At 39.7% G+C, this 432,664-nt stretch overlaps 8 protein-coding genes across 13 annotated transcripts in view; 5 read left to right on the plus strand and 3 right to left on the minus strand.

Moving 5' to 3' along the window:
* The window catches only part of plcl2 (phospholipase C like 2), a 149,362-nt gene extending 131,038 nt beyond the window's left edge, over positions 1-18,324 (minus strand). The window contains exon 1 of one of the 2 annotated variants that reach the window (XM_008112732.3): positions 18,201-18,324. The gene's annotated coding sequence lies outside the window, so the exon portion shown is untranslated. Of the gene's footprint in view, positions 1-7,458; positions 7,564-18,200 lie in introns of those variants that run through there. The other variant, XM_008112733.3, reaches the window with a different exon arrangement.
* Positions 18,325-70,132: 51,808 nt separating this feature from the next.
* On the plus strand, positions 70,133-92,272 carry dazl (deleted in azoospermia like). Of its 3 annotated transcripts, none has more exons than XM_062984622.1 (11): positions 70,133-70,337; positions 73,336-73,476; positions 74,832-74,923; positions 76,192-76,243; positions 80,044-80,110; positions 82,534-82,664; positions 85,510-85,587; positions 86,687-86,737; positions 89,506-89,610; positions 90,862-90,960; positions 91,425-92,272. In XM_062984622.1, exons 1-11 carry the CDS (start codon positions 70,335-70,337, stop codon positions 91,476-91,478), a joined length of 873 nt encoding a protein of 290 aa, XP_062840692.1. In that variant the 5' UTR covers positions 70,133-70,334; the 3' UTR covers positions 91,479-92,272. The 3 variants fall into 3 exon arrangements, with proteins under 3 accessions (XP_062840692.1, XP_062840691.1, XP_062840693.1); XM_062984621.1 differs by lacking the exon at positions 70,133-70,337 and adding an exon at positions 70,377-70,610; XM_062984623.1 differs by lacking the exons at positions 70,133-70,337; positions 90,862-90,960 and adding an exon at positions 70,377-70,610.
* Positions 92,273-113,798: 21,526 nt separating this feature from the next.
* rftn1 (raftlin, lipid raft linker 1) lies at positions 113,799-268,715 on the plus strand. Of its 2 annotated transcripts, none has more exons than XM_062957592.1 (10): positions 113,799-114,142; positions 130,012-130,164; positions 161,952-162,138; positions 175,198-175,306; positions 199,005-199,335; positions 238,175-238,378; positions 247,481-247,596; positions 262,055-262,158; positions 264,530-264,611; positions 266,732-268,715. In XM_062957592.1, the coding sequence occupies exons 2-10, from the start codon at positions 130,020-130,022 to the stop codon at positions 267,191-267,193; spliced, it is 1,740 nt and encodes a 579-aa protein (XP_062813662.1). In that variant the 5' UTR covers positions 113,799-114,142; positions 130,012-130,019; the 3' UTR covers positions 267,194-268,715. The 2 variants fall into 2 exon arrangements, with proteins under 2 accessions (XP_062813662.1, XP_003222216.2); XM_003222168.4 differs by having other exon boundaries at positions 113,800-114,118.
* On the plus strand, positions 222,461-227,509 carry LOC134292487 (uncharacterized). The gene is made up of 2 exons (XM_062957590.1): positions 222,461-225,641; positions 225,870-227,509. Exons 1-2 carry the CDS (start codon positions 222,597-222,599, stop codon positions 227,295-227,297), a joined length of 4,473 nt encoding a protein of 1,490 aa, XP_062813660.1. The 5' UTR covers positions 222,461-222,596; the 3' UTR covers positions 227,298-227,509.
* Positions 268,716-273,988: 5,273 nt separating the features above from the next.
* Positions 273,989-299,095, minus strand: oxnad1 (oxidoreductase NAD binding domain containing 1). Its single transcript, XM_003222169.4, has 8 exons — positions 298,748-299,095; positions 291,063-291,208; positions 290,041-290,098; positions 287,643-287,749; positions 279,415-279,556; positions 276,270-276,512; positions 275,047-275,155; positions 273,989-274,396 (listed from the first exon to the last, which is right to left on the minus strand). Exons 2-8 carry the CDS (start codon positions 291,206-291,208, stop codon positions 274,242-274,244), a joined length of 960 nt encoding a protein of 319 aa, XP_003222217.1. The 5' UTR covers positions 298,748-299,095; the 3' UTR covers positions 273,989-274,241.
* Positions 299,096-299,299: 204 nt separating this feature from the next.
* dph3 (diphthamide biosynthesis 3) lies at positions 299,300-304,629 on the plus strand. Its single transcript, XM_003222171.3, has 3 exons — positions 299,300-299,623; positions 302,520-302,594; positions 303,332-304,629. The coding sequence occupies exons 1-3, from the start codon at positions 299,516-299,518 to the stop codon at positions 303,395-303,397; spliced, it is 249 nt and encodes an 82-aa protein (XP_003222219.1). The 5' UTR covers positions 299,300-299,515; the 3' UTR covers positions 303,398-304,629.
* Positions 304,630-308,437: 3,808 nt separating this feature from the next.
* LOC134292488 (vitelline membrane outer layer protein 1 homolog) lies at positions 308,438-314,088 on the plus strand. The gene is made up of 3 exons (XM_062957593.1): positions 308,438-308,957; positions 310,649-310,764; positions 313,742-314,088. The coding sequence occupies exons 1-3, from the start codon at positions 308,754-308,756 to the stop codon at positions 314,040-314,042; spliced, it is 621 nt and encodes a 206-aa protein (XP_062813663.1). The 5' UTR covers positions 308,438-308,753; the 3' UTR covers positions 314,043-314,088.
* Positions 314,089-318,942: 4,854 nt separating this feature from the next.
* On the minus strand, positions 318,943-343,305 carry galnt15 (polypeptide N-acetylgalactosaminyltransferase 15). Of its 2 annotated transcripts, none has more exons than XM_003222179.4 (10): positions 341,724-343,305; positions 336,044-336,210; positions 333,746-333,950; positions 326,990-327,157; positions 325,271-325,388; positions 323,581-323,775; positions 323,051-323,182; positions 322,573-322,656; positions 321,792-321,932; positions 318,943-320,030 (listed from the first exon to the last, which is right to left on the minus strand). In XM_003222179.4, exons 1-10 carry the CDS (start codon positions 342,278-342,280, stop codon positions 319,896-319,898), a joined length of 1,902 nt encoding a protein of 633 aa, XP_003222227.2. In that variant the 5' UTR covers positions 342,281-343,305; the 3' UTR covers positions 318,943-319,895. The 2 variants fall into 2 exon arrangements, with proteins under 2 accessions (XP_003222227.2, XP_008110943.1); XM_008112736.3 differs by having other exon boundaries at positions 341,738-341,949.
* Positions 343,306-432,664: the final 89,359 nt, after the last annotated feature.

Consider the following 432,664-nt stretch of genomic DNA (forward strand, 5'->3'; position numbering starts at 1 on the left):
ATGGAATCAAACGTAGATCATGCCCATTATGTTTCCAATATCACCACTTCTACATCCAACATTGTTTTTAAACCATAGCAGAATAGGAGATCATCAACAGATTCTTTTCAGTGGGAAGAGAATCAATTACCAAACAACCCAACTGCAGTATAGCCAGGGCCGAAGCCAGAAAAAATTTTTGGGAGGGGTTTTGAAAATTGGGGGGGGGGGGGTTGAACCACTAGCACCCCCTCCCCCAGCTACAGACCTGTCAATATCTGCTTGAGATAGTGCCTGGAGGGACTCTTAATGTTTTGCGTCTCATAGACTTAGCATGGGGATTTGGTTAACCAGTTAAAATTCATAAATAAACCAGGTTTTTTTTTTAACCTGAAAAATTTCGGGGGGGGGGGGTTGAACCCCTAACCCCCCCCCCCTCGCTACAGGCCTGAGTATAGCACCAAGAGAGCCATGATTTCATATAATACACTCCAGGCAAAGGCAGCACTAACACAATGAAATTGTGGTATATAAGTGAATAGAATACTGTATAAGTTATAGACTTTATTTTCATATATGCTGAAGATGACATTTAACCAATTGCCTATGCTCCACACTGCAGTGCAACAAAGGCACACATATATAAAACCATGAGACAGAACGCTAACATAATTAGATTTGCTTTAAAAATTCATACATAAATATAGACCTAACCAGAGAGCAAGATCAGAAATGTTCCTTCTTTTCAAGCTTTGTGTTTCAAAGGGAGAATCCAGAGTATTGCTCTTGAAAGCCTTTTCCCCTATCAACATTAGGAAAACTTAGGCAATGGGGAGGACTTGCTTGCAAAGTACAGTACTTTGCAATGGGTGTATTGGGAATCTCCAAGACGCATCTGGCACATAACATATGGCTACAACCAGGAGTTAGCTGTAGCTGAAAGATGGAAGATGACACGTGTTTTTTTCCTGTCTATAACTACAGATGAGGAAAACCTGGGTCTTGCACTGCTACCCAATAAGCAACAATTGAAGGAACTCTGTAAAGGAGATGCTCAATATACCATAGTCAAGACAAAGGTAACTGGAATTGCAATAACCACGAGACAATTGCCTTAATCTCCCATGCAAGCAAAGTGATACTTAATACCTTTCAAAAATTCATTTTATTACATTGGGGGGAAAATGCCAGGTACTTAAGAAACAGAAAAGAAAGAAGCACTGCAAACGTATATTGGATAATGGAGCACATCAAAGAATTCCAGAAGAGATTCAGCGTGTGTGTTATAGATTATAGCAAAATCTTTGAGTAGTTTGTGAAAAACTGTAGACTGCTCCTTAAAGAAAATGCGTATCACAATATTTTATTGTCTTAATATGTAACCTATACACAGAACAAGATGCCACTCACAGGATAGGTTTCTTGTTGCTGGTTTTGTGTATCTGGACAACTGGTTTACTGAACAACTTTTGGAAAGGCTAACAACTATTCAATTGCTTCTCCCTTCATCCTGCTGAATACCCTGTGACTGACTTGGACTGAATTAATTCTTCTGTTCCTGGGTCACTTGTTGAGTGGAATAGAGAAGGGAAATCCCAACATCATTTAAAGCAAAGATGGAGCTCTTGGACATTCCTTTGCATGCACACACAGACACCATTCCTGAATATTTCCCTTAATAATACCAATTATTTTAAAATCAGCATATTTAGGGGTAAAATTAAACAAAACTCTCAGCCAAAGCTGTCCCAAATCATCTTGAGAATTTTCCCTTCATCTATCAATGTACAATAAATATTTCCATGTTTATTTTTGCAAGGTCTCCTAAGGGAAAATGGAAATTTAACACGTATTCATTTCAGTCTCATTTTCTAAAGTCAGCAATTATACTGCCAGATTGAAAACTGATGACAATTAGACTCCAAAGGGACAGAGTGATGGGGATTCAAAAAGGAGTAAGAACTGGTTTGATAAATTACATATTTAGTGCAATGACATTGAGCTTTAGTAAAATCATGATCCCTACCTACATGAAAAAGATAAGGTCTGCTCAAACCAAGCATAAATGATTATTATTGATATAATTAGGGTATAAGATGCTTTCATTCCAAAAATAGCATTCAAGATAGCAATGATATAATAAAATAAAAGCGAAAAAATATTAGAGCACATACAGTGTGAAAACACAAAATTTGACTTAATCATTGATGTCTTTTGTTCCTTTCCCCAAACGCCTAGTAAAAAATTATGGAGAACTGATCTATGGGACATTTATTCTTGATTGTCTCCCTATAGATATGATGATGAGATATAGCTCTTATAATGGCCTTCACAAAAAAAGATACATATCTTATTGAAATAGTGATGAGATATAACTCTTATAATGGACTCCACAAAGAAAAAATATCTAATTTCAGTATATTATTGGGATAGATTTAAACCCAATGTCTATTTTTAGTACCTTGGAACGGTTTTACAGTATATGGAGTACTGCAGGATCATAATTTTAAAATGTACTGTCTTGGAGGCATCAATAAGAAAGTATGTTGAATATGTGAAATGGTCTGGTTTTAAATAGCTGGTCTGGTCTCTTGTAGATACCAATGTCCTTGGGATCAGAAGTTGGTGTTATATTTGTGCTTTGGTAATATTCCTAAGTCTGCTGTAAACAGTGCAGTCACACATTAACCATTGTCTAAGGCAGGAATATACAACAGAAGGAACAGCCAAAAGATGCGACTAAGTAAGACAGTAAAAAGAAGACTTTACGATGATTAACTGATACAATAAAGAAGAAATTAATCTTATTTTATTTCATTGTTCCCTGTCGAGGTATTTGTATCCCTATGGATATTCAAAAAGTAATTGGAAAAACTACTTGAGTGGCAGACAGCTATTCTCCCACTAAATGAATAAAACTACTTCATGTTTTCCAACACAGCCCCCTACATCCACCATTCTAGATCTCAATCATAAGGCCAATATTTTTCCCATTAAATTTATTAACTATAATTATCAACATTCTCTCCATATCAGGTCTTTTAAAATTATTTTATAGTGATAGTTGATTCATCGTGCATGCTGCTCTGCGTGTAGCCATCTGTTCTGTTTTGTTTTTGTTTTTCCCCTGGACTGCACCAGGCTCAGAGCAAATGGGTCATTCAATTCCCAACCATAAGCATTAATCTCAGCATTGTGCTTCACCATTCAACCAGTGGTGTAGCTAGATAATTTTAGACTGCTTTTAGTTGGGAAGCACACAATTAACATCCCTCTTCTTCCCACCCCCACTGACACTCCATGCTGTACAATTGCCTCTACATTCCTGAAACAACAGAGCAAAAAACAAAGAAAGCAAAGCAAAACATATAATTCAAGTTGAGCCTGCCTTATGGCAACCCTATTATATCCTGATTAAAAGAAAAATAAGAGACATATACTGAGTATAGGCATTTTCACATAGAAAATGTACTTCAATACAGTAGAGTCTCACTTATCCAACATTCACTTATCCAACATTCTGGATTATCCAACACATTTTTGTAGTCAATGTTTTCAATGCATTGTGATATTTTGGTGCCAAATTCGTAAATACAGTAATTACTACACAGCATTAATGTGTAATGGACTACTTTTTCTGTCAAATTTGTTGTATAACATGATGTTTTGGTGCTTAATTTGTAAAATCATAACCTATTTTGATGTTTAATAGGCTTTTTCTTAATCTCTCCTTATTATCCAACATATTCGCTTATCCAACGTTCTGCCAGCCCGTTTATGTTGGATAAGTGAGACTCTACTGTATATCACAGTCATGACTACAGGAATAAAATTCAGATTTCTTCTGTTATCCAACAAAATTATGACTTATCTTACTGATAATTCCTTACTGGTATAATATAGGCAGGGAAAGAAATATGTTCAGTGATCTGGCTCTATGAAATCTTTTTTCCCTAAAGCCAAGCAGCAATGTTTAAGGCTCCTCAAACATTATTGCTAGTCATCCTCTCTTCTAGTCTCCACAGAGCACAGGAGAAAGAATTGGAATTTATACCACATAAGATTTCTGTAGTAGGCTTTACAGTAACCATTAGCAAAGAGGGAAATTAAGCTTTGCCCTAATAATCCATAACAAGAAAATTCAGCGTAAGATGTGTCACATGCTGTGTTGATTGAAATGAAGGCGGGGGGCTTGATCCTCAAAGAAGAGGTATTTAATGAGAAAGGATGACATCAGTGAGGATTACTATATGTGTAATTCAGACGGCTAACTGTTACTGATTGCATTCTGCAAGATGAGGTATTTGTGCATGTAATTAGCACACTAGATTGAAGATAGCAATTTAAGTGCTGGGACAATTACATTGGACTCCCACAATTTTCCCGTGGAACAACAGGTGATCCAAGGAGATCGGCTGCCAATTTGCTACCAGGCTCAATTCAAAGTGCTGACTTTGGCCTATAAAGCCCTTAACCATTCCAGTCCAACCTTCCTGTCCAAACACATCTCCTTCTATGACCCTACAAGAGCTTTGCAATCGGCTGGGGAGGCCCTGCTCTTGGTCCCAACCTCTTCGCAAGCGTGTTTGGTGGGGACGAGAGGCAGGGCCTTCTCAGTGGTGGCCCTTCAGCTGTGGAACTCCCTCCCTAGTGACATCAGGCAGGCCCCATCCCTCCTGGTTTTTAGAAAAAACTTAAAACCTGGCTTTTTACATAGGCGTTTGGTGAATAGAGAGCTACGGAATGAGACTTGAACAGCTTGAATAATGAACGATGGATTTTAGAAAATGATTATGGATAAGTATGAGATCATGGATTTGGCATTATATATGGTTTTTAGTCTGTTTTATTGATATGTGTTTTAATTGCTTATATGTTAGACTGTTTTATACTTTGATTGATGTGTTTTTTCTGTTTCTGTGTGGCATTGAATTTTTGCCGAATTTTGTAAGCCGCCTTGAGTCACCTCTGGGGTAAGAAAGGCGAGGAATTTTGTAAGCTGCCTTGAGTCCCCTCTAGAGTGAGAAAGGAGGGTAGAAATAAAGTGAATAAATAAATATCACATGGCACTGTTATTCATACTTGTACTACATTTCTTTCATCTTTGCCTGAAGATTACTGCATGATGTCATGGCTCTCCATGTGCTGTATTGGTGTTGGGTTCTTTGGAAACTTTCTCTTTTCCCACTTGACTCTCAATTACACTATTGTTTGGAATCCACTTTGGATGTGAAGGTCTCATTCTACTTCACTATGATATTGGGAACATAGAACCGTATGGCTGTGTTTTCATTGTTCCTCCTTTTGCGACTCTCAGAGTAGCTGCTACAGAAAAACATCACATTATCTCTGGTATTTGGGCAGGAAGAGCACCTGCTGTATATGAATTCTTCATTCACCAGATTATTTTTCAAATTGTAAGTAAGGAGAATAGTGCAGTGTTGCAATTCCTGTGTAATCTTGTTAAGGATTACTGCCCAGCGAAACCATGGGGTTTAGGAAAAGTTTAATATATAATGGGTAAAGAGTAATACTAAAGCTGAACTGGTTGATTGTTGGTTTGTGAGGAATAGGTACAAGAATTGTGGAAGTAGCGTGGTGTGTGCTTGTCTTTCTGATGGAAGCTGGGAGTGAGGGTGGTTCCATAAGCATTATTGCATAATTGGATTACTGCATAATTCCACAATTACTGTTTTTTGTTTTTAAAAACAAACAAAAATGACACAGTAGGCGGTAGAGCAAACAGGATGTATAAACTGCATCATTGTATGTCAAATGTGAAAACTCAAACGCAGGATCATCAGTGTTAGCACAAATGGAGCGATGGTATGAAAGGGTGAATCATCATCATTATTATTTAATTTATTTGTACCCCAGCTTTCTCTCTGTGGGAACTCATTAAAAAGTGCAATACAAATATTAAAAAACAGAATAATGTAGATTATGGTAAAAATAGATTCTAATATCTATGTTCTATACACATAATAGAAGTGAAAATCTATATGTGTGTATGAGATGGAGATGTCTGTTTACACAGACAGCTTCCTGCTTCCACGAACAGCTATAGTTCCAAGTGCTGAGAAGCCCCCAAAGGCACTCCCTCGACTGGCATTGCAGGTTATAGTGAGCACCATGAACATGTAGCCCAAACCCTGCCTGTGTCCTCCACAAACACCATTCTGCCCCCCATCCAACTGAAGGCTTTCATTTAGGGACAATTTTCTTCTAGATTTTCTGCTTTTCCTCCAGAATGGACATCCCAGTGTTCCTTTCTCTCTCCACTGCTGTGGAATTTGCATAATCCCACCCACTGCTTCTTCCTTAACCCTTTCCTGCCCTTTTCTATGGCACACAGCAAACAGAGGAAATGATCAGCAACTGAATCAGAGGTTTGGGGAGAATTTACCATGAGTTGTAGTTCACCTACATCCAGAGAGAACTGTGAACCCAACCAAATAGGGATCTGGACCAAACTTGTCATGGATAATGGGATTTGCAGTACCTTCATTTACTTCCGAGAGACCACTACCACCCCTATGAATGACAGACCTGGACCATACTTCACACACAGACCCCCAACAGAACATACTGGAAACGTTTGGGGGAAATTGACCTTGATGGAGTTATAGTTCACTTACATCCAGAGAAACTGTGACCCCCACCGACAATGGACTGGGACCACACTTAGCACAGAAAAGCCCCATGACCAACAACATACTGCAGGGGTTAGTGGGAATTGATTTTGGGACTTATAGTTCACCTGCATCCAGATAAACAGTGACTGCCACCAACAATGGATTAGGACCACACTTGGCACAGAGAAGCCACATAACCAATGGAACATACAGCAGGGGTTTGGAGGAATTGCCCTCAATTTTGGGAGTTGTAGTTCACCTGCATCCAGAAAGCACTGAACCCGGCCGACATCAGATCTGGACACAAAGACCCAACATGGCCAACTGTGCATACAGCCCTGGTTTGGGGGTGACTGATCTAGGATCTGGAAATTGTAGTTCACCCTTATCCAGAGAGCCCTTAGCCCAGCCATTTCTTGTGCAGGATAAGAGCGTATGGGGAGAGGAGTGTGGGCAAAAGGTATTTGGTCAAAAAGGCCAGCTTTTGTAGTATTCAGAGCATAACTATACAGTTTGTAACTAGACACACAGATACCCACCAAATAGCCCAGGCTCACACCCTCCCCCAAATGTGTCAGGTTAAAAAATTGGTATACTTATAAATTGGTTTACCAGTCAAAATTCATGAGTAAACCAGATTTTTTTTAAAAAAAATGACACATTTGGGGGGCGGATTTTTAAGCCCACCCACCTGGCTACGGACCTGAGACTGCCTATGGTTACAGAAATAAAAAGCTGAATAGCTCTGCTTACATCCTGCATTAATGAGTATTTCTTTCTAAGTCTATAAGGATCCACTACAACAACAATTCATTCAAGCATATGCCTTAATTTAGTCACAAACCTGTAGGTTCCTGCTTCCTCGTCAAACTGGTGTGGCAAAATTGGTACATTTCAAACTATCTCTCACTCCAGTTTGCTGCAATCCCTGTATGCTTTTGAAGTTTCTAAAAGGGTTTCTGCTGGTACATGTTAGAATATATTTCCATGCCAATGTCCTGCTGCCAATATCTAAAACAGGCTGTTGGAAAGTAGTGGGAGGGGGAGAAGATTATATCCATCTATCACCTTTCCAAGGGAACATATTTCTTTCCCAGTTTCATGCTAAATCTGCCCCCTGCTGTTCAGCTACTCCAGCAAATCCGTCATAGCAAGTGAAGTATGAGAGAGACTGAAGTGTGGAGATAAAGTTTGAAGGCTATCCCTTCTTAACTGTCAATGTGTTTGCATTTTAGTGGCTAAAGTACAACTGTAAGATTGGTTGTTGTACATTTGTCAAAAAGGATGTGGCAAATGGAGTGGAGATATGCCTAGTGCCACACCTACCACCACTACCCACTAAACATGCACATCAGCCATATCTCTTGATAGTTGTACATGAACAATATGTAAATCAAGCTTATGCACATTCTTGCCTACAGAGAGAGAACTCCTCTAAGAAGTGGTTCATCCTCATTGACTAATGATTCCCTATTCACTTGAAAGACCGCAAATATATTGACTGGTATACACAACACACTCTTTTACATTGTGACTGAATATTGAACTGGCAGTATATGTAGCTCCTATCACCAATATTAACTCGGTGGTGCAGCGGGTTAAACCACTGAGCTGCAGGACTTGCTGACTGAAAGGTCGGCAGTTCAAATCCGGGAAGCGGGGTGAGCTCCTGCTGTTAGCCCCAGCTTCTGCCAACCTAGCAGTTCGAAAACATGCAAATGTGAGTAGATCAATAGGTACAGCTCCGACAGGAAGGCAATGCCGTGCCATGCAGCCGTGCCGGCCACATGACCTCAGAGGTGTCTACAGACAACGCCGGCTCTTTGGCTTAGAAATGGAGATGTGCACCAACCCTCAGTGACAGACATGACTAGACGTAATGTTAGGGGGAAACCTTTACCTTTACCTATCACCAATAAGGTGATAGGTAATAATAATCTCTGATTATTAATGATAGGTAAGATAATCTCTGGATACAACTCTATTATTCCCATCAATGACAGTAGAAGATTTGAATGAAATGACTCACATAACATTTGTGCAAAAGCAAAGCTACAGCTCTTCCCCAGAGGAAATATTTGCTACCAGCCTTAAAGTATGAGAAATAAAGCTCCTACTGCTCCCTTCCTTGGCTGATGTAAGAAACCCTTTCACTTGCATAAGTTGCCAACAGAATTACAGCTTTTGTCGATTGCTCTTGGCTCCAACTCATTTTAGTCTCATACAACTGCCAACATTTGCTAAGTATAGACATTGTATATAGATTTTCCTGAGCATTACGGTACCACACACTCACTTCGGATGTTATCACATGAGGTTTGTAAGCCACATTGGAAGTTCCCTAGCTATGAATGAAAAAGCATTCAATTGCATGATATTGTTGCAAACCAATCTTCAATTCATATTGAAGCTACCATTTTTGAAAATGGGCAAACCCACACAGTAATGTGAAACCGCTCTGCAATGACTTTGAGGCCAACAACATCTATTGTGGGCATATTGTGGGTATTCCTTCTATCCGTTGCTGTTCCCTGTTCTCAATCTGCTGCCATTGCCATTTCCAGTAGGCAGACAGAAGAAGTTTGGCTGCAAAACAAAAACTTTTCCATTTCTCCTGAATTACTTCACATAAATATAGATATAGGTATAGATATAGCTATATAGATACGGCATAGCTCCATAGCTGCACCAAGACAATGGTATGAATTTTCCCAGTTAAACGTCTCCTTTTCTTGCAATGCTTCTACAGAATTTCCCACTCATGCATGGTTTTGCATTGCTAAGAAAAGGTTTCAAAGTCAAAACTGTACCTTCCCCTTGCAGAATAAACACTGTAAGAAAAGCCTTTTAATTGCAAACTGCTTATTCATGCAGGTATTCTCCAGGCTTATCAAAAATGGTTTTGCAATAGCAGAACCCATTTTAGGAGCCTTGTGTGATGTTGTCCATGGTGTCCGAAATCAAATAATATAATACAACCTCCTTATCAATGGATCGGATAGCTACAGTTTCACCTACACACATTCCAATAAATATTTCCCCAGAGGTGTTTGTGTTTTCCAAAGTATAGGAAAAATATAGGTTTTGCTATTATCCACTGTTTCAAGTATCCACAGGGGGCTCTTGGAACATACCCCCCCCCCACACACACACACACAGAAGATATGGGATCATATTGTACATACACAGACCTGTACAGACTTGGAGAAGAAAACTGAGAAAAGGATAGATAAGGACAGTCTTTCTTGACTTACTGTGACAAAGTGATTCTCTCTAAATATAGTGCCTGCCAAGGGAGCACAACTCCCCAGGTGGTTGGCACGGGTTGGTCTACATATTTTTAGAATATGCTTCAAAGTAGCCACTGCACTTTTTCTCCATCACTCAAGCTGAGGCCCTTATGGTCTTATCTCAGCCAAGAAACAACACAACAGGGTTTCAAGGTGATACATACTCCTTAATCATCGGCCTGGCAGAAGCTACAAATGTAACAAAGGAAAGGACAGCTATTCCCTCTGGGAACAAAAAAAAATGCTTGGTAACAGCAGCACATGGCATTCAAGCCATAACATACTGTACCAGCCAGAATTGCTAGCCAAATAGTATTTAGCAGGCTCTGGCAGTGCTACCACAATTTATTATGATGCTCACAAATTAAATACTCTGATGATGACATCTCAAGCCCTTAAGCTTAAGAGTCATAACGTAAAAGTTTACTTCTGAAAAGTTTATTTCTGAGTAAACACAAAGAGGCATTTGTCTTTCCTCTCAATCCTTCCAAGTCTGGAATTTTGGTCCCCTTCCTCATCTTTTTAGAAGAATGGACTGAGAGAATAAACCCTGAGCATCATCAACAACTATGTGATAATATGTATTTTGGATCTTGTTTTACAACTAACATGGCTGCCTCTGCATTTTTTTCTTTCAATACATTAACTAATACCTCATGATTTCAAGGCAGCCACCTCTCCACAAAAGTCAACATTGACACTGAAATACAACACCACTTGAGCTCTGCGAGTGCAGCATTTTTCTGAATGAAGCAGAGAGTGTTTGATGATCGGGACATCCGTAGAGATACCAAGGTGCTTGTTTATAAAGCCATTGTCCTCCCAACCCTGTTATACGCCTGCGAAGCATGGACCGTCTACAGACATCATAGTCAACTCCTAAAGCGTTTCCATCAGCGCTACCTCAGAAAAATCCTACAAATCTCTTTGAAAGACAGGGGGACAAATGTCAGCGTGCTGGAAGAAGCAAAGACCACCAGCATTGAAGCGATGCTCCTACGCCATCAACTCCACTGGACTGGCCACGTTGTCCGAATACCCGATCACCGTCTCCCAAAGCAGCTACTCTACTCCCAACTCAAGAATGGAAAACAAAATGTTGGTGGGCAGGAAAAGAGATTTAAAGATGGGCTTAAAGCCAACCTTAAAAACTGTGGCACAGACACTGAGAACTGGGAAGCCCTGGCCTTTGAACGCTCTAACTGGAGGTCAGCTGTGACCAGCAGTGCTGTGGAGTTTGAAGAGGCACGAATGGAGGGCTTAAAGGAGAAACGTGCCAAGAGGAAGGAGTGTCAAGCCAACCCTGACCAGGATCGCCTTCCACCTGGAAACCAATGTCCTCACTGCGGGAGAAGATGTGGGTCAAGAATAGGTCTCTTCAGCCACCTACAGACGCACCCCCAAGACACCAGAAATGGAAGACAATTGTCCTCGACCTACAAGGGATCGCCTAAATAAGTAAGATCTCAAGGACCATTCCACCAAGAAGTAGCAGCCAGCAATGAAATAACCAAGGCATTGAAATCTCCAGCCCATCCTCTGTTCGGATATCAGTCAGCAGGCCAATGCCTTAAATCAAGAAACGGTTTTCTAAGATCTACAGAGATACTCGCAGGAACACCTCAGCAAGCAAAAGTCCAAAAGTGGTAGGCTGAAACCCGGAACCTCAATCAGTGGCTGATACCAGATGAGAAACTCCCTCCTGGGCACACAGAAGACTGGGCGACTTGGAAGATGCTGAACAGACTGCGCTCTGATGCAACAAGATGCAGAGCCAATCTTAAGAAATTGGGCAATAAAGTGGAGTCCACAACATACAAGTGTGGAGAAGAGCAAACCACAGACCACTTACTGCAATGCAGCCTGAATCCTGCCACATGCACAATGGAGGGCCTTCTTACAGCAACACCAGAGGCACTTGAATTGGACAGCTTCTGGTCAAAGGAAATGTATCATAATGCCGTGTTTTTAACTTTGTTTGTAGTTTTTTTTATACATTATAGCTGTATACTCAATTTGCTTCTGACACGATTTAAAAAAGGACCATTACAGCAAAAAGAATTCTGCCTTTTTTTGGCTTTTCAGCGAAAACGATTTCACTTTCTTCTGAAGTTACATACCATATGTGAAATTATCTGTAGAGTGTTAATATTCTAAGCAATGGCTGAAATTCAGTACAGAAATTAATAAAATGATACTCAATCTCTATTAACATTACTACTAACTGTAAATAACTAGGCAATCACCTGATTTGACTGTGAGTTGACATTATACATAACAATACAACTAAAACTAAAATTGATTTAAAATCATTACCTATAGCATAGTACATATGTCCTCACAGCAAATATAAATGTACTTTCTGCTCAGATACATTCATTTCCATTTATCTTTCCACCTGTGATGTACCAGAAGAACAATCTCAACTTTATGCTGTAATTCAGCAAAATTAAACATCTGCTAGTACCTCAGCACAATACAACATGCTGTTTTTTATATCTTCCTCCGTCTACCAGCAGTCTGCTGAAAATATTCTCAATTTCAAGGACGTTGCGGATAGTATAGCAAGAGTACATAATGGTATCCATTTTGCCTGTGGCAAATATGTTAACACAAACTTGCAAAAAAACCTTTTTTTTTGTAGCTAATATATGACTTCTGGAAGGAAGGAAGGAAAGAAAAAAGCTCTACTTTTTTCCACAAAAACTTCTCATTAATTCCACAGTTGATACAGCTGTTACTACATGGGACAAATAAAATCACTTTGAAATGACAGAAACAGACCACAGTGTTTTTGAGGTGTGAGCAACTGGAATAGATCCAAGATGATCCAGTGTCCATATGTTTAAAAGATCCAAGATATTGTACCACTGATTTTCTTTCATTTGAACACACCAAATTTGCCTGCTAGTAGTAGCATACTTCAAAAGGTGAACTTTGCATCATCATATACTGTACTTGGACTTGATTTTCTAACCTCTGGCACCCTCCAATAATAGTAATCTGATCTGGATTCCATTGATATGTTTTGCCAAAATTTGTATGCAGACCTGCCAGTACAGAGACCTTTTCCAGAAAACCATGTTCACTCTCATTACACAGTGGCCCAAAGACCCAAATTGTATGGAAATACAGTTCTCAGAAGGAGATGCTATGTAACTTCATATGAAGAAGTGAAACATAATGGTTAATATTGTGCTGCCTTTGTTTCTATTCAGCTCACGGCTATAGATGTGGTCTGACTTTTCATCTACTCACATTTCCTATAACATCTCAAAGCAAAAATGTAGACACCATGACCACGTCACTTCCCTTCCCCTGCATTCTATTTTACCACCTTTGCTCGATGAAGAACATTGTGAGCTTCGAATGCTAGAAGAAATATATTTTACGCTTTTTGATTTTCCGAATTATGAAATGACTCATTTGCACAGTAGGAGACTGAGCTCATGATTCTTTCTGTTCAATCAACACAAACATCTTTCCCGCAATTGGCTGCCATAACACTATGTAACACAACTTTTGTTCCTAGGTTATAAATGTCATTTCCTAATTGATTCTGTCATAAAGCCATAGGAAAAGTTTATTAAACAGCAAAAACTTCGTGTTTTGCAGACATCCTGCAGCACATTTGGCTATAGTTTTTCAATTAATATCTCACCCAGTTTTAACCAATTCAAAATACCGGTAGTTTGTGGTAGCAACAAAAACAAGGTTTCTAGAGTATAACAACTACTTTCAAAGTAAGTACCACATAATTAAATAGAAATAACACTTCCAAACCAGGATCAGATTTTTTTCCAAATGTTGTTACATAGTATAATGTAGATAGTAACCCAGTTTATCCCCTTAGACACTTCTAGACATTGACATATGGTCCTCCAGATGTATTGGACTACAACTCCATCACTCCACCTGAAGTCTGAAGATGTACAATCCAAAAATAATCATCTTGTTTTGCTTCTTACATACCTATGAACCCTGAATTACTTACTTTGCTATGATAGGAAAGACTCTGTAGGTAGGAGCTTCCTTAGGGATTACAGGCAAAAGGGAAGAAGCATGTTCAGTTGCCTGGCAACTGATTATCTAGTACTTTCGTTGTTATGCCTACAGAATGTCACATGAAATTACATGCAATTGCTCAGCACATAATAATAATAATAATAATAATAATAATAACAACAACAACAACAACAACAACAACAACCCACAACAAAGATTTGTAAAGGGTTGTCTTTTAAGTCACGCATAGTTATTAGTTATGATCTAAAGAGGAGAAAGATCTTCATGCTGAAACTGGTATGTGGTTTATATAGTTTCAGTTATTAGTTACATGGTAGACAACTCCATCAGTTTCAAACAAAGCTATGAACTGTCCCATAACTATATATATAAAAAGCTATATGCAAAAAACTTGGATAAAATAAGACTGATGGTGAGTAGATAGATAGATAGATAGATAGATAGATAGATAGATAGATAGATAGATAGATAGATAGATAGATAGGTATTTTCTCACTGTCAGTTTTATTTTATCCAAGTTTTTTTTTTGCCCTATTGGATTGTTTTAGGCATAGGAGAAGACTTCTTCCCAAATAGAAACTGACCAAAACTCACTTTCTGTTTTGAACCCGGCATAAAACAAATAAGGAAAAATTACCCTCTCCTCCCTTAACCTGTTTTCTTCCATGGACCCCTATGCCAGTTGGGTGAAAACAATGAATCCCTTCTCAGAATGTAGCAGCAGATAATTTTATGACACTAAACATCAACATGTCTTTAGATTTTTCAAAATTACATTTTACAACCTTCCCACAATTTCAATATTTGATAACCAAACACAGGTCAACATCTGTTTAAATGGTTTTTGAGATGTGCAACAACTGTAATTTGATATGAAGTGAATACTATATAATTTATTGCATACATTCATAAGTGAAGGAAATGCTAAGTTCAGTTAGAGATCAGAGAACATGAAATTGTTGTTTTTTCAATTCAAGCTCCATGGAACCCCAAGAGGTCCATGAAACCATGTTGAGTACCCCTGCTCTGAAAAGTATTTTGAACTAACCATTGGGGTTAGGAATCCCTGACAGCCACAGAAGAGCACCACACTTTCCCCATCTGAAAGTTTACTTAAACTACTGTTGATGCTACAACTTGAACTGTAATTCTTGTCAGTCTTCCACTGCGTTCCATCACCATTGCCAGGAAGCTCTTGTTTCAGTTTGCTTATGTTCTAGATTTCAGAATTGAATTCTACGAACCACAACATTCTATAACTAAACTCAGACACACCATTTTATATGTGACTAACACACTGTGATTGTAATTGTCCATACAGCAAAAAGAGAAAGAAAGAAAGAAAGAAAGAAAGAAAGAAAGAAAGAAAGAAAGAAAGAAAGAAAGAAAGAAAGAAAGAGGATTTTTTTTAAAAAAAGGGAACAGTGGAAGAAATGCCTATTGGAGCAATTGGATTACCACAGTTTACAGCACTAGCCCCCTTCCAAAGGTTACCCAAACACAAGCACCAGGGTGATATATTCTGCTTGTCTTCATTTAACTAAAAATGCCATTGTATACGGTATTGTTGAAGGTTTTCATGCCTGGAATCACTAGGTTGCTGTGAGTCTTTCGGGCTATATGGCCATGTTCCAGAAGTTTTCTTTCCTGACGTTTCACCCATATCTGTGGCAGGCATCCTCAGAGAAATGCCATCAACGCAATTTGGGATCTTCTGCATTAAATTGTTGTTGATGTGGTCTTTGTTGAGATCAGATTTGGCTTTGGCATTTATGCCTGGATATTGGGCAGGCTATATATATTTAAGAAATGAAACATACAGTAGAGTCTCACTTATCCAACACTCGCTTATCCAACGTTCTGGATTATTCAATGCATTTTTGTAGTCAATGTTTTCAATATATCATGATATTTTGGTGCTAAATTTGTAAATACAGTAATTACTACATAGCATGACTGCGTATTGAACTACTTTTTCTGTCAAATTTGTTGCATAACATGGTGTTTTAGTGCTTAATTTGTAAAATCATAACCTAATTTGATGTTTAATAGGCTTTTCCTTAATCTCTCATTATCCAACATATTCGCTTATCCAAGGTTCTGCCAGTCCGTTTACGTTGGATAAGCAAGACTCTACTGTACTTAGAACAGGTTCAGATTATGCTTTGATCATGGTAGAAATTAGAAAATACTCTTCAGATATTCTGTCTTTTATCTTTACCAGATTTTCTGGAGCAAGAAAAAGGGTGAAAGATGCAGGGGAAGTTAATTAACTGTGAAGCCCCTATGAAAGTCAGTAAACAAAACAAGGCAATGCCAGCATATAATTGTCCTCTAAAACTGTCCTTGGAGTCATAACAATAACAAAGCATCTTAACACCTCGATCCAGAGATAGTGTCCTTCTCCACATTTGTACAAATCAAAGTATAATGGGATATGCTCTAGTTCCAAAAAGCAACTTCATTGTATCAGGCAGGGCTGCTCTAGTATTACAGAAAAAGGGACAGCTCCCCCAGGCACCTGATTTGGGGTTGGGGGTCAAGAAAAGAAAGCAAATTGTATCTCTTAACCAAAATGCTTGGGACCAGAAATGTTCAGAAGTTTGGAATATCTGTATTTGCACATAATATGATATCTTGACAATGGGACCCAAGCCTTAACACAAAATACATCTTATAAACACAGCTTGAAAGTAAATTTCTAGGTTATCATAATTTTGTGCATAAAACACAGTTTGTTTACATTGAGTAATTAGAAACTCAAGATATCACTATTTCAGTTAGCCATGTGCACAATTTTGGTGTATTTTGGATCTTGGAATTGTGGATCAATCTATATTAGTAAATTGTGTAGCCACAGAAAATTCCTTATTGGATTTTCCACCTCAGATACCAATTCACATGCCTGGGTTTAAGTACATTACACTTTGACTATGAGAAGGAGAAAGGTTGAGGTTTGCAGCTTTGTCTCTGGCAGCAAAACGCCATAGTTGGCCCCGGAATTACAGTAAAAAAAACTAGACATTTGGAATGTGTGATGTATTTGTTCACAAATAAATATCTGAAATATTAAGAAGCCTGGTTCAAGCTATTTTAAATACTCAGTAACTCATCCATGCAATCCTGTTCATGCCTGCCAGAACATAAACCCCATTGAGTTTAATGGGGAGTACTCCAAAATAAATGGGCATAGGACTGCTGCCTGAAGCTCTCATCCCAGTTCCATATAAGGCACATCATCTTCAGTCAAACTGCAATTACATCATGTGTCAACAGACTTTCTAGCAATAACCCCACACTTCCTGCCCTCCTCCCCAGGCAGAAAATAAGATCTCTTGCAAAAGTGAGGGAGGAAATGATTTTTATGTTTTTGGGCTCTTTTAATTTGCTTACTGCCAGGCAGTTTCAAAGCACCCATGAGTAACAAACAGTAGAAAATACATTAACCAAACTTTGTGTCCTATAATCAATACTTTTGGTTTTGCAAAATTGGGCTGCATCTATACTGTAGAATTAATGTCATTTAACACCACTTACGGCCATGGTTCCTGGAATTTGCAGTTTGGTGAGGCACCAGCATTCTTTGGAAATGAAAACAAAAGATCTTGTAAAATAACAACTCCTATGATTCTATAGCATTGAGGCTCGACAGTTAACGCTGTGTCAAATTGCATTAATTCTACAGTGTAGATGCAGCCTTCTCATAAAATCTTACTTCTTCTAAAATATTGATTTGTTTTGTAATTGAAATAGCAAGATAGATGAAAATTAGGATTTTAAAAAATAGCATTGATGATAGCTACAAAATGAAGTCTGTTTCTCTTCTATTGCTCTCTCATCAGATCTTATCCTTCTTGTAGTCCTTCAACAATTCAACAACATTGTCACTGAAATCATCTCCCTCCCTTTTCATAGATTTCCAAAGCGACTCAGTTCTAATGTTTACACATTGTTGACTGAACACCACTGCATGACTGCAGAGAGCAATATTTTGATATCAAATTTCTTATCTGATTTCAAGGCTATAAAACATACCTGGAGGTAAGCCCATTGAACTCCACTGTTCAGGAGGCATGCATTAGGATTGTATTGAAAATAAATAAGAAGAAGCCCATAAGTTGTTCTGACATGATTTGACAGAGCATTTCTTAATAATTCCAATATCATGGCCTTTCTGCACGCACAAAGGGGTGAGATTGCTTTTTCATGAACTATCATCAATAACTGGAGCCCAGCCAAACAATGTTGCACCAGATCAATCCAGACCTACCTTAAATGAAATGTCAACCTGCCATTGCTGGGTTTGAGTGTTTGCTGCAAAGCTTTCTCTTTCTCTTTCTTCCCATTGCCAGCCCTTCTCTCCACCCCTCGGTTACTAAGCAACCAAATGATAAGGCTGTGCATGTCCAGCAATAACTTACACGGCATAATAATTTTTTATTTCATTTCTTTAAAAGGAAAATAATGAAATATTCCAGGACAGTCTCACCTCGCAATGAACAAATCATTTCAAAAAAGCATTAACCTTCAAAATGCACACAGTCAAGGGATGGGCATACCTAAAAATATCACTCTGAAATATAGCCATTACATAACTTTCATTATTGATCTCAATGTTCCATAGACCTTCCTTTGCTTAGTTTAATTGCTTATATTGTAAGATTAACTACTTTTAGATCTTTGGGATTGGGAATGGACAACACTGCATATGTATCACCCATGATCTTCTCTAGGCAAGGTTGATCATTTAAAAGGCTGCAAATTCCTTGTTTGTATGAGAATAAATTTCATGAACGCCAGGATTGACTTCCAAATAAACGAGCACAGGAATCAATTACATCCTGTTTGTTGTAATGATGCTGGCAGATGTGTGGGGCAGTGTGCCAAACATGTTTATGCTACAATACATTCATTAGAACTTACTTGCTCCCCATGTTCATTCAAAACGAAGTCCCATTGAAGTAAATGGAGCTTACTTCTAAGAAAGTGCTGTATATCTACAGCTGGAGCTAGCTGCATGTTTAAATTTCAGTTTTATTTTTTGGCACCTAATACCTTCACAATTAACAAGCAAGCTTTGGTAAAATAGAAACCATGATATTTTGTGTGTGTCAGGAGCGACTTGAGAAACTGCATGTCGCTTCTGGTGTGAAAGAATTGGCCATTTGCAAGGACGTTGCCCAGGGGATGCCCGGGTGTTTTGATATTTTTACTGTCCTTGTGGGAGGCTTCTCTCATGTCCCCACATGGAGCTGGAGTTGATAGAGAGAGCTCATCCGCGCTCTCCCCGGGTTGGATTCGAAGCGCTACCCTTCAGGTCAGCAAACCAACCTTCAAGTCAGCAGTCCTAACCCAATGAGCCACCGGCGGCTTAAAAGTAATATCATATAACATTTTCACCTATATACACAAGGTTCAAATCCCTATTCAGTTTTGAAGCTGGCTGACTGGAGCTGATGGAAGTTGAAGTCAAACACCTAGGGTGTATTTATACTGTGGAATAAGTGTAGGTGGCCTTCAGAGGGTCTATAAACTGGGTACATTTCCCCCTTCAATTTCTTACCTATTACTTAATGTTTAAATGCATTTTTGTGGGAAAGGAATCCATAGCTTTCATTAGATTTTTAAAAGAACAGACACCCCTCCAAAATGATAAAAACCTGACTTCTTAGCAGTAGCATGAAAACACTTGTAGGCATCTCTTATTTCAAGACTGCTAGCTGTTAGTGCTACCATTCAACTTGTACCATCTGCCAATTTGGACTTGAAAATGAGTGAGTTGCCTAATATTTAAATGGTTGAAATGCATCCTGAGTTCCTTAGACCTCAGTTTATCTATTTCACTGACCAGACAGATCTGGGACTTAGATCTACCACTCTGCCATTGACAACTATCCAATGCCAAGACAGTGGGTCTGTATTCCTGACATAAATCGTTTGTGTCGGATGTGGTCATAATAAAATGCCTGTTATGGTTATGGCTGTAATTTGACAGCTCTGCAATTCGAGAAAACATGGAAATCCTGAATATAATTCCCTACACATATTTTTCAAAAAATAAAATGAAAATGAAAATATAATTGAGAACATAAATGTTATCCTGATATTTAGTCAGCTTCCAACATACCAGCCTTGAAGCACACACATGACGTATTGAATACTAAGCTTCTCACGTAAGAGAAACTACTTCATGTGACAAAGCGAATTCTGTGTCTTCTTCCTTTATGAGTCAGGAGAAAGTGAGTAATTTGGCTAACCATTGGATTGGGCACAGAAATGTGTGTATGGTTAGAAGGTGGAAATGCAACAGTGTAAGACAAATGTTAGGATGTGTGAAAATAAGAGATGAGTCAGTCTTGAGAGTGTCTCTCTGCAAATGCTGGCAGTTAAGTAAAAACGAATTGAGACTGTGCGACACAACAGGTTGCCAAATACCATCTGAGTCCCCAAAAGGCAAATTCTGGAAACAGCCTTCCTAAGAAAATTGCAGATGAACTTAGAAATTGGTTACCTTCTCTATTTTTGTGATCGTTTATCCCCTTCCTGTCAGTATGAAGTGTTATCAACCTTTCTTTACCTGTTGTTTGACTACAGTTTCCATCATCGCCAGACAGCATGTTTACTTCTACATTCAAACATACTTAGCATCCTTTGTTTCCAAGGTTTCTTTTAATAAATAACTTATGCTACATGGGGTGCCTTGATTATTGTATTTGCAGTTGCTTCGGTAGCTAATACTTGCCACTTTCTCTTACACATACTGGCCATCCTGCCTGGCAAAATATATGTACAAACTGCATAATGAAAAAGTTGGCTTAGTCTCCTAGAATCCTTGAATAGGGTCTGGTAGGTTGGTGCATTTACTGAAACCAGGAGGGATAAAAGCACCAGTCTGCAGTCTAGCACTTCAGAGCCCTGAAAGTGTAAATATTTCCCTTGTGAGTTATTTTACTCATATTACCCTAATTGAAGTCAATTAGATGAATCACTTGGGAGAAAAAACAGCTCCTATGGCTATCTACAGGGTTAAGCCCTCGATATAACCATATACAGGTACATTCTATTAAAATCAACTGACAACATGAGTCACAAGTAAAAGGTTTCATATGGAAAATAATAGAGATGGGGAAAATTCTGGTCTGTCTCAGCTGGAGAGTCGTCTCTTACATTTTACAAATGGTTAGGCAGAAACGTATTAACAAAGCCAATCAGAGCAGGTTTTAAGCAGAGGATTGTTCCCATTCTCCAGTTAGCAAGAAGTCCCTCATTTGTTCTGTCTAGGTCCTATATTTGTGACCATCTCGGTAGAGATTTGGGATGGAGAATCAATTCTCCACCCCAAAGTTCAACAGGGACAAATGCAAGATACTTCACTTCGGCAGAAAAAAATGAATGCAAAGATACAGAATGGGGGATGCCTGGCTCGACAGCAGTATGTGCAAAAAAGACCTTGGAGTCCTTGTGGACAACAAGTTAAACATGAGCCAACAATGTGATGCGGCAGCTAAAAAAGCCAATGGGATTTTGGCCTGCATCAATAGGAGTATAGCGTCTAGATCCAGGGAAGTCATGCTACCTCTCTATTCTGCCTTGGTCAGACCACACCTGGAATACCGTGTCCAATTCTGGGCACCACAGTTGAAGGGAGATATTGACAAACTGGAAAGTGTCTAGAGGAGGGTGACTAAAATGATAGAGGGTCTGGAAAACAAGCCCTATGAGGAGCGGTTTAAAGAGCTGGGTATGTTTAGCCTGTAGAAGAGAAGGCTGAGAGGAGACATGATAGCCATGTATAAATATGTGCGGGGAAGTCATAAGGAGGAGGGAGCAGGCTTGTTTTCTGCTGCCCTGGAGACTAGGACGCAGAACAATGGCTTTCATCTTTCATCTTTAAATGAAAATGAGGGTGATAGAACATGGAACACACAACTGCCACCTCCCTCCACCTAAAAATATATAACTATATTGGAATATTGCAGAAAAGCTGGTATGGGACATATTAAACCACTTGGTTTAAATTTGTGCCCTGACAAATTTGTGAACATCCTGCGGCTCCTCCATGATGACATGATAGCAACAGTCTTGGACAGCAACGGCTCCCAAAGTGACCAATTTAAGGTGGAATCAAGTGTCAAGCAGGGATGTGTTATTGCCCCTACCTTATTTTCCATCTTCTTTGCTATACTTCACCTTGTTGATAGGAAGTTTCTCACCGGAGTGGAAATCATCTATCAGACAGATGGCAAGCTATTTAACCTCAGCAGACTGAAAGCCAAAACCAAGGTCACCACAACATCTATTATAGAACTCCAATATGCCAATGACAATGTAGTCTGTGCTCATTACAAGCCACTCTAAACACCTTCGCAGAAGCATACGAGAAGCTCAGCCTCTCACTGAACATCGAGAAAACCAAAGTGCTCTTCCAACAGGCACCAGCTAATCCCTCTGCAATGCCAGGAATACAACTTAATGGTATAACATTAGAAAATGTTGACCATTTCCGCTACCTTGGTAGCCACCTCTCCACAAAAGTCAACATCGACACAGAAATACAACACCGCCTGAGCTCTGCGAGTGCAGCATTTTTCTGTATGAAGCAGAGAGTGTTTGATGATCGGGACATCCGTAGAGATACCAAGGTGCTCGTCTATAAAGCCATTGTCCTCCCAGACCTGCTCTATGCCTGCGAAACGCCTTCCACCTGGAAACCGATGTCCTCATTGCAGGAGAACATGCAGATCAAGGATAGGTCTCTTCAGCCATCTACAGATCCATCCCCAAGATAACAGAAATGGAGGACCATCATCCTCGAACTACGAGGGATCGCCTAAGTAAACCACTTGGAAAGATGGTGGAGAGTATCCTACAGGGTTTGGTGAAAGGCAGGAGAAAGCTTGCATTGCTATAACCAGCACAGGGAGTGTTTTGCCAGTTTGTTATGTGGGGTGTTTGTTCCTATTTTAGTTGCTTTGAGAGGCATACACAAGGTTGTTGTCTTTTTGGTGTGGTGTGGGTGTGCATTCATCTTATCTAGAACTTTTGAGGGAGCTGTTATCTTCTACTGAGTTATGCATGTGGTGCTTCTTTAAACCTCACCAGTTTGCCTTCAACTACATTAGTTTAATGTGACTGTGCTTTGTATGAGTAAATCCATGATCTGACATTTGGGGCTGCACCAGTCCCACCTTTGTTTCTTACTCAATTTCTTTGACAATTTTGTTTCAGAGCTTTATCAGTTGGCTTTCTCTGAAATACGTGCTGGCACGGTAAGCTGTGAGTTGAATAAGTTTCTTTGTGTTCTGAAGTTCAAAGCTAACTCCCACATTGTACTGTGTTGAGCAAGTTATCTTTTGTTTTGTTCCGCCAGTTTGCCTTCTGCAAAATGGACATTTGGGGAACAGCCATACCCACCACTTTGCAAGTGGACAAGCCTTAACAAACAGCATTTTGTGATGGCTAGTCACAAAACTTCGACATTTTCCGAAGTTGCAAAACTAATTCCAGACCAGCCTAGGAATATTGTGAGGATTGCTGAGGAACTGAATTAACTTAGTAACCTATGTCCTTAAATACTCCATGAATCAGATTTCCACCGCTCCAGTTCTGCTGCTCCCTTCACCATTTTCTATTTTCTGCCAGGTTTTATAGCTTTGGGCAAACCATATCTAATGGGAGCAGCCATATGTTCTTATTCATGTGTATTCACCATTCAGATTTGAAGTGGGATAAGAGTTAATCCACTTTTCACAGCAGATGTCATACATGGGTGAATGAAACTGAACCCTCTTCCCTTGCTGCTTTTTATCTGTTTTCTATCTGTTGGAATAATGATGACAAGTAGGTAACTGCATCATAAAAAGAAGCAACCTAAGCAACATTTGGCAGTTTGTTTTTTTTGAAAGCTAATAGGTACAATTTTAAGGGTTACTTAAAAATAAAGAGCCAGTTATCTTATCTAGGTGTTGATGGAGTGCCTTGGGTGCAAACAGGAGTTACAAGGGTGAGTAGTGTTGTCCAGTTGTTGTCTACCTTAATTTTTTTCCAACATATGGCAAATTTAAAATGAATCTGTTCTGTTCCCCCCACCTCAGATTTGTTCAGTGAGGGTTTGTAATTGCCTTCCTCTAAGACTGAATGGGTTTCCATGGCTGAGCATGTATTCCAGTCCTGGTTGCATTGAGTCTTGGGGTGCAAACACACTAAAGAAGTAATGCAGTTTGACACAACTTGAACTGCCATGGCTCAATAAAATGGAATCCTGGGAAATGTAGTTTGCTGAGGGCTAAAGACTGTAAAACTACAACTCCCAGGATTCCACGGCATTCAGCGATAGCAGTTAAAGGGATAGCAAACTGCATTAATTCAATATTGTGCACCATTAATTCAACACTCAAGTCATTAAGCTTTGCTGGCTCTCACTTAGAAGGAAGAGACAGCTAAATGGTTTCGTTTGTCATGCTGACTTTATATTCCAGTTGGTGTGCCAAGTCTTCACTTTATAAACTCAGTTATTCAGATGAATGTTGTTTGCTTCTATAAAGATTAATGTTGTTTGTATCTAATGTTCACACACTTGTATTAATAGTTCTTACTGCCTTGTTTACAAAATTGCTTTTCTTCATGACCTCTTATCTTTGTTCAGTACTTTCTTTGTTTGGCCAGAAACAAAATGGGTGATGTTGTGGTTGAACAGACTGGCTAAGTCGACCTCCTGAGCAATAGCGAGAGAATTTAAACTTGACTCTGACCCTCTGCATAGAAAGTCTTGCACTGAAACTGTATTATTAGCAATTAATGGATCTCTCTATCAGGTTGGGAACAGCTGTTGCCAACTATATATAATGCCTGCACTTGATTGGACCACTGACGTAATGCTGCATTTTTTATCTAACTCAAATGAAATTATGTTCCTGGAGCTCCCTTAAGACCTACTCTGTGTATTAATGTTTATTTATTTAGATATACTCATATACCCATAAAATAGTGTACACCATTATGAATCTCCACCCACAAGTTACTTAAATACCAAGGCACCAGAGAGACAGGATTTGAAGCAAAGAGGTATTTTCAGAAACCAGACCTGCATATGTTGCAACAAAATATATGAAGTCATTCTAAGAAATTTAAGTATTAAAAGATAATGGTACTGCATTAATTACTGCATGAATTACAGCATGCAAAAAAATTGTGTTCTTTCAGAAGGGTTTTGCAGACTAGTGGAATAGCTTATTCCTGACTAAACAGCTAGATCCAGATCCATCATGCCTTGGCCCAATGGTTAATGAGTGGCCCTTTCTCCATTCCAGCTGCTAAAGGTCTGGTTTGAAGGGGAAAAGAGCAGCCAGCATCTGATAGATATAATTCCTTCTCTGAGGTCAGTGAGCTGTTTGATGAATGATTTGGAAACTGCTCTGGGAGCCTTTGTGGCTGAAGGGCAGGGCACAAATTGTTGTTGTGTGCCTCCATTTCCAACCCATTGTGACTGTCAAGTGAATGTATCACAGGGTTTGATGGCCAAGATTTGTTCAAAAGAGATTTCCAATTGCCCTCCTCTGATACTGAGAGAATGTGACTTACCATGGCAAAGTGGTAATTCCAACCCTGATCTCCAGAGTAGCAGTTCAATGCTCAGACCACATCATGCCACTGGCTCTGGTGTATATATGAATAAATACACTGCTTATTTTACTACCACCACAACCATCATAGATGTTTGTTATACCCTTTTCTTTCTTCTTCCTGTTAGCTAACAAGGAAGGTGCCTATCCAGTCAAAGAGTTCATAGATAAATAATGCTTTATTTATTTTATAAATATTTTAGAACATCTTCAGGGCTGGCTCTTCAGGCACACACACACACAACTGCCATGCCATCTGGCAAAGAGAGACCACAGATCCTTTACCTCCCCCCTGCCATGATATAAACGGTAAAGGTAAAGTTTTCCCTTGACATTAAGTCGTGTCCCACTCTGGGGGGTTGGTACTCTTCTCCATTTCTAAGCCGAAGAGCGACCTTGTCCATAGACACCTCCAAGGTCATGTGGCCGGCATGACTTCATGGAGCACTGTTACCTTCCCACTGGAGCGATACCTATTGATTTACTCACATTTTGCATGTTTTCGCACTGCTAGGTTGGCAGAAGCTGGGGCTAAAAGCGGGAGCTCACCCCGCTCCCTGGTATCGAACCACAGACCTTTTGGTCAGCAAGTTCAGCAGCTCAGTGGTTTAACCCGCTGTGCAACTGAAGGCTCCATATCACCATGCTAAAGGTAACTTATATTGCTAGATGAGCAGGTGGGACTGGACCTTATTGAGAATAACAGCCAGAAAGGGCAAAAGTATGCCACTGATGCAACTGGAAGAGTAATAACACCAGCAGTGAAGGAAAGGTCACAGGAAAGAGGTGAAATTGGGTTGATGCTGGGCTACCAGCAGCTGCACAAATGAGGCTCCTGGTACCAACACATCAGCAAATCTTTATTTTACTGATTTAGTACTGCCTTTACAAGCAGCGGGGAGGTCAAATTTGTTCAGGTCAGCAGGTCAAATAATCTTCCCATGACAATGGAGATATTTCTGGCTGTAACCTTGACTACTTTATCAGTATAGACAAACAAGTCCAAAGTTTGTCCTCCCACATGCAGGACAGCAGATATTACCTGTGATAGGTAATGTTATGAAAGGATAGCTTCCAAATTTTAGTTATACTCAACTAAAGTAGCTTAGGTAATGGGTTTGTGAAGCAGGAGAGAGATTGTGCATCAACACCGAATCCCTATCCAATTTCAGTTACGCAACACTGGATAGAGTCCTTCCAAAGTTGTCACTAGTTGCATAGTGTTTTTGATCAGTCAGTTGGGATTGTTATAAATTATGTTAAGTTCTCTCTACCCTCACGTCTCTCAAGCTTAACTTGGTGCTATACCTGATAACCTGGAGGACGTATCTGGAAGAGATTTACACCTCCCTCTAATCTGCCATATATCTCCTCTATTTTATGCCCTTTGGACCCTGTAAATTAATTCCTAGAAAAATCAATACACTCAAAATGAAAAACAAACATAGAACAAATAAAGCAAAGCACATGGTGGATCCCGGCCAAATCACACCCATTCAATTGGGTTGGCAAGCTTGATAAAGAAATGAAAGCTGATTAGTATGATTTCTACTTAATAGTAGGGGATGTGATCTTATCTAAATATAGGGGATGTGATTTTATCTAGCCTATCTTCTCCTATGAACAGAAGACTTAAACTACCCCAGTCATCATTATATAAAGCCATATATGTTCCAGAAGGGCTAATAGGCACTGGCCCATCCTCTTTTTCTATGCATGTCTAAAGATAGTGGAGCTGACTATTGGGATACTAATAATATGTATCATGAGCACCCCAGTTCTTTTAATTCAGAATTCAGCTGTGGAACACCATTATGTTAAGGTGGTCTATCACACATGAAATGTTCAGAATATGCATGAGAAAGACAGAGCAGGAAGTTCACATGCATTTTTTCGAGAAATTAAAATTATCTTGTAATTTGATTGTGGATGATCCACCATAATTATTATTCAAAACAGAAAATTCACGTACATACCAAAGCTGTGGACCCTAAACCCAAGCTTTGCAATGGAATTTGCAATGGAACACTGGAATTAAGATCCCTATTTCAGACTTTGGAAAACAACCATCATAGCTGGTATTGGCTTCTGTTTCCTTCTTTAATTTGGTGTCATCATACCAAAATACGCAATGTAGTTTGGGAGCATTTTTGTATTCTAGAAGATAGCCAAGTAAAGATTCATTCTCTTTTTTGTTTGTTTAATCAGTAGAGATCATAGAACTGCAGTCTTTTCCCAGCTTTGTCCATGCTCCTTTGACATTAACAGTTGCCTCCCACACAGTCATTTAGCAAATGAAAATTCTCTTAACATGGAGATAAGTGGCAGGAAAAAATGTCATAAGGATTCGTGTATGGTTGCTATTAAGAACAAGGAAACTGGGAGAGAATTATAACATGGAAATTTTAATGCTATAGGACTTGTCTCTGCTATGTATTGATATAAATATTACTCATTCCATTCTATATTTTGTATACTGCATGACCCCTGTATTTACAGGGATGCTTGCCAACATTCTTTGTGGGTACCCAAAATTATTTTGACTATATTTGGGCCGGAAGCATACTACAAAATAAAACTGGGGGGCTTAAAGAGACCGACAAACATTTTGAGGGAAGGGGATATTTTTTGGCGTATGGAAAAATGAAACCATGGGTACTGAATTTGTGGATAAGGGGGATCATATTGCATTCTCTAAATGTATCTATACTTGTTTAAAGGTAAAAGTTTTTCCCTGACATTAAGCTTAGTTGTGTCAGACTCTTGGGGTTGGTGCTCATCTCCATTTCTAAACTGAAGAGCCAGCATTGTCTGTAGCTGCCTCTAAGGTCACATGGCTGGCATGACTGCATGGAGCGCCATTACCTTCCCGGCAGAGCGGTACGTATTGATCTCACATTTGCATGTTTTTGAACTGCTAGGTTGGCAGAAGCTGGGGCTAAGAGCAGGAGCTCACTCCGCTCCCTGAATTCAAACTGCTGACCTTTCGGTCAGCAAGTTCAGCAGCTCTGCGGTTTAATCCACTGCACCACCAGAGGCTCCTACTTGTTTACTCAGTAGTAAATATCACTGCATTTTAAATACCTTTTATATGTGGACCTAAGATTCTGGCTCAAGTCCTGGCTCCAAGGTTTGTTTGTTTTTTTTGCATCTGTTTAATAACTATTAAGGCCACTGTCACTTAAATACACATACATTTATTAGGAGGACTTGATTCATTGTTGCTTTATAGAAGTAGTATTAAAATTGCAAACATGTGGAAACTAGCAAATAAAGGACTTACACTTTAGATTTTTTCCCATCTCATTTACGACACATGGAAACAAACTGGCTGCAAATATCTGTGGCAAATCTTCCAAATTAGCTGGAGATCAAACTTATTTATTTATTTTGTATCAAAAGCATTGCATAACAAATACATTTTAAAAATGATGAAAAAATAGAGGAAATCACAAAACAACTAAATAGTTTTAGACCAGAAGCAGGCAACAGCAACTGCATTGTCCGTAGCTTTAAGAAACTCCTCCTCTGTACATGAGGTAGGACATTGTGGGCAAGCATACATATGCGGAGTTGTTTGTTCTGCTCCACAGTCATACAAGGTGGAGGATTCCTCCAGGTAGTGCCACCTTGCCAAGTTGTCTTTAGATCTGCCCACTCCGCTTCTGAGTCTGTTCAGGGACTTCCAAGTTTCCCATTCTTGGTTTGCCCCAGGAGGAAAACCCTCGTGGGGGGCCATCCAGTTGGAATTGCCAGGTTTAGCTGCCCAGAGGGACACCCTTGCTGCTGCTGGAGGAACATCAAGAGGAGTGGTGGTTCTCATGAAGCCCTTCCTTGATTTGAGTCTGGTGGGAGGAGGCTGATAGTCATGCAGTGGATGGCTTTCACAATGTTTGACCTTATTTCTCTCACCGTTAGCAGCAACTTCCCGTCGCACGTCAGGAGGGGCAATGCCAGCTAACTTGTAGAGTTTATCAACAGGTGTAGGTTTAAGGCATCCTGTGATTATTCTGCATGTTTCATTTAGTGCTATGTCCACTTGCTTCTCACGGGCAGACTTTTGCCAGACAGGACAGGCGTACTCTGCAGTTGAGAAAAACAAGGCATTGGAGATCAAACTGACAATGTGAGTAATGAAGTCAAAGATAATGTTGGCACCCAAACAACCCAGGAAACGTCAGGAAAGAATGCTGCTAGAACATGGCCATACAGCCCGGAAAACTCACAGCAACCCAGTGATTCTGGACATGAAAGCCTTTGACAGCACAAATCCCAAGATAGTTTGCTATAAATGTAATGCTGAATCTCTGAGCCCGTACCAAATCATATTAAAATATTTTAAGAAAAACAAATCACATCTAAAATTAGTGAGGACCTCAAGCTGTTCCTCAAATGGAAATACTACCGTCTTGATTAATCTAGATCTTGAAAAGCTCAAAAATCCATACTTACATGTACAATGGGCCCTTGATATCCCTTGGAGTTTTGTTCCAGGATTTCTGCTCATGTCCTTATTATATACAATGGCATAATAAAATGGCTAAATACTTTTGGGATTTTAAAAAAATATTTTCAAGCTGTGGATGCTTGAGTTGTTGGATGCAGAATCCACGATGACAGAGGCCCAACTGTAGATTACACTATACACACACGTTCTTCACAATCCCACTTTCCTTTCCGTGGAATTTAAAAATGAAAAACACAAATGATGATGATAACGATACAATGACATGGAACATGCTATGTCATACATGTACTACTATTGCTTAACTTGCAACAGCTAATTTTTGAAACCCCTTAAAACTAAGCAATACTAAACTTGTGGCAGAAACAAATTGGCCGTGTTGCCTTTTCCCCACCTTATGACCTTTTTTCTCGATACTTCCAGCTTTAGAAAGGAGAAAGTGTGAAGTGCTTTCAAAGACACCCAACACCTTCCACAGTATCATCCTGACATGAACCTCTCAAGGCCAATTCTTCTGTCATCAGACAAGTTTTCATGCCAGAACTGAGCAACACAACTCTGCAAGCTGAGCTGGTCCAAGGAATCCTTTATCTTACTACATTCAACACACACTTGGCAATGTATAAAGGCAGAAAGGAAGAATTAAATTCCAGGAAATCTTTTTTTCTCTCTCACCATGGTCCGTTGAAGATTACAGTGTTTGTGAAGTAAGGGAGTATCTTAACTTTCTCCTTAAAATAGAAACCATTTTCACCCTGCTGTTTAGTTCTTTGGTTACTACTGTATTTTCTTTTATGAATCTATTTTGAGAACCACAGTAATCTGAAACTCCATGAGGGAGAATACGACTGATATCAGAGGAGCTCCAGGAGGTAGCAGGAGCTAAATGAGATTTCGGTAACACCAGCTACAGCAATAGCTTCATTTGGTCTCTTGGCCCTAGAAGAAATATCTGTATGAAAAGGTGGGCGATGGCTACCGTGTGGCTTTTCAATTAGTATTTCTTTTAAAAGAAAAGGTCAGTCTGCTGTTTGCTGGCTGGGCTGTCTTACAGAGCTCTTAAAATCAGGGTGTATCTATCTACTGACTGATCTGAACTGTTCAAAACAAAAACTGGGAACTACTGTAATAGACAGCTGCTGAGCGTTGTACTCTATAATACTCTATTTCACAGAGTATTGAGCTAGAAAAAGATAGATGCACCTGGGCTTAATTAAGCAAACACTGGGTGTGCCTACCAGCATGATGGATTTCAAATAGTATTTATTTATATGCTGCCCAACAAATATCACACAGTTGATCTTGGATCTTGAGTCTGAATCCAATTAGATCTGACCCAGTGAATCCATGCAAGTTACATAAATGGTGATTTACCAAATTCCCATGGATTCAGTAGCTCTGCATATCTTCCAGGGACAGTGCCAGTAACCCCTCTGCCATCCCACTATTTCATTTGCTTTTACACTGTCCTGTTTTCTATCTCCTTCTTCCACTTTCCCCCTTTGTCCTTAGCTTACTTCAATTGTTGCAAACTACGGGCCCTTCCAGACAGACCTTATATCCCAGGATCTGATCCCAGGTTTTCTGTTTATCCCGGATTATTTGGCAATAGGGACTCAAATAATCCAGTTTAAAGTAGAAAACCTGGGATCGGATCCTGGGATATAGAGCCTGTCTGGAAGGGCCCTGAGTTCAAAGTGCAAAAGTAGTTTGCCAACAATTAACTCAGTGGAGGAGAGAAGAACAGGAGTCTTGCCCTTCACAGAGGTCTCTGGTAAAAGCACATCACTGCAAATTCCTCGTGTCGTATTCCTCATTAATACATTTAGCCTGTTCTAGTTTTCTGCTCTCAAATGTTGGAGGGTTATGTGTCTCATTCCATGGCTTAAGCACCCTAAAGGTACCAGATTCCATCTGATCTTGGGAGCTAAGAAGGGTCAGACTCCTTCCACACCTCTGAATAAAATCCAACATTTTCTGCTTTGAACTGGAATATATAGCAGCGTGGGCTTAGATAACTCAGTTCAAAGCAGATATCGTGGGATTTTCTGCCTTGATATTCTGTGTTATATGGCCGTGTGGAAGGGCCCTCAGTTAGTAATGGGAAGGGAGGCTGCCAATGAATGCCAACCATGTTGTCGACCGCGTTTTAGGGGATCGGGCCCTTAAGGAGGGAGCCGATCCGGTCCTGAGAGAACGGACCTTGGCGGAGCCAATAGGAAAATATGAGCCGCAATACAACCTGAAGCCGAAATGAAGAAGGTCCGCCAAAGTTGAAGGAAAATTCCGCCAAGGAGTCTTTATTGAGCGATTCAGCTGAAAAGGACTCTAGTAGTGATCATTCAGTCTACTAGGGTACCACATAACCAAAATAAAGCCATATTTATACAAAGTTTCAGTCTGACAGCCCTTTGAATTTCCCGCCCCACTCTCCCGCCCATCTGATCGCTGGTAGGCTAGAAGGTTGAACGAGGCGGGCTTTCGTTTCCCGCCTTGCTCTGTTGGCCCAATAGGGAGCTGCTTTTTGTCCCCACTCGAGCCAATCAGGGAGGAGAAGGCGGGAGTTATTGAAACAATGAAGTGACTGAGCAGGAAAGATCGGATTAATTCCTGCCCGGCCGATTTCTAAAGGGATTAATGACAGCAATCAAGGGTTCCTGTCACGTATACAGATTTCAGATATGCCTTGGGGTGGTGATGGGCCATAATTGACAGGCTCTGCAGGGCGCCTTCCTGAGGTGTCCTGGATTTTCTTTTGGAGGAGATATGACAATGTTTGCCTTGGGGGCGAATCACCTTTAGGTCAATACTCCGAATTCGGCGACTCAAGCCCTATATTGTCCATGCAATCTGAATTTGATTGGGTTAAGCGGTGGCGGATTATCCTTTTGTTTTTGGGAAGGGAAGCCTGGGTCATAGGATCTGGGGTTCAGGTTGAGTTCAAAATATTTCCTAATTGATTTCATGATTTGACAATTATATGAAATAAAATGAAAAATAAAATAAAGTTGGAATATAAACCCTGCTGGGAAAAATACATATTTTCCGGGGATCCCAAAGAGTACAAATACATATAGGCAGATAGATAGATTTCATGGAAATAAGGGAGAATCCATAAAAGTGAGTTACATTGCATAAGGGGGAATCATGAATGATATAAACAATTGAAAATATTTGATAAGAACGAAGTTCATAACATCTGTGGAACCCAATATGGAAATTCATAAAAGTGGAGTTTTAGCAGCATGATTTTACAATTCATGAAGTTGTTATCTCTTGCCTCAGAGTGCAGGGATAATCCACAGTAAACTCCAGTAAAAAGTCTCAATCACCTTCTACTATAAATATATGGAATATAGAACATAAAGTCTTGATTTTTGAACTATCTTTTACAAAGTCCTGGGGGGGGGGGGGTCACCTCGATCACAACCAAATGCTATATTTCAGAGGAAGGAACTGCAAAACCAACTCCATGAAATTCATGGAGTTGCCTTAAATTGACAGGTGACTTGAAAACAGGCACAAATATATTCTAATTGGGAGTAGTTGGATTTACACCTCAGATTATCCCAGAAAGCATGACCACTACTGGATTCTGAGGGCTGTGATTCTGAAAATTAAGTTATCAGATTCTGGTATACCAGGTCAACAATTCATTTTCAGGAAAGAAAAAAGTCATTAATAAAACATTAGAAATTTACTTAGAATGACTGCAAGATCTGTGGATTTTAAAATTTTAAAAAGCCTTGGGAAACTTTTCTTTCTTCGGTCAGAATGATACACACAACCACACATAGTAGATACCAGGTAAGCTTATCTGAGAACATTCTACAGCCAAAATACCATCTCACTAGTGCTAGGTTTATGTGATGTATTTTGTGTGGTTTTTCTTTTTTTAACTTAGCATGCAAGAACTAAGTGCAAATTAGCTACTCGAAGAATGTGGGTGTAAATACTTAATATTGACTTAATATACTTAAAGTCAGTCAGCAAAACTCAGCCCAGGGCCTTGAAGCATTAATTTGTTGGTTTATAAATCTCCAAAAATCTGGGATTGATGATTCAACAAAGTAACTTGTTCAAACTTTGCTTTCATCCAATAAGTTATTTTTGCTATCCTTATTAAGATCTTCCACCTTAGCTCATTTAAGCAATCTGTTTTGTTGAGAAAAAAGAAAACCTTTTTGTTCTTGGGTTGCTGTGAGTTTTCTGGGCTGTATGGCCATGTTCCAGAAGCATTCTCTCCTGATGTTTCGCCCACATCTATGGCAGGCATCCTGAGAGTTTGTGAGGTATATTGCAAACTAGGTCAGTGAGGTTTATATATCTGTGAAAGGTCCAGGGTCGGAGGTTTATATATCTGTGGAAGGTTCAGATATATAAACTTCACTGACCTAGTTTCCAATATACCTCACAATCTCTGAAGATGCCTGCCACAGATTTGGGCAAAACGTCAGGAGAGAATGCTTCTGGAACATGGCCATACAGCCTGGAAAACTCACAGAAACCCAGTGATTCTGGCCATGAAGGCCTTCAACTACACTTTTTGTTCTTGTTATTTTCAAACAATTGAGAGATTAAAGGATTGTTGACTATTGCAAATCACTCAGAAATCTATCAACCATTGCTGATCTATTATTGTGCTCACCTCTAGCTGCTGGGGCAAAGCAATGCTTCAGGGGCTATTAACAGATACAAAGAAGCAAACGCCTCTATTGTCCCTCTGGATGGTTCCAAAAATTAGAAGCTAATGTGGGCCTTGAGCTCAATTGAGATATAAGCTTCAACTGCAAAGGTTTAAAAATGTTATTTGTGCATTTAATTAAAATGTGTTTTTTTTCCCAGAAAGGAGAGTGCCTCACTCATGAGTTGAGCCGTATTATTAATGGCACCTCTTTTGTGAAAATAAAAACCTCTGACTATATATTGACTTACGGTCATCTCTAACATTTTAAATTATTCCCTGACTCTTCTCTCATTGTACCTCCTCTCCTGGTATCTGTTTTATCTTTTGTCCCACCACTACATTGCAATATTATCCAAAAGATTTTAGATATATAAAAGTTTTGAGAGCCAGTGTGTAGTAGTGGTTGGAATGGTTGGCCTAGGATTTTGGGAAACTAAGCTTTACATGGAAAGTCACACACTCTTAGCTCCAGAGAATGGAACCTCCGATGGCGTAGTGGACTAAAGCCTCATGACTTGAAGGTTGTATTGCTGACCTGAAAGCTGCCAGGTTCGAATCCCACCCGGGGAAAGTGTGGATGAGCTCCCTCTATCAGCTCCAGCTCCATGCAGGGACATGAGAGAAGCGTCCCACAAAGATGGTAAAAACATCAAAACATTTGGGCATCCCCTGGGCAACGTCCTTGCAGACGACCAATTCTCTCACTCCAGAAGCAACTCGGGTTTCTCCTGACACAAAAAAAAAAAAAAAAGCTCCAGAGAGAGGCAAAAGCAACCCCCCGCTGAACAAATCTTGCCAATAAAACCCCATTGTAGTTGTTATAAGTCAGAAAGGACTTAAAGGTACACAAGAATATCATACCAACGTTTATAAATTCTAATGTACAAAATTATTTTCCAGGATAATTTAATAGTACAGACTCAAAATTGAGAGGCCAGTGGTTCTCATACTTTGGCCATTCTGGAATTCAACTCCCAGAAACCCCAGCCAGCTTGGCCAATGATCAGGAAGGACATCTAGATGCTGAAGTCCAAATAACAGGAGGTTGAGAAGAATAATACTTTATTTGTAACCCACCCCATTTCTCCAAGGGGACCCAGGGTGGCTTCCAACATACCAGGCATAACAGCCGGAGCTCCCCCCATTTCCTGGATTCGAACTGCCGATCTTTTGGTCAATAAGTTCAGCAGCTCAGTGGTTTAACTCACTGTGCGACTGGGAGCAGGCTATTGTAATCCAATGGAAGGGGTGTTTTGGCCCTCCTAATGCATTGAAATACACAGACCTTTACTACTAGCCAAAACATATGGAAGGCTAAAGGTCCTCCCCCATCTTCCCCTAGAAAAAAAACAGCAGGCATAGTAATTTCTCACACACACTCTCAGTAACATCCACGATAGCATCTGTGCTCCTGCTGAGTTCCTACAAATGGCACCTCTCATCTAAGCATTTGCTCCACCTTTGCTGCACAGTGTTCCCTCTGCAAAAAAAAAAAAAGCCATGGGGCAGTTTTTCTCCAAGTATCACCATACTGAAACTCAAAAATATCCCAATGGCAAAATGTTGGGAACAGTTCTTGTCACTATTTTTTTGTACATAAAAACACCACATATATATCAGTTAACTTAAACATGGGGTGAGCTTTTTACAAACTTTTTTGGGGACAATGATATTTATTTATTTATTTATTTATTTATTTTATTTTATTTACAGTATTTATATTCCACCCTTCTCACCCCGGAGGAGACTCAGGGCAGATCACATTGTACATATAAGGCAAACATTCAATGCCATAACATAGAACAGAGACAGACGCAGGCACAGGCCTCGAACTCATGACCTCTTGGTCAGAGTGATTTGTTGCAGCTGTCTGCTAACCAGCCTGCGCCACAGCCCGGTGCAGGCTGGTATAAAATGCCCGCCTTACAGGTCTTGTTCGGTATGAATTCTGCCTCAGAAATTACTCTGGAGTGTTATAATGTCCCATCAGCTAGAATGAGAGTTAATTATTGCTTTTTAATTAACACGGACAGCCAGTTGCTTGCACAGTTGCTCTGGGTAGCTATAAAAGATACAGACAAAAATCATTTATGGCTGATGATATTGAACTACGATTCACCCCATATACTGCGGTGAAAGGTTGAAGAAGTGTTGAGAAGCTGACAATGGTAGAGAAATTAAGAGAAGATATGACAGATTTAATTATTTTAATATGGCATTAATATTTTATAATTTAGTATGAGATTGGGCTAGTTTATACATGCATATTAATCACTAAGGGAACTTCCAGATTGATTGCCCGGCCTGCTTCAGAAAGTTTGATGCAGAAAGGACATTGTGTGTATATATGCTTTCAAGTTGCTTGTCAATTTATGACCTCATAAATGTTACAGGGCTTCTTTAAGAAAAGAATACTCAGAGGTGGTTTTGCCAGTTCCTTCCTCTAAATATATTCCACAGTTGGTATTTATTGGTAGTCTTCCATCCAAGTAATAGCCAGGGCTGACTTTGTTTAGTTTCCAAGATCAGATGGAATCTGGTATCTTTTTAGGGTATTTATGTTACTGATAAAAACTGTGGCGTTGGAACAATGGCAGCTATGAGCTGGGAAGTGCTATTCTGACATTCGCCCTTTAAATTCGGCAAATGTAATTTTAATCAATAAATTTACTAATTTATTATATCGTTTTAAAGCTTCTTTGGGAATCATTTTTGAAAGGTATTATATAAATTTCTAAAATAATTTAGTTAAAGAAAAACAATAAAAATGAAATCACATCACCAAGCCCACACAGTAACACATTTGGTAAAATGCAAAAAGCATAAATGTCTGATGAAAAAGTTTTGTCATGTCTGTTCAAATCATTTTTTACTTATGGCAACCCTAGGGCACACCTGTTATGGGTTTTTCTGTCCAAAATTTGTTCAGAGGGTTGCCACTGCTTTACTCTGAGGCCTTTAAAGCCCCTTCTACATTGCCAGATAATCTAGGTTGTCAAAGAGGAAAATCCACATTATCTGATTTTAATACAATCCAATTCAAAGCAGATAATGTGGATTTTATATGACAGTGTAGATGGGGCCTAAGAACGTGTGACTTACTCAGGTTAACCCGTTGGATTTGGTAGGGATTTAAACACTGGTTTCCTAAAATCCTAATCCAATCCTCAAATCCTCACACCACACTGACTTCTGTTACAGATGTAAAATGAGGGGTAGGAAGATGCAGTTTTTAATGGTTATTATATGCTTCCATTTGAAGAAATATTTCACTCTTCTCTAACTAGTATCTACTAGTAGGCCTTAAAAACTCACTTGTTCACCTTGTCTTATAACTATATAGGCATAACTTTACTAACGCCATTGTGTGTATGATGTTATTAGATTTTAATTGTTAGTTTTGTTTTAAAATTGTATTTATTTTTCTATTTTAATCTACACTTTTAAGTCTTGTATTATGCTGCCTTGAGATGATATATTCCTTTTGGAATATTCTGTTTTAGCAAAGCTTTATCTTCTTTTTCTTTTAAGGCAAGAAGCAAGCAAGCAAACATTAAATGTGTAGTAGGTGGAATTATATTGCCATTTACACAGAACTCTTAAATGTGGTTGTTTTCCTTACATTAAGTGCAAAAGCAAAAAAAACTTAAAGATTCGAATATACATTCTATGCTCTTTCCACCACATTCACATGTGGCATAAATAATTACTTTGTAAAAATGTTTTTTTAGCCCAGGCATAAGTTTTTGTCCACAGTGAAGGATGTTGCTTTTTACTCACGCATGAAGTGTCAGTATAACAGAAAAACAATAGCGATCCCTGCAGGTGTTAAATTTGTATTTGGACTATTTGTCTTTCTTGGAAATGTTTTTGGTATTTGTTTTTCTAAAAGATAAAGCTTTAATGACCTCTCAGGAGAGTAACCCATAACATTTAGAGGTTTTGCGATTTTTTTTTCCAGAGGTCTATGGAAAATGTATACTATCTGGTAATGTATCAAAACATGTTTTTAGTGGTAAGAATGGAAAAGAATGATGAGTAATAGCTCCTTAGTAAGAGCCAACTCTTACTAGGATGCTGGTGACCAGAGTTTGAATTAGACTCAGCCATGGAAACCCACTGGGTGACCTTGGGCAAGTCACACACTCTCAGCCTCAGAAAATGGCAAACCCATACTGAACAAATTTTGCCAATAGACCCAGTGATATTGTTGTCGACCGCGTTTTTAGGGGATCGGGCCCCTTAAGGAGAGAGCCGATCCGGTCCTGAGAGAACGGACCTTGGCGGAGCCAATAGGAGAATATGAGCCGCAATACAACCTGGAGCCGAAATGAAGAAGGTCCGCCAAAGTTGAAGGAAAATCCGCCAAGGAGTCTTTATTGAGCGATTCAGCTGAAAAGGACTCTAGTAGTGATCATTCAGTCTACTAGGGTACCATATATCCAAAATAAAGCCATATTTATACAATGTTTCAGTCTGACAGCCCCTTGAATTTCCCGCCCTGCTCCCCCGCCCATCTGATCGCGGATAGGCTAGAGTGTTGAACGAGGCGGGCTTTCGTTTCCCGCCTTGCTCTGCTGGCCCAATAGGGAGCTGCTTTTTGTCCCCACTCGGGCCAATCAGAGAGGAGAAGGCGGGAGTTATTGAAACAATGAAGTGACTGAGCAGGAAGGATCAGATTAATTCCTGCCCGGCCGGATTCTAAAGGGATTAATGACAGCAATCAGGGGTCCCTGTCACGTACACTGATTTCAGATATGCCTTGGGGTGTAAGAGGTGGAAGTAAGGATGGGTGGCAATGGGCCCAGCAGGGCGCCTTCCTGAGGTGTCCTGGATTTCCTTTTGGAGGAGATATGACAATGTTTGCCTTGAGGGCGAATCACCTTTAGGTCAAAATACTCCGAATTCGGCGACTCAAGCCCTATATTGTCCATGCAATCTGAATCCGATTAGGTTAAGCGGCAGCGGATTAACCTTTTGTTTTTGGGAAGGTAAACCTGGGTCATAGGAAATGGGGCAGGTCCTGGGGTTCAAGAGGAGTTCGAAATATTCCCTATCTGATTTCATGACTTGGCAATTATATGAAATAAAATGAAAAATAAAATAAAGTTGGAATATAAACCCAGCTGGGAAAAATACATATTTTCCGGGGATCCCAAAGAGTACAAATACATATAGGCAGATAGATAGATTTCAAGGAAGTAAGGGAGAATCCATAGAGGTGGGTTACATTGCATAAAGGGGAATCATGAATGATATAAACAATTTGAAAACATTGGATAAGAACGAAGTTCACAACATCTGGGGAACCCAATATGGAAATTCATAAAAGTGGAGTTTTAGCAGCATGATTTCACAATTCATGAAGTTAGCCCAACGATTAGAAATTCATACAACAGTGATTCATGAGGGTTTCCAGGTACATAGAATATGAAAATTCACGGATACATGAGGAAAAGAGTTCATCTGTGGTGGAAGGAATTCATAGAGATGGCATGGGGAAGAGGCACATGTGGGTTGCAGTCTTTGGAAGTATAAGATTTCATAAGTTCAGGGATAGGTCTGGGGAAGAGTGTTCTTCTCCTTCTTAAAATTATGAAGGTATGAATGAAACGTGGAGGGCGCCCGTCCAGGCACCCTCCTGGCAGCTGTAGAGAGGGTGAGGGTCCTTGGAGAACTATGTCTCCCCAGCGGGAGAGCGATCCCCCATCCCCAGTTCACAGAAAGGGACCAGGGATCTCCTAAAACCATCCCATGGGTCGCGGGGAGAGGAAAGTCCGGGATAAGGCTGGAAGAGAGCAGTCTGGCTTGAAAAGAGCAGTCGGTCCCGTTTGACAGTCAGCTGATGAGGCGCCGAGAACTGGACCGATTTTGGTTCCGCTGGTGGTCCTTGAGTCAGGAGCCTTAGAAAGGGTTAGGACTAAAAGAAGAGTGTGCTAGGGGTAATTTTGATAAAGATATGAGCCAATTTGTATCGCCCACCGTATTAATCTATGGCGGGCGAAGCCTCCGCCAGGGTTTAAAGATCGGACGGGTTAGTGAGAGAGAGAGAGAGAGAGAAATTGCATGCAAAGGAAGGAGTCAGAGAAAGACACAAAATAACCAGATAGAGAGTGTTACTGTTAAAAATGAAGGCTACTTTTATTGGGGGATTTGTTACATAGTTCAGGGAAGGGGAAAGTGAAGAAAAAAAGATCTTTTAATAATAGTCTGCTGCGGTCCCGCTCCGTTCCTTTTGGTGATGGATCTGCGGAACTCTCCGCTGCGGGTCCAAATCAATTTGAAAGCCGGGGTGACGGTCATCAATATGATGACGTGCTCTAAGCCTAGGGCACCCCTGAGCCAGAAACAACTTGAGGTACACATGGAAACAATCAACTCTTAGGATTCGGCTGACCGAGTTGTGTGTGTATCATATCACATGACTGTTAGGACCCACTGCCTGTTTTCTGCAAAATAATCTACCTGCTTTTAAATTTTGCTATCCCTTGCGCTTTGGCTTTCTGCTAAGATCGCTTTCACTTACAACTGCAGAAACAGGAAGTGTGGTTAAACACACAAGTTGATTTTCATCCGAACTGCCAGTAACCATTTCAAAAGGAAGTTCAGCAAAACCCAAACCTGCATGCTTACATTGTTTCTTAAAGTAGCAAACCAAATGTGAAGAAATATACAATTAAATAAATTCAATTTGAGTGTAAAGTGGGAGACTTAAATATGGGCTGCTACAACTTCTTCTTTGTAGCTTACAGTGAACAGTATTTTAATAGGGCTGGATGCAGACCTAGAACAGGAAGAGAGGAATGTCTCAAGAATACTGTGGGAACTAGACTTCGATCTTTCTATTTCAGAAGCATGGCTTGTCAAAATATGGACTGTACTGATTTATACATTGCTATCAGCTTTATCCAAGGAATGTATACTAAAGACTATTCATAGATGACATTTTATACTTATTAAACGTCACAAAACAAAGAGTCATGTTTTATTATTGACAGGATTGTTGTATGATTGGGAGAAAAAAAACCATATGCAGTTTTTTGTTTTGTTTTTTCGTGTCAGGAGCAACCTGAGTTGCTTCTGGAGTGAGAGAACTGGCCGTCTGCAAGGACGTTGCCCAGGGGACGCCCGGATGTTTTTTGATGTTTTACCATCCTTGTGGGAGGCTTCTCTCATGTCCCCACATGGAACTGGAGCTGATAGAGGGAGCTCATCCACGCTCTCCCTGGGTGGGATTCGAACCTGGCAGCCTTCAGGTCAGTAACGCAACCTTCAAGTCACAAGGTTTTTATCCCCCAGGCCACTGGAGGCTCCATCATATGCACTGCAGTTGATGTGTATGTAAAGTGCTGTTTTTAGGATTAAAGACGCTGGTTTTGTTCAAAGAAGAAAATTATTCATCAAGCACTATATTCCAGAGGGACTTTATTATTAACTATTTTGAAAGGGAAAAATTAAATGTTTTGCATTAAGAACTTCTTGCCCATGGCATCTGCATGGTTAAGGAATCACAAAGGGATGAAAAACACTGCAAAATCTTTCATTTCAACCCTGATTGGACCACATGATGGGAAATGCTCTTGTGGTACAACTGTGTTTTTAAATCCAAATGGCTAGAGGGCCCCCAAAAACCTCATGTTTACTATTGTTTGATCGCATTTTTTAAACCAGCAATTGAGAAAAAATAATTGTGTGGTCCACCATCATATCAATAGGCATTTAGCTTTTTAATACAATATAAGCAAATGAGGGAATGTTGGTACAGTTTGACCAGCAATGTTACTACTGTATGTTATTTTGCGTTAAATATATGAATCTATACTTTATGCTGAATTTCATATTTCCTATGCATACTTCCTTCTCCAGATAATAGCTGTCAATGCTGTAAACATGCACCAAAGAAACTCTAATGTTTCCAGAAATGTTAGCACTATTTCATGGCTTTCGTAATCAGATACTACTCACTTCTGAGTGTGATATTCATGTAATGTGACAATTATACATACAACAAACATCTGGAAAGGACATGTGTTTCATATAATTTTCTGGAAGACGTTTGTATATTTTATTATTTTAAAAGGTATTTTATGTTTCAGCTCACACACATAACTAGTGTGAATTTAAATACAAAATATAATTTTTCATATTGATAGACGAGGGAATTTTTTATCTTATAAATGAGATCTCATCGGTGAACTGTAAAAGCCATAAGGTATTTAAAAGTGCATTTTGAATTATTTATCAGTAATACTCTGACAGAGGGTCAGATTCATTCTCAGAAACATGAGATCTTTCCAAGCTTCTCCCAAATCACACTCAAGTGATGTGTAGTTTAAAATTCTGCTCACTGTTTCTTAAATGCTAAATCTTATTAAAGTTGAATATGTTGAGGTCTTGAATCAGTTGTGGCCTGGATCTACATTTAACTATTGTTCTCCTAACAAAATTGTCTTGAAAATGCTCTACAAGCAAACAAATATACCTGATAGCAACAGCAACTGGCTCCAGCGCTTAAGTCTTACCACTTGTCTTTGATCTAAAAATCCAAGTGCGTATTTATCATTAACATTAATATACAGCAATATCAAGGAACATTATCACTATGCTTTGAAGTTTTCTCTCTCTCTCTTGGATTTGTCAGCATTTAACACATATGACATATACTTTGACAAATAACGTGAGAATGCATTTCTTCTTAGATTTTCATCAAATCAACACCATTGTATCTTATTGTTTATGTGAATATAACTAAGACAGGTACAGGATATTGAATCCTACATTTGATTTTTCACATAAAGGTAAAGATAAAGGTTTTCCCCTGACATTAAGTCTAGTTGTGTCTGACTCTGGAGGTTGGTGCTCGTCTCCATTTCTAAGCCAAAGAGCCAACATTGTCAGTAGATTCCTGAAGGTCATGTGGCCAGCATGACTGCATGGAATGTCGTTACCTTCCCGCCTTAGCAGTACCTATTGATCTACTAACATTTTCATATTTTCGAACTGCTAGGTTGGCAGAAGCTGAGACTAACAGTGGGAGCTGACTCTGCTCCCCAGATTCAAACCGCGACCTTTTGGCCAGCAAGTTCAACAGCTCAATGGTTTGACCCGCTGCACCATCAGGGTGCATTTATTATGGATGTGAATATTAATGTTTCAGTGTCTCTATCATGTATTAAGTGTTGGACTAGAGCTCTGGAGATCTGGATTCAGGTTGTTGCTCAACCATAGAAACCCACTGGATGACTTTAGGCAAATTACACACTCTCAGCCTCAGAGGAACACAATAGCAAGCACCCTCTGAATAAATCTTGCAATTAAAACTCCATGATAGGTTTACCTGATAGCTGCCCCTATCAGGTAATCGTTAATTCATACATACATACATACATACATACATACATACATACTCTCACCTTCCTCATGTTGTGGTACCCCATAACCATAAAGTTATTTTCGTTGCTACTTCATAACTGCCATTTTGCTACTGTTATGAATCATAATGTAACTATCTGATATGCAGAATGCATTTTCATTCACTGGACCAAATTTGGCACAACTACCTAATATGTCCAAATTTGAATACTGGTGGGGTGGGGGGAATGATTTTGTCATTTGGGAGTTGTACTTGCTGGGGTTTATAGTTCACCTACAATCAAAGAGCATTCTGAACTCCACCAACATAGAAACTGAACCAAACTAGGCACACAGAACTCCCATGACCAAAAGAAAATACTGGAAGGGTTTGGTGGGCATTGACGCTGAGTTTTGGTTGTAGTTCACCTACATCCAGAGAGCACTGTGGACTCAAACAATGATGGATATGGACCAAACTTGGAACGAATACTAAATATGCCCAAATATGAAGACTGGCGGAGTTTGGGGAAAACAGACCTTGTCATTTGGGAGTTATCGTTGCTGGGATTTATAGTTCACCGATAATCAAAGAGCCCCTTTAACCCCACCAACGATAGAATTCAGCCAAACTTCCCACACAGAACCCCCATGACTAACAGAAAATTTGGGAAGAACTGACAGTGATTTGGGGGAGATGTAATTCACCTACCTTCGGAGAGCACTATGAACCCAAACAACTATGAATCTGGACCAATTTTGGCACAAACACCTGATACGCTGGAACTTGAATACTGGTGAGATTGGGGGGCGGGGTGATTTTGTCATTTGGGAGTTGTAGTTGCTGGGATTTATAGTTAACCTACAATCAAAGAGCACTCAGAACCCAGTCTTTGGCAATCCCTCTGACACCCCGCTCGCACCCCCCCTCCAGGGGTCCCAACCCCAAGATTGAGAAATGCTGCAATAGAGAAATGAAGATAACATTGTTATGCAAGGGTCTTAACACAAGAGGGATTAATATAATTTAAAATTTTCTTTCAGCCAAAAGAACATGCAAAGTAGAAATGAACTCTCCTCACACACATCTCTGTACATTCAAGTCTTTACTTAAAAAAACCCAATGAATACTATTTAAAAGTCATGTATACATTTAAAGAATTCAAGTTGACTAGGAAATAAGTAGTCTACATTGGTTGATATACTATGCACTATAATTAAATGCATATGTCTAATTATCCACCGAGGAAGAGAAATATTTATTAATGGTAGAGTTCAAGCTTCAAGATCATCAAGGACATTGAGGATACCAGTTCTCTACTACACCACTAATTAGGGCACTAAGGTTGAATAATTCATGATAAATGATGCATTATAAATAAAAATTATAATAATTTGTTGGCTATATCAGAATTATACCACCAATCTCCAGCTGGCATTGCAGTGCACAGAATAAAATGTGCATGGACTTCATTTTTTATAGTAAACAATGGTTTTCGACTTTCTTTTTTTTCTATCTCTTTCTCTTCCTTTTTTCCTTATCTCAATCTTTCATAATAGTCTGGCACAGAGCCTAGTGTTTATTCATCTTTTGCCCTTTAAAACATTACATTTTTTAAAGTAAAATCCTACCGCCATCTGTCATACAGATTATTCTTGAAAATTTAGCAAGGGATTAGAAAAAAGGAACCCCGCACTGCCTGTCAGACAGTCAGAAGGTTCATAATCGTCAAGGACAATCTTAGTTGAAAAAGCAGAAAATTCTAAAGATAGTTTGAAGAAGCACAAAAGTGAAAAGGTATGTATTCTACTCTGACTAGTGGCAACTTCTCAAGAGTCTCAGGCCACATCTACACTGACCATTTAATCCATTTTCAAATTGGTATTGAAGAAAGTGGAATCCTGGAACCAGTTTGAAGTTCGGATGGTGAATACACAAAACACAAGGCACTGATACGTATTAAGGGCTTTCTTTTACATAGTTTTGTGGGAGTTTGTTGTTTGCCTGCTGCAGTTTGAAGCTAGAATTGAACTGCATTAAATGGTTAGTGCAGATAGGGCGTCAATAGAGGACCTTTTAATCTGACCCCTTTTCCAGTACCGGAGATAGATGTTGCGGGTCTGTCTACACAGGCCACAAATTCCAAATTTGGCCAGAAATTGCTCCTGATCTTTCCACATGACACAAAAGACCTCTGGTCCATGACATAGGTTATTTCTTTTTCAGTGCAGCAGTGGTGATAGAGCTGCAGCTGTTACTCCCAATTTGCCCCTCTGCTTTCCAAGTCATGTGGATTCATTTGCTAACATTGGAAAAGATGCCAAGCAAAAACCAGAAGCTCTCTGGAGTGATAATGAAAAACTACAAAGGATTACTTATCCAGTAAATCCAAATGGGGTTCATTCTGAGTGGACAGTGAGGACTCTGCTACTGCTGCTAACAGAGTTTGGGAGTAGAGTGGTGTAAACACAGTAGTGAAATTCTGGGCCAGCTCAAAAGGGCAATACTTTGAACCACCCACAGATTTTGTGGCCTGTGTAGATGGGCTTTGAGAACCTTTTACCAGGCAGATTCAGAAGTTACTGAGTTTTGGAGATGGGAGTTTGTACTCTGCTGTAACTGGAGCTCAGTTGATATTTCTGAGATTAGACTTGGCTGCACCAGTGCAATTATCTGTATAATGTTTGGATATACTAGCCGCTGCTCTGGTTTCTAATTTCTAACTCTCTAACTATTTTCCATGGCCCAATTCTAATCAATGAAGCTACTGACAAACCCCTTCCCCCTTTCCAGAGTTACCTATGGCAAAATAGGGAGAAAAAAGTATTATATATCAACATTTTTAAAAAATGCAGCAACCACAAAATGCTGAACAGATACACTTTGGAGGGGGGGGGGGAAAACAAGATAGGTTGCAAAAGAAAGTAATTCTCCAGATTTAAATCAGAACGGACTGAAACTCTGAGAACCAAAGTGGAATGAATCAGGTTGACCTTCATTTTCCAAAGGGAATAAATTCTAAATCCAAAGTATTTCATAAGCAAATAAGGCCATATTGAAACCTTTTTTATTGTGCAGTTGGTGAAATACAGTTTTTGAGCATGGCTCTAACCTCCATCTTTTGCTCCATCACTTTGTAACAGCTATGGTTGAACTTGTGGTCAGACATGCGTGTGTGGCGGTTACATAAGGGTCCTAGACTCGATACTCCCCCATTTTTCTTTTTTAAATTCAAAAACACTTGGATATCAGGGGACACAATGAGACAGATGCAATGCCTATCCTTTATTTACAACAGGAAAATACTAATTAAACTATATAACAGGACTGCGGTCATGTTTACCAGTGAAAGACTGAAAGTGGCACATTATTGCTCATAGTAAATGTTGTGCAAACTTTGAGTAGTACAGTATGTCATTTAATACATACATTTCAAAAAAGAGGGGAAAACATAAATAAAGAACATTGAGTTAGAAAATGGTATTCCTTTAAGCAAGGCTGTAATAGGTAACCTCTGATCCTTTGATGCTATTAGAAATTCAACTCCTGTGATCCCTCACCATCAGCTCTGCTACTCCAGCTACATCTGAGAGAGACACAGTGTGGTATAGTGGTCTGAGTATTAGACTAGGACATTGAGAGACCAAGATTCAAATCCTCGCTGAGCCATGGAATCCTACTGAGTGAGCTTGAGCAAGTCACATCCTCTCAGCTTCAGAGAAAGGCAAGAATAAAATCTCTCTGAAAAAAAATGGCAAGAGAACCCCGTGAAAGGGCCTTAGGATAGCAATAAGTCAGGAATAACTTGAACATAACAAATTCTGGAGGGTCACATTTTTCCTGCCTCTGATTTAGATGGTGGTTTAATTACAAGCATTCTGAATTTCAACCACCGCAGAAAATGCACAGGCAGAAGTAGGGTCCTATTGTTCTTTGCAGTCATGAATTTGTAGCAGTGAATTTCCTTCCCAGGCAAATCCTTTAAGCTGTAGTTATACATCAGACTAAGAGATCACAAAGGACTTAGGAGATCAGAAACAGTCACAATCTCTTATCAATTATTCAAGGCCTAGAAATCTCTGTTTTCACTCCTGCAAAGAGCTATTAGAACATGTGTGACTACGTGGCACGCTGTCCATTGAATTTTGCATTGTTTCACATCAGAGACGACTGTGGGCACAAATTACTTGAGGAGTTGGCTTTCCAAACATGAAGTATGCTGTTTTACTTATACATGTGAATGGAGTCTGTGCAGAAAAAAATCTATTGCAACCTTCAGTGGTATCTCCTAAGGGATTTTAGTTTTGCATAACTGAACAATTAAGAAGTTTAGATGACATAGAAAATGGAAAAGATGTAGTTGATATTATATCTAAACATTATATTTTTAAAAATGGAAATGCGTGACTATGCAGATATCATTACACTACTAATGAATAAAAAAGTATTATATTGCCTGTGTTGAAGACAAGGCATAACAGGACAGTAGCTCTAAAAATGTCAGATGTTGCATCATCTTGGAAGCTAGAAAGAATGAGGCCTGGTTAGTATTGGAATGGAAAACTGCCAAAAAATACCCAGTGCTTTAAGTAATATTTTTAGAGGAAAGTTATGGAAAACTACCTCTGAGTATTCCTTGCCTAAATAAAACTTACGAAATTCATAGGGTCACTAAAAGTCAACTGCTAGATTGAAGGTATATATACACATATAGCAATTTAATTACTGTACATATCTTTGTCTCACAGCTTCACACTGAAAAACAGTTAGAAACTGAGAGCTTGGTTCCAAGTAGAGTTTTGGAGCCAGGGAACTCAGTTTTCCAGACAGGAACAATGAAACAGTTAAACTTGCCCAGGAGAACAACTTGCTGCAATGCTGATGTTTGAATTACAGAATAGATTATTTCCTTCCCTTCTGTAAAGCGCTGGCCCTGGATTTAGACAGCTGTGAAAGCCTACTTGGGTCAGGTTGGTGGGATTTGTGGATTTCATTAATCCACACTTCCTCAGTTTGGTATCCTCCACGTGTGTTTGATTCCAAATCTCAGCCATGCTGTTTTTGTATCGTGGGAACTGTAGCTTTATATGCTGTATTGTTTGATTCTTTGATGCCAACCTTATATTGGCTTTATATTTCAATTCTTTCATCATGGTTTTATTGTTTTATGGCAGTGCTGTATTTTAAAGGGATTTGTATCTTTCATATATTGTCAAGAGTCAGACGCCAGTTAACATACAAAACAGAGTTTATTCCGAAGATAAGCCAGAAAATAACATAAACACAGGAAATATCCTTGAAACACTTCACTTTTCAGTGTTTCGAGAGTAGATTGGACAATAATAACTCAAAAATGAGCCACGCTAATTTCCCATGCTGGCATTCAATAAAAAACTAAATAACGCTTCAATTCAGCTTTGGAAAACAAGTAGAGTTAATTGCTGGAAAATAAACAAACTAGAAAAGCAATAAAGCTGCTTCCACGGTGCAGATAAGCCGAAAGCCTCAAAGGGATGATGAATAGCCGTCGTCAGAAGAATCCAAGGTCAGGTCAGGAGGCAGCAGAAATTCCGAAAGACAAACCAATAGTCAGAAGCCGGGAGTAGCCGTCAGTCAGAGGGTGTAGACAGAAGCCAGGTCAAATTCAATCCAAAGTCCGAAGAGGGTGCAGTCATCCAAAACAGGTCCACGATAAGACACAGCGAGAGCCAAGCTAGGTGATATCAGCAGATTCAAATCATAGTCCAAGTCCAGTCTTCACAGAGATCCCAATGGCGCCTCAGCAACACCTTGCCACACGCAAAGTGCAGTGGCCAAACATTCCCATTTTATTCCCCTTCCTCCTGGGTGACCAAACACTCACACCCAAACACCAGGTGTCCCAAATCTACTCAGAGTCTGAACTCCACACAGCTAGAGCTCGTGGATCTGGAGTACCTAGCAATTCGTCGGAGTCCCAATCACCCTGCCCACACTTAGCCCCATGAACACTTAAAGAACCATCCTCCCTTCTCCAAGCATCCCAATTGGGATCAGCTCCTGCAGAAACCCCAGGTTCAGAAGTATCCATAGGCCCCAAATCCCCAGACATCTCTGGTGGCTGTGCCCATTCAGTGCCCGCTTCCCCAGCCACCACCTGTTCCTCAGCATCCATCTCCCCATCTGAATCTTCCTCAGAAGATCCCCCATATAACTCTCTAAGACGCTTCCTGCGCAACTCCTCCAGTGAACCCTCATCACGAGGGTTTTTTCTTCCTCTTCGAATTCCATCACCATCAACCATAATCCCCGAAGGCGCAGTCACAACATATATTGTACACCAGCAGACAACTTTAGTTAGTTCAGTTAGTGTAGTGCATACAATAAGTTGTGAAATGACATGAGAGAGCAGTAAAAGAGTAAATCAACTCTTGGAAATAAGAACTTCAAAGATTTGTCCAAAGTGCCAGTCACTATATCTAAAAAAGCTTCTGCGGCTTGGGTTTGTACTTTTAGATACAGACTAAACCTTGGAGCAGATTCACCACACCATTGCAGACACTAGCTTGGCCTCTCAATTTTTAGTTCTCAGCAAGCAGCCTTATTACTTATGAAAGCTCCTTCCTGCTCTTGCTCAGCAGAAATATATATTTGGGACTGAAGAAGCTGCTACCAACAATGCTGACCTTCTGTCACCCTGTTTTCCTGTCAGGAAAACTAAGCCTCAAAATATTTGTCTCTTTGTTTTCTGGTAAGTTTATCAAAATGTGGAAAAGAAAGCACAAAAAATGCAAGCAAGGGAAGATAGAAACATTTTTCTTTACCCACATTTGTGTGTGTTTCCTTTTCCAGACCTCCTGTGTTCTCTTTACTGTATATTTGAAAAAAACTGGGATACCTTGAAAATACTGTAAGAATATGTAAGCATTACTAAATTCTGAGCAGTTAACTCATATTAGTTCTTAAGCAACCAATATAAACCAAAAACCTTGCTTACGCTTTTTCCCTGGTCCAAAGGAACATCCACACAATTGTCAAGGCTACTTACAATGCTCATTCTTCTATCTAAAATATCACTAAACATTTGGGAAAAGGAGAACAGGGATGGGAACAGAGAGGGGACCCCTACCTAAATAACCAGTAATTGGGATGTTAGCTGTTAAAGATGACAGTCCATGCAGTTGGATCGTAGAAGAGAACCGCAGAAATACTATGCTCCATCTTAGAAAGTGGAGAGAGACTAGAGCCAGCTCGACTAACCCAATTGTCATTTAGTTCCTCTTGTTCCAGAATTGTTTGCTCAAATATCCAGTTTGTGGAACTCCCTACCTAGGCTGGCCTCATCTCTTTTAAGCTTAGACTAGGCAGCAAAAACAGTGCTGCTCTACATGGCTTTCAATGTTTGAAATTGCTAGAAACACAACAACGTTAGCACTAAAAAATGAATAATGCCTCACAGTGGATGGTAGTAATATAAAAATAATATAATAATAATAATAATAATAATAATAATAATAATAATAATAATAATAATAACAACTTAACTTATATTCCGCCCTTTGTCTCCGGAGGGACTCAGGGGGGATTCCAAACATAAAAGGCAAACATTCAATGCCGAACACGACAACAATACACCCATAATAACTAATAACTAAAATTGACAACCCAACATACAAAAACAATTATGACTTAACAACTAAAATTAAATTAAAAATGCAACCTGTTATACTGGACAAAAAGCAAAACATTGAACAAAAGCCTTCTCAGTTCTTTGGGGGCAAATAGATAGTTTGAGTGACCTGAAGTGTCCCCCTCTATATCTATCCTGACTCCTCTGTGATGCAAACTGATACTCTTATGGACGTTTCTCCACCTCTTCTTCTTCCCCTCAGTCCTCTCCCTCCAAGATATAGCTAGGTTAGGATCAGCACTCTTGAATACGTAACGTTCCTATCTTAGAATGGAGTTCTTACAATAAAGCTAAGTTTCTTTCTCCAAGCCACTGGTGTATTACTGGTGTATTTGCTCCAGAAATCAAGATCTCTAACAGTTGCATGCACTTCAACAGAAATTGATGTTTTAACAGTTTCAAAGTGGGATTCTAGATGTTTTAAATTATGTTTAGATGTTTTTAAACAATATATCAATGTGTTTTTGTTCTTTATATTGTTTTAATTGGTTCAGCCCTTGTGGGCTGGGAAGTGTTAGAGAAAACAGTTAAAAATATAAAATAAATAATACCTAGATCCTATTTGAATGCTTTCCTCTATCACAAAAGCTGTGGAAGCCAAGCCCTCTGAGGAATGACTGAGGGAGCTACATATATTCAGCTTTGAAAATAGAATATAGTACTGAGAACTGATAGGAAAACCATCTTTAAATCCCTTAATGGATATCATACAGAAGATGGAACAAGCTTGTTATCTGCTGCTCCGGAGGCTAGAACATGAACCAATGGATTCAAATTACAGGAAAAGAATTTCCACATAAATACTGAGAAGTTTCCTGATAGTAAGAACCGTTTCGCTATGGAATAGGCTACCTTGGAGTCTTTTGGCCAGCTTTAAACAGAAGTTTAAAGATGAACATTTTAAAGGAGTTCTTTAATTATATATTATATATCAGGGGATTAGATGGTCCTTGCAACCCTTCCAAGACTATGATTCTATTATTCCAACTCTTAGTAAAACCTTAGGTAGGTTCAATGCCATTATTTAAAATCTTTGTCAACACCTGCAGACTTTGGATAATTTCTAAATTAGTATTTATCATTATCATTAAAGGTAAGACAAAGGTTTTCCCCTGACATTAAGTCTAGTCGTGTCTGACTCTGGGGGTTGGTGCTCATCTCAATTTCTAAGCCGAAGAGCCAGCATTGTCCATAGACGTCTCCAAGGTCATGTGGCCAGCATGACTGTATGGAATGCCGTTACCTTCCTGCCGAGATGGTACCTATTGATCTAATCACATTTTGCATGTTTTTGAACTGCTAGGTTGACAGAAGCTGGGGCTAATAGTGGGAGCTCACCCCGCTCCCTGGATGTGAACCACTCACATTTTGGTCTGCAAGTTCAGCAGCTCAGCGGTTTAACTTGCTGCGCCACCAGTGGCTCCTATCATTATCATTACCGCTACCTATATACCAAGTATGATAATGGCAGTGGTAATGATAGCATTATCATTGCCAATATCATATTTGTTTGAATTGGCACAAGTGCAGCTAAAGAAAAAAAGTAAAAAGGGAAGTAGGAAGGGTTAATTTTCATGGATTCCAAAAACAATTCACATGGAGCTCCAAAATAAACCATACTAGTTCAAACGTTAAATTATTTTCCAAAGCTTGGAACATTAGTTTCTTTAAAGTTATTTAAAAATAATTTGGTAATCATTAGCTCAGAAATATTTCAATTTGTTAGTGTAGCATGAGCTGGTAAAATGTAAATTGCTTATGTTAATTGCCACATTTCTCATCATTTGTTACTTTTTAAAGAAGCCAAGTTCAACAAACTGCCGCCTTTAGGCTAAACTTCACGCCTACTCACACCTTAGTAAATACTAAGGCAGCAATTCTAAACTCATATAGACAAAACTTGTGAATGGACATTAACAAGATTGGGTTGCTGAGAGTTTTACGGGCTGTATGGCCATGTTCCAGAAGCAGTCTCTCCTGACTTTTCACCCACATCTATGGCAGGCATCCTCAGAGGCTGTGAAGTCTTTGTGAAGCTCACAGTAACCCAGTGATTCCGACCATGAAAACCTTGGACAACACATTAACAAGATTGCACTTGCCAGGAGTGAACATTTTCGACACTCCACTATTTAAATGTTTTCTTTAACTACAAATATGTCTCCAAACATAAAACTATGTTTCTTGCTCAAAGACTTAAGCCAGACTTAGGTCTTTTAGAGGAAGGATGCTTCATATCAATGAAGGATAATTATTCCATACACACAACCTATCTTTTTTTAAAAGAGAAAGTCTACTATACTCATACCTCAGGAACATTTTGTTAGATGTTGGAAAAATGAACCTTCAATACAAAACTTCTAATACACAGGGTCAGTCAAAATGATGGAGCCAATTTCAAGGCAGTGTATTTTATGATGGCAAAAAGTTATATCACGCAAAAAGTTTACAAGCGGTTTAATAAGTTATCAAGATATATTAACCATTTTGAGCCAGAAACAAATTTAAAAAATAACCCTACAAATGGAGAGTATACAATAGGCTTTATGTTGCAGGCCACCATCTTGCAAATGGCTGAGGCTAGGGGCTGCTTATGCACCAAGACAGAAATCCAAACACAATCATTTGAAACTCTGTGCTGTACCCTTTCAGGTGGCAAGGGTTTCATTAGGGGCGGTTCATGGTGGCAGAGATATAGCAATTTCAAATTGGATCAATCTCTTTGAAACACCCTGTAGTTTTCCATTGAATGCATTATATTGGTACTAGATCAACTGTTTACATCACTCTGAAGCATGGGGCTGTTCCGGAGCTAAAGTGAGGGGCAAAACCCTGTTATGAAGCTGCATCCTCCACTGAGGGCAAAGTGGCCCTGTGTGTCATGTAGATACACATAGAGCAAATTCTCACCCACTTTGGCGTATATGACTTTGGTAGATGTGCCCATAGTCTTAAAAATGTGTGGGAAGCTTCCTATCTTTCCAGCAAGGAAAATAAGAAAAATTACATTCTTTTCAAACAGTGACTTCAAAGTGTAATTTTTAGAGTTCCTGTTGAGACATAAGTGGCATTAAGTTGAGCTGGGATGTTCTCCTGGGTCCAGGCATACTTCCGTTAACAAAGCCTGTCTCAAAGAAACCTCCCTTTTGAAAGTCTTTTTACATGCCCTGTCTCAGTTTTCTTCTTTGTCCTCTATCTAGCTCAATTTTTTTAGTCCCGTCAGCATCAGAAAGATGATGAAGAGGGCTGGACAAACACATGCTTTCAAGCTGTTGCAGCATGTCTGCATGATTTTTTTCCCCCTTTCACCAGCCTCCAGTTTTCTGAAGATTTCCATTCTGAGGGCCAAATTGTAGATCTACTGGTATGTCTTTTTAATATGCTGGGAGGCAGGGACTTATCTATTTTCTCCTTTTCTGTTTTTCTGTCCATACTCAGTAAGGGATTATGGATTTAGCTACGGTATTTTTTACTTCGCTAGTTGTAGGCAGGCTAAAGCAGATCAGTTAGAATAGAATTCTAGTCTTCCCCAGCTCAAAACTTTGTTTATTGTATTGTTTATCACAGACATGCTGCAGCCTTCCTTCACCAGCTTCCCAATGTCAATGCACTTAAGAACTTCTAAATGTATGTGACGCCAGCCACAGATGCAGGCAAAATGTCAGGAGAAAATGCTGCTACAACACGGCAATACAGCCCGAAAACCAGACAACACTCCAGTGATTCCGACCATGAAAGCCTGCAACGATACAGTGTAAAAAGACTTTGTAAAAAGGACACACTTTGTTAACTGAGATATATCTAAGGAGCAAGCACTGTCATGGAAATTCTCGATATGACTGTTATGATACTTCAGTCTAATGTGGAGAGCTGCTCTATAGGCATTGTCTTTTATATGTTTGCACTGATGTCTTCCTAAGGAGTCTTGACTACAATTCTGTGAGTTACTACAAATGAGGGAGACAATTTCAAAGCACTTATTGCATCCAGTCTCTTTGAAAATAGATCAAATGTTAGTAAGTGTTGATGGAAATATTTTGGAATGACATCTTGGTTCTTGGCACATTACAATTAGTATGGGTGAAAGAGTTTTAAAGAGAGTACTTTATCACACTCAATATACAAACTTCTTAAATCAACTAGATTAGCCATTTAAAAAAATCATATGCCAGGTCTGATATTGCACACCATCTTGTGGTGAAATGAAGTATCCCTATCCACATATATTTCCAAGAGTGAATACAGTTGTTCAGTCAACCTCTGTGTGGAATTGGATCCTTGTGTCGCTAAAGTTTTCTGAATTCAAGTTTCAGAGGCTGCAGAGTTTATAGCCAAAAATTAGGTTCTGTGGGATTTCTGGTCCCAAAGAACTAAGGGATTAAAGATTCTCTATAACTAAATTAAATTGTAGAATATTTCCTTGCCCTGTTATAAAAAATTAAAAATATCTATATTCATTATTTCAAACATGAATAATATAGGAGAAAGAACATATTCCATAACTCAGTGTAGTATATTGGACAAAGCTAGTTCTTGTAGGGATATATTTTCTATGATGCAGCTACTGGGAGGTCTTTTCCTAGATCATCGCTGAAATATAGATTAGAATCCTGAAGTTACAGAACTGGAAAGGGCCACAAGGCCTATTTATCTAATCTATTATTGTTGTTGTTATATTTATTTATACCCTGTTTTATCTCTCCTAAAGGGGGCCTCAAAGTGGCTTAAAATAAAAGCATTAGCATACAATTTAAAATATACCTGATGAGGAAGAATTGGAAAATATATATTCACACATATATTGTATGCACATTAGAAGCACTGAAATATAGAAAAATCAGACTCTTTGTGTTAGATTCTTAGAGATGCACAAGCTGGCAGGACAGGAAGGAGAAGGGGGGCCTGTTATCTATACATTCCAGTGGGAGATGGTCCTTGGTACGCTAATGTAGGGAGAGTGGACTTCTCTCCCCTGACATGTCAAAATAGGCCCCTGGTTGATGTCTATAGCTGAACCCTGGCTACAGGCTGGTTAGAGTGCCTTAGATAGGAAAATGCTGAGATATGCATATATATGCCCATGTATATAATTATTATTATTATTATTATTATTATTATTATTATATTTTTGTACCCTGCCACCATCTCCCCAGAGGGACTCGGGGCAGCTTACAGATATAAAACCAGCATACAGTAATATCAAATACAAAAACACACAAATAAATTTAAAAAGGCATTAAAAATCACAATCATTATAAAACACATGAAAAACACTGCAATAAAAACATAAAATGAGCTGGGCAAAGTGCACTGAGTGGAACTTGTAAACAAGAAGGAAGTTACGGTGCTACAAGGTCATGGGAAGAGCCTTAAACTGGGGTGAACTCTGAGGCTATGTTAAGGAGTTAACCAACAGGTACAACTGGTCAGAAGAAACCGCTAGTACAAGGGTTTAGCATACAGTGGGCGGTACTTCTTCAAAGGCCTGTTTGAAGAGCCAGGTTTTCAGGCTCTTCCTGAACACTTCCAAGGTGGCAGCTTGCCTAATTTCCCTGGGGAGAGCGTTCCAGAGCCGGGGGGGGGGGGGGGGGGCCGCCATGGAGAAGGCCCTCTCCCTCGTCCCCACCAACCGCACTTGTGACAGAGGTGGAAGCGAGAGGAGGGCCTCCCATGTGAAGACATGTGAAGTGACGTCCTGATGACGATATGTATGTTAGAGCATGTTTCTTTGTTTGCCTGTATTTGAAGATGTATAAAAGGGAAAGTCAACGCCTTTATCCCCGCTCTGGTTTGCTTTTGAAGGAAATTCCACACCAGAGTCTCAGCTGAAAATAAAAGCTGGCTTTTCGGCCTCAACAAAGGATCGCTCTTGGTGTTATCTCTCCTATCAGCCACAACATACCAATATACAAACATTGAAACAGGTTTAAATATAAACAGTATTATGAAATCCCCAATTAAAACCATTAAAACATATTCAAAATTAAAATCTAAACTTTTGCCAGTGCAGAAATCCACTTCTAAAACACCCCAGGAGTATCCAACCTCTATTTCGAAACCTCCAACAAAGGACAATCTATGGTATTCTAAAGGAATTTAATCCACTGTTGAACAGTTCTAACTAAACGGAAGTTCTTCCTTTGGTTTCATCCAAATCGGTTTTCTTGTAATTTTAATTAATTCATTCAAATTTCAGAGAGAGTTATTACTTAGTATATAGTAATAGTGTTAGACTCAGTATCATTTAATGATCAGGAATCAGGTTCTGCCCTGAAATATCTAGGATACTGGAATACATCAAACGATAAGGCATAGGTCCTGTTTTCCTTTGTTTGAGGAACAATTCAGAACATTCTGCCCATTTACAGTAGAAAACGATTTAGAAGACCCACTTGAAAGATAGGTGTTCATAAATCTCTCTGACGTCTCACAGCAGCTACCTTCTATGAACCAAATGTAAATCAGGTATCATTTATGAATGAGTTCATAGAAACTTTACAAGACTTAAAACTTTATAATGACTCCAAAGCTTTGATTCACATTAATGGGATAGATTCCATACCTATTGTTTGACTCAAGCCACAAAGCTTTTCCCCACTATTTTTTTGCACTAGCCATTAAAACACTCATGAATCAAATTAGAAATAGTTCTCCAATAGTGGGTTTTACTGGACATCACCAAAAAACCTACCAAAAACCTATCTATACTAATTATGGTTTGCTCTTTTTAATTAACATTGGAAAGTCATATAATGAACTCAAACAAATTCTTAAGTTAGCATTATAATTTATCAGGACTCAAGTTGTTTTAAACATAACATAATTATAGTACTGTTACAAAATGGATATGCTCAAAAACTAAATTCTGGTCTAGCTTGAAACTTTCCCTCCTTAGCATTGGCAAAAAATGTTTTACTACCAGGGCTATTCTTTATGTTTCAGATGATTCCATGATATGCTTCCAAATAAATGTGTCTGCAATGGCAAAATAGAATATATTTGCATCTGAAGAAAAGGACACTAGATTTGTTAAAACAATCCAGCACATATGTTCAGCAAAAGAGAGTTGGGCACCTAGACACCGAATTATATTTTTCTGTCTTTCAGTTGAGTCAGCTTATTCAGATCATAAGATATGATTCTACAAATAAATGAGTTTCTTTGGCAGCCCAGCAAAACTCCTTGGAGAGGGAATTACCTTTTAATGGTATTTCTTTAAAAATAACACCAGATAGAATTTCAAATCCTTTTTGAGCAATTCTCTTCATGTTTAGAAATGAGTAGCTATCTAGCTCTTTGTCCATCACCTATCATCTCCTTTCTGTCTCAGACAAATGTTTATTTTCCTGGCAAAGCAGATCAATATGTTGAGTAGGAAGGAAAAAGTATTTTTAGAAGAAGATATCTGTTCTTAAGGGGCAGACTTGGAAATAAATACAGTTTGGACAGGCAAATTGAAAGGATCAGCATTTAAAAAAATTTTAAAGGAACAATTCATGACTTTTGCTTTTAAAAAAATAATTTGTAGTGAGAATTTACCTTGTTCTCTGATGCTTTTAAAGGACATGCAACAAATATTTACAATTGGTTGACATATATGGGAATGGTCTTGGAGTTAAAAGGGGAAGAAGATCTCAGGATTAAAATCTCAAGAGTGTGCCCGGTTTCCCCTATACTTGGGGTGTTCGTTATCAGTTACTTATTGATAATCAATGCCAATATAAACTATATCAGTAAAAACAACAACAACCTGATGTTTAAAATATATTTATATATTTGGGTTTAAGTAGCAAATATGGAGTAGACAGACACTGTCTCACAACTATTCAAAATTACCTTATGCTGTCTCATAGATACATGTCTCTTCAGGTTTTCTTTCATTGCAATTCATAAGAAGACTGAACTCAAATGTATAGAAATACAAATAATTTGTAAATGAGTTAACAATATATGCAGCGTACAGATGTGCTATGACAGTGTATTAGCTTTTTTAAAATGCCATCTTTAATGCCTTCTTTGAAGAAGGCTATAGTAAAAAAGCAGCAATGTAGAACGAGTTAGGAACTTGGGAGTATAAACAGAGCTTTCCAGTTAAACAAAGCTGGGTTGCAGTTAAACATCAAGAAAACTAAGATTATGGCAACCAGATTGATTGATAACTGGTAAATAGGAGAAAACGTGAAGGCAGTGACAGACTTTATATTTCTAGGCGCGAAGATCACTGCAGACGCAGACTGCAGCCAGGAAATCAGAAGACGTTTACTTCTTGGGATGAGAGCAATGGCCAACCTCGATAAAATAGTGAAAAGCAGAGACATCACATTGGCAACAAAGGTCTGCATAGTTAAAGCAATGGTATTCCCCATAGTAACCTATGGATGCGAGAGCTGGACCATAAGGAAGGGCTGAGCGAAGGAAGATACAGTAGATGCTTTTGAACTTTGGTGCTGGAGGAAAATCCTAAGAGTGCCTTGGACCACAAGAAGATCCAACCAGTCCATAGTCTAGGAAATAATGCCTGGCTGCTCACTGGAGGGAAGGATATTAGATGTAGTATTTTGGCCACATCATGAGAAGATAGGAAAGCTTGGAAAAAATCATGATGCTGGGGAAAATGGAAGGAAAAAGGAAGAGAGGCCGACCAAGGGCAAGATAAATGGATGGTATCCTTGAAGTGACTGGCTTGACCTTGAAGGAACTTGGGGCGGTGACGGCCGACAGGGAGCTCTGGTGTGTACTGGTCCATGAAGTCACGAAGAGTTGGAAACGACTGAGTGAATGAACAACAAAAAACATACCCTTCAACAGTTCACAAATGAAAACTGGGACACATGTAGCAAAGCAGTATCAAAAAAGTCGATTGTAAAAGTTATAGAGGAAGTTTAGACAAGTTAGGTGGGGAAACAGCTGTGTTTTTTGTCTGAGAGTACATCTACAGTATTTAATTAATTCAGTTTGATACCATTTTAACTGCCATGGCACATCTTTAGTTTCTCATTTTAGGCCCTTTCCAGACAGCTGTATAAAATCCACATCGAACTGGGTTATAGGGCAGTGTGGACTCAGATAAGCCAGTTAAAAGCAGATATCGTGGATTGTCTGACTTGATATTCTGAGTTATATGGCTGTGTCGAAGGGCCCTTAGAAACTCTTCAGTCTTCCCTACTGATAAGTCACCAAACTATAAATTGCACGGTTTTGTAACACTGAATCATGTCAGGTAAAGTAGTGTCAAACTGCATAAATTCTAATGTGAAGATGCACCCGGACCCTCCAGGAAAAGCAAGATTTTACCCCCTCCTGTCACCTACCCATTAATTAATTGAACACATTTATTGAACTACATGTGCATATTGAACCCAGTTTGCATCACCTGAAACAAGACAAAGATGAAGGTGAAAAGTGGAAAAAGAAGAGAGAAACTGGGGCATTATAAAAGCCAGTAAAAAAAGTTGGACAGCAAAGGATTAATTGGGAATGTTCTTCTCAAATCAGGCCAGTTGGAGACTGTGCAAGCTTAAATACCTCTTATTGCCAAGGACCCATTGTTTTAGTCTACATGTGTTGAATGCTCATGTGATGCTTTATTGGGAATATGTCTATGCAGTAAGATGGATTCAAGGATGGAATAAATATATATTGTTTTACTATAACATGGAAGCTACATGCCCAGGATCACAGAACAAATAAGTGTAACAGATATGATATAAAAAAAAATTCAGGATCACTAATTTGGGATTAGTGGATTATTTTAATAAGAAACAGAGTAAACTTGGATACAGTAACCCCATAGTGATAATGGTAAACTACAAGCAGTCCCCAAGTTACAAACAAGATGGGGTCTGTAGGTTCTTTCTTAGTTGAATTTGTTTTTAAGTCAGAACAGGTCGAGCAAAAAGTGCACTCTTCACAATTTGGCTAAAAAAGGTGCACTGTGTGATTAGAATCACTTTTTTAAAATCATCAAAGCTTCCAAGCAATGGAAAGGAAAACCGGGTTGTTGTATGTATTCCGGGCTGTATGGCCATGTTCCAGAAGTATTATCTCCTGACGTTTCGCCCACATCTATGGCAGGCATCCTCAGAGGTTGTGAGGCATGGAGAAACTAGGCAAGGAAGGTTAATATATATCTGTGGAGAGTCCAGGCTGTGAGAAGAGTTCTTTGTCAGTTGGAAGCCAGCGTGAATGTTGCAGTTAATCACCTTAATTAGCATTGGAAAGGTTCATCTCTTGCCTGGGGAGCATCCTTTGTTCAGAATCATTAGCCGTCCCTGGAGCTCCTCTGCCCTCAGAGTGTTGCTTCCCATTTACTGTTCTGATTTTTGAGTTTTTTTAATACTGGTAGCCAAATTTTGTTCATTTCCATGGTTTCCTCCTGTTGAAGTTGTCCACATGCTTGTGGATTTCACAAGCATGTGGAACTGCAGGGCCAAAGGAAAACCACTGAAATAGATAACCCTTTTCCCCAGGAGTCTTTGTTTATCCTGCCCCAGGTTCCTTATGTAGCGGAATGAATGCAGTTTGACGCCACTTTAGCAGCACTGGTTTGTTGCTGTGGGATCCTAGGAGCTGTAGTTTTACAAGGTCTTCATCCTTCTCTGCCAAAGAATGCTGCTGCCTCACCAAATTACAAATCCCTGCATTGCTTAGCATTGAGCCAGGGCAATAAAAATGTTTTCTGATATGAAGGAAAGGTGAGAAGGGGTGGATAAATATAAGGAGGAAGAAGGACCTCATCACTCTAGACCACCAAAATGAGGGTTAAAAACCATAAATAGGGTTCAACTGCTTGTGAGCCAAGTGTTGCTCTTATACGCTATTAACATTCACTTTTGGAGAAGTGAAAAATCTGCCTACACTTTCTGAACACTGTGCCATTATGATTAGAAGGTCAGAGATTTTGAAAATAATGTGATTTTGATGGACCAGAATGTGAGAATACAAGGAATTCAGGGCAACTGCAGGGCCAAATGCATACCCAAAATGTTAATAAAACTTCAAGGTTAGAAATAGGATTTAAAGATAAATCTTTTAAAAAGATTATCAGAGACTTATAGCAATGCAAATATATTACTTTGAAAAATACTGACATTTTGTAATGGTATTACTGTATGTTTCTTATCATTCTATATGGCTATGATTATTCTGCCTACAAATCGAAGAAGGTAATCTCCAAAAATAGTATATTCTGCCATTTAATTTCCAAATCCTTCCTTCCAAAGTATTTAAAAAGATTTTGCATTACCTAGCTCCTTCCTCTGCCGAACATATCATTTTCTATTCTTAACATTCTTCTGGTACCATAGAGTTGGAAGGGATCTCAGAGATCATCAGATCCAATTTCCTGCTCAATGCAGACTTGTATCCTCAATTTTCCAGGTAAAACCAGAATACGTGTAGCCAAGCAGCATCAGAGGATGGTCAAGATGGCAACAGTTAATAACAAAAAGGAAAAACAAGTTAGGAATTAGCTGCTTTTGTCTGTGGGAAGGGTATGATTCTGCCTCTCCTCTCCGCTAATTGATTGCAAAAAGATTTCTACTAATTGTATGAATTCCAAATACTTGTGAAACTACTCTATGCTCTGCAGTCCAGTCCTATACACATCTGCTTAGAGATAAATCCCAGTAAATTCATTGGTGTTTATTCCAAAATAAATGCATACTGCAGTACAGTCTTCAAATACAGTAGTCTCACTTATCCAAGCAAAATGGGCATGCAGAACCTTGGATAAGCAAATATCTTGGATAATAAGGAGGGATTAAGGAAAAGCCTATTAAACATCAAATTAGGTTATGATTTTACAAATTAAGCACCAAAACATCATGTTATACAAAACATTTGACAGAAAAAGTAGTTCAATAAGCAGTAATGTTATGTTGTAATTACTGTATTTACGAATTTAGCACCAAAATATCATGATATATTGAAAACATTGACTACAAAAATGCCTTGGATAATCCAGAAACTTGGATAAGCAAGTCTTGGATAAGTGAGACTCTACTATACTTTTTTCTTGATCAGTACACCCTATGGATCACGGCAAGCTGCTTTTGAAACAGATAGAAGTACTGTATCAAAAGATTTAATTATATCAATGTTAAAATAAAAGAACAACAAAGAAAGCTTCTACTGAATTGGTTCAAGCATTTTGTATTTGACTTTGAATCCTGGTCATTATCTTTAGTTAGAAATTAATTGGATTCAGAGGGCTCTATTGACACAGTACTGCAGCCATAGCAGGCACTGGGACATTCTGATTAAACAAATGGGAAAACTACTACTAATAAGATCCTAAAGGGGGTTTAACAGCCAGCATAGGCAATGCTGGTCCAAAGACAGAATAAATGAGACCATTCCAACAGAAGAATTTCAAAGGAAGAGACCGCTGTGAAACAGTTGAATAATTATATATATACTGAACAAACAAAAGCAATAGTCCTGCTGCGCTAGTACAGGTGTCCCTGTATTTAGCAATGCTAAGATGCTTGTTTTATCACTACTGTAACTGCTTTCTGAATAGATACTGTGCCCTTTTTGCAAACATTATAATATTGTCTGTTGTTTTTTCTGCAGCAGACCAACACAGCTATTCCGCTGGAAACCGACCAGCTGTTTCTCAACAGAGCATTGCTTGGACCACCACTAAAATTATATTCAAAATTAAAAAAATATTTTGCCTGCACTTGTATAAAAAGAATAAAGAACAACATCAAGAACACATTAAAAGGCAGAAAAGAGGATGAAACCACGAGACTCTTATTTCTAACACAGCTTCACATTCAAAACATAGGCTATAAACATTTAAGAAAACAATGTTAAATAAATTAAAATATTTACAATTGTAAAATGCTTTTATTATTGGGATTTGACAAAATCTAATAATTTTTACCCTTGTGAGTCAAGAAATAGAAACTACAATGTTATTTGCTGGGTTAATTTCTCTAAATGTTTTCACTTGAATCTAAATTATTTAAATGTTGAACAAGAAATAAACAGTTTCTATACAGTGTTTACTTTTTAGATTAGCTGATTATGATGTTTCTAACAAGTGTACATCTCATGGTTCTGATTCACAAATAAATTACCTAAAATGGTGGTAGCTCAACTTTGCCGTTTGTCCATTCTGTTTTGGATTATTGCACATGTATTTCCTTCCCTCTCCCGAGTATATTCGTCAATGTAATCTGACTGCAACTTGAATATGAATTGTGCTGCCAGGAGGAAGCACACTAGTAAAGGAATCATAGAATTGGAAGTTCAGAAAACAATCCTAATGATTTGCATGGTTAACACATGTGCCTGCTGAATATATCTACCCCCTCAAAAACCATAAATTGGTGTCAGTATGATTAAAATAAATCAGATTCATAGAGCTGCAATACTAGTGTAATACAATTGCTAAGGAACCTAATACATGGACATCTACTCTTCTTTTTAAAACCTTTAATAAAGAAAAACCCACATTCTTCCTATTCTACTATTAGACAAATTTTACCACCAAGAGGTCTTACCTTTGGAGACTCCTTTCTTGTAATTTGAATCCACAGGTTGAGTTTCTGCAGAAAACAACCACACTCTTTGTCTTCCTGATTACAGCTCTTGAGATGTGTAAAGATGGCTTGTTATGTAACCTCTCATTTTTCTTTTATTCAGACTAAACATAACAAGTTCCTTCAACCATTACCCACAAGGCTTGATTTCCACGTTATCATCTTGGTCATCCTTCTTGTTCCATCCTGTCCATCTTGTCAATATCCTTCTTAAAATTCTTATTCCCCATAATGGATAAAGTAGCGTGGAGGTACATTTTCACTGTGGAAGCAATGCAGTTTGCCAGTAACTGTCATGGCTCAATCTTGTTGAATTGTTCTTTTACAAGGTCTTTAGCCTTCTCTGCTGAAGACAGCTGGTACTGAAGGGACCGTAAGCCAGAAAGTAGTAAACTATTGCCTATGTAGTTTTGCCCCTGCATATGCCCCTTCCTTTTGCTGTGAGCAGGTGCCTTCCTCCAGAAAGTTCTAAGGAGAGAAGAAAGCTTGGAGTAAACAAGTTAGGTCATTGGTATCATTTATGCCAAAGTTGGTGTGGAAGGTGAGGAAGACCTTCAGCCATTGGTCATCCAATAAGTCAAAAGGTATAAATTCTTTGTTTGAGGCACATGCTTGCGTGGCAGCCATTTGTATTGGGCAGCCCTCTAGAGTATGTACAGCTATCCGTCTTCTCATAGCTATGTGAAAATAAACTTTGCTTTTTGCATCTCTCATGAGATTGAATTTCTCTGCCTGACTTCCCTCCTGAGCCAGGACCCTTTGAAGGTAATTGTCTTACAGTACCTCACTAAACCTTGGATTCTATAGCATTAAGCCATGGCAGTTGAAGTTGTGTCAAACTGCATTAATTCTACAGTGTAGCTGTATCCTCAGTGAAGTTGGGACCTTACCATAAATAACATGATACAGTAGAGTCTCACTTATCCAACACTCGCTTATCCAACGTTCTGCATTATCCAACGCATTTTTGTAGTCAATGTTTTCAATATATCGGGATATTTTGCTGCTAAATTCATAAATACAGTATTTACTATTTACTACATAGCATTACTGCATATTGAACTACTTTTTCTGCCAAATTTGTTGTCTAACATGTTTTGGTGCTTCATTTGTAAAATCATAACCTAATTTGATGTTTAATAGGCTTTTCCTTAATTCCTCCTTCTTATCCAACATATTCGCTTATCCAACATTCTGCCGGCCCGTTTATGTTGGATAAGTGAGACTCTACTGTAGATCTAAAAGTTCATTGGTTTTTGATGCCATATCATTGACTCACCTCCAGCTTGGCTTCTAGTAGTAGTAATAGTATTTTTTTTTGTGTCAGGAGCAACCGAAGTTGCTTCTGGAGTGAGAGAATTGGCCATCTGCAAGGACGTTGCCCAGGGGACGCCCGGATGTTTTGATGTTTTACCATCCTTGTGGAAGGCTTCTCTCATGTCCCGCATGGAGCTGGAGCTGATAGAGGGAGCTCATCCGCGCTCTCCCCAGGTGGGATTCAAACCTGGCAGCTTTCAGGTCAGCAACCCAACCTTCAAGTCACAAGGCTTTTATCCCCTAGGCCATCGGAGGCTCCAGTAATAGTAATAATAATAATTTTATTTCTTACCCGCCTCTCCTTGTGGCTCTAGGTGCATTAAAGCATTGAGGCAGGCTACAATAGTAAGATCCAATGTATATGTTCCCCTGTTGCGTTAATTCCACTGGCTGCCAATTTGCTACTGAGCATAATTCAAAGTGCTGGCTTTAGACTATAAAGCCCTAAACCAGTGGTTCTCAATCTGCGAGTCCCCAGGTGTTTTGGCCTACAACTCGCAGAAATCACAGTCAGTTTACCAGCTGTTAGGATTTCTGGAAGTTGAAGGCCAAAACATCTGGGGACCCACATGTTGAGAACTACTGCCGTAAACAGTTCTGGTCCAGCTTACCCATCCAAACGTATCTCCCCCAGACCGGATGTTAAGATCTTCTGGGGAGGCCCTGCTCTCAGTCTCACCCCTTTTGCAGATGTGACTGGTTGTAACAAGGGACAGGGCCTCCTCAGCAGTGGCCCATCGGCTGTGGAACTCCCTTCCTAGCAATATTAGATGGGCTTCCTCCCTCCTGGTGTTCAGAAAGAAAGTTAAAACTTGGCTGCAGAATTAAGCTTTTAGGGAGCAGTACAACCACAGTTCAATATGCTGCCACGGAGTTAATACAAACAAATCAGCCTGAGCTATCATTGCAAGATTAGTTGAAATGCTTTTAACAGTTTATTTAAATGCATTTATATGTTTGTTTTACGATTTTAATGCATAATGTGTATTTTGTATGCTTCTATGTTGCAATGTACCGTTGAATGATTGCCAAACTGGAAGCCACTCTGAGTCCCCCTCAGGGTGGAGATAGAGTTGGGTTGCTGTGAGTTTTTTGGGCTGTATGGCCATGTTCCAGATGCATTCTCTCCTGACGTTTCGCCCACATCTATGGCAGGCATCCTCAGAGGTGTGAGGTCTGTGGAAACTAGGCAAGTAGGGTTTATATATCTGTGGAAAGTCCAGGTTGGGAGAAATAACTCTTGTCTGTTTGAGGCAAGTATGAATGTTGCAATTAATTAGCATTGAATAGCCTGGCAGCTTCAAAGCCTGGCTGTTTCCTGCCTGAGGGAATCCTTTGTTGGGAGGTGATTAGCTGGCCCTGCTTGTTTCTTGTCTGGAATTCCTGTTTTTGAGTGGTGTTCTTTATTTACTGCCCTGATTTTAGAGGTTTTTTTTAATACTGATAACCAGATTTTGTTCATTTTCACAGTTTCCTCCTTTCTGTTGAAATTGTCCACATGCTTGTGGATTTCAATGGCTTCTCTGTGTAGTCAGACATGGTGGTTGTTAGGGTGGTCCAGCATTTCTGTGTTCTCAGATAATATGCTGTGTCCAGGTTGGTTCATCAGGTGCTCTGCTATGGCTGACTTCTCTGGTTGAATTAGTCTGCATTGCCTGTCACGTTCCTTGATTCAACCAGAGAAGTCAGCTATAGCACAGCATTTGATGAACCAACCTGGACGCAGCATATTGTTTGAGAATACAGAAATGCTGGGCCACTCTAACAACTACCAGTTTCCAACAAGCTTCACAACCTCTGATTATGCCTACCATAGATGTGGGCGAAACGTCAGGAGAGAATGCTTCTGGAACATGGCCATCCACATCAACCCAATGATTCCAGCCATAAAAGCCTCTGACAATACTTTGAATATGTTTTAATTTTTTTAATGGATTTAATTAATGTTTTAATGAATTTTAACTGTGGTTTTTAAAATAGTTTATATTTAAATCTGTTTCGATGTTTGTATATTTGTATATTTTAAATTGTTTGCTAAGGCCGCTTGCATTAAGCCACTTTGAGTCTCCTTCAGGAGAAATAAAGCAGGATATAAATAAACATACATAATAATAATTTTATGTAGTGAGCTGCCCTGAGTCCCTTTGGGGAAATAGGGCAGGATAGAAATAGTTTTACTTACTCAGTCTTCTGCCACTTGAAAGAGACAAAACACACCAATGATTTATACCACTGAACTACAGTAGCGTCTCGCTTATCCAACATAAACAGTCCAGCAGAATGTTGGATAAGCAAAAATGTTGGATAATAAGGAGGGATTAAGGAAAAGCCTATTAAACGTCAAATTCCATTATGATTTTACAAATTAAGCACCAAACATCATGTTTTACAAGAAACTGACAGAAGAAGTTCAATATATGGTAACGTTATGTAGCAATTAGTGTATTTACGAATTTAGCACCAAAATATCGCAATGTATTGAAAACATTGACTACAAAATCATAACTACTAAAAAAATTGACTAATATATATATATATATATACACACACACAATATAATTTACAATAATATATAATAATTATAACATATTGTATATACATATAATATTCATAATATTATATTGTAATACGATATAATACTAATAATACAACATAATATTAATTATATATTATATTTTACATGTAATATTACTAATAATATTACAATATTATTAGTAATATTACATGTAAAATACAGTACAATATAGTAATTTATTACCAGTATTGTACTATGCTAATATAATATATATAATATTGTATATAAATTTAATTTGTAAGCCGCTCTGAGTTCCTTTCGGGGTGAGAAGGGCGGCATATAAATGTAGCAAATAAATAATAATTAAGATAAAACTGCATAAAATGAACTCATAGTAACTACACTGTTGGAAGTTAAATCCATAAAAAGTTCAGTCCTTGCTGTATAGAGGAACAGCTGTGGATCGGGGCGGGAGGCAAACTGTTGGATAATCTAGAATGTTGGATAAGTGAAGGTTGGCTGAGATTCTACTGTACTTGGGAGATACAGGCCCCTTCCACACAGCTCAATAAAATCCCTTATGAACTGGGATATATGGCCATTCAAAGTAGATATTGTGGGGGTTTTCTGCCTTGATATTGTGTGTGGAAGGGCCCATAAATGAATAAGTGGGACAAAAGACGATCCTAACCCAGGCATGGTGAAACTTGGGCCTTCCCTCCAGGTGTTTTGGACTTCAACTCCCACCATTCCTCACAGCTTCAGGCCCTTTCCTTTCCCGCCTCAGCCGCTTAAGCGGCTGAGGCGGGAAAGGAAAGGGCCTGAAGCTGTGAAGAATGGTGGGAGTTGAAGTCCAAAACACCTGGAGGGCCCATGTTTCACTATGCCTCTCCTAACCCAACCCCAGTATGTGTAACGTTTTTAAAAGGCCTAAAAAATGAGGCCTAGCGCGTAGAGCTCGACACCAAACAAGTTCCCCCTCCCTCCATGAAAAGAAAAAGTCCCGGCTGGGTCCGTTTCAAGGGTGTGGCTTGAGCCTCATTGGGCCGGGCCTTTCTAACCTGCCGCTTAAAAGGACGAGGGGATTGTGTTTTGAGGGAAGGAGGCGCATGTGTTGGGTTATTTGTTGTTGTTCTCGTTTGTTTGTTTTTTTTAAAGTTGGGGTTTGGGGAGCACGTTGGGAACCCTCCTCTCAGCAAGGCAGCGCGCGCGCGTGGGGAGAGAGATGGTAAGTCATCGCGCAGGCAACAGCGCGCCCGAAGGAGTTGTAGGGCCTTGTTTTGAGGCGCCGAGAAGAAGAAGAAGGAAAAAGCCCAACATGGGGATCCTAGTAATGGACGGAGGGGGTCTTTGAGAGCGCCTCGCTTCAAGGGGTTTGAGGGAGACGGCGGTTGAAGGGACGATGTGGTGCTTGTCGAGCTCGAGCGGGGTGGAAAAGGCGGGAAGCCCTCGCCACGCCTTGGAGGGGAGACGGGAAGGCTCAGCGGCCTATGGCGGAGGAGTAAGTGGAGTGAAGTCTCCTCAGGCCATTTTGTCTCCTCAGGCCATGTATAACTCCCACTCGACGATATTTTAATGCACTTCGAAGCCAGCTTCAAACTGCCACCAAAAGCGCGCCAAAGCAAGCCAGTGCTTTTGTGTCGTTACCAGTCTAGGCCTCAGAATGGTTCCTATGGGTTTCGCTATCTATTTGAAACCACATTAAATGGCGGCCTTAGGTTCAGGACGGCAGAAAGCCGCGTTTGCTTTCCCTGATCGTCTTGGGCTGAGTCTACACAGTCCTGATTTTAGAGGATTTTTTAATACTGGTAGCCAGATTTTGTTTGTTTTCATGGTTTCCTCCTTTCTGTTGAAATTGTCCACATGCTTGTGGATTTCAATGGCCTTTCTGTGTAGTCAGACATGGTGGTTGTTAGAGTGGTCCAGCATTTCTGTGTTCTCAGATAATATGCTGTGTCCAGGTTGGTTCATCAAGCGCTCTTTCACTTTCTCAGTCTGTGTGCTGGTGGCCTTATCAAACTATGAATCCCATGATTCCATAGCATGGAGTCATGGTAGTGGTGTCATAAGGTAAAGGTTTCCCCTGACAAGTCCGGTCATGTCTGACTCTGGGGTGTGGTGCTCATCTCCATTTCTAAGCCGAAGACCCGGCGTTGTCCGTAGACACCTCCAAGGTCATGTGGCCAGCATGACTGCATGGAGTGCCACTACCTTCCCGCCGGAGCGGTACCTATTGATCTACTCACATTGGCATGGTTTCGAACTGCTAGGTTGGCAGGAGCTGGAGCTAACAGCGGGTGTTTTGGACTTCAGCTCCCACAATTCTCAACAGCTGGCTAGCTGGCTGGAATTTCTGGGAGTTGAAGTCCAAACTCCTGGAGGCCCAAAGGTTGGGAACCACTGCCTTGTATAATGCACTTCAAAGTACATTATAAAGGTCTATATTATATAGTCTTGTGTAGTAACCTCTTATAATGCCCTTCAATGCAGTTCAAATATGGATGTGTTGTGTACACCAGGCATAGGCAAACTAAGTTAAACCCTTGTGCTGGCAGGACTGAGGACTTGAAAGTTGAGTTGCTGACTGGAAGGTTGCCAGTTCGAATTCAACCCTGGGGAGAGCATGGATGAGCTCTCTCTTATCAGCTCGAGCGTCATGCAGGGACATGAGAGAAACCTCCCAAAAGGATGGTAAAAACATCCAGTGCCCAGGGGACAGCGTCCCCTGGGCACTGTCCTTGCAGACGGCCAGTTCTCTCGCACCAGAAGCGATTTGCAGTTTCTCAAGTCGCTCCTGACATGAAAAAGGGCACATTTTGGCCCTCCAGGTGTTTTGGACTTCAACTCCCACAATTCCTAACATCTGGCCAAAGTTTGCCCACGCCTGGTGTAGGTAAAGGCAAAGATTTCCCCCTGACATTAAGTCTCATTGTGCCCGACTGGGGGTTGGTGCTCATCTCCATTTCTACGCCGAAGAGCCAGTGTTGTCCATAAACACCTCCAAGGTCATGTGGCCGACATGACTGCATGGAGCGGTACCTATTGATCTATTTACATTTGCATGTTTTCAAACTGCTAGGTTGGCAGAAGCTGGGGCTAACAGCAGGAGCTCAGCCCACTCCCCGGATTCGATCCACCGACGCCTGGTGTACACTGATCATAAAAAGCCATTCAATCTGCATTATTTGTCTGTGTAGGTCCAAGCCTTGAGTTACAGAGAATGTTTGTGGAGAAAGTTCCCAACCCACAATCTGGCTGGCAGCAGTTCATTTAAGGGTATGAGAATTGTAATACACTTTGACACCACTACCATGACTCCATGTTATGGAATCGTGGGTTTCATAGTTTGGTAAGGCCACCAGGACACAGATGGAGAAGGTGAAAAAGCATTTGATGAACCAACCTGGACACAGCATATTATCTGAGAACACAGAAATGCTGGACCACTCTAACAACCACCATGTCTGACTACACAGAAAAGCCATTGAAATCCACAAGCATGTGGACAATTTCAACAAAAAATTGAAAATGAACAAAATCTGGCTACCAGTATTAAAAAAACTCTAACATCAGGACAGTAAATAAAGAACAACATTCAGAAAAAATGGGAATTCTAGACATGAATCAATCACGGCCAGCTAACATCTCCCAGCAAAGGATTCCCCCAGGCAGGAAGCAGCCAGACCTTGAAGCTGAAAGGCTATTCATTGCTAATCAAGGTGGCCAATTGAAACATTCACACCTGGCACACAGTTCCTTCTCCCACCCTGAACATATCACAGATATACAAGGGTTGAATGAAAAGTAATGCCTCCACCTTCTTAACTCCTCAACAGATGGCAGTACTGGTATGCGGCAGGTACTGGCCTGTTCAGTAGACTCTCTACAGTTCTATTGGGCGGGAAGCCTTAGCATTGAACAGTTGTGTTAAAGTTCGAAGTTTGGAACCCTGTGCAGACGGTCGGTCAATGTGACTTAAGCAACATGCAGTCATGGAATTCTTGACAGCAGAATAATAGTTACAAAATAGTTTGTAAAGAGATGTGTATAGATGTGAGTTTAGTTAAACCTGCAAGGTGAATAAAGCTGACCAATATAGGCTTATATGTTAATGTTATAGACAAACTAAAATTTAATGGTCTTCATAGTAGCATTTGTATCACTAATTGCACTTAGACTAAAGTGTGAAAATGTCTTTTAAGGAAATCTCTTTTATTGCTTTGCAGTCTGCTGGAAATCAAGATGCTCAGAATACAAGCATTCCTTGGGATGAAAGCACTCAGTTGCCTGCAACAAGCCAAGGATATGTCCTTCCTGAAGGGAAAATCATGCCAAATACCGTTTTTGTGGGAGGAATTGATATAAGGGTATGTTCGTTGTTCTGTGTTTTCAAGTTGCTTCAGACTTACGGCAATCATAAGGCATAAGACAGGGTTTTCTTGGCAAGATTTCTACTGAAGTGGTTTACCATTGCCTTCATCTGAGTCTTGTTCATAAGCCAGTTTAGCAGCTGTTAGGATTTCTAGGAGTTGAAGGGCAAAACATCTGGGGACCCACAGGTTGAGAACCACTGGTCTAGTGGGTCTTCATGGCCTAACAGGGATTTGAACTTTGTTCTTAAAGTCCTCGTTTTGCTGTCAAGTCACTATGCCATATGGCACTCTATATATAGAATCATAGTGTTGGAAAGAGACCACATGTATGTATCTATTTTCTATTGGATTGAGTGTAGTGTAATGTTCTACTTCATCCTGAGGATCCAGCAGTTTATTTAATGATGCAGCATTAGATATATGTGGTTTGGTAGCCCAGCGTTCCACCCCAAAAACACAATCAAGCTTTATATAGAATTTTTACAAAAACATTTTGTAGCAGTAATTGAGCAACAGAAGGCTATGCCATAATTCTAACTCAACAATAAAGAACAATTACTATTTCCACAAAAATCACACTTGTTCTTTGCATCTTATTCTGGTGTTCTAGCTGTTATATCAGTACAACATGTTTTGGAGCATTGTTAAAATTGTTTTGTACCTGTATAACATAAAATTGCTACAAACCTAGAATATTTTCTAAGTAAACTATTTTCTTCAACTTGGCTTTATCAGTTTTCTGATTTTCATGTCCCTAAAACTGCTCAGTCTCTTAAAATAATCACCCCCTCAAAAAAACTCGGATATTTTTGTTTAAAAATATGAAAAGATAAATCTGTTTAATAAATGATACATACTGGAAATCAGGTTTTTTTGTTTGATTTTCCTCTTAGACTATGAGCCATCCGCCCTGCCGCCACAAGATTAATAAGGTTAATTCCTTTTCCCTAATGCAGTCCTCAAACTGGCCCTCCAGCTGTTTTGGCCTTCAACTCCCAAAAGCCCTAGTCAGCTTGTTCCATAGGAGTTGGAGGCCCAAACAGCTGGTGGGCCACAGTTTGAGGATGCCTGCCCTAATGCTTACAAACTTTGTTTCAATTCTTTTTTCTTCTATTTTCTCTAGCTTTCTTAATTTCACCCTAAAGTACCCATTGTCTATACTCTTCATCTAAACTTGTTGGAACAGTTCTATTTCTCACTGTATTCAACAATAGTAATTTATTTGTCATGCGGGATATAAACTTCTAAGAGTTCACTGTTTGGGAGTTTGGGAGATTTTTAAATAATTTTGAAGCTGTGCTTCTAAGAACAGTGACAATATTCATTTTTGTATGATATAATGTATCTAGATGGATGAGACGGAAATTCGGAACTTCTTTGCACGATATGGCACAGTTAAAGAAGTGAAAATAATCACTGATCGAACTGGTGTATCCAAAGGGTGAGTGGCATATAGATAAGTTTAGGTCTGTTGCTGACATCATAACAATTATAATGACTGTATCGTAACAAAGAGCTTTCCAAACTGTTGTGCCACATTAGTGTATTTGCCGCATTGTGTAGATGTGTTGTGCGAACATAATGAGGAACCTCTGAGTCTTTTTGAAATAAGCAATAAATCATGTATTTTTAAAAATACAAATGAAAGGTTTTCATGAGATATGTTGTGTCCCCCCCTACACTTCTTTATTACAATTTATGTATGTGTTTGGATATTTTTTATAAGGGGTTAGTTTAGCCTCTGGCTTGCTAGTAAAGCTGGATTACTCTGTCGCAAAATGATGCATGTTTAAAAAGTACAGTAGAGTCTCACTTATCCAAGCCTTGCTTATCCAAGCATCTGGATAATCCAAGCCATTTTTGTAGTCAATGTTTTCAATATATCGTGATAATTTGGTGCTAAATTCATAAATACAATAATTACAACATAACATTACTGAGTATTGAACTACTTTTTCTGTCAAATTTGTTGTATAACATGACGTTTTGGTGCTTAATTTGTAAAATCATAACCTAATTTGATGTTTAATAGGCTTTTCCTCAATCCCTCCTTATTATCCAAGATATTCACTTATCCAAGCTTCTGCCGGCCCGTTTAGCTTGGATGAGTGAGACTCTACTTGTATGTTACCAACATGAAATGTTTGGAAAGCTCTGCCATAACACGTTAGTGTAACATAAGCCTAACAGTTTGAGCCAAGAGTCTGAGCTTGTTTCCTTCTGCTAGATATGGTTCAGTGATATGCTGGTTTTAAAATAATTGGTTCACATACATGTTTCTGTGATGTAACTAGCGAATATAGTTCAAGTTTATATTGTAAGCGATATTAGTACCTTGCAATTGAAAGCTGGGATATAAACATTTGAACAGAGGAAAAATGATGGGCAGAATCGGTTTCCTTTATATTTGATTTTGCTAAGCTGTTTCACCCTTTACCAATGTAACTCATTCTCCACTTGAAATCTGCATCTCTGTGATCTCTTTAGTTTGTTATCTTAATGTGCTAAAAAAAAAACCTTTTTTAATAGCATGTTGTCTTTCACATGTTGTCCACTGCAGCTTCTGGCAGTCATAGCCAGTGTTGTGGGGTGGTGATGCATTTTAGTTGAGCAACATCTGGATGTTCTAGTATATGAAACTGACTTTAGTCATGGGTGCTAGACTGGAATGTTGACATTACTGCACTTATTTTTTTCTTGTCTTTATAGGTATGGATTTGTTTCATTTTTGGACAATGTAGATGTACAGAAAATAGTTGAAGTAAGTTGTTCATTTGGGCTCCTGTGGTACGCTAGCATGAACTTTATCTGTAAATCTGGCTATTCTTTGTTGTGGGAAGTGTAAGTCTAATTTAAACAGTATTAGATTAAAGTAGGTGATGTTTAGATTCTGTTGGTGAGTTGTGACTCAGATCAACAGTTTACTTAGAGTCTTCTCTGCCAAAAGGCGCTTAATCATTTTCGTTTCCAAATGAAGTGGAAAATAATAAAGTCACGTATTAGAACATACTCCTGTTTTCCTGTTTTCTTAGTCTGCTGTGTTCCTTGGAAAGTACATTGTTCACAAAAATGTACAGTTTGCATATCCTTCATCCAAAATCCTTGGGACCAGAAGCACTTCATATTCTGATTTTTTTGGGATGCAGTTGGCATTCTGTATCCACAGTTTCAACAGTCTACAGCTTGAAAACTTTTTTTTAATTCCACCCTTGATTTTGTTTTATATAAGGGACACTACTATGGTTGTTGTACCTATATTTACAAATAATAATATGTTCACTCATCTCTCAGATTCTCTCCAGCCCGCACATCTCATATGCAACACAAGTAATATACAAACAAAATACGAAACTAGTGAGAGACTGAGGATCTGAAAGACGAATGAGCAGTAGTGCTGGAGCTGTGCATTGAAGACAGAAGTGGGTGCCTGCTGGCAAAACATGGTGGTTGGTTTTAAGATTTCTGGAATAAGGGAGGCTCAACCTCCATTATCAAACAATAGCAAGAAAAATTTCAAGCTGCTATTCAGAAAAAAAAGATTAATTGATATATTGAGATGTTCTTTGATGGATTTAGCTGGATTGTTTTGAATAATTTTAAAAGAAATAGTTTTAATTGATTTACTTAGTAATTATACCTTAAAAGGTGTTGCTCCAAATATCTTTTTAAAGGAAATGCATACAGTCTACATTTAATGTATCAAGAAATCATTATTTTAAATTATAGCTGTTCAGCTTTGTCTTCTCTTTTAATCATTGCTGATTGTTATTTATTCCTGAGATCATAAATTCTTTGTAAATGTGTATAATTTTTAAACATAATGATGATTGTTCTCATAGCAATAAGCAGTATAATTTACAATATTTCAAAGACAGTGCAAGTAAAACCAAGGCATTCTTTAAATGAAGACAAAGTTTTAAACTCAAAAGAACTGGCATAAAAGTGTTTGCTGTACAATTCACTGGAACCAATAGGGATGTAACTTATACAATCTTGCTTGGGAATGTGTTCCAGAGTTTGAGACATCCCTCAGAAAATACCTTTTCTTCTGCCACCTTCTACTCTGGCCTCTGTAGTAAGCAGAAGATTTTAATCTGCTGAAATATAGACTAGGGCCTTTAATCAAAACTTTATATTATAAACTTGCTTAAACATGATGGGCTTTTTCCAGGTAGCTTTGTGTTATATGTCATGATCAACACCTTGACCTGGAAACAAATTGTTCAAGTAAATATATTGGGTCCAAAGCAGGTAAAACGTATCTAAATGACACACGAGACAGAAGTTGAGCTGCTATATTCTGTACTAACTACATTTTGTATATGTATTTTCTGAGGCAGTCTAAATGGAGAGTAAATTATACATAATTGAACCCAGTTCTGTCTTCCTATGAAAGTGGTAAAGCTAGCATTAGTTGAAGCTAGGCAGAGGCACTTTTATCCATCTTCCTAGGGTAATATTAAATCCAAGACATCCCAAACTATAAACGTGGCTTTTCATAGGGTGCAACCCTAACCAAGACAGGCTGTAGTCTAGTCACCAGATTAGCTTGTCTGCTGACCAATAAAGCCACTATCTTGTCTGAATTAAGTTTCAGGTTTGCTTTATTCACATCCTGGCTGTCATTGCTTAGGACTTGCACAATTTCTTTGGTAACAGAGAAGGGATCGGGATGAATGGAATGTAGTGTAGGTGATGAGGCACAACCCCAAAACTTTGGGTAGTTTATGTCTTAAAACTTGGACTACACCCAGATGGGAGCTGTTCTCAATACTAGGCTCAATATAAAAAAGTCTAGCATTTCATTATCACTTGATCATAAGATGTTAACTGAAAACCTCAGTCAGAAGATATTCATATACCACGTTGTTAGAGATTGGAAAGGGTCACTAGAAAAGCATCTAGCTGAATGTGCTGTGACAAGTATCTGCAGGAACCTCTTAGGTTGTTGAGAGGTCCCTGAAGATGATGTCGTTGCACCATTTCCAGCTGCGAGAAAATAGCTGGACCGTTCTCTGCTGATCTCCATTCTCAGACAACACAGAAATGGTTGTGTTGGGAGGCTGTGTGAGTCACAAGTGAATTGGGACAGGTGGTGTTTTAATTGTGCTTGGTCACAATAGAATTACAAGCTCACGGTGACCAAAAAATGACTTCTAAACTGGCAAATAGCTAAGGTGTAAGGACTCACAACTGCTTCTTTCAGAGCATTAGAACATAATATCTTTCAAAGTAAGATTTACAACATCTACCAATGAGTTGTCCAGCTTTTAACTATTCAGAATGCACATAAGTGAAAGAGTTATCATGGTGAAAATGTGTCTTCCTTTAAGCTTCATCAGCAATTCTTGTTTCAACAACAAGCCCATTTAAAAAAAAATCAAATTATCACAGGAGTGCTAACCCTTCCCTATACTATCCAAAGTGCTTGCACTCTCCCCCCCCCCCTCCCTTGTACATATATGTATGGTTGGAGTTAACACTTAAAAATGTACCTGTTCCGACTTGCATAAAAATTCAGCTTAAGAACAAACCTATACAACCTATCTTGTCCGTAACTTGGGGACATGATTCAGGGTGGTGGTATCAAAAAATAGGCTTCCTCGTAAAAAAAGCTGTTTTTAAAAAAAAAATAGCTGAAATTTACGCTGGTGAAATGGAGTTGTCCACCACCTAATACTTAATTAACTTTGGACTTAAGATGATCCTAGGTGCATTTACATTGTAGAAATAATGCATTTTGGCACCACTTGAACTGCTATGGCTCAGTGTTGTGCAATTGTGGAAGCTGTAGTTTTCCCTAGTCTTTAGCTTTCTCTGTCAAAGAGTGTTGGTGCCTCAGCAAACAACAAATCCTATAATTCCATACCATTGACATTTAAAATATTGTCAGACTTCATGAATTCTATATTATAGATGCACCCCCTGCGAATGACAGATGGTTACATAACACTGTCATCAGCAGCCTCATTCGGGTCTTAGAAATTCAGAGCTGTGGTTTGCTTGGATTGGATAGCCATCTACAGTGTGGTCTACCTCTTCTCTACCTTGCAAAATACTAGTGTCTTCTCTACTGAGTCATGTATTCAAGGCATGGTAGTCTCAGTTTGATTCCATTTCTTTATATTCTGTTCTCTTAACAGTGATCCTGCACACTAGAATAATCATATGTTATGGTACAACTATTTATTTTAAGAGCAATCCATAGTTTATAATATATACATGAGCTTTGCTATAACCTGAAAAGCCGAGGCTGGTTTTCTTCTGAAATTCTTTGGTATGGTGTATTATCAAATAAATGCTTACAATATGATCCCTTGTGTGTCTTCCTCTTCTATTAACACAGAATGTCACCATTATTTAGGTGGACATTGTGTGTTAATAGAAGTGCATCATATAGGCCATTTCAAAAGGAATTGGTAATTCTTTTGGCATATGTACACTACAGCTTGATTTGTATATTTGCATTCCATTCATGCATATATTTGCATGAGTTTTTTAGGAATATTTTAACAGTTCAAAATATATAACAAACCTATACATTTGGCTTTTTTTCCCCAGTCACAAATCAACTTTCATGGAAAGAAACTTAAACTAGGACCTGCAATAAGAAAACACCCAAACTTATGTGAGTGATGTTTTGCTTGATTTCTTGTATGGGAAGAGACAATTGTGTGGTCTGAGAGTTGCAAGTGGCCCCCAGACTTGGTTTTCTTGTCTTCTACTTTCCCCAGTGTCCTCTTTTTAAAACACATTGATACACTAGTTGTTGCAGAAAACCATGGTATCAGTCTTCTGTCTCTCTTTCTTGCCTGCCTTTTCCTCTCCCTGCCCAGGCAAACTCCTGTAGGCATTAATTGAGGAAAGAGAGGAGGACAGAGAAGGCAGTGATGGCCTCCACAGGGGCTTTGACATCCTCCAATCATCACCAGAAAAAAAGGAGCAGGAGGGAGGCTGCCAGCCCTTTTTGGAATGTCTTGCTTGCTCCCAGGAGTGTTGGAGCAAAGGCATCGTGACTAGCTGCTATTTCCAAAGCATTTTGAAAAGAGTTGATGGCCTTCTTTGGCTACTAAAGGGAAAATGTAGAGTTTCTGGTGTTGGCACTGTCACTGACGTAGGTGGCAACCGTGTTTATTTTGGGTACTAAAGTGGGTATAACCCACTGTGGGTCAAAGGAAGGGATAATTTCCTTTCTACATTTGCAGCCATGCTTACTCATGCCTATGTGAAGGGAGGCATTTTGAAACTGCAAACTTAAATATTCCTGCTATAGTTTAAATCACGATAATCATCATACTGGCACTTGCTACTTTGCACCAGCTTGCATAATTCCTGCTAAAAACAACATTTTAAGGATGCAATCTTCATTGCAATTTTGCTGCTCAGTGAACATGAGTGGCATTGCGTAGTAAGTCTTATAAATAGTGCAGCTCCATTAGTGCTGTCCATTAGTGCTACCCTGTTTCCCCGAAAATAAGACAGGGTCTTATATTAATTTTTGCTCCCAAAGATGCACTAGGTCTTATTTTCAGGGGATGTCTTATTTTTCCATGAAGAAGAGCTCACATTTATTGTTGAACAACAAAATGAACATTTATTATATACTGTAAAGTAGTTGTCATCACAAACCAGCATAACAGACAAACTATGAATCCTATCAAGAATTTCTTGTTACTGCCATTATTTACATGTACAATCTATGGTACCTCTTGCAATTTAGGTTTCACAAGGTTTTCACGCTGATTTCTCTCTATTCTAGTTTCAATGTAGTCATGAATGATGAATAATATAATATACTATAATAATAATAATAATATGATAATATAATAATAATATAATGATATACAATATATTAATGAGATAATATAATATAGGATATAATAATAACAGAAAATGATAATAATATGGTATTAATAGGATAATATAATAATGGGATATAATAACAATAGCATAATAATATAATAATAATAGGATAATATAATAGAATAATAGAATGGAATAGAATGATATAAAATATATTAATAGGATAATATAAAATGGAATATTATAATAATAACAGAATATGCTAATAATAAAATAATAATATGATAATATAATAGAATAATAGTATAGAATATAATGATATAAAATATATTAATAGGGTAATATAAAATGGAATTTAATAATAGAATAATAATATACAGTAATATGAAAATATAATAGAATAATAATAGAATAATAATATAATGATATAATATAATAGAAAAATATAATGATTTAAAATATATTAATAGGACAATATAATAATGGGATATAATAATAGTAACAGAATATGATAATAATATGGCAATAGAATAATAATATAAAATAATCAGTTTCATGGCATAGGATAGGAATAAGGATGAGAGGAGAATCCCAATGCGTCCTGTACCTTTAAGGAGCCTTGGGGACGAGTGGAAAGCCCTCTTCCTTCCCTCCCACCCTCCCTTGCCCTGGCTCCAGGAGCCAATCAGAAGCCTCTGGGAAGCAAGGCAGCATGGCCAGGAGGGAGAAGGAAGGAAGGAAGAAACGGCAGCAGCCACGGAAGGTTCTTCAAGCCTCGGCTAGGGGACAGGCAAGGCAGGGAGGGAGGGAGGCACAGAAAGCAAGCACTTTCCCTCCCTCCCTCCGGTGTATGAATGACTGCTGCTTCTGCCCTGCAGCTATGCTTCCCAATGGAACTCTGCTGCAGCCTTAGTTGCTAGGTCTTACTTTCAAGGGAGGCCTTATATTTGGCAATCCCCCCAAAACCCTGCTAGGTCTTATTCTTTGGGGAGGTCTTATTTTCGGGGAAACACGGTAGTTCCAATTTCTGTAGAACTAGAGTAGGACCAGGCAGTTATAGGCCTGACATTTTTGGACCATTTTCCTGCTGTCTTTAAGCTATAATACCACATCTATGTGGCATGCCGGGAATCTTTGAAGGACTATAGTTACTGCCATGTAAGAGAAAAAGTATTTTCGTGCCATAATAACATATGGTAGTGGGGTTTTGTATGTTTGAGAACATTCTCAACATTTTTGTCTCCAAAGGTGCCTATCATGTGCCACCCAGGCCTGTGCTTATTAATTCACCCACACCTCAGTTCCACAGTGTTTGGAATAACCAAGAAACATATATGCAGCCTCCAGCCATGATGAGCCCTGTCACACAGTATATTCAGGTAAAGGTTTTTTGAGTGGTTTATTCTAGTAAGCATGTTGTGTGACTAATCTTGATTTTTTTTTTAGTTTGTATGATTAAGTCAAATTGTACTATCGAAGTTTGAGATTTGTGTCAAATTTTAATTGGGCCTCTGCAGCCTTTGATCTATTTTACTACTCTGTCTAAGACATGAATGGGACAGTGTTCCACCATGTGTGAATCTTGACTGTGGTTAGAAACTAATACTGATGTCAGATTTCTTTGAATGGTGATGGTGATGATGTTTATTTATAATACTCTTCACCAAATTGCAAACCATCGACATTAACAATCGAGGACAAGGACTAAAACATAACTACAAATATATATGAAGTGACATTTCCAGCACCCTGTCTCAGCCTCAACTCAGCAACATAATCTGGTAATTCAAAGAGGGAAGGTATTCAATAAAAATATGTGAGATTCTCCTCCAGCCAGAGATCCATCATACATATGCAGAACAAGGGATTGAAAGACCTGCAATCTTGACAGCTATACATATTGATGGAACAGGCACAAGTCTTTTGCCTCCTTAAATACCAGGCCCAAACTGGTAGGCAGTGAAGGGATCTGTAGGGAGAAGAGATGTGAATATTTTTGGGGAGATTTAAAACAATCTGAGCAACCCTGTTCTGGATTAAAACCAAAGTAGGAAGAGAGCATGAAGCAAAATCTGCCAGTAGGCTATCACAGTAATGCAGCTGTGACTTAGCTAAGACCTGGACAAGCAGGCGGGCAGTCCTAATTGTAAAATATATGTGATTCTGTGGATGTTCAAAAAAAGGACATTACTATATATATGTATGTATAAATTGACTTGTTTATGTTGAGAGCAGAAAATTGGGGGTAATTTTGGATAAGTCTAGGGTCATTAAAGCGCTGAGCTGCTGAACTTACAGACCGAAAGATCCCAGGTTCAAATCTGGGGAGCGGAGTGAGCGCCCGCTGTTAGCTCCAGCTTCTGCCAACCTAGCAGTTTGAAAACATGCAAATGTGAGTAGATCAATAGATATCACTCCAGCGGGAAGGTAACAGCGTTCCATGCAGTCATGCCAGCCACATGACCGTGGAGGTGTCTACTGACAACGCCGGCTCTTCGGCTTAGAAATGGAGATGAGCACCAACCCCCAGAGTCGGACACAACTGGACTTAACGTCAGGGGAAATCTTTACCTTTACTTAGGATCATTCCATGGAGCAAGGGAAGTTCCAGCTCAACCTTATAAGCAGCTGCTCTTGGCAATAGTTGCCACCATTTTCCTGCCCATGGATTCAAAAAGGCCAGAAACAGTGCCACAGCAGAGAAAGTTCTCTCAGGACAAACTAATCACTTGTCTTTTGTCACTACTCAGAGAAAGAGGTGGCTCCTTTTTCAATAAGACCTGGGCATTTTTAGCCTGCAGAAGAGAAGGCTGAGAGGAAGCATGATAGCCACATATAAATATGTGAGGGGAAGTCATAGGGAGGAGGGAGCAAGCTTGTTTTCTGCTGCCCTGGAGACTAGGACGCGGAACAATGGCTTTTAAACTACAGGAAAGGAGTTTCCACCTGAACATTAGGAAGAACTTTCTCACTGGTGAGAGCTGTTCGGCAGTGGAACTCTCTGCCCCGGAGTGTGGTGGAGGCTACTTCTTTTTGGAGGCTTTTAAGCAGAGGCTGCATGACTATCTGTCGGGGGTGCTTAGAATGCGATTTCCAGCTTCTTGGCAGGGGTGGGACTGGATGGCCCATGAGGTCTCTTCCAACTCTATGATTCTGTCATTCTAAGTATAGTACTTATATTCATCCTAGGATAAATTAATCCAGATTGTTCGGGTTGATTTTTTGACTGAAATTTCTAGACTTAGACATTGAGTGTATATATAGCACATGATTTTGCTGCTATCCCAGCAAAAGAGCACAGACACAAATGATCATCCAGCAGGACTCCAAGGTTCCTGTACTATGTTCCAGTCAGCAAATGACCCAGGAATCAGGCGACTGGAATGTAAGAACAGTTGAATTAGCTATGAATGAGCTAATTCAGGTCATTCATAGGGTATCCATCAATTTCCCCAACTGCTAAACAGCCAGACAATAAACTTACAACTCCCTGGCTGATTTACAGTTTAGAGTCTTCTCTCTGAGTAAAAATGCTTCTATATTCTTACACTTCAATTTCACTTTTCTGCTGTCCTACTCAGGATTCAGGTCACCAACTTCCTTCATATCTTTGACCGATTTATCTTTGTGTTGTTACACTAACCAATAACAAACTGCTAGCAAATTCAAACACGAGTGCCTCTGAGAACTTTAACCAAATGCCGCCATCTCCCAACACAGCCATCTTCCTTCATTACTTAGTCATATATTGCAATTTCTAGTATCTAAATCATCGAAGTCATGCTTCAAGCTAGGCCTTGTCACCAATTTTAAGTGAAAATCTTCAGTTGTGATTCATGCTCTTGTACCCTTTGTGTGCCCTTAGTTTGATATCCTGATTTTTTTAACAAATGGTACAAACTCATTTGTCAAGTTATGATTCAGCAGCAAAGTTGTTGTTAACTAGGAATTATAGTTTAAATCTCTCATTCTAGAGGGGAAAGTGAGTAACAATCTTATATTAGCTTCTGTAAGCAACAAAGTGTTTAGCTTTTGGTTGTAAACTAGTTAACAGTGTCACATGTTTGATAATTGAACCTAGCTTGTTCATGAATTGAGTCTTGTAAGGAAATGTTTGAAAATGTTCAGAACAATTATTCAAAATCCTTAACATCTAGCATTTGTTATCTATCCTATTGATGGAGAGAAAGATACCCAGCTGTACCTTTATATTTTAATTTACAGACATATCCCTATGGTTCGCCAGCTTTATTAATTCAGCATCAAGTTCCTATGGGATACCAGCCAACTTACAATTATCAGGTTTGTATGAATATTCTAAATTTTAGAAACTTGGAAATTATTTTTGATCTCCGATTTCAAGTGAACATATTTAGGTGAGGCTTACCTCAGATACAGACTGAATCAGAAGGAATTCTACATGGCTATGGGGAGGAGCCCATAGGAAGGCATAATCATAATAGTAAAGATATATTCAATGAAATATATATTTGTTTCTATATGTATGCACACAATGATAAATGGCAATGATATAGCTTAATATAAAAATGTAACTTTAAACTAGAAAAAAACTTTTCATTTATCATTGTTTAGAGCAAGAATATGATCTTTGGTAAGTTCCGAGGGCCAAATTTGTGCCCTTCTGATGATCTGGAAGCCAAATGGACTGGCAAAATATTTTTTAAAGAAAATAAAACTAGAAATGGCTGGAAGTTCACTTGTGGCTTTGAAGAAAAATTGGGTTTTTAAATTTTGAACAGTGCAAGAATGCCTGACATTTATTTAGAAGATGAATCACTGCTCCAAAAGTGAGGTTCCCAAAAGTGGCAATTCATCCTTGTTTTGCCAGGAAAATGATTGCAGAAGGAAATCTGGAAAGAGTCCGGGATTGTAAAAACAGCTTCTATTTGTCCACTTTTGGTTTAGAGATTATTGTATCAATGTCTCCATCTTGTAATGTTAAAATCAACACAAAACATGTCTTTTGAGTTGACAGCCAATATTGAAAGTTTGGGGTTCGCATAATTTTAAACTGTTTAAACCTACATGAGTTTTTGAACTTGGTGGTTTTTGAATAGCAGAGAAATTAGCTAAAGTTTATTAGAAATGAAAGAATAAAAATGAAAAATAAAAATTGGATGGCAATCTTGAGTATTGAAAAATTAAACTTGAATTGCATATTGTTTCCTGCCCCTCTTTCCAAAGACTTAGAATGTTCCATCTTGTGTAAGTAGCATTTATTGCCAATCTTGCCTCTGTTTCTTTAAACTTGATGGATAAACTCCATATTAAAGTAACTGTTTTTATACATCATCAAGTGTTAATGGTGGTACAGTACTTATATTTAAAATATGCAGTGCTCAAAACTGCTGGACATTGATATCCTTTTTTTTTTTTTAAGGTTCCACCCCAATGGCCTCCTGGAGAGCCAAGAAATTACATTGTGCCCCCGGTAAGAAAATTACCCTTTTTATTTAAGTATAAAAATTCAGGCAACTAGAATAGACCAAGAAAAATTGTCAGGCTGAAATAATCTTCTGAGGATGGCTTATTAAAAATAGAAGCACTCTTTGCAATGAATGTGGGTTCTACAAGGCATTCCTTTTCAGCTTTCTGGAGCAACTGCTAAAGATAATTTGTTCATTGGCTCAAGTAAAAATTAGTTTGATCTTCCTGTTTATAAAATTATTCATGTATTTAAATCAAAATTCAATACATAAAATCTAGAAGTTGTATGAAGACACCAAAAACAGTGGAATCAACAAATTACAGAGCGTTGAAAAACAACTAAAGTGATTTAAACTAACCCAGAGTCAAATATGGAATTAAGTGGTTAACAATGTAAAGCAAATGGTAGCAGCATAACATTCTATGAGCGAACCACTAGAAGTTATGAACGAAGATAGATTCTGTAGGTTTGTTCTTTAGTTTAATTTGTATGTAAGTCAGAACAGGTACATTTTATAAGTGTAACTCCAGTCAAATAGACAGATATATAGCATAGGGAAGGGTTAACACCCCTGTAGTGTTTGTTCTGCTGTCTGTGACCCTGTTCAGAAGATTTCACCTCACTTTCTGTCTCTGTGATAATTGGATTTTGAAAAAATTGGATTGTTGTTGAAACAAGGATTGGTGATCAAACTTCAGTGGAGACATCTTTTCCCCATGATAACGCTTTCATTTCTATGAGTAGATTTCTCATTTCCTGTTGTCTCACTCCCATTCTTAACTATGAGTCATTTGTAAGTTGGATTTTTGTAACTTGGGGACTGTCTGTCCTGCTTTTATTTAGTACCTAAGGAAATAAAGATAGGAACAGGCGATAAGCTCAAGAGAAGATTTTTTGACCTGGCCTCTTTTATGATTTTGCTGTGATCTTGAGTAACAGCCATATCTAATTTTGTCATAATTGAGCTTGTGAGGTTACACTTAGGAAAGAATATCTGAAGATCTCAACTTCCTTTTCTGGTGTCTTTGATTCTTTAAGCCACTGTACAAGTTTTACTATGCAGTGTATTGTTTCTGTTCAGGTGTTCAAGAAATAATTTTATCAGCAAGAAAATCCTTTAGATGCCTTCATTCCAGAAGTAACAACTGCTTCAAGGAGTTGAATATAGCTTTGAGAGTTGCTTAAAGTATGGAAAATGACAGAAAGTCCTAACTCTGCTGCCTAAAAAAAGACTGTCTCTTTGAGAACTAATATGTCTGTCAGGGATGTAGGCATCAATAGGAGCTTTCTTAGTTTTCAAAAGTTCGGGAGCGATTTTTTTTTTACCAAGGCTTTGGTGGGAAGGAATGGGTTAAGCCTCCCTCCTTGTTGCTACAGTAAAAAATAACATCCTTAAAAACAGACCTGTTTTATCAAAGCATTGTGATATGAAACTTGTCTCAGATTTTGTCCATTATTCCTCACCAATTTTCATCCTAGGCTTCACTTTACTCATGTTGTAAATTTGGTTGTGTTTACTTTTTTGGTGGTGCATTTATGAAAAGAGCTCTCCAACAAATTGTGCCTTGGTAGTTTTCCAGTCACAGAGGGCAAAGCATTATGAATGAATGATTCAACCTATCGTCCAGCATCCTCCAATGTAGTTACATTATACTGGAAGACTGGAATGCTGAATATGCTGTTACTCTTGGGTTGGTAGCCTTACTCATGTAATAGGTTGTAAGGGTGGGGTGTCTTGCCTAAAATTGTTAAGTTCTAATTGTAATCTTGCTGTTCTGTTTTTTTGGGGTTTTTTTGTTTTTTGGAGTGTATTTGCTAATCAAATTAAGTGTGAATGTTGGTCTTTTTCAATCCTTGGCTATGAAAAAAACCAGAAATTTCTCCTGGTATGGTTATGGCAGGCTTATGAGTGCATGTAAAAGTTTCTGTTTGAATAATGAGTTCTGATAACAGTTTGAGACCTGTTTGATCTTATTTTATGTTATATGAGATCTTAACAAGTCATTTTATTGTCTTAAAAAAATTAAGATAGCAAAGAAGGTCAGAACTTTAAAAAAAGAATGGCTTTCAATTCAACAAGCTGCAACAAACCATTAAGATATATAGCTGGAAATTCAAAAGGTTTCATCTGTGGGAAAATTCTATGAATAACAGTTGTAAAGTGGGGGTGGGAAATTAGGTAGTGGAGACCCTGAGAAAAGTCTTCTTGTGTTACACAAAGCTGACAGTTCTGTCCTTATGATCCATAGTAGCTTAATCCAGACATTCACTCGGCTCATGTCCAGTATAGATTGCTACAAGTGAATAGAAAAATAAGTAATAGAGTTTACCTTATTTTCTAACCAGTACAGTTACACTTATCGCAGGGTTAGGTTCCAGGACCACCCGCAATAAGTGAAAATCCGCGAAGTAGGGACGCTATATATTTATACATTATTTTAGTAGTTATACACTATTTTAAGTCTTTATCAACCAATCGTGTGTTGATAAATCTCCTCCTTCTTCCATTGCTGCTTGGGCTCCTTTTCTCTCCCTTCGGCTTCTCCTTCCTCCCTTCCTTAGGCTGTAAATTGTAATTTTTATGATTTATAATAGTCTTTTAGAGTTTATTGAAAAGCTGCGAAACAGTGAATCCGCAAAAAGCGAACCACAAAGTAGTGAGGGAACACTGTACTTCTGAATTGCCTTCTGTTGCAAAATTGCATATAATACTTCTGTTTCAATCTTACTCTCTAATTATATTGACTTTTTTAACTTCATATTTTTCACAGGCATATACCACAATGAATTATGGTGGTGAAATGGATGTAGGTACTGACCAGTTGGAGTGTTCTATGGCTGACACTGCCCAATCTTGTGCAAATAGTCCACAAAAGGTATATGTGATTTCTTCTGCAATCTCCTTTTTATATGTACTGAACTAGATAAGATGTCAGTTTAGTGGTGAAATAAGGGGCCACAAGAGAAAAGTAAGATCAGATTATGAGAAGATATATTTCTTCTCTCTCGTCCTCAGGCCAGCACGATTAGTATTGAATAAAATATTGAAGCTTATTTAGCAACAAGTACTGACTTTATTGCTTAATTCTGTATTTTGTCCCATGTTTGCTAACATTTCTGTACTAACTGTTGACAGAAGTGCATGGCAGTGATATTATGACTTTTACTATCTTGGGTTTTGTATTTCTGGAGTTGGAAGGCGGCGTTGTATGGTGAAACATAGAATGGTTTCTCTGAATCATTGCTTATTGCTGGAAAACCGCATGAGCGGTTTCATTTAACTTAATTTTTCATTTGATGTTCTTACAGGATTCTTATGTATCAAATATCTGAACAAACTTTAAACTGGAGGTTTTAGTGTCATAAGGGTTGGGAATGTTTACTTCTCTCCTAGTAAGACTTCCAACAAAAAGTGTCATGTTGGAAACTATGTATCTGCATTTGCAGAGGGTCACAAGACCTACAATATATTGAATTGGGGGTGTTGTCTATGGTTTCCTAGACCACATTATTTATTTTATTAAAACTTTTAATTGTGCAGTGAACTGCTTCTGCATTTACTCTGTCCAAACCCATGCATCTTGAGTAAGGCCTTTTTGGTATTGTAAGCCACTTCTCTCCTAACCCTCGCCCCACCCAATTTTAATCTTGTTTGACCATCAACCTAAAGTTGCTTTCAATAAATATATACATACTTACATTTAGTATAAATGTTTACTTATATTAACTTTATAACTGTTAGTATATTAATATTAGCTAAAACGACTGTCAGAATATTAGTATTAGCTAAAATGACTTCGGAAGGTTCAGAAATTCCAATAACATGTGGAAGCTTTCTTCTTAGCCATTAAATTGTTCTGTAATGCATCAGGAAATTCATATTCTTTGGGAAAAGGACTTCTTCAGTGGAGAAGAAATTGTAACTTCCCTCTTGAGTTGCTGCTGTGATATTTTAGAAAAAGACATATTAAAAAACGTGCCTCAGCACAAAATGTTACCTTATGATTCCGTTCTGGAGATTAAGAACCTTTGCTACAGAGGTCTTAGTGCATGCAACTTTATGCTCAAGTCTTTAGGATAGATGCCGCATGCAATATTGACAATAAACTCATAAAACTTTATTTTAGAAATCTGTGGACCGAAGCATACAGACAGTAGTATCATGTCTGTGTAATCCAGACAGTCGATTGAGGAACAATATTGTAACTCAAGAGGACTACCTTAAGGTATGAATAAGACTGCAGGCTTCTAAGAGCTCTCACGTTGGTACAGCAGTTCTTAATAAATATTACTGAATTTTATTACTAGGGACAACCAAAATTTCTGACACTGTGTTTGACACAGTGGCACTTGAAAGCATACAGGTAAAAAAATATTCAGATTGCAGACTTGACTGACAGTGACAGCTGTAAACAAATGATCATTCTCCTTGTAGCCTTAATTTGATATTCAGATGTTGTCACTATTTCCGAAAAGGAATTCGTTTTCTTGGTTTGTAGAAGTTCTTGTTCAGGGTAATGTATTATTTTCCTTTGTGGCACAATACCAATAAGACAGAGGATGTAGAAACGTTTCTTCTTTTTTTTAACTACATAGAGAACTACCTTAAATTGAAACTGTTCTCTGAAGAAGATGTTTAAATTACGATCTTTTGTTTTAACTTTACTTGTTTTCTTCCCCTCTTTTGTAGGAGAAGAGAGTACACCATTTTAGAAGAAGCAGAGCTGTTCTTAAAAGTGTTTGATTTAATGAGATTGACTCAGAAGACCTGAAGTACTTCCATTTGTCATCTGTTACCTTTATCCTACAGTTAATATAGATGACAAACACTTGGCAATTATGTACCGTTTTGGGCAAACGTTCCTTGCAATTAGCATTTGGTTGTAATTTCTATGTTGCCTGTTTCTAGACATGTTTAAATTCTGTTATTTATTTCTAAAAGTGTTTGTATGTTTCATCTGTTTTAAGTGTTCTAATTAACAGTTGTTCTCAATTTTTAGATTGTTTGTGTTTATTCGTAAACTTTAAAGTTCTATTTTAGTGCATGTTGGCACTTAAAGTTTATTAACGTTTTAACATGTATCTTCTGTACTTACTACCAGCTCACACTTAATTTTTTTTTGCTAAAGATATTTTTAAAACTGTACTTGAATCAGGTGAATATATATACCTTCAGTTGCATCTCAGTGTCATAGATACATATCTCAGTACAGTATTGCCTTAAAAATCCAATCAGTGAAACTGCCTTCACTAACTGTGTATACTGCTTAGTCTGTTTTATAACTGATGATTAAAAGTGTACTCAAGGATGTAACTAATGGTATTAATATACTTAGTGAGTTGCACTTTTTTATATACTGAGTAAACTTCGCTAATACCCTTATCTTAAAATTGTGGAATGAACAAGTACTTTTTTGTGATCTTAAGATTTTTAAAAGTGGTCACCAACTTTAAATCAAAGAATTTGGAAAAGAGTTTAATTATGTAGACTTGAGTTTTATGTCAGTAGAATTCCACAAATAAATATTTTGAGACGGATTTCTTTTGTTATTTAATATAAGGTATTGTTTATCTGGAAAGTGAGGCACATGTAAGACACATGTATAGCATGTCCAAAAATAAGTTGATCAAACTATGTTTCGCTTACTGTCTCAGTTAGTGAACCTAAAACATCAGGGGGGTTAGAATTCTTAGGATCAAGGGAAATTCAAGAACACCAGTCTTTACTCAGGTTCTGTGCATTTATTTTATCTGGAAAATGAAGCAATATCTGGGTTTCTCTGGACTGAGCTAATGAAATGGGGACTTAGCAGGCAGAATTCTAGCTCTTACCCACATACCAGTCACCACTGCCACCTTTTGGGAATGGAACAGAAGTGAATTAACTTTTTCCTTCCTTCTGCCCAGTGAAGGTGCCCCTTCTGTGCTTGAATAGACAAATAATTAGTGAAGCTTTAAAAAGAGATACAGAGGAGGTTTTATTGTAAATATGAATAATCAGGTTAGTAAGGTAATGTACAGATATAAAAAATTTTAAAATATTACGGTACATTTTCCTTGCTGAAATTGGTATTAGTTTGCAAATAATATGCTTTATATGATCTGAGTTTCCGATGGCTCTAAAATGTAGTTTGAAGCCTTTGAGGAGTTTCTTTAAATTCAGAAGGCCAAATGTTACAAGTTAATTAATAAACACACTTATTAATATTTATGTATTTATTTGTTACATTTCTATACCGCTTTTCTCAGCCCTGTGGGGACTCCAAAGAGGTTTGCAATGTAATCAGTGACAAAATTCAATGCCTCACATACAGGTAAAAATTCATCACATATCTAAAATAACATCACTGTGGATTAAAACCATTAAAACTATAAAACATTGGACATAAACCTAAACATGTATAAGTACTATACTGTAATAGACTGTATAAGTACTGGTGCACAGTAGTAAAATATTTATAAGTGCAGTACAGAGGCATTTGCTCCTAATAGGCATAAAAAACTTAGCTGTTGTGATTTAAAGAAGAAAGATTAGGTAGATTCTTATTAAAGCACAAGACTAGGAAAATGTTCCCACTGCAACATAATCACTGGCCAGCAGATGGGGTGTTAGGCTAAGTATTACCACAAATGGTTAGAAGTGCAGTCATTCTGTAGTATAGCAGTAAGGAAATTACTGCACCTTAAAAGATTAATTGGTGTACCTTGACATATGCTGCTTTATGTATCGGCTTACTTTTTCCCCATAATATTTTTTAGTGTTTATGGTGCTACATAATGATGTTATTTCTACTGTAGTAAACTAACTTCTGTAGTAAACTAATGATTGCAGTATATTGCAGTGATTATTAATTGACATGTTGACATGATTATTAATTGACATTAATTGACATATTTGGCCTTTTGAATTTCAAGAAAATCCTCAAAAATGGCAAACTAATTAAGAGCCATTGAACACTTAGATCATATAAAGCACATTATCAGCAAACTAATACACATTTCTGAAAGGAAAATGTATCTTTGTTTTTAATTTTTCTTCTTATCCCTATGCCCTTCTGCTCATTGAAGCATTACTTAGAACCTAAAAGCTTGTTCACTATTTTGCAACATTTTATGTTCCTCCAAATTGCCTGTCAATTTATGGTGACACATGAATTTGTGGTGTTACACAGGCAACATATACTCTGTGGTGGCTTTACCAGTTCCTTTCTCAGAAATATAGCCTACAGAACCTGGTATTTGTTGGTGATCTACCATACAAGTATGGCGTTTTGGTTGCTCCCAATAAAGATACCGTTAAACTGTTGCTGCTTCCAAGCTTGCTAATCCTATAGTAATCTCTTTTTAAGAAAGCAGTCTTTAGAAATGTTCTTTAGAAAGCTATCTTTATCCACATTATGTACCTTTATTATTCCTTCTGTCTTAGTCCGGGGTCTCCTTTTTCTTTCTTTCTGAAAGCCTGCCTTTTCTTTTTATTCTGATTGGAGTAGAAAAATTGACACAACCCTTCTTTCTAATTGTAATTCAAATCTTCCTTCCTTCCCATGGAGCAAAGATATCTATTAGTAGTGATAAGTTAATAGTTTCATAATGAGTGGGACAAACCATTAAGGAAAGATAATTTTCCCTTTATGCTTCACTGTTTTGTGAACTTACCACTCTTGGAAAAATTTCATTGAAATAGATCAGAAACATGTCATTGTGGCCCTCCAGATGTTGGTGGCTTGTAACTCATATCAGTTTTAGCCAGCATAGTCAATAATGACAAATGTTGGGATTTGCAGCCCAATAAGGCACTTAACCAGTGGTTGATGGATCCCACCAAGTGTCATCACAGGAGGTCTGTTAAAATTACTCCACCTTTCAGCTGAGTGGCCATGTGACAAAAAGGCATAGCAAAGACTGGCTGTCTGGGCCTGGACATTACATGTTACATGACTTCTCCACTGAAAGGAGGAGGCAAGTTGAGCATTTGAGTATCTTTGCCATCCATCTATCTGTTGTGGTCACTGGTGGGAATGGAGTGCTGCTGCCGCCACCTGGTTGCCACGTCCAGGTCTAACAAGGCATTTCTTCACAGAGCTACTAGTCACTAGGCAGGTTAGACTGTACATAATCTACTAAAAGTGAATATTGACAAGCATCAAATACAAATTATTGAGACAAAAGATCTGGACCGCTGGGGCAGTGAAACTAAAAGTTGTAATCATGACGCCATCTGAAAAGAATGCTTTGCAAGCATGAATGTTTAATGAAAATAAGATTTCAGCTTATGTTTCTTGGTTAATTCTGTCCTATAAACAACACATTTCTCTACTCATAATACTTAAGAACAACTCAGTTTATGTTAAAATCCTCTCAAACCTTCCTCTTTAAATGTTCAAGCAAAAGGATGTTTTTTCATACATTTCAGTTCATGCTATTGATGACACGTGTACACTATATTTGATTTTTAATAGACGTTCTTCATAACTGCTAATGTAGGCTGCAAGATGCAACCTTTTCCCACTCCTATCATTCCTTAAAATCTCATTTCCGTCACAACTAAAAATACATCTCAACTCCTTTGATTCAATACAGTGTTGTAAATCTGTAAGCAGTTTTTTTAGCTAAAGCAGTTATCTATTCTTCCCCCATTGCTCTATTTTCACTGGTTTTGACTGTATTTCACCTTGGACTCTAATGCACCATATATACTCATATTGCTGTATCATTATCTGTACATACAGCAGCAAGAAAACGTTTGTGAACTCCAGTGCTGAGTGTGGATACAGTTTTACCATGATGAACCAGCCTTCATCAATCCTGTGTATTCTGAAATAAAATGATATATCAATTAGAGAAACCGTACAGAAGAATCAGGATAGGTGCAAATGTAAGCAAACTTTTGGTTAATCAGCTTAATTAAAGGAAATAATTCAAAATAGGTACTTACATCATTAGGTAAATCCCACTCTATAAATACACTCAGAAACTTTGTAGGTTTGCTCTTCATTATATGGTTGTGTAGAAACTCTTCATACTATGGTTAAAGGTTTGGGGTAGCATCATGCCTAAAATTAATTTCACACCAAAATGATCCAAACCAGATGTTTTCCAAAAGAATGCCAAAATCTGACCATCAGTATCAAACATGTATAAAAACCTTCATGATATCAACCTAAGCTTGTAGAAGTCAAAATTGTCAGTCCACTTTGTAGAACCAAAAACACCACATGTGTGTTTAAGAAGGAATTGAATGCAAAAATCTATATAGTTTTTATTTTTGTCCCTTTAGATAATGCATCACATTTGGTGACAATGACTAAGTATATCTGAACAGCATAATAGACAACTTTAAATTATAATATAGTTCTAAAACATGACCGTATGCCTTATGTCCCAAATTAAATATATTGTACTGTTTCATTTTATTATGAGATGCCTAAGGCTTCTGTCATCTTTATTTTAAGAAGTATATCTCCTCTTCTGACGTTTTACTAGCTTTGTGACTAGATATTCCACTTTTTGATGTTCAAAATCACCAATAGTGTGATATGAGAAACCATGGCTCTGATAGCCCATGAGACTGGATCTGGAACTGCTGCTGACCTGACTTCTTGTAACAATATACTGAAAAGACTGCACTTTCACTCTTCCCCATACGCTTAAACAGCACTATCAGGAACTTGTGCAATTATATGGCTCCCCTGTTGTGAGTGCATGCTGTTTTTTTCACATAGTCAAAAAGCCAGACAAGTCAATGAGTGGGAAAAAATGATGTAAAGAAAGAGTGTGAGAAAGGAAAACAGTGCAAACACAAAAAAGGAAAATTCAAGGGGAGAAAGAAGAAGAAAGGTAAAAATAATAACTCTGAAGGTCAAATGATGAGAAGTATGTGTGCCAGTAATGTCTTTTATAATTAAGGACAGCAACCTGTTTTACTGTGTTCTTTAGGACGCTCTTTATTTCCCAACTTTTTTTTTGCTAGATGGCAGCATAATTTTGATTATCCATTCTTGGCAAATGAGTCCTGTTATCCTCAGCACAGCTTCCTTCCTATTGTTGGATAGCAGCAAGCAAAACCTTTAGAAGAGCCTGTGCCCTACATATAGTTGGTCTTTCATAGCATATGACAGCAAGGTTAGAAAGGCTAATTTGATTATAATTATTATGCAAAGTGAGAATACTGTACAGAGTGTCTTGGACACTTACATTTCCATCATTCTAAAAGCACATTTTACTTAAGAAATGTTACAGGTATAATCATCCATATAGATTTTTCAGCAATGGCCAGGCAGATAAAAAAAATCCTGTGCTGCTCACAAGAAATAAAATAAGAATTTGGTACCCAGGTCACCTTACACTTCTGAAAGATGAGGTCAGACCTGCTGTACAGAGGTAGAAAAGAAAGCCACATGTTTCCTATTCTTGTATCAAAAGAGTTTATAGCCAGAGAAGATGGGGAAAATCTATACACAGGGTACTTCAAGACACTTTTAAAAGGATTTTATGTGTGCAGACATCTGTGTGTCTTGCAAGTTCCAAATGATAATCCTCTTTGATTTATTGTCTTCTTTCTCCCATCAACTCGAATCTTTTCTACTGGGAATTAAAAAACAACAATCCTATGTTGTTAATAATGTGGTTGCGTAATCTCAGGTTGTGTGTCAGACAGCAATTTGTTTGACATCTGCTATGGGTGTGTCAGCCCACAACTCCTGAGGCTGTTTCTGTGCCATTTCCCCCCCGGAAGTCATCTTATGCTCACCTCACTGGTTCACCAAGCCATTTCTTCACAAGATGGGTGTTAGCTCTCTGGGCCATACATTTTCTAAATGTGCTTCCTTACATCTGTCTTTCCCTCCCTCCCTCCCTTTTTTATTTATGAACAAATTGTACAAATTATAGCAAGTCATTAATGAGGTGGAAAATTCTGGGTGCATGAAGTGTCAGAAGTAAATAAAACCAGTATATGAAAAAAAATCCATAATCAACACAACAAAAGTATTTTTTAAAAAATAAAGAATCACAACAAAATCTAATGTAAGTAATTTATTTATTTTCTTTTAATATACCATATATATTAGAAGATAAGCCGAGTTTTTCAGCCCTTATTTATGAACTGAAAAAGCCTCCCCTGGCTTATAATTGGGTCAAGGTCAAGGTCAGCAACAGAGCCTGCAGGCTATTGCTTGCAATATGTGATCTATTTCTCTCTTCTCCCTTATCAGTGTGTTTTCTTTTGCAAAGCCTCCCTCGCTCTTAATCAAGGGAATGTTTTGAAAAGAGAGACACCCTTGCAAGTCAGGAAGAAGAAAAATATATATTCATTAATCTTATGAAGGCCCCTGAAATATTTGTTAAACTCTCCTACAGATATATAGGCATTAACCCCTTGCAAGCTTTTGCCATCTCTATGTACCTTATATGTGTATCTATCTATATACATTAATTTTATATATGAATTTCCCTTCATATTTGCAGGTCTTTGCAAATCCTTTATACATATAGATCCATGTACCTGTGTATCTGTAGCCATACATATACATTATTTTTATATATGAATTTACCCTCATATGTTTGCAAGTCTCTGCAAATATCTATATAAAGAGAGATGTCTGGATAGATATTAACATATTCTTACCTACTTAGGACTTGCAAATATTACAGTGGGGAAATGAACACACAAATATATATAGACATGTCTAGATAGATATGAATATATATATATATATATATATATATATATATATATATATATAGCTTGCAAATATTGTAGGGGAAATGCACACACACACACGGGATTTGCAAACGTTTGGGGGGGGGGGAAATGCAAATGTGAAATTAGAATCTATAATTATAGATCTATATCTAGCTCTGCATTGTTTATATAAGCATTTAATGTTTGCCTTTTACTATGTTGGAAGCCGGCCTGAGTCCCCATGGGGAGATAGGGTGGGATCCAAACGAAGTTTTTTTATATTATTATTATTACTATTATTATTAGGTTATTGTTGATACCATATTGTTTTTGTTGCCCCTACTTTTCCACTTATAGAGCTAGTTTATTGGGTTTTTTTGAAATATGGTAAATATTCAAAAACATTTAACCTACTGATGCCTCGATTAATGAAATTTTATTGGTATCTATTTTTATTTTGAAATTTACCCTTAGCTGCTGCATTTCCCACCCTCGGCTTATACTCGAGTCAATAAGTTATCCCAGTTTTTTGTGATAAAATTAGGTGCCTTGGCTTATATTCGGGTCAGCTTATACTCGAGTATATACGGTATGTTGTAAACTTTCCATTCAAGGGAAAGGTGAGATATAAATAAATGCACGTATAAAATTAGCTGCTTTAAAATTCTGGTCTAGTCTGATTTTGGGGGGGGGGGGAGGGGCTTGCAATCTGAGTGTGTGCATTATTTTTGCATCTATATCAAAGCTTGGAATTTTAAGGTGAAGGAGAGCGATTTAAAATAACCAGGGCAGCAAAGTCTGACTCTCCTTCACCTTAACATTCCAAGCTCTGATACAGGTGCAATAAAGTCTGCCCTTTGAACCCCTATCTGTGTTCCAGAAAAGTGTTTAATGTCCAGACATCCCTAGATCACATATTTACTAATAACTAAGGGGTAATTTACCTCACATGAACAACTCCTCTTTTAAACTTGTGAGCAAAGTGTAGTCCCAAGAGCTGATTGTAGCTCTTGGGACCCCTAAGTGTGGCCCCTGAAACTCTTAAGAATTATCCCAAAATCCAGATTTTTAAAAATTCAGATTGATTTTTTTTATATTTGCTTGAAAACTATCCATCCTCCCAAAACATTAATGAAATTCAATTTTTTTTCTTTTCAACATTGTGCTGTCCTACTTGGCTTTCCCTCCCTTGCTTATTTCCTGGTTGCTGTTCTTGGGAGGAATGTTCCATTGGCTCTCATTTTGGGGGTGGAGCTTGGGACTCCCCTTTAGGTTTGGATGAGATGGTTCAGCCTGGGAGCTAATCTCTAGAGGCTTTTTTCCCTCCAATTGCCATTCAGAGAAAAACCTTAGAGATAGGTCTTAGAATTGGTCTGGGTTCTTTGACCTGGCAAATTCAAACAGGCAACATAAATCACATACTTACCTTACAGTTTACCTCATAGCCATGTACTTACCTTACAGTTTACCTCATAGCCATGTACTTACCTTACAGTTTACCTCATAGCCTTGTACTTACCTTACAGTTTACCTCATAGCCTTGTACTTACCTATAGCTTAGATAGTATACCTCATAGCAAAGTATTTACCTCAAAGATAGCAAAGCTTACAGTTCACCTTGTACTTACCACCATAGCTTTATGTACTTACCTTATGTACTTACCTTATAGCTTATCACCTTATAGTTTACCTCAGAGTTATTATAGATAGTTCACTATAGCTGGTATTTACCACTAAAGTCATTATAGATAGTGCTTATCATAGCCTTGTACATACCCTATAGTCCTTACCTTATAGTTTCCTCATAGCTTGTGTGTTTATCCTTTATAGTCTCTATAGCTTTCATTCTCAATCAATATAGTTTTATTTCTGTATAATTTCAGTGATTTTACCTCATATTATTTCTAATACATTAAAAGGACTGTTTCCTGTTTTCAATAAACATATTTTTTGTTATCTTTAATCAGCTTCTAGAGTATTTACTTTGGGGTTTGAGGTATAATTATAAGGTAAACCGAAGCCGCTTGGGTAGCCAGACCTAGAGATAGCCATTTCCCCCCCGCGTGCCTTCACAAACATCATTAGCAAAGTCCAATTCACTTCACATTTTCCCCATTAGCATTTTGGGCAGGCCATGCTGCTCAAGGTCGAACAATCCCTGATCCACTAAAGTTGCCCATCTCTGTTTTAAGGGATGGGACCAGCCTATTTCATAATTGTTCTGCCTCCATGGTTAACTAAATGAACTGGAAGGACCCATAGCACGAAGGACAGATTGGACACTGTGTTATGTAAAACAAAATATTTTATTAATAGACAAAATTGATCTCTTTTCCTCTTGTTGCCACTATGAAGTCTCTTGTGAGGAAAGAAATCTTTGAGTCTATGCAGTTCTGGATAGATATTGCCACAGAGTATAAAGTCTTGTTATGACTGGATTCTTTGTATCTTTGAGATGACTTCAATGCAGTGTTGTTGACATGGCTTTCTCTATTGCTGTAGTCTGTGGCTTTTTAATCTAATTTGAATACAGTTCCAACGTGACGTGAATTTCTGTGATCCTTTTACTTCCTACACTTCCTTCCAGAGCCTCACCAACTGACAAATTCTAACTGACAAAAAATAACTGCCATTTCAGGCTGGCAGGAGCCAAGGCTAAGCTCCGCCCCTTTGGAACCTTAAAGAGACAGGGCAGCAGGTAATGTTTTGCCTCCTCGTGGCATGACACTAAAACTTATTAATAAGTTTTACCCCCTTATTAATAACAAATAACTAATACAAAATATCAACTAATCTAAAACAAACTATAACTGTTCTAACTCGTAGATTCATCATCCCTTTGACTTCCTCTAGTGTTTCATCCTTCAGTTCTCCTGCAGTCTCTGTAGATTGATCTGGACGAAATGGCGGGATGAAGTATGTGGCTGGCCTTTCAAAGTCGCACACTTCGATGTCCTTGTGATCCTCCTTCATGTGGACTAAATCCTCTTCGGTCAAAGCTTACCTTTAATTCTGGAATATGGAAGGCAAACCTGTCCTCTGCGACGCTGCAACACCCATTCAGGCTCCCCTGGACTGGTACAAGCTCTTGTCTCAACTCCAACACCTTCGCTCTCTGCTGGGCACTCTTTCGAAAGCTCCGCCGATCCTGGCACTGCTGCTTCACTCCATTTAGCTGTTGCTGCAGTTTGGTTACAACTGCTGCTATCTTCTTTAGCTTCTCCTCAGAATATGAAGGCTTTATTTGAAGATCAGCAACCTGCTGTTCTTTGACCAATAGCCTTTTACTAGATAATTGTTTCTGCTCTTTTAGCTGACCATGAGCTTCTTCAAGTTGATACTTTGTCTCCGAAGGTTTTTGAAGTTCTTGCTCATATACAGCAACTTCTCGGGGTTCTTTGGCAAGTTCAGCTCTTAATCGATTGGTGGTAGCCTGTGAGGTCATATATTCTGCTTGCAAATGATTACATATATCTAAGCCATCAGGGTGGAAGTTTGTATGACTCACTATCATTTGTGATAATGTATGATCACTTCCAGTGTTCTTGTGGCTATCTATATTATGCTCACTGTCCTTTTGAAGTTGTACTTGGCTATGATTTAGACAATTAAAACTCTCTTTGTGATCAGCCATCCATTCTTCTTTGGCAACCTTTGCTGGTGGGGCGAAAATGTCGACACCAACATTAGTAGGTGGTTGCACTATTGGAGATATCATTGCAGCATCTATAGCTTGCTGTACAGACGCTTGAGCTTCCGGGTGGTCAAAAGGTATATCTGATTCTGCCCTCTGAGTTGAGGAATTGGTTTGAAGTGCAGTCTGCGATGTGGACATATCTTCAATTCCATCTTCTTTTATGACAGATCTTGAAGTACTAGGTTGCTCTGAACTTCTATTATCGATATGATTGCTTTCTTCATATTCAATAATATATGACTTGTCTGCTGGTTCTGGACAATCTAACATCTGTGTAGGATGTCCATTTGGCATGAAGCTTGTGCAAAAGGTTCGAGCATGGGAAGACAACCTTTTGCGGTTTAAACATACTGGACCTAGGATAGTCCAGCCTATCTCTAGTTCTTGAGCTATTGGTGCTCCTGGTCGACCTTTTATTTGCTTTTTAACTGAAAACAAGTCTGGACAGTCTATGCCAATAAGCAAAAGAATCTTTGCGCCAGGGTCGAATCTTGGTAACTTATGTGCCATGGATCTTAGGTGTGCATGACTCATAGCTATTTCTCTCGTAGGGATTTGTCTTTCATCTTTAGGTATATTTTGGCATTCTATGAACGTTGGTAACCTAAATTGTTTCATGCCATCAATAGTCCGGAGGATGAATCCAGATGCTACTCTCCCCACCATGACCTGATCTCCACCACAAGTAGTCATAACGTATTCTACCTCTTTTGATTGAATTTGAAAGATGTTAAAGAATTCAGGTGTTGCTAGGGAGGTGTCACTTTGAGAATCTAAGGCAACGTACATGCGTTTAACTTGATCTGGAGAGTTTTCAGGGTAGACATCTACCAAGCAAATAGGATGACATGTTCGTTCTTTTCCTGCTTCTCCACACAAAGCTGTGCAAGTTGATGTTGCTATCTTAATCTCCTTAGGTTGTGGTGTTTCCACAAGAATACATTCTGACTTTTCAGAGTTCTTTCCTTTCTGATGAGGTGTTGTTTCGCGATGTAGTGCAGAGCAGTGTTTTTCACTAAAGCATTCTTGACATTTCACTTTTCTCCTGCACTCCTTGGCTATGTGGTTTCTAAAAGTACCACATTTAAAACAAAGTCTTTGATCTCTGGCAAAGATTAAACGCTCTTCATAAGGTTTGCTCCTGAATTCTTTGCAGTTATTCAGATCATGTGCTATTTGGTGTACTGGACATATTACTCCTGCTGATGTCTTTGTGTGATGTTCAACTGATTTGACCTTGGTTTCAGTTTTTCTAACTGTGACTTGTGGTTTGCTTTTGGTTTCTATGAAATGTTTCTTATCTTTTTTGTTACTTTGATATAAAAGAGGAAACCCCGTTTGCAAATCATTCTTCTCTCTAGTTGATCTTAAGAGAAACTTCACTAGATGTGTAAATGGTGGGTATTTCCGTTGATGAGTTTCTTTATAAGAGAAAACTTCTCGGCCCCATAACTCCTTCAGTGAGAAAGGCAGTTTATCAATAATCTCTTGTTGTGTTAAATATTGATCTAAACATGCAAGCCCTGGTAAATCTGGATTTCCCTTAGCTGCTTCCAATTCTTCAAGCAAATCTGCATAATCCCATAATTTCTCATATTCCCCTTTTGTAAATGCAGGAAACGATTTAAGCTTTTGCAGAAGCAACGTTTCTATCTGTGCAGATGATCCATAACGTTCATTGAGACGGTCCCACACTCGATTTAAAGCTGCATGTGGGTTATTTATGTTTGCTGCATAAATTCTCTTCACCTGTACGGAAGAAGCAGGTCCCAACCAGGCGATCAATAAATTTAACTCTTCCTCTACAGGCAATTTTAGTTGCTTGAGAGCTGACTGAAATGTATTCTTCCACAACATATAATCCTCTGGCTTATCAGAGAATTTCTGAATGCCTCTGTCTGCTAAGTCCCTTCTTGGGTTTCTGTAGGAGGTGCAATTTAAAATATCAAGTGGGACTGAGGACTGTTGCAAAGTTGGTTCAGAGTTAGTTTGGATCTGGGGGTTTTCTGGAACCCAACTAGCTGCTTTTGGATTGAGACTGAATGCAGTTGTTGGCATTGTGTAGTTTGACTGTATTGAGTCCTGTGTGTCTACTGGAAAACTGTGCTCTAACTTGGTTTGAGATATATCATGCAATGGAACTGCTGCTTGACTTGCTACTTCTGCATACGGCAAATAATGTTCTTTGGGTGCAGAAACCTCTATAATTTCTGGTTGTGATACAAAAGAATTATTTGCTACTGCACTTTCTCTTGTTAGCACAGGAGGGGCTGCGATATTGATAATTTGGGTATTTAAATAAGAATCCACTTTTGTGACAGGATCTTCTGTTGTAACATCTGGAGGGGATGTATTTCCTAAGAGACCTTGCTCTAGGACTGAGGCCTTTACTTGTAACACCTCAGCCTTTGCAACCTGTGCTAACGTTGCTAGAGCAGCTTCTGTTTTAACTTGACAGGCCTTATTTTCTGCATCCAGACCTGCTTGCTTGGCAGCGGCTGCTGCCTGCTCGGTGGCAGCTGCGGCTTCCATTTCTGCCTTCTTGGCAGCGGCCAAGGCATCCAGTTCTGCCTTCTCTTAAGAAACTCTATTTGTTTTACTGCGGCAGCTGCCTCGGCCCTAGCCTTGATGATCAGACTAAGGGATTGGCCAGAAGAACCACTATGAACAGAAGTCCCTCTTGTTCTTTCTGTTCTATGGGATGTGTGAGATGATCTTGATTTGCCTGCTAATGTACACACAGACCTGTTTGACTTTGTATCTGTATCTTTACTAAACATGTGTTGCACTTGTTCTTCATCAACAGTTTCCATAAGGGAGGCAGGGTCTTCTTCTGCCTGACCTTCTGATATTTTGTTAGATAAATCATTCATGATGGTATCAAATTCTAGTTCCCTTCTCTCTCTCTCTGACAACATTTCTTCCTTATTACTTAAAGATTCTGATGTTTTCATATGTTCAAGCAAAGAGATTATATTATCTGAATATGTTATCCACTCACAGTATTGATGTTGTAATCTTTCCTTACAATCTAATATTTCTTTCTGCTGCTTAAAGCGATGGCTTGCTTGACTCATATCTAAAATTCTCTGCCATGATTTCTGATATTTAGGTTTCAAGGAATCTAGTTTATCTTGCCAGAAGGACAACATTTTTGAGGTAGGTTTAGATATTCTGCTCTTTTGTGAGGAAGAAGCAGACATCTTTAAGTCTTCTGAAGTTTGTGTCACTTTATATTAGACTGAATTGCTTTTGGACAGAAAGGACTGAATAGCCTATTCTCCGTTACTTTGGAATGTAGGTCTTTTATTTTCCTGTTGCTGTCCATTACTAATAGTCCCTTAAATAAAGTGATCACTAACTTTTAAGATTCTCAGTCCTTTTACTGAGACTTAAAGCTTTTTAGACTTAAAAATAACTATTGTGGTCCTGAAAGCCACATTTTCCTCTGAAAGGTTCCTCAGATTCCTTCAAAATGGCGCTGCCCTCTATGACTGCACTCTCTCTACAGTCAAAATGGCTGCTTAACTCCTTCTTCTTCCGAGGTAGTTTTCACTTCTCCTCAGGAAGGTCAAAAGAAAGAAATCAACTGCTACTTGGGAAGCTTAAAGAAAAGAAATTCACTTTTACTGGGGAAGCTCAAAGGAAAATAAATTCACTTTTATTCAGGAAGCTTGAAGGAAAGAAATTCACTTTTATTCAGGAAGCTTGAAGGAAAGAAATTCACTTTTACTTGGGAAGGTCAAAGGAAAGAAATTCACTGTTCTGCCTCCATGGTTAACTAAATGAACTGGAAGGACCCATAGCACGAAGGACAGATTGGACACTGTGTTATGTAAAACAAAATATTTTATTAATAGACAAAATTGATCTCTTTTCCTCTTGTTGCCACTATGAAGTCTCTTGTGAGGAAAGAAATCTTTGAGTCTATGCAGTTCTGGATAGATATTGCCACAGAGTATAAAGTCTTGTTATGACTGGATTCTTTGTATCTTTGAGATGACTTCAATGCAGTGTTGTTGACATGGCTTTCTCTATTGCTGTAGTCTGTGGCTTTTTAATCTAATTTGAATACAGTTCCAACGTGACGTGAATTTCTGTGATCCTTTTACTTCCTACACTTCCTTCCAGAGCCTCACCAACTGACAAATTCTAACTGACAAAAAATAACTGCCATTTCAGGCTGGCAGGAGCCAAGGCTAAGCTCCGCCCCTTTGGAACCTTAAAGAGACAGGGCAGCAGGTAGTGTTTTGCCTCCTCGTGGCATGACAATAATGTTATAGTCTCAGTGCTTATTATGTGCATATTTAATGTCAAGTGGGAGATTCCCAAACTCTGGTACTCCAGGTGTGTTGGACTTCAACTCCCTGAAACACCAGCCAATGTGTCCAATGGTCAGGAATTCTGTTGGCTGAAGTCCAAAACACCTGGACCCAAATTTGGGAACCCCTTCTATAAAGCAATAAAATTGCCCCTCCAAATTTTCTGTTTTAACGCCCGGGGATTCTATTGTTCACAGATTTGCCATTGCCACACACCGTGGCCTCTTTCCTCCTACTTTCCAGGATGAAAGTGGTACTTGGCTTGAATTCTCTAACCCATTGAGATAGGCCCCCCAAATTTAGGATCAGTTTGTTACCTATCTGTTCATGCCCCATCTTCCTAAATCCTGAGACATATTCACACAATATGCGCCATGCAGCCTCAAGCTTCAGACGGGGGAGGCATGAGCAATCATTGCTGCTACTACCCCCGTTCTGTAGCAAGGGCTGCTGTGTGCACATTCATGTGGTAGTCCCAGTTTATGGAAGTGGGTTATGAGTGATCACGAACCTGGGCCACCTCACTCAGGTCCTCCATGTTAAAAGAGTCTGAAAGAAGCCCCAACAGGATTTCTATTGCTTCTTTCATGGTCTCCGATTCTGGAAACGTACCTTATGCCAAGAGGGCTAGAGGAGAGGCTTGAGCCACCCCATTCCCAAAGTGGATGCTCTGGGCAAATATACACAAGGAGGCTAGGCTTTGGGAGAGGATTTCTGGCAATTGTAGTCCTGAAGCCAGGAGCTGTCATGTACAATTTACACAGAAACCCTATAAATATGTACATGGCAGTCCCTGGCTTCAGGAATTGGTGTCAGTGCCAATTAATAATAATACATAATAATACTTTATTTTTTTATCCCGCCTCCATCTCCCCGAAGGGACTTGGGGCGGCTAACATGGGCCAGGCCCAAAAACAGGAACAAAGTATGACAAATTAAAGCATGTATAAATAGCTAATTAAACAGTATCAACACAACAATCAATAAGATAAACAAATTAATAAAACACAATAATACAAAAACATCATAATAACCAGATAAAAGATAAGATAGTAAAAACAAATATCACCAATAATGGATAGGCTGGGGGGGGGGGGTCTTTCCTTAAAGCCCAGGACTGTTGTATCCACATGCACATAGCCCTAGGATTTTGTGAGGTAATGGCTGAGTGGTCTGGCAACCAAGCATACATTCCTTGTGCTTGTTGCCATGCCTGATGACCCCTCTGCAGCCTTGCTCCACTGTATTTATGCTTTTCCCACTTTCATTTGGGGGGGGGGGGGGTCCTGTGCCCGTAATCCCCACGAATGTGGAGACCTGGCTGTATTTAGAAAATTAACAACACAGTATGTATATGTATTTACTTGATCTTAATGGGGCTTAGTCTGGGTAAGGTAAACAGAGGGTTGCAATCCAAACCAGGGGTCCTCAAGCCTTTTAAGCCGAGTGCCAGTTAAACGTCCCTCAGACTTTTGGGAGAACAGACTATAGTTTGAAACAAACATTAACGAGTTCCTATGCACACTGCACATATCTTATTTGTAGTGCCAAAAACAAGAAAGAGCAATACAATATTTTAAATGAAGAACGATTATCATCAACATAAACTTATCAGTATTGCAATGTGTTGTTGAAGACTTACCAGTATTTAAAAGAGAAGTGTGAGCTTGTTTTTGGCAGATGAGATAGTCAAGTTAATTAGGATTGTTTTTGTTGTGTGCCTTCAAGTTGTTTCAGACTCAGGGTGACCTCAGTCTGATGTTTAGGACGGGTGCCGGGTAAATGACTTTGGAGGGCCACATCTGGCCTGCTGGCCTTAGTTTGGGGACCTCTGATCCAAACTAATGTTCTTGTTATGTCTTTGAAATCTCTCAAACCTATGGCCAACCTACTATAGCACTGGTGTCAAACTTGTGGGCCCCCAGGTGTCTTGGACTTCAGATTTCATAATTCCTGGCTATTAGACAAGTTGGCTAGGGCTTCTGGGAGTTGGGGTCTGAAACATTTGGAGGGCCACAAGTTAGACAACTCTGTAGTATAGTGTTTTCGTGGCAAGACTAGTACGAAGAGGCTTCCTTTAAGGCAGAGAAGGTGTGACTGGTCCAAGTGGATTTCCATGTCCAAGCAGGGTCTTCTAAAGTCTTAACCTGACACTCGAACTACACTGACTCTCTGCATGCCTTACTAATGTACTACTAGCATGTTGATTAATTTACTCTTTGTCCTGATAATATGCTACTCTTACATACTTTTTTCTTGTGGCTTGATGGGTGTATTTTGAGGATGAGATCATTGGCTGAAGTTACTGTTTCTGCCAGTATTCCTAGTTCTTTTTATATTTTTGGCATCTTGTACCAAAAGGGTGATGGAGTACACTTGAACTTATTATTTTGCACTTGAACTTGGTGGGACTTACTTTTTATAAGACATGCACAGAATCTGAAAGCATGTTTGGCAATGCCATTTCTTCTTCAGTTATGACTGCACTCCATACCTGAAGCTACGGCCTAAATACCCCAAAATGGCACCGGAATCCCATCTAACCTTGGACGCTAAGCAGTGTCAGGTCTGATTAGTATTTGGATAGGAGACTATCCGTGAAGAACAGTAGGTTATACCGTATTCAGGGGGAAGGAAATAGCAAAACCACCAGCATTACCACCCTGTATCCACAGATTCAACCAACCATATTAAAAATTTCCCAAAACAAACCTTGGCTTTTGCCATGGAGAAGCCTCCCACAAGGATGGTAAAAACATCAAAACATCCAGGCATCCCTTGGGCAACATCCTTGCAGACGGCCAATTCTCTCACACCAGAAGCGACTTGCAGTTTCTCAAGTTGCTCCTCACACACACACACACACACACGCACAAACAAAACAAAAAAAACAACCAAAATAAACCCCAAACCATTTTACTATGCCATTGTATAGAATGGGATTTAAGTATCTATGGAATTGGTATCCACAGTGGTTTCTGGAACCAAACTCCAGTGGATCCCAAGGGCAGACTGTAGTTTTTACTTAAGAAAGGCCAATTAAAATTAACAGGATCGCCACATGTCCACAAATGGTAATCATGTGCATCTAGGCTATGAAATTAATGCAGTTTGACACCACTTTAACTGTCTTGGCTCAATATTAAGGAATCCATGGGAGTTGTGGTTTTATATTATCTTCACCTTTCTTTGCCAAAAGAGGGTTGGTGCCTCTCCAAAACTAATCTATACACATAATAAAAGTGAAAGTATGTATTATGTGTGTGTGTGTGTGTGTGTGTGTGTGTGTGTGTGGTTGGGGTGTCCACTTATTACACAGACAAGCTCCCACTTCCACAAATAGCTATAGCTCCCACAGCTCAGGAGTCACCAATGGCTCTCACTCCAATGACATTGCCGGTTATAGAGAGCTCCATAAACATGTCCAAGAGCCCTGCCAATGTCCTCCACAAACACCATACTGGCTCTCACCCAAACGAAGGCTTTCATACAGGGACAATTTTATCCTAGATTTTGTTTTTCCTCCATCCCAGTACTCCTTTCTCTCTCCATTGGTGTGGAATTTGCATGACCCCACCCACTGCTTCTCCCTTAACCCTTTCCTATTCTTTTCTATGGCACAGTAGACAGAGGAACTGATCAGGAACTGAACATACTGAAGAGATCTAGGGAAAATACACCATGATTTATAGGAGTTGTAGAGACTGGGATTTATAGTTCACCTACAATCAATTAGCACTCTGAATTCCACCAAAGATAGAATTGGACCACACTTGGCACACAGAGCCCCCATGACCAGCAAATAATACTAGAGGTCTTTGGGGAAAATTCACCTTGATTTGGGGGAGTTGTAGTTCACCTATATCCAGAGAGCACTGTGAACCCAAACACCGATGGATTTGGACCAAACTTGGCACACATACCTGACCTGCTGAAATTTGATTACTGGAGGGGTTTGGGGGAAACTGACCTTCCCCTCTGGGAGTTGTAGTTCACCCACAACTAGAGAAACTGTGACCTCCACCGATTATGGATCTGGTCCAGACTTGGCACACAAAACCCCCAGAACCGAACCTACTGGAGGGGTTTGAGAGGACTGACTCACCATTGTGGGAGTTGTAGTTTACCCTACAGTCAGAGAGCACACTGAACCCCACCGATGATGCATCCAGAGCAAACTTGCCCAACATAACAAACTTTAAGTACTGATGGAGTTTCTGGGGGAGGGGGGGAACAGACGACATGGCATGATGTCAGTTGTAGTTAATCCACAACCTTATGCATTTTGTACAATTTTAAAAAACTGACTTTTTCAAATAACTCAGGAAACCACCTCCTCAAACGTTCAAAAAGAGTGCTGGCCCCCACGTTTAAAATACGGAAAGAATGCTTTATTCTACACTTAAACCCAATCTAATGTGATAAACACAGTAGGTTACGGATTTTAAGTGTAGGACTCAGTGGAATTTAGTAAATGTGATGAAGTGGGGACTCAAAAACCGTAAAAAAATCCCCCTTTGAAAAACCAGGAACTGAAAAAGAAGGGAAAGTAGCGAACTACTGCAAAAAACCCCACACATTAAGGGGAAACTCCAATCTATCTATATCTATACACATAATAAAAGTGAAAAATGTGTAAGTGTGCATGTGGAGGAGGTGCCCACTTACTCAGACAGCCTTCACAAACAGCTATAGTTCCCATCTAACAGGAGACACCCATGACCCTCCCTCTACTAACATGCAGGATATATTGAACGCCATGAACATGTAGTCTAGACACTGCCAGTGTCCTCCACAAACACCAGTTTGCCCCCCACCCAAGTGAAGGCATCCATGCGGGGACCATTTCATCCTAGATGTTCTGTTTTAGCTCCAGAAATGACATCCCAGAGTTCCTTAATTTGCATTACCCCGCTCACTGCCTCTCCCTTAACCCTTTCCTATGGCACACAGTTAATAGAGTAATTGATCAGCAACTGAGCAAGGGGTTTGGGGAGAATTCACCATGATTTACAAAAGCTGTACTTGATCTACATCCAGAGAGCACTGTGAACCCAACTAACAATGGATTTGGATCAAACTGGCCACAGATGATGGGACTTGCAGTACCTTCACTGATATTGTGACCCCCACCGACAATGGACTGGGACCAAACTTGGCCCAGAGAAGCCCCATGAACATACTGCAGGGGTTAGTGGAAATGGACCTTGATTTTTGGAGTTATAGTTCACCTACATCCAGAGAAACTGTGACCTCCACTGACAATGGACTGGGACCAAACTTGGCCCAGAGAAGCCCCATGACCATCTGAACATACTGCAGGGGTTAGTGGGAATGGACCTTGATTTTTGGAGTCATAGTTCACCTACATCCAGAGAAACTGTGACCTCCACCGACAATGGACTGGGACCAAACTTGGCCCAGAGAAGCCCCATGACCATCTGAACATACTACAGGAGTTAGTGGGAATGGACCTTGATTTTGGGAGTTATAGTTCACCTACATCCAAAGAAACTGTGACCCCTACTGACAATGGCCTGGGATCAAACTTGGCCCAGAGAAGCCCCATGACCATCTGAACATACTGCAAGGGTTAATGAAGACATGGCTATGTACTCAAGCGATCGAGGAGTAACATCTGAGGTTGATATGCCGTGAATCAAGGTGCACACGAAGGTGTTAGTGGATGAATTTAACTATACATGCATTTTAAATTTTATAATTCATGGTTTTATAGAGTCTAATTAGAGTTTTAAATTTTTTTGCCCAGGGGACGCCCGGATGTTTTTGATGTTTTTACCATCCTTGTAGGAGGCTTCTCTCATGTCCCCGCATGGAGCTGGAGCTGATAGAGGGAGCTCATCCATACTCTCCCTGGGTGGGATTCGAACCTGGCAGCTTTCAGGTCAGCAACCCAACCTTCATGTCATGAGGCTTTTATCCCCTAGGCCATCGGAGGCTCCAGAGTTTTAATTGATGCAGTACCGTTTTATTGTTTATTAATATGTCCTTGTTTTATTGAATGTATTTTGGGCAATGTAATTTGCCGACTGTTGTAAGCCGCCCTGAGTCCCTCCGGGTGAGAAGGCCGGGGAAAAAAATCATGTAAATAAATAAATAAATAGTGGGAGTGGACCTTGATTTTGGGAGTTGCAGTCCACCTACATCCAGTGATACTGTGACCCCCACCGACAATGGACTGGGACCACACGTGGCACAGAGAAGCCCCACGACAAACTGAACATACTGCATACTGAACATACTGCAGAGTTTTAAGGGAATGGACTTTGGTTTTGGGAGTTGTAGGGAGCCCCGGTGGCGAAGTGCGTTAAAGCGCTGAGCTGCTGAACTTGCAGACCGAAAGGTGCCAGGTTCAAATCTCGGGAGCGGGCTTGAGCGCCCGCTGTTAGCTCCAGCTCCTGCCAACCTAGCAGTTCGAAAACATGCTAATGTGAGTAGATCAATAGGTACTGCTCCGGTGGGAAGGTAGCGGCGCTCCATGCAGTCATGCCGGCCACAATTTTAAAAAACTGACTTTTTCAAATAACTCAGGAAACCACCTCCTCAAACGTTCAAAAAGAGTACTGGCCCCCACGTTTAAAATACGGAAAGAATGCTTTATTCTACACTTAAACCCAATCTAATGTGATAAACACAGTAGGTTACGGATTTTAAGTGTAGGACTCAGTGGAATTTAGTAAATGTGATGAAGTGGGGACTCAAAAACCGTAAAAAAATCCCCCTTTGAAAAACCAGGAACTGAAAAAGAAGGGAAAGTAGCGAACTACTGCAAAAAACCCCACACATTAAGGGGAAACTCCAATCTATCTATATCTATACACATAATAAAAGTGTAAAATGGAGGTGTCTACGGACAACGCTGGCTCTTCGGCTTGGAAGTGGAGATGAGCACCAACCCACAGAGTCAGGGGAAACCTTTACCATTACCTTAGTTCACTTGCTCCTGAAAGCACTAACCCAACTGACCTAAGATCTGGACCAAACTTGGCACACAGACCCAGCATAGCCAACTGTGCATACAGGCCTCGTTTGGGGGTGACTGACCTCGGATCTGGGAGTTGTAGTTCACCCTTATCCAGAGAACCCTGAATCCAGCTGAAGACAGATCTGGACGACACTTGGCACACACACCCAAACATGGCCAACTGCGAATACTGGCAGGGTTTGGGGGATCGTTGCCCTGGGGATCTAGGAGTTGTAGTTCACCTTTATCCAGACAACACGGTCCCCAAGACAGTAGGTAAAAAGTAAATACAAAAAAGCGCCTACTTTGGGGCGGGGGCTTTGCGAGGCTTTCCTGAGGGAGGGCTTTGTGAGAGGGCGCCTTTCCCTCAGAAAAGCGGAGCCGACTCGCTTTCCCCGCCTCCTTCTCTGCTTCAGCCGAGTGGCGGTCCTTTCCTGTCAGGGAAGCAGAAGCAGAAGCAGCAGAAGCGCCTCTTCCTTCCTTCCCTCCTTCCTTCCTCTCGCCCCTCAGTCCAAGGAGGCTGCCTCTTCCTCGCTTCAGTTCTGGGGAAGAACTTCAACGCTTCGGCCATGAACGGCGCCGGGTCCTGGTTTTGCCTCTGAGGCGAAAGAAGCGCCCAGGCGGGAAAGGCAGACGAGGAGAGAGAGACACACACCGGAGGAGAAGAAGCAGCAGAAGCGGAGACCTTTCCTCTCAGGTAAAAAGAATCAGGCTCTTTTAGGTGAGGCACCGGTTCCTCTAACTTTTGTCCCCCACGTGTGAATGCGAATGCGCGCTTCTGGCGTTCCCATGTCTGCGGCTACAGGTGGGCGAAGAGGTTGTTTCTGGGCATTCTACGTTGTAGAATTCATGCGGCTTGATACCGCTTCCACTGCCAGGGCCTCAATAATTATTGGAGTTGCAGTTTTGCAAGGTCTGTCAACTTCCCTGACCAAGAGAGCTGGTGTTTCACCCAATTACTAACCCCCGTATTGGGTTGCTGTCAGTTTTCCAGGCTGTATGGCCATGTCTCAGAAGCATCCTCCTGACGTTTCGCCCACGTCTCTGGCAGGCATCTTCAGAGGTTGTGAGGTCTGTTGGAAACTAGGCAAGTGGGTTTTATAGTTCTGTGGATTATTCAGGGTTCGCCAAACTACAAACCCCCACAGTATTGGGTTGCTGTGAGTTTTCTGGGCTGTATGACCATGTCCCAGAAGCATTCTCTCCTGACGTTCCGCCCACATCTACGGCAGGCATCCTCAGAGGTTGTGAGGTCTGTTGGAAACTAGGCAAGTGGGGTTTATATTTCTGGGTTATTCAGGGTTCGCCAAACTACAAACCCCCACAGTACTGGGTTGCTGTGAGCTTTCCGACTGTATGGCCATGTCCCAGAAGCATTCTCTCCTGATGTTTCACCCACATCTATGGCAAGCATCCTCAGAGGTTGTGAGGTCTGCTGGAAACTAGGCAAGTGGGTTTTATATTTCTGTGGATTATTCAGGGTTCGGCAAACTACAAACCGCCACAGTATTGGGTTGCTGTGACTTTTCTGGGCTGTATGGCCATGTCCCAGAAGCATTTTCTTCTGACGTTTCGCCCACGTCTCTGGCAAGCATCCTCAGAGGTTGTGAGGTCTATTGGAAACTAGGCAAGTGGGGTTTATGTTTCTGTGGATTATTCAGGTTTCGGCAAACTACAAACCGCCACAGTATTGGGTTGCTGTGAGTTTTCTGGGCTGTATGGCCGTGTCAAAGGACATTTAGTATTTATTTATTTATTTGTGACATTTATATCCCGCCCTTCTCACCCCAAAGGGGACTCAGGGCCGTTTACAAGTATATATACATACAATATATTATATTATACGACTAATTGCAATATTATTAGTAATATTGCATGTAATATAAATATACAATTATAATAGTGAATTATAATTATTACATTGTATTACATCATAATATCTATATATATAAAAGAGTGATGGCATCACGGCAACCCACAAAACAACAAAACTACAGGCCCTCCAACCTCAAAATTTGACAACACAATCCATCATCCACGCCTCTAGGTTGATACAACAAAAAGAAAAGAAAAATAAAGTCCTAATTAGAGAGAGAAGAATAATTGCTTTTATCCAATTGCTGCCAGTTAGAGGGCTAAGCTCCTCCAACTTGGTCTCCTAGCAACCCAATAAAAAATAATAAAAAACACTAAAAAATTAATACAATACAATACTATAATAACAGAAAATAACTAAAAATAATACAAGAAAATAATAAAATATAATAAATAAAAATATAACTTACAATAAAATTAATTAAAAAATGCAAATAAAGTCAAATAAAAATTACACAACAATTTTTAACCAATACCACCACCACTTTGCCACAGCAACGCGTGGCCGGGCACAGCTAGTTATTAGTATAATAGTATAATGTCAAGGGTTGTTTTTTTACTTTGTGTTTGTACATTACAACTTGTACCCTCGGTTCGCTTCTGACACGATAAATAAATGACCATGGTCCTGAAGCATTCTCTCCTGACATTTCACCCATATCTCTAGCATGCATCTTCAGAGGCTGTGAGATCTGTTGGAAACTAGGCAAGTGGGGTTTATATATCTTGTGGAAGGTCCAGGGCGAGAGAAAGAACTCTTGTCTGTTTGAGGCAAGAATGAATGTGTTGTCCAAGGCTCAACCTCTGAGGAAGCCTGCCACAGATGTGGGCGAAACGTCAGGAGAGAATACTTCTGGAACATGGCCATACAGCCCGGAAAACATACAACAACCCAGCAAGTGTGAATGTTGCAATTGGCCAGCTGGATTAGCACAGAATAACCTTTCATCTTCAAGGCCTGGCTTCTTCCTGGCTGAGGGAATCCTTTGTTGGGAGGTGTTTACTGGCCCTGATTGTTTCCTTTCTGGAATTCCCATCTTCTGAGTGTTGTTCTTTATTTACTGTCCCGAATTTAGAATTTTTAAAATACTGGTAGCCAGATTTTGTTCATTTTCATGGTTACTTCCTTTCTGTTGAACTTATCCACATTTTCTGTTGGGCCTGAGGCTGTTAGGAATTGTGGGAGTTGAAGTCTACGACACACGGAAGGCCCAAGTTTGCCCATTCCTGGTGTAGTTGCATCCAGACCAAAGATTCAGCCACAACTGGAATCCAGAGTTGAACCATAGGCATCTGTGGAATGTATGTGTTTTAATACCACTTTAACTGCTGTGGGATCCTGGGATTTGTAGTTTTACAAGGTTTCCAGCCTTCTCTGCCAAAGAGGGCTGGGAAATCACCAAACTACCGCTACCAGGATCCTGTAGCATTGAACCATGGTTTCAAACTGCATTTGTTCAACAGTGAAGCAAACCTGACAGAGTGGAGTGAAGTACAGGCAGTTGAAATTGATGACAGCCCTTGGTTGCTTTCCTGTCTTTCTTGTAATGTTAGAAGCAGGTTACTCTACTCTAGAGACTCAGGGTCCTTCCACACAGCCATATAAACCAGAATATCGAGGCAGAAAATCCAGCAATATCTGCTTTGAACTGGGTTACCCAAGTCCAGACTGCCATATATTCCAGTTCAAAGCAGATAATGTGGTATTTTCTTCAGCTGTGTGGAAGGGGCTTAAATGTGCATCTATAGTATAAAATCAATGCAGTTTGATGATGCTTTAACTACCACGGCTCAATGTTATGGAAATTTGGGAATTGCAGCTTTATAAGGTCCTGAGCTTTTTTCTGCCAAAGTGCCTCACCAAATTACAATTTCCATTGTTTCCATAGCATTGAACCATAGCAGTTAAAGCATTGGGCTGCTGTGAGGTTTCTGGGCTGTATGGCCATGTTCCAGAAGCATTCTCTGCTGACCTTCTGCCCACATCTATGGCAGGCATCCTCAGAGATTGTAAGGTTTGTTGGAAACTTGCCAAGTGGGGTTTATATATCTGTGGAAAGTCCAGGTTGGGAGAAAGAACTCTTGTCTGTTTGAGGCAAGTGTGAATGTTGATCAGCTTGATTAGCATGTAATGGCCTTGCAGATTCAAAGCCTAGCTGCTTCTTGCTTGAGGGAATCCTTTGTTGGGAGGTGTTAGCTGGCCCTGATTGTTTCATGTCTGGAATTCCCTTGTTTTCAGTGTTGTTCTTTATTTACTGTCCTGATTTTAGAGTTTTTAAAATACTGATTTTGTTCGTTTTCACGGTTTCCTTCTTTCTGTTGAAATTGTCTACATGCTTGTGGATTTCAATGGCTTCTCTGTGTAGTCCGACAACGTGGTTGTTAGAGTGGTCCAGCGAAACGTCACGAGAAAATACTTCTGGAACATGGCCATACAGCCAACTCAGTGATTCCGGCCATGAAAGCCTTCGACAACACGGTTAAAGCATTGTTAAATTATAGTGTAGATGCACCCTAGGGTTCAAATTCCTGCTGGGCCATAGAAACCCACAGGGTGACTTTGGGCAAGTCATACTCTCTCAGCCTTTGAGGGAGACAAAGGCAAACCCCTCTTGGAACAAATCTTGGCAAGAGACCCTCATGATAGGGTAATCTCAGGGTTGGCATAAGTTGAAATGAAGACACACAACATCGACAAGATGTGAGAGATTGGGGAATGGTGCTTGTAATTTGTTTTTTAATCTCTGTCTTTACCTTGTTTATGCTTCTTGAGTTTCTCTTTAGAAGTTTTTAAGGACATCAATTTCTGACTCCCACCCATAAAATTAAACTATAGGACACAGCAGGGGAGGATCAAGAATAAAAATTGGATTTTTACTACTAAATCCATCTGATATTTGAATACATAACCAAGCGAAGAAAGTCCGTGCTGAACAAAGGGGTGGGGAAAATGACATGTCAAAGTATAAAAATGTACATATTACTATCAGTCCTTTAACAATGCAGGTTTAATTTTTCCCCCTCACTGACCTTAATCTCTTTCTGTTGGCAGCTTGCTATAAAGATGTTATACTTCCCCAGTGGGAAGTATAGTGAGAAAGGACAGGCTGAAATACTGGGTGGAAACCATCTCTTTGCTATTACTTGGTGTTATGCCTATGAAAGTCTCTCATGAATCATAGTGAGGCGGTGAAATCCTTTATTTTTATTTTTTATTTTTGGCAAGGATCTGTTTCAAAGAGTTGTTGTCTTACTAAGTGTTGCCAAGCATTTTTGTTCGTATCCTTCCACAATTAAAATAAATAAATGATTTGGTTCAAAGACTGAAACTTCACAAGCTTCCTTTGTTGAAATATTTCACTCCTTTTTTTGCTTTCTAGATAGTGGTGAGTTGCAAAATTAAGCTTTAAGCAATAAGCCAAATGTTACCTACCTCTGTTTTAGAGGCTGCTATAGACTTTTAATAAGATCTGTTTGTAGAACCAACTAATTGTTGCTTGATTTTATTTTACAACTAGCTTGGGGACCCAGCGATACTCGGGTTATTTAAAAAATGCATTGTTTGTTTTTGAATGTTAGGTATTCTCAGTCTGGTGTGGGTGAACTACAATTCCCAGAATCGTGAGTCAATCCTCCCCAAACCCTGCCAGTATTCAAAGTTGGCCATTTTGGGTCTGTGCAACAAGTGTGGTCCAGATCTGTCGTTGGCTGGTCATCTTCTGGCTGCAGTGCTCTCGAGGTGGGGTGGGGTGGGGTGGTGAACTACTACAACTCCCAGATGCCCAGGGCAATCCTCCCAAAACATCTGTCAGTATTCACAGTAGCCCATGTTGAGTCTGTGTGCCAAGTTTGGTCCAGATCCATCATAGGCTGAGTTCAGTGCTCCAGATGAAGTACAACTCCCAACATCAAGGCCATTTTCCAGAAACCCCTGCAGTATGTTCTGTTGGGGGTTCGGGGTGCTCATTAATTGCAGGTGAACTATACATCCCAATACCTACAACTCTAAAATGTCCAGGCCAGTTCCCCTCCAAACCCACCAGTATTCAAATTTATGCATGCCAGGTTTGGTCTAGATCCATCATTGTTTGGGTTCATAGTTGTTCTTGGTGTAGGTGAACTACAACTCCTATAAATCCCTCAGTGGGAGTCACAGTGGACAACTTCCATCATGTGAAGTCAATCCCCCAAACTTCTCCAGTATATTTAGTTGGTGCTCAGTTCTGCTCTGTTTGTTTTGCAGACAGATTTGAAAGGGAGAGGCAGTAGACAGGGTCATGCAAATTCCACACCCTGGGATGTCTGCCTGTGGTGGAGGAAAACGTAAAATCTAGGATGAAGTTGTCCCCAAATTAAAGCATCGGCCATAGTGTTTGGGGAGGACATTGGCAGGGGTTGGGGCTACATGTTCATGTTGCTTGCTATAACCCGCAATGTCCTAGGAGGGAGTGACTTGGTGGCTTCTCAGCATTGGGAACTATACTGTTTGTGGTGGTGAGAGGCTGTCTGTGTAAGTGGACACCTCTGCCACATACACACATACAGATTTTCACTTTTAGTATGTGTATAGATATGTATAGATATAGATTAAAACTTATCATTTCCCATCTAATTTGCTTGGTTTTAGCCAGACCTGGAATATTTATTCAAATACTGTATATCATGACATGATAGTATTATCAGTATATCTGTGGATGTTTGAGCATAGCAGTTCTTAAAATAAGATATCTGTGCTGGATCAGACTAGAGGCCTGTTTTCATACTAACCCAAACCAGGTGCTAGTAGTTGGTTTGTCATGCAGTTGAGTACAGTTTTGTGTGTAACTTTAGAACTTACAAGGCTACATAACAGCATAGTTCCCTAATTTCTTTCAGGGACACCTGGTAATACAGAAATTTTGTCAGATTGCAAAAACAAAACTACCTAAAGCTAAAGGATGTGGTTATACCACACAAATTGCTATTTTAGGTCAGGTGAGTTTCTGAGAGGAAGGAGCGGAAGTTTGTTGTCTACCGGTTTCATGCTAAGATGGTGTTGCAGGCTTTTAAAAAACGGAATGTGATGCACTCAGTTTGCATTTGATGTGATTGTGCAAACATATATGTTTGACTTGATAAAAAAACATTCTGCTGTAAATGTTTAGGTTTTGCTGTATAGGACAAACTGTGACTTGTTTTCTCATAACAGTGTTCCTAATAAATAAAAGGGTATTTTGGGCCAGCTATCCAGAGATCTGGGTTATGTTGTTACCAGCAGGCAGAAAACATACAACTCTATTGCTTGTTTCCCTTCTGTAATTTGAAGTGGGTGGTACATAGAATCACAGAGTTGGAAGAGACCTGATGTGCCATCCAGTCCAACCCCTGCCAAGAAGCAGGAAAATTGCATTCAAAGCACCACCAACAGATGGCCATCCAGCCTCTGCAAAGAAGGAGCCTCCACCACACTCCGGGGCAGAGAGTTCCACTGTTGAACATCTCTCATAGTTAGAAAGTTCTTCCTAATGTTCAGGTGGAATCTTTCCTGTAATTTGAACCCGTTGTTCCGTGTCCTAGTCTCCAGGGCAGCAGAAAACAAGCTTGCTCCATCCTCCCTATGACTTCCCCTCACATATTTATACATGGACATCGTGTCTCCTCTCAGCCTTTTCTTCTGCAGGCTAAACATATCCAGTTCTTTAAGACGCTCCTCATAAGACCTGTTCTCCAGACCCTTGTTCATTTTAGTCACCCTCCTGTGGACACATTCCAGCTTGTCAACACCTTCCTTCAATTGTGGTGCCCAGAATTGGACACAGTATTCCAGATGTGGTCTGACCAAGTCAGAATAGAGGGGTAGCATGACTTCCCTGAATCTAGACACTATACTACTATTTATGCAGGCCAAAATCTCATTGGCTTTTTTTGCTGCTGCATCACATTGTTCGCTCATGTCAGGTTGCCGTATGCATTTGAGAAAAGTGACAGCAGAAGATGGATAAGATGGAGATCCTGTGGGCTTGTAAATCCACTTGTCTGAACAAAGGTTTACAATCTGTCTTAGACAAGGTTGGACTGAGATGCAGGTGATATCAATAGCCAAGAGTACTTTTTACAGATGCAACTGCATCTGGTGTGACATATGATATACTATATTGGATAAGGCAGGCAAACCAGCATTGCATGATAGACAGTAGCCCTTTCTACACTGTCCTTATACCCCAGGATCAGATCCCAGGTTATCTAGTTATCGTAGATTCTATGGCAGTGGAGACTCATATAATCCAGTTCAAAGCAGGTAACTTAGGATCAGACTCTGGGATATAAGGACAGCGTAGAAGGAGTGTAGAAGGGGCCTACAATGTACAAAGACTGGGATGACATCATGCTAAAAGCCTTCCATGGAATATCCTTAAGAAGACTACTTTCAGCAGAGATGTTTGTTCTATATTCCATGTGATCCATAATGGGTTGATGTAACTTTTTCTAATGGCACACCCAAAAGGTAAACGCAGACAGAAATTGAGTTGAATCAGGGCCACTTAGGATAACTCAAAGCCTGCAGCTATGTAGCAGTGTTTGAAATCCCTCCAAAACAGCCCCATGAGAACTAAGCATGATCATTAGCTGTAAGAGTGTTGACCCTTAATTTGGGAGGGAAAAATGAAGGCTCTGGGGGTGGATCCCATGGGAGTATGTCTGGATGAAGCCTTAAATAGGTCTAGTACTGGAAGATGGATATAGAGTGCAACATTTTATTTGACTGCAGCATTGATGGGAGTGAGACAGAAGGCATGAATGGCATCTGATCAGGTGTTAATAAAAATAGCCATCACTTTTACGAGCTTACAATTTTTTGGCTCAGCAAGGGACACAAATCTGCTAACCAAGAAGCCTGATCGCTGACCTACCGTATATTTTCCCTGTAGTACACATGCAAAGGGCTGGGGTGGTGGGATTCACATGAAGATGGTTCAGTCATGGGTTCCCTTCCCTTTGTAACATGACTGTGTGGCAGGCATGATAGCCTTTAAGCTGTGCTATTGGCCTGAGGCTCATTCTGGAGTTCCCCTATGGTGAAACAGGTAATCCATTATTCCAATTACATCCAGAAATTGACATGGCCTAGTGTGCACCACATTCAGATAAAGAAGCTGTGGCAACTTAAAAAAAGTGAAATAGATGTGAAAGTTATATAGGTTGCTAGGCAGGAGGAGGACACCTGAAGCTATAGCATTCAGTTAAGGCCTGTGTGTAAATTTGCTCTCCACTGGTGTTAATCTGCAGCAGGCTTTTGGAACAATGCAATGAAAAACATGATTTTATAAATGTAAGGGACATTTATATCATTTAATTGGCTTCTATGTAAGTTTTAGAGGCAGATCAAAGAGGGTACTTCAAGGTCCACTTTCTAAATTCTATCTTTAAGAGGACAATTGATGCTCTCAGTTGTCTTCGGGGTGTGATTTTGATAGGCAGTGTAGCCACTCCAGCTTCAGGACCAGCCAATTGACAGAGATGGTACAGATTCTTTGCCTGCCTCCCTGTATCTCTAGAGAAGTACAAACAGAGCTTTCTGTAAGTGCTGATTCCATAACTTTTTGGCAAGTTCTACTTTTTTATATATAGTTTGCAGTTTTCCCAGTATTTATTATTATCTTTGATGCCCCGGTATGCTCTGGCTCTGTAATGTTTGTTCTGAAGTCATGTATACATGTTCCAATTTCCCAAATAAGACAATTTCTGCATAAATGGATCACCAATGTTATTTGGCACTGAAATAGGGTGACTTATTATGTATGTGAGTAACAATGTGTTTGGGTGGAAACAACAGTATGAAAAATGGAAATCGATAGTGTATTTCTTTCAACAACTGTGTGTTGCATCCCTTTCAGAACCAGGTGGTGTCCTGTCTTTTGATTCTCTCAGTACATTGTGAAAAATGGAATCTGAATAAGCCCCCCCCCCTTTTGAGTGCATTTTTAATACTCTTAGATTGACCAGAAGGTTGCTGTTATGGTAAGTGATGTAAGGCAACATTGATTCTTTCCTGGGAGCCAGCAACAGGACTTGCTAATCCTGTCTGTGGCAACAGGCAGAACTGTATCTTTCTGCAAGACAGTCAGACCAACTGAGAGAAAGGGAGATATATCAAAAGGAGGAAAAAGAACCCTTCCAAAAGAACTTCTCTTCAGTTAGATTTACAATTATTCGTTAAACAATTCGATGACAATTTCATTCAATTTAAATGGAAAGTTATACCATTTGTCTTTAAGTTTTCATTTATTTTGTTAAATTAATAGAGTCTGCAATATTGCATATGTATTTCAGACTGTTTAAACTACATCAAAGTTAATGCAGTGTGTTAAGCAATTTTACTGAGATTGCTGTCAGAATTAGAATAGTTTGCTATAAATATTTATTATATAGTTAGTTACACTGAAGGAAGGGAATGATCTGTGTTTCTATTTCTGCAACCTCTCTTTATATATGTCATAATTGAAGTAGTATTGAAATTCCTAATCCTTGTAAAATATATGAGCAGTATCTGCAAGAGCTTTGTTACATTTCCCTTTTACTGCTCAGTAGTTTCCAGTCTATTAGTGTCAGCTTTTAATGTTGGTGCATAAGCTCTAAGATGTATTGCTACTATACAATCTCATTGGTCACAGATGTGACTACATTTGCTAGCATCTTGAAGAGTTATTTTAGCATATGTCATGACAGTTATTTTGAGATTTCTAGTATGATCCCATATTTGAAATATCAGTAAATGATTGATTTGCTTTTTATCACTTCAGTCATATTGTTTTCTTCTCCCTGTCTTAATGTGGGAGGAAGAATGGTATATTTGTGAGCATATGTACATTCATGATCCTGTAAATCACCAAGTAATTAGTTGCAAGGCAGAGAAAGAAAATGCTATACAGCAACTTTTAAATTCCTAGTGTGACAAGAAGGAGATGGAAGTATTCTGCTCTGTCACCAAAATGTTCCAGATTACCTTAAAATGCTAGTAAATCTGCTGCATACCTGAGATGGTAGTAAAATATTACATCCTCCTCAGATGTGTGTCTGTTTAATGCACACCAATGTATCATTTTGCAAATGTTCCAGTACTTAATTTGTGACAGGCTGCTCAACTTTAGACCTAATGTTTCTTGCTTGTTTTCACTCAGGTTGTACTACCGTGTACTACCATGGTTCTCAACCTTTGACCCTCCAGGTATTTTGGACTTCAGCTCTCACAATTCCTAACAGCTGGTAAATTGTATGGGATTTTTGGAAGTTGAAGTCCAAAACACTTTGAGGACCAAAGGTTGATGAGAACCATTGCTGTACATCCGAAATCCTTGCTGGATATGGGACTTGGTGCACCTGAAACTCAAACTCATCACAGCTGACATTCCAGCGACTGTTTCATATGTTTCTTTGACTGGTTACCTGCTTAATTAGTTAAATAAAATTTCACAAATGACTGTAAAGTTTTAAGCTCTGCACAACTTGAAGGCCGTGTTCCAAAATCTGTTTTCTTCCTTTATTACACTCATAGAATGAAAGTCCTCAAATGTTGATAGCCCACTATTAGAGCAGAGAATGAATTTGGATCTAAAACATCTAAGACCTTGACTTTTTGTTTAATCTATATTAAGAGTTTGAAAATTATGTAGATGAGATACACTTTAGAACAGTGATTCTCAACCTGGGGTCCCCAGATGCTTTTGGTCTACAACTCCCAGCCAGTTTACCAGCTGTTAGGATTTCTGGGAGTTGAAGGCCAAAAACATCTGGGGACCCAAGGCTGCGTACCACTGCTTTAGAGAATGATCTGTAAGTTCTTTCATGTTTATTATCAACAATGTTACTTCTAGTGGCTTTCTCAGAATCTATTCACCATGTTTTCTCACCTTTTGCACATATGCAGCCTTGGGCTTTGTACTGCATAACTTTTGAGTGTGGGACCAGTGAAAAATCAAATCTACTCTAATGAGCAGGCCTTTCTATATGACCATCATCTGATGGAAACTCGTGTGTGACTTTCTCATCTGATTTGATGTGGCTCCTACTAGTGGTCTAACATCAAAACTTAAGTGTGCAAGAAAATCATTGAAGGGAAATGTGTGAACCAGCACTTACTTGCATAGCAAAGGAGGAAGTACTTTGGATACAAGGGAGACTCATGTAAGAGCACATGCTCAACACCCAGTCAGCTTTGCTAAGCATCTATCATGTGAGGAGGCATGTGAATGTTATTCCTGTTTTATCATTGTTACTTAATTTTGGTTTCTTTTGCTGACTTGGTTCTTGCTATTGTCAGTTCCCAACAATTTATGCTGCACTCTTTAAGAGAAAATGGTATACTGACCACTGAGTGGGAGATAGCAATTCCATTTCCTATAGTTCTTTTAGGTGTACATCCTACTTTAACACATTCTGACCAATATGCTGTTGCCCATACCTGCTCGTATTCATTTGAAATAGATGGAGATGGGAATGGGAGCCTCTGATTCTTTAAATTTCTGTTCCATTTGACCAGAGCACCATATTCTGATATATAACACATTCTTTTTTCTTTGCTATTTCTGTGTATTGAGTAGAAACATATAGTAGAGGTATTATGCTCACATAGTATATATGAATATGGCATAAAAGGGGGGGGCATTAAAAACTCAGCATAGTAATTCTCCCTTTGCAGACATAGTTTATAGCCCAGTGGTCATTCAGACATTGGCACTGCACCATGTTATCATCGATATTATTGGTTTCAAGTACATTTGGATAGAATCTGAATAAATACGCAGGCCATTAACATATGTGGATAAATAATAAGCAGCCATGGTTAGTTACTTTAAAAACTTCATTATTTAATGGATGGCGTGGATGATTTAGTATTGTCAACAAAAGAAATAATACCTATCTTGGTGAGTATAGGAAAAGAGAGCTTTACCACAGCCCTAAGTGCCTAGTAATACTTTTCTTTTGGGAAAATGTGTGTTATTCTCTTCTTATTTCTAGACTCTTTAGTTTTCCTCTAAAACATGAATAATGCTGCTGCATGCTTTTCTTTGTGGTTTCCATCTATTCAGTGGTCCTCCATCTCATCTATACTTTGCATTTCCCTCTACCAATACCTGTCCTATGATAATTTCCTTGCCTATCATGGCAGTTTAGGTGGCAGTAAAAGGGCCTGGAGCGATTAAAACTTAAAAAGGTTCTGGTTGTTGGATGGTTTCTCAAATTCTCTCTCTCCCCCCCCCCCCCCCCCCCCCGCATAGATTATCCACCTGGATATCAATTAATATTCCACAAGTTTGCTACTGCCAACTCAAACTCGGCCTTAGATCTTCCTAAAGGTCTTTTTAAAATATGTGGGAAAATAATTCAAACTATTTTCCAGTGTATCATTCTTTATAAATGATGTTGTGAGGATTTCAGAGTTGGCTGATCCCTGAAATAGGTGGTTTTATTTTTAAATCTCGTAATGGAAGGGGGTGGGGAAGACATGTTCTGTTGTCATGACCCTCCATCACTCAGGAGACATTAGAAAGAATTCAACTGCAGGTCATGATGTTGTTTTTCCCTTCAGCTTTGGTATCTTGTCTGCTTCATTGTATTAATTCTGTTAAAAGTTACAGAGAGATAGATTTTCAGTCTTGGTTTATCCATATGGCTGAACATATGAATGATTTAAAAGTCTCAAGATCATTGCATTCATGGAGGAATAATTTGTTAATCTGAATTTCAAAATTAGTTTTCCTTCTGTTATGTGATATAAAGAGTTTGCACGAAAGCTTTTGCAACTTAAAATGTTAGCTATTAGAATGGTGGCATTTAATATAATCTTGTTTTCCATCACCACATCTTTAAATTCAGCTTTTAATGGGATTAGTAATGTAATGGTCCAGAAATAGGTTAGGATGAAATTTGCTTTCCAAAAGGCAAAATTGGAAAAAGCCTGAGACTGAAGTCAGATATTGGTCCTGTTCACATTTTGGGTGCATATACTTCTCACAATAGGTTATGATTTATGTTAAACTGTGGTTTATTCCTTACACTATGAATTACATGACAGATGACTAAAAAAATGGGCTTGTCTTTCTTTTTTATTGTTTCTCTTCTTCCTTTTTTTTTTTTTGTAAGTTCCAGTTTCAGGATGAACAGCTGGGAAAACGAACTAAGGTCAATCTTTCGGGTTCTCACGTGAACCATAGTTTATACAAGCCATGTGAAATCCAAGAAACTAGATTTGATTTTGGAGCCTCCAGTGGCGCAGCAGTGGTGCATTCTGGCCACATGAACTTGGAGGTGTCTACGGACAACACCGGCTCTTTGGCTTAGCAATGGAAATGAGCACCAACTCTCAGAGTTGGACATGACTAGACTTAATGTCAGAGGAAAACCTTTACCTTTACCTAGATTTGATTTGTAACTGGTAAATACATCATGAGGGGGCTAAATATCTGGAACGACCAGATTCCATCTGATCTTGGAAGCCAAGCAGGGTCAATTTTGGTTATAAGTTGAAGGTGAATGTATAGGATTAATGCAGTTTGATACCACTTCACTGCCATGGCTTAGTGCTCTGGAATCCTAGAGTTATAGTTTGGTGAGGCACCAGCACTCTTTGGCAGAGATGGCTAAAGACTTTGTGAAAATACAACTCCCATGATTCTATAATATTGAGCCATGGCAGTTAAAGGAATATCAAACTGTATTAATTCTACAGTGTAGATGCATCCCAAGAAATACCAGTGTTGTAGACTATATTTCAAAGAAACAGCATCGCAAACCACTTTTGGGTATTCCTTGCCTGAGGGCACATCTACATGGGCTTCTTATTCCAGGTCTTATCCAGAGTGGAACAGTCCACATCAGCTCCGAGGTCATCCGCACAGCCAACTTCTGAATCACTCTGGCAATGAGAGTGTCTGCACAGCCTGACACCGTGCCACCTTGGTGACAGAAAGGAGTCCACACCATTCAGCTGTGCCAAACTCGGTTTGGCACTGCTGGACAGCAACCTTTACCATCACTGTCCTGCCCCCATCATAGCAGCAACTATGGGCCATGGATTTTCTCATGGTCATTACTCATAACTAATGCTGATACTGGGTGAAGGACTAGTGCAACTCAGAGAATGGAACGGGGAAAGGAAGGGGCCTCTCATGCTTACAATTAAATACCCTGTAACTGTTCTGATGAGGACAGGACAGTGACAATAAATGCCACCTCCCTGCCCTCAATTCACCCAAGCCTGGGGTAAGTGGGATGGCAGAAGGGGGTTGGACCGGATGGCCCTTGGGGTCTTCCAGTGAAATAGTACTGTTAGGTTTAATGTTGGTTAAAATTCCCTAAAAATCAGTGGATGTGCAAATCTTCCTGAAACTTGGAAGGAATGATGCCCTGGTTATGTTGTATCATTGAAAATAGAAATTCACAGAGATAGCTCTTGTAGATTTTTTAATGTTGTTCATAAAAACTTTTTAAATTTCCCAAAAATTAGTGAATGAGTGAGACATTCTGAAACCTGGGGGAGTAACAGTGGCAAATGTGTTCTAATATTGGAAAGTTTCATCCCAATAGCTCTACAAATTAGGGAAAAAGGAGGCCCTGAAGCTCCTCCCTTGCACAATTACTTAACGGAAAAGTAATTAAAATCATTATATCATTACAGTTATGATACAGACCCCTAATGATATTTTAGAAACACTTTGGAAATGATTCAAACCCCCCCCCCCCCAATTTAGTAACTGAATCAAAACCAGCTCAACTGTTTACATGTGGCCAAAATGTGGGTGAGCTTTGAAGCTTCCGGGAAGCTCAGGGGCATCTCTGACTTTTGGTAACACGGAGCAGGGTATTGCAGGGAAGGAAGGGTGAATAGGTTTTATTTGTCATCTGGATGCCATGAAGTCCATTTATCGCTGCCACGCTTCATTTGGCTCATGTATATGGACCCTAAGAAAGTCCTATGAAATTAATGAGGTCGCCATTAATACCTGATTTTCTGTGCTTATTCAGAGTTTCTTTGCAATAGCTGATGTTTGTAAAACAGTGGAGCATACCATCTCATGTTTCATAGAGCATAAGAAAAGGCACACTGTAGGCTTTCCAAAGTTCAGGTCCTATTTAGGTGCTCCCTACTCCTATCCTATATAACTACCATGTGACAGGGAGAACACTTGGTCCCAGTATTAAAAAATTACCTTCTACCGGAGAGGGGAAGTAGTGCTGTAACTTAGAGGCACTATAATTTTCCTCCCAGAATTGTATATAGTCTAATGAATTTTAATATTTTAATATTTTTATAAATTGTTTAGTTGTTTTTAAGTCTTACATGTATTCTTTTATTAATGCTTTTGCATTGTTTTTAAATCTACTGTTCCAAACATCAAATAAATAATTAAATAAGAGCTTCTTGCATTCCCAGTGGTATGAATGTGCCTATGGGGATATGTAAGATGATGCAACAGAGGAGATGGTACTAGACCAATATATTCTTCTACATGAGTGAAGGGTATAATGCTTGAAGATGGATCAAATCTTTGCTGAAAGAGTGTTTGATCTATGGGATTACGTATAGCCTGCTTAATGTCTGAACTATTTAATCATGCAGTTGAAAGGCAATGGAAAATTTAGTAATTCTTAGAAAGATAACTCTTATTTGTGGCAAAGAAGATACTTTGAACTAACTAATCTGAGTAATTCCCCCTCTTCCTTTTCTTTTGTCATCAGCTCCTGCCATGGGTTGTGGACTAAACAAGCTGGAAAAGCATGATGAAAAGCGGCCTGGTAACATCTACTCAACTTTAAAGAGGCCTCAAGTAGAAACCAAAATAGATATTTTCTATGAATATCGTTTCTTGGAATTTACAACTCTATCTGATGGTAGGTCCGTTATCTATTTTTAATGTTTTCAAAACATCACATGCATGATAATGGTCATAATTCATGTCAATAAGGAGCAACTACAAGCTGCCATAGCATGTCATAGCTGCCATCATAGATCAAAACCTTTGGAGTGACCAACTCCCATCAGCCCAAACCAACATAGCTAGTTTTGAGGAATTGTGGGCCTGTAATTCAAAATATCTGGAGGAACAAAGGTTTATTGTATTCTTATGATGCCCACTGCACAAATATATTTGATATTTTCCTTTTGTTTTTTTTTAAGTTAAAAATTTAAAATATTAGGTATTTTACAATATCCTAAAAATCTAGAGGTTGGCTTCTTGAAATGGCTGTCATGGCATTTTGGGACAACTGTAGCTAAACATGATTCTAGGGTCTACCGTATATACTCAAGTATAAACTGACCCGAATATAAGACGAAGCACCTAATTTTACCACAAAAAACTGGGAAAACTTATTGACTCATGTATAAGATGAGGGTAGAAAATACAGCAGCTACTGGTAAATTTTAAAAATAAAAATAGATATTAATACAAATACATTAATAGAGGCATCAGTAGGTTAAATGTTTTTGAATATTTACATAAAATTGTAATTTAAAATAATAATAAGACTTTAATAAGATAAGACTGTCCAACTCTTATTACCTATATACTTGAGTATAAGCCAACACGACTATAAGCTGGCCAGGACCCTCACTCAAGTATAAGCCGAAGGGGGATTTCTGGCCTTAAAAAAGGCTGAAAAACTCGGCTTATATTCAAGTATATATGGTAAACATCCTAAAGGCATCAGTTCCCTCCTAATCTTGGAAGCTAAGGAGTGCAGCTCTGGCTAGCATTTGGATGAGAGACCATGAATGAATACCAGGTGCGGCAGGCCATATTTCAGAGGAAGGAACTGGCAAAAGCACCCCCAAGGATTCCTTGTCTTTAAAAAATCCAATGGAGTACATAGGGTCACCAGAAGTCAACAGGTAAATTGACGACATACACACACAGGGCCGTTCTGCACAATCATATAACCTAGAATATCAAGGCAGAAAATCCCACAATATCTGCTTTGAACTGGTTTATCTTAGTTCACACTGCCATATATTCCAGTTCAAAGCAGAAAATGTGAGATTTTATTCAGTTGTGTAGAAGGGACCTCACATAATTCTAAATAGCATTAGCAATTGGCAATACTGGCAAGATTTTTTAAAAAATAAAATAAAAGTGAGACAAATACCAATTGTGAGGCCAAGATTTTTTATTAGGACTGTGATTTTTGTGAAGGATGGTGGGCCATACCATGTCTTCATACTTACTATGATATGATGGCTATAGACTTTATAACATCCCATGTGGTTTGGTGTTCCGTTTGGTCTTCAGATAAGGAATCACAGACTGTGTCTCTTCTGCAGTTTGTAGGTGAAATTTATGAGGTCTTTTTGAGATTGGGCAAGGGGCTTTGTCAGGTGCAGTAATCGTATCCAGGAATATGCTCAGAGTCATTTGTTGATCATTATTTATAGGTTATATCATCCACACTGAATATAAAGGAAACTTCTGTTGTTTTCTATAGCTTCTAGAAACTGACATTTCTGTGGGAAGGTAACGGCGCTCCATGCAATCATACTGGCCACATAACCTAGGAGATGTCTACGGACAATGGTGGTTCTTCAGCTTAGAAATGGAAATGAGCACCACCCCCTAGAGTTGGACACAAATAGACTTAATGTCAAGGGAAACCTTTACCTTTACCTTTACCTTTACCTTGTAATGGGATGACATAACCAAAAAAAGAGGGGGGAGGTCATCAAGGAATAACATATTTTTAAAAATTACGTTTTGTCATACCTCAGAACGTTGTTTGTTTTATAGTTCATATATAGTTCATCCAAACATATCTCAGTCAGTGTGTGCTACTCCATTTCCTGGCCAATTCAATGTTGTTTCTTTTTTTTTGAAGTTCTTGTGGTGTTAAAAATAGCTTTTTAGCAAACAAGGTGGTAACGTTTTCTCTTAAGAGTGAACAGCCACGTGAAAATAATCTAGTTTTGTGTTAACAAAGTTGAGATTTATGTCTTAACCTAATTTTCTTTAAAACAAATCAGTATTACATACTTTATTCATTTCTAGCATTAAACTTGCAGTTGTGTTTTATACCGGAGGAAGGAAAGGAAATCCTCCAGGGGCTCTGTATTTTAAATATTTAGCGAGAGTATGCTTCCTGTCTCAATGTATGCAAAATAAGACACAAAATATTGTACAGGATCAATTTATACATATTAGAAATACATGTTATTTTCACAAGTTCTAGAATTTTTAAAATCGTGTCAGAAGTAACTTGAGAACATACTGCAAGTTGCTTCTGGTGTGAGAGAATTGGCTGCCTACAGAGATCTTGTCCAGGGGACGCCCAGATGTGTTGCTGGGAAGCTTCTCTCATGTCCCTGCAAGCTAGAGCTGACAGACAGGTGCTCACCCCATATTGCAGATTCGAACTGGCAAGAGTTCAGCCGGGACAAGGGTTTAACCCATTGTGCCACCACGGCTCCTTAGTTTCTAGAATGTGATTAAGGGTATTCTAAATTCAACCAAGTTCTGCTTCAATATTTTGATTTATATGGGCTCACTTAGTTTTATAGCATTAGCAAAGTCAAAATGTAATATGTTATATAGACAGGGTTTTTTAATAATCAGTAAGTAGGATGGAACAAAACAAAACAAATGGGAAGGAATATAATGTAATCCAGATGCTAAGACATGTATGGAATGCAACACAGTGGGGTAGGTTCAAAATGAAGGTAAAATCAGTCTTGAGCCTTAGTCTAAAGAGCTTTGTGTTTTCTTTTGTGAAAATAAAATAAAACCTAATGTTTGCATTAGTAAAACTTAAAAGGCTATTCCAATCAGACTAAAGTGTTTATCTCCTTCCAGTTAATTCAATAAAATGTAACATATATCAGTGTGTATACCATAATATGAGTCTTTTTAGCGGGAGGAAAAGGTAGTTAAAACAAGACATCAAATAAATGTGAAGGAAGTACATCTAAATTGGGCTGTAAAATTTGGGTTATAAAACTGCTACCATTGTTGCTGCATAATCCAGAGATAGAGGAATATTTTGTTTTTTGTCTTGGCTTGAGTTAATAGAAATGTATCTTTCTAATAGTTTTTCTGGGGTTGAATCAATTTAGATTTTTTTGTGTCCCAGGTTTGAAATTTCCTGTTTATTGTGCAGTACTTACTTTGAAAGTAGTTTTTATACTCTAGAAACTTTATTTTTGTGACTACCACAAACTATATTGACATGGTTGAGACTCTAGGAAATATTCATTTAAAAACTATAGCCAAATGTGCCACAAAAACAAAGTTTTTGCAGTTTAATAAACCTTTTCCATGTTTTCATGATGAAACCAATTGGGAAATGACATGGATAACCCAGGAACAAAAATCGTGTTACATAGTGATATGTAACATGAAGCTGCTAATAGATTCTGAGACAATTAACTTCACCTTCAGTCCATCATTCTCCATATCTATTATCGAAAAAACTAGCCCCGGATGGCGTAGTGGACTAAAGCCTCATGACTTGAAGGTTGGGTTGCTGACCTGAAAGCTGCCAGGTTCGAATCCCACCCGGGGAGAGCGCGGATGAGCTCCCTCTATCAGCTCCAGCTCCATGCGGGGACATGAGAGAAGCGTCCCACAAGGATGGTAAAAACATCAAAAACATCTGGGCGTCCCTGGGCAATGGCCAATTCTCTCACTTCAGAAGCGACTCAAGTTGCTCCTGACACGCAAAAATAAATTTTAAAAAAAATCAAAAAAACTAAAGTGCTCTTCCAACAGTCACCAGCCAATCCCTCTGCAATGCCAGAAATACATCTTAATGTTATAACATTAGAAAATGTTGACCATTTCCACTACCTTGGCAGCCACCTCTCCACAAAAGTCAACATTGATGCTGAAATACAACACTGCCTGAGCTCTAAGAGTGCAGCATTTTCCAAATGAAGTAGAGAGTGTTTGAGGATTGGGACATCTGTAGGGATACCAAGGTGCTTGTTTGTAAAGCTATTGTCCTTCCAACCCTGCAAAATGTGGACTGTCTACAGACGTCACACTCAATTCCTGGAACAATTCCACCAGTGCTGACTTTGAAAAATCCTGCTAATCTCTTGGGAAGACAAGACAGACAAATGTCAGCGTGCTGTAAGAAGCAAAGACCATCAGCACTAAAGTGATGTTCCTATGCCATCGACTCCTCTGGACTGGCCACGCTGTCTGAATACCTGACCACTGTCTCCCAAAGCAGTTTACTCTCAGCTCAAGAATGGAAAATGGAGTGTTGGTGGACAGCAAAAGAGATTTAAAGATGGGCTTAAAGCTAACGTTAAAAACTGTGGCATAGACACAGAGAACTGGGAAGCCCTGGGCCTTGAGCGTTCCCACTCAAGATCAGCTGTGACCAACAGTACCGTGGAATTTGAAGAGGCATGAATGGTGCCAAGAGGAAGACACATCAAGCCAACCCTGACTGGGACCGCCTTCCACCTGGAAACTGATGTCCTCACTGTGGAAGAACATGCAGGTCAAGAATAGGGCTCCACTGTCACCTACATATCTTCCTCCAAGACACTACACTTAGAAGACCATCATACTTGGACAACGAGGGATTGCCTAAGTAAGTAAGTATATGTATAAAGATGGCCTAGTTGTGGCACCAAGTCTCCTTCCTTACTTGTGAGAATGTAAATTGTCTTTATTGCCAGGCTGGAATTCCCCCATGAGTGAAACATTAATCGGTCCGCTCACATGTCATGTGAGTCCTCCAGGGAAGTCATTTAGCTTTCAGCCAACATTGAAAATGCAGCCCTCAGAGGTCTTCCACTTGAGTAAAACCACCACCAAATTAAGTTGCTAGTTACTTATAAAAGTCTATGCTGTTTAACACCAAACTGAATTTACACCTTCTGTGTTAAAAAAAATGTTTTAAAAAAGACCTATTGCAATGACCGGTTTGAGAATTTCTACTGCTGTATTAAATCTTTCCTTAGGATCAACTGAGTAGTGAACGTGGTAGTAAATAGCTTATTGGCTATGTAATAAGGGCTGTTATTGGTCCATTGAGAAAACAAGTGCAAGCAATTTCCTTAAAAAAATTAAGCACCAACACAAAGTAAGCTTTTACACTATACAAGACACAGATATGAATTGATACAAATTAACTACGAATTACTTTAATATGTTTTAACTACCAAAGGAAAAACAGAGAAAGGGCTTGACTTTCAATCCCTCAGATGATGGTAATATTTGCTCTTTTAACCAATTCCTCTAGTCTAATGCAAACAGTATTGTCTTATTATTTATCAATCAAGCTAAATAACATAAGATTATTCTTGCTTATAATAATTTCTTTCTGCAAAAACAACATGACCTTGGAGACGTCTACGGACAATGCCGACTCCTCGGCTCAGAAATGGAAATGAGCACTACTCCCCAGAGTCGGACACCACTAGACTTAATGTCAAGGGGAAACGTTTGTCTTTACCATACCACCGGTACATCATTTTAGAGAAATTATCTTTCAAGTTATAACATAACATGAATTGTAACCCTTTATTCCACATTTTCTCACATTGTTCCAGCATTATATTGTGCCTCACATTTTTTGCCCACTTTATCATGCATTCTTTAACTTGCTCATCTGCCATTTCCAATTTCAATAACGTTTTATACATTTTAGCAATTAAATGTTCATCATTTGTACATAATTGTAACTCAAATTCCGATTTGCTTATTTCAAAACCAACTGACTGCTTGTCTTGTCTAAATTTCTCCATTAACTGTAAATAAGAAAACCACTGGAGTATGTCTGGTTTTTTATCAATCACCAGTGATTTAAGAAATTGACTAGTAGTGATAATTTATCTCTTAAAATGCTACTTTTTGTGGATACTGGGTGGTGGTTTGATATGACATAAAATTGATTAGGCAATTTATTTTTCTAGCATTGGAAGTTACCTAATTTCCTTATTCCATTCTCAAAGCAAATGGAATCATAAAGAAAATAAGCGTTCTCAAGATTTAGTTCCTTGTATTCAACCTGTCACCCAACCTATTTGTCTCTACTTTTTCCTGTATCCATTGTATTTGCATTACAGAGCAGGGGTAGAATGGTAGAGCCAACAGTGAAAATAATCCATCATATTACTAAATAATCAGTTCCCAGTCGTTTGGCTTGAAGAAGTACTATAGTGTTCCAGACTATAGGCAAACAACATTCGTTTAGTTTAGTTGACCAACCCACAGGAGGAAAAGATGTTGAGAATGGTAAAGCAAGGTGAAGGATGATATATGTCCTTCCTTGCAGCCCAAGCTATGGCATGGAGATGGGGCAATTATCCATTCCCGTTATCAAATGGTTTTTGTAAGGAAGATCCTTCCTGTGTTGTGCTTGAGTTGTTTATTCTGTCTTTCCAGGACACTTAAACATAAAGTATCAGTTGTAACAGGGCAAAAAAATGAAACGAAAACAGAGCATCATTTTAGAACTACAAGAAAAGGGGGGAGAGGAATCAATTTTGATGATCTTTCGGAAAACCATTTGAACCACACACATAAGGATGGGGAAGACACAGTCATATTTCAGAGCTGCTTCAGTGTGCATTTCAGGGAACTGGAAGAAGTTTCCTTCTCCTCACATGCTTTCCTAATGTTTGTCTCCATTACAGTAGTATTTAACATGATCATGGAGTTAATGAAACTGTCTGGCTTCCTGCAGATATATTGTTTTGTATCTGATTGTATAGAAACACACTCAGCTGTGAACTAAGAACATGATCTGAAATTAACCATGACAAAGTCCTGCAGTGATTCAGTAGCTAACAAATACCATAGGGAAGAGGCTTTTGTGGCTTCTGTGAATGTATCTAAATGATTTATATAAACATCACTTCCAAGAAAGTCCATTTTACACATGAGGCCAAGAGATCAAGAAACCGGAGACAATAGAAGGTATGTCACATTCCCGCATACAACAGACATTAATCTAAAATTTATATACATAATCTGGATGACTTCTTAATGCAGAGCTATGTTGTTCTAATGGTGCTTCCAGATGAAAGACTCCTAGCACTACCCAGTGTAGCTATTCAACCTTTTTGCCCTAAACACATTTTCTCTGGTAACAAAAAAGGGAAGAAGTGTTGGAAAAACATGGAAGTGGCTATTTCAAAAAATAATACTGTACTATTCTTAGCTCAGTCCCAACACTCTGCAGAAATGCATACAGTCTGGTGAACATTATTAAAGAAGAGTGCGAATAATTTGGAATGGCTGCTTTTAAAAACCAAATTAAAATGATTTTTCAGTCTGGACTTGGGCAACAATGCCCAGCATGTGCATTTTGATTGACCATCTTGTGATAATGGAAATTTGCTTGAACACCCACACAACTATTGCTTCGTGATAGGCAGGTGGTGACAGCTTCCCTGCCAAGAGAAGATGGGAAATTGCATCTTTTGGACTATGATTTAATGTAAACTACAAAATGCAGAAGAATGTACATTATTTTTTATGGGGGGAGTGAGTGAATGAAACTTTTAGTGGCTGTCAATCATAGAGCCAACAGCAGAAAATATAATGGCTTCTTATTGTCTGAGCAGTAAAGATTATATTCAGTAAAGTGTGGTTTAGGTGGAGCTTTTTTTACCTAGCTCTTCACTGTATGATTTGACATACAGATTTTATTCCGGCTTCAACACATGGATAAACTCAGACTACTACAGGCAAGGACTGCATCTAGTTCACTTTCCCAAGAGTTGCCTTACAAGCTTGAGTTTCCTTTCATAGCAGAGCTGTCCTTTTCTCACTAAGCAGCTGGTTGTTGCAGTTCTATGTTTGACTATCAATTTCTTCAATTACAATAGCGGCCTTTTTGCCTTATCATTCCCTGTCTTGTGGAGATGTACTAGTTCCTTTAGCGCACTAGCTTCCAGAGACCTTGCCAATGACTCAAGGTTCTCTTATTTTTAATTACTTAGAATATTCAGAATGTGTGCACAATAAAATATTTGCTTTAGTTTTTAAAAATGACTTTCAAATGGTGGAAGATGTGAGGGGAAATCAACAGGAAATGTGAAGAAGAAAACAAAAATGTTGTAGAAATTTCTATCTTTGGGAGTACAGTGGTTCAGGCAACAATATTCATATATAGTTTCATTGCTGTCTTACTACCCAGTGGCATCTCTACTTTCTTTTAACTTTTGGAAGACTCCAGTATCGCTGTAGAACAATACTGCCATCATGCCCCACATTTTGCTTATCTATGAGACCTTGTGAGGCAACTTAGAGACAATCTTAAAAAGAGAAGTTATCAGGAAAGAGTCTGTTTTCTCAGCAATACATCTGATCAAAATTCTGAAGGAAGTGAGAGCAAGCAACCTTTGGAACATTTAGCCTGGCACCTCAGCAGTTTATCTTTTATAGTAAGTGTTTAAGATACTAAAAATTTCAGTAGTATTGTTGGAAGTAAACGCAAATGAGCAAAACCCATCCATTGATAATTGGTGGTTAGAACAACAATGTTGAGAATAAATGTTATGTTCTGATAATACTGTATATGTTCATGCATTAGTATAAGTTGTATAAAGACCTCATCACATTGAGGTCCATAAGCCAGGGGGATATCGCTGTAATAATTGTAATTCTACAAACCATCTTGACTACTTCAGAGTCTTATTGTGGGTGTACCATAGACTAAGAACTACTGCTTTTAGAGTACTGTACAGGGTATTTCAAAATAATGGAGCCAGTTTCAAAACTGTATATTTCACTATGGCAACATGTACAATTACACAAAAAGTTACAAATGATTTAATGAGTTATCAAGTTACCATATTTTAATAATCAGTTTGAGCCAGAAACAAACCTAAAAATAACTCTTCAAATAGAGAATATCTCATGAGGCCTTATGTTGCAGGGTTGCCATCTTACAAATGAGAGGGTGAGATTTATGCGCTGGGAGAGGCATCTAGCAGCAATTGTTTGAAACTATGCCTCAGCCTTTCAAATGGCAATTTGTGGTTAGTCAATGGTTGCAGCGATACAGCGATTTCAGGTCTGGTCCATCTTTTTGAAACACCCTGTATTTATATACTTACCATACTACTAAGATATTACACATAAATGAGGTTTTTAGTACTTGGTACTGCGTTTAAAAAAGCATGACCTTTTAGAGATCATAACCTTTTAGAGAAGAGCAAAAAACCTGTTTGATAAACTTCTCAAGTGGTATACAACCAAATGTAACTATGTAAGGCAACTGGTTTCAGTTGTTAAACTGAACAATCTATTGTCTCTGATGTGTTAGAAGACAATAAGCCAGTGCATAAAGATAGTAGTTCTTCAGAAGTGTTTTTCAGTGCCCAAAAATCTATCTACTCTCCCATAAAAAAACTTGTTTTATATTATGCACTTGAGACAAAATAAGGTAGATTTTGGTAAAAAATAACGTATTTGGTTTGCTCACAACCTTTATATGTTCAGCATACACAGGTACACAACCTATCAGTCAGTTATAGATATGTTTGAGATAGTTTTTGTGCCATCTGGTCAGATCATCTCTCTTACAATAAACAGCAAGCATTTGCAAGTCTGCGAACTGTGCAGTCCCAAAGTCTAAAGAAGTCTGTGCTCTGTGCTCATCTCAGAGCGGATCATGTGGTCTGCAGTCCCTCCCACAACTTCTCAGGAAAAAACAGAGCAAGGAAAGAAAGCTGCATATCAAAACATACATACAGTAACTAAACAACAGGATTATAGATAAACAAATTACTGGAGGAGGCTTGAAGGAGGTTGTAATTTCGAACGACTGCATCCAAAGAAATGGGCTTATAGCCATGAAAGCTAAAATAAAAAGCAGTTAGTCTTAAAGGTGCTACCACATTTCTTTTTCTTTCTCCCCCTTCTTGCTTCCTCCTTCCTTTGTATTATATATCATATAAGAAATTCGCTATTTGTTGATTTGATCTTGCACTGTGTGTGTTTTTTTTAAAAAAAAAACAAGACTTACAGTGTACATATATACACTTTTTTCTGATGCCACATCCTTTTGAAATGTCTTTGATAAAATGCTGTAGGGCCCCAAATTTAATCTAAATAGTACTTTCTATTTTTAAGTTCTTTCTGTTGGGGAATCTGAGCCCCATATAAGCCACCCCGAGTCTCTTCGGAGAGATGGGGCGGGATACAAAAATAAAGTTGTTTTTGTTGTTGTTGTTGTTGTTATTGGGCGAAGAGTTATAAAAGAGGAAACATTTTGTTTAATACAGTAGATCAGGGGTCCCCAAACTAAGGCCCGGGGGCCGGATGCGGCCCATCGAAGCCATTTATCCGGCCCCCACGGCACAAGGGCAGAAGGGGGTTGGGCTAAATGACCCAAGGGGTCTCTTCTTCTCTTACAACTATTATTATTATTATTATTATTATTATTATTATTATTATTATTTGAAACACAACAAGATGAGTCCACAGCAGATACTCTGCTGGCTGTTGTATTGGATCACACGTCGGACACTTCCCAAGTGTCTAGGACTGTGTGATGTATCAGTGAATAATGCACGCAGATCCCAGTAAGGTGGCCTTCTGCAGCTGGCAGGTGGGGATTGTGTCAGCACCGATTGTGTTTAAGGGCAGGCCAAGGTCTTTAGGCACTGCACCCAGTGTGCCAATCACCGCTGGGACCACCTTGACTGGCTTGTGCCAGAGTCTTTGTAATTCGATCTTTAAATCCTCATATCGTGTCAGCTTTTCCAGTTGTTTTTCCTCAATCCTGCCGTCACCTGGGATTGCAACATCGACAATCCATACTTTGTTTTTTAACACGATTGTGAGGTCAGGGGTATTGTGTTCCAAAACCCTGTATTATTATTATTATTATTATTATTATTATTATTATTATTATTATCATCATCATTGAGGCTGGGTGGCTATCTGTTAGGGGTGCTGTGCTTTTGCTTTCGGTGCACAAAGGCAGAAGGGGATTGGACTCAATGGCCCAAAGGGCCTCCGCCAATCCTCTTTATTATTATTATTATTATTATTAACATTGAGGCTGGGTGGCTATCTGTTAGGGGTGCTGTGCTTTTGCTTTCGGTGCACAAAGGCAGAAGGGGATTGGACTCAATGGCCCAAAGGATCTCCGCCAATCCTCTTTATTATTATTATTATTATTATTATTATTATTATTATTATTATTATTATTATTTATTGCTCGGTGGCCAACTATAGTCCGGCCCTCCAACGGTCCGAAGGATTGTGAACTGGCCCCCCGTTTAAAAAGTTTGGGGACCCCTGCAGTAGATGAAAACTTCTATTAATGCTTAAAGTATTAGTGGGAATTTTGTGTCTCTCCAGATGTTGGACTGTAATTCCCAATATTCCTTACAAAGAACTATGTTGTGTACCAGGAATTCCAGTTAAGCAACATCTGGAGGGGTGCACTTGAGGGGTCCTATATTGGGCTTAAAGTGTTAATTGCCCCCTCCCCCAAATTTGCTACTTTGTTGTTTTTGCAGAAAGAAAAAGCATAAAATATCATTAGTTGCACTCTGTTGATGTATCTGTGTGAGAGTTCCTTGTAACAAGTAAATTACAGTTGCATGCAACATGTGACAACGGATTTTCAATTAGATATGCAATAAAATTACCATATATAAAACAAATTACCGTATATTCTCGAGTATAAGCCGACCCGAATATAAGCCGAGGCACCTAATTTTACCACAAAAAACTGGGAAAACTTATTGACTCGAGTATAAGCCGAGGGTGGGAAATGCAGCAGCTACTGGTAAATTTCAAAATTAAAATTAGACACCAATAAAATTACATTGATTGAGGCATCAGTGGGTTAAATGTTTTGAATATTTACTGTATTTCAAAGAAAAACAGTAAACTAACTCTATAAGTGGAAAAGCAACAATAACTTTATAATAATAATCAACAACAGCTTCATTTGTACCCTGCCCTATTTATCTCCCCCTGGGGACTCAGACCAGCTTCCAACATAGTAACAGGCAAACATATAATGCCTACATAAACAATGCAGAGCTAGATATAGATCTATCATTATATATACTAATTTCACATGTGTATCTCCCCCTGAAACCTTTGCAAATCCTCTCTCTATGTGCATTTCCTCCTGCAATATTTCCAAGCCCGATTTATCAATGTTTATCTAGACATGTGTGTGTGTGCGCGCGCACGCGCATTTTCCCTCTGCACTTGCAAACATGTGAGGGTAAAATTCATATAAAATTCATATATAAAATTAATATATACATATAGGAACAGATATACAGGTACATGGAAATCTCTAGATATCTATATTTACATAGGATTTGCAAAGACCTGTAAACATATGAGGGGAAAATTCATATATTAATGTATTTGTAGGGGGAACATCTATATAAATATTTAGAAGCTTTGGGGCATGCATTTACCCAAGGCCCCCCTAAAAAACAATGTTGTTCTCTTTTCTCCTGCCCTTTCCCACCTCTTTTCTTTCTCCCTTTTTCAAACTCTAAAAGTAGCCAGAAAAGGCTTTTTAAAACTTCTCTACCACTCCCAAAAAAAGCCCACCTCATTTTTGTTTCCTTAGGAATAAAAAGAAATACACACCTTCTGTTGCTCTCGTTTCCCTCCTTCCCTCCCTTTGGACTCAAATGTTCTTGCAATAATATTAGTAGTAGTAGCAGTAGCAGTAATAATAATAATAGTAATAATAGCAATGAATCGTGCAAATTTGCAAGAATATCTATTTTCTTCCCCTTCTGCCCATGCAATCTGGCTTGCAAGGGTTTCTCTCACACTCTCCTTTCGCTTTTGAAAACATTCGCTTCTTCTCTGTCTCTCTCTCAAAAAATATAAGATAACCAGCCTGGGAGGAGAAGCAGAGGAGGGAGGTTTTGGAAAAGAAAACTTACTGTGGCCTCCAGGCTCCGCTGCTGGCTTGACCTTGACAGGCTTTTTCAGCTCATAAATAAGGGCTGAAAAACTCAGCTTATCCTCCAGTATATACGGTAGTATAAAAATATAATCCATCTCTTTTAAGGCAGCTTAATTTTTTTCACACAGTGATAAACTGATTTTTCTACTGAGTAATATGTTCTCTGTCTCTCTCTCTGTCTCTGACTCTCTCTAAACATATATATATGCCATATATAATGTGACAGTTATTTCCTGGGGACCTCTGTAAACATGAAAAACCACAAATAAAGAAATGGCTAATTTGTTACCTGAAAAAACACTTACCTGGAATTTCTAAGACCCCTTCTATACAGCTGAATAAAATCCCACATTTCTGCTTTGAATCCAGTTCAAAGCAGATATTGTGGGATTTTCTTCCTTGATATTCTGGGTTATATAGCTGTGTGGAAGGGTCTCAGGTCTGCCAGCATTCTATATGATCAACTTTTATTGGCAACTGACTATAGATTCGCAATGGAAAACAGATTCCTACAGAGGTATTATTTCAAGAAATCTCTAGGTCCTCCAACATGACTGGAGGAAGTTGATCATAGAACCACACTGGAGGACCTGAAGATTCCTAGAAAGAACAGTTTTAATCAATTCTGTGAATAACCAAGTCTGCAAAAGTCAAAATTGCAAATGTGGAAGGACAACTGTACTTTGCTTACACCACGAATGTCTATTTACAAATCAAGTAAACTATTTTCTCTTTACAGTTGGAATCTGGTTTCATTCTGTTTTGACAGTATTTAATTTTGTAAATGAACAAATGTTGCAACTTTTATGTAAAGCTTCTAGGAGGAGTCAAATACGGTATTAGATTTAAATGTTTTTCTTCTTAAAATGGCAATATGCTATAATTTCTGGATGATAGGGAAACTTACATGGGCTTTGCTTCTAAACATTGCCTGGTACTATAGTGTTCCTTATCTACCATCCACCAGCTTATTTTTTTTGATGCACACCAAATTTGCAATAACAAAACTGTCAGAAAGTGCAAGGAGTGCAGCACGATAACAAAAAGCCAGACAATAAGCAAGCATTTTATTCAGTGAACATGTGGTGAAGAACAATGAAAATAATCTTGGAGAATATGTTTTAATTTTAGCTATTTGATCATTTGAAAAGCTTCATCAAGGCAGTCAACCCAGCTGGCTAAAAAAGAGGGAAGACTACACACAGAGAGACAGATGCTGCTTCTGAGCTGGGCTTTCTGAAATAAATAACACAATACAATACAAAACAAAATGAAATAAAAATTACTCTGAAACAGTTCCAAACTTTGCACAACGGCGACTTAACAAGAGACCACTTATTGTGCCATTCTCTCCCTTTCCCTTTTTTTGTTTTGAGTTCTAGGATGCAAGTAGATGTTAATTTGTTTTGCATTTTAATAAACAGTACAATGGGTAGCTGCAAATTAATTCATACGATTTAGCACCCTTTGTCAGTTCTTATGTCAGGAAACAATGTTTAAGTAAGAGCAGTGATGCAGAGCTGAGCTAGCAAAGCATAACAGCAGCAGACTGATGCTTATTCATATTTTATTAGCATCTATATCATCCTTTAACTTCCTCACAACTCCATCAACTTAATTTGTAAACCTCATAGCCTATTCTCTTTCAGATTAACTCCTTTTATCATTTCACTTGGAAACATGTGGCATCTCTACGATTCCACATAGCACTGAAATCTTAAATTTTTTATGTTGCTTCTAACATGTGAAGGCTCCCCACACTTCACTTTGTTGATATGCTCTTTGCCCAATGAATGTTCATGAGAAGCTGGTGGTGGCTTAGCACACCTGTCAGGCTTCTGCACCTTGATCAAGAGGTGTGATTCACATCAGAGGCTAATGAGAGTTTTCCTTCCCCTTTTAAAGAGACATCTCCTTTGTCGTGGAAAAGCGACACCTGATATTTAGAAATGTGCATTCTCTATTCCACTAACTGTTCTTTGTATTACTTTACATGAACCACTAGCAAGAAATTTTCAGCTTGTAACTCCTCTTGACAACTTATATTCACTTTGTCTCAAAGCATGGGCAGTGCAACATAATCTGGGTATTTCTGAAATTGTTTTTCTCCACAAATAGAAAAAGTGAGAATATTGATGTCTACATAACAGTTTGGATTAAACTGTTTAATTCCTCCATTTTTGAAGAGGTGTTTGTGATGATTTGAAGTGCTAGTTTGTTTCATGTTTTATTTAGTGTATAGAAATGAAGGAATGCTATTTTCTTTCATTTCTATAGAGATCCAGCAGCATCTTTCAATATTCAATGCTAGTGGGATCTAGATTTTCTTCCTAACCTGCTGCAGATTTCCCAGAATTTTTCCCAGGTGGTTTGCTAGTCTTGTGGCCCAAGTTTTAAGGTGCAGGGAAGTTGACTTGAAGGAATCAGCAGCATCCCACAAAAATAAAGGTGCAGGGGAAAAGTTAGAAGTCGACCTGAAGGAATCAGCAGCATCCCACAAAAGTAAATTCTGAAGTGCTAGGCTGGACCTGTATTACATAGATCTAATTGAAATCAGTGGGAAAAGGTTCTAATAGCTAAATCCTACTCAGATTTAACCAAATGGATCTTTCTAGACCCTGTCTCTAACATTTACATGGGCAATAAAAAAACATCAGATGCTTTAATCTCTGAGGTATTTTCTGGCTCCTATTAATATTCCAATATGCATCCACCTACGTATTCACCGCCAAGACACTACACTTGGAAGACCATCATTCTCGAGCTACGAGGGATCACCTAAGAACAAGATGTTGCAGAATATAAATACAAAAGAATTAAGAGTCTGAGAATACATCAGATTAACAAGTATGTCGTAAAGCACTGTAAGTCATAGTGTTTTTCCACGGACTTGTGATGGTTTCTAACCCATCAGCTGCCAGTCCATAGTAAATGCCCAGGAAGGAACAAAACAGTTGTAGCTAATGAGCAAAAATATGGTATCAGTATATGGCACATTAGAAAAATAGAATTTTCTGTTCTCCACATAAAAAGCTTGAGAAGCACTGATCTGAAGAACAAGATGCTCTCTGTGTCCTTACTGTGGCTGAGGTGACACAAAGCCTAGTGGGGCATGATGACAGTATTGTTCTACAGCCTAGTTCCAGACAGTATGTCTTCTGTATTGCAAATAAAGATATGAGCAGATTTGACTGAAAATAAACTCATAGCAGGTGCAGTGGCTGATCTAATCTAATAGAAGGCAACCAAAAGCCAAGTAACTGGGTTTGTTCATATTATCTCTAATAATATTATTGGAGAAGAGGAGTTATAACATAAAATGGGGTACCATCAGTGACTCATCAGTTTTGATTGTTATAAATAAGACAGCTGATAGACTGCATGGAGACTAGGGAGCAAATTTTGGTGCCAAAATTAAGGATTTTGATCTAACTCATGGATAAGTCAAGGGTCATTCTGTGGAAAGGGGAAAGCACCCGTACTGCTTCAGGGAACTAGTTGCTCCTGGCCACCACCACTATTTCTCTGGCCAGGCATTGGGCAGGATCTTTAATTTCTTTACTCGGAGAACGGGACTGTTCATTTTTTGATAAATGTTAAAGTCCAGGTCTTATCAAAAAAGGCTTCTCTGAGTAGAGTGGCAAAAAGCAAGTGTGTATTCCATCCCAGGAAAACTAAAATAAAGCACCAACCCCCTTTATTCTGAAGAGTCACTATTATCATTTTCTCACCCAGATATTTGAAAAGTCCAGAAGTGTGACCCAATGACAAGAAAGGATTGGTGCTTCTTTTAGGTTCTCTCAGAAGATACTTGAGTTCTTGCCTTTTGCCACTCTTTTCAGACTAGGGGATGGTTTCTTTTTAATAAGAGTGAATATGACGTACTTAAATTTATCTGTGTATAGTTGACCCAGGGTCCATGTTTTAATTAAAATGTCTAGACTTATACATGGATATGGATGGTAGCAATATATACATATTGAATTACTGATTTGATGCACATTTGGGCAGGTGAAGATGAATATGCTTGTGTAGTGAAATTTATAGCTGCTTTGCTGACCTTTGAGCTCTGTTCTCCTTTGACTTTCAGCTCTATAAGAAAAAGTGCCTTTACTTCTCTTATTTATTATTATTATTCTAATTTTTCATTAGTTGTTTACAACAAATAAAGTCAGCAAAGATACAGCATCATGTAATCATTTTGCATTTGATAATTTAAACATTCTTTTCTTGAGCATCACACACACATATATAGGAATTAATTAAAGGCCTTAATGTTAATAATTAATAAAGTGAGCTAATGATAAAAGTGATAATAAAAGGACACCGAAATAAGTTTAAAACTTTCCTTATCTAAAATATACTTTATTTATAGTTCTAATACAATTCTTCTAATTACTTAAATATATTTAACTTTTTTCCCCTCCCTTTACCCCTTTTCATAGAATCATAGAATCATAGAATAGTAGAGTTGGAAGAGACCACATGGGCCATCCAGTCCAACCCCCTGCTAAGAAGCAGGAAATCGCATTCAAAGCACCCCCGACAGATGGCCATCCAGCCTCCTGGATCCCTTCTTTGTGCCACCTTCCCCTGGACCAACTAATCCTTTATTTCCAAAATTTCATTATTTCTGTTGCAGGTTTGTACCCCAGGCCTTCAGTAAATGCAAATTCCATTAAATTCCCTCATATTTTCCCAAAGTCTGTTTTTTTTTCCATATTTCCCTTATAACTTTGATGTCACAAATCAGTTTGTCATTAATTGCTATATTCCAAGCTATACTATTCCTCCAATTGGATTTTGCTTTTATCTTTCCATTTTTTTTAGTTACTAACAGTGTTGTTTCTAAATTGGAAATTAGTTAGTTCAGTTCTTGTGAGGATTTAATATTGTCATACAGTGATAATAATGCTGTTTCGGTGTGCTCTTTATCTCTATTTTTATTATCTTCTTATCTAATTTCCAGAATCGTTGTAAACATTTACAAGACCACCACATATGGGTATTTGAGCCTATTTCTTCACATCCTCTCCAGCATTGATTTGAATATTGGGTTGCTATTAATTTTCTGGGCTATATGGCCATGTTCAAGAAGCATTTTCTCCTGACATTTCAACCACATCTATGGCAAGCACCCTCAGAAGTGTGAGATCTGTTGGAAACTAGGCAAGTGGCTTTATATATCTGGAAAGTCTAGGTTGGGAGAAAGAACTCTTGTCTGTTTGAGGCAAGTGTGAATGTTGCAATTGATCATCTTGATTAGCATTTAATGGCCTTGCTGATTCAAAGCCTGACTGCTTCATGCCTGAGGGAATCCTGTGTTGGGAGGTGTTAGCTGGCCCTGATTGTTTCATGTCTGGAATTCCCCAGTTTTCTGAGAGTTGTTCTTTATTTATTATCCTGATTTTAGGGTTTTTTAAAATACTGGTAGCCAGATTTTGTTCATTTTCGTGGTTTCCTCCTTTCTGTTGAAATTGTCCACATGTTTGTGGATTTCAATGACTTCTCTCTGTAGTCTGACATGGTGGTTGTTAGATTGGCCCAGCATTTCTGTGTTCTCAAATAATATGCTGTGTCCAGGTTGGTTCATCAAGTGTTCTGCTATTACTGACTTCTCTGGTTTAGTTAGTCTGCAATGCCTTTCATGTTCCTTGATTCATGTTTGGGCGTTACGTTTGGTGGTCCCTCTGTAGACTTGTCCACAGCTGCATGGTATAAGATAGACTTCTGCAGAGGTGACAGTATCCCTCTTGTCCTTCGCTGAACGTAGCATTTGTTGGATTTCCTTAGTGGGTCTGTAGATAGTTTGTAGTTTCATCAGCTTCCCTATGTTGTCAGTGGTTCCCTTGATGTATGATAAGAATACTTTTCCTCTGGGCGGATCTTCGTCTTTACTCTTGTGACTTGTTCTTGGCCACTGACTGCAAATTTTGTATATTCTCTACCACCCTTATAATTCTTTTGTATATCAGTTGACCATTTTCCCAGTTGTAAGGACTTATACCATGCAATTTTACTTCATAATAATTGATCTTTCATTCTTTCTATACTTGTCATCTTTAAATCCCAATCTTTTATTTTCATTATTTATCTTCTTTTAAATTCACTTTTCTAGTTCTTTTAAAAAAAAGTTTTACAGGGAAATTTTCTATAGTCAATACCGGTATTAAAGGTAATATACCTTGCATCAACCTTATTTTAGATTGCCTCCAAATTTCTAAACATCTTTAAAGAAGGGATTCCTTAATTTGTTATAGTGTTATTGCTTCAAACTCTGGTTCAGTTTCTTGAACTGCTTTTAAATAAGTATTTGTAAGTGGTTGGCACAGCTATTGGCCTTTTTTTGTTTACTTTACCAATATTCGTTTGTATTTATTTAAGAATATAATAAACTCCAAAACAGTGCTCCACTTATTATGGAGTGAATTTTGCATGTTGGGGTAGGATGGAGTGTTGAGCGTGATGTTGGCTTCATGCTGGTGCTGTTGTCTGCTTACCATAAGTCTGCATGGTTTTTGTAGGCTTTGGGAATGAACAAAAAATGCCAGCTATTGAATTTGAATTAATTAGCCAATGGGCAAGGGCAAGCAAACTTGGCTGAAGGTCTGGTGCAAGGTTATTTAAGGCTTCTCCCTAGACCTCAGGCTTTGAAGTTTAATTCCTACTCATTCTCTTCCAATTTGTCAGTTAAAACTTATCACTATGGATCCTATGGCCACCTTGGATTCTGCAGTGAGAGAAAGATGGAATATAAATCAAATAAATAATTGTCAAAACTTTTGTGGGGGGGGAGGAGTTTGGCATGGGACAGAACAATAGTAATTCGGATTGGCATGACTATCAAGAATGGAAAGAAAGGTACTTCAAGGATGTGAGCAACAAGAGTCATGTCCAGCTCAGATGTGTATGTTTATCTTACCACAAATCAGGGGGACCAATGCGTCACAAATGGGGCTAGGTTATAAAGCTCATTGGCCAGCACTTAGATTAGTTGATGTCTTGATCTTTTTTTTAAAATAAATTTTTATTAACGAAAAAAAAATATATTGATGTCTTGATCTGATTCTATGTGAGTGCTAAACTTATATGCCTCTGTAACTAATTTTATATCAGCAAATTTCTGTGCAGTATCTTTTGGAGCAGAGCAGTGTTTATGCTCAAACCAGCAAAAATTTGTCCTGTGAACTGAATAAAGTGTTGTTTGTAGGCTTTGGCTGATCATTCCTCACTCAACCCCGGTGAGAGAAAAGCCATGAGTTATCCTCTTTAGTGTTTCCCCGTTTAATTTAAATATACTTTACTATATCCTTCCCCAATCTGTTGTCTGTAAGTTGTTTTGAAATGAAATTTCCTTAAGCTCCAGCGAACATAGCTAATGGTGAGGGAACACAGAGGTGGAGTCTAAGAGATAGTGATCACAAGGTTGAAGAAATTGTGGTTTAGAGAAACCCCTTCTGACTGGTATTGCTACATAGCTAGAGAAACACAGTACATGAAGACAAAGGCAAGGAAGAAAAGCATTTATGTTGAAATGAGCCACTTGTATAAGCCAGGTCTTCTAACATGAGAGGCATTTGTGTATGTCTTTGTTTAACTGTCTTACATAATTATTGCATGTTTGGGTAGTAATGTTACTAATGATGACTGTTCGAAAATAAAGAAGAAAGATCATGTAAGGCCTTATTTGCAGTTCATCCTTTTTTCTAATATCAATGTTACTCTCTTTAAAATTTTAAATCTATACACATAATAAAAGTGAAAATGTGTATGTGGTAGGGGTGTCCGCTTACACAGACAACCTCCGGCCTTCACAAACAGCTTTAACCACAGTGCTGGGGAGCCACCAAAGCCCTCCCTCCAAAGGGCATTGCAGGTTACAGTTAGCCCCACATCCCAGTGTTCCTTTTTCTCTCGATTGGTGTAGAATTTGCATGACCCCACCAACTGCCTCTCCCTTAACCCTTTCCTATTCTTTTCTATGGCACACAGCAACTGAACATACTAGAGAGAGAGGTTTGGGGAAAATTCACGATGATTTATAGGAATTCTAGGAAATGGGATATATAGTTCACCTCTAAGAGCATTTTGAACCCCACCAACAATGGACCTGGAACTAACTTGGCACACAGACCCAACATGACTAACTTTGCATACTGGCAGAGTTTGGGAATGATTGACCTTGACATCCAGGAGTTATAGTTCACCCGTATTCAGAGAACACTGAACTCATCTGATGATGGATCTGGACCAAAGTTGGCACATAAATTTAACATGGTCACCTGGGAATACTGTCAGACTTTGGGAGTGATAGATATTTAACTCATTCACCTGTATTCCGTGAACCTTCTGAACCCTGTCAATGACAGATCTGGACCAAACTTGGCACACAGACCCAGTGCTGCCAACTTTGCATACTGGTGGACTTTACGATGATTGACCTTGACATCAGAGAGTTATAGTTCACCCGTATTCAGAGAACACTGAACCCAGCAAGTGACGAATCTGGACCAAACTTGGTGCACAGACCCAGCATGGACAACTGGGAATACTGGCGGAGTTTGGGGAGATGTTTGGGAATTGCTGTTCACCCACATCCTTATGCATTTTCTAATGAGAGCATTCATAAAAAAACAACAGGAAAGACTGAGTTTTTTCTAAGAAATAGTGAAGCATATGACCAAACCGATATTACCTAACATACAAAAATAAACAATGCCCTTTTCAAATAACCCAGGCACAGCCGGGTACCTAAGCTAGTATTATAATGAAAATGAGGAATCTTATTTTATAGAAACGATGTGTATGCCTTGCATATTTATTTCTGATTTGCTTATTGGGATTATTTATTGTCCCCTTCCAAAGCTAAAAGACACTGTGTGTCACTTAACATAATATATCAAGAAAAAAGCATAAAATATTTAGGGGTTTTTCTTCTGTTGGAACTTGCTCTCAATCAACATCACTTTGAGGTTTTCTTTGCACAAGAGTTTTGTGTTCTCTTTCCTGCCCTTCCTCCTCTCTCTTATCTTTTATATAGATAAGTCACATAGATTTATTTAACAGTATTAATGTCTTTGATAGTTTGTTTGACACAGTAGTGCAGATGTTTTTTAGTAGATTCACACTCATTAATTTGGTATGTCCATCAATTTGGTAGTGGTTGTTTCTGGAATTGTTAATGACTTTATTTTGCAGTATTCCCTGGATTTAGTAGTTCAAAGGAGTTGGATTTGAGAAATGAACAGAGAAACTGTTCCCCTTTAGATGTGATAAGAAGCATATCATAACATTTGAGAATACAAAACCTCTGTGAATAATGTTATCCTGGCATTATTATTCTATCCTGATTTTGTCTATGCATCCTGTCATGGTTCAATCTTTAGCTGACAAAACAAAGTTTCAGGAATAAATAACCTGATGCAAATCTCAGACATACACTTCATATCTTGCAGTTGTTAGCATCAACAAGCTTGTGTATATGGCCTGTCAAAATTCTTCACCTTATGGGCAGAAAATTGTGTGTGCACAGTGGGTTAAATCGCTAAGCTGCAGAACTTGCTGACTGGAATGTCAGCAGTTCAAATCCCCGGGATGGGGTGAGCGCCCATCGTTAGCCCCAGCTTCTGCCAACCTAGCTGTTCAAAAATATGCAAATGTGAGTAGATCAATAGGTATCACTTCCGTGGGAAGGTAATGGTGTTCCATGCAGTCATGCCAGCCACATGACCTAGGAGGTGTCTACAGACAATGCCGGCTCTTTGGCTTAGAAACGGAGATGAGCATCAACCCTCCAGAGTCGGACTCGACTAGACTTAATGTCAAGGGGAAACCTTTACCTTTACCTTAAGCAACATTTTACCAAATATGTCCAAACGTTGACTGCAAAGCTACTGAATAGAAACAATGGTGATCACAATAGTTTCTCAAAGGAACCTAGATTTGTTCATTAAAGGTCATAGTGCTCTGAGTTGGAGCTGATCGTGGACAGAGGCCTAATTCATTATGCTTTGCACCTAATGTATTTGACATTGGGGGCGAATTACTTTTTAGCACTCCTGTCACTCAATGTCTCCTAGAAAACTTCAGGTAATATTTTGAAAACAAGAATATTGAGCATCAGAGACCTGTCATTCATTGTATGTCAGGCCACTCCCACCAGTTTTCTTTTCTCTATTATTAACAACTAGCTTCTCTAGGTTTTCCAAGTTAGAACATTAGAACATTAAACTAAAACGCACAAACCAAATCATAGTTAACTCCTGGAGCAAACTTTGGCCCAGTTACTTTTTTAAAAAATCAATCACCTGGGAAGGCAGATTTTACATTTCTTTCACCATCTATAGCACTATAGATAGGCTGATTATGTATACTCCAAAGAAGTCCCATATGTCTGGGTGTAAACAATATGGAATTTCCTGACCAGGATGGCAATGAGCACAGAAGCTGGGGAATGCTGAGATTCATTGATCAGGGTGCAGTTTATTTCTATGCAGATATGGTTAGGAAACAACATTAGGCTTTATGCACACTTTCTTGGGAGTAAGCCTCATTGAACAAAATGAGTACCCTGCTTTGTGGGACGTAGTGAAGCTTACTTTCAAGTTGTCAGACATACTTACAGATTTGTTAACATTGTTTTCCTTAATGGTCTTGCCCCATTTTAAATCATATTAGAATATTTGCTAATTTTTCCAAAAAAGGATGAGCAAGTATGGGAGAACATTGCATCATTTGTATCAGAGAGTTGCATGCAAGTATTTCAGCATGCTGCAGTATTATTCCACATTTGTGTGCATATTTGTACATTTTCCTTTCCAAGTCTTTCCCAGCATCCCGTATTAAATCAAATTTGATGTTCTTATTAAGATAGTTTCACCTTGACGCTTTTAAATACATTGATGTTGAGTGCCATTAGAGGTCATCCTACTGCTGTACCTCTTTAGTGTAATACAATTTCATCACTAAAAATGTTCTTCCATCTGTCCAGAAAATGAACACTGGTTTTCTTCTGCACATTCCCTGCTGTGTGAGCTGCAATTAGAGAAATCAGATTGCAAAATTTGTGGATAACTATGGCCAGGAGGCACACAAAATAATTGGTGGTGATAGGGAAGACATTTAGTAAGCATAGTAATTAAGGGTGGAAATTATCTATCCAATGGAGTATGGAATGTTCCAATACCTGTTGTGATTTTCAACATTCGGTATTATGACAATTTTTCTCTCATTTCTTTTTTCTTTCGGAAAATGCCCACACTTAATAATTGTCTCATTTGTTTGTGCAGTCCTCCCTATCACACTTTAAATTGTTATGATGCAAATAATACCATTAGTCTAATATGACTGTCACTCCTGTATTTGTATGTTTTCTGACCTCTCTTTCTGCCTTTATTTCTCACCATTGGACAGACTAGGCGGTGGTGAAAGGAATTAGAAACAAACCAATGACATCAAGTCAATCCCTAACCAAGTCCTGCCTTAATTGCTTTCCATCCAAGTTTGTATTTCTACACTTACATGGAGAAAGAGCAAGTCTCTGAAAGCATGGTTCCTTATTGTACTATTGTTTGCGTTTCCAGTGTCTGTCTTCAAAACTTAATTCAAATTAATCTTCATGTGTGAGTCTCATAGGATCACCCTGAAGAAGTCACATTATCTCTAGCTAACCATAACTTCATAGTTTGAGACTAAACTGCCACTCCAAGATCCTTATATAGAAAAGACAAGGAACATAAAATATTTTTGTGAAAGGTTCATCTTGTTGGTTTACTTAATTCCTTGCACCATGAAGAGGCATACAGTAGTTTGAATTCTGGTATTGCTGTTCTTAAATGTAAACTGATGATGACATCCCATTATGTTAGTTCCAGTTGGCCATCTAGACTCTGTTTAAAAACATTATGTCACATCACCTCTTAACCTTCACTTCTTCAGGCTAAGTTCCCTAAGCCACATATTTTAGGACATACTGTAGTTAGTTTCTAGACCTTTTACCTTCTCCGGACATACAGTTTCAATATCCTTCTTGAACTGTAGTGTGTAAAACTGGACACAGTATTCCAGGTAGGGTCTGACCAAAGCAGAATAGAGTGGTACTATTACTTCCCCTGATCTAGACACCATACTATTATGATGCAGCTTAGAATCACTTCTTTGTTTCCACATTACCCTGTTGACTCATGTTCAGCTTTGTGATCTAAAGCCCCTTCCACACTGCCCCTATATCCCAGGATCTGATCTCAAATTATCTACTTATCCCAGATTATCTGGCAGTGGAGACTTATATAATCCAGTTTAAAGCAGATAATCCGGGATATAGGGCAGTGTAGAAGGAGCCCAAGACTCCTAGATCTCTTTCACATTTACTGTTGTCAAGCCAGGTATCTGTGCATTTCATTTTTTCTTTCTTACAATTCTTCCTGTTGAAATTCAGTTTGTAGTTTTAGCCTGGCTCTCTTATCTGGTAAAGTAATTTTGAATTCTGATCCTGTCCTCTGGTGTGTTAGCTAGCCTTCCCAATTTGGTGCCATCTGAAAATTTGATAAGCGTGTCCTCTATTCTATCATCCAAGTAAAGTATAAAGATGTTAAATAGAACTGAGCTCAGAGCAGAACCTTTTAGCTTCTCACAGGTCATTCCTCTCCAGAATGAAAGAGGGCCATTGGTGATGGTGAGCACCCATTGGGTTGAGTCAGTCAACCAATTACAAATCTACCTAACTGTAGCATTGTCTAGTCCACATTTTACTAGTTTGTTTTCAAAAAAATCATGAAAAATCTTGACAAAGGCCTAACAAGTTTGTAACTCTGTTTGTATTACTTGTAATTAATTTGACATTACTTGTTTTGAGAAACCTACATTGAAGTTCAGTGTTAACAGCATTCCTTTTTAAGTGCTTATAGACTGTCTCTTTAATGATCTGCCTTTAGAACCTCTCCTGGTATTGATATCAAACTGACTATGTGTTGCACCCCATGCCTGGAAACCACTATGACCACAGCACCACACAAGAGTCCAGAGTATTGTATAGGCACATTAAAATATATGAAAAATCAGGAATAAGGAAAGAAGATTTATAATCCAAGAAAGGGTTAGCAAAAGTGATAACCATGCAAATGTTATCAAATGGCTTATGTAAATCTCAAGGTAATGTAGTTCATGAATAGCCAGAAAGTCATAAGTACAGCATAAGTACACCAGCTAATGTATACTTAATAAAGCTTGAGCAAGAATACAAAACAAGAACATAGAAAGCTTCTAGGATACTTGAATCCAAAACCAAAGCTTGACTTGAAACAAGAACCAGAGAACTCAGGCCTAGCTTCTCACTTTAACGCTATGTTGCCTGAACTAACTCTTAGGTAGACAACTTGCCAAATAATGGACACTCATGACCGGAGCTGCCTATTTTCTGCTCTAATCTATAAATGAAGGCTCCATAGCTCCAGGTGTTTTTCCTTGGGTGCCTTCCGTATCACTTAGCTCTTTGCCCGACTCCTTATCTAATGTTGCAGTTTCTGGCTCCTCTGACTGACCTTGGAGCTTTGTATTTTCTGAGTCAGGTTTTTCCCAGAGAGAACCATCATTTCTCTGACTTGAATTTTCATCACATTGTGCCCCAGGAAATCTCAGAGGAAATCCCACAATTCTCTCTAAACCATCTGTGAACCCATCAGCCTCAGGTTAAGGCTGTACTAAAACACTGAGTGGTATTTGTTTGCCCCCCCCCCCCCCAACATTTGAAGATAAGAGCAACATTTGTCCTCCACCAGGATTTATTCATGCATTGACTCACCATCAATTAATTAAATATAATATAATTAAATTAATTATATTCTTATTTACAGTTAGACCTTAGGTGTCTTATGAAGGGATTTCTAGAGGAATAATTGATGCAGCAATAGCAACAGGGAGATTTGAGAACCCCGCAGACTTAACAAATTTATCATGACCAGTATACACTCAAGTATAAGTCAAGGGCAAATTTTGGTGCCCAAATTATGGATCTGGATACATTGGGGGTCATTCCTCAGAGAGAGGAAAGCACCAATACTAGATCAAGAAACTATCTGTCCCATTCCGCAACCACAATTTTCCCACTGAGACATTAAAAAAGGCCAGAAGTGGTGCCATGGCAGAGAGTTGAGGTGCTTAGTGCTTTTAGGCTCTTCCTGGACGGACTAAGCTCTTGCTTTTTGCTATTCTCCTCAGAGAAGGGGAATGCTCTCTTTTAAAAATAAGAATTAAATTAAAATACTCACATTGGCCCATGGATAAGTTGAGCCAGGTTTTTTGGGGTTGATTTTCTGGAATAGTTGGTAGGGATACATATGTGCATGGGGCAGGAAGGTGGAGGAGTGACATCAGAAGGAAATTAAATAGAAAAATTAGACTGGGACATTTGCCCAAGAGAAAATAGTTGCAAGGACCATTAACAAAACTGTGGTGACAACAATATAAATGTCCCTGGCATTGATGAACTATTTGATATATGTGCTAGGATAAATAACTATAATCTTGATTCATACCATAGGAAATGTATTTGAATGCTGTGAAAAATAGTAAGTTTCACATTGTAGCTTCCCCTTGAAGTTCCTTTGTTTGACCGTGGTTGCTTCAAAAACCAGCAGTAAGGTGCTCTAAGCCTTTTGCAGAATGCAAAAAAGCATTGCTGGCAGATGGTACAGTGGCCCCAAGCCCAAAGTAGTTAATCACTAGAAACAGGCCACATAATAGAGACATGAATACAGGAACCAGACATTACAATAAACTCAGATGCCAACTTGGTCCTCACATCTAGTGAGGCATTATTATTGCAAGACCTAGTAATACCAGCCACAACATAACAAAACATCTGCTCATCTTTCCATGTGATATATGCTATCATCTGACAGCAGTGCCTTCCACGTTCTACATAGGACAAACAGGGCAGTCGCTATGCAAATAATAAATGGAGACAAATCAGACAACAGAAACCAGTAGGAGAACATTACTTAGTTTATACTGATGACCTTGAATTAGTAATGTTTCATTTTTATTTACCAAGGTATCTTTTGTTGACATGGACTTACAAGATTGAATATTTAGAAACCTGAAGTGCAACAAATATTTATTTAAGGTTACTTATAAGGATATTCCCATTCAGAAAGAAGGGAGGAGTAGGTAATTGCATACACTCCTATTACAATATTTTGTTGTTTATTTGTTCAGTTGCTTCCGACTCTTCGTGACCTCATGGACCACCATACATGGAGCATGATTACATACAAATTTAAATTAATAACAACAGTATTGAGTCTCCCTTATCAGGAAATCCCAAATACTCTAAAACTTGATTTTTTCTGCCCCAACCGCCCACTTCTGCCTTTAGGGAAGAGGGGCTATTCACATGTCCAGTGCCTGCTGGGTTTTTCCTCAAGGGGCTTTGAGATTTAAGTGAAGAATTGGGAGTAAGGGAGGAAGTCACTTATACAAGGCTCCTAGAAAATAAGTGATCCCATTCTTTCATATCTGATCGCAAGGGAATCAGGACTTTCCCTCCCTTTCCCTTGTTGCAGTCCTGTGGCAAAAGAACCTTTTCTTCAAGGATTTTGCAGATCTCTTGTGAGGACATCATGGCCCCTTAGGGGCCCACAGACCACAGATTAAGAACTACTGCCTTGCATTAACCATTTTTTGAAAGTGGAAACTTTTCAGAACTGATACAGGCAATTTATCTGTGTTTGTGTGTTGCTGTTGTGTAAGACTTTGAGATTTATAAAGACTTTGAAAGGATTTTGGGTTTAGTTTGGATCTATACCTTTCAAGAAACAGCACTCAAAGTGCCCGGGAGTTCTAAAAATGCATTAAAACGAATAGCCCTGCAGAATGGAACCACCTGTGTGCAGTGGGTTAAACCGCTGAGCTCCTGAACTTGCTGTCTGAAAGATCGGTGGTTCAAATCCGGGGAGTGGAGTGAGTTCCCACTGTTAGCCCCAGCTTCTGCCAACCTAGCACTTTGTAAACATACAAATATGAGTAGACCAATAGGTACCGCTCTTATGGGAAGGTAATGGTGCTCCATGAAGCCACACGCCCTTAGAGGTGTCAATGGACAATGCCGGCTCTTCCGCTTAGAGTTTAGCAGCAACCTCCAGAATCGGACACAACTAGACTTAATGTCAGGGGAAAATCTTTACCTTTAGTTCACCACAGAATCATAAAAAACATAAATAAAAGTACATTAATAAGAAATTAGAATAGAACCTACCCAAGGTAAAAGCCACTCCACAATAACTTATACATAGAACAAAAGTATGTCTACTTAGAAACATCCTTGTTTTCCAGTAGGAGGAATGTGATGGGGAGGCCAACCGAACCTCCCATGGTTGGGACTTCTACAGCTAAGGAGGCCTCACTGAGAAGGTCCCTAGTGCTTTTAACAACCAAGAAACCTAAACAGTTCAAATAAATATGACAACATATTAGTCTACAAGGAGGTGGGAGAAAATGTCTGCATATCATAGAGAAAAGTTTATTTCTTTAGCTTTTACTTTGAAATAAGACAGTACAGGTAATGTCATAGGTTCGCTTCACAGATTTACCATCAAAAACAGATTTAAAAGCAGCAATTGAGTATAATGCTAAGAAGATACTTGTTGTTTTTTTTAAACACGCTCTTCATTTGAAACATTCCTTTGTATTCTTGTATCAGGTTTAGGTTGATTGACAGCCTGCTTGCTTATTCATTTTTTTTACAGCAGGTGCATTGCATTATATTACATAGTGGTTATTTAAAAATTAATTTTACTTACTTTTTATACTTCGATAGAAATGCAAGTATATCATTCATCCGTATATAAATTTCTTGGGTGTTCCTTCTCTATTTAAAGAAATAATTTTGTTTTATGTCCTCATTCAGAAGCTGCATTCTATATTCTTGTTGTATGGTTCTTGGAGGTTAAGATAAACTGTCGCAGGGTGCAGAGTAGCAGCTAGCTTCTGCTATTGTTATTTAAATTGTTCCTTTTATTAATAGTTTTGAATATTTATTAGTTTTTGTGATATCTTTTCATTATTCAGGAAGGGATAACCATATATCTCTATAGAAAAAGGATAGAATATATATATATATATTTAGAGCTTACTTTCTTTTTTAAAGATTGTATTCCACAGGGTTTTGCACAGAATCTGTTTCAAAGGCCTGAGTGCCTTCAGTACATGTTTACTCTTGCTGATGGCTCATAAAAACAAGGTATATTGAATCTTTCACAAGATCAGGATCCAAAGTTTGAATTTCTCCCATATGGGAATGTAATTAAAGAGGTAAATGTTGTGTGTTGGTGTCAACACTGGCAAAGATGGAAAGATTGGAAAAGGGATGTGTGTGTGTGTGAATTCTGTTCGGACCATTTTAAGAATGGCTTTTGATTGAAAGCGTAGCCCTTGGTACGTTTTCTTGTTTGTGTGCATATTTATCCCTACTTACTTTTTGGTAATATCTTTATTAAACCACACCTTTTTATATAATACAGTAGAGTCTCGCTTATCCAACATAAATGGGCTGGCAGAACGTTGGATAAGCGAAAATATTGGATAATAAGGAGGGATTAAGCAAAAGCCTATTAAACATCAAATTACGTTATGATTTTACAAATTCAGACCAAAACATTATGTTTTACAACAAATTGACAGAAAAAACTGTTCAATACATGGTAACATTATGTAGCAATTACTGTATTTACGAATTAGAGCATCAAAACATCACAATGTATTGAAAACATTGGCTACAAAAACACTGACTGCTAAAAAGCAGATTGCGTTGGATAATACAGAATGTTGGATGAGCAAAGGTTGGATAAGCGAGACTCTACTGTGTAAAACAATAAAACAACATATAAGGAGAAATGAGAAACAACAAAAATACAAAACATAACTAAACTAAAATAATACTACAAATACAGTGAATATAGTTATACTACACTGCAAAGCTCAATTAACAAATTACATAAAAAAATAAAAAGAAATGGAAATGGAAAGGGGGAAAAGACAATGACTTCAGTTCTTCAGCTAATGGTTCTAATTATCCAATTATCTCACTTCCTCTAATTATAAACCTTAAATAAACTTTTACATATCAGACTGGCTGATGGAATTATATTATGGTGTTGTAGAGATGGATAAACTAACAATTTTAATTAGAAGTCATTAAGAAGTTTTAATAAAGATTGGCATATAGTAATTGTTTTCTTCAGGGAAAATTGCAGGGAGATATCAGTATTAGACTTTGAAGAATAGTAGGAGGAAATGATACATTTATCCCTACTTATAATGCAAGGCATTTACCTAAATAATATATGTGGCCAAATTTATGTGTCGAAATAAATTGCCCAAATAGATTAGTCAGATATACAGTATATTGGCAACTGAAGGTAGAGAAGTAGGGAGAGAAACCAGGCACAGTACAGAGTACATTTCTTAGGGAGATAAGGGGAATTTGCATTTTAAAATACCTACATTATATGCAGCTATAGGCTTTGCTGCCTTACATATCCTCCTCAGGTTTATGCATAATATTTACCTTTGTTGGTAAAGTGATGAACAGTGATTTAGGTAATCTGGAAAGCCAAAGGAAGTGCCTCAAATCAACAGTTAAAAATTCAGCAGCTCTATAGAACTGTGTGAAGCTTATTTATTTACCATAGACAATGTGGATGTTTACAAATTTTAACGTTTGCATAACATTATTTAAAATTATTGATCAAATCTCTCTTTGATTTCAGCTGAGCTACCGGGATCATCAGCAATCAGGCTTTCTTCTTTGCGCGATCTTCCAGCTCAGCTGCAAGAATTGTACCAGCAGGGCTTCATCTTGGCTGCTGTCCATCCCTTTGTGCAGCCAACTAATGAGAATGAAAAGACTCCCCAGGAACAAATCTTCAGGGCTGTACTGATCAAGAAAACAGAAAGGTAAAGCTCTTCTAGTGAACTGGGAATAAAAATAGACAATGAGCTTTCCTGCTGAGATTTGACCTAGATCAGGAAATTATAGCAATGTCATGTTAATATTTGCTGTGCAAGGCTTGGTTATTTTTACACGCTTAGGAAGTTTTCTGTGTTTATAATCCATCTTCAGCTTTGCAGCAAAGCCTTGAATATAACAAGTTTAAATGTGTTCCATATTTTGGAACACAATCACAAGGAAACATCCAACCCTGAGCAGGTATTTGGGGACAGATTATATTAAATTATAATTCATTAGAATAAAATCAACAAATCAACAAATAAATTGTGGAAATTTTATTTTGTTGTAGGCAGTGAGAAGAATTTGTTTTTAAATTGTTATCTCCCCACTGCTTTCAACGTCAGTCCATATCAAAAAGTAGAAAATGTATACTTGTATTACACAATGCCATAAACTCTTAATTTTTCAGATATTTAAAAATCTTTTTGTCAAACATGTGTGGTGTTTTGTTTTGCAAGTTTTCCTTTGATTCCCCTAGGTAAGTGGTTCAATGGTGTTCAAAGGGGATGAAAAGTTTGTTAGTTTTTTTATTTTGAAATACTCAAATTGCTATTGGGAAAATATGAACGAAATGGTAAAATCTTAGTCCTTCTGATGCTGATGAGTAGAAGACATGTTTAACATATACATGTGATTGGCAAATACCATAATTCTAACTGGTATTTGTAGTGTGTTTCTGGCCACTTCTCCCTTGAATGTCTTAGCCATGACCAGAATATTCTGACAAGGGTTACACGATGAATTTACACTGACTGAAAAAAATTCCAGAGCGACAAGAATATTTTGCCACCTCTGAATGACTTCTTTACCAGAGTGTGAAGATTGCTTTCTGATTCTCCTGGAACTACACATTGGGTTTTCCCCCCTCTATTGGGCTATGGAGACTTTGAGGGGAGAGATTTTTGCTTCTTGAATTTATTTGGTGATCACTCTCTTTGTTCTTTTGCAAATGTCAGGAGTTTCAGGAGAAGCTGGAGCATTTCTTCTGTTTAAAATCCATTGTTATAGATGGCTGGTATAAGAGAAGTGTTCGACCATGTTTTCCCCCGGAAACTAGCCACACTTAAGAGATTCACTGTTTCTGATGGTCATAGATTTTGTAAAGCTTCTGACAAAATAGTGGTTTTGATGAGACTTTAAAAAAAATGAGGATTCCTCTCACTAAGAAAGCTCTCTTTTTATGGACTTGAATAACCTCTCAGATTGTTGGGATATGTAACAGGCTCTTTTGTGAGGATCTCAAAACCAAAAAAGGGCAACTTTGGTCACAGCAGCCATTTGATCTCCCAGAATCCATACTGGATCTAAGAGTACTCTGAATAATCAGGTTTTTCTGAGAAGGTTCAACCTCACCCAGAACAAACCCAATCTCAGTTTGACTTTCTCATGACCAACTAAATTTCAGTCTGTTATATACCTCAATTGACCGACATACAGCCCTTCACTGCAACCAGACAATGAATCAAGATTTCCAGGGATTTATTGACATCTGTGCACAGGGGACAGTATTGAGCCTTGCCAAAATCCACTGGTTAACAGCCTGTTTACATTAAATCTTGTACTTCTAATATACTTCCCCTTGTGTAGTTTCTATTCCACAAATGTTTCTAATTAAGTGACAGAATGACCAAGGATTTCAATCTACAGGAATTCCCCAAGTTATAAGCAAGATCGTTTCTATAGGCTCTATAGGCTGGTTTTTAAGTTGAATATGTGTGTATGTTGGAACAGTTACATTTTTTAAGTGTAACTCCAGCCCCCCCCCCCTATATGTTGTTATGGAAACAAGAATCGGTGAAAAAGCTTCAGTAGAGACACCTTTCCTCCATGTTAACTCTTTCAGGAGTGAATTTCCCTTCCTCGGGGTAGATTTCTCTTACTTCCTGTTATCTCATCCCCGTTCTTAACTATGAGTAGTTTGTAAGTCGGATGTTTGTAGTTCAGGGACTGTCTGTATATGGCTTGTTCTATGCATTTAGCAATAATTCAGCCAATGTATTATGGTGGAATGATTGCTAGAGAAGTAGTAATTAGAGTAGTAATATCTGCAGCGTCTGCAATAATAATGCTATAATAATACTTTATAACCCGCCCTATCTCTCCGAGGGGACTCAGGGCAGTTTCAAGCAAAAGTAACAAAATGGCAAACATTCAGTGCTGAAAACAAATAAATAACAAATCAAAACAGTGGACAAAACAATCTTAATATAAAATTATAAAACAACTGAAAAATAACCAAGAATTAAACATAAATAGACACACCATAACACATCACATGCATTTACAACATAAAAGTTAAGCTAAAAGACATTAAAAGCTAAGATAGTTTACAACATCCAACAGGCAGAGGTAGGTGTCCAATATATCTAGGTGAGAATATAGAGATGTACTAGTCTTGCTCCTCTCTGTAAGCTAAAGTGCATAAGTGGGTTTTAAAAAGCTTTTTAAAGAAGAGGAGGGGGGGCTATTTTTAGTTCTTTAGGGAGGGAGTTCCAGAGGTGGGGAGCTGAGAAGGTCCCCTCTCTCGTTCCCATGAGCTGTGCTTGAGATGGGGGTGAGACCGAGAGCAAGGCCTCTGCAGACCGCAGTGCTCAACCTGGTTTGTATGTGGAGATGTGGATTTTCAAATAGTCTGGGCCTGAACCATTTAGGGCTTTATAGGTAATAACCAGCACTTTGTATTTAGTCCGGAAGCAGGCCTGCAACCAGTGGAGCTGCCGTAGCATAGGAGTTGTCTGCTCCCTGTACGGCACTCCAGTTAGTGAGTCCCTGTACGGCACTCCAGTTAGTGACTGCTAAGGCAGAATGGGAATTGTGTTTTTCTCCAGATCCAGAGTTGGATTGCAATTACCAGCATTCCATGCCATTGGTTATGCTGTCTAGGCCTGATGGGAGTTGTGGTCCAGAAACCTTTAAGGCAGTGGTTCTCAACCTGTGGGTCCCCAGTGTTTTGGCCTGCAACTCCCAAAAATCCCAGCCAGTTTACCAGCTGTTAGGATTTGAAGGCCGAAACATCTGGGGACCCACAGATTGAGAACCACTGCTTTAAAGGATTATGCAATTCTTGTTCATGCATTAAGAAAACAGAGGAAAAAGAGTAGCAGCACCAGCCAGCCAAGAGTTGATAGTGTTCTGTCGTGAACAAGATGGAAATAGAAATGAATAATCAAGGTACAGTAGGTAGGATTTAGGCATCAGTGGTTGTGAGCTCATGAACAATATACTCTTCTCTCCAGAAGTAATGCAGTTTGACATAATAAGTTGTATTTTCTCTGATATAAAACATACAGGAATGGTAGGTTAATTGCGTTGTTTGATTGGAATTTTGTTAGAAATTATAGAAAACACATGGCATTTTAATCTTTAACTACAGCAAAATAAAAAAAATGGAATTTCTTGTAGCCAAACAACTTAATTTTGACATTTTGCTTAAAAGACTTTAGCTAGTCAGAATTTTCAGCTGCTATACACAAAAAGCTTAAGATTACTGGAGGCTCAGTTAGAAGTGCAAATTCATTAGCAGAAATTGCACACCGTGTGAATTTAGCTAGGACTACCTGCTATGTTACTAAAAGCTTTTAGTCTTTATTTGTATGGCACAGCACCACTCTGTTTTGAGTTCTCTCAATACAGTGTAATGTACTTTAAATCCTTCGGTAAGAATTGATTGTTTTCAACCTTTCTTTGTACATAGTACTAGCTGTGCCTTGTTTTTTATCCATCGTAGTCAATATATCACCTGAATCCAAATGGATTTATTTTGTTTTGTACACTTCAGATTGATGTGTGTGTATGTGTGTTTGTAATATAACACTTGAATTAATATGTGCTAGCATTGCTATTTTGATTCTTGTTCCAGCTTATTTTTAATCTGACAGACAAAGACTTAACAAAGCTGTATATTTGCATCTTGAATATATGTTACTGAAACTAATATTACAGCTGTGATTCTGATTATCTTATTCAGGTCTGTCAGATGCCTGTAGACCACCTTACACTTTGCAATTGGGGGACTGTTTACTTGCAAATATTCTTACATCAGAGTCATGGTCCACATAGACATTTTCCCGTGTACCAAACAACAGGTTTCCCCAAGATGTACATATTTTCACATGGGAACATCTTTAAAGAAAACAAACCATTATGTGAAATCTGAGATAATACAGTAATCCTGCTTTACGTTAGTTCTGACATTTGCTTTACAAGCCTTTGGACTTCAGTAGGGGGCCAATAGCATTGGGCCTTTGGATGTTTATGGCTTACAGCTCCCATAAGCATTACCAGCAGTTAACCTTGTGAGAAGTACACTCCAAAAGCATCTAGAGAGCTATAGTGATCTATGTAAGTATAAATCCTTAATAAGTATATAAGTTAAAGATTTCCACCTGTGTTCTTTAAAAATTCCTCATAACTGAAATACAGCAATACATTCACTCATTGCAGTTCACTGTGTGTTAAGAAACTTTATGAATGACACATTTCTTTGCTGGTAAGCCTAATCCAGGAGCCCCTGGTGGCACAGAAGATTAATCCACTGAGCTGCTGAACTTGCTGACCAAAGGTTGGTGGTTCAAATCCGGAGGGCAGAGTGAGCTCCCACTATTAGCCCCATCTTCTGCCAGCCTAGCAGTTCGAAAACATGCAAATGTGAGTAGATCAATAGGTACCGCTTCTGCGGGAAGGTAACGGCACTCCATGCAGTCATGCTGGCCACATGACCTAGGAGGTGTCTACAGACAACGCTGACTCTTCGGCTTAGAAATGGAGATGAGCACCAAGCCCCAGAGTCGGACACGACTAGACTTAATGTCAGGGGAAAACCTAAGCCTAATGCAAAACATATGGGTCAAGAGTGACATGCAACCAGAAACAGGTATGACAGGGGAAGAGATGAAGATGCAGATGTTGTAAGAGGGGAATTGGCAGGTTAGAAATGGCTTTTGACTTGCCAGTTAGCAAGGGTTGCATTGACTAAAATATTCCTTACACGTTGAAGTTCTATAGAATATCACAAGATGCTATAGTGGTTCCTAAAAGTGAAGGTATGGAACCAAAAGCAGTTAAGGAGAAGCTTATAAACAGATGAGTTTTAATGTGTTTACATCATTTGAGTATATATTCCTATTGCACAGACTAAGTAAAACAGCATTGTGTCATCACTTTATCTTCTGTTTGTCAGATATAGACAGAGAGAAAACGTAATATGCAGACATAGCCTTGAACAAAGGCAAGGCTGAATGCCAGAAAACAGCTCAATTACAAAATAAATGCCAAAGGGTGATGAGCAAATTTCAGAGTTATAAGGAGAGGGTTTTTTGTATGTGCATGTGATGGGTGTAAGGAGGCTGTAGATACAGAATTTAATCTTGAGACTGCTTATTCACAGTGATTCTCACATGACAGAACTGATTCACACTGATTTACACTTGGAGGAAAGCCCCTTCCAGAAGAGGAATTGCTAGCAGGCGGCAGCTTATTATACTGCATGTCTCCTTTACAAGCTGATTCACTTCCACTATACCAGCCAGGATAAGAAAATGAAGGGCATGTTATGTATAACAGAAAAAGAAATAGATTTTGTAAAAGGTCATGTAGAGGTTCAGAAAGGTGTTATGGCCACCTCTCTCCATCATCTTACTTTATAATTATCAAATAATTGTCTTTGTGTGGTTTGCATGACTCCACGACGAGCCTTCATCTTTTGGACTTATTTCAAATTTACTTGTGCCTGAGTAAATGTATTACAAGTCTTTGAGAGACTTATCTTGAATAGCATTTTACCACTAAATTACTTTGCCTTTCATTATATTCCTTGCTTCTTCTGATTTTTCCTTAGCAAAATTATCATGTTATTTAGACTTTGCGTTACCTTCCAGGGGCTAAATCCAGTTAATAGTCCCAGCTAAAGAAAACACACTGTATAAATTTAATTTACATAATTTAAATTATTCAGAGGATCTACTGTAGTCGGACTTACAATTGGGTTTGGATCTGTGTATTTTTCAATCAGATTCATGCGTATCTGACATGAATGTATGCATAGGATAAGCTACAGTGGAGTATTATTGTAATATAACGCTATATGAGACAGTATAACAGTAAATGAGACAGTATGTTTAGATGATGTTGTCTTCAGTTGGTGACATCTAGTAAATTACTTACTACTTTAAGCCAGAGGGCCAAATTCAAGAGGTTCTCAGGAGCTCTGTTCCAATGATTTGACAGGGCCAAAGAAGAGCACAGATGCACATATTTTACCTTAAACATTTTGCTGCATGTAATAAAGCCTTAGGACAAGCATCAGAGCCGGTCCAACAATGAGGCGAATTAAGCGATCGCTTGGGACGCAAAATATATGGGGGCGCAGTTGAGACTGCTTTTTCTGTTGATTTCTTGTAAAACATGATGTTTTGGCACTTAATTTGTAAAATTTTTAATGTAGTTTGATGTTTAATAGGCTTTTCCTTAATTATCCTCCTTATTATCCAACATTTTCGCTTATCCGACGCTTTTATTTTTCAGTGATTGGTTTGGGGGGGGGGGCAAAATTATGTTCGCCTACACTTGAAAAATACCTAGGGCCGGCTCTGATCAAGCATTGAAAGCATTTAGAGGAGACTAAAACTCACACAGAAGTAGAGAAATCAACCAAATAAAGCCTGTGGTTAAAAAATAAAAGGCTAAGGCCATCTGGAAAATGCCAGAAGCTGAACTGGTACTCATGAAGGAGGACTAAATCAGTCTGTGGATTTAGGTTAATTACAATTTATTATTTATTTGATTACTTAATTTATACCATGCATTTCTCCTGCTGTTTAAGCCTTAACAGGATTAAAGTTTCCTACACTCACTTTACTGGGTTGTCATGAGGAGAAATCAAGTACATTGACCTTTTTGATGAAGAAGGATGCCTTGATGGTTCAGTTCCTGACATTTGCCCTTAAAAGTATCTAGTGTAGCGGGAAAATCTTCTCATTAGAATCCATCCCAAAATGACAACAATGGACTAAATATGTCATTTGATCTGAATCTGTGTGACATGTCATAAGTAGGGTAAACCAGTCATGAGACAGTGAAAATAATTGAACTACTGATGTGGTGTTGCAATAGTAATCCTTCTTAGTGTATAAGAAACTGCCAAGTCAAACATTTGGTGAGAGTAGGATAAGCTGAGTTTGCATTGGTCTTTGTCTCTTTAATGTTTAGATCCCTGTTGTTCAGGTTAAGCCCTTAGAAAGATAAAAATACAATGCTGTATGTAAGGAAAATCATATTAAAATAGATCAAGAACTTAAATAGTTATTTAAAATTCCCACACCAGCATAAAACCAACGAAGTTAAATTAAAATAATTGTTAAGGTCTGTTTCAACATTGCAAGTGTAAGGACCACAGGTATTTCTCAAGGAGGGGAGTTTAGAAAATGTTTTGTTACCATCTTTACTCTCCACCAGTTATTAGAGTATTGCAAAGCAAGGTCTTTTAGGCAGAATTGGGTGTGTGCACATTTTTGGATTACAGTTCTCAGAAATCGTCATTGTGACTGGGCTCTTGTGAGGGCATTCTTGGGGTTCTGATCCCCAAAAATAGTATTTTCAAGTTCTGCTCCAAGGTTGATCTTCAAACCTGATTCATCTTATATGAGTACACTAACCTGGTCCCAGACTATGAAGGGCTTTAAATGAATAGTCAGTGTACTTAGCACAATATAATAAAAAAATCCTGCCCCCTATATGCATCCTTGTGAGGTTTGACCTATACTATTGGCATAAGAGACACACCTACATAAAGGCAAATACAGTGTGTGAGTATTCAAAGCTATATTTATCAGGAATAACCTACTTTTTATATACTATTGATTGATATATTGTGCTGCTACTAAGCTTTGCAATCAAAGTAGTATAAAAAGTTTGTAAATAAATTGTACATTTAAGTAATTAAATCAACAGCTGGTAAAACTAGGGTCATTTAGAACATTACAGCAGCATTGTCATTTACACCTAGTTATTCTCTTCCTTTTCCTCCTCCTCCATGGTTTATAGGCCATCCTGTAACCAAAGCTCTCTGAATAGTTTTCAGGGATCAAAACAAACAAATGATAATGATAAAAAAAGAAAACAGATTCACTTATTTTGACAAATGGTGGAAAAGGGAAAGTGCAGATTTTTTGCTCTTCCTAATTCCTGCCTTCTTGGTATCATCTGAAGTAGAAAATCTACAATTCATCCCAGAAGAAGATAAAGATGGAGTATCCCTTATCAGAAATGCTTTCAACCAGAAGTGTTTTGGATTTCAGATTTGTTTCAGATTTTTGAATACAGTGTTCCCTCACTACTTCGCGGTTCACTTTTCGCGGATTTGATGTTTCACAGTTTTTCAAATAACTCTAAAAGAATATTATAATTTATAAAAAATTTCAATTTACAGCCTAAGGAAGGAAGGAGAAGCCGAAAGGAGAGAAAAGGAGCCCAAGCGACAACGGGAGAAGAATGAGGCGACTTATCAACACACGATTGGTTGATAGAAGACTTACAATAGTGTATAACTACTAAAATAATGTATAAATATGAAAATAAATATAGTGTCCCTACTTCACGGATTTTCACTTATTGCGGGTAGTCCTGGAACTTAACCCCCGCAATAAGCAAGGGAACACTATACCTGCATTGATATATACAGTAGAGTCTCACTTATCCAACAAGAAAGGAGAGAAAAGGAGCCCAAGCGACAACGGGAGAAGAATGAGGCGACTTATCAACACACGATTAGTTGATAAAGACTTACAATAGTGTATAACTACTAAAATAATGTATAAATATGAAAATAAATATAGTGTCCCTACTTCACGGATTTTCACTTATTGCGGGTAGTCCTGGAACTTAACCCCCGCAATAAGCAAGGGAACACTTTACCTGCATTGATATATACAGTAGAGTCTCACTTATCCAACATAAACGGGCTGGCAGAATGTTGGATAAGTGAATATGTTGGATAATAAGGAGAGATTAAGAAAAACCCTATTAAACATCAAAATGGGTTATGATTTTACAAATTAAGCACCAAAACATCGTGTTATACAACAAATTTGAAAGAAAAAGTAGTTCATTACACATTAATGTTATGTAGTAATTACTGTATTTACGAATTTAGCACCAAAATATCATGATATATTGAAAACATTGACTACAAAAATGCGTTGGATAATCCAGAACATTGGATAAGTGAGTGTTGGATAAGTGAGACTCTACTGTACATACATAATGAGATATCCATATCTCCCATGCTATTTCACAGATCATGTCTAACCTTGTGCATCTCTCTAGCCTTGAGCCTTGTTCATTCCTTACTTGTGTTGTCTATGAGATACGAGACTGAGGATTTGAGAGACTGAAGATATCAGGGACCTGATACATGTATCTGATAAATACATACATAATATTGTGCAGGAGATTTCCAAGGAGCCCACCAGCTGCTTGCTTCCACTTGCAAACAAACCAGCAGGAGCACCGAAGCCTCTGCCTCAAAGGCAGAAATGGGCAGTTGGTGGCAAAAAGTTTCAGATTTTGAAGTATTTCTTATTTCTGGATTAGGGATTCTCAACCCGTAAGATTTCCATTTCTGGTTCTTTATAGAAGAATATGAAACACGTGTGCTTCCTGTTTGCTACAAGTTCTGTACAGTAGTTTTTAAAGACATTCCTCATGTCACAATGAAACTGCTTTACATAATTACACAAGTAGATAACACCCTTTTTATGAAGATGCTTTATGTAATGATTGTAGCATATATTAGGCTCTCCATGTAGAGATGCCTTTCTGAGGAAGTTAATGTTTCTAAAGGTAATCTTTTTCTGATATTCGGTTATATAGGAATTGTGTGCTAAGCACTCATGCATTTGCTTTTAAATGGCAAAGTGTTTTAAATAATCTAATGTGAATATCTATGTCCCAAATTCTTTTTATACTTCCCAGCCTTTGCTAGCTTTTACATTAAATGCATATATGTATATTCTTAAAATGTTAATAATCAAAATAGTTGTATAGTCAAAACTTTTATGTGTTCTCTAGCACTCCTAGAGAATTCGGAGTAAATGAATCAGTTTTCATTTTTATAATGAAACAGATTCATTAAGGTTCTCTACACATTGCAAAAAGATTGAAGGAAGACTCAATTTAATGGCTTAAAATAATGATTTGCTGGCATAAGTGGCTGTTGTACAGAGTAATGGAAGATAATTATCTAGTGTCTGTACAGTCAACCGTCTGTGTCTACGGATTCTGCATCCACAGATTCAAACATCCATGGCTTGAAAATACATCCCCCCCTTTCCCAAAAAGCAGACCTTGCATTTGCCATTATATATACGGAACACCTTTGCTATGCCATTGTAGATAATGAGACTTGAGCATCCACAAATGTTAGTATCCATGAGGCAAACAAATCCCAGTGCATACCAAAGGACGCACTGTAATAGTATACACATAGTACTTCTCCATTATAATACAGAAGTATGGTGTTCATGACATGGTTCTTACTGCAAAACCCTGATATCTTTCTTGTAGTGGTGAAGGTGCGTCTTCAAGATGACTCTGGTTTACGGTGACCATATTGTAGGTTTTCTTGTCAAGGTTTATTTTGAAGAGGTTTGCCTCAGATTCACTGAGAGAGAGTGACTTTTCCAGTGGGCTTCCATGATGATGCAGAAATTTGAATCCCAGTGTCTCAGTGTCCTAGTCCCCTAGTGCCCTGGAGCCCCCGATGGCGTAGTGGACTAAAACCTCGTGACTTGAAGGTTAGGTTGCTGACCTGAAAGCTGCCAGGTTCGAATCCCACCTGGGGAGAGTGCGGATGAGCTCCCTCTATCAGCTCCAGCTCCATGCGGGGACATAAGAGAAGCTTACCACAAGGATGGTAAAAACATCAAAACATTCGGGCGTCCCCTGGGCAACATCCTTGCAGACAGCCAATTCTCTCACTCCAGAAGCGACTCAAGTTGCTCCTGACACGGAAAAAAAAAAGTGTCCTAGTCCAACATTCAAACCACCATATCATACTGGCTGGTTTGGTGGCAGGTTGAGCTTAGTTCTTATCAACCTGAATAAGCAAAGGGTACAGAGTTATTACTAGAGCATGGGTAAACTTCCGCTTTGACTAGGGGTGAAGCTCTTTCATAGTACAGCTAATGAGTATTTGAATAGAAGATATTGTTCTCTACGTCTTTTATTTCTTCCTATAGGAAAATACCTTGCGGTCAGCCCTCAGTATTCACAGATTCTGTATCTATGGACTTAATCATCATGACTTGAATATATGCACTTGAATATATATATCACAAAAGTTAACTTTGATTTTGCCATTTTATATAAGGGACACCATTTTATTATGCCACTGTATATAATGGGACTTGAGCATCCATGGATTTTGATATCCATAGGATCCAAACCCCAGAATAAACCAACGGCCTGCTATAATTGATCCCTTCAGTGCTGTAAAAGAAGCAATTCATCCCTTTTAACTTCACCGCTGACTATGAGCTGTCTCTTGTTGTTTGCAGTCCCAAAAGTTTCAGTGCATTTTAACACAGGAAAAAGGGCATATTGGGTAAAATGAAAATACGATATTTGATTTTGGAAATTGACTGCAGTGTCCCACAGGAAACACTGCAATCTTGAGCTTCCTTAACAGTCATTTTCACTTTTCAGCTTCCCATTCTCATGGCTCCAAATGTGTTAGAAGCTTAATACCTAGAGACCACCTTCATTGGTGGTGAGCAGGCTTATGAATGTCTGACATCTGGTACTGATAGTTTTTGGAAAACTCGAAAGATTGTGTTAAGTTCTCCCTGCTGTTTAGCTAATATTAAGCTACTTTTTGGCTCCAGGAGCACAGTGCTTCACAATTCTCTCAAAGCCTGAACACAACTTAACTGGTTCAAACAACTTAAATGGTAAATCAAGAAGCATAATTTTTGATTTGTGAAAAAAGCCCACCCTTTAGGACTGTGGATTTAATGCAGAATGTCAAGATAAGACCACATTTTTATTAAACTTGCCCTTGAAAAAAAATGACACTCTTGATGCTTATGTAAGAAAATGCTCGATATGACTGCTAACATTTTCTAAGAGCAAATTGAACCAGCCTATGGAAAAAGAACTTGAATTATTTTAAATGCAAGTATTGACTATTTATTTACAACTCATGTTCTAAAATATTTCATAAGCATGAGTGTAGATGTACTGAAATGCAAAATGCTCTGAACAATGCTACAATCCTCTTATAAACAGTTAATAGGTATGTTTTAATGGCATTAGTATGGAAATTTCTAAATGCTGGAAAAATATACATTCTTGGATAAGAAACCTAGGTCTACTGCACTGAATGAAAAATTATCTTTCAAAATGAGACAATGAAAGGAATAGATACAAATATTTTTTTTGGCAACATGGTTTATTTTCTTTGACTGCAAGAGTAACAAGGACCACTTTTTATGCCACCAAGCGATCAAGCCTAGCTTTGCATGGACATTGTCTGAGAACACAGAACCCGGCAGCAAGCTATATTCTTATCAAGGGAGAGAGAAGGGCATTTGAAAGACACTGCAGTACACTAATAGAAGAAAAACTCATGTGGATGTGACCAACCTCTACTCATCATGCACAGCTGTAAAGATCCTTATGCTACGCCGTTATTGCACTTATAGAAGCTGTTGTTTTTTAATTTTGTACAACACCAGGTTCTAGCACAAAAGTTTAATTTCAGAAGATCCTTTCTTCCCTTCTTTTATCCTTTTTTCTTATGAATCCATTGATATCTATAATTTCCTCTGGTATTGTTCAGTAGTCTATGCCATTGCTAGTACAGAAGCAGTGTTTACTCCGAGTTGGCACTGCACAGAATGTCAATTTGGGATGCAATAAAACAGCTGATGTTTTAAATGAAAAAAAATAGAATTTTGCATGGATAAATTGTCTATTGTTGAAAATCTTTTTGTTCTTTTTCATTTCAGATCATTGAAAAATGATGTCATTGGCGATGGGAATGCTTTAGAGATAGAAAGTTGCTTCTCTTCAGATCATCTTTTGGATAAATCAAAGATGCCAGATCTCATTAAGAAAGTAAGTAGGAGCAAAACATGTGCAGAGTAATATAAGGCAAAAAAGTTACTTTTGAAACTATGAATGTTAAAGTACTGCCATTTAAAAATAACTATGGAAACTATTTAATTGTTTTTCTGATATATCCTATGTTTGTGTATATTTATAGTTATTTTATGTCCCGGCATGGACTGCTTGCCATATATATATATTGTGTTCTTCACTGAGTCCCCTTTGTGGTGAGAAGGGCGAAATATAAATGTTTTCAATAAATAAATAAGTAAATAAATAAATAAATGTGTCTTGTTTAAATTCCAAAAACTATACAGTAGAGTCTCGCTTATCCAACTTTTGTTCATTCAGTGTTCTGTGTTATCCAACGCAGTCTGCCTCCTGCCCGGATCCACAGCTGTTTCTCTAGGCAGCAACACGTAGTGGGCCAACACGTCTAACAACACAAGTATAGCTAAGCTCCCAAACAAGTGGCAGACTTGTTGTAAAACATGATGTTTTGGTGCTTAATTTGTAAAATCATAACGTAATTTGACACTTAATAGGCTTTTCCTTAATCCCTCCTTATTATCCAACATTTTTGCTTATCCAACATTCTGCTGGCCCGTTTATGTTGGATAAGTTCTACTGTATTTCAAAAATTATAAACTCAGGTCCAGGTCATTTGGAAATACCATTTCCAAATGGAAATGGTATTTCCATTTGGAAATACCATTTTCCCATTATGGATTTGCCCATGCCTTGAGACTTTCTGCAGAGGCCCTTTTCTTTGTCCAATCATCCTCATAGATACCTTTGTGGGAACATGGCAAAGGGGCTTCTCTGTGGTAGCCATCATGCTCTGAACATCTTTCCCAGAAAAGTTAGACTAATAGCTCTCTATTTTCTTTTCACAGATACGTAAAGACTTTTCTGTGAAGTAGGTAATGCTGAAGTAGAGTATTTGTAGCCAGCTGTTAACCAGAGGCCTTGCTGCCTCTGGTTAAGTCTCCATGTTTCCTCCACTTTCACTGGTACTAGATTAAATCTGTTGCACAGGTGTTTGCTTTTGATTTTTTTTCAAGTATGCTCTCTAAACCTCAGAAGGAGCATGTTTTTAAAAGTATCGATTGGAGCAGAAAGCCCCATCTTCTCTACTGTAATTCACCCTCCAACGGCATTTGAACAGGCTTCTTTATTTTCAGCTTACCAGCAGGGCAAAATACCCTGCTGCCTTTGGAAAGCCTTTGACAAATATTACAATAAAAGTTAAGAGGGAAATGCATTAATAATCACAGTATTATTGAAAGTCCATAATTGATATTTTAGGTATTATTATGAAACAGATATTTAAAATGAAAAGAAAAATAGATTTTTTATGAATCAATTATATTTTGAAAATTAATGACTGTACAACTGGCATGTTCCTAAAATACAATATGAAAATCTCCATATGTGAAGCTGAAGGACAACTACTTTCTCTTGCAGTATTATGACTGGGTTGCTGTGAGTTTTCTGGGCTGTATGGCCATGTTCCAGAAGCATCATCTCTCCTGATGTTTCTGATCTGGCTTAGTGTGCATATCAGTAGCCACTTTGTATTTGATTCCTTACACACTGTCAGTTATCTATGGATTTCTTCCCTCCATCTACATACTATTTGTGTGTGTGCTTACACACAGAGGTTTCAAAATATTTCTGTCTTTTTCTTTGAAAGAAAATATGGCCTTTTTACTGTTGCTTGGGGAACTATTGCAATCAAGATCTTGTGCTGATAACTTTAGGAAAATTGACCTTTAAGTTTTTTCTCAGAGTTGTGTGTACAGTATATGTTTGTGTATGAATTTGTCAGCAGCCTTCATAAAATTAAAACTGGATGGAAAAGCCCAAGTTACTACAAAACAAATGTCAGGTGTAAAGATTTAAGACAAAAGAGGTTTAGGCTAATATTTTAAAGATTTTGCTCAGAAGAAAAGTTGTATCTTCTCTTTCTATTAAAAATAAACCCCCGAAAGTCCTGGAGATTCACTTAGAGATCCTAGGCCTGCTTTTGATCACCATTTGAGTGTAAAGCAGGCCCGGTCCAATGCAGTACGTAGATTACGCCTTGGCGTTGGGCGCAGGCGAGGGGGGGCGCTGTGTGGAGTCCTTGGCAGCACCCCCATTTTGCTCCGGTCACAGTGTTTGTCCAAATTGTCCTGGCGCCGGCAATGGAGGCCCTGCATGCAGCGCATGCACACAACGGCACAGGACTGGCATGCCATCGCCTAAAATGGCCGATGGGGCTTCTTTGTCCTGGCGCCGGCAATGGAGGCCCTGAGTGCAGCGCATGCACAGGACTGGCATGCCATCGCCCAAAATGGCCGATGGGACTTCTATGCGCATACGCACAGGACTCCCATCAGCCATTTTGGCTGTTTTTGTGCAGGCATAGCCTCCAGCCGCCCACCACGTGGAACAGCCAGCCAGGAGGTGCTAGGGCCCGGCTGACTGATCATAGCAGAGCAGCTTCTATCTTGCTGTTAAAACCATCTCACTTGTGCCTGCCTGCCCAGTCAGTGCCCACCTTCAGGTCAGTCAGCAGCAGCAGCAGCAGCAGCAATGCAATGCATACAGTCATGATAAAAAATTGTTTTTGCATATTTTTAATTGATGTTTTTTAATTTACAATTAAAAATAAAAGAAAAAACATGGAATTCGTGGTGGGGGAGGGGGGATTGGGTGAGGGGGAGAGGATCGGTATATTCCATTGGATCTTCGGTTCAATGAGTCTAGTCTCTTTGTGGAGCAAGTTGCTGGATGTAGAGGAGTAGTTGTTTTATTTTATTAGGGGGCAGATTGTGCCCCCCTTTTATGTTGCCTGGGTTGGCTATTTCTTATTTCAATTATGGAGTTCCTTCAATCTGTGTCTGTCCTTTTCTTATATATTCCTGTTTCTTTGATTATGCTTCTTCATCAGGAAAGTCAGTCTGTCCATGTTCTTTATTTCCCATATCTTTGATTACCATTTTTTAAATGTTCCCTAACTGGCTGCTCTCCTCATCTCCACCATCCTGATTTACCTTGATTCAGACCGCTCCACATGGAGCTGGAGCTGATAGAGGGAGCTCATCCGTGCTCTCCCCAGGTTGGATTCGAACGGGCAAGTCATCAGTCCTGCTGGCACACTGTGCTATTGGGGGCTCCCACCTTCCCTATGATTAGTAGGTTAAAGAGCTGGGTCTGTTTAGCCTGCAGAAGAGAAGGTTGAGAGGAGACATGATCACCATGTTTAAATATCTAAAACAGGGGTCCCCAAACTAAGGCCTCCAAGGTCATTTACCTGGCCCCCACCCTCATTTATAATATAATATTTTTATATCAGTTTTAATAATATAATATATTGTATATACATATGATATTGATAATAATATTATCATTTTATACAATATAATACTAATAATAATACCATATAATAATATTAATTATATGTTATATATTACATATAATGTTACATATAGCGGTATAGTTCAATATAGTAATATATAATGCTAATATTGTGCTATGCTAATAATATAATATATTGTATGTACATAGAGCTGCTCTGAGTTCCCTTCAGGGTGAGAAGGGTGGGATATAAATGTAGTAAATAAATGTAGTAAATGAATAAATAAATAATTTTGGACTTCGGCTTGCCCAAAGTCTGAAATGACTTGAAGACACACAACAACAATAATCCTAATTAACCTGACTATCTCATTGGCCAGAAGCAGGCCCACACTTCCTATTGAAATCCTGACAGGTTTATGTTGGTTAAATTTATTTTCATTTTTAAATATTGTATTGGTCTTTCATTGTTATTGTTATTGTTTTGCACTACAAATAAGATATGTGCAGTGTGCATAGGAATTTGTTCGTTTTTTTTTTCAAATGATAATTCGGCCCCTCAACAGTCTGAAGGATCGTGGACCGGCCCTCTGCTTTAAAAGTTTGAGGACCCCTGATCTAAAAGGATGTCTTAAGGAAGAGGGAGGAGGCTTGTTTTCTGCTGCCTTGGAGACTAGGACTCAATGGAGCAGTGGATTCAAATTACAGAAAAGGAGATTCCAACTGAACATTAGGAAGAACTTACTGACTGTAAGAGCTGTTCAGCAGTGGAACTCACTGCCTCATAGTTCAGTAGAAGCTTCTCCTTTTAAGGTTTTTAAATAGAGGCTGGATGGCCATCTTTTGGGGGTGCTTTGATTGTGCTTTTCCTGTATGGCAGGGTTTTGGACTGGATGTCCCATATGATTCTATGATTAGCTGACTGGTTGTTTCTGACCTCATCCTGAGTAATCCAGTTTATGTGGGTTGGGTGTCTCCATTAAACTGTTTTGGTCTATGAAAGGATGAACTAACTGGATTTCCTTTGTAATGATTTCATTTGGATGATTTCATTTGAGCAGAGCTACCTAAAGTGGGAGCCCTGATGGCGCAGTGTGTTAATGTGCTGAGCTGCTGAACTTGCGGACCAAAAGGTCCCAGGTTCAAATCCCGGGAGCGGAATGAGCGCCCACTGTTGGCCCTAGCTTCTGCCAACCTAGCAGTTTGAAAACACGCAAGTGTGAGTAGATCAATAGGTACCGCTCCAGCGGGAAGGTAACGGCGCTCCATGCAGTCATGCCGGCCACATGACCTTGGAGGTGTCTATGGACAACACCGGCTCTTCGGCTTAGAAATGGAGATGAGCACCAACCCCAAGAGTCGGTCACGTCAAGGGAAAACCTTTACCTTTACCTACCAAAAGTTCTGTGTTCATGCTAGGTGAAAGATTCTGTAAATTGTACGGAAGGTAACCTTGCCCAACTTTCATGATGGGCCTGAGGTTATTATGGAACTTTTCTCTATTGGATAGAAGGAATAATAAGCAGATATTGGCAAAATATTTAAGAGACATTTATTTATGGTAATTTCTTTATGACTGATCTACAAACCATCAGCTTTTTTTCCTTGTCAGAAGCAACTTGAAAACATACTGCAAGTTGCTTCTGGTGTCAGAGAATTGGCCATCTACAGAGATGTTGCCCAGGCGATGCCCAGATGTGTTACCATCCTACTGGGAGACTTCTCTCATGTCCCTACAAGCTAGAGCTGACAGACAGGAGCTCACCCTGTCTTGCAGATTCGAACTGGCAACCTTTAGGTCAGCAACCCAACCTTCAGTTCAGCAGTTCAGCTGGCACAAGAGTTTAACCCGTTGTGCCACCATACCTCCTATCTTCAGGCCTTGGAAAGTTTCCAGGAAAAATAATGAGTACAGTAGAGTCTCACTTATCCAAGCTAATCCTTGGATAAGCGAATATCTTGGATAATAAGGAGGGATTAAGGAAAAGCCTATTAAACATCGAATTAGGTTATGATTTTACAAATTAAGCACCAAAACATCATGTTATACAACAAATTTGACAGAAAAAGTAGTTCAATACGTAGTAATGTTATGTTGTAATTACTGTACTTACAAATTTAGCACCAAAATATCATGATATATTGAAAACATTGACTACAAAAATGGCTTGGATAATCCAGAGGCTTGGATAAGCGAGGCTTGGATAAGTGAGACTCTACTGTAATACTAAATGATAACATGAATCTGTCTAGAGGAGAGTGACTGAAATGATCAAGGCTTTGGAGAATAATCCCTACGAGGAGCGGTTTAAAGATCTGGGCATGTTTTGCATGTAGATGAGAAGGTTGAGAGGAGACTTGACGGCCATGTATAATAATGTGAGAGGAAGTCATAGGGAGGATGGACCAAGCTTGTTGCCTTCTGCCTTGGAGACTAGAACTTGGAAGAATGGCTTCAAACAAATAACCCACATTACGTGCTTTGAACTGGGATATATGGCAGTAAGGACTCAGACAATCCAGTTCAAAGCAGGTAATGTGGGTTATCCTGCCTTGATATCCTGAGTTATAGAGCTGTGTGGAAGGGCCCAAATTCTTTTTCCTTCTCTGCCAAATAATGCTGGAAAGTGTCCAGAGGAGGGCCACATCTAAGGCAGGCATCCTCAGAGGTTGTGAGGTGTGTTGGAAACTAGGCAAGTGGGGTTTGTATATCTTTGTTGAGAGGTGTTAGCTGGCCCTGATTGTTTCATGTTTGGAATTCCCCTGTTTTTGAGTGTTCTTTTTTACTGTCCTTTTTTTACAATTTATTTATTTATTTATTTATTTATTTCCCATACTTCTGTCCCGCCCTTCTCACCCGAAGAGGACTCAGGGTGGCCTCACAACTGGCAACAATTCGATGGCCGACATACAAATTCCAATAATATAATGACAATTAAACTCAAACATTAAAACAAAAACTACTAAAAACAACAATTACAACCACATAAGTTCAAAATCATAGTCCAGAATCAGTCCAGTGGTCAATACTTAAAAAGTCCTCAATTATTGCACTGCTAGAAATAATGCTCAATAACCATAACCATGTCTAGCAAGGCTATTCTATGCTAATCAAGGTGATCAACTGCAGTTATTCACACTTGGCCTTCATATTATCCAACATTTTTGCTTATCCAATGCTCTGCTGGCCCGTTCATGTGGTTTGGTGTGTGTGTGTGTGTGGGGGGGGGGGGGGGCACCAAAATTTCTATTCGCTTACACTTGAAAATTATCTTGGGCCGGCTCTGGTGTAAAGATATATAAATACCACATTAGTCAAAATGTCAATGTATTATGAATATCTGGATACCTTTTAATATAGTGCTTTGGAGGCAAAAAGCACATGGGGACATGGGGAAACCTGCAAAGAAAATGTGTGAATTTTTAGATGGGGGAAAGAAATCTCAAATGTTGGTCTACTGCAGGGATCATGTGGGCCCATCCTTTCACGGTTGATTGTTTTTGAATTTGATGTCCCAACAACATCTGGATAGCCACATGGTCCTGACCCTTGTTCTATACTTAATCAAACATAAAATGACATTTTAAAATGAAATTGGAACTTTCTGTTTCACAATCCGTCAATTAATATTTATGCTCAGATTAACCATTTAAATGTTTGAATCTATGCTTCCAAAACTAGATACAGAACAAATTTGAGTGACAATGCTATGTTGCTCCATAGTGGTGTAAAGCAAACCACTTAGGAATGCATGATTGCCACATTGTTTTCCCCAGTCTTCCCAATCATTTCGTATGATTCTGGACAGAATAATCCTAATTTATTCAGTTATTCTAACTTGTCTTAAAGCATATTAGTTTTACTTAGTGGGGGTTAGAGTAAAATGTGAAATTAAAATTGATACAAGTCTTTAAAGAGAAAAATCTGAAATGACCTTCCTGAAATGCTATTTATTGCCCAAAGGGTTTATTTATTTAAGTGATCTGAAACTGTTTGAAATCATTCCTGTCTTTCTGGGAAAATACTTGTCTTTCTCCCTTAAAACATCTTTACAAAATAGCAATTCTATGTTTATTTCTTTACACATCGTAATAAAAGCTTCTCTCAAGTCTTTGTTTTCTGGACACTTAGAAAGCAAAGGCTCTTGACATAGATATGAGTCTAAAATAAAGTAGTAATACTGGACAAGAATGTTCCTGCTGTGTTTGCTGTCTTTGGCAATAATGTTTTGAAAGCAAATGTAAAAACAAAAGGATCCTGGAAAATTGCATATACTATATGTTGGGAACTGTGGTGTGAAGAGAAACATATGTTCTTGGTTAAACTTTAAAAAAACTCACTTCTGTAAATCTTTACTCTGTGGTATAATTTGAGTGTTGAGATATGAGCTTTCTGGCTGTAGCAAAAGTATTCCATGATGTCCCCAGGGGACTTTATTTGCTTTTGCAATCCTTTGTCCCAGTGATTTTTTTTTTAAAAAAAGATTGTCTTCCTGGTGAAAGTAAAAATAGCTGCAGTTACTGTGTACAGCCCATGGCCTCAGCATACCAGAAGTTGTGTGAAGGCCATAGAAAAAAATGTGGAACGAACATTCTCTTACATTGTTCATCCCATTGTTCCATATTAATCCAAATTCTGCATGTAGAGCAGCAGTGTTAGGTCAAAACCTTTACCTCTTGTCTAAATGTTCTGATTGAGGATGTGACCTATAGAATATAATCATAAAGCTTTCTATGTTTCTAAGCATTTCTGCCTTTTCATGATTGATGGATGAAGGACATAGAGAGTACTGTTATATTAAGACATACTTTTAATCTGTTTTGTATTGCATTCCAGTTTGATTCTGTAGAGTCTTTTCCAACTTGAGATTTAACTAGAGCAGTGGTTCCCAACCTTTTTTTTGACCAGGGACCACTCTCCAACATTCGTACCAAAAAAGTTATGAATCAATTTTTGGTCAACTTGAAATTCGGTTATTTGGGGTGCTGATTGAGAAAATTGCATTGGATAGACCACATCAGCTCTAGTCTCTGATATGGAACACTTGCCATCCAGTAGTTGCCATCTGTTCACCCACAGAAAACCATACTTAATAATCTAGAGGTGATGTGATCTATACAATGAAATTTTCTGAATCAGCACCCCAAATAATCTCAGGAACAAGCCAAAAAATGACACCAAGGCGCCCCCGCTTCCAGGCGACACATGGAATGGCTCTGTTCAGGGGGAGGGAGGAGGAGGAGAAGCAGCAGCCAGGAGGCTTGTTGTTGCGCCTTTCATGGGTAGTCAGTCTCTCCCCTTCTGACATCCCTGTTCCCTCAGCATTATAAGGGTTTTGAGAGACCAGTCACTCTAGTTGCAATGGTGTAGTAACAGTGAGGCTGTGGACCATATTTTAGTTCTTGGGCACCACTGGTGGTCCACAGACTACAGATTGGGAACCACTGAACTAGAGTATTCTGAGTGAATTGGCACTGAATGATGAACTTTCCCACTGAGCTATGACCCACTTAAAAAAAATCCCAATGTCCCCAGACAAGATAAACTAGTGAGTTTCATTTCATGTAGTATATTCCTTGTTTCAGCAGATAGGGTACTTTACAAATCACTTGACTGATAATTAAATTTGAGTCTGTGCTTTGTCATATTGGTGAAAGGCATTCTCTAGGGTGGAGAGGGAAAGCTAGTATTTACTTGATGGTTTTCCCAGTGGTCCTATTATGGTTGTTCACCTTCTTTCTAGGAGCAAGAGATTTCCAGAATTTATTTAAATACAGCTGGTACAAACTGTGTAGCAGGGGTATGCATAGTGCAGCTTGGGGGCTGAATGTGACTTCTAGACCCCATTTCTGTGGCCCTAGAAGCCCCCATGTGTCCCACAAAGTACCCCCAATCACTCTCAAATCTTGTTAAAAAATGAGTGTGACATTTGGTCTGCTATTGCCCCTGAATTATATATAAAATCACCAATGTGTGAAAGCACCCACACCATGCTCTTGAAAGCGCCCCAGAATGCTGTATTACCCTCAGGTAATTTCATTTTAATTTGTGGTCCCTCTCAAAATGATGAGATGAAGTAATATAATATCACATCATGTTGATACTCTAAAAGATACTGTAGAGGAAAATGGGCATATTAGGGCTTGCTGTGTAGATGTGTGGCCTATAGGTGGGTCATAAGGAAGAACATCTTTACTATATAGGATATAAATGCAAACTGCAGTGGCCAGCCCCACTTCTCCACACACATAGTTACTGCACAACGCAAACTCTAACAATGGGTGATGCAAAGGGCACAGGGTGGGTCCAAAGCAAAACGAGTGGAGCCAGATATAATTCTTATCAGTTTGAAATGTCCTCCCAAACTTACAAAGCACAGCCAAAATCCATATAATGTATACTTAGGAGTAAACTCCAGTGCAAAACTCTCCCAGGCTAAAGAAAGCACTCAGTTATATGCAATTGCTTTGTTTTCTAAAAGACACAGTTCAGTTCCATTCAGCAACTCCTTTGGCCTTAAGTGTACACTCATACTTGAGGACACTCAGATGAAGTTTCTGGGAGGAAGGGAAAACTTGCTCACCCACTGGAGGTATTTCAAATAATCAATAGGCCCAGTCTACCATTTAGAAACCTAATTTGTTAATATTAGAGATCTAAAATGATGTGAGGCAGGAGGCAATGAATTATTTGGCAGATGCTGATTGAAACTTTGTCCAGCACAAGCCTAATCTTATCAAGGTGTATGTATATTCAGGCATGCAGCTGCTGTTCGTTTCCCACAGCCCTTCATTATGTAGGTAACAGAAGAATGAATGAGGTCATGACTTCAGAGCGCTCCTCTTCAGTACATTTTTCTAGACTTGTTAAATTGTATGCTGTTTCATTTTGGGGGAAGGAAGGAGAAGAAATCTGCATTTCTGCCCTTAAATGGAATTGTGTATATCTGACAGAATTCTGGCTGAAATATGAGATTGCATTCAATTTGTTATCTGCAGAACTCAGAAAATGGATTTTTATGTGAAATGAGTAGGATTACAGCAGCCTTCTCCCGCTTAATGGCCTTTACGTGTTTTGGACTACAATTTCCATAAGTCAGCATGGTCATTGGATGAGTGTCCTGTTTATGAAATTTGACACGTGGAAAAAGTTTTAATTGCTTGTTATGTGTGCTGCATATTGACCATTTTGAACATTCAGATTCCAGAGTGTGTTTTGTAGAAACCCATGCTTTAATGAACGAGAAAAGGGATGCAGTAAAGACAACATGAGATTCAATTTATTGGGTTATAAGGCATATTGAATCATAACATTTTAGTTTTGGTAGAAATGTGATAATCTAATGGAGGTAAAACTTGGAAGTGCCGATGTCTCTTAGAAATAGAATAGATGTGGGAGTTTTTTATAGATGCATTTTGAAAATTGTTTAGCTGTGATTTTTCTACACTATTTCTCTTAGTGATAAAATACTATATTTCATTCGTATAACGTTAGCGCATATATAACTACCTGCTATAACATCCTGAGAGGATACCTTTGAGCTGCACTGGTAATCACTTCCCACCATCCCTGGGAATGGACTTCACTATATCTTTAGACCTTGAACCTATTTCATGTAGAAGTTTGGACATGCAATATAAAAGCTCCTTGTGATGCTCTGATTTGCCAAGCTATTGTAATGAAGCAGCTTTATGGACTGCATATTTAATCCTTCAGTCTTTTGTAAGGGATACTGTTATACTGCTCATTACACTGCAATTGGAGATAAGTATATGTATAAATTGCATACTGTGATGAGTGAGTTTGACCTAAGTGTAATTTTAGGGCGCTTCTAGTAGAAGCATCTATTTTTACCAATCAAGAGATGCAGCTATTCTATCTTGTCTTCTTTGAGGATCTTTTGTGGAAAGAAAAAAACTCCAGAAAAGAATAGTGCAAAAATATGGGAAAGTTATAAAAAAATTTCGTGTCAGGAGCAACCTGAGTCGCTTCTGGTATGAGAGAATTGGCCGTCTGCAAGGATGTTGCCCAGGGGAAGTCCGTATGTTTTTGATGTTTTTACTATCCTTGTGGGAGGCTTCTCTCATGTCCCCGCATGGAGCTGGAGTGGATAGAGGGAGCTCATCCGCACTCTCCCTGGGTGGGATTCAAACCTGGCAGCCTTCAGGTCAGCAACCCAACCTTCAAGTCACAAGGCTTTAATCCATTACGCCGCTGGGGGCTACGGAAAGTTATAAATGGAAGGTGGAAATGTTTGCATTATAGTAAAATTCCATGTGTGAGGCAGGACAATTCCATGATGAAAGTCTTAATAAACATCCTCAATCTACATAGATTGTGCATAGTAGAAATATAGGAAGCTTTCTTGACCGATTGAGGTTATCTAGAGCCAATATGATTGGGTTTTAAATAGCAATGGTTCTCCAAAGTATCAGCCAAGTTCTTTTTTCCAGTCCCTACCTGGAGATCCCTGGTATTTCTTGGTCTCCAAATCTACTAACCTAATCCTGTTTAGTCTCTGAGAGGAAAGGTGTGTTCAGGAAGGTTTTGCAAATTAAGTGGATTATTTTGCAATTACAATTAATATTGGTTACTATGTTAGTATCATCAAAATGACCTGCCTTATTTCAGGAAAATAAGGCATTATGTATACAGGGACTTGAAAGAGAGACACCAACTCAAATGTTTCTTTGGTATAGATCAGGCATAGTCAAATTTGGGCCTTCCAGGTGTTTTGGACCTCAACTCCCACAATTCCTAACTGCCGGTAGGCTGTTAGTAATAGTGGGAGTTGAAGTCCAAAACACTTGGAGGGCCCAAGTTTGACCAAGGCTGATATCGATGGAAAAATGCTATTAGGCAGCGATGATCTGCCATCTTTTATAGGCCTCATGCAAACATACTACCTAATGAAATTTCCACACAACATCTTTGCATGGACTTTATCACATGACATTGTGGCTCTCCTTCTATTCTACAGTGGTGTACCACTGATAACTGTTTGGAGATATATTCCTTTCCCACTGAGAATAATTCATAAGTGAGGACCCAAATCAATATGGTTTAGTAATTACTTTGGGCATGAATGTCTTATTCTGCTTTATTGCAATAGTGGGAGTGTAGTGGGTACTGTGTGGGTTTGGTTTCATTGCTCTTTCCTTAGGGATGTCCTGGAGATCCCTAGTAGGAAAACCCTTGCAAAAAGAATGTGTTTAATAACCTGAAACAACAAACTAGAGTGATAAACACCATAGTCTCCCCTAAAATACATCCAGTCCCCTCCACGCTCATCTAATTTGATGAGTAATGAAATATTTTAATTATTTTAAAAAGTAATTGTATTTACTACATTTCTGAAAGTATACCAAAGCCCACATGGCTTTTTTTAATAACCCCACTTTCTCTTGTATATTTACAGTCATGAAAGTTTACAAAATAGCTATGTGGCTTAATTCTTCATCTCATAGGATTTTGTAGTTTTTATTGAATGCTGCTTGCAGAAACATGGTCTCATAATTGAAATGTAAACCAAACATATATTTGAGGACCAATAATGGCAGTATGAACTTTCAATAGTCCTTGTATTAGTGCTATTCATTATAATGAGCCTGCTACTCTCCTACCAGTTACTACTTTCTTGCCTGTGTAAAAGAATTTTAGCCTGTTTTAATATTATGTACAACAGTCAAATAGATATAGGAGAATAAAATTGGATAAAAACATTAAAGTTTTCATAAGCATCCTTAAAATATTTATAATTTAGCCTCATTTTTCCTTATTCAAACTAATGGAATTGCAGCATGAGCGCACGATACCATGAATAGCTGGATCCCATGCATAGTGTCTGTCGGGCTATGTTATCTTATTCCTTTTTGGTATCTGATTAAAGCACTGATTTTATTGAGTTGAATATTATGCCAGAAGAAAAGATCGCTGGGAAATAAATCAGAATAATTTTCTTCCAGATGCATAAAAATCTTTCTGTTGCATGTTGCTGTAATACAGTACACCTGGTGCCTTTTATCGCTCATAGCTTTAAAAACCAAGCCTAAAGCTGTTTTATTTTTCTATAAAATAAATCTGGGTTTTCTTTTAAGATGCCTCCCTTTTTTCATGAATCAGCATTTTTATAAGGCTTTTTTCAGCTTGATGATATTTAGGTGAGAGTATATGCTATACTGTAGTGTACTTGAATATTGCTTATTTGATTTTAAAGAACTACTGCATATGAATTTATTGTTAGGCTCTAAATAGTTTTACACTGTTTTGAAGTGTTAGAGTCATTTATAATGATGCTAAAGAACACCAGGCCCATGATAGAACTCTGAGGCTCTCCATTAGTCATTTCTCTCCAGGCTGAAGAACAGCCATTAGTGAGTACTTTCTGGGTTTAGTCTGTCAGTGAATTATACATTTACAGAAAAAGATCCTGAAAAAAGAAGCTCCTTTATCAGAGCCTTTGTTAACTGGGATAGCTCTGTAATTTTAATCAAACGATGGTTTTACAATGTTTCACTTGTACAGAAAAGAACAATTTACTGTGTATTTCATATAAACGTCACTGTGAAGCAGTTTACACAACATACCATATATACTCGAGTATAAGCCAAGTTTTTCAGCCCTTTTTAAAGGTTGAAAAAGCCCCCCTTGGCTTATACTCCTGGATGGCTTATATTTGGTTCAGCTTATACTTGAGTTTATACATAAAAAGAGTTGGGCAGTCTTATCTTATTAAAGTCTTGTTATTATCTTAAATTAGTTTTATGTAAATATTAAAAACATTTAACCTACTGATGCCTCAATTAATTATTGGTATCTATTTTTATTTTTGAAATTTAACAGTAGCTGCTGCATTTCTCACCCTCATCTTATATTCAAGTCAGTAAGTTTTCCCAGTTTTTTTGTGGTAAAATTGGGTGCCTCGGCATATATTCCAGTTGGCTTATATTCAAGTATATACAGTACATTCTGTAAAGGGGATTTTTTCCATCAGAAGAATACTCTCTCTTCAGCCATTCTCAATTTTTACAGACTACATGCCTACTTGGTATCTCAGTGAATGTTTTTTCCTATCTTTGCCTAATGAACCAACTTTATTAAATAACTTTATTTGGTACCTTGACCGATTGAACTGGATATATCTGAAGAATGTGGTATTGAGACAGAGCATTGAGAAGTTGCCTTTCCAGGCTTAAAGTACCAATGTCTGATTTTCACTTAGCTTGGTTGTCTCAGCGTTCTTTATGGCATGATTCATACTCCAAGCTCTTTTTAAAGTATTAGCAAAGTAACCATGTTGGTCTAATGATTAGTTTGCAAAATTATCCAAGTCAAACTAAAACACTGCAAGCTGGGTTGAATTACTGTACACTAGTATAGCTGGAGCCTACATCTTCTCTGGGTGAAAGCCAAGAAAATCCACTTCCTGGCGTCAAAACAGTTAAGAGAAGTTTGGAACTCTCATATTTCTCTATCTGCAGTGTGTGAGCTGAAGTTCTTATCCCAGACATTAGCCTCCATTTTATTAAATTGTCCTGCTACATTTATTTGGTGTTTGGTGAAATCCTATCATGAACTTGTATGAGCTATGTGAAACTCGCAGTGTAACAGACAGACTGATATTGATAAGCAACAACATCTTTCTAATGAACAGTTAACTAAATCTGGACATAAATTTCATAGCCTGTTATTACTGCACTCTTATCCTGTTTTGTGTCATTGCATGAGATCTCCCTATATTTTATAAATTCTGCCTCCTTGGGGTATGGCTGTAAACTTGTAGCCTTAGCTGCCAGTTTTTAAAAGTTTCAAACCTATTGATTTGGCATATTTTGATATTTAATTATGCCCTCCAAAAAACACTCTATCTACAATTCCACTGCTTGCATAGAATTTCTTCCAAGGTTGATATGCAGTGGTTTGAGACATTGGCTGGCATTCTGTTTAGTAGTTATGAGAATGTAAACTGGATTTGTGATCTCATGTCTTTGGGAGGGGGGGGGTATCTTTATTGTTATTAACAAGAAAATGTAACCCCCCAAAAGCTATCTTTTCAGCCAGGTAACACCACAATCAAGGAGCTTCCAAGCCACTGCAGATTGAGGTGATGAGAATTGATGTCTACAGTTAATGGCTTGAATCCTTGTACCAGCAGGACTGCTGACCGAAAGGTCAGCGGTTAGAATCCAGGGAGAGCAGGTGAGCTCCCTCTGTCAGCTCCAGCTACCCATGCGAGGACATGAGAGAAGCCTCCCACAAGAATGGTAAAACATAAACATCTGGGCAACGTCCTTATAGATGGCCAATTCTCTCACAACAGAAGTGACTTGCAGTTTCTCAAGTCGCTCTCGACACGAAAAAAATACCAATGACCTACAGCATCTTGGAAAATCTTTGGGTTGATTGCTGCCTAGCTGGAAAAGTAGGAATTTGTCGGCTATAGGTAACTGACCATTATGACAATCAACCTTGATAGTATATAAAGACTATATTTAGAAAAAGTACTCCCTACAGTAGCGTAAGACATCTGTAATAACACATGTTTCCCCTACTATGTATTTTGCATTTAGTGTACTTTGTTTTGTGATTGGTAATTTGAAAGGGATCCTTGTTTTAATTTGGAAGTCCAAAAGACAGGCATCAAAAAAAGAGTGGACTAGGCCTCAATGCGTAGTTCTTTTTCTTAGCAGCACAGTTAGTGTCTCTGCCATATTTGGAAGTCTTTCCTTTTCTTATCAATTAACTATTGGATCTCCTTATCATTTTCATCAAAACAGTCTTCTTGTTGCTTAGTTTGGTTTTCAATGGTTTCTTCACAGGCTGTGATGATTGAGGTGTTCAGTTTATTCCAACGTTCCTCAACATTTTCAGGGTGTCTATGGGCAGATGATCCTTGAGTGTTGTTTGGAGAAGGACTCGTTTGGAGGGCTCTTGAAGGGCTTGGGTGTTCATTTTATGTCTTATCTTTCTTCCTTGGAGTCTACGTTTGGGGGTGATCTTGATGGCCATCATGGATCAAATTAACATGTGGTTTGTCCAGCAGTCATCCATGCCTATCATTGCTCTTGTGAGAAGCACATCACAGTGGTCTAAGAGGTGCTAATGCTTTGACCGGGGGTGCTTCCATGATGTCTTGAGCTTGTTTTTCTGGCAGAAGAGTGTGTTGGTGATGACAAGGCTGTGTTCTGCACATTTGGTGAGAAGCAGAATGCCATTTAAGTTCCTGTTTCCAACCCCATCTTTTCCTATCGCCCCTGGCCTCAGGTTGAAGTCTTGTCTGACTCTTTCATTAAAATCCCCTAAGGATAATTTTGCCCTCCTTCGGTATCTCCAATAGGATGGTGTCTAGCTGACAGTAAAAAATTGTCTTGATATCTTCATCAGTATCTAGTATTGATGCATAGGCACTGATGATAGTTGCCTGCTGGCTTTTGGCAAGATTATTTTGGAATGTTAAGAGTTGTTCACTAATGCCAATGGGTGCTTCAGACAGGTGCTTCACCAGGTCGTTTCTGATAGCAAAGACTACTGGTCTCCCAGTCCAGCCCTTCAATCATTACACCACATCTATTCTCTCAATAATAAAAGTGTTCCAAAGTCTGCATTAGTCATTTAATTTTTTTTCACCTGTGGTTTGTGGACTAACTCAAATAAAATGTGTATGTATAAAGAATTGTATATATAAAGACATTGAAGTGTGAATTATGTTAGAATAAAAATAATTCTCCTCTCTAATTGTACATGGCATCTTATAAAGTGGCATATTGCATCAACAGACTGGAGATATCCCATGTATCCCATCTTGTACTTGTTATGGCCAATAGGTGTATTATCCATGATGTGTATATCAGACAACACATCCTTTTAAAATATTGGGTGCTCTGTCTCTAAAATTGGCTCTCAGTATAGCAAACCTGTTTCTAATAAGCAAGAACCATATATTCATTTTGATTTTAAAACGAATAGAAATGAATCCAAAATTTTATGTAATTTTTGAATCAGAAACCTGTTTGTTTTGCTATTTCAATGACAGAATGCAGTGAACTTTTTATTCTTGCCAACAAAGTGTATTTTATTTCTGTATCCTTTATACTAACACCAGTGTAAACTGGGGTGTAGCTTTATGAAGTCGAGAAATTACTAAACCTACATCATGTATAGTCCTATGAATTTTGAAGTTATTTGATCTCCCTGTAGCTTTAATGCTAGTTAATTTATTTATACAAAAATCCTTTAAAACATACAGCTTAATCTAAAACATGTGGTATAATCTACTTTGCCGTGACACTAGAGGGAATAACAATCTTCTGTTATAAGTGCTTTTTTTCTTTAAATAAATATAAGATTCTTACTCAATTAATTGATATTTCCTGGGAATAAATACCTTTCTCACAATGCAATAACATCTAATACTTGATTACATTGGTTTTAAAATGGTATGTTCTTAGGAAAGGAGGGGGTCATTAATAAGGCGGGTAATGGTGAATTAACTGTTTTACGTATTTGTGCCTTTCCTTTCTGTTGGGGCCTCACGTGCCTAAATCCAACATCATGCAGGTAAACATCCTGTCCCTCTACCACAGTGGTTCTTAACCCGGGGTCCCCAGATGTTTTTGGCCTTCTACTCCCAGAAATCCTAACAGCTGGTAAACTGGCTGGGATTTCTGGGAGTTTTAGGCCAAAAATATCTGGGGACCCCAGGTTGAGAACCACTACTCTACCATATCCCCATAACCCAAAACTTCACTTCTTCATTTGCAACATTTGAACTTTACAAATAACTAGACTGAGGAAACCACACTACTGGTTTCCATTTTTGCACCAGTTTTACATGTTTCCCAAAGCAATATATATGGGGCCATTTCATGTCATTCTCTTAACATTTATTTTGTGACATAGGCAGAGCTTGGAATGTCAACTATGAAAATTAGTTTGATTACATCAACTTTTAGAAATTAGGGAGCTAATTCACTAGCACAAACAGTAATGATTTAAATTGTTTAATCCTAATTTACCAAATTATCTTTTTGATAAAACAATTAATTAAACTGTTACTGCTGGGCCAGGTATGGGATTTAAAGAGAATGGAAAGGAAATTCTTGCTGCTTAGTTTCGGGAAGGAGATCTTGGTACACATTTTATTTCAAAGGTTTATTTTTCTCCTTTTAAAGTTGTTGTCATCTTCCAACCTAAAATTATTCTCATATGGAGTACAAATCTCTTAAAATGATTGCTGCCTGTGTAATGATGAACATTTTAGGCTTTCTGAGATCAGAAAATACAGGATCTCATCTTACAACATCTCCAAATCAGTTTGACAATCTTCTGCATCTTTGTTTTCTTTTCATTCCCACCAACATTACTTATTATTCACTTATTATTAAAACACCTTGTTTGTTAAAGGGCACCAAGGATTGATGTATTTCAGTTAATTGACACTGATCGACCAAAAGAGCAACAGTATAGTGAATGACTGTATTTTCTCAATCTCAAATTCTCAATCTGGAATTTCTGAGAATTCTTAATCTAAAAATTATGAGCATACCTAGATTATTTTTCTCTACAGTTGAACCGCTACATCCCTTCTACTTCCCCTTTCCCAATAAAGATGTGTGGTATGCAAAGATCAGTTTGACACAAGGACAGCGAAATGCAATTTTTCCAGTTGCTGATGGATGTTAACAACAATTGAACAGTTTTTCATTTCATAGCTTCAAAACACTTTGGGAAGTTTTCCCTCTCATAATGATAGGAAATACACATCTTCTCTATGAAGGTTTCTCATCTTGCACAAAAAGCTGTATTGTTTTCTGGAAACTGCAGCATTTGGTACTGAAATTGAAAACTGTGCAGCTATCTTTTCAGAAAGGAAATTATGCAGCATTTTAACCAGCAACGGCTGCTTTTTCAGTCTCTCCCGGTTCCTTTTCCTGCCATGTACTATTTGGTTTGTTCAACTTTCAAACTTGCAGTTTCGATCATCCTGAGTTTTTCTTTCAGCTAGGTAAGATTTTGTTTGTGCAACATTCGAAATAATAAAACATATGAAAAGACTGCAAGTATAGGTTTTAACATAAATTTGATTTATTTATAGCAGGGGTTCCCAACCTTTGGGCCTCCAGGTGTTTTGGACTTCAGCTCCCACAGTTCCTAACAGTTGGTAAGCTGGCTGGGATTTCTGGGAGTTGAAGTCCAAACACCTGAAGACCCAAAGGTTAGGAACCACTGATTTAGAGAATCCCCTTTTTGCCCTACATTGATTTGTTAAATGTCATTTTCCTGTGTTCTTTAATTTTTCTATTCTGGTTCCTCATTCTCAGGTTCATGCATCATCTTGGCTCAATATCTGTAGTCTAGTCCTGAAACTGGCATACCTTACAGTAATCTGAATGGTAGTGAAATGCATCAGACAGTTTCTGTGTTCACTGTAGACATCTGAATTTTTACCTCCACCAGACTATTAATTTATGTACGATGTTCATTCACCTTGACACTTATTACTGACAAATCCAGTCTCTGACTCCAGAAGCTACAACCGTGATATTCAGCTTTCTCTTGGTTTCCTAGGAAGCAAGCTTCAATTCCTCCCCTTAGACCACTGAACATATAAACTGCAACAATAGTATAAAAGAGGAAGGTGTTTCTGCCGTCCAGGTGTTGTGTATGTGCTCAGCTCAGTAGCATGGCTGCTAGGAAGCTGGATGATTCCTAACATTTGCAGGAAGATACACTGTGATGACTTATGGGCCATGTAGTCCCGTTCCTAGTACTGTTGTGGCAGATGAAGAGGAAAACTTGGGTTTCCCACCGTTTCTGCCAGATTTGGAGCCCTTGCAGCTGCAGGATGTTTGCCCACAAGAAGTCAGACAAACAAGCCTTGAGGAGAAATCTCCCACATTTTCGCGCCGCCTTTATTATAATCAAGATAGACATGCGCAGGAGGCGACTCGCCGAAGCGCCCGGATAGCTGCCAGACAATTAGAAGATTAAGTCTACTTCCCTTGGGAAAGTTTAAGGAGTCCTGCATCTGGACAGTTTAGGTTTCGGTTCTTGTTCCCCAGAGAAAGTCTGCTTTGGCGGGAAAACAAGATCCTATATAGATGCTTGCCCACAAAGGGTTCCTTGCGGAGTCAATTCGTCAGCTTCGGGAGTAGATTGTGTGTGGACTACGCTACTCCAGTTTCCAGGACCTTGTTCTCGTTCCAGCCCTGCCTTGTTCCCCGGACCTCGCCACGGATTTCCCACGGACCCAGTTCTTGCTCCTCGCTTCTTGTTGCCTTGAATCAAGCCTTGTTTGCCAAGAATCTAGTTTGCTTCCTAGCCTTGCATTAAGCTTCATGGACTAAAGGACCTTGTCAATTCCCCTCACTTTGCTTGGCAAAGTGAGTGTTTCGGTTATTGGATTACAACTTTGGACCTTAATATTTCATATTGGACATTGTTTTCTTGGACTAATTTTGACCTTTCCTGAAAGGTCTACTTCTGAACTATTTTCTACACTTGCTTTTATTAACTTTATATATTTTCTCAATAAAGATATTAGATAGATTCTGGCCTCTGTGTATGGTTATTGGTGCTCTGCAGCCTGGGTCCTGACATACACTGTTATTTCTCCGATTTCTAAAGAGAAACAAAAAAGTTGAATAAAATGCCTGCTTCTTTGGACTGCCTTCTTTGTTAGGATGCAGCTCATGTGGAGAATTGATTCTGTCTTATTTGCATTTGAAATAGCTTGTATTGTCTTGATTTTAATTCCTAATAATGAGTGATATTGGCACTGTGTACCTAAAATCTGTGGGTGTGAGGGAGAAGGCCCAGCTCATTGTAATATTGTGAGATTATTTTTTTAAAAAATAATGGGATTGTTCTTGAACTTCTAATTATGAGCATATGTGGCTATCTCGTTGTGCCTCTGTGTTTCACACTAATTAGTTTATCTGCTGCAGCCAATCACTAATATATTTTCAGTATAATAACAAAGCACAGGACTGGAATAATGTTGCTATGTGTCCTGCTGAAAACCTTTCAGTGTAAGTAAGTGATGGCTCAGCTATCGGAACATAGGGAACAGTTTTCCATAATACAGTACTGGGTGTCTTAAACTTTTCCACTCCCCGTTTATTTCAAAACATTTTTACATGACTTCAGGATTATAGGTATACAAAGTAGGTATAAAAATAAAACATTTAGTAATAACAAGCATTTGCAAGGCTATCTAAACAAGCCATTTTCCCTTTTAATGAAGTAGAGCTGAAGGATTTTCAGCAGAATGCACTGTAAATATTGCATGTTTTTGCTATCTAAAACAGTCACTAGGTGGCGACCTTTTACTGTTCCCCCAATTTTCAGTTCCCATTTGGGGTTGGAACCCACAGTTTAATAAATATGTTCTCAAATACACTTCACCATAAGCAATTCTTAACAACTTTTTCTGTGTTGGCATTCTTTATTTTTCTCCTTTTGTTGTTCCATTAAATATTTTTCATAATTAAGATGTTGGTTTCAGAAAGCAAGAAAACCCAACATAATATCCTAATGCCTACTTGAGCAAACAGAAAATTCTTCCACTTTCGCCAACATTTGTGGGAAGCTGGAGAATTTTATGTCTATCAGTTTCCCCTTGTTTAGTTACAGCACTTCCCTCTATGCTACAGAGCCCACCAGTTCCAGAGAAATTACTTAGTAGCAAAATGTCCTTGGTTTCAGATGTTTTAAATTTTCACTATATCGTGTTTTTCTCTTTGTTTAGGATGTTCCCCATGCTGCTTTTCTTTACGACAAGTTATGAAATGATTGTTGTTTCTGAAACGCTTTTGCTCAATGCTGCCTACAAACTTTGAAATTGACAGGTTATTTTTTTTGTGACAAAAGGCTAACAAAGTTACTTTTAAAGAAATGCTGTAGAATATCATGGAATGTCGCTTCTCCCCATACTTTTAATAAGTAATATTTATTTATTACTTTAATACACTCTTTGATATCAATTAGATCATTTTGGGATTTTTGGTCTCATTCCATGAAGTTTTTTTAAGCTTTAAATGGACAGTAAACATTGGTTCCCAATCCATTATCCTCTACAATTATCCCCTCCCTTCTTTTTAAAATAATTCCACACAGCTACATCTGCTTCCTGCCATTCTTTATATCATTTCATACATGGTTAATGCATGCAGTTCTGCTTTCAGTATCCACACTTCTACATTGTGATGTATGTATTTTGTGATTCCTTGCAACCACTAGGTCCTGTATGAATAATTTCCCCCTTAGTATCATATGCATATGTCTTTTTGCACCAATTCTTCCCTTTGTTCGTGGGTGGAGAAAGTGCATTTAATGAACCACCTTTGATGCCTGAGCCACACTTTTGCAGTACTCCAGAAACCCCAAACCCTTGAAAAGGTGTTAGGAAAAAACAGAGATTTTATGCTAATATTTGTATTGCCGAAAATTACCCCAAACTTCCCCAGGCCATGTGACAGTTTCAGGCACGCTCTCTCTCTCTCCTTCCTTCTCCCACACACACACATATAAACATACACATCCCAAGGCTTTGAATACCAAAATAAAAAGTTAAAATTAGCACATACAAAAAAAGGTGGCTTGGAGTGATGTTCAATCCAGGGAGATAGAGGCATGGACTGCTTAGGGATACAAATTGGCCCCTGCCCCCATGCAGTCGCCAAACCCTGTTTTTTTGGTTGCTTAGAAGAATGTTCAACAAGAAAGCTGTTTGTGAAGACTTGCCAAAAACATTTTTGTAGCCTAATTTATCTTGCTGCAATCCTGGCAAAAAAAAGGAATACAGTTTTCAGTCTTGTTTTTTAAAGTTTGATGTTTTTGCATTGATTGGTTTAAATAGTTAAAATATAGATCTTAAAAATATTCAGGATTGCCGAAAAATCTAAGAGGAAAAACACTTATACGTGGCTTTTTATGTAGTGCATGCTACTAACTAATTAAAAAAAGGAAGCAAACTCATTAATTTTGAAATCCTGTGTGTTCCTTAGTTTTCCCTGCGTTTACATTTTTTTTTTCTTTCTCTCTTTAAAGGAATGCATTCTAGTGTGCTTCTTAGGAATGTATTGTACAAATCCGATGAGATCTTTATTGCTCCATTTCGGGGTGGGGGAGGAAACATAAAATAATGGTCTCTCCCCTGGGAGAAGAATGCTATACTCTGTAGCCTTTTTGTAAATATTATTTATTGGAATCATGCAGACAGTATTGACTCTAGATGTATTTGATGTATTTCCTGAAGCTGGTATCAGGAGGGTGTCAGCACAGGTGTAAGAATCATTTGAAACACTTCTGTTCTTGGAAGACAATGTGTAAATTAAAATGTAATTTATCTTGATTTTATAGATTCAAGATGCAGCAAGTCGGGGCTTGAGGTTTGTAGGAATCATACCTCAATATGATTCCCAGATGAACTCCAAGAGCAGCAGTGCTATAACATCCACAAGCAGCAGCTCCAGAGAGTTGAAAGGTGACAAAAATCCATCAGAGTTTCCCGAAGATTGTGGTTCACCAGATCATGACAGGGCAGATTGCACGAATGGCTACAGTGTTTCTGAAGCAAGAGAAGATGATGCTGAACAGTGTGTAGACTCCAGTGAAGACCCAGGAGGTGAAGGGCAGGTTACTGAACATCTCAGTTTAAGCTCAGTTGGGGAAAATGGAGGCCATCTTCAAGGTGAGAATGCAAGTACCAGTAGTTTTCCAAGGGTACTGTAAATGAATTACCTCAATGTTGTATTGAAACTGATTTGTCTGCTATTCATTGTACAATTGTGGAATTGCAAGGGAATAATTTCACAAGCCTTTTAATGATGATAAGCTTTATTGATCTATAACTTGGTTTATGAATTTTAGATAGAGGGCTCAGGTTAGAATACATCTCTGGGATGGTAGAACAATTCACACCACAAGTGTAGACTGTATATACATTTGGAGATGTTGCATTTATGGTGATTCTGTAAGGTATAGTCAATACTTCTGAAATCCATTTGAGCACACTCTGTGTTGATCGCTTGATAACATATAATTGAAAGCAAGATTACTCCTTCTCATTCAATTGCTTCTAATGCTACTTCAGCGGGAAAGAGTTTATTTTAAAGCAATCACTCACTTATGAACTAAAGCTTAATACACCACAGTAAACTGTGGCTATGGAGCTCTCCGTGGCTCAGCGGGTTAAACCACTGAGCTGCTGAACTTGCTGACCGAAAGATCAGCAGTTCGAATCCAGGGAGTGGAGTGAGCTCCTGCTGTTCAACCCAGCTTCTGCCAACTTAGTAGTTTGAAAACATGGAAATGTAAGTAGATTAATAGTATCACTCTGGCAGGAAGGTAACAGCACTCCATGCAGTCATGCCGGCCACAAGACCTTGGGGGCGTCTATGGATAACATGGCAGCTCTTCGGCTTAGAAATGGAGATGAGCACCAACCCCCAGAGTCTGACACGACTAGACTTAATGTCGGGAAAGCCTTCACCTTTACCTAATCTGTGGTTGTTTGTTTTGAATTAATTTATTTCTACAATGAATATGTTCACTTCTCAGTTTAAGATGGTAACTCTTGATGTTAAAAAAAGAAAAAACACATAATTGTTGTAGACCTATTTATTTTGTAACGTGCATCTTAAAAACTTTTGATCATCAGCGCCTTTTGAGGTTTTAATCCCATATGACCGCTTTTTTAAACTGGAGAGCAGTTATTTATGCCCTTCTCTTTAGCATAATTTCTAGCTCACAAGTTAAGATTAATTGTAAATGTTAAAATAACTAGGCTCATCTGGCAGAATTTTTTATCTTTCATCCCTCCCTCTGGCCCCCTCTCCCTCTTTCCTGGTTTTAAATTACTTAGGGTGTAGCTAGAAAGCAACATCTCAATCCGTACATTATCATATAATAGATTTTCCAGTGTTTTTCTTCTTACATGTTTCAGGTCCCCTAATTTGGAGGATGTTGTTTGAAGGTCTACAGTTGTGGCTTCAAGGGCTCTGGTTCCTATTACTTTAGGACCAAAAATACAGAATGTGTTGTACTGTTTGGAGAGTCAGAATGCTGAGTATAAGATAAAAATCGTACCTCTAAGTAGACCTGCTCCTGTAATCTCTCTGAGACTTCCTCCATTTCCTGAGGGGAAAAAACTTGCAAAGATTACCTTTTAGTAGTGCAGGAAGTTTTCACTTTGAAAGAAAAGGAGACACATTGATAACAATAAGAAATAATAAATGGTACTTAGCACTAAGCCATGGAAAACATCAAAAATATTGCAATACAATAGAATACAGTATGTTAACAATTAAGATAATTTTTCTTCATGGAGAACCAGGTTTTATTCTCCTTGTTTCCTAAAGAGTCATTTGAAAGATGCATGGACTCTAAACATTTTTTAAAGGAGAAAAGAAAACTGTACTCTATCTGAAAGACAAGAAATGACCCAGGTTTCACAAGATTCTAGTTCTAGATCTAATGATATTGCTCATCCCCCTATATCAGTCTTGTCTGGTACTGAAAACAGGTTCAGGTTTTTCTAGATACCCAGAGGAGATTGCTTAGCTTGTCTTGAACCTTGTGGAATGAAGGTGAGATGCCACCTCCTCTTTAAACTGCAGTCTGCTCTTGTATGACCAGAAGTCCAAAACTGGATAAAACTCACAATCAGCTTTCTGTTTTCAGATTGATTTTACACTTCCTTTCAAACTTTTCTTTTACTTGCATGTGAAGTATTTTATGCTGTACAGTTTCCACATATTTAAAAACAGGACCACCCTGCTGCTCTCAGATATTAACCCAGTTATAACCTACAATGCTGCCAAGTTTTGCGTAGCAGCACTTAAAATCCATCGAGTGATAACTGGATCCAACAGTTAACAATCTAACTACCAGGTAACTGAAATATAAATCAGTTCATCCCACCCCTTGACTTGTACCCCTGAATGCTCCTACCTCTCCATCAATCTCCCTCCCTATCCATCCCTTTTTAGTTTCTTCCCTTCTCTAAATAGTTTTGTGCTTTAGCCTTCAACATACTTTTGTTTTTTAACCTTTTAGATTTTAATGTACAATGCTTCTATGAAACTGTACACCATTTATCCTGGCCTATGACTGTAATAAAAGATTTTGATTTTATTTGATAAAAACTGGCTTGTTTTTTACTCCAAGCCATTGTTAAGATTCATGCAAACATTTAATAATAATAATAACAACAATAATAATCGTAATAACAATAACAACAATAACAACAACAATAATAATAAATCTTTATTTATATCCTGCTTTTCTCCCCAAATGGGACACAAAGCGGCTTACAACATTATATAAAAGACTATATGAAACAATATACATATGTAAAACAATAACCTACAAAAACAAATTTACAATAAGAAATAAAAAAAAATATTTTAAGCATTTGTCTGATATCGTTATTGCAGGCAACTCAACAAGACTGATATTAAACATTAGCATGACTCAATAAAAGTTAGCTTTCCTGTCATTACAGCTAAGTGTCTTCATCAAAAGCTTGTGTGAACAGGAAGGCCTTTAGCTGCTTTTTAAAAAGATGCCATGGAGGGGGCTGTTTTAACCTCCTTGGGGAGGGAGTTCCAAAGATTTGGAGCGGCCACAGAGAAGGCCCATTCTCTCATCGCTGTCAACTGTAGAACTAATGCCGTTTGACACCATGCCATTGCTCCATTTAAGCATGTTTTAAGTTATCAAGGGAAGAACATAAGACATGGGCATATATGGGTGCTTTGACTTTTTTGCCCCACTCTTAATCTTCTGTGTAAGATGTCATAGTAATAGTGCTGAAGATCCTAAAGTACAGTGGGGCATCAGCAAGGAAACATATGGAACCAATATTGCTGTGATCAAGTAAAACAAACAGCCAAGTTATTTCTTTTGCAGGGGAATCATTTATTTTCTGATTATGGCCTGTTTGGGTGGTTTCTTCCTTTGAGAACATTTCTTACATGTTGTAGTTTGGTGGTAATGCTAACAGACTATAGTTTTGGAGAAATCTGCACTGTGATTGCATGAGAAAATGAGCTACCTTACTGTAGCACAATACTATTCCCCCACACATTACTGTACATCTGATTTCCCTATTATTGCTTTCAGACCCAAATCAGCATTTTATTTCCTTGTCCAACCTGGAAAATCTATTCAGGTTTTTGGCATTCATTTTGTTCTTCCCATGTGAGCACAGAGGGAAAGCTCACTTTTTTCTTTGCAATGTCTGCTTTATCTTTTGAAAGATAATCCCTGTTTTTAGTATCTTTTTTTGCTAAGTTGGAATAATTTTTTGGTCAATGCAGTCATTTTTTACAGTCTCTCCTTTCAAAGTTCTGATTTTGTCTAGTGCACTTGTTTTGTACTTTTCCTTCCCTTTCTTTCTTAGTTTGACTTACCCACATATCTTGTTCTGCCTTATGTGTGAGTGGCAACAAGTTATATCCCACCCCAAGCGTATTCTTAACTTTTTTAACAAGAATCTAAATGTGTTTCCATTTACAACAGGATTTACAACATAATTGCTGATGTTGAAATAATGTTGGATTCTTGTTTAATATGTGTATGTTGAGTTGTAAAGTTCGTGGCTGAAAATCTCATCCTGTTTCCTATGACTACAAAATGAGATAAAGCAATCCTCTTGATCTCTATAAATCCCAGGTCAGCAGTTGGATGGCTTTGCCAAGCCAGCATCTCAACATCTGCCTTTTATGTGTGTAAACTGCTCATATTTTCCACTATGCATTCATACATTTTGAATATGAGAAATCTGATGAATTTAAGTTTCCATTGCTTTTTTCAATTGCAGTATCAAACTTCAATCTTGTGTGTTCCATATATGTGTGTCTGCAATTTTCTGAGAATTTATAGTTTCCTCCAATCTTTTTGAAGTTCCTTGGACCCACAAAACACACACACACACACACACACACACACACACGGCAAAGGATTGTTTTGTTTTGTTTTCAAATAGACAATACTATAGTGTAGGTTTAAACCTAACTTGTCTACTGTTTTTAGTTCTTGTGCCATGCTCCCTTGTTTTGTTGATTGCAAGTAGGTAAATAAATACTAGGATCAGTTACAGAATTGGTTTTTTGGACTGTAATGAAGTTTTGATTAATGGATTGATAGATACAGAATTTGGTGGAAACATCGCTCAGACTGGTTGAAAACATCATTTATATGTAAATAATAATAAATAATAATAAAACTTTATTTCTACCCCACCACCATCTTCCAAAAGGGACTCAAACCAGCTTACAAAGCACTCATAATGTAACAATACATACGGTACAATAAATACAGATACATCAATATCAAAAGAAAACATAATTCACATCATCAATACATAACAATACCACATGTGCATTCCCATCCTGAAATATGAGCCATTTTGAGGAGAGAAACTATTTAGTGTGCAGTACTATCCCCTTATCTGCGGCAGATATATTCCAAAAACCCCAGTGGATACCTGAATCCATTGATAATAGCAAGCCCTATATTTTGATTATGTTTGGACTGGAAGCATACTATAGAATCCCACTGCAGGATCTATAGAAGAAAATAAACACTTCCTGAAAAAAACATTTTTTGGAGTACAGTATAAGTAAGTGAAACTATGGGTATTGAATCCATAGATAAGAGAGTCTATCTGTATTTATTGTAGGGCTGGGATAGACAACAGCACTGGAACTGAGGGTCAGTATTCAGCCATAAGACTCTCATAATAAAAACAAAAGCAACCAAAAAGAAAACCTAGAAATCTCTTGGAGCCCACTTCTTTTTGACAAAGAAGTTTTTAAATAAAATGTTAAACATCCAAATATCAAGGTGGATTTTCTATTTAAACAGGGTGGCTGGCCATCTGTCATGAACCCTGCATGGGAAGGGGTTGGATGAAACGTTCCTTGTGGCTACATAATTCCATGGTTACATCCTATGAAAACTTGTAGTTTGTAGTTGGGTGAGATGCTTGTTCTTGTTGCTGTGTACCTTCAGGTTACTTCCAATCTATTCTAAGGTGAAGCTACCATGGTGTTTTCTTAGCAAGATTTGTTCAGAGGACATGACCTCTTCCTAACCTACAAATCTCAGGATTTTACTGTGATATGATAGTGCTATCAATTCAGAAAATATGAAGTTCCATCTCTGGTGTCTCTGCTTAAAATAACAACATGTTTTCCTCCAAGGTTGTATCACTGGTTCAATTGATACAGTTGCTGCAGGCTTCTCACCTGACTTAAGGGCCACGTGCTGAAGAAAAAAATTGTTTGCATCAGTGTCTTCTCTATCCACTTTCTGAAACTCTTGATGCTTCTATTAACAATACTGTATGTGTTACTTTAGTAGCAAAGTGAAAATGCATGGGATGAGGCTGTTGGTTTCTCAGTTAGTGTTTGAAAACGAGTTCATACATGAGGATTTTTAAACCAGATAGATGATGTAGATTGTATTTTGTGTATTAATTATCTTTGTCACCAGTCTTGGAATAGCTCTCACATGCACATGGAATGGGCAATATTTTTGGAATTGCTCCAAAGCCCGAACCAACTTAATCCATTTTGTCTGGCTCATACAATAGATAGGCTGAACAGTCTTTATTTTGTTGAGACAATAGTTTGATCTGAGATCATAGAATCATAAAGCTGAAGACACCTCAGCAAGTATCTGACCAGCCCCCTTTCAAAGACATCCAGAGAAGGAGACCACACCACCTCTCCAGTCAATTGGTTCAATCGTCAAACCGCTCTTACTGTTCCTTCTAATGTTCAGTTGCAATCTAGTTGGCTGTAACTTTGAACCATTAGACCTGGTCCTAGTTGCTGAGGCAGCAGGAAACAAACTTGCATCTTCCTCTTTATGACAGCTCTTGGGGTATTTAAAGACTACAATAATGTCACCCCTCAGTTTTCTCTTCATCAGGTTGAACATGCTCAGGGCCTTCAACCTTTCTTATATGTTTGTTCTCGATGCCCATTCACATCCTTGTTGCCCTTTTCCAAATATGGTCCATTTCTTAAAATGAAGCATCAAAAACTGAATGTAGTACAGGCAGTCCCCAATTTATGAACAAGATAGGTTCTGTAGGTTTGTTCTTAAGTTGAATTTATATGTAAGTCAGGACAGATACATTTTAAAGTGTAACTCCAGCCATCACTTATCGCAGGTGTTATGTTTCAGGACCACCCGCAATAAGTGAAAATCCACGAAGTAGGGACACTATTTTTATGTTAATATTTATACATTATTTTAATAGTTAGGTGGCCTTTCTCCCCCTTGCAAGCCCCGGGGAGCCAGTGAAGCCTTCCCTACCAGCGCCAGTGGGCCCCTTGCTCCATGCCCGCCATGTTGCTCTGGCTGCCTCTGCTTCTGCAGCCAGGGAAGAAGGAAAGCCATTCCGCCCGGTGAGTGAGCAGGCGAGTAAGGGAGGGTGGGTGAGAGAGTGGGGGTGGGCAGCAACGGTGGCAGCTCCTGCGTCTGCCGCCGCTCCAGCTGGGCCATGCCGGGAAACATGGAGGACTGGGAAGAGGGGGTGGAGTCCTCCACAAGTCCCGCTGTGGCCCAGCTGGAGTGGCAGCAGAAGCAGGAGCTGCTGCTGCTGCTGCCACCCACTCACTCTCTCTCTCTCTCACCCACCTTCCCTCACTCGCTCACTCAACGGGCAGAGCGGTGTTCCTTCTTTCCTGGCTGCAGGAGCAGAGGCTGCCAGAGCAACATGGCAGGTAAGGGGCAGCCCTGAGGAGGAAAAGCAGCAATGGGGTAAATACATAAATAAATAAAGAATATTTTTTCCCGCAAAACAGGAAGGGAGCGAAAAGTGAGCAGTGAAGTAGCGAGGGAACACTGTATAAGCTTTGGATAGCATTGGGAAGGGTTAACACCCCTGTGAAGTTTGTTTCTCTATCTGTGCCCCTGTTCAGAAGATTTATCTCACTTTCTGTTCCTGTGATAATTGGATTCTGAAAGTTTTGGCTTGTTGGGAAAACAAGAAGTGGTGATAAAGCTTCAGTTGAGGCACCTTTTCCCCATGAGAATAACTCTTTCAGGAGTATATTTCCCCTCCTAGGAGGTAGATTTCTCTCACTTCCTATTGTTTCACCCCCGTTCTTAACTATGAGTCATTTGTAAGTCAGATGTTTGTAATTCAGGGACTGCCTGTACTTTAGATGAGGCCTGACCAGGGCAGAATATAATGGGACTTTTGCTTCAATCGAACTAAAAGCTTTGCTTCTATTCATGCAGGCTAAAATGGCATTCACCTTTTTGTTACAGGATTGCACTGCTGGCTCAATTAATTTAAGATCAATAGTAATCCCAATGTCCTTTTCTTATGTAGCATTGCTGAACCACATATCCCGCAAAATTATATGTATGGAGAGGAGATTTAGTGCCTTCCTCAGTAGCCACAAGCTTACCTCACAGCTGCCTATCTGTCTTTATATCTATACTTGCTTGGGGACCTGGCAATGCCCAGGCTATTTGAAAAAGGCATCGTTTGTTTTTGAATGTTAGGTATTTTCAGTCTGGTGTGGGTGAACTACTGTTCCCAGAATCGTGGGAACCCTGCAAATATTCAAAGTTGGTCATTTTGGGTTTGTGCACCAAGTGTGGTCCAGATCTGTCATTGGCTGGTCATCATCTGGCTGCAGTGCTCTCTGGGGGTGGGGTGAACTACTACAAATCCCAGATACTAGGGCAATCCTTCCAAAACATTTGTCAGTATTTACAGTAGGTCATGTTGAGTCTGTGTGCCACATTTGGTCCAGATCTGTCATAGGCTGGGTTCAGTGCTCTTTTAATACAGGTGAAGTATAACTTCCAAAATCAAGGTCAGTTTGCAGAAACCCCTGCAGTATGTTCTGTTGGGGGTTCGGAGTGCTATTGCAGGTGAACTATACATCCCAGTATCTACAACTCCAAAATGTCCAGGCCAATTCCCCTCAAAGCCACCAGTATTCAAATTTGGGCATATCGGGCATGCATGCCAAGTTTGGACCAGATCCATCATTGTTTGGGTTCATAGTGCGTTCTGGGTGCAGATAGAATCATAGAATCATAGAATAGTAGAGTTGGAAGAGACCTCATGGGCCATCTAGTCCAACCCCCCGCTAAGAAGCAGGAAATCGCATTCAAAGCACCCCCGACAGATGGCCATCCAACCTCTGCTTAAAAGCTTCCAAAGAAGGAGCCTCCACCAGTCTGGGGGAGAGAGTTCCACTGCCGTACAGCCCTCACAGTGAGGAAGTTCTTCCTGATGTTCAGGTGGACTCTCCTTTCCTGTAGTTTGAAGCCATTGTTCCGTGTCCTAGTCTGCAGGGCAGCAGAAAATAAGCTTGCTCCCTCCTCCCTATGACTTCCCCTCACGTATTTGTACATGGCTATCATGTCTCCTCTCAGCCTTCTCTTCTGCAGGCTAAACATGCCCAGCTCTTTAAGCCTCTCCTCATAGGGCTTGTTCTCCAGACCCTTAATCATTTTAGTCGCCCTCCTCTGGACCCTTTCCAGCTTGTCAACATCTCCCTTCATCTGCGGTGCCCAAAATTGGACACAGTATTCCAGGTGTGGTCTGACCAAGGCAGAATAGAGGGGGAGCATGACTTCCCTGGATCTAGACGCTATCCCCTATTGATGCAGGCCAAAATCCCATTGGCTTTTTTAGCTGCCGCATCACATTGTAGGCTCATGTTTAACTTGTTGTCCACGAGGACTCCAAGGTCTTTTTCGCACACACTGCTGTCAAGCCAGGCATCCCCCATTCTGTATCTTTGATTTCCATTTTTTCTGCCGAAGTGAAGTATCTTGCATTTGTCCCTGTTGAACTTCATTTTGTTAGTTTCGGCCCATCTCTCTAGTCTGTCAAGATCGTTTTGAATTCTGCTCCTGTCTTCTGGAGTGTTAGCTATCCCTCCCAGTTTGGTGTCGTCTGCAAACTTGATGATCGTGCCTTCTAACCCTTCGTCTAAGTCGTTAATAAAGATGTTGAACAGAACCGGGCCCAGGACGGAACCCTGCGGCACTTCACTTGTCACTTCTTTCCATGATGAAGACGACGCATTGGTGAGCACCCTTTGGGTTCGTTCGCTTAGCCAATAACAGATCTACCTAACCGTAGTTTTGTCTAGCCCACATTTAACTAGTTTGTTTGCCAGAAGGTCGTGGGGGACTTTGTCGAAGGCCTTACTGAAATCCAGGTACGCTACATCCACAGCATTCCCTGTATCGACCCAACTCGTAACTCTATCGAAAAAAGAGATCAGATTAGCCTGGCATGACTTGTTTTTGGTAAATCCGTGTTGACTATTAGCAATGACCGCATTTGTTTCTAAGTGTTTGCAGACCACTTCCTTAATTATCTTTTCCAGAATCTTGCCTGGTATTGATGTGAGGCTGACCGGACGGTAATTGTTTGGGTCGTTCTTTTTTCCCTTCTTGAAGATAGGGACCACATTCGCCCTCCTCCAATCTGCTGGGACTTCTCCTGTTCTCCAAGAACTCTCGAAGATGATTGCCAGTGGTTCTGAAATAACTTCCGCTAGTTCCTTCAATACTCTTGGATGTAGCTGATCTGGCCCTGGCGACTTGAATTCGTTTAGAGTGGCCAGGTGTTCCTGGACAACTTGTTTCCCTATTTGGGGTTGGATTTCCCCCAATCCTTCGTCCATTCCATGTTGCTGAGGTTGAAGATGGCTTTCTTTTTGTGAGAAGACCAAGGCAAAGAAGGCATTAAGCATTTCTGCCTTTTCCCTATCCCCTGTCACCATCACCCCATCTTCTCCTTGCAGTGGCCCTATCGCCTCCTTTTTCTTCCTTTTTCTACCAAACGTAAGCAAAAAAACCTTTTTTGTTGTTTTTTATGTCCCTGGCAAGCCTGAGCTCATTTTGCGCTTTAGCCTTGCGAACCTTTTCCCTACAGGTGTTGGCTATACGTTTGAATTCTTCTTTGGTGATTTCTCCCCTTTTCCACTTCTTGTGCATGTCACTTTTGAGCTTTAGCTCAGTTAGAAGTTCTTTGGACATCCATTCTGGCTTCTTTGCATTTGTCTTATTTTTCTTCTTTGTTGGCACTGTTTGCATTTGCGCCTTGAGTATTTCACTTTTGAAAAACTCCCATCCATCCTTAACTCCCTTGTTTTTTAATATTGGCGTCCATGGAATGCCGCTCAGTAATTCCTTCATTTTTTTGGAAGTCAGCTCTCTTAAAGTCCAGAATGCGTGTTTGACTTTTCTTAGTTTCAGCATTCCTTTGTATTGCAAACTGCAGGAGCACATGGTCACTTGCCCCTAAGGATCCAACCACTTCAACTGTATTGATCAGGTCTTCCACATTTGTTAAGATTAGATCAAGAGTTGCTGATCCCCTTGTTGCCTCTTCTACCTTCTGGATCATAAAATTGTCTGCAAGGCAAGTGAGGAATTTGTTGGACTTTGTACTCTTGGCCGAGTTTGTTTTCCAGCAGATATCGGGATAGTTGAAATCGCCCATGACTACTATATCTCTTCTTTGTGCCTGCTTGGTCAGCTGTTGACAGAAAGCTTCATCAAGTCCTTCATCCTGACTCGGAGGTCTGTAGTAGACACCCACAACAAGGTCTTTTTGAATCCCGGTTCCCTTGATTCTTATCCAGATGCTTTCAAGCTGGTTTCCCAGATTACAGTCTTGCATTTCTTCTGCAACGTAACTGTTTTTGACATATAAAGCTACTCCCCCTCCTCTCCCCTTTGTTCTATTTCTGTGAAAGAGGTTATAGCCCTCAATGGTTAAATTCCAGTGATGGGAGTCATCCCACCAGGTTTCAGTGATGCCTATGACATCGTATGTGTGGTGCTGTGCTAAGAGTTGGAGTTCGTCTTGCTTATTTCCCATGCTCTGAGCATTAGTGTAAAGACATGTAAGCCCCTGTGACCTCCCCTTGAGCTGTTTATTTGGGATTATTGTGCTCTCTGTACTTGGTCCTTGCTGTGTTTGTGCAGCCCTCCATTTAGCCTTTTGGCGGTTCCCTGTAGTCGTGGGTAATATAGTGTTCGCCAGGCTGTTGTTCCCCTCCCCCAGTGGATCTAGTTTAAAGTGCGCCTGATGAGGTTTGTGAGTCTGTGTGCAAAAAGATGCTTTCCTACTTGTGTGAGATGCACCCCATCACTTGCCAGTAGTCCATCCTCTTGGAAGAGTAGACCATGGTCAAGGAAGCCAAAATGCTCCTCTTGACACCATTTTCTGAGCCAGTTATTGACCTGTACTATTTTTCCGGCCCTTGTAGAGCCATGTCCTACAACGGGGAGGAGTGTCACGACCCAGGCTGCAGAGCACCAATAACCATACACAGAGGCCAGAATCTAACTAATATCTTTATTGAAGGAATATATAAAGTTAATAAAAGCAAGTGTATGAAATAGTCCAGAAATAGACCTTTCAGGAAAGGTCAAAATTAGTCCAAAGAAACAATGTCCAATATGAAATATTAAGGTCCAAAGTTGTAATCCAATAACCGAAACACTCACTTTGCCAGGCAAAGTGAGGGGAGATGACAAGGTCTTTTAGTCCGTGAAACTTGAGCGAGGCTAGGAAGTAACTTGATTCTTGGGAAAACGAGGCTTGATTCAAGGCAACAAGGAAACAAGGAACAAGAACAAGATCCGTGGTAATTTCTTGGTAAAATCCGGGAAACAAGACGAGGCTGAGTCTTAGAAAGCAAGGCAGGATTCGTGGAGTAAACAAAGCTGGGAACGAAGGCTTGGCGACAGGAACGGAGGCTTGGAAGCGGAGTAGCTGTCCACACACGCTACTCCGGTTGCTGACGAATTGACTCCGCAAGATCCCTTTGTGGGTAAAACACCTAAATAGGGTCCCGTTTTCCCGCCCAAGAGCAGTTCTCTGGAGAACCAGAAACGAAAGCTATTTTCTGAGTCCAGATGCATGACTCCCTAAAGTTTCCCATGGGAAGCAGGCTTAATCAGCTGAATGCTTAGCAGCTATCCTAGCACTCCTGCGAGACGCCTGATCGACTCCTCTCTGTTGTTTACAAAAATCATGGCGAGAAAACGTAGGAGATTTAGGCTCAGGGCTTGTTTGACAGACTTCTGGAAGACAAATCTCTTGCAGGTGCAAGGTTTCCAAATCTGGCTGGGAAAGTTCCAATTCTGACTGAAACGGCGAAAAACCCAAGTTTTCCTCTTCATCTGGCACCACAGTGCCAGGAATGGGACTACATTGCCCATGGGTCATCACACCACAGTGCCAGGAATGGGACTACATTGCCCATGGGTCATCACACTATCCCCCCCCTCAAGCCCCCTCTCAAAAATGGGCTCTCTCCCCGAGGTGCGGGGCCGCGGCTTAGCAGGGTAGTTCTGATGGAAGCGGCGGGCTAAATCGGGGGCATGGACTGCGGAAGCATCTACCCAAGAGCGTTCTTTGGGGCCAAAACCCGCCCAGTCAATGAGATATTGCAGGCGGCGGCGGTGAAAGCGAGAATCCAAAATGTCCTGAACCTCGAATTCTTCCTCCCCATCCACTAAAACAGGAGTGGGGGCCGGCCGGTCTGCATCAGGGCGCACACCATCCGCCGGAAGGAGCAGGGAGCGATGAAATACTGGATGAATGCGCATAGAGCGTGGAAGTTGGAGTTTGAAAGTCACGGGGTTAAGTTGCGCCACCACTGGATAGGGACCAATGAAACGGGCATCTAACTTCCGGCAAGGGCGATGGGAGGGCAAAAAGCGAGTGGACAGAAGAACCCGGTCTCCTACCTTGATTTCGGGGCCCGGCTGGCGATGTTTGTCCGCGTGACGTTTATAGTCCTCCTTGGCTTGGTCTAGTTGCTGGAGCAAGAGTTGTTGCACCGCTGTGAGTTCCTGCAGCCAGTCCTCTGCTGCGGGAACTTCTGAGGTTTCAATGACAGGGGGAAAGAAACGTGGATGGAAGCCGTAGTTTGCAAAGAACGGGGTTTCTTTAGTAGAAGCCTGGACCCCATTGTTGTAGGCAAACTCTGACAGCGATAACAGGGAAGCCCAATTGTCCTGCTGGTAGTTCACATAACAGCGAAGGTATTGTTCCAAAGTGGCATTGGTGCGCTCAGTTTGCCCATCTGTTTGGGGATGATGAGCCGAAGATAAACGAGAGTCTATGCCCAATAGTTTTTGTAGTGCTTTCCAGAAACGAGAGGTGAATTGGGACCCACGGTCTGTGACCAAACTCTTGGGCAACCCATGCAATCTGAAAACATGTTGGAGGAATAGATCTGCAGTCTCTTTGGCCGTGGGAAGGCCATCACAGGGAATGAAATGGGCTAACTTGGTGAAAAGGTCCACCACCACTAGGATCGTGGTGAATCCACAGGAAGGTGGTAGATCAGTGATAAAATCCGCAGAGATTATTTCCCATGGGTGGGATGGGGTAGGGAGGGGATGCAAAAGCCCTGAGGGCTTTTCCCTTCTTGTCTTGGAGCGCTGGCATACTGGGCAGGTGTTGACATATTTTTCCACATCCTTGCGGATCTTGGGCCACCAGAAATCTCTTAGGATCAAATGCATGGTTTTAAATAGTCCGAAATGCCCTGCTGGCTTGCAGTCATGACACAGACGAAGTGCTTTTTCCCTGCCCGGTCCTGGGGGGATGTAAACATGATTTCTATAGCAAAGTAGCCCATCCTTAAGCGAAAAGGGAAAATGTAGTCCTTGGCGAAGTTGGTCCTGTGCCCAGGCATCTGCTTGCTGACTAGCCCTGATTTCCTGAGCACAAAGGGGCCCTGGAGTAGAGGGAGTTGATTCAATGGGAGTGGATTTGGTGTTTCCCACTGTGAGCGTGGCAAAGTTCTCGGGTTGTAGCAGCTGGGACTCCAAGGTCTCCTTGCGCCCTGCAGCGTATTCCGGTTTCCGTGACAGAGCATCTGCTTGCTTGGTCTGGGCTGGGGTTACATAATGAATTTGGAAGTTAAAACGTTCAAAGAATAAAGCCCAGCGTTGTTGCCTCTGATTTAGCTTGCGGGCAGTTCTTAGATGCTCTAGATTTCGATGATCAGTATGGACTTCAATGGGAAATTTGGCCCCTTCTAGCCAATGTCTCCAAGTTTCAAAGGCTGCCTTTATGGCCAATAGTTCCTTTTCCCAAATGGTGTAATTTCTCTCTGGTGCGGTCAATTGATGGGAATAAAAGGCACAAGGATGAAGATGATCTCCCACTGGTTGTAGGAGTACAGCCCCGATTGCCACATCGGAGGCGTCCGCCTGCACAACAAAAGGGGTTTCAGGATCTGGATGCTGAAGGATTGGCTGGGACGTGAATAATTTCTTTAGTTGCTGGAACCCTTTCTCTGCTTGATCTGTCCAGCGGAAAGGCTGTTTCCCACGGATGCAGCTGGTGATTGGGTCAGACCAGCGGGCAAAGTCTGGAATGAACTTGCGGTAGTAGTTCGCGAACCCCAAGAAGCGTTGCACCTCTTTCTTGTTGGTTGGCGCCCGCCATTCCAATACTGCTGAAACCTTTGCCGGGTCCATGGAGAGCCCTAGTGGCGAGACGCGGTACCCCAGGAAATCTACCTCTTGTAGATCAAAAGCGCATTTTTCCAGCTTGGCATAAAGTCCATGATCCCGCAATCGTTGTAACACCATTCTGACGTGGTTCTCATGTTCTGATTGTGATCTAGAAAACACCAAAAAATCGTCCAGGTAGATGATCAAGAACCGATCTAGATAATCCTGAAAGATGTCATTGACAAAATGCTGGAACGTTGCGGGAGCTCCACATAAACCATAATTCATAACTCGGGACTCGAATAATCCGAATTTAGTCTGGAAGGCGGTCTTCCACTCGTCCCCTTCTCTGATGCGAACTAGATTATAAGCCCCCCGAAGATCCAGCTTGGTGTAGACCTTGGCTCCTCGAAGTCGGTCTAGTAGGTCCGAGATCAAGGGCAGGGGATAGCTGTTCCGCTTAGTGATATTGTTCAATGCTCTATAGTCCACCACCAAGCGTAAGTCCCCTGACTTCTTTTTCACAAACATCACTGGGGAAGCGGCTGGGGATTGAGAGGGTCTGATGAATCCCTTGCGAAGGTTTGACTCTATGAACTCCCTGAGAGCTTCTTGCTCCGGTTCAGTCAGGGAGTAGAGATGTCCTCGCGGGATCGGGGCCCCCTCCACCAAGTCAATGGCACAGTCATAAGGTCTATGTGGGGGTAATCTCTCGGCTTCTTTTTCATTGAATACATCCCAATATTCTGAGTACTTCTTGGGCAAGGTGATAATGGGTTCGGTGTCTGTGGCATGGCAGACCTTGGCTACAAGGCAATGGTTTTGACAATATTTTGAAGCAAACTGCAGTTCTCTGTTGGACCAGGAGATGCTTGGGTCGTGAAGTGTCAGCCATGGAATTCCCAAAATCACAGGGAAATGGGGAACCTCGGTAACAAAGAAGGAAATCTCTTCCATATGTTCCCTTATCCACATTCTGGTGGGTTCCGACCACTGGCTTACGGGACCCGTCTTGAGGGGGCGGCCATCGATGGCTTGCACCACACGGGCGTTCTTGAAGTCATGATATTGTAATCCCAGAGAGTCGGCATACTCTCTATCAATGAAATTGTTTGTGGCTCCTGAGTCTATCATGGCATGGACCATGACGGGCCCCTTTTTTGCTGACCACAAGGTGACCACTAGAAGAAATAGGACCCCGGTTGGCGGCTCTTGAGTGGGTTTTTTGACCGGGTTGGCGAGCCTCTCTACGCCCGGTCGCTGGCTTCCCCCGCCGGCTGTGTGCCAGCCGCCTCAGACGCCTTCGTCTCCGTGGAGGACGCCGCCGCCAGACGGGCGGCGGGCTTCCCCTTGGCTGGGCACTCTCTGGCGAAGTGGCCCCCGTTTCCGCAGTACCAACAGAGATTTAGGCGTTGGCGGCGGGCCTTCTCGGCGGCATCTAATCTGGGACGCACATTGCCCAACTGCATCGGCACCTCCTCGCTCCCTCTGGGGTATGGGGCTGGTGGCGGGGGTCTCCATACTGGACGCGGCTGGACGCCGGTGGGAGCGGGAGGTTTCACCCCAGCTCTACCGCTCTGGCCTCGGACCCATTGTTTTCTGTTGGCAAGCATGACTTCAGCTCGTAAACATTGATCAATGAGTGCTTCAAGAGAGTGGGGAGGATCCACCTTGGAGATTTCTTCCAGCATCTCAATGTTGAGACCCTCCCGAAATTGTCCTCTGAGGGCTACATCGTTCCAGCCGGTGTTGTGGGCCAGCACTCGGAACTCGGCTATGTACTGGGACAAGGGTCTGTCCCCTTGGGAGAGGCGCCGGAGTTTGTGGCCGGCTGCCTCCAAATTGTCCTCGATTCCCCAGGTCGCCTTAAGGTGGTCCAAGAAATGTTGCGCTGACCTTAGATGTGGGGAGACTTGGTCGAACAGTGCCGTCGCCCAGTTGGCCGCTGGCCCGTCCAAGAGACTGTAAATCCACGCCACCTTGATGTCTTCTTGGGGAAACTCGGCAGCACGGGCCTCTAGATAAGCCTGGCATTGGCGACGGAAAACATGAACCTTAGAAGCTTCTCCAGAAAACTTGGTTGGCAACGCCATGGCCGGGAGACGGATTGCGCGCTCCTTCAAACCCCTTATTTCCCCATCCTGCGCATTGAGCTTGTCACGGATGCGGTCCACTTCGTCCTTGTCGATGGTGTAGCTAAGTGGCTGGCCACCCGGCACGGTTCCGGTAGACATACTGGCCTAGGTTAATTGGTGCTTAGGGAGGCGGAGTCAAACTGTCACGACCCAGGCTGCAGAGCACCAATAACCATACACAGAGGCCAGAATCTAACTAATATCTTTATTGAAGGAATATATAAAGTTAATAAAAGCAAGTGTATGAAATAGTCCAGAAATAGACCTTTCAGGAAAGGTCAAAATTAGTCCAAAGAAACAATGTCCAATATGAAATATTAAGGTCCAAAGTTGTAATCCAATAACCGAAACACTCACTTTGCCAGGCAAAGTGAGGGGAGATGACAAGGTCTTTTAGTCCGTGAAACTTGAGCGAGGCTAGGAAGTAACTTGATTCTTGGGAAAACGAGGCTTGATTCAAGGCAACAAGGAAACAAGGAACAAGAACAAGATCCGTGGTAATTTCTTGGTAAAATCCGGGAAACAAGACGAGGCTGAGTCTTAGAAAGCAAGGCAGGATTCGTGGAGTAAACAAAGCTGGGAACGAAGGCTTGGCGACAGGAACGGAGGCTTGGAAGCGGAGTAGCTGTCCACACACGCTACTCCGGTTGCTGACGAATTGACTCCGCAAGATCCCTTTGTGGGTAAAACACCTAAATAGGGTCCCGTTTTCCCGCCCAAGAGCAGTTCTCTGGAGAACCAGAAACGAAAGCTATTTTCTGAGTCCAGATGCATGACTCCCTAAAGTTTCCCATGGGAAGCAGGCTTAATCAGCTGAATGCTTAGCAGCTATCCTAGCACTCCTGCGAGACGCCTGATCGACTCCTCTCTGTTGTTTACAAAAATCATGGCGAGAAAACGTAGGAGATTTAGGCTCAGGGCTTGTTTGACAGACTTCTGGAAGACAAATCTCTTGCAGGTGCAAGGTTTCCAAATCTGGCTGGGAAAGTTCCAATTCTGACTGAAACGGCGAAAAACCCAAGTTTTCCTCTTCATCTGGCACCACAGTGCCAGGAATGGGACTACATTGCCCATGGGTCATCACAAGGAGGGATGAAAAGATCACATGTACATTATACAGTTTTAGTTTTGTTCCCAGAGCTCGAAAATCATTTGTGATCTTTTGAAAAGTATGCCTAGCGGTGTCATTGGTACCTATATGAATCAACATAAGGTGGGGAGGGTGATGGGGCTTTAGAAGCCTGCTGAGCCTCTGAGTGATATGGTGTATTTTTGCCCCGGGGAGGCAGCATGTTTCTCGAGCCATCCCATCTGGACTGGAAATGATGGCTTCCGTTCCTCTAAGGAGGGAGTCACCTACTACCAAGACCTGTTTCCTTTGAGGATTGACAGGGTCCCTTTTATGCAAGACAGTGTGTATGTCTCCTGAAGAGTGTTCCTGTTGAAGTGAATCATGTAGGTGTAAAGTGTTGTCCTCCTCCTCAACATCCCCAGTGTATTCATCAATGACAATCCATTGAGATACATCCGAGAGCCCATTACTCTCCCAAGGATGTTCCTGTTGCTCCTAGTCTATGATTGGGGATGGAGCATTTGCATGATTACATAAGTGTGAATGTGGTGATGCACTGTCCCCGACAGGGCTATCCCCTGCGCATTGATCAAGGGTGGCCCACTGAGTGGTATCTAAGAAACTGTGGTCCTCCACAAGATGTGTTTCCTGATTGTATGTTAATGGTGTAAGAATATCAAATCTGTTGTGTAAATCCAGCTGAGCAGAGGAGTTCAGCAGAGGCTGCCTGGTCCTGTGTCTCCTTCTATGGGTGACCTTCTTCCAAGCCTGAGGGTTGTCTACCTTTGAGTTGATCTCCTCATAAGGTTCGTGATCATGGTCATGGTGGTGTTGGTGTGATGCAGGCTGCAAATCTACAGCAGCGTGTTGTGCAGTGTCCAAGAAGAGCTCAAGTGCCTGAATGTCCTTAAGGGTCTTAATACAGTGCTCGAGCTGTTGGATCCTCTGCTCCATCAGAGTCATCTGTTTGCATTTGGAGCAGATGTAGTTGACTAGTTTTTGTGTGAAAAAGCGGAACATGCCACAGCTGGTACATGTGATGGGAATGTTTTGCTTTTGTTGCATCTTTGTTTATGTTGTTTTGTTTCCTGTATGTACTGCAAAGGATAGTTAGTAAATGTACTACAACTCCTATAAATTCCTCAGTGGGAGTCAACAGGGTGGACAACTTCCATCATGTGAAGTCAATCCCCCGAACTCCTCCAGTATGTTTAGTTGCTGCTCAGTTCTGCTCTGTTTGTTTTGCAGACAGATTTGAAAAGGAGAGGCAGTGGGTGGGGTCATGCAAATTCCACACCAATGGGGTACCCTGGGATGTCTGCCTGTAGTGGAGGAAAACCTAAAATCTAGGATGAAATTGTCCCCAAATGAAAGCATTCTTTGGGTGGTGGGCCATAGTGTTTGGGGAGGACATTGGCAAGGGTTGGGGCTACACGTTCATGATGATCGCTATAACTCGCAATGTCCTCGGAAGGAGTGACTTGGTGGCTTCTCAGCACTGGGAACTATAACTGTTTGTGGTGGTGGGAGGCTTTCTGTGTAAGTGGACACCTCTGCCACATACACACATACAGATTTTCACTTTTATTATGTGTATAGATGTGACTTCGTAAAAAAAATCACTTCTTGGCTCATTATAGCCCTTGAAGCAATGCACAATCAATAATAAATAAATTTAAAAACCTGATATACATGTAGAACAAGATAAACTCTGATTTAAAATAGTTCTGAAATGGGACAATTTCAGAAACAGCCATACTAGGTACCCCTAAGTTCAGGTGTAGGCGGCCATGGCAAAACATCACAGTCTTCACTGCCCACTAGATACAACGAGGATGGAGCCAGGTTTACCTTATCCAGGAGGGAGTTCTACATCTGGAGTGTTACTCCAAATGTAAAGTACCCATCAATCTGTTCTCCCATTTTGATACATTACATCATTTTGATACATCAAGTCCATTTTTTTTCATTTACAATAGTCACTTCTGAATTCATGTATGCTCTTCGTATGTGTGGGTGTGTGCTAAAGGGTTCATATAGGAAATAAAATTCAGTCATTGGCTCAGTCTGTCCAAACACACACTTTAAGCATAATTAGACACATCTAGATGCCATTTAATGGGGACAGGGCTACTGTCCATTTGCCCAGATTGTTGGACATGAGAAACAGGATGCTGGAGATGGGGGTTATTATGATCCAAAAACGTCATTGCTCTGTTTTTCAACTTTTTTCCATGGAGTCCCCAGTGTCGCAGTGGGCTAAACTTTTGTGCCGGCAGGACTGATGACTTGGGCTGCAGACCTGAAGGTTGCTGGTTTGAATCCAACCTGGGGAGAGTGCGGATGAGCTCCCTGTATCAGCTCCAGCTCCATGTGGGGACATCCAGGTGTCCCCTGGGCAACGTCCTTACAGACAGCCAGTTCTCTCACACCAGAAGCGACTTGCAGTTTCTCTCTGACACACAAAAAAACTTTTATTCATTACAAAATAACTACTACTGGGAGCTATGATAAAGAATGAATTAATCACAGCATTAGGAAACAAAGTTATGTGATTTGTATCATGGATTTGGATGTGTGTATGCAAAGGGAATATGGGTTGCTTGATTTTTTATGTAAACTGGTAATAAATTAACATGTTTTTGTGGCTTAACAGGATTGCTGCTACTACTGCAGGGCAAATTAGAACGTGTGTGGTAAGGGTTTCTTTTTTGTAGACTAATCTACTGCAGCAGTTAAAATCTTAAAAAGTGAGGGAGGTTTCAGTGAGATTTTAATTTGTGGGTTTTTCTAATTGCCTGATGCCATTTTAGAGCCTCTTGCTTATGTATTATGCCAAGGTTTGTTTAAAAAAAAAAAAAAAAACTTCTGAGAACAGCTTGTCAGGAAGGTTTGTTAGCATTTTTAATAATAGACTATGCCTTAATTAAAGCAGCTTTTTTCTCTTCGAAAGAATCATCATCTGCCTCCTTTGGGAGCTTCAAACTTCCCATAGCTCCCTCAACATCCTCCCTCTCCTCCTTGAAGAGAGTTTATTGATGTTGCCTTGTCTTATAAAAGAGATGTTTTAGAAATGTTTGTCACCTTTAAGAAAAGGCAGCTCTCAAACAGGAATCAGAAATAAAAGGGAACTGTTAAAAGGCAGAAAAGCTTGTGTCAGCTTGTTCAATAAAGTCAGGCTAGTAATATTTGAAGTAACTAGATACACCTGAGCCAGTTGTTCAGGAGCACCGTGGTGACAAGATAAAAAGCAAGAGAGGTGGAAAAACAGGGGGAGGGAAATCTGTAAAGAAAAGAGCTGCCTTGCTTTGTGTAACAGAAGTGCAGAAATACAACTTTGAATTGCGGCACTAGTCATGTGATCTTAAATGTGTAGAGGTAAAGGATGTGCTCCCCACCTGTCCATCTGAAGATCTGAACAAACATGAGTCTGCTGAGGAGCTTGGAAAACTTTTTTTCTGGACTGTTTTCTATTGTCTTCAGAGGTTTGCGAGTGGAAAGAGTAACTTTTCCAAGCTTTGGCTTGCTATGTTGTATGTAGAATCCCTCTGTGATTTCCCACCATTCATTAGAATTGTTCCGTCCCCCAGGACGATGGTTTGCCTTACCTATTGGTCGTTTGTTTGTTTCCCCTCCTTTACATTTTGTTTGAGCCTCTGGCTGCAAAAGCCTAGGAAAAGTGGCTTGGAATCTGCAAGAGCTGGCTGCAGTTTTCTTTGCAGTGATTGGTCAAAGAATGCAACATCTTAGGACCGCCCTTTTTACCAGGGTCTAGTCTCCATTTTGGAGCTTCATTCTGGCTATAGTCTTCCAACGTGCTGGAGCTGTGCAAGGCTAACTGGGACAAATCATCCTCAAAACCAGGCCAATCTAAGCCTATCCAAATTAGATAAGTATTGAATTATATTGATCTGGAATAAGAAATCTAGTTAGAGGAGCAGGGTTATTCTGTCGCTTCTAGAACTAATCTTTGCTGTAAAGATAGGGAAGGAAAGAGTTTCTCCTTCTAATATAGGCAGCGTGATTAGGGTATAGTGGTTTTATAATCACCTTTGCTTTCTGGAACCAGGGATAATTCTGTACCTAAAACCTATAGAAATTTGTTTCATTTTCTGCAACTTTAAGATCTGTGCCAGGTTTACAACCTTGTATGAATAAACATCCTTTTTTGAAGTTATCCAGACTCAGTCGTTCAATATCTATAGGACAGCTTATAGGGATTTGCAGTTCGCCCGGATAAAGGACAGCGCGTTTCAGTTTTATAGTTTTTTATTGTCCGGCGGACGGCACAGTTTTGAGGTAGATCAGCGGTTTTTCCGCTTGAGCTAGCTTGCACGGCTTATAGTTTTTTATAGTTTAGGAAGTTTAGTTTAGGCCGCGGCTTTTCCGCCTGAGCTCAGTCTGCATACCTAAAGACTCTACCAGCGTCTGAGGCAGTGGAGCCCGCTCTCAGACCTGAAGGAGTCAAATAGTGGGGCTCTATTTCCTTGCTATTTGGCTCGCGTGTGCGCACGTGGCCCAGTGGCTTTCTGGGTTTGCACAGGCTGTGCAGTTCCCAGCAACGTCCAGGGCTCCCTCGGCGGTAGACCTCGAGCCGCGGAGCACCAGCGACAGTTCTTTGGCTGGCTCTGAGGCGTGAAGCCCACCAGAACCAGGCTAGAACCTGGACAGGCCTGGCAACGCTGCTGCGAGTTCGGCCGGAGCACTCGGCCGGCTTCGACCTGCCTCATCGTCCTGCGGTGGTGACCTGCCTCATCGCCTGGCGGTGGTGACCTGCCTCATCGTCCTGCAGTGGTGACCTGCCTCATCGTCCTGCGGTGGTGACCTGCCTCATCGTCCTGCGGTGGTGACCTGCCTCATTGACCTGCGGTGGTGACCTCCCTTCACAGCGGGGAGGAGGCGTCTCTTCTCTCCTCCTTTCCAAAGCCAGCCTCGGTGCTCCTTCGGCGGCAGGCCTCGAGCCGCGGAGCACAAGGTGCTTGAAAATTTGGCGAAGTCGCCATTTTGGCAGTTTACGTCACTCGGGCAAGGGAGGTATCAAGTGGCAAGTTGCTGTCAGTTGGCATTTTGCAGCTTGCCTACCAAAGTTTGGCGCCAAAGGTCACAATCTTTGTAAAGTATAGTTACTTAGTGATATATATTGCTATGGTTAAGTGCTGTGAATTGTATTATATATTGAATTTGCTTTTATTGTAAATTTACTTGCAGGTATATTGCATTTGCCTTTGTTGTAAATTTACTTGCTATTAAGAATACATAATGTCTATGCAATTTCAAGATGATGCAGATGGTATATCTCCTCCTGAGGCTGAAAGTAGGAACGAAAGGCCCCAAAGGATAAAGCACCCTTCAGCCAAAATGCTAGCCCATCTAATAGACGAAAAGGAGTTCCTCCATGTGAGGTTAGGTTCGGCATGGGAGCGCATCACAACATTGATGGGCAGAATAGAGAGCTTGGGTATTACAAGGGTGCCATCCATATTACAGACAGACCTCGAAGAGACCTTCGGTCTTTGGAGGGGTTTAGTGTCTAAGATAGTCCAGGTCCTCGAGCGCATTAACGCCAAGGATTCAGAGTTAGAAATAGTGAGTGTTTTAGCTGACACTAATGAGAAAGAAAATAGGGTGAGGGCAATCCTAGCTTCCTTATGCAGCCATGAGACCAATCTTTTAAAATCACCTGCTGTGGCACTTAGTCTTAAGTCCAACCGCTCTAGCCAGGTATCTAAACTAAGGGAGCGTGCATCGTCTAAACACAGCCACTCTAGCAAGTCTTCTGCTGCTGGGAGTGCCATCTCTTCCCTAGCTGCCTTGCACATTAAGGAGGCTGCACGTCTGGAGCTACAGAGCAAGGTTGCGGAGGCGGAAGCTGATGCAAAAGCAGCTGACCACACTTTCCACCTTAAAGAGGAGGAACAGCGACTCCAAATAGAACAGGCCCAAAGGCAATGTGAAATAGAAATGCTTAGAATAAGGATGGATGCTACTGCCAAAAAGGTAAAAGCTGAGACTTTGGCCAAGGTCCTAAGTGGGCAACTCACAGAAGAAAATGTAAGTCAGTTGCCAATGCAGGACCCTTCCTCCAAGGTGCTTGTGCACCTTAATAGTTTAAACAGCCAGCTTTCTGACGAGGAACATGAAGACTTCTCTCTTCGGTCAGAACAGGGCCCTAAAGTTGCCTTCGGGTTGCCTAAAGTTCAGAGCATCATAGCGGGGAGCTCGTCTTTGCTCAGGTTGCCTGTGCCTCCTACTAAGATTCCTGAACAGTCAGCCAAACCATCAAAGCCTACCACCAATTGGGCCCTACAAGCAAGTCCAAAGGGAACCATCGGTCCATCTACAGACGATGTCATCCCTCCAAAAGACCAAAGGTCGACGCAAGGAGTATGGTGGGATTTCTCCCCACAGCAGCCAACGCTACACTTGTTCCCATCGACGCCAGAATCCCAACTCGTCTCGATCCTTAGAAGTCCCAAAAGAGACCTCAAAGACAAGGGAGTTGAAAAGTTTTCAGACAAGCCTGAAGAGTTCCTTCTCTGGAAGGTTACCTTCAAGAGGGCAATTAGAGACTTAAAGTTGTTGCCTGAAGAAGAGCTGACCCTGCTAGGCGCCTGGTTGGGTCCAGCATCATCTTCTCAAGTTAAGAGAATATATTCAGCCCATGTAGCTGATCCCGACAAAGCCTTGGAAAAGGCCTGGGACAGATTACATCAGCGGTATGGAGCTAGCACGGAGATTGAAGCATCTCTAATGGACAAGCTGCAAAGGTTCCCAACCTTAAAGCTCAAGGACTGCAAGCTCTTGTGGGACCTCAGTGATCTTCTTGCAGAGTTAGAGTCGGCCAAGGAGAATCCAGAGTTGCCTGGACTGCAGTGCCTCGATCAGCATCTGTCCCAGCGGCAGATTCTGGACAAACTTCCCTTTGCCCTGCAGGAAGACTGGGGGAAACAGGTTTTTAACTACAAGGAGGCCCATTCTCAGGCGTACCCACAGTTTTCCCATCTGGTCCAGTTCATCACCAGAGCGGCCAGGGAAAGGAATGATCCACAGACGGGCCTGCCCACCTTATATCAAGGGATCCATACAGGGAAGGCGCCTGAAGTGGACAAGAAACCACCTAGAGAGGCCAATAGACCTGTCAGCGTAAAGGCAGTCGAAACTCAACACAAGACTGACAAAACCAGGTCAGAAGTAAAGGAGGTGCTCTGCCCCATTCACCAAAAGCCTCACAGTTTGGCCAACTGCCGGGAATTTGGCAAGAAGCCTTATAAAGAAAGACAACAGATTGTACAGAAGCTGGGCATATGTTTTAGGTGCTGTGGAGCAACTCCTCACTTTGCTTCCAACTGCAAAGAGGACGTCAAATGCGCAAGGTGTAACAGCCTTAAGCATTGCACCGCGATGCACAACTCTGACGCTGTCTCCCGCGCCAAAGGGGACACGTCTTCCAAAGAAGGGTCATCTACTGAAGCCACCAACATGCAGACCGCGTCACGGATGCAGGAGGATGCTCCATCGGTCGCCTGTACTGAACTATGCTCTGACGTGCACCAGTTCAGAGTCTGCCATCCCATCTGCCTAGCAGATGTATATCCAGCCAGAAGACCTTGGCTTAAAAAGAGACTCTATGTGGCCCTAGATTCACAGAGCGATGCCTCCCTAGCTACTCCAGAGTTCTTCCGCATGTTTGACCTTAAAACCAAGATGGTCAATTACACCATGACTACATGTGCAGGAAAAAAGAAGTTGCAGGGTCGCATAGCATCTGGCTTTGTTGTCTCCTCTTGCGACCAGAAGAGACAGTTCAAGTTGCCAGACCTGATTGAGTGTTCCTCCATCCCTCGGAACAAAAAACAAATTGTAACTAGAGAAGTTGTGGAGGCTCATCCACATTTGCGACGGTTAAAGAATGCCATACCAGCCTTTCAGCCAGATGTGGACATTGCCCTTTTGCTTGGCTCGGACTGCCCGAGCTTGTTCTGTGTGAACGACCAAGTTAAAGGACCTCCAGGTGCACCTATCGCACAACAATTGCCATTAGGCTGGACAGTCATAGGCCCAGTGTGCATAAACAAGATGCACCCACCATCGTCGTTGGACTCCAATCAAGCACAGGTGCTTAAAGGTGGACGTCCTACACTTGTGCGCAGTTGCCTAAGTCACATCTTAGTCTACTGCCAAGGAATAACTCCAGAGTATTCCTCCACCTTCAAAGTCTCTGAGAGAGACGAAGCCATAGCGCTCTCGAAAGATGAGCAAAGGTTTTCGGACATTATGAATGCTCAAGTCTCACGAAGTGCAGAGGTGTATGTGGCTAATAGAATCAACAACATTCTATCCAGTTCTACGCCTAGCCAGTGGCACCACGTCGCCACCAGCAACAACCCAGCTGACATCGCTTCCAGAGGAGCTTCAACTCAACGAGTGTTAAGTTCAAGTTGGCTGACAGGCCCCAGATGCTTGACCGAAGTCAATTTTCCATCAGCCTTTTCTCCCACCGATAATACAGAATTGCCCGAGTCCGTTCCAGAGGTGAAAGTTTGCAAGATGACCACAGAAATCAAGATGGGCCAAAGATCTTGCCTGGAACCACACCGTTTTGAATGTTTTTCGGAGTGGCACAGTCTTCTTAGAGCAGTTGCTAGGCTTATACATCGTTTAGCTTGCAAAGATAGTGAGCCTTTACAGGTCCAGGATATGATAAAGGCTAAGAGCGTCATATTCAAGTCAGTACAGAGATCTGCTTTCAAGCAGGAAATAGCTAGGCTAGAGCAAGGGCTCAACATCCCTAATCAAAGTCTTCTAAATGAGTTAAACCCATTTCTAGACAAGGAGGGTATTTTGAGAGTTGGAGGAAGGTTAGCCAAAGCTAAACTCAAGGCGTGCATAAAAAACCCCATCATCATACCCCCTAATAGTCACACTGCATTGCTGCTCGTTCGGCATCACCATGAAAGGATCCATCATCAGGGTAGAACTCTAACTGAGGCAGCCCTTAGAAATGAAGGTCTGTGGGTAGTTAATGCCAAAAGGTTGGTCAACAGTTGTATTTTCAAATGTGTTAAATGCAGGCGCCTTAGGCGAAACTGTCAAAGTCAGTTGATGGCAGAACTACCTCAGGATAGGACTTTGACAGACCCACCCTTTTCCCATGTGGGAATCGATGTGTTTGGTCCTTGGGAGGTTGTCACTAGGAAAACCAGGGGTGGTGTTGTAAATAACAAGAGGTGGGCAGTTTTGTTTACTTGTTTAGTAATACGAGCTGTCCATATAGAAGTCATAGAAGGGATGGACACTTCATCATTTTTAAACGCATTAAAAAGGTTCATAGCCCTCAGAGGTCCAATTAAGTCAATTCGGTCGGACTGTGGCACCAATTTTGTAGGTGCGACCAAAGAACTCAATTGTGTGTCTAGGTTTGGGAGAGACCCAAAGGTTCAGAACTTTACGAATACTGAACAAATTATGTGGACTTTCAATGTTCCTCACGCCTCCCACATGGGTGGTGTTTGGGAGAGGATGATTGGTATTAGTCGCAAAATCCTTAATGCCATGCTTTTGAGTCATAGGTCATTGACGCATGATGTTTTGGTGACACTTATGGCGGAAGTTACCGCAATTATCAACAACCGGCCGCTGGTTCCCCTTACCAGTGACCCTGAGAACTTACAACCACTGACTCCTGCACTTATTTTGACACAAAAGGTGCCAGGATGGAAGGACATCATGTTGCCAGTTCCGGACGGAACTCACTGTGCCCTGTGGAAACAGGTGCAGTCCTTGGCCAACCACTTTTGGAAAAGGTGGAAAGCTGAGTACTTAAGCCAGCTTCAAACCAGAAGACTAGCAAACCCCAAAGGACAATGTCAAGGTGGGAAACCTTGTGTTGCTAAAGGACAAAGACTTGCCCCGCTATGCCCGGCCTATGGGCATTATACTAAAGACCTTTCCTTGCCCTGACGGTAAGGTTAGAAAAGTTCAGGTAAAGACTCATAGTAAGGACAAAATGTCTGTCCTAGACAGACCAACCAGCAATCTCGTGTTGCTTGTCCAAAGTGTGTAAGTTTTATACTGTTTTATTGTTGTGTATACAAAGGTGTTTGTATGTTTTTGAGTGGTAAATTCCCACATCCTGGGAATTTAAGCGGGGAGTGTTCCGTCCCCCAGGACGATGGTTTGCCTTACCTATTGGTCGTTTGTTTGTTTCCCCTCCTTTACATTTTATTTGAGCCTCTGGCTGCAAAAGCCTAGGAAAAGTGGCTTGGAATCTGCAAGAGCTGGCTGCAGTTTTCTTTGCAGTGATTGGTCAAAGAATGCAACATCTTAGGACCGCCCTTTTTACCAGGGTCTAGTCTCCATTTTGGAGCTTCATTCTGGCTATAGTCTTCCAACGTGCTGGAGCTGTGCAAGGCTAACTGGGACAAATCATCCTCAAAACCAGGCCAATCTAAGCCTATCCAAATTAGATAAGTATTGAATTATATTGATCTGGAATAAGAAATCTAGTTAGAGGAGCAGGGTTATTCTGTCGCTTCTAGAACTAATCTTTGCTGTAAAGATAGGGAAGGAAAGAGTTTCTCCTTCTAATATAGGCAGCGTGATTAGGGTATAGTGGTTTTATAATCACCTTTGCTTTCTGGAACCAGGGATAATTCTGTACCTAAAACCTATAGAAATTTGTTTCATTTTCTGCAACTTTAAGATCTGTGCCAGGTTTACAACCTTGTATGAATAAACATCCTTTTTTGAAGTTATCCAGACTCAGTCGTTCAATATCTATAGGACAGCTTATAGGGATTTGCAGTTCGCCCGGATAAAGGACAGCGCGTTTCAGTTTTATAGTTTTTTATTGTCCGGCGGACGGCACAAGAATAACATCCCCTTTTCAGGCCTTTCCTACCAATGTGGGTGGACAGTGTAAAAAGTGGGCATGGCCCAGTAACCCTTTGACAATACACAAGTATAGCACTATGATTACACTTCAGTTGCCATAGAAACATCCTATGGAATTCTGAAGTTTGTATTTTAGTAAGGCAAAAGATCTTTATGTTTGAGAATTTTAAATGCACTCTCTAAATTGCACGGCAATACTAGTGGTCTCTTAAGTGCTGTAATTTATAGGGTACCCTTAAGGTCTATTTTTCTATATCAGTGGTTCACAACCTTTTTTTTAACCAGGGACCACTTTGACCAGGACCGCTCTCCAACATTAGTACCAAAAGGGTTACCAATCAGTTTTTGGTCAACTTTAGATTTAGTTTGGTTATTTGGGGTGCTGATTCAGAAAATTGCATTGGAAAGACCACATCAGCTCAAGTTTCTGATATAGAACATATGCCATCGAGTAGTCACCATCTCCTCACCCACAGAAAACCATATTTAATAATTAAGAGCTGATGTGGTCTATCCAATGCAATTTTCTGAATCACCCCAAATAACCCCAGGAACAGACTTAAAAATGAAAACACAAAGAAAAAAATTGTGACAATGGGAGCTAATAATAATAATAATAATAATAATAATAATAATAATAATAATAGTTATTTTGGGGGGGCTAAACAGGGTCTTACAAAGGGCTGCTTTCCCATTATAACTCTTGTGTTTGGCAATGGGAGCTATTATTATTATTATTTTATTGTATGACACAGCAAACAAGATAGACATGCTGGATTTCATATCACAAAATCACAAGTCGAACACTTCCCAAGTGTCTAGGACTGTGTGATGTATTTTCGGATGATGTGTGCAGATCCCAGTAGGGTGGCCTTTTGCAGTTGGCAGATCGTAATTTTGTCAATGTCTATTGTTTCCAAATGCCAGCTGAGATCATTTGGCATGGCACCCAGTGTGCCCATCACCACCGGGACCACCTGCACTGGTTTCTGCCAGAGTCTTTGAAGTTCAATCTTGAGGTCCTGATAGCGGCTGAGTTTTTCTTGTTTTTCGTCAATGCGACTGTCACCTGGGATGGCGACATTAATGATCCAAACCTTTTTCTTTTCCACAACTGTGATGTCTGGTGTGTTGTGTTCCAGAACTTTGTCAGTCTGGATTCGGAAGTCCCACAGTATCTTTGCGTGTTCATTTTCCACAACCTTTGCAGGTTTGTGATCCCACCAGTTCTTTACTGCAGGGAGGTGGTACTTGAGGCATAAGTTCCAATGAATCATTTGGGCCACATAGTTGTGCCTCTGTTTGTAGTCTGTCTGTGCACAGTCTGCATTTTGGGTCATTTTTCAATCTTGGCTGATTTTTCAATCTTGACCTTAATTGCATTTGTCCTGATGGCTTGCTTCTGGGCTGCAAGGATCAGGCCTTCTGTCTCCTTCTTCAGGGTCCCATTCGTGAGCCATAGCCAGGTCTTCTCCTTATCAGCTTTTCCTTCAATTTTGTCAAGGAACTTTCCATGCAATGTTTTGTTCTGTCTCCTTCTTCAGCCACCTTGCACCCCCGTAGGTGCCACCTTGCCGTGGTGGTGGTGGGGGGCTTAACTACTCCAATGATGTCTGAGAGCTGTGCTGGCGGTAGTGTAACTACCGGCAGGTCCAACCAAGCCAGAGAGGTCTCAGCTGAGGAGTAGAACTAAGAGCACCTAACCCATTAGCATTATGGAGAATCAAACTAAAATGAAGTCTATACTGGCTTAGTTGTCGCCCAGGATAAAAAGGACCGCAGTGGATGCTGCTGATTCTGGACATCCATCGATAAGTGGGCTACGGAATCAAAATACAAATGAACAGTCACAGAAGCGTCAGAAATATACAATGCCAGAAAACCACACAATTGTTATTATTATTATTATTATTACTACTACTACTACTACTACGGTACTACTACTACTACTACTAAATATGGTTTTACAAAGGGCTGCTTTCTCATTACAACTGATGTGTTGCAATGTGAGCTAATAATAATAATATTAATAATGTTTATAATAATTACTTTGGGGGGACTAAACAGGGTCTTACAAAGGGCTGCTTTCCCATTACAACTGGTGTGTGGCAATTGGAGCTGGTGGGATCATAAGCCGGAAAAAGTAACAGAGAATGAACATGTCAAGCTACTCTGGGACTTCCGAATTCAGACAGACAGGGTTTTGGAGCACAATACTCCTGACCTCACGATCGTGTTAAAAAACAAAGTATGGATTGTCAATGTTGCAATCCCAGGGACAGCAGGGTTGAAGAAAAACAGCTGTAAAAGCTGATACGATATGAGGAGTTAAAGATCAAACTGCAAAGACTTTGGCACAAGTTACTCAAGGTGGTCCCAGTGGTGAACGGCACACTGGGTGCAGTGCCTAAAGACCTTGGCCTGCACTTAAACACAAAATTACCATCTGCCAGCTACAGAAGGCCACCTTACTGGGATCTGCACGCATTATTCGCTGATACATCACACAGTCCTAGACACTTGGGAAGTGTCCAACGTGTGATCCAGTACAACAGCCAGCAGAGTGTCTGCTGTGGACTCAGTGTGTTGTGTTTCTAATAATAACTACTACTACTACTACTACTTTGGACAACTCTCCTCCTCTTGTGCGCTCTCCTCCAAGGGCTCCAGGGAAGCCATGAGAGGACAACAGCACTGGCCTCCTTCCTTCCTTCTCACACACTCTCTCTCATTCTCTCTTTCACTCTTCTCTGGCACCAAGGAAGCCACGAGAGGAACGGTGCTGGCCTCCTTCCTTCCTTTCTTTTCTCCATCTCCTTCTGTCTTGCTCTCCTCTAACTGCAGCACGCACCCTGGCCATGGACCTTATTTTAGGTCTCGCGGCCCACGGGTTGGGAACCACTGTTCTATATAGTTCCGGTCACTTAGAGTGCATCTAAATTAAGGCAGTTTGACAATTCTTTACCTGCCATGGTTCAATGCTATGGAATCCTGGGCATTGTAGTTTTACAAGGTCTTTAGACTTCTCTGCCAAAGAGCGCTGGTGCTTTACCAAACTACATATCCCAGGATTCCATAGCATTGAGCCATGGTAATTAAAGTGGTGTCAAATTGCATTCATTTCATAGCTTAGATACACCCATAGAAAAGTATGCTTGGAGAGGGCTTGTGGCTACTCAAGTTCTAAAAGTGGAGCGGAAGACTTAGGGGCAATTTCACTTACACAATTCAGTACTTGATCCCACCTTGATTGCTGTGGGATCCTGAAATTTTCAGTTTGGGGATTGGTACTTAAGATTCTTAACCAGACCGCTCTAGTGCTTCACCAAACTATAAACCTCAAGATCCTATAGTAAATTTCTATGGTAATAGAAGTGGAATCATAATGCTACGATTGCTTAGTGTGAAAGGACTTTCAGTCTGTGTTCTAACAATTTAAAAATCATAGATATAGTTGTATAGATGACGACTGATATGTGTGAGGAATTAGGCAGGGGGATTTGCTCAGCTCTTTTGGAACATTTGCTATTTAGTGGTGATAACTGAGGTGTAGGTTTTAAAAAGGGAAATAAACAAAACCCCTGAAAAACTAAGTCATAGACTCAAGCTACCACAGTAAGAAAAGACAACTTCCTGCTATTTCTTTATATAACAAGGCATGCTTTGTAAAATCAACAAAAAGAAACAAACGGTTGCATAGTGGGAAGAAATACTGCCTTGCGAAAGTATATAAAAGTAAACTAAAGCTTCAGTATAAACAAGCAGGAAAAGATCAGTTATGTGGATCAACAGAAGGAACAAAAATAGTTTTAACAAGTGTAGATAGAAACCTGAAGCACCGTTTTATATGGGAGATATTAAAATATAATTGTTTGTAGATAGCTGCCAACAATAACAGATTATGAAGTCTGACTCCAGGACCTGCCGTTGGATTTTGGATCCCACTGGATAGAATGATAGATGTATTCCTGCTTCATGTTACAAAACACATGGGCGTGATCTGAGAGAAAAGTCAAAGTCAAGGCTGGGAGCTGAATCCGGTCTGTCATGTTATTTTATGTGGCCCTCCAGATGCTGGACCACAACTGTATTTCTCATCAGTAGATGTCATGACTAAAGCTGATGGGAGTTGTGATACAGTAACATCTGGAAGGTTGAAGTTTGTTCTGCTCAGTTAGGATAGTGGGGGTTGAATTTAAATACCAGGTTTGTGCATATGATATCTGACTTCAACCCTTTTCCCAACCTCAGAGCCACAAGTACTGTTGGGTTGCAATTCCCCCATCCTCAGTCTGCATGGTGTATAATGAAAACTGGTGGGAGTTGTCGATCAATAACATCTAGGAACCCAAACTGGGTAAAAACTAAATAGCACTGGCTACTATGTAAAAAGAAAAGAAAAGATAGTTGGCCCTCTGTATCCACTGAAACTCCATCCATGAATTCAGTGGCCCTTTGAAGGTAACCATAAGCTTGATGTGGTCTTTGATGAAAATGAGTCTCACATCCCTGTGTTAAGACAACTCTAATCCTACACATCAGGATCCCAGTCCAGACTACCCCTCTGTACTTGCTGTTTTGTATTGAGGTGAACCAAAGATGAACCAAGTCGCCTTTTCCTAGATCATGTTGCAGTATTGTATAGATGTGTTTCAGGTATGTTTGAAAAAGTAAGAATATTAATATATTTATTCTACTTGTACATCATCCGTAAGGCCCCCAGAGATCCAAAGGCAATGTACAGCAAATAAAACAAGTATGGCAAGTAGAAACACTCTATAAAAACAGCCAAAACTTTAAAAATAATCAGAAAATAAGAAAATCCACCTTGGTCTTAAAGGCCAAAGGTTGTAGTAAACAGTACTATCTTGACTGTTCTCTGGAAGCTTAGGAGTAATAGAACTGCTCTAAATGGACAGTGAACAAAAGGGCTATGAATGTGAGTATGGATGGATGGTGTGGCATGCATAGATGTGTGTCCATGTCAGGACGTGTGTGGAGTAGATGCATGTCCTTTTATCTCTGGTCCCTTCTCACACTTGCCATGTGGATGCTGACACATTGTCCTCAAGGGGTTTTGTCCCTGCATGTTGGAGGAGTGAGGATCTTTACATGACTTACAGCAATTTATGGCGGTCTTCAAGAGTGCCCAACTCTTGAACTACCTTTGTGGTAGATTAAAAACATTTGATAATAAAGATGCATAGATAGTTTATCCCAAGTGTTTCAAGTGGAATAAAATGTTTTGTACCAGGATCAAATTAGACCTATTGTGAAATACTGAAAAAGTACAACTCACTTTAGCAAACAATCATAAAGACAAAAACCATTTTAAAAGGTTGGAGTTTGGGCAGAAAAAAGTGTAAAGAGTGTTACCTTTTTCATGATTACACTGTATTCAGCAGGAAATTGGTGCTAAAACTGTGGGATATATGTGCTGTGGTGTGGCAGAATGAGGGCTCACAAGGTCAAGGTCCTGGGAATTTGGCCCTTAAGATTTGCTAAGTAGAAGCTAGAATATCTTCTTCCACACTCTTGGTGGGATATTATCCCTTTCCCCTTCTGAATTTAGCTCTGATCCTCATAGTAACTGGAGAGGGAATGGATTTTGCCAGCAAGCAAGCATTTGATGAGCTAGCCTTAAATGGCTTGGTCTTCAGTGAGCAAGGCCCATTAGCTTTACAAAGGATTTACAAATCATTATTAGCCACTTTGGATCCCATGCTGGCAGAAAGGTAAAGTAAATCAATTGCTTGTACTGAAGCTGAAATTCCTAGATTTTCTTTTAAAAAAAAATGCAAATAACCTTTCTGCATTTTTGAATTCTTCTTCAACATATTGCTGTTGGGACTGCCATAATGAATATTGTGTATATACACACACACACACACACACAGTGTGTGTATATATATATATATATATACACACACACACACAGTGTGTATATATATAAATATACACACACAAGCAATCCCCAAGTTATGAGCAAGATACGAGGGTTATCCAGAAAGTAAGGTTACACATTTTTTTAAAAATACAAAAAATGAATACCTATATCTATAACTTCTATATCTTCTATATCCACAATAAAAGTGAAAACCCATATGTGTGTATGTGGCACGGGTGTCTGTTCACACAGACAGCCTCCAGTCCACAAACAGGCTACAGTTCCTAGTGCTGAGGAGCCAGCAAGTCACTCTTTTCCACTGACATTGCGGTTACAGCGAACTCCATGAACATGTAGCCCAAATCCTGCCAATGTCCTTCCCCAAACGCTATGGCCCACCACCCAAAGAATGCTTTTGTTTGGGGACCATTTCATCCTAGATTTTGCATTGTCCTCCACCACAGGCAGGCATCCCAGCGTTCTCCATTGGTGTGAAATTTGCATGACCTCGCCTACTGCCCTGCCCTTTCAAATCTGTCTGCAGAACAAACACAGCAGAGGAAGAGTTTGGGGGATTGACTCCACATGGTGGAAGTTGTAGTTCACCTGCATCAAGTCAGAGCACCGTGACTCCTACTGGGGAATGTAGAGGAGTTGTAGTTCACCTACACCCAGAATGCTATGAACCCAAACAATAATGGCTCTGGGCCAAACTTGCCATGCATACCTGATATGCCCAGATTTGAATACTGGTGGGTTTTGAGGGGAATTGGCCTGGACATTTGGGAGTAGTAGGTACTGGGATTTATAGTTCACCTGCAATGAATGAGCACTCCGAACCCCTCCGATGATGAATCAGGACCACACTTGGCACACAGAGCTCCCATAATCAAAAGAGCATATTGGACAAGTTTGGGGGAAAGGGAGTTATAGTTCACCTGCATCCAGAGAAACAGTGACCCCCACCGACAATGGACCAGGAACAAACTTTGCACAGAGAAGCCTCATGACCAACTGAACATACTGCAGGGGTTTGTGGGAATGGAAAGGCAAGAGGCCACTATAACCAGGAATGTAATCTAATAATATAAACTAAAAGACAGTATTTGCTATATATGCTATAGTCATAGAACATTCAATATACAGACAAGGATGATAAAGATTCAAAATATACTAAATGCTTCAAAATACACGTCTCTAAACCAAAATATAATCAATGTGTTACAAACACACATACATTCATAGAAAGCAGAACTCTCTAGGGTTTGTGAGTCCAATGACAACCAGAGTTCATGTTCCACATGGAGAACTGTGTAAATCACTAATTGTAAATCCAACCTATATGTCCAAGTTAATAAATACTTTTTTAATCCAGTGTTTTAAATAAATCCAATGTTTGTCACCATCCATGTCCGGTTTCAACTGTGTAGTCTTCCTCAGGTGGTAGTTTATGATGGTTATGAGGTAGAACTCACTGTATATAGAGAGAAATTTAAAGGGGCCCAGTAGGGATATAGGTATGGCTATGTCTCAGCCATCTGAAACAAGTTTCTCATAAAAGGAACCTATTTGAACTTCACCAAAGGTATACACAGGCTCACAGAAAACATTGAAATGAAATAGAATCATTGAGACCCTTAGGATGAATGGTTTTAAGAGTAAATATTTCTTAAAAACAATTGCCCCTGGAATCTGGGAGTTGTAGTAGTTCACCCCCATCCAGAGAGCACTGCAGCCAGGTGATGACTAGCTAACGACAGATCTGGACCGCACTTGGTACACAGACCCAAAGTGGCCAACTTTGAATACTGGCAGGGTTTGGGAAGGATTGACCCACGATTCTGGGAACTGTAGTTCACCCACTCCAAACTGAGAATACCTAACAATCAAAGACAAATAATGCCTTTATCAAATAACCTGGGCATCGCCGGGTTCCCAAGCTAATATATTAATAAAACTTACATGGATTATAGCATAGGTATTACATTATTTTTCCACATAATCACTATTCAGTTCAATAAGTTTTGTCATCCGTAGGATGAGTTTTTTGATGCCTGCGTCGTAGAATCTCCCTCCGCCTTTTTCAGCCAGTTCGTCACTTCGATTTACACTTAGTCGTCGCCGGAAAAATGTTTTCCACCCAGGTTTGACTTCATTTGGTTGGGATATTTTATGACACCTCTCTCATAGCCCTGATCTTGCACCCAGTGACTATCATCTGTTCACTAAATTGAAGGAACACCTGGGTGGAAAACACTTTTTCGATGATGACAAGGTAAAAAAAGTGACAAACTGGCTGAAAAAGGCGAAGGGCGATTCTATGACACAGGCATAAAAAAAAATTCATCCCACAAATGACAAAATGTATCAAACTGAATGGTGATTATGTGGAAAAATAATGTAATACCCATGCTATAATCCATGTAAGTATTATTAATATACTGTAGTCGTTCTTTGTATTTTAAAAAAATCTTGTAACTTTACTTTCCGGATAATCCTCATAGGTTCTGTAGGTTTGTTCTTAAGCTGAATTTGTAAGACGGAACAGGAACCTTTTAAAAGTGTAACTCCAGCCAAATATATATATTTATTAGCTTTGGCTAGCATAAGGAAGGGTTACCATCCCTGTTGTGTTTGTTTCGCTGTCTGTGCCCCTGTTCCGAAGATTTCTGTTCCTGTGATAAACGGATTTTGAAAATATTGGCCTGTTGTGGGAACAAGGATTGGTGCTAAACCTTCAGTGCTAAAGCCTCAAGAACCCTTTTAGTGAATTTCCCTTCTTAGGGATAGATTTCTCTCACTTCCTGTTGACTCACCCCCATTCTTAACTATGAATTGTTTGTAAATTGGATGTTTGTAACTTGGGTTTGTAACCTGTATGTGTCTGTGTGTGTGTGTTTCAATGTAATAATAGTCACAAAGGAATCTAAATCTGTTGTCAGCTTCATGTGCGTCCTAAACATATCCAATATCATCTTCTTCACATCTGGTTAATACTTGGTTGGGAGCCCAACCAAGGAATCCCCAAGTAGTGCTTGGAAAAATCCCTGTGTAAGTACTAGAGCTTAATCTGGTCATAATTGACAGCCTTGCACTAATTAGAAAAGGGTGTAATTTGGTATAAGGCATCTCTTCATCTTCCTATGACACCTGATCTTACAGAAGAGAACAAAAAGGCAAAAAGTAAAAATTTAGTCATTGCCATTGAAATTAAAGGATGTAGTATCACAGTGGGCTTGTCCCCATGTAAGCCACCCCGAGTCCCTTCAGGGAGATGGAGGCGGGATACAATAATAATAATAATAATAATAATAATAATAATAATAATAATAATAATAATAATTATTATTATTATTATTATTATTATTATTATTATTACAACCCATGCAAATACCAGAAGCTAACTTCATCTAATGGTCATTAAAGAATCATTCAGTAAGGCAGGAGAAGAAGAAAATGGAGTACAGCAAGCCAAGAGATGAAGTGATAGAGAAGAACAAGCTGAAGACATTAAAATTTTCAATCATTACTGAGTAAACACGATCACATTGGGAGAGAGGCATCCCGCAGATTCCTTGAGAGACTGTACTAAGTGAAGCAGCAAATCAATAATGCTGTTGAGTGTACGTTGCCTAGAAGAATAAATCATTTAGATGGGAAGAGGCATATTATTATACAAAGAGAGGTAACAAAGTACACATCTTGTCATTTTAAAAATCAGCCATAAACACTCTTATACACCATACATTGCATGCATGAAAAGGATAAATAGTTATATATTAATACAATTGTGTTAAATGCTTTAAAGCCACAGGTGTCGGATCAGTTGTTCTAAAGCAGCTGTCTATCTGCGTACATTAGTATAGCATTATCCCTCTGGAACAAATATAGGTCATTCTGTGGTAAAGTATAAAAATAGCTTTTGTTAATGATCCAGTAACATTTTAATTATATATGCTGGGGGGTCCATTTTTAGTGCTTATTAATGTGCTATTTCTGCTGCTAGAGTGAGAATGAGAGGGAATACTGTATTTGGTTTGTTTCTCTCCTTCTCTAGAAATAGAGATCTTCGCTGCCTTCAACAAACCGAAAACTTCTCAGAGGTCTGCCCAGTATTATTCTGTGACAATTCCTGTGAGAATCATCAGCAACGGGCAAAGCATTTGCAGCTTAGAAGCCAATTGGCTGGAGCACATGACGGACCACTTCCGGAAAGGGAGCATATTGGTGAATGCCATTTTCAGCCTTGGAATATTGAATGGTATGGAATTATTATTCAAGAGTTTTACTGTGTTTATCTTACTTGCTTAAAAAGAGGACCATTTATTTCCTCCTCACCTGTCCCTGTAGAGATGCACAAAAATAGGCTTTGAGTAAATGTTTAAACTTGAAAATAAGTGACAGGAACATTTCTTCAAAAAAATGTAAAATCAAAGAAATTAGGCAGATGTGCACAACCAGCACCTCATTGCTCATTTCAGTTTCCCATCTTTCAGCTATATTCTTAGCAAAAGAAATACTCTCTGTCTCTCTCTCTTTTGCTAATTACGCCTCGAAATTACACACCATACTGAGTGTGAATTATTTGTTAGTGTCAATCAAGAACACACTTTGAAGTGGCAGCACCTTTACAAATTTTCAAACTGATGAATTTAATTCCTGTAAAGTTATTTTGTTTTGGCTTTTTGGGGGATTATGGCTCACATGGCGGTGGTTCCATTTGAAGTGTTATTTCAGAGTAGACTATATGAAAACCTTGATCCAAAGTCCATAGCTTTTATATATGTTGTATATATAGTCAGAAGACTGCTAAATTGATCCCCAACCCAGTGATAAACTTTGTATAAAAGTTGGTTAAATGGAGCAGTTCTGTCCAGTGAAATGAATTGGAAGCTGCTGGAAGGAGTGGACATTTGAAATCATTAGACGGGTGAATTTCTATATATAACAATCAGTTCATAGCACCTTTCTGTAACCTGTTAGTTTCCCAGCATGGCATTTTAGCAGTTTTTTGTTCCCCCAGTGGCTAAAGCAGGAAATGGGCCAAAATGTATGACCTAAAAATGAGCTTGAAAGTCAGCATAGTATCGTAGTTTGAGTGTTTGGATACAATGCTGGAAGATTCAAATGCCTGTTCAGCTGTGGAATTCCACTGTTGACCTTAGGCAAATCATAGTCTTAGAGAAAGGCATGCACAAACTTTCTCCATATAAATTTTGCATAGGGCCCTGTAAGTCAGTCAACTTGAAGGCACATAACAAGAAAGAAGTTTAATGTTACAATTTTTGTTTTGGGCTTTACTGCCTATTCCAGTCATTTTAGTGTGTATTAACTAGTAGCGGTAAAGACTGTCATGATCTGGAGTTTTTGGATACGCTTACTTTAAACATAAACAATACTCTGAAATTAGTGATAATCAGAAAATATCTACATTTGTCAATATATTTCTGGAAGACTTAGTCTTTATTGTATGTGTTGGCCAAATACGAACACTTTCTAGAAAAAAAGTGGTGGGCAAGTGTTATGGTTGAGCCTTCTGGCTCCGATACTAGGAGACGGGGTCGTAAGACTCCTCGAGAGTCAGACTCTTTTGAGGAGCGTGAAAGGAAACGGCTCCGGGACTTATTTGCAGAACCAACAGATGAGGACTCTTTTGAGGGTTTTACCGAGGGAATGGAGGAAGAAATGATCAGCTCGGAGGAGGATGACATGGAGTGGACTCGTGTGAGGGAGGATTTGGGTGTCACCGGCAGTGAAAGCATGGGAGGCGATTGGCGGGTTGCAGGATCAGACCCATGGACGGGCTGGAGGGATGGAGCGGGATCCACAGCTGGGGATGCTGTGGGGCGTAGTCAAAGGTGTTTTAGCTCTGATGAGGATGATGATGATGATGGGGCACCTGGAATTGGGAGGGCAGCTGACAGCGATGATGAGTTTGAATTGTGATAAAATGGGGTTTAGGATCAAGGTCTAATTGCGTTGGGCAAGGTAATCTGGATGAACGCTTGGGCTCTTGTTGGGGAACTTCCTGAAGACGGGTGTGATTCGTTGCTGGATACGTAAGTTACCAAGGACACTGGGCATAGACGGCGGGAGGAACTGTGTGGGGTTTTTCTGTGCAACTTGTGTTTAATCTTGATAGCTTGGATCTCCGTCGTCTTTTTGACGGACATTAATTACCTACTCTGGATTGACGCTGGACTGACTGACTTCGACCCCGGATCATCCCTTCTGTGGCTATCGGTGGGACTTGTGGAATTCTAGACGTCTGCACTTGGCTTTTGACCTTGAACCGGATTGAGACCCTGCTGACTGCCGTTACCCTGATTGATGTGCCTGGACCCGGATTGCGCTCGTTGCACGGAGGAGTAAACAGCCTGATTTACTCATCTGTAGCTTTTGAGTAGCAGAGAGGAATCTGCTGCTAGTTTATTGTGTTCATTCTGACCTTTGTTAATCCTCTTTTGTTTGCTAAATTTGCTGGCTGAAGTAAGCACTTTTGATTTAATCCAGATTAAACTCCTGTTTAATCCGGTTTATCCTTTTGAACCGTTTTAGTTCAAACGGAGCTATTTTTGTTACTTTTCACACTGAAGTCAAGTGTTTGCCTAATCCTTTGTTTCTTACGGGCATTTTCAGTTTTGTAACCTCAATAAACTGAGTTTTACTCTATTTGGTGGCGTTCTGTCTTTGACAGCAAGTTAAAATTTGGCCTGGGAAGTACAGCTTTCAGAATGTTGTGTTTTGTCCTAATTATCAAGGCATAAAGTTTAAAGAAATCAACAGCCAGCCATAATTGAGAGTTCATTCATATAAAAGTCCAGCTATGGGATCTAAAGTTCTGCTGGAAAACATAAATATAAATCTGAAACAGAGAGGAATGAGATAAAGTCCAAAAAGTCAAATGCCAGGAATACTTTAAACAAACATGGGTCAGAGTCCAAAAGACAAATGTGGAAAATTTGTAATCTGGGTTCCAAGGTCGAATACCAGGGTTTCTTGCAAGTGAAGTCAAGGTCACAGTCTGAAAGTCAAACACCAGAGATTCCTACCACAAACTCTTATCAAGAGTCCACAAATTCCATGCCAAAGTCAGAGTTACAAAGTCAGGATTACTAGGAAAGCCTGAAGCAAACTGAGGAGCAGCAGAACCAGGATCTCAAGACAGAATGCAATGGTTGTCTGCTACGAAGAGTCATTCTTCATCAAGCCCTCTTATATAAGGTCTCAGCTGTCTTATATAAGGTTTCAGCAAGCCTTCACAGATACTCACAGAAGCCTGATGCTTTTCTCGAGGAGGAGGTGTGATTAACCCCTTCCAGGCTTGCACCAAATACTGGAGTGTCTGCTTCTGCTAATGGCTTGCCTTCACAGTAGCTGAGCCAGCCCAGACAAACTGCAGACTATGACACAGAATGATGTCTAAAAGTGCAAATAACCTCTCTTCTTATAGGATTAGGAGTTGTTCACACACTCTACCATGTGTTCTCTTTTGTGCCTGGGAATTCTCTTTTGTGCCTCCTCTAATTATGCCCCATGGAATCAGGCTTCAGATGGTCAGGAGACTATCCAGACTATTCAGGATCTACCTTGCGAGAAATGTGTGATTCAGTGGTACATTCCAGCCACCACCTCCCCATGCAATGGAATCTTTGGATCTAAACCGAAACCAGATGGTTTATGTTGCATGCTACCAGAGTTCCTACATTTAAAGACAAAAGATGATAAAAAAGATCTAACCAATGCAATTCCTTCACCCTTGTTAAAATTAATCTTGGAAATTAATAGTCAAGCATTTTGTTTTTCCCCCACCCTGGAGCAAAATAGGTTCTAAAGGGCATATAATGGAATGTATTCTTCTAGCTTCTTGCCAAGTCATGTAAATTGTAAGTTAGCTTGCTTAGAAACAAATGGTCATTAATTTTGTGTATAAACTGCAGTTTCAGAAACAATGAGTCACAGAGCCTGATGCACACCAATTAGGCTTTTAAAAATGTTAACATTTTATTTTGGGGCCTGTATCGGTGCATTCCTTAATATCCCAAATGCAACATATGAGGAGCATTATTCTGTTGTTTAAACATTAAATAGAACATTTACATAACAACGGGGCTCTAAGGGAGTTTCCTAATGTCAGATTCTGCTGTTAAAGGGGCTTCAGAAAGGAGGCTGCAAGATGAATATAACAATTTACTTTGTCAACAAGAAGACTGCAATAAACTTAGACTTAAATGGTATATATTGGGAAATGTGTTCCTAATATTGTGCCAAATACATTATTGGAAAAACAATCTGTTCTTAAGGGACCCTTCTACCTGCAGTTGTAGAAACAGGAGTTTGCACAGATGTACTTAATGTAGCATTGTAAACATTAGAAGATGATCTCAGGATCAGCCACCCCACCCATCCGTCACAGTAAAAAAGTTTGCCGTATGCTACAATTTAATCCAAATAGAATTATATTATCATAGGATAAGAACAGTGTTGACCCTCTTCCAAGTTCTACCCAGAGACTGAATAATGAGGAGTGGCATTTTGAAAAACACCCCTTAAAATAACATATTAAATATTGGCTGGATCTTACTGAATGTTTGCCAAACCTGTCATTACTTTTAAATATAAGTAATACCATTATGAAATGAAATACCCAGTAATGAGGACTCATATTGACTCTATATAATCCAGGCTGTACGTTTCTAAATTTGGGCTCAAACATTTCTTGTGGCTGCTGCTGGTGACCCTAAAGTGACCCTATTATTGTGTTTTCTTGGCAGGATTTGTTCAGGAGGGATTTGCCTTTGCCTCCCTCTGAAGCTGGGAGAATGTGACTCACACATGGTCACCCAATGGGCTTCCATAGCTGAGTGGGATTTGAACCCTAGTCTAACATTCAAACTACTGCACCATACCAACTCTCTCAAACATTCCTACACATGTATTGTCTTCTCAGTGTAGGGAATTCTGTGTGTATCATACATATAGAGTGCATGCTACATAGTGTTATGGATGACAAACATTCACATATTTTTATTTGTCTATTTATTGTTAGATGTATAAGTTGTAGATAACACACGAGTGCATTGTTAGTTTAGGAAATACATCATGTGTGAAGCAGCCCAAAACTGATGGTAGAACATCAGTAGGAGACAAATATGGAGGACACCTTTCTATGGTCTATCTGTGGCGATGATTTTTCATTTGGCGATAACAATAACAATAAAGGTTAGGCTTTGTGTATGAGGTTTAATCATTTAAAGGAAACAGACAACACAGGGAGACATCACTTTCCACTAGTATAGCTGTCATAATAGAATAAGAAATCTTTTCCTATAGTCATCTTGTAAATCATGTGCAGGAACATTAAAATGACATTTTGCCCAGCAGAACAGCATCAAATATTTATATGCCCATGTGAAAATACCCTTTTGAGCGCAGTGGGGGAACATCTTACCTTAATAAAAAATTCAGTGATAATGGATCCTTTTCTATTGAAGGAGGGGGTTAACCTTTTACAAGAGCTTAGTGAAGGTAGAGAAATAAAATTACACCAAAGCTTGAGCAGAATAGAAGCAATTTTTAGTTTTAATGATATGGCTGGTTACGTGATTCAGTTATTAGAACAAATGAGTCTTCAGTTGATTATTTAGCTTTTGAGATTTAACTGCGTAGATGTAATGTGCTGGAATCTATAGGATTAATCATACCAATTATGTGATAAGTGAAAATAAGTTAACCACTCAGAACCAGGAATGCACTGGAGTGAAAGGTCAAACAGATGACATGGTTAATGTTTAATACCGAGAGACTACTATTGCAAAAATATTTTATAAGAGGTTTTTTTGTTGTAGTTGATGACATTTTTGGATATCTGCTTCTGGTTCAAGCAAGAGCAGGTTATTGCATGTGATTTCTTAGGCAGTCACACAAAAGAATATGTGGCATGAGAAAATATCATACAATAAAATTCAATATGTTATTACTTAATAGTGGACAGTGTGTGGCATAGTAGGGATTTCTAAATATATAGGTGTGCTAAAATTGATTATTTTCATATATGTTGTTATCATTTGTGTGTAGCAGCTTGCTTCCCTTCCCCATAAAAAAGACCAAGGTAATCAAGAATTCTTGGCTCAAAAAACATATTCTGTAAGAGATACTTGTTTCTACAAAATAGTACTTTCAAGCAATTCCATCCAAACTGGGAGTGCCCACATGTAGGAGAACACATCTCAAGCACAGGAGATTACGATTCTCATTCAGGACAATAGAGAAATTCTGGCTTTAAGTTTTTATACTGAAGAGATATAAAAGACTTCTACAAAGAACTTGTCCCAACTCCTATGACCAAGTTTGCTTTGAAAGCTGCAATTCAGTTGAATCTATTATTGTCAACTTCAAAGAAAATACCCAGTGGGATTACTATTCCAGGTTTATACACCGAGACACAAGGAAAAGAGGAAACCAAAGGACAATATCTTTGTAGAGGAAAGGTCTTATTGAATTGCAGTACATGACTGATATACTGAGAATGCCGCCTCCCCTTTTCTTGGGATCTTGAAAACAAAGATTTGGATCATAGGCTGGAGTCATCTCTTGTTCTTGGAGACAGAATAGTAAAAGAGATACTCGGCAAAGAGAAAATGTCCTATTCACTGAATTGATACCAAAAATGTATTCTCAATCAAATTCCATACCAGGGCACAGGAAATGGGACATTTTACCGTATCTCAGATTAACAGGCTTCCTTCTGGAATAGAAAAGCATGGATGGTTACAGGAAAAAACAGAACAAGATTGAGTGACAGAGTTCTGTGCATAAAAGACATCCCTAGAGAGATTAAAACCAAAGTGTTCGGAAACAGCTCAAAATTACAAGGCAAAGTCAAAACAGCAAAACAAACAAGGGCAAGAATTCCCAAAGGCTCAAAACTTCCACAAAACCCAAAAGTATAGCAAAAAGCCCAAAACTAAAAGAAAACCCAAACCAGGCTAAAAGTTCTTCGCCAAAAGCGGCGCAGGCAAACAATATTGGAAAACGCTGAGGCAATGGCAACGAGCCGCTGCGGAGTCGAAAGCCAAGCCAGACGTCAGGGGAATGAAGCGTTGTAGCGAAGTCAAACCGGTCGGGAGTCAGGATTGGAGAACAGCGTCGAAGGTGAAGCCAGCGGTCAGCAACAGAAGTCAGCCATGAACACGGGAATGATGCCAAGCCGAGTTTAAGAGCAAAGAGATATGCCAAGTCGAGTTCCGGTCCAAGGTCCAAAGGGAGAAGTCGTCACAGTGAGGTCCACGTTGCGGAATAACACAAAGAGCCAAGACAACGGAGGCGAGCAGCAGCTAATGCAAAATAGTAATAACAGTGCAGTCCACACAGAAAACCCACACAGTTCCAGCCCTCTGTTGTAGAATAACCCGGATCAAACTTACATCGGTTGCAAAGTCCCAAGCTAGTCTTCAGAGTCAAATACAGGAAACCCAATGGCGCCCAACAACACCTTGCCACATGCAAGGGACAATGGCCATAAAACCCCAACTTATTTAGGTTTCCTTGGGCGTCCAAACAACCAACGCCTTAGGATCAGGTGTCCCAAACTCCTCCTCAGAATCTGAGCTCCAAACAGCCAACACCTTTGGATCAGGCATCCCAAGTTCCTCATCAGAGTCAAAATCACTCTGCCTATGCCCAACCCTGTCCACACCTGCGGAATCACCCTCATTCCTCCAAGCAGACCATGTGGGGTCTGCTTCTGAAGAAACCCAAGCCTCTCCTCAGCATCCATGGGCCCAGTTTCCTCCTCCGGAGCCCGTGCCCAGTCAATGCCAGCCCCTTCCGCCACCACTGGGTCCTCAACAGTCATTTCCACCTCAGGATTCCCTTCCAACTCCCCAAATGAATCCTCATCTGAGGATTCCTCATCTATCTCCCTGACTCTCTTCCTATGTAAATCTTCCAGCGAGCCCTCCTCGCTAGGATTCTTCCTTCCCCTCCTGATCCTACCATTATCACACACAGCCTCAGAAGACTCATTCACAACAATGTGGTTCTGCTTCACATCTAAATCTTAGGTGCCAGAAATAAGACCAGAATAGTTATTATAGTCAAAAGACAAGATCCAAGTGCAAGTACAAGAGCATCAGTGCACAATTGTGGAAATGTTAATACTGTCAAGCAAGTCCCTTCTATAAGGTAAAGGTAAAGGTTTCCCCTGACGTTAAGTCCAGTCGTGACTGACTCTGGGGGTTGGTGCTCATCTCCATTTCTAAGCCGAAGAGCCGGCGTTGTCCATAGACACCTCCAAGGTCATGTGGCCGGCATGACTGCATGGAGCGCCGTTACTTTCCCGCCGGAGCGGTACCTATTGATCTACTCACGTTTGCATGTTTTCGAACTGCTAGGTTGGCAGGACTTGGGCTAACAGCAGGCGCTCATTCCGCTCCTGGGATTTGAACCTGGGACCTTTCGGTCTGCAAGTTCAGCAGCTCAGCGCTTTAACACACTGTGCCACCGCTTTAACACCACTGTGCCTATAGAAACCTTTAACTGAAATCTGTCATTTACCTTTTCATTCTTATTCCTATTGATAAATGATACTGCTGGGGTTTTTTGGGACAGTAGAAATTTGGAGTAGAACTAGACAGATCAGTGTGACAGAATGGCCAGATCAGGGACTGCATTATTTAAAGGAGAGAGAAGGAATGCTTCATGCTCCAAACTCGGTAGAAGTGACCATTGCTAAGGTTGTACTGCATACATTCAATATGTTAAAATGTTTGCCGGTATATGTAAATGTCCATCCCATAATAATTTCTAGCAATACAACCAGGGAAGTGCAAAGTGTGACCCTTGGACTGCATGGAGCCCCCAGGGCTGTTTTTGTAGACACCAAGCCTCCCAGGGATCAAAATATTTCTCCAAAATGCCTCAAAAATTACCTTTAAGATGTGTGGAAAGTATTACCACTTCTTTTGGCACCCCTAGATCTAGGGATCGAGGAAGACCTAAAAAGTGGATGAGAATACCCCATGACTCCACAGTTTTGTTTTTGTAGCCCTCCAGTATCTACTGCAGTGGTTCCCAACCTTTGGTCCTTCAGGTGGTTTGGACTTCAGCTTCCACAATTCCTAACAGTTGAAAAGCTAACTGGGATATCTGGGAGTTGAGGTCCAAAACACCTGGAAGACCAAAGATTGGGAACCACTGGTCTACTGGGTGGCTAGTGCTACCCCCTACTCTTCCACACTTGCCTATCCTGCTGTAAACATTTCAAGAAGAAATATGAGCTCTGATAAAGAAAACACATACTTAAAACTGCGTTTTTAGCATACACAATTTTGTATTACTGAAGCCATTTGTTATTTTACAGATTCCTTTCAGGGCATGGCAGATGGGTTGTTCATCTTCGAAGATCTCTCTGTGGATGACAGCAAAAATATACAAGGCTATGATGCTATTGTTGTAGAACAGTGGACAGTTCTGGAAGTAAGTGTGCAGTTTTTTCCTGTTTCTTCTGTCCCGGGTCATGAGCCAATGAAAAATCTGTTGTTTTTATTTTTGTTTGCTGAAAATGTTAATAACTTTTTGTAGTACTATGTAAAAAAATATTCAAAGTATATTCCCAATAACCCCAGTATGGTATGGCTGGGAGCATTAGTGAGAACAGTGATATGATTGTATCTTTACTTGCATCTGATTGATTTCCTTATGGTTTTTTTTTTTAAATTAAGTACTTTAAGGTATAAAAGAATATGTCTGGAGTTACAAATTCAACTTAAGAACCAAACGTACAGATTCTATCTTGATCATACCTTGGGAAGTACTTTGAAATAGACCCAGGAGTTGAAGAAACACTAAAAGGGGTATTACAACAGACAGACATCTCACTGCTTAATTCTGAACCACCTGTTCTTCTTGACCTGCAGTGTTGCTGAGTCTTGTCTTATTTTAGGCAAGGAACTTGTGCTGTGTACTATGAATCATAGATAGTCAAGCCATCTTTAATGCAGAGTATGTTCACTGAAAGTCTTTGGACAACTGAGTTTTGTCCTGGCCTGGGGACAGCATTAGGAGAGAAACAATATAATTGTATATAACTCCCTGTGTACCCCCAGAACAAGCTACTAGTTCCATATAATTCTCCATCTGTGAAATGGAAACAATGTTGGTTTACTTCAGGGGTCTGTTGGCGGGCTTAATGCCATAGATTAAACGAACTAGTAGTTGTTATAGCAGGAATAAATTTGTCTATCTCACAAAAATAATTGAGCTGGAACACATTTTTGAAAACAAGATGACGGCTTCTTAATTTGTCTACTTGCTCCAGCATTATCTTAATTTACATTCAGTTAATTTTCTCATTTTTGAAAATATTATTTTAAGATGTTTCACATTGATGAACTAAGTAATATCAGACATTTGAGGCAGCTTCATTGATTCATTTTTTTCTACACTCAGACTGAGTAATTTATGATGGGTACATTTATCTCTCACAGCAGTCTTCTAAATACAATAGCTAAGAGAAACATCAGAATACACTGTGGTACATTAAAAATACTAGTGTCATCCTGCATAAACACCTCCGTGTTTTCACATAGAGACTACCTCTTTAAAGGGGAAAAGGAATACATGAAACAGGGCTCTGAACATTTTTTCGAGACTCTTCATTGTGTCAGTGGTGAAGTCACCTGTATATTTTGCAAAAGCTTTTAAAAATGTTGAAATTGAAGGATTTAATTACAACAAATGTCAGAAATGTATTTTGCAGGTCATTGGGCTCTTGTTATGTGTTTAATCAACTCAGTATATAAGCACACGGTTAACATTGATCATACTGATGTAGCTTTAAAAAATGTTTTAGATCTGCTTATTCCTGTTCAGTTCCAGAACTATTTAATACAGTCCTAGCAAAGTGAGACATAACATAGGTATTATAATTATTATTAGTAAAGCTTGAAAGCTCTTCTTGCCATTCCTTGGACATGGACAAACATTGTAATTGGATATCTGAAATTTAAAGTGGGACAGTTGTGTGGCCCAGTGATTTTTAAAATGGGCTGAACATCCAACTCCTGTCATAGCTCACCCAGCAGGGGAAACCAAATTGCTTTCAGTTTAGTCCTTGTTTGGAAGTGAATCTGAGAGGAATCTGATTTCCTTCAGGAGTATTTAATTTTGAGATGCCACTGCTCACTTGGTTAACTTGCTCAAGGAAAGTCAATGGAGTTTGGCCAGTAATTATTTAGGTTGGTGGGAGCTAATGAGTGGTTTTTCAAGATACTTTTTCAACGCCTTCTTTCAGTGTCTTTCCCACTCTGGATGTTGCCAAAGAAGTATGAGGTAACCTCAGTAATGTCATTTTAGGTTGCACAAACTGGACCATATCCAAAGGAATCGTGTAGCATCTTTGAGAATCACTGAGAGAAGTTTGGAGCATAAGCTTTTATAAGCCAAGTCTACTTCATCAGATGCATCACCAACCTCATCAGAAGTTGACTGAGACTATCTCAGCTAATGCTATAAACTTCTTTTTTCAGTTGTAACATATCCTAGGTAGAACTAATCATGTTCAGAATTGGTTCTTTAATTGTGGACTGAGGTAACCTCAGTAATGTCATTTTAGGTTGCACAAACTGGACCATATCCAAAGGAATCGTGTAGCATCTTTGAGAATCACTGAGAGAAGTTTGGAGCATAAGCTTTTATAAGCCAAGTCTACTTCATCAGATGCATCACCAACCTCATCAGAAGTTGACTGAGACTATCTCAGCTAATGCTATAAACTTCTTTTTTCAGTTGTAACATATCCTAGGTAGAACTAATCATGTTCAGAATTGGTTCTTTAATTGTGGACTCTATATATCCCAGGATCTAATTCCAGGTTTTCTGTTTGTCCCAGATTATCTGGCAGTGTAGACTCATATAATCCAATTTAAAGGAGAAAACCTGGGATCAGATCCTGGGATATGGGGCCTTTCTGGAAGGACCCTAAGTCACAATGTTTGCAAGCAACTTTATCTGCAAGTAAATGATAACCAGTTATAGTGGACTTATAAGAGTATGAAAACTAACATGTTCTTTATCACTTACAACAGTTCTGTTTGTTTAAACAGTGCTAATGCCATGATTGTGAAGTAGCATTTCTTAGCTATACATTTATCTTCAAGATGAATTCAGGCCCATCTGAAAAATTCAGATCTGTCAATAATTTCCCTTTGCTGCTGCAGCCAACATCTTATAAACCTAGCTGAATTGGCTCTATGCCTGTGGATTCTAGGAATGGTTGTGTCAACCAGTCTAGTCTTTTCCTGGTTCCAGAGATGAACAATAGACCTCCCAGACTTATTAGCAACAAAATACACAGGAGGCTTCAGGAGAGCAATTTGATCCATTACTCTTAAAGAGATGGCCATCCTAATGGGTCCCCTACTACTACAGAATTAAAAAGCTGTTATAAGCCATAGTAATGCTCTCTGATTGCTTTACTTAGATACTCCTTTTTCTCCAATAGGGAATTTTAAAGTGGGATATTTAATTGCCTACTTTGTTTTCAGTCTTAGTACTGAATAAGACCTGCTTAGCTTCAGCAGTCAAGCCTCATAACTTGCCTTCAAGTCACATCCAATTTTGTATAGGCTGATTGACAGAATCTTGGTAACATGTCAAATTAAGGGTTGTTGTATGTTTTCCGGGCTGTATGGCCATGTTCCAGAAGTATTCTCTCCTGACGTTTCGCCCACATCTATGGCAGGCACCCTCAGAGGATCTCTGAGGATGCCTGCCATAGATGTGGATGAAACGTCAGGAGAGAATACTTCTGGAACATGGCCATACAGCCCGGAAAACATACAACATCCCTGTGATCCCAGGCATGAAAGCCTTCGACAACACATGTCAAATTAAGTTCATTTAATTTTTCCTTGCCTTATTTTTGCTTGTTTGCTGATTGCCCTCATGAAACTAACAACCTTATAGCATGAAGCAGGAAAATCACAATAGCACCAGGATAATAGGTGCTTTTGGATAGGGCCTGTCACATGACATCGCTATTCTTGTGTTCTGTTGTTCTCCTGTGAGATACTATTTGGAACGTGTTTTTTTTTTTTTATTAACACACACAAAAAATCTCATAATGACCTTCCTTTCTGTTGTGCTGGGATTTCTTATGGGAAAGCTCATAAGAGCTTTTCTATCGATTTTGGGTGTGCTTTGGGTAGGAACAAGTCAGGAGAGAAATAGAAGGGGTGATTTGCTTTCAATTGGCCAAATAACGGTGAGAAACTTTAAAACTTTTTCCCTCTAGAAAAAAAATCATGCATTGCTTCCCTCTTAACTGGGACTTGTCAGAGAAGCCAAAACTTTTCCCACTGACCCCTGCCTCCTTTACCAGCCTCAATCCAGAGTTTTTATCATGCTATAATGTAATAATGCCATGGTGTCCTTATGCCCCATCCCCTCTCTCACACAGTCACTCATTCATACACATCTCTGGAAATGCAAGAAGATAAAAACCAAAATAACTTTACAGTTAAAAAACATTTATTAAATCAGCTTTTTACCACTTTCTTGCTTTTTCCTCCTTCAGACATACTAATAGCTGGCATGAGGATTGATTAGACAGATTTAACAGCTTTTCTCTGTCACTGAGAAGTCTAGTTTGTCCCCTCACGAGGAAAAAAAGACCTTTTAAAATATAAAATAGTTTTCATTTATATTTTTAGAGTGGGAGAAGGCTGTGTATGTGTGTGCTGAACTAAGAAAAGGGGCAAGAATAATGTCCTGGAGGAGGTAATGAGTGGCCAGTCCCAAATGTTTGATGTGGTTTTAGTTCAAATAAACATTGCAATCCCAGAATGGTTTCGAAGGTGGTCAAAGAAAGAGAGTGATGCAAATTTAATGGCGTTTTTACACATAGTACCATTGTAGCAGGAAAAGAGCCTTGTGCGATAAAGTAGTAATAGCTGTCTTATAGCATTCTCCTGTGTGTTTTATCTTTTGATGCCCTGCTCTTAAAACAACAAAGATTTTAAAAATGCCAAGCCTTGGAATTCTGCATAATGTAGCTTCCGTTGTATTTTCAGCACAATTCCATTTACCTGCAGTTGGGTACAATTTTTGCAATTCTCACTGTCTTGTGAACAAAAAAAACAACAATTCTAACCATACTTGCATTTAAACAATGTTATGGCTTTCTAAGTGTAGGCAAGGAGAACATGCACAGCACTCTGATGCATTCAGTGGGTGTGTGAAATGTCATTATATAGAAAATGTGAACCTTCCAGCTGTCACCACTTGTGGCCCTTGTAAAGCAATATTTAACTATTCAAATTTAGCAAAAACAAATGATGGCAGTATTGCCTTTGGTGGGTGGGTAGTGATGATTATGTCTTCCACTATGGATTACTTCAGTGCTAGAGCTGCTGAGATGCATTGGCTGCAAAAAAAGTTGTGCCACCTTGCACTATTTCATCTTCTATGGTCTCTGATTAATTATATCTTGCAATTGTTTACAATATCTAATTCAGGGGTCCCCAAACTAAGGCCTGTGGGCCGGATGTGGCCCTCCAAGGTCATTTACCTGCCCCTTGTCCTAAACTTTAGACTTAGGGTTGACCTAAGTCTGAAATGACTTGAAGGCACACAACAAAAACAATCCTAATTTTGGACTATTTCATCATAGTCTGGCCCCCCAACAATCTGAGAAACCATGAACCCGCGCTCCACTTAAAAAGTTTGAGGATTCTAATCTGTCATGGTGGTTTTTCCTACTTTTCCACGTTGATTAACATTGTGTGACATGCAGCCCTGGCTACAGAAGGTTACTACAACTTGGTTTTTAGAATTGTTTAGGACATATGGTGATGGTTGTCTTTCTTCATCTCTTGCTGGAGACCTTGAGGCGCCTTTTTGTTGTGAAAATGCTGTGCTTTCTCAACATTTGACACAGGTTATAAGCATACATTCTCAACCCTGTTTTGGAAATCAAACTGTCATGTAGTTGTCTACTTTGCTTTGAGGCTTCCATGAAGCAGTGCCTGTTTCTGACCTGGGGGCAGCAGTGATGTGGAGAGGGGTTGTACAGATACGTTGATTTGTTATTTTTATCTGGAAATATTCCTAAAGAGCAATCTTCAATATGGCCTTCAGCACTGATCTTCTAAATGCATAGTGATTTGGGGTTCGATCAACACAGTTTGAGATCTGTAGCCACACAAATGAGGCATGCGCAGAGCAGCAGGGGGGCAAAGGTGATGAGCATGAAATCTAGTCTGTTGAAAGGTCCTGTTTGAAGGTGACCTACAGAGCAGGTAGGATTGGGCCTCAGGGCTTCTCCTTCTATATGAGTAGAAATGTTGTCCATGGTGTTTGTGTGTGTGAGTGTGTGTTAGGGGGTTCTTTGAAAACTTTATTTTAGTGAAGGTTTATCTTTCTATCTTGTGCAGCTACGAGTAGCTAGCTGAACTTTCCAAAGCTAGTTCACAAAGCCAAATGTGCAGGTTTTCCAGAGAATATTGTTAGATGTCACAATGTGGTTTGACAGCAGTTCTTAAAGTTAAAAATGCTGCACTTTGAGCAGAGGAAAGATTTCTCACACCTTTTTTTAACATGGTATTTGTACCAAATAAGTGATATGAAAGTAAACAGCAGTGCGGCTATAAATAACTTATTTCCAACAGTTTTCATTGTAGTGTCTGTTCTCTGAATTTAGTGGTTCTTTTATTCTTCTATACAACTTCGCAAAAACTACATACCGTATATACTCGAAGATAAGCCGAGTTTTTCAGCCCTTTTTATGAGCTGAAAAAGCCTCTCCCGGCTTCTAATCAGGTCAAGGTCAAGCCGGCAGCGGCTGTTGCTTGCAATATATGACATATTTATCTCTCACCTTACCCACCCTTATCATTGTTTACTTTTCCAAAGCCTCCCTCACTCTTAACCAAGGGAATGTTTTGAAAAGGAAAATAAGCCCTTGCAAGTCAGGAAGAAGAATATATATATATATATATATATATATATATATATATATATACCCATTAATCTTATAAAAGCATTTTCCCCTGAAATATTTGTTAATCTCTGCTACAGATATATAAGCATTTCCCCTGGCAAGCCTTTGCAATCCCTATGTATCTAAATATTTGTATCTCTCTCTATATATTAATTTTATATATGAATTTCCCCTAATATGCTTGCAAGTCTTTGCAAATCCTATATACATATAGATATCTAGAGATTTCCATATATCTGTATATCTGTATCTATGTATATACATTATTTTTGTATATAAATTTTTGCCTCACATGTTTGCAAGTTGTTGCAAATCCTATGCAGATATAATTATCTATATATAGAGAGATGTCTATCTAGCTATATATAAATATAGATTTATAGGGCTTGGAAATGCACACACACACATATAGAGATTTCTAGATAGCTGCAGGAGGGAAATGCACATATATAGAGGATTTGCAAACGTTTCAGGGGGAAATGCATATGTGAAATTAGTATATATAATTATAGATCTATATCTAGCTCTGCATTGTTTATATCGGCATTGAATGTTGCCTGTTACCATGTTGGAAGCTGGCCTGAGTCCCCATGGGGAGATAGATAGGGCGGGATACAATGGAAGTATTATTATTATCATTATTATTATTATTATTATTATTATTAAATTATTGTTAATACCATATTGTTTTTTTGACCCTACGTTTCCACTTAGAGAGCTAGTTTACTGTTTTTCTTTGAAATACGGTAAATATTCAAAAATATTTTACTTGCTGGTGCCTCAATTCATGTAATTTTATTGGTATCTATTTTTATTTTGAAATTTACCAGTAGATGCTGCATTTCCCACCCTCGGCTAATACTTGATTTAATACATTTTCCCAGTTTTTTAGGGTAAAATTAGGTGTCTCGGATTATATTCGGGTTGGCTTATACTCGAGTATATACGGTAATAGCAGAATTTGGATTTCCTAATTAAAATACTCAGAAGAGGGGAAGATGGCATATTATGACTCAATGCATCATACATTTGCTTTGTGACTATCTTGTCTACATTTAGAGTAATGTGTTAATGGAAGTTGTGCATAAAGGTGCATTATCTAAAGAGAAACTTACAAAAATCACACACACTAGAAGTCCATACAAAATACATATATTAGAAGAATTGTGGACACAGTGCACATGAAATTTAGTTATGGGTTTTTTAAAAAAAATTATTTGCTATGATTGCAAAGTGATCCAAAAAACAAATTTATTTGAGAAATTTGGGAGAGAAAGCAACACTGTGGATCTATCAATTCTAATAAGGCCATTAGTTTTTTATTCTTGATTCAGATCTATGTGACTACTAATGATTTCCAGATTAAAAACCGTTTTACAGAGATTTCTCTAAAATTTAAGAAGGCTAATCTTGAACTGAGATAATTTAACCTCAGATGAACTTTAGGCTTGTGTGGATTATACTATATGTAGCAATTTTCCTGCAACCAATTCAGGTGCAAATCACGATCCGTTCAGACCAGTGCTTCCTAAACTATCAGATGTATGGAATGGATAATACAAAATGCAAAACATAGGTACAGGCTATGAGGGTGGATGCTAAATAGACACCACTTACTGCAGAGGTGGCAAACCCATTTTCATGGAGGACCACTTCATGTGGACTGGGGATAATGGGAATTACAACCTAACAGCACTTGTGGCTCTGATGTTGGGGAAAGATTAAAGGATATTTTAAAGTCAGACACTATGTCCATAAGCATTGTATCTCAATTCAAACTCCACTATCCTGACTTAACAGAACAAATCGCAGCCTTTGAGATGTTGCTGTATCACAACTCTTATGATTTAATCATGATTTCTAACGATGAGGAATACAGGAGTTTTAGTCCAGCATCTGGAGGGCAACATAAAATAATATGGCGGACCAGATTCATCCTGCGGGTCTTAGTTTGATACATATGACTTATTAGAATCATTGACTGACATTTCCTACCAAGATCGCAAGTCAGTTTTCTTCATTTAGCACAGACCTGTATTCTGACTAATAATTCTCATTGAAATGATTTCATATAAGTGTTGACAGAACTGTAGCTTACAGATTCATATTGCAGAATACATGTGCATTTCTGATATATGCAAAGAGGATTCACCCAAAGAGAGACTTTTAATTTCAGTTTCAGGATTTGTGCTGATTGTACTTCAAAACTGAGCGTGGAAAATCTTTGGATTTTCTCCTCTGCCTTTTCACTGCTTTATTTTGGAGACACACACAAAAATGGCAAACCATTATTATCCATTGGGAAAAAATTCCAAAATTCACCAATACCAGCTTTGCACAAAAATATCGACTTCTATCAGGCAATATTTTAAAAAAGCGAAATTTTGCAAAAAGTGAAATTGTATAAAGTGACCCAGAGTCTGTCTGTCCCTCAAAGAAAAACAAAAACAAAACAAACACAAGTATTTTCTGGATCAACTGTGTTTGCCCAGTTAGCATCTCACACAGCAACCACTTTGTTTTCCCCCTTACTGTCATCCATACGGACATACATTTTTCCATCAAAGGTGCCATTAACCATCCTGTTACCAGTGGTGTGCTAATACTGATATACAAGTATACGGACCTGTGCTTATCCACATACATATTACTCACATATAGCTATAATGCATTTCTTCTATACCAGAAAATTTGGTATCAGAAGAAGAGTTAGCATGGATGAAATAAGGACAAATACCTACACTGCAAAAATGAAAAGGTTAACATATCTCAGCAAACTTTTTATCCAAAACAATATATAGGCATTTCCTGAGTTACAAACATCTGACTTACAAATGACTCATAGTTAATAACAGTGGTGAGACAAGAGGAAGTGAGAGAAATCCTCCCCTCGGAATGGAAATTCCCTCCTGAAAGAGTTATCATGGGGGAAAGGGGTCTCCACTGAAGCTGTATCACCAATTTTTGTTTCCACAAGCCAAATTTTTCAAAATAAAGTTATCACTCTCTCACACACACATTTGACTGGAGTTACACTTTAAAAATGTACCTGTTCCGACTAGCATACAATTTCAAGTTAAGACCAAACCTACAGAACCTATCTTGTTCATATCTTGGGGACTGTCTTTATGAAATGAAACAACCAAATCAGTTAAGCCTTGCATAGTAGACGAAAACATTTTGAATCTTCTAAAGAGCAATTGAAAGCTTCTTCAAAATATGTTATAGGTATCTAGCGAACCAGACTAATCTGTTCTCCCATATCCCGTTTTACTGTTACTGCAAAGGATTACTTACCTTGCCTGTTGTAGGCAGGCCCATACAGTTACAGAAGGATCAGCTAGTAGTGGTTCTCAACCTGGGTACTCAGATGTTTTTGGCCTCTGATTCCTAGAAATCCCAGCCAGTTACCAGCTATTAGGATTTCTGGGTGTTGAAGGCCAAAAACATCTGGGGACCCCAGGTTGAGAACCATTGAGCAAGAGCTTCTTTTACGGATCAAGCTTACTACATTGTTTATCACAGGATTGCTGCTGCAACCCAGAACTGGAAGCCTGTGTTTCTCCAACCCTTTTTTAGTAATCCTTCAATGACGATTTGTTAAAAACTTCCTGCCGGATAGAGGACAAGAAGAAAAAGGGTTTGGTTGGGAATGAATTTTTTTTTTTAAAAGAAGCTTCTTTGTCAGTGGCTTTGTTACGTGTGGTGTCTGTACTCATATCATCCAGCATCCCAAAGTGGCTTAATTAGGTGCCTGAGTGACACATAACCAAAGTAGACTGCACCTGATGTAAAGATCTGCAGAATATATCTTTTCACAATTCTATATGTATTTGTTGATATAGTACTGATCGTTTCTTCTTGGTAACAAAGCTGTATAGAAACAATAATGGTGATTTCACTTCCTGGCTTTCCTTAACAAGCCTCTGTGATGCCTACTTATGTTGCCTTGCTTCAGTTTATAAAAGTCTGAGCTAGATTTATGATTAGGAACACCATTTAAATTAATGAAATTATATAAATTCTATAGCTGCCATGTAATTTGATCCATAGATTAGGGGGAAAAATTATTTCAAAATAACTTTCTGTAGTCTTACCACAATTGTGAACCATGTTATTTTGTTTGTTGCTTGAGTTTATCTTATCTTTAAATCTGCAGTAGGAGGGTAAAGACAAAACTGCTAGTACAGGTTGTTTTTATTTATACTGGCTTGGCCTAGATATTTCTTTTGCCTTTTTCTCAAATTGCAGAGCTTTCTAGTTTTTCCTAATGAGCTAGACGATTGCTGTGTGAGAGACAAAAAACAAACAAACAGCAGAAATCATAAGTAAAATTGAATTCTTTTTATCTGCTGCAAGACAGGAAAACAGTCAGCGCAACATGCTCTGGTTTTTGACACTCAGGTGTGATCAGAGATTACTTATCAACTGTGGGAGAATGGGGAATGAGTTCATTAAAATGTTGCTCTCTCTCTCACTCATGGAAGGAAAAGTCTCTCGGTTTGATTTGCAGATCTCCCCCCCGTCTCCACTCCCTATAACTGTGCTTTTGAAATAAATATTGTGTCTTGAGGTTTTGACCATTTTGTGTTTCTGCTGAGCTTCCCCTTTCCAAAAGGAAGAAAGAAAGATCTGAGGCAATTATTACAGATTAACTTCACGTATGGTGTTAGAAATTAGGATTTTGCACTGTCTCAAATGCAGTGTATAAAATTATATATAAATGCTTGGGCTTCAGTGTCATTTACTGACATCCTCTAATAATGCACTCAGACAGTAACTGTAAAAAAGTAGTAAAATAGGGTCACTGTGAAATGAGAGAAGTACTGAGGAGATTGCAGAAGCCAAAGATATGGGGAAATATCAGAATTTTATTCTTTTAAAACCTAAAAACCACAATCAAAACAAAGCAAAACAAGACAAGATCCATGGATGTACTTCTCTATCCAACACCTCTGCACACACGGCTTTCTCAGTGCAGCCCTTTAGAGGTCCAAAAGTATGCTCCAAGGGATTTCTGAACCCTCTGGAACTGGGTTTTATAGTTGATGGAGGGGATGGGGACTTCAAGAGCAACTGGAGGATCATTGATTCTGGTCGAATTCATTGAAAGGACACTGTTGGGTTTTTGCCATACTGGGTGTCCACTGAAAAATATAAGTCACAGAGAATTGGGCTGCCTTGCTGCAGACTCTTATGCCAGCCTTCCCAACCTGATGCCCTCCCAGTATGTTGAATAGCAGATCCTGTCATTCCCAGTGCAAACATACTGGCAAAGGTGGTAAATATACTTGAAAGCTGTTGCTTCTTAGGCTGCTTGAAGTTGAGAATCAGCAGGTCTCCTCTCCCCAGGATGCAAAGGACTGGCATCGTATCCGTGCCCATTGGCTATAAGATTCTCTTTCTTAAAAACATACTGTGGACTAGCAGCCGATATCTCATGGACCAACATTGGTCCATAGACCTCTACTTTGAGTATGACTGCCATAAGGCACTATTGGTAGTTGTAGCCCCTGAAAGCAGATTTTCCATTCACTGAATTGAACTCCCCTCTGCACTATAACCAATCCTGATTTGTTGCTGCAACCATTAGGTATGGTAGCTAAGGAGTTGCAAATGAGTTTAAAATGGTCTTAATCTGTGTGAGATGAAAACATATTTCTTTACCTATATAGGATCCCATGTACTGGTTGACGTATAGCTGTAATAGTCATACTTGTTGGGAGGACAAACTCAGCTGTTTAGAAATCTGTTCAGTAATCTAGCTTTTGAGGATGAGGGGCATTTGAGTCCATATAAGTTTAAGTTGCTTAACTCGCAACTCTGATCCGGGGTTCTGCTCTTTGCTTGGCTCTTAACAGATTGCTGTGGAAAGCTCTTTTAGTAAGGGGTGCTGTCCTTTCATCCTCATTGTTTTAAACTAGTATTTAAAAACATCATAGCTTATTTGTTACTTAACTGATTGTTTCCTTGGGTCGCAAATTAGGAAAAGAGACAGGATATTAGCAAAATAATAACTATGGATAATCCTTGAGATGTTACTATGCAAGATACATAATGGCATCTGCTTGGAGTATTTTTATTGTGAGCTGAACCAATTGGGGCTTTGCAGCATTGCTTAAGTGAGACAAACCTTCTGGGGCAGAGAAGAGTTGCAGCAGCTCAGTGGTTCAGCTTCTAGAGAAGTCAAGAGCTTTGCCATTGTACTGTACGGTTGGTCTTATCAGATGCCAAAACAGCTTAGAGTCTGGTTTTTGACATCGTGTTGCGTGCCTTGATGGAAGTGGGTGGTGTTCCCTGGTAACTAGGACCCTCAGGCTTTGGGCCATTTGAAAAACTAGCAAGAGGAAAGAAATCTGTTTGGCAGCCAGATATTCCAGGGCCTTGGTTAGTAAGGCACTGCTGTCCTGTTGTGATTGTGATAGCTGTCAAAAGCATCCTGCTATGCTCTGGAGGAAATGGGTCACAGCAATGCTGATACTGATTGCGCCTCTGTAAGCATGTTCATCTCAGACTTTGCTGCAAATGGTTTTGCCTGGTCCAATTTCAAACAGGAATCCTATATCCTGTCTTACAATCTTCACAAAAACAAACTTTTATTTAGGGTGTGTTTAAAAGATATTTGGACACTCCAATCCATCTGGGCTTGGATAATATCTAGGAAATAAGATTAACACATCGCCAGAATAATTATATAGGAATCATTGTGTGATCTAAAAAAAAAACTAATTCATTTGTAAAATGAATTATAAAACCCTACCTCACTGGGTTGTTGGGGGGCTTAATGCTATAGGTTATACAGTAGAGTCTCACTTATCCAACCTTCACTTACCCAATGTTCTGTATTATCCAATGCAGTCTGCCTTTTAGTAGTCAATGTTTTTGTAATCAGTTTTCAATACATTGCAATGTTTTGGTGCTAAATTCGTAAATATAGTAAATATAGTAATTACTATCTAAGGTTACCATGTATTGAACTGTTTTTCTATCAATTTGTTGTAAAACATGACGTTTTGGTGCTTAATTTGTAAAATCGTAACATAATTTGATGTTTATTAGGCTTTTCCTTAATCCCTCCATTTTATCCAGCATTTTCGCTTATCCAATGTTCTGCTGGCCCGCTTATGTTGGATAAGCAAGACTATACTCCATTTGCCCTTTGCTGTAGGGAATCATTTGGTTTTGTATAGCGGAAATGACAATTAGGGAGTGCCACATTATAGATCCCTCTCTGAGACATACTTTAAAGTAAAAGCCACCGTTTTGGTCTTGCCCAGATATTTGCTGATGAAAATAACAAACTGGCCAGGCTCATGTGCCCGTGGGTAAGGAACAGAATAAAGCAGATTGCATTCATATTTTCTCGCCAATGCTGTTGGATGCAAATGACCCGGGCTCATTACCACAATAACATCGTTTAGCACACCATGAGTTCCCTTGGAAATCAAAGGAGCGATTTTCCCCCTTTTGGCTCAAGTGATGTAAATGTATTTGCTCCTTGCTTTGCAACTCTTCTCTGCATGTTTAGGGCAGAATCAGACCCATGTTAGCATAGCTGGGTTTTTGTATTGCTTGAATACCCTTTTGTCTGGAAGGAGGTAATTGTTCACTTTCAGCTAATATCGCAAGAGGCTATTCATCCAGGAGAACTCCAACAAAACAAAATGAATTAGTCCTGTTGATCTGATTCATCAGCTGCCACATGGAAGGTTTTGGAGCATGGAACGAAATGTGTTTCTATTGCTTAAACAAAATTATTTAACCCTTCAGCAAGAACTGAAAAATGACCCTTCATTCCTTTTGTTTTTCAGTATTAATTCCTTTTCTTGGTTTTGCTGAACTTGCAGAAAAGATCACACCCATTACTAAACAACCTTTACATAAAAAGTCTCGCTTTTCACATTTAACCCTAATGGTTTAATTTCTCTTCCTCAGGGGGCTCGAGTACAAGCTGATTATATCCCTCTCTTGAATTCTCTTGCCATGTATGGCTGGCAGCTGACTTGTGTGCTTCCCACGCCGGTTGTAAAGACAAACAGGTACTGCAAAAGGGTGACCTTTTTCTTAATTAAGAGTCTCGTTATAAAAATTATATTCGTGTTCTTATAATTTCTCTGTGTGTAGTTTGTCAGCTTGTGACTCTAGGAATTGTGATAGAGAAGCATTCTCCAACTCAGTACCTTCCACATATGCTGGGCTACAACTCTCATCATCCCTGGCCATCATGGTCATTAGCACATTTTGTCCTAATTTAAAATAAAAATGTTCTTCAAGAACTTGGGATCAATCTTCTAAATTTAAAGGAAGATATAATCAACACGGAGCCCTTGGTGGTGCAGTGAGTTAAACCGCTGAGCTGCTGAACTTGCTGACCAAAAGGTCGGTGGTTCGAATTTGAGGAGCGGGGTGAGCTCCTCCTATTAGCCCCAGCTTCTGCCAACCTAGCAGTTCGAAAACATACAAATGTGAGTAGATCAATAGATACCACTCCAGTGGGAAAATAACGGTGCTCCATGCAGTCATGCTGGCCACATGACTTTGGAGGTGTCTACGGATAACGCCGGCTCTTTGGCTTAGAAATGGAGATGAGCACCAACCCCCAGAGTCGGACACAACTAGACTTAACGTCAGGGGAAAACCTTTACCTTTATCTAATCAACACTTGAATTCTCCCATTCATTTGATGGAGAAGAGAACTTGTCATCTTTCCAGACTATGTCTGGGACCTGTCCTTTATTCATTTATGATAATTATGACATTTATGTATTGCCTATCAGCTCACAAGGACCCCTGAAATGAGTCACAGTAGGTTAAAACAGTTTTTAAAAACTTTAAATAAATACAGAAAAATCAATTAAAACAGCCAAAGCTTCCCTTTACAAATAGATTTAGCAACAATTTTAAAAACAGCAGTTGGACTTCTGTTGGAGACTTGCTTCTTTGTAAGCGGACTTCCATATGTGGAATTAGAATTAGTTGTGTAGTTGCAACTAAGTTGCGTAGAATTAGTTGAATGTGCATTTCAAGCAAGAGGGCTCATTTTACATTACTACATAGCAGAGCCAGGAAAGAGCCCAATACACCTTGATAATTGATGTGCAATGAGACTGATATGCACATTGCATCAGTCCTGATAAGCATTGGGCATCAATGCTGGTTTCCCATCTTCACAATTCAGTGAAGGGTTTTCTTAGCACTTCTGTGATGTAGCAAACTATACTTAAAGTTATGTAATGTAACAGGTCATATAGACTTCTAAATACAGTTATTGAAAGAGCTGGAACAGACATCCAAAGACCAATCAAATTAGCAAAGAGATGAAGCCAGCTTGATTTCCTTTGAGAGGGTCCACAATCATGATGCTGCTTCAGAGAAAGCCCTGCCACACATGTAACCACCATCCCCGACTGATACCATAGTTCTACTGATGATTTTAGATTTCAGGCCAGCCAATATGGGAGGAGGCAGTCTTTCTGATATTCTAGCCCCAAGGCATCATGTATTTTGATGTCTCTTCTTTCCACTTCCATTCCCAGCTCTGTGTGTTATCAACGGGAAATTGAGGGAGAAGCTAATATTCAGGAGGAAAATTAATGGAGGGGGAAATTAGTTTTCCACTTATATTTCATTTCCTTGGACTACTTAAATAATGGGGGGTGAATAGCGATAATACCTTGTGGTGCAGGAAAAGCAATGGAGGGCTGGGTTGTTCTTGCATTAGGACATAAAACCTTTCTGGGTTGTACTTGCATTAAGACATAAAACCTTTCTGGATCCATCTTATCTAGTGTCTACTTCCTCCTGATTTTCTTACATTTGAAAATGAGGGCCTTTCTGTTTTCTCTCCCCAGGATCACTTTGGAGGCTTCACCTAGCTATCTATTGGCCTTTGTTCCTCAAGAATTAAGCCCATGATTGAAATTATACTTTATACCGGACATGACTAATTGTACTGAATGGCAGGGACTAGTTTTTGCCATGATGCTCTTGTAACCTGCCACTAGCATACATTTTGCCATCATCCTGGAAGTGTTCCCTTTTGTTGTGATAATTTACTAGTCCTGTTGGATGAGAAGATTGAGGTTGTTGGTGGGGAAAATCACATATTTTTGCCACTTTATTGTTAACTTTTGGGGTCTCCTGGGGAAATAGGGGGCAGCAAAATTGCGGCTGGAGGTCAAAATCAGCATGAGTCACACTTTTTCTATATGGCTCTGGACAGCTGTATGTTCTCAGTATGAAGCCCACTGCTCTTAGTGTGAAAAATGATATTTGTGTATTCAGTTAAGTATCTTTTTCAAAATTGCTTTGAAGGTGTGATCATGAGACGCATCATAGATATTAAACGATGTTGTGGATATATGGAACTCATTTACAGGCTGTGGTTGTGCTTTTCTTTTTTCAAAACAGCGATGGGAATTTATCCACTAAGCAGATTGTCTTTCTTCAGAGACCCTTCTTGCCCCAGAAAACCAAGAAGAAACAACCTAAGGTATATGGCCTTGATTTGCTCTCTGTGTTTGTCTTGGCAAAGCTTTCATAGTCTAATTGATTTTCCACATCAGTAGAAACGGCTTGTTTAACATTGCTGCGGTTTAAAAGATTTGCTGAACACTTGCTGAACTATGACTTGAGCTGTTAAACTGAAGAAAAGTACTCAGAAATACAAAAGAGGCGAGAAGACCCCCACCTTCCTCTCTCCATTTTAGTGAGGGAACTGTCTTATTTTTTATTAAAGGTTCTCTGCTTTCTCCCTTGTATCCCTGTCTACACCTTTCCTCACCTTGCAAGATGAAAAAAGATCTAAATTTTAGCTATTGCTATGTAGTGGGTGATTCAGTTGCTCTCGCCCTTTGGCAACTAAACTTATTTTGTAGTCCTATACTACATTTAACAGTTTTATTCTGTTTGTGACTTGCAGTACAAAAATAAAATCAAACATAACAGCAAAAACTACACAGGTGTTACTTAGCATGCGGTTGTAGTGCATGGCGGTGGTCTCATTTGGTGTGTATGTTGGTCTTTGTAGCATCTGTTTTCTCATTAAGTGTGAATGGGGTGACTATTTCGAAGAAGATACTTTAAACAATAAAGTAAAATGGTTTGGCTGTATTCCTTTTGCACTGCTATGATAATACATTTTGAAATAAACAAGAGGACGCTGTCTTGATAAAACTCTAATGGTGAGATGGACGATCCGATCTGTGACCTGGTGGTCAATGTCAGCATTTCTACCTGATGAAATGAAAGATGGTGTGATCAGGAATGAAGCAGACAAATTATCTGCATTTAATAGGAGTGCCATCAGATGACCCAGGTTGCTTAGCCTATGCAGGAAGCCGAGTTCTTGTCAAGCTTATTGTCACACAGCAACCTCCTTGTAGCTTCATCCCTTTTGGATTGCTGCACTACATTCTTCAGAAAACTACTGGAATGTTCTGCATATAAATAGTTTTCAAGAGTCGCTTGAAACTGCATGGTGGTTTTTAAAAATAGTGTACATACCATAATTTTCAAGCACCTGTTTATATAACTGGCAAGAAATCCTCACATAAGGATCCCTTTCCCATAGCAGTGCTTTATTGTATTCCCATACCTGTTTCAGGGGAGAATAGTGATTTTTGTTTAAATTCAACATTGCACTCTCAGTAGTAGAAAATGTTTTTTCAAGAGTCTCTTGAAATCTTAAGGACTGTCAAGGACTGAAACAAGGCCATGATACTGTAAGACCATAGTGTCTCATGTGGTGTGTTTCCATTATTATCTGTGGACACAGGGCATTGCATTGTGTCCTTAATGCTTCCACTGATTTATGAAAAGCAGCCAACAATCCTGCCTTATCAGATGGAGCTGCGATAATGCCATGGTTGCTTCTCATAACACACCCTGCAACTGGGAGAGCACTCCAATTTATGTGCCCCAGAAACCCTTCAGTTACGCATTGCCAGGCTTAAGGGGTAGATTTTGGGATCACGTTTGGTCATTATTAACTGTAAATATGAATCCTAAAAATTATGAGTTTGTGAGCCTGGCTTATGCCTAAATACTCTTAAAGGCACCAGATCCCATTTGATCTTGGAAGCCCTGATTATTATGTGGATGAGTGACAGCCAATGAATATCGGTTGATATAAGCTATAGTTCAAAGGAAGAAACTGGCAAAACCACGCCTGAGAAAACCCTATGAATTCTATAGGGTTGCCATTAGTCAGCACACACAGTTACACAAGCCTGACTCACGATCTCAAACATACTGCACAGAATACCAACTGAAGTGTTTTACATGCTTTCATCAAATTTTCAGTTTGAAGCTAACATTTTCTGGTTCACATAATAGAATGGAAAAACTACAGTTGGTACCGCATACACTTTTTCTGCCAAAAGAGCTAACCAAAAGTTACTGCCTTAAGAAGATTAGTTTTTAACAAAATACTTAGCTTATAGCTATAGCAAAGCTAACAAGCAGGCTACTGTCCATTTTGCCTAAAATACTTCTGTTTAAAAATAAAAAACTGAAAACTGGTCTTATCACATGTGTAGAAAAATTAACTTGAAAGCGTGGAACTTAAAAACGAATTCTGCTTAAATATTGCCTCTCCCCCTTTGTTTGCAGTTTCACTGGAGGTTCTCCAAGGAGGACAGGCGCCGCAAGCAAGCCAAGAAATCCCTGAAGGCAAGACTAAGTGCCAGAGAGCAGCAGCAGACAGAAGAAATGCAAGAGTCCGAAATGATAGAAAACGTTAGGAATTCAGAGACACGGTTCTCCAGAACTGGTAGTGGTTTGCACTTTCCAGTAATCTCAGATCAACAGTTGGCTGGTGCCAAAGATGGAAGAACCGAAGGCCTTGGCTGCAGGGATGTGCCTGATTACAACAATCAAATGGCTGTAGAAACATGGGATGCTGGTCATGATGTTGACCAAGACCCAAATGCCTTGTGTTTGGATCAGAGAGGCTTCCAGGAAGACTGTGATGGCCAAATGTCCCAAGAGCCCTGTGTTGCAGAAAGCAATGATGTGGACTATGGGGCAGAGCTGATAGAATCCAGTTTTGAGCCTGCATGTCAGTTTGACTGAGAAAGGCAATGTTTTGCCAAAGTAAAGAACTCACTTTGATGAATCAGTGTTGAACAGGATTGCATAAAAAACTTAATTTGACACCATTGGGTTTCCACAGGTACACAGTGGAAATATTAATACTGTTAATTGTCCAACTTGGCAAAGTATGCAAACTTTTTCAGGCATTTCCTGCTGTTTAAGAAAACCCATGGATGTTTCAGTTGTGTTGAGCTGCTTTTTAAACCAAACAAAAAAAAATAGTATGTCCTGTATTTAATTTTAAAAAAATCAAAACGTAATTGATGTGTGCCATATTTTTATGTAGTTTGTCACATGAAATTCAGGATAAAAGAAGAAACTTTTGAGGCATTGGTTTTCTTTGTCTTAAACACGTCTATTTGTCTTGCCTTTGGAACTACTAATCTCCTGCAAACATTATGAAGCAATAACGAAGCCATGTGTTTTATCTGAGAAACCGCTAGTGGCAGAAATGAAGCAATGATTTTTCTAAAGGCTTAAGAATCTAATTCCTACTCAGTGTATCCAATTACCATGTAGGTTACTAATAAAGATCTCACATATACCATGATCATAAAATAAAAAGCATGTAAAAAGATCTGGTTATTTTATATACATTTTTACAAAGAATTGGGTGCTTTCCACCTGCTTACATTGTACTCCAAGCAAGTAACTCTTTGCTGAGAATATGCCATATTAAAATAATATTTGCAAATATTAGGCGAGAGGAAACCTCTATGGTTTTGATTGAGAAACTGATATTCAAAACAACATTTCCTCTGCTGATATTACATAATATAAAATCACTAACTTTCTTATATTTTCAGACGGCTTCATTTTTACAATTAAATTTGAGTTATTTAAATATACTCAAATTCCGATTTATAATTCTTCATTTATGTGTTGTATTTTTGTCACTGAGTAAACTCAACTGCGTCCACGTTTGGACAATATTTAGAACTTGTTAATGTTTTAAAAATGCCTTCTGTCCTTGCACAAATTGAAACTTGGGAGCCTATAAACACTAAAGCTCCTTTTCCCTATTGGCTGATATATGTTTGACAGTTCCCATTAGCCTCTCTGTAAAGTATTTTGACTCAATAAAACATGGTCTCTAGGTACACATCCTGCATACTTAAGCTATTTTAAACTGTCAGCTTCATCTGCAAGAAACTGCAATTTAAAGAACACTTTAAAACAAAACTGTACCACTTCAAATGGCTACATAAAAGATAATGGAAGGACAGTTTAAATCATTTCATTCTACACACACGCACAACGAAATGTAATATTTTTCCCCCTGGTAATCGAAGAATGTTTACTTTGGCTTTAGCAACTTAGCTAAATATTCAGAAAATAGCATTGTAAATAACTTTAATTACTTGTGGAATTCTACAAAGGAATGTCTGACCCTGAAGCAACCATGAAATATCCATGCCCTAATATTTTGTTTAATTGCTTCATAAATACAAGTAACTGTGTCTGTTTTGTAAAAGTCAGTAAAAATATGCATCACAAACCAGTTTAGACGTCTTCAAAAGCAGTGAATATTTTCATTTCTGAAGTATCTCGTCATTCTTTGTATGGTATTTTTTTAATACAGGACTAGAGAGCCTCATTCCTCCGAAATACACTTAAACATTTTTGGCAGGATATATAGCACACACCTTTGTGCCAGTACTTATACTTGAAGGCATATTGGATTCAGGAGAGGTCTCTTAGCACATGGATTTCTTAAACTTCTTCCACTTGGGAGCCCCTTTTGTCTGATAAATTTCTACATGAACCATTATATAGGTATATAAAATAGGTGCACAAATCAAGCTTTTACTGATGATAAATCAGTATTTGCAAGGCTTGCTAAACAATCTGATTTTCCTTTTTATTAAATACAGCTGAAGAATTTTCTTCAGAGTCCGCTGTAAACACTGCAAGTTGTTGCTAACGAATTTGTGTAAATGTCTAAAACAGCCACTAAGTGCATTAAAGGTAAGGTAAAGGTATTCCTCTGACATTAAGTCTAGTTGTGTCTGACTCGGGGTTGGTGCTCATCTTCATTTCTAAGCCGAAGAGCCAGCGTTGTTCGTAGACATCTCCAAGGTCATGTGGCTGGCATGACTGCATGGAGCGCCATTACCTTCCCGCCGGATCTACTATTGATCTACTCACATTTGCATGTTTTCGAACTGCTAGGTTGGCAGAAACTGGGGTTGACAGCAGGAGCTTACTCCACTCCCCGAATTTGAAACGGCAACCTTTTGGTCAGCAAGTTCGGCAGCTCAGTGGTTTAACCCAATGCGCCACCAGGGGCTCCTAGGTTGGCATTAGGAACCTTTTATTGTTGCCAATTTTATTGCAATCCCAATTTCCTCTGACAGGACCCATTTCAGATCAAGACCCATAGTTTAAGAAGCAGTGTCTTAGCATACCTCCCTTCCCTTTTCCAGAAACAACCTGACAAAAAGTCTCCACGTTGGCAGAAAGGGACTCCTTGCTCACGTCTGCCTTCTCACCCACCCACCGAGAAGGAGAACTTGCATATCCCATGGCACATAGCAGAGCATCCCAGGGTCCATTGTCTTGAACCCTATACAACAATTCTCCATTTCAAACAAGATAGCAAACCGTCTTTTAAACAGGTCAAGGTCAATGCTTCAGAGGGAGAACATGAAAGAGAAAGATTGTTTGACTCGAGCATTTGCTCCTGGCTTAAGGACACATTCTTGCTGAAAAGGCCTTTGTATCGGAGGTTAAAGCATGTCATGAGGACTGGTTGTGTTATTTATAAAAGGGGAAAAAATGAATTTGCCTGATGCTGAGTCTTTAATTTGCCTGCTATTATTTGTCCTAATAAGTAAAATTATGTGGGGAATGGAGAGCATTAGTGTAGTGTATGAAGATTTCAGCATTTTACCAGGACTCCAGGAGGCAAGAGTTTGAATCCTTACTCAGTCACACAAACTGAATAAATGACCTTGGGCAAGTCGCACTCTCTGACTTAACAGACGGCTATTGCGAACCTCCTTTGAAAATATCTTGCCAAGAAAGCCTTATGATAGGGCCACTGTAACTTGAAGTTGACTTGAAGGTACATAAGAAATGTCCTGAGGTCTCCAGCAGATTTTATTCTTTTCTTTTTCAAGCTTCTTGGTATAAGTCAAGACAGTGCCATTGAACAGTCTCTTCTTAAAAGAAGCTAAGAACAAAGCCTGCTATTCTATATATGGTAACCATAGGTAAGCTTCAATAGATTCAGTGGGGCCTTTGAGCAAATATGTATATGATTACAGTGTAAAAAAAAAAAAATCACTGGATTCTGTTATGGAGTTCTCTTACAGAATATATGAATCTTTCATTCCTTATTTTAAAAACTTTATGAGAAACATACCCTTCCCCTTCTTTTTGGCAACTTGCTCCAAAGACAGATGCACACCATCCATGCTGGTACCATTTTGACAGCAATACCTCAAAACACTCACTCTGAGTTAGATGAAAAATAGCATGAGGTTACTTTAATCACAAGAAATCTTCAATGGGACACTCGGGAGGAGGCACAAAGCATCAGCTGTTTTCATCTTTGGGAACCCGAGTTTCTACTTCAGTGGGGCACTTTGCCAGGTTTTTAAAAAAATCAAAGTTGATTTTGAAAGAAATGCCTTTTTTATATATATTTTAATGAAGCACCTTGTTTAGTTTTCTGTCTTAGCATAAATGAGCAGTCACAATATTAGCTTGCATGAATAATCTTGCATCCTACACCATTAAGGAGGTTTCACATCAAATGAATTATAAACTTATCTGATGTTTTCTTTTTCTTAAAAAAATGCCATTACAAATAAGACGTATTAAGAAATTCCTAAAGGCTAATAAGTAAATCATCAATGTAAAAATTAGCTAGTTAGCAAGGAGCCTGGAGAATAAAATATACGGCTGCAATTGGATGGGGATAGTTCTACTTTCTTCAGAGGAAGTAGCTCAGTTGAAATGGGGATTTCAACACCTTGTTTGAAGTGCTCACGTTATTATAAGTTCTACTGATTATAGAAGGGCTGAAATCTACAAGATAAGGCCTCCTTTCTAAATTAATAGGCTTTGAGTCCTGGGCCTGTTCAAGGGGGTCCTTGCCATTACAATTTGCAGCACTGTAGGTGCGTGCAACATCCCACAATTAAAAAAAGACATGTCTGTCAGGAGAAGACAACAGAACAACAGGAGACAAATAATCGAGGAATGGAGCAAGGCTGCAGTAAAAAGCCTGGGGACTTCTAGATGTGTATTTTCTGACATTGTGGAAGAAAACAAGGCAACACATTAATCCCTGCATCCACAATTGCATGCACTGTACCCTAAAAGGGCCACCCATCATTCTTCATCTTCTTTTGACTGTTTAAAAATCATAGGTAAAGGCAATAGTTGCATTCAAAAGCTGCTACAGAACATTGGTTTCTAGTTCCACTTGAGGCCCGACACTGCTACTGTCACAGATAATCTGCCTTTTCGAGAAGATTAATTCCCTCCGGCTCAGAGAATTTAAAAAGATCAGAATTGGCATTTCAAAGAAAAAAGGCATCCTCAATATTTATGCAAGTTGACAAGAGCTCCACTCCCTGTGTGCACTGCAGTGAGCCAAGCAATCCCTTCAGTCAAAGAAGGGGGCTGACACACTGACTCCGTTGAATCGCAGAGAGCTAATGCTGTCGGAATAAATTCTCCCTGCATAGATTGCCTAGGAGCGGAAAGTAGACGCTGCTGTTTAAGGCTGCCATTGACTCCAGAATGGTAGAATGTGTAAGTAAAAAGGAGCTCTGTTACTAGCTTTTAACTCATCTGAAGCAACTCCGATAGCTCCATTTCTATTCTTATTTGAGCTGATGAGCTCTGCTCCTTCCATACTGTTCAACCAAGGTTAGGATAATATATTACCACCATTCAAAGAATTATCCACAAATTATCAAGGAGATGGGTGGCCTTAAAAAGATGCAACACTACTTTGAAACTAAGCTTTAAGCCAGTTTTTTTAACCCTACCTAATGTACATGGCCTCTAGTTAGGAAGCCATTCTACTGTGAATCTATACCATTCTATATACCATTCACCCAGAAGGATTGTTTACATGAAGACTGCGAACAAGTAATTCAGGAAATCAACGATCTTCCTTGCATGAAAAATCTTCAGCTGCATTGCTTTTTGTGACAAAAGCTACAGGGGAAGAGGATGGGATGAAGGGCTGCCCTCTTTCTGCGCTGAAATTAATGGCTAAGCAATATCTAAGTTGAGGTTTGGCAAGTATCATTTTTGCACTCTGGACTCATGGGCTTTAACATATGTGACTTAAAATGGGATTATGCTATTTGACTGTCTCCAATTACAGAACTTTCCCATGTATTAGTCAAAGCCAGCAATAAGAGAGCATCCTAAAGAGTTGGTATGTCAAGACACAATCCAGCATCTTTTTTCTGAGTTACCTACCAAAGCAATTTAGAAACGTGCATAAGCAAAATATGAAAACAACTGCCTTTTCCTGCTGTTTCCCCAAATGTTAACCTCAGAATTTGATGGCTGCAATCACAATCACAATTAGTGATAATTTCCCAGGTATTATCAATAACTATATCCCTGAATTTTGCTTTAAAAATGTGCAGGTATAGCTCTGTTGGATATGCAGCGAATATACCACAAAATACAAAACCCACAAACAATTATACCCCTTTTGGGGGCCAACTCTGAAGCATAAAATACATTCTGCAACTGACTTGTATTGCCTTTTATCTCTATTTCTCATGGGACTGATAAAGGAGGTGACCTCTGCCTGCAGTGAAATCCCTCAATACCATCATAACTAAGAGCATCTCAGACAGAATGTAGGCCTGTAACTCTAAAAGTATCACAACATTTCTTCTGTATGATTCTTAACAACTTTGCTTGGTGAAGAACCCAATTAAGCTTTAAAAGCTTGCATGATGCTATTTTATGCTTTGGAGTTGGCCCAAAAAGGATATCATGGCGTGCGGATTTTGTATTTTATTTTATTCCACCAATTTGTCTTAATTCAGCAGTTCAAGGCCATCAACAGCTAGTGATCATCCAATCTTGTGACAGTGAATTATGTAACAGAGGGAAGTCAAAGCATTAGGCGGCAGCAAACGGAATTCCTGTAATAACATTTCCTTCCCCTTTTCCCACAAAACTGAAAATGACAACAGATAGAATGCTTCTCTTAACTTCCTTGCCAAGTGAAAAAAATAATAATGTGGTACTATAGTAGCAGACAGCACTGAAGAGTAAGGTTAAAAAAATCATAGTTTAATTAGGCATATATTTAAATATTAGTTTATTTAGTACCTTTTGGAACCTCAAAATAGTTTTCTTAATTAATTCCTAATTATAATGAAGATATAATAATATAGCTGTTTTTATTGCCTTTTCTAGATGTATCTAATGTCATAAAGGATATGTTAGCACAACAGTCTGTAGCCTGGTGGTCTCCTGGTGTGGGACTACAAAGTCCATCATCCCAAAGTAGCATTTTCAGAGGAGCTGAGAAAGGTGAGTTGTACCAGCTGCATTTTCGTAAGTCTGAATCTAATGCTCATTAGGATGGATAGCCACAATTGTGCTTGTATAATTTACTGCAGCTCTTCTCCACCCTGTAAAGAACAAGCCGCATTAAAAGAACACAGGCCTTGTGCCGTCAGCTGGGGCAAAAACAGGGGAAACCAATATGTTTATCTCCCTATGTGCATCATACACTCTTGCATTCCTGTTATTTCTGTAAACAAAAATTCAACAAAATACTTAAAGAAATATAATATTTACTTCAAAAAGTTACAGTTGGGTGAATTACATATAAAAGCTTGCCATATATAATGAACTGCATTTATTTTTTAAGATCATTTGACTGAGCTTTAAATAATTTACATAATTTAAAACAGAAATATATAATCTTTGCATATGGAAGTGTTCAGTTTCTGTAAATTCTCACCATTAATTCAAACATTCACCTATGGAGACAGACACATTATCTTCATTTCTGTTCCATGCCAAAAAACTACCACCACTTTTCAAAGAAAACATTCTTCTGAGCCACACCGAGCTTTTCCAGTAGTTTAACAACAAATTCTATCATTGGCGGAGGGCCACAGATGTACCATAAAGTATCCTGGGAGATGCATTCTTCTAGATCGTTTCCAGATATTCTTCCCTCTAATAGAAAATACACAAGGTAAAAAAAAACATTCTCATGAGACTTTAAATGAAAAATGTAATTAAATTAATGAAAAAGGATGGAATACTCATGTTTCAAAATCTAAATCCTTCTCAGATGTTGGGGATATTTTGCTAGAGTTTTCTTGCAATCTTTATTAGATTTACTCTTTTAATAAATTCTTATTGATGGTAACTTCCCATCATCCTTTCTGCCATGTCCCAGAAGTTTTAAATACGATGAGAGAATAAAAGGTGAAACAAAATAACTTATTTAAGGAAGATGTGGGGTGACGGACGGATGGACAAAGAGGAACATGGGTCTTAAACAATGTTTAGGAGCAGGAAAAGGAACAAAGAAAGCTATCCAATATATTTGAAAAACAACAACTTTCTTGTGTATGATGATTGCAAAACTAATGTGCAAGTATGTGAGAATGAACTCTGATTCACTTCTGAGTAAGCACACAGAGGATTGCCCAGCCCACCACATGATTCCTCTTGAATGCTTTACAGCTTACTATGCATAACAAAAGAGGATGAAATAATTAAATTCACTTACATTCTGCTCAACTTATCACTGAAATCATAAGTCACAATGTCATCGTGTTTTTATTTTATTTTTTTGCATATACCACAACAATACACACCCTTGATGTAAGGCTGCAGTTTCTCACAGATGGGTAAACTCTGATGGGTAACATGGAAACTGCATGCAATCTTCCCAGGAAATGCATTTGTCAAACCAAGGATATGCTTCTGGAATGCAAAGGAGATTTGGTCATGCCACAGGCAAATAAATCAAACCAGATGTGATCTATGCCTACTCCCAGCCCCACAGAAAGGGGATACAGCACATGCAGTACAATCTCCTTAAGAGGAGGATCGTGGAAGTGTCTCATTTCCCAAAACTAAAACATTATTTCAGATCTAGGTAATGGAGGTCAATGGTCCAAATACATATTTGAGGGGTAATGACGCATTTTCAGCCCCAGGCTTGCGAATGCTTCTCTTCGTTACACAGCTAACGTTATGCACAGCTAGAAGAGAGATTTCTGTCCAGGCAATGGCAGGGGGAAAAGGAAGATTGAAAACTTCAAATGAGTATGATCTCTTACACATCTAAAAGGGCCAAAGCCTCTAGAACAAATGCTGAATGCCAGAGTAGTAGTAATTGACCTAGACCAGAGGTTGGAAAACCTCTGATATTCTAGATATCTTTGGACATCAACTCTCAAAATATCTTAATACAATGGCCTATACCAAGGGCAGGCAACTATGGAAGGCAACAAGGGGACCGTAACCCTCAACACACCCTGCAAAAAATGCCCCTGAATGACCTTTTAAGAAGGATGAGAACATTTTTGTCATGTTTTTAAGCTTTTTTTTTTTTTTTAAAGAAAACAAACAGAAGAGGTTTCTGTTTCACTTCCTGTTTCAAAACAAGGCCTCTCCAATTGGGCCTAGAGAGCCACAAACAAATAGTGAAAACTCCCACCATACCCCCATAGGATATTTGAAGGCAAAAAAATATATTTTGATCCTAAAGTCATAAATAGGTCCTATGAGACTCTGCACACAGTCCGTAGGCTACATTGTGCCTATAGTAAGGAGCATGGGAGTTAGAATTATCAGGGAGGACAAAGGATTGCCACTCATGATACAAATATAGGCCTTACTAGCTGGCCCTTGGACTCGTATTACAGATATGGTTGTTTCAATTCAGAATTAACAATTATTTTAACAAAAGCTAGTGTCTGTGCTCATACTTTGTTCCCTTCTGTGGTGCTGCCTCTAGTCCAAGTACTTCAATCCCTTTAAAACACCTAAGATAAAGCAAATAATTGATACATGCTAATTTCATTGTACTTACTCTAAAGAGTAGCTCATGTGTGTTCTTGGCACAATAAAACAGATTTGTTGTTCCCATCTTGTACCCAGTTTCTTTATTTGCTCGAGCTCTATGCAGGTCTGCGACATGGAGCAGTATAGAAAACAAAGGATTAATTCCAACTCCACCAGCTATGAGCACCAGGTTTGCAGGAGGGTCAGCTGGCTGAGGATCAAAGAAGAAGTTGCCTCCAACCCGTAAAGCCACCTCTGAGTCAAGGGTACACTAAGAGAGGAGAAGAAAGTAAAAGGGAATATGGCCATGAAAATGAATCAAAAGGCATTGTTCAAAGTTACACACCACACAGCCACATATACATAGTGAAGACAAAAAAAATGACTGAAGTGTCATACTGGAAGGTCGTATGTATCCCAGCGGAGAAGAAGAAATTTGGTTAGCCTAGTACACACATTCTCCCAAGTTAAGAATTTTATTTGGCAGATTGCTCAGAGCGATAACAGGGTACAGTTACATTCTTCCGCTGATTTCACGATAGAAGCCTAAAACAAAGGAAGTGTGATGTTCAACAGAAGACGCTGGGAGTTCAAGGAAGGGATTATAAGGTCCAGGGAACTGAGTGGCCATTTATTTTTAGAAGAATATACCCAAGAGAATGTTAAGTAGTGGGAAGAAATGAAGCTATAACAGATTTCATTAAAAAGAAGATAGGCTGTCCCAAGTTTATCTACAAAACTCTTGTATATTATGATCTTTACAGCTGTTGCAGGTAGATTGCAATTACTCTTGTTAGCAATCACAGCCACAGAAAATGCTGGAGGGACAGAAAAATCCAAGGAAATCAAATTATGTAGAATGATACAAATCAGAACCATGTAGGTCACCTGTTTAAATATTAGTATGAAGAATGATCTAGTTCACTGCTTCTTAAACTTTGGGTCCCTACCCAAAATGGAGTCGCCTGAGCTTAGTGTTGGGGTTGTGAAAAATTTGGCAACAGTAAAAGCTTTCTGAATGCCACCTAGTGGCTGTTTTAGACATTTACACAAAACTAATATTTACAGTGCACTCTGCAAACAATGCTACAGCTGTACTTCATAAAAAGGAAAATCAGCCTGTTTAGCAAGCATTGCAAATGCTGATTTGTTATTTATTTATTTATAGTATTTATATTCCGCCCTTCTCCCCCCAAAGGGGACTCAGGGCGGATCACATTATATACATATAAGGCAAATATTCAATGCCCATATACACATAGAACCGAGACAGAGACAGACGCAGAGGCAATTTAACCTTCTCCTGAGAGGATGTTTGATTCTGGCCACAGGGGGGAGTAGCTGCTTCATCAGCCACTGTGACGGCACTTCCTCATTCCAACGTCATAAATTAGTTAAATTTGCCTCCCCACTTATATCAGTAAATGTTATACCTATTTTATATACTTATATACTTGGGGTCATGTAAACATTTCTCAGGCTGAAAGGAGTCCCAAGTGAAAAAGTTTAAGAAGCCCTGATCTAGTTGATATAAATCAGAAACTAGTCAATTAAAAGACATTCAGAATCTGTATAAATCCCACAGACATACAAAGAAAACTATGACCAAATTAGCATCTCAAATCAGTGTCAAATTAGTATAACAATTTGATTTTTTTTAAAGGCATTTAATTAGTGAAGGGTAGAACGTGTCAAGATCGCAAGGAGGGAAAATGTCCCCTTGAATTGCAGTGATAATAGCCCTCCTTGTGCGAGCATTGGGAGAGCAACCACAAGATGGAGGGCTTGAGCTCTTAGATGTTGGAAGGGCCTTGGCAGCGGACACCGGCAGCGGTGAGGGGACAGAAGTCGGGCCCCACTGGCCCTAGGATGTAGCCTCCTCCAGAGTTAGAGAAGGAGTCTCCCGTTACTCATTCCCTGAGGAGGGGGGAGGTATGGAGCTCATCCGCTTGATCTCTCCAGCTCGTGGTGCTGCGACGGCTTGCTGCCCCAAAGGACTTGCCGTTGGTGATGTGAGCGTGCCCTTCAGGCAGGGGACAGCCAGGTTGCCATTAGAAGCCATTAGAAAAAAACATCCAATAAGATCACATGGTATAGAAGTATCTAACATTTTTCATGTTGATTCTATAATCGTTACTTCATTTTGTGTAAGGAAGGCATAGGTTTGTCATCTCGCCAAATGAAAATATTCACTGTCTGTTATTGCATATTGCTCTTCTAAAAATTACAGAGTGATGTAAGACAGCGAATACTCAATATTACTAAATACTACTAGTGATCCATACTTACAAGATGCTTCCTGATACCCTGACATGCTGTCCCCAGAAATGGCTAATGCTCTTAACTGTTTTCAGTGCTGTGACATTATGAATTTAATTTTAAAAAAATTAAAATGGGGGAAGGAAGGCAGGAAAGTAGACTCCTAAGAGATGCTTCAAAGGCAGATAATTATGAGGGTACGTTTTGAGAGGCCCCTAATGAGCAACAGAGAATCAATAGGAAATCTCCACTAGGATGTATATTAGCATGTGTGGTCTAGCAACGCTGGTTCTATACCTCTCCAGAATATCTTTCAAAGTGAGTTATTTTATTGAAATTCCAATGGTGCATTAAACTAACCTATTTAACAACAGTAGGAGCCCCTTTTTTCCAGTCACATGGTAATGGATGGGTTAGGAGCCACTCGGGGATTCTTATGGCTCAAGAGATACGGCTGCATTGATTTTACACTGAGCTGCTAGTCAACAAATAGAATGTCAGTGAGCATAACATATTTCTTTCAACTCAAATAGCACAGAAGTGGGGAGGGCGAAATGAAAATGCTGTTCTTTTGATGAATCTGTGCTTCTAGAGAACTGCAATAGTGTTCTCCTACCTCTAAATTAAACTAAATTAATTCAGCAAGAAATTAAGGACATCCCAGAGAGTCTGACCAAGGTATAAATTTGTATTTCTTTAAGTTGCACGAAAATGTTTGAAAACAAGCTGTGACTTGACTTGGAAATATTGTGTAGATTGCAGCCCTACTGGACTCAGCTATTTATTTATTTAAAATGGTTTTTATGTAGTTTACTTACCTGAAGCAATTTACAGTAATTAAAGCACTCAATTCTATCAAAAATAATCAACAACAGATTCTTAAAAGCTATGACCATTAAGTGCCATATAGATACCTGAGTGTGTATCCAATGAGCAGGAGGATGTGTTGTATATTTTACTGCAAGTTCCAATGCTCCCTCTTGTTCCAATAGGCCAGGGCTTGAACATATGGAGAATCCACCAACGACAGCAACCCCAGGTATAAAGAAGTCTACCCTAAGAGAAAACAGATCTCAGTTTTGAAAAGCACACCATGAATCTTGTCAAATGCAGTTTTTTCTTTTATGTAAAATCTGTTAAAGAATGCAGATCTCAGCATCACAGTTGTCCATCTTGGTGAGATAAGTGCTTTCTTAAATTTGAACACAAGCCCCACTAAATGCATCCTAGATTTAAGTGTAGCCTACACACAGTTTGTTAATCCTTGCCAAATGAGTAAATTAATTGTACTGACCGTTGGCCATGGAAATAACAATACAGTGTAAACACACAGTACACACATCAGATATGTATCACGTGTGATCAAAAAAGTTTTCAGGACAACAATGGATCGTTTATCATAAATCCCAGATTAGTCCCAAATTTCAATTAAATAACTATTATACCAGCATGACTATATCCAGATCTGCTCCTAGGCTTATGCATTTAAGTATCAGCTTACATTTTAAGGTATACAAAAAGAACCATTTATTGTTTCTGTAGGAAAGAACCAAGCTTCTTTCTACTGAAAATGTGCTTAGTGGGATACATTGTCAAACTATGGGTGCATCTGTGGTATTGAATTAATGCAGTTTGACACTATTTCTATAGCTCAATGCTGTGAGAACTTGGGAATTGTCATTTGGTGAGCTAGCAATTATTCCTATTATTCCATAGCATTGAGCCATACCAGTTAAAGTGTGACAAACTGCACTATTTCTACCCTATGCTAACTATGGAGTCAGGCCCCATCTACACTGCCATATAATCCGGTTTCTGGATCCGAGTTATCTGCTTTTAACTGGACCATATGGCAATGTATAAAATCCAGTTCAGTCTGGATCCAGAAACTGGATTATATGGGAATGTAGATCCAGCCTCTGAGGTGGCCATCTTCAACCTCCTCACAAAGTTCATCCATCAGAGAATGAAAATCCAACCCCAACTGATACAGAAATCTCATCTTGCCAAGACATGCCAACCATTAACCATTAAATATACTTAAGCTAATAGAAATGGTGTATGTTACAGTAGGAATGTGGTGAAGGAAGGAAGTGTGCATTGTAATTCTCATATGATGTTTCAAAATTATACCGATCCGGTGAAATGGCTATTGAAGCAGACAGTTCCATCAAGGTGTTAGCCAAACAGTGTTTGGTCCAATGTAAGCTACTGAAATTACCTTACTATGTTACCTATATCTCAGATGAGCTTTGGCCATCAGGATCCTGAACAACTTGCAACAGCTCACTGGTGGGCTGTTGGGAATCTTGGGATTTTAAGAGGAACCCGGGCCACAATTCCTTGGGAGCCATATACATCCTGCATCTGACATGATTCATACTCTTGATTAAGTCCCACGAATAAGACTAGGTGACAAGTGCCACTGGTGCAAAACTGGAGTACTGTATCTGGACTTCTATGCTCCCTCTAACATTTAGGCAGCAGTTGCTGCAAGACTTCAGAGGAAATCCTATACAAAATATATCACAGCAGTCAAAAGTTAAAACCTAGCTTTGGGAGCAAGCCTTCGAGAAGTTGTGCAATAAGTTTACTTGAAATCATGCAACTGACTCTGGATCGGCCTTAGACCTAGTTTTCGGATGCTGTGTCTTAACATTGAGTTGTATTTAAATATGTTTATATGTATGCTTATTTTAATCTTAATGTAACTCTTTAATGTTTTATGTTGTAGACATTATGTAGTGACATTTGTAAACAGCCTTGAGTCCCCTCAGCGGTTAAGAAAGGCGGGATATAAATATAGTAAATAAAAAATAAAATAAAATGTGGACTTAATTAATATGAAAGTAACTGTAGTCAGACCTAACTGATGTATGCAGGGTCAAAGTTGGCACTGGAGTTTCAAGTGATAAAAAGCACTTCTGGCCATCCATACCATTTGGGCTTCCATTATACCTCTAAAACCAGGAGCACTTTCAAACTACCAACTTTGCCACTCAAGGAGAGAGAAACTGCATTCGAGACAAGCAACAGATCTCCATAGAGGTCAGCTGGCCTCCCAATGCACAATATCTCTGTCTTATCTGGATTCAGTTTAAGCTTGTTCAACTTTATCCAGCTTGTTCTAAAAATAATTTCTCCTGCTTTGAACGCTATTACTCTCATACTACAAGGGAGGGGACTTTAAACATTTTTGAATTCATAGCTTGTGGAGCTGTTTATATTTCATTGTCAGGTCAAACACTACAACCCTTTATAGAATATGTAACACATTCCAACCTGCATTATAGTGCCCTCTAGTGTCAAAATATTGTCCATGTAATATGTTATAACATTTTGGACAGTTACACATAAATCATTAAATATAGACAAGTACAACTAAATAGATCAAACTGGGCAGGGAGTTCTATCTATGACCGACTGACTCATGCCCTCATGTCTCACTTGCCTGAATTTTCTTTAAAGTTAGCATCTCACTAAATAGATATAAGCGCTACCACCGTCTGGGGATGTCACCCTCCCCTTCTTCCCCATTATAGAAAATTGGGAAAATGTCTTTCTCCAAATTCATCCCAGCACACCACAGACATTTTAGCAATACCTTCTGTTGTGGAGCTTGTAAATGTCAATATAGTGCAGCTGGAAATAATCTCACTTCAGGCAATTTTCCCTTTATCAACACACATAATACATTGCTGCTGAGTATCTTAAAGTACTTCTGAATTATGGGGACTCTAAAGCAAATCTAAAATAGGGTTTTCTTGGTTAAAATTTTGGGGGATGGGGATATTTTTTCCCCCGTGTCTGGAGTGACTTGAGAAACTGCAAGTCGCTTCTGGTGTGAGAGAATTGGCTGTCTGCAAGGACGTTGCCCAGGGGATGCCCAGATGTTTGATGTTTTACCATCCTGTGGGAGGCTTCTCTCATGTCCCCACATGGGAAGCTGGAGCTGACGAAGGGAGCTCACCCACTCTCCCAGGATTTGAACCACCGACCTGTTGGTCAGCAGTCCTGCTGGCACAAAGGTTTAACCATTGCACCATTGGGGGTGGGGATGAGTTGCATTTACCTTTCTTGGAGGCTGAGAGTGTGCTACTTCCCTAAAGTTAAGTGGCAATACAAAACCTGGTATCTAGAGTCATAGTCCAACAATCAATCCCCTACACATTAGCTTTCCAAACATTTCACATTGGTGACACACTTTTTAGACATACATCATTTTACAACACAGTAGTTCAGCTTTACTAGCAAACTGGAGTTATAAGTAACCACTTATAAGAGGTATGGACATAAACATAAACTGTAATAATGAAATGTATGGGGACACAATATACCTTAAAATATATAGTAAGATAAAAACATACATTTCCAAGATGTTTTTATTTCTTGTTATGTTCACAAAACACACCTACACACTGCAGCCGACACACTCATGTTGTGACACACACCTTAGAAAACTATGCACTACGCCATGATGGTTCTCATAAAAACATACACATACATCTTTTTACACCTGTATCCTTATTATATAAAACTTCATCTTAAAATGTTTTTGAGTTTCTGTGGGTACACAGGGATAATTTGACTAATACAGAAAAACAAAAAAAAGCAAGCAGGAGACCCGCTGCACTACAATTTATTAGTAAGGCCAAAGATATGCCAGGCATTTCGACATCTAAATCCAATTACAAAGGAAGTAACTACTTGCTTAATGCTCCATAAACAGAGAGCAGAGTGTTGTAAAGTAACAAACTAAAATAATCTATAAAAGATTAAAACTCAAGCCTGAAAAGTACAGCATACTTGATTCAGTAATAAAGAAATATCTTTCTGAAATATTAAAAAAGCCTTCAATGTATAGCCAGATAAGGAAAAAAACATAACAAAAAGCACACAGCCATCTAGATGCTCCGAGTGGCAAAATTCTTACTTAAAAGGCTACAATGCTATGCATCGACTCATCTTTGCATATCCATCATAATGAGGAGAGGCAGAATACGAATAATATGCACATTATTGTTAAATAATATCAAACATAAGCAAGACTCAAGTGTCAAATCTGCTACTTGTGTTTATTTGGAAAACTCTTCCCTAATTATGGATATCAACCAGAGCTTCGAAAATATTCTGTACAGAAAGCTATAGGTACAGTGTATAATTACCTGCATACAAATGATATGTATATGCATTTATTCATAATTACACTTAAAACAGACTATATAAAATAGGCTATCAACACAAGATGTGCAGACACCTAATTAGGAAGAGAGGAAACAGGTTCTGCATAATATATGCTAGAATGTCTTCCAAATGTCATCAGAAATCTTTTATTTCCCACAGGTTTCTATATATCTCATGATCAGAAGGTTCCTACTTTCTCCCTGCTACATATAGCTATTACACACCATTTAAAAGTTATTTGTGCATGCCCAGAAACATGCTATCTGTCTTGGGCAAAGACTTTCAATTTATACATGAAAGTGAACACCAAAGTTCTCACTTACTTTAATGGGGTTGGCTGCTTCCTTTATGTGCATAAAGCTAACTAGTGTATTACCAAAATGTGGAGGTTAATACAAATTGCCTATTTTTCATTTGCCAGGACAGCTAAGACATTTTACATTTAAAATCTATACTTTGGCAAAGCTTATTGTAGTATAATTAAATTTGTAGCCTGAGTCATGTTTGTCTGGCTAAGCAAGGCTATAATCTTATAGTCACTTACCAGGAACTGCACCCTGAAAACAATGGGAATTACTTTTGAGCAGGCATGCAAAGCCCACTAGGCAGACTTTAGGTTGGTAGATGCACAAATAAGGTAAGGAGATCAGGCAAAGCATGTGATTACCCCTTTTACAAAGAAATCCATGCTTGGTGCTGCCCAAAGCTGTCTCTTTCAGCCATCTAATTTGGGGGCAAAGCGAGGTAGAGACTGATTCTTTTAAATCATTGGATGTCAAAAACTCTCACCCATTCACTTTAAAATGTGCCAGGAGATTCTAACTTAATTTCTGTTTACCTTTTTTATGCGAGATTGAGCTACCAGTAGATCAGTTTCTAAGGGATGGGCAAACTGAAGACTTTAGGCCACATGTGATCTCCCCCCCCCCCCCCCCAAGTTTTTTTAATGGGTTTTAACATCTCTAAAATCACAGATGAATCTTCTTCTGGCAAAAAGGATAGGGAAAGCATGAACTACTGTTCCTAGAAGCTTATGGGTGCAACAATTTAATTTTAAATATCATCATTTTAAGGTCTCTTTGAACTGTTTAATATTCTTTGTAAACGAGACATGCACTTTTGACTGTTTTTGGGGTTTTTTGTTTATTTTTCAATTGACCAGGTAACCACTAGAGCAGAGGTTCCCAAACTAAGGCCCGCAGGCCAGATGTGCCCTCTAAGGCAATGGGGTCACCAGATGTTTTTGGCCTTCAACTCCAAGAAATACTAACAGCTGGGAAATTGGCTGGGATGGGAGTTGTAGGCCAAAATATTGGGGAACCCCAGGTTGAGAACCACTGCTCTAAGGTCATTGACCCACCCACCCACTCTTAAAGTTGACTTAACATTGTTCTAAGTCTGAAATGATTTGAAAGCACACAACAACAACAACAATCCTAATTAACTTGACTATCTCATCAGCCAAAAGTATGCCTACACTTCCCACTGAAATATTGGTAAGATTATGTTGGTTAAAATCGTTCATTTTAAATATTGTATTGTTCTTTCACAAGTTTGTTGGGGTTTTTTTACACGATGTAAGATATGTGCAGTGTGCATAGGATTTTGTTCAATTTTTTTTTCAAACTAGTCTGTCCCGCACCCTCACCCCAGCAGTCTGAGGGACTGAGAACGTGTCCTCTGCTTAAAAAGTTTGAGGATCTCTGCACTAGAGAGTACCTGGCACAAAGGTGGCCCTTGGATCAGCAACAATCTTTCTCCTGCTTCCACTCCATTTTAGGTAAATACATAAAGGCGAACTACAGTACTGTGGTGAGCCAAAATGGTGTAGAGGCTTGAGAGTTGGGCTGCAATTCTGGAGACCAGGGGACAAATCCCTGTTCAGTCATAGTAACCTTGGACATGTCATACTCACCAAGCCTCAGAAGAAGGTAATAGCAACCCCACTCTAAGCAAATCTTACAAAAATGTGCTAAGTCCACCTTAGGTTGCCATAAATAAAAAAAGACTTGAAGGCACACAACATCAATAGAAGGAAAGCTTTAATTCGATGTCCTTAATTACAAGGAAGTGTCATCTATTCAGGAACTGTGACATCAGTCCGTTTTTATTTTGTCTAGTCTTTCTCTAGTTCTTCAATATGAATCACAGACTGAACAGTTAAAAATGTTTAACAAAATGAAGTTTCATTCAAGATATTTATTTAATCCTAAAAGGAATGAAAAGAATGACTGTTACTCAATAGGAGCACACACAAAAAAGAAACCACAGCCAATTTTGGAACAAAACAGCAGGAAGATTTGAGGGAAGAGGACGCTGTCACAACAACACCTCTACAACTACTGACCAAGAAATACTCAAGAGCAACAGTATAATAGAAACCACTATGAAGAATCTGTCGAGTTGCCATATGTCATGGCAGAAATCTTGCACAGGCATAATGTGAACACAATCGGCTAGCCCATGGAGGGAAATGACTTTTATATTGTGCAAATCAAATGAAAAGAATGGTGCTTGTTTGCGTCAGGAAGAGAAACCCAGCCACTTCACTATAGAAGTGGGTCTATTAACCTTTTTCTCTCGTGGCCTAATACTTAGTACCTCCCATTAGAACACAATCAGGCTTTCAAGCTGCACTTAGAGGAAAGTTACCATGCCAAACAGAATAAAAATACTTTAAAAGGGAAGATAATGAAAAGAGTAATTACAATTAGAGAACCCAGTTTTCAGTATGATAATTACCCAAACATTTTTGAAGGGTAAATGTTTTTCCAAGAACCAGCAAGCACAAATTTAGTATGCATCTGGGCACATGTGCAAAGGCTGCTGTAAATTGCTCCACAAACATGAATTATTGCAATCAACATCTTGTTTTCTTGTTCTAAATGTATAAGGCTGCAAAATTAACACTGCACTAGTTACTTGTGTTATTAACATCCTAGCAAATAAAAGTTTGGTGCCTATAAAACCTGGCTGCCAGATGGACTGACAATAGAAATAAAAGAAAGGGAAAAACAGGGGGAGGAATCCTGGATTTATCAGCATAGAATTTAGTATAGCTTTGAAAAATAAACTTTGAGACAATACAAAAACGCCTACAAATATTCCTTACAACATGCAATTCTGAGATGTTACATTCAACATATAACCCACGTGAGGAGAAAGGATCCTATGCATTAGTCCTATTCTACCAATGGTCACTAAAGGTTTTGCAGTCATATTAAGGGATAATCCCGTAGCAGTTTTCATGCTTCAAGTCAGGTGAGTCATTGCAGAAGCTCTTATGCAAATGAACTGACTTGTGTGGATTTCATTTCATCTTGCTAACAAAGTGCTCAAGCGAAAGATGTAAAACCTCATGCAGGATAGTATCTTTTGATCCAACTCTATGGCAAGGGAACAGAGATGGCTGAGACAGTCCCTGTAAAAAAAGGCTGACTTTGTACTTTCGGAATGGCAGATTCTTATGTGCCAAATCAAACTGTTTTTCAAAGCCCCTTTGCCTTCAAAAGAGGTTTCCCATGTGGCTCATGAAACTGGCATTTGAGAAATCAATGTTCACTTGGAAAATCCAGTGACACGGCTCAGAAGACCAAAGCCACCCATTTGTCCTTTTGCAACACAGCTGGAGATATTTAATAAAAACGTACAGCACTCAGCAGAGCAGGAAATGTGTAAGTGAAACTATGTCTAATGGATTCCTGTGTACAACACTCTTAAAAGAAAAAAGCTACAAATGAAATTATTCCCAAAAAATGGAATTTATTTTACACATTTAACATTTGTTAGCATCTTTCATTAAAAGATCCCAAATCACTTTTACCAGACTAGACTGTAAATCTTCAATCCACTGTGAATTTGAAATAAACAAACTGCTTGAAGTTATTTCTATAATTGTATCATCAATTTAAGTTTGTTCTTCCCCTCCATTTAATATACCCAGAGCTAGGAACCTTACCATTGTCCTGCCTTAAAAGTAAATTCCTTATTTGTCACAGCCAAACGGAGCCTTTTAACTGTTTCTGATTCACTGGTGATTCCACATACTTTGGCTTTAGAAATAATCTAAAAAACAAAAAAACCCATTATCATAATCATTTATGCTTCAGAACACTCAAACCTCAACATATATGTAGAAACATCCTTTCAAAAATGTTTTGCCAATGCTGAATTGGTTCAACTAGACTATTCTGCTACTACACATTGATTTACTTATTGCAGTATTATATGCAGATATAGGCCTCAGTGAAACTCAGTTGACTGTCCTTAGGACTACAACTTAATTCTTTTGTTCCCAAGGACTGGACATTTCATGTTTCTATTTTGAGCCAAGAAAACTTTCTAAAAATCAATTATAACACTCTGTTCTTCTAAACAAAGGGAAATAACAATGGGTTTTATTTTGGTTTAATGTTTCCTTATTTAGTAAATTTTATCTTGCCTTTCGTCAAAGATGCGCAGAGCAGAATATAGTTCTCCATACAAAATAATTATCTCCACAGCAATCTTATGTGGTAAATTAGGCTGAAATATGGCAACTGAAAACCCCAGGTGAGCCTGCAGGTTTTATGGCTGAGTAGAAATCTGAACCTAAATCTGTCCTAGCCAAAAATATATCTATCATACCAATATAATCTACTTAATAAATACCCCATCTAGGTTGTCCATGACTAAAAAATGATTTCCAACTCTTTTGCATTTCCCCTGACTCACATGAACTACATCCATCCAATTTGTTGCAGAATATTATACTCAAATTTAAAGACATTAATGAAAGTCCAAAAATATAGAGATTTTTTAAAAAGTATATACTGTAATCTCAACTACAGCTATGACTGTGTCATTTCCCATCTAGAAAGACTGGCATCCAACAAACCAGCTACACTTTAATTTAAAACATATGGCAGGAAATGAATTTCTCCATAAAAATATTTGAACATGTCTATTGTCCAGTAAAACAACAGGACACTTGCCAAATAAATGCTAGCAGGTTTTTGTAATTTTACAACACAGTGCTGAGAGAAAGTGTGTTATCCTAGTTAAATAGTCTACTGACTTCAAGGTACTTGTTAAATGTTATTCCTAGTGCAGAGGCCCCGAGATAGGAAATGAATACATCAGTTAGCCTTGTCCTGTCCACATTAACCTATGACCTAATCTGAGGACAAAAATGCTTCAAAGTTTTACTAGATCCTGCATATAAAGTGGTTAAAGGAAAGAGATTTAATCTATGTCGTCTAAAAAAAGAACAGAGGCATCTGATTCCTCTGCCTTCTCTAATTTATTTTCCTCTTATTTTTCAGATATCTTGCAAATAAAGCTAATTACCAAACTAATGTCACTAGAATTTGTATCGTAATGTACATTTGATGATTAGATTGCTAAGTGCCACAAAAGTAGAAACAGAAAATTCCTTCTGCACTCCATCCAAGGGCCTTTCCACACTGCCCCTTTATCCCAGATTATCTGGCAGTGGAGACTCAAATATTCCAGTTTAAAGCAGATAATCTGTGATCAGATCCTGGAATAAAGGGAAGTGGAAGGGCCCCAAGACAATTACAACGTTCAGGGAAACTTGATCATATCCAGTTACTCTCTGTGCCTCTTCAAGAACATGAAAGCATGTTTTCTGGAGAATATGCACAATTATTATTTCCAGAAGGTTTCAATTAAAAGTTGTCACATTTAGAAAAGACTATACCCCACCATTATGTGAGTAAAGAAATTCCGACACTGCAAGCACTCTGAGAACTAAAATAAATCGATTTGTTGTTTCATAGTTGCATTTTGGTAGTAATAAAGTAATAAATCATTGGAGTATTTTACAAACGTAGCTGCTTTTCTCTGCTCTTCTATACAAAGGTAGGAAGGAAGAAAGACTACAACAAATTTATTCCTCTATGTGCAGTCAGCCCTCAATATTCTGAGTTTAACTTTCATGAATTTGATTATGCACAAATGCAATTATTTGAGAATTATGTGCTACTGCTGTACACTATTTCTAATACAGACTGAAAGCCTTGCAAGACTGAGAAAGACTTGAGTGGTCAGTGAGGCTTGTAGTTGCCTATTAAAAATTGCATGAAGCAGCAGTGAGGTGGCAGGTGGGAACAGGTGGAAGAAATTGAGGCATGGCAGAAACTGGAGAAAGGAGAGCAACATGTTACTAATAGTTTATTGTACTTTTTATTTCAATACCACCCAGTTATTCTTTCAATGATAGTTCATTTTGCAATCAACTACTGTGCAACATGCAGTCACAAAAGGACAGGAAAAAGGGCAAAGTCAACCACAAAATGTATCAAGTCTCTTCACCACACACATTACATTGTAGATCTGAACTGCACAATACCAACCTCCTGTCGAAAGTCATTGGCTGTTCTCTCCAGATGATCTGACCTGGATTTCATTTTGCTTCAAATAAAATACAAATTGAGAGCTGTAATTACTGAATTGCACTCTTCAGAGAAAATCATTATAAAGACCTATTAAAAAAACCAAATCCACGGAATCCTAATCTTGGGGGGAGGCAATGAAAGTAATCTTAAAGATAAAAGTAGAACAGCATTGTTGTAACATATAACATTCATCTCATACCAGCACTGCTTCCAAAAATAAGCCAGTAAAAAGGAAACATGGGCAATGGAAGTGCTTTGTACCATTTGTCTAGGATTCAAATTTATACTAGAAATTTCAAGTTGAGTTAAACATATACAAGGCATTATAATCCATGTCCTCAGACATCTTGATGTGTTCTTCTGATATAGATAATACTTACAGCACCAGAAATTAAGTCTTACATGCATAATTTGGAGACAATTGATGGCCATTTTAGTTAGTTTATTTTACTGACATTATTTGTTAATTATCACTACTGTATAGCTTTTGTAAAAATGCTGTATTAGCTTGGTTTGCCCATTCCGGAGGGGAAGGGGGGGGGGCAGACTGGCCTTCAATGACAGATTCTGCCCAAGACTCATCTCTCTCTCAAAAAAGTTGCTTCAACCCACTAATCCTCTACTTAATCCTAAAGGCAGATTTCACCCCAACACCAGTTTTTAAAGAAATGTAAATACTGTATTATATGTTTATTTTTGGGTAACCAGTGTGGTTCAATGGTTTGAGCACTGGATTATGGCTCCAGAGGCCAGGATTTGAATCCTCACAAGGCCATGAAAGCCCACTGGGTAACCTTGGAAATGCCACATTCTCTCAGCTTTAGAGGAAGGCAAGGCAAACAAATTTTGCCAAGAAATCTACCAGTAGAGTCACCTTAGCATCTCCATAAATTGGATAACTAGAAAGCACCAGCAACAACAATTATGTTAACTTTTCCATTTCTCTCAACATTGACAGTAAAAAGGTGTAAATACCTTACCCATTTACGGTGCAATAAGGCGAAGTAGTATATCTTAGATGTAAGAATGAAGAACAACTGGGAAGAACTCTACAGGTGCTCCTCCATAATGGAGAGACAGCAAAGGCAGTAGAGCAATTCATAGCTTTCTTCAGCATTAAAAGCATCTGTAATGAAACATAAAATAATACATTTATTATTTGTTTGTATTGAGAATCATCTCAACAGCCAGATATGGACAACTCTGAAGGAGACAAACAATTTATTTTGCTACATTTAGAATTTTTACCAAATGCTAACATAAAATATATGTTGTTAATTGATGATTCAGCCCCATCCTGGAGAGCTGTTGACATCATAGACACCTTCTAGGAAACAGGTGCTCACATCACAAACACATTTCCTTCTGATGTAAGGTTGCTTTCAGTCATAAGAACTGACTTCTGTAGATAACATTCCCCTCATTGTTACATGTGGTGCTGTCAAATTCTGGATAGCTCACTAAGCAACGTATACTACACTTATATTGCTAATCAAATTAACAATCTCCTTTTAAATTAAAAATCCTCCTACATATCTTCCACTGCATTTCTATATATGTTTATTCACCAAATGTATTTACACAACAGAAAAAGTGAGGATTCCTGCAAATCCCTGGCTTGTGTAAATGCATCCATTGTGTCCAATAAAGCTTTATTTTTATGTAAGTGCACTTAGGACTACAGTGTTAGCCTATGAGGCTGTTAGTACATAATAATCTATTAATTACAGTTAGATTATGCATTTTTCATCACTAGATGGACTAATCAGTAGATTGAATTCAACGTTTATTCCAAAGACAACCCTTGAAGACTGGGTGCAGCCGAGGGATAGCGTAACTAGCCCTAGGCCACCTTAGGTGTTTCAAATTCAGTGGGAAATTTTTGAAAGACCTTTATCAGTTTGCTTTGCTTGATTTCGAGGTATGAAATATACGTCAGTCGTGCTCTGATTATAAGGAATAAAGTTGTACATTCCAATTCTAGTGTACTGTCAGATATGCTACCATGTCAAATAGCTTACAAACTGGGCTTGTTCCCATGTGAGCCGCCCTGAGTCCCCTCTGGGGAGATGGGAGTGGGATATAAAAATAAAGTTGTTGTTGTTGTTATTACAGTGAAACGGATTAATCAAATAAAAACACATGCAAGAACTATTACACTAGACTATCAGGTTCATCATCTCCCTCAATTTTAATGAAGTTTTTCAACAAATGTAACAATTATGCCAGAAGAAGCAGCCTAATTTGAAATATTGTTAGCTTAGAAGTGGGAGATAGAAATTTTACATAACCAAATTTATATTAAATTTATATAGTCTTTTTTGTAGGATTTTTCAAATGGCAAAAGAGTACTCCCAGAATCCAATGCTATATACAACTTTACATGTGCTAATGAATTCAACAGTATTTAGTACCAAAAAGCACGTTTAGGACTACAACATCTACATGGTGGTTCAGTTGATAACTTTATAGCCACACAGGTCTAATAATATTCTGATGCTTTTGTTGTCTAAGTTTACATGAACAATATTTATCTCTATAGTTCTTTCAGGCTGTAGGTTATAACATTCTGAATCAGTTACAACAATGGTGACATCTGGTGGTACTTATTTCAACGATTCCCTTTAGCAACAATATCAACATTTTCCAAATTGTTTCTGTACATATTTCAGAACAACAAGCTACAGTACTTCAAAAAGCATTGCGTGACTTCTATTTTATGCAATGTCTTAAAGGCATAAATTTCCCTAACCCTCTTTATTGTATAAATACATTGGGCCTATAAAATAAAGTGACACTTTTCTCCTGAATATACTTTAATTTCTCTCCCTTGTTAATGTTGAAAGCACTCATAGTTTTTTATCTTCAAATCTGAAGCAGAGAAGATTTAGGACTCCAGATCCTTCGGAACACAACTCTCATAATTCCTTACCATTTGCCATGCTGACGGTGACTATAATTCAAAAGTAATTTGTCAAAGGTCTCATGTTTACCACCATTTCTGAACATGTGTAAATAGTGTCCAAAGCTTAAACTAGACAAGCAAGGGGCAAAAGGTACTTGCTGTACAAGTTAACTGACATCATTACATTCTTTCAAACATTTATTAGATCGGCATGAGACTCATCCTTGTTATGTATTCTTTCAGGTTTGAGTATCTTTTTAAAACAAAGAAAAATACTATCAAGATTATCTTGTAAAATAAACTCTGGAAAAAAGGGTATTCTTTATTCTAGACTCTGAGATGCAGAGAACTGTTTACAAACAGAAGAAATGGTGCTGCTTTCATAATCCTATTTCAAAAATTCGTACAATGCAACAATCCTTTGGATCTATGTTTCCCCCCCCCCCCCTACATCTTCCTTCATGCAAGGAACCCTCTTTTCTTTGTGGTTGACCTATAACTAGGAATTGGACAGGGGGTGGACGATGGAGCTATTGGTCTCCTGGATCTTTCAGTGCAATTTGAATTCTTGTTCAGACTTTGGGCCATTAGCCTGTGGGGTCCCAGAGGAGTCAATACAGGCCCATATGCTTTTTAAATATCTACATGAAGCTGTTGGAAAAGATTATTCAGAATTTTGGGTTGTGTGTAATCAGTACGCTGATGAAACCCAGCTCTATCTCTTCTTTACCACTGATGCCAAGGCTGTGGAGGTCCTGACTCGTCTGGATGGATTTATTGTTGCTAATCTGTGCCTTAAAGTCATTTCTGATTTATGGTGAAACCCAAGGTGATCGCCTTATAGGGTTTTCTTAGCAATATTGGTTTTAAACAATATGCATTGTGTGAATTGTGTGGGGCCAGCACATTGAAAGTAAGCTCGTCTAAAATTTTAAAATCTCAGAGGAAGTCTCATTGCAGATTCTAACATCTTGTGAAGTTATGTGATCATGTACACATAATTGGGTTATTGGGAGGCCTGTGGCAACACTCTACCTGTGGAACATACCCAAGGAAGTTGGGTGAGCTCCATCTCTTTTGTGTTGTGAAGCTTTAAAAAGAAAAAAAGAAGGGATATTTGCTTGAGGAAAGTAATAATCCGAATGAATGTGCCATATCTCTTTACATGTTTAGGAAACTGCAATTCTGTCAAGGGAACTTACAGTATACTGAAACTATTTGCCATTGTGGAAATGTAACAGGCATACATGCTTTCTAATTCATAACCTCATCAGGCCAATTTTGTGTTTCTTTAGAACAGTGGTTCTCAACCTGGGGTACCCAAATGTTTTTGGCCTTCAACTTTCAGAAATCCTAATAGCTGATAAACTGGGTTGGATTTCTGGGAGTTGTAGGACAAAAACACCTGGTGACCCCAAGTTGAGAACTACTGCTTTAGAAAATAATTTTCTAATTAAATGTGCATAGTATTACTGCCTGATTTTTTTTTTAAAAAGAAGACTACATCATCTTATATTATTTTCACATTTGCAAATTCTAACTTGTTTGCAATAAAAATTTGACAGAAGAGAAATTACCAGCTGCAATGTGTTTAGTTTGATGGAAAACAAATACCATGCAAAGTAATGAATTCCAAACAATCTAATATGGGCAAGGGTGGGTCACAATTTTGTCTCCCTGTCCTAACATGCTAGTGACAGTATCATATCTTTGCTTACTATCAATTTTCCTTCTTGGAAGCAGCAGATTTCTCAGAGATTGGCTCTAGTCAATGAACTAACATTTTGATTAATCATGGTGTAAAGTATACTTGGGGGACAGTCAAAAGAGATAGAACCAGACCTTCAGTATTAACTATAATTAAGACTTTTCTGGTACCTTTATATTTTTAACCACATGAAAGGGACTATTCTTTTTAAAGTATGATTATTATAAGTGTGATTTTAAGAATTCTATTTAAGAATAAAATCTGCATTGAAGCGATTTTAAAAGGTTCATTTTCCATAATACAAGATTCACTGAACCAAGTAGATTCCTCCTCATTCAGGCGAGTGAAGCATTCAAGCACCTCTTGTGTTTGAACTTATCTGATGGGGGCAGGGGAGATAGACTAATTAGTAGCTAAGCCTGAGAAGACACAGAAAATGATTGGTAATGAGGCTGAAGACGAGCATAAATTACGTGAAGCTTTATATGTAAGGTGGAAGCATGTTTGTAAAAATCCTAAATGCCACATGAGGATGCTTTTCGAAGGAGGGGCTTCAGTCAGGGGAGGGAAGAATTAACCTTCAAAGCGTGACCCAGTTTTGCATGTTAGGCATTTTAATAAGTCTCCACTTCCATCAGTGGAAGCCTTTTCAAAGCCTTATTTCTCCCAAAGAGCCTGCAGATCTGAGGAGGGAAGATGAGAAAGAGAGCAAGTGAACATGAGGCATAAAAGAAGCACACAAAAAGTGTGTGGGCTAGTTCTGATTTTCACTGTGGCAGGGTGGTCCTTACCCATGATCAATAAACTGAAGAACTGCATTCAGCTCCTAATTCTGGCATTATCATTATACAGTTTATTGTATAAAGCATACTTGCCATTCCTTCAGTCCCAGGTTGTTACCAAAGACCATTTCCAGACAGAGGTTATTGGGAAGTTTAGAAGCAAGAGATGATGGTAACAGTATCAGGAGTAGATAACAAAAGACAGATTTGTTCCGCAGTTACAGCAGACAATCACCTACACTCTGTAAGATTGTCTAACTTTTTAAAAGTCAGTTAGAATGAGTCATCATATAGGTCAGTGGTTCTCAACCTGTGAGTCCCCAGATGTTTTGGACTTCAACTCCTGGAAATCCTAACAGCTGATAAACTGGTTGGGATTTCTGAGAGTTGTAGGCCAAAACACCTGGGGACCCACAGTTGAGAACCACTGATAGAAGTACATTTACTGTTGAATTATATTCAGGAGATGATTTCCTCTTGTCTGTCCTGAACATCAATGAATACCTCAATTTTTAGTATTAGGAAAAATTATCTTGACCCAATACTGGGCAAGATTATTATGGTGGTGAAAGTAACTGTGTGTGGATGAACAGCCTACCAAAAACAGATAAAAGCAACAACCCTGCACTTCAGCACAAGGGAGTCATGGCATTCAGGTATGTCTGAACATAGTAATAAGAATGCAGTTAAATCAGAGAAAATGTCTAAACAGGACAACATTCTGCTCAGTCCATGACAGACTAGTGGGAAGTAGGCTATGAGTACAACAGCATAGTTCTAGTAAATGTTTCACAGCAGTGAGGACCCAAGCCATAGTGCTTCTGAGGCTGGAGAGACATATAGCATAGAGTGTCTGCAGGGGATAGATACCTGGGCCTGTGGATAATAGCAAACCCTATATTTTGATTACACATGATCCAGAAGCAGACCATGGAATCACACTGGAGGACCTAGATAGGCACACAAACATTTTCAAGGTGAAATATTTTTTACAACATGGGTAAGTGAAACAATTGGTATTGAATCCGTGAATAAGGGGATCATATTGCATATCAATGTGACTAATAGTTAATGGTAGCTTCATGCTCCACGAACTTACACAATGGTGTTGTGCATTTTCCGGGCTGTATGACCATGTTCCAGAAGCATTCTCTCCTGACGTTTGGACACATCTATGGCAGGCATACTCAGAGGTTGTGAGGTATATTGGAAAACTAAGCAAGGTAGATTTATATATCTATGGAAGGTCCAGGGTGGGAGAAAGAACTCTTGCCTGCTGGAGCGCCCAAAGACGAATCAAGCAACATGAAAGGCACTGCAGACGAACTCAACCAGAGAAGTCAGCCATAGCAGAACACTTGATGAACCAATCTGGACACAGTATATTATTTGAAAACACTGAAATGCTGGATCACTCTAGCAACTATCGTGTCAGACTACACAGAGAAACCACTGAAATCCACAAACATGCAGACAATGTCAACAGAAAGGAGGAAACCATGAAAATGAACAAAATCTGGCTACCAGTATTAAAAAGCTCTAAATTCAGAACAGTAAATAAAGAACAACACTCTGAAAACAGAGGAATTACAGAGGAATTCCTCCAGGCAGGAATGAAGCTTGCAAGGCCATTAATGCTAATCAAGGTGATTAATTACAACATTCACACTGGCCTCCAACAGACAAGCCCCCATAGCCAGCAAAAAATACTGCTCCGGTGGGAAGGTAACAGCGCTCCATGCCCCCCAAATGACCTTGGAGATGTCTACGGACAACGCTGGCTCTTCGGCTTAGAAATGGAGATGAGCACCAACCCACAGAGACGGACACGACTTGACTTAATGTCAGGGTAAAATCTTTACCTTTACCTACCTAGTTCACCTACATCCAGAAAACACTGTGAACACAAACACTGATGGCACCAATTTGGCACATATACCTGATATGCTGACATTTGATTGGGAGGAACTGACCTTCCTCTCTGGGAGTTGTAGTTCACCCACTACCAGAGAAACTGTAACCTCCACCAATGATTAACCTGGACCAAACTTGGCACACAGAACCCCCATGATTAACTTGACCTACTGGAGGGGTTTAAGGGGACTGACACCATAGTAGGAGTTGTAGTTTGCCCTACAGCCAGAGAGCACACTGGACCAATGGTTCTCAACCTGGGGTCCAAAGGAGTTTTGGCCCATAACTCCCAGAAATCTGAGCCAGTTTACCAACTGTTAGGATTTCTGGGAGTTGAAGGCCAAAAGCATCTGTGGACTCCAGGCTGAAAATCACCGATCTAGAGCAAACTTGCCCAACATAACAAAGTTTAAGTACTGATGGAGTTTTTTGGGGTTAACCTGGCATTATGTGAATAGGAGTTCACCCACAACCTTATTTATTTTGTTCAATTAAAATGACTTTTTCAAATAATCTGGGCAACACCGGGTACCCAAGCAAGTTTAGACATTTTTTTCTGTGTCAGGAGCGACTTGAGAAACTGCAAGTCACTTCTGGTGTGAGAGAATTGGCCGTCTGCAAGGACATTGCCCAGGGGACGCCACCCAGGGGACACCCAGATGTTTTACCATCCTTGTGGGAGGCTTCTCTCATGTCCCCTCATGGAGCTGGAGCTGATAGCAGGAGCTCTCCCTGGGTTGGATTCGAACCTGGCAGCCTTCAGGTCAGCAACCCAACCTTCAAGTCACAAGGCTTTAATCCACTGCGCCACCGGGGGCTCCTAGTTTAGACATAAACGTAAGTGAAGCCCTCCTAAAAGAGACTTTCCCTCAGTAAAGCGTCGTCCCCATGTGCTATCTGTGCCTCTTCCCTTGGGCTGAAATCGCATACCAGTGTCTTGGGGACTGAAGAGCAAAGAAAACAGGGTTGTTGCTGTGTGTTTTTGGGCTGTATGGCCATGTTCAAGAAGCATTCTCTTCTGACATTTCGCCCATATCTATGGCAGGCATCCACAGAGTTGTGAGGTACAATATATGTATATACCTGAGCCAAATGTATATGTATATATATATATATATCTCAGGATGCCTGCCGTATATATATATATACCTCACAACCTCTGACGATGCCTGCCATAGATGTGGGCGAAACGTCAGGAGAGAATGCTTCTGGAACATGGCCATACAGCCCGGAAAACACACAACAACCCTGATTCCGGCCATGAAAGCCTTCGACAGCACAGGAAACACTTACTTCTTCCACCTCACAATTATTTCGATGCCTCCTGAGGGCGCAGTTAATGAAGTTAAAGCTTACCTTATTTCAGCCACCAGCAACCAGGATTTCGATACTGTTGCATCCTTCCCTCTGGCAAAACACCGGCATAGTGACGAGGCGGGCCACAAAAAAAGTCGCAAACATCCGGTCTAAAACAGGAAGTTGGCAAGAAAAGGTAAATATAAAGAGGCCAATGGAGGGAGCGACGCTACAGAAAAGAGTTGAAGTAGTGAGACGTCGTTGTTGTGTAAATTCAGCTATAAATGTTGCTGCCCTTGTCCGTTTGAAGTCTTTCCCTCCATAGGGCAAAACTATCACAGGTTTGCTTTTAACGTGGCCCTCAAAAACATAGACACTCCGTGCTGCATTAAAAAATGGCGGTTTTCGAGTGCCACCGGAAGTTCAACTTTTCTGTTCATAGCTCTATGAGCAAAGAAACGCACGCGCGCTTGTCACCATACCAATAATGTGCCTCGCTCGTCGATTCCGATTGGTGGTTTCTCTCGGGCATAATAGTGACGTCAGAGGAAGAGGCTGCCTATACATTCCACAGACATAAAACGAATTCGGTTCTCCTTAGTCATTGGTCGTCGTGTACCACGAGGATGAGGCTGACGGCAGCGTTACGTTTGATTCCTGAAAGGTGATTGGCTAAGAGGTAACGTACGGCGTCAACCCGTAACAAAGATGGCAGTAGGCGTTTTCCTGGTTTAAGAAAAGGCTGCTGTTCGTTGTCGTGACGGAGTGTGGCGCACTAGGAAAGGTTTCCAGGCAGAAGAGAAGGGGCGAGGAGGCCGGTGCCGTGGGATGTCCGTCTTCCACGACGAAATCGAGATCGAGGACTTCGAGTACGATGAAGAGACGGAGACCTACAGCTACCCCTGTCCCTGCGGGGACCGCTTCCTCGTCACGCGGGTGAGGGCCAAGGGGGAGGCGAGCAAGAGTGGGCCGGTTAGTCAGTCAGTCAGTCATTTGCGTTGCTGTGAGTTTTCCAGACTGTATGGCCATGTTCCAGAAGTATTCTCTCCTCTCGTTACGCCCAAATCTATGGCAGGCATCCTCAGAGGTTGTGAGGTATATTGGAAACTAGGCAAGTAGGGTTTATATATCTGTGGAATGTCCAGGGCGGGAGAAAGAACTCTTGTTCTTTTGCAATTGGCCACCTTGATTAGCTTTGTGTTGCAATTGGCCACCTTGATTAGCTTCAAAGCCTAGCTTTTTCCTGCCTGGGGAATCCAGCTAACACCTCCCAACAAAGGATTCCCCCAGGCAGAAAGAAGCCAGGCTTTGAAGCTGCAAGGCCATTCAATACTAACCAAGGTGGCCAATTGCAACATTCACACGTGTCTCAGGCAGACAAGAGCTCTTTCTCCCACCCTGGCCATTCCACAGATATATAAACCTCACTTGCCTAGTTTCCAACAGACCTCACAACCTCTGAGGATGCCTGCCATAGATATGGGCGAAATGTCAGGAGATAATGCCTCTGGAACATGGTCATACAGTCCGGAACACTCACAGCATAGATGTGGGTGAAATGTCAGGAGAGGATGCTTCTGGAACATGGCTATACATCCTGGAAAACTCACAGCAACCCAGTGATTCCAACCATGAAAGCCTTTGACAACACACAGTCATTTTATTTTTTCTGTTTAGGCCAGGCATGGGCAAACTTGGGCCCTTTAGGTGTTTTTCACTTAAACTTTTATAATTCCTACCAGGCTCTTAGAAATTATGGAAGTTGAACCCCAAAACACCTGGAGGACCCAAGTTTGCCCATGCCTGGTCTAGGCTCAGATGGGTCCCAGGCCGCATGGAATGATGTATGAGGAAGCCCCCAGGGCCTGTGATAAGGCCCACTCTTGAAAAGGTGTAAAACTTGTAAAACTACAAATTCTGGATTCGGTAGCATTGCAGTAGTTTCAAGCTAAATTAGCTCTACAGTTTTAATCATGAGTTTTAAACTCGCCACATGTATTTTAATCTTGTTCTGTTTATTTTATAGAATATTTACAATACAATGATCATATGTTTTGACTCTGTTGTAACCCGCCTCAAGGGTAAGCAATAAAAGTATTGCTATTATTATGTAGGTACCACCTGCATGCAATTGAATTTCCTTTCCAATATGTAGGAAATCCATAAGGCCTCAATACCTTAAAGCAGAGCTTTCCAATCATTTCATGTTGGTGACACACTTTTTAGACGTTCGTCATTTCACGCCACAGTAATTCAGTTAGCAAATCTATGATTGAACCAATCCCTTATAAGAAATATGGACACATACATAATTGTAATAACAGAATGCATAGAGACACAACATATCTCATGGAAGTCTTTCATTTATCTTTCAAAAAATGTGTATGATTTATTGCTTATTTCACATAGACTCAGAGTGTTCTTGTTACATACCCACAACACACATATACATTGCAGCTGACACACAAACGTGTCACTACACACACAGTTTGAAAAACTTTGCCCTAAAAGCAGCAAATCCTGTGTGAGCTTGGAAGCTAATTACAATCAGCTCTGGTTACTCCTTGTATGGGAATCCGCCAACACAGACCAGGCTATATTTCAGAGGAAGGGACTGGGAGTATTCCTTGCCTGATGAAACCCTGTGGAATTCACAGGGTTGCCATATATTGACAGGAGACCGGATGGCATATTGCATACAAATGTAGTTTGGAGAAAAGAAGCCTGAGAGGGGACATGAGAGCCATGTTTAAATATCTGAGAAAAATGTCACATTGAGAAGGGGGCAAGCTTGTTTTTTGCTGCTCTGGAAACCAGGACACAACAGATTCAAATTCTAGGAAAAGACATTCCACCTAAATGTTAGGAAGAACTTCCTGACAGCAACAGATGCTCAGCAGTGGAATATGCTGCCTCAAAGGATGATAGAGTCTCCTTTTCTGGAAGTTTTTAAGCAAAAACTGAATGGCCAACTGTCGAGAGTACTTCTATTATGTACCCTGGACCTTCCACAGATATATAAACCTTCCTCGCTTAGTTTTTTTCCTCCAATATACCTCACAACCTCTGAGGATGCCTTCCATCAATGTGGGCGAAATGTCAGGAGATAATGCTTCTGGAACATGGCCATACGGCCAGGAAAACACAACAACCCTTAACAAAATTAGTAACAATAATAAAGAAGCAGCAACTAAAGCAACAGTACATGCTCATCTACACAAAACCATAGGATTCAAAATGAATGACTGTTCCGATTGGCACGCATGCAGGTTTATTTGCATACTTTTGAAAGCTGGGCTTTTGTGGTTATATCCAATAGTAAAGATAACTTTTTAAAGAATATTTTGTTTATTTTTAAAAATCTGAACACTGCAGAAAATTATAGGCCATCACTTTTGTTGTCGCACACACATGCGCACCCTGATAGCATCATCCAGCACAGTTCAAACATCCCTAATGACCCACACAATTATCTTTGAGGCCGAGTCATTTGCCAGCCCTTTTTAAAGGTTCCTGGTACCTCAGAGTCTGATATAGAAAGAAATGTTCTGTATTTCATACAATAAACTATTGAATTTGCTATCACAGGATGTCCTGATGAATACAAATTTTAATTTTTTAAAATTGGGAGCTAAGAGTGCATCTACACTGTAGAATTAATGCTGTTTGACACCACTTTACTATGGCTCAATGCTATGGAATCCTGGGAGTTGGGACATGCTCAGCTCTTTAAGGCACAATTGGTGAAATGGTTTGGGACCCATTTAATTGACAGGCTGGCTATGGCCTTGCCTTGTCCAGAGAATGATTTTTTTCTTGTGTGTCATTGCAGGAAGATCTTGAGAATGGTGAAGATGTGGCCACATGTCCAAGTTGTTCGCTCATAGTAAAAGTAATCTATGACAAGGTGAGGACAAGGCAGGTTGCATATGGGGGCTTGGCTTGGGCTAGGTTCACATTTAAAAAATACTTATGCATGTAGTTTTTTTCTTTGGGAAAAGCATTTTGCTTCCCCTCTTTTACACAGTTTTATATATTGGAAAACAACTAGAATTAAATTAATAATTCTCTTAATGCTTTTAGTATAGTGCAGATATGCAGTTTATGTCATATGTCGGGTAATCATAGGTAGTTGCATTGATGACATAACTAACTTTTCACATTGATTTCATTGACACCAAATTTTGATTGACTATCTCGGAATCTAAACCACTGGCTTTAATCTTCAAGGTCTTTTATTTATTTTTCAGTATAACTTATGAATATCTGTGTATTTTAGTGTCATGCTTCCTGGTAAAAACACAAAATAAACACACTTTTTGGAAATCAGTTCAGTGGAATTGAAAGTCAAATAAGTGTGCTTTGTATGTATATCAACAATCTCAGTTTTTCAAACTTTTCCCTCTCAAAGGGGAGGAGTACTATGGATGTGCAGTTTTATAGATATAAATCTTTTTCTGAAAGTCATGTTTCTTATTATAACATTTGCATATTAAACAAATATTACACCTTATTACTGCCAGGTTTGTGTTACTTAATCATTTTGAGAGCAGCATTTTTCTCATAAAGCTCGTTCTTTGGCTTCTGAGTGTCAATAGCCAATACTAGAAAAAATTATGAATGTTTTTTTCCTCCTTGTTTTAGGAACAGTTCATGTGTGGTGAAGAAATCGCAGCACCCACAACAAACAAGGAGCTGGTTAAATGCTGATGGTCATTTGATAAACTTGGGTCTTCTTGCAAAATGTGGCAATATTTAAACACAAGACTCAAGGACACTTATTTGGATGAGTCTGTTCTTACAGTAGTTGAATTGCTTTTCAATAATTTCCTCTGCTCCCATCAGAGAACTGATGTGCCAAAGCCCAAGAATCTTCTAATATTAAAGTTACAGCGTAATATTTCAAGTGTCAGATTGAAAACAGATACAAGCATGTCATGAATATTTTTCCAAATGGAGCATTCCTTGCAAATCATCACTGTTTAAAGACTCTTAGATTTCACCTGGAAATGTGCAGAATATGAACTATGAGGTCTTATAATAAGACCAAGAAGATTATATTCCATACTGATGTGCCGTATTGTTGGTATTGTATTTACTGTATTTCATCGCATAATAGCAGCCATTGTATAATAGTAACACACTCCCCTTTTTTTGAAGGGGAAGAAAGGGGGAAAAGTGTGACTTATGCGATGAAATACAGGTATATTGATTCACTTATCCATCTTTCTTGCACAGTGCCAACTTGTGTTGCCTAGGCAATTCCAGTAGCTTATTTTGACATTGTATAATTTTATTATTTTGACATTTGTGTTGTTGGGCTGTTGTGAGAAAAGGAAAGCTGATGTAATATTTTCAATATGTCCGATCTGGATGGACTCTGAGGTTCAGAGGAATTCATTCCAGTGAGACTTTTCAGGATGAATGTTTGTACAGTCTCATCTGCATTAATGTTTGTATTAGAACTTTCACTCCAGTCTATTTTTAGGAGTGCTATAATTTCACCCAGACATCATGTTCTCAAATTATTTAATTGGCTACTCAGGTTTCAGTATTTGACTTTTTATGCACTAGTCAATTCAACTCCAATCATTCAGACTTACAATCAGATTTTTAATTTTCTAGACTTGGAATTCATGAAGAAATGTAAACCTATTTCATTTTCAGGGATCTTCCCTATTAACTAGTATTTAACACCAATTGGTCGGCTTAATTTGCTCTTGGACAGAATGACAGCATACGTTTACATGATTTTTGAGATCTAGTACTGACCAACAGTTTATTGTCATTGAAATGATTATTTTTTGTTTAAATCCATTTTTAAACAGTTATTGGCCAACAAGATGGCACCAAAATATGGGGTTCATATCGATATGTGTAGAACACTTGGATTGCAACTATTTATTTTGCCTTTTAAATTAAAATGTGCATTTTAAAACTCTTGTAAGAGGTTTTATTTACTGGGATGACAGTAATGTTTTGTGAAATCTTACACTGCATTTTTCCCTGATCACAAAATTCAGAATCTGTTCTCTGCTAATTGCCACAATACCTGTTGCATCATCTGGCCCTTAGTGTAGATATCCCTAAAATGTCATGCTGATATACTGACCTGTAGAAACAGGTCATTTAGAACTGTTGAGTAAGTTAATTTACTGACTTGCTGTGTTGGCAGTAAAACAGATAAATTTGTGCTCTCCTCCATCTAAACTTCCATTATGTAATTTAAAAAAAAATCTTATTTGGACACCAAAATAATGTGATAGAGATAGTCCTCTAGTATGAAGCTTATAAAAACCGATATATTTGCTGCTCTGTATCCGTAGATACAAGACAGGGTTTGAAAATATTCATCCATCAGAAAAATTAAAGAAACAAACTTGATTTTTGCTATTTTGTATAATTTATGGCATTGTATATAATGCGACTTGGACACCCATACATTTGAGTATCCTTGGTGGGTGGTAGTGGTGGTGGTGGGGGAACACAGGGACCTGGAGCCAAACCCCAGTGGATACTAAGGGCCCATGGTATATGTTTTTCTCTTGCAACATGTTGGCCTGCGTGTGGATTTTTTTTTACAAACATGACAATCCTGTAATAATGTAGCTATTATGGGATAACTAGTGAACCTGTCTTATTTATTTATAAGGCACCTAAAGCTAAGTGGCACTACACAATATTTTAAAACACATCATCTGAAAGAAATCCAAATTTTGAGTGTGATAGTGGAATATTGGCTTTTTTGTTTTTAAAAAATGGACTCCAAACCACCAGAACCTTTGACATATTACAAAATTGGATGAGGCTGGTACTCCTGGAAATAATGACACCACAAATATTAAAAAATAGAGAAAACAAAACCTAGGTATTTGATGCCCACTCTAAATACTGCAATGATGGCTGAGCATCCATATATATATTCCAAGGAACTCAATAATGCTTTCTGGACAGCAGGACCATTTTTAAATGTTGCCATGGTTATGTTCATATATATAATCTCGTTGGCTCCTTATGTAATGTTGATATACTTTCAGTACAAAATTGTTTTTCTTTCTTCTTACAGAGAAAGCAGACTTCGATGTAAAAATGCAAGCTAAAAATGAATTAAATTTGCTCTTGTAATGCTCACAAGAACTTCCAATGTTCGATATACATTCACATAAAAACATAATCATAAACATTATTTATAATACTAAATAAATAATCACTGAAGTGCCTTATTTCTTTTAGAAAGATTTCATATATTATGGTTTCCACACAGAAGATGCTTGTAAAACTAGTGGAAGCTGGTTCATACTGTTACTTGTAACATAGGAAATGCACAATAAAACTAAGTCTTCACCCTTTGAAGCAGAAAAGCAAATGTTACATCAGCATCAAATCAATGTCCTCAACCTGAGGCAAATTATATTGCCATTCACAAAAAAATCTGGTAAATACTTCTCTCTAGCAGTAAATTGAAACTTATAATTGATTTAGGCTTGAATAATATAATTTCTGCCAATCAATCACTACTCAAACCATCTGACTGAGATAGTAGACACATGGTTCCCAATGGCATCTAAGATCAAGACCCATTGTTTGGTATACTTCTATATACAAAAGACTGTAAAATGGGAGGATCTTTTGTCCTGGCTTTCATATGGGAACCATAATGTGAGATCTATCCCTAATGAATAAGCTTTTCTCAACATAGAGATACTTATAGACAAGTATCATAAAAGAATGTTGTCTCATTAAATAACTGCAGAAAACCAAGTTAACCTCAATAATTTCAACCATCCTATGTTTTCAGTGTTGCTTCCTTTCTAACTTCAACAATGTATATAAAAAAGAGAAGGACTGCTTACACACTTGTTTTAAATTAATAGTACTGTATTAGTCTAGTCTTTTGAGAAGCATAAGATAAAGAGAAGGGTTAAGATCTCTATTTTGGACTTATGTGCAAAAACATAAAGGTGGCTTTTTTCATTTTGGTTGTGTAACTCCCAAGTTATTGAGCAACTTGCTTTTACTCTCTATGAGATTATCCGGTTCCCTTAGTTTGATCATTTCATAAATTCAAGACTGGATTTGTAACCTGAGAAAACATCAAAGAATAGTCTACATGTGATCATATTTTGGTATGCTTTGAAATACAACGATTTTTCATGAAAGAAGTTGGTGAATTCAATGGTTTGAGCCAGAGAAATTCTGCCAGTGTGCCACCCAAATAAATGTTCTTCCCAAAGGGTGACGTGACAGCCTGCCCAGTAAAGCCAAACTTCATTTGGTGGTGCTATCTGCCAATCTCTTGCAGATTTCCACACAGAACAGAGACCACCCAAATGTAGAATTTCCACTCCGGAAGGCCAAGTTTTCCTTGCTCACTTTTAAAAGAATTGCTGTTAAGACTGTGTCCTTGGTTTCTTTCCATACAAAACAAAGCATGTACGTACTTAGTTTTCACTCACATCCCCGCTTTTCTGCTGAGACTGTTCTGTCAGCAGCACCTGCAAAAACAGAGGTCTGCTTCTGATAAATGAATCAAAGATTATGTGATCAACAATATAAACATTTTACAGATCACCTTGAACTCTTGACATACCACAAGTTGAGAAATGTGAAACTTGGCATTCACAATAGGATTGGTTTAAATCAGGAATACTTATATTTACATTAATTGAGAGCAACCTCAGCATAGAAGTCTTCCAGGACATTTAGTCCCAGTATTTGAAATTATACTGGCTTAAAGATTTCATCAGCTATTTTGCCACACGTAAGTATTTGGATTTCATTCCTCCCAACTCCCATTTCCTTTGGACTTAGTGGCAAACAAAAACTTGCAAAAGAAAATATAACTCAAGAGAAATGTCTTTGAATGTTTGTGTTGTTTTCTAACTGATTAGCTAGACTGTGAGACGTCCAGACCTCCACTTTGTCAGGGTTTGCAAAGATACTATATGTGTGTTAATTGGAAAATTAAATGCATAAAGCTGATTGGCTGAGTTTGCAAGGACCTGGGAATTGGTTTGTAACTGTTGCTATCCTGCTGCTGGAGAACCGGTTTGAACAGGTTTCTCTCTGTGTGTGAGTACTGGCTGGAAAGAAGATGGCTCTGTACTCAAAGAGGCCTGGCTATTTCTGAGGCCTTGTTTGCTGCTGATCTTCACTGAAGCAGAGTCATGAACAAAGAAAGGACGGTCTATAACTGCTGATTTCTGTAAGCAATCAGAGGGACTATTGTAAATATCATTATTCTGTCGATCTCTTGGATTTAGTAAAGGTTCCTGTGTTACTTCATTCTGCAAAGCTGAGTGGTGCATCGTTCTGCAGGGTGTCTTGGGGATCACGGGCACATGTAAGAGCTTCCATCTATCATCCACAATCCCCAACACACTTGAAGGACACAATATTTATTATTACCATCTCCTCATCGGCAAGGAAATAATATCTCAGACTTATTGTTAGTCCGATTGTGCCGCAAAGCTTTAATGTTGACCCCTTTGCCATTATGGTAGCTGCTCAGTTTAAAGTTTATTAAGTGGTCACCTTTGACACATGAAGTTCCCAAAGTGTATTTGGCTAAGCTTTGGAGCTATCTTCTCCTTAGTGGAAGATTGTTAGAAGAATTATAACAATCTGAACCTAAACAAGTTAAATCTGAAGTAGGTCTAGTGAAGTTCACTGAAATTTTATTCTAGGTGAGCTAAGAATTCTAGATTTTATGAAAGAAGATGCTAAAAACTTTCTAGTAGTTAAAAACAAGAACGGACACACCACCGAAGTGAGACTGGGAGTTAAAAACAGTTCAATTGTGTCATGACTTTGAGTAGGGGAATATTAATCAATTTACTTTGTGCTGACTATGTTTTATTCAGGGACATAAAAGGGAAACCTTCCAGATTTTGCTAGCAGTATAAGCCAAAAAATTCTGGTTGCTAAACATTAATGTATGTTTACTTTTCCAAGTGGCAATCTTGAATGTGTTTTTTCAGTGACCCTTGTTGAGATAAAATGAGGTATAAAGTACAGAGAGCCGAAAGTTTACAACCTGTTGGGGCTTCACCTAACTTCTATAAAAATGCAGCCCCTTTCTCTTGTTCTTTTTCTTGCCATAGTGTTCCTTGCATCAGCTTCGGAGAAAACGTATATCAGTGCTAATGGCACTTTTGCAACTAGAAGAAATTACAGTTTGGCATCTGTTACTAATGGAGGACGTTGGGGTGACTGGACGTGGATTGACATGTGCCCAGAACGATCATATGCCATTGGATTTAGTATAAAGGTAAATATATTCATTGCCTCCTATGATGTTGGCATTAGTGACCTGAGAGATTTAGATTAAACTGAGCTATAAAATTCACAGTTTCTTTATAATGAGCCAGATCTTTAGTTCATCTAGCACAGTGTTTCTCAACCTGGGGGTCAGGACCCCTGGTGGGGAGGTCGCGAGGAGGTATTTGAGGGGTCACCAAAGACCATCAGAAAACACATACAGTAGAGTCTCACTTATCCAACACTCACTTATCCAACGTTCTGGATTATCCAACGCATTTTTGTAGTCAATGTTTTCAATGCATTGTGATATTTTGGTGCTAAATTCGTAAATACAGTAATTACTACATAGCATTAATGTGTAATGAACTACTTTTTCTGTCAAATTTGTTGTATAACATGATGTTTTGGTGCTTGATTTGTAAAATCATAACCTATTTTGATGTTTAATAGGCTTTTTCTTAATCTCTCCTTATTATCCAACATATTTGCTTATCCAACGTTCTGCCGGCCCGTTTATGTTGGATAAGTGAGACTCTACTGTATTTCTGATGGTCTTAGGAACCTCTTTGGCAGAGAAGGCTGAATATCTCTTCGCCTGTCCTTTTCTTCTTTTTTGGAAACAGGCGGCAAATCCTCTCACTAAAAGCCCAATTTTCCCAATTCTAACATTGGTTGGGTTTAAGGGGCTCTTTGATTGTAGGTGAACTATAAATCCCAGCAACTACAACTCCCAAATATCTATTTCCCCCAAACTCCACCAGTATTCAGATGTGGGCATATTAAGTATTTGTGCCAAGTTTGGTCCAGATCCATCATTATTTGAGTCCACTGTGTTCTCTGGATGTAGGTGAACTACAACTCCAAAACTCAAGGTCAATGCCCACCAAACCCTTCCAGTATTTTCTGTTGGTCATGGGAGTTCTGTGTGCCAAGTTTAGTTCAATTCCATCGTTGGTCGAGTTCAGAATGCTCTTTGATTGTAGGTGAACTACAACTCCCAAATGACAAAATCAATCCCACCCCAACCCTACCAGTATTCAAATTTGGGCGTATCAGGTATTTGTGCCAAAACTTGGTCCATTGACTACATCCTGCATATCAATATTTACATTATGATTCATAACAGTAGCAAGATTACAGTTATGAAATAGCAACAAAAATAATGTTATGGTTGGGGGTCACTTAATGCAAAAAAAAAAAAAAGCACCTTGGTTTAGACCAGTGGTTCTCAACCTTTCTAATGCCGTGACCCCTTAATACAGTTCCTCTTGCTGTGGTGACCCACAACCATAACATTATTTTTGTTGCTATTTCATAATTGTTCCATTAAGAAGATTGAGAACCACTGATCTAGCCAAAGATTGACAAGCGTTAACTAACAGTGGCATTCTAACATCTCAGACAGGTAGGTTTCTCCACATCTAGCGGGTGGCCTCCATGTCATTGGGGCGTTGAGTCTTCCAGGCTTTGGCCACCTTTAAAGGAGGGTATCTGAAGTATTTAATCTATTTAGGAATGTAGTTAAGCACCTTGGAGAGCTCATTTAAATCTTGCATTAAAATCTGGATTTACTGTCCAACCAACATAGGAACCACCAGACATAACTGCTATCCAAAGATGTCAGAAGCTGAATTGGAGACCTTTTTGCATAACTAGATTCAAAATGCTAATATCCTGTTTTATTTCTTATTGCACTAGCTGGAGCCCTATGGAGGAGCTTTTACTGATGACACTTCACTGAATGGGATTCGCTTATTTTGTTCAACTGATCAAAGCGACCACATTATGTATACCATTGAATCTGATACTGGAAAGTAAGTTTTACTGTCTCAAAACAGCTCCAATTTATTTGATTTTACAGTACATGCAGCATTAAGACCAAATGTTGTTAGGTAAAGGTAAAGTTTTTCCCCTGACATCAAGTCTAGTCGGGTTTTTGCCCATCTCCATTTCTAAGCGAAGAGCCGGTATTGCCCATAGATGCCTCCAAGGTCATGTGGCCGGCATGACTGCATGAAGCGCCATTACCTTCCTGCCAGAGCAGTACCTATTGATCTACTCACATGGAGTCTAGTTCTGCTATCTACTGTGATGAGATACTGAAATACACAAGGTAAAGGGCTGTAATACGTTTCTCTGCTGTAGAACATCTGCTGTATCAACCACAAATAAAGCTTATCATATAATAGTAATTTGTGTAGATTTCATTATCAACCACATTTCAGAAAACTTAGGAAGCCAGTTAGAGCTCAAAACAGTTCCTTCTCCATAACCTAAACCATCTCAGAGTTTAGACTTTCATTAACTCAAGTTCAACTCAGTATGTGTATGGGTTCATCTTTTGTTTTAGCATCTTTTGTTTTATCAATGTTTATTTGAAGTTAAAAATGACAATACGAGATAAATGCATTTTTGTCCTATTGCAGCATGTGTCCTGAACTTTATTCCAATCAGTGTATTTTTAAAATGCATATTATTCAATATTTGATTTTTTCCTGCAGTGAGTAATGCTTAGTTGTAATATGTGAATATATTTTTATTATCCTCATGTTTATCATTACGCACAGCAACAAAGAATGTATTTTTACTCACTGAACATGCTACCAAATCTTGACTAATGAATATATATAAAGTGATGACTTATTTCTTTCAATAAGTGAGGACTTATTCTTCAAAACAAAACAATGAACAACACTCTTAAGGGCTTTGATACTAAATGAATAAATCTAAACTTTTTAACCATGGGGGAGTATTTTTCACTTTTAAAAACATCCCAATAAAAATCTTGTCTTGAAGGCCACTGCCATTCATACATGATCTCTCTGTTAAAAATGCAAGATACTTGATAATGGAATCAATAGCATGCATATGTTACTACAAAATGCAATGGATTGGATCACATGGATTGGGAATTAATAAGATATCCCTATTAACCATATTGCCTCCAATTATTTGTGCTGATCCTGAACTCTCATATGTTATTTCTGACTATGTAAAAAAAATTGGAAAAAAATCTCTTCCTGGTTTGTAAGTGTTATTTGCTATATAATTGTGTGGTTCTTATACTCCAGAAACTTAGTTTTGTGGCTGTCACAAACTATGTTGAATTGGTCGAAACTCGATGAGATATTCATTGAAAAGCTATAGCAAAATGTGTTGCAGGATGTCTCTCAAAAACAAAGTTTTTGCAGTTTAATAAACCTTTTCCATGTTTTTATGATAGAACCAATTAAGAAACAACATTTATAAGCCAGGAACAAAAATAATGTTACATAATGTAATCTTGTTACATTTCAGAAGAGGCACAGGGAAAAGCAGGAAGAAGGGAGAGCAGAAACTCATTGTCTTTTTTGTCTAGAGAAAATTACTAGAGCTGATGTCCCATTCAAATCAGCATGACTTAGATATGCTGTGATTAATTTGCCACAATGCACGTTAAATAGAACTGAAAGATCTTGAGATCAAAAAAGAGAAATCATAAATTGTCATGTTGTAAAACCAGTGCTTCCCAACCCGTGGTCCGTGGACCACCAGTGGTCCCCAAGAACTAAAATATGGCCTCACTGCTACTACACCGTTGCAATGAGAGCGACTGGTCTCACGACACCCTCTTATAGTGCCGAGGCAATGGGGATGTCAGGAGGGGAGAGGCTGACTACCAACAAAAGGTGCAACAACAAGCCTCCTGACTGCTGCTTCTCTTCCTCCTCCATCCCCCTGAGCAGAGCCATTCCATGTGGTGCCTTGGTGTCTTCGTTTTTAGACCTGTTCCTGGGGTTATTTGGGGTGCTGATTCAGAAGATTGCATTGGATAGACCACATCAGTTCTAGATTAATTATTAAATATGGTTTTCTGTGGGTGAGCTGGTGGCAACTACTGGATGGCATATGATCTGTTTCAGAAACTAGAGCTGATGTGATCTATCCAATGCAATTTTCTGTATCAGCACCCCAATAAACAAACTTAATCTAAAGTTGACCAAAAACTGATTCATAATCCTTTTGGTATTAATGTTGGAGACTGGTCCCTGGTCAAAGTGGTCCCTAGTCGAGTGGCCTGTGGTCAAAAAAACGTTGGGAAGCACTGAGTAAAACCAACAAAACAGAATACCATCATGTATTACTGAACTCCAGGGGCCCCTGGTGGCACAGTGTGTTAAAGCGCTTAGCTGCTGAACTTGTGGACCAAAAGGTCCCAGGTTCAAATCCTGGGAGCAGAATGAGCGCCCGCTGTTAGCCCCAGCTCCTGCCAACCTAGCAGTTTGAAAACATGTAAATGTGAGTAGTTCAATAGGTACCGCTCCGTCGGGAAGGTAACGGCGCTCCATGCAGTCATGCCGGCCACATGACCTTGGAGGTGTCTACGGACAACGCCGGCTCTTCAGCTTACAAATGGAGATGAGCACCAACCCCCAGAGTCAGTCACGACTGGACTTAACGTTGGGGAAACCTTTACCTTTACCTATTACTGAACTAAATTTGAAGGACTCCAGTATAGGCTAGCAAAGCCTATACAAATGCTGGGTAAATCTTGTTCAACTTTTCTAATCCTTCAGTTGAAAATCTTATGATGATGCTTCCTAGCAATTTATTTAAACTGACAAACAAGAACCTTTTTATATTAAGTTGCACTTTTCTTATACAAGGCTCCAATATGAAGTGTGACACAGTGTATCTGTAAATATAGATGCCCTTCAAAAACTTACCTTTGGATCTAGCTCACTGTTCTAAAATTAACAGCACTTCCTAAAAATAATTTATCAGAAATATTGCTTACTTTCCTTTTTCTAGTCATGGACACTGGTCAGGGGTCAGATGGTGTCCAGCAGATGGTGTCTTGCGTGCCTTTCAGCTGAAAACTGAACCTGATCAAGGTGCTGGAGATGATACATCAGTAAATAACATCCGATTCCGTTGTAGCAACGGTCTTCCCTTGGAAGAAGTTGGTGGTACATTTGGTGACTACAGTGAGTGGAGCAATACCTGCTATAAAGGTGGAATTTGTGGTATGCAAACCAAGCAGGAGCCATATCAAGGCGTTTGGGTAGATGACACAGCCCTTAATGATGTTCGCTTCTTCTGCTGTGAATAAACTGAACTGAGCAAGCCTTTCTGCATGATCAGTACACTGCAATGAACATGTATTTGTTTTACATTTTCTCTTCAAAGTTGGAGCAATATTTTCTAATTAGTCAAAGTACCCTATTACGTTGGGGAAAAGTAACCTTATCACAAAATAGCACATTAATTTTGAATTGTATGTGGAATCCTTAAGTGGACCATAATTCATTATGGTTATAATACCAAGGTCTGAAATTATATCAGTTATCACTGTGATTGCACTTTTACAAAAATAACTTTGGTTTCCCCCATTTCTCAAAAATACATAAAATCGTTGCATTTCATTACTTTAGAAATAATAAGAATATTATAAGCCACTACTATGTAAAAAAGCTTCCTCTTTTTCTATCCTCTCCATCATTGCCCAAACACCCAAAATAGAGTACAAGGCCGTAGCACAAGGCAGCAATAGAATCATATGATATCCCTCCTCCATCATTTAGTGAGACCACTTTCCTATCACTCAAAGAAAAACCTAAACCACCATCACAAAAGGAGAAGCAATGTCATTCCTTTAATTACCATCATAATATATTTTTCCCACTGTTATTATTTACAGTATTTATATTCCGCCCTTCTCACCCCGAAGGGGACTCAGGGCGGATCACATTGCACATATAAGGCAAACATTCAATGCCATAACATAGAACAGAGACAGAGACAGACGCAGGCACGGGCGGGCCTCGAACTCATGACCTCTTGGTCAGAATGATTTGTTGCAGCTGGCTGCTAACCAGCCTGCGCCACAGCCCGGCCCACTGTTATGTGAAAGAATGACTCAAAAGTTACTAAATGTTTATAACGAATTACTGTCAAGCTGTAGGGTGGTCCTTCATTGGATTGTTCCAAGGTTGCATGTATCTATTGGCTTTTGAAGAAGACATTGGTTGGTGACATAAGCCATGAAAAAAATATAATTTACCCCAAACCTTGCCCATACTCACCATTGAAGGAATCTGGTTTCTGGTTTCATTTATTTATAGAATTGTGTAAGGTTGTTCAAAATTTAGCAATCCAAAGACATGCAGGGTTTGTGTTTAGTATTTTTATTTTCTTTAAAAAATAAAATATTCAAATACTCTGGTTCCCCCTCTTCTATGATGAAGCATATGTCAAGCTGAGTTCAACTAACCACAAGACTATTCCTTAAAAAGTTAAATATACAAGGGGTATTTGTGCTGTCAACATTGAATAGGGACCTGAAGATTCATTGTATAAAACCTACAATGTATTTTGGGTATAATTTGACCAACTAAGCTTAAAACAACAATCAGTAATGATTTAGATTTCCATTTCGTACAGTGGTTTCCTTTAGTCTTTCATAGGATCTATATTTCAGCTTCCATAAACTGCAGCCTAGATTGAGTTTAAAAGCATCTGGAGGACCAAACGCTGAGAAACAATGTCTTACAGGAGGAATGGGGAACATTTACCCCAAGTTATTTTTGGTGTACAGACCACATAAACCCCAAACATTGGCTAGGCTGGTTAGGCTTGATAGCAAGAAAAGGTCATACATTTCTTGAGAGTTACCGGTTGCCCACTCCACCTTACAAGATTGAATTCATATTCAGCTTTATCTTGAGTTCAAGTCATTTATTCTTCAATTCCTAACACACAAAAAAGCACCTTGGATTGGACCAGTGGTTCTCAACCTTTCTAATGCCGTGACCCCTTAATACAGTTCCCCATGTTGTGGTGACCCCCAACCATAAAATTATTTTCGTTGTTACTTCATAACTGTCATTTTGCTACTGTTATGAATTGCAAAGTAAATATCTGATATGCAGGATGTATTTTCATTCATTGAACCAAATTTGGCACAAATACCCAATACGCCCAAATTTGAATTTTAGTGGGGTTGGGTGTGTGTGTGTGTGTGTGTCGATTTTGTCATTTGGGAGTTGAAGTTCCTGGGATGTATAGTTCTCCTGCAATCAAAGAGCATTCGGAATTCCACCAGCGATGGAATTTAACCAAACTTGGCACACAGAATTCCCATGACCAACAGGAAATACTGGAAGGACATTGAGCTTGAGTTTGTGAGTTGTAGTTCACCTACATCCAGAGAGCACTGTGAATTCAATCAATGATGGATCTGGACCAAACTTGGCACAAATACTCAATATGCCCAAATGTGAACATTGATGGAGTTTGGGGAAAATAGACATTTGGGAGGTATAGTTGCTGGGATTTATAATTCACCTACAATCAAAGAGCTCCTTGAACCCCACCAATGATTGAACTGGGCCAACAGAACCTCCATGACCAACAGAAAATACTGGTCATTGGTGACCCCTCTGAACCCCCCTCATGACTCTCCCAGGGGTCCTAACCCCCAGGTTGAGAAACACTGGTTTAGACCACTGTGCCTCATATGATTCACATTCACCTCACTTTTCTTATCTTTCTTACCATATTGTCCATGCAGTTCCGATGTTGGTAAAGAAAAACTTCTTTATGAATTTAGCCCTTCCTAGAAACTCGGATGTCTTTCCATTTTATACAGACTGTTAGTTATTCAGGCAGATTTTAAAACCCCAGAAAATCCCAGATTTTGATCTTATTTTTTCAAATTTTAATTCAGAGATCCATTTTTAATACAGGTTAAGTATCCCATATCTAAAATGCTTTGACCAGAGCTGTTTTGGATATCAGATTTCTGGGGCTGATTTTGTTTGTTTTAAATAATGGTTCTTGCACATACTCGTACGTATGTACTGAGATATTTTGGAGTTGAGACAAAGGTCTAATTATAAACTTAATTTGTTTCATATATATCTTATACATGAAGCTTGAAGGTAATTTCATACATTTTAAACATTTTTGTTCATGAAACAAAATTTGTGTGCATTGAACCATTATAAAACAAAGGTGTCACTATCTTAGCCAACCATGTGGACAAATTTGAATCATGAAGTATTTTGGATTTCAAAATTCTGGATAAGGGATGTTCAGCCTGCACCAGCTCCCCAGATCAATTTGTTTTAATCCAATATAAAATCCAAAATAACAGGAACAAAATCTGGGATTTTTCAGTCAATCAGAATGCAGTCTTAATTAGAGCAGACTTACTGAATCAATATTTAGTGGTAAATCAACACTTAGGTAAATCCTATTGATTGACTGGATCCACTCTACTAGGTCGTAAGAACATGACTGAGGCCAGAGCATACACTCAGAGAGCATACACTCATACAACACACTTAACTGGCTGATGTCTGCTCAGTCCCTTTCATCCTAGAACATATCATACTTGTGATGAATGACACATCTGACTCATTTATCACAAATGATGTTTTCCTCGCACTACAGTGAGGTCTAGATTAGATCATATGGCATCCTTACACATCAGCTTAGAACCCTTATCAAAGGCTATTTGCTCAAATATCTACTCAGCACCTGGAAGAAATTGTACAAATATGTCAATCTGGTGACATTGACCTGGGCAACCTGCCTGTTGTTGACCTGCCTTCTTGCTGTTAATTCATGGAAAAACATACATCTGTACCCACTTGACATGAGGTTCATATGTGAATGACAGAGGCACATCAATGTCATAAAACAATCAAACAGTATGAACGTAAGTATATATCTTGCACACATTATTGCCATTTTGATGTTTTTGTGCTTTGTGACAAATAGAAATGGAGTAACAACATTTGAAGTACAGTAGAGTCTCACTTAGCCAAGCTAAACAGGCCGGCAGAAGCTTGGATAAGCTAATATCTTGGATAATAAGGAGGGATTAAGGAAAAGCCTGTTAAACATCAAATTAGGTTATGATTTTACAAATTAAGCACCAAAACATCATGTTATACAACAAATTTGACAGAAAAAGTAATTCAATACGCAGTAATGTTATGTTGTAATTACTGTATTTACAAATTTAGCACCAAAATATCATGATATATTGAAAACATTGACTACAAAAATGGCTTGGATAATCCAGAAGCTTGGATAAGTGAGACTTTACTGTACGTTGTTTCAGGAATTCCTATGCAGAATAATTTTCCAATGATGTCTTAGATTCACATCCAGATTCAACGTTCAGGAAAGTAGAACTCATGTGACCTGGAATCCTGTTGGGATAATCGTAACTGTTTGGTATTCATGATCTCTACATATTCCATAGTTTAGGGGGACTGTGCAAGTCTTCCAATTTTCATTTATTGGACAGTATCTGCAGTGATCGATTGGCACCTGTTTTGCTGTCACTTGAGAAACATCTGGATGATGTTCCAACCCTTCACGTGAGCAATCACCAGTGGAAGGTTGAATTGTGAGAGAGACACTTATTTTGCTTGTTGCGGGTTGCTTAAGGGATATATGAGGAACATCACTCATCTACTTCTTGAGTGACAGGAGTCTAGACCCCTGTCAATTGCAGAAACTGCTTCCATGTAAATCCAGATCATGGGGGTGATCAAGTGGGGATATCTCCACCTGACCCCTGATACTATGGTGGTTACATTCATAGGATACCAGCTGTGATTCTTAACAAACAAAGGGAAAAATAGTATTTGGGTTGCTTTTAGCCTTTGAATTGTATCCTATGATCCTGATTCTTTCAGGCAGCATCTGTACTGCTTCACAACAACCTCTTCCTGAAATCACGTGGCTGTAGCTCAGTGGTAGAATACATGCTTTGCATACAGAAAGGTATTCGTTCAATTTCCAGTATATGTTAATAAGGTTGGGAAAGGCTCTTTTATGAACCAAAGGACAGATGTTGTCAAACATTGCAGTCTGTATTGAGGCCAATAAACAAAAGGACTGATTCAGTACAAGCAGTTTCTTATGATCCTTTCTAAAAAATAAATAAATAACCAATGTTCACTCATTAGTACAATACAAGATGAGTCAGGATACAAAATTGTTGTTTTTTAATTACTTTCTGTAGTAACCTCCTGTTGATAATACAGAACAGAATCCAGAAGGGCAGGGCAGGTTTCAAAACACATTTGCTAGATCATCAGTTACTTTGGAAACAATCCAGCACAAAATTAAGAAGTTATTGGTGTTCACACCATCCATAGCCCATAACAGCAACCATGAAAATGGAGTTGGGTATCAATGTGTCATTGCTGTATGTCGCACCTAACAATCCTGTTGTTTTTTTCATAAAGTGCACTCAACCAATTTTTTCATAATTCCAGTAATAGATTATATATTAATGATCACAAATGTGTAATCCAGCTGTTAATAAACTGAAATTTAGCTTGGTTGATGTTTCTGTCCTCTTGCTTTATGTCTTTAAGTCTGGGCCATGGCAGTGTCTAAAATGTGATAAAATGAAAATAATATCCGGAGAACAAAGGAAAGTCACTTATGAAAGCTGTAATTTTGTTTTATGTTTGTTACAGTTGTTTTATGCATTCAACATAGGCAGAACCATATTTTGTCCAATTCCTAGAGAAGCAATTATGTCCTAAACTGAACAGTGTCTTTGAAAAAAATAATAATGTTAACTTCTTTATTTCATAAATTACACAATATACTAAAATATTCCTTCTAGGAGTTTGCTCCTTAGAGTCCTTTGAAGGAAGAATGTCAGCGTATTCTAGTTGCTTAGTTGATCTTGATGGCATATTTCCATTTTGCATAAATGAAGAGCTTCATGCAACCAAATGTTTATTTATTTTCTCTCAGTTCTTTTCTGAAAGCAGTGCAACCATTGTCAACACCAAAACCTTTGGAATATATTTTTGATAGAAACGTACGAATCTGAAGTATGTTACAATGTGCAGAGCTTTCTTTTCCCAATCTGGCAATTTGGAAACAAGTGCAGAAAACAACAATGGACTTAGGCAGATCTTCATATTCATCTCATATCCAGGGGGTATGAATGATTAAGCTGCCAGACCAGATTGATCCCTTTGTTACATTTCTGTAGACATATGTCTGTCTTCTTAACCTCGATGCACTTTCCAGAAAGCACATGGACAATCATTCCATTCTGTGAATGAATTGAAAAACAAAGCAAAAAAATATTGGTTTATTCATCAGCATTATTTCTCCCCATCTTTTAAAAGTTGTGAATTTCTCAGTTTAACAAACAAACTAGACATCATGTTTATTGTATGAATGCAATGACGGTGTGCTTTTTGATGTATATGAAGTAGAGGTATGTACCTCATCAATGATACTTAGACATTCAATTTTGTTATTCAGTTTATATCATTTCACCTTCTATAAGTCCTAGTGAGTTTACACAGTGTGTCTCTTCCACTCCATGCTAGCCTTGCAAAAAAAGTAAGTTTAGACTGTGAATCAGACACGAGAAAGCTTTATAGCCAACCAAGGACTAGAACCCAGAGTCTTTTCACATGACACAATTAGGCCCCATCTACATTGCCATACAAAATCCAGATTATCTGCTTTGAACTGGATTTATTTATCGTATCAGAAGCGAATTGAGAGTACAGATATTATGTATTTAAAACCACAAAGTTTTGGGTATTTTTGTGTCAGGAGTGACTTGAGAAGCTGCAAGTTGCTTTTGGTGTGAGAGAATGGGCTGTCTGCAAGGACGTTGCCCAGGGGATGCCCGGATGTTTTGATGTTTTTACCATCCTTGTGGGAAGCTTCTCTCATATCCCCACATGGAGCTGGAGTTGATAGGGGGGAGTTCATCTGTGCTCTCTCTGGGTTGAATTTGAATCGGGAACCTTCAGGTCAGCAACCCAACCTTCAAGTCAGCAGTCCTGCATGGCAAAAGGGTTTAACTCACTGTGGTACCAGGGGCTCCTACAAACAAAGTTGAAAACTTGGCATTATACTAAATGTCCTTTGACCACTTGGAGTGCCTCTGGTGTCATTGTAAGAAGGTCCTCTATAGTGCATGTGGCAAGGCTCAGCTTGCATTGTAGTAAGTGTTTTGTGGTTTGCTCTTCTCCACACTCGCATGTTGTAGACTCCACTTTGTGGCCCCATTTCTGGATTATTTCTGGATTATAGGACAGTGTAGACTCATATAATCCAGTTCAAAGCGGAAAATGTGGATCATCTGACTTGACAACCTGGATTATATGACAGTATAGAAGGGGTCTTAGATTGCTATAATTCCAGGCAAACTGGCAGTAGGATGTACACCGTGATGACTATTACGGACGGGACGGTCACCCAGCTGCATTGCTAGTTTGTCTGCTTTGTGTGATAAACAGAGCCGGCCCTAGGTATTTTTCAAGTGTAGGCGAATAGAATTTTGGCGCCTCCCCCCCCCCCAACCAATCACTGAAAAATAAAAGCGTTGGATAAGTGAAAATGTTTGATAATAAGGAGGGATTAAGGAAAAGCCTATTAAATATCAAATTACATTAAGATTTTACAAATTAAGCACTAAAACATCATGTTTTACAACAAATCAACAGAAAAAGCAGTTCAATACCTTGCGGAGGCGGGCCGCAGGAGACAGGAGTTGCCTCGATGGCACCCCCCAACAAGATGGCGCCACAGGCAACTGCCCAGTTGGCCTGGTGGTTGAACCACCTCTGGTGATAAAGTCCTCAGTTCAACATTCAAAACATTATACCCTGCTGCATTGAGGATGGGACCACTAAAGAACATTTTCCCCAGCTTCTCAGTGTCTCAAAAAGGCTCTGCTATAAACAGACTAGCCTAAAAAGGACCTGTTTCCATAAACATCCTTGAGCAATCACCATAAACTCTTCATTTATTTTTGATATACTGTAGCCTTGAAACACAACACACAACATACCTCTTTGATGTCCCATTGTTGTGCGCTATTTTCCATCTCTTTTGTACAGTTTTGAAGGACAATCTCTTCATGCCTAACATCAAAGCAAAGCTCCAGTGTGGATCCAAAGCGGATTTCCTTCATGCTGCTGAATTCAAAGTACTAAGGAAGGGAAAGGACAACATAGCTGGAGAACAGGAAGGCAAAATTAAATAATTTCCTGCCTGTGCTTGCTAAAATATACACCAAATGAATGAAGGAAAAGTTTTTTAGAATTGGTTAACACACTGTTACCGACACCAATATAAAAGGGACGTGCCGCTTAATTGTGACAGTGAAACATGGACAATAATATGCCAAATAAATCCTGAAGCCAAGAATATTTCAATTTAAAAATAAGGTGAAAATTACAAGAACGTTGAGAACAAAAATAGTTTAAAAGCTCCCATAGTCCTGCTGCTGGATTTCACCAGCTGTGAGTTACTAAAAGGGATTTTATAAGAAGCTGTTGAGTAAGTGGTATGTAAGTAATTTTAAAACCAAGTTGCCTTGCATAGGGAGTTGCTACAGTTGTGGCCATTGAATCATCTCAGCTAGAGCTGACGAAAGAGTCAAGCTGATTCCCTTGTGTTTTTAATTTTAATTTAACGTCTTAACTGTATTGATTGTTTAATGCTGTTTTAGGTTTTGCACCATATATTGTTTCAACTGTTTTGTCCTAACTTATATTGTAAGCACCTTGGATTCTCATTTTGGGAGAAATGAAATAATTGTGTGCAAGCAATTTTGAAATGAGAATTACCTGGTTAATATTGTCACTGCAAGGTGATAACTCAAGAAGGCCTCTTACAGCAACCACACAGAGTCCAAGCCCAGCATTGTACAGCTATACAGAATATTGATAATGAAAGAAGGCAAAAAGTATACATTAAAATATATATTTAACTTCTCCCTTCCAGTGTAACTTTCTTTGTGTCTTTTAAAGTATAATACAGGTTTTCTGTAGTCAGTGTATACCCAGCCAAGTTTAAATGAATCTATATAATGAAGATGGAATAGTTGGATTTCTAAAACGAATTAATGGCATGAAATGGCATTTATCCAAAGTCACAGAGGCATGGAACACGCTCATTATAGACACTAGAATTTAGAGAAAGTACAGCATTTTATTTTAATATCAGAGACTATAACCATTAATATCAGCTATTGGGAACTCTGTTCAAGCTACAGAAAGTTCAAGTTAGCAGTAAGAATCAACAAAAAGACTACATTTTACTCACCTTTCCTGAAAACCCTTGTCTGTCTTGTACTGGGCGCAATTCGGGGTACACATTTGAGATAAACCACAGAAAACCTTTACATCCTAGTCTCTTTTTCAGCTGGATGCGGGCAGTGCAATTTGGCTTCTCTGCCTGTTGAGAGAGCACATGAAACAGCTGAGCAGATATTGAACACCTTTATATTTATATGAATAGTTGCATTAGTAATGATTTCCTATTTCAGCTACTCATTAAAGTTGGTAACATTTTTCACATATTTGCAAAAACACTTTTTAAATCAGTGAAACGTATATGACTGATTTAGTCTTGTTTAAAAGAATTTCAGATCATGTCGTTGCTGCATCAGTATTAACTGCTTCATGTTCCCTGTTTATTCTTTTGTGTTTACAGCGTGAAAAGAGTTTAGGACTGAGCTGTTTTACACAAGCCACATAGAAGGAGGCTGCCAAAAGACAACTAATGCCTTTTCTTAAACATTAAAAAACTTGCTGTTTAAAACACAGACACGAAACTAATTCTGCAGAATTTACCTTGCTTATCAAACATGCCAATCTGTCATGTTGGTAAAAGAGATGTTTAAATGAATCCAGCCAGGTCTCAGCTATTCGTATTTTGTTCCTTTCTATTGCTTTTTCATCCGAAAAGTTGTATGGCATGCCTGTACGATAGACATGTCCTACACGTGAGCATGGAAGGATTTCGACAGATCCACCACAAAGCCAGGCCTTAAATAGAGAACATACATATATGTATACACATAGGTATCAGATATTGAAGTCCAGCTCCAATCTAAACCAGCCAGCACAACCAATAACTGGGCATGATGGAAGTTGTAGGGACACAGGTTCCTCAAAGGAATATGTAACCTTCTCCCCCAACAATGCTACGTAACACAAAAGCTCAGATGAAAAAACAAGGTGATCTCATATAAAACTTAAAGTGAAATATGCCAACAACAGCGCCAACACTAGTTATGATATTCACATATAGCCTGATTATTACTGTATAAATAAAAAAATGCCAATGTAAGTATTGCATAAGCAGTTGTGCTTTTCAAGGCATTTCTTAAATGTGTCCTCAGTTCACTTGTACAATGAAGCATGCATTCGAATAATGGGAGATGTGTTATTGCTTGCACAGTGGTGGAACTCAGTCTATGAGCAATGTAACTACTGTAGCATAATTTTAGAGTATGTAAACTGTCTATTACAGTGGTTCTCAACTGTTTTGGCCTTCAGCTCCCAGAAATCCTAACAGCTGGTAAACTGGCTGGGATTTCTGGGAGTTGTAGGCCAAAACACCTAGGGACCCATAGGTTGAAAACCACTGGCCTATTAGTTTACTTCTGAGTAGTTATTCACAGAGTTGTACTAAAACCAAATGATCTTTCCCTCAATTACTACCTTAATTAAACATACATTTATCACAGGGCTTTGGATCAAAGTCACTCAGTAGGTTTCCATGGCCAAACGGGGATTCAAATTCTCTTCTCCAGAGTCATGATCCAATGATCAAACTAAAATACCACACTGGCTTCTCAGAGATGCTGAGAAGGAATATATGTTTTGCATGTGCACAAGATTTTTCAGGATGCTTTACCACTTGCAACTTTCAATGCTACATGGGAAGCTAAACCTGGCAATTCTAACTGGATGGCCCCCCATGAGGGTCTTCCTCCAGGGCAAACCAAGAATGGTCAACTTGGAAGTCCCTGAACAGACTCAGAAGTGGAGTCGGCAGATCTAAAGACAACTTGGCAAGGTGGCACTACCTGGAGGAATCCTCCACCTTGTGTGACTGTGGAGCAGAACAAACAACTCTGCATATGTATGCTTGCCCACAATGCCCTGCCTCATGTACAGGAGGAGGAGTTGTTTAAAGCTACGGACAATGCGGTTGCTGTTGCCCGTTTTTGGTCTAAAACTATTTAGTTGCTTGTGATTTCCTTTTTTTCCCATCATTTTAAAATGTATTTGTTATGCAATGCTTTTGACACGAAATAATTAAATAACTACTTAAACATATTAAAATCACTTTCTGAGAGGCCTTTCCTTGCCCAGATCATTGTTCCTTGTAACGCTTTATTGTTCTCAAAATAAAAATGAATGCTCTTAATATAACTATAGTTTCTATTGGAAACATGCACCAACATTTTGAAAGCCATTGCCTTGTGATAAAAACACACTACCAAAAAGGAAGACCTAGGTTTCAAATACTTACCTTTATTGATAATTCAATATTTTCACCTCCTAAAAGGGTCATGTCAGAATCATAACCACCTGTATTTTGGAAATGATGTCGGTGCACTGCTATGACTCCACCAGGCACTGCAGGACTCCTAAATATAATGTTTATATATCAGAATTGTTTCATTTAATTTTCCCTCTATTATTGTTGTTGTTGTTGTTGTTGTTGTTGTTATTGTTATTATTATTATTATTATTATTATTATTATTATTATTGACACAACGACGTTGTATGACACAGCAAACAAGATAGATATGCTGGATTTCGTTTCACAAAACCACAAGTCGAACACTTCCCAAGTGTCTAGGACTGTGTGATGTATTTTCGGATGATGCATGCAGATCCCAGCAGGGTGGCCTTTTGCAGTTGGCAGATCGTCTTAAAGTATAGTATGGTAAGGTATGAAGTATGAAATATGGTAAGGAAGCAGTATACTGTCACTAACTAATAGTAAATGAAAATAAGAAATATCTATCAAGAGTATTGATAAAATTAGCAAGATAATGTGATGGATAAATTGTGTCCCTGGGTGGTGGTGGTGGTGGGTGCAAATGGTGCAAACCACATCAGGTGACACCATCAGAGGGCGTGCTATTAAAATTACTGTTAGGAAAAATGTCATGTATTCTAGCAGGAATTTTTAAATAAAAATATCCCTGTGGTTAAATGTAACCACAGAAACGTTTGTGACAAGCTCAGCTTATATGAACTGTATCAACAGACCATCAAGGCTAAAACTCTATGATAATGAACTATTAATGTACATGTGCCCTGGTCAGTGTTGTAATTACTCATCACAATGATGCTTCAAATCACATAGTTTTGTCTGCAGTGAATATAAACATGCATTATTGCTTTTATGGCTATGGGTTTTTTATATCCTCTGATTTTGGAAAATTTTTCTGGTATTTTAGCTACAATATCATGGTCTGGTATGGTCTATGAGGAGGTCCATAATGGTGGCACCATGAATTACCACAATGAGTGACACCATAGCTCATGATGTGGTCATGAACTCTCTGAATTGAATTAATCTAGAAGAGATATCTCTCTTTCTCTTGTAGCCTGAAAATTTTCCTTGGACTTATATTAAGGAGATCTAGATCACTGCAAAGCACATTTTCAGAAGCATTTTGACAGCACTTGGTTGAAAGTCTTTTTATTTTCTTCAGGTACAACCCTCAAACCATGAAGACAATAGAAAAAAGTTGACATAATATGAGTCAAATTGTACCCTTGAATTCACCAATTATATAACTCTTCATATATGCAATAGATATGTCTAGCAATAAACACAACTGTGCTTAAAATTTATGATATTGTTTGCTGCTTAATATGCGTAGTCATATTTGAAATCACACACTTTTAAAAAATAAAGTAGTGTGTATTTGGTTTTATCTGGAGAACATCTAATTTGATAGAACATGAACAATACTTCAACCAAAAGAAAGTAGTTCTGGAGAACTTCACCTTTGAAAACATCCGGACATTATCCCACAGGATGGATATCTGATCTCATATCCAGAAGCAAAGTAGAAGACATGGTAGCAAATTTCAGAGTTTAGTAAACTTTTTGGATCACAATCCTGAGACTTATCTAGCCAGTAGGGATTCTCAGAGTTGGAATAGTCCAAAAAATGAACTTTTTTCCAAACTCTGATTTCTAAAGAGCTTTACCCAATAAACCATTACCTGATGGGGCTGACGGGAGATGGCCGTACCTTCTTTTCATGTTCTGTCAGTGGTTTCCAGTGGAAATCTAATTTCCAGTCAAAAACACCTCTCTGCAGCTCCATAGTATGGTGATACTGAAAGGTCTTCCAATCAATTACATCTATGACAGGAGAAACAATCCGACTTCTAGAAACAAATTAAAATATTGTTCTTTTTAGAGAAAACAAGTAAAATATGTTAAAATGCACCCTTGGAAAAGTTTAGCTTGGCTTAGGATTCAACAGTGGTTTTAGGGTTCAACATAGCCACCTCTGTATACCTGAAAATATGTAATTTCAGGGTTTGTTTGAAAGATAAAACATGGAAGACTATTTAGTACTGAGATGATGATATTGCTGTGCAACCTTTAGCAGGCTTCATCAAGCAATCCTTTATTTATATTTTTTTTAATCCAAATTAAACATAGAAACAATTATAAGGACCCCATTGCACATTTCACTTTTCATTTCCAGAATGATTTCTGAAACTTCTGCATAAAAATATTTTGACCAGAAAATAGATTGTACGTAAATACCCACATATTTCCTTTCCTTTTGTGAAGGAAAGTGAGTAGGGATGGAACAAGCTGGTTGATATTGCTTTGACATTCAAAGAACTCTTCTTACTTCTAGACAAATGAGTAAAAAATTGCTAAGTCCACAGAAAAAAAAGAAAAGAAAAGAAATCCACATACATCAACATGAACTACATTTATTAAATATTCTTGTTTACCACCACGGAGAGAATTGGGCCTATTATTTAGTTATTCCAAATAAGGGGTCTTTCAGGAAAAAAAGAACCCTAATTCAACAACAAATTATGGCAGATCTCCACATATTCACAACTAGTTAGTCCCAAGGGGTGGATAAGTGTGTAACTGGGATCGGTAAGGTTAAGTAAATAAGACACATTATATTGAGTGAAAATGTAAGTGAAATATCATTATTTGGATTTATATTACCCTACTTGTGTCTACAATTAATTTAAGAAAATTAAAGGGGGAAAGGGGAAAAAATGCGGGAAGCTCCGTTGAAGCTACCCAAAACACACTTTCTTCTCCATAGTGGTGGAGAGGAATGTGGCGGGACCTTCCATGCATTGTGTGATGGCGTACGGCAGGCCGCATCCAAGCCACGAATAAAAGCAGAAAAACAGGGCTAAAATGCCCTGTGTGAAGAGGTCACTAGGACACTTCCAAGACAAAGCCAGGATGGAATCCCAACGGAAGTAGCCCTGCCTCATTTGATGGGCTCCATTGGGCATCCTCGGATGCGACAAAATGTAAATGTGATGTGGTCTAGATCTAACCATCTTGTGGACTTCACATTGGGTCTGGGTTGTACAAACACAATCCTGTGTCTCAGTATTACTGCATAGGCTGGCTACAAGGCTAAATTTCAGTGTAATACAATAGTAATAAATCAGCAAAGTAGTATTGATGCGTTGTCAGATGTATAAGTTACAACACTGCAGTTTGGCACTCTGTGCGTCTGCCTGGGAAATAAAAAATATGCACGCACAGGATGAAAATGAAAAATGCAATGTACCAAACAATCTTCAATAGAAATACACAGAAAGGCCGGCCCCGGGTGGGGGGAGGGGGAATGACAGGATGCCACAGAACTTCTTTTGACAGGTATTATCATTTAGCAAGTCTTATTTTATTATCAGATATTGAACCTCATCAGAAAATAGTTAATGAAAACCACTTAATATAACTGAATATTTGACTATTTTGCAAGAATGCATATTGCATATAAAAACATACCCTTATCTGCATTAAATTGCTAATGAAGAAAAATAGATTCGTTTTCTTTCCAAAATGAATTACATTTAGAAGTAGGTACACAAACATCATAGCAGTGCCAGATTCCCATCATTTATAAATTAAGAACAGTTTGCATATCTATTATAAGAATAAAATTAACTATTATCTATTATTCGGTTAGCCTAGATCACTGCTTCTTAAACTGTAGGACTCAACCCAAAATGGGTCTCCTTAGCTCAATGTTGGAGTCCCGAAAAATATGACAACAGCAAACGTTTTCTGAATTGCACCTAATGGCTATTTAATACAATTGCATGAATGTGTTGTTCAGTATTCACAGTGGACTTTGCAGAAAATGCTTCATTTGTACAGTAGAGTCTCACCTATCCAACACTCGCTTATCCAACGTTCTGGATTATCCAACGCATTTTTGTAGTCAATTTTTTCAATATATCATGACATTTTGGTGCTAAATTCGTAAATACAGTAATTACAACATAACATTACTGCATATTAAACTACTTTTTCTGTCAAATTTGTTGTATAACATGATGTTTTGGTGCTTAATTTGTAAAATCATAACCTAATTTGATGTTTAATAGGCTTCTCCCTGATCTCTCCTTATTATCCAACATATTCGCTTATCCAACGTTCTGCTGGCCCGTTTATGTTGAATAAGTGAGACTCTACTGTACTTCATAAAAAGGGGAAAAAATCAGCCTGTTTAGCCAGCCTTGCAAATGCTGATTTACCCATAAATGTTTGATTTTTATATTTATTTTATATACCTCTATACCTGAGATCACATTAAAATTTAAAAGTATTTCCCTTTATATTTAGCGTACTCCAAAGTATATCTATATAAGATATGCACTCTTAAAATTTAAATTCCAGTCTTGACATGAAAAGTATTACAGAATTCTTTCAGCCTCACAAGAGAGGTTTCTGTGTCTTTGTGATGGATGATATTCAAACTGACTCTGTGATCTTACCTCTTCATTTATATGAAAGTGCTTCTTTCGAAAGCATCTGTTTTTGTTATTTTCACCAGAAATTTAATCTTTTTGCAGTAAATTTATCAGAAAGGCAGGGTATGCAGTTATTTTCCAAGGACAATATTAAGAAATTGGAAAGTGCTTCATACATTCCTCTCATTTTTAGCCTAAAAACTGGCAAAAAGAGCCCAAAACTGTACAATGAAGTAAAATGTGCTTAGTATTGAGTTGCTTTTCTGTGAAATCAAACAAAACAGGATGAAAATCCATGTCCTAACCTGATTTTAGGCAGCCAAGTGAAATTTTAAATCATTAGGGATTACTACAAATACTTTCTTTGAAATATACAAAAGTTCAATTTTCTTTAAGTTTGGCTTCCTGTCTTGAATTTCAGACCTCAAAAAATAGCCAACAAAATGCTTTCCTGTGACTTCTGCTATAAATATGAACATTGTGTACAGTTCTTGCCATTAACTAGCCCATCTGTTTGAAAGCTTAAATTGATTTGAAAATATCCTATTACTGATTTACAGAAAAGCCAAAAAGAGATGAGGAACGTGTCCTGATCAGCTATCTCCGTTGTTGCCAAATTAATTTTCAAAATAGATATGTTCCTATAAAAATGGTATGAATGAAATGGCTTCGGTATGTAGATTGTAGATGAAGCTCACCTTTCATGTAGATTTGACCATATCTTCGGTAGGAGATGATAACAACAACAACATAAATTTTTTACCCGCCTCTCCCTGTGGTATAGTACCTAGTTGAGATTCCTCTCTTCTTTTGAGTTCCAAACACTAGATCAGCTTCCAGAATAGTGCTTATTAATTCCCCAATCAATAAAGGGCCCTGAAAGTCAATGTCCAAAACATCCAGAGGACCAAACATTGAGAATCGTTGCTCTAAAATGAGTTTCAGTGCTCTATAGGAATCAATATGGCTCATCTAGACTATGAAGACTCTCCTGGTACTGATCTTATTTTCTGCTGCCCTGGAAACTAGGACTCGGAACAACGGCTTCAAACTACAGGAAAGGAGATTCCACCTGAACATCAGGAAGAACTTCCTCACTGTGAGAGCTGTTCGAGAGTGGAACTCTCTCCCCGGGACTATGGTGGAGGCTCCTTCCTTGGAGGCTTTTAAGCAGAGGCTGGATGGCCATCTGTCGGGGGTGCTTTGAATGCAATTTCCTGCTTCTTGGCAGGGGGTTGGACTGGATGGCCCATGAGGTCTCTTCCAACTCTACTATTCTATGATTCTATGATTCTATGATCTGGAGGACCCAACCCCAGTTGAGCTCCAGCATATGTGGCTTGAATAGAGGGCCATAAGAGATGTCTAAGTGGATTTAAATGGCAAGAACTGAGATTCTGCCTGATTATGAAAAAGTATTTCCTGAAAATAAGAACTGTTCAACAATGGGGGAGACTCTTTTGTAAGCTGAGAAATCTCACTCTTTGGAGGTATTTAAACAGAGACTGGGTTGTATATTTCTTTATGATAAATCTGGACAAGGGTTGCTCCTTCTTGTTATATGAATCCAAAATCTTATAAGAGACTACCTGTGCCCAGCCACGCATTGCTGTGGCGAAGTATGGTGGTATGGGAAATAAAGTATTGAGGAATTGGTGGTAGTTAAGGTAAAGGGTAAAGGTGCCGGGCTGTTTATGTTGGATAAGTGAGACTCTAATGTATATTTATAATCTTGTATTATCTGCTTAGAACTGGATTATATGAGGCCCCTTCTACACAGCTGTATAAAATGCACACTGAAGTGGATTATATGGCAGTGTGGAGTCAAGATAATCCAGTTCAAAGCAGATAATATAAGATTATAAATGGGTAATATAGCTGTGTGGAAGGGCCTGGAGTCTACACTGCCATATAATCCAGTTCAAATTTGATAATCTGTATTTTATAGGCAGTGTGGAAGAGGCCTAAGTGACGCCTAACTGCCTGTCCCCTGGGCTGAGTAGGTTGCTAGGAGACCAAGTGGGCGGAACTTAGCCTTGTAACTGGCAGCAATTGGATAAAAACAATTTCTCTCTAATTAGGACTTTATTTTTCTTTTCTTTTTGTTGTATCAACCTAGAGCCGTGGATGATGGGTTGTGTTGTCAAATTTCGAGGTTTGGGGGCCTGTAGTTTTGTTGTTTTGTCCGCTGCCCTGATGCCATCACTCTTTTATATATATAGATATAGATTCAACCAGGAAACTTGTGCATTTCCAAACCTAGTAAGCAATTGGAGACAGTCTAAAGGCAATAGACTAGGCAAGGTAAGCGACTCAATTCACAACCTCCTGAGCTCAGCATATAAACTAGGTTTTATGGGAACTTCCTAGCTAAACATTAGTCTTTAAATTTGTTTTTTTATCAAAACTCCCAGAATTCCAGGGTGGATATTCACCATAATGATGGTGTATTTTGGGTTCTATTGCCCAAAAAGGAACATTTTGCAAGTTTTGAAAATGTGGAAGGCATCTAATGGACACCTTCCATCATTTTTGAACCCTGTGGTCCATTAGGAAGCTAGCAGGACTCTCTCTTATAGAGGACAAAAAGTAATGTGGCTTATTATCAACCTCCCATAGCTGACACTTAGAAGGAGATCTGTAATCTTCCAAATGAATATCCAGTTCAGAAAATTAAAAAGGAGATGGGAAGTAAGCCCAATTAAGAGTCCCATAGCTATAGAGTAGACCCCCATATCTGCTTATGAACTTCGCATGGATAGATGAAACAATTGATAGTAGCAAACCTATTGAAATGAAGAACTTCTAGCCCAAGAATACCACAGTCATGCTAGAGGACCTTGCAAATGCTCAAAGAGGGCATATTTTGTTGGATGTGAATACTAATCCTCCAGATAACGGGGGTCATGCAATACTTACTCGGTACCTGACTGAAATATCCCTGTACCTGAACTCCGTTGCAAAAAAATCCAAAAACTTTGCTTTTTTCAATTAAAAATAGGATGTATAATTAATGTAAAGCACAACATCTGCCTATTCTTTTTCCACTTTGACAATGTTTCTTATGTGAATTAATGCATTGATCTAGAACCTCTGAGGCTTAAACTGAGCTTCATAATCTTTGGAAACATCAGATCTAATGTGTGATGATAAAACAAGTCTGCGGTTTTGTAATTAACATAACAAAATAATGCAAATCTTTCTGCTATATTCACATCATCCATAAATATCATGGCACATTTGATTCCTTTGGGTAACATTTATTACGCTAATTAAATTATCTATAGATGATGTTGTTTTCCACTCTGTTATGCATATTTATAGCATGGAATTATTAATAAGAGCAATGAAGGAGTCTGCTTTGATTCTTTCAAGTATTACTGATCTTCACATGTTCAACTGAAATGAAGTCCACAATGAAACTGTATACAAAGAGCTGTTCTGTTACAACACTCACCCCTTGCAAAGGGTCTTCAGCAAGGCTGTGGATAACTACATTTTCACGTTTGTGACACCCAACTTTATCTTTGGCCAATTTTCAGATTTTTTTTTTCATTTGCAGAGTTTTGGTTGTGAACAACCAATAACGCTAAACTGCCATATTTTAGTGTCTTTTGTGGCAGTTTGTGTAATCTGTGTTTTGGGGTTTTGAAGCCATTGGTTTTCCGTCCCCAGGTTCCTTCTGTATTAGATTAGAGAGATATACTTGTCAGCAATTAAATGCTTGATGGTTAGGAAAGAGTATGGAATTTAGGGCACAGATAGCAAGATAACTTGATTCCTTAACAGAAATGCTAACTCCAATTTTGAGTTTCTCTTGTAACATTAATGTGGAGTGGAAAAAGCACTTTCAATGAGTTGAGTTATATCAGGCAGTTATGAAACTTGGAGTGATTGATATCAATTGATTGGATGTCACAGTGCTTCAAGATAGAGGTTCCGCCTGCTACAAAGAAATGAATTGTCATGATATTTGGAATGAAAGAAATGGTTTTTTACCTGTCACTTGCTAGTCGTTCCAGCAGAGGTTCTAGCCATCCATTGTGACATTCGCAGTGGGAATCCATGAAGACCACGACTTCCCCCGTGGCTCGTGCCGCACCAAGCATACGACCTTGGATGACTCCCAGCCTTCTATTGCTTCTAATCAATTTCACACCTGGCAGCTTAGAGATGTATTCGCTCAGGGATGACTTCAGATATTCTGTCAAATCAATATAGCAATGATTTGTTTAGTGGGTTTGAGTTGAAAGATGTCTTTCTAAAATACCGTTATAAATAAACAAACGCATTTTGTGGTTTGCCAATGGCAAATAAGACTGGTCCTACTGCTAGACAGAATGAAGCAGATTCCTCAGGCATTTGGTTTTTGGTGTTATGAAAATACAGCAAATTATGAAGTATTTAATTTATTCATAAGACTGTAATTTTATAGCTGGAAGAGATACATGTGGGATTTTCAAGTGCCTTTGGTACAACAGCAGGAACTGTGGTAATAATAATAATAATAATAATAATAATAATAATAATAATAATAATAATTTATTTTTCTATCCCGCCACCATCTCCCCGAAGGGACTCGGGGCGGCTAACACGGGGCGATGCCCAAAACAAAACAGAATAAAGCAATTACAATGAATATCAAAACAAAACAGTAATAACATAAATCAAGTAAAATAAACAATTTAACCATTTTAAAAATACAATGAAACACATAAAATCAGAACAATGGTACCATTAGTTTTCCAGATCAGGCAGAAAGTTGCCTATGGCTAGTCCTGATATCAAACTACTATATATTTGTAATTAGGAGAAGCCCCAGTGGCGCAGTGGATTAAACCCTTGTGCCGGCAAGACTGCTGACTGAAAGGTTGGCATTCATGAAGCGGGGTGAGCTCCCGTCTGTCAGCTCCAGCTTCCCATGCGGGGACATGGGAAAAGCCTCCCACAAGATGGTAAAACATCTGGGTGTCCCCTGGGCAACGTCGTTGCAGGCGGCCAATTCTCTCACACCAGAAGTGACTTGCAAGTCGCTCTTGACACAAAAAAAATTGTATGAACTGCCTCCAGTCACTATGTAGAAATGGAAGCTTTGGCTGCCTTGTGGTATATTCATCATGTAACCTCTCCACAGTTATTTTATGTGGTGTTACACAGCCTCCGGTGGCTCAGTGTGTTAAAGTGCTGAGCTGCTGAACTTGCAGACCGAAAGGTCCCAGGTTCTAACCCGGGGAGCGGAGTGAGCACCCGCTGTTAGCTCCAACTTCTGCCAATGTAGCAGTTCGAAAACATGCAAATGTGAGTAAATCAATAGGTATCGCTCCGGCGGGAAGGTAATGGCGTTCCATGCAGTCATGCTGGCCACATGACCTTGGAGGTGTCTATGGACAACGCCGGCTCTTCGGCTTAAAAATGGAGATGAGCACCAACCCCCAGAGTCGGACACGACTGGACTTAACGTCAGGGGAAACCTTTACCTTTTTTACACATAATATGGAAGGCCATCCTCAGGCACATCTCACTAGTGCTCAAAATACAAAATTTTACTAACTATATAAGAACTCATATTTGCCTACGGCTGAAATGGGAATCAGATTGCCCTCCAGATATTGCTGGAAAGCAAATCCCAGCAGTGGGAATTTGTAAAGACCATTGCCGTAGGATTTGTATCCCTTGGACTAAGATTACGGTTGCACTTCGTTTAAATTGTTTTTATTGTTTTATTTTCCTGGGCCTCATAAATCTACTTCTTTATTTTAATATTGTTATCCCTCTTTGTATCTAAAGATTTAGAAAATGCAATTTAACACAAGCAAATACACAGACTAGTATGATTAGATGAGAGTCAAGTTAATATCAAATTGTCAATTGGTCACAAAAGCATGGGTGAAGAGCATATTTTTTAACTGGGCATGATAAAACCAGTTTTGTGTAATTTAATAAGGAAAACATGTAAAAGAAGCAGGAGTGAAGTCTAAGGAATTGAGATTGCCAAGTATGCATCTATTTAGTTATGTTTGTAGTTAAGTACCTTTGAGGCAACCCTGACCTATGACAATACATTTATGACAACACTATAATAGGGTTTTCTTGAAGACTGGTTCAAAGGAGTTTTTCCATTGCCTTCCACTGAATCTTGTCTAGGACACCTACTATGCCCTGGCAGTTTCCTTTCCAGGTACTAACCAGGATGATTCTACTCAGCTTCCAAGATCAGCCACAATTTGGTGCCTTCATAGTAATTAGCAGGTCATATGAACACCATGCTGTTCTGAGAGTAAAAAAAAAAAGTCCTACCTTGTGTACTGAGGTCATCTACGAGGATGATTTCTTTGAGGAAGTCCCTTGGTGCTGTATCTAAGACACTATGAACGGTTCTCAAGAGAGTAGACCAGGCTTCATCATGGAAACAGATGACAACACTCGCAGTAGGCAGATTGGGACTAGGCTCCTGCTGCAAGCATCTGTGTAAAGGATAATATGTACAAGTGTTATTACAAAAGGAACTCCCCATTGAAGGCAATGCTACATTGGAACAGAGCCCAAACAAGCCTGAGTGTCGAAATCTTCTTCGGGCTATGACTTCAAAAGCCTGCACCTTGCCTAGGTCCTTCAGCCCAAGTCCTATGCCAGAATGCCGACAATTGACTCTCCCCATTCTTGGCATTAAGAAATACAAACTTAACAGCAATTTCTTGTCCTTTCACAACATTACAAATCAGCTTTTTGTGTTTATTACTTCTTTCTACCTAATGACAGATCCAGTCCTGCTGAAAAAGAAAAATCACAATTCTTGGCAACCTGTTGAGCATAGTGTTGAATACAATGGTAATATTGATTCTGATATAGCAGGAAAAAGATACTGCATTGTAAGGAGGAAAATATATAATTTGAAAAAATACAGGATTAGAATTGTTCTCAAAAATATCATATGGCCATTACAATAATGAGTGATAGGAACCTATGTTTACTAGAGTTTGAAAAAATGTTTTATGCCTTTGTCAGGTTCACCAATTAATTATTTTGAGTAACTTGAAAGTCTACCTACTCTTAAATGAGTTGATCTTTCAAAAGGTATCAATGTATCTCTTTTGTTTTTCTAGTTTTCATAAACTGTGCTAATTTCACTTTTAAATTCTTAAATCTTTAATAATAGTATTACAGCATTTGGTTAGGATTATCTATAATGCATGTAAATGCTACTGCTGTGTCACATAACACTTTTGTTTAGTAGCTATGTTATTTATGAGCTAAGAATTCCTGGGGGCAATTTTAAGCACATCATTAAAAACCGTATTGTCAGATGTTGTCCTGCATTTATACAGCAGGACAATGATTCAGATTACCCAAAGGACTATACTTTTTTTTTTCTTCCAAAATTAAGGGTGTTACATACAATGTTCTAGAATCTAGACAAAGGAAACATTTCTTTGGATAAAAAGAATATACTGTAGAGTCTCACTTATCCAACATAAACGGGCTGGCAGAACGTTGGATAAGAGAATATGTTGGCTAATAAGGAGGGATTAAGGAGAAGCCTATTAAACATTAAATTAGATTATGTTTTTACAAATTAAGCGCCAAAACACCTTGTTATACAACAAATTTGACAGAAAAAGTAGTTCAATACACAGTAATGTTATGTAGTAATTACTGTATTTGCAAATTTAGCACCAAAATATCATGATATATTGAAAACATTGACTACAAAAATGCGTTGGATAATCCAGAACGTTGGATATGCGAGTGTTGGGTAAGTGAGACTCTACTGTACTTAGAGATGGAAATATGCCTTGTGTACCCAGTATGGTAAAGGTAAAGGTCTTCTTCTGATATTAAGTCTAGTTGTGCCCGACTCTGGGGGTTGGTGCTCAACAGCCGGCATTGTCCATAGACACCTCCAAGGTCATGTGGCCGGTATGATTGCATGGCACAGTGGGTAAAACCGCTGAGCTGCTGAGCTCACTGACTGAAAGGTCAGTGGTTCAAATCTGGGGAGAGGGAGTGAGCTCCCGCTGTTAGTCCCAGCTTCTGCCAACTTAGTAGTTTGAAAACATGCAAATGTGAGTAGATCAATAGGTACCGCTCCAGCGGAAAGATAATGGTGCTTCATGCAGTCATGCTGGCCACATGACCTTGGTGATGTCTATGGACATCTTTGGCTTAGAAATGGGAATGAGCACCAACCCCCAGAGTTGAACACGACTAGATTTAATGTCAGGGGAAAACCTTTGCCTTGACCTTTACTCAGTATGGCATAGTGATTTAAACATTGGACTACAACTCTGGAGACTAGGGTTCAAATCCCAACTGGTTCATTGAAACCTTCTGGGTGACTTGAATGGGTATTTCTGCCTTAGAAAAACCTATGATAGGTTTGCCTTTGGATTCCCATAAGTTGAAAATGACTTTAAGGCATACAACAACAAACAAATGTAGATTTTACAGCATTAATTTTTATCCACATATGTGCCACCTAATAACAAAAATTATCTTAGTGCCATACACGAAAGCACAAAAAAGCACAGAAGAAATCTACGTAACCATAAAATCTAAATGCAACTCAAATCCATCAATACAGCATAAAAGATATAACTCTCTATATAAAAGAAAGGAGGCTCGTCAATAACATGTTGTTTCTATCCTAAAAAGTTGTGAAGTGTGTGGCTCTTCAGATGTTGTTGGGACTGCAACTCCCATCATCTCTTCCCTTGACTGGCCATGGCTAAAGGAAGTATTTCAAAAAACACCTGGAAAATCATAGGTAATCTGTCACAATTGCCAGTGTGCACATGTGTATGGCCGCTACTTTTCTGCTGGACTGAAAACAGTTACACATCATCTTGCAAGCCAACACACACAAAAGAAACGAAGAAACATGAGCATCATTCAAAGAAGCGCGTGTACTATATTCCACACATTCAAGGAAATTCAGGGCATTATTCTTAAATAGAAAGCAACTGTTATTTGAACTCGAGTGCAACTGAAGCAGTGCCTGGAATGAACTGCACATCCCTCCCTCCATGTTTCCTTTTAAATTTTTTGTCGTTTTCTAGAAAATGAATGTATTACAGGTTAATGACACAACGAACTATAGTAAATCAATTTATAGTTAGTTGTTCCATTAACCTGTAGCAGATTCTAAATACCGAAGATATTGTACAGAATGGGATGGAGCCACTGTTATTATCACTAACGTTTGGATGGTATCAATTTGTCTTTCTGCTTCAAGAAAAAAGCACGTTTTTAACATATGGTTCCAGAGACAGCAAACTGTGAAGCAATGAAGTGAACTACCTGAGCCAGGAAAGTGTTTTGAAGGGCAAATAGCTTTTAATTGTTATTTATTACCTATATGATTTTAAGTTGATCAGTGTTTATTATTGTTTTTTTTCTAATAAAGTATTATTATTATTATTATTATTATTACAAAGGCTGGATGGCCATCTGTTGGAGGTGCTTTCAGTAAAAACGTTTGCTCATGCATGATATATAATATAATATAATATCTATAAATGGAGCCTCTGGTGGCTCAGTGTGTTAAAGCGCTGAGCTGCTGAACTTGCAGACCGAAAGGTCCCAGGTTCAAATCCCGGAAGTGGAGTGAGCGCCTGCTGTTGCTCCAGCTTCTGCCAACCTAGCAGTTCGAAAACATGCAAATGTGAGTAGATCAATATGTACCGCTCTGGCAGAAAGGTAACGGCATTCCATGCAGTCATGCCAGCCACATGACCTTGGAGGTGTCTACGGACAACGCCGGCTCTTCGGCTTAGAAATGGAGATGAGCACCAACCCCCAGAGTCGGATACGACTGGACTTAACGTCAGGGGAATCCTTTACCTTTAATATATATAAACATTTATTGGGGCTCCACAAGAAACTTTTGGTTCAAAAAAAGGGCTCCACAGCTGAAAAAGTTTGCGAACCCCAGCTATGTAGCTTACTGTTAAGGATTTAAGCAAGGAGCAAAGTATGTTTTCTGTTTGATTGGCTTTTTAAAAAATGCAGCCATATTTGAGTAGTGGGAATGTCTGCTTTTAAAAAACGCTCTTGTTAGATTTATCACTGCAGTGGTTACACAAACTTCCTGAACAGCATAGCTTAGTGCAAGAGTGTATTCATTTTGTTTTATACACAAGGTTTTTTTTTCTTGATAGACTATTCTGCAATCACTGGCTTCTATAGCTATTGGTCTCTAGTTTTTATCAGAAATAAGCAACCATCTCTCCAGCACTGGAAATGAAACAGTACTGTGCACCTGCTAAAATCATCTTTTCTTGAAAATCTTATGTCATTCTCACGTCTGCCAGTAGAGGCCACCACACACCTCATAAAATAATAACACTAATAACTTGGTTGTTGTTCTGTATCTTCAAGTTGTTTCCAACTTAGGGCTACTCTAAGGCAAACCTATCCCAGAGTTTTCTCAGACTGATTTATTCTGAGATGGTTTGCCTTCCTCAGAAGCTGAGATAGTGTGACTTGCCCAAAGTCACCCAGAGGATTTCTAGTCCAAATTTTATATACACTATTAACGAAAGTGTACAGAACTGCTATAGTGACTTTCGTAGAATAGTAGTGCTTTCCCTATACACTAGGCATTCTATGTATTTGCTCTTTGCTTCGTACATGAATTGACAAAGCCACATTAAGGCAGACTGATTTATTCATTCATGGATTTAGATCATTTATCCTTTTCATTCTAAAGGGCTGACAGATTGGTTTTCAAATTTTAATTTATTCAGTTATATCCTGCCCTTTCCCCAATACTAAGTTTCAAGGAGGCTTAGGTAAAGGGTTTCCCCTGAAATTAAGTCTAGTCGTGTCCGACTCTGGGAGTTGGTGCTCATCTCCATTTCTAAGCTGAAGAGCTGGCGTTATCCGTAGACACCTCCAAAGTCATGACTGCATGGAATACCTTCCTGCTGAAGTGGTACCTATTGATCTACTCACATTTGCATGTTTTCGAACTGCTAGTGTGGTCGGCCAGCGGCCATCTGCATTCAACCTAATCTGACCTGCAGCAGGGAGTTCCGCTGATCCACCGGAACCATGTTGGAATTGATTAACGAATGGAATTTAAATCTCTCCACCTGTCTTTTTGCTTATAAAAACTGCTGTATGGTACTGGGGGGGTATGTCATTTCGGCGAATGATTGCATTTTGACATCCACGTCAGCTGACTCGAATAAATATCAACTTGGTCATCTCTCTTCACAGCTCTAGGGTGAGATTATTGGGGGAACGGGGCAAATTGATCTGTAGCGCCTCCCGCTTGCCAGGATCTTCGAACCTGCAACCGGAAGGCATTGAGTCTCCCTAATTCAGAGGAGAACCCCTAAATTTTGGCTCGATAACACTAGCTTGGCAGAAGATGGGGCTAACAACGGGAGCTCACCCTGCTTCCCGGTTTCGAACAAATTCAGCAGCTACTGTGCCACCGAGGGTTCCTTCAAGGAGGCTTACAAAACATTAAAAGAAATGCAAAACAAATGCAAAACCATAAAAATATAACTATAAAATATTTTAAAACCATTTGTAACTGTATGAACTGCCTCAGTCATGGTTCTTGCTACATTAGAAAGCATCGTATATCAGTTAGACATGTTCCATGATCAAAGGGTGTAAAACTTCATAAATTCTACAGTGTAAGTCAATTGAGTCAGTATAGGGTAGCTTCCTATGTTCTTGAAAACTACTTTCTTCCGAGTTTCTAATTCTGAATGATACCTGTTTCCACAACATCAGACAAATAAATATTTAGGATTTTGTTTTTTTAACATGCAGATAGTAAAAGAAACCATATTTTCTTGAGGACAAGAATATTAGTACTTGAGGACAAGAAAATATACCTGTTAAGAGAAAAGAGAGCAAGGGAACACATTCCAGAGAGAGAGAGAGAGAAAAGAGGAAAATCAAGGGAAAAGAAGTTCTTTCATGAGGACTGGAAAGTTCAAGTTTACTTAGTCTTACTTACAAAGGGTGCCGTACCTCAGGTAGCTCTCTGTGCAGAGGAATCTGCTTGCTGAGTGCTTCATTAAAACCATAAATCTCCAGGCCATCTATAGTCTGTTCACTTGCATCTGTCTGGTTCTGAAATTCATCCTCTTCTGCAAGATGAGACTGGAATAAAAACTCTGAGTCTTGCATCTGCCCGGCCTCCTCTTTCTTTCTGCTTTGCTGCCTGACCATCCGATATCCTTTCCGAACTTTGGTGTGATTTCTCTTCACCGCAAACAACTCCATAGCCACCAAGAGTTCGTCCTCTTTGAGGGAGATGAAAGGCGATAGTCCTTCCATGGACAAATACTGTTGGCTGTCCTGAGTGTCCAAGATTTCTTGAGGTTCTCCAAAATCTACCTGATATCCTTCATTAGGGATGGATTCTGCTGACCAGGATGCTCTTTCCTTGCTTAGATCTTTGGGTGTGGGGTTGAGCATTGTCACCATCACTAACAAAAAAGCCAGCACGAGGAGCAACAAGAGAAATTGCCATTTCCGTGAGCTATGCCTGCATCTTTTCCTCAGAAACATAGTTTCGGTACAAAAGTGGTGCAGACTGTCATGTTAAGAATCAGTACATCTTCCATCCCAGTTGTCTTGTTTCATTGCAACAAAGGAATGGTCCATAATTTTCCATTCTCTTCTGATATTGCCTTGCTTGTTGCATCCTTGTTCTTGGAACCAAAGCATAAAACAACACCAGTTCTATTTACTTACAGAGGAAAGATTAAATAAATCCACTTAACAAAAGAATAGCTTTTTATTATGATACCAAATACCAGATTGTCCAAGTGGGTCTGGATGGAAGAGGATTCTATCAGTTGGCTAGAACGTTCATTAAAGCCATCTTATAGTTGAATTAGCTTTCTTTTAATCCCGAAGCAAGTTCACATCTTGACAGGTTTCTTCCTTCCGCATATGGCATGTTCCGGCAAAAATAAAAAAAAACCCTCAGTGTTGTCAGATGTGCAGCAAAAAGGATTTCTCTTTTCAAGCAGAGTTGGCAACTTTCCTCCCTTTCTTCTGATGCTCCAAGTTCACGTAGAACCATTTATACAAACGACTCAGCCTCTGACTTGGTTTTACACATAAGTACACACTTTGCCAGACATAACAGAGCAAGTGTGTGTGCATGCAAGTGTCTTTCCCTTGGTCCTAATGCCCTCACTGTTCTCATACTATCAAATCAAAACCTTGTGAGTAATAGAAGCAGAAGCTGGTAGCATTGAGAACTGAAAACGAATCAAGATGCACAGTTTACGACGTGTATTCATAACTTCCTCCTCTTCCACACATAAAAAACCACCCTGTTTTGTTCCAGAATTTGAAGAGTGTTTTTGACTGCCTTTAATCTGACAAAGAATCATGACAAAATAAAGTGGGCTTTCAGACGAATTCATTCATTGTTATTGCATTCATGTCACGACTTTCCTAGAAGGTCAGAGCAGCAAATATAGATGTCCTCTCTCATTCATTCCCACCACACCCGTGTGAGGTAGTTTACACTAAGAATTAATGAGCTTGATTTGGTTTGATGGGATTAATGGCTAGAGCCCAAGCCTCCTCATTTCTAAATCTGCCATTCTATTCGTTTCATCACACTAACTCTGTTTCTCAAAGAATGTTGGCAGGAAAGCAGCAAGGAAGATTTGCAAAACCAAAATGAAATGCATACCAATCTATCAAGCATATCAGTATATGGAGCAACATACTCATTTAAGACACAGGAGCTCTCTCCAGTTTTCACTCTGGCAACTATGGAAGCTTTTAAGACTGAAGGTACATCTACACTGTAGGAATAACAACAATAACAACAACAATAACAACAATACTTTATATCCCGCCACCATCTCCCAGAGGGACTCGGGCGGCTCACAAAACACTCAAGGTGTGACACAAAATACAACAAGTGCAAAACAAAACATAGGCAATAAACAGTCACCACAACATCATAAATTCACAGTAAGATAAAGGTAAAGGTTTCCCCGGATGTTAAGTCCAGTCATGTCTGACTCTGGGGATTGGTGCTCATCTCCATTTCTAAGCCGAAGAGCCGGCGTTGTCCGTAGACACCTTCAAGGTCATGTGGCCGGCATGACTGTATGGATTGCCGTTACCTTCCCACCAGAGTGGTACCTATTGATCTACTCACATTGGCATGTTTTCAAACTGCTAGGTTGGCAGAAGCTGGAGCTAACAGCGGGCGCTCACTCCGCTCCTGGGATTTGAACAAGTTCAGCATCTCAGTGCTTTAACACACTTTGCCACCGAGGTGAAGTACCTCCTGGTAAAAACAATAAAATACAGCAACTGCTGTAGATAAAACAGCAGTATTCGACCTCAGAATTGTAAAGTGCCAAAAAAGAATCTAACAGTCCTCTGTGAAGACTGTGTGTTGATCAGCTGTGCACCGACCTCCACATATTAAAAAAACTCACACACAGGCAACTTCCAAGAAAAATCAAACAAAACCACTGAGAAGTGGGAAGCCCTTGCCCTTGAGCACTAGCTGGAGGTCAACTGTGACCGGTAGTGCTGTGGAATTTCAAGAGGAACAAATGGAGGATGAAAAGAAGAAACTGCCAAGATCAAGCCACCCCTGATTGAGACCGGCTTCCACCTGGAAACCAATGTCCTCACTGTGGAAAAACATGTGGGTCAAGAATAGGGCTCGACAACTCGGACAACACGGGATTGTCTAACAAGAGAGCCTTGTGTCTCCTCTACGGATGGCTGAGTTAGAAGCAGGAGGAGGCAATCCTGTGTGTTGAGAGTTTGTAAATTCTCCATCTTCTTTAAAGATGAAATCCCATGCAAAGAAGACAATTTCTTCTGCTTTCCCCCACTTTCCCCAGCTCCATCTGATGAAATTCCAAGTTGACTTTGCATGAAGACAGCAAATTACAGTTCATGAAAACTGTGGAGGGATGGCTGCGATGGAATAGAATGTGTCCAAATACATTTTTTTAAACAAGAGGAAGATTTGCTGAGGTCTGAGGGGCAAATTTAGTATTTGTCTGAATTTGTTTCCAAATTATCTTGGGGCCCTTCCACGCTGCTCTTTATCCCAGAATCTGATCCCAGATTATCTGCTTTGAACTGGAATATATGAGTCCCCACTGCCAGATAACTGGGGATAAACAGATAAACTGGGATCAGATCCTGGGATATAGGGGCAGTGTGGAAGGGCCCTTAGGTGTATAGTGTTATACCGTGGTGCAAAAGTGCTACAGTAGAGTCTCACTTATCCAAGCTAAATGGGCCAGCAGAACCTTGGATAAGCGAATATTTTAGATAATAAGGAGGGATTAAGGAAAAGCCTATTAAACATCAAATTAGGTTATGATTTTACAAATTAAGCATCAAAACATCATGTTATACAACAAATTTGACAGAAAAAGTAGTTCAAGAAGCAGTAATGCTATGTTGTAATTACTGTATTTACAAATCCATAACCTTGGATAAGCGAGTCTTGGATAAGTGAGACTCTACTGTACTTCACTGATACACTATAGCATGAAACTTTTTTGAGGAAAAGAGAAGAGGAGCAACAAGCCTTTTGTAATTGTTCGAATATGTCCCAGAATGAAAAAGAAATTCACTTCAGGGTGGAATAAGTTTCTATAGCTGGTGATGAAAATTGCAAGAAAATAGTCCAAGATAACAAAAGTATCATTTGGATATTTAAAAAAGAAATTAAAAAATAGAACTACAGTAACAAATATTTCAACCTCCAGCAACTTGCTGACATGCTTGTCTCATTAGGAGGATGTGAAAACAATCTTGATGTCCATCAGGCCCAGTCATTTAAAGAGCCATTGGCTTTAATAAAACAAGTCACATTCTCTCAACTTCAGAAAAAGACAAGGGCAACTCTCCTCTTGAAAACATTCTGCTAAGAAAATCCTATGATAGATTTGACTGAGGATTGCAATAAATTTGAAATGACCTGAAAGCACATCTGAACAAGCAATTGTAGTAGTCCTCATCTTAACATAATAAGACTTATTATTCCTATTTTCATTATTTATTTATATCTTGCCTTTCTCCCCGTGGGGACTCCAAAGTAGTTAAGAATCCCACACTAAACAAGTTTAAGAAGTACAATACACAAGTTAAAGAACAATTAAATAATAAAGTGTGGGTACTTATATACCAAAGGAGACATTCTAATTTGTAAAAATTGTGAGCTCAGTTAGCAGCTTCATAAAGATACATATGTCTGCATAGCTGAGAAGAAAACAAATCTATATAAACCATGTGACTGATTCCGTGACATCCAAGAATTCTGGGCGGTTATACAACATAATTATTTCCTCATTCTTCCCATGGCACCATGATGAGTGTTTTGGAACTTTTAAAGTGTAATTTATTTGCTGTGGTTGCTGCTATTTTGTGTATTTAGCATGGTGTCGTGCTTCAGAACTTCAAAGGCATTTTCTAGTAGTGTGTTAATAATAAATTAGAATTGTTCAGAACATAATGTTTGAGGTTATCGGAGCTCTGTGTTCAGAATGCTTGATGATTCACAAATGCTGAATGTATGATTAAATGGCTATTAGTTGCCTTAATGGGGAAAAGATAAACTTATTGTATGTGGCTGAATTTTTTCTTAGCAGTATTCCACCTATTAATTCATTCCAGCTGTTTTAATATCTGAAAATGATGCAAGACCAATTACAGTAGTTTTCACTGCAGATTGCTATTTGATTGTTTATTTATTTACTATTTTTATACCCCGCTCTTCTCACCTGAAGGGGACTCAGAGTGGCTTACATTTATGGCAAAATTCAATGCCGCATTATAAACACAAAAATAAAACAAAATAATCAATAAAACAAATAGACAATGAACATATAGGTACAATTAGAATCAATTAAAACATAATGACCAGACTCATTTCAAAGTTGTTATTTATGGAGCTGTGTGTCAAATTCCATATTATTTTATTTATTTATTTATTTACAGTATTTATATTCCACCCTTCTCATCCCGAAGGGGACTCAGGGCGGATCACATTATATACATATAGGGCAAACATTCCATGCCCATATACACATAGAACCGTGACAGAGACAGATGCAGAGGCAATTTAACCATCTCCTGAGGGGATGTTCGATTGTGGCCACAGGGGGGAGCAGCTGCTTCATCATCCACTGTGACAGCACTTCCTCATTCCAACGTCATAAATTAGTTAAATTTCCCTCCCCACTTTATAAGTGGTACCTTATTTCCTACTTGATAGATGCAACTATATTAGATTACTGCCTAAACGCCTGATTCCAGAGCCAGGTCTTTAGCTTTTTTTCTAAATACCAGGGGCCAATCTGATGTCACTGGGAAGGGAGGGAGCTGAGGGGCCACCACTGAGAAGGCCCTGTCTTTCGTCCTCACCAGTCATGCTTGGGAGGGAGGTGGGATCGATAGCAGGGCCTCCCCGGCACATTTTAATGCTCTAGGTTGTTCATAGAGGGAGATACGTTTGGACAGGTAAGTTGGGCCAGAACCGTTTAGGGCTTTATAGGCTAACGTCAGCACTTTGAATTTTGCTAGGTAGCAGAACCAGCAGCCAGTGGAGCCGGTGTAATGGGGGGTTGTATGCTCCTTGTATGTCACTCCAGTGAGCAACCTAGTTGCCGCCCACTGTTTTACTTAGAGTCTTCAAAAGGCAGCCCCATGCAGAACGCACTGCAGTAGTCTATTTGAGATGTAACAAGAGCATGGACAACCATGGCCAAGACTGACTTCCCAAGGTATGGGCACAACTGGCACATAAGTTTTAATTGTGGGAAAGCTCCCCTGGCCACTGCTGAAACGTAGGGTTCCAGGCTCAGCGAAGAATCCAGAACTCCCAAGCTGTGGACCTGTAACTTCAGGGGGAGTGTAACCCCATCCAGCACAGGCTGTAACCCTATACCCTGTTCATCCTTTTGACTGGCCAGGAGTACCTTCGTCTTGTCTGGATTCATTTTCCGGTTCAGGGCCTGGACAGCTTCCTTAGCAGTAGGTGGAAAGGAGTGATGGAGTTGGACATCATCTGCATATAGATAGCATCGAACTTCAGAACTCCGGATGATCTCCCCCAGCAGCTTCATGTAGATGTTAAAACAATATGGAGGACAATACTGAGCCCTGTGGGATCCCACAGGACAAAGGCTGTGGGGCCGAGCAGGTGTCCCCCAGCAACACCTTCTAAGAGAGGGCCTCCAGGAAAGACTGGAGACACTGTAAAACAGTGCCTCCAAGTCCCATGTCCACGAGACGTCTCAGGATACGTTGGTCTATGGCAGGGGTCCCCAAACTTTTTAAGCTGAGGGCCGGTCCACAATCCTTCAGACTGTTGAGGGGCCGGATTATCATTTGGGAAAAAAAACCCGAACAAATTCCTATGCACATATCTTATTTGTAGTGGAAAACAACAACAATAACAATGAAAGACCAATACAATATTTAAAAATAAAAACAATTTTAACCAACATACATTTATCAGGATTTCAATGGGAAGTGTGGTCCTGCTTCTGGCCAATGAGATAGTCAAGTTAATTAGGGTTGTTGTTGTTGTTGTTGTTGTTGTTGTGTGCCTTCAAGTCATTTGGGCGAGCCTAAGTCTAAAATTTATTTATTTATTTATTATTTACTGCATTTATTTACTATATTTGTATCACACCCTTCTCACCCCAAAGGGGACTCAAAGTGGCTTACAAATTATATGTACATACAATATATTATATTATTAGCATAGCACAATATTAGCATTGTATATTACTATATTGAACTATACCACTATACTGTAATATTATTAGTAATATTATATGTAATATAGAATATATAATTAACATTATTATATGGAATTATTATTAGTGTTATATTGTATTACATTATTATTATTATTATTATTATTATCAATATTATATGTATATACAATATTATATTATTAAAACTGATATAAAAATATTATATTATAAAAATGAGGACAGGGGCCAGGTAAATGACCTTGGAGGGCCGCATCCGGCCCCTGGGCCTTAGTTTGGGGACCCCTGGTCTATGGTATCGAAGGCCACTGAGAGGTCCAACAGAACCAACAGGGACACATTCCCCCTGTCACGTTCCCTGCATAAGGAGAGCAAAACTGTCTCAGTTCCTTGACCTAGTCTAAAGCCAGATAATTTGTTTCCTCCAAGAACACCTAGAGATGCGAGATGACCACATCTTATAGCATTGTTAAAGGAATCAGCGAAAAATCCATTTTTAGCAAACTGTTTCCAAGCTTAGGTACCGCTCCAGCGGGAAGGTAACGGCGCTCCATGCAGTCATGCTGGCCACATGACCTTGGAGGTGTCTACGGACAACGCCGGCTCTTCGGCCTAGAAATGGAGATGAGCACCAACCCCCAGAGTCAGACATGACTGGACTTAACGTCAGGGGAAACCTTTACCTTTTTAACTTTCCAAATTTTAATTACCACTGATTTAGTTTGCTCCCAGCAGATGAACCAAATCAAGAAATTTTAATTCATTCCATAAAACATCTTTGCATTATGAAGAGATTAAACAAACAGCTACGTTCTCAAATGTTACAACTGTTACATATTTGTCTATTTAATACACAACTTACCATATCTCAATCTATGTATCCACCGCTGCAATGAAGCAGCATCCAAAATGTATTTTAAGCACCAATGCATTCCTGTCTCCTCTTCTCTGTTCTACCCAGGATTGACAAAAACAACTAAAACAAATAGAAGCCTGACAGGTGTTAAATTTAAAAAGCTTGAAATAGATAATAGCCTGGAAGCAATCAACATATTGTTAAGAGGGAAAAAAGCAGCACACTGCACACAGGAAAAGGTCTTGGGGAAGGTACTTTAAAAGACTTTGGGGAAAACAAAGGGAAGGGGGAGAACATTTAAGCACTTGCAGTGGTTGTTTATCTGACAATCTCTTTTTGATCTCTGCATCAGTGAACTTAATCTCTTTAATATCCTGTCTTGTCAAATTCAAAGTTACTTAATTAGCAACATTAGCTCCCTAAAGTCTGATAGTATACATTATGAAGTACTGCCTCACATTAACAGATGTAGATTAAGGATCATTGAAATAATTAGCAAGGGGAAACATGTATTTATATATCAATATGTGTATGGTCAGCCGCAAATACTGTTTTCCTTCTATTCTTTTAACAGTTTTATTTGAAAACCAGGATTACCTTTCACTGGGTGAAAGGTTTTCTTTAAACAAAGGGGAAAAAACTCTCAACTGTAACCCATGACCACATAATTATAAAATTAGTGCAATGACATTGTGAACTGAAAGAGACTTAGACCAGGAAACAGTAAGTTAAATGTGTTGGCATAATATTACACTTCACCAGGATATGTACTTTTTTGGCTGTTACAGAAGGAAGTGACCAACATGTACTTTTTTGTACAATGGAATGGGAAGCCCAGTGAATATACAGCAGTCTTGCTTATCCAACCTTCACTCATCCAACATTCTGTATTATCCAACGCAGTCTGCCTCCCGCCTGGATCCACAGCTGTTTCTCTAGGCAGCAATGCGCAGCGGGCCTCTCCGCACACTGAGCACCCACTGACAGGGGAGAGACATGGTCAGCACAGACGTTTCCTGTCAGGCACAGCATCTGGCCTGCACCAGCTGCGTCTCGTCCCTCCCGGTGAGTGCCCGGTGCGTAGAGAGGCTGGTTGCGCATTGCTGCCTAGAAAAACAAACAGCGCATTGCTGCCTAGAAAAATGTTTAAAAGGCTTTTCCGTAATCCCTTCCTTTATCCAACATTTTCACTTATCCAATGTTCTGCCGGCCCGTTTATGTTGGATAAGCAAGACTCGACTGTTGTGATGTCTCAGGGACCCTCGAGTCATGACCCCGTAGCTATTATGGATCAGACTGAAGAAGATATGGGGTTTGTGCCGACTCAGCAAGATTCAGCTCCCTTCCAGATGTCCCTGTTGACAGTTTTAGCCCACAGTTAATTACAAAAGCCCTTGAAACACAGCCTGGTTCTCCGGAGAGCGCTCCTTTTGATAGGAAATTGTTTTTGGAAACATTCCGCTCTGAGAAGGAGAATAAGAGAAAAAGCGCCAGATTAGCGGAGAGAGCAAACGCTAATTAAACTGGTTCCCTTGAGAGTTTCCAGGGAGGCTTGCATCTGGCAAGTTGTTTGTCCTCAGTCTGCTTTCCCTTGGGAAAAAGTGTTCAGGCACCTGGTTTGAGGGGAGACTTGAAGTCCCATAAAAGTTCTGCGCGCAGGCTGGCCTTTGCGGTGTCAACGTGTCAGTTGAAGAAATCACATCGTCTCTAGTCTCTGCGGCGCGCTACTCTCGAGTAGACCGGGCGTTGCGTCTTGTCTCCCTGTCAAGTCTGGACTGCGATTCAGTTCCACCACGACTAACTTGCCTTGCCTTGTTAACCTAGCCTCGAACATTGATTCTGGTGCTCCTGAAAGACCTTGCTTATTTCCCCACTCAAACTGCTTAGAAGTTTGAGTGTGTTTTGGTTATTGGATTTAAAACTTTGAACTCTAATATTGGACATCTAACTTCATATTACTGGACTATATTTGACCTTTCCTAAAAGGACTATTGCTGGACTTTATACTCTACTTATTTTTGTTTGACTCTTTTATTTCCTTAATAAAGATATTAGATTGTTTATTGGCCTCCGTGTCTGGTTCCCAGTGCTCGCGCAGCTTAGAGTCGTCACAACTGTATCCCGAAGAACTTTATGTTCCATTGACACTAAGCAGGATAGCCATCTGTCGGAGGTACTTTGTGCTTTTCCTGCATGGCAGGGGGTTTGGACTAGATGACCCATGTGGTCTCTTCCAACTCTATTATTCTGTAATTCTATACTTCAAATTCTGCACCAGAATGTGAAGCATCCCATGATTTTGGGCTCATGTAGACAGTTGGAAAGAGATTGATCTGGCTACAACTGTTTCCATAGACATTCCATGTTCCCTGCACTCAGCCAATCTTGGGACAAAGGATGGCACTTACCATCCCCAGCATGGGTCAATTATCACTTGGAATGACATCTGATAGGGTGATCAGGGAAAGAAGGGGAGAGAGGAGGGGTGAATTCCTCCTCTATCCCTTCTCCCTCCCTTGCAATCTAGCCACTCTAGCAGGACCCATGTCGTGCCTGGAGACCATTATGACAAGGAGAACAGAAGGGGAAAGTAAGGGTAACTGTCCAGCAGAGGTGAATTGGGTTTGGCACCATTTAGTGTGAGGACTTCCTCCCACCTCTGCACTGATTGGAGTGACTTGACATATGGATTGGCCCAAGTACAATGGGTCAGTGTAGACCTGCACTAAGAGAGAAATTTAGCTATGAGCTGTAAGCCTTATGTAGCTCAGGTCCAGGTCATTTGATTGACTACATTCCCTTGTACAAGTCTGCCCAGGCCCTGAGGTTTCAGGAAAGGCTCTTCTCTCAGTCTCACCTCCAACACGAGCTCAGTTGGTAGGAACGAAAGATCGGGCCTTCTCTCTCAACTCTGGAATTTCCAGGGAAGCCAAATGGCCCTCTTCCTTCTAGTCTTCCGGCAGCAGACTAGAACCTTTTTATTCAGAGAGCCTTTTTAAAGAAGAAGGTTTTTAAGATCAAGCCAAGGGGTGCTGTAGTTTTAGCTTTGGAAATGTTTTTTATCCATTTTTATGGATTTTAACTGTGAATTTTGAATGCAATTGATATTTAATTCTGTTTTAATGTTAGTATATTTATAGAGTTTAAATTGTCCCGAAATGCATTTCATGTAAGGCGTGTTGATTCTCCTCTGTGGAGAGGAAAAGCGGGGTATAAATCAACATAATAAACATCATCATCATAAACATCACAATGATAAGTCTCAAATGCAAAATGTTTGGTCTTGTAAGAGAATAAGTACTATTCAATATCTGCAACTATCCGCTGGTTTGTAACATTTCCACTATCGCTTAGCCATGATGGCATATTTTAAGTTTTGTATACATTTGCACTTAAAAACATTAGATTAGAAAGACTGAAAAGATTTATTATTTATTATTTATTATTTATTAAGGAAAACTTTGGGTCAGCCTATGAATATGGAAGCTCAAGTATAAGTCATGTGGGGTTTGGAGCAAACAGTGGAAATTCATGGCAATGATTCACCAAACTAATTGATGGTTCGGTAAAGGTCCCAAGGCCATTAATGGGTTTGCAAGATGAGCATGTGTGCTTGCCAAAGTATAAAAACTCTTGCACATTTGTTTACTCTTTTTGCACCCATGCCAACTCACTGCAAACGTTCCCACACTACTGTTTGGCACATCATAAATGTGATGGCCACAAGTCAAAAGATATAAACAATTCTCTTTGCTGCTCAGCCTTTCACCCCACTGTGCCGTCCCCCGGACAATAAAAAGCTATAAAACTGAAACGTGCTGTCCTTTATCCGGGCGAACTGCAAATCCCTATAAGCTGTCCTATAGATATTGAACGACTGAGTCTGGATAACTTCAAAAAAGGATGTTTATTCATACAAGGTTGTAAACCTGGCACAGATCTTAAAGTTGCAGAAAATGAAACAAATTTCTATAGGTTTTAGGTACAGAATTATCCCTGGTTCCAGAAAGCAAAGGTGATTATAAAACCACTATACCCTAATCACGCTGCCTATATTAGAAGGAGAAACTCTTTCCTTCCCTATCTTTACAGCAAAGATTAGTTCTAGAAGCGATGGAATAACCCTGCTCCTCTAACTAGATTTCTTATTCCAGATCAATATAATTCAATACTTATCTAATTTGGATAGGCTTAGATTGGCCTGGTTTTGAGGATGATTTGTCCCAGTTAGCCTTGCACAGCTCCAGCACGTTGGAAAACTATAGCCAGAATGAAGCTCCAAAATGGAGACTAGACCCTGGTAAAAAGGGCGGTCCTAAGATGTTGCACTCTTTGACCAATCACTGCAAAGAAAACTGCAGCCAGCTTTTGCAGATTCCAAGCCACTTTTCCTGGGCTTTGCAGCCAGAGGCTGAAACAAGATGCAAAGGAGGGAAAACAAACAAACGACCAATAGGTAAGGCAAACCATCGTCCTGGGGGACGGAACACTCCCCGCTAAATTCCCAGGATGTGGGAATTTACCAATCAAAAACATACAAACACCTTTGTATACACAACAATAAAACAGTATAAAACTTACACACTTTGGACAGGCAACACGAAATTGCTGGTTGGTCTGTCCAGGACAGACATTTTGTCCTTACTATGAGTCTTTACCTGAACTTTTCTAACCTTACCGTCAGGGCAAGGAAAGGTCTTTAGTATAATGCCCATAGGCCAGGCATAGCGGGGCAAGTCTTTGTCCTTTAGCAACACAAGGTTTCCCACCTTGAAATTGTCCTCTGGGGTTTGCCAGAGTCTTCTGGTTGGAAGCTGGCTTAAGTATTCGGCCTTCCACCTCTTCCAGAAGTGGTTGGCTAAGGTCTGCACATGCAAAATTGGTGCCACAGTCCGATCGAATTGACTTAATTGGCCCACTGAGGGCTATGAACCTTTTCAATGCGTTTATGAATGATGAAGTGTCCATTCCCTCTGCAACCTCTATATGGACAGCTCGTACTGACAAACAAGTAAACAAAACCGCACATCTTTTGTTATTTACAACACCACCCCTGGTTTTCCTAGTGACAACCTCCCAAGGACCAAACACATCGATTCCCACATGGGAAAGGGGTGGGTCTGTCAAAGTCCTATCCTGAGGTAGTTCTGCCATCAACTGACTTTGACAGTTTCGCCTAAGGCGCCTGCATTTAACACATTTGAAAATACAACTGTTGACCAACCTTTTGGCATTAACTACCCACAGACCTTCATTTCTAAGGGCTGCCTCAGTTAGAGTTCTACCCTGATGATGGATCCTTTCATGGTGATGCCGAACGAGCAGCAATGCAGTGTGACTATTAGGGGGTATGATGATGGGGTTTTTTATGCACGCCTTGAGTTTAGCTTTGGCTAACCTTCCTCCAACTCTCAAAATACCCTCCTTGCCTAGAAATGGGTTTAACTCACGCAAGAAACTCCGACTGGGGGTGTCAAGCCCTTGTTCTAACCTGGCTATTTCTAGACTAAACTCATGCCTCTGAACTGACCTGAATATTACTCCCTTAGCCTTCAACATGTCCTGAACTTGCAAAGGCTGACTATCTTTGCAGACTAAGCGATGTATAAGCCTAGCAACTGCTCTAAGAAGACTGTGCCACTCCGAAAAACGTTCAAAACGGTGTGGTTCCAGGCAAGATCTTTGGCCCATCTTGATTTCTGTGGTTGATTTGCAGGCTTTCACCTCTGCACTTCGTGAGACTTGAGCATTCATAATGTCCGAAAACCTTTGCTTACCTTTCGAGAGCGCTGTGGCTTCGTCTCTCTCAGAGACTTTGAAGATGGAGGAATACTCTGGAGTTATTGCTTGGCAGTAGACTGAGATATGACTTAGGCAACTGCGCACAAGTGTAGGACGCCCACCTTTAAGCACCTGTGCTTGATTGGAGTCCAACGACGATGGTGGGTGCATCTTGTTTATGCACACTGGGCCTATGACTGTCCAGCCTAATGGCAATTGTTGTGCGATAGGTGCACCTGGAGGTCCTTTAACTTGGTCGTTCACACAGAACAAGCTCGGGCAGTCCGAGCCAAGCAAAAGGGCAATGTCCACATCTGGCCGAAAGGCTGGTATAGCATTCTTTAACCGTCGCAAATGAGGATGAGCCTCCACAACTTCTCTAGTTACAATTTGTTTTTTGTTCCGAGGGATGGAGGAACACTCAATCAGGTCTGGCAACTTGAACTGTCTCTTCTGGTCGCAAGAGGAGACAACAAAGCCAGATGCTATGCGACCCTGCAACTTCTTTTTTCCTGCACACGTAGTCATAGTGTAGTCGACCATCTTGGTTTTAAGGTCAAACATGCGGAAGAACTCTGGAGTAGCCAGGGAGGCATCGCTCTGTGAATCCAGGGCCACATAGAGTCTCTTTCTAAGCCAAGGGCTCTTGGCTGGATATACATCCGCTAGGCAGATAGGATGACAAACTCTGTACTGGTGCGAGTCAGAACACAGCTCTGTACAGGCGACTGCTGAAACTTCCACCTGCATCTCTGGAGCGGCTGGCTTGTCGGTGTCTTCGACTGCTGACTTTTCTTTTGGTGAAGCGTTCTCTTTGGGGTGGGAGATGATATTGGAGTTGTGCATTGCGGTGCAATGCTTGAGGCTGTTGCATTTCTCACACTTGATGTTTTCTTTGCAGTTGGATGCAAAGTGTGGAGTTGCTCCACAGCATCTAAAGCAGATTCCCTGCTTTTGAACTAGCTGTTGCCTTTCTTTGTATGTCTTTCTACTAAACTCCCTGCAGTTGGCCAAGCTGTGAGGCTTTTGGTGAATAGGGCAAAGCAACTCTTTTACCTCCGACCTGGGTTCGTCAGTCTTGTGTTGAGTTTCGACTGCCTTTACGCTGACAGGTCTATTGGCCTCTCTAGGTGGTTTCTTGTCCACTTCAGGTGCCTTCTCTGGCTGGGTCCCTTGGTATAAGGTGGGGAGGCCCGTCTGTGGATCATTCCTTTCTCTGGCTGCCCTGGTGATGAACTGGACCAAATGAGAAAATGGAGGGTATGCCTGGGAGTGGGCCTCCTTGTAGTTGAAGACCTCCTGTCCCCAGCGTTCTTGCAAAGTGAAGGGCAGCTTGGTCAAGATCTGCCTCTGGGACAGGTGCTGATCGAGGCACTTCAAACCAGGCAGTTCTGGATTCTCCTTGGCCGACTCTAATTCCGCAAGGAGATCGCTGAGGTCCCACAAGAGTTTGAAGTCTTTGAGTTTTAAAGCTGGGAACCTTTGGAGCTTGTCCATAAGAGATGCTTCAATCTCTGTACTGGCCCCATACCTCTGCTGCAACCTGGCCCAGGCCTTTTCCAGGGCTTTGTCGGGATCGGCTACGTGGGCTGCGTAGATCTTTTTAACTTGTGAGGATGAGGCTGGGCCCAACCATGCAGCCAGAAGAGTCAGTTCTTCCTCAGGCAATAACTTTAAGTCTCTGATTGCTCTCTGGAAGGTGGCCTTCCAGAGAAGAAATTCCTCAGGCTTGTCCGAAAACTTTTCGACACCCTTGTCCTTAAGATCTCTTCTGGGGCTTCTGATGATGGAGACAAGCTGGGACTCCGGCGTCGAAGGGAACAATTGAGGAGTTTGCTGTTGTGGAGTGGACTCCCACCGTGTACCTTGCGTCAACCTTTGGCCTCTTGGAGGGATGACATCGACCACTGACGAATCGATGGTTCCCTGTGCAGCTGTCTGTAGGGGCCAACTAGCACTCGGCCTTGAGGCCCTGATTGACTGACCTAGGGTTTTAGCAGGAGGCACAGGTAGCTCGAGCAAGGGTGAGCTCCCCGCTATGACGCTCTGCTCTGCAGGAAACTCAAAAGTGACTTTGGGGCCCTGCTCTGGGTAAGGAGAGAAGTCTCCCTGTTCCTCATCCGAAAACTGACTGTACATGCTGCCAAGGTGCGCAAACACTTTGGCAGAAGGGTCCTGTATTGGTAACTGGCTTACATTTTCTTCTGTGAGAGGCTCAATTAGGGCCTTGGCCAAAGTCTCAGCCCTTACCCTTTTGGCTGCGGCATCCATCTTTATTCTAAGAATCTCTATACGAGCCTGTTCTATTTGCATTTCGCTTTGTCTACGGGCCTGTTCTATTTGCATTTCGCTTTGTCTTTGGGCCTGTTCCATTTGCATTTCGCTTTGTCTACGGGCCTGTTCCATTTGCATTTCGCTTTGTCTACGGGCCTGTTCTATTTGCAGTCGTTGCTCTTCTTCTTTAAAGGGAAGGGTGAGATCAGCTGCCTTAGCATCAGCCTCCGCCCCCGCTACCTTGCTCTTTAGCTCCAGACGTGCAGCCTCCTTAATGTGCAAGGCAGCTAGGGAAGAGATGGCACTCCCAGCAGCAGAAGACTTGCTAGAGTGGCTGTGTTTAGACGATGCACGCTCCCTTAGTTTAGATACCTGGCTAGAGCGGTTGGACTTAAGACTAAGTGCCACAGCAGGTGATTTCAAAAGATTGGTCTCATGGCTGCATAAGGAAGACTGATTTCCTTTTGGCTCAGACCTTAGATTAACAGGTGGAGAACTAAATTCCAAGGCATCTAGAATTGCCCTCACCTTATTTTCTTTCTCATTAGTGTCAGCTAAGACACTCACTATTTCTAACTCTGAATCCTTGGCGTTAATGCGCTCGAGGACCTGGACTATCTTAGACACTAAACCCCTCCAAAGACCGAAGGCTTCTTCGAGGTCTGTCTGTAATATGGCTGGCACCCTTGTGATACCCAAGCTCTCTATTCTGTCCATTAATGTTACAATTCGCTCCCATGCCGAACCTAACCTCACATGGAGGAGCTCCTTTTCATCTATTAGATGGGCTAGCATCTTGGCTGAAGGGTGCTTTATCCTTTGGGGCCTTTCATTCCTACTTTCAGCCTCAGAAGGAGGTATACCATCTGTATCGTCTTGAAATTGCATAGACATTATGTATTCTTAATAGCAAGTAAATTTACAACAAAAGCAAATACAACATATAACACAATGCACAACACTTAACCATAGCAGTATATATCACTAAGTAACTATACTTTACAAAGATTGTGACCTTTGGCGCCAAACTTTGGTAGGCAAGCTGCAAAATGCCAACTGACAGCAACTTGCCACTTGATACCTCCCTTGCCCGAGTGACGTAAACTGCCAAAATGGCGACTTCGCCAAATTTTCAAGCACCTTGTGCTCCGCGGCTCGAGGCCTGCCGCCGAAGGAGCACCGAGGCTGGCTTTGGAAAGGAGGAGAGAAGAGATGCCTCCTCCCCGCTGTGAAGGGAGGTCACCACCGCAGGTCAATGAGGCAGGTCACCACCGCAGGACGATGAGGCAGGTCACCACCGCAGGACGATGAGGCAGGTCACCACCGCAGGACGATGAGGCAGGTCACCACCGCAGGACGATGAGGCAGGTCACCACCGCCAGGCGATGAGGCAGGTCACCACCGCAGGACGATGAGGCAGGTCACCACCGCAGGACGATGAGGCAGGTCGAAGCCGGCCGAGTGCTCCGGCCGAACTCGCAGCAGCGTTGCCAGGCCTGTCCAGGTTCTAGCCTGGTTCTGGTGGGCTTCACGCCTCAGAGCCAGCCAAAGAACTGTCGCTGGTGCTCCGCGGCTCGAGGTCTACCGCCGAGGGAGCCCTGGACGTTGCTGGGAACTGCACAGCCTGTGCAAACCCAGAAAGCCACTGGGCCACGTGCGCACACGCGAGCCAAATAGCAAGGAAATAGAGCCCCACTATTTGACTCCTTCAGGTCTGAGAGCGGGCTCCACTGCCTCAGACGCTGGTAGAGTCTTTAGGTATGCAGACTGAGCTCAGGCGGAAAAGCCGCAGCCTATACTAAAACTTCCTAAACTATAAAAAACTATAAAGCCGTGCAAGCTAGCTGAAGCGGAAAAACCGCTGATCTACCTCAAAACTGTGCCGTCCCCCGGACAATAAAAAGCTATAAAACTGAAACGTGCTGTCCTTTATCCGGGCGAACTGCAAATCCCTATAAGCTGTCCTATAGATATTGAACGACTGAGTCTGGATAACTTCAAAAAAGGATGTTTATTCATACAAGGTTGTAAACCTGGCACAGATCTTAAAGTTGCAGAAAATGAAACAAATTTCTATAGGTTTTAGGTACAGAATTATCCCTGGTTCCAGAAAGCAAAGGTGATTATAAAACCACTATACCCTAATCACGCTGCCTATATTAGAAGGAGAAACTCTTTCCTTCCCTATCTTTACAGCAAAGATTAGTTCTAGAAGCGATGGAATAACCCTGCTCCTCTAACTAGATTTCTTATTCCAGATCAATATAATTCAATACTTATCTAATTTGGATAGGCTTAGATTGGCCTGGTTTTGAGGATGATTTGTCCCAGTTAGCCTTGCACAGCTCCAGCACGTTGGAAAACTATAGCCAGAATGAAGCTCCAAAATGGAGACTAGACCCTGGTAAAAAGGGCGGTCCTAAGATGTTGCACTCTTTGACCAATCACTGCAAAGAAAACTGCAGCCAGCTTTTGCAGATTCCAAGCCACTTTTCCTGGGCTTTGCAGCCAGAGGCTGAAACAAGATGCAAAGGAGGGAAAACAAACAAACGACCAATAGGTAAGGCAAACCATCGTCCTGGGGGACGGAACACCCACAACTCACCCCACTTCAATTGCAGTGATATAATCAGAAAGAGGAAGAAGAAACACTATTAGCTCTATTCTCCATCAGTTCAAATACCATTGTCTTCCAGTTCTGAAAGACATTCCTTACTGTTGCCGGTATATCATCCTTTTGATTGAGGGTCAAGATGGCAATCCGGTTCATCTTTGCTTTTTGCAATCAAAAAGCACAATCCAGAATTAGAGATACTTTTAATAAAACCTCATTCATTTCAGTAAGATGTGAGGGTTTTCAATGGGTTTTTTTTTTGTCAGCACAGCTACCAAAACTGTGCTATCCAGCATTCTGAGCACACATGAATCTGTAACTCAATCTGTATGTTAATGTAAGCAAAGCACAGGGACATATATATTTGCATGTACAGGAAAGATGCGGGAATATACAGAAAAATGTAATTCTAAGGTTAGGAGTTCATGTTTAATTGCATTCCTACTGTACAACTAGATAGCCTTTGGCACACCATATATTTTGAATTACAAGTCTTATAAGGTCTTAAAATCCTGAGAGTGCCTTGGACCACAAGAAGATCCAACCAGTCCACCATCCAGGAAATACCATATTTTTCGCTTTATAAGATGCACCTGATGATAAGACGCACCTAGTTTTCAGAGGAGGAAAGTCATTCTTGCAGTAGAGCTTCCCTTCGCGGGAGAAGCACTTCTCGGTGAGGTTGCACTTGCACTCGCAGCACTGGACGCACTTGATGTGCCAGGCCCGGTCGAGGACGTTGAGGAGGAAGCAGCCGAGGATGGGCCGCTCGCAGCCGGCGCAGTGCACCATCATCTTGGCCGCGCGGAGGGCGCCCGCCTCTTCCTCCTCCTCCTCGCCGCCGCCGCCTGGGAGAGCAGGCTCTGGGCGGGCCCGACGGCGGGCACGGCGCTGCTTCCTCCTCCTCGGGCTCCTCTGGCCCTCCTGCCTCGTCCTTCTCCTCCGGGCCGCTCTTTTGGGCCGCCCGGTGCGCCTTTCATGCTGGACCCATCGCCCCAGCTTTTGTGTCGCGGGCGGCTCCGACTCATTCGCCCAGCCTGCTTTCAGAGGGCCGTGACGTAGGGGCCTCTGAAAGGGACGTACAGACAGCGGCGTCTAAAGGGTTATCACTGCCGGCAGCTACTACAGGGGCCTGGCCGTGTATGACAGCCAGGCTCCTGTAGTGTTCGTGAGGCGCGGCTGCATTGCAGACCTGCTGTTCTGTTCTGCGGGGAGAGGTTGGCGTGTGGTGACAGTGGTGGCCGGGGAGCAGGATCGCGCTGCTGCTACTGCTGCTGCTCTTCAACACTGTCATCGGCAGCAGCGAGATCGCGCTCCCCAGGTCACCCAGGTAACCACACAACCCTGATAGCTCCGCCCACGTGAGGTCATATTGCGTTTATAAGACGCACTGACTTTTTCCCTCTATTTTGGGGGGGAAAAAGTGCGTCTTATAAAGTGAAAAATACGGTAATGCCCAGCGGCTCACTGGAGGGAAGGATATTAGAGGTAAAGCTGAAGTATTTTGTCCACATCATGAGGAGACAGGAAAGCTTGGAAAAGATCACGATGCTAGGGAAAATGGAAGGAAAAAGGAAGAGAGGCAGACCAAGGGTGAGATGGATGGACGGTATCCTTGAAGTGACTGGTTTGACCTTGAAGGAACTGGGGGTGGCCAACAGGTATCTCTGGCATGGACTGGTCCATGAGGTCATGAACAGTTGGAAACGACTATGCGACTGAGCATAAGGTCTTACTATTGGCCATGATGGTTAATGGTTCTGAAAGTTGAATGTCCAAAATGTATGGAAAATTAAAAGTTCTCTATCAATGTCTTAAACTCTAATTCAAGCAAGATCAGTAATCCAAATTATGTGTTAAAAGTGAATAAGAATAAGAGCACAGTGAAATATGCAATTCATACTAAGGACCTCATCAGATGCTGTTTTCTTTCAAAAATTTTTGTGCTCCAGAAACAGTCCCACAGAAGCCATCACATGACACAAGGCCACTTCAGGTGGTTTCCTGTGGGACTTTGTTGTGGCAGTGCAGAGAAATGGAAGGAAGTGCTGTTAGGAGTCGGGAACTATCTGATTAATCTCATGTCCTTCCACTTTTTCAGCTGCCATTAAAATGTCCCTTGCTACAATCTGAATTCAAAGTGGAAGTGGTCAGTAGACTCAGGCAAAGCAAACTGTTCTATCCTCTCCTAGCTTGTTTGTTCTTTCTCATTAAAACTGTTGCCATTGCAACCGCACTTTGATGTTGCTTGGCCACAGATGCTCAGGTTTTCATTTGTAAAATGTCAGAGTGTATGAGAACCTTGTGCATCATTGAGGGAAGGAGGTAGGCAAACAAGATTCAATCAGAAAACAGTGACAGAGTTACATAATAGGCAAATCCAAAGATCACTTTTATTCAGGAAAAAGCTTTTTTTAATGGACCCAAGTTATGTTGTTAACTGCCACCAAGTCAACTTGGACTTATGGTAACCCCATTACAAACAGCCTTGCTTATGTTTTGCACACCCAGCGACTTGACTTCCTTGATTCAGTTCATCCATCTGAAATGCATACATCCTTTTTTCCTACTACTTTCTGCCTTACCAAACGAAGTATGATAGTCTCAAATTAATCATCTTGGCTTTTAGAGAGAGCTGAGTAGTCATTTATTTTCTTTTTAGCAGTTCATAGTGTTTGTAGAGCTCTTCTTCCAAAACAATTTTCAAATTATTTTCCTCCTATCAACTTTCTTCACAACCATACTGTTGCACCCCAGCAGGAGTTCACCTTGCCCTCAGCACCAACCAAGAATCCAAATATGATAGTAAAACAGTTTATTGATAAAAACACATATAAAATAGGAAAATCACCATAAGAAATTGGAAAGGCAAAATCCAACAGATAATGAGGAAAAATAGTCATATAAGCAATAAGCCAAACCAAACTGGTAATAGGAAAATAATTCAAAGGTAGATATCTAAACAGTTCAAGGCTGTTTCAGGGAACATAGTACAAGAATCCGCCAAATCCGAACATGAGAGTAAAGGATCAAAACATGAACATGAATCCCAAAGTACATCCATAAAACAAGGATCAAAACATGAGCATGAATCCAAAAACCAGACTATCAAAATCTCTTATACTAAGCATCCATAATCTTGGATCTTGAAATAGAGCACGAACTGTAAAGCAGACTTGAGATCCTCATTTGTACAGTGACATTGCTTGATCTAAAATCCTAATGAGACGCTCTCTGATTTAAGGACTGCAAAACATGAAAGCATTTCTTTGACTTTGAGGTGCCTTCCTCTGCACCTCTTTCTCATGGATTCTTTAAGATTTCCTGCACCTGAAGTTCTCCCCCCTCAGAAGCAGCCTGGTATGAGTAATGAAGTATGAATTTTGATGGGATCAAGGAGACTCAATTGTTCATTTTGAGTCGGTTTCAAATAAATTTGGTGACTTATTTAATGCAGTCTGTGTCCTGGAAAGGCACAAAGAATCTGTGATAGTATATTACAGGGGTGACGGTGGTTTGAAGTCACTGGATAGTCCAAGTTTCAGACTTTGGGAACCAATCCCAGCTGGACTCACAGAGATCCATTGAAGTAACAGTTTAAAAGGAGCAGAGGAGGAAGCTTTAACTACTTTAAGTAAAAGAAGTGATACTTTAGAGAGTTTGATTCATCACATTCTAGTATTGTAACTATTAATAAGAATACCTCTAAGTGAAACATCTTTTGTAACCACCAAGCTTGTGCCTGAATAAACTTGATATTGTTCTTTTTACATCAAAGCCTCTGTCATCTATAGACTCCCTCAGCACAACTGCGCTACCATTTTAACACTGAATAAAATAAAAGGCTTCCTCTGAGCTATTGGGTGGTTGAGCACTTTTATAATCTAAAGTGTCTCTCCACACAATGGTTGCTGCATTTCCATAATCGGTGGCAGTTATCTTTTATTATTTGGGACATCTATTCATTATTAATTGGGTCTTTTACAGTATGTCTGTCTACTCCTCACATCTTCATCAGGCTGAACCATAACACGTACATAGAAAATGAGTTAATCAGTTGGGGATACAAACAAATAATATACATGTAAATATCTCAGGAATTGAAACACTGACATACACACCACCAACAAAAACAATATGGCTCTAGAATGGTTATAAGAAAGCAATTTGTGTAGATTAGGCCAGAAGAAAAATCCCAGTCTGAGGTAAGACTTGGCAGATAATCTACACCTGCTGTGTGAATGCATTAAGTATGCCTCATAAACATTTTATGTCATCCTGTGTTGAGTTACTCCACACTTTTGACTTCATGAACTCAATGTATTCAGCAGAGGAAGTGTTACATGAATTTTCACAGGTGAGAAAAAATTGAGAATTTTAAAAGAAAATAGTTAGAAAATTAATTTTATGGGATAGGAATTCTGAACAGTGGGTCGGATTCTTTTTTAAAAAATGTTTAAAACAGGCTCATTAAAATCAATGAGATTTAAGTTTGCCTTGACTAACTTTAATCTCATTGATTTCAGTGCTCTAAATATGACAAATACCTGCATTCAGTTAATTCCATTCACATCACACTCCTACCTCTTTTTTAGAAGCTGAAAAAAGTAGTGTTTTAGCAACAGTGAAATGATGACAGTGACCAGAAAAAAAGAAATCTCAAAGTAGGTCTGTAATGCATGCTACCTGATCTTGTTTTGAAGTACATCACATTAAACATTGTTGGACATGCCTCATGTTAAGTATGAAGCTGTAGCTTTCCATATTTCTCCTTATTTTACACTAGTAATGTCTTATCCCTAACTCACAGACTTCCATTATTTTATTATATCCACATATTATTAGCCAACCTAATCTAAAGGGACCAATCCAAAGCCTTTCTGCTCCAGGTTAGCTGCAGATTTACCAGTAAGTGTAGACTTGCCCTTGGACTCTGGTATCTTTTGTAAAAATGGCATTTTGGAGACTGGGCATTAGCTATTCTTCAACAAACCCATGATCATCGTGGAGGAAATGAAGTCTTGAGATACTCCTGACATAGAACTTCATCTCATGAGGAAGGAAAATAATGCATTCTGAAATCCCCTAGCACAAACCAAGTGGAGTCCACCATAGCCAAAACCAGTTCCACTTGCACCAGACCAGAAACCATTGAGTAAAAGTGTGGAAATACACCAACAGAATTCCTATACTGTCCCAAGCTACCCCTCCCCCTCTTTATGCGCTTGAACCTAGCTATCTGTGGAAGTGGACATCAGCAAGAGGGGTAGAATCTGGATAGCACGTTGCTACTCAGGGCAGTTCCACATAGTCCTTTAAATTGAGTCAGGATTTAGATTAAAGTGAGCCAGTTTGCTGCAGAATGTTTACCTGAGTGTCTGATCAAAATCAGTGCTAGAGTGAAGCAGGTCACAACAACAAAGGGGCAGAAAATGTATGTCCCCATGGAAAGATTTGAGGTTTCCTCTGGGAGAGAGGTATTTATTTAACTTCCAGCGATCTGTGTTTCTGTCCCCCCCCCCCCAAGAATGTTTCAGCGCTAGCCCTGTCCTGAAAAAGCGCTCTGCATTTTTCTCTCCTGAATCCAGCTCTGCCTTGATTATACACTGTTTGGCTGCACCAGATTTTATGGCTTATTCTGGAATTTGCTGTGGGTTTTTTTTAATACACTGCATCTGGCTGGATTTGTGTTTCAGGCATGTTGAGGTGTATGTTTTGTAAATGCTCTGATTTCAAAATGGCTTCAAACTGTATTTTAATGCCTGTGTGAAACCACCATTACTCTCTCCTTAGGTCTCGCTTGCTGCACAGAGAGTACTGGTGGTCAAAAATGAGAGTGAAATTAACATATTTTAGCTTCACCCACCCAGATCCCTGTAACACAAAACATGCTGGCTTGTGCATCCAGGCTCAGGAGCTAGCTTATTGCTGTTTTTCTATTCACCAATCTAGCATTGAGTGCTAACCTTTTTAATTGGACAGACTCAATGCCAAGTCAATTTGAACTCTCCATTTAAAGCGTAGGTTTAGAGATGCATCGTAGCCAGGTTTTACTGAGGTGCAAACAGGTGTGCAAGCTGGGGTACAAGCTCCTTTAAGAGAAACATTGGAAGGAGAAAGAAATACAGCAATATACACACACACACCCTTTCCCAATAGAAGTAGATCCATGCTGTGATCTAATATGCATCTGGTGTGATGTCATATTAACAAGAGTGTCTTGTTTATGGACATAAATTAATAAATTACAAGCACTCCCTTAACCACAAGCACTCCATCACAACAGCAAAAGGATAGGCTAATTTTTGTCTCAAGATCGTATCTAGTTTACAATTAATGTGTGCGAAAAAGACCTTGGAGTCCTCGTGGACAACAAGTTAAACATGAGTCAACAATGTGATGTGGCTGCTAAAAAAGCCAATGGGATTCTGGCCTGCATCAATAGGGGAATAGCGTCTAGATCCAGGGAAGTTATGCTCCCCCTCTATTCTGCCTTGGTCAGACCACACCTGGAATACTGTGTCCAATTTTGGGCACCACAGTTGAAGGGAGATGTTGACAAGCTGGAAAGCGTCCAGAGGAGGGCGACTAAAATGATTAAGGGTCTGGAGAACAAGCCCTATGAGGAGCGGCTTAAAGAGCTGGGCATGTTTAGCCTGCAGAAGAGAAGGCTGAGAGGAGACATGATAGCCATGTACAAATATGTGAAGGGAAGTCATAGGGAAGAGGGAGCAAGCTTGTTTTCTGCTGCCCTGCAGACTAGGACACGGAACAATGGCTTCAAACTACAGGAAAGGAGATTCCACCTGAACATCAGGAAGAACTTCCTCACTGTGAGAGCTGTTCGACAGTGGAACTCTCTCCCCGGGGCCGTGGTGGAGGCTCCTTCCTTGGAGGCTTTTAAGCAGAGGCTGGATGGCCATCTGTCGGGGGTGCTTTGAATGCGATTTCCTGCTTCTTAGCAGGGGGTTGGACTAGATGGCCCATGTGGTCTCTTCCAACTCTACTATTCTATGATTCTATGATTCTATGATAATGCTTCTCTACTTGTTTATTCTGTGGTCATTTAAATCATAGTTTTATTTAGATCAGATATTTCAGAAGATATCATTTTCCCCTGGTTCATGTGGTCATTTCAAGAAGCAGAAAGAAACGCAATCCAATAAAATGCTCTCATCTGTTTATGTGATGTGATACTGATAGAGGAGAGAAATAATTTAAAATGAGGTTGATGTAAACATCTCTATATAACCGTTTTTTTTCAGGCACTTTGGGAAAACCCTTCACTGTCTGTTTCCTCCAGCAGTATATGTGTTATAACTAGGCTGCGGCAAGAGCTGAATGGTTTTCAAGGAATTATGTTAGATGGAATCATCTGTTTGTCTGAACATCACATTCAGGAAAACATTAAGCATTCAAAGGAATCACTGCGTTAACTACCCACAGCAGCAAAAAATGGTTTGTAACAGGTAAATGCTTGTTGAAGTTGCAGTTGAATTTCTAATATGATTGCTTCCAATTGCTTCTTGGGACTTGTGTGATGTGTTTGAAAACACAGGAATAAAAGATATTGAAATGGGGGAAACAGACTAGTAGAAATGGAATAATGCCAAGACAAAACACACTAGACGAACCCCAGGGACCAATTCCCTGTTATGTACAATGAACCAAGCGTAATTTTTTTCTTCTTACTCCTACGTCATCCATACAGCTGCAAGACCAGAGTGGAGTTGTGTAAGCAATGGAAACTCTTATCCGCACAACTGCCATAAGGAGGTCCAGCCACCCTACTTTCATTACAGACAAAAAATGTTCCCAGACTAAAAGCATATATTCCTTGTATGTCCTTGGGATAACTGGGCTTCCCAAGAGAATATATTTCAAGTCTCAAAAAAGATACTAAAACTACAATGAAATCCTTTTTAAACTTCAAAGTGTACAGACCTGATCTTAATGAGAATTACCACTGAGTAAATTAGGGTTGCATTGTTAAAAAAGAGCTTTTTTGGTGCAAATTTCAAGATAATCTAATCCACTTTAGTAAAGATTGTGTGTGTATTACTGTATAATCTCATAGACGTATACATAGGTCGAACTGAAGTATAAGTTGAAGGCAGGCTTTGGGGCCAAAATTATGGATTTTGATATGACCTATGGATGACCTATGGGTCATTTGATTGAGCGGGGAAAGCATCAATACCAACTTAGGGGTCAACTGTCCCTGGCCATCACTGCCATTTATTTACTACAGTAGAGTCTCACTTATCCAAGCTAAACGGGCCGGCAGAACGTTGGATAAGCGAATATCTTGGATAATAAGGAAGGATTAAGGAAAAGCCTATTAAACATCAAATTAGGTTATGATTTTACAAATTAAGCACCAAAACATCATTTTATACAACAAATTTGACAGAAAAAGCAGTTCAATACGCAGTAATGTTATGTTGTAATTACTGTATTTACGAATTTAGCACCAAAATATCACGATATATTGAAAACATTGACTACAAAAATGCGTTGGATAATCCAGAATGTTGGATAAGCGAGTGTTGGATAAGTGAGACTCTACTGTATATCCAATCACTGCCATCACTGCCCAGGCATTTGAAAAGGCCTGAAGTGGCACTACAGCAGAGAGAGAAGAGGGAGCCAGTGCTTCTTTCAAGTTCTTCAGGAATGCACTAAGCTTTTTTCTTTCACCACTGTACTCAGAGAAGGGGATTGTGCATAGATAGATAGATAGATAGATAGATAGATAGATAGATAGATAGATAGATAGATAGATAGGAGTTAAGGTATAGTACTCACATTGACCCATGCATAAATTAACCCAGATTTTTGAGGTTAACTTTTTGACTTAAATTTCCAGACTTTTACATGGGTATATAAGGTATTAATAAATGTATCCAGCATTTGGTATTTCAGTGTTTATTTCCCTTATCATATGAATGAAACAAATATTTGAGTGGTAGCATCTACTAGCCTTATAATCTGTTTTATATGCATTTTCATGGACAGTGGGCATAAACCAGCTAAAAGTGGAAATTTGGCGATTGGTCCTGAACTTTCATTTTTAAAAAAATGAGATGTCAACTCATGTCTAGAGCTACAATCCTGTACAAGGTCATGCCCTCTATTCATGCCCTCGGAAGGCAATATTCAAGCCTCGGGAACACTGGAGGATGGGAATGCTACCAAACACCCAGCTTCATTTGGACTGGAGAAAACCTAGAAGATCTGCTTTCCTGTGCTTCCCACACATTCAGAACGGCAGCCAGGATGTGTGCTGCCTGGTAACCCTACTCCATATGAACTAGCAAACAGGCATGGCAGCATCTCCAAAATTTGATAGCTGCCTTGGGTGTATTTACTATGTCCAAAAAGAAGATATATGTATAAGTGACCCAAATTCACTATATTGCTATTGTTGTTACGTGCTTTCACATTGTTTTCCAACTTGAGGTAACCTAGCCTGGGTTTTTTTAAAGCAGGATTTGTTTAGAGGGGATTTGCTAATGCTAAATTCAATCCAGCACTAAACCAGGCACAATTGATGCTTTCCAGATCTTTGCAAATATTGCAATTTTAGACTGTTTTAATTTGTCAAATTTGAAACAATTTGTATTAGTTCAACACATGATGTACATATGATGATATATACAAAATCTTGCCTGAACAAAGGACCCATTTGGTGGCCTGGAGTGTAAATATGTTGTAGAATGAATGCAGTTCGACACTACTTTAACTGCATGGCTCAGTACTACGAAATCAAGTTATATAAGGTCTTTAGCCTTCTCTGCCAGAGTGATGGTGGCTCACCAAACCAGATCTCATTCTCCCATAACATTGAGCCATGGAAGTTAAAGAAGTGTCAAACTGCATTCATTCTACAATATAGACACAACCCTGGAAATTCACAGCTCTGGTAAATCCTTTGACAGACTCTGACCCTTACTACTTGTTTTTCCTATCTTTTTTCACTGTGAACTGACTTCCCGTCCTAGTCAGTCTCCTGGAGGTTTTGCGTTCTGCTTTGCCAGTTAATAATCTAGCCAGAACAAGCTATACTGCATGTCTGGGGTGTTATTTTTCCAAGCAACTCAATCTATGCATAACATTAGAGGATGTGATTCAAATATAGCAACCAAGGGTCCGCCCAAAAGCAACAGGATTAGTTTAGAATTGATAGCACTGTCGAAAAAAACATGAGAGGAAAAAGTTCACAATGTCCCAGTAATCCAGGATAGAGAAGGTCATTTCCCATCATATGAGACATTTAGTTTAGGGGGAAAGAACTAGAGAAAATATGTGGTTTGGTTGTGATGTTATGGTTTTAGTGGGCTTTTAAGAATACTAGTTTTCAGTAAAGCAATCATTTCTCTTCCTTAAGTCACAACTCAGCAGAATTTGTTGACCATGTGTTTTTAAAACTTCTACTATGTTTCCTTGGCTAATTCTACTTGTTGATGTAACTCTGAACTTGCTGGCAAATTTACTCCTTTCCATGATGTAGAAGGGAAAGTGGTGGAGTGGGAAACAGGTATCAGTTTACATTCCCCCAAATTTTCCCATGGTTTTAAAGAAATTTTAAACCACCCTGTAGGATTTCTCTCTTTTTCCCCATTAGTTTTTGTCTGCTGCACCACCTTTGCAACAAACTCCGACACTTTGAAGTAATAAAAAGAATCTAAAGAGTTAGAACATTATGTAATCTCATACATTTGGCAAGAAGTGGAGGAAAATTAGGAGGTTATTAAGGAATTTATAATGCTGTGCAATTAATAATAGTTGAGTGTCAATGAAATTATTTATGCATTATTAGTATTTATATTCCTGCTTTGAGCCCCCAATGGCACTGCGGATTAAACCGCTGAGCTGCTGAACTTGCTGACTGAAAGGTTGGTGGTTTGAATCCGGGGAGCGGGATAAGCTCCTGCTGTTAACCCTAGCTTCTGCCAATCCAGCAGTTTGAAAACATGCAAATGTGAGTAGATCAATAGGTACTGCTCCAGCGGGAAGGTAACAGTGCTCCATGCAGTCATGCCGGCCACATGACCTTGGAGGTGTCTATGGACAATGCTGGCTCTTCGGCTTAGAAATGGAGATGATCACTAACTCCCAGAGTCGAACACGACTAGACTTAATGTCAAGGGAAAACCTTTACCTTTACCTTATTCCTGCTTTAAAATTTTTATTTCAACTCTATTATTATTATTATTATTATTATTATTATTATTATTATTATTATTATTCTTTACCACCTATCCAGGGGAAAATAATATTTTAGTTCCCCAATCACATTTTGACACAAAATTCATGCAGCAGTAGAGGAAAAGATAAAACATTTTAATGTCACATGAAAAGCTGTTTAAAAATGCATTTCAGGTAACAGGCATTTTCAAAAATAAAAAAATTCAAAGAATTTGTTCTATCTCATATAATTAAGCAAATATGTTTCCTTCTTCTGAGTGATTAGGAATTATGGAATTCCATATCCTCAAACATTCCTATGAAGATGTGGCATTTTTATACCACACAATGCATTGGAATTCTCATTAGGATGAGTAATTATGATCCTCAGCACAATTTTTTAAACTACCTGGATGAAGGTTATAAAACAACACCTTCTGAAAAGTTTTATGGTCCAATAAAGAAAGGGCAATTACTATGACTGAAGTAAAAAGGGAGTTAACATATGTCAAATAGCATTGTTTCACTTGATTATTGTATACTCAAACATCTTAAATCATGCTTCTGAAATATGAATGAGAATCATGGGACCCTCCGGAAGTCATTTGATTCCAACTCACGAAATTCCATGCCAATTGCAGTTAATGTGGTGTTAAACTGCATTCGTTCTACAGTGTAGATGCATGCTGAAGAGTCACATGATTAAAACAGCTACTTTACAGTATTTCAGATGACTTTTCTTTAACACAGTGGTTCTCAACCTGTGGGTCCCCAGATGTTTTGGCCTTCAACTCCCAGAAATCTTAACAGCTGGTAAACTGGCTGGGATTTCTGGGAGTTGGAGGCCAAAACACCTGGGGACCCACAGGTTGAGAACCACTGTACTACAGTGAGGACAAAAGGGCTGATTTTTTAATTGAAAGGGTCTACTCCGTTTGGAGCTATCTTACAAGATTCCAGCATTTGTTTTTAAAACCAACAATTATTTGAAATTTAATCTTTTTTATCACTGAACCACGGAATTTAGAAAATAGCAGTGAATTGTTGAATAATAAGTCAAAAACATAGGTAAACCTCATTGATTCAGTGGGTCTACTTTAGGCAAAACTAGCAACAGAATTTATACCAATGGCTATGCAAATGAGATTTGCACTTCCAAGATTATTCTAGGGCATAAATCTGTCCTGGAACAAGGTGCATGTTCCCTGAATACCTGATTTAAAATACTGAGTTGTTTTTCTTCTGTTGATACTAGGAAATATTTGGTGGTAAGTCAGAAGCAGCTGTGTGATGGCACACCCAGCCTTTCGGAAAACTATGGTGTCTGGCTTTACTCGGGGGTTATCTGTATACCTTCTGATAAGACCAAGACACTTAACACAGAGAGACACTTCAGGCAAGCTGAAAAGATAACCAAATGAGTTTACTGAAAACAGGAAGGACAAAGGGCTAACTCCACCCGGGACTATTGTAAGATAGCTTAAAACAATACATTATGAAAAAAGATTTTGATGGTTGCAGTCATCTCTCTAGAATCCTTGAAAGTCTTTTGCCTCTGATGTAAAACAATGGATTATAAGCTGGTGCTTGTAGGCTGTCTTGATCTTCTACTTTGTGAAATTTGGGCTGACCACGTGTTTTTGTTGTCACTGGACTGATGGTATATGAATACTGCTAAAAGCAGAGTTCAGTGCTAAGAATTCCTGTTTTTGGATTGCTGGGCCTAAGATTACCAGAAAATGACAGGGCCTCCAATGACTGTAGCTCTGTTGCAGAAAGAAAAAGAGTCTAGCAAGAGAACTCTGTAACAGCCAAATAGAACAGACCAACTAAGGCTCTAGGGGGATTTTTATGCTCCACCCAAAAACTAATACAAATGGAGGCATCTACACTATTGGGAAACCTAAATGGGGAACTAAAGCAAAGGGGGGGGGGGGAGGCAAAGCCAAGACTTCACAAGCTGGCAGAAGCAATAAACACATATCAGGAACACCTGGATGATGTCTATTGTAGTGGCAAATGTTTCATTTGTCGATTTCTGTATCACCTCTCATCTCACTTGGAGGTGATTTACAGTAGATAGAAACAGAACAGTAGTTCTCAAATTTTGGGATTCTAGGCATTTTGGATTTCAGCTCCTACAATCCATTAGCATTGGCCAAAACACTATGAAAACCCAAAGCTTACAGGGGTTACAATAGTTGTTTATGAGGTGGCACACCGAAAATATTTTATATTTCATTGGAATTCAGATGCATCTTTCTTTCCACCGTACATCTAACACCATGTGTGCTGGTTCCCCAAATCCCCAAGGCATCAAGGCATTCACTCAGGTCCATGGCCAACTCATATAAGCTGCTTCACCCATCTCACCAACAGCAAAGAGAAAACGGGTTGCTGTGAGTTTCCGGACTGTATGGCCTTGTTCACATTCACACTTGCCTCCAGCAGACAAGAGTTCTTTCTCCCACCCTGGAAATTCCACAGATATATAAACTTCACTTGCCTAGTTTCCAACAAACCACACAACCTCTGAGGGTGCCTGCCATAGATGCGGGTGAAACATCAGGAGAGAATGCTTCTGGAACATGGCCACACAGCCCGGAAAACTCACAGCAGCCCAGTGATTCCAGCCATGAAAGCCTTCAACAACACAAACAGTAAATGCACACAGCAAGTCTTCTAATTTTTCAATAATTTAGATTGAGAAAATAGCCACAGAAACATGTGAATAATGTAACCTGCCTTTGCTGATCTTTTTTTTCCAAAGGAAAATCTCATTATTTTATGTGACTTGTGAAAGATGTCTAAGAAATAAAGCCAAAGTAGGTGTTTTGGTTTATCCTATATGCATCTGGGGAAAATAAGTGTATATAATATACATTTCTGGCAATTAGAAAATTCTCATAGCTGCAAGAATTACTCATAAAAGATGGTGGTCAATTATCTACAGCTAACTTGGCACCAATGCATGACTTTGCGATCATAAGCCAAGGAAGCCCAGATGTCAGAACTGAATGGATCCACATTAAACAATACCAGTGCCAACAACACTCTATAATATGTGAGAACACTGTTGATTTAAGTAGGGAAACCATTACTTAACAAGTGCAGCATCTCAATATATAAGCCAAAAATAGCTTGCTATTGAAGTAGTATAAAGAGTTTGGAATAGATAATAAAAAACCATTCTGACTGAATACCAATATATTCAGGTGATCTCCTAAATAAATGTGTGTCTGATTGCTGTGACATACAGTAGAGTCTCACTAATCCAAGCCTCGCTTATCCAAGCCTCTGGATTATCCAAGCCATTTTTGTAGTCAATGTTTTCAATATATCATGATATTTTGGTGCTAAATTCATAAATACAGTAATCACAACATAACATTACTGTGTATTGAACTACTTTTTCTGTCAAATTTGTTGTATAACATGATGTTTTGGTGCTTAATTTGTAAAATCATAACCTAATTTGATGTTTAATAGGCTTTTCCTTAATCCCTCCTTATTATCCAAGATATTTGCTTATTCAAGCTTCTGCTGGCCAGTTTAGCTTGGATAAGTGAGGCTCTATTGTATTATTAAGATGGATTTTTTAATATTTAGTTTAATATTAGGAAGTACAGTAAAGTCTCACTTATCCAACACTCGCTTATCCAACATTCTGGATTATCCAACACATTTTTGTAGTCAATGTTTTCAATATATCATGATATTTTGGTGCTGAATTTGTAAATACAGTAATTACTACATAGCATTACTGTGTATTGAACTACTTTTTCTGTAAAATTTGTTGTATAACATGATGTTTTGGTGTTTAATTTGTAAAATCATAACCTAATTTGATGTTTAATAGGATTTTCCTTAATCTCTCCTTATTATCCAACATATTTGCTTATCCAACATTCTGCCGGCCCGTTTACGTTGGATAAGTGAGACTCTACTGTATATTGGTAATACAAACAGGAAATTCCAGGTTAAATCTCCAGCATCTAGATCAGGACTGGCAAAACCCCTAGCTGGGGTTTTAGCCAATTTTTATCACAGTTCTCCCTGAAATTATGGAAATCGCATTCTAAAATTGTGGCTTTGCTTAACATATATCCCATTCCTCCAGTTCCTAAAAACAAACAGTAAAAGATTGGTTGAAACAACTGGAAGAATGGTCAAAAATCAAATTTTAAATAGAAAAGGGGTCCTTGAGATGTTTTGCAGGGGGCAGGAGGATGTCGTGAGACTGGGTGTGTGTCTAAACTGTAGAATTAATTAGAGATGTGCACGGTATTTGTTTCATTTATTTCATTCGTGTTTCTGTTTCGTATTATCCATTTGGATAGCATAAAACAGAAAGACCCCCAACGAAACAAAAATTGACTCGAAACGAAAGGCAAGCGGGAGCTAATATCAGTTCCAAGTCTGCCTTTTGGATCAATCAGCTGTAGGCCCTGCGGGGCCCGGTTGTGTAGGCCCAAAGCTCCCGGGCCTACAGGTGCAGGCTTTGGGCCTACGCACCTGGGCCTCGCAGGGCCTACAGCCAATTGCTGAGTAAGGAGCGATCCTTACTCGGCATTCGGCTATAGGCCCTGCAAGGCCCAGTTAGGCATGGCCCAATGCCTGCACCCATAGGTCCGGGCACCCTGGCCTATAGGTGCAGGCTTTGGGCCTACACACACAGGCCTGGTGGGGGGGGAGGTTGGGGGTGACTGGGTCATCCTATGCACACACACCCCCATTCCCTTTGCCCGCCTCCTTACTGGGCACTTGACCAGCTCTGGCTGGTACTGTGGCCTTGGCCGGTGCCTCCCCCCCTTCCAAAAAACAAACAAAAAACTCCACAAAACAAAACAATAACTAAAAAAATGTCTGACCTCCCGATTTTGGGAGGTCAGACGAAAATGGATCAGGACTTCAATGAAAGCTGGGACGCGAAACAGAACAAGGTAAGTCTCAAAAGCCCATCTCTAGAATTAATGTGAAGGGGCAAAGATGTAAAAGATGTAAAGATACTCCTCTTCATCCAAAGTCGAAAGCAGGAGGCCCCTTTTCTGTGGAGAGGGCAAGGAAGGACACCATGAAAGTTGGATCTTCGAACTGCAAAAGAACTATTTATTGTTTGGCCATAGCAATATGACAAATACATGCAATCAAAGGATTTGTCTGAATTTTCAAAATGGTTGCAAGGGTTTTTATCACCTCCACAGAAATTAGTAAGCATATCCTTATTGGCTTACAAAGATCATTTACCCCATTCGTCTAATGTTGTCTACGTCACAAGCATCTTAACCATCATGCAATCCCATTGGTTTTCTATGCTGTAACAACATGTGACTCTTTAGACAATGGTGCTTTCATGTTATTGACCTGATCTCAGTACCTCCTTATATATTCCTTGTTGCAAATATAGGCTCAAAACCGTATGAGAATCCTAGGGAGTAGTGGGTAAGGTTCTGACTTGATATATTGTTATTATTTGAAAGTAACTTTTTTCTCTGGAACAATTCTTTTTCCCAAACATCAGCATTTTCTCTCAAGTGCAGGCCTTTCTCAAACATAGGCCTTGTGCAACTTAGGTCAATCAAAACATATAGGACTTGTAGTCATTACAAGTATCTTTGAAAATTCTCTTTTTAAACCCACGTCCCTCTCAAATACAGATTGACACCATTTTAATTGCCACAGTTTAGTGTTATGGATTCACAGGAGTTATCGTCCTGAGGTTTTAGCCTTCTCTGTCAAAGTGTGATGATTCCGCATCAAACTACAACTCTTATGATTCTGTAGCATTGAGCCATGGCAGTTAAAGTGATGTCTAACAGCATTAATTCTGCAGTGTAGATGCACTCTGAGGGCCCTTCCACACAACCATATAACCCAGAATATCAAGGCAAAAACCCCTACAATATCTGCTTTGAACTGGGTTATCTGAGTCCACACTGTCATATATTCCAATTCAAAGCAGATAATGTGAGATTTTATTCAGCTTTGTGGAAAGGGCCATAGAAGTGGCCCCCATCCTCAGTGCAATTGTCCATCCATGATTTTGACAAACCAAACAATTTCCAACACACATTATCCCAATGGAAACATAAAATCGCTGAGGAGAAACGAGTGAGAAGCATGAATATGTGAAATGGCATAGTGCAAATAGTTGCTTATTTACTAGTGGTATATACAATATTGTCTGAACCTACTAGGAAGGGAAAAAACCTAGCTCCTTTTCTTCTCTTCCCCCTGCTAAATTAATTGAGTACTCACTATTTTGGACTTTTATTAGTTTAGTGTAATTTAAGTAAACTGAGGACAAAGGGAGAAAAAAGAAATAGAGGTAAAAAATGGAATGTTTTGAAAGCAGCTAAAAAGATGATACAACAGGAGATTAATTATCACTGTTCCTGCCAAATCAGGACTGTTTGAGGTCATGCCGTCTTTATTTTTATTATATTCATTGAAGTTTCAAATTTTAAAAAAGATTGGAGAGCAAAACTGGAGACTTCAGAATAACAAACAAATTTCAGGAATGTGTTCCTTTCCAATTCTTGCTTTAACTAGGTTCCAAAATTCCTGAAGAAATCAATCTCATCCAGAGTAATTTAAAACCTTTTCTAGATTTCCAAGAAGTGTAACATATTTACCTTTATTCCCTGGCAAAAAGAGTAAACTCCTGCGTTACAAAATTACTTTAATGGGCAATGAAATAAGCATTCTTTCATGTGGCCACCTGTAACTGGTTTTAAGATACGTTAGATGTTCTCAACTTGAGCTATATCATGAGTTTTCATTATTAGGACCTTTCATGCACACCAGCAGTTGTATAATATCATGAGAATGGAGAACCATTTCATAGTGGTCCAATAAATCAAATATGATAGGATATTATTAAGTTCAAAACTTTTGGAAGGAATGTTTGCAGAAAAGTAGTACATGGGACCTCACCTGCCATACCACAGTCTATAGCTAGATTGGGTGGTCTATAGTTGTCTTTTCTAAGGAAAGATTTGTCTAATTCTAAGCATGCCAGTTAAAATATTTTCAGTGTAATGTGGGAATAACAATGTGGGCTTCCCCTAGTCTTAGGCCAGAATTCTGTTGGTGTTTCATGAATGCACACATTTTCTTGCAATTGGGACAGGGGACAAATGAGGTAATTGCCTCCCATAAGAACCCTCCCATGAATTTTCCTTCAGTCCCCAAACTTAAAGCATTACAGACACTCAAAGTGACTAATACTAAAGCTTACATAAATATAAAGTAAATCTAAAGCTTATAAACAACAAAATATAATTAAATATGAAACATATTTTAAATACTAGTTAAAACCAATAAAATCATTAAAAACATTTTTAAAAAGTACATTCCGGTTTGATCTTAATTTTTTCCTCTCCAAAAGCTTGCCTGAAAAAAAAGGTTTTAGCCTGTTGCCACAAATATATAATTTGCATATAGTTTAAATATCCAAATAACTGGGTAAACGAAGTTATCAAGGGAATGTGAACATTGCAAATAGAAGAATTCTAGGTATTTATTATTATAGCTGCCTACCTGTAATAGTAGGCATTTTGGAACAGAAAGAAAATTTCAGTAGGGTCAGGCCAGGGGTGAATAGCTTCAGAAGCTTCAAGGAGAGGCAAAAAATGACAAGAGCTGGGCTTATTTAAGCTCATTGTAAAGCAAAAAAGAAAAAAAAATCAGGGGTTATTGACAAGAGTTGCTCATCAATAGTTCCTGATAGCTTCATCACAGGGAGGTGACAGACAAACAACACATATTGCACAATGCCAAGCTATGGTCTTGGTTCACGATAAAATTCAATGTAATAAAGTCCAATGAATATTCACATACATTTCAAGGTATCAGTAGTACATGGATGGAATGGCTTATGATAGATATGTGTTCAGCTATACATTCAAGTATACATTTGTTGTCTTGGTTCAGTTGTTCAATGTTTCAGTTCTACTCAAGTATTGCAATATACAATGCATAATTCTACCTGAAAATTCTTATTCTGCAGATCTCTGTTGTAGGATCCATATCTGACAATCTAGCTTCTACAGTGCTAGCTCTTTATTTATCACCCCAGCCCTTCTATTCCAGATCAGAAGAGTGTAGCTATTGTGAGAGATTTTTATTAAGGAGACCTAAAACATTTCTTGAATTTACAATGCTAATGTGCACAGCATAACAGAATAGGAGGGAAATGTAAATCAATTTGTCTACATGATAGTCTCTGAACTTTTGATAGGTAAAAATCCTATTTTTTGTGATTTCAGCTTCTGCAAGAACTGTGGGTTCAAAGCCTGGTGAGTCTAGCTTCCCAGAAGGCCAAATGAGACACAGATGGGTTGAAAGGAAAATCAGAGGTTTATTTCTCAGTGGCCAGAGGGGATGTCAGTGGTGACAGCACTCCAAAGAACTGACATTCTGCAATTGCAAATACAGAGCATGTTTATTGCATTTGACAGGTATTCAAGACACCTGTGCTAGCTTCTGGTTGGCTTGGAATGCTCTGTGGTTGGTCAGGGATTCTCTCCAATGTCGCTGATTGGTTTCTGCCACGGTGGGAAACATACATAGGCCTTTATTAGATATATTTGAAATTGGTGTCCATTTATCAATCTGCCCATGAGAGAGGCATGATTGGAAAGAATGCAGTGATGGTCAATAATAGGCTGGAATGGATCTTAATATTCCAACTCTGATTAATACAATAGTGTCTGTCTAAAAAAACAAAAGGTACCTGCGATGTTTATCATTTTAGTGCGAGTCCCAGGGAGAGGTCTGAGTTGGAAACATGGATAAGGAAGAGTTTCCAGGAATAAATTGGTCATATCATGTAGAAACAGGAAGAGGATCCACGGGCTCTTCTGTAAGCCCATTTCATGGTTTCTGAATCCCCCCAGTGCATTGTGAGGGGATTATAGACATCACAAGATTACATCTTGAAGGTTAAGGTGTGATGAGGCAACCTTGCCAGAGAAATTCATCGACAAGATTACTGCAGGACAAATGGGGAACATAGCATGGCTAACAATGTATCTAAGGGGAGCTGCAATTCATAATTTACAATTGGGGGTCCAGGGGTTCAGTAACAACTTTGTTATTTGTTCTTTAATTGACACACACTAATGGTTATGGGAATGCAGAGAGGCACTAGCCACTGTTAAATTGTACAAAAACTGACTATGGACTTCTTCACACAGGGCATTTTTGCTCTGATTTGCTGCTTTTATGCGTAGTAAGGACGGGGCCTGACGTGCGCCATCACACAACACATGTGATGGCAGAAAGGGCAGAAGGACAAAACTCATTGCCATGCATTGCCATCATTTCTGCCATCTGATGCGGGGAGGGAAAGGAACCAAAGCACCTTCTTCCATCCCCACCATGTGATGAGGGGAAGAGGGAGGACGCGTGGGGCATCACAAGCCACCCCGCACATCTTCCCTTTCATTGGCATAGCCCAAAAGGGCCATGTGAAGAAGTCCTATGACTCTGAAGAAGGTCAAAAATTCAAGTCATTCATACTAGTTAAACTCACGGAGTGTGCACACTTTGCTACAAGTTTTTGTGTTGTGGAGATTTCCTTCTGCTTAGGAAGTCCCTTTGTTAGTCTTTTGCTTTGTCTCCTGTAGACTCAGTAATGGAGCCAGGAGGGAGTACATCTTCCCCTTTTTCTCATAAAATTAATTCAAGAAGAGCCAGAAAACATAGTCCTAAATCAGAAGCATGAATTGCATGTCTTGCAATGTCTCTGCAGTCTGAATACTATTGTCAGCTAAAACTAGGCCACCAAACTCTTGTGGATTTCCCCTTTGCAGTTAATAAGGCTGTCTGCCCACTTGTATTTTATCCTGAAGCATGTTTACACATTACACATTTTCTTTAGAGCTGATTTATGATACTCCAGATGTCATTTATGGTTCCTGAGATTTCTCATGCAGACTTACATCCTGTAAGAAAAGTCTTGAGTCTTAGATTACTCTCAGCACAGACTGGTCAGAAAAGAACTAAGCACATTAATAAGAATATAATTTACAGGAACAGTGTCAGGTGATGATTTTCATTATGTGAGGTGGTGAATCCATACTATATTTTAATCCAAACTTTAATACAAAATTGTCCAAGGTGCTGTACCTTGGAGAGTTTCTTAAAACTCACAGTAGATACAACAGCTACGCCAGAATATATTTTTTTTCACCAGATATCAATCTTAGTTGTTGCCTCTGCTGGAAGATGTGTAGGTTCAGCACTATCACTTATATGTCCTCTGAATAACTGAAAGAACAAAAAGAAAAAAAAGAAAATAACCCACCTCCGAATGAAATTCCTCTTTGAATTTTTTTTATGCCTACTGGAGGAGCTTATGAAACACACACATAATTTTAAACCTAGTTTCAAGTAAAGCACAGAAATCCAGAAAATTCTGCTCAGAAAGGCATCCCACAGAGAGAGAAAAGTTTTGAATCCATTTGCAGTCTTGCTTAAGACCTTTCCAAACTGAGCAACATTGTACGTGGGCAAACAAAACAAAATACCTCATATGCTAAAATTATTCCCAGTCAATGGATAGAAAAGAATGTTAAAAATGAATCTGAAATGAAAGAGAATATGAAAATATGTTTTGGATTACTGATGCCACAACAAATTTGCTTTGCATACTATGCTTTTCCCATACTGAGATCATTTCTGCATAAGGGAAAAACAAATATGTAATTACTTAACTAATGAAATGTGAATGTTTTTTTTTGCTATTATGCAAATATTTTCCCTTATATGAAAGAAAGTAAAAAACATTCATAAAGTTTCTGTCATATATAATGTTTCCATCTTCTACATAAAGTTTTTAAATAGGACCCCATCTACACTGCCATATAATGTTTCCTATATAGTTTAGCTGCATTGAATAATAATAATAATAATAATAATAATAATAATAATAATAATAATAATAATAACTTTATTCTTGTATCCCACCCCATCTCCCCTAGGGGATTTGGGATGGCTTACATGAGGACCAAGCCCAGCAATGTACAATAAAATACAACAACATAAAATACATTTCAAATCACAATAATATTAATGCATAAAATATATAAAATAATACATAATTCAACAACAACTTAACTAGTAGCCAATGGCCGGCACAATGGCGTGTTCAATATTGGAGGCAAGGTAATAAATTATGTGTTGTCAAAGGCTTTCATGGCCGGGATCACAGGGTTGTTGTATGTCTTTCGGGCTATGTGGCCATGTTCCAGAAGTATTCTCTCCTGACTTTTCGCCCACATCTATGGCAGGCATCCTCAGAGGTTGTGAGGTATCCATACCTCACAACCTCTGAGGATGCCTGCCATAGATGTGGGTGAAACGTCAGGAGAGAATACTTCTGGAACATGGCCACACAGCCCGAAAGACATACAACAACCCTAATAAATTATGTATTGCAAGCAGGGCCGGCCCCACCATAGAGGCCAGTGACGCCGCTGCCTCGGGCGCAGGTCCCGGGGGGCGCTGTCAGGCTGGGCGGGAGGCGGGGCACCTCTCTGACGGTGCCCCGCCACCCGACCAGTGCGCCCTGGCCTTGTGGCTCCCTCTTTCGCCGCCCGGGAAGGGGAGGAGGTATCCCCTCCTCTCCTCCCCGGGCGGCGAAGCCTCCTTCTTTCGCCGCCCGGGAAAGGGAGGAGGGATCCCCTCCTCTCCTCCCCGGGTGGCGAAGCCTCCTTCTTTCGCCGCCCGGGAAGGGGAGGAGGGATCCCCTCCTCTCCTCCCCGGGCGGCGAAGCCTCCTTCTTTCGCCGCCCGGGAAGGGGAGGAGGGATCACCTCCTCTCCTCCCCGGGCGGCGAAGCCTCCTTCTTTCGCCGCCCGGGAAGGGGAGGAGGGATCCCCTCCTCTCCTCCCCGGGCGGCGAAGCCTCCTTCTTTCGCCGCCCGGGAAGGGGAGGAGGGATCCCCTCCTCTCCTCCCCGGGCGGCGAAGCCTCCTTCTTTCGCCGCCCGGGAAGGGGAGGAGAGATCCCCTCCTCTCCTCCCCGGGTGGCGAAGCCTCCTTCTTTCGCCGCCTGGGAAGGGGAGGAGGAATCCCCTCCTCTCCTCCCCGGGTGGCGAAGCCTCCTTCTTTCGCCGCCCGGGAAGGGGAGGAGGGATCCCCTCCTCCCCTCCCCGGGCGGCGAAGCCTCCCTCTTTCCAACCCTGGCCGCGCCTCCCACGCAGCGTGGGAGGCGGGGCCAGGGCACGCTGGGTGGGAGGCGGGGCCAGGGCGCAGGAGGCGGGGCCGGCGGGGGGCGCTTTTCAGCACCCCCGCTTAATATTTAAATTTATCTCCGACCGGCCCTGATTGCAAGACATTAGTAAGACATTAATATTACTACTTTATATTGCAGTATAGATGGGACTTAGATCACTATTCCATAGTATGATCTTAGTTTATTTTATTATTCATCTGCTAAATTTTTATATTTACAATCCTCAGTTCAGGTTGTCTCCAGTCAGTCTAATTGTCTAGATGTGAACTAGTTTTTATGTAGAGTTTCAATGTGTGCAGGCATCTACCAGTAGCAGGGCCGGCCCCACCATAAAGGCCAGTGACGCCGCCGCCTCGGGCGCAGGTCCCGGGGGGCGCCGTCAGGCTGGGAGGGAGGCGGGGCACCGCTCTGACGGTGCCCCGCCGCCCGACCAGTGCGCCCTGGCCTTGTGGCTCCCTCTTTCGCCGCCCGGGGAGGGGAGGAGGGATCGCCTCCTTCCCTCCCCGGGCGGCGAAGCCTGCTTCTTTCGCCGCCCGGGGAGGGGAGGAGGCGATCCCTCCTTCCCTCCCCGGGCGGCGAAGCCTGCTTCTTTCGCCGCCCGGGGAGGGGAGGAGGCGATCCCTCCTTCCCTCCCCGGGCGGCGAAGCCTGCTTCTTTCGCCGCCCGGGGAGGGGAGGAGGGATCGCCTCCTTCCCTCCCCGGGCGGCGAAGCCTGCTTCTTTCGCCGCCCGGGGAGGGGAGGAGGCGATCCCTCCTTCCCTCCCCGGGCGGCGAAGCCTGCTTCTTTCGCCGCCCGGGGAGGGGAGGAGGCGATCCCTCCTTCCCTCCCCGGGCGGCGAAGCCTGCTTCTTTCGCCGCCCGGGGAGGGGAGGAGGGATCGCCTCCTTCCCTCCCCGGGCGGCGAAGCCTGCTTCTTTCGCCGCCCGGGGAGGGGAGGAGGCGATCCCTCCTTCCCTCCCCGGGCGGCGAAGCCTGCTTCTTTCGCCGCCCGGGGAGGGGAGGAGGCGATCCCTCCTTCCCTCCCCGGGCGGCGAAGCCTGCTTCTTTCGCCGCCCGGGGAGGGGAGGAGGGATCGCCTCCTTCCCTCCCCGGGCGGCGAAGCCTGCTTCTTTCGCCGCCCGGGGAGGGGAGGAGGCGATCCCTCCTTCCCTCCCCGGGCGGCGAAGCCTGCTTCTTTCGCCGCCCGGGGAGGGGAGGAGGCGATCCCTCCTCCCCTCCCCGGGCGGCGAAGCCTCCATCTTTCCAACCCTGGCCGCGCCCTGGCCTTGTGGCTCCCTCTTTCGCCGCCCGGGGAGGGGAGGAGGGATCGCCTCCTTCCCTCCCCGGGCGGCGAAGCCTGCTTCTTTCGCCGCCCGGGGAGGGGAGGAGGCGATCCCTCCTTCCCTCCCCGGGCGGCGAAGCCTGCTTCTTTCGCCGCCCGGGGAGGGGAGGAGGCGATCCCTCCTTCCCTCCCCGGGCGGCGAAGCCTGCTTCTTTCGCCGCCCGGGGAGGGGAGGAGGGATCGCCTCCTTCCCTCCCCGGGCGGCGAAGCCTGCTTCTTTCGCCGCCCGGGGAGGGGAGGAGGCGATCCCTCCTTCCCTCCCCGGGCGGCGAAGCCTGCTTCTTTCGCCGCCCGGGGAGGGGAGGAGGCGATCCCTCCTTCCCTCCCCGGGCGGCGAAGCCTGCTTCTTTCGCCGCCCGGGGAGGGGAGGAGGGATCGCCTCCTTCCCTCCCCGGGCGGCGAAGCCTGCTTCTTTCGCCGCCCGGGGAGGGGAGGAGGCGATCCCTCCTTCCCTCCCCGGGCGGCGAAGCCTGCTTCTTTCGCCGCCCGGGGAGGGGAGGAGGCGATCCCTCCTTCCCTCCCCGGGCGGCGAAGCCTGCTTCTTTCGCCGCCCGGGGAGGGGAGGAGGGATCGCCTCCTTCCCTCCCCGGGCGGCGAAGCCTGCTTCTTTCGCCGCCCGGGGAGGGGAGGAGGCGATCCCTCCTTCCCTCCCCGGGCGGCGAAGCCTGCTTCTTTCGCCGCCCGGGGAGGGGAGGAGGCGATCCCTCCTTCCCTCCCCGGGCGGCGAAGCCTGCTTCTTTTGCCGCCCGGGGAGGGGAGGAGGCGATCCCTCCTCCCCTCCCCGGGCGGCGAAGCCTCCCTCTTTCCAACCCTGGCCGCGCCTCCCACGCTGCATGGGAGGCGGGGCCAGGGCGAATAGCATGGGAGGCGGGGCCAACCCTGGCCCCGCCTTCCACCCAGCGTGCCCTGGCCCCGCCTCCCACGCAGCGCGGGAGGCGGGGCCAGGGCACGCTGGTTGGGAGGCGGGGCCAGGGCGCAGGAGGCGGGGCCGGCGGGGGGCGCTTTTCAGCGCCCCCGCTTAATATTTAAATTTATCTCCGACCGGCCCTGACCAGTAGTAACAATATTTTCAGTGTGTCACTCCTTTGGGTTCTTCAAAAAGGCTGACAAGAATGTGACATGAGAAATTCCCAGGCCTTGGCAGACAAATGCAGTGTTCTTGATGTATGCCTGACTGTTGTTCTGCAAATAAATGGCTATAGATTTGTCTGTAGTGAACTAGACATTCACAAGCCCATGCCATTCCCTAAGTGCTCTTTGTTGGTTTTGTATTCATTGCAAAGCCCTGTAAAAGTATTCAAAGGTTTTTCTAGCCCTATCAATAGGTTTGCTATGCAGTACTTGAAGTTGTCTGTATTTCTCCCTATAAAGTGATCTCTTGAGACTAAAAGTCCAGATCTATACAGTTCTGAATAGGCATGATTTTCTGCATCATAGCTCTTGGAAACACAGTGAAGTCCAGTGATATGTACATTTCTACAGTCCTATTCAGGCACTAATTTCCGTCATACAATTAGAATTGTGTGAGGAAAAGTGGCGAAGGTGGATGTACAAGCTCTTCCCTGCACCATTAACATCTTTGTCAACCTCCAAGAATTCATAATTTCTAACATTTTACAGACAAAACCATGGGCCATTCCGATGCGTCAAATGCGTCAGGACAGGAATGGACACCATGACATCCACATGATTCATGGGGATCACTTGCTGTAACATGGGAGAAGGGTGTTTATGGGTCCTGAAAAACAAGAAATGAGTATGACAGAATTTCAGTGCGTTTAAGTAAAGGTAAAGATTTTCCCTTGATATTAAGTCTAATCGTATCTGACACTGGGGTTGGTGCTCATCTCCATTTTTAAGCCGAAGAGCCGGCATTGTCCATAGACACCTCCAATGTCATGTGGCTGGCATGACTGCATGGAGCATCATTGCCTTCCCACCGGAGTGGTACCTATTGATCTACTCACATTTGCATGTTTTCAAACTGCTAGGTTGGCAGAAGCTGGGGCTAACAGCAGGAGCTCACCCAGCTTGCTAGATTCAAACCACTAATCTTTTGATTAGCAAGTTTAAGAGCTCAGTGGTTTAACCTGCAGCGCCACCGAAAGCTCCTTTAATCCACCCCAAATCTTACCCTGGCACAACCTCATCCAAGTGGATATTTTGTGGTTATTAATTTTGCATGTTTTTCCACTGAGTTCTCTGAAGCCAACATACACCGATCTTGCCAAAGATCAGCTAAGGGGGGTGGGGTGGAGGAACTGACACACAATTTTGTAATGCAACATTCAAAATAGACGTTAATCTCTCTTTGGAAGGGTTTTGCAGTTTTATCATTAGTGTTCCTTGTTGGAATGAGAAAAAGTTGAAAAATATGTGTAATCATGCAAAATGGGCAAAGCTGATCCATAACAAACAAAACAGGACTGAGACAAATTAATGATTCCAAGTAGCATTAACTAAACGTATAGAATTAATGCAGTTTGATATCAATTTAACTGCCATGACTCCATACTATGGAATCACAGGAATTGTAGTTTTGCAATGCCTTTGGCTTTCTCTGCCAAAGAGTGCTGGTTTTTCACCAAACTACATGTCACAGTGTTTACTAGCAAATATCTGATTGATGTGTTGGGTTTATTTGGGACAGAGCATTCTCTGTGGTGGTACCACAGCTACTAAATTCTCTACCATAGGGAAGTCTAAGGGTACATCAACATTGTAGAATTGGCTGTTTAACTCCACTTAACTGCCAGGGCTCACCAATCCACATTTCCCATGATTCCATCGTATTGAGCCATGTGTAAATTCACCTTATGATATTTTTTTTCTTTTTGAGACACTGTTTCTAAATAAGTTTGTATTTTGTTATGGTTAATTCCACTGCTGTTTTTCTGTGTCCTGCTGGTCCCTAAAGTAGCAGTGTAATTTACTAGTATTTCATTGTGATGGTTTGTATTATATTGTATGGTTTGCATGTTTTTAAAATATGTGTAGTTTTGAAAAATCCGCTGAATAGCAGAATGTAAATAATTTAAATTAATTACAACAAATTCTATAAAACATATTGCTTTCCTACAATTTCACTAAGGAATAGTCCTTCAGAAGTGATTGAGAATCCCATCCAACCTACCCTGAAACCTGTGCTCTTTTCAAATCTAAAAAACAAAACAAAACAAAAAACAGAAGAGTTTTGTCCTTGATTCTTCACATTTCAGACTTTATTTCAAGTGCAGCAAAACAGCAGTAAAGGTATCTAGGTAGAGTGAGCAGGTTGCTTCCTTTGGCTAATTTGAGGTGTCATGAAACAGCAGCAACAGTTAATTATCCACTTTATTATTATTAGCTGCCAAAATAAATTTGCCTTGAGTATTATTCACCACGACTTGAGTGGCGGATGATTAATAGATGACATTTCCTCTGCTTCAGACAGCAAAATGTCTACCATTGCTATTGTGGTCTTTTGCCTTTTTCAATGGCACACTGAGCTTGTATAACAGGGACAGCTGGCGTTGGGTGTGATTTTTAAAACCTCTGTTGCATAGTCTGTATGGTAGAAACAGCATCCATAGCAACCCTCCAGTGAGTTCGTCATTCAAGCTTTGCCTGCTCAGCTGTAGTATAAAGAAGTAATGTTTCCAAGCTCTGCTCAGATCTGAATGCCTCTGTACCTATATGTCATTACTTGGCCATCACAAAAAAGTTATTCACTTCCACTGCTTGGCTGAATTGTTAGGAGGTAAATTTGCCTCCACGTTCTTTGTAAAAAGTGTGAAATGATATACCATATCTCATTGCATAATAGCCGCTGCCACATAATAGTCGCACACCCAAAATGGTTATTTTTGTGTTCTTTGCATAATAGTTGTAGATAATTTTGGAGTTGATTTCCCTTTTCTCCTTCCTCCCCAGAAAGGCACTTTAAAAACTGGAAATCGAGGTCCCTGGGTTTCAGATCTTCCCTCCTCCCTACTCGCTCCATAAAACTCATTTTCAGATTTTGTAAATTGCTTTGCCTTGGAGAAAGAAGGGAGAGAGGGAGGGAGGGAGAGGGCAATTTAAACTGCAAGGCAGTTTTAAAAAACAAACAGAAATGGACGTGTTTGTTTGAGGCTGAATCATCCCTCCTCCTCCCCTTTCATAGGTAAAGGAAAAGGTTTTCCCCTAACATTAAGTCTAGTCATGTCTGACTCTGGGAGTTGGTGCTCATCTCCATTTATAAACCGAAGAGCCAGCATTGTCCATAGGCTCCTCCGAGGTTATGTGGCTGGCATGACTGCATGGAGTGCTGTTACCTTCCCGCTGGAGTGATACCTATTGATCTACTTACATTTGCATGTTTTCAAACTGCTAGCTTGGCAGAAGATGGGGTTAACAACGGGAGCTCACCCTGCTCCCCGGTTTTGAACCGCTGACCTTTTGATCAGCAAGTTCAGCAGCTCAGCATTTTAACCCGCTATACCAGGGGTCCCCAAACTAAGGCCCGGGGGCCGGATGCGGCCCTCCAAGGTCATTTACCTGGCCCCCGCCCTCAGTTTTATAATATAATATTTTATATCAGTTTTAATAATATAATATATTGTATATACATATAATATTGACAATAATCTTATTATTATCTTACAATATAATACTAATAGTAATACCATATAATAATATTAATTATATGGTATATATTACATATTATATAATAGTATAGTGGTATAGTTCAATATAGTAATATATAATGCTAATATTGTGTTATGCTAATAATATAATATATTATACTAGCTTTGCCTGGCCACGTGTTGCTGTGGCTTATGGGAATCCTTTGTTGGCCAGGTGGAATAGCAGTGAATAGCCTTGCAGTCTCAAAGCCTGGCCGTTTTCTGGAGTAGCTGGAGCTTTTTGTTGTATGAACATAGAGGCATGGATGAGGGGTTGTGCTGCCACATTTAGTGTTTCTGGGATGTGTAGGTTTGTTGTTTTATCCTAGGTCGAAATTTCATTACCCTTTTATATATATAGATGTACATACAGCTGCTCTGAGTCCCCTTCGGGGTGAGAAGGGTGGGATATAAATGTAGTAAATAAATAATTAATTTTATACTTAGGCTCGGCCAAAGTTTGACATGACTTGAAGGCACACAACAACAACAACAACAACAACAACAACAACAGCAATCCTAATTAACTTGACTATCTCATTGGCTAGTAGCAGGCCCACACTTTTCATTGAAATCCTAATAGGTTTATGTTGGTTAAAATTGTTTTCATTTTTAAATATTGTATTCTTTCGTTGTTGTTGTTGTTGTTGCACTACAAATAAGATATGTGCAGTATGCATAGGAATTTGTTTGTATTTTTTTTCAAATGATAATTCGGCCCCTCAACAGTCTGAAGGATTGTGGACCGGCCCTCTGCTTAAAAAGTTTGGGGACCCCTGCGCTATACCATCAGAGGCTCCCTGGTGATAAGGTAGTATCTCTGTCTATCTGTCTATCTATCTTTAAAGCAGAAACCAGTTTTAACACAATAGCTGCACCCTGATTTTAGAGTTTTTAAATACTAGTAGCCAGATTTTGTTCATTTTCATGGTTTCCTCCTTTCTGTTGAAATTATACATGTTTGTGGATTTTAATGGTTTCTCTGCACTGCAGAATATTTCAACAAAAGAATTCAGCCATAGCAGAGCACTTGATGAAACAACCTGGACACAGCATATTATTTGAGAATATAGAAATGCTGGACCACTCTAACAACCACCAAGCCATTGAAATCCACAAGCATGTAGACAATTTCAACAGAAAGGAGGAAACCAGCCAAGCAGCCAGGCTTTGAAGCAGCGAGGTTATTCATTGCAATTCTAGCAGCCCAAAAAACCATTCCCCTAGAACGCAGTGCCGAGGCTTCGAAGCAGCAAGCCTATTCCATTGTATTTCACCTCACCAAACAAGGATTCCCAAAAGAAGAAAACGGCCAGGCTTTGAGGCTGCAAGGCTATTCACTGCTTTTTTACATGGCCAACAAATGATTCCCATAAGCCACAGCAACGTGTGGCCGGCCACAGCTAGTATTATTATATATTTGTACAAATGCTTTCTATGATATGGATATCTTACATGTCTTGATTTCTTGCATAAAGCACAATGAAATGTGATGTACAGTTCAATTAATTTTAATCCATTTTGACCATCTCTACCCTTTTTTCTTCCTTTTTTCTTTCTTTTTGCAGCTGGTCAAATCTCTGCTCCTCTTACCCCCTCTGGTGTTCAACAGGTAAAACAGCAGAACTGGGATAATAGTCACCTGACCTCTCCAGCATTGCAAGTTGCAACCAATTTTGTTTGCTTTCAGGTTTCTTTGGTTTCCATTTCCCAAAATAGTATTTACATAGAGATTTCTGGTTACAATGCATTCTGTTGGTTTGGACTGGCAGATTGTCATGAAGGAAAAGGAAAAGAATAGTTATTATCCCCAAAGTTTGGTATGTTTTTTTGTTTAAGAACCTATAACATTAAGATGGGGTGTATATATATATATATATATATATATATATATATATATATATATATATCTCACAACAAGACAAATGCTATCTGGGGAAAGCTTTGGTAGCCAGGTTGTGCTTCAGACTCCAGCTGTATTGTGGGCGCATCCACCCTGTAGAATTAATGCAGTTTGACACCACTTTGCATGTACAATATTGTATTGAAAACACTGACTACTTAAAAAATGACTACAAATAAAGATAGAATTGCATAAAATTATTTTTCAGTAACAATATTGTCTGAAGTTAAATCTGTAAAAGGTTCAGTCCTGTGAAGATATTTTAAAATCTGTGTTCTTTTGCCTGCCTAGAGAAACAACTGTGAATCCAGGCGGGAGGCAGACTAGAATCATAGAATCATAGAATAGTAGAGTTGGAAGAGACCACATGGGCCATCTAGTCCAACCCCCTGCTAAGAAGCAGGAAATCGCATTCAAAGCACCCCCGACAGATGGCCATCCAGCCTCTGCTTAAAAGCCTCCAAGGAAGGAGCCTCCACCACGGCCCCGGGGAGAGAGTTCCACTGTCGAACAGCTCTCACAGTGAGGAAGTTCTTCCTGATGTTCAGGTGGAATCTCCTTTCCTGTAGTTTGAAGCCATTGTTCCGTGTCCTAGTCTGCAGGGCAGCAGAAAACAAGCTTGCTCCCTCTTCCCTATGACTTCCCTTCACATATTTGTACATGGCTATCATGTCTCCTCTCAGCCTTCTCTTCTGCAGGCTAAACATGCCCAGCTCTTTAAGCCGCTCCTCATAGGGCTTGTTCTCCAGACCCTTAATCATTTTAGTCGCCCTCCTCTGGACACTTTCCAGCTTGTCAACATCTCCCTTCAACTGTGGTGCCCAAAATTGGACACAGTATTCCAGGTGTGGTCTGACCAAGGCAGAATAGAGGGGGAGCATAACTTCCCTGGATCTAGACGCTATTCCCCTATTGATGCAGGCCAGAATCCCGTTGGCTTTTTTAGCAGCCGCATCACATTGTTGGCTCATGTTTAACTTGTTGTCCACGAGGACTCCAAGGTCTTTTTCGCACACACTGCTGTCAAGCCAGGCGTCCCCCATTCTGTATCTTTGATTTCCATTTTTTCTGCCGAAGTGAAGTATCTTGCATTTGTCCCTGTTGAACTTCATTTTGTTAGTTTTGGCCCATCTCTCTAGTCTGTCAAGATCGTTTTGAATTCTGCTCCTGTCTTCTGGAGTGTTAGCTATCCCTCCCAGTTTTGTGTCGTCTGCAAACTTGATGATCGTGCCTTCTAACCCTTCGTCTAAGTCGTTAATAAAGATGTTGAACAGAACCGGGCCCAGGACGGAGGGCTGTTAAAGTGGTGTCAAACTGTATTAAATCTTCATTGTAGATGCACCGCTGGTTTTATGCCCCAGTCTGCTCTAATAGCATCACTTAAATAGAAGCTGTTCAAAAATTGTACTTTTGATTTTGAATTGAGGTGCTGGAGAAAACCAATATTATTTTGCTGGTAAGTAAAAGAAAACACAATACCTACCAGCTATTTTTAATCTCCTGAATATTAGAATTTTCTCCTATATTAATCACTAGCTGTGCCCGGCCACGCGTTGCTGTGGCGAAGTATGGTGGTATGGGAAATAAAGTATTGAGGAATTGGTGGTAGTTAAGGTCAAGGGTAAAGGTTTTCCCCAGACATTAAGTCCAGTCGTGTCTTACTCTGGAGGTTGGTGCTCATCTCCATTTCTAAGCCGAAGAGCCGGCGTTGTCCGTAGACTCCTCCAAGGTCATGTGGGATGACTACATGGAGCGGCGTTACCTTTCCGCCGGAGCAGTACCTATTGATGCACTCACATTTGCATGTTTTCGAACATCTGGGTTGGCAGAAGCTGGAGCTAACAGTGGGGGCTCTCTCCGCTCCCCCAATTCAAACCTGTGGCCTTTCAGTCCAGAAGTTCAGCAGCTCAGCGCTTTAACACGCTGCGCCATCAGGGGAAATTATTTCCTAAAGGTTGTGAATATACAATATTTCTGATTGGTTTTTTTTGTTTGTTGGAGGCAAGTATGAATGCTGCAATTAGGAAAAATGATTAGGATGTAATGGCCTTGCAGCTTTAAAGCCTGGCTGTTTCCTCCCTGAGTGAATTTTTTGTTGGGAGGTGTTAGCTGGCCCTGATTGTTTCCTGTCTGGAATTCCCTTGTTTTCAGAGTGGTGTTATTTGCGATATTTTATGTGCTTCTACTGTCTGTGGCCCTGAGAAAACAGAGGATTTTCCAGACTTTGATGATGGGAATACTTTGTTGGGAGGTGTTAGCTGGCCCTGATTGTTTCCTGTGTGGAATTCCCCTGTTTATTTACTGTCCTGGTTTTAGAGATTATATTGTTCTGCATTATTGTATCCCAGTAATTATTTCATATTAAAGAAGAATCTCACTTATCCAACATTCGCTTATACAATGTTCTGGATTATCCAACGCAGTCTGCCTTTTCATAATCAATGTTTTTGTAGTCAGTGTTTTAAATTCATTGTGATATTTTAGTGGTAAATTTGTAAATACAGTACAGTAGAGTCTCACTTATCCAACATAAACGGGCCGGCAGAACGTTGGATAAGCGAATATGTTGGATAATGAGGAATTAAGGATAACCTTATTAAACATCAAATTAAGTTATGATTTTACAAATTAAGCACCAAAACATCATGTTAGACAACAAATTTGTCAGAAAAAGTAGTTCAGTACACAGTAATGCTATATAGTAATTACTGTATTTATGAATTTAGCACCAAAATATCACGATATATTGAAAGCATTGACTACAAAAATGCGTTGGATAATCCAGAACGTTGGATAAGCGAGTGTTGGATAAGTGAGACTCTACTGTAAATACTACATAGCATTACTGCGCATGGAACTACTTTTTCTGTCAAATTTGTTGTATAATATGATGTTTTGGTGCTTAATTTGTATAACGATTACCTAATTTGATGTTTAATTGGCTTTTCCTTAATCCCTTCTTATTATCCAACATATTCACTTATCCTGCCGGCCTGTTTACGTTGGATAAGTGAGACTCTACTGTATATTTCTAATCTTATATTATCTGCTCAGAACTGGATTATCTGAGGCCCCTTCTTCACAGCTGTATAAAATGCACACTGAAGTGGATTATATGGCAGTGTGGAGTCAAGATAATTCAGTGCAAAGCAGATAATATAAGATTATAAATGGGTTATATAGCTGTGTTGAAGGGCCTTGAGTCTACACTGCCATATAATCCAGTGCAAATTAGATAATCTGTGGAAGAAGTCTAAGTGAGGCCTAAATCTGCCTGTCCCCTAACTGAAACCTGGCTGTGCCTTGGTTGCTAGGCAACCAAGTGGGCAGAGATTAGCCCTCTAAAGTGGCAGCAATTGGATAAAAAAAATTATTGCTCTCCCTCTAATTAGGACTTTATTTTTCTTTTCTTTTTGTTGTATCAACCTTGAGGCGTGGATGATGGGTTGTGTTGTCAAATTTTGAGGTTGGGGGGCCTGTACTTTTGTTGTTTTGTGAATTGCCGTGATGCCATCACTCTTTTATATATATAGATTATATTTGATACGTTATGGTTTGAGCCGTTGGTTATTCGGGCACATTTTTAGTAATCATTTCAACAAGGCAATTCCATTGGGCTTGATATTCTTGCAAGAAAGTACTAGTAAATGCCACATTCAGCCACATACTTCCCTTTGTCTTTAAACTGTAAAATCGTTTTTATCCCTCTCCGATGAAAGGCAGCTCTAAATACAAGCATGCTCCCTGTAGAATCCTTGAGATGTATAGCAACATGTTGTAGAATCAGTGTATACATACGGAATGCACTTTGTCAAACTGCAATTTATTTATTTTCAAAAAATTTCCATGACATTGTTGAAGAGGAAAAGAGATATTCTTTTTCTTTTTTTTTTCTTTTTTTTTCTTTTTTTTCTTTTTTTTGCTGTAGTGGTAAGACAGGTAGCATTTCTTTAAGGGAAAAGACATTTTGAAGTCTTCAGGAATTTGATTTCTTGACAGCAAGAGAGTTTTCTAAACAATACAGTGTGTCTAGCACAACGCTGGAATTAAATTAATGTGGATTTAAAGTGGAGGCAGCAGGATCTAAAGTTCATTAGAGGATCATCAGAGACAACACGATCTAAAATTTAGTGGGGAAACTAAAAGGATTTTGGTGATACTATGGCCAGCCCTACAATTAGACAGAATAAGTCAGCTGTTCTAGGCAAAAGGTGCCCTGTGACTCCTGAACCGACCAGCTTTCTTGTTGTGCAATAGAAAACATTCCTATGGATGATGTATGAAGTAAAAATTGACTTTCAGTCTACACCTAAAATAGGAGGAATCTTTTATTTTGCTTCAGGCAGCCAAATGTACTAGGTCTGCCTCTCCTTCCATCTCGCCCATCCAAATCTTTAAATGTGAAATTGGGTGCCATGACATTGATAATATTGCAATAAGATTCAGTACCAGCCTGGTCAGCTGGTGAGCATTTAATGATAAAGTAGAGTCTTGCTTATCTAAACTTCACTTATCCAACATTCTGGATGATCCAACGCAGTCTGCCTTTTAACAGTCAATGTTTTTGTAGTCAATGCTTTCAATAAATTGCGATGTTTTGGTGCAAAATTCGTAAATACAATAATTGCTACATAATGTTACCTTGTGTTGAACTGCTTTTTCTGTTGATTTGTTGTAAAGCACGAATGTTTTGGTGCTTAATTTAATAAGCTTTTCTTTAGTCCCTCCTTATTATCCAACATTTTCGCTTATTCCATTGTTCTGCCAGCCTGTTTATGTTGGATAAGCGAGACTCTACTGTACTGGTAGTGAAGAAATTTTGTTCTTTGTTTAAAAAATTATTACATGCAATAACATGCAAGCTGTGATCCCACGATATTCTCATGATGCATAATAGTTACTCATAATAGCATTCTCATAATGCATAATTGGAGCCTTCGGTGGTGCAATGGGTTAAAGCCTTGTGCCAGCATGACTGCTGACTTGAAGACTGAGTTGCTCACCTGAAGGTTGCCGGTTCGAATCCAACCCGGGGAGAGCGCGGATTATCTCCCTTTGTCAGTTCTAGCTCCATAAGGGGACATGAGAGAAGCCTCCCACAAGGATGGTTAAACATAAAAAAAAGTATCCAGGTGTCCTCTGGGCAATGTCTTTGCAGATGGCCAATTGTCTCATGCTAGAAGCTACTTGCAATTTCTCAAATCACTCCTGACACGAAAAAATAGCTACTGCTTACCATTATTGTGATGGGCAATATTACACAGCCATGGCTTTCAGAGATTGTGATGCCTTGACTGCAAAGCCACACTTCCCACTGTGCTACTTCCTTCCCTTTTTTCTTTTTCTTCTCATTTTAAGGTTAAATTATTATTTTAAAACACCTGTTAGGGAGACGAACAGATGCTTACAGATACTAAGGGGTCACATTACACAAAGTAAGCCCTGGCACCCTTGCTTTGCCAATCAGTAGCCCCTGGTGGCACAGTGTGTTAAAGCGCCGAGCTGCTGAACTTGCGGACCAAAAGGTGCCAGGTTCAAATCCCGGGAGCGGAGTGAGCGCCCGCTGTTGCTCCAGCTTCTGCCAACCTAGCAGTTCGAAAACATGCCAATGTGAGTAGATCAATAGGTACCGCTCCGGTGGGAAGGTAACGGCGCTCCATGCAGTCATGCCGGCCACATGACCTTGGAGGTGTCTACGGACAATGCCGGCTCTTCGGCTTAGAAATGGAGATGAGTACCAACCCCCAGAGTCGGTCACGACTGGACTTAACGTCAGGAGAAAACCTTTACCTTTACCAACCTAATGGCTTCATCACAGGGAGGTGGCGGACTGGCAATAATACCACCATGGACCTTGCTACTGTGCTGGTATGCCACCTCTGTGCAATAAAGCCATGTGTAGTACTATATATTTATGCTGCACAATTTCCACAAGTTGGTTAAATTCATTTTAGCAAAACATTTCATGGACTTGAGTCCTCTGTATCAGGAACATTGCATTTCATCTTTAAAAGATATGGGAGTAATGGTGGGAATGTAAACAACAAGGATGGATGAAAATGATAGGGAAAGAATCCTTTGAAGATAAGATAGTATTTAAGCTGTTGCTAACTATCCATCCCATGAAAAATCAAAACAGAAAATGAAGAGATAAGGCCAGAGACTTGGATATTCGTTTAAGAATCCCTATGTATAAAATCAACAAAGACTTGGATAACTGCTATAATGAAGAAACAGACCACTGTTACAAATAGAACTGGCTTCAGTGAGCATTTCTGGAATAATGTGAAAGGGTAACAAGTTGGTATTTAAGTAGCAATGTTGTATTTTTACAGTAACAGAAAGAGTACAGGCACTTCTGGGCTTTTCTGCCTCACATACCAAAGTAACGGGAAGAGGTTGGATTTGGGTTCTAAGGTCTTTGAATATGAATAGGGGATTTCTGCTTTACCCCAAGCAGTGAAATTCCTAGGATTCAGTGTGGTATCACTAGGTACCTTATCACATTGGGATATACTAATCCATTTATATCAGTATGCATCCCGTTGTTTTTTTCTGACTGATTAAATACTGTTTTAGACAGGGTACATCATACTGACCTCATCACACCCAAATACTACAATTTTTACCTTCAGAAAATACTCGGTTTGATCCATCAACCACAGAAGGCTGGTTCCACCCAATCAGTTTGGAAAATTCCCTACATCACTCAGTGACCTTTAAAAAATGTTTCCCCTAAAACTGCACAGTGATGTAGTCTCGAATTACCACTTGTGCGCGATTTGAAAATGTTATCTTGTCTGCGCAGTACATGTGTTAGCCTGATTTCTACCTTTTGGTGCGAAATAAGGAGTTCTGAAGAATCAAATGTTATAGAGGAAGAAATTTATTTATTTATTTACAGTATTTATATTCCGCCCTTCTTACCCCAAAGGGGACTCAGGGCGGATCACAATGTGCACATATAATGGCAAACATTCAATGCCATATAAACATAGAGACAGAGACAGAGGCAATTTAACATTCTTCAGATTCCAGCGTCCTGAGGGTATGCTCGATTCCGGACACAGGGGGAGCAGCTGCTTCATCGTCCATTGTGGCATCTTGATGGATACTTCCTCATTCCAAATGGGAGCTGGACGAGTTTTTTTTATGGTGTCATAAATTAGTTAAATTTGCCTCCCCACAGAGCGGTACCTAAATTCCTACTTGATAGATGCAACTATCTTTCGGTTGCTTAGGTCAACAATGAGCAGGGACTATTTTTTATTTTAATTGTCGGGTGCTCACCCTGACACAGGCTGGCCTTGAACTCACAAGCTCTTGGTCAGAGTGATTTATTGCAGCTGGCTACTTAACCAGCTGTGCCACAGCCCGGCGCCTGTGTGTGCAGATACAGTAGAGTCTCACTTATTCAACACTCGCTTATCCAACATTCTGGATTATCCAACGCATTTTTGTAGTCAATGTTTTCAATACATCATGATATTTTGGTGCTAAATTCGTAAATACAGTAATTACTACATAGCATTACTGTGTATTGAACTACTTTTTCTGTCAAATTTGTTTTATAACATGATGTTTTGGTGCTTAATTTGTAAAATCATGACCTAATTTAATGTTTAATAGGTTTTTCCTTAATCTCTCCTTATTATCCAACATATTTGCTTATCCAACGTTCTGTCTGCCCGTTTACATTGGATAAGCGAGACTCTACTGTACTTGTAATTTAAAATTGTGCAGATACTTGTAATTTAAATATATATATACAATGAGGTAAAGGAGCAATTCCCAGTTTCCTTAATCCCCGAGATCTTTCTTCTTCACCATCACAAACAGAAATTTTGTCATAAACAGTCCAGGTTATGAGACTTTGGCCCCAGACACCCCCTCTCCCGAATTTCAAGTTGTATTGTTGCTGACATACTGATTTCCCAATCACACACAAAAACTGCTCCAGCAATGGAAATATATTTGAAATACAACTATTAGAATCCCATGTGCAAATACTCTGTTTCTGTGATGTTTTACAGACGGATTTTGACAGATAACTGAAGGGATGGGGAAAATGTCATGTAAGGGAACCCATTCAGAATAATTCTTAAACTGTATCAGAAATGGAGTATTGTGATAATAATGTGATTCGGTCCTAGGGCATGTATTCCAAATTCCAGTAACTCGTGGTTGGTTGACACTTCCCAGAGAGATAGCCACCCCACAGCCCTGGTAATTGGGAGCAGTTGAAGGAGGGAAGATCCATTCTTGGTTGCTCTTGTGCTTCCACAGTAGAAAAGTGGGAAGAAGGCCACCCAGGGATCCCCTGCCCTGAAGAATGAGACAGAGAAAGATAGAAGGTGAGGGGGATGCCAATGACACACTAGTTGCTCTACCCAACCTGATGTCCTGAAACCTGCATTCAACCCCAAGAACAAGGGAGAGGGGAAAGAGCAGCATAATTTGAAGCAGCAATGGTATCAAGTGGGAAGGGGTGCTCACCATGCGATCTGCCCTCTCTCTCTTGTCCACTCAATGCCCCTGTCATGGTCCAGCTGCCTGGCACACCACCCTTTATTGCTCCTCTTCCCACTGACTACTATGCCCTGCCTACTGCTGCCTCCCTTTCTTGGCCCAGTCAGTATCCTTGCCAGACCCAGAAAGGCAGGACTACTCCATACCCACTGATGGTTGTAGTGACCAACCACCATAAGCATCCTGGCCAGCGGAGGGGTAGTCCCGAGACGGACAATAAGGTTCCATTCTGCCAATTTTCACCTCCCTCTAATGATGTTACCTGATGCACTCCACACTCCCCACATGCCACTGCCAGGACCTGACCCTGGTTACAAAGGCAGGCATAATTTAAGTGAAAATATCAGTTGGGTTTAGTCTGGTAACTATGGTTTTAACTTCAGCTGGGAATCATGAAACCCAGCACAAGACTTTGTGCAACAACAAATGTTTACAAAGGCAAGATAAAGCTGACTTCCTCTGATGAAGTGATGAAACTAAAAAATTAAGATCTTCTGAACTGTTATGCTGTTGGGGGTTGTTGTATGCTTTCCGGGCTGTATGGCCATGTTCCAGAAGTATTTTCTCCTGATGTTTTGCCCACATCTATGGCAGGCATCCTCAGAGGTTGTGAGGTATGGAGAAACTAAGCAAGGAAGGTTTATATATATATATCTGTGGAAAGTCCAGGGTGAGAGAAGAACTCTTGTCAGTTGGAGGCCAGTATGAATGTTGTAGTTAATCACCTTAATTAGCATTGAATAGCTTCATCTCCTGGTTTTTTTCCTGCCTGGGGGCATCCTTTGTTCAGAGTCGTTAGCTGCCTCTGGTTGATTCATGTCTGGAACTCCTCTGTTTTCAGAGTGTTGCTTCTTATTTACTGTTCTGATTTTTGAGTTTTTTTAATACTGGTAGCCAGATTTTGTTCATTTTCATGGTTTCCTCCTTTCTGTTGAAGTTGTCCACATGCTTGTGGATTTCAGTGGCTTCTCTGTGTAGTCTGACATGATAGTTGTTGGAGTGGTCGAGCATTTCTGTGTTCTCAAATAATATACTGTGTCCAGGTTGGTTCATCTAATGCTCTGCTATGGCTGATTTCTCTGATTGAGTTAGTCTGCAATGCGAGTTCTTTAACTCGTGTTTGGGCGCTGCATTTGGTGGTCCCTATGTAGACTTGTCCACAGCTGTCTACATACTCACAGCTGTCGTTGCTGTGAGTTATGCTGTTGTTTGTGTGGATTCTACAGGGAATATGTATTTCTACGTGCAAATATCTAGTATTGGCAAAGGAAATGATTCGCACTTCCAGTAAGCACAAATAATGCAGCTCCATTGCAAATAAGTTCGTTTCTAAGGTGCCCTAAAGATCTTTGTTGATTTTTGCTCCAAGAGAGTAATAGGGAAATGGAAGCTTTTCCCTTCCCTCAGAGATGTACAGCAACACGCCTGTTTCCCAAGAAACAAACTAGAGTGCATACATACTATTTTTAACTCCTTTGAGTGGGTGCTATTTAGGATAAACTACTGACTGTAATGTAGCTTGTTATATAGCAGAGAAAGAATCTTGGGCATCATGTTTAATACAATTGATGTTGACTCACATATTAAACCCACACATCAGAAGGGATGCTTTGTGTACCTTGTGCGTACATGGCTGTGGTTCTCAGAGCATGGTTTCTGAACTTAGCAGCCCAAGGGCTCTGTGATGACCTTCTCCTCATATGTTATTTCAGTTCTATAAACCAGGTTTATAAAACTCAGGCCAGGAAATGGTAGGATTCTGTGGACATGATTGGAATGAGTTCAAATTTGAATTCCTCATACACCAGGACATGGTGATAAATAAATAAAATAGTGGGCAACTTATGACCATCCAGCTGCTGATGGACCGCACCTCCCATGATACGTTACTTTTGGATGTTCTGCCTTGTGCTGCTGGGAACTCCAAATCAGTGATATCTGGAGAGGCTCACAAATTGTCCACCCCTGTTTATTAGGGAAAATCACAAGCAGGAAGCAGAGTTAGTTCCTACACCAATGGTTAATAATCTCTATACTTTCTGCCACACAAATGAAGAGCTCGAATGGGCCAAGGCAAACAAAGCACTGAACTCAGCGAAAATATTTAAGGAAAGACCAGACTTACTGCCTAAGTCCAGATGGTAGATATGCCGGTACACAATCAGGGATCCCATGACTGTGTAATTCTGTGGATAGCGCAGAAAAGAAGAAATGTTTTGGATGTGCTCTGGTCCACCTCAGAAAAGGTTCTCTCCATACAAATCTTGCTTGTCATAGTGATAGCCTTTCGCTAAAAGATGGAAATGCATCATTATAGTTAATTTTTTAAAAAAGGTTTACAAAGGGTTCCAGCCCAACTCACCTGTCCGAACATTTCCCTTTATGAACCAGTTCAAGCATTAAGATCTGCTGGGGAGGTCCTGCTCTCGGTCCCGCTATCTTCGCAGATATGATGGTGGCAACATGACAAAGGGCCTTCACAGTGGTGGCCTCTCGGCTGTGGAACTGCCTCCCCAGAATTACAGTAAGGTAAAGGTAAAGGTTTCTCCCAATATCAAGTCCAGTCGTATCCGACTCTGAGGGTTGGTGCTCATCTCAATTTCAAACCTAAGAGCCAGCGTTGTCCATAGACGCCTCCGAGGTCATGTGGCTGGCATGACTGCATGGAGCGCTATTACCTTCCTGCTGGAGTGATACCTATTGATCTACTCACATTTGCATGTTTTCAAATTTTATTATTATTTATTTACAGTATTTATATTCCACCCTTCTCACCCCGAAGAGAACTCAGAGCGGATCACATTACACATATAACATTCAATGCCTTAACATAGAACAAAGACAGAGACAAACGCAGGCTCCGGGCTGGCCTCGAACTCATGACCTCTTGGTCAGAGTGATTTGTTACAGCTAGCTGCAGCTGGCTGCTCACCAACCTGCGCCACAGCCCAGGCGCAGGCTGGTGAGCCTGTGCCCGGGCTCACCAGGTTCTGCTAGGTTGGCAGAAGCTAGGGCTAACAGCGGGAGGTCACCCCGCTCCCTGGATTCAAACCCCCGACCTTTCGGACAGCATGTTCACCAGCTCAGTGGTTTAACCCGCTGCGTCACGGGGGGCCACCCAGAATTACAGCAAAACATCTTATATAACACCTTATTCATGACATAAATGTAGCAGCTAAATGACGTCTATGGATTTGTGCAATGTTCAATATGTTTTTATGATGTTTATATGTATAATATATGTTTATATGTTTATATGTATAATAGAGCCCCGGTGGCGAAGTGTGTTAAAGCACTGAGCTGCTGAACTTGCAGACAAAAAAGTCGCAGGTTCAAATCCCAGGAGCGGACTGAGCGCCCACTGTTAGCTCCAGCTTCTGCCAACCTAGCAGTTCGAAAACATGCAAATGTGAGCTGATCTCTTTTCTTTCTGCTGGTTTCCTACTTTCCTATACCTATATTGTTCCCCCACTTTTATGTATATAAAACGGGTTTTTTTTTCTTTTTCAATAAAAATTTATTTTAAAAAAAAAGTACCGCTCCAGTGGGAAGGTAACAGCGCTCCATGCATGCCGGCCACATGACCTTGGAGGTGTCTACGGACAACGCCAGCTCTTCAGCTTAGAAATGGAGATGAGCACCAACCCCCAGAGTCAGACATGACTGGACTTAACGTCAGGGGAAAACCTTTACCTTATGTATAATGTTTTAATGGTTTTAATTTGTATGTATATGTCTGCTGATTTTAGTTAAATATATCATGTATTGCTTTTTGTATGTATATTGTGGCATAGAATTTTTAACAGTTTGTAAGTCACTGAGTCTCCCTTGGGGTGAGAGAGAGTGGGATAGAAGTATAGCAAAATAAATGAATGAATGTAAGTTTCAATGATTGCAATAGGATTGATCCAAAGAAAAATCTCCATACAGTGCTAGATATGAAACCCACTAAGGATCTCAACCATAACATATTTTCCACTTGGATAGATCAGTGACAGAATTTAAACCCCATTAAATCTTATTTTTGGAGTCCTAACAGCAATTTAATTGAATAGGGGTTTGGTCAATATAATTAGCCCATATTTTTGATGTAACTGATCAATTGGCTATCCGTAAAATGTTTAAAGATTATCAAGAAGTTCTAAAAGTTTTCTATGAAAGAGAGCCTTCAAGTTCAGAGAATCAGCTGCTCATGGAGTATTTTTAACTGGGTTTGCTTTACACTGAGTATTTCTCAGTACACAGAGAGGAACCAAATATTTGTACTACCACATGCTTTGTTTTGTTGCAGTAACTTTTTTGCTTGCGCTCTGGTGGAAAAATAAATAGCAGCTCTACACCATGGAGATGCAAATTTTATGACTTTATTCCGAAAGAAATACTGCCGCAGCGATGGCAGCATGCTAACTAGCAAAGTGTAAATCAGCAGTGGCAACTTGTTTTCTAAGTTCGAGATACAGCTCTGAAAGAGATACCGGAAAGACTGTAGGCAAAGAGATCATATATTTTTGTAAACATTCCTTTTTTCAAGAATCTGGACAATTAAATTCACATAAGGAGGAGTACACAATAATTGTATATCCTCCTTCATAGTGTCCTTCTTTCACTAAAACTTTCATATCACTGATGTAAGGTTAGAAAAAGGTTTCTGTCTCTGCAGCTATCCACAGTATGCTTTGCATTTTTAATATAGAATGTAAACTTGGGGGAGAAGGTCTTCCATTGTTAAAAATATAATTTAGGGGAAAGAAAAGGTATCATTTTTACATTATAGAATTACCACTTTGAAATGTCTTTAATGAACAAGACTCCATTATACAGAATCATGGGATTTGAAGTTTTGTGATGGACTTGGGGTTCTCTGAAACATAAAATGGGGGGGGGGGGGTTGTTGTGTGTCATCAGATCATTTCACAACCAGGGGATCACAACCTGATATACAGTGAAGACATCTGTCCTTGCACTTTGCTACCCTGCTGCTGAGTATGCATGCCCAGTGTGGAATACATCTCACCACATTAAAAAAGTGGACCACCTGACGTCCGTCGGGAAGTAGCAGCCTGTAATGAAAGGACCAAGGCATTGACATCTCCGGCCTATCCTCTGTTCAGATATCAGCCAGCATGCCAATGCCTTAAATTAAGAAACAGTTTTCTAAGATCCACAGAGATACTTGCAGGAACACCTCAGCAAGCGAGAGTCCAAAAGTGGCAGGCTAAGACCCGGAACCTCAATCCATGGCTGATACCAGAGGAGAAACTCTCCTCGGGCACACAGAAGACTGGGCAACTTGGAAGGCACTGAACAGACTGCACTTTGGCACCACGAGATGCAGAGCCAATCTTCAGAAATGGGGTTACAAAGTGGAGTCCACGACATGCGAGTGTGGAGAAGGGCAAACCACAGACTACTTACATCAATACAGTCTAAGCCCTGCCACATGCACAATGGAAGACCTTCTCACAGCGACAGCAGAGGCACTTCTAAGTGGCCAGCTTCTAATCAAAGGAAATCTAGTATAATGTCGAATCTTAAACTTTGTTTGTGTTTTTTAAAATACATTATAACTGTATCCTCAATTTACTTCTGACACAATAAAAATAAAAAATCAGACTTATTACAACAGTAACAGCAAGCAATTATAGCAGCACCAAATTTTAAAGAAATTAGATAAACCAATTAATTTCAAAATTTAAATCCATTTCTAAAAGTGTAAACAAGCAACAGCTAATAAAACCCACAAATAAACTAAAGGTTGCTCTGTCAGTTTTCACTTATTGAAACACCTGATGTGGAAATAGTACACTTCAACTCACTTATCCAACATTCGCTTATCCAACATTCTGGATTATCCAATGCAGTCCGCCTTTTAGTAGTCAATGTTTTTATAGTCAATGTTTTCAATACATTGTGATGCTTTGGTGCTAAATTCGTAAATACAGTAATTACTACATAGCATTACTGCGTATTGTACTACTTTTTCTGTCAAATTTGTTGTAAAACATGATGTTTTTGTGCTTAATTTGTAAAATTATAATCTAATTTGATGTTTAATAGGCTCTTCTTTAATTCCTCCTAATTATCCAACATATTCGCTTATCCAACGTTCTGCCGGCCTGTTTATGTTGGATAAGTGAGACTCTACTGTATTAATTCTGAACAAGATCTATTGCATTTTAAATCCCATATGGATAAATTTGAATATATTTTGGATGGGAATATATTTTGACTGCCCCCCCATTTTATCCATTAATGGTGATGATTGTTTTATACCATTTTACCATTTCATTTTACTATTATTTTGCATTTATTGTATTATTGTGTTTTTAATCTGTTTTATCTTAATGTTTGCTGATACTGTTTACTTATGTTTTAATTTTGTTTATGTTTTGTTTTGGGCTTGGCCCCATGTTAGCTGCCCCAAGTCCCTTCGGGAGATGGAGGAGAGATAGAAAAATAAATTATTATTATTATTATTATTATTATTATTATTATTATTATTTTGCTTAATAATCCCTTCACTGAAATCCTCCTTAACTCTCACAAAATAGGTTCAATTGAGTTCATCAGAAAAATAAATTAATTGTGGCCAGAATCCTGCATCAAATAGGTAGCTAGCCATGACATTGTGCCTATATGTTAATTCCCCATCCAATCTGAAACCAACTTTGAGCAATGGCAGTTAAACTGATGTCAAACCGCATTACTTCTATAATGTAGATGTACTTCTTGAAATATTAGAGTTTTGTGTAATCCATTTGCGTTGTGTAAGTCCCATATGGATGTTGTTCAAGGCATGACTGGAAACTCAGGTGGTTTTCAAAAACTTAAACTCTTCAGTTAAAGCTCAGAATTATATTGCTAAAGTAACATGTAGTTAGGTCCAAAACAATGAGGCCTTATCAATAACATATTTGTTTCTTTTGCTCCTCTCGGTTGCTGAGGCCCAGTAGTCTTGTGCTCTAATGTTTTGACAGGATTTCTTCTATCAAAATATGTGACATTATGCTAAATGTCTTTCTTTTTTTCTTACTGAGTAGAAGTTACTGTTCAGCAATAAACTGCTGCCCACACTTGGCAGAACAGCAAGCTGTTTCAGCTGAACTTTGCCTTTTTTCCCAAACACTTAATTATGTTCAAATACCATTTCTTAAAAAAATGATTCTGAAGTACCAAATTGCCTTAGAATGAATGATGAGTCACAGAACAGTATCTCTAAATGCTACATAACTATAAAACACAAATCAAAATAACTACCTGAAGGTGCATCTACACTGTACAATTAATGCAGTTTGATTCCACTCATGTGGCTCAATGCTATGGAATCAGGGGAGTTTTAGTTTTGCAAAGTCTTTAGTTTTCCCAAATTCCGTGTTTTCAAAATATTTAGGGATATTTATATGAGCTTATGTGTCTCTACCTTGGGATGTCTTTTGAAAAGAGAAATGTCATAGTCATTTGGCTTTCCGTGAATTGTTTCTGAAAGCACATACCAAAACGTAATGTTGATAAAGCTCTGTAGTCTGTTAGCATCTATAGTTAAACCAGATATGACATTAATTGTATGGATAGGATTAATCTGCACTAGAATATTAATTTGAACAAGCAAGATGAGTCTTAAAACTAACAAGCTCAAAGAGCAAAGGTTCCTGGAAATAGCTGCAGCACAGATGAAAGGAACTGAGGGGTTTAGGCAGCAATCAGGCCTTATATGACTGCTCAAAACAATATAGTTACAGGTAAGCAACCTATCCTTCTTTTTCCTCCCTAACTTACATCAATTGCTATAAATGGAGTAGTTTGCATCTAGTTCAGTTGGGTGTGTTTGTGTGAATGCCATGGCACTTGCCACACTGAGTGTGCACTCTGTCAATAAAACATGGCTCATCCTTAAACTAAAAGGATCATGTAAATAGTTGCATAATCTCCAAAAAATGGGAAATATCACGTAGCAGTCACAATAATAGTGATGAGTAATTATAATGTTAATCACTACTGCAAAACATATTCAACAAATTTTTATGATACGTTTGTCATGACAGTTATTCACAAAACCAAAGATCTAGATGAATTATTGGTACAAAACATGATGTTTTCAGTGTTAAAAATAGGAGATTCCTATAACAAAAACAGCACCTTGAGAGAAGCAATACATACTTTCCAACAAATAGAAAATATGGACTGTAGTGCAAACAAATCCAAACCAAGATTGCTCACACAAAATGGCTACAAAAGTTGGCCAAGATATTCCAAGGCATTATGAATTGTGCTTGATGTAAATTTCCTGGCAAGAAATACCATTCTTACCATTGTTCCATCTTCTTTTCACTACCTAATTAAAAAACTGTAATGTCCATTTAAAGCAAAGTATACAATTAGAAATCAATAATCAATCATTAACGCAACAAACTGTACCTTAAAATGCAGTGCTCATGGGTGAAAACGTATAGCATCCTTAGTACCATCTGTTTATACTTTGCCAGACCAATTATCCCAGCAGATCTCATGACAAGTTGCCATGTGTACGTGAAGGATGTATACCATTTTTCTTGCAATTAGCATAATTAATGTACGGGTACCATTGGTCATAGCAACGATCCCTTGACAGCTCACGTCTATCAGCTCTTGTTTAGCAGATTAATTTGTCCATGAGTGCCAGCAACCATTCCATCATTGGTTGATCAAAGTTTTTAATTAATTTCTAGGCTCTGGTTGCTTTAATTTGGGCTGCTGTCCAATAACAGAAAGCAGATTTTTGATGGCATAATTTATTATTTGTCTCCCTTACTTCCTACTATAGCGATAATAAATCCAATTCTGGCAGCATTACTATTTGTTGGTTTGTAGTTTTACTTGCTGCCTGGAAGACTTCTGACCAGAATTCAATTCTATTTTCTCTAGTTTCCAGGAAACATTATTTTCTCTGTGTGAGATGTTAACTCCCATGATGAGGCATAGTTAAACTATTGCCTTTGCTTACTACCTCTGCCAACTACTCAATAGTTTTTTTAATGTTTTGTGCCCAAAGAGGAAAACAGAAGGCTTGGTCATGTGTGTCCTTCCTCCACAACTGCTGGGTGGTCAGTTACATGGAGCGTATAAGTGTCTTTTGTTGTTCAGATATTTCAGAAAACCAAAAAGGCCTAAGGTAGCATATGAAAATGAATGTAAAGTTTTCTGTAAACATGATTTGGCTTGAAACAAGCTGACCCAATTTATTGCATGAAACCTAATTTAGAACTTGATCTTTTATTAAAACAGCAGAATGTGCTAATAGAATTATGGCATACTCTTCCCCTGTTCCTGGCATTTTGGCAGAAACATTATCTTGCCAAAAAGATTATGACAGAATACCATATAGAAATTCATTAAGAAGTTGCACTCAGCAATTGACAGCAGCATAGAAGCTGTAACCATTTATTGAATTGCATTGTTTTGGTCTGATAATTTTTCAATCTTTTGTTAGTTTCTCCAAACGTCTACTGATTAATTTGATACATATTCCTAACTGCTATTTATTGATCCTTTGGCTGAAAGCCAGTCACTACCTACTTTTCCAATATTCACTTTCATAATTGAGCCTTGGTTTCTTTAGCATCAGTGGCATGATGTCAGTTCTACTGACAACATCTTGTTCTGGCCATGATCCAATGATCTTGCTTGCCCATTTTCGTGTCCAACCACTGCCAGAAATATGATTAGTGGGTATGAAGAAATGGGACTTCAGTGGCACCAGCTCAAAAAAGATATGGAAATCCGTGCCCCAAGATGTTGCTTTCTTTATCTTCTTGGTTTACCATTGCCACCTTAAGGCTTCTTTGTTTACATCACGAACAATCTTGGAGATGGGATCTTTAAAATACTTTTGCACATGAAACAAATGTCAACATTGAACCATCACAAAGCAAAGATGTCACTGTCACAGTCACACATGTGAGCAATTTTGGAGCATTTCAGATTTTCTAATTCTAGATAAGGGATACAGTACTCAACCTGTATTGTGAGTTTATCAATTCAAATCAGATGAAGGTGTTGGGGAAATTCATGATTTAAAAAACAGACAATGGGTGAGCTTCTACATTGTGCACATAGTCCCACATGCATGACTCTGTGTCTTCCTGCTGCAAAACTCCAGGAAGGGGTCTCTGTTGTTTACCAGTGGGAATGGTGATGATGGGAGGTAGTGTAGACCATAGAGAAGCAGCTAGATCAGATGAGGTGTAGAGGAACTACAGATTTCTGTTTCCTTTCCTTGGAAGTATAATGGAGGTAGATCTTCACTTTTCCTCTCTCTTCCCTTACCTCTGGTATGATGGCTACTGCATGGGGAGAAGTTTTTGGATGGAACACAAGGCTAAAAGAGCAACCTTGGCCAAAACAGGATGGTGGCCAAATTTTATTATACTTTAGTATCACTGGTATTCTCTAAAACAGACACATCTTTTCAACTGAAATTACTCTAGTTTGGTATAAAAGACAATTGTGTCCTCGAGCATGCAACAGGCCACCCTTCTTACTCTTAACACTGGCCTCTTCTACACTGCCAGATAATCCAGGTTATCAAAGCAGAAAATCCACATAATCTAATTTGAATTGGATTATTTTAGACTACACTGCCATATAATCCAATTCAAAGTGGATAATGCGGATTTTATATAGCTGTGTGGAAGGGGGCACTGTTAAGTTAATAGTAGCATCATCAACAACAATGTCAATAACAGTTCTTCTTCCAGGCCCCTTTATTGGAAAAGACCCTTGCTACAAATATGAATATTAATCTCCCCACTCAACCCTGGGAAAAGAAGACACGTTGGACAGGTCAGAATGTAAGACAGGCTAGATACTGCTTGAATGATCTTTTAAGGCCAAAGCAGATAGGATGGGTTCATTCTAAACTAGTTTTAGTCCTATTGGTTTGAAAATGGAACCAATCAGGATCCAACCTAGTGTGTTTTTTAATGTAAATAACAGGTGAGGGAGAGTCTCTTTCCCTCTTGTTACAGAATGAACAAACATTCACTTGAAATTGGATTGGATGGGAAGCCTCCATTGGCATTAGGAGATATTTGTTGGAATAACAATGTGCATGTAGCTATTAATCAGTATCTATCCTGCTCCTGTAATCCTCGGACATATTACTGTTCATATTTGATTATGAATATTAATATTCTTTCAGAAATATACTGTATATATAAGCACAGAAAAAGTGTGGAAGCAAATTCATACCCACCCAGCATTTAAATATGAATGATTTTGCTAAGTATCTGTCTGAGTAAAACATCAGATACACTGCAGCATACCGGGAAGGCAAATTACATTACTATTCTGAGTTTTATTGGAATAGAGTCCTCTGGTAATAGTGAAATGGAAAATGAATTAGCAATTGTTTCTATTTCTGAATTTTCAATAAATGGTCTTTCTCAATGTCTTCCCACCATATGAAAGAACAAAAATTAGGGCATTACTTTAGAAAATTGATTTAAAAGTGAGCCACTCAAATCTGAAAGAGAGCAAAAGAAAAAATGATTGTAGGATAATAAGAAATTAAATATGCCCCTTTTTGTCATTTTAGCCTTAATTTTTCAAAGGATGGAATAAATTTTCATTAATTATCTGGATTATGTTGCTGAGATGTATTTATATAATACTAGAACACAAAGAGAAAGTTGTAAGACTCTGATATTAACTGAGGTCTGCTTGACATACATTAGATGACCTGAAGATTATATTTTAATAACAGTATCACTGCCAGCATGAGATATTGTTTCTTGCCATTCTCTTTTTCATCTTCATTCATAAACCAAATCCAGTAGAAAGAAATGCATTTGAAAACATATGTCATATACAGATGTCATATACAAACTAAAGCTCAGTCCAGGAGACAGTTTGTATTCATATGACACAATGTGTTTAGGTATCCTACACTCCAATCATCAGGTAACCCAGGAATCAGATGGTTAATCTAATCCAAGTAAATTTCAGTTTATCTTGTAAAATGAAAAAAGAAAGAACTGGTTATCAGCTGGTCCAGAAGTAGGTACAGCAAGTCAATAGTCCAGATACATGAAAATAGCAAGGAGTAAAACAAGCTATCAATTGTAGCCAGTCCAAAGTCAAGGACACAAACACCAACACTACTGCCAGTCACCAAGATGTTGTTTATTTGTTCAGTCGCTTCTGACTCTTTGTGACCTCATGGACCAGCCCACACCAGAGCTCCCTGTCGGCCATCTGCACCCCCAGCTCCTTCAAGGTCAAGCCAGTCACTTCAAGGATACCATCCATCCATCTTGCCCTTGGTAGGCCTCTCTTCCTTTTTCCTTCCATTTTCCCCAGCATCATTATCTTCTCCAAGCTTTCCTGTCTTCTCATAATGTGGCCAAAATACTTCAGCTTTGCCTCTAATACCTTTCCCTCAAGTGAGTAGACGGGCATTATTTCCTGGAGTATGGACTGGTTGGATCTTCTTGCGGTCCAAGGCACTTCTCCTAGAACAACACAGTTCAAAAGCGTCTATCTTCCTTTGCTCAGCCTTCCTTATGGTCCAGCTCTCACATCCATAGGTTACTATGGGGAATACCATTGCTTTAACTATGCTAACCTTCGTTGCCAGGATGATGTTTCTACTCTTCAGTGTAGCCCCATATAATTCATTTCAAAGCAAATAATTTGGATTCTGAAACTGGATTATATGGCAGTGTAGATGCAGCCTCAGAAGAAACAATGGCAAAACCCATCTGAACAAATCTTGCAAGAAACCACTGTGATAAGTTCACCTTTGTTGTTGTTGTGTGCCTTCAAGTCATTTCTAACTTTTGGTGACTCTATTGCTACTCTGTCACAGGGTTTTCTTGACAAGATCACCATAAGTGAGAAACATCTTGAAGGCACACAACAGCAACTAATAACATGGGATAGCTCTGAATGTCTTTCTTTTCAGCTTCCTCCAGGCAACCGCTTGGTCAGTATCAGAGCCGGCCCTAGGTATTTTTCAAGTGCAGGCGAACAGAATTTTGGCGCCTCCCCCCCCCCAAACCAATCACTGAAAAATAAAAGCGTTGGATAAGCGAAAATGTTGGATAATAAGGAAGGATTAAGGAAAAGCCTATTAAACATCAAATTACATTAAGATTTTACAAATTAAGCACCAAAACATCATGTTTTACAACAAATCAACAGAAAAAGCAGTCTCTACTGCGCCCCCGTATGTTTTGCGCCCGAAGCAACCACTTAATTTGCCTCATTGTTGGACTGGCTCTGGTCAATATGCAAACAGTGTGCTGGATTAGATAGGAATTTGGTCTGATTCAGTCGGACTTCTATGTTATTATATTCTTACATAAAAAATAACTGGTGCTAACACAAAATGGGCAATACTAATCACTATAATTATGTTTCTTAAAACTACACTGAAATGTGCTTTTCATTTATTGTAGGAAAGTATACTAATGAGTTGCAAAAAAAGCAGAAAACAAATTTGGCATTGGGCTGGGCTGGGTCAGTAGTTATTTCTGCAATTGCTTGCTTAATTATTTCATATTTTTCTTGTGCTGTTGACAGAAACGGAGGTCATTTAATTGTTCTCATGTGCATTTAAAATATTTTTTTCTATAGGCCTTCTCGGAAGAGGCTGCAATTTGCAGGGACTTTGCAAAAGGTTGTTCCTTGGGGGGAAAAATTAAGGTTTCAAAATCTTTTATCAGGATCAACGTATATTTGGTTTCTGAGCCTGATTTTTTAAAAAAGAAAATACTATAATTCTCACAATTCCCCAGCTGCGATGGCCATTTGCCATGTTGGCTGGGAGTGTTTGAAAGTGGTAGTCCAAAAAATAATTTTCTAGGGTCTGCTTATGTTCTGTAGAGTACTATCTGTCCATCCTGTTGGGGATTGTGGATGATAGGTAGAAGCTCTTACGTGCTCATGAACTCAAAGTCACCTGCAGAATGACGCACCACTCAGATTTGCAGAACAAATAACATAGGAACTTTTACTAAGTCCAAGAGATCAACAGAACAATGGTATTTACAATAGTCCTTCTGATTACTTATAGAAATCAGTCATAAGCAGTCCTTTCTTAGTCTATAAATCCGTTTCAGTGAAGATCGTCAGCAAACAAGGCCTCAGAAATAGCCAGGCCTCTCTGAGTACAGAGTCATTTTCTTTCCAGCCAGTACTCAGTAGACTCTCACACACATAGACATAGAGAGAAACCTGTTCAAACCAGTTATCCAGCAGCAGGACAGCAACAGGTGCAAACTGATTCCCAGGTCCTGCAAACTCAGCCAATTGGGTTCATGCATTTGATTTTCCAGTTAATACACATATAGTATCTTTGCAAACCATGACACATCCATCCATCCATTTTTCAGTTTTTCTCAATGTAAGTCTACTTCTTGGCAAATGAAAAGACTCTGTTCTGTGGACTATAGAGACATGCTTCCAGTAATAGCTTGTACTGTGTTGTATTGTTGTATCTCACTCAGAGAATTTTATTATGGGTTTGCATGACATCATCTTTCACTTGCAACCCTCATAGGTTTTCCTGTTCATTTTTTAATAAAATGATTTACAAGAAAAAAAAGAGATTAAAAAAAGGTTTGGTTGGATAGATGGGAAAGATGCATAATGCTTTTAGAGTGATAATGTAATGCTTGGAGGTTGAAGCTGTCTGTATTTAACACTCCAGAGTTATGTTGCTCTTTCTTTACTCACTTTAACTGCCATAGTAACATCCCTTCAAATCCTGGGACATACAGTTGAAGGAGGGGCATTTAGAATTATTGGCCAGAGAGACAAACTACAAATTCCCGGATTCTATAGGACATCACAGTGCTATAATTGTGTAGCGTGAAAGGGCCCAAGGGAATGATAGGACCTAACCATTAAAAATGGATTCTTGAAACAGAGGCTTCTTTAGAATGTGTGGAATGGAAATCCATCAGGTCTATGAAAATGACCCACCTTCCCTCCAAGCTATAAAGAGAGTAGCTTATACAATCTTCTTCTGTGTGCATCTGTATTTATAGACAACAACACAGAAGAACAGAGACAGAGTTGTCAGCTGAAAGTATCTCAGGGAACAGGGTGTATCTTACTAGGGATCTGTTATGGTATTTGCTAGGGGTGTTCATGCAGCTTGCTTTCTCCCATGTTCCATTTGTGTACTATGACCAAAGTGTTGGATTTTTAGCTGCCTTGAGTTGTTATCGAACACGGCTACCCCCATCCCTAATAAAAGAGAGACATAATTCAACCCTGAAATGAAGTGTTGGTTTCCTAAGGAAGCAGGGCTAAGATGAACTGCAACAGCCCCTGTCCATGACATGAGGCTTTCCTACACCCTTTCCAGACCAGCAGCAAACTCCAGTTTCATGAAGTGCATTTTCCTTTTCACATACACATTTTGTATGTGGATGCCTGCCATAGATGTGGGCGAAACGTCAGGAGAGAATACTTCTGGAACATGGCCACACACCCCGAAAGACATACAACAACCCTGTATCCTATACTTTATGCAGCCACGATAGACCTCCACTTCTCCCTTATTTCTAACTATGAACTTATGATGGAACCTCCCTTGGTTCCTTTCTCTTTTTCTTTATTTTATTACTTTATTTTACTGCTGTATTTTTGATATTATGGAATACATTAAATAGAAGGCAAACCAAAATGAACTCTTTTAACCTCCTGAGCAATTTGAAATTATTCCAGGAATTCTCCTCCATTGTGGGCGGAAGGCATGGCCAAGACAATAATTTATTGGACAAAAGTTTTTACTGACACCCAATAGGAGGCCATCTGTTGGCCACCTGAAACTTCCCCTTTGGGGGACCCAAGCGGCCTGCTGGACAAAGACCCAAGAAGAGACTTTGATGACACACTCATCTTCAGTAGACATTTTCTGGACCTTTTCTTTGTCTTACCAGCATGGGAAAATGCCTAGGAACCCAACATCCATTGTTCCTGCATCCTGGATTCGGTATCTACATAAGCCTACCATTCACCTATCCGGACACTCATTGTTTCCTACATTCCATTGCCACGCACCCAGGGGTTAACACAGCCCCCTGGAAACCTCCCCACCCAAGGAACCTCCTCCCCACCCAAGGAACCACCTCCTTTGGCACATTTGAGGGCCCAGGGTTTCCCTGCCCAGCTGGAGGAGATACCCGGCCCCGGCATCACCACCTCCACCAATCAGCACTCGCACCAGCTAAGGCCCACCTCCCAGTCAATCAGATGCCTGGGAGACACTGGTCGGCTTTCAATGCATGGAAACTCTTATATATAAAGATGGCTGCTTTTTCCTTGTGCTTAATGCTTGTACACCTTGAGGATCCATTGCCATGCAAGTGTCCAATCTGCAGATTGAATAAAGCTCCTGTCATTTGCCTTCACACTAGTGAGATCTTGATTTCTGTCTCGAAACATTTGCAGTTAGCAGAACTTGCCAGGCTTCCCTTGATATCTGCAGGTCCTTGGAAAACCTCAAATTTTCAGCTTCAGAGTCCCTATGAGGAGAAAGGCAGGGTATAAATAAAGTAAATAATAATAATAATAATAATAATAATAATAATAATAATAATAATAATAATGATGAATATATATATATATTTGGTAGCCACGCCTCTGAGGTTCAGATTTGTAGTAGCATTTCATAATTGTGTGGTTTTCTGGCATTGTATATTTCTGCCGCTTCTTTGACTGTTCATTTGGATTTTGATGATTCCGTAGCCCACTTGTCGATGGATGTCCAGAATCAGCAGCATCCACCGCGGTCCTTTTTATCCTAGGCGACGACCGAGCCAGTATAGACTTCATTTTGGTTTGATTCTCCATAATGCTAATGGGTTAGGTGCTCTTGGTTCCATTCCTCAGCTGAGGCCTCTCTGGCTTGGTTGGACCTGCCGGTAATTACACTACCACCAGCACAGCCCTCAGCGTCCTCGGAATGATTAAGCCCCCCCACCACGTCAAGGTGGCACCTGTCGGCATTTGGAAACAAAATTACGATCTGCCAACTGCAAAAGGCCACCCTGCTGGGATCTGCGCGCATCTGCACGCATCATCCAAAAATACATCAGACAGTCCTAGACACTTGGGAAGTGTTCGACTTGTGATTTTGTGATATGAAATCCAGCATATCTATCTTGTTTGCTGTGTCATAAAAATAATGAATAATAATAATAATAATATACTTTAACTGCAATGGCTTTGGATTTGTAGTTTGGTGAACCACCAGCACTCATTGATAGAGAAGGCTAAAGCCCTTGACAACTACAACTCCCATGATTCCATAGCATTAAGCCAAGGCACTTCAAGTGATGTCAGACTGCATTAATTCTATAGTGTAGATCAGTGTGGCCCAACCCACGGCCCACCAATTCATTTTTGTTGGCCCTTACCCTTCTTACTGGAAAAATATTTTAATTTATCATTTGGAAAAAAATCATTTATCCTTCTTACTGCTTTAAATTTTTAAGAATTCGTTTTGTTTCTGGAATGTCTCTGGCCCTCACATTCCTATACCAAAGTTTGATTGGCCTTCGGGTAACTAAAAGTTGGACTACACTGGTGTAGATGTATCTACAGATGAACAATCAGCGCTATGTGTTTTGAAAAGCTGTTGACTGAAGGAGACACGATTCAACTTACTGTCAAGACATGAAATTTAGAGGACAAATTTTGCCAGCCTTTCCCTATTAAATGAAACAACCCAACAAGGTTGTTGCAAAGAGAAAACCGTGCCATTGCTCATAATTATTTTAAACTTTAATTTAATTTTAATTGATTCTATTTCAGGTTTTGAAAAAAATGTAAACCATATTTGTGCTACATTTTATGACTTTATATTTGATAAATGTATTGTTTGTATACATAGATATTTCTAATATTTTAAATTGTATATTTTAATTATAGTAATAGTATACAGTTTTATACGCCATTTATATTTTAAGAACTATTTGTGAACTGCCTATGAAGAGGCTTGTTCTTCATTACCTATTTATAAAGATAGTAAAGATGGTGTTCTGATGATCATGGCAATATTGTAATGACAACCATGACAGAACATAGTATAGTACCATAACTATAGATACATAACTATCCCTACCTAAGTCCTTGAATTCTATATCCTTACATTAGATAACAAAGGTTTACACTAATGGTAGATAAAAACTGCTTTATATAACAGGGTGTTTGAAAAAGAACTCCCTATTCACCATTTAAAGTAAATGGTGAATAGGGAGTTCTTTTTCAAACACCCTGTATTATGAGAAATTTTAATTCCACAGCTTCAGAATTGCTGAAATTGTTAGGAACATACAAACCCAAGATAGCCTAGCTTTTGTTATGAGCCAGGTATCAGTTTCCCAAATGAAACCAGATGGTGTTTAAAAATTCCAAGTTTTCAATTAATCTTATTAAAACAATTGAGAATTTCATCATTTTCTTGGTTTTATGCCACCTTAAACAGAGGCAGAATTAAGCAAAAAGGGCTTGGCAGCTGTGACATTGCCTCTGGATGCATCACATGATCGTTGGCGGTGTTGATGGCCTTTCTTACTGCCTTGTCTGTTTAGATTTATTAATTTACTTGTCCTCGAGCTGAACAGGAATATGTTTGTTTTCACTTCACCAGTGTGACCTAATTATTTTGTCAGAACCTATCAAAACTTAAGCAAGAAAGTATGCCACTATACCTGTAACAATTCCTCCAGTTGAGGTGACAAGTGGGTCAGAGGAGTACAATCTCTACATTGCAAACCGCTTTAGTGGTATCTTCTTTCATAAAATATTTTTTTTATCATGAACATATGTGTGATGCAATCTTATGCGTATATAGTTTGAAATAAATACTATTAATTTTACTGGGGCTTATGCATGTGACTGCCGATAGAATGATGATGGCTGTGATTACTATCTATTGTGACAAAGAGGTAGTTCTTGGTTAGGGCGAAGGGAAGAAGTGCATTGGTGCATGGACCGTGGATCATGACAGCTCTAGAGTTGTCAGAGTGAAAACTGAACAGGCTTTCCTCCACCTTTAGTGGTTGTGTACAACAGAGAATTTCAGCAGGTGTTACTTGTTACCTGGTAGCATGACAAGCAAAACTTGCCAAGATTTCCTCTAATAGCACTAAGCCGAAGTTCAATCTTAGTGCTATAAGAGGGAATCTTGGCGAGTGTTGTTTGTCACGCTTGTGTTGTTGAGTGTTGCTTGTCCTGGGATTTGCAATTCAGAGAGAAGAATTAATTTTTTTTTGATCAAATAGTTCTGGAACTGCATCAGACTACAAACCCCAGAATTCTATAGTATCAAAAAAAAACCAAAAATAGTTAGACTATAAAATCATGGTCAATCTGAGTAGGACCAATAGGCAACTTCTGAAGAACTACAGGTTCCCCAAACCTGCCCAAGTTCATTAGTTCAAAATATCACTTTCCAAATCTTTCTGCTTTTGGGAACTAAAGCACATTGTCAGAGAATTACAGACTCAACAATGGCATTTTAAAAATAGGAAGTGACACTAGTGTCATATGGCTATTGTCAATAAGTGATATGCTTTAATGAGCATGAGCTTTAAAAAGCTGTGGTCACCACTCGTGGCTGTGACTGACACTGTAAGGAGAAGCTTTGGTACTACCCACACCTTAGGAAAAGTCAGCTGTATCTATCATGGATTGAGCATAGAACACGTTATGCCCATAATCTTTATTGCTAGAAGGCTTCCAGCATCAGCAATTTCTCTGCACTCATGCACCATGATAAAGGTTCTGTGGAGGACTGTGGTTTTTTAGCACCACACATAGCTCCAGAAGAAATGAGTGAGAAGAAACTCCCAATTCTATGGACATCAAAATACACTTTTGTGGCTTGACATTACTGCCAACGTAGATCAGTGTTACTAGCATTACAGATGAAATATTTATGTTGTTTGCCTTAGCTGGCGAGATCAAAAGTGAAAAATATCAGATGTGTTCTACCAATGCTGTTCAGAATCAAATGTTTTAAACCCTAGATATGATGGCTCTTTCTCAATCTGGAAAGGATGTCCTGAGCTTGTTGCAGAAATGTGTAAGTACTCTCTTGCCGAGCAAAGAATTTGCACTGGCATGAAGCATGCAACAGGCAAAGGTAGTAGAGAGGTGAGAAGACGATTGTGCTCGTCAAATGAGATCTGAGTGGTACGAAGGGCATGTGTGACCTGCATGGAGACAATCTTGATAGCTTAATCCATGATGTCCAAATTGTTAAACCTTTGTTTTCTCTGGGTTTGTGGGCGTGGAGGCACTGGGCTTGGGGGAGGCTGAGGCTTTGTGCCTTCAAGAGGACAAGGTGTTCGGGTCAAAGACCAGCAAGGCAGTGTGCTAGCAGGGCGACAAGGCAGTGGGTTTTGGGGATGTTGAGGTTGGGGGAGGCACCCTGCTGGTCTGGGGCAGTTTGGGCAGGGAGGCTTCATATTCCTTCTCTTCCTCCTCCTCTTGAGAGTCCCCACCTTGGCCGGTCTGCCCACAAACACAGGTGGCAGGCAGAGCCGTCCTTAGGTAATTTTCTGTAGTAGGCAAAGGTAATTTTGGCACCCCCCCCCCCCCGTGGCGTAGGTGGCGGGGCCAGGTGGCGCGGGGGGTGGCGCGGCGCTGCGTGGGGGTGGGGCCCGGCCGTGCTGCGCAGGGGGCAGGGCCAGGGCCGGTCCAACGTTGACGCGGATGAAGCCGCGGCTTCGGGCGCACGTGGAAGGGGGCGCTGTTGAGGCCTAATTCTGTGCGTGCACCAACATGCACGCACAGCACCATCGCCCAAAAGCGCTCTCCCTCTTCTCCCTCTTTTCCCTCCCTCCTTCCTCTTTTACCTGCTCTCCCCTTCTGCCTTGCAGCCAGGCTTTGAGGCTGCGGAGGGGGCAGGGCTGGGGCCTAAGGGCACGGAGGGCACGCCCCTCCCAGGAGACCACGCCCCCTGCTTCCGAAGGAGTGCCTTGGAAGTGCCCTTTGGCCCCGCCCCCTCCTTAGCCCGCGCTTGGCCCAATCAAGATGGTGGCTCATGGGCTATCTGGCAATGTTCCAGAAAGATTCTCTCCTGACGTTTTGCCTGCATCTATGGTAGGCACTCTCAGTGGTTGTGAGGTCTGTTGGAAACAAAGCAAGTGGGGTTTATATATCTGTGGAATGTTCAGGGTGGGGAAAAGAACTCTTGTCTGAGGCACATGTGAATGTTGCAAATGGCCACCGTTATTAGCATTAAATAGCCTTGCAGATTCAAAGCCTGGCTGCTTTTTGCCTGGGGTAATCCTTTGTTGGGATGTGTTAGCTTGCCCTGATTGAGGATCCCCTGGCGCCCTCCCTCTTCACCCTCCCTCCCTCCCTCCCTCCTTCTTCTCCCTCCTCTCCTTTACTCTTTCCTTCCTTCCTTCCTTCCTTCCTTCTTTCTTTCTTTCCTCCTTCCTTCCTTCCTTCCTTCCTTCCTTCCTTCCTTCCTTCCTTCTTTCTTTCCTCCTTCCTTCCTTCCTTCCTTCCTTCCTCATCTCCTTTCTACTGCATGGACATTCATTGGCAGTTTTCCCAGTCTCTCTGGTGAGTTTATAGGTATGTTTCAGAAGCATTCTCTTCTGACGTTTCGCCTGCATCTATGGCAGGCACTCTCAGTGGTTGTGAGGTCTGTTGGAAACAAAGCAGGTGGGGTTTATATATCTGTGGAATGTTCAGGGTGGGGAAAAGAACTCTTGTCTGAGGCACATGTGAATGTTGCAAATGGCCACCGTTATTAGCATTAAATAGCCTTGCAGCTTCAAAACCTGGCTCCTTTTTGCCTGGGGTAATCCTTTGTTGGGAGGTGTTAGCTTGCCCTGATTGAGGATCCCCCTCTTCTTCCTCCCTCCCTCTCTCCCTCCTTCTTCTCTCAGTGGTTGTGAGGTCTCTTGGAAACTACGCAAACAGGGTTTATATATCTGTGGAATGTTCAGGGTTGGAAAAAGAACTGTTGTCTGAGGTACCTTGATTAGCATTACATAGTCTTGCAGCTTCAAAGCCTGGCTGCTTTCTGCCTGTGGTAATCTTTTGTTGGGCGGTGTTAGCTGGCCCTGATTGTTTCCTTTGTTTTCTGAGTGGTGTTCTGTATTTACTGTCCTGATTTTAGAGTTTTTAAAATACTGACGTTTCGCCCACATCTACTAAGTTTGTCCCCACTTCAAGTAAATCACCCCAGCTTTGCCATCAGAGTTGTCAGAGGTTGAAAAGAATGTCTGCTCATCATTCTCATGCTCAGCAGAGGATAAGCACCATAGTTATCATGCTGAGTATATTCTCTAAAATGCCAAACCCTAGTTACTGTAGCCCTATTGAAGCTTCTATCAGAGTAAGAAGGCCAAAATTACCATATTACATCAATCTCAGCCACACCTTTTTTGCCTAAATGACTATTCCAAAAGTGAGGTGCACATTACATTTGTGTAATACAATAAAGACAAGTGGGTTGCTGTGAGCTTTTTGGGCTGTATGGCCATGTTCCAGAAGCATTCTCTCCTGACATTTCGTCTGCATCTATGGCAGGCATCCTTAGAGGTTGGAAACTAATTAAGTGGGGTTTATATATCTGCAGAATGTCCAGGATGGGAGAAAGATACTCTTGTCTGTTGGAAGCAGGTATAAATGTTTCAGTTGCTTGGCTGCTTCCTGCCTGGGGGAATCCTTTGTTGGGATGATTTATTAATATTATTATTATTAGGCCTTGCTCCAGGGAGGGTTCTTCTGCCATGGCTCCCTACCTATCTATCTACCTTGCCACATATTTTCCACATTGTGTGTATGTGTATGTATATATAAGATACACACACACACACACACACACACACATACAAACACATATGCAGGGACCATATGTGCCGTGTGTGTGTTCTATTCACCTCTACCTTCTACCTTTTATTTTTCAGTGATTGGTTTGTCGGGGGGGGGGGGGGCGCCAAAATTACTGCTTGCTTACACTTGAAAATTTCCTAGGGCCGGCCCTGGGCAGGGCCAGGCCATGTGGGCCGCCAGCCTGGCTGGGCCTTCCCTCCGCAGCCTGGCTGGGCCTTCCCGCCATGTGGCCTGGCCCCACCCTCCGTGTGGCCTCGCCCCCAGGCCCCACGGCCCCGCCCCCGGCGGGAAGGCCCAGAAAGGAGGAGAAGGAGGCAGGGGGAGTTGCCATCCTCCCGGAGCCTTGACGGCGCCCCCGGGACAATGGCACCACAGGCAAAAGCCTACCTTGCCTGGCAGTTGGACCTCCTCTGGTGGCAGGTCCTCCTAAGCGATGAAGGAGGGCCATGGGGGTAGTGGCTGGTTGCACCTTCTCTTCTACTTTTTTCTGCTCCTCCTTAGGGACAGGGCTTCTCCTTCTTTTCATCCACCAGCAAAGGCAAGAGGATGTGAGGCTGTCCCAGGCAGGATGCTCTTCCTGCTGCTGCCTGAAGGACTCTGTCTCCGACCACCAGAGCTGGATCTTGGCTCAGAGGTTGGCCTGGGTGGCCAAAGAGCACTGCCATGACTGCTGTTGTTGCTGGGAGGGGAGCGCTGCCTCGTTCATTGGGGGCCATTTTGGAGAGTTGCCCTTTAAAGTTTGGAGGAGGCAAGAAGGGTACGCCCCAAGGAAATAGCCCCGTCCTTTGCTATTTGCTATTTATTTCCTATGATGGGAATATATTACTCGGAGAAGACAAAGATCACTATGGCTCTATACACACACCAACCTATTTAATAGTTTTTCTTAAGACAAAAGCCAGTATTTTATTGCATGCCTCTTTCCATACTGTAATAGTCGAAGTACTGGTTTTGACCTACATAGCCCTATATTGCTCAGGTCCAGGTTACCTGAAGGACCATATCTCTATGAATGTCACGCCCAGGCAGCGGAGCACAAAGAACCAAACACGGAGGCCAAATACAAGCTAATATCTTTATTAAAGAAGTATTATAATAGAATAAAAACAAGTAGAAAATGTAGTCCAGCAATAGACCTTTCAGAGAAGGTCAAATATAGTCCAGAAATATATTGTCCGATATATTATATTAGAGTTCAAAGTTGTAATCCCAAAACCGAAACACACTCTACTTCCAAGCCGTAGAGTGGGGAAACGTCCAAAGTGTTTCTAAGGATCAAAGTAAGTCCAAAGCAAGAACTGGAGACAAGGCTAGATACTTGAGACAAAATCCAAGGCTGGAAACACAACGAGATAGTTCATGAAAACTTGACAAGGCAAGGCAAGGCTAGGCAAGGAAACTGGAGTTGCAGACTTAAAACGCAGTCCACACTAGGCTGGAACCGAAGTTAATCCTGAAGCTGATCTGTTGACTCCGCACGGATTCCCCGGTGCGGGGAACTTTTAAGAAGTCCAATCCTCCTGCAGAGCAGGTGTCCGGAGCTTCCTTTCCCAAGGGAAAGAGAAGCGAAACACATCTTCCTGCAGCTGCGATCCTCCCTGCAAATTCCCAGGAGAACTTAGCTAATTAACATTCTGCCTGGCTGCTAATCTAGCGCTTTTCCTTGTTTGTTCTTTTTGACCCCGACTCGCAGCATAGGACTCTTTTCTCGGGAAGGGAGGAGAGGCACTGGGAAAAACTTGTTCAAGGTCCATTTTAATGGGCTCTTGGCAAGAAGTGTCAATAACAGGAGACATCTGGAATGACTCCGTCTCCTGCTCAGGCGGCAAAAACCCCATGTTGTCGTCATCATTATTCATGATGGCGCTAGGGTTAGAACTCAGAGGCCCATGAGGCATCACAATGAGCCAGGTAGCATCTATGATCTACTGGGGAGGGGCTTCTTTCTGTTCCACCCCCCCGCTCAAGCACGTTTGATGGGAACACGGGAGAGGCCCTTGTCGGTGGCTGCTCCCAAACAGTGGAACTCCCAAGCAGTGCTGGCCCAACGTAGCGGCCAATGTATGTGCCCGCTTGTGGCGCATTTCACCGGGGGCACTGTTGAGGCACCCCCGCGGCGGCGGCGGGGACCATCGGGTCCCTCCTCAGCGAACGCGGAAGGCCTCAATTGAGGCCTAGCTCTTCTTGCGAAATTACCTAGGGCCACTTCTACTCCCAAGAGAGACCAGGATGGCCCCATCCCTGCTGGCCTTCCGCAAGCAGGTCAAGACTTTTTTTCTGCAGGCAGACATTTGGAGAAGGATAAGGGGCATATTGCTGGAGAACTTGTGGGTGGGATGTTTGCATTTTAATTATATTTACTGTGTTTTAAACTGTATTTTCAACCAAACATACACAATATTGTTTAATTGGTTTTTAAATTTTTTTGTATTTGCTTTGTTTTAAATTGATCAAAGTATGTGACTGTTAGCCACCCTGACTCCCCTCAAATACGAAGGCGGAGTATAAATAAAGTAAATAATAAACAAATAAATATAAAGAATATTGTTATTCACTACCTAAGGAGCTCTTAGTGGCGCAGCAGATTAAACCGCTGAGCTGCTGAACTTGGTGACCGAAAAGTTGGCAGTTTGAATCCGGGGAGCCGGGTGAGCTCCCACTGTTAGGCCCAGCTTCTGCCAACCTAGCAGTTTTAAAACATGCAAATTTGAGTAGATCAATAGGTACCGCTCCAGCGGGAAGGTAACCGTTCTCCAAGCAATCATGCCGGCCACATGATCTTGGAGGTGTCAATGGACAACACAGGCTACTCAGCTTAGAAATGGAGATGAGCACTAACCCCCAGAGTCGGACAAAACTAGACTTAATGTCAGGGGAAAACCTTTACCTTTACCTACCTACATCTATTCTGAGTTGTAAAGGATTTCTATTTTACAGGGTCTGAGACTCATCTTAAGGTACTGATAGGCTCATATACATGATATGGTTCTACAAATAATTGGTGCCAATTTTGAAAAATTTGGCTTGTTGTGGAAATAAGGATTGGTGATAAAGCTTCAGTGGAGACACCTTTTCCCCATGATAATTCTTCCAGGAGTGAATTTCCTTTTCTAGGGGTAGATTTCTATCACTTCCTGTTATCTCAGCCCTTTTCTTAATTATGAGTCGTTTGTAAATTGGATGTGTGTAACTCGGAGACTGTTTGTAATTATCAGGGACTGCACTATATGTCTCTTGTAGCCATATGATCACCTTCACCAGAAGGTTTAGTCTTGAGGTGCTAAAACTGATGTCATATTTCATACTGTATCTTTTAGTATTTAGTCTGTCAGAAAAAGGATTTGAGGCATTACTATTCTGACTTTTGTTTTGGGAAACAGCACAGTGCAAAAATGAAGACTCATCTCTGTTGGTTGTCTGAAAAACAAAACGGAACAAAACCAGACATATAGTGACTGATGGAAACGTTCTGCATGGATAAGGGACTTTGAAATGGTAACAGATTAGATATATAATGCTATTATAGTCTCAAGCCTCATTATGATCAGAAGCTTGGTGGCCAAATGAATCGTAAATAAATCGATGGGAGCATGAAATATAAAGCAGTCACTGTATTAGAATTTCATAGGCAAGGCACTTTGCAGAAAATGATACCATGTGAGGATACTCCTGCAAATTCTTCCAAAATTAGAACAGTTTCTATGTCAAAAAGCAGATCTCTGACAATGAAACTACAGTATTACAGTAATGAATAGGCCATTATGCAGTGAAAATTTTAAAAGGGATACTGATTTTCAATATTCTGTCATCTTATTTTGAAAAAAAATACTTCTCTAAAGCTGTAGCTGTAAAAGAGGGATCAACAGATCCTCATGTATGCTATCCTAATATGTTTGGCACAGCTTATATTATTGCATGAGAACCTTCAAAACTATATCTGAGTAGATGTTTATGAAAAATATACATATCAGTATGCATTATTTAATTTGACATACAATGAAGTATCATCTATTAATATATAAATCATTACTCCCAATCTGTAATCCTAGTTGTAATCCTGGGAATATGGCTCATTGAACTCAGTGGAACTTAGTTTTGTATAGTGAAAATATATCAAGATATTGTAACTGCAGTTCACTAGCTATAAAATGTAATTGAATAAAACAACAAACAAATCACATTAATAAAACACCAATGAATTAAAAAAAATGCACCAACACTGTGCCCAATAAACATTATTCTTCATGTTGGGCATCATCACACTACACTATTATAATACTATACTCCACTTTAACTACTATGGCAACATCTTATGGAATCCTAGAAAGTGTAATCTAGGGAGGGACATTTAGCATTCTCAGGTAAAGCGCTCTTGGATTCCACCGAATGTTGCCACAGCAGTTATAGAATGTGGTCCTATAACAATTCCATAACAATGGAGTGTGTTTTATTGTGGCCTAAAATAATTGAGTATGGATTTTTAAAAATCTGATGTAGCCTATTTGCTTAGATTGCTTAAAACTTGACAACAAGGACATGATGTACGAGTATGTTATTCTGAGGCTGTTTCACAATTCAGATCTGTGACCAAAGAAACTTCATCCTTGTATATGTCTGCTGGAGCTAAGGTCCTTGGATGTAAAACAATATTCCTGGCCTCCACACTGTGTAGTCTATCCTAGCTTGAAGCCCTCCAGATGGTCTGGACTACACCTCCCCTTCTACTTTACTATCAATTGATTGGTCATACTATTTGGAGCAGTATGTCGTGTGTAGCAGTATGCTGCAATTATGACTTGAACATATGTAGCTATGGTGAAGCATATGGGATTGTGTACATAGTAGATGCAGTATCTTAATCAGAGGGCTCTGGAAATGGGTGATTTGGCCGTGCGGAAAATCAGATGTGTATCTATAACTGCACTTTACTATTATCTGGTATGTCTTATGGGAAATGATGCTTTGGTAGGATGCCCAGGGACAAAAAACAGACAGGGCACTTGTGCTTTTCATAGTTGTATGACAGAAGGACTTTCAGCAGAGGCGGCTTCTAAAGCCTTCCCATATTCCAAAAATGCCATAGAGACAACCTTTGAAAGGAGAAAAAACCTGGATAAACACTGTGTCCCTGCAATTTCTTACTGCTAGTGATAACAATATATTTGTTGTCAACTAAAGCCTCTTTGAAGCCCCTAATGGTGCAATGGGTTAAACCACTGAGCTGCTGAACTTGCTGACCAAAAAGTCAGCAGTTCAAATCCGTGGAGCGGGGTGAGCGCCCACTCTTAGCCCCAACTTCTGCCAACCTAGCAGTTCGAAAACATGCAAATGTGAGTAGATCAATAGGAACAGCTTCAGCGGGAAGGTAATGGCGCTCCATGCAGTCATGCTGGCTACGTGACCTTGGAGGTGTCTACAGACAACGCCAGCTCTTCAGCTTAGAAATGGAGATGGGCACCATCCCCCAGACACGACAAGACTTAATGTCAGGGAGAAACCTTTACCTTTATCTTAAAGCCTTTTTACCTGTGAAATTAATGGTTGTGGCCACAACAGCCAATTAGAAGGCACATATATACAGAAAGCCTCGTTCAGAAGTTAATTTCTGAGTGTTCCAATCATGAATAAAGGAGGTGCAAGGCCAGAGAAAGTGGCCCTGGTCTGAACATTGGTTCAGCTTGACCAGAAGTTTGGAGAAGTGACATTTTAGACCACAACTCTTAGAATCCCCAGCCAGTATGGCAAAGAGCTCCTGGGAGCTAGAGTACAAAATATTACATTTGCAAAGTGTACTTGAGATCTTTCATACTAGCGGAACAATATATCATAGAATTGGAAGAGACCCCAGTCCAATTCCCATGCAGGAATACACAATCAAAACACTCACATTTGATGGCCATCCAGTCTGTGTTTAAAAACCTCCATAGAAATAGGTTCCATCATGCTCCAAGGCAGCATATTCTATAGCCAAACAGCTTTTATTGTCAGAAGGCTTTTCCTAATATTTAGGTGGAATCTCTTTTCATGCAATTTGAATTCATTGCTCTGCATCCATGTCCCTTGAGCAGCAGAAAACACGTTAAAGCTTCTCTGCAGGACTGGGACTGAGTTTTCAATTGCCTGATGGAAGCTATATGCTTTCAGCCTCATACACATTGTTTCCTTCTTTGCATCTTTCATCCAGATGTATATAAGTCTTAGGGGTGTAGGCCACAGGAATAGTATTTGCAATTTTGAGTTTGTGTCCTTTTATTCCTGGGATGCATGGAAGATAACTAATTTCTGAAGCAGGGTTACACCAAAGATTGTTGCTTGTCTATGTCTTCTTAAGATTTGTTTTTCTTGGACCTCAGTAATCTTGGTGAGACTGTACTATTTGCTTTGGATTAGAGTTCAGGTGCGCAGTCTTGACATATATCCCTAACCTTGATCAAAACAATGAGCACCTCCTGCTGAGTGGCACTTGTTGGCTGCTGTGTCTTTGGACACAATCGGAAAGAATGATTGGGCAAATGTGGTTCAATTCTTTAAAGTACCCAAAAAAGAGAATTTGATACAGAGTTTTACTGACGCGTTGATCCCAGAGATAGCCAGAAACAAAGCAGGTAAAGGGATACCCACAGATTAACATATAGTGGTGACAGCAATTAAGGGTATTATCTTACTTCCTTTGTGTGCACTCTAAATCCAGTGAACACAGGCAAGCTCAAATATTTTTAAAAGTCGATTGCACCAATTGCTTTCAGGATTTCTGTTAGTAAATTAGCTATAAAGTATGGGCAAACTATGGTATTTTAAACACATGTGCGCATGTGTTCTTTTGTGGTGTAATGTGAAACAATGCTTTTGGTTATGATGTCATCTTGGCAGCCTCAAGTAATTTCAAAATTCTCAGCGACTGCCAATTGAGTCTGACAGCTGAGTAAACAAACCGGGAAATAACATACACAATATATTTTAGCGTTTCTTTGTATTTCAGGTGTGTTCTTGCAAAATAAAAACCACTGGGTAATTTTTAATAAATGGCCATCTGCATTCCTGTCTTATATTCAATTTCCCCATCTTTCTTTGCCGCAAGCAACACACTTTTTCTTTCTTCCTGTCTCCAGACTTAGTTTGGAAACCAAGCAGTTCACTGTGTCTTTGTATTAGTAAGAGGGGCAGTATAAAATAAAAAGGTACTTGTGGCACAGTCTTATGCACATCTTACTGTCTTGAAAAACTTGGAAATGTTATATTTTTGGACTATAGTGCCCAAAATCCTAGTACTGGGAGATGCTGAAAATGGTAGCCTAAAAGTAAGAAAAGTCCAAACTCTACTTCCAGCTAAATAAGTATAGTACAGCCCCAAATCCATTGGGGGCGGGGGGTATGTTCCAAGACCTACAGTGAATATCCGAGGTTCACAAAGACCCGTATTTACTTGAGTGTAATGATTTGAGTCTAATTTTTCAAAACCCTGAAACCCAAAAAAGTATTTACCATATTACGTGAATCTAATGTGCACCCTAATTTTGGGAAAGTAATTTAGTTAAAAAAAAAAAGGTGAGCATTAGAATTGAGTAACTACGGTACTTTTACAAGGTTTTTTTTTTTAGCATAAGTAAATGAAATCAGGCTAGCTTCCTGACAGAGAATACTCCTTAAGAGTGATTCTGCTCCTGAAAAGCTTTTCTTCCAAATAAATACATCTCAGATGACAAACTAACATAAGGTGCTATGTAAATACTGGAAATACTGTATTCTTAGGTAAACACATGATGCCATCATGCTATTTAAAATATAATGCTGACAAACTTCTAGATGTTTCCCTCTTTCTCATTTTTCTGTTCTTTCTTTAACTTCATTCACTTCCCACAAAATTTTGGTGGCTTTTTACATTCCGGAGAATAGTCTGCAAACATACAGGCTCAGAGTTCAGAACAATGTAGAATGAATGCAGTTTGAAATTACTTTAACTGCCACGACTCACTGCTATAGAATCACGGGACTTGCAGTTTTACAAGGTCTTTAGATTTCTCCACCAAAGAGTGCTGATGCCACAAATCTCAGGACTGCATCGCATAGCAGTTAAAGTGGTTTCAAATTGCATTAATTTTAGAGTATAGATCGACCTGGAGACACTCCCTACCTTCTTTTAAGAATGAATTCCTAAGGGAATATCCATTCCAAACCAGTTAATCTGCACTCATGACTTTTCAGAGATCATGAAACAGTTTCCAGTGGTTCTCAACCTTTGGATCCCCAGGTATTTTGGCCTACAACTCCCAGAAATCCCAGCCAGTTTATCAGCTGTTAGGATTTCTGGGAGTTGAAGACCAAAACATCTGAGGACCCACAGGTTGAGAACCACTTGTTTAAGCAGATACAATTTTCACCCAGCTTCCCTTAAATCAAGTTTCCCTTAAATGAAAGCTTTTCCTTTGCAGCAAGTCATGCTCATCCATCAGAATGGCATTTCTAACGATCTCATGGTGTTCAGGAACTTCTTGTGCATCATGAACTCCTTGTGCAACCATCCCGGATTCTGTAACCTTGGGAAGCCAGTGATTTCAAATAGAATTTTATACCCAAAAAAGGAATACAAACTATGTTTTTTTTAATGAGCCACCTAGTTCAAGTTCACTTTATCACCGTCAATTACTAGCTCATAAGAAGAGGGACACAGTCCCATCCAAACACATCAGGTCTAAAGGTTAGAAAATTCAAAACTTTAAAAAAGTGCATTGCCAGGACATCAAGACAATTAACCCAAGAATCTTAGCCAAAGCCATATACAGGATTATATCAAAACCCAACACAACTTGTAGAATTAAAAGAAAGGGAGTCTGAAGGGAGGGTGCTCATGAGGCACAAGGAAAGGAAATCCAGTCAAACAGAGGAGGAAGCAACATCCACACCATAATTAAAAGACTATAATCTCAAACTATGTCTAAAAACATGGAAATGAAATGCTGTTATGAACCAGCCGCTGGTGCATAAATAGAGTGCACAGACTCTTGGTTCAAGTAAGCAGTATAGGTTATTTATATTTATCGTGTCAAAAACTAATTGAGGATACAGTTATAATGTATTTAAAAACACAAACAGAGTTAAAAAGTTGGTATTATACTAAGTCCTTTGACCAGAAGCTGGCCACTTGGGAGTACGTCTGGTGTTACTATGAGAAGATCCTCTATTGTGCATGTGGCAGGGCTCAGGTTGCGTTGGAGTAAGTGGTCTGTGGTTTGCTCTTCTCCACACTTACATCTGTGGACTCCACTTTGTAGCCCCATTTCTTAAGGTTGGCTCTGCATCTTGTGATGCCAGAGCGCAGTCTGTTCAGCGCCTTCCAAGTTGCCCGGTCTTCTGTGTGCACAGGGAGGGATTTTTCATCTGGTATCAGCCATGGATTGAGGTTCTGGGTTTTAGCCCGCCACTTTTGGACTCTTGCTTGTGCCACTGCAGCCCCAGTTATTTTTTGCAGTTAAAATGTTTTAAGTATATAAAAGGTAAAGATTTCCCCTGACGTTAAGTCCAGTCACGTCTGACTCTGGGGGTTGGTGCTCATCCCCATTTCTAAGCCGAAAAGCTGGCATTGTCCGTAGACACCTCCAAGGTCATGTGGCCGGCATGACTGCATGGAGCGCTGTTACCTTTCTGCCAGAGCGGTACCTATTGATCTACTCACATTGGCATGTTTTCGAACTACTAGGTTGGCAGAAGCTGGAGCTAACAGCGGCCACTCCCGGGGTTTGAACCTGGGACCTAACAGCGGGCGCTCACTCCCGCTGTTATAGGGAATCTCAAAAGCCTCCAAACATAGGAAAAATTAATAAAGTCATATTTGACATTATATATATATATTTATTTATATTTTGTAGTGAGTATTTTATAAATACAGTACTGTAAAGGTATATTTAACTACAGTTTCCCATTTCTCCTATGCACGGCAATATTTGGGATGCCCTGTAT

Source organism: Anolis carolinensis, chromosome 6 (assembly GCF_035594765.1).
Source record: "Anolis carolinensis isolate JA03-04 chromosome 6, rAnoCar3.1.pri, whole genome shotgun sequence".
Classification (NCBI taxonomy): Eukaryota; Metazoa; Chordata; class Lepidosauria; order Squamata; family Dactyloidae; genus Anolis; species Anolis carolinensis.

Excerpts from the sequence above, each read along its gene's own strand:
- dazl (XM_062984621.1), top strand. The coding sequence starts at position 70,512 with ATGTGGTGCTTGTCGAGCTCGAGCGGGGTGGAAAAGGCGGGAAGCCCT. Across the intron at positions 70,611-73,335 it reads CAGCGGCCTATGGCGGAGGA|TCTGCTGGAAATCAAGATGC; the intron begins GTAAGTGGAGTG and ends ATTGCTTTGCAG. Across the intron at positions 73,477-74,831 it reads TGGGAGGAATTGATATAAGG|ATGGATGAGACGGAAATTCG; the intron begins GTATGTTCGTTG and ends TAATGTATCTAG.
- dph3 (XM_003222171.3), top strand. The coding sequence starts at position 299,516 with ATGTCCGTCTTCCACGACGAAATCGAGATCGAGGACTTCGAGTACGAT. Across the intron at positions 299,624-302,519 it reads ACCGCTTCCTCGTCACGCGG|GAAGATCTTGAGAATGGTGA; the intron begins GTGAGGGCCAAG and ends GTGTCATTGCAG. Across the intron at positions 302,595-303,331 it reads TAAAAGTAATCTATGACAAG|GAACAGTTCATGTGTGGTGA; the intron begins GTGAGGACAAGG and ends TCCTTGTTTTAG.
- oxnad1 (XM_003222169.4), bottom strand. The coding sequence starts at position 291,208 with ATGCTTTTAATGCTGAAGAAAGCTATGAATTGCTCTACTGCCTTTGCT. Across the intron at positions 279,557-287,642 it reads ACTTTTAAGGCAGGACAATG|GGTAGACTTCTTTATACCTG; the intron begins GTAAGGTTCCTA and ends GTTTTCTCTTAG. Across the intron at positions 276,513-279,414 it reads CTCATTGGATACACACTCAG|TGTACCCTTGACTCAGAGGT; the intron begins GTATCTATATGG and ends CTCCTCTCTTAG.
- LOC134292487 (XM_062957590.1), top strand. The coding sequence starts at position 222,597 with ATGTCTATGCAATTTCAAGATGATGCAGATGGTATATCTCCTCCTGAG. Across the intron at positions 225,642-225,869 it reads AAGTCTCACGAAGTGCAGAG|GTGAAAGTTTGCAAGATGAC; the intron begins GTGTATGTGGCT and ends TCCGTTCCAGAG.
- rftn1 (XM_062957592.1), top strand. The coding sequence starts at position 130,020 with ATGGGTTGTGGACTAAACAAGCTGGAAAAGCATGATGAAAAGCGGCCT. Across the intron at positions 130,165-161,951 it reads ATTTACAACTCTATCTGATG|CTGAGCTACCGGGATCATCA; the intron begins GTAGGTCCGTTA and ends CTTTGATTTCAG. Across the intron at positions 262,159-264,529 it reads CCGGTTGTAAAGACAAACAG|CGATGGGAATTTATCCACTA; the intron begins GTACTGCAAAAG and ends TTTTCAAAACAG.
- galnt15 (XM_003222179.4), bottom strand. The coding sequence starts at position 342,280 with ATGTTTCTGAGGAAAAGATGCAGGCATAGCTCACGGAAATGGCAATTT. Across the intron at positions 322,657-323,050 it reads GACAAGGGTTTTCAGGAAAG|CTGTACAATGCTGGGCTTGG; the intron begins GTGAGTAAAATG and ends TATTCTGTATAG. Across the intron at positions 320,031-321,791 it reads AACAATGGGACATCAAAGAG|AATGGAATGATTGTCCATGT; the intron begins GTATGTTGTGTG and ends ATTCATTCACAG.
- LOC134292488 (XM_062957593.1), top strand. The coding sequence starts at position 308,754 with ATGCAGCCCCTTTCTCTTGTTCTTTTTCTTGCCATAGTGTTCCTTGCA. Across the intron at positions 308,958-310,648 it reads CCATTGGATTTAGTATAAAG|CTGGAGCCCTATGGAGGAGC; the intron begins GTAAATATATTC and ends TTATTGCACTAG. Across the intron at positions 310,765-313,741 it reads ATTGAATCTGATACTGGAAA|TCATGGACACTGGTCAGGGG; the intron begins GTAAGTTTTACT and ends TCCTTTTTCTAG.